Here is a 566,966-nt window from a genome sequence, read left to right on the forward strand (position 1 = left end):
TCTAGATCCTTGGCTTTAGATTATCTTCTGGAAGCACTCTGAACAGGCAGCCCCAGGCAGGGAGGTATGGAGAGAGAGCCCAAAGTAAACCTATTCTTTAGGCCTCTCTGTGAAGCATGAACTTCTCCCAATTCTGCGGCTCAAGGTCAGTTTCCAAAGAAACAGCCAGGAGGGAAAGAGTTAAGTGGGGCCCACGTTCGGGTCTGAGTCCTGAGCCTGCATGCCTTCCTCTCAGAGATCTGCCAGGCTGAGGGGCCAGAGGCTAAATTTAGAAGGCAGCTAAGGTTTCCTGTGAACAGCTGTCCTGCGCCTCAGAGAAGGAGACGGGCGAGAGGAGGGAGGTCCGTCTCACTGGTCGGAGCCTCTGGCCATTTTGTCTGGGTCCCTCAGCCTCTGGGTGGCTGCCCTCTTGGTGTGGAGATACAGGCAGATCCGCGGTGAGTGTTCTCCCCTCACTTTGTCCTGTGAGCCCAGGACTTAGAAACAAAGGCGAGGAGCTCTTCCCTGAGTGTCAGGGCCCGGCCTTGTCTGGGACCAGCTCCTGGGGGGTCTCATGTTCCTTAATACGCTGTGGAATGGCTCCTGAGCCAAAGGCAGTGGCTCCTGTGGCCTTGGTTAGAGTCGCTGAAGAAGGTACCTTCCCAGTAGAGACAAAAGGTGTCTCTACTTGTGTGAGAGTGGGAGAGAGAGAGTGTGTATACCCAGAAGTTTCAGAGAAAGACCTTTCTGGTCTGGGGAATACACATTTGTTCCGCTTAAGCTATAGTCAAGGCAGACTTTGGACTCCCCTCACTGCTTTCTTGCTGGCACCTGTGGAAGGAGCCAAGGTATCACTTCTTAAATCTCATGACTCCAAGGTGGACTGTTTACATGGCCGAGTGTGCATTTTGGTGTCCTGATAATAGTAGCTGAATCAAGTCTGACTGGGTTTTCCTCATGAGTTGTTTCCCCACTAGGCGATTAACATGTGGTGACTTTCCCATTCCTAGTTCCATTGAGGTGACATCACCAACACACCCCGGACCCCCACAAAACCTCCAGAACTAGGTTTTCTAACTGCCTTATTCACGCTAAACCTACAGAGGCTGACAGGCTGTCATGGCAACCAGTGGCGACCCAGAAGAGGAGCAGGTAGTCCCGAGTGAAGAGGATGAAGCCGACGTGAGGTCTGTGCAGGCCCGGTACCTCCGGAGCCCCTCCCCCAGCCAGTAAGTGTGCGCTTGCTGCGTGCGGGCCTCCCGCCGGCCATCATGGAGGCGCTAGGGAGCGTGATGACAAGTGGACCCCAGGGAGCCTGCAGCCATAACCTTAAGTTCACTCATTCAGCAAACATTGTTTGCAAATTTTTTATGTGCTATACTTTATGGAAGAAAAAACTTGCAAACAGACACATTGCAACACGGCTTGGTAAGTGCTAGAATTAACATGCTCAGGGTTTAGTTGATGGGGAGAGGGAAAGGATCACCTGGGCTTGGAAGGTTTATAGGAGACTTCCTAGAGGAGATGATGTTGGACTTGAACCTCAAAGGGTGAGTAGGAATTTGGCAGGTGTCCTTGGGTGATAGTACTTTTTTCCCTAGGAGGGAGATAAGGCTGGAATGGGGATGATAGACCATAGATCATAGATAAGAGAAGGCATTAAGGCAGGAAGAAGCCCTTAAGACACCAAATTCTAGTACTAAGGTAATTTTGTATCTGTGATCAGGCTGTGTCTTTCCACTGGGATGTGCGCTTCCTGGAGGGTCTTCTTTATTTTGTGACAATTAATTTTAAAGTTTCTTTTACATAAAATCATGGAGGATATATGATACTGTAGAATGAAAAATTTGCATACAATTTTAAGAAAAAGCATAAAGCAACAAAGAAATACTTAATTGCTTGCTAAAGTAGTAGTGTGTGTGCCTTTTCTTTTTTCTATTGCCGCAACTAATAGTAGGGGACCTGACTTCTAATCTTAACTCTGTCACCAAATTTTAAGTGAAGAATCACTTTAATTCTCGAGCCTATGTCTCCTTATCTAGAAAAAGGGAAGAAAAGACTCAGAATATTTCAAGGTAAATTCACATCAGAGCATCTCTGATTCTGCTTGACTTTCCTGTTCCTTGGGTCTCTTGGGGTCTTGCTGGCTCCTGCTTCTGGGGCTCACCAGGCTTCCCCTTTGGAGTGAGATGGGAGCAAATGTAGGCACTCATCACCATGATGGGCCAGGCCACACCGACCGAATGGAGCTTCAGGAATTTTCCCTTAAAATTCAGGCTTATGTTCCCACTTAAAGAAACTGTCAGGATTGAGAGATTTAAAGTACAGCCCTCCTCCTCTATGCTACCAGACAAGGCATAGGTAGTTTTATGTGTTGATAGGGTAAGTGATGGCTTCATGTCGTAGTTGGAGTAATGATAGCTCTTATAGCAAATGGACTTTTTTTTCTCACTCAGGTGTGTTTCAGAACAGGTACCTGAGCAGTGATTCAGGAACTGAGGCTCCTTTTGTCTTGTAGATCCTCCACTGTGAGCCCTGACTTCTAAAGTGACTGTGTTCATCAGCCTTGAGACAGAATGGAGACTCTCTCAGGAGGGTTTTATGGGCCAGGCCTGAAAATGCCATTTTGCTTCCACTCATATTGGCTTCCCTGGTAGCTCAGCTGGTAAAGAATTAGCCTGCAATGCAGGAGACCTGGTTTGATTCCTGGGTGGGGAAGATCCCCTGGAGAAGGGCATGGAAACCCACTCCAGTATTCTTGCCTGGCAAATCCCCATGGACAGAGGAGGCTGGTGGGCTGCAGTTGATTGGGGTCGCAGAGAATCGGACACAACTGAGCGACTAAGCACTGCTGCTGCTGCTAAGTCGCTTCAGTCATGTCTGACTCTGTGCGACCCCATAGATGGCAGCCCACCAGGCTCCTCTGTCCCTAGGATTCTCCAGGCAAGAATACTGGAGTGGGTTGCCATTTCCTTCTCCAATGCATGCATGCATGCCAAGTCGCTTCAGTCATGTCTGACTCTGTGAGACCATGTTCCATTGGCTGGAACTCAGCAAGGCCATGCTTTCTTGTAAGGGAGGATGGTCCATGAACCCAGGAAAAAGAAGAAGTGGGCTTGTTAACACACAGCAGGCTCAGCCACTGTAGCCTCTCAAGACAGTTAATGTTCATGTCTCCTTTTTCCCACTCTTAGACCAAACTTACTGCCTTCCCAGGGAAACAGCCTGAAATCCCATTTACCAATTGCTGCAAAGTTCAAAGGCTGGGCTCTCTGGAAAGTATGCCCTGTCCACTTCGGGGCTGAATGCAGCTCCTCATGGTCTGACCAGGATAACAGCCCCCGGCCCTACCAAAAAAAAAAAAAAAGCCTCCCACCCAATGAAAGGAGGAGTAGGGGATACAGCAGCCATCAATCCTTACAAATAATGACCCTGTTGAGTGTGTCTTTGCCCCAGAAGTGGGGAGCTCTCCTAGGTGTGACCTTGATGTGGCTCTCAGGGTGGCATTCTTTGTCTGTTGTTCTCTGTGGCTTCTAGCTCCATCCCCTGGGCCTTTTTCCTTGTCTGTTATCCTCCACAGCCACATCTGAAGTGAAGCTGAAGAGGGTCTCTTCCTTGAGTGCTGCATAACTTTTGCAGACTTGTCCTGCTTATGAAAACTTGGAGGTCCAAGGGCTGTTTTAAGGCTTATATGACCCAAAGGCCTTTTAAGAGTCATGACTTCTTAGAAAATGTTATCCCTTCAAAAGTTTAATAGTTTTCTGATTTACAGAAACCAGACAACTCCATGTGCCAGAAATCACACCCATAGTTCTTTCTTAGATATAATTTTCAATCCTAATTTATTTCTCTGATTCCTTGTGTACATGCTTCACTCTCTCAGCTTAATGATAGATATCTTGAGAGATTATCTGAAACTTTAAATTTGAGTAGGAAGTTCAGGATCAAAGTTATTTAGAATGTATAATCAACAAGCTCCCTCATTAGAGGGGAGGATACAATAATAAAATGTAATCAATCCAAAAGAAGGCAAGAGAAAAAAGAATATAGGAAAAGCATACTCGATAATAAGAAAATAGTAGGATGGAAGATTTAAACCCAAATATATAAGTAATTATTTAAACATATATAGACTAAAATACATGGTCTTCCCTGGTAGCTCAGCTGGTAAAGAATCCACCTGCAATGCAGGAGACCCCAATTTGATTCCTGGGTCAGGAAGATCCCCCGGAGAAGGGATAGGCTACCCACTCCAGCATTCTTGGGCTTCCCTGGTGGCTCAGATGGTAAAGAATCAGCGTGCAGTGCAGGAGACCTGGGTTTGACCCCTGAGGTAGGAAGATCCCCTGGAAGAAAGCATGGCAACCCACTCCAGTATTTTTGCCTGGAGAATCCCCATGGACAGAGGAGGCTGGTGGGCTGCAGTCCATGGGGTTGCAAAGAGTCAGACACAACTAAGTGACTAAGTGCAGCAGAGCAGACTAAATACTTCAATTAAAAAACAAAAATTGGCAGACTCAATTTTTTTAGAAGCCTACATACTTTTTACAAGAGACACACTCAAAAATAAAGATGTACAAAGGTGAACAAAAGATAGAAAACATACTACACTGTTCTGGTTACTATTGTTCATAACTCCAAAACTTAGTGTCATAAAATAACCATTTTGTTATGTTCATAATTTGGAATCTGGACAAGGCACAGTAGTGTGGCTTGTTTGTTTCAGGATGTCTGGGGCCTCAGCTAAAAAGACTTGGAGACTGGGGATAAATTTTAGCCTGGGGTGATTCAAGAGCTGGGAGCTGGTATCAGAGAGGCATCATCACATATATGGCACTTGAGGTCAAGACCTCAGCTAGGCAATTGGCCTGAATACCTAACATGGTCTTTTCATATGATCTGTCCATGTGGGACACTGTGGGCTTTCTCAGAGCCTGGGAGCTGAATTCCAAGACAATAGGACAAAAGTGCATTGATTTTCATGATCTAGCCTCAGAAGTCACAGAGAGGACCACAAAAGTTCAAAGGAGGCAACACGGACTCTACCATTCCATTGAAGGTGTATTAGGGCCACGTTGTAGGGAGAATGGGTGGGATGGGGTACATTGGGGCCCTCTTTGGAAAGTACCCACTCCTGTAATTGCAAACACTGACTAGAAGCAAGCCAGTGAAGTGATTTATTGATAGCAGACAAAGAAAACCTTAGGGGAGACATTACCTTAAAGTTTCAGAATAATCAAATTCGCTATACAATAGATATATTCATTTAAATTATTAAAATTTCTAGGATCTCATAAAGTAACCTCTAAATATGTAAAGCAAAGAGTTGACAGAGCTGAAGAAAAAGTAAAATTCACAATCTTAGTCAAATGTACGTTTTAAAAAACACAATCTCAGCAACTGATAGAATGAGGCAAAAAACAATCAAGAATACAAGAAATGTAACTAAAACAATAAATAAAATTAACCTAATTTGCATTTATAGAATATATACCCAACAGTTGCAAGAGATAGATTCTTATCATGTGCACGTGGAATTTTTACCAAAAAGTCCATACATGCATTGGGTCATATGTATATCAACAAGTTTTTAATGCTTGAAATCACATAAAACATGTTCTCTGATCATTGCAGAGTTAAGCTAGAAATCATTAAAGACAAAATACACAATAGAAATTTCAAGAGTTAGTATCTAAGAGAACAGGATGGAAGTTCATTGATTTTCATGATCTAGCCTCAGAAAGAAAGTCACATGAAACAAATATTCAAAAGGAGACAACATAAACTCCACCACTCCCCTGGAGAGGCATCAAGGTGACGCTTACAAGAGAGCAAGTGGGATGGGGTATACTGAAATATATGGATGACAGACATTCAAATTACAACCATAGTTCGATACTATGATATACTCACCAGACTGCCTAAAATTAAACACTGACAATAGCAAATATTAATGAGGATGTGAAGCAAACAGGATGTTCCTGTTCATTGCTGGTAAGAGGGTAAATTAGTACAACCCTTTGGAAAATTGTTTCCTAGTATCTAAACACATGCTTGTCCTATGGCCCAGCAGGCTCACTCCTGATTCATACTTAACAGAAGTAAGTATATATGTGCACCAGAAGAGAAGTACTAATACTAGAATGCTTCAGCAGCTAACAGTCATTAAGAATATAGAATGTTTGAACAACAAGAACTGTCTAATTAATAGCAGGCTAGATAAATAAAGTCTGGTAAATATATTTAAATACTGACCTAGAGAATAGACATTTTATTAAGTGCCTATCACTTTGGTGTGATTGAGCTTCTGAGGTTATTGGTTGGAGAGGGTGATCAGTGAGTACTGGCTGTGAAGGTAGAAGGTGGGTCACTGCAGGGAAAACCAATTCCGCCGGTTTCAGAGTTCCACATAAAGTGAGCTGGTCACAGGACAAAAACATTGATTAATAGGGACATTCCAGCAGCATTCAGTTCTTAGTCCTTCCAGCTGCCAGTCCCCCTCCTAGACAAAAACAAGCTCAACCCGAAAGCCCCACTTACACATGAAAAGGGCTGAACTCCCCAAAAGTCAGGTCCCGCAGACAGAGCACGTTTTCTCTGGGTTCTCAGTGACTCCTCCTAAGTCCACTTGGTTGTAAAGCCCCTCTTGGTTTGTGTAGACTTCCCTGGTGGCTCAGACCGTAAAGCGTCTGCCTACAATGCGGGAGGCCAGGGTTCAATCCCTGGGTCGGGAAGATCCCCTGAGAAGGAAATGGCAACCCACTCCAGTACTCTCGCCTGGAAAATCCCATGGACGGAGGAGCCGGGTGGGCTACAGTCCATGGGGTTGCAAACAGGGTTGGACACAACTGAGCGACTTCAATGTCAATGCCATGTTGGTCTGTGTACGGTATATCCCTTTGTTGTTGTTCAGTCACTGAGTCGTGTCCAATTCTTTTTCGACTCCATGGACTGTAGCCCACCAGGCTCCTCTGTCCAGTGGGATTTCCCAGGCAAGAATACCGGAGCGGGCTGCCATTTCCTTCTCTACAGTATACTCCTTAGCAGTCGGTTTTTAGTAGCTGATCCCAAATCAACTAGCCCTTTTCAGACATGTTCAAGAAAGTCAAACACACAGTAACACTTCACAGGCTATCCCTTCCTGCAATTAGCGTCATAAAATCTGAGGTATAAACTAAGACAGCTGCACTGACTTTTGAGTCATCATCCAATCAACCCCACTGCACTGTACAGAACCAGGCTTAAACTAGCTCAGATGAATGTCTACAGTATCTTTAAAAATGAAAAGGCAACTCACAAACTGGGAGAAAAAAATGAAAATCACATATCTGATGATGAACTCATATCCAAAATATACATTTAAAATACTCTAAAAACCCAGTAAAAAAGAAACAATACAATTTTGATTATGGTAGTGATCTCACTTATTTGTGTATCAAACTTTACCAATCTGCACATTTTAAATATGTGCTGTATGAATAACAATTATTCCTTAAATAAAACTGTGGGCTTTTTAAAGCTATGGAAAGAGAATTATTAATAAAATTATCTTCTAGGAGCCAATATAGTGATGTGGGAAGAATGAAAATGGTGTAATTAAGGCCAAAATTAAGCTCTGCTCTGCCACTTAGTAGCCATGAAAGCTTATATAAATAACTTAGTCATAAAACTGGGATATCAGTTTTACCTAGTGAGAGAAATTTAAAAATATAGTAAAACATATATTATTTATATTATATACAATATATAACCTACATTATTACAATATAACACTTATCTCCTGCATTAGCAGGTGGATTCTTTACCACTGAGCCACCAGGGAAGCCCATTCTAAGCAACGGGTCATCACCCAAGTCTGAACAATCCTCCCTGTACTTAATAAATGCCTGAAATTCCATCCTCCTTGTTTTATCTCTTTAGCTAAAAGCTTGAGCCTTTTTAAAATTAAGTTATTCATGGAGAGAGCAAATATCTCACCAGCAGAATCCCAGTGCTCATTTCCTAGGGCTTCTGTAACAAATTTCCACAAACTGAGTGGCTTAAAAACCACACACACACATAGCACAAATAAATTCTCTCAGGTTTAAAGGCCAGAAATCCGAGATCCAGGTGCTGGCAGGGACACTCTCCCTCCAAAGACTCCAGGGAAGATTTTGTCCTCGCCTCTTCCTTGCTTCTGTTGGCTCTAGGAGTTTCTTGGCTTGGGACAGTGTAACTCCAACCTCTGCCTTTGTCTTCATATGGTCATCTCGTCTCTGTCTTCTCTTGTGTCCTTTTTTTACATATAAATTTATTTATTTTTAATTGGAAAATAATTACTTTACAATATTGTGTTGGTTTCTGCTCTATATCAACATGAGTCAGCCACAGGTCTTAGAGGAAACCATAGGCTGTACACTCTTTGACATACATCACACCAGGGTCCTCTATGACTAAGTAATTTAAAAACATTTAAATTTAAATTTAAAAATTAAATTTAAAAAAATTTTAATAATAAAAATTTTAATAATAAAAAATTTTAATAATAAAAAATTAAATTCAAAAAAATTTAAAAACTAAGTAATTTAAAAACAAAAATGGGACTTACTCAAACTTAAAAGCTTTTGCACAGCAAAGGAAATAATAAACAACATTAAAAGACAAACCTCAGAATGGGAGAAAATAATTGCAAATGAAACAACAGACAAGAGAATTAATCTCCAGAATATATAAGTAACTCTTACAGCTCTTGTGTTCTTTTTAAGTGACATCTTCCACTGAATTTATGGTCTACCCTAATCCATGAATGGGCTTCCCTCATAGCTCAGTTGGTAAAGAATCTGCCTGCAATGCAGGTTGACCCCAGTTCAATTCCTGGGTCAGGAATATCTGCTGAAGAAGGGATAGGCTACCCATTCCAGTCTAGGGCCACCCAAGATGGACAGGTCATGGTGGAGAGTTCTGACAAAATGTGGTCCACTAGAGAAGGGAATGGCAAACCACTTCAGTATCTTGCCTTGAGAACCCCATGAAGAGTATGAAAAGGCAAAAAGATAGGACACTGAAAAATGAACTCCCCAGGTCAGTAGGTGTCCAATATGCTACTGGAGGTCAGTGGAGAAATAACTCCAGAAAGAATGAAGAGACAAAGCCAATGCAAAAACAACACCCAGTTGTGGATGTGACTGGTGACGGAAGCAAGGTCCAATGCTGTAAAGAGCAATATTGCACAGGAACCTGGAATGTTAGGTCCATGAATTAAGGCAAATTGGAAGTGATCATATAGGAGATGGCAAGAATGAACATCAACATTTTAGGAATCAGCGAACTAAAATGGACTAGAATGTGTGAATTTAACTCAGATGACCATTATATCTACTACTGTGGGCAAGAATCCCTTAGAAGAAATGGAATAGCCATAATAGTCAACAAAAGAGTCTGAAATGCAGTACTTGGATGCAATCTCAAAAATGACAGAATGATCTCTGTTCATTTCCAAGACAAACCATTCAATATCACACATTAATCTAAGTCTATGCCCCAACCAGTAATGCTGAAGAAGTTGAATGGTCCTATGAAGACCTACAAGACCTTCTAGAACTAATACCCCAAAACGATTTCCTTTTCATCATAGGGGACTGAAATGCAAAAGTAGGAAGTCAAGAGATACTGGAGTAACAGGCAAATTTTGCCTTGAAGTACAAAATGAAGCAGGGCAAAGGCTAATAGAGTTTTGCCAAGAGAATGCACCAGTCATAGCAAACACCCTCTTCCAACAACACAAGAGAAGACCCTACACATGGACATCACCAGATGGTCAATGCCAAAATCAGATTGATTACATTATTTGCAGCCAAAGATGGAGAAGCTCTATACAGTCAGCAAAAACAAGACCGGGAGCTGACTGTGGCTCAGATCATGAACTCCTTTATTGCCAAATTCAGACTTAAATTGAAGAAAGAAGGGGAAATCACTAGACCATTCAGGTATGACCTAAATCAAATCCCTTATGATTATACAGTGGAAGTGACAAACAGATTCAAGGAATTATATCTGATAGAGAGTGCCTGAAAAACTATGGATGGAGGTTTGTGACATTGTGGAGGAGGCGGTGATAAAGACCATCCCCAAGAAAAAGAAATGCAAAAAGGCAAAATGGTCGTCTGAGGAGGTCTTACAGATAGCTGGGAAAAGAAAAGAAGCTAAAGGCAAAGGAGAAAAGGAAAGATATACCCATCTGAATGCAGAGTTCCAAAGAATAGCAAGGAGAGACAAGAAGCCTTCCTCAGTGATCAGTGCAAAGAAATAGAGAAAAACAACAGAGTGGGAAAGACAAGAGATCTCTTCAAGAAAATTAGAGATAGCAAGGGAACATTTCATGAAAAGATGGGAAAAATAAAGGACAGAAATGGTATGGACCTAACAGAAGCAAAAGATATTCAGAAGAGGTGGCAAAAATACACAGAAGAACTATACAAAAAAGACCTTCATGACCCAGATAACCATGATGATGTGATTACTCACCTAGAGCCAGATATCCTGGAATGTGAAGTCAACTGGGCCTTAGGAAGCATCACTACAAACAAATCTAGTGGAGGTGATGGAATTCCAGTTAAGCTATTTCAAATCCTAAAAGATGATGCTGTTAAAATGCTGCACTCAATATGCCAGCAAATTTGGAAAATGCAGCAGTGGCCACAGGACAGGAAAAGGTCAGTTTTCATTCCAATACCAAAGAATGTTCAAACTACCACACAACCATACTCATCTCACATGCTAGCAAAGCAATGCTCAAAGTTCTCCAAGCCAGTCTTCAACATGAACTGTGGACTTCAGATGTTCAAGCTGGATTTAGAAATGGCAGAGGAACCAGAGATCAAATTGCCAACATCTGTTGGATCATCAAAAAAAGCAAGAGAGTTGCAGAAAAACAACTACTTCTGCTTTATTGACTATGACAAAGTCTTTGACTGTGTGGATCACAATAAACTACGGAAAATTCTCAAAGAGATAGGAATACCAGACCACCTTACCTGACTCCTGAGAAATTTGTATGAAGGTCAAGAAGCAACAGTTAGAACTGGACATGGAACAACAGACTGGCTCCAAATCGGAAAGGAGTATGTCAAAGCTGTATATTGTCACCCTGCTTATTTAACCTACATGCAGAGTGAAGTGAAGAAGAGAAGTCGCTCAGTCATGTCTGACTCTTTGCGACCCCATGGACTGTAGCCCACCAGGCTCCTTGGTCCATGGGATTTTCCAGGCATGAATACTAGAGTGGGTTGCCATTTCCTTCTCCAGGGGATCTTCCTGACCCAGGGATCAAACCCCGGTCTCCCACACTATAGGCAGACGCTTTACCGTCCAAGTTACCAGGGAAGAGACAGATATGCAGAGTACATCATGCGAAATGCTGGGCTGCAAAAAACACAAGCTGGAATCAAGATTGCCCGGAGAAATATCAATAACCTCAGATATGCAGATGACACCACCCTTATGGCAGAAAGTGAAGAACTAAAGAGCCTCTTGACGAAAGTGAAAGAGGAGAGTGAAAAAGTTGGCTTAAAACTCAACATTCAGAAAACTAAGATCATGACATCTGGTTCCATCACTTCATGGCAAATAAATGGGGAAACAATGGAAACAATGAGAGACCTTATTTTGGGGGAGCTCCAAAATTACTGCAGATGGTGACTGCAGCCATGAAATTAAAAGATGATTGCTCCTTGGAAGAAAAGCTATGACCAACCTAGACAGCATTTTAAAAAGCAGAGACATTACTTTGCTGACAAAGGTCTGTCTAATCAAAGCTATGGTTTTTCCAGTAGTCATGTATGGATGTGAGAGTTGGACTATAAGGAAAGCTGAGTGCCGAAGAATTGATGCTTTTGAACTGTGGTGTTGGAGAAGACTCTTGAGAGTCCCTTGGACTGCAAGAAGATCAAACCAGTCAATCTTAAAGGAAAATTAGTCCTGAATTGGAAGGACTCATGCTGAAGCTGAAACTCCAATGCTTTGGCCACCTGATGCGAAGAACTGACTTATTTGAAAAGACCCTGATGCTGGGAAAGATTGAAGGCAGGAGGAGAAGGGTATGACAGAGGTTGGGATGGTTGGATGGCATCACTGACTCAATGTTTGAGTTTGAGTAAGGTCCAGGACTTGGTAGTGACAGGGAGGCCTGGTGTGCTGCAGACCATGGGGTCGCAAAGAGTTGGGCACAAGTGATCAACTAAACTGAACTGAATCCATGATGATCTCTTCTCAAAGTTTTTGACTCAATTAATCTGCAATAATCTTTTATCCAAAAAGGCTTGCATTCGCAGGTTCTAGGAGATATATCTTTGCTGGGGCCATCATTCAACCCACTGTAACTTTAGATCCAGCCTGGGGGTGATACAACTGTACTCTTTTCAGTGGAACCAGGAGAGAGATTTGCAAAAGTGCACCTAGTGCTGCAAAGAGGCAGAGCCAACAGGGCAGAGTTCATTCAGGGATGAGGTGTGCTTGCTGTCCCAGCAGGGAGTCTTAACATTTCCAGCCTCATCTGCAAATCTCATCCTTGGGTGAATGAAGAACCTAAGAAAGGGGTGTAGACATTGGACAGAGGTGTCAAGACTTCTATTTTTGCCTGAGTTAGACCCTGACCTCAAACACCTTAAATTCAAACCTAGCTGCTGTGTGTCACTTTCTCTGGAGGAAAACCTATAGGTAAAGAGTCACCCATCTTCCATCTGGGCAAATTTCCTGAGGTAATTCATGAGTTAACATTAAAATGTAAAACCCCCTATCCAGTGAGGCCACTTGGTGGAGCCTTCACGCGTATCCCTCACCTCCATCAAACCTCCCCAGTAAACCCAGCACAGTTTTAAGAACTGGTGTTCTTGTGATGCAAACCCACCTCCCGACAGGCCCTCCCCTCCCTCGCAGGAAGCTGCTGCCCTCCAGGCCCACCCACACAGAGGGTCTGGAGTCTACCTCTGCTTCTTCGCTTCCTCCTCAGCTATGACCAGTTTTCTCGTCCTTTCCAAATAAAGGATCAGACTTCCTTATCCTCCTATTATTCTAATTTGAATAATGTCTTTCTGTTTTCCTTAATTTTTTGCCAAGTCAAAAATCCATTTCTTGCCCTGACTTCAGATCTGATTTTTCAAGCCTTTGCAGTGTCTTAGAACTTCTCACTCATCTGGTCAGGCGGCCTCTCTCGGTGGCATTTTCCCCTTCCCTTTCAGCAAAGATCCTTAGCTGTGCTTTGCTTGCCTCTCTTCTCTTGAGGTCTGCACACCTGGTTGGGGGTGGGGGGGCAAGAAATGGGGGACATGGCATGGTAGGTCTATGTGCCTTCATCATGTGTCCTTGGGAAATGGCTCCTCCCATACACCCTTGCTCTTGTATCTCTTTTCCCATGAAAATTTTTCTGCCTTGCCTCTTTCACAAAGCTTGCTAGAAGCAGCTTGCTAAAAATAGATTTGCTTCAGTGACTTCTCTTCTTCCTTGGAGCCTGAACTTTGCCTGTATGGTCACTTTCACTGAAGCTCAGAAATCTGTTCCTTTTTTGCAAAAGCCAAATCAAGGAAGACACCCCCTCCCGTGCCTTTGCCTACATTTCATTTCCAAGGGACTCACTGAAAGGAAGTGACCAGCTGTCAGGGGGCCTGGGTTGAAGGATCCCAATTCCACTCTATTTTGGGTCTTGACAACCGGGCAACTGATTTAAAACTGGCTTACAAACTTTGCCAACTGTAATCCACAGTGGGACATACCATTTACTCACAGCATATGCGTATAGGTTTGTGTAAATTTTAAACAGGTTTCAAAAATTGTATTTATCTTTAAAATGGATAGTACCGTTCTCTATTCTTTTTTTTTTTTTTCTTTTCTTTTCCAGATGCTAGGTGCGACCCATTGATTTTATGATACACTAATAGGTCACAGTCTGCAATTTTAAAAAACACAGATTTAAAGAAAGCTGCCCCCATCTCTGCTGTTGGTTAGGAAGTCCATCAAACTCTGCTTTATTATTTATCCTCAATTCACCTTCCAGGCTTTTTAGCTGCTGCTTCCTGATCCTGTGACAAGGAATCGACCCTAGAGCGTCTGCTTCCCTGCCAGCCTGTTTGAACGGCCAGCCCTTGCTGCTTCCCAATCACAGTGTATCATCACACTCCATCTCAGGCATGTGGGTGGACGCACAGACATGGTCATAAATCAAAACCTCTAGAGCCGCTGTCTCCCTGACCTTGCAGATATAAATAGGGCCACTTGTCCAGCTCTCAGCCTCCTTCCTCCTTTCTTTCTCTGCAGTCCTGCTTCTCAGGAGAGAATAAGAGCAGCTTCACAATGCCGCTGGGACACTTGTTCTCCATTCAGGTCATTTCAAGTCCTTCCCCCACACCTGTATTAGACTCAGTAAACTGTCTCCAGCAAAATAGTCTTAGGACTATTAGGTTTACATCTCCTCCTCTCATAACAGGTTAACTCATAAAAGCACTTGGAATTTACATCCTTCCTTAACACTGGAGGATGCTGAGCTGAGTTTACTGCTGCTTGAATTTTTGCATCAGCAGTCAAAACAGATGCATTGTGAGGTTGGGGTGGGGGGCGGAGTTTGAGCTTAACTTCCCTCTTTTCTCAGTCATAAAACCTCCAACTTCTCAAAAGTGTACTGGGTAGTCTTCAAATGTGATTTCTCAAATTCACTGATGCATGAGCTGGAATTCAGTCTTTACCACCAACAAGAAGGAAGAATGTTTATCCACCATTTCTATTTTCAGATTTTAATTTCAAATACTCCCCTATCAAATGTACAGCCTCAGAGTTTAAGTATATTTAGGACAGGCTGTTAGTTCCTGGTATTTGTCATGTGAAATCAAATCCACACACTCTGAAGTCAGCATTGTTTAGGGAAAATGCTAGGATCAAGGGCTCGCAGAAAGACAGTACCCAGTGGGGACCCCAGGGGACACCACCTGCTGAGCTTCTGACTCGGGTCTTTCTGCACACTTGACAGGTGAGGACTTCTCTTATATCTCTTTTCAGTTTGTGCCTGTCACCTCCCTGAATGCAGAGCCCTGGAGACCTGCAGAGGAACAAAGAAAACGGATCTCTGGGAGAATGAGGGGCCATGCTAGGAGGAAGCCCTTATCATCCCCATAGTAACACGAGAATTCTTGGCTGATTACCCTTTCAAGGTTTTGATTTGATCCCCCTCATCAACTCAAATCTCATTTTAAAATAATACTGACCCTTAAGAAACAAGATAATTATTTTATTAACAATTAATAAATAAGGGCTTTCCTGGTGGCTCAGTAGTAAAGAATCCGCCTGCAGTGCAGGAGACACAGGTTCAGTCCCTGGGTTGAGACGAGCCCCTAGAGAAGGAAACGGCAACCCAGTCCAGTATTCTTGCGTGGGAAGTCCCTCGGACAGAGGAGTCTGGTGAAATATAGTCTGTGGGGTCACAAAGAGTCAACACAGCTGAGCCTGCATGCACTTTATGCATTAATAAATAAAAAAGTAAAACTCCCTTAATAAATATCATTGAAATGGAAATGTGACTCAAATTTATATAAAATTTAAGACTCTGAATCTAGTTTTATGAAATATTGACATGTTAAAACTGAGACTGCTTATATATTTTGGAGATTAATCCTTTGTTGCTCCATTTGCAAATATTTTCTCCCATCCTGAGGGTTATTTTTTAACCTTGCTTATGGTTTCCTTTGTTGCGCAAAAGCTTTTAAGTTTCTTTAGGTCCCATTTGTTTATTTCTGTTTTTATTTTTATTACTCTAGGAGGTGGGTCAAAAAGGATCTTGCTGATTTATGTCATATGGTGTTCTGCCCATGTTTTCCTGTAAGAGTTTTATAGTTTCTGGTCTTACACGTAGGTCTTTAATCCATTTTGAGTTTGTTTTTGTGTATGGTGTTAGGAAGTGTTCTAGTTTCATTCCTTTACCTGTAGCTCAGGTATCCAGTTTTCCCAGCACGATTTATTGAAGAGTCTGTCTTTTCCCCATTGTGTATTCTTGCCTCCTTTGTCAAAGGTAAGATGGCCATGGGGGCATGGGTTTATCTCTGGGCTTTCTGTCTTGTTCCCTTGGTCTGCATTTCTGTTTCGGTGCCAGTGCCGTACTGTCTTAATTACTGAAGCTTTATATTATAGTCTGAAGTCAAGGAGCCTGCTTCCTCCAGCTCCAGATGAACCCATTTGCGGGACGGGAATTTAGATGCAGATGTAGAGAAAAGACATGTGGACATACATGGGGAAAGGGAGCATGGCGCACATTGAGAGAGAAGCATAGACATGCATATATACTATCAAGTGTAAGATAGATAGCTGGTGGGAAGCTGCTCTATAGCACAGGAAGCTCAGCTCTGTGATGACCTAGAGGGGTGGGATGGGCGTGGGGTGGTAGGGAGGCTGAAGAAAGAAGGGATATGTACATATATATATCATATACATATAGGTAATTCACTTTGTTGTAGCAGAAACAAACATCGTAAAGCAATTATATTCCAATATTTAAAAAACTGACACTGCCCTGAATCCTGGGCCCAGAATATCACCAGGGTCTGGAACAGTGTTAGGGCTTACTTTCATATTGGTGTTATTTTATTGTTGCTTCCCAACTGCAACAAACTGAGGTCAGCCACTGACATTTACTAGTTTCTGTATTACTATCAGGGAGAAGAAGGCCTTGGCATTTGCTCAAAATTCACTACTTACTTAGTCCTTGAAATGGTGTTGCTGTCATCTACTGCAGCCTAACAAATTGCCCCAAAATGTAATGACTTCAGACAGTAAATTTATTTTGTCTTCTTTCTGTGGGAATCTGGACAGGATGGGGCAACTTGTCTGTGTTTCATGTGGTGTCAGCTGGAGAGGCCCAAGAGGTGAAAGATGTTCCTCTAAAGGGCTCACCCACGTGGCTGAATGTTGGCTAGGAGCTTGGCAGGGAGCGTTGGTCAATAGCTTTTCCAGCTTGGTGGCTTTGGGGTGGTTGAGGTCATCTGACTTCTAATATGGAAGCTCAGGGCTTCTGAACAGAGAACACCAAGAGCCAGAAGCAGAGAGCTACCCTTAAGGTTCAGATTCAGACACTGTAGTGCCACTCCCACCATATTCTATGTGAGAACAGTCATGGAAACCAACAGGATCCAAGGGAGGGGGACAAAGACCACCTCTGTGTGAGGATGGATCCAGGGCCACCATGAGAAAAGAATTTCTAACTGCCAGTATAGGCCTCCGAGATGTACACATCTTGGCCTCAGAAGAGCTGAGAATGAGCATGGACACAAGATAGCCAGCACCCTGGATTTGCTCCTGGGTTTGCTCCTGGGTTTGCATTCCAGTAAAATGATGAGCCAGTAGCCAATACTTGATAAATATCATTGTGTTGTAACTATCGTATCTGCCACATACCCTTAAATGTGGTACTTACCTGAGGACAAATTCAGTCAGTCAGTGAATCAGAAAATAACTATTAAGTAGACATTAAACTAGATTCTGGGAACCTAACAGCTCATGAAATACTCTAACAGCACTAAGACTATTTTGCCACAGATGTGGTTTAATGAGTCTAATAAAGAAGGTGTGGTCTCTGCCTCACAGAGGGTATGGTCTTTTATAGGAAACAGAATTTATCAAATTATTTTGTAAATAAATGTAAAGTTACATTAATAGAAGTGCCACAAAGAAAAGGTGTATAGTGCAATGAGAGGTGGAAAACAGGGAAAGCTTCCCTACTGAAATGATGATTGAACTAAGATCTGAAAGATCAGTGAGTAGGGGGAGGACCGATTATCCAGGCAGTGGAAATTGGCTTTGGCAAAATGCCTGGGCAAAAGGAAAATTGGTGAGGATGGAAAGCCTAGAAAATCAGTGTGCTGGACAGAAGTGAGCCCAAGGGAAGCCAGCACAAGCCGAGGCTGGAGAGTAGAAAGAGACCAGAGACTGCAGGACCTTGCAGACTATCAAGTCTGATCGCCAAGGTGGTATGTGGACACCCTGCCTGGTGCCTAGGATTCTGTCCATTCATCCAGTCACCCATGTGACTACCCGTCTACCCATCTGTCCACTCACCACCCATGCAGTCATCAAAACCTGCCTGGTCATTCACCTTCCATGTGCTGGAGGTACAGGGATAAATATGACAGCTTAATCTGTATGACAAAGGTCCATATAGTCAAAGCTATGGTTTTTCCAGTAGTCATGTATGGATGTGAGAGCTGGACCATAAGGAAGGCAGAATGCCAAAGAATTGATGCTTCTGAACTGTGGTGCTGGAGAACGCCTGAGAGTCCCTTGAACAGCAAGGAGATAAAACCAGTCAATTGTAAAGGAAATCAACCCTGAGTATTCATTGGAAGGACTGATGCTGAAGCTGAAGCTCCAATACTTTGGCCACCTGATACGAAGAGCTGACTCATTGGAAAAGATGCTGGGAAAGATTGAAGGCAGGAGGAGAAGGGGGTGACAGAAAATGAGATGGGTGGATGGCATCATTGACTCAATGGACATGAGTTTGAGCCAACTCTGGGAGATAGTGAAGGACAGGGAAGCCTTGTGTGCTGCAGTTCATGGGGTCGTAAAGAGTCAGACATGACTTAGCAACTGAATAACAACAAATCTGTACATTTACAGAGCTTGTGTACACCCCACCAGGCAGTCTACTCTTTATTATCTTTACAAAGCAATGAGTTCTCAAAAAACCTCTCTAGTTCTGGCATCCAGGATAATATTAATACCTCGCAAATCTCACTTAATATTCACACTCACTCCCCGGTTACACTTATTTGAAATGCATCTTCTGGTCACAAGTTATACTTAGGAATAATCCATCACAGTTGCTCTTGGAAATCCCTCAGGAACTACCAGTGACGATGCCACATTGTGCTGACCTGCATGGACAGATTTAGCCACATCCTGGGTAGAGACATTAGCTACTCCTTTCTTCTGTCAAAGACATTTCTTCCTTCATATCTTTGCTGGTTCTGATCACATCATTCTCCCAAGTGGGAAATCCAGTGTGGTTGTCTACTACAAGGGAATTGTTCTGCTAATCAATTCAGCTAAATTTAGCACAACTTTGCTCCATTCAGTTCAGCTGTACTCAGCTCAACTCAACCATATCCATGCAACCATCCATCCATGTTTTCAACAAGTATTCTTTGAGTATTTTCTGTGTCAAAATCTATGTCGGGCCTGGGGATCCAGCTGGAGTTTCTCCACCAGCCAATTCATCTCCCCTTTCCAATCAAAATGGTATGCATGCATTGCAATGGACTGAAGACTGGACTCAGAGCAGGACTGTTCTATGTTGGCAACTTAGCTAGTCCACTTATTTACTGTTTGGGGCAATTTTTTTTTAACATTTCTATGCCACAATTTCCTCACCTTAAAGCATGAAAAATAAAACCTATTTTGTCAGGATTATTATAAATTCATAAAAGGCACTCAAAATGGTATCCATAAACAACACATTGGATTAACATTGACCAAGGAACATATATTGTTATTGTTGTTCAGTCAATCAGTCATGTCCAACTCTTCATGACTCCATGGAAAGACTGAAGGCGGGAGGAGAAGGGGGTGACAGAAAATGAGATGGGTAGATGGCATCACTGACTCAATGGACATGAGTTTGAGCCAACTCTGGGAGATAGTGAAGGACAGGTAAGCCTGGTGTGCTGCAGTTCATGGGGTCGTAAAGAGTCAGACATGACTTAGCAACTGAATAATAACAAATCTGTACATTTACAGAGTTTGTGTACACCCCACCAGGCAGTCTACTCTTTATTATCTTTGCAAAGCTCACCAGGCTTCCCTGTCCATCATCAACTCCCCAAGCTTGCTCAAACTCATGTCCATTGAGTTGGTGATGCCATCCAACCATCTCATCCTCTGTCGGCCTCTTTTCCTCCTGCCTTCAATCTTTCCCAGCATCAGGGTCTTTTCCAGTGAGTCAGCTCTTCATATCAAGTGGTCAAAGTATTGGAGCTTCAGCTTCAGCATCAATCCTTCCAATGAATATTTAGGGCTTATTTCCTTTAGGATTGACTGGGTTGATCTCCATGCAGTCCAAGGGGCTCTCAAGAGTCTTCTCCAACACCACAGTTCAAAAGCATCAATTCTTTGGTGCTCAGCCATCTTTATAGTCCAACTCTCACATCCACACATGACTACTAGAAAAACCATAGCTTTGACTAGATGGACCTTTGTTTGCAAAGTAATATCTCTGCTTTTTAATATGCTGTCTAGGTTTGTCATAAGTCTTCTTCCAAGGAGCAAACATCTTTTAGTTCATAGCTGAGATCTCCATCTGAAATGATTTTGGAGCCCAAGAAAATAAAATCTGGCACTGTTTCCATTGTTTCTCCATCTATTTGCCAAGAAGTGAAGGGACTAGATGCCATGATCTTAATTTTTTGAATGTTGAATTTTAAGCCAACTTTTTGACTCTCCTCTTTCACTTTCATCAAGAGGCTCTTTAGTTCCTCTTTGCTTTCTGTCATAAGGGTGGTGTCATCTGCACATCTAAGGTTATTGGTATTTCTCCCTGCAATCTTGGTTCCAGCTTGTGCTTCATCTAGCCCAGCATTTTGCATGATGTACTCTGCATAAAGTTAAATAAGACGAGTGACAATATACAGCCTTGACGTCCTCCTTTCCCAATTTGGAACCAATCTGTTGTTCCAGGTCCGGTTCTAACTGTTGGTTCTTGACCTGCATACATGTTTCACAGAAGGCAGGTAAGGTGGTCTGGTATTCCCATCTCTTGAAAAATTTTCCACAGTTTGTTGTGATCCACACAGTCAAAGGCTTTAGTGTAGTCAATGAAGCAGAAGTAGGTGTTTTTCTGGAATTCTCTTTCTTTTTCTATCATCCAACAGTTATTGACAATTTGATCTCTGGCACTTCTGCCTTTTCTAATTCCAGCTTGAACATCTGGAAGTTCTTGGTTCACGTACTATTGAAGCCTAGCTTGGAGAATTTTGAGCATTACTTTGCTAGCATATGAAATGACAGTGCAATTATGCAACAGTTTGAACATTCTTTGGCATTGCCTTTCTTTGAGATTGGAATGAAAACTGACCTTTTCCTGTCCTGTGGCCACTGCTGCGTTTTCCAAATTTGCTGGCATATTGAGTATGGCATTTTAACAGCATCATCTTTTAGGATTTGAAATAGTTCAGCTGGAATTCCATCACCTCCACTAGCTTTGTTCTCAGTGATGCTTCCTAAGGCCCAGTTGACTTTACACTCCAGGATATCTGGCTCTAGGTGAGTGATCCCACCATCATGGTTATCTGGTTCATGAAGGTCTGTTTTGTACAGTTCTTCTGTGTATTCTTGCCACCTCTTCTTAATATCTTCTGCTTCTGTTAGGTCCATACCATTTCTGTCCTTTATTGTGCCCATCTTTGCATGAAATGTTCCCTTGGTATCTTTAATTTTCTTGAAGAGATCTCTAGGCTTTCCCACTCTGTTGTTTTCCTCTATGTCTCTGCACTGATCACTTAGGAAGGGGCTTTCCTGGTGGCTCAGATGGTAAAAAATCAGCCTGAAATGTGGGAGATCTGGGTTTGATACCTGGGTTGGGAAGATCCCCTGAAGAAGGGGATGGCTACCCACTCCAGTATTCTGGCCTGGAAAATCCCATGGGGTCGCAAAGAGTCGGACACAACTGAGCAAATTTCACTTTCATTTTTCACTTAGGAAGCCTTTTTTATCTCCTTGCTATGCTTTGAAACTCTGCATTCAGACGGGTTTATCTTTACTTTTCCTTTCACGTCTCTGCTTTTCTCAGCTATTTGTAATGCCTCCTCACACAGCCATTTTGCTTTTTGCATTTGTTTTTCTTGGGGATGATTTTGATCACTGCCTCCTTACAATGTTATGAACCTCTGTCCATAGTTCTTCAGAAACTCTATCAGATCTAATCCCTTGAATCTATTTGTCACTTCCACTGTAAAATTGTAAGGGACTTGATTTAAGTCATAGCTGAATGAGCTAGTGGTTTTCCCTACTTTCTTCAATTTAAGTTTGCATTTGGCAATAAGGAGTTCATGATCTGAGCCACAGTCAGCTCCTGGTCTTGTTTTTGCTGATTGTATAGAGCTTTTCCATATTTGGCTGCAAAGAACATAATCAATCTGATTTCGATATTGACCATCTGATGATATCCATGTGTAGAGTCTTCTCTTGTATTGTTGGAAGAGGGTGTTTTCTATGACCAGTGTGTTCTCTTGGCAAAACTCTATTAGTCTATGCCCTGCTTCATTTTGTACTCCAAGGTGAAATTTGTCTGTTACTCCAGGTATCTCTTGACTTCCTACTTTTGCATTTCAGTCCCCTATGATGAAAAGGATATCACCTACAAGACCTTCTAGAACTAATACCAAAAAAGAAACATCACCAGGAAATTTCTAAACATTGCAAACTAAAAAAGACCCTATTGGTTTCCACAGAGAGAAAATAGGTCAATTATAAGGGTCAGGAAACATATTGACTTCAGACTTTTAAAATCAAAAAGATAAAGTACAAGTTTCCAGTTCTGGAAAAGATGGAAAACACACCCTCCATCCAGACTCTCCCATGGATTGCCCTTATAAAACCTGGACAGAAGGATACAGCAACTGTTTCAGGATTCTGAAAAGTAAATAATAGAAGGCAGATTGAGGAAGAAAACCAGAATCCAAAGTATCACCACATCAGCAGTAAGTGTATCGTACTTTCCTATGGAATACACAGTCTTCACTCAGGCAGTGTGACAGTGATGGCAGCAATAGCCTGCCTGCAATGCCTAAGAAATGAAATATTATTCAGCCATAAGAAGGAACAAACTATCGACTCTATTGTTATTATTATTATTCTATTATTGCAATAGATTAGATGGCTCAGATTCATTTTGCTAAGTGAAATAAACCATATCAAAAAGACTACTTTATTATTACATTTATTTAACCTTCTGGAAAAGGCCACACTTAGGGACAGAAAACAGATTGGTGATTGCTGGGGGGTGAGGCACAGGGAGGGCTTGACTATAAACAAAGGAGGCATGATGAAGTTTTTGTGGGAAAATGTATCCATTAAGCCTTCTCACTTTTAAAAAGTCCTCTGTAGATATAAAGGAAAGGAAAGACTAAGTAAAAAAGACCTAAAGCTCACCATGACACCTAGAAAAGAGGAGAACCCATGAGGGAGGAGGGAGCCTACCACTATGCATGTATGTGTGTGCGCTCGGTCGTGTTCAACTCTTTGTGACCCCAGGGACTGTAGCCCACCAGGCTCCTCTGTCCATGGGATTTTCTGGCCAAGAATACTGGAGTGGGTTGTCATCTTCTCCAGGGACCCACTACTATATGGTCCTAAGTCTTGTTTCTGCCCTTGACTCACCATATTCTTCAAAGATCCCTTTGGACACTTCTGCTGAATTCTTTCCAGAAAACTAACATTTACCTAAGTGACTCTATTGCATCCCTGGACTTAGGATGATTCCGGATTTCTTGTATTCAGAATCAGGACTGTGAAGTTTATCACATCTTCCCACTTCCCTTGGTGCTGTGCCAGCCCTTCATCAGCCCATGCCCTTTAAGCAGGCAGAAGACATGGGTGCATGGAGGGAGGGGTGGCAGCCTACCCAGCCCAACAATCCAGCAGAACCCTGGTGGAAGCACAGGTAGGGACATCCGATAGTAACGGTAACAGAGAGGCAGGGACAGGAAAAGAAAAAAGGGGCAGCAGTACATCCAAGGGTAGGAACACACAGAGAAAGTGAAGCCACATTGGTGTAAGTTCTCCCCAGTCTCTTCCCTCCACAACCCAGACTACCACATCATCAGATATCAAGGCACCAATTCTGGTTTAAAAATAAGTAGGGGGGAGGAGCCAAGATGGCGGAGGAGTAGGACGGGGAGACCACTTTCTCTCCTACAAATTCATCAAAAGAATAACTGAATGCAGAGCAAACCTCACAAAACAACTTCTGATCGCTAGCTGAGGTCATCAGGCGCCCAGAAAAGCAAACCATTGTCTTCGAAAGGAGGTAGGACAAAATATAAAAGATAAAAAGTGAGACAAAAGAGCTAAGGACAGAGACCCGTCCCGGGAAGGGAGTCTTAGGCGGCCTTGCTTGGGCTAGGGTCCGGGCCTGAGTGCCCTGAAGAAAATCGGAGGGAGCTTCTGTGAGGTGCCAACTTGAACTGTGGGAGACCAAAAGAGAGAAAATTAACCGGCCGGAACACACTGCCAGCCGTTCGCAGAACAAAGGGACGGAGAAAGTCCCAAGAAGAGGTCGCAGGCTGCGGACCCGCCCAGCCCCGCCGGAGGCAGGAGGCAGGGGGGAGGGGAAGGTCGCGGCGAGACACAGGGCGCAGGCACCCGACCGGCGCGGGCGGGGACTGGGGCTGGGGACGCAGAGGGCGGAAGGCGCGCGCACCCGTCGGGCGCCAGCGGAAACTGAGACTAGGTCCGCGGAAGGGAGTGAGTGCGCCACACCTGGGGATAGTGCGCCCACCAAGCCCCTCGCTGCCTGGACCGCTCTGACGGGGAAGGCACAGAGAGCAGGCGCAGCTTTTCCTTCCGCGCTTTTGTGTAACACCCGAGGGCTGGAACCTAGCGCAGCGCGGGGCGCGCTCCATATAGAACAGCCGGGAGCCTGAGCAGCGCAGACGGAGAAAGCAGCGTCAGCCCCTCCCGGCAGCGCCAGCCCGCCCCCGCAGCGTCAGCCCTGCCCCGCAGCGCCAGCCCCTCCCAGCAGCGCAACGGAACTAGCTACCTGAATAAGAGTCCACCTCCGCCCGCCTGTGTCAGGGCGGAAATGAGGCTCTGAAGAGACCGGCAAACAGAAGCCAAATAAACAAAGGGAACCGCTTCAGAAGGGACTGGTGCAACAGATTAAAATCCCTGTAGAAAACACCGACTTCACCGGATGGGCCCTGTAGATATCGAGAAGTGTAAGCTGGAACGAGGAGCTATCTGAAACTGACCCGAACCCACACTGACCGCAGCAGCTCCAGAGAAACTCCTAGATATATTTTTACTTTTTTTTTTCTTTTTATATTTTTTCTTTTTTATTTTTTCTCTTTTATTTTCCTTTAAAATTCCCTATTACTCCCCCATTACTCCTTAACTTTCATTTACATAGATTTTTACGATTTTTTTAATTAGGGGAAAAAAAAAAATTTTTTTTTTCTTTCTTTTTTTTTTCTGTTTTTTTTTCTTTTTCTTTTTTTTCTTTTTTCTTCTTTTTTTTCCTTTCCGTTTTCTCTTTTATTTTCTATTTTTCTTTTTCTCTTATTTCTTTTAAAGTCCTTTAGTACTCCTCTACTACTCTTCATTTTCATTTTCACTACACTATAACCTTACCAAAAAAAAAAAAAAGAGAAGCCCTATCTTTAAACCGAAGATTATTCTCTCCCAATCTTGACTCTCTGTTTTCTACCTCAGAACACCTCTATTTCCTCCTTTCCCCTTCTCTTCCCAATCCAATTCTGTGAATCCTTGTAGGTGTCTGAGATACGGAGAACACTCTGGGAACAGACAGCTGCGTAGATCTGTCTCTCTCCTCTTGAGTCCCCCTTTTTCTCCTCCTGCTCATCTCTATCTCCCTCCTCCCTTTTCTCCTGTTCATGTAACTCTGTGAACCTCTCTGGGTGTCCCCAACAGGGGAGAATCTTTTCGCCATTAACCTAGAAGTTTTATTATCAGTGCAGTATAGTTGGAGAAGTCCTGAGACTAAAGGAAGAATAAAACTGAAATCCAGAGGCAGGAAACTTAAGCCCAAAACCTGAGAACACCAGAAAACTCCTGACTACATGGAACTTTAAGCAATAAGTGACCGTCCAAAAGCCTCCATACCTACACTGAAACCAACCACCACCCAAGAGCCAGTAAGTTTTAGAGCAAGACATACCACGCAAATTCTCCAGCAACACAGGAACACAGCCCCAAATGTCAACATACAGGCTGCCCAAGGTGACACCTAACACATAGACCCATCTCAAAACTCATTACTGGGCACTCCATTGCTCTCCAGAGAGAAGAAATCAAGTTCCACGCACCAGTACACTGACGCAAGCTTCCCTAACCGGGAAACCTTGACAAGCCAATCGTCTAACCCCACCCACTGGGTAAATCCTCCACAATAAAAAGGAACCACAGACCTCCAGAATACAGAAAGTCCATTCCAGACACAGCAATCTAAACAAGATGAAAAGGCAAAGAAATACCCAACAGGTAAAGGAACATGAAAAATGCCCACCAAGTCAAACAAAAGAGGAGGAGATAGGGAATCTACCTGGAAAAGAATTTAGAATAATGATAATAAAAATCTTGAAAACAAAATGGAGTTACAGATAAATAGCCTGGAGACAAAGATTGAAAAGATACAAGAATTGTTTAATAAAGACCTAGAAGAAATAAAAAAGAGTCAATTAAAAATGAACAATGCAATGAATGAGATCAAAAACACTTTGGAGGGAACCAAGAGTAGAATAACGGAGGCAGAAGATAGGATAAGTGAGGTAGAAGATAAAATGGTGGAAATAAATGAAGCAGAGAGGAAAAAAGAAAAAAGGATCAAAAGAAATGAGGACAACCTCAGGGACCTCTGGGACACTGTGAAACGCCCCAACATTCGAATCATAGGAGTTCCAGAAGAAGAAGACAAAAAGAAAGGCCATGAGAAAATACTCGAGGAGATAATAGCTGAAAACTTCCCTAAAATGGGGAAGGAAATAGCCACTCAAGTCCAAGAAACCCAGAGAGTCCCAAACAGGATAAACCCAAGGCGAAACACCCCAAGACACATATTAATCAAACTAACAAAGATCAAACACAAAGAACAAATACTAAAAGCAGCAAGGGAAAAACAACAAATAACACACAAAGGGATTCCCATAAGGATAACAGCTGACCTATCAATAGAAACCCTCCTGGCCAGAAGGGAATGGGAGGACGTCCTGAAAGTAATGAAAGAGAATAACTTACAACCTAGATTACTGTATCCAGCAAGGATCTCATTCAGATATGAAGGAGAACTCAAAAGCTTTACAGATAAGCAAAAGCTGAGAGAATTCAGCAACACCAAACCAGCTCTTCAACAAATGCTAAAGGATCTTCTCTAGACAGGAAATGCAGAAAGGTTGTATAAACGTGAACCCAAAACAACAAAGTAAATGGCAACGGGACCACACCTATCAATAATTACCTTAAATGTAAATGGGTTGAATGCCCCAACCAAAAGACAAAGATTGGCTGAATGGATACAAAAACAAGACCCCCATATATGCTGTCTACAAGAGACCCACCTCAAAACAAGAGACACATACAGACTAAAAGTGAAGGGCTGGAAAAAAATATTTCATGCAAATGGAGACCAAAAGAAAGCAGGAGTCGCAATACTCATATCAGATAAAATAGACTTTCAAATAAAAGCTGTGAAAAGAGACAAAGAAGGACACTACATAATGATCAAAGGATCAATCCAAGAAGAAGATATAACAATTATAAATATATATGCACCCAACATAGGAGCACCACAATATGTGTGGCAAACACTAACGAGTATGAAAGAGGAAATTAATAGTAACACAATAATAGTGGGAGACTTTAATACCCCACTCACAACTATGGATAGATCAACTAAACAGAAAATTAACAAGGAAACACAAACTTTAAATGACACAATGGACCAGCTAGACCTAATTGATATCTATAGGACATTTCACCCCAAAACAAGCAACTTCACCTTTTTTTCAAGTGCACACGGAACCTTCTCCAGAATAGATCACATCCTGGGCCATAAATCTAGTCTTGGAAAATTCAAAAAAATTGAAATCATTCCAGTCATCTTTTCTGACCACAGTGCAGTAAGATTAGATCTCAATGACAGGAAAAAAATTGTTAAAAATTCAAACATATGGAGGCTAAATAACACGCTTCTGAATAACCAACAAATCATAGAAGAAATCAAAAAAGAAATCAAAATATGTATAGAAATGAATGAAAATGAAAACACAACAACCCAAAACCTATGGGACACTGTAAAAGCAGTGCTAAGGGGAAGGTTCATAGCATTACAGGCTTACATCAAGAAACAAGAAAAAAGCCAAATAAATAACCTAACTCTACACCTAAAGCAATTAGAGAAGGAAGAAATGAAGAACCCCAGGGTTAGCAGAAGGAAAGAAATCTTAAAAATTAAGGCAGAAATAAATGCAAAAGAAACTAAAGAGACCATAGCAAAAATCAACAAAGCTAAAAGCTGGTTTTTTGAAAAAATAAACAAAATTGACAAACCATTAGCAAGACTCATTAAGAAACAAAGAGAGAAGAACCAAATTAACAAAATTAGAAATGAAAATGGAGAGATCACAACAGACAACACTGAAATACAAAGGATCATAAGAGACTACTACCAGCAGCTCTATGCCAATAAAATGGACAACTTGGATGAAATGGACAAATTCTTAGAAAAGTATAACTTTCCAAAACTGAACCAGGAAGAAATAGAAGATCTTAACAGACCCATCACAAGCAAGGAAATCGAAACTGTAATCAAAAATCTACCAGCAAACAAAAGCCCAGGACCAGATGGCTTCACAGCTGAATTCTACCAAAAATTTAGAGAAGAGCTAACACCTACCTTACTCAAACTCTTCCAGAAAATTGCAGAAGAAGGTAAACTTCCAAACTCATTCTATGAGGCCACCATCACCCTAATTCCAAAACCTGACAAAGATGCCACAAAAAAAGAAAACTACAGGCCAATATCACTGATGAACATAGATGCAAAAATCCTTAACAAAATTCTAGCAAACAGAATCCAACAACATATTAAAAAAATCATACACCACGACCAAGTGGGCTTTATCCCAGGAATGCAAGGATTCTTCAATATCCACAAATCAATCAATGTAATACACCACATTAACAAATTGAAAGATAAAAACCATATGATTATCTCAATAGATGCAGAGAAAGCCTTTGACAAAATTCAACACTCATTTATGATTAAAACTCTCCAAAAAGCAGGAATAGAAGGAACATACCTCAACATAATAAAAGCTATATATGACAAACCCACAGCAAGCATCACCCTCAATGGTGAAAAATTGAAAGCATTTCCCCTGAAATCAGGAACAAGACAAGGGTGCCCACTCTCACCACTACTGTTCAACATAGTGTTGGAAGTTTTGGCCACAGCAATCAGAGCAGAAAAAGAAGTAAAAGGAATCCAGATAGGAAAAGAAGAAGTGAAACTCTCACTGTTTGCAGATGACATGATCCTCTATATAGAAAACCCTAAAGACTCTACCAGAAAATTACTAGAACTAATCAATGAATATAGTAAAGTTGCAGGATATAAAATTAACACACAGAAATCCCTTGCATTCCTATATACTAACAATGAAAAAACAGAAAGAGAAATTAAGGAAACAATACCATTCACCATTGCAACAAAAAGAATAAAATACTTAGGAGTATATCTACCTAAAGAAACAAAAGACCTATACATAGAAAACTATAAAACACTGATGAAAGAAATCAAAGAGGACACAAACAGATGGAGAAACATACCGTGTTCATGGATTGGAAGAATCAATATTGTCAAAATGGCTATTCTACCCAAAGCAATCTATAGATTCAATGCAATCCCTATCAAGCTACCAACGGTATTTTTCACAGAACTAGACCAAAGAATTTCACAATTTGTATGGAAATACAAAAAACCTCGAATAGCCAAAGTAATCTTGAAAAAGAAGAATGGAACTGGAGGAATCAACCTGCCTGACTTCAGACTCTACTACAAAGCCACAGTCATCAAGACAGTGTGGTACTGGCACAAAGACAGAAATATAGACCAATGGAACAGAATAGAAAGCCCAGAGATAAATCCACGAACCTATGGACACCTTATCTTTGACAAAGGAGGCAAGGATATACAATGGAAAAAAGACAACCTCTTTAACAAGTGGTGCTGGGAAAACTGGTCAACCACTTGCAAAAGAATGAAACTAGAACACTTTCTAACACCATACACAAAAATAAACTCAAAATGGATTAAAGATCTAAATGTAAGGCCAGAAACTATAAAACTCCTAGAGGAGAACATAGGCAAAACACTCTCCGACATAAATCACAGCAAGATCCTCTATGACCCACCTCCCAGAATATTGGAAATAAAAGCAAAACTAAACAAATGGGATCTAATGAAACTTAAAAGCTTTTGCACTACAAAAGAAACTATAAGTAAGGTGAAAAGACAGCCGTCAGATTGGGAGAAAATAATAGCAAATGAAGAAACAGACAAAGGATTAATCTCAAAAATATACAAGCAACTCCTGCAGCTCAATTCCAGAAAAATAAATGACCCAATCAAAAAATGGGCCAGAGAACTAAACAGACATTTCTCCAAAGAAGACATACAGATGGCTAACAAACACATGAAAAGGTGCTCAACATAACTCATTATTAGAGAAATGCAAATCAAAACCACAATGAGGTACCATTACACACCAGTCAGGATGGCTGCTATCCAAAAGTCTACAAGCAATAAATGCTGGAGAGGCTGTGGAGAAAAGGGAACCCTCTTACACTGTTGGTGGGAATGCAAACTAGTACAGCCACTATGGAAAACAGTGTGGAGATTCCTTAAAAAACTGGAAATAGAACTGCCATATGACCCAGCAATACCACTTCTGGGCATACACACTGAGGAAACCAGATCTGAAAGAGACACATGCACCCCAATGTTCATCGCAGCACTGTTTATAATAGCCAGGACATGGAAGCAACCTAGATGCCCATCAGCAGATGAATGGATAAGGAAGCTGTGGTACATATACACCATGGAATTTTACTCAGCCGTCAAAAAGAATTCATTTGAACCAGTCCTAATGAGATGGATGAAACTGGAGCCCCTTATACAGAGTGAAGTAAGCCCCTTATACAGAGTGAAGCCCCTTATACAGAGTGAAGTGAAGCCAGAAAGATAAAGAACATTACAGCATACTAACACATATATATGGAATTTAGAAAGATGGTAATGATAACCCTATATGCAAAACAGAAAAAGAGACACAGAAATACAGAACAGACTTTTGAACTCTGTGGGAGAAGGTGAGGGTGGGATGTTTCAAAAGAACAGCATGTATACTATCTATGGTGAAACAGATCACCAGCCCAGGTGGGATGCATGAGACAAGTGCTCCGGCCTGGTGCACTGGGAAGACCCAGAGGAATCGGGTGGAGAGGGAGGTGGGAGGGGGGATCGGGATGGGGAATACGTGTAAATCTATGGCTGATTCATATCAATGTATGACAAGACCCACTGAAATGTTGTGAAGTAATTAGCCTCCAACTGATAAAAAAATTAAAAAAAAAAAAACAAAAGGTTGTTCAAGAAGGTAAATGTAAACATAGTGTACCACGTAGAACATTTATGAATACAATTTATATCAATGTAAGTAATAAATGTATGACTATAGATTTAGCCTAAAGTTATAAAATAATTATTTTTGAAGCTGAAAAAAAAAAATAAGTAGGTGAGTAAGCCATAGCATACCCAGGGTTCTGCATTCTTTTTTTTTTTTTTTTTGGGTTCTGCATTCTTAAGAAAGCATTCCCTTTCTCTCTCATTGTTTTCCACTCATGGCTATAATCAGATCTAGGCTTCTTGTCTAAAAAGATTACCTTCCATTCAGATGCTCTCCTAAGTCATCTCACATGATACCCTCTTCTTTCAGGTACTCAATGGTCTCAGATGCAGAAACAGAAAGCATTTTCATGGATCCCATTCACCTCTCCTCAGCTGTTGCAGCTAAACAGATCATCAATGAAGGTGATGCCATCAGATGCCAGGTGGGAGGGTCCACGGGTTGTCTGGAGACCCTCAGAAGGGGCTCATTGGAAGATGTCAGTGGCTCTCACTTGATTCCCATCACATTAAGAGGAGCAGGTCCAAAGACGACAGCTCCTCCAACCCCTCCTCATCAACCTTCATGGGACAGAGTGGAAATTATAATGTCTCAGTGTGAACAGTTCTCTAGTAAATAGCCAGGGAGGTAACTCCAATCTCCTGCTGGGGCCTCTAATCCAGTTTTTCAGTTAAACTCAGGGGTCCTGGTTGTGCCAGAGATGCAGACCTGAGAGCCCCAAAAATGGCTGGTAGCATCCACAAAGTTCTGTTCAAAGGCATGCCTATATTTAAACCTGCATTTCCACCAGAGATTAAGGACAGTTTTCAAACTGACGTTTGAATGGGAAGGTGGTTAAAAAAAAGATGGAATGGCAAGAGATGTTAATATTTATGCAGGAAATTTTAGAGCAGAATCCATACCGTATTTCATTCAAGGATACTCACCCAGATTGGATGGAAATTTGGGCAATAATCTTTCACAATTTCATTCCTCTCCCTTCTCAGGGCTTTGCCTTTGGTGTCTCTCTCACTTCTGATGGGTATAGTGGGATAAGGCAGTCCTGTTAACGACATAGCACCCACCTGGCCTTGAGCCTGATCTGGCTTCCACAGCTGGTGGTCATGAGCACCCCTAGTGATGAGAGCAAACATCCCACTCCTTTTCCAAGTCACCCAGGTCTGCCTTGGGTCCTGGACGCTTTGGGTCTCTGAGGACATCTGGATCCCCTGTACACTTGGTGAGGAATGAGCTATTTCACCTGATGTTGCTTGTTGGTCTGGGAATCCCAGGAGACTCCACTTCTCAAATAACTACTTTTTTTCTGTTTTCTTTATTGCCCTTCCTGGGTTGCTATTACCTTGCTCCCAGTCAGGCCAAGGTGTGCATTTAAAATTTTCATTAATTTATTTTTGCCTGTGCTGGGTCCTTGTTGCTGCACCAGCTTTTCTCTAGCCGTGGCAAGTGGCGGATACTCTTCGTTGTAGTGTGAGGGCTTCTCACTGCAGTGGCTTCTCTTGTTGCAGAGCACAGGCTCTAGGGGGCACGGGCTTCAAAAGTTGCAGTTCCCTGCCTTTAGAGCACAGGCTTAACAGTTGCAGTCCATGAGCTTAGTTGCTCCACAGCAAATGGGATCTTCCTGGACCAGGGATCGAACCCATGTCTCCTGCATTGCCAGGAGAATTCTGTACCACTGAGCCACCAGAGAAGCCCTGGCCAAGGTGTCTTCACCCCAGTCTAGTTTTTTCTAAATTGCTCCCAGCACCCCTCTGACTCCGGAAGTTCTCTGTCCCTCGTGTGTGGTTCGGAACATCCCTAACACTCCATCCTGCACCATCCGCGCTCCGTGCTTCACTTTCTGCGCTACTCTCCAGGCTTTGTGTGTGAGTAAGAGTCCGGTTTTAGGGGGAGTGAGAAAACCATGTGCTCTCTTTGAAAGCTTCAGTATCAGGTCTATGGGATTCTAGGGACATTCAACATTTATACTGAGACCTGAAAATGAGCATTGCATTTTTTTTCAATCCTAGGTCATATCTAGGCATTAAGTCTAAGTTTCAGTCTGAGTGGCTGATGGGTGGCTGATGGGTGGCTGATGGGTGGTGGAAGAAGAAACAAAGAATAAATTACAGAAAAAAGGAAAATGTACCAAGTGATCTTTCAAAACATTGCCCTACTCAGTAATGACTAGAGAAGTAAAAATGGATGTGGAAGAACCTTCCAATTTCAGGAAAGTCTGCATATGCCACACATCTGAGAGAGTGCAGAGGAGAATTGGCTGGGCTTAACTGTCTTCTGAGGAAACTTCCAGGAGTAGAAATAAACGGGAGGAACTGATGTGGCTGAGATGTGGACTAGAAACCTAGGGAAAGTAGGAATTCCTGGTGTGGGTAAGGGATTGGGACATTTGTTTTAAACAGGAAGGGAAAGAAATCAAAACAATAACCTGCTATGTAAACAGCTGAGGAAGGCATAGCTGTATATTTTAATGAGGCAGTGGGGAGTCTTTTTCTCAGTGCAGTAAAAATATCTAAGTAGAAATCTTACTTCTACTTAGAAGTAAGGAAAGAGAGAGGCTTTTACATTTGCCATTTAAGACCCCAGGAGAGTCGAGAGTGGTGGAGAAAATAGGAACACTTCATCTATTTTTAAACAAAATAGAGCACTGGAATTGCAGAGGTTTCCTTCTTTCTGCTTTTGAAACAGATATCAAAGAACATTTAGAGCTGAGACCTGTGAATGGATGTGGGGGCCCATCAGGTGGTGCAGAAATGAGGGCGGAAAGGAAAGGGAAGCTTTAGGGAAATGAAGCACTCAGCCCTGGGCAGAACTCAGGACTCCTGGATCAACAGAACTTGAACAGCAAACCCAGCTTACAGACACCTGCTCATTCCATGAAGAGCAAGGCCACATCTATTTGCCAAATGCAGCTGTACTTTCACCCACATTTCACCCATAGAGAAGAGGTGGTGCTGGCAAGAGGTTATGAACAACATGGAGGACATGCATTTCCTAATTACCTTCTTTTCCCTTCTCGTTAGTCACTAGCCCATTCAGGGATGACCTAAATCAAATCTGTTATGATTATACAGTGGAAGTGAGAAATAGATTTAAGGGACTAGGTCTCATAGACAGAGTGCCTGATAAACTACAGACAGAGGTTCGTGACATTACACAGGAGACAAGGATAAAGACCATCCCCAAGAAAAAGAAAGGCAAAAAGGCAAAATGGCTGTCTGAGGAGGCCTTACAAATAGCTGAAAAAAGAAGAGAAGCTGAAAGCAAAGGAGAAAAGGAAAGATAAACCCATCTGAATGCAGAGTTCCAAAGAATAGCAAGGAGAGATAAGAAAGCCTTTCTCAGTGATCAGTGCAAAGAAATAGAGGAAAACAATAGAATGGGGAAGACTAGAGATCTCTTCAAGAAAATTAGAGATACCAAGGAAACATTTTATGCAAAGATGGGCTCAATAAAGGACAGAAATCATAGGGACCTAACAGAAGCAGAAGATATTAAGAAGAGGTGGCAAGAACACACAGAAGAACTGTACAAAAAAGATCATCATGAGCCAGATAACCATGATGGTGTGATCACTCACCTAGAGCCAGACATCCTGGAATTGGAAGTCAAGTGGGCCTTAGAAAGCATCACTATGAACAAAGCTAGTGGAGGTGATGGAATTCCAGCTGAGCTATTTCAAATTCTGAAATATGATGCTGTGAGTGCTGCACCCAATATGTCAGCAAATTTGGAAAACTCAGCAGTGGCCAAAGGACTGGAAAAGGTCAGTTTTCATTCTAATCCCAAAGAGAGGCAATGGCAAAGAATGCTCAAACTACCACAAAATTGCACTCATCTCATATGCTAGGAAAGGAATGCTCAAAATTCTACAAGCCAGGCTTCAACAGTATGTGAATTGTCAACTTCCAGATGTTCAAGCTGGATTTAGAAAAGGCAGAGGAACCAGAAATCAAATTGCCAACATCTGTTGGCTCATCAAAAAAGCAAGAGAGTTCTAGAAAAACAACTACTTCTGCTTTATTGACTATGCCAGAGCCTTTGACTGTGGATCACAACAAACTGTGGAAAATTCTTAAAGAGATGGGAATACCAGGCCACTTTACCTGACTCCTGACAAATCTGTATGCAGGTCAAGAAGCAACAGTTAGACCTGGACATGGAACAACAGACTGGCTCCAAATAGGAAAAGGAGTATGTCAAGGCTGTTTATTGTCACCCTGCTTATTTAACTTATATGCAGAGTACATCATGAGAAATGCTGGGCTGGATGAAGCACAAGTTAGAATCAAGATTGCCGGGAGAAATATCAATAACCTCAGATGTGCAGATGACACCACCCTTATGGCAGAAAGTGAAGAAGAACTAAAGAGCCTCTTGACAAAAGTGAACGAGGAGAGTGAAAAAGTTGGCTTAAAACTCAACATTCAGAAAACTAAGATCATGGCATCCGGTCCCATCACTTCATGGCAAATAGATGGGGAAACAGTGGAAACAGTGACAGACTTTATCTTTTTGAGCTCCAAAATCACTGCAGATGGTGACTGCAGCCATGAAATTAAAAGGTGCTTACTCCTTGGGAGAAAAATTATGACCAACCTAGATAGCATATTAAAAAGCAGAGACATTACTTTGCCAACAAATGTCCATCTAGTCAAAGCTACGGATTTTCCAACAGTCATGTATGGATGTGAGTTGGACTATAAAGAAAGCTGAGCACTGAAGACTTGATGCTTTTGAACTGTGGTGATGTGGAAGACTCTCAAGAGTCCCTTGGACTGCAAGGAGGTCCAACCAGTCCATCCTAAAGGAAATCCGTCCTGAATATTCATTAGAAGGACTGATGCTGAAGCTGAAACTCCAATACTTTGACCACCTGATGCAAAGAGCTGACTCATTGGAAAAGACCCTGATGCTGGGAAAGATTGAAGACAGGAGAAGGGGCTGACAGAGAATGAGATGGTTGGATGGCATCACTGACTCAATGGACATGAGTATGAGTAAACTCCGGGAGTTGGTGATGGACAGGGAGGCCTGGGGTGCTGCAGTCAATGGGGTCACAGAGTCGGACATGACTGAGTGACTGAACTGAACTGATACATTCTTAGAGAAATGAAAGATCTTACTTTCCTCCATATTTGCTAATTTGGAAGAAAATACATTGGAAGGAGAAGATGAAGTTTCACTCAAGAGGGAATTCATTTGAAATTTGAGCTTTTCTGGGTTGTTGTCAAACAAGTCCTGTATGCTGTTTTGTGACTGGCATTAGGGTTCATTGTAAAGTTTTCCCACTTGCCATAGAGCTGGGAGGTTGAGGCTCACAGGTGCCTACACTCTAGAGAGGGAGTTCAGTCAGTTCAGTCACTCAGTCATGTCTGACTCTGCGACTCCATGGAGTGCAGCACTCCAGGCCTCCCTGTCCATCACCAACACTCAGAGCTTGCTCAAACTCATGTCCATTGAGTCGGTGATGCCATCCAACCATCTCATCCTCTGTCGGCCCCTTCTCCTCCTGCCTTCAACCTTTCCCAGCATCAGGGTCTTTTCCAATGGGTCTGTTCTTCACATCAGATGGCCAAAGTACTGGAATTTCAGCTTCAGCATCAGTTGTTCCAATGAATATTCCGGACAGATTTCCTTTAGAATTGACTGGTTTGATCTCCTTGCAGTCCAAGGGACTCTCAAGAGTCTTCTCCAACACCACAGTTCAAAAGCATCAGTTCTTCCATGCTCAGCTTTCTTTACAGTCCAACTCTCACATCCATACATAACTACCAGAAAAACCATAGCTTTGACTATATGGACTTTGTGGGCAAAGTAATGGCTCTGCTTTTTAATATGCTGTCTAGGCTGGTCATAATTTTTCTCCCAAGGAGTAAGCACCTTTTAATTTCATGGCTGCAGTCACCATCTGCAGTGATTTTGGAGCTCAAAAAGATAAAGTCTGTCACTGTTTCCACTGTTTTCCCATCTATTTGCCATGAAGTGATGGGACCGGATGCCATGATCTTAGTTTTCTGAATGTTGAGTTTTAAGCCAACTTTTTCACTCTCCTCGTTCACTTTTGTCAAGAGGCTCTTTAGTTCTTCTTCACTTTCTGCCATAAGGGTGGTGTCATCTGCACATCTGAGGTTATTGATATTTCTCCCGGCAATCTTGATTCCAACTTGTGCTTCATCCAGCCCAGCATTTCTCATGATGTACTCTGCATATAAGTTAAATAAGCAGGGTGACAATAAACAGCCTTGACATACTCCTTTTCCTATTTGGAGCCAGTCTGTTGTTCCATGTCCAGGTCTAACTGTTGCTTCTTGACCTGCATACAGATTTGTCAGGAGTCAGGTAAAGTGGCCTGGTATTCCCATCTCTTTAAGAATTTTCCACAGTTTGTTGTGATCCACAGTCAAAGGCTCTGGCATAGTCAATAAAGCAGAAGTAGTTGTTTTTCTAGAACTCTCTTGCTTGTTTGATGAGCCAACAAATGTTGGCAATTTGATTTCTGGTTCCTCTGCCTTTTCTAAATCCAGCTTGAACATCTAGAAATTCACAGTTCATGTACTGCTGGAGCCTGGCTTGGAGAATTTTGAGCATTACTTTGCTAGGGTGTGAGATGAGTGCAATTGTGCGGTAGTTCAGACACTCTTTGGAATTGCCTTTCTTTGGGACTGGAATGAAAATCGACCTTTTCCTGTCCTGTGGCCATTGCAGAGCTTTCCAAATTTGCTGGCATATTGAGTGCAGCACTTTCACAGCATCATCTTTTAGGATTTGAAATAGCTCAGCTGGAATTCCATCACCTCCACTAGCTTTGTTCATAGTGATGCTTTCTAAGGCCCACTTAACTTCCAATTCCAGGATGTCTGGCTCTAGGTGAGTGATCACACTATCATGATTATCTGGGTCATGAAGATCTTTTTTGTACAGTTCTTCTGTGTGTTCTTGCCACCTCTTCTTAATATCTTCTGCTTCTGTTAGTTCCCTATGATTTCTGTCCTTTATTCAGCCCATCTTTGCATAAAATGTTTCCTTGGTATCTCTAATTTTCTTGAAAAGATCTCTAGTCTTTCCCATTCTATTGTTTTCCTCTATTTCTTTGCACTGATCACTGAGGAAGGCTTTCTTATCTCTCCTTGCTATTCTTTGGAACTCTGCATTCAGATGGGTATATCTTTCCTTTTCTCCTTTTCCTTTTGCTTCTCTTCTTTTCTCAGCTATTTGTAGGGCCTCCCCAGACAAGCATTTTGACTTTTGCATTTCTTTTTCTGGGGATGTATAATGTCACAAACTTCTGTCCATAGTTCTTGGGCACTCTATCAGATCTAATCCCTTGAGTCTATTTGTCAGTTCCACTGTAAGGGATTTGATTTAGGTCATACCTGAATGACCTAGTGGTTTTCCCTACTTTCTTTAATTTAAATTTAATTTGGCAATAAGGAATTCATGAATTTCATGATCTGAGCCACATTCAGCTCCCAGTCTTTTTTTTTTTTTTTCTGATTGTATAGAGCTTTTCCATCTTCGGCTGCAAAGAACATAAGCAATCTGATTTCGGTATTGACCCTCTGGTGATGTCAATATGTAGTCTTCTCTTGTGTTGTTGGAAGACAGTGTTTGCTATGACCAGCATGTTCTCTTGGCAAGACTCTGTTAGCCTTTGCCCTGCTTCATTTTGTACTCCAAGGTGAAATTTGCCTGTTACTCCAGGTATCTCTTGACTTCCTACTTTTGCATTTCAGTCCCCTGTGATGAAAAGGACATCTTTTTTGGATATTAGCTCTAGAAGGTCTTGTAGCTCTTCATAGAACCATTCAAGTTCAGCTTCTTCATCGTTACTGGTTGGCGCATAGACTTGGATTAATGTGATATTGAGTGGTTTGTCTTGGAAATGAACAGAGATTATTCTGTCATTTTTGAGATTGCACCCAAGTTCTGCATTCAGACAATAAATGAAATAAGTGATCTAAAGGCATATTAAAACATGACATAGCATAAGTGACTGTTGAAAATTTACTTTTCCCAGAGTTATTTGCCCTCTGTACATAATGGAATCAAACTAATGGAATGAATTATGTTACTAAAGAATGTCATGTATTCATTTGGTAAATGATTCTAAGCATCTATTTTGTTTCACTATCGGTTTTACAGTATAAATTGGACACATACTAGCTACTTAAGGACCTTGGTCTAAGAAACTGTCAGCCAGTTTTATAGAAATATGGGAGGAAATGAGGGAAACTGACATCCCTTTGCCCACCCCAGTACATCTATGCTACTGCTGATCCTTGTTAAGTCCTTCCTGGCAGATCAGATTCAGCCCAGACACAGAGTCCTGGCAGAAAATGGGCCAAGAGTAGATTCTCCCAAGGAGCAGGGAGGGTCATGGTGTTATTTCTGTTTGATGAGAATGCTGCTTCTCACCCTAGAACTCAAGCCACGTGGGGTCAGAGTTGAGGCAGAGTGTCCAGGCATGCTGGAGTCTGCCGAGCAGTTGCTGGTGGAGGACCTGTACAACCGTGTCCGGGAGAAGATGGATGACACCAGCCTGTACAACACTCCCTGCGTCCTGGACCTCCAGCGGGCCTTGGTCCAAGACCGCCAAGAGGCTCCCTGGAATGAAGTGGATGAGGTCTGGCCTAACATCTTCATAGCAGAGAAGTGAGTCTGATGGCTGGGTGGTCATAGCGTTTGTCCTACCTCTCTGGGTAGTGCCCAAGAGAGATGAAACTCCCCCAACTTGGACCGACAGCTCCAATACCTCCATCTAGCACATAGATGCTGCCTGAGCACTTTTCCAGCCCCCACCTTGGAGAAAGACCCAGCCCACCTACCTGCACACAGGGACTCCCAGGCAAAAATGCTGGTGTGATTGTTTATCCTCCAACCTCCTGACAGGGCTCACATTCACAGCCTTCCCTGCTGCCCCAGGTGCCCTCTCTGGGCCTCCCTACCTGCCCAGAGCCTTGCCAATAGCACACACCTCACTATTACCATCATTCCATGACATCTGTAACAACCATATAATGGGGCATTTGGAGCCATTGACAATATTGATTTTATGTGTATTTACTAATTTATGAAAATATCCACAATATATTAAGAGGATAGATAGGTTACAAAACCTGTATATACAATATGATACTAACTGACATGGTGTGTGTGTGTGTGCATGCACATGCACACTTTTGCATAGACAAATTAGAAACAAATGTGATAAAAATTTCATAATACTTCTAGCTAGGAGGTGGTTCTATAAGTGATTTTCATTTTTTTCTTTAGGTGTCTTTTGAATTGTATAGATATCCTACAGTAAACATTTGTTTTTATAATCAGAAAACAAAATGTTGTTTTTCAAAAGTTTATCAGTGGTATCCAGAACAAAACCCCAAACAACTCACTCACATCTTATTCCTTCATCATGGTCTTGCCAGTACATAATTGGTAACAAAAGGCTGATTTGTGAAACCATTTTTGCTGATCTACTGGCTTCTTAATGAGATCTTTTCCCAATGTAAGGGAGGGAATTTGGGGCCCTGAGATCAGGCAATAGGGAAAATAGCTTTGGACATTGGGTCTTATACTCCAGCATGGTATAATATGTTGCCCAGAACCCAATTCGCAGAGCTGGGCACCAAGTCCCAAGTGATTCCTAATTAGCTCCATAGACCCAGAAACATTCACTTTGTGATGAACAGAGACTCTGGGCATCTCCAGATATCCCCAGCTGAAGGCATCTGCTTCTTCTTGGGCAACCCTGTGTGCAGGAGCTCCTCAAACTAAGCTCCACGTATTCCACTGCAGTAAAAAGAACTCTGAACTAGGAATCCCAAACTCCAGTTCTTTTTCTGTTTGGTTGTTTCATGTGTCACGCCTTTAATGTGACAAACATAAAAAATGATAAACCAGAAAGCAGTTTTACATTGAATTAGCAGAGGTGACTACATACAGTTCTTTTTGCAAACCCCAGACCAGATATTAAATCAAGACAGCTGCTACTAGATCCTAACCTTTGAGGCTGAACTGTCCCATCCCATTCTCAGCAGCACTAGGGCAACCAGTAGCACTAGAGCATCAGGCAAGGCCAGCCTTCCCAGGCCTTCACTTCTAAGTCTTCATACTAGAGCAGAATGGGAAGGATTGTACCATTACCCAGAAGATAAGGACAGCACTGGCAACTCTGTCTGCTCCTCGGGACTCCATGCCCCCAGAATGATTTTAAGAGATCCCCATGTGCATGTGAGATTGGACCCAAGAATAGATATTTTGGTCTAAACTGTGAGATTTGTGGCACATGCAGGGTGGTTTGAATGGTTCCAGGCCAGACAGCAAGTGTCACAAATGCTACATCTCCAGTGAAATAAGGCATACACTGCTGCCCCTAAACACCATGAGACAAGAAGTGGCTGCCAGTCTAGTCCATCCACATGTGAGACTCAAACATGGGACCTGGCAAAAACAAAATCTGAATGCTAAGGGCCCCCCTTTTAATGAAAGCCAAGGCCCTAAAATAGAACGCTAGAAAGTCTTTAACTATTCTCCCCCAATTAAGATGATCAGGTCATTTTGGAAAGAAGAGAAATACTAACCACTCTCCCTTCAAGTTTTAGTAGCCAAGAGGAATCTGAGCTCTGAAAAGTGGCAAACACTTTTTTTTTGCAGATGACAAGCAGCTGTGGCAACTGGCCAGTTGCCTGAGCAGCAGGGAAGCCAACAGTGACCCCTGTGAACGGGGCTCACTGTGGCAGCTCATGGCCACGGGCTGCATACAACCTCCCCGCTGGGATAGAGTGCTCTGCTCCATCCGGCTGCCCGCAGGCCAAGGGGTGGGAGTGCTGGAAACAGAGGAGTCTATGCCCCCACATCATGGTACAGAGTGACGGTGAATAGATACGGTTTAAGCACAGCATTTGGAGACAACCCTCCAGTTGTTCTGTTATTAAAGTTTTAAGAGCTTAGAGCCTGGAAGGATTGAGAAATTCTAAAGAATGAAACAAACAAGCCAAAAAAAAAAAAGAGTGTGGGAGGTGTCAAAGACACAAGAGCTCTTTGTAGATGCTGTCTGATTCACTTTGTCCCCAAGTTCCTCTTAGAGTTCAATCGAATTCAAGACAGAAGGCAAAGACATTAGACCTGTGTCAAGGGCAAAAACTGCTGGTAGTCACTCTTGGTGATGTCAATCATCAGCTCCTGGGTACATTCTGGAAGCTCCCCTGAGAAGAGTCCTGGGCAGCCTGAGAAGATGGTGAATGGTGGGACCACAGTTTCTGGGGGTAACACTGTGTTGTCAAGAATTTTGCAATAGCCTTTCAACACACACTGGCGCCCAGTCACACAATTCTTGCCAATTTGAACATAAGAGTCAATATGAGCTGCGTTGGCCATGCAATCTTCCTCAGTAAAGATGTGGTCCCCAATATGTAAAGGAAAAAATGCAACGCCTTTGCTGAATTTCTTGAATGGTGGCCTTAGGACACTCCGACTTTTCACAACACAATGACGTCCAACTCTTACGTTTGCCAGATCCCCTCAGATAATAGTCGTTCATCACAATGGTCTTGCCATTGTTCTTGCCAATGTTCTGACTTCCACACAACACAGACTGGCGACTAACTTTGTTCTCACATGCTGTCTCGATGTACTCGGACTTGTAGATCGGTTCGCCCAACTCCAGGGCCACCTCAGCACAGCTCTGGCTCCTGTCAAAGTCTGTCTGCCAGTCTTTCTGACTGGAACTCTGGCAACTTCCGGCTGCTCCGCCACTTCCGCTCTGGGCTGTCAGTGGTCCTGAACTCCAGTTCTTGTTCGGAGTCTTTTCTTCTGAACAAGTCCTAAAACATATTTGATTCATTTTTACAATCTTCAGATAGGAATAAGAATAGTTATTCTACTTCTTAAGTTTATTATTAGGAGAAATTAAAATAGCGCATATGAAAGCACTTTGAAAAATATAGCAGGCCACATCAGTGTGAAACATACTTAATTTTATAATTATTTTTGACTGCCACTTTTGCGTCTTGATAAATATCCATCCTGAAGGCGTGGAATTTTAGCCTAGAGCTCTCTGGGTCAATGGTTTCCTTGCACATCAGCCCTGTTCTCTTTCTCCTGTCCTCTCCTGCCCAGCTCTCTCTCCCTTCTCTCTCTTACTAGAGCTAGGTCACTGGTCCATTTTTATAACAATATTTGCAGTGAGCCCCAGACATACTGTGGAGCAGAGGAAGTGGTATTCACCCAGCTGGGCTCTCCTGACCCTGCTGAAGCAGGCTTCCAATATCAGTGGTAAGGTACCTTTCTAGTTCTGATGCTGGGAAAAAAAAAAAAAAATCCCTGCTTCTTTCTCTTTAGGAGTGTGGCTGTGAACAAGGGGAGGCTGAAGAGGCTGGGAATTACTCACATCCTGAATGCAGCTCATGGCACTGGTGTCTACACGGGGCCTGAATTCTACACTGGCCTGGAGATCCAGTACCTGGGTGTGGAGGTTGATGACTTTCCTGAGGTGAATATCTCCCAGCATTTCCGGAAGGCAGCCGAGTTCCTGGATGAAGCCCTGCTGACCTATAGAGGTGAGGGGGTCTGCTCACTCCAGGCTGCTGGAATTCCACAGTAGGAGGAGCAACATAAAGAATGTTAGGGAAAGCCTCCCGGTTATCTGCTGTCTGGAGGTCATCTATGTTAAGATGTTTGTTGTCTCATTCTAGGACAAGGGGAAAGGAATGGAGCAGTATTCATCTGATATGTAACTATTGAGGGCCCAACATGGGCCAGGTGCTATTCTAGACATTGTGGTGAAAGATATGGACAAAGCTTCTGGCCTTTGATACTTACATTGTAGTGAAGGCAGAACAATATAAAAAGAAAAGAAAAAGAAAACTGTCAGATACCAGTCAGTGTAAGGCAGAGGTGACAACTGGGATGATGTGCTGGAGTGGCTGACACGCTCCTACAAGAGGGGCTGAGAAGGCCTCTCTGAAAAGGAAACATTTAAGTTGAGTGACAAGAAGGAACTCGCCATGGAAAAATTGGAAGAATATTTCTGGCAAGGGAAGTGTCAGCGCACAGATCCAAAGGTGGAATAAGATTTATGTGTTCAGGAGTCACGAGGCGATTAGCCTGGTGGGTTAGATGGGTGAGTGAGGATGGCAGGGGCCCATTGTGCAGGAAGTTGAGGGCCAGGGGAAGGGAGCTGAAAGGCACCTTGATCTGACCTACATTATGAGAAACGCATTCCTTGAGCTTTGGAGGCAAGACTGGCTGGGGAGATGAGAGTGGGAATGAGGCGAGCAGAGCTGGTGCTGTCACTGCTGTCCCAGTGGGATGATAGGAGACTGTCCACAGAGTTGATGGGCATCGGTCTCGTGAGGGTCTCAACAAGGAGAGACTGGAGTTTATGCAGTGCGGGTGAGTGGTAGGTTAGGATCTGGGGCCCAAAAATCCAGGCTGCAGTCAGTAGTTGCGATGCTGTCTTTATACAAGGAATCACAGTTTTCTTACCTATAGAACAAATAGATCTAGTGCTCCTAAAATTACTGAGGATTAAAATTGCTAAAATACATGTAAGAGCTCATTTACCACAGAATTGGACCAATAATAAATGTTTTAAAAGTTATAGCTATTACTATAATAAATATTAGTAATGATTCCTGGGAGGGACATTTCCTGTTATCACCAACTGGCCAGGAAGGGTAACTTTTAATGGAAATATACATATATACATACATACATACATACATATATATGTGTGTGTGTGTGCGTGTGTGTGTGTGTGTATAATGCAAGAGACACAGGTTTGATCCCTGGGTCAGGAATATCCCCTAGAGTAGGAAATAGCAACTTGTTCCAGTATTCTTGCCTTGAAAATTCCATGGACAGAGGAGCCTGGAGGGCTATAGTCCATGGGGTGGCAAACAGTTGGACATGACTGAGCACACACATACACCCACTTCATGGATCACAATCTTGTCGTGGTGAAGGGGCTTGCATGACCCAATGAGGCTATGAGCCATCCTGTGCGGGGCCGCCTAAGACTGATGAGTCACAGTGAAGACTTCTGACGAAACATGGTCCACTGGAGGAAGGAATGTAAATCACTCCAGTATTCCTGCCATGAGAACCCTATGAACTGTATGAAAAGGCATAAAGGTATGACACCAGAAGATGAGCCCCACAGGTCAGAATGTGTCCACCATGCTACTGGAGAAGACCAGAGGGCAATTACTAATAGCTCCAGAAAGAATGAAGCAGCTGAGTCAAAGTGGAAATGATGCTCAGTTGTGGATGTGTCTGGTGGTGAAAGTAAAGTCCGATGCTGTAAAGAACAATATTGCACAGGAACCTTGAATGTTGGGTCCATGAATCAAGGTAAATTGGATGTGGTCATGCAGGAGAGGGCAAGAGTGAACATAGACATCGTAAGAATCAGTGAATTAAAATTTATTAGAACGGGCGAGTTTAACTCAGATGACCATTACATCTACTACTGTGGCCATAAATCCCTTAGAAGAGATGGAGTAGCCCTCATAGTCAACAGAAGAATCTGAAATGCAATACTTGGGTGCAATCTCAGATATCCAAAAATGACAGAATATGCAAAAACCTCAGATACGCAAAAACAGCAGAATGATCTCGGTTCATTTCCAAGGCAAAACATTCAACATCATAGTAATCCAATGTATGCCCCAAACACTAGTGCTGAAGAAGTTGAAGTTGACTAGTTCTATGAAAACCCACAAGACCTTCTAGAACACCAAAGGTCCTTTTCATCATAGGGGATTGGAATGCAAAAGTAGGAAGTCAAGAGATACCTGGAGCAATAGGCAAGTTTGGCCTTGGAGTACAAAATGAAGCGGAGCAAAGGCTAACAGAGTTTTATCAAGCAAATATCCTTTTCCAACAACACAAGAGACAACTATACATGTGGACATCACCATATAGCCAATTCTGAAATCAGACTGATTATATTCTTTCCAGCTAAAGATGAAGAACCTCTACCAACCAGCAAAAACAAGACCTGGGGCTGACTGTGGCTCAGATTATGAGTACCTTATTGCAAAAATCAGGCTTAAGTTGAAGAAAGTAGGGAAAATCATTAGGCTGTTCAGTTATGACCCAAATAAAATCCCTTATACAGTGGAGGTGATGAATAGACTCAAGGGATTGAATTTGGTAGACACAGTGCCTGAAGAGGTATGGATGAAGGTTTTTAACTTTGTATAGGAGGCAGTGACCAAAGCCATCGCCAAGAAAAAGGTATGCAAGAAGGCAAAGCAATTTTCTGAGGAGGTTTACAAATAGCTGAGGAAAGAAGAGAAGCAAAAAGTCTTCCCAGAGAAGGGGCGGGGGGGGGGGGGGAGAGAAAGGGAAAGATATACCCAATTAGTCACAGTTCCAGGGACCAGCAAGGAGAGCTCAGAAAGCCTTCTCAATGAACTATGCAAAGAAACAGAGGAAACGATATAATGGGAAAGGCTAGAGATCTCTTCAAGAAAACTGGAACTATCAAGGGAACATTTCATGCAAGGATGGGCACAAAAAAGGACAGAAAAAGAGGACTGAAGATGGCGGAGGAGTAGGTGGACGTGGATTACATCTCTCTCCACAGATACATCAGGAATACACCTTCAGATACAGAAGTGCATGCGGAACACCAGCTGAGAGCGGACAGGAGTACCTGACCAGCGGGAAAGAATATATAGAACCACGCAAAACTCGGTAGGATGAAGGAACGAGGGGGAAAAATAGGAGTGTTAGTAGAACTGGACCTGCCCTTGGTGGGTGGGGGAACTGAAGCAGGGGTCCAATCCCCACATCAGAGTAATTGTCTAAGTCAGAGGAGAAACATTTAAGTCTGAGAGTGAAACAGCTGATCCATGGCAGCCTAAGTGGAATGAGAATCAGACAGACCTTGCTGCAGTTATACATACCCCGGACAGGGATGAGGGTCCCCTGGAAAGCGCAGTGGCTGGGAGCTAGAGTTTAGGGAGTGTGGAGTGAGCCCAGGGCAAGGGCTGCTGTTGACTGCAGAGAGACAGATCGAGGGGAGGGGAGGGAGGAGATTGTGATGAGAAATGCCTGTGGAGGAAAGCCACGTGGCCATGGAAGCAAGGCGATACTGCTGAGTCACACGTAGGAAATGGAGCCATCACCATAGCCTCTCTCTCCCCACATGCCAGCATTGGCAGCTGAAGGATAGAGAGGCTGGCCCATCAAACGCCTGATGCACTGAACTGCAGAGTAGGACCTCACCCAGGTTGCTCCTTTAAGTGACTGATGTGTAGAACAAGAGTAGGACCCCCAGCCAGTGGGGTCCCTCTATGTGCCTGAATGGGCAGAGCTACAGAGAAAGACTGGCCAAAGAGGCCTTCTGATTTCCAGCTACAACAGGCTCAAAAAAAGACTCTGATAGAGTCATAACTCCTGCGGTGGAGGCAGTCCATGTCCCTGCACACTTTGCACCACCAGGCCAAGCAGCTGGGCCACCTTCACATTCAACTTTCACTAGGGCAGAGCTTCCATGGGCAAAAAAAAGTCTTGTGTCAATGCATGCAGGGTCGCTTCACTAGTGTCTGACTCTTTGTGACCCTGTGAACTGTGGCCTGCCAGGCATCTCTGTCAGGGAGGGGGGTTCTCCAGGCAAGAATACTGGAGTGTATTGGCCAGTACTGGTTGCCTTACCCTTCTAGAGCACTATAGTTCCTGCTGCCCTTAGCCGCCAACACCCCTGAGTATCTGGTGCTGCCAGAACCCCTGCAACCCAAGCAGCCACACGACCTCCACACCTGGCCCCCACTGGGGCAGACCCAAGCCCTCCAGGGCAGCCCCATGAGCAAACCCCAGTGGACGACACACATGCAGAGGTGGAAGTAAAACCAGAATTGAAACCCAGGGGCAGTGTGGCTAAGAAGACCCAGAACCTTCCCACCAGCTGTACAAGCTGCAGATTAAATCCACACGATCAACTAGGCAGACTCTGTGTCTATGGAATATATAAATGGTCACCAAGAGCTCCCACAAAAGAAAACGCACTAGTTCTGCTGTGGACATTGGAGGCAAGAACACATAGGAGTAGGACCAGATTAGAATCTGAGCTGTCCCCACAGCAGGTCCAGAGATCAACACAGTGTTGGAGGGCATCCTAGGGAGGTGAGGTGGACTGTGACTCCCAGCGAAGGAAAGGACTCTGACAGCAGTGACTCAAGGAAAACATTTATTATTCTTAAGTTTTGACTTACTCTATAGATTCCTTTGGATTCCCCACCCCCCTTTCCCTCCTGTTGTAGTTGTTGATTTTATTGGCACTATGAAATCTTATTAAGCTTTTGAGTTTTTTTTTAATCAGTCACATTTTTTATTGCTATTATAAACTTTTGCCTCAACGTTGGGCTTTTACAGTCCTGTGGAGTTTTCCTTTTTCTTTTTTTCTCTTTCTTCTTCTGTTTTTTCTTTCTTTTCTCTTCTTTATAATTTTAATTTTTTAAACCTATTATATTTTTTCCACATTTATTCCCTTGTTTGTCTTTCTTAGTGTTCTTTTTTCCTTGCAGTTAAACTTTAATGTATATAAATCTTCTTAATCTATCTCTATTTAACTTTGCATATCTATTCATTCTTTCTTTCCTTTCCTCTCAACATTTTGTTAGTTTAATTTTCATTGCTTTATTCCCCACTTGGCACCTTGCTTTAGTTTTGTCTTCCAGTTTGTGCTTTAGTTAATTTTGTTCTTAACTGGTAAATATAATTTTTTATTTCCTTTGTTTGCTGTGTCAATCTACTGTACTTTACTTTTGTTGGTGGACTGTTTTCACTTTGCTCATGGGTGTATATGTATATGTGTATATTCCATTATTTTAATTATTATTTGCCTGATTTTGTAATTGCCATTTGTCTGGGGTTCATCTATGGTTTTTTGTTTTTGGATATTTGTTTTAATCTCACTTAATCCCAAAACAAACCACTTGTGGAATCTTTGTTCCTGGCCAGAAATCAAGCCCAGAGCTTTTGGAGTGGGAGCACTGACTCTAAGACTCTAGACAACCAGAGAACTAACCGTAGGGAGTATCAAACAGCGAGAACTCACACAAAGAAAACCACTTGAATACAAGACCCAGCATCACCCAGCCACTAGTAGCACCCTGCGCAGGATGCCTCTTCTAAACAACAAATGAAACAAAAATACAAACCCAATCATCAGCAGACAGGATGACCACCTCACTCAGCCTTGCCCAGCAGAGGAAAAACAAACAAACAAACACTCAGCACAAATCTCACCCTTTACAAGCTTACACAAACCACTGGACCAACCTTAGGAGGGCAGAAACCAAACAGAAGAAAGAATTCAACCTTGAAGCCTAGGAAAAGGAGACCTCAAACACGGTAAGTTAAAAAAAATGATAATAATGAAAAGGAGAGAAATACTACACAAATGAAGGAACAAACTAGAAACACAGAAGCCCAAATAAATGAAGAATAAAATGAAGAAGAAAGAATGAATAGATATGCAAAGTTAAATAGAGATAGATTAAGAAGATGTATATACAGTAAAGTTTAACTGCAAGGAAAAAAGAACAGTAAGAAAGACAAACAAAGGAATAAATGTGGAAAAAATATAATAGGTTTAAAAATATTAAAATTATAAAGAAGAGAAAAGAAAGAAAAAACAGAAGAAGAAACAGAAAAAAAGATAAAGTGGTGGAAATAACTTCTGAAGAGCTAAAGTAAAAAGAATGAGAACAGTCTCAGAGACCTCTGGAACAGTATCAAATGCACCAACCTTTGAATTATAGGGGTTCCAGAAGAAGAAGAGAAAAAGAAAGGGTATGAGAAAATTTTTAAAGATATTACAGTTGAAAATTTCCCCAACATGGAAAAGGAAATAGCCAATCAAGTGCAAGAAGCACAAAGAGTTCCATACAGGATAAACCCAAGAAGAAACATGCCAAGACACATACTAATCCAACTAATAAAAACTAAACACAAAGAAAGAACATTAAAGCAATAAGGGAGAAGCAACAAGTAACATACAAGGGAAACCTCATATGCTTAACAGCTGATCTTTCTGCAGAAACTCTGCAGGCCAGAAGGAAATAGCAGGATATATTTAAAGTATTGAAAGGAAAAAATCTACAACCAAGATTACTGTATCCAACAAGGATCTCATTCAAAATTGATGAAGAAATAAAAAGCTTTTCAGACAAGCAAAAGTTAAGAGAATTCAGTACCACCAAACCAGCTTTACAACAAATGTTAAAGGGACTTATATAGTCAAGAATTACAAGGGAAGAAAAAAGATCTACAAAATCAACCCCCCAAAATTAAGAAAATGGCAATAGGAACATATATATCAATAATTACTTTAAATGTAAATGGATTAAATGGCCCAACCAAAAGACACAGACTGGCTGAATGGATACAAAAACAAGATCCATATATATGCTGTCTACAAGAAACTCACTTCAGACCTCAAGACACATAGAGACTGAAAGTGAGATGATGGAAAATATATATTCCATGCAAATGGGAAGCAAAAGAAAGCTGGAGCACCAATCTTCATATCAGACAGAATAGACCTGAACATAAAGACTATTACAAGAGATAAGGAAGAACACTACATAATGATCAAGGGATCAATCCAAGAGGAAGACATAACAATTGTAAATATCTATGCACCCAACATAGGAGCACATAAGACAAATACTAACAGACATAAAAGGAGAAATTGACAGTAACACAATAATAGTAGGAGACTTTAACACCCTACCCAATGGGTGGATCATCAAAACAGAAAATTAATAAGGAAATACAAGTCTTAAATTACACATTAGATGAGATGAATCTCATTGATATCTTCAGGACATCCCATCCAAATGCAGAAGAATACAACTTTTTCTCAAGTGCACATGGAACATTCTCTAGGATAGACCACATCCCGGGTCACAAATCAAACCTCAGTAAATTTAAGAGAATTGAAATCGTATCACGCATCTTCTCCAACCACAGCACTATGAGACTGGATATCAATTACAAGAAAGAACTGTAAGAAATACAAACACATGGAGATTAAACAACACATTTCTAAATAACCAACAGGTTACTGCAGAAATCAAAAGGGAAATCAAAAAATTTCCAGAAACAAATGACAACAAAAACACAACAACTCAAAACCTATGGGATACAGCAAAAGCAGTTCTAAGAGTGAAGTTTATAGCAATACAATCCTACCTCAAGAAACAAGGAAAACATCAAATAAACAACCTAACTTTACACCTAAAACAACTGGAGAAATAAGAACAAAAAACCCCTCAAAATTAGTAGAAGGAAAGAAATCATAATGATCCAACCAGTAATAAATGAAAAAGAAATGAAAGAAACAATAGTAAAGATTAATAAAACTAAAAGCTGGTTCTTTGAAAAGGTAAACAAAATTGACAAACCTTTAGCGAGACTCATCAAGAATAAAAGAGAGAAGAATCAAATCAACAAAATTAGAAATGAAACAGGACAGGTTACAACAGACAATGCAGAAATACAAAGGATTATAAGTGACTATTATGATCAACTATATGGCAATAAAATGGATAACCTGGAAGAAATGGACAGATTCTTAGAAATGGTCAATCTTCCAAGACTGAACCAGGAAGAAATAGAAATTATGAACAACCCAATTACAAGCACTGAAATTGAATCTGTGATCAAAAATCTCCCAAAAAACAAAAGCCCAGGACCAGATGGCTTCACAGGAGAATTCCATCAAACATTTAGAGAAGAGCTAAAGCCTATCCTTCTAAAACTCTTTCAAAAAATTGCAGAGGAAGGAATACTTCCAAACTCAGTCTACCCTGCCACCATCACCCTGATACCAAAACCAGACAAAAACAACACAAAAAAAGAAAACTACAGGTCAATATCACTGATGAACATAGATGCAAAAAATCCTCAACAAAATTTTAGCAAACAGAATTCAGCAACACATCAAAAAGCTCATACACCATGATCAAGCTGGGATTATTCCAGGGATGCAAGAATTCTTCAATATATGCAAATCAATCAATGTGATACACCATATTAACAAATTAAAAGATAAAAACCATATGATCATCTCAATAGATGCATAAAAAGCCTTTGACAAAATTCAGCACCCATTTATGAAAAATGGGCATAGAAGGAACCTACCTCAACATAGTAAAGGCCATATATGACAAGCCTACAGCAAACATTATTCTCAATGGTGAAAAACTAAAAGCAGTCCCCCTAAGATCAGGTACAAGACAAGGGTGTCCACTTTCACCACTATTATTCAACATAGTTCTGGAAATCTGAGCTACAGCAATGAGAGAAGAAAAGGAAATAAAAGGAATCCAGATTGGAAAAGAAGAAGTGAGCTCTCACTGTTTGCAGATGACATGATACTGTACATAGAAAACCCTAAAGATAGTATCAGAAAATTACAAGAGCTAATCAGTGAATTTAGCAAAGTTGCAGGAAACAAAATCAATACTTAGAAATCACTTGCATTTCTATGTACTAACAATGAAAAATCAGAAAGAGAAATTAAGGAATCCATCCCATTCACCATTGCAACAAAAAGAATTAAATATCTAGGAAAAAACTTACCTAAGAAGACAAAAGAACTGTACACAGAAAATTATAAGACAATAATGAAAAAAATCAAAGATGACATAAACAGATGGAGAGATATTCCATGTTCCTGGGTAGGAAGAATCGATATTGTGAAAATGACTACTCTACCAAACTGCAATCTACATATTCAATGTGATCCCTATCAAATTACCAATGGCATTCTTCACAGAACTAGAACAGAAAATTTCACAATTCATATGGAAACACAAAAAACCCTGAATAGCCCAAGCAGTCCTGAGAAAGCAGAATGGAGCTGGAGGAATCAACCTTCCTGACTTCAGATTATACTACAAAGCTACAGTCATCAAGACAGTATGGTACTGGCACAGAAACAGAAATATAGACCAATGGAACAAGATAGAAAGCCCAAAACTAAACCCATGCTCCTATGGGTATCTTATTTTTGACAAAGGAGACAAGAATATACAATGGGCCAAAGACAGCCTCTTCAATAAATGGTGCTGGGGAAAGTGGACAGCTACATGTAAAAGCATGAAATTAGAACACTTCCTAATACCATACACAAAGATAAAATGGATTAAAGACCTAAATGTAAGACCAGAAACTATAAAAGTCTTAGAGGAAAACATAGGCAGAATATGAAATAAATCAAAGCAAGATCCTGTATGACCCACATTCTAGAGTAATGGAAATAAAAGCAAAAGAAAACAGGTGGGACCTGATTAAGCTTAAAAGCTTTTGCACAGCAAAGGAACCTATAAGTGAGATGAAAAGACAACCCCCAGAATTTGAGAAAATAATAGCAAATGAAACAACTGACAAAGGATTAATTGCCAAAATATACAAGCAGCTCATACAACTCAATGCCAGAAAAACAAACAACCCAATCAAAAAGTGGGGAAAAGACTTTAACAGACATTTCTCCAAAGAAGACATACAGATGGCTAACAAATACATGAAAAGATGCTCAACACTGCTCATTATTAGAGAAATGCAAATCAAAACTACAATGAGATATCACCTCACACTGGTCAGAATGGCCATCATCAAAAAGTCTACAAACAATAAATGCTGGAGAGGGTGTGGAGAAAATGGAATGTTCTTGCACTGTTGGTGGAAGACAGTATGGAGATTCCTTAAAAACTTAGGAATAAAACCACCATATGACCCAGCAATCCCACTCCTAGGAAACCAAAATTGAAAGAGACACATGTACCACATTACTCATTGCAGCACTAATACACTATTACATGCAAGCAACCTAGATGTCCATCAACAGATGAACAGATAAAGAAGTTGTGGTACATATACACAATGGACTATTACTCAGCCATAAAAAGGAATGCATTTGACTCAGTTCTGATGAGGTAGATGAACCTAGAACCTATTATACAGAATGAAGTGAGTCAAAAAGAGAAAGATAAATGTCATATTCTAATGAATATTAAGGAATCTAGAAAAATTATACTGAAGAATTTATTTACAGGGCAGCAATTGAGAAACAGAGAATAGACTTATGGACATGGGGAGAGGGAGGGAGAGGGTGAGATGTATGGAAAGAGTAACATGGAAACTTACATCACCATGTGTAAAAGAGACAGCCAACGGGGATTTGCTGTATGGCTCAGGAAACTCAAACAGGGACTCTGTACCAACCTAGAGGGGTGGGGTGGGGAGGGAGATGGGAGGGAGGTTCAAAGGGGAGGGGATATATGTATACCAATGGCTGATTCATGTCAAGGTTTGACAGAAAACAACAAAATTCTGTAAAGCAATTATCCTTCAATAAAAAAAGAAATTTAAAAGCAAAGGACAGAAACAGTAAGGACCTAACAGAAGCAGAAGATATTAAGAAGAGGTGGCAAGAATACACAGAAGAACTGTACAAAAAGGTCTTAATGACCCATATAATCACAATGGTGTGGTTACTCTTGTAGAACCAGACATCTTGGAGTAGAGTGTGAAGTCAAGTGGACCTTAGGAATAATTACTATGAACAAAGCTAGAGGAGATGATGGAATTCCAACTAAGCTATTTTAAATCCTAAAATAGGATAATGCTGTTAAAGTGCTGCACTCAATATGTCAGCAAATTTGGAAAACTCAACAGTGCCCACACAATTGGAAAAGATCAGTTTTCATTCCAATCCCAAAGAAGGGCAATAGCAAAGAATGTTTAAACTACCTAGGAAGGTTATGTTCAAAATCCTTCAAACTAGACATCAGCAATACATGAACTAAGGACCTCAAATTTTGAACCTCCAAACAAGATCGGTTTTGAAAAGGCAGAGAAACCAGAGATCAAATTGTCAACATTTGTTGGATCATAGAGAAAGCAAGGGAATTTCAGCAAAACATCTACTTCCGCTTCATTGCCTATGCTAAAGTTTTTGTGTGAATCACAACAAACTGTGGAAAATTCTTTAAGGGATGGGAATACCAGACCACCTTACCTGTCTCCTGAGAAACCCATATGTAGGTCAAGAAGCAAGTTAGAACCAGGCATGGAACAACCGACTGGTTCCAAATTGGGAAAGGAGTTCGTCAAGGCTGTATCCTGTCACCCTGCTTATTTAACTTCTCTACAGAGTACATCATGGAAAATGCTGGGCTGGATGAATCACAGGCTGGAATCAAGATTGCTGGGAGAAATATCAACAACCTCAGATATGCATATGATACCACTCTAATAGCAGAAAGTGAAGAGGAACTAAAGAGCCTCTTGATGAAAGTGAAAGGGAAGAGTGAAAAAGCTGGCTTGAAGCTCAACATTCAAACAACTAAGATCATGGCATCCGGCCCCATCACTTCATGGCAAATAGAAGGGGAAAAGTAGAAACAGTGACAGATTTTATTTTGGGGGGGGCGGCTCCAAAACCATTGGAGACAGTGACTGTAGCCATGAAATTAAAAGTTGCTTGATCCTTGGAAGGAAAGCTATGATAAATCTAGAAAACAGAGACATTGCTTTGCTGATAAAGGTCCATATAGTCAAAGCTATGCTTTTTCCAGTAGTCATGCATGGATGTGAGAGTTGGACCATAGAGAAGACTGAGCACCAAAGAAATGATGCTTTTGAATTGTGGTGTTGGGAAAGACTCTTGAGAGTCCTTGGACTGCAAGGAGATCCAACCAGTCCATCCTAAAGGAAATCAACTCTAAATACTCACTGGAAGGACAGACGCTGAAGCTGAAACTCCAATACTTTGGCCACCTGATTCGAAGAGCTGACTCACTAGAAAAGACCCTGATGCTGGGAAAGCCTGAAAGCAAAAGAAGCAGCCAGCAGAGGATGAGATGGTTAGACAGCATGACCAACTCAATGCACATGAATGCGAGCTAACTCTGGGAGATAGTGAAGGACAGAGGAGCCTGGCTGTGCTGCAGTCCATGAGGCTGAGCCCTACGTGACTTAGTGACTGAACAACAGCACATATACACGTATATGTGTACATAGTGAGAGAGAGACAGAGGCAGACAGACAGGGGCAGCGAGAGGCAGAGAGAGGGAAAATATTTTTATATATGTATATTTTTATTAAATAATTCATGTGTTATATATATGTATAGATAAATTATATATCTATATAAAATGATGTTCTCCTCTTTTCAATACTTAAAAAAACAACCTTATTTTTAAGAACGTATTTCTTCTGCCTAAAATAGACTTGGGCATGTCTGCCTGGTGTCTGTGAGAGAGGGGATTTCTTCCGCTGCTTTTCCCGGTGCTATCCGCCAACTTCTTGGCAGAGCCAGGGGAGCACCGACTCACGCAGCATCCCGGGTGAGAGAGGCAGTTCGCACAGTGGAAACGTATGCACAGAATCGCAAGAAGCTGCCCGAGGATGGTGTGTGGACGTCCAGGAGCTGCTGTGGCTGGGGCGGGGAAGTGTCCCGTCACGGGGAAAGAGAGGCAGCAGCACCCGCTCCAGGGCTGGTTCTCTACGCCCGGCTCCCCAGTCCCACCCACTGCGGCGCATCCGGCCTCCACCAGTGTGGCAGCTCAGCTGGAGCAGGCCTAGACCGGGGTCAGCCAGGCGGTCCATCTCCTGCTCGGCCCGTGTCCTGCAGACCATCTCCTCTTCCCTTGCTGCCGTGAACTTCAGCCTCCCACTCCCTTGTCTCAGCACCCCTGCGAGGCAGGGAAAGGCCAATATCCTTTACAGTGGTTGTTGCTTTTGTGGGTAGTTCCTACCTCCCAACAGACCTGAAATTAACCTCCTGGGCCTTAGTTTCTGTGATTTTCTCCACTCTAGGACCAGGAGGAAAGTGAAATATACACCTGGCACTGGGCATTTCACCCAATAATCACAGTGACCCCTTGAGAACATGTTATTTACCTTTTACAGATGGGGAAATCCCCACTCATGGAAGCTTATGTGACTGAAAGTGAAAGTCACTCAGTCATCTCCGACTGTTTGCAATCCCATGGACTATACAGTCCATGGAATTCTCCAGGTCAGAATATTGGATTCAGTAGCCTATCCCTTCTCCGGCGGATCTTCCCAACCCAGGAGTCCAACTGGGGTGTCCTGCATTGCAGGTGGATTGTTTACCAACTGAGCTATCAGAGAAGCCCCTAAATGACTGAAACCATGTAATAATTAAGATCCCCTTGGTTGCTAGTAAGTGGAAACCGTCTCAAACTACTTAACAAGCAGCAAAGGCATTAACTATAACAAGACAAGAAGAAATCCAGAGACAGGAATGTGGCCTCAGGATGGTCTGGAACAAGGACTGGACAACCTCAGGACTCTTGGTTCCATTTTCTCTTTCTCTCTCTACTTCGAGAGCATGGCCCTCCACAGGCCTGGCAATAACTGCAAATTTTCTTCCTCAGTTCCATTTCCACATTCCCTGGAGAGAGAAGTTGTCAGACTCTGGTCCTTTGTCTACCCTGAATTCTATCCACAGTGACAAGGAGGGTTGACTTCTGGGCAAGTACTTTTCATTTTCCTGGAATGCAGAGAGGGAAGAAAGTTCTGAGGAAAAAAGAGGATTGTGAACTGAGAGGATACAACACAAAATCCTCCATATAAAGACATACTGATCATGTGAGAGAAGTTGAACTCAGCCTTACTCAAGTCCAGGGCTCTCTCCACTAGCAGTACTCTTCAAATTTTTAAGCACATCTAGACAGACTGAGACAGGAATCCGAGTTCTTGCCTGCAGAGCAAAAGAATGGAATAAATGAACATGCAAACACTTAAGAGAATAAAATTTATTAAAGAGGAGGAAAGTACAAAGCTCTCAGCATAGACACTGAGAGGGGGTAAAGAGCGCACCCCAAGGTGGGACTTACTGCAGTTTTTATATCCTTCCTTAAATCACATTATTTCTAACCAATCAATTTAAAGGTCGAGATACTTAGCATCTTTATGGCTTCTCTTGATTCTGGGATTAAGTCACCAGCCTTTTTCATGCCGTCTGACCATTTTACCATGGACCAGACATATGGGTTTAAGATTAATGATCACCAGTTGTTTTTCCCTCAAGCATATGGAAAAGAAGTTAATTACTGGATCTGAGTGCTGATAATGTATCAGACTAAAGACACATTCAAGGAATTCAGGACAATGGAGCAGGATGCTTACTGAAAACAAGACCAAGGTCTCAGAGTTCTACAATGACTGTCTAGTAATTTCTACCTCAAGACTGAGCCCCCCCCACACCCAAAATCAGCCCTCCTATTGATCAAAATGACGACTTCAAATTTTTGAAGAAGACTTCCTTCCTCAAGCCATTTTACTGCTGGAGAGTTTTCATCACAACCCAAACAAATCTACTTTCACTTCAAAATGAAAGGCACCCCCTGAAGTTTATATCAGGCACAAACTATACCTTAGTGTGGCCTAAGAAAATAGAAAATCCTTTTGCTGCTCTGGGTGAATTGGGTGGGGACCTCTGAGTCTGACCCACCCAGCCTTTCCCTCATCCCTGAGGAAGCCCCTGAGGCTCCTCAGAGGAATCCCAGGTGCAAGGAGCATATTATGACAAAGCATGGATGGCAACCTAGCCTCTACCAGACTGAGTCTAATTGTATTCAATATATGGTGCCCTTTTGAAGAAGTCTATCAGTTTGTGTCCTGACGTGTCTTGAATTGAGCTGGCCTAGTAACCATGTCCCAGAGAAGGCAATGGCACCCCACTCCAGTACTCTTGCCTGGAAAATCTCATGGACAGAGGAGCCTGGTGGACTGCAGTCCATGGGGTCGCTACGAGTCAGACACGACTGAGCGACTTCACTTTCACTTTTCACTTTCATGCATTGGAGAAGGAAATGGCAATCCACTCCAGTATTCTTGCCTGGAGAATCCCAGGGACGGGGGAGCCTAGTGGGCTGCTGTCTGTGGGGTAGCACAGAGTCGGACACAACTGAAGCAACTTAGCAGCAGCAGTAACCATGTACAAAGAAATGGAGTGAGTCTTCAGTACCCACAGCAGTCAACTATTGCCTGGTTCCCCAGTTAAATGTGACAGCTGAGCCCTGAGCTGGAAGAGGAAGAGGATAAGACATTGAATCTATGGATGCTTTTTTAGTGGCCTTGATTCCTTCAGTTCAGTTCAGTGGCTCAGTATTCTCTGACTCTGCAACCCCATGAACTGCAGCACAGCCAGGCTCCTCTGTCCTTTACTATTTCCCAGAGTTCACTCAAATTCATGATCATTGAGTTGGTCATGCTATCTAACCATCTCATCCCCTACTGCCCCCTTCTCGTTTTGCTTTCAGTCTTTCCCAACATCAGGTTCTTTACCAATGGCTCTTTGCATCAGGTGGCCAAAGCATTGGAGCTTTAGCTTCAGCATCAGTCCTTCCAATGAATATTCAGGGTTGATTGCCTTTAGGATTGACTGCTTTGATTCCATTGCAGTCCAAGGGACTCTCAAGAGTCTTCTCCAGCACCACAGTTGAAAAGCTTCAATTCTTCAGCACTCAGTCTTCTCTAAGGTCCAACTCTCATATCCATACATGACTACTGGAAAAAACATAGCTTTGACTACATGGGCCTTTATTGGCAAAGCGATGTCTCTGCTTTTTAGTATGCTGTCTAGATTCATCATAGCTTTCTTTCCAAGGAGCAAGCTTTAATTTCATGGCTGTAGTCACCATCTACAATGATTTTGGAGCCCAAGAAAATAAAGTCTGTCTCTGTTTACATTTTTCCCTCATCTATTTGTCATGAAGTGATGGGACCTAATGCCATGATCTTGGTTGTTTGAATGTTGAGTTTTAAGCCAGCTTTTTCACTCTCTACTTTCACCTTCATTAAGATGCTCTTTAGTTCCTCTTCAGTTGCTGCCATTAGGATGGTCATCTGCACATCTGAGGTTACTGATATTTCTCCCAGCAATCCTGATTCCAACTTGTGCTTCATCCAGCCCAGCATTTTGTATGATGTACTCTGCATATAAGCTAAATAAACAGGGTAGCAATATACAGCCTTGACATACTCCTTTCCCAATTTGGAACCAGTTAGTTGTTCCATGACTGTTTCTAACTGTTGCTTCTTGACCTACATACAGATTTGTCAGGAGACAGGTAAGGTGGTCTGATATTCCCATCTTTTTAAGAATTTTCCACAGTTGATACAAAGAGCTAACTCCTTGGAAAAGACACTGTTGCTAGGAAAGGTTGAAGGCAGGAGGAGAAGGGAACAAGAGAGGACAAGATGGTTGGATGGCGTCACTGATTCAATGGACATGAGTTTGACCAAGCTCGAGGAAATGGTGAGGAAAAGGGAAGCCTGATGTGCTACAGTTCATGGGATCACAAAGAGTTGGACATGACTGAGTGACAGAACAACAACACAGTCATAGACTTTCAGTTCAGTTCAGTTCAGTCACTCAGTCGTGTCCGACTCTTTGCGACCCCATGAATCGCAGCACACCAGGCCTCCCTGTCCATCACCAACTCCCGGAGTTTACTCAAACTCATGTCCATTGAGTCGGTGATGCCATCCAGCCATCTCATCCTCTGTTGTCCCTTTCTCCTCCTGCCCCCAATAACTCCAAGCATCAGGGTCTTTTCCAAGAGTCAGCTTTTCCAAGAGTCAACTCTTCGCATCAGGTGGCCAAAGTATTGGAGTTTCAGCTTTAGCATCAGCCCTTCCAATGAACACCCAGGACTGATCTCCTTTAGGATGGACTGGTTGGATCTCCTTGCAGTCCAAGGGACTCTCAAGAGTCTTCTCCAACAACACAGTTCAAAAGCATCAATTTTTTGGTGCTCAGCTTTCTTCACAGTCCAACTCTCACATCTATACATGACCACTGGAAAAACCATAGCCTTGACTAGACGGACCTTTGTTGGCAAAGTAATGTCTCTGCTTTTTAATATGCTATCTAGGTTGGTCATAACTTTCCTTCCAAGGCTTTAGTATAGTCAATAAAGCAGAAGTAGATATTTTTCTGTAACTCTCTTGCTTTTTCTATGATCCAACAGATGTTGGCAATTTGACCTCTGGTTCCACTGCCTTTTCTAAACCCAGCTTTTACATCTGGAAGATCTCAGTTCACATACTGTTGAAGCTTCAGTTCAGTTCAGTCACTCAGTCATGTCCTACTCTTTGCAACCCCATGGACTGCAGCACGCCAGACCTCCGTGTCCATCACCAACTACTGGAGTTTACTCAAACTCATGTCCATTGAGTCGATGGTGCCATCCAACCATCTCATCCTGTGTTGTCCCCTTCTCCTCCTGCCTTAAATCTTTCCCAGCATCAGGGTCTTTTCTGATGAGTCAGTTCTTTGCATCAGATGGCCAAAGTATTGGAGTTTCAGCTTCAGCATCAGTCCTTCCAATGAATATTCAGAACTGATTTCCTTTAGGATGGGTTGGTTGGATCTGCTTGCAGTCCAAGGGACTCTCAAGAGTCTTCTCCAACACCACAGTTCAAAGCATCAATTCTTCGGCACTCAGCTTTCTTTATAGTCCAACTCTCACATCCATACATGACTACTGGAAAAACCATAGCTTTGACTAGCCAGACCTTTTTGCCAAAGTAATGTCTCTGCATTTTGATTTGCTATCTAGGTTGGTCATAACTTTTCCTCCAAGGAGTAAGTGTCTTTTAATTTCATGGCTACAGTCACCATCTGCAGTGATTTTGGAGCCCCCCAAAATAAGGTCTGTCACTGTTTCCACTGTTTCCCCATCTATTTTTCATGAAGTGATGGGACCAGATGCCATGATCTTAGTTTTCTGAATGTTGAGTTTTAAGCCAACTTTTTCACTCTCCTTTTTCACTTTCATCGAGAGGCTCTTTAGTTCTTCTTTGCTTTCTGCCTTAAAGGTGGTGTCAATTGCATATCTGAGGTTATTGATATTTCTCCTGGAAATCTTGATTCCAGCTTGTGCTTCATCCAGCCCAGTGTTTCTCATGATGTACTCTGCATATAAGTTAAATAAGCAGGGTGAATATACAGCCTTGACATATACAGCCTTGACATACTCCTTTCCTGATTTGGAACCAGTCTGTTGTTCCATGTCCGGTTCTAACTGTTGCTTCCTGACCTGCATAGAGATTTCTCAAGAGGCAGGTAAAGTGGTCTGGTATTCCCATCTCTTTCAGAATTTTCCAGTTTATTGTGATCCACACAGTCAACGGCTTTGGCATAGTCAATAAAGCAGAAATAGATGTTTTTCTGGAACTCTCTTGCTTTTTTGATGACCCAGCAGATGTTGGCAATTTGATGGCTGGTTCCTCTGCCTTTTCTAAATCCAGCTTGAACATCTAGAAATTCACAGTTCATGTACTGCTGGAGCCTGGCTTGGAGAATTTTTAGCATTCCTTTACTAGTGTGTGGGATGAGTGCAATTGTGTGGTAGTTTGAGAATTCTTTAGCATTGCCTTTCTTTGGGATTGGAATGAAAACTGACTTTTTCCAGTCCTATGGCCACTGCTGAGTTTTCCAAATTTGCTGACATATCATGTGCAGCACTTTCACAGCATCATCTTTTAGGATTTGAATTAGCTCAACTGGAATTCCATCACCTCCACTAGCTTTGTTCGTAGTGATGCTTTCTAAGGCTCAGTTGACTTCGCTTTCCAGGATGTCTGACTCTGGGTGAGTGAGTGATCACACCATCGTGATTATCTGGGTCGTGAAGATCTTTTTTGTACAGTTCTTCTGTGTATTCTTGTCACCTCTTCTGAATATCTTCTGCTTCTGTTAGGTCCATACCATTTCTGTCCTTTATTGTGCCCATTTTTGCATGAAATATTCCCTTAGTATCTCTAATTTTCTTGAAGAGATCTCTAGGCTTTCCTATTCTATTGTTTTCCTCTATTTCTTTGCATTGATTGCTGAGGAAACCTTTCTTATCTCTCCTTGCTATTCTTTGGAACTCTGCATTTGAATGGGTATATCTTTTCTTTTCTCCTTTGCCTTTTGATTCTCTTCTATTCACAGTTATTTGTAATACCACCTCAGACAAGCATTTTGCCTTTTTGCATTTCTTTTCCTTGGGAATGGTCTTGATCCCTATCTCCTGTGCAATGTCACTAACCTCCATCCATAGGCACTCTGTCTATCAGACCTGATCCCTTGACTCTGTCACTTCCACTGTATAATCATAAGGGATTTGATTTAGGTCATACCTGAATAGTCTAATGATTTTCCCTACTTTCTTCAATTTAAGTCTGAATTTGGCAATAAGGAATTCATGGTCTGTGCCACAGTCAGCTCCCAGTCTTATTTTTGCTGACTGTATAGAACTTCTCCATCTTTGGCTGCAAAGAACATAATCAATCTGATTTTGGTATTGACCATCTGGTGATGTCCATGTGTAGAGTCTTCTCTTGTGTTGTTGGAAGAGAGTGTTTGCTATGACCAGTGTGTTCCCTTGGCAAAACTCTATTAGACCTTGCCCTGCTTCATTATGTACCCCAAGGCCAAATTTGTCTGTTACTCCAGGTGTTTCTTGACTTCCTACTTTTGCATTCCAGTCCCCTATAATGAAAAGGACATCTTTTTTGAGTGTTAGTTCTAGAAGGTCTTATAGGTCTTCATAGAACCGTTCAACTTCAGCTTCTTCAGCATTCCTGGTTGGAGTATAGACTTGGATTACTGTGATATTGAGTGGTTTGCCTTGGAAACGAACAGAGATCATTCTTTCGTTTTTGAGATTGCATCTAAGTACTGTATTTTGGACTCTTTTGTTAACTATGATGGCTACTCCATTTCTTCTAAGGGATTCTTGCCCACAGTAGTAGATATAATGGTCATCTGAGTTAAATTCCCCAGTCCATTTTAGTTCACTGATTCCTAAAATGTCAATGTTCATTCTTGCCATCTCCTGTTTGACCACTTCCAATTTGCCTTGATTCATGGACCTAACATTCCAGGTTCCTATTCAATATTGCTGTTTGCAGCATTGGACTTTACTTCCATCACCAGTCACAACCACAACTGGGTGTTGTTTTTGCTTCAGCTCCATCTCTTCATTCTCCTGGAATTATTTCTCCACTGACCTCCAGTAGCATACTGGGCACCTACTAACCTGGGGAGTTCATTTTTCAGTGTCCTATCTTTTTGCCTTTTCATACTCTTCATGGGGTTCTCAAGGCAAGAATAGTGAAGTGGTTTGCCATTCCTTTTTCCAGTGGACCACATTTTGTCAGAACTCTCCACCATGACCCATTGAAGCCTAGCTTGAAGGATTTTTGAGCATTACCTCGCTAGCATGTGAAATGAGTATAATTGTGCAGTAGTGTGAACATCCTCTGGCACTGACCTTCTTTGGGATTGGAATGAAAACTGATCTTTTCTAGTCCTGTGGCCACTGCTGAGTTTTCCAAATTTGCTGACATATTGCATGCAGCACTTAACAGCACCATCCTATTTTAGGATTTGAAATAGCTCAACTGGAATTCCATCACCTCCTCTAGCTTTGTTCTTAGTAATGCTTTCTAAGGCTCACTTGACTTCACTCTCTACTCCAGGATGTCTGGCTCTGGTTGAGTGACCACACCATTGTGGTTATCTGGGTCATTAAGACCTTTTTTTGTACAGTTCTTCTCTGTATTCTTACCACCTCTTCTTAATATCTTCTGCTTCTGTTAGGTTCATACCATTTCTGTCCTTTTTTGTGCCCATCTTTGCATGAGATGTTCCCTTGGTATCTCTAATTTTCTTGAAGAGACCTCTAGTCTTTCCCATTCTATTATTTTCCTCTGTTTCTTTTCCTTTGTTCACTTAAGAAGGCTTTCTTATGTCTCCTTGCTATTCTTTGGCATTTTGCATTCAGATGGTTATATCTTTCATTTCCTCCTTTGCCTTTCACTTCTTTTCTCAGCTATTTGTAAGGCCTTAATTCTTTAGTGGCTTGCTTACCTACCCCTAGTGACTGCTGGCCTTTGGTAATTGGCCTTTCAGCATTACTGGATCTCAGGTACCCTCAAGTCTTGCCTGGGTCTCTGACCTGCTATAAGACAAAGACATGGCCTTAACTGGTACAAAGATATAATAATAAAAGTCACCCCCATCCCATATTGTAAGATAGGAGTCCTGAATGATTTAATAAATATCCCTGAAGACTGCTGGCAAACAGATTGATGACAGCCTGGAAGGAGATCTCTAGTGATCCCAATGTGCATTTTAAACAGTTATTAGAATGAAGGCATGGAAGGCATGTTTATCATTTTTATGAAGGAGGCAAGGTAGAGGGAGGGGTTGGGGAATCACTAATGTATTGAATGGTAAAGTTGAGACTTGGAAAAGCTTCTGTTAGGCTGTAAGAACAGGCTATATTTACCAAAAGCATTCATAGGAATTTGTACAACTATCCTTATGCTTTAAGAATGCTACAAGAAAAGAGAGACATGACTTAATAGCAGTTTTAGAAGGCTTTACAGGTTTCAGTTGATATAAACAATAATTTGAGTTCATTGTATGACATATCCACCCACATTGCAAGCTCAGCTGGCATCAGTGAAGGCCCAGTACCTAGAACAAGAGTAATGAGGGGCCCACTCTACTCCATATGGGTCATTCCAAACCTGAAATATCTTGTTCCACACTGACACAAATTCCTTAGGAATAAAGCTAATAAATCCAAGTTTGACCTGAAGAGAGTAGATCATATAGTAATGAAACATGGAAAGGTGTTTGTCTGATGATTGAAAGATCCAGACTAGACAGGAAAAGGAAAAAAAAAAAAAAAAAACTTCAGTGAATATAATAGTGATTTTCTTTAAAATTTTTGTATTAAAGACCTAATTCATATATTTATTATTTACCCTAGTATGTCACAGTAGGAATACTGAATGCCTGTTACAGAGAGTTATTCTTTGCCCTAACATGGAAAAGAATTTTCAGAAAATTAGAATGACGTAAATATGGAGTGAGAGATGTGTTTGTATTCTCTCTGTCCAAGATACTGAGCTCTCTGTCACTGGAACTATCTGGCAGATTCTGAAAGATGGATTGTCCAGAATCAAGGATGTTGTAAAGGGAATTCTCAAATGACTTGTGGTCATTTCCAACACTGAGATTCTACTTTCTGATTCATTCATCTTAGCCTTGTTCGTTTTCTCCTTTCTTCCCCATTACCCCTATTCTTTTATTTTTCCTCCTTCTGATGCTCAGGTTGGTGGAAAGCAGAAATGCACTCCTGGCAACCCACTCCAGTCTTCTTGCCTGGAGAATCCCCATGGGCAGAGGAGCCTGGCGGGCTACAGTCAGAGGGGCTGCAAACAGCTGGGCACACGACTGAGCGACTAAGCACAGCGCAGAAGTGGGCTCGGTGTTTCAAAAGTGGGGAGAGCCGTTAGAGCCTTTGTTTCCCACCCACTCCCCAATCCTTGCACATGCTCAGAAAATGTTTCCACAAGCACAGGGTAGCCTCACTGCTCTGTCTGACTTCTGTAATATGGGGACAATGGTGCTTGTCCCTAATGTGACTTGAGCATGGATGAATATGAGAGGCAAAGGAAACATACTAAATCCAGCACATCTAAACTTAAAAAAAAAAAAAAAAAAACAGCCAAACTATTGTTGTTACATCACCACCTGCTGTGTTTTCTTCTCAGGGAAAGTCCTGGTCAGCAGTGAAATGGGCATCAGTCGCTCGGCCGTGCTGGTAGTAGCCTACCTGATGATCTTCCACAACATGGCCGTCCTGGAGGCCTTGATGACTGTGCGCAAGAAGCGGGCCATCTACCCCAACGACGGCTTCCTGAAGCAGCTCCGGGAGCTCAACGAGAAGCTGATGGAGGAGCGAGAAGAGGACTTCAGCAGGGAGTTGGGGGAGGAGGCGGCGGAGGAGGACGAGGACGCCGGGAGCACCGCGGCGGCCAGAGTGCGCACCCTCACGGTGGAGGAGGAGGACGACGCTGCCAGTCACCTGAGTGGCTCCTCCTTGGGGAGGGCCAGCCAGGCCTCCAAGCCCCTCACCCTCATCCGTGAGGAGGAGGAGGAGAAGCTCTGCGAGGCGTGGAAAAGGGGGCAGAGCCTCCCCACGGGCAAGGTCCCGCAGGGCGAGGACGGCAGGTTCTCAGCCTCCTCTCGTCAAGGTGAGGAGCCTGAAGATGAGGATGTGGAGCGAATCATCTGGGAGTGGCAGAGCCGAAATGAGAGGTACCAGGCAGAAGGGCAGCGGAGGTGGGGTAGGGAGGAGGAAGAGGAGGAGGAGAGCGATGGCGGCTCCTTCATGAGGAGAAGAAGGAGGCACACGCTGAGCGAAAGCAGCACCTCCGAGAGTGTGAGCAGCCATGACATCCGGGTCCTGAAGCAGCAGCTGGAGATGAGCAGCCAGAACAGAGGCGGGAGACGCCGCTCTGACTCCATGTCCACGGAGAGCACCTGGGACATGTGGAACCAGAGGCTGCAGGAGATTGAGAAGGAGGCTTCCCGGAAGTACCACTCCAGGAACAAGAGAGAGGAGGTGGATGCCAGCTCGGAGGTGGGGAGCAGGCTGCGGGAGGATGACGAGGAGAGTGTGGCCTCTGAGGCCAGCTCCTTCTATAACTTCTGCAGCAGAAACAAGGACAAACTCACTGCCCTGGAAAGGTGGAAGATCAAGAGAATCCAATTTGGATTTCACAAGAAGGACTCAGAGGCAGGAGATGGCAGCAGTGAGCAAGGTGCGGAGGAGGTGGAGGGAGAGAAGAAAAGCCTCTCTGATGTCAATCTGTCTGCCTACCAGGCCTGGAAGCTGAAACACCAGAAGAAGGTGGGCAGTGAGAACAAGGAGGAGGTGGTGGAGCTCGGCAAGGGAGAGGACCTGGCCTTGGTCAAGAAGAGGCAGCGGAGGCTGGAGCTGCTGGAGAGAAGCAAGCAGACCCTGGAGGAGAGCCAGTCCATGGGGAGCTGGGAGGCAGACAGCTCAGCTGCCAGTGGGAGCATCCCCCTGTCTGCGTTCTGGCCAGCAGCCCCCTCAGTCAGCGCTGATGGGGACACAGCATCAGTGCTCAGCACCCAGAGCCACAGCTCCCTTCCCTCTCAGGCCCTGAGCAAAGTAGGCAGATGCTTGGCTTCCACCCCCACCACACCTCTACCTAACCTGCATGTGGGGCCTGGAGACGCAATTTCCATTGCCAGCATACAGAACTGGATTGCCAACGTAGTCAGTGAAACTCTTGCCCAGAAGCAAAATGAAATGCTGTTGTCGTCCCGCCCACCATCCGTTGTAAGCATGAAGGTGGCACCAGCAGGCAGCTGCCTAGGAGATGACCAAGGCTCCATGCTCAGTGGACAGAGCAGTTCCTCCCTGGGGGGCTGCCTGCTGCCTCCAAGCCAGGCAAGACCCAGCTCTGAGACCCAGTCTGTGTTGTCCTCCCATACCATGAGTAGCACAAGAGCTGAAGGTGCTGGGAGCAAAGTGAAGGGGACCAGCAAGCCTATCTATAGCCTCTTTGCTGACAATATTGACCTAAAGGAGCTTGGCCGGAAGGAGAAGGAGATGCAAACAGAGCTGAGGGAGAAGATGTCTGAGTACAAAATGGAGAAGCTGGCCTCCGACAACAAACGCAGCTCCCTTTTCAAGAAGAAGAAGGTCAAGGAAGATGAGGATGAGGATGATGACGTGGGTGACAGGGATGAGGACACTGACAGCGCCATAGGGAGCTTCCGGTATTCTTCCCGCAGTAATTCCCAGAAACCCGAAACAGACACCTTCTCCTCCCTGGCTGTCTCTGATGGCTATGGAAGCGGCAGCAGAGCTGGCAGAGAGATGGATAACAGTATTAATAAGTGGCTCAGTGGCCTCAGGACAGAGGAAAAATCTCCTCCCCAAAGTGATTGGTCTGGAAGCTCCAGGGAAAAGTACACCAGATCTTCCCTGCTTCGGGAGACAGAATCTAAGTCTTCCAGTTACAAGTTCTCCAAATCTCGGTCAGAGGAACAGGACACCTCCTCCTACCACGAGACCAACAGCAACTCGGTAAAAAGCACTTCACGGTTCTCTGCTTCCTCCACCAGGGAAGGCAGAGAGATGCACACATTCTCCAGGTCCACGTTTAGTGAGACCTCAGGCTCCCGAGAGGAAAGCCCAGAGCCCTACTTTTTCCGCCGGACCCCCGAGCCCTCTGAAGGAGAAGAGTCCCCAGAACCACGGCGTCCAAATGGGGCCAGATCCAGGGACTGGGAAGATGTGGAAGAGTCATCCAAGTCAGACTTTTCTGAATTTGGAGCCAAGAGGAAATTCACCCAGAGTTTCATGAGATCTGAAGAGGAGGGAGAGAAAGAGAGGATGGAAAAGAGAGAAGAAGGGAGGTTTGCTTCAGGGCGGCGGTCCCGGTATTGGAGAAGCACTGACAGGGAGGAGGAGGAGGAAATGGATGATGAAGCCATCATTGCTGCCTGGAGACGCCGGCAAGAAGAAACAAGGACTAAGCTGCAGAGAAGAAGGGAGGATTAAGCTGGGCAAAGTGAATCTGGGAGAGACTGAGAACACAGAAGCCTTACAACTTAGCTCAGGGCTCAAGACACACATAGCCGCAGCCCACCAAAGGACAAGGATGGGGAAAGGATCGTATGGAGGGGCAGAAGTGAAATGAGTCGTACCAGGCAGAAAGACACCAGAGGTGGGGTAGGGAGGAAACAGAGAAGGAGAAGAAGAGCCGTAAATGTGAGGTCCAAATGAGGGACCAACTGACACCATTTCTGTTGCCCAATGCTTCTAAACTTGGATGCTTCACTTATATGTTTGATTTTTTTCATCACAGACTAGAGGTGAGCTTACAAAGGCACTGTAGTTTGTTGGAGACTCCAACTTATTCCAGGAAGGCTGTGAGTACAGGACATGGTTCTATATGTAGAGGTTTCATAATGAGACCCAAGAAATCTATCCTGTGGCAAGTCTCACCTCTCCCAGCAATGTTGAGTTCTGGTTGTTTCTTTTGAATGTTTTGGATCTCCATTAAATTGATATGTTGTCAAATATTTCTTCTTCATTCTGGTCACTTTTAACTCTTTGGATATTAGTGGAAACCCACTTTAAGAGACACAGATGTGTTGCCAAGAGCCACCCTCACTTTGTGCTACAAAATCTGTGTCTCCAGACAATACCAATATCACCTTATGTAAGAAATATTAATGTATAAAATATTATTTTAAAATAATATTTATTATTATAAAAATAATAACCAAGTATTTAGTTGAGCATACAGTGCAATGGGAAGCCATGGGTCTCCTGCAATGCAGGCAGATTCTTTACCGTCTGAGCCAGCAGGGAAGCCCCAGGGAAGGGGAAGACGCGAGGGGGACTCTTTTTTTTTTTTTTTTTTTTGAAGTTAGAGGGTCCCACAGTCTCCTTTCAGTACTTTATTTTTTTTTTTTTTTTATTAGTTGGAGGCTAATTACTTCAAACCGAGGGGGACTCTTGAGAGTAACAGATGGAACTCAAGAGAGAAAGGTTTTATAGTGGTGCACTAAAGGTAGACTCCCTCTGGAATGGAAGGGGTTAAAAGCAAACCACCATGAGGGAGAGAAGAAAAGAAGCCCAGTACAAGGAGATGGAGATGTATTTTTATGAGGTCTTGGGGTCATCCTTGCTTTTCGTTCCTTTGAGGATCACTGGACAATGCTGTGGGCAGTCCATTTGATCCTTCTCTGACTCTGGACGGGCTAGGTTGGTGAGATTTCTTATGTGTTGTTCCCAAGGATTTCCAGCCTTCCAAACACAGGTTGAATTGCCAAAGCAAGAGACATATTTTGGGCACCTATCTCAAACATTGGGGAACTCGTTTCTATGGTCCCTTTCAACCTGCAGCGTCTTGCAGGATTCGAAAACAGGCATGTATCTAATTCATGAGATATAGTTGGGAGCGCAGAAGAGGAATGAGGAATCCACCAATGGGATGTATAGTAAGTGATCATTAATCATGCAATCATTTTTCCTAGAAACTGAGTTTTATAGAACGTGGACATGATGCATCTTTTCTACATGGATTATTAACATTACACATTTCAGTGAGCACGAATACACCAAGGCAAAAGGAACAGACTTGAGCTCAAACCCACACTTGCACATTAGCTGCTGTCAAAATAACTGAATTAATTTGCTCACCTTCCTTCTAACACATCAGCCTGCAGTTCAGTCACTGATGGTGCTCATCTCCCCTGCACTAGCTGAGAGAGAATGAGGCCTTAAAAAAAACACAGCTCAGCCTTTGCCCCATTTCCCCCTTTCCTTCTTCCTTTGCTTACTTTACTTTAGTCAGCCTTAGTCCCTGGTTTCTGTGCTCAACAGGTCGTTGTCATCATCTAAGATGGCACTATCCTCACAGGCAAGAAGGCTGGTTGTGGCTCATTTTACCTTCTGGGCAAGCTCAAAGCTTCCTCTCTTATTTTACCCCTATAGGAAAGTTTCTGACACAGGCACAGACAATCAGTTGAGCATCCATTCTAGAAGACTGATCTTCTAGAAAGAGGATTGACAATATCCCTGGGACAACAGTTCTCTTTTTCTTTTTCTGATCTTCTTACCTTGAATTATCTTGCAAATTGACCATCAATATTTAGAGACCTAAGTTCAAGTACCAAATTAACTGACAGGCCAGCTAAGCAGCTGCCCCCAGTGCCTGTTCATAAGGATACAATTAACACAGATCTCTACACATGTCTTTTTTACTAACCTAGGTGGAAAATAAATAAATTGATCTCAATCATGTCGAGAAACTTTTTAAAACTTTCTAGTCGGTCCTAACAAAAGGAAGCATGTTAAAACATCTCGGTTTGAAGAGCCATGGAGTCTTTCTCCAAACCTGAATTTGAGCCTGGTGAACACATACTAAAGAAATGACCTAGTCTGCTTTTAGTTGAGCTCCTAGGCTAGAAAGACAGCAATGGCCCTCATAGTCCATATGTGGACTAGCTCAGAGGAGGAAACCCAAGAGGAGTCAAAGTCAAGACCTGCAGAAAGACTTTTGCTTGTTATGTCTCCAAGGATGGCTCCGTCAGGATCCTGTGTTCAGGGAGGTGTCCACCTGAGAGCAGGATTCTGAATTCACTTTATTCCTGGAGTCCAGATTGTATTTTGGTAAATCACATCAATGAAAACTATATATGAGTTATAATGAGCTTGAAGGAATAGATCAGGTTTGAAGTGTTAGGATCCCAAGTGTGACTTCTGAATTAGACCCAGTCTAGGATGATGGGGTGGACTTCAGCCTTCCAGTCTCTGAATGACATGAAAAGGTATGTATTATGTCAGTAAAGGTCTCAGAAGATGGCACAGCCAAAGTGGATGATGAGAGTTCAGTGGGGGAACTATTTACAGAGGCATGGGCAGGGGTAAGAGAGCAAACAGGAACCCTTAAAGCACCCAGGTACTAGAATAGTGGGATACTGATCCCATCTTGGGACTGAGGGGGCAAAGTGAGGGAGCTATTTGTAGAGCCCAGCAAGAGCCATAACCTTAGGAGGAGGGCCACCTAGCAACCTGGCAGGGGAGTGAGGAGAATGAATACCCTGACCTCTCTCTCCTCCTAAATATTGATCTCATGCCAGTAACTTTTTTTTAGCCAAACCTAAGTGTGATCCAGCAGGTGGGAAAACCCAGTAGTCTGGAGAACAAAAGGTGAATTGGGAGGGGCAAGCAGAGTTACCAACACAGGTGTTAATACACTTACATGGAAAGGCAATCTCTGCCTTTCTGATGGTGTGGTTTTAAATGACTGGGAACAACATGCACTGACCCACTGCTAAGAATTGAGAAATGACCCAAACAGGGTTTTAGCTACACAAGACCAGCTAATAGATTCAGTGATTTAGTTTTACAGCAAAGAAAAAGAGAGGACAGATCTGAATGAATGCGTCATCTACTTTTAAGTTATACAAAGAGCTCACTGGGAGACTTGCATGATAAGGAGAGAATAGTAGAACAGAAAGGGGCCCCACAAGAGTGGAAATCCTGCACACGATTTGGAGGTAGGTGGTAAGAGACAGAGAATGCATTTTTTAACCTCCAAGGCCTGGAGGGGAAATGAAGTCATGGAGTCTGTGAAAAACAAGGTGGATCTGAAGTACCCCAGCAAGAAACAGGAGACACACCCAAATTAGGTAATTCAAAACGGAGTCATTTATAGAGGTGCAGGCAGAATGGAGAGGTATAGTGTGCACCCTGGAGTTCAGGGTTAGGTCCCTGCACCTGAAGAGTCAAGAGCAGATGGACGATATCCAAGAATAAGGTCACGGTTTCAGGCCGGTACACCAGGTATCCTGTGATATATTGTTGACCTTAGGTTATGAAGACTCTGATTTTAGTGTTTGGAAAATTACCAGAAGAGGGCATATGAATTTCTCTGGATTCCCTGAAACCTTTATTCCTGGTGTTATTACCCAATGACAATTAAATAACTTCTTGCCACAACCTGCCTAAAACACGCTAAACAGAATTGCCCTTGTGAGAAGAATCTTGAATAAAAATTTACAGCTAGCCTTGGGATCATCTACCCTTACGAACTTCAGTTCAGGGCTCATATTTTAAAGCACTGTCTATTTTCTGCGTCAGCTCCTGTGGCCATGCAGGATGCCTTCCATCTCTTTCAGGTACCAACTAGAAACCACCTCCCCATCCCTGCCACACACAGACTCAAAAGTAAATTTCATGTAAAACCTTTAAGTCATATCATCCCCCAAAATATCTGCCAAATTTAGTGTAAATCTATCCATGCACTTGTGAAGGTAGTTACCAACATAGCTTTATTTCTGTAGGTTCCAAACACCAGTACTGTCATTTTTGGACATCATGGCCCCACCTAGCACCTGTGAGCATCTGTGCACACAGACCAGCTGCCGCAGCAACGGAACCATCCCATTCCAGCCATTCAGTCACCGCGATCCCAGGTGGACACGGCCTCCCAGAGTGGGCAGAAGAGCCACTTGGTTTAGCTCTATCTGTGTCTAGGTTCCTGGAGGCAGAAGCTGGATTCAACTTTGGTGGAAACCGAGAGGAGTGGCCATAACCAATAATTCAATTCAATTTAAGTCTCTTTGGTTAGGGTTAGAGTGAATGCCAGCCTTGTACCAACACTGCCCCAGGGCACTGTTCTATTATGATCATTCTACATGAAGTCATGGAAAACAGAGACAGTCTTAAGTAATAGAGAGTCCTAAATCCCTCAGGAGAAAGGTTTATTGAAAAATTGCCCAGGTTAGAGAACAATCAAGGTCCCGGGCCCGAGCTTAGCAGCGTGCCAGGCAGCCAGGAAGAGCAGCAGCCTCTGAATCTTAAAGCTCACAGCCTCTCCCTCGTCCTTCACTGAGCCAGGTGAGTCTGCTCTTCACACGTGTTTTCTTCATTTTGGGGTCGCCACCACGTCCCCAAACCGGGACTCTGCCTGGCAATTGCAGCCTCATTTCCTTTCCATCTAGTCTAGAACTAAATTAATCTTCAAGTTCACAATTCTGGTTCTTTATATCCTTCTGCTTAAAAATTCTAATGGCTCCCTATTGCTTATGAAAGGAAGTTTAAATTTCTTACCTTGGCATTTGAGAGCCGCCTTCCCCTCCACTTCCAGCCTTACCTACCTCTCCCTTCATGTACCACACTTCCGCCTCTGTGAGGACAGCACACCCTTGTGTACACTCTTTTGTGCCCTTTCTCAGGCTTTCCTCTCTGCCTCAGGGTGCCCCATCCCACCCCGCCCTGCTATCTCCATGCTCAGACACTGCCATCCTCTGAGATTCTCTTTTATCAAAATTCTTCCAGCCACCCTGACCACATGAATCTCTTCCTCCTCTGAAATCACACAGTATTTTGTTTGTGCCTGTCTTTGGCACTTACTACACTCTGCTTTTTATTATAGGAATTTGGTACTTAAGGTTAAGAATGTCTACCTTACTTAAGGACTAATAGTACTTAAGGATTATTGTGGAGTTATAATTAAATAAGGTATTATTTTAATATGCCTAGACAGTCCATGGTATACAATAGAACTTGGTAAGTAAATTATACATTGGTATATGTAATTCTATAATAAAAACAACACATTATTATTGTTATAGTTATCATTATAATAAACACAATGTGGTGAAGTGGTTAAGCACACAGCTTTGGAATCTGACTGAAAAACCACCAACTTATTACATATTTACCGTATTCCAAGCACTATGCTAAGAGCTTCAAGCATGGATTATCTACTTTATTCTCTTCGAAAAAGTTAAACTTTATTTATTTACTTGAGTTTTTAAACATGTGTTGTGCTAAACACTATGCTGGGCACTGAGAATTCAGCAGAAGTCAAAACAGGTGATAATTTGCCCTCAAGGAGCTAATAATTTTATTGAGGGAGATAGATGGTAAAAAGGGAATTTAGATATTATTTATATATTTATTATCTGTTTGCTTATTTGTCTGTCACTCTCTCCCTACTGGGCTTCCCTCATAGCTCAGTTGGTAAAGAATCTGCCTGCAATGCAGAAAACACTGGATTGATTCCTGGGTCAGGAAGATCTGCTGGGGGAAGGATAGGCTACCCACTCCAGTATTCTTGGGCTTCCTTTGTGGCTCAGCTGGTAAAGAATCCTGCTGCAATGCAGGAGACCTGTGTTCAATTCCTGGGTTGGGAAGATCCCTGGAGAAGCGAAAGGCTACCCACTCCAGTATTCTGGCCTGGAGAATTCCAAGGACTATGTTGTCCATGGGGTTGCAAAGAGCCAGACACGACTCTTTCACTTTCACTTTCACTCTCTCTCCCTACTAGAGTGTAAGTTCCATGGGATAGTTGTTTCCTGTTGTATCCCCAGCACTAGAAGCCAAGCCTAGCAAAAAGGGGACTCTCAATAGACAGTTATTGTGGCTAAAAATAATAGTGCTCTGAAAGATGGTGGTGGGGTGTGTGGTGTTACCTTAGACATGATGATTAGGGAAATATTTCTCTGATGTTTCAAAGAAACTGATAGGGACACTGATGCTCAGAGAGGTAAAATAATAAATTACCCAAGGCCACATGGCTGCTCTACCTCAAATTCAAAATTCAAATTGAGATCTGGTTTGAGAGCCCACATACCTTGCAGGATAGATGACATCTCTAAAGAGCTCAGGACAGTGCCTGGCACACAACAATTGTTGTGTAAATATCTTTTACATCTTCTACTAAATTATTAGTCTTTAAATCAATTTGTTTTAAAAGCGTGAAATTATTGATTGACTAGTGAGTTAATGATTCAGCATGAATCATTTTTAGGACCCAAAGATGTCAATTTGTTTCTGTTTAGTGACACTTTTCCCTCTTTCCTCCCTTTCTCCACCCACCTCTGATGAGTGGGCAAGTTGTTTAGGGAGTGATGGGAGAGAGAGCATCACAGGATACTGGAGGTTGGAGGGAATTCCAGGCATCTCTGGGAGGCAGAGCGGCTCAGCCAGCTGCTTGGGAGAGCATCCCTTCTCACATGGACCGCTGGGCCAGAGTTGCTGGAAGCATTTCTCTCCAAGTCACAGTAACTCTGCCAATGCTTCAGTAGAGCCCAGTCTTGACAAATGTCCACACTCTCCAAACCAGAGCAGAGTCTGGGGAGGAAGGCTGGGAGGCAAAAGGAAAGCCATCAGAGTAGTAACTGCTCCTGGCCCTGCTCTGTGCCAGCTGCCACCAGCCTGCTGTGACCTCGTTCACATGGGGCTGCTAAGAGCTGTTTGGGGAGAACAAGGCATTCCTGAAAGGAACACAGAGCAACAGAGGCCCCTGTAGCAGGCAAAAGGGCAGATCGCAGGCGTGACTCACTGCCCTTTACTGGACATTGAGACCCTGTGGCTTAAATGGATCATTGCCTTATTAGCATTTCTCAAACAAGAAGAAAATGTAAACAAGCGCTCAGACAGGAAGCAGTGCAATGGCTTCCTGTTCCCCCCTCTCCCCACCAACACCATTGCCCCAGAGAATACAGAGCAAGAAAGTCCCCAGAGTTGTGTTGCTCTTCCTTAGGGAGTCCATTTTGGGAAGCTGGCTGACCACCTCTCAGCTCCATTCCATTTAGCCTACTGACCAGCATAACAATTCCACCAAGCTGGTGTTATTAATCCTCTTTTACACATGGGAAAATTTGGCTGAGAGGAATTAAGTGATGTGCTCAGGATCACAGTGTAAGTAAGGAAACAGGGATTTGAACCTAGATTTGTCTGATTTTAAAGCCACTTTTTTCTACCCCACCATTTTCCTTTAAAAAGATCTATGCCCAGGGAGGAATTAAAAGCACAATTGAGAAAAATCTGAAATCAAATTATAGGCTGCTGACAGATTGACCATCCAGAAGATACAGTCCCTGAACAAAGCCCAAGCTCAGACTGGCTTTCCTCCATCCAGCATTAGCCTGCTCACTAATAATCAGTCCAGTGAGAAAGAGTTCCAGGAAGATGACAAGCCCAGAACCCCCAGGGACCGCTGTTAAATAGGAGCTTTACTTAAAGGATGGTATGTTCAAAGAGGTTGAGATTTCAACACGCTTTCTCTTCTGACTCCCAGGAGAGAAGCTTTCATTCCAGGGAGTCACAATATTTGTGCATCTTTCAGACAGCTTTCTCTTTTTAAAGCTGCACAGTATAGGCAGTTGTGGAGCTCTCGATTTATTACAAAGGCTGCTGGGAGAGATGCAGAGAGCTGGAGGGTGTGTGTGTGAGAGAGAGAGGAAACGAGGGCAGAGACAGAGAAACAGGAACAGACAAAGAGATATCAGGCAAATCACTCCTCCTCTCGGTCCCTTAAACAGAAGGAACATGCCCCGTCTTTGATGGCAGTGGACTCAAGATGAATGAGGATTTCAGTTACTGAAAAAGTCCCACTAAAACCAAGTTCCTCTACTGAGTTTATGATTCCAACACCTGTTCCCCTCCAGATCGAGGAGTATCACAAAAGGGGGGGTTGAAATGGAGCAGGACCCTGTAGTGCCCTCTAGCCTACAAAAGCCTTTACATGTCCCCTGTTTCTTGTTTGTAGGGAAAAGGCTACAGCCTTCCTGACCTTCCCTGAGTTCCAAACAGCAGATTCAGTTACTAATGAGGGAAGAGAGGGAATGCAGAAACAGAGGACTGTCAGGAAACAGTCGTGTAGGATAAAGCAATGTTCTCCTTGAGGGGTATATGTGAGACCAATGGATCAAACCTGTGCTCCCTGCATTGGAAGTGTGGATTCTTAACCACTGGACCACCAGGGAAGTCCCACCAGTACAGTTTTAAGCAAAGTTTCAATCAATATATCTCTACTGGAGTTTTTCTACTGGAGCTAAGTTTTCCCCCCGACCCAGGTGGGAGGCTGTAACTTCAGGCTGAGCACAAGTACTTAGACCTCCAGATTGGTTGGAATCAGATGGCTGATAATTGAGATGTGACCCCATTACCTTATCACCAACCAAACAGAAGAAGGTCACACAGCCTGCAGCCCTTCTCCCCCAGATTTTGTCTAAACACTTCTCTGAGAGCTTCACTAGTGGTTCAGTGGTAAAGAATCCACCTGCCAATGCAGGAGACACAGACTCAATCCCTAATCTGGGATGACCCCACATGCCGCAGAGTAACTAAGTCCATGTGACACAACTATTGAGCCTGTGTTCTAGAGCCTACAAGTCACAACTACTGAGCCCACATGCCTAGAGGCCATGCTCCACGGGGAAGACACCACAATGAGAAGCCCAAGCACCACAATGAAGAGTAGCCCCTGCTCACCACAACTAGAGAAAACCCTCACAGCAGCGACGACCCAGCATAGCCAAAACTACATAAATAAATAAAATCATTTTTAAAAAACCCTTCCCTGGAACTGTTAAGGAGTTTGAGCTTTTTGAACAAGAGCCGCCCATTCTCCTTGCTTGGGCCTTGCAATAAACCTTTCTCTTCTCCAAATTCCAATGTTTTGGTTTGTTTGCCCTCACTGTGCGTTAGGCACCCAAACCCGGGATCAACAACAGTATGAGCAAAATTCAGCCAAATAGGTTTAATAGTAGACAAACATTATATTTATTAATCAACAATACTTGGGACCTGCTATAAAAGATCCCTCTAGTTGATTTCATCCTTTCATTCCTTCTTTCATTCCACAAGCACATATGGAGTTTTTACTAGGGGACGAGAATTTTTCTGGGTGCTGGAAATGGAAAGATGAATGAAACACAATGTCTTTCTCTGAAGAGTTTGAATACAGTCCAGCAGATTCTCTAATGAAAGGCACTCCAGAGCCCAGAGGCTACTTTGGCTTGAAATCCCAGTGTTAGAATCTTTCCTTTGAGTTAAGGCACCAGCTACAGTTAAAGTGTCTGTGAATTAAGGGTAGCTCAGTGGCATGGATTAGCTAGTATCCCTTTGAAATGAGACAGACACTGAGAAAGAAAGTTTTGATGGAGGAATATCAAAAGGTCCAAGAGTCTAAAAATTGTCAGTGGAATAACAAAGGACATGTGAGGCCATTTACAAATCAAAAAGAGCACCTCTTTCCACCCTTCTTCTCTGTTGTTTTATGTTTCTTAAGACACACACATCTTTGCACACAATGCAGTGAATCACAAGAAGTGAGCAGAGCACTCTTTCTGTTTTTGGAAAGTCTGTGTGTGTCAGCAGTTTAGTCAAGCCAAGCAATGCTTTTTATTTCATCACGAAAATTGTGGAGTTTTAGGCAATAGTGTTTCCTGGACACAGCAATATTGTTTCCAATATGATTTCAAACTGGATGATTTTTTAAATTGCATTTATTATTATAAATAATTTCACCACCCCATGACAGTAAACAATATAAATCAGGTGCTCTAAACTCTGGTCTTGTAGCCCTGATCTTCAGTGAAATCCCAGCTTTTTTTTTGAGTCTACAGTCTCTTTTTTCCAATTTGTATTGGAGGATAAGTGATTTACAATGTTGTGTTAGTTTCAGATGTACAGCAAAGTGAATCAACTATACATTCATGTATGTATACACTCTTCTTAGATTCAATTATACGTTCATGTATGTATACACTCTTTCTAGATTCTTTTCCCATACAGGCCACTACAGAGCATTGACTGGCGTTCCCTGTGCCATACTGGAGGTTCTCATTAATTATCGATTTTATATATCACAGTGTATATATGTCAATCCCAATTTCCCAATTGATTCCTCCTGCCTTTACCCCCTGGCAACCATAAGTCTGTTTTCCACATATGTAACTCTATTTCTATTTTGTAAATAAGTTGATTTGTACCATTGTTTAAGATTCCACATATAAGCGATATTATGTGGTATTTGTCTTTCTGTGTCTCATTTAAGCTCACTCAGTATGAGATCTCTAGGTCCATCCATGTTGCTTCAAATGGCATTATTTTGTTCCTTGCATGCTCCACATCTTCCTTATCTATTCCTCTGCTGATGGACATTTAGGTTGCTTCCATGTCCTGGCTGTTGTAAACAGTGCTACAATGAACATTCTGGTGCATGTGTCTTTTGGAATCATGGTTCTCCCTGGGTATGTGCCCAGGAGTGGGCTTGCTGGATCATATGTTAGCTCTGTTTTTAGTTTTTTAAGGAAACTCTGTACTGTTCTCTATAGTAGCTATACCAATTTACATCCAGGTAAAGCAAAGGAGAGTACGTTAGCTCCAGAGTCAAGCTGAAATGTTTTTAAAGGCTAGTTTTGCCAGTCTAGATGTGTGACCTAGCAGGTAATTGAATTTCTCTAAATCTACTTCATCTGTGAAATGGGTGGAGTGGCTTGTCATGCCCTTCTCCACTCATGCCCTTCTCCACCCATTTTACCTGAAGTCGATTTAGAGAAATTCAATTACGCGTTACTTGCCCTCACAATTACAAAATACTTTAACAAATATGGCATGGAATTTTAGAACTTCATGGGCTGTTCTGATTCTCCTACTTTATTTTAACTATCATTCCCAGACCGCTAAATCAAAGACTGATAGCATAACAAACCCTGGACACATAATTTTTAATTGAATTGTCTATATATTGATGTTTCTTCAGTTGAATGTCCTGACCATGTTGGGAGTTATTTTCTATGTTTGTTCCTTTTTCCTCTGAGGAGATATATTTGATCTGAGACCATCTGTTATTTTCTGTAACAATTTTCTCATTTGGCTTTGAGCTAGCTGCAGGAATCAGATGTGCTCCCTCAGATTTGTTGGTTCACACCAAAAACATTATTAATACCTATTGCTTGAGAATGTTCTGGTAAACTGAAAATGACCTTTGTTAGTAATGCCACTCTCAGCTTTCCTAATTAAGTTGTTTGAATACTACGATTTAGGTACTCTGAACAGATGGAAGAGAAATGGAGGCCCTGCTAATGCCATTCTGAAGCAGAGGTGCACCTCTTTGCAGTGTCAGTAAAAGATCTGCACCTATTACAGACAATCAGTAATTCCACTGTGGAATTATGGGGACCTGCAGCTAAAGGATGTTGGTGAGTTAGTGACTACTGCAGACTTGTGCTATCCCTAGAGTAAAGGCACTGTTTAAAGGGGGCTTAATTGCTCTGGTCTGAAAGAAACATTGAGAATAATAGGAAAGCTCTCCACATCAAAAGTATTTTTTGTAAGACATTCAGTTTCCAGGTTAGAAAAGACAAAACTACACTCACTGATCAATTAGAGAGTAAATTAAAGAATTAAAAGAGTAGATAATGAAGTGTAAACTGGAATGATACAGACCATTTTTAATTATTGAGATTTCCTTCTTCCATTACCAAAAAAGAAAAAAATAGAAAAGAAATTTTCAGTGAAGCAAATTTGTAACATAAAGAAAAACATACACAAGAATTTCATACCACCTGGAGATAATCACTGTTTTGATATTTCTTTATGCATATATAAATATGTACTTTATATTTTCAAGATCACATTATACAGACTATTTTTAAACTTCAGTTAAGTTGCTCAATCATGTCCAACTCTTTATGACCCCATGGACCACAACATGCAGGACTTCCCTGTCCATCATCAACTCCCCGAGTTTGCTCAAACTCATGTTCATTGAGTTGGTGATGCCATCCAACCAGCTCATCCTCTGTCGTCCCCTTCTCCTCCTGCCTTCAATCTTTCACAGCATCAGGGTCAGTTCTTTGCCATCAGGTTGCCAAAGTATTGGAGCTTTACCTTCAGCCTTAGTCCTTCCAAAGAATATTCAGGACTGATTTCCTTTAGGATGGACTGGCTGGATCTCCTTGCAGTCCTAGAAACTCTCAAGGCTCTTCTCCAACACAGTTCAAAAGCATCAATTCTTTGGCACTCAGCCATCTTTATAGTCCAACCCTCACATCCGTACATGACTATTGGAACAACCATAGCTTTGACTAGATAGACCTTTGTTGGCAAAGTAATGTCTCTGCTTTTTAATATGCTGTCTAGGTTGGTCATAACTTTTCTTCCAAGGAGCAAGTGTCTTTTTATTTCATGTCTGCAATCACCATCTGCAGTGAGTTTGGAGCCCCCCAAATTAAAGTCTGTCACTGTTTCCACTGTTTCCCCATCTATTTGCCATAAGTGATGGGACCAGATGCCATGATCTTAGTTTTCTGAATGTTGAGCTTTAAGCCAACTTTTTCACTCTTCTCTTTCACTTTCATCAAGAGGCTCTTTAGTTCTTCTTTGCTTTAGCCATAAGGGTGGTGTCATCTGCATATCTGAGGTTATTGACATTTCTCCAAATGATATGATATTTCTCTATATGATATAGATATCTCTCCATATCATATGATCCAGCAGAAGTTGGCAATTTGATCTCTGGTTCCTCTGCATTTTCTAAATCGAGTTTGAACATCTGGAAATTCTCTGTTCACATATTGCTGAGACCTGGCTTGGAGAATTTTGAGCATTACTTTGCCAGCAGGTGAAATGAGTGCAATTGTGTAGTAGTTTGAAGCTTCTTTGGCATTGTCTTTCTTTGGGATTGAAATGAAAACTGACCTTTTCCAGTCCTGTGGCCACTGCTGAGTTTTCCAAATTTGCTGACATATTGAGTGCAGCACTTTCACAGCATCATCTTTTAGGATTTGAAATAGCTCAGCTGGAATTCCATCACCTTTACTAGTTTTGTTCATAGTCATGCTTCCTAAAGCTCACTTGACTTAGCACTCCAGGATGTCTGGTTCTAGATGAGTGATCACACCATCTCGGTTATCTGGATCATTAAGAACTTTTTTTGTACAGTTCTTTTGAGTATTCTTGCCACCTCTTCTTAATATCTTCTGCTTCTGTTAGGTCCATACCATTTCTGTCCTTTATTGTGCCCATTTTTGCATGAAATGGTCCCTTCATATCTGTAATTTTCTTGAAGAGATCTCTAATCTTTCCCATTCTATTATTTTCCTCTATTGCTTTGCACTGATCACTGAGGAAGGCTTTCTTATCTCTCCTTGCTATTCTTTGGAACAATGATATATCAGATGGATGTATCTTTCCTTTTCTCCTTTGCCTTTCATTTCTCCTCTTTTCTCAGTTATTTGTAAGGCCTCCTCAGGCAACCTCTTTGCCTTTTTGCATGTTTTTTTCCTTGGTGACGGTCTTGATCACTGCCTGCTGTACAATGTTACAAACCTCTGTCCATAGTTCTTCAGGCACTCTATCAGATCTAATCCCTAGAATCTATTTCTCACTTCCACTGTATAATAATAAGGGATTTGATTTAGGTCATACCTGAATGGTCTAGTGGTTTTCCCCATTTTCTTCAATGTAAGTCTGAGTTTGGCAATAAGGAGTTCATGATCTGAGCCACAGTCAGCTCCCACTCTTGTCTTTGCTGAGTGCATAGAGCTTCTGCATCTTTGGCTGCAAAGAATATAATCAGTCTGATTTTGGTTTTGACCATCTGGTGATGTCCATGTGTAGAGTCTTCTCTTGTGTTGGAAGAGGGTGTTTGCTATGACCAGTGCGTTCTCTTGGCAAAACTCTGTTAGCCTTTGCCCTGCTTCATTTTGTACTCCAACGCCAAACTTGCCTGTGTCTCCAGGTGTCTCTTGACTTCCTACTTTTGCATTCCAGTCCCCTATGATAAAAAGGACATCCTTTTTGGTGTTAGTTCTAAAAGGTCTTGGTAGGTCTTCATAGAACCGTTCAACTTCAGCTTCTTCAGCTTTACTGTTTGGGGTATAGACTTAGATTACAGTGATATTGAATGGTTTGTCTTGGAAACGAACAGAGATTTTTTTTTTTTTACTGTCATTTTTGAGACTGTACCCAAGTACTGCATTTTGGACTCTTGTTGACTCTGAGGGCTACTCCCCTTTTTCTAAGGGATTCTTGCCCACAGTAGTAGATGTAATGGTCATCTGAATTAAATTTGCCCATTCCAGTCCATTTTAGTTCACTGATTCCTAAAATGTCGATGTTCACTCTTGCCATTAACATTTTTAAACTTAATATTCACTTAATAATTTTCCCATATAAGATACTTTTAATAAACTTTATAGTATTTTTATTTTTTATTTGGGGCTCATTTTGCAAATTTCTATGATTGATTAATTACTTATATTTTCTAGCTTTCCTATAATAAACACTATTGAGATGAGTCACCTTATACATACCTGGCTGTGTATCTGTGTTGTTATTTCTTCAGAATAAATTCCTGCACATACATACAGAAAAACCAAAAACTTCTTTGTAATATATTGCCAATTTGCCGTCTAGAACGTCTGTATAAATTCATTACCAGCAATAGTGCCGAGTTCTCACATTCCCAGCTGCATTGGTTATTATCAAATATGCGCACTTTTGCTGATACAGAATAATTGTTTGAATTCTAATTAAAACTGAGATTATTAGATGCTTCCTGCTGCCAGGTACTGGGCTAATGCCTAACTAAGAGCTCATGTGAGTCCCCCATTGTTAGGTCCTCCATCAGCCCAACCAAGCAAGAGCAACCTTCTAGTCCAGGCTGTTCATTATCCATTGTTCTTAAAGAGACCAGAAACTAAAACAGCATTGCCTTTGATTCAGTCTTTCATCTGGTAATGCTCACGAGTCAGCGCTCTGGCCACCAGCTCTCTGTGCATTATCCCCAGGATGCTCTGTACTTCCTGGCTATACCTGCACACCCATTGCCCTCCCCTTCCAGCCCACCCTCTTCAGGTACTTTTTCTTTATAGTTTCTGCTTTGAAATGTCTTTCTTATTTAGTAATTCATACATGCACATTTATATTTACACATAGAGTTGTTCATTGTATTTCCTCACAACTCCTTGTATTTTTGGAAGGTTGGTAATGATGTCCCTTTTTCATTCCTGACTTTAGTAATTTCTGTCTTTTTTCATTTTTTTGTCTTGCTCAGTCTAGCTAAGATTTGTCACTTGTGTTGATTTTTATTCAAAGAACCAGTTTTTTATTGATTTCCTCTATTGTTTATTTTATTTCTTTTTTAACCTTTTAAATGTTATATTGGAGCATAATTGATTCACAACGTTGTGTTAGCTTCAGGTGTGAGGCAAAGTGATTTAGTTTCACATGTTCATTTATTTCTTCTTTTTCAAATCCTTTTTCCACATAGAGTATTACAGAGTATTGAGTATAGTTGCCTGTGATATATAATAGATCCTTGTTGATTAACTGCTTTACATATAGTAGTATGCGTATGTCAATCCCAACCTCCCAATTCATCCACCTCGCCCATATCCCCCTTGGTATCCACAAGTCTGCCCTCTAAGTCTATGAGTCTGTTTCTGCTCTGTACGTAAGTTCACTTGCATCATTTCTTTAGATTCCACATATGTGATATCATATATTTGTCTTTCTTTGACTTACTTCACTTAGTATGATAATCTATACATCCATCCATGTTGATGCAAATGACATTATTTCATTGTGTTTTATGGCTGAGTAATATTCCATTGTGTACAGGTACCACATCTTCTTTATCCACCCCTCTTCAATGGACATTTAGGTTGCTTCCACATCCTAGCTATTGTTAACAGTGCTGCAATGAACACTGAGGTGCATGTATCTTTTCAAATTATGGGGTTCTCCATACATATGCCCAAGAGTAGGATTGCTTGATTAAATGATGGCTCTATTTTTAGCTTTTTAAGGAACTGTTCTCCATAGTAGCTGTACCAATTTACATTCCCACCAACAGTGTAAGAGGGTTCCCTTTTCTCCATACCCTCTCTAGCATTTATTGTTTGTAGACATTTTGATGAAGGCCATTCTGACCAGTGTGAGGTGATACCTCATTGTCGTTTTGATTTGCATTTCTCTGATGATTAGTGATGCTAGGCAACGTTATCCTTGACTGTGGTAGATTAATCAAGCTGTGCTCCAGACCCTAAGAGAATGCCTTTACTCACGTTCCCTTGGCAGGTTGCTGCAGAATTGTGGTGCAGGAGCAAAATGTTCTTTGTAATAATTATCAGTGTGTGTTTATGTGTATGCGTGAAGGACTCAACTTATCTCTGTTCAGCACCTAAGAGACTGCCCTAGAAAGCATGAAACTTAAAACATTCTGCAATTAAAGCAGAAACTGGCAATTTGGATATCAGCCAAAGGAAACTGATCTAATACTAACTAAAAATTTGATGTCAAGGCAGAGTTCAGAGTACTGAAGGACAGGTAGAACATTCCCCCAGCACAGGCAGGAATCACAGGATCCCATCCTAGATGCAGGGTTAAACTGCTGGGACCTAGAGCTGTCAATTACATCACACCTGCCTCAAGTGAAGGACAGCTCTGAGCAGCTTCCCAAGTTTCATCTTGAAGGACATCAGAGAGTTTTCCTACTGATGCCAGAAAGCCAGGAAGCCAGAATTATTCAGCACTTTCTCTTACTCTTGGTCTTCTCTTTTGTTGCCTTCTAGTCTCCAAGTTAAAGAATATAGAGAGAAGAGAGAATAAAACTTCCTCAGAGTCACAAGCCTCTGATTGTTTTCTCCTCTTTCCTAGACTGAAACAAGTAGCCAGAGAGGGAAAAAAATCAGCATTCTACTTATAACCATCATAAGTATTTCAATGAAAACCTCTGAGCAGCAATGTCAGTTTAAGCTGAAGAGTGCTACTGAGACAGGAAGGGGACAGGGCACAATCTTTAAAAGAATGACAGCCACTGAAGTTATAACCAAACTGGTTATAACCAACTAGGTCCAAGATGGCATACAATTTACTTACACTAGACTTAGAGCCTTAGTATATGCTCATTGTAATACATCGACCTATGATAAATGACCCATCCATAAGAACTATAACAGTTACAAGGCCAACAAAAACAGAACAAAAAGTGGGCAGTGGCCAAATTCTTGAAAATCTCCACCCTTCCCCCAAATGGCTGGAATACTCTTCCTACTCATTAGCCTATGAAATTAACCCAACCTTATAAAAACTGACAACCTCGTATCCTGGCACCTCTTGCCTTCTGAGATGGCCCATACTCTGTCTGTGGAGTGTGTATCTCCCTGAATAAACCTCCTTTTGCTTTACTGTGGCTTGCTCTTGAATTCTTTCCTGTCAGAAGCCAAGGCCCATACCTGGAGGCTATCTCAGGGACTTGCCAGGGCTCAGGGAAGTCCCTGGGATGTGACTATGGTCTCACACCCCACTTTCCTTCCTGCCACACTAGAGTGTGGTCTGCATGGATGGGAGGAGGAGAAGAACATCACTAAGACTCTACCCGTCTTTATTCAATCCCACAAAACGGAAATGGACGCTGTATTCCAGGAATGGAATGAATAACCCTGACTGGGGCTGGGATGTTCATCCATCTTATCCATAGCCCAGAAAAGATATTACTCAAAATTACCTAACTGGCTAATCTCTGATTATATATATATATATATATATATATATATATATATATATACACATATATATATCCCTGAAGAAGGAAATGGCAACCCACTCCAGTATTCTTGCCTGGAAAATTCCATGGACTGAGGATCCTGGTAGGCTACAGTCCATGGGGTTGCAAAGAGTTGGAAACGACTGAGCAACTTCACTTCACTTCAATGTATAGTCCAGTTCTATCTCCTCAGTAATGGAAAAGATTGCCAGCTGTCTGCTCACTATTCATTCCCTCCCCTTTTTCTTTATAATATAATTGTGATTTTGGGGGGAGGGGAGTGGTTAAATGTCCAGCCAAAAACTGAATTTCCCAACTTGTCTTACAGAGATTGGGTAACTCTATGACTAAGCTCTGGCTTCTAAAATATTGAACCTTTGGGGAAAGCCCCTTAAAAAAGATTGTTGAGTCAGTTGGGAGTCCCCATTGGCCTTCCCCTTGCTTTCCTTCCTGCAAAAAAACTGTGGATTCAATGTTTGGACATGCAATGTCCAAGTCGTGACCTTGAAGTGATCTGTGAATGGTAACCACACAATAAGTTTGGCTTCTAGAAGGAGTCAGAAGCATTAAAGTGTTCTGCAGAGACAGCAGATCAGCCTTAAACTGCCCATATCCAAACTTAATTTACATGAGAGAAAAATAAACTTCCATCTTTTTTAAGTCACTGCTATTTCAGAGCTCTGTTGCTAAGAGTGGAACAACTCCTAAAACCTTATGTAATAGGCAGAATGTCCCTGGTTAGGTATATTTCCTTTTTCCAAGAAAAATTGGTAATACAGATTTATACTTCAGTCTCCTATTAGGTCTAGTTAGTAGGATAAAAGCTCCCAAAGCCTTACTTGCAGTGAATTTCTGGATCCTGTGCTGAATGGAGCATGAGATAATGTTACCTGAAACCCAGGTTCTCCTTTTGGTGGATGTCAAGCCAAAAGACACAGTCAAGCCAAAGAGTAGGAGTAGGAAGGATTTATTACTTATGGCAAATAAGAAACACCTGGGATCTTTCCCAAGGTAGTCTCTCAGAACAGCAAAATTTCAGAAGTTTTAAGCTAATACATGCATATTCATGAAGGGGCTCGGGTAGTCAACAGAGTTCAAGCTTTAGTTGATTGAAGTCACGAGGGTCAGAAAAGGTCAACATCATCATCCCTTAGGTTCCAATTGATCCGGAAATTGAGCACTTAAGGCTAATATTTGCCTGATAATAATCATTTGCTTATGCATTCTCTTGTTTCCTTAAGATCAGTAATTACTGAGATCTATTTAAGGGCAAACACTGTGGCCAGGCTTAGGACACAAAATGACTTGGGCCAAAAATGGTTTCTCTTACAGCAAGAGAGCCTTGTCTATTTCTCTTTCTCCAGGAAATCCCTACCCTGTTTGGTTAAAAAAATAAAAAAATTCTACTTAGGAAAACAATCAAGAAGACAGGTCCTTGAATTTGGATTCGCTTTTAGATTAAGTGGTAGACAAGTTCTGTGAAAAGTTGAGAGATGAAACAGAATCAACTCATAAAGGTAGGCAAGTTCTAGGTGACTAAAGCAGGAGTTATTTCAGCATTCTCCATGCTAATCCAAATTGTCATCCACCCATCCCAACCATTATCATATTTATAAACCACAGTGAGCTTAAAATTCATTCATAGTCCCTAGTTTCAGGAGTTGGTAGTGTAGCTGTAAGCAGATTGGGTAAGGGTCCCCTGGAGAAAGAGAACCAGGAATGGCTTACTTGATAGAAGAGAAGCCACTTTGGCCTAAGCCATTTTATAATATCAGCCTGGCCACAATGCTTGCCCTTGAATGGGTCTCAGTAATCAATGATTGTAGGGGAAATGAGGGAACCCAGGAACAAAGGGAAAGCAGTTAAGAAAAAATAGTTCAGCAATATAATGGAGTCTTAGTTCCTTGTCAAGGAATGTACATAACAATCTGACACTTTAACTTCCATAGGAACTAAGGCTCCCACCCAGGTGGAAAAGAGAATCATGATGTTGACCCTCCTGATATCAGTCAATGAAGGCTTGGACTCTGTAGACCTTTGCTCCAATTCAATGCTGAATTCTCCTTTGCTCAAACCCCTTCTTGAATATGCATGTGGTGGCTCAGACAGTAAAGAATCCACCTGCAATGCAGATCTGGGTTTGATCCCTGGGTGGGAAGATCCCCTGGAAGAGGGCATGGCAACCCACTCCAGTATTCTTGCCTGGAGAATCACCATGGATGGGGAAGCCTGGCAGGCTACATACAGTCCATGGGGTCACAAGCAGTCAGACACAACTGAGAGACTAAGCACAGCTTAGCTTAAAACTTACCCAGTCTTGTTGTTCAGAGAGACTCCACTTTGGGAAAGATTCCCAGTGTTACTTGCTACAACAAATAATAAATCCTCCCTTCTCCCAATCTTTGACTTGGTTGTATCTTTTGACTTGACACCCACCAAGAGGCAAACCCCGTTTTTGGGTAATATAGCCACCACAAACTTTCCCAATGGGAAGCAAGTTTCATTTCCTGCCACCCAAAATGACCCTTTGTTGTGCCTGAAGTAACCTTGGGAGACCATAATGATCATTTCTAGGACTTGACTATTGTCCAGTATGCATATCCCGTGCTTGGTAAGTATTGATTCATTTCAGTCACTCAGTTGTGTCCAACTCTTTGTGATCCCATGGATGGCAGCACACCAGGCCTCCCTGTCCATCACCAACTCCTGGAGTTTACTCAAACTCATGTCCATCAAGTTGGTGATGTCATCAAACCATCCCAACCTCTGTCGTCCCCTACTCCTCCTGTCTTCAGTCTTTCCCAGCATCAGGGTCTTCTCCAGTAAGTCAATTCTTTGCATCAGATGGCCAAAGTATTGGAGTTTCGGCTTCAGCATCAATCCTTCCAATGAATATTCAGGACTGATTTCCTTTAGGATGGGCTGGTTCAACCTCCTTGCAGTCCTAGGGACTCTAGAGAGTCTTCTACAATACAACAGTTCAAAAGCATCAGTTCTTTGGCACTCAGCTTTCTTTATAGTCCAACTCTCACATCCATACATGACTATTGGAAAAACCATAGCTTTGACTAGATGGGCCTTTGTTGGCAAAGTAATGTCTCTGCTTTTCAACACGCTGTCTAGTTTGGTCATAGCTTTTCTTCCAAGGAGCAATCGTCTTTTAATTTCATGGCTGCAGTCACCATATGCAGTGATTTTGAAGCCAAAAAAACAAAGTCTGTCGCTATTTCCACTCTTTCCCCATCTATTTGCCATGAAGTGATGGGACCGGATGCCATGATCTTAGTTTTCTGAATGTTGAGCTTTAAGCCAACTTTTTTACTCTCCTCTTTCACTTTCATCAAGAAGCTGTTTAGTTCTTCTTCACTTTCTGCCATAATGGTGGTGTCATCTGCATATCAGAGGTTATTGATATTTCCCCAAGCAATCTTGATTCCAGCTTGTGCTTCATCCAGCCCAGAATTCTGCCTGATGTTCTTTGCATATAAGTTAAATAACCAGGGTGACAATATGCAACCTTGATGTATTCCTTTCCCAGTTTGGAACCAGTCTGTTGTTCCATGTCTCGTTCTAACTGTTGCTTCTTGCCCTGCATACAGACTTCTCAGGAGGCAGGTCAGGTGGTCTGGTATTCCCATCTCTTTAAGAATTTCCCACAGTTTGTTGTGATCCACACAGTCAAAGGCTTTGGCATAGTCAATAAAGCAGAAGTAGATGTTTTTCTGGAATTTTCGCTTTTTCGATAATCCGGTGGATGTTGCCAATTTGATCTCTGGTTCCTCTGCCTTTTTTAAATCCAGCTTGAACATCTGGAAATTCAGATGTTTACGTATTGGTGAAGCCCGGTCTAGAGAATTTTGAGCATTATTTTGCTAATGTGTGAGGTGAGTGCAATTGTGCGATAGTTTGAGCATTCTTTAGCATTGCCTTTCTTTGGCATTGGAATGAAAACTGACCTTTTCCAGTCCTGTGGCCACTGCTGAGTTTTCCAAATATGCTGGCATATTGAGTGCACCACTTTCACAGCATCATCTTTTAGGCTTTGAAATAGCTCAACTGGAATTCCATCACCTCCACTAGCTTTGTTTGTAGTGATGTTGATTGATTAATTAACAGGACAAAAAAGAATCACCAAAGTAAAAGTGGCCAGAATTTCCATGGATGGGTGAAAAGGTTGAGGAAAGTGTCTTTTAAAATAAATAATTGAAGGCCATTTATTGTTGAGAGTTATGTTCGTAGTTGATGAAAGGTAAGGGAAAAGTCCCATGTAAGAATATCCTGTGGCTCTGGCCCATGATGTCAGCTTTTGAAAGAAACAAGGAAGGAGGTGGAACTGAAAGAAGTGAGACCACTGCTGACCACTTTCCCTGAGCCACAGGTTTGCCCAAGCCATGGTTTGACCATGGTCGCCATTTCTCTCCTGGATAACTCCTCTCCAAGCCAACTACCCATTCTGTCCTTCTTTGCTTTGGCCCCCACCTCCTGGATCCTCTTGGTGCAGGGCCAGTCCCACTTATGTGTTTATTCAGGCCAGGAGAGAACTTGACCAGGATGTCCACAGCACCAAATGCGTGTGGCTCCCTCAAGTGGGAGAGTCAGGCCCAAGGTGACCCAGGCAGTAACCACCTAAGAGGCTCCACTTATGGCTGGCCCAGACCAACCCCAGAGAAACCTACTCTTCCAAAAAGCTGTTGTCACGACAGTTATTTTAGCCACTGAGCACCATAGTTCTCTATGTGTTTGTGCATGCTAAGTCACGTGCTTGGTCATTCTGTCATGTCTGACTCTGTGTGACCCTCTGGGCTATAGCCCTCCAGGCTCCTCTGTCCATGTGGATTCTCCAGGAAAGAATACTGGAGTGGGTTGCCATGCCCTCCTCCAGAGGATCTTCCTGACCCAAGGATGGAAACTGGGTCTCTTACATCTCCCTAGTACACATTAATGTGTGTTACCTCATTAATACCTACTCTCTGAAGTCAGTTCTATCATTGTGCACATTCTGCATTTGAGGAACCAAACTTATACAGGTTAATTTGTTGCAGAGAAGAAGCCAATTCTGACCCCATGTTGGAAATCATTTCTTTGACTTGCTTTTCATTGCTTTTGTTATTACAATCATATATAATAGCCTGCCTCAAAGGACCCTGCCCAGCTGCCTGACTGAAAACTAAAGTGCCTTTGTTCATCTCATAGAGAGTTTATCTGAGCCAGCCCACCTGTGAATAGGTACGTCAAAAAGAATAGATTAATATACCCCTTCCAAAGGCTGGCCATTCTTGGAGATGTTTTGGAAGACTGAAGACCCTTTCACTTCACTTCCCCACTGCCTCTCCTTCTCTACTCTGCCTTTTGACTTAAGTTCCTCATTGCTTCTCTCTCTCTGACTCTATAAAAGAACGTGGCATCCAGATCTTGGGAAGGTGGTTACTCCAAGACATTAGTCTGCCATCTTCTTTGTTAGCCAGTTTTCTGAAAAAAGTCATATTCCTTGCCTCAACACCTCTTCTCTTGGATTCATTGGCCTGTCATGTGCTAAGCAGAGCAAGCTTAGACTCCATAACAAATTTGGCAAGCCAGCCAGCAGTCTTGCTGCTCATGGCTAGCTGATCTTGGTTAGGGAATATTGGAGCAAGGCCCTAGCAACCGCTGGGACCATTTGTCCTGAGCATCTTCCCTTCAAGACACCTGAAATGGCACCAATTGCCCCCAGTCCTTGGTCATTGAGGCAAGGAACTGACAAACTTCTACGAGTCAATGGACTCAATTTCATTCATAGAGTAAGTCTACCCAATTCAATAGCCGGTCCAGCCAGTTCATTTGTTTGTGGGTTTGTGTGCCCTTTTGTCTTGTGAGTCAACATAATCCCCCCTCAATTTGTGGAGAGGGAAATTTTGAGTTGGGACCAGTTCATTGGGGAACTAGTTCTTATGGGCAAGCCTATCATAGTTGGAATCAGTTCCTTTGTAGGATAAAGTTTATTTACCTGATTTGGAAACTGGTTCATCTGTGCTGTGTCTTTTTGTGTTGCAAGTCAATGGGTTCAATTTTGTAGGGTAAATTGCTCTGGTGTGCACACCAGAAACATATCTGCCCCTCAATTTGGGTTTTTCATTTATGGGACAAGCAAATCTAGTTGGGGTATCCTGTTGGAAAGGGTATCCTGTTGGAAAGGGTATTGTGTTGTTGCACTTTTGCCTGAGTTGATACCGGTTCACTGGGAACTAGGTCATATGAGGGTAAGCCTACCCTAGTTGGAACTAGTTCATTTTTGTAAGGTAAATTTATTTACCTGAGTTGGGAACCAGTTAATCTGTGCATAGATGCTGGAATCTGTTTGTGCCATCTTTGTTGGAATTTGCCTACCTCTTTTGGGTTTTGGTGTTATGAAACTTATGAAAATGGGAATATTTCATCTATCACAAAGGAAAGATCTTGGGGGCACATTTCAGATATAAGATCAAATGATCAGTGGCCCCTGTGGCTCACAATTAAATAATCTGGTAGTCAGTGTTGTAGCCACGTGTTCTGGGAAACAAACTCACTCAGAAGGACAATGCAGATAGTGGAGTGCAGTTTATTCCACCGGCGGGCTCAAGGCAGAGTCTCCCCTTAGCCAAGGACCCCAGCCAGTTTTTGTGAAAACCTTATATACCTTAAATGTACTTGCTCAAACCCACCTCCCCAAATTCCTTGAAACTAGTCTGGACAAGGTAAGAGAGATATGATCAAAGTTAACCCATGATTCATGTGTCATAAGTCTAGATAGTTAAACAGTGGACATTTATCAATAGGCCTGTGGTCATATCCTGATAAACATAATGGAATTTATGACTTTGTTCTGTTACAGAGATAATTAGTATATTCTTTTAGGGGATGAAGCGTTCAAGTACAAGTCCTGAGGCTCTTTTACCCGGGGGGTCTGGTTTTCCATTGGCATGCCATTTCTATAGACACTGGGCACAAAGTTCAGAGTCCATTGGGAGGGTGACCATGTGTGTAGCCTAAAGTTCACAGCCTGGCCTAAGACGGAGTCCAGCTCTGTATGTTTCCGCCTTCATCAGAAGTACTTTACAAAGGAGGGGACCACTCTGATAATGAACAGGCCCCTTGGACTTAAGGTGTCCAATTCTAATTTCCCCTACCAGAGCCCTGGGTGACTTTGACAGTGGGGAATACGATGATTGAGTCGCTAATAGATACCACTTTTCTTTGTAAATTAAACTCTCAAGTAATCTTTTCCCCAGAACAGCTTGACATCAGGGTCCCACCGGAGCCTTTTTGCCCTTGTCCAATCTGGGGAGCGTTGGCTCCCAACTGGGGGACTTTGGCTCCAATTTGGGGTGTTCTCCCTGTGAAGGAAAACTCTGATCTTTTGGACAAGGATCACAGGTCTAATGGGGCTGGGAAATCACGTTAATGTGACTATCTGGCTGGCTAGGTTTTGGTTCATTCTGGTTACTTTGGTAATGTGCAGACATCTGGTACTAACTGCTCAAGCTAAAATGAGAGGTACTTGCTATAAAGTTCCCCCTGGCTGCTGCCTTCCTGGCAGGACTACAAGGTGGATTACTCAGCCTGTCTTTCCTGTTACCTTCACCTCTTTCCCCCTCAGTATAGATTGATTTTTAGGAGGCCTTCTCCCCTAGGCTAGAGAAAAAGGGGTGAAATTTTCCATGAGTGGATGGGTGTGTCAGCCCTTTAGTTTCCATGAGGTGGCCACCCAATTCTTTCCGGAAAGGAGGGAAAAAACAAAACTGTCTCTGTTTTACAAATGTAATCTTTACAGGACCAGAAGTGTGGCTCCAAAAATTCTTTTATCACTTCTAAAACCTTTCCTGTTTATCTTAAGAGGCTTCTAAATATTAAACAAAGGAGAAATAAAGTCGTCCTATGAAGAACTTGCCTGTATCTTTGAGATGCAAATGTTTTTTTTCTCTGGTCTTCTCAGGAACCCTTATCTGTCTGTGCTGTCTTTTTAAAGCAATTTTTTTTTTTCCTTCACTCAGTCGTGTCTGACTTTTTGCGATCCCGCGGACTTTAGCCTACCAGGCTCCTCTGTCCATGGAATTCTCCAGGCAGGAATACTGGAGTGGGTTGCCATTTCCTTCTCCAGGGGATCTTCCTGACCCGGGGATCGAACCCAGGTATCCCGCATTGCAGGCAGACGCTTTACCGCCTGAGCTACCAGGGAAGCCCCAAAGTAAATTTTAGAGAGGGTCAAGTAATTTAGAGAGGTAAAGTAACTGGCGTTGGAAAAGGTTCTTGAGAGTCCCTGGACTGCAAGGAGATCAAGCCAGTCAATCGTAAAGGAAATCAATCCTGAATATGCATTGCAAGGACCGATGCTGAAGCTGAAGCTCCAATACTTGGGCTAGGTGATGCGAAGAGTTGACTCATTAGAAAAGACCCTGATGCTGGGAAAGACTGAAGGCAGGAGGAGAGGGGGACGAGAGAGGCTGAGACGGTTGGATGGCATCACCAACTCAATGGACATGAGTTTGAGCAAGCTCTGGGAGTTGGTGATGGACAGAGAAGCCTGGCGTGCTGCAGTCCATGGAGTCACAAACAGTTGGACATGACTGAGTGACTCAACTGAACTGAAAGTAATTTAGAAGTTGGCTTGTCCAAGATAATTAGTAATTGCTTTTTTCTGCAAATATTAATGTTTAGCCATCTAGCCAAATGAGCCTGACTTGTTCCCTCTGTGAGAAACCCAATATTCATCCGAACTCTTTTGTAAACTGATGGGTTTTACACTGCTGTAACTGATTCAGGACTGAAATCTTGAAATAACTGAGGCCTCACGGTTTGTGTGTTTATATATATCTTTGTTTTTGGATAACATTGCTGCAGTTTATTTGTTAAAAGAGCTCCATTTGATTAGTTTAAATAACAGCAATGATAGTCGTTCCGTCATGTCCGATTCTTTGTGATCCATGGACTGTAGCCCGCCAGGCTTCTCCAACCATGGAACTGTCAGGCGAGCGTATGCTCCTTGGTGCTTGTCTCATCACAACAATGATTTGGAGCAACGAACATTAAAGCCCTTGGTGCATCTCAGCTCTCAGGTCTTGGACAAACCGTGTCATAGCTCTTAGACAAATCAGTGTTACAGCTCTATTTTATTTAGAAGATAACAGGAGAATCCATCCTCGAAGAAGAGAAGAGCGTGGAGGAGTGCGCCAGCGCGGGGGACGGGAGGTTGGGGGGTGCGGGAGAGAGAGAGCGAGCGAGCTTGGCTCCTCCTTCTATATGTTTTCTTCCCCCTGGGCCTGCCCTATGCAAATTGGGCTCAGCCAGGAGTGCTGTTCTACCTGAAGTCCTCACTCCGGTCCTTGGACCTTTCTTTGACCTTCCTCTGTTCTATTTTCACGGGCTTTTCCCTTCCTTGTCTTTTAGCCACCTCCATTTTGGACTCCTTTTCCCTATTCTAACTACCTAACAGAACTCTCCAGACAAGAACACTGGAGTGGGTTGCCATTCCCTTTTCCAAAATAACAGTAATAAGCATTTACAAACCAAACAATTCTAAATACAAGAGAAATTAAGTTAGATGAGTTTCAGTTTCATGTGAACTATGAAATAGTTAATATTAAATTAGTACCTGCTATCAATGTTTAAGTTTCTTGATCTAATTATAATAATACAGACATGTCTTGAGTCATCAACATATCAACTATAATACTAAATATAATACTTTCATTGTCCCTAAGTTTAACATAAATAAGGTATTGTATCTGTTACTGATTTGTCAGCAAGAAAAGTACCTCAATGTGGGGAAAAAACCTTAAGGAACCCTAAGGTATGTGTTTTCAGTAGAAGAAAGTGTGAGGAATAAAAATAAAGAAATTCTGAAAAGAGTTATGCGTGATTAGGATTTTCCTAAGACTGGATTGAATTTAGTTGGGTAAATGAATCTTGTTGGGAGTAAGCTAAGTCTCAGATTTGGCTTTTTCTATATGTTCAGATAAAAGTTTTCTTGGAATGCCATTTTTGAAAACAGATTATATGAGTTTCGTTGCCTTTAAGTGATTTGTATTGATTTTGAGATCTTCGGTTACTCTGGTTAAGGAATAAGCATTGTTCAAATGTCTTTATCAATTAATCAAATGTTTAACCATGACTTTTAAGTCTTTTGTTATTTATAGACATTTTTGTACTCTGATGCTGTTACAAAAAGGCTTCTTTTATCAAGGAGATTCACAGGAAGACTATGGAAGCAATTACAATAGTTCCACGTCAAAATGATGGTTATGTGAGCCAAGATGGTGGGTTAGTCGACTTCCATTAGACCTTGAGCCTCAGTATACACTCTTTGTAACACATCAGCGAGTTAAATGATGCACCAACAAGTGGGTAGTGGCCCAATTCAATGTAAAGAAACTTTTAGGGAAAGTAAATATAAATGAAATAAGACTTTTTTAGATAAAGAGGCTTTAAGGAAAGAAAATACAAATGAGAACAGAGTTGTGAGTGAACTGTTAGAAATATATGTTTTAGGAACTCTCGGTACACGCGTGTGTACTAAGTCGCTTCAGCTGTGTCCGACTTTGTGCGACCCCATGGGCTGAGGCCAGCAAGGCTCCTCTGTCCATGGGATTCTCCAGGCAAGAATACTGGAGTGGGTTACCATGCCCTCCTCCAGGGGATCTTCCCAATCCAGGGGTCCAGCCTGCATCTCTTATGTCTCCCGCATCAGCAGGTTAGTTCTTTACCAGTCCCGCTACCTGGGAAGCTCTAAGGATCTCTCCAGATACTCTATAACAAGTTAAAATTGTGCTAAAGTAAGTTAAATGATGAAAGGTTTGTGGAAAACAAACCCTAAAAAGGGTTTTGTACTTGACCAGTTAGGACTGATTAAGTTTAAAAATGAGCTGGTGCAAAACATAAATTTGGCTTTTCTCTCTGTTAAAGCAGACAAGTTTTCTGAAGATGCTAAAGTGCCTTTGATAACAGATTTTATTTTTATTGACTTTTTAGATAATCTATATTTGCCTTTGAAATCTTGTATTGTTACTTTGGCTAAGTTTCACAGTGAACTATGGTCTTGTTGTATTAATTTTTTTTTATATATATATATCCCTTTATCCTATCCCTTTGACAGGGCTTTTCAAGTCGAATTACAATAAAGTTCCTTTGACCTTTAGCTAACTCTGGAGTGCTTCAATGGGTCCCTGAAGCACCTCAAAGGGAGATATTAAGCTAATTAGATTCATTTGGTATGTTAAATTATAAGAAAAGTGTTGTCAAATGAGTGATAAATTTTAAATTATATTATATGGTAAATGGTACAGATATTCTAGAGATTATATGGAGTTCCTAAGAATCTGATATGTCCTGGTAGAATATTATCAGTCATAATGTTAGTTATCTGAAGGTGTTGTATGTCACAGGAGTAATTGGGTTGCTCTGTTAATTGCAATGTAATCAGATTTAAACCTGCCTTCTTTAAGTCTTTTGTTAATGTAGACAGTTATGGCTTCACTCTGATGCCTTTGCAAAAATGCCACTTCTTCAAGAAGATTTATAAAAAGGACTTTTGGATAAATAAAAGTTTCTGATTTTCAGAACAGATTACTGGATTGAGTAAAAAAAATTGAAGAATTCTAATGAGAAACCTGATGACTTCATAAAATCATTAGCCAAAAGGATTAGTTACATAAGACTGAGTAAACTGTTAAACATGGTTGTAATTTTTTGATTTCTACCTAAAAGGATTGCGGGTTTGAATCTGTGTTTTCCAGGTATAAGAAAAACCTTCTCCTTCAACTAATTATGACTTACAATAGTTTGGTAGCTTATGTCTTTGGGCGCTTGTCTCAGAAGATTAAACCATGCATAAATGTGCATGGCTGGTACAATGAAACTGCAAATAGCTCATTAAATTGGCTATGGCTTCTTTGGTCACTTGATTATTGCAACTGGATTACAACTAGCTGTGCTAATCCTTGTTTAAGTTTGTTCTTTCTTTTCACACTGCTTCGTGCCTCCCCACATCACTTATCACTGTCACTATCACTAGCTGCATTGCTTATATTCTGTATAGTTATCTCTGGTTAGTTATCTCTTGCAGAAACCAATGTATAATTAGGTCTCCAACAAAACTTCTATGGCTAAACATTTTGAGGAAATCACATTTGTAACATAAAATAATTGTAATAGTGTGATTATAGGTACAGGAAGAAGCAACGAGGGAACAGGTCTCCTGGATTATAGTTAGACATAATCTAGATAATTTCTAATTGTTGATGTGGCCTGGTCCGAAACTTAACACCTGGAGTGCCATATCAAGAAATTTTGCCTGAATTGGACTGAGTCTCCCAGCACCATGGGACAAGAGCTGATTATGAAATGTCTCCCAAATATTCGTCAAATTCCTTACCAAGGGGAAGGTCTGAGGAATGGAATCAGTGATTGTAGACTTTCAATGTGAACCAGTGAACCCCAAGGAAGGGGGGATACATGCCACCTAAGCAGTCATCAGACTGCAGCCACTCCCCCTAAGGTGAATCCTGAGGAAACTCTGAGAATACAGGGTTACAGGCTTCCAGATAGCTTAGGTACATACTAAGAAAATAATTTTAATGATCCCAGACTCTTGATTCTTCCCATACATAAAAACACCAAATTTCTTAACTTGAGATCCTGTCTCATGGATTTGAAGTTCAGCATTTCTAAGTCTACAAGTGTAAAATAGACACTTTCCAAAAGAGGAACAAAAAGAAGACAAATCTCAACATTTGAAACAGCACCAATGGTGGACACTTCCAGAAAGATCCATCTGATGAAGCAGAACAGCCATCACCCACATTTCCACAAGATTGTGGAATGGAATTTGACATTGGGAATTGTTGCAGAAAAGAAGCCGATTTAGACTCCGTGTTGGAAACTGTTTCTTTGACTTGCTTTTCCTTGCTTTTGTTGCTATGAAATGAAGTGAAGTCATTCAGTCGTGTCCAACTCTTTGCAACCACATGGACTGTAGCCTGCCAGGCTCCTAGGCCCGTGGGATTTTTCTGGGCAAGAAGACTGGCGTGGGTTGCCATTTCCTTCTCCAGAGGATCTTCCCGACCCAGGGATGGACCCCATCTCCTGCATTGCAGACAGACTCTAAGATATGAGCCACCAGGGAAGCCCTCTGTTATTATAATCTTACATAATAGCCTGCCTCAGAGGACCCTGCCCCTCTGCCTGACTCTACCTTTGTTCAACTCATAGACAGATAATCTGGCCCTGCCCACCTGTGAATAGCTACAATAAAAAGAAGAGATTAACACATCTCTTCCAAAGGCTGACCATTCTTGGAGCTGTCTCGGGAGGCTGAAGACCCTTTCACTTTGTCTCTCCCTCCATTTCACTTACTTCCCCACTGCCTCTCCCTCTCTATTCTGCCTTTTGACTTTAGTTCCTCTTTGCTTCTCTCTCTCTCTCTCTCACTGAATCTATAAAAGAAACTGGCATCCAGACCCTGACAAAATGATTACTCTGAGATATTAGTCTGCCATCTTCTCTGTCAGCTGGCTTTCCAAATAAAGTCGTATTCCTTGCCTCAACACCTCATGTCTTAGGTTCATTGGCCTTCATGTGGTGAGCAGAGTGAGCTTGGACTTGGTAACAAATCCACTTATCTCAGATCACAGTTGCTACATGCTAGTGAAACCACACAACTCAGATTGGGACTGAACCCATTGTCTTTTTTTTTTTTTAATTTGCTATTATTTTTTTTTATTATTAGTTGGAGGCTAATTACTTCAAAACATTTCAGTGGGTTTTGTCATACATTGATATGAATCAGCCATAGATTTACACATATTCCCCATCCCGATCCCCCCTCCCACCTCCCTCTCCACCCGATTCCTCTGGGTCTTCCCAGTGCACCAGGCCCGAGCACTTGTCTCATGCATCCCACCTGGGCTGGTGATCTGTTTCACCATAGATAGTATACATGCTGTTCTTTTGAAACATCCCACCCTCACCTTCTCCCACAGAGTTCAAAAGTCTGTTCTGTACTTCTGTGTCTCTTTTTCTGTTTTGCATATAGGGTTATCATTACCATCTTTCTAAATTCCATATATATGTGTTAGTATGCTGTAATGTTCTTTATCTTTCTGGCTTACACCCATTGTCTTTTAATTGAGATCACACACATGGTCTCAGGACTTAAAAGTTCAGTTTCTTATGTCTCATTCAGAAAAAACTGAGTGAAGGACAAAGCAATAGATAAGTAAATTTACTTAGAAAAACACTGCACAGAGTGTGGGCATCTCATAAGGTCAGAGGCCCCAAAATATGAGGTAGTTAGTTTTTATGGGCTGGGTAAGTTCATAGGCTAATGAGTAGGATCGATCCCTGGGTTGGGAAGATTCCCCTGGAGGAGGGCATGGCAACCCACTCCAGTATCCTGGCCTGGAGAATCCCATGGAAAGAGAAGCCTGGCAGGCTACAGTCCGTAGGATCATGGAGTCAAACATGACTGAAGCAACTTACAGGCATGCATGCAACGAGTGGGAGGATTATTCCACCTATTCTGGAGAAGGAGTAGAGATTTCCAGGAATTGAGCCACCACCCTCTTTTGACCATTTATGGTTGACCTCAGAACTATCAGGGTACCTGTGGATATGTCGTTCAGCACACTAATGTGTCACAATGAGGGCGTAATGAATCTCAAGGCCTAGAGAAAGTTCAATCTTCCACCATCTTGGACCTAGTCAGTTATAAGCAGTTTATGTCATATCCTCAAGAGTTAAGTCATTCTTGCAGAGGTTATGCACTCCCCCCTTCCCTCCCGTTTCAGTAGCTTTAGGATTCACACCTGTGTGTGACTAAGCAGTCAAACCCTAGCCAGAGTACTACTGTTCACTGTTTTCCATGAAATATAGAAAAGAAAAAGTAAAAGAATAAAAGTCACCTGTGACTACCAGCCACAGAGATAGCAATCTGTTTTACTTCCTACCTGCTACCCTTATTGTAAACTTCAACTTCATGTGTCAGTAATGTTGGCTTTCCAGGCACATTCCTGTGGGAAATGGTCTCTTCTTAATATCTTTTCTTTCCTTCTTTAAAATTTATTTATTTATTTTAAATGAAACAAAGATGAACATTTTTAATGCTAAAGATACAATTCACAAAGAAAATAGAATCATAAACCATTAGACACCTTAACAACAAAGGAACTAAGATACAAAAAGCAAGTCAGAAGAAATATAAGGAAAAAGAAAAATTATATAATCATAGTGAGACATACATTTCTCTGAGAATATTTTATCAAGTGCAAAAAAATTAATAGGAGCATCTTGATGTCATTAATAATTTAAATATAATATGTTGACATTTAATTAATTTATATTAATCATATCACATACAAATATATTCAAAATTTTATGTCTCAAATGTTGTTATTAGATGTCAATAGGACACAAACTGGCAAATAGGACAAAAACTGGCAAAATGATAAGCATTATTAAATTTTGAAAGTAGAATTCTTTTTTGTGTGTGTGATTCAGTTATATACAAATGTTATTTTTGAAACTATTTTCCATAATAATATCTATGTTATTACAAGACATTGACTATGTTTCCCTATGCTGTACAGTAAACCTCCTTTTTTGCTCATTACATAACTATTTTTTTAATTAGAAATCTAACATTCTCTTCATATTAAGTCAAACAAGTAGAACCAAAATCTCATAAATATTTTACTTAGGCAAAAATTTATGTTTTCTAAAATATATATATATATAATATATATATGTATACAAAACCTTTTCTACTACACTTGATTAAGGCTTGAGAAAGAACATCCAAAAAGGAGAGAGATGCAGAAATTGCAAAACATAAACTAAATGAAATAGGAGCACTGAATATGAAACAGAACAAATGCAACAAACTAGATAAAAGTAAAAGATCATCACATAGTCCAGTTGTTTTTAAAAATGGTTGCTCATTAGAAATGTATCTGGAACTCTGGCAAAAAAAAGGAGCACTACCTGGGCATTTATTTTTTTCAAAAAATTCCAAGATAATTCTGATATGCATCTGGATTTTAAAAAGTGATTACAGAAAAAAAAAGTGATTACAGGTTTTTCTATTAAATGGTAGCTTTGGTGACATAGAATTCTATACTTTTCCTGTTGATCAATAATGATAAATGGTATTAAGTGAGTAACAGTTACATAATCACAGTAGTAAAAGATGTCTGTCAGTCTTCATAATCAATAGCCAGACAAAAAATTAAACCATAATTACAATTGCAAGCCATAACAGGAACATGATTCAGTTCAGTTCAGTTCAGTCAGTCGTGTCTTACTCTATGCAACCCCATGGACTGCAGTACATCAGGCTTCCCTGTTCATCACCAATTCCTGGAGTTTACTCAAACTCATGTCCATTAAGTCGGTGATGCTATCCAACCATCTCATCCTCTGTCATCCCCTTCTCCTCCTGCCTTCAGTCTTTCCCAGCATCAGGGTCTTTTCTAATGAGTCAGTTCTTTGCCGTCAGGTTGCCAAGGTATTGGAACTTTACCTTCATCCTTAGTCCTTCCAATGAATATTCAGGACTGATTTCCTTTAGGATTGACTGGTTTGATATCCTTGCAGTCCAAGGGACTCTCAAGAGTCTTCTCCAACACCACAGTTCAAAAGCACCAATTCTTCAGCACTCAGCTTTCTTTATAGTCCAACTCTCACATCCATATGTGACTATTGGAAAAACCATAGCTTTGACTAGACAGACCTTGGTTGGCAAAGTATTGTCTGCTTTTTAATATGCTGTCTAGGTTAGTCATAGCTTTTCTTCCAAGGAGCAAGTGTCTTTTAATTTCATGGCTGCAGTCACCATCTGCAGTGACTTTGGAGCCCCCAAAAATAAAGTCTGTCACTGTTTCCACTGTTTTCCCATCTATTTGCCATGAAGTGATGGGACAAGATGCCATGATCTTAGTTTTCTGAATGTTGAGTTTTAAGCCAACTTTTTCACTAATAATATAAAATAATTACATAGAATAGGGGTCAAGCAGAATGACGTGGTTAGTGGAAGTGCATACATGCACATGTTTTCATCCACCCAGACAATCTATGTCTTTTGATTGGTGCATTTAATCCATTTACACTTAAGGTAATTGTTGATAAGTGTGACCCTGTTACTGTTTTCTTAATTGTTTTGGGTTTATTTTCTGTAGGTAGGGCTTTTCCTTCTCTTGTGTTTCCTGCCTGGAGAAGTTCCTTTAGCATTTGTTGTAAAGCTGGTTTGGTGTGCTGAATTAACTTTTGCTTGTCTGGCTTTTGATTTCTCCATCAAATATGAAGGAAAGTTTTGCTGGGTAGAGTATTCTTGGTTTGTAGGTTCTTCCCTTTCATCACTTTAAATATGTCATGCCATTCCCTTCTGACTTGAAGAGTTTCTATTGAGAAATCAGTTGATAGCCTGATGGGAGTTCCCTTGTATGTTATTTGTTGTTTTTCCCTTGTTCCTTTAAATATTTTATCTCTGTCTTTCATTTTTGTCAGTTGGATTACTCTTTGTCTCAGTGTGTTCCTGCTTGGATTTATCCTCCGTGGGACTCTCTGCTTCCGGGACTTGGTTGATTTCCTTTCCCACATGAGGGAAGTTTTCAGCTATTATCTCTTCAAATATTTTCTCAGGACCTTTCTCTCTCTCTTCTTCTTGGACCCTTATCATTCAAATGTTGGTGTGTTTAATGTTGTCCCAGATGTCTCTTAGGCTGTCTTCATTTCTTTTCATTCTTTTTCTATATTCTGTTCTGTGGCACCATTCTGTCCTCCAGGTCATTTATTTGTGCTTCTGCCTCAGTTATTCTGCTATGGAGTCCTTCTAGTGTATTATTCATTTCTGTTTGTTTGTTTTATAAGTTCTTGTAGGCCTTTCGTAAACATTTCTTGCATCTTCCCAGTATTTGCCTCCATTCTTTCCCCAAGATCCTGAATCATATTCACTATCATTATTCTGAATTCTTTTTTTTTAATGTTGTCTATCTCCAATTCATTTAGTAGCTTTTCTGGGGTTTTATCTTTTCCCTTCATCTGGGACATAACTTTCTGCTTTTTCATTCTGATTAACTTTCTGTAATGTGGTTTTGTTTTAGTTGCTGTGGGATTGTGGTTCTTCTTGCTTCTTCTGTCTGCCCTCTGATGGAGGAGGCTAAGAGGCTTGTGTAAGCTTCCTGACGGTGGTGGGAAAAACTGGGTCTTGCTCTGGTGAGGAGGGCCTTGCTCAGCAAAGCTTTAATCCAATTATCTGCTGATAATTGGTGTTGCACTCCCTCCCTGGTAGTTTATGGGCCTGAGGCAAACCAGCCCTGGGATCTAGAGGTTCTTCAGCTCAGTTCAGTTCAGTTCAGTCTCTCAGTCGTGTCCGACTCTTTGCGACCCTGTGAATTGCAGCACGCCAGGTCTCCCTGTCCATCACCAACTCCCGGAGTTGACTCAAACTCATGCCCATCAAGTCGGTGATGCCATCCAGCCATCTCATCCTCTGTCGTCACCTCCTCCTCCTGCCCCCAATCCCTCCCAGCATCAGGGTCTTTTCCAATGAGCCAACTCTTCACATCAGGTGGCCAAAGTACTGGAGTTTCTGCTTCAGCATCAGTCCTTCCAATGAACACCCAGGACTGATCTCCTTCAGGATGGACTGGTTGGATCTCCTTGCAGTCCAAGGGACTCTCAAGAGTCTTCTCCAACACCACAGTTCAAAAGCATCAATTTTTCAGCGCTCAGCTTTCTTCACAGTCCAACTCTCACATCCATATATGACCACTGGAAAAACCATAGCCTTGACTAGACAGACCTTGGTTGGCAAAGTAATGTCTCTGCTTTTTAATATGCTGTTTAGGTTGGTCATAACTTTCCTTCCAAGGAGTAAGCGTCTTTTAATTTCATGGCTGCAGTCACCATCTGCAGTGATTTTGGAGCCCCAAAAAATAAAGTCTGACACTGTTTCCACTGTCTCCCCATCTATTTCCCATGAGGTGATGGGACCGGATGCCATGATCTTAGTTTTCTGAATGTTAAGCTTTAAGCCAACTTTTTCACTCTCTTCTTTCACTTTCATCAAGAGGCTTTTTAGTTCCTCTTCACTCTCTGCCATAAGGGTGGTGTCATCTGCATATCTAAGGTTATTGATATTTCTCCCAGCAATCTTGATTCCAGCTTGTGCTTCTTCAAGCCCAGCGTTTCTCATGATGTACTCTGCATATAATGGTCAGTCTAAAGGAGATCTCCAAAACTGCTTATGACAAAGGGGACATCCCCAGACAGTTACTGCCAGTGCCTCAGTCCCAGCAGTGAGCTCCTGCTGACCCACGCCTCCACAGGGGACCCTCCAACACTAGCAGCTATTTTGGTTCAGTTTCTTGTGGAGCCACTGCTCCTTTCCTCTGAGTCTTTGTGCACACAGGGTTTTGTTTGTGCCCTTCAAGTCTGGAGTCTCTGTTTTCCCCAGTCCTGTGGAAGTCTTGTAATCAAATCCTGCTGGGCTTCAAGGTCAGATTCCCTGGGGATTCCCAGTCCCTTTGTTGGATCCCCAGGCTGGGAAGCCTGATGTGGTGTTCCAAACCTTCACAACAGTGGGAGAACTTCTTTGTCATTATTGTTCTTCAGTTTGTGGGTCACCCACCCAGCAGGTTTGGGATTTGATTTTATTGTGATTATGCCCCTCCTACCATCTCACTGAAGCTTCTTCTTTGTCTTTGGACATGGGGTATCTTTTTTTGGTAGATTCCAGCATTCTCCTGCCACTGTTTGTTCAACAGCTAGTTGTGATTTTGGTTCTCTCACAGGAAGAGATGAGCACACATCCTTCTACTCTACCATCTTGAACCAGAACTCCTCTCTTCTTCATATCTTGAGACTAGCCTTCAACAATCTGTTGATCAGCACTGTGTTTCTGCCCCAGGGGACCCCTGTAGGACCCTCACTAGCTGTAGCCAGACCCAGAGCCTGACTCTCTCTCCCTTGCCACACCAAGGCCCTGTTTCTGCAGAGACCTGCCCTCTCTTGCATTCTGGGCTAATCTGATCTCAGGTAAAATGCACCAAAGCTTTAATAGGCTGTTCCTCACAGGTTTCATGCTTATAAGTAAATGGGAATTTGGAGAAGATAATGTAGTTTTGGGAGTTTTCCAGGTGGCTCAGTGGGTAAAGAATCCACCTGAAATGCAGGAGATGCAGAAGTGGGTCCAATCCCTGGGTTAGGAAGATCCCCTGGGGGAGGAAATGGCAACCCACTTCACTCCTCTTGCCTGGAGAATCCCAAGAACAGAGGAGCCCGGTGGGCTAACGTCCATGGGGTTGCAAAGAGTTGGACACTATTGAAGCAATTTAGCAGGCACACATATAGTTTTTAGCCTAAAGTCCAATGTAAAGGTACATTAGGCTTGCACAGGCTTTTGGTGTGCAAAAAGCCTTAAAATATAACCATTTCTAGGTGTCTCCTGCATGGGCAGGCAGGTTCTTTACCACTAGCACCAGCTGGTAGGCCCATAACCATTTCTACTTTGCTGCGTAGTGTTTTTACAGTGGAACCTCTTGATGCTGGGTTGTGATGGGAAAGTTTTGGTGGAGGGGGAGAGGGTGGGGATTGTAGGGAAGATATTTCATGTGGGGACCCAAGAAATCTCAGAATGTTGGTGACCTCAGAGTCCCTGAGGACTCTAGTGAGGTCAATTTGTCTTGGAGGTTGTTCTTTCCTGCCTAAAAGCCGAGGCTGACTACAGAGCCCCTCCCACACCCAGAACACAATTAGACAGAAAGCAGATTGCCAGGACCAGAGAATGGAACAGTGCAGGGAGAAAGAAAGTGCTGGATAGCACTCTCACAGTATTTCCCTTTCATATGAAATAGTTAACAATGTCCCTTTTCTAGAAATTCTTGGATAATATAACCTACCTACCCAAATAATTTTTAAAATCAATATAATGTCCTATAACATGAAAAAAAATAAAAAGAAAGTAATAACGTAACAAAATAAAATATATGTGAATACTAACACACAGCTACACTAGAGGACATAGCAAAGAGCCAGATGCTTGCAGCTTTACCTAAAATCATTATATGAATGCAAGAGCTACAAATACAGATGGATATAGTTGTGGTTAAAGTGGCAATTGTTGCCAGAAACATGTGTTTCCAAAATTGTGAAGAACTTTTGGTAAAAGCAAAATGCCACCTTCCCTTGATTCACCCAGTTACAGTTACACTCTAGGCTCAGATCATTATCTGTAGGATTTTCAACTACACAAGCATCTAGCATCATTTCCCAAAGTCATTCACTCATTCATTCAAAAACAGCTACTGTCGTGACGGATTACTTTCCTCATTTCAGGAAGTATACCATCCCTAGTCAGCTGTACTCTCCGGTCACTGTGGCAAACTGTGGCAAAAATGCCCCTATAAATTTCCAAAATATTCCCAATAAGAAAGTGGGAATACCCTCTTCAATTACACTCATTGAGAACCAATGTCTGGGAATACCCCCAGGAAAAGATTTGCAGGATGACCGCATGCCTGAAAACTCTGTGCATAGCGTGAATATTTCAGTAACATAACAGAAAGTAAGCGTTAAACACCAGACATCAATATGGGCATAGGTTACTGACATGTTTCCCAAGATGTTAAAAATGTGCTTGCCCTCAGAGTAAACTATAAAATCAACACAGTAGGAATTAATTGGGAATTTGCTAAATCACCTTAAAGAGTTAGGAATGCCTTCAACTGGAAATATAATGCTAATCTAGCTAATGGTGATAATAGATCCAAAGAAAAACTTTAGGTAAATTTGATTAAAATCAGTTGGTCAAAGATGAATTTGAAAAAGTTAAGTCCTTAAATGACTGATTTAACAAAAAGCAGTGTGTTGAAAATTAATTTGCTGAATGATTAATTCACCTAAAACTGCCAAGTCCATTACCTTAAGCCAGGTCTCAGTTAACAGTAGTGACTTCACTACAAACTGGTTTGCTATAGTTGTGTCACTGAGGCCAGTCAGTCCTAGTCTATTTGTCATTTTGGTCTATGTGAGAGGATCTTGTGTATTTTAAACTTCATGCATTGTGCACAAATTGAATGTTGAGGATTTTGTAAATAATAAGTTTGTTTTCTCTCTGCAAATAGATTTAGCCCACTTCATTTCCTATTACTTTTAATCACAGCCTGTGAATAAGCTCAAGGAAATAAATATTTTGTGCATGTTTCAGACTTCACACTTCTTTCACTTCAATGTCATATACGTGAAAGAATGGTTTGCCCTTTAAACACAGTTTTATACCAATTTGCCCTTCATATTTTTGCTGACTTTATCAGTCTTTTGAACAAAGATTTTTGCCTGCTTGTTAATTTTACATATATACAACAAATGTGGAAACTGGAAAAAATACTTGCATGAAGTAAGGTCTATGTATAAATTTACGCATGTGACCTATAAAATCCAAGTTAGGTAAGGCCTCAAAACTAGGGTGATCTCATGCATTAACATATAAAATGTTGTATGTTAAAGAAGTACAGGATCTAAAAGGTGAAAAACATAAAACAGATATTCAACTGAGCCAGCCTGACAAATTCTCAGTGAAAGAGTTGGGGTGGAGCAGTTCCCATGAGCCACACCAAACAAAACAGAAAACAAATCTTCAGAGTATTGATGCTTCCAGATATGTCATATCATATGAATATGTGCAACCTAAAAACAAGTGGTACAAATGAACTAATTTACAAAACAGATGTACAAAACATACGTAGAAAACAAGCATGATTACCGGGGCAGAAGGTGAGGGGAGAAGGGATAGATTGGGAGGCTGAGACTGACATATATTCACTGCTATATATAAAACAAATAATTAACAAGGACCTAAATGCTTCTGAACTGTGGTGTTGGAGAAGACTCTTGAGAGTGCCTTGGACTGCAAGGAGAGCCAGCCAGTCCATCCTAAAGGAGATCAGTCCTGGGTATTCATTGGAAGGACTGATGTTGAAGCTGAGACTCCAATACTTTGGCCACCTCATGTGAAGAAGAGCTGACTCATTGGAAAAGACCCTGATGCTGGGAGGGATTGGGGGTAGGAGGAGAAGGGGAATACAGACGATGAGATGGCTGGATGGCATCACCAGCTCGATGGACATGAGTTTGAGTAAACTCCGGGACTTGGTGATGGACAGGGAGACCTGGCGTGCTGCGGTTTATGGGGTCACAAAGAGTCGGACACGACTGAGCAACTGAACTGAACTGAAAGTATAGCACAGAGAAATCTACTCAATACTCTAGTGACCTATATGGGGAAAGAAGCTAAAAAAGAGTAGATATATGCTTATGTACAACCGATTCACTTTGCTGTATACCTGAAACTAACACAACATTGTAAATCAACTCTACTCCAATAAAAAAATTTATTTTTAAAGAATGTGGAAGCAGTAAAACACAAGAAATCTGTTATAAGTTCTGTCAGTAGTTAGTAAAAGCAGGGTTTTGATGAAACAAAAATTTGGTCAGTTGGTCATTTGACATATTGATGACCTAGAACATTTCTTTTAAGCAAACAGAAATATTGCCTTTTGGAAATTTGGCTTGCTTGGCCCAAAATCTGGTGTGCTAGGCCAAAGGGAGTTGGAAATAAAAGAGTGACAGAAGCTAGTGTGGGGAGGGCCCACTAGTGACCATGTCCCATTTTCCATTCTGGCCTGCACATACATCCCTCAGCAGAGACAGATGCCTCACGCTAGCTCAGCCTGCTGCCAGGAACAGCTGAATCACAAAACCAATTCCTCTTGATGCCACACTCACCTGGAAGGCTTCTGATCATAAATGAGCATCCCCAGTAGTTTTCCTTCAGCGAGGGAGTTTGTAGGCCAAGGGTTAGAAACACCTAGTCACCTTGGTGGATATAAATCTAAATGTACATTAGTAAATGGGCATGTTTGTTCTTTACATCTGTATTTTATGAGCTTTATAAATGGTGGTAATGCCACGGAGTCTGATCACCCCCAGGACACTAGCAAGATTAATTTTTCACAATGTCTGTGAGTAATGACCAGGGCTATTCTGAATTCATCCAGTTGGCTCTGCAGGTTTATTGTTTCTATAATCTTTAAAATATAGTTGAGGAAGTCTCTACATTTTAAGTTCAGTTCAGCCACTCAGTCATGCTCGACTCTTTGTGACCCCATGGACGGCAGCACTTCAGGCTTCCCTGTCCACCATCAACTCCTGGAGCTTGCTCAAACTCATGTCCATCGAGTCAGTGATGCCATCCAACTATCTTATCCTCTGTCATCCCCTTCTCCTCCTGCCTTCACTCTTTCCCAGCATCAGAGTCTTTTCCAATGTGGCTGTTCTGTGCATTAGGTGGCCAAAGTATTGGAGTTTCAGCATCAGTCCTTTCAATTCAGGACTGATTTCCTTTAGGATTGACTGGTTTGATCTCCTTGCAGTCCAAGGGACTCTCAAGAGTCTTCTCCAACACCACAGTTCAAAAGCATCAGTTCTTCAGCTCTCAGCTTTCTTTATAGTCCAACTCTCACATTCACACGCGACTATTGGAAAAACCATAGCTTTGACTAGACAGAACTTTGTTGGCAAAGTAATGTCTCTGCTTTTTAACATGCTGTCTGGGTTGGTCATAGCTTTTCTTCCAAGAAGCAAGTGTCTTTTAATTTCGTGGCTGCAGTCACCATCTGCAGTGATTTTGGAGCCCCAAAAAATAGTCTCTCACTGTTTCCATTGTTTCCCCATCTATTTACCATGAAGTGATGGGACAAGATGCCATGATCTTAGTTTTCTAAATGTTGAGCTTTAAGCCAACTTTTTCACTCTCCTCTTTCACTTTCACCAAGAGGCTCTTTAGTTCCTCTTTGCTTTCTGCCATAAGGGTGGTGTCATCTGCATATCTAAGGTTATTGATATTTCTCCTGGCAATGTTAATTCCAGCTTGTGCTTCATCCAGCCTGGCATTTTGCATGATGTACCCTGCATGTAAGTTAAATAAGCAGGGTGACAATATACAGCCTTGACGTCCTCCTTTCCTGATTTGGAGCCAGTCTATTGTTCCATGCCCTGTTCTAACTGTTGCTTCTTGACCTGCATACAGGTCATAACATTAAGAGTGCATAACATTTTAAGATACTACATGACATTTTAAGAGTAGGTTCAAAATCATTGTAGACAGAATAAAATATTTTTATTATGTGTTTTATATGAAATCCTTGAAGTGATAGCCTGTGTTTCCAAAGTTTCATCAGTTTGGAGTCTGAGACAGGGTCACATTAACAGGAGTAAATGGTGTTTCATGGATCTACCTTCAGCCTCATGTCTTTCCATGCTTCACCCCCACGCCTCCCACAGCCTCACCAGTTACTTAGGGGGTCCTTGTGTCCTGAGGACAAGGCCCTCTGGGCTGTCCCCGCTGTTGTTTCCTCTGCTCCGCTCCCATTGATCATTTCTGCTGCCCTGGTGCCTCCCTGTGATGCCCACAGCCAGGGCTGGCACCAAGTGCAGCCTTACCCTGCTGGGCCTCTTCCCTCTGCTTCTCCAGCTGGAGTCATTACTGTGGCAATATGCCAGGTCCTCCAGGGGCCAAAGCTGTGCTTGACTTGCTGCTGTCCTCACCTGGACATCTCCTGCACTAAAGGATGAGTAATGGGTTTCTCTCTTTCCTTCTGTGTCACGGTGGACACAGGAGCCTGCCATCCTGCCTCATGTTTACAAATAATTGTCCCAACAGCCCACAGATTCAGACAAGGCTCTTCCTAGGCCCACCTAGAAGAGGGAGTACCACTGCCATGCGAGCTGGAATTTAAACAAACCCAGGTGCAGCAGAGAATCAGCAAGTGATGCAGAACCACCCAACCAAAGAAGGTGGGGGCCGTCGGCAACGGGGTAAGGTGGGACCTGTCCTGTCCAATCTGTAGGGAAATAAAAAGAAGAATTACCATCAAAACCACACTGAAGAACTTTGAGAGTCTTTTTTTTTTTTCTTGGCTGCACTGAGCAGCTTGCCAGATCTTAGTTCCCACACCAGAGACTGAACCCAGGCCACGGCAGTGAAGGCACCAAGTTCCTAACCGCTGACTGCCAAGGAATTTCTTACAATAATTTTTTTAAAGATAGCATTTTAAGCAATCATTGCAATAAAAGAAGCCATTCATTTGTTTAGTTTGATGCTCACAGTCATGAATGCAAACTGTCATCAGAGTCCCAATAATGTGGGTACAGTCGCTCTCCAGGAATCACTTTGCTATCTCAGTAAAGTCACAGGGAGACAAAACGCTTCAGGTGGTGTAGAAAGACACCAGATCTAACTGGACACACCTAATAGTTGCATTCATTCCACCTAGGTCAGGTAAATAGCTTCCCACACTCCTGTCCCTTCCCCACCTTCAGAATGGGACCTCAGTGGAATTACTCCTGCCAAGGACTGCCCAGGACCAATGCCTTTTTTTTTTTCTTTAGGGGGAAAATACAACTTTATTTTAACTATAGGAATTAAACTCCTTCACAGAGTAAGGACACCATGGGATTCTTTCCCTTTTGTTTCATTTAATAAATACTAATGAATAAAAATACTTTATTTTGCAAAGGGATCGCCTCTCTTCTTTCTCCAGATTTCCTGAAAGCCCCATGGCCAACAGCTCACGTGGCCACAGGCCCACTCCAGTGGCACCCACCCAGCACATCCACCCCACAACCAAGTTCTCCTCTCTCTGGAGAGGGTTAGGCTCACCCACCTGCCTGCAAATACTCTGTATGTACAACACCTCCCCTTTCTCCACCCCCTTCCAAGCACAAAGTCCTCATACTGAATTTGAACTTTTAAATGATTCCCTCCTGAGAAGGAAAGAACCTGGTCTCCACAGAAGACCTTCAACCAGTATCACTTAACACCAAGAAATCAGTGAAGTTTCAGTAAAACGGACTCCTGTCCACAGGTACTTTATGGAAGGGAAAGGACAACATAGAGTAGAATATATTGTATGTCTTGTAGACCACCTCTGATTTCAAAAATAGAAACTCTATTTACATGCAACCTGTTTGAAACAGGCCAAATGTTTGATTCTGCATGCAACAGATCTGTTACTGCTTGAAACAGAGCCTTGGACCGGGGCTGAGCTGCCCACGCAGGAGGGATCCAGACCACCTCACAGTCATGAACCACAGCTGAGTGCACGCCCCGGGCAACGACCCTGAGTTCCATGCTTCCACAGGCGCCAGTCAGGTCCAGGATGATGCATGCTCTGTGCTCTGCGCCCTTCCCTTCCCAAGCTGCAAAGAACAGCTTTGTCCCAACATATTCCTGCTGCAGCCACCATGTACAAAAGCTTAGAATTCCCAGCCTTTAGATTGGAAAAGAAAAACTTCCTACACTCAGAAGACATTTTGACTACAGTCTCGGGCTCCAGTATTCCTACTCTGTAAATGCACTAGTAACTGAGACATGAGTGCAAACTGTGATAAACACCAGCATGGAAAACGTCAGTCTTCGCAGCCAGCAGGAAACTCCTTTTCTATGTACCCCTTTCTTCATTAATCCACATTTTTAAAAAGTATTTCATGAAAGTATTCTAATGTGATTATTGATGCGTGCTCATTTGCTTCAGTCGTATCCAACTCTTTGCAACCCCATAGACTGTAACCTGCCAGGCTCCTCTGTCTCTGGCATTTCCCAGGCAAGAATACTGGAGTGGGTTGCCATTTCCTCCTCCAGGGGATCTTCCCAACTCAGGAATCAAACCTGCATCTCTTGCAGCTCCTGCATTGGCAGGTGGATTCTTTACCACTTGCGACACCTGGCGACTGTGATTATTTGTAACATACAACAAATGAAAAATGTGACTAGATTGCAAGACAAAAAAAAAATCTTGTAAAAAAAAAAAAGTACTGAAACAAAGTCATGTGCTCCTCATGGGACACAAGGGAGACGGGAGCAGCCCCCAGGTCCAGTGGACGCCCTCTGCCTGGGCGACAAGGCCCCACGTCTTCAGAAGGAGCGCCACTGGTTGTAGCGGCGGTGGCGGGCCAGTGCTAAGCCCTCACTGCTCCGGGAGGGACAGAGGCCACCAAGTGCTGGGTCCGCAGGCACACCAGCTGGAGAGGCGGTGGTGACAGCTCCTATTATCTGCCGAGCCCCCTGGGCAAGATGCCGTCAGCTGTGCCCAGCGGCCATCATTCTACAGAAACCACTGCTTCAGAGGAGAAGCCTGTTTGGGGAGGAAGGGGTAGGAAAAGAGATGCTGCGGTTCTGCCAGCTTGCCATATTTTGACACCAGCAGAGAGTCACCGTCACCAACTGTCCCAGAAGAAAGACCCCAGAAACCACGTGGTGGTGTGTCTACACACATGTGGGCACCTGGCTGTGTGCGGGGAGGAGGCTCAGAGCCCCAGTGACTTCTGCAGGATCTGCTTGGTGATCTCGTAAACCTGCCTGTGGTCCTCCTGCCACATTTGGGAGGCGTCCACTGTGGCCCCGCTTTCATCACTGGGCTCCTTGCAAGGCTCCCATGGCAGGCCGCCTCCTCCCAGGGTCACCAGGAACGGGAGTGCAACAGTCGGCAGGGCAGACTTGAGGGGCCCGGGTCCCACGCTCCACCCGGGGCCTCCGCACACGCCCTTGGCCAGGAGGCACCCGACCCTCCCACACCTCTCAGCCCTTTCAGGGACAGCGTGGCCCGCAGTCACTGTGGTGGCCACATTCCTGGGGCTGGGCCGGGACACAGGTGGTGCTGGCAGGTCGTCCTGCATTTCCTCATTTCTTCCTGGGCTCAGTCAATGACTTTTCAACCACTCCCTCCCTCATCATGTACCTCCAAATGACACAAGTGTGCACACTGGCACACACATTTTGCTCTTGATCCAGGTGATTCCCAACGCTGCTGCTCAACCCTGGTGCTGATTTCCTGAAATGGTGGCTCACTCCATGCTTCACCTTGCAAACTAAAGCATTTTCCCTGGTTCTGCTCTGCTACTTCAGGAGGCAGAGAACCTCTAAGCACCCTGGAATCTCACCTTTCCAACATCATTTCCAGACAAGATTCACGGAGGACATCTGTGTCCTAAGGGAAGTCTAAATTCTCATTCTGCAGATACCTCTCATTTATTTCAGCATTCTGTTTTCCCTTTCTTGTGAAATATTTTATTCCATGTATCTTTCTCTCAGTCTCAGCTTTCCTTCAAACCAAGTTAAGAGAGGGACTCTGCTATTTATGGTTGACCTTATCCTGCATTTTGTAAGGTATGCTAAAGGATTTTCTTGCCACTCCTGCCACTGGGTGTTAAAATTAATTTTAAAAGGGAGCGAAATTTCTGAGGTTGTCCTTCCTTGAAGGACATTTTTTTATTCTCTCTGCAGAATGTGCACTGGGGATTGATTGGTCTATAGAAAAAAATTCTTTTGGGGCCTCTGTTTTGTTTTCTGGGTTGCTTGGGGGATGGGTGACCTGGTAACACAACTAAGCAAAGAAACCCTCACTCTCTGAGCTCAATTTACCACATAATCAGTGTGAACAGTGGGTACTCTGAAACGCTAACAACCACGTCTACAAAAATATCCTTCCGCCTCAGGCCAGGCCTGTTCACCTGGATGGTCCCTCTTCTTCAGTGTCTAGCATCTTGCTCTCAACTGCAGTAGTTGATCCCTCAGCGGTTGAAAAGAACACACACAAGGAGAAGCGTGCCTTCCAGAAGCGTTCCTTTTAGTGCTGTCTAAAACCGAGCCTCTCCCTTGAGAAGAGCACAAGAGGAAGGAGAGTGTGTGGTGATGTGTGAAAACACCTTCGAGATTGGTACCCATGTGTCCTCCACCTCTCTGGTGGTGAGTCTGGAGTCAGGTGGGTGAAGGAAGTAGTCAGAGGAGAGGAGAAACGCTTCTCTAGATCTCTGCTTCAGAGAGAGCAGATGCTAAAATCCCTGAGAGAGGCAGGAAGGGGACCCGGAGTTTCTGTTTCCAGATTTCTGTTGGGGCATTTCCATGCCGAAACCAAAGCATGGGGCATAAGACATAGACGCTCTGGGCTCCTGCTAAAGCGGTGGCAGGACGGGTGACTCGTGGAGATCTGACGGGGTTAACTGTGAATCGCGTTGATGCTGGTTTAAGGTGGAGATGGTTTAGTGCCAGCTCTCTTGCTCTGTTTCCCTCACATCTGTCTCCCATTGTTATCTTCCTGAGTTCACTTTTGTCAGTCATGGTATGGGGGAAGGGTGGGAAGCAGTTGTTTCCAATCACTACCAACCATAAGCTCACAAAACTGAATGCAGACCACTCCAGTCACTGAGCACCGATTTTATCTAACTATATTATTGGGTAGAACATATATATATACATAGGACCATTCCAGGGTGGGAGCCAAGATACCCATCATTCAAAGTAACCCCCAGAAAGCCACCGCTAGAAATATATGTGAGTATCAATTATATTCTTTTTTTTTTTTTTAATTGAAATACAGTTGATTTGGGCTTTCATGGTGGCTCAGACGGTAAAGAATCCACCTGCAATGCGGGAGACCTGGGTTTGATTCCTGGGTTGGGAAGAGTCCCTGGAGGAGGGCATGGCAACCCACCCAGTATTCTTGCCTGGAACATTCCCAAGAATAGAGGAGCCCGTACAGTCCATGGGGTCAGGAAGCATCGGACACAGCTGAGTGACTAAGCACAGCACAGCATAATTGATTCGCAGCGTTGTGTTGGTTTCTGGTGTACGGCAAAGTGATTTAGTTTTATGTCTATTTATATATGTGCATATTCTTTTCCATTATAAGATATTGAATATAGTTCCCTGTGCTATACAGTTTGCCTGTTTTATATATAGTAGTTTGTATCTGCTAATCTGAAACTCCTAATTTATTCTTTCCCCCTTGAGTGTCTTTTTAAAAACAAATGAACTTAAAAAAAAAAAAGCCCTTCAATTAGTTGGAATTCAACTAACTAGAACTCTTACTTAGGATTGCAAGCTATAAAGAAAAGAAAGAAGCAAAAGGACTTTTTAAAGATGAAAATAATAGCTATGTATCATGTCACTTCCGTGTGCCAGTAAGTTATTTTTCTATAATACGTACACCAACCCTAGGGAAACTCTACGTGTTAAAGAGGTAAGTAACCTAGTCAAGCTCAAACCACCATTTGCAAGGGCAGAATCAAAATTCAACCCCAGGTTTTATGCTCTAATCTGCTATGTTGTGTTTATCTCAGTTTTGTTATTTTTTGTTTGTTTGTTTTGTTTTTAAAGTCCTAAGTCATGTAGGTAAGAATTTTACACTTGCTAGGGTAATCATTCTTGCTGTTCACCAAATATTTTCAGATTTCTACCTTTTAGACACAGAAAAGGAAAACACTTGGTGGGTCAGATGGTAAAGAGGCTGCCTGCAGTTCCAGAGACCTGAGTTCGAGCCCTGGGTCGGGAAGTTCCCCTGGAGAAGGAAATGGCAACCCACTCCAGTATTCTTGCCTGGAAAATCCCATGGACAGAGGAACCTGGCAGGCTACAGTCCATGAGGTTGCAAAGAGTCAGACATGACTGAGTTACTTCAATTTCTTTTCTTTCCTGGCACCTCCTTTTTGATTGGGGCCCTGTGACTAATTTAGGCCATTGAGTTGAGAGAGGAAGAAATAGAAGTGCTGTGTGTCACCTGTGGATGAAGGCACTTAATCATTGATGGGAGACCTCCCAGAGTTCTCTTCCCTTCCATGAATGGCCACGTTCCAGCTCCAGCAGCACAGGTGCTGAAGTGAGGACCCAGCTGACCAAGATCAATGTGTTGTGTGTGCCTGAAATTTGGAGGTCATTTGATGCTGCAACATAAATAGCCTACCCTGACATACAGTCCCAACCTAAGGAGTACAAAGATGTATCTTTATTTCCCTTTAACTAAGTTTAGTAAGTCCTCACTTCTACCAATGTAAAAAGAAAAAATCGAGTCTTGTCCATTCAATCCACTTTTCAATGTAATGCTCAGCTATGTTTCAAGGAAGAACTACTTGGTCAGCTCTAGGTTCTGTCCATTGTCTTCCTTGCCCAGTGGGGACTGGGGAGAGTAAATCTAAGTTTTGAGTAATGGAGAGAGTGAGAAGTATAGTTATGGGTCCCACAGCAAGAGGTACAGGATGAGACCTTTGCCCTAAGGCTGTCTTCTTGTCTGCAGACCATCACAGCTATGTAACCTTCCTCTTGACCTTTATGGTAGATGTCAAGCACTGTCATGACCGCTGAATATTAGATAGACCACTTGGCCCCCTCCTCATCCCAACCAAAGACCTCTGGGGTCTACTAACCCTCTTATAATATTTCTTGTCCCTCCACACAAATCTTTGGCCCTCAAGCCCTTGAAGATGCTGTGAAGTAGTCCCCAAGTAATTCATTCATTTACAGGGACCACTGCGGGCACCATGCCTCATGGCGGGGGTGGGGAGGTTGTTTCATAAGAGTCAGGCCATCCCCCTAGGCTACATCTTCCTGAGCAAGGTACAAGTGCCTACCTGTCTCAGGCCCCATCCCCCTCAACCCTCTGAGGTTTCCATCAGTCTTGTTCTACACCCAGCTTCTGAGATTAAACCCACGGAGAGGGAAGTGGGGTTGTGGTCAGAGCTCTGAACCTTCTCACAAGGAAGCTCACCAGTGTTGCCCCCTCTTGCTCTCCTTTCCCAATTCTCTTGTCCCTCCTCCTTTGGGATAGAAAACTATCTCCTCTGTCAGTGCTATTCAGAGTGCTGGTTTGCAATAAGAAAAGGGTATTGTGCCAGCTCATAAATCCACACGTTGCTTCCTTCATCAAGACAGTCTGGCTACCAAAAGCAAAAGTGCCAACTGAACTAAACAGTGTTCATTGTAATAAAGTTGATTTACATTCTGTTATGAGCTCCTTATCTCGGTAATAAACAGCTCTCAGGAGGCAGTCTATTTTGCTGTGCATTCCTCCCTATTCTGTGATTTGTGGATAAATGTTATGCCCAGTTTCCTTCCGGAGTTGGCTTTTGATGTTCAAAGCCAGCTTTTGGAATTTAAAAAACTTTCCAGTCTCTGGAACCTACTCTTTCAAGATTATTATTTCAGCTATGAGTTTAAAACAATCCCATTCAACCATCCAATTGATGTCTTTGTTCCATCCTGTATCTGCCCTCATCCTGAGAATAGTTTTTTAAAAATCATTGCTGAGAGACTGCTGGGGAAAAGCTAATTTTTCTAATTTGGGCTGTTGAACTTTTTAACTGTATTTCCTCTCTTCCCCATGAGTTTTAAAGTAAATACTTACTCTATAAATGAGAATTCATTCTCTGAGTATTCAGATCAATCAAAATTTGCCTAGCATTTTTAACTGTTAGTCATTTTTAAAAACTTTTATTGAACTATAGTTGATTAACAATATTGTGTTAGTTTCAGGTATACAACAAAGTGATCCCATCATACACACACATATATGTGTATTTTTTTTTTCAGATTCTTTTCCATTGCAGGTTATTACAATACACTGAGTATAGTTCCCTGTGCTATGAAGTGGGTCCTTTTGGGTTATCTATTTTATGTATAGTAGTGTATATATTTTGGTCCCAAACTCCTAATTTATCCTTCCTCCCACCCCCCTTTAGACTGTTAGTCATTTTGAATCTGTTCTCTTCTAACAACATACATAGTCAGAAAGTTGTCTGACTTACATGATGTTTATTAAAAATGTGTAATGATATGAGTAACTGCTTCTGATGACAGAAATAAAGAGAATTACAATATTGAGTTTCAGTGTGAGAGTAACTTCAAAAATAGCCCCCCAAAGACTAGCTAAAACCAATAGAAATATATGTCTATTCATATTTGTAATTTATATAGTACTCTTTAATAGAGAAAATAATTTTATTTTTAAGAGAGTCAATTTCCCAATTGACTTATAACTTGAACAATATTTACTCATAGTTTTATGTTTTGCCTTACATTGTTCTTTAGATGGTTTATCTCCTCAGCTTCTTTTATAAGTATCTTTTCTGCAACATTTGAATAACCTTTGAAGGTCATTAAATTCTTTGACTGTGGTACATTGTCATCATCAACCCACTGAAGACCCACTGAAGACCTGTCTCCTTATACCTGAGTGTCCTTCCAACCCAGCTCCTAGAAACCCATATTTGCCACATGTCTAGGAATATGTGTGTGTACCCATATGCTTCATATGGAATGCTGATCTCTGTGTAAATGTGCTTCCACTGCAGTTCTGTGCTATGTAGTCTCTTGATTTGCTCATCCAATACAGTGTTTTGAAGATTTATCCCATTATTAAACACATCTTTAAAAAATATATATTTTATTGAAGTATAGTTGATTTACAATGTTGTTAATTTCTGCTATACAGCAAAGTGACTCAGTTATATATGTATACATCCTTTCTCATATTGCTTTTCATTAGGGTCTGTCACAGGGTATTGAATACAGTTCCCTGTGCTATACCATAGGATCTTCGATCACCACTGTCTAATCCAGAACACCTTCATCACTCCCAAAGAAGCTCCAGACCTACTATATAGTACAGGGAACGCAATACTCTATAACGGCCTATGGGAAAAGAATCTAAAAAAGAGTAGATATATGTACACATATAACTGGTTCGCTTTGCTGAACACCTGAAACTAACACGATGTTGTAACTCAACTACACATCAATACAAATTTGTAAAAAGGACTTCCTTGGTGGTACAGTAGATAAGAATTGCCTTCCAATGCAGGGAATGACAGTTCCATCCCTGGCTGGGGAGCTAAGTAAGGTCCCACATGCCTCATGGTGAAAAACTCATGAGGTAGCATGGGTTATGTAACAAATTCAGTAAAGCCTTAAAAAAAAATTGGGCATCTCAGCAAGAGAAAGGGGGAAAGGAGATAAAAGATTTGGGAGAGAATATGAAATCTCTGTATTTTTCTACTGTTCCAGAAAACTAGAATTCTCTGCCAACCAGAAATGCTTCTCCCCATTTTTCCTGTGCCCACACATCTAGATCTGAATACTTTCATAAGCCCTGAAAACTCAGCACACATATGGCCAGTGTTGAACAAAGGACAATGAATAAATGAAGGTCACTCCCTTGTTCTTTCCCTCTGCTTTCTGGCTCTCTAACTTGCCCGGCTCCCACCTGGGCCATCCTCGTCTTCCTCTGTGAGATTCGAGTAGCTGAGTGGGCAGCAGTGGAGAAGGCTGCGGAAGAGGTCAGCAGCTTAATTACAAGTCAACATCATTTCCCTGGGACTGCTGTGGGAAGGAAGTGCAGTTAAGATCAGTGAAAGTGCTCAGAGGAGCTTGGAAGACAGCCTCTCGGCCAATATAGGATAGGCCTTTATTGTCACTGCTATTAGTAAAACAGATGTTCTCAAAGAATTCCTCCAACCAGTGATAGGACTTGGAAAATTGCTGTCCCTTTATTGGCTGCTGAAGCCAAATAAAAATCAAATTAAGGTTTAATTCACCTCATTATTTTCTTCATGGCAGCTCTCCTTGGCCAGCCTTGAGGCAGAGCCAATGGTTTCCTCCTCCATGGCGTATATCACCTGCAGCCCGAAGCTCCTGGAGGTTGGCCGCTCCTTTCCCTCACCCAGAGTCCCCTGTGGGTGGCATTTGTTAATATATACACTTTATTGAAGTAAAGTTGACTCACAATGTTTCAGGTGCACAGTAAGGTGATTCAGTTATACAAATATACATATATTATTTTTGAAATTATTTTCCATCATATTTTATTACAAGATATTGACTATAGTTTGCTATGGAATACAGCAAACCATTGTTGCTTGTTGCATATCTTGTTGCATACTTTTAATTAGAAATCTAGCATTTTTTTCATACTAAGTCAAACAAGTAGAATCAAAGTGCCACAATTCTTTTACTTAGGCAAAAATTCATGTTTTCCAAAATATATATATTATACACATATACAAATATGTATAGTATACATGTTATATCTATGGCAAATAGATGGGGAAACAATGGAAACAGTGACAGACTTTATTTTCTTCAGCTCCAAAATCACTGCAGATGGTGACTGCAGCCATGAAATTAAAAGACACTTGCTCCTTGGAAGAAAAGCTTTGACAAACCCAGTGTATTAAAAAGCAGAGACATTACTTTACCGAAAAGGTCTGTACATTCAATGCTATGGTTTTTCCAGTAGTCATGTATGGATGTGAGGGTTGGATCATAAAGAAGGCTGAGCACTGAAGAATTGGTGCTTTTGAACTGTGGTGCTGGAGAAGACTCTTGAGAGTCCCTTGGACTGCAAGGAGATCCAACCAGTCCATCCTGAAGGAGATGAGTCCTGGGTGTTCATTGGAAGGACTGATGCTGAAGCTTAAACTCCAATACTTTTGCCACCTGATTCAAAGAGCTGACTCACTGGAAAAGACCCTGATGTTAATAAAGATTGGAGGCAGGAGGAGAAGGGGACAACAGAGGACAAGATTGTTCAATGACATCCCTGACTCAGTGGACATGAGTTTGAGCAAGCTCTGGGAAATGGTGAAGGTCAGGGAAGCCTGGAGCCCTGCAGTCCATGGGTCACAAACAGTCGGACACAACTGAGCGAGTGAATAGCAGCAATACAAAAGCTTTTCTACTCCACTTGATAAAAGCTTGAGAAAGAACATCAAAGAAAAGAAGAGATGGAGAAATTGGAGAACGTAAACCAAAATGAAATGGGAGCGCTGAATATGAAATAGAAAAAGTGAAGCAAACTAGATAAAAGTAAAAGATCATCATATAGTGACTGCTCATTAGAAGCATATCTGGAGCTCTGGAGCAAAAAAGCGATACCTGAATATCTGCATTTTTCAAAAAATTTCAAGATAATTCTGATATGCATCTGGATTTTAAAAAGTGATTGCAGGCTTTTCTACTAGATCCTAATTTTGGTGATATAGAGTTATATTTTTCTGTTGACCAATCATGATACAGTGGTATCAAGTTGAGTAGTAGTTACATAATCACAATAGTAAAAAATGTTTATCAGTTTTCACAATCAATAGCCAAACAAAAAATAACACACAATTACAATGGCAAGCCATAATAGGAGCATGATTAACTTAACAATATAAAATAATTACATACGGTTTGGGGGTCAAGCAGAGTGATATGGTAAGTGGAAGTGCATACATGCACATGTTTTCATCCACCCAGCCATTCTATGTCTTTCGGTTGGTGCATTTAAACCATTTATATTTAAGGTAATTATTGACATGTATGATCCTATTACCATTTTCTTAATTGTTTTGGGTTTATTTTCTGTAGGTAGGGCTTTTCTCTTGTGTTTCCTGCCTGGAGAAGTTCCTTTAGCATTTGTTGTAAAGCTGGTTTGGTGGTGCTGAATTAACTTTTGCTTGTCTGGAAAGCTTTTGATTTCTCCATCAAATCAGAAGGGGAGTCTTTCTGGGTAGAGTATTCTTGGTCGTAGTTTCTTTCCTTTCATCACTTAAAATATGTCATGCCATTGCCTTCTGACTTGTCGAGTTTCTGTTGAGAAATCAGCTGATAGCCTGATGGCCATTCCCTTGCATGTTATTTGTCACTTTATCCTTCTTGCTTTTAATATTTTATCTCTTTCATTTTTGTCAGTTTGATTACTATGTCTCGGTATGTTCCTCCTTTGGTCTATCCTGCCTGGGACTCCCTGTGGTTCCTGAACTTGGTTGACTATTTCCTCTCCCATGTTCTGTAAGTTTTCAGCTATTATCTCTTCAAATATTTTCTTGGTCCTTTCTCTCTGTCTTCTCTTCCTGGTACTGTTACAATGTGAATGTTGGTGCATTTAGTATTGTCCCAGAGATCTCTCAGGGTGTCTTCATTTCTTTTCATTCTTTTTTTCAATGTTCTGTTCTGCGGCAGTGATTTCCACCATTCTGTCCTCCAGGTCATTTATCTGTTCTTCTGCCTTAGTTATTCTGCTTTGGATTCCTTCTAGTGTATTATTGATCTCTATTTGTTCTTTAGTTCTTGCAGGTCTTTGGTAAACATTTCTTGCATCTTCTCAGTCTTTGCCTCCATTCTTTTCCTGAGATCTTGGATCATCTTTACTACCATTATTCTGAATTCTTTCTCTGGAATGTTGCCAATCTCCACTTCCTTTACTTGTTTTTCTGGGGTTTTACCTTGTCCCTTCATCAGGGACATAATTTTCTGCCTTTTCATTGCGATCAGCTTTCTGTAATATGGTTTTTGTTATAGCTGCTGTGGGATTGTGGTTCTTGCTTCTTCTGTCTGCGCTCTGATGGATGTGACTAAGAGGTTTTTAAGCTTCCTGATGGGAGGGACTGGTGGTGCAAAAAACTGGGTCTTGCTCTGGTGGGGAGGGCCTTGCTCAGTAAAGCTTTAATCCAATTATCTGCTGATGGATGGGGTTGTACTCCCTCCCTGGTAGTTGTTTGGCCTGAGGTGACCAAGCCCTGGGGTCTATGGGCTCTATGGTAGGGTTAATGGTGAACTCCAAGAGGGTTTACACCAAGGGGGACCTTCCAGTACCCCCATGCCTGTGGTGAGCCCCTGCTGACCCACACCTCCACAGGAGGCCCTCCAAAACTAGAAGGCAGTTTTGGGTCAGTCTCCTGTGGGGTCATTGCTCCTCTTCTCTGGGTCTTGGTGCATGCAACATTTTGTTTGTGCCATCCAAGACCAGAGTCTTAGTTTCCCCCAGTACTCTGGAAGTCCTATAATCAAATCCTGCTGGCCCTCAAGCCCAGATTCCCTGGGGATTCCAAGTCCCTTTGTTGCATCCCCAGGCTGGGAAGCCTGATTGGGTTCAGAACCTTCACAACAGTGGGAGAACTTCTTTGGTATTATTGTTCTCCAGTCTGTTGGGTCACCCACCCGGGGGGTACAGGATTGATTTTATTGCGACTATGCCCCTCCTACTGTCTCGCTACATATTCTTCTTTGTCTTTGGACATGGGTTTTTGTTTTGTTTTGTTTTGTTTTGTTTTGTTTGGTGACTTCCAGCATCCTCCTGTTGATGGTTGTTCAACAGATAGGTGCAATTTTGGTGCTCTTGGAGGAGGAAATGAGCACAGGTCCTTCTACTCCACCATCTGGAATCAGAAGCCCTGTGGGTGGTATTTGCAGCTGGGGAAAGGGCCACAGCTCAGGCTAAGATGGAAGAATATTGGAAACTGCTAGGTGATACCAGAGGTCCCCTCCTTCTTCTTCTGTCTGAGGTCTTCATGGCAACTATGGGAAACTGCAAAGTATTCCAGCTATATAATCTAAGCCACACTTTTCCCCAGGTTCCCAAGGGGTCCTGGACTATAAACACAATGAGGCCTATAACCACATATACCATGTTTCTTCTTATACTTTTTATACCTAAGATTTGTTATTCAGTCGCTAAGCTGTCTCTGATTCTTTGGGACGCCATGGAATGTATCCCACCAGGCTCCTCTGTCCATTTGGTTTTCCAGGAAAGAATAGGAGAGTGGGTTGCCATTTCCTTCTCTAGGAGATCTTCCTGACCCAGAGATGGAATCCATGTCTTCTGCTTTAGTAGGCAGATTCTTTACCACTGAGCCACCAGGGAAGCCCAGCTGGGATCATGGGGGCTCAGTTCATTGTTTACACATTTGTTGAATAAATTTTCTTATTCAACTAACACATGAATGAGTGAACAAATGAAGTCATTTTCTAGCTGTTTTCTTCTTTAATTTGCTTTGTTTATCTTTGGCTGCACTGCATCTTTGCTGCTGTGTGGGGTTTCTCTAGTTGCCGTGAGTGGGGGCTACTCTCTAGTTGTGGTGCATGGGCTTCTCATTACAGGAACTTCTCTTGTCGTGGAGCACTGGATCTAGGGCAGCAGAGCTTTAGTAGTTGTGATACGTGGCCTTAGTTGCCCTGCAGCATGTGGAATCTTCCCAGTTCAGGGACCCAACCCACGTCTCCTGTGGATTCTTAACCACTGGGCCACCAGGGAAGTCTGTTTATCTAAGACTCTCAGGGCATCATTCTAACTCTGGCAGATGATTCTGGCATGTGCTGGGAATTAACAGCTCACCACTGACTACGTAGGGGCTTCCCTGGGGCTTCCCTGGTGGCTCAGAGGTTAAAGCGTCTGCCCGCAATGCGGGAGACCGGGGTTCAATCCCTGGGTCGGGAAGATCCCCTGGAGAAGGAAATGGCAACCCACTCCAGTATTCTTGCCTGGAGAATCCCATGGAAGGAGGAGCCTGGTAGCTCCAGTCCACGGTGTCGCAAAGAGTCGGACATGACTGAGTGACTTCACTCACTGACTACGTGCATTCAGCATTGGGTTTTGCCATCTGAAATGCATCAAGTGCTCTATGAGAGAAAACCAGTGACCTCTTCATCTAAATTAGACAAAACAAAAAGACAAGGAGAAGCTTATAATATAGCCAGGATGTAAATGAACACAAGTACCAAGAATAGTCTTCAAAGTTGAGAAGAGCCTCAAGAAAAGCTGTTGCAGTGGCTGCGATATGAATGGTAAAGCCCAGACAAGGCTCCAAATTCTGCTCGGAAATTAGCCCCTTCATTCACTCAGCTGTTCATGCACCATTCCTGTACCTGCAAGGTGGCCTGGACTATGCAGAGATGAGTGAAGTTAGAAGTTTGCCTGCTTGCAGCGGAGGCCATGTGGAAATGACTTTCACCCTCCAGTGTGGTGAGAACAACAGCAGAGACATAGAGTGCAGACGATACAGAGGTGGTGGTAGAGAGATTGTGAGTGGGAATGGCATGAGTCAGTGTGGGTTTTTATTTTTATTTTTGAAGTATCATTGATTGAGAATGCACTAATTTCTATTACACAGCAAAGTGATTCAGTTTTATACATACATATACTTTTTCATATTCTCTTCCATTATGGTTTATCACAGGATATTGAATATTGTTCCCTGTGCTATACAGTAGGACCTTGTTGTTTGTCCACAATAGTTTCCATCTGCTAATTCCAAACTCCCCCACCACCCTCCCGCTTGGCAGTCACAAGTCTTTTCTCTATATCTGTGAGTCTGTTTTTGTTTCATAGATAGGCTCACTTATATCATATTTTACATTCTACGTATAAGTGATATCACATAATATTTGTCTTTGACTGACTTAGTATGATAATCTCTAGGTCCACAAATGTTGCTGCAAGTGTCATTATTTCATTCTTTTTTAGGGCTGAGTAATAGTCCATTGTGTGCACATACCACATCTTTATCCGTTCCTCCATTGAGGTACACTTAGGTTGTTTTCATGTCTTGGTTGTTGCAGATAGTGCTACAGTGAACATTGAAGTACATGTACCTTTTTGAATTCTAATTTTCTCTGGATATACACCCAGGAGTAGGATTGCAAGGTTATATGGCTACTCTAGTTTTTTGAGGAACCTCCCTACTGTTTTCCATAGTGGCAGTGGAGACAGGAGAGAGGAGAGGAATATGAGGATGGAAAAGAGGAAACAAATTAGAGAGACTGTTTCAATCCATCTTCAGTCTCTGTCTAAGGCAGATACTACCTCAGCCAGGCATTTCTCTCCTTAAGACTCTTAAACTTCATATTTATGGCAATGTTTATCTTTGTACACATGAATGAGAATTTTCTTTAAAGGTCAAGAGGTTCAGTCATTGCATATCTTTTGACATAGGTTAAAGAGAAGAGTATGTGGAAATCATGCTATTGTTAAGAGAGATTTTTTTTACTTTGTTTTAAAAAACATAATGCATGTTCTGAAAATTAATACAAGCTGAACAACTTTTATTTCCTCTACCATAGAAGTAGAGAGTTAAGCATTCTGATTTTAATTCATGAACTAGGAAGTCTTACCTGGCAGATCCTGGTGAGTTTTCAGCTTGACTGCTGACAGATAGAGAAATGTGTTTTTACAGTCCCTTCCTCTCCATCCCATGTCCTGCTGACCATATTCCGCAAAGTTGGCAGGAGACACTGACAGAAAGTCTTCACCCCATGGTTTGAGGAGCTGAGGTTTGCTCCACAGGTGGCCCAGAACCGGGGAAGGGCTTTCTCAACAATGTGCCCTGGTCACAGAGCAACTACACGTGGACTGAGTGTCATTCACTGAGGCAGAGTGAGTGAGTGACTGTGCGCTTCTCCCCTACCATAAAAAGAACAATTTATATATATAGCATTTTCTGGATAAGATTGTGCACACTCCAAGGTACTGCTAGATAAGACTGTCAAGAGGGAGAAAATCAGGGATGGAAAGGAAAGAGGAAAAGTTGGAGGAAAGATTAGAGAAAGGGGAAGAGGAAAAGGCTGAAGAAATTGGTAAAGCAAAGAGTTTTTTAAAAAGGGATAACAATAGTACTGAATTTTAGGGTTGTAAGAATTTTTAAAAATATATTACCCCAACCTAGCTTTCTAGTTTCATCTCCTTTTCTTTCACTTATTTATTTTTAATTTTTTTTTTGACTGCACCTTGAGGCATGTGGGATCTTAGTTCCTAGACCAGGGATTGGATCTGTACCGGCTGCAGTGAAAGCATGGAGTCTTAACCTCTTGACCTCCAGGGAAGTTCCTGATGTGAGAAGTAAAAACTGTTCCTAAAGGTCTTTTCACTTGTTGCCTCTACCAAAAACTCTCTCTCCTCAGTGTTCTTAATTTCTCATTTCACTTCAAAGATCACCTCACAGCAAGTCTGTTCTTGATGTCCTTATATAAAGTCCCCTCCCTTATCTCACTCTCTAATTGCTTAACCAGCAATTATTACCATCTGCCATGTTATATATTTATTGGTTTCTTTTCCTTTCCTCAAAAGAACTGTAAATTTCTCCAGCACAAGACTTTTTCTTTTCTTCTTAAGTTGCTTAGATTTTTATCACATCTCAACTTCAGAAACAAAGGAAGCTTAAGCATTTCCAAAACTAATTATTGCAGAGTAAGAGCAATATCTTATGAGAAACAACATTTTTCATAAGATTATTTCACTTAACTAATAGAAACATCTGAAACTCTTTGTTCTACTTTTTTTTAACTCATCTGTGATTAACTCAGCTCTGCCTAGTGCATTTATATAACAAAGATCTTGGAAATTATTGAAGTATATTGCCTGCCTTTTTACTTTTTTCATTAAGACATAACTGACATGCAATATTATATAGCTTCATGTGTACAACAAGGATTCAATATTGTATAATTGTGAAATGATCACCACAATAAATCTAGTTCACATCCCTCACCACATATAGTCACAAAATTTTTTTTATTTGTGATGAAACTTTTACTCTCTTCAGTTCAATTCATTCGCTCAGTCGTGTCCGACTCTTTGCGACCCCGTGAATCGCAGCACGCCAGGCCTCCCTGTCCATCACCAGCTCCCGGAGTTTACTCAAACTCATGTCCATCGAGCCAGTGATGCCATCCAGCCATCTCATCCTCTGTCAACCCTTCTCCTCCTGCCTTCAATCTTTCCCAGCATCAGGGTCTTTTCCAATAAGTCAGCTCTTCACATCAGGTGGCCAAAGTATTGGAGTTTCAGCTTCAACATCAGTCCTTCCAATGAACACCCAGGACTGATCTCCTTTAGGATGGACTGGTTGGATCTCCTTGCAGTCCAAGGGACTCTCAAGAGTCTTCTCCAACACCACAGTTCAAAAGCATCAATTCTTCAGCATTCGGCTTTCTTTATAGCCCAACTCTCACATCCATACATGACCACTGGAAAAACCATAGCCTTGACTAGACGGACCTTTGTTGGCAAAGTAATGTCTCTGCTTTTTCATATGCTATCTAGGCTGGTCATAACTTTTCTTCCAAGGAGTAAGCGTCTTTTAAGTTCATGGCTGCAGTCACCATCTGCAGTGATTTTGGAGCCCGGAAAAATAAAGCTAGCTACTGTTTTCACTGTTTCCCCATCTATTTTCCATGAAGTGATGGGACCAGATGCCATGATCTTAGTTTTCTGAATGTTGACCTTTAAGCCAACTTTTTCACTCTCCTCTTTCACTTTCATCAAGAGGCTCTTTAGTTCCTCTTCACTTTCTGCCATAAGGGTGGTGTCATCTGCATATCTGAGATTATTGATATTTCTCCCGGCAATCTTGATTCCAGCTTGTGCTTCCTCCAGCCCAGTGTTTCTCATAATGTACTCTGTATATAAGTTAAATAAGCAGGGTGACAATATACAGCCTTGACGTACTCCTTTTCCTATTTGGAACCAGTCTGTTCTTCCATGTCCAGTTCTAACTGTTGCTTCCTGACCTGCATACAGGTTTCTCAAGAGGCAGGTGAGGTGGTCTGATATTCCCATCTCTTGAAGAATTTTCCGCAGTTGATTGTGACCCACACAGTCAAAGGCTTTGGCATAGTCAACAAAGCAGAAGTAGATGTTTTTCTGGAACTCTCTTGCTTTTTCGATGATACAACAGATTTTGGCAATTTGATCTCTGGTTCCTCTGCCTTTTCTAAAACCAGCTTGAACATCTGGAAGTTCATGTATTGCTGAAGCCTGGCTTGGAGACTTTTGAGCATTACTTTACTAGCGTGTGAGATGAGTGCAACTGTGCGGTAGTTTGAGCATTCTTTGGGATTGCCTTTCTTTGGGATTGGAATGAAAACGAACCTTTTCCAGTCCTGTGGCCACTGCTGAGTTTTCCAAATTTGCTGGCATATTGAGTGCAGCACTTTCACAGCATCATCTTTCAGGATTTGAAATAGCTCACCTGGAATTCCATCACCTCCACTAGCTTTGTTCATAGTGATGCTTCCTAAGGCCCACTTGACTTCACATTCCAGGATGTCTGACTCTAGGTGAGTGATCACACCATCATGATTATTTGGGTCATGAAGATCTTTTTTGTACAGTTCTTCTGTGTATTCTTGCCACCTCTTCTTAATATCTTCTGCTTCTGTTAGGTCCATACCATTTCTGTCCTTTATTGAGCCCATTTTTGCATGAAATGTTCCCTTGGTATCTCTAATTTTCTTGAAGAAATCTCGAGTCTTTCCCATTCTGTTGTTTTCCTCTATTTCCTTGCATTGATCACTGAGGAAGTCTTTCTTCTCTATCTTGGCTATTATTTGGAACTCTGCATTCAAATGGGAATATCTTTCCTTTTCTCCTTTGCTTTTTGCTTCTCTTAGCAACTTTCAAATCTGCAGCACAATTTTATTAACTATAGTCACCATGCTGTACATTTCCATGACTTAATATTTTATAACTGTAAGTTTGTACCTTTGACCCCCTTCATATATTTTGCCCACCCCATTACATTCTGCCTGTGGCAACCTCCAGTCTATTCTCTGTAGCTCTGCTGAGTTCAGTTTTTTGTTTGTTTGTTTTTTTAAGTTTCCGCATATAAGTGAGATCATACAGTATCTGTCTTTCTCTGACTTATATCACTTAGCCTAATGCCCTCAAAGCCCACCTATGTTGTTGCAAATGGCAAAATTTTGTTCTGTTCACTGGCTGAAAAACATTCTATTGTATATACATTCCACATCTTCTTGATCCATTCATCTAACCAATGGACACAGGTTTTTCCATATCCTGGCTATTGTAAATAATGCTACAATAAACATGGAGATGTGTATCTTTTTGAGCTAGTGTTTTTATTTTCTTTGAATAAATATCCAGAAGTAAAATGACTGGATCATATGGTGGTTCTATTTTTAGTTTTTTTGAGGCGTGTCCACACTGTTCTCCATAGTGACTGTACCAATTTACATTCCCACCAGAGTGCACAGTTTCCCTTTTCTCCACATCCTTGCAACAGTTGTTGTTTTTTGACTTTTTGATAATAGCCATTCTAATGGATGTGAGGTGATATCTCATTGTGGTTTTGATTTGCATTTCCCTGATAATTAGTGATGTTAAGCACCTTTTTTGTACCTATTGACCATCTCTATGTCTTCTTTGGGAAAATATCCATTCAGATCTTCTGCCCACTTTTTAATTAAAGTGTTTTATTTTTATGCTGTTGAATTGTCTAAATTTTAAAAATATTTTGTATATAAACCCCTTATCTGATTTGCAAATATTTTCTCCCATTCACTAGGTTGTCTTTTCATTTTGTTGAGATTTCCTTTGCTGTGCAGACACCTTTAAGTTTGATCTTATCCCAGGTATTTATTTTTGCTTGTGGTATCAGATTCAAAAAAAATCATCTTCAAGATTGATATCATAGAGCTTATTGCCCACGTTTTCCTCTAGGTGTTTTATGGTTTCAGATCTTACACTCAAGTTTTAATCCATTTTGAGTTAATTTTCATGTATAGTATGAGATAATGGTCCAGTTGCTATCTTTTGCATGTGGCTATCCAGTTTTCCTAACACCGTTTATTGAAGAGACTATTTGCATAGGGACTTTTTTCAATTTCATTCCTTGCTATTGATATTTTCCAAGCATCTAGAACAGTACTTGGCACATTATTGATGTTCAATAAATATTTGTTGAATGAATGAATGGGAGATGTCTAGGGACTCTTTAAGAAAATTTGAAAATCTTCCCCTTTCACCCAATCTCAACGTTTCTGAGAAAAATGAGAATTTTTATTTAAAATCTTTATCTCCTGGAAATAAATTGTTTTTATTTGCTTACAATTTGATCCTTATCCTCTTTCACATAATTTTACACTCCCCTACAAAGGGAGTTGGGGGGTGGTGGGAGGGAATTCACAGAGTGTATATGCCATCAAAGGAATCGGTCTCTCTTTCACAGCCACCTTTCTGGGACAGACCTTACATCTACGAAGCAAGGACAATGATGGTTTCTTTCCTACCTCCCCAAAGAGGACAAGGATGATGTAAGGCAGAGCTCACGTCAAAGAGACTCTAGGGGACGTTATTTCCTCTCTTCTTCCCAAAGCCTCTGTAAAATCTCCAGGATTTTGTTTTGGAGTTGGGACAGCTTTAAAGAATAGAAACCCCAAGTTACCATGACTTCCATAGGATTTCACGCTGGCTACTAGCATGAGACACAGTGGAGGGGCTCCACAGGTTTACCTTTGACTCGGAGCCTTGGGGAGGGGGTCAGTTAGGAGGACTGTTTGATGTGATGGGGTTTCAGTGGGCTTGGGATGGCTTTGTGCCACAACTTAAAGCAATTTAGGCAGGAAAAGTTGGAGAAACTGATGAAAAGAAATTGCAGGAAAAAGAAGAGTGGGGAGAGATGCACAACTGAGAATGAAGGAGAGGAGAAACAGAAGTAACAAATCCTATCTTTAATACAAGCTAAGCTCACCTGCTACCCTGACTACAGGGGTCAAGGGGTATCTTCAGCTTAGTTTTTGGTCAGCTTAGGCCAGTGCTCTTCAAGTTGACCCTTGCAGCCACCCTTAATCACTTAATGGAATTTCTTCCCAGCATACCATATGTTAGTATAAAAAATTTGTTTTATAAAGGATTTGTCTGAATTTTTCCCCAGGTTCTTGGCATGGGGCTTCTAATACCCTTGGGATTTCCAGAATGATAGAAGTATCTTTGTTATTCATGACCCCCTTGGATCATTGTGCTGTCATTATGTCAATGAGGTGACTCATCCTGGCCCCTAGATAACTTCTGAATGGGACGACTGTGATTAGAGGGTTAGGTCTTTGAGCCAACTCAACTACCAAAGAGGGAAGGGGGACAGGAGATTGAGTTTAATCATGGGGCCAATGATTTAGCCAGCTATGCATGTATAACGGATCTTTGGACACCAAAGCTGAGGGGAGCTTCTGGGTTGGTGGACACTTTGCTATACAGAGAGAGTGATGCACCCTCTTTCCATGAGGAGAGTACATGGGATCTTCCCAGACCTTAGCCTGTGTTTCTCTTCATTTGGCTGTTCCTGATCTGTATCGTTTATAATAAAACTGAACTTGGAAAGTAGCACTTTCCTGAGTTGTGTCAGACGTTCTAGCACAGTCTGGAACCTGCAGGGATCACAAGAACTCCTGAGTTCACAGCCAATCAGCCAGAAGTACAGGCGGCTGAGGACCCGTTAAATTTGTGCTGGTATCTGTAGCTGGGGAAGTCTCATACATGACTGTGCCCCTAATTTGGGGGGTCTATGCTAACTCTGGTATAACTGAATTGCAATATAACGTGGGGTGTCAAGGGCTTCCTGATGGCTCTGTGGTAAAGAATCTGTCTGCCAATGCAGGAGACCCGAGTTCGATCCCTGGGTCAGGAGGATCCCCTGGAGAAGGAAATGATAACCCACTTCATTTCCTTGCCTGGGAAATTCAACGGACAGAGGAGCCTTGTGGGCTACAGTCCATGGGGTCAAAAAAGAGTCAGAGAGGACTAAGAAACTAAATAACAACAACGGGGTGTCAGAATACTAATTCAGCTTAGCAGAAATATCAATATTTTGGCGAAAACTTGTTTGACTTCCCCCAAGTTAGGAGCTCTCTAATTGTTCTTTCATAGCAGTCTGCTGAGGCTTCTATCACACCACAGACCATACTTTTGCACACACGTAATTTTTCTGTTAAGAAGTCTGTGTCCCCTCCCATCTAGGCTCCTCAGAGGAGGCCTGTGCCCTGGCCGTCTCTATATCCCCAGCATCTAGCTCCATGCCGGCACACAGGCTCAGTGAATAGTAGGAGAGCAAATGGGTCATGAAAACTAATTTTTGAGAGCCCTCAGCCCAGAACGGATAACTAATGAAACAGCATGAATTCTTGTAACTTCACTTGAAAAAACCATCGATTGATCTTTAAATAACAAAAGTTGGGACTTCCATGGCAGTCCAGCAGTTAAGACTTCACCTTCCAGTGAAAGGGGTCACCAGTTCAGTCACCAGTTGGGGAACTAAGATCCCACATGCCTTGCAGCCAAAAAATTCCAAAATATACAACAGAAGCAGTATTGTAACAAAATTCAATAGACTTCTTAAAAAACTGGTCCATATTAAAAAAAATCTTAAAAAGTTACACAGACCAAATTTCTCATTTCTGACCACTGACCTCAACAACAAAAAACCCCTTCTCAAAAAAGGGATTGTGGATTCTGGGCACCCCATGGGTTTCTGTCATAAATGCAAACAGGAGGTGCCAATGAGTCTGTAGAAAGAAACTTCTCAGGTGGAGGTGGGGCCTGTTTCAAATCCATCAGAGTGTTATTTGGGGCAGAGCCAGGTAAGGAGGTACAGTTTCAATTCAAGGAAAACTGCCCCTGCCCTGTCCACAGAACAAAGTCAGAGCTACTTTGAGAAAATGGCAAATTCGTAGGGAAAATTGACACACCTTATTTTTAGTTTTTCATCACCAGCCCTGCAGGTCAGTATGGCTGTACACAATTTCACAGCCCAAGCTTTCATAAATCGCTTTGCACATTCCATCCCATCTTAGCCCAGGGCCTGGCCCCATTCTCAGCAGGGCTTCCCACCAGCCTTTTCTTAATTCATCTTCCTCCAAGCAGCAGGCATAGCAGCTAGCTTTCTGAATCATTAATTGGCTGCAAGGTAGAAGGTGTAACAAGGAGAAAGGTTATGTTCTGGAGGCTTTTGCAGCTTGAGGTTTAACTAAGATGACCGGTTTCTGCAAAGGGACAAGGTTCTAGAGAGAATACAAATTGGAAATTTAGGGAAAGAGGTTTTTTTACAAACCATGTTCCAGCCCCATGAAAGAGTGAGGAAGAGCGCTCAGGGGGTCAACCCCACAGGGAAGGCTGGATTTGGGGATGACTAATGTAATTACCAATTTGGAATTTAGCTTACGAAATGAAAAGAAACAGACCAGAGATGACAAGATTAGACATTCTTTTGTTTGTTGGTTTCTAACCTTCGCCTGATCAGGAGTGAGGAAAGGAGCTAGGATGAAGGAGGTGCAGAGTAGGAGGAAGGAAAGATAGAATCTTTATAAAAAGGAGTATGGGAGGCGTTAAGGCATGTGGCTAATGTGATTAACAGTGGTCTAAGGGCAAGGTGGGGTGTTAATTTTGATCTCCCTAGATTTATGGCTGCTGCAAAAATGCATGACTGTGAGGCAGGGGCTGGATGCAGAGGAACCCAGGAAGCTCTCCTGTTTCTCTCCACTGAGAGTTGGCCAGGTGAGAGCAGGGTAAAATTCACCTGAAAGAACAAGGTCCCTGGCTCTTAGAAGCCTAAAGTAAGGACTTGGGGGAAGAAACCACCAGGAAACTGGCATTATTATATCACTGCTGTGTAGGGGCTCTCAGTTGTGCTGTGTGCCCCCCAACCCTGGATCCCGACTCCCCCCAGGTGGTTGGGTATCAGGCTCTTCCACAAACAAATTCTATGGTTTCCCCTTAACGCCCCAAGATTGCATGTGAAAATCCTTTCCAGGGGAAGCACACACAACCAGAACTATGGAGGAGAGGATGACCTGAACTCCGCAGTAACTGGGTATTTTCCAGGTCTAAAATGCCTGAGGAATAGTCATAGCCAAGAGGAGACTGAGAAGACATGAGGACTAAATGTGGTGTGGAATCCTGGAACAGGAAAAGAACACTTGAGGAAACTGGAATGAAGTGTGGACTTTAGTTAATAATAATGTATCAATATTGTCCTGTTAATTGAAACAAATGTACCATAAGACATCAATAATAGGGAAAACTGGGTGTGGAGTATGTGGAAACTATACTATCTTTGCAATTTTTCTGTAAATCTAAAACAATTCTAAAATTAAATATTTTTTTAATGTGTGAGTCACCAATAGTATGGATTCAAAATGAGAATATTGCCTCTGGAAAGGTCATGTTTAAGATACACATTCAATTCAGTTCAGTCGCTCAGTTGTGTCCAACTCTTTGTGACCCCATGAACCACAGCACGCCAGGCCTCCCTGTCCATCACCAACTCCCGGAGTTGACTCAAACTCATGTCCATCGAGCCAGTGATGCCATCCAGCCATCTCATCCTCTGTTGTCCCCTTCTCTTCCTGCCTTCAATCTTTCCCAGCATCAGGGTCTTTCCCAATGAGTCAGCTCTTCACATCAGATGGCCAAAGTATTGGAGTTTCAGCTTCAGCATCAGCCCTTCCAATGAACACCCAGGACTGATCTCCTTTAGGATGGACTGGTTGGATCTCCTTGCAGTCCAAGGGACTCTCAAGAGTCTTCTCCAGCACCATAGTTCAAAAGCATCAATTCTTCAGCACTCAGCTTTCTTTATAGTCCAACTCTCACATCCACATATGACCACTGGAAAAGCCATAGCCTTGACTAGACAGACCTTTGTTCACAAAGTAATGTCTCTGCTTATCAATATGCTGTCTAGGCTGGTCATAACTTTCTTATGAACATGCTCTCAGAATGGAACTCATTTGGATGTAGGGGACTAAATGTGCCAGAGACTAGGTGGTATAAACAGCAGATATTTATTTCACATTGGAAGGCTGGGAAGCCCACTAATCAAGGCAGACCTACCATGTGGTTTGCTGATGGCGGTCTTGTACCCTCAGGTGGCAGAGAACAGAGAACCTGCTTTCTCATGACTGTCCTTATGAAAGCACTGGTCCCACCTGTGAGGGCCTCAGTCTCCTGACCTAGTCGCCTCCTGGAGGTCCCACCTCCTCACACTGTGTTCACTGCTCTCCTGCTGCTCCGAGCTCACTGCTCAGGACTGCTCTTTCCTTGGGTTTTGTGCTTCCTCTAGCCTTCACAGCCTCTGACACACATGACCTCATGATAGCTGCCTATGATTGTTCCTCTGTGTCTTTTTTTTGTTTGTTTTGGTGGCGCTCCTGTAGCATACAAGATCCCAGTTCTTCTACCAGGGATCAATCTCATGTCCCCAGAATTGGAAACATGGAGTCTTAACCACTGGACTGCCAGGGAAGTGCCTCCTATGTGTCTTTTAATTTCTCCTCCCTACTGACTAATCGACTTGCTCTCTGAATCTTTAGTTCACATTTTGAGAGGTAGGTCACATGGTACCAGCAGGGCACAGCTTAGAAGAATTGTTTTGGAGAAAGGCTGTGGGTGCGTGAGGAATTTTTAAGCTTAGCCTTCATAGAAATTCTCAGTAAGGACCACAAAGTTTCTAGCCTGGTTCACTATAAGAGTGAACAAGGGGAAATGGAGAACATAAGGTAAGGAGCAAGTTGGTTTGGTGAATGGAGAAGTTTGAGGTGCATATAAGAGAGACTGTCACACAGAGGGAGAGGTCTGGAGGAAGTTAGAAATTCAGGCCTGAAATTCAAAAGAGGTCAGCTCTAGGGAAGATTTGCTGATGAGCAACAAAATGGTCATAGAAGTCTTCAGAATGGGGTGCTCTGGATTGGGTGAGATAGAATGAGTCACCTCTGGAGATAGGGAGGCTAGGGAGACACCGGCTGATTCTCTGTCCTTCTCTTCAGGGAACTCCTCCTACAATTTCCCAAGGATTCATTACATTAATGGCTGAATGGCTTCCCACTTTTCTCTCTGCCCCTCACAGCAATATTTTCTGCTCGTTTCTCAAAGTACCATAACTTTGGGAGCCTGGACGGATCTGGCAATGCCCAATACACTCTTACAAATCTTTTGAGACAAACATTGCAATAATGCTCACACAGTAGAGGTTCCCCTTCTCCCATTTGGTATCTCTCAGTGATGAAGCTGACATACATAAGGTGTTCTAAGATAACCTCTCTGGAGGTTATGTAAGCAATGAATCCTATATTGGGAAAATTCATACAACTCTGCACATGAATTTGAACTCTTTTCTTCTCTGCTTCCTCCAGCTGGTTCCTTTCCTGAAAGGATGTAATTAGCAGTGAAGTCAATAAAATCTGGATTTTTTGCAAACTCATCCATCTATTGCTACCCAACAAAGGTCCATCTGGTCAAGGCTATGGTTTTTCCAGTGGTCATGTATGGATGTAAGAGTTGGACTGTGAAGAAAGCCGAGCACCGAAGAATTGATGCTTTTGAACTGTGGTGTTGGAGAAGACTCTTGAGAGTGCCTTGGACTGCAAGGAGATCCAACCAGTCCATCCTGAAGGAGATCAGTCCTGGGTGTTCATTGGAAGGACTGATGTTGAAGCTGAAACTCCAATACTTTGGCCACCTGATGTGAAGAGCTGACTCATTGGAAAAGACCCTGATGCTGGGAGGGATTGGGGGCAGGAGGAGAAGGGGACGACAGAGGATGAGCTGGTTGGATGGCAGCACCGACTCGATGGGCATGAGTTTGAGTCAACTCCGGGAATTGGTGATGGACAGGGAGGCCCGGTGTGCTGCGATTCATGGGGTCGCAAAGAGTCGGACACGACTGAGCTAATGAACTGAACTGAACTGAACAGTGTTAAACAGCTCTTAGCATTTATTGAGCAATGCACACTCACACTCACAGTTAGGCAGGCTACTTGATTTTCTCATCTCAGCAGCCCAGGAAGGATGACTGTTGGTAGCCAGTTATGGACTAGGTTAAAGGCAGAACCACTGGACACAAGCCACCTCTTTTCATGGCACCACACAGGCAGCTATCCTCAGACACAGGGGCTTGCAGAAAGGGAGGGCAGAGCTAGGGTGCTCAGAGCTTCTCAATCAAAGCGTCTGGAGAGCCTGGGGCAGGGGTAGAAGGAGAATCTCTCTCTCTCTCTCTGTCTTCCCTGCACTTCCTATCCCAAATATACATCAGCTCTCTCTTCTACCTCTAGGAAATTTCCATTAATCTATGTCTTTAAAAAAAATAGTTTGAATTTAACTTGGAATATGGACAATCTTTGGCTGTATCAGCCAGAATAGACTGGATTATACTGTGATAACAAATAAGTTTACAATCTCAAGGGCTTATAGCCACAGAGATTTATTTCTTTCTCAAGCATTATTACATCCATCTCAGATAAGGTGTAAGCAGAAGAGCCCAGTTTGATTCGTAGGTTGGGAAGATCCCTTGGAGAAGGAAATGGCAACCCACTCCAGTACTCTTGCCTGGAGAATCCCATGGACAGAGGAGCCTGGTGGGCTATGGTCCACGGGGTGGCAACAGTCAGACACGGCTGACTGACGAAGCACACGCACACAGATAAACTTGGTGGAGTTCTACGTTGCCTCTGCACTAGGATCCAGACTGAGGAAGCAGTATTCATCTGGAACATAGCTAGTGCCATGACAGACAGAAGAGAACATCTGGCAATCACAAACTGGCTCTGAATGTTTCCACATTGTGGGAAACAACCCACGATAGTTATACTCATTGTATTAGCCACTTACTGTTGTATAACAAACCATTTCAAAACACACTGGCTTAAAACAATAATCACTTATTATCTCACAGTTTCTATGGGTCAAGAATTCAAGCTGTGTGGTTTTCTCACGTTTTCTCATAAGATTGCAGCTGAGGCAGCATCATCTGAAGGCTTGTCTGGGGTTGGAGGATCCACTTCCAAGGTGACTCACTCACAAGACTGGCAAGTTGGTGCTGGCTATTGTCTGGGGCCTCAGTCTTCTTCACATGCACCTCTTCATGGACAGCTTTAGTGTCCCCACAGTGCCGTGGATGAGCTTTCCCAGACCAAGGGGTCCCATAGAGGAAGGCAGAAACAGCCGTGTCTTGTGTATCCTCTGAAATCATACATCATCACTTCTGCCTATTCTATTGGTCACAAAAACCAGCCCTGACTCATTGTAGAAGGAGATTACACAAGGGCATGGATATCAGGAGCAAGGATCACTAGGGGTCATTTGGCTACCTCACTCACATTTCTTTGGCCAAATTAAGTCTTGTGGCCAAGACTAACATCAGTGGGATGATAATGCATAACCTTCCTATGGGGTTGTTTGCTGTTGTAAGTTGTATATAACTCTTTTGTGACCCCATGGACTGTAGCCTGCCAGACTCCCCTGTTCATGGGATTTTCCAGGCAAGAATACTGGAATTGGTTGCCATTTCCTTCCCCCGGGGATCTTCCCCACCTGGGGATCAAACCCATGACTCCTGCATTGGCAGGCAGATTCTTTACCACTGAGCCAGCAGGGAAGCCCTTTCTATGGGAAGAGAACTGAAATATTTAACAAGCTGAAATACCATCTACTGTGGTGTCATAGGGGCTTCCCACATGGCATCAGTAGTAAAGAATCCACCTGCCAAAGCAACAGATGCCAGAGATCCAGTTTTGATCCCTGGGTTGGGAAGATCACCTAAAGAAGGAAATGGCAACCCATTCCAGAATTCTTGCTGGAAAAATCCCATGGACAGAGGAACCTGGTGGACTATAGTCCATGGGGTTGCAAAGACTTAGACACAACTGAGTACTTGTCACCAGCGGCAGTGGTGTCATAGGCTAAGTTTCTCTTTCTCTCTAACTCATCACTAACCCAATAAGCTATGTTTTTCCTGATGCTGACTTGCAGAGTTCTTGCCTCTACAAACAACACAGCCACATCCTGCTCGATTTTCCTCAATGGGCTTAGGCACCACTTCCAGGAGAGTCAAGTAAATGTAAAACCAACACAAGTCTTCAGTGGAATGAAGCCTAGAGATTACTGGTGTAATGACTCTCAAGTCTCTTGCTTTAAGCCTAAGCTTTGAGAAGGTAAGCTAAGGCTAGCTAGATCTGTGTAGAACAGTTGGGAAATGTCAGTAGAGTCTCAAGGTAGAGCTTGAGGAGCTAGAAGTAAGTCATACTCACAGACAATGCACAGGAGAAGCAAGGCAAGGCACTCAGGATCCAGAGCAGGAAAAAGCAGAAAGCCAGACACAAAATGGTTAACAAGATAAGTAGAAGAGTGGGACCAGGAGTACGCACGGCCTTAAAGGCCATGGTAAGTGCAATTATCATGTGTAATGGCCAGAAATCAGGAGTCAAAGGGACCGAGAACCAGATTCACAGCACCAAAGAGACTTCAGTTCAAGAAGAATTCCTGTCTCAGATCTTAGAATAGTATTGTCCTTGGCTTTACCTTCTAGACATTCATATTCAGTATGACCCAATCATATTTAACAAAACCAAGACTGTGATTTCTATAGTTATTAAAATATTGACATATGTAATTTTTATTATAATACAAGGCTATATCTATCATGGGTGCTCAGTAAATGCTTACTGACTGTTAACTATTGCCATCTGTTTTCAAAACTAAATATACTGGAAAATGTAGCTGTTCAGCGTTATCAGGAATCTAGGCCCTGAGTTTTAAATTTCCCTCGGCAACCAATATTAATGACCTCATCAGTGAAAGGAAACTTGGGGAGGCAGATTAGAGATTTCTGCAAATTTTTTGCACTCCTATTGAGAAATGGGGTTTATTTACTCCTCTCTCTAAATCATGGCTGCTTTGGTCAATAGGATACAGTTGAAGTAACACTATGCCAGTTTGGGTCCAGCCATTAAAAGGATTGACGGCTTCTACGTGGTCTCTGGGAGCCCTAAGCTGCCTTGTCTGATTAGCCTACTGGACAGACCACATGGAGAGCCCTGAGAGGACATGGAGAAGAGAGGCCCAGCTGAGCCTCCCCTTCCAACTGTCTCCACCAAGCTGCCAGGGGAGTAACCAAGCTGTCCTGGATCCCACTGGACACCTTAGCTGATGCCAGAATCCTATCAAGTGAACCTCTTTTAATCACATGGAACAGATCACCTCCTAGAGTCCCTGCTCTACAAAATCAAGAGATATAATTGAACTGTGTCAATTTTTTTTTAAGTGAAGTGAAATTCACATAACATGAAATTAACCATTTTAACATGTATTATTCAATAGCATTTACTACATTCATCATATTGTGCAACAATCATCTTGATCCAGGTCCAAAACATTTTCATCACTCCAAAAGGAAACCCTGTGTGCATTAAGCGGTTACCTTCCATTCCTCCCTGCCCCCAGCCCGTGTTAAGCACCAATCTGCTTTCTCTCTCTGTGGATTTACCTATTCTGGATATTTCATGCAATACTCCTTTTGTGTTTGACTTCTTTCACTTAACATGTTTTCAAGGCTCACTCATGTAGCATGTATCAGTGCTTCAGTAGATGTGTTTTTAGCTTTAACTGTAAGGGTTACTTGTTACACAGCAGTAGATTCCCAGAAAATTTGGTTTGAGACTGAAAGCTATAAGATCATTTTACCAAAAGTTTCCTGATTTGAAGCTGCAGAGCTGAGGTTCCTTATGAAACCTCCTACACAAGAATAAACTTAGCTTGTATTTCCATTTCACTATCTCCTTTCAAAAGTGATATAAAGAAGCAAGGAAAAATATGGGGGTGGGTGGTGTCTTCCTGCATACATAATAATAGCTTCAAAGAAATAAACATCTGAACAAGGACCCTGCCTTGACTGAGCTCATAGACTCCAAGTATGTACATGAGAAAACACATTCTTATGTACTGGAAATCTTATGAGCATATCAAGCTCTTAACCATTTATGAAGCACTCTGAGTGCTTTAAATGAGAGGCCTGCAATTACAAAGTTTCCTTACTATTTTTAGTCCCAAGATCTGAGGGTCCACCCACAAATTTGGCCACTTCTGTCGCATTATAAAGAAGGTTCCTGGAAAGTTGTTTCAGCAGTAATGTTCAACTATTTAGCCGTGGGTAGTTGAAGGAAATTAGAGGAGCCTGTTGCAGGCCAGTTGAGTATAATTCGCACATGGGATTTAACCAAGATATTCCAGGATCTTCTCCTCTCAACCTACTCCCCAACTCAAGAAAGGATAAGGAGGCAAGATGGAAAACTTTGGCACTTTAACATTAAGATAACTTGGAAGCTGGCATCTTCTTGAGATCCTTCTTAAATACTTAAGCAACTACTGTCCACCCTGCCATTCTTTACCCCTGACTGTATTTAATAGAAGCTTAAGAAAAACAGTAGTTTATTATAAAGAAAAAGGGGTGTCTTACAGAACCCAAGCTTCATACAGAAGCAATGGCTGGAATAAAAAACTAGAAGACTATTAAGAATCAGGGTGCCTTTCCAGCTAAACAAAAAACTCTGTTTTCGTCATTAGCACTTATTTTCCCCACCACTCTGCTTCTCCAGACAAATGGACAGAACCTGGCAGCCTTGACCCCTGCTCTCTCACACTTCTCTGTCCTTGTTTCCACCAATCTGGCTACAACAAGCAGAGAAGTTCCACACTGGGGTTCTACGGCAGACTCGGCCCATAACTGGGTGTGCTTTGGACAACACAAATTTTTTTTAAATGTAAAATAATCTCAACATTGTTAGATTATCAAATTTCATATAAAATCCTGAACGTTGGACTTCTTTTGTAAACATCAGACAACCAGGCAAACTGGGTTTACATGTAGCAGTTCTCAACTCTCTCTATTGTATCTGTCTTCATTAGTTGGAGCTGCTCTAATAATAATACCATAGACTGGGTGGCTTCAACAACAAACATGTTTCTCACAGTTCTGGAGGCTGGGAAGTCCAAGTTCAGGGTGTGACACGGGTGAGTTCTGGTGAGAGTCCTCTTGCAGGTTTCCTCATGTGATGGAGGGGGTGGAGATGGGCAATTTCTCTCGTCACTAAGGGGTGGCTCAGTGGTAAAGACTCTGTCTGCATTGGCAGGAGATGCAAAAATGCAGGTTCAATCTCTGAGTCAGGAAGATTCCCCTGGAGAAATAAATGGCAACCCACTCCAGTATTGTTGCCTGGAAAATCCCATTTACAGAGAAGCCTGTCAGGCCACAGTCCATGGACTCGCAAAATATTCAGATACAACTGAACATGCACGCACAATTCCACTTATAGGAGCTCCACCCTTATGACCCTCCCAAAGGTCCCATCACCAAATGCCATCATATTAGGGATTGGGGTTTCACGATATAAAATTAGAGACTGAAACATTCAATCCATAGCGAGATCCCTTGACCCCAAGATCATGTGCTGTCAACATTGAAATTGTGCTGTTGATTTCCTTAAACCTAAGGAGCATCACTCATTATGTTACATGCTTGGCCCTTACAGGCGTTGACATTAGCAATCCTAGTCAGTCTTCCTATTGCACATGCTATGCCCCCAGAAGAAGAATTAGACTGGCCCAGCTGTGACCGAGTCTGCCCCTGGTCCAAAGCAGCTTGGCCACAGCAGGAGTTACATGGCTCCAGAACCACTCAGTAGAACATATGGGGAAGGGGTTAAGGGCAAGTTCTCCAAGACAGTCTGAAGTGGGAGGAAATATTAACGGCTCTTATGTTGGGATTCATGCTCTTATCCTGCCATGTTTTATCTGGCTTCCCTTACGACCAAGGCACAGCCACTTGCAAGGGGGTTGACATTTCATGTATGCAATCGGAATTGGTAGACTAGTGCAGAGGTCTGGATGCGTTTCTTTTGTTTTAGTTAATGCTATAGTATAAGCTCCACAAGAGCAGGGATTTTGTCCTCTTGGTTTTCTGATTTATTCCAAGCACCTATTACAGTGTCTGACCCACACATGTGACCTGGACACAGGTGCACACGGCACTCAATGAGATGAACCCTGTTACACACTGGGGAGCTGTCTTCCTTGCTGGGAGTTCCCTTGGAATTACTTGGAAAGCTTTTAAAAATACAGACTCCACATCTTAGATCTCCTGAAATAAACTTTCCAGAGATAGGGAGGGTCAAGGAATCTATGTTTTTGAAAAAGCATCCCAGGGTATTCTGATGATCAGGGATTACTTTAAAAACTAATCAAACCAAATAAACAAGCAAACAAACAACCTGTAAAATACTTTCCAAGGTCTCAAATTCTTCTCTAAAATTCTATAAAATAAAGAAGCAGAGGAAGGGAGATAAGTAGAAGAAATAGTGATAAATAGAAAAATAAGGAACAAAAGAAATAGAGAAAAATTAATTCTGAGGTTTTTCTATCTAACATTGTTTATTTAATGCAAGCTAAATGAACACAAAGTGAAAGTCGCTCAGTTGTGTCCGACTCTTTGTGACCCCACAGACTATACAGTCCATGGAATTCTCCGGGCCAGAATACTGGAGTGGGTAGCCTTTCCCTTCTCCAGGGGATCTTCCCAACCGAGGGATCAAACCCAGGTCTCTCACATTGCGGGTGGATTCTTTACCAGCTGCACCACCAGGGAAGCCCAAGAATACGGGAGTGGGTACCTATCCCTTCTCCAGGGGATCTTCCTGACCCAGGAATCGAACCAGGGTCTCCTGCATGGCAGGTGGATTCTTTACCGACTGAGCTATGAGGGATGCCCAAATGAACACAAGTTGGATATTAAATATTTCTGAGGACAATTCCACAATTTATATTTTGAGAAATCTAGCAGCCAGTCTACAATTTATAAAAATTTCACTGTCAAGTAAATGCTTTCTTCTAATAATTGTCTAAGAATGTCTAATTGGTCAACATTATGTGTTGAATTTTCTCTTGAACAAAATCTGTATGGAGAGTGTGAAACTTTAAATATTATGAATAGATACTATGCTTAAGGGGTTCCCTGTTAGCTCAGCCGGTAAAGAATCCACCTGCAATGCGGGAGACCTGGGTTCAATCCCTGGTCTGGGAAGATCCCCTGGAGGAGGGCACGGCAAATCCACTCCAGTATTCTTGCCTGGAGAATTCCATGGACAGGGGTGCCTGGTGGGCTACAGTCCATAGGGTTGCAAGGAGTCAGACATCACTGAGTGACCAAGCACAGCACAGCACAGTACGCTTTAAAATAAACCAGCCCTAAGTTGGTCCTCTGAGATTTATACAGAAGCCTAAAAGGCTGTACAGTGTCAGTGGTGAGGTTCTCATGGCAGCGTGTTCCAGTGATGCTGCCGAATGCACAGTGAAACATGCACTGATCATGCCAGCCTCAGAGCATGACTATGGAAAGGTCACTGGCATTTTTACGCAGCAATTAAAAAGGGAGTTCTACACTCTCAGCACAGACCTGCAAGGCTTCACTTCATTACAACAAATGCATAAGGGCAACGGGTGCTGATCATTTGTAGGGCTTTGCTTCCCTTGGGGTAAAATTACTCCTACATCCCAAAAGGCTGGTGAGCTGGGGTGTAGACAGGAAACCCAGGAGATACTGAGAACTGGAAGCTGGGTGGCAAAGCACCCTGAGTCAAATCTAGAGGTTTTGAGCAGGAACCTGCCAGCAGAAGCAAGTTGGGGAAATGAAAGGGGGACAGGCCTTTCTAACAGATCAAGAAAAGTGGCCCCGAAATTCAGGAATTTAACTTATCTTCTTCTTTTCTCACATCACTGTATTTAAGTATGATCTGGCCAGAACCTTATACCGAGACTTTGTGTAAAAAAATCATCGACATCTATATATGTTCATGTTTGCTTCTTTATGCATAATCTCCAGAAACATACACCGTCAGATAATAATAGCTGCTTCTGGGGAAGAGAACTGGGTAGCTGGGAGATTTACTTTCCAGTATACCCTGCTGTGACTTTGCATGTTGTATCACACGATTATTTTATCTATCCAACAGTTTTTGTGGTAGTTCTGCACCATACCCAAAGCCCGGGATGTTGACTGGAACTCTGGGTTGGTGACAAGCACTGAGGACCCTACATTATAAAAAAAAACTCCCAATACTGAGAGTGGGGGGCACACAGCTTTCTTGGGCTCCCCAGACTGGTCCTGCTCCCCTGTAACCTAATGCCAGCATCCCTCTCTCCCAGATTTGGTAGGGGAGAGAGTGAGGCTTTGGGAAGAGAGGCCAGGGCTTGTCCAGTCCCTTTGGCGGTTGTAGCCTGGCCAGCGGGCCAAGCTCCAGGGGCCGGCTCTGCTGCCCCTAGTCTCATCCTCACCTGGCCCCTGCTCCTCTCCTCTGGCCCCACCTCAGATGCCATGCCTCACAGCCTGTGACAGCCTCTCCCCAGAAGGCAGAGGGCTGCCCTGCTCATCATTTTATCCCCAGTCCCAAGCATAGCGGTTGGCTCAAAGTGGGCCTCGTTAAACAAATGAACAAGTGAATATTGATCAATTAGTAAATGGCATTAAGTGTTTTACTGTCCAAAGTAAGTAAGTGTTAGTCACTCAGTCGTGCACGACTCTTTGCCACCCCATGGACCGCAGCCCACCAGGCTCCTGTGTCCATGAGATTTTCCAGGTAAGGACACCGGAGTGGGTAGCCATTTCTTTCTCCAGGGGATCTTCCCAACCCAGGGATTGAACCCGGGTCGCCGGCACTGCAGGCAGATTCTTTACCGACTGAGCTACAAGGGAAGTCCTTACTGTCCAAACCTCCCCTGCAAAAGAGAGAACTGTTTTCCTCTATGCTTGACAAGTCTCCTGACACTGCCCAGAGTTTGTAGAAAGGGCCTACAAACAAGGGCCTACACAGCACCTTTGTGCAAATTATGAAAACGTACCCCTCTGGGCAGACGCAGTTCCACAGGCACAGTTTGGTGGCAGAAGCCTCTGTAGGAGAGTCGAGGTGTGACCTAAGGAGACACCTGGATTGCTGAACTTGGATTAGATTTGAAGCTCCATTCACCCCGGGGCTGGCACCCCGTGCAGCACCGATACAACACAATCTGGGTGCCTACAGAACCCGTCCCCTCCCCCCCACTTCTCTGTCAGGCCCCCCAGGACTCCCCCCTCCCTCGTCACCGTTTGCCCCCCCAGGCTCCTCCCTGTCTCTTTTATCTGAGGGGTCCCTGCCTGGCTCCCTCCTCATCCTCTCACTCGCTCTTCTCACCTGTCAGCCTCTCTTCCAAGACTTCTCCTGCCTCGACTGCTCATCTTCTCTTTTCTCAACACAGACGACGTGGGAGACACCACTTCTCACTCTGTGCTTGTGGCAAGGGAGCAAGTTTGTTTACCCCCACGCAACAGAAAACACGCAGTTTATGTAACTTGACCAAAGTCACACAGACTTAAGGAATAAAGTCAGCAATTTTACCCAGATTTAGGGGACTTCAAACAAGAAATCCTGACTTCTGCTTCTGGCTGAGATGAAGTAACAAGAGACTGGATTTCATCCTCTAGTCTGAAACAACAACAAAAGAGATCAAATATATGAAATGGAAGTTTTAAGGCAATGGAGATGAGGTAACAATGGATCATGATTCTGGAGAAATGGGAAATAAACTTAATGAGCTCTACAAGGACCATCACTCCCTGCCTTAGATAATTGCCAACCTGAGACACAAAGAGGGGCCCGTGAGGCAAAGTCCAGCAATTTCACTGAGGGGAGGAGACAGAACTGAGTCTGGAGCCTGAACTGAGTCTGCACTCACTGGAGCAGCCAGAATGCAGAGGACAGAGTCTGAGAGAGGAGAGCAGAAGGAGTGTCCCGGGCTCTGCAGAGCGAGGATGTGTATCAGAACATACACAAACATCTAACACCCTGCAACATATCATTCACAACACCTGGCATCTGAAGGCAGGCAAAGAGGCAGGAAAACGTGATACAGATTGAGGAGAAGAATTAATCCATTGAAGTTGACTGGCCCAATCCAGAATGGACACAGATGGTAGAAATAGTGTATGTTCACTTGCTCAGTCATATCCTTTTAACCCAATGAACTGTAGCCCACCAGGCTCCTCTGTCCATGGAATTTTCCAGGCAAGGATACTGGAGCAGGTTGCTATTTCCTACCCCAGGAGATCTTTCCCAGCCAGGGATCGAACCCAAATCTCTTGTGTCTTCTGCATTGGCAAGTGGGTTCTTTACCCTAGCGCCACCTGGGAAGCCTGTTAGAATTAGAGAAAGACACAAAAACATGCAGTAATAAGTGCTCAGGTGATGTCAACTATCATCATTAATTTCATCCTCAAAAAAATTTACTTCAAGGAGGATGTTGCACCATCTGCACTGACAGCAAAACTGAGGTTCAGAAAGGTGGAATGGCATAGTTAATATCCCAGAGGGAACAACTGCAGCGCAGGGGCTAGACCAGGTTCCTTCACTTACCTATCGCCTAGGACCAGACCCGGACCTGACCCCACGCCAGCCTCCCTGTCTGGCAGTCTGTCTTACCTCTCAGCTTGAGCACGACAGGGCAGGGCAAGTATTTCACCAGCGGCTCCAGTTCCCAGGAAGTTATCAGAGCGACCGGGTACCACTGGCTACTTCAGGTTAGGCTATGCTATGGTAAGGTAGCTTCTGGGACCAGTGGTCTGCACCCACACGGTGCTGTAAGGGCTAGACATTGATCTTCCCCAGGGTGGAATGAACTTGAAATTTAACTGAAGCTCTTACCCTAAAACCGGGGTCTCCCGCACTGCAGGCAGATTCTTTACCAGCTGAGCTACCAGGGAAGCCCAAAACTATGCAGGCTGATACAAGTCTGCTACTTTGGGTACCCGTTGTTGTTATTTAGCTGCTAAGTCATGTCCAACTCTTTTGCTGTAGCCCATCAGGCCCCTCTGTCCATAGGATTTCCCAGGCAAGAACCCTGGGGTGGGTTGCCATCTCCTCCTTGTGACCTAGGGATTGAATGCCTGTCTCCTACACTGGCAGGTGGATTCTTTACCACTAAGCCACCAAGGAAGCCCTGAAGAATTATTGTTGCTGTTTATTTTCTCAGTCCATCTGTGACCCCAAAGGGACTGTAGCCTGCCAGACTCCGCTGTCTATGGGATTTCCCAGGCAATAATACTGGAATGGGTTGCCATTTCCATCTCCTGGAGATCTTCCCTACCCAGGAATCGAACCCATGTCTCCTGCATTGTCAGGCACATTCTTTACCACTGAGTGACCAGGGAAGTCCCAGTACAGTGGTATAACCTTCAACTATTAAAATTATTATATTTATTTACATGAAAAGTATTAAAAATATTTCTGGGTGGCAAAATATTGCTTTTGTTTTACTTCTTTAGTGTTTGTAGAATTATTTAAATATAACAATATAATTTTTCAAAAGTAAGAAAACTTTGTAAAGGTTTGTACGTATTAAAATACTATGATTTGGATAGACTACATCTTCATAGTCTGACTATAAGAAAAATTAATAAAATTCCAATCTTCATTATCCTTTGTCTGTATGACCCATCACTCAGTCATGGAAATAACTCAGGTTCTTTGGCATAATTTTCTCATTATGACCCTAATTTGGGTGACTTTCATACAGTTAATATACTATATATTTAGCATTTCATATGTGGAATTCAAATTCCTGTACTCTGCTAACAGGAGGATGTTTCGAATTCTCACATGATTTTGGTGTTTGCCAGCCAATTTGTTCAGTTTCAACAGCGGTGTTTTTGGTTCAGCAATTGTTTTGGCTATTGTTTGTCTTATTGTTCAGTCAGTCATGTCTGACTCTTTGCAGCCCCATGGGCTGCAGCATGCTAGGCTTCCCTGTCCTTCAACATCTCCCAGAGTCTGCTCAAACCCATGTCCATTGAGTTGGTGATGCCATCCAACCATCTCATCCTCTGTCGTCCCCTTCTCCTCCTGCCCTCAATCTTTCCCAGCATCAGGATCTTTCCTAATGAGTCAGCTCTTCGCATCAGGTGGCCAAAGTATTGGAGTTTCATCTTCAACATCAGTCCTTCCAATGAACACTCAGGACTGATCTCCTTTAGGATGGACTGGTTTGATCTTGCTGTCCAAGGGACTCTCAAGAGTCTTCTCCAACACCAGAGTTCAAAAGCATTAATTCTTCAGTGCTCAGCCTTCTTTATGGTCCAACACTCACATTCATACATGACTACTAGAAAAACCATAGCTTTGACTATACAGACCTTTGTTGGCAAAGTGATGTATCTGTTTTTTAAAATGCTGTCTAGGTTTGTCATTGCTTTCCTTCCAAGGAGCAAGTAAGTGTCTTTTATTTTCATGGCTGCAGTCACCAACCACAGCAATATTGGAGCTCAAGAAAATAAAGTCTGTCACGTCACTGTTTCCATTTTTTGCCCATCTATTTGCCGTGAAGTGATGGAACTGGATGTCAGTATCTTTATTTTTCTAATGTTGAGTTTTAAGCCAACTTTTTCACTCTCCTCTTTCACCTTCATCAAGAGGCTCTTTAGTTCCTCTTCATTTTCTGCCATTAGGGTGGTATCATCTGTATATCTGAGGTAATTGGTATTTCTCCTGGCAATCTTGATTCCAGGTTGTGCTTCATCCAGCCTGGCATTTTGCATGATTTATTCTACATAGAAGTTCAATAAACAGGGTGACAATATACAGCCCTGATATACTCATTTCTTTTGAACCAGGCCAAGAAGCAACAGTGAGAACCGGTCATGGAACAATGGACTGGTTCAAAATTGGGAAAAGAGTTTTGATTGTGCAATTATTTAATTTTTGTATTTTATTTTAAAATAGAATATTAGAGACTTCCAGACAGTAAAGAATTTGCCAGCAATGCAGGAGACCCAGGTCAAACCCTGGGTTGAGAAGATCCCCTGGAGATGGGAATGGCTACCTACTCCAGTATTCTTGCCTGGAGAATTCCATGGACAGAGGAGCCTGGCAGGCTACAGCTCATGGGATCACAAAGTCAGGCACCACTGAGCAACTAACACTATGAGTATTTGAACATATATTTTCACCTCTCTTCCCTCCTAAAACCCATCTATGATTGTTATTCCTTTACTGTTATTGTAAAAAAACAAAAAGGTGTAAACTAAGAGAAAGAAAATAGGGGAAAAAGCAACAGTTTAGCAATATCAACAAATTTTAGGAAGAGGAAGACTGAATGAATGAGTCCTTTCTGATTTAGCAGGAGAATCTATTAAAAGAGTGTATTTATTCAAGACAACAGGTCATTCTAAAGACTGAAATATGAGATGGAACTCTCAACTAGAGTATTGGTTAAAAGTCTGTATAAAGAGCAGTTAGATCCCCAGGTCTCTTCCTTCAACCAAAGTAGTTGTGAGGCAACCCTCCCCAACCCCAACAGCAGAGAAACGCCTGCAGGTAGAAGCAGAGAGACTATGAGCTTAGGGACACTGGGCACTGCTAAAGGTGGGAGGAACACACCAAACTGAAAACAGAGGGATTAACTGAAGGTCAGCCTACTAAGTGATAAGGACCCCCCATATTCTTTACATGAATTCCAGGGTGTTGACAGCTAAACACACATCTTGGCCTTTCCCACCACGCCCAGCAGTTGAGAAGACTCTCTTCTGAGCTAATGACCATCCCAAGAAGACAAACCTACAGATACGGGCATTTGGGGTCTCCCGCGGGCTTCCCTGGTGGCTCAGATGGTAAAGAATCCTCTTGTGATGCAGAAGACTGCCTACAGTGGAGGAGATTCAGGTTTGATCCCTGGGCTAGAAAGATCCTCTGGAGAAGGAAATGGCAGCCCACTCCAGTATTCTTCCCTGGGAAATCCCACGGACAGAAGAGCCTGGTGGGCTACAGTCCATGGGGCTGTGATGAGTTGGACACAAGTTAGCAACTAACCAACCATGGTTAACTCAATAATTAATCATCTCTGCCGATGCACGTAGAACTTCCAATCAGATTTTTAGTGCCTCATTCTTAAACATGAATAGACTAACAGAGATTCAAGGAAATCCTATAACTTGAAAGCCAAAACAACAACAACAAAGGCAAGGAAAAAAAACTAACAAGAAAGACAATGCAGAAAACAGAAGTAAATTTCTTTTAAAAAGTATGAGCAGTATGTTCTAACAAATTAAAAGACGTTGTATATATTAAGGAAGAATATGATGTTAGAGAAAAAGAGCATTTAGAAAACAGGAAAAATCTCTTAATAATAAAACAACTGATATATCAAAAATCAAGAGTCCAGTAGAAAAGCTGGAAGATCAAGTTGAGAAAATATTCAGGAAATGGAACAAAAAAGAGAAACAAATAGAAAACAGAAGAGAAAAGTCAAGAATTTAGATTAATCTGCAATGTACAAAAAATTAAAAAAGGGAAAGAAGAAGAAACAAAGGGGAGGAAATTATCAACAGAATAATAAAATAAAATGTCCCGGCTTACACTCTGTGGAGTATGTTTCTCTCTAAATATAGACAAATCCACTTCTTACCTATCAAAGAAAAACCACACACACACACACACACACACAAAGCAAAAACACACTTCCTATACTACAGGAAGAAAGAAAGATTGAAGTTTCCAGGGTGAAAAAAAGAGAAGGGTTCAAAGAATTAGGAATTGTACTTCTCAAAAGCAATAATGAAAGCTAGAAGACATTGGGACAATGCTTTCAAAATTCTGAGAGAACATTATTTCCACTAAATATTCCCAGCTAAATATTCAATTAAGTTAAAGGGTGAAATAAGACTGACTGAGGTCTCAAAACTGTAAAAGTATTTTGAATGTACTCTTTCTCAGGAAGCTACTCACCCCTCCCCTGCCCAAATTGAGGGGATAAGCCAAGGAAGAGGAAAGTGTGGACTCAAGGAAGGAGGGGATACTTCACAGAAGTGAAGTGAAAGGGATTTTCGGGCTGCTGGCAAAGACAAGCCCAAGAATAAGTGAGCTTCAGGAGCAGCCAGTGCAGGTCAGGCAGGATGGTGAAGGCCAGGAGGGATGGCTTCACAAAGTTGTTAAATTTACTGATGTTGATCATACTGAGAAGAGTACCATATTCCTCTTAAAAAGCTTAAGGATTAATTAGTAATAGTTACATGGAAGACTAAGCAAACAACAAATAAGATAATTATTTACTTCAGGAGAAAAAAGAAAGTAGTACTTGATAATAAATATAATCACAGTAGACTGAATGGTTCAGCTGTAACCTGGATCTGTGCTGTGCTGTGGTTAGTCACTCAGTCGTGTCTGACCCTTTGCGATCCCATGGACTGCAGCCCACCATGCTCCTCTGTCCATGGGTTTATCCTGGCAAGAACACTGGAGTGGGTTGCCATGCCCTTCTCCAGGGGATCTTCATTGCAGGCGGATGGATTTTTTACTGACTGAGCCACCAGAGAAGCCCACCTAACAATAAAAATGTCAATTCTGGTTTTATATGTTTTACTATAATTTTGAATGTTGATTTAAAAAAAAAAATAACACGGTCATAGCTCTAAGTGAGGTGGTATAAGAATAAAGGAAACTCAGCAATCCAGACTAAATCTTATCTACATCTACAATTAGAAGTAAATAAATAATGTCCAAAATATAAAATTTTGAAAAAAATTGGCGGTATAAGCATATTTAGGCAGCAAAAAACAGAAGAAACAGCTAAAAGGTTCTAGGAATGGACATTTGAGTGGGGAGAATGAGGCTTATGGATATACTTTTAATTTCTCAAATTTACAGCAGTATTGACTATACATACACACATGAAAAGCTTTTCAATGGCTGGAGAACAGAAAGAAAGTGCTTTTATTGGTGATAGGAAGCAAGGCTCTCATTAATTTCATAGACTTGAGACGAAGATAAAAATCATTATGTAGCCAATCTTTGGCCTAAGACAGATGTCAATTAGACTTATTAATGTAGTCAATGTAAACAAATATACTGAATTATAAAGAAAGAGGAAAAAAACAGCAGAATAAAATGCTTAAAATAGATCATTAAGATTCTATCTAAAAAGGGGGGTAAAATGATGGTCATTTAATACTCTGAAAATGTGTGTATAACTCTCATTTTACACATAAGTCCATTTATCCTGTAGTACAGGTCTAATTTTCCAGGCAGATTTTTAGGAATACACTATATAGGGGGGAGAGTGGGGGGAAAGCATATATTAAAGTTTAAAAGCTTGTTTAAAATAACCAGATCATCCTAATTCTCCTCTTCAACGAGAGACATTTCATTTCTTTTCCCGTTCTCAAAGACACTACATGAAGGTATTATTTTGGCACATTTTCTCTGCATAGAGGTCCTTACGGTGACTCAGATGGTAAACAATCTGCCTGCAATGCAGAAGACCTGGGTTTGATCCCTGGGTCAGGAAGATCCCCTGGAGAAGGGAATGCAACCCACTCCAGTATTCCTGCCTAGAGAATTCCATGGACAGTGGAGCCTGGCCAGCTGTAGTCCATAGGGTCACAAAGAGTTGGACACAACTGAGCAACTAACACTTTCACTTTTACTTGAGTTTATACACCAGAAGACTCTCTTTTTGGTCAGGAGGCCTTGTTGCATGCTTCCCACCCAGAAGACACTTTCTCCAAACTTTCAGACTCTCTTTTACATTTCAGATCTCGGCCAGCTAGTGGACTATGGGATTCCTGCAAACTCCAAATTATGTTCTAATGATTCCCTCTTCCCCTGACCCTTTTAGCATTGTGCGCAGAACTTTTTTTTTTTTCTCCTTTTCAGAAAAAGTTTAAGAGTAAATAGCAGGTGCATCAAGTGTCCTGTAAGAGAAAATGCGCATGTGATTTTATAAACCAGTGATTTCCATCCAACCCAGCTGTCCCTTTTAGGTTTGTCTTGACCCCACAAGCAGGTAGTTTTCAGTTCAGTTTGGAAGTCACTCACGTCATTCATCATCAACAAACATCCAAGGCGTGGTTTTTACATAGTTTTAAAACAAACATAATAATAAATAATACATTTTCTTCCCAACTGACATTAGCTAGAGAATATTTTAAGCCAAAATTAAAACCCAGAAATATTTCTGAAGTACAATAAATATAATTAGACTAATAGCTCTCTTTTAGTCTTTGGGTTCTTTTATTGCTACAGAATGATCCTAATTTCCTAAACAAAGGTATACATAGGCTATTCTTATCCTATTTATCCTTCAAAACCCAGTCAAAGAGTCACCTCTTTCAGGCCTCCCCTGCCACTGCCTGCCTTCAGACTAGATAAAGTTGTATGTTTCCTTGTGATTGGAATATTTTTTTATTGTTATACACAAATCAGCAAATTGTAATTTATTGTTTTCTTTGTAAGGTCCTATAATGGCAAGGATTATGTCATATTTACCTCTAGTTCCCTTTGACCTAACTCAAGGACTGGCATAGCATGGAGTAGTCAGTAAACATTGGTTGAATAGAACTGAATGGTAATTGAGAGTCTTTTCTTACTTGTGAATTGAACTATTTTGAAGTCTTACAGCTATATGAACTATCTTTATATTTAGTTACATATATAACAAATTGTCTTTATTAAAAAGATTTAAGTTACATGAAATTGGAGTGTCCTAGAATGTCCTAGACATATGACCATATGGCTTCAAAGTCACATGATACTGGCAGCTTGGATTTATCTAATTTGACAAAATGAGGTGTTCAATGGCATTTGAAAAGAAATGTCAGAAAAAACCGTGGTGCAGGGCAGTGGGGCAGGGCGAGTAACTGGATGTGGGGGGAAGTTGCTTAAATCAATTTCAGTTGCCAAAGGGAAGTGACTCACTTCCAAGTGATTTGTTCTGACTCTGGTATTAATTTCCTAGATCTGGTAATTTATCTTCTAGTAATTGGGGTAACACCTTTGGGTGTTATTTGGCCCTTTTTCACATATACACTGAACAACTCAATGTTAAAATATAAGAAAACACTTGTTACAATACTTGCTAATTAAAGAACTAGATTCTTCTAGTCTTTAGGTTCTCAGGGAAATTAGGAGGATGATTAGTACAGAATTACTTCAAAAGCAGTGAAAATTACAGGGGTTAAACCAATTTGGATTATGAAAGAATAGGGTATAGTGGTGGGAACTTAATCTTCCTATGCTGGAGAAATAGCACCTGCAGTATTAAAGCATTTCATTAACCCACTTGTTCGTTTCAACAAACTTATTTTGAGGCTCATGAAAAACACTGCAGTGGCTATGGCATACAGCAGGACTCCTAAAAAAGCACTTGAAAGGATGTGCCAGCAGGTTGAAAAGTTATTATCCTTCTTTAAGAACTCAACGAATGTCATAACTTACTTTGGTCATTGAGGCATGAGATACAAGAGGGGTCTTATAAGAATAGTCAGCATAACATGTAACTCGATTCCAGGTGAACTGGATTCATGCTGATATTCAATCCCTAATTATATGTTTATCAGAGCAGAGAGAACTTAATCTACAAAGAATCTTAGGCATTAACAAGATTCTGTGTACAGCATTCAAACCTGACTTGTTTGTTTGTTAATGAGCTAATGACATTCTTTAATGTGAAGAAAGTAGGAAAGTATCCAGAATCTGACTCTTTCCAGGCTTCATCCTTTGTATTCTAGAATCTTGAAGGAGATCCTTGAAAGTGAGTGTTCATCTCAACCAACAGACGATCAGCATAAAACCATTAATTTTGTATCTATTAAGTCTGTAAGGCACTAAGGATGCCAAAAAATATAAGCTATGATCTCTGTCTTCACTGGGCTTCAGTTCAGTCGCTCGGTCGTGTCTGACTCTGCAACCCCATGAACCACAGCACTCCAGGCCTCCCTGTCCATCACCAACTCCTGGAGTCCACCCAAACCTATGTCCATCGAGTCAGTGATGCCATTCAACCATCTCATCCTCTGTCATCCCCTTCTCCTCCTGCCTTCAATCTTTCCCAGCATCAGGGTCTTTCCCAATGAGTCAGGTCTTCGCATCAGCTAGCCAAAGTACTGGAGTTTCAGCTTCAACATCAGTCCTTCCAATGAACACCCAGGACTGATCTTTAGGATGGACTGGTTGGATCTCCTTGCAGTCCAAGGGACTCTCAAGAGTCTTCTCCAACACCACAGTTCAAAAGCATCAATTCTTCGGCAATCAGCTTTTTTTATAGTTCAACTCTCACATCCATACATGACCACTGGAAAAACCATAACCTTGACTAGACGGACCTTTGTTGGCAAAGTAATGTCTCTGCTTTTTCATATGCCATCTAGGTTGGTCATAACTTTCCTTCCAAGGAGTAAGCATCTTTTAATTTCATGGCTGCAGTCACCATCTACAGTGATTTTGGAGCCCCCCAAAATAAAGTCTTTCACTGTTTCTACTCTTTCCCCATCTATTTTCCATGAAGTGATGGGACCAGATGCCATGATCTTAGTTTTCTGAATGTTGAGCTTTAAGCCAACTTTTTGACTCTCCTCTTTCACTTTCATCAAGAGGCTCTTTAGTTCTTCTTCACTTTCTGCCATAAGGGTGGTGTCATCTGCATATCTGAGGTTATCGATATTTCTCCCGGCAATCTTGATTCCAGCTTGTGCTTCTTCCAGCTCAGTGTTTCTCATGATGTACTCTACTTGTAAGTTAAATAAACAAGGTGACAATATATAGCCTTGATGTACTCCTTTTCCTATTTGGAACCAGTCTGTTCTTCCATGTCCAGCTATAACTGTTGCTTCCTGACCTGCATACAGGTTTCTCAAGAGGAAGATCAGATGGTCTGGTATTCCCATCTCTTTAAGAATTTTCCAGAGTTTGTTGTGGTCCACACAGTCAAATGCTTTGGCACAGTCAATAAAGCAGAAATAGATGTTTTTCTGAAACTTTCTTGCTTTTTTGATGATCCAGTGGATGTTGGCAACTTGATCTCTGGTTCCTCTGCCTTTTCTAAAACCAGTTGAACATCTGGAAGTTCACGGTTCACGTATTGCTGAAGCCTGGCTTGGAGAATTTTGGGCATTACTTTACTAGCGTGTGAGAGTCACTGGGCTTATTGACCCTCAAAGGATGGAGTGTGTATAAGAAGACAATAACATTGGAGAAACATGCAAAATGCTAACTACAATATAGGCTGTAAATTCAGGGATGGATTGTCTGGTTGGAGAAATGGAGGAAGAACTCGACAAAGACCTTGAAAGAGGGGCATGTGGCAGAGGGGTGAGAGCAGAGTGGGAGAATAGGAGGACACAGCAAGAGTAACAGAAGTGGGGATGGAACACTGGCGGCGCTGGAGAGCAGTGGGTAGACCAGTTGTGCCCTCGGGTGTGCACAGTTAACTTGGAACAGGGTTAACACACTAGAGCCAGATGCCCAAATTTGCACTATAGTATGTGCATTATTTGGCCTGAATTTAGTTTGAACATTGAAAAACTGGTAGAATTCACATGAAAATCTAGATTCCTGATATACTCTTATTTAAAATGTTATTGAAGTATAGTTAATTTACATTGTGTTTAATTTCTGCTGTACAGCAAAGTACCTCAGTTATACATATACTTTTTCTTATTATTTTACACATTCTTTTCCATTATGGTTTATCACAGGATACTGAATATAGTTCCTTGTGATGTATACAGTCGGCTTTTGTCATTTATTTGTCCTATGTATAATAGTTTGCATCTGCTAATCCTAGACTCCCAATCCATCCCTCCTGCACCCGTGATATACTCTTAAAAATTGGAAAGTCTGATAGGCCTGTGTTCCTGAAAGGCAGTAACCACTTGAAGCTGAATCACTGCTATGCCTTTCAGACCAGAGCGGTTTTTCCACTTTGATGGAAACAAACATTTCTCAAAATCTTAGGGGCTCACAAATACAAAATTTTATTTCTCACTCTTATTACACGTAAACTGTGATTAGTTGTGGCAGTGCTCTGTGTATCTCCTTTATTCTGGAATCTAGGCTGAATGAGCAGCCCCCACCTGGATACCTCAGTACCTTTTCCAAGGCAGAGGAGAAAAAACAGCAATGGCAGAGTTATGAGATGGCTCTTAAAACTTTACTCAATCACAGCATACGTCAGTTCCTCTGAGAGCACATTTGGTCAAAGAACGTCACAGGCCAAGCCTGGGTCAGTGGTTTGGGAAAGTGTCATCTCACAGGGCGGTTGGTTGAGTGACTAACTGGGAATATACAATAGCAATCCTCAACATTACTGAATGTATTCCTCCCCTACTGAGATACTTTGGAATGAAATAGGAGTGAGAATCTGAGGCCTTTGGATGACAGCTACAAGGCTTCATGTCTGACAGCAAAGTTCCACGTGGACGTAAAACAAAGAGACAGCATTAACAGCAACAAAGGCCCAGGAAGGCTTGACTCTAGGAAACAGGGCTTTTACATCCCCCTCGTAAGAAATGTTCAGCTGAACTCAACAGAAGCTAACAGAGGCAGAAGAGTGGGTTGGATCCCTTTGCTCCTGTCTTCATTTACAGCAAAGGACAGAACCCTTTGTCACCTTGGAAACCACCAACAAAGGCAGTGTGCAAAGCTATAAGCAATCCCTGTCGGCTCTCTCTGAGGTGTCTGGGGCTAAGTGGTGGGGTGGGGTATTCTGCTACTCAACTGCCCTGAGTCTTGGGTATTGCGAAGTCAGGCAGGTAACCCCAGCTGGAAGGAAAAGCTGTTTGGCCTTTGATGGCCAGAGCTGACTACATATGTGCCTCCTTGTCTTCTGTATTCCAAGATGTCACTGCTGACAGAGCAGAGTGCGGCGACAGTGTCTGAACCTGTGGCCTACTCCAGGGACGGTTCAGCCTCTCTGCTGTGTAGCTATTCTTCACGTCTTGTCGCGGTCAGTGATTTCAGAGCCTGTGCCACTTTTACTCTGAAGAAACCACAATAACCTGGGGGTTTTGCCAGGATTCCCAAAGGTTACATATGTGTTCCTGCTTGCATATGTATAATCACTCATTTTCTCTTCTCGTTTTATGCTAAATTGTTTTAATACTGCTTTAGTAAAATTCTTCAAGAAGCTGGAAGTGTTTTGTCATAGGCCAGAGGGAAATGTTAATTTTTTTTTATTGAAGAACACAGTTGGTTTCTGCTTTTACTTCCATAGTCACACACTAATTAAATTTTAAAAATTATTATCATTATCAACAACATTTACTAGAACATCTTCTATATGACTATTCGACTGCTTCAAATATCTGATGGTCTTGAATGTAGAGCTTTGTTTTTTTAATTAATTAATTTATTTTAATTGGAGGATAATTACTTTACAACATTCTTGTGGTTTTTGCCATACATCTACCTGAATCAGCCACATGTGTCCCCCCGATCCTGAATACCCCTCCAACCTCCCTCCCCACCCCATCCCTGTAGGTTGTCCCAGAGCACTGGCTTTGTGTGCCCTGCTTCATGCATAGAACTTGCACTGGTCATCTATTTTACCTATGGTAATATACATGTTTCAATGTATATTGAATGCTAGTCTCTCAAATCATTCCACCCCCACCTTCTCCTACATAGTCCAAAAGTCTATTCTTTACATCTGTGTCTCTTTTGCTGCCTTGCATATAAGATTGCCATTACTTTCTAAATTCCATATGTATATGTTAGTATGTTGTATTGGTGTTTCTCTTCCTGACTTACTTCAGTCTGTATAAGAGGCTCCAGTTTCATCCACCTCATTAGAACTGACTCAAATGTGTTCTTTTTTAAAGCTGAGATACATTCCATTGTGCATATGTACCACATCTTCCTTATCCATTCATCTGTCAATGGACATCTAGGTTGCTTCCATGTCCTAGCCATTGTAAACAGTGCTGCATGAACATGGAGATGTTAAATTAACTAAAAGATTGCACCTGATCTTAGCCAAAAGGCCGAGAAGCGATAACTAAAAGACTGGTCACACTTATCACTGTGTCAGCTTGGAGACTTCACTTGATTTCCAATGTCATGTTGATGCTACTCTGGCATTACCAAGAGGTCCTTGGCCTTTGAAATAGGATTTTGAGCTTCTTAGACTTTCCAGCTAGTATCAGTTAGGTAACAGCACACAGTTGACAATAGTTCAGTATGTCTGTAGCCTCACCTGTGTAGTTTGTGCCCTCCACAGTATTTGCATACCTGAGGCCATTTCTTTGTGACTGTTCACAAGTGACATCATTTTGGGGTTTTTTTGCCTTTTGCTAAAGAAAGCATCTAGATTAAACATTATTGAGCTCAAAACTATATATTGTCTTCACATACAGTATGGTTTAATTGCAATGACAACAGATTGAGGGGAACCTGAACTTTGGTTTCAGGTTTACCACTTATTTGGGCTTCCCTGATGGCTCAGATGGTAAAGAATCTGCCTGCAATGAAGTACTATCCCTGGGTTGGGAGGATCCCCTGGAGGAGGGCATGGCAACCCACCCCAGTGTTCTTGCCTGCAGAATCCCCCATGGACAGAGGTGCCCAGCGGGCTCCAGTCCATGGGGTCGCAGACAGCTGGACACGACTGAGCGACTCAGCACTGCACAGCATAGCACCACCACTTACCATATGACCACACAGAAGCCATTGACTCCCGTGTAAGAAGAGCGGACTAGAGCAGACAAGAGACAGCAAAGAGACGCCTAACGTGCCTTTGACAGTTTAACAAGGCTACTCAGTGGTGGCCCTGATTCCCACAGATCCTGGAATGATCCTCAGGATCCTTTCCAGCACAGAGTTCAAGGCAGATACTACCAGTCATTAGGGCTGACACAAGTTGAAATCATTGTGAAAGTCTAGGTCCAGACAATCTGCAATATATGTAGATAACATGTGAAAGTGTTGCAAGAATGGGGACCCCTTCCAGGCCCTGAGAGTGGGTTCTTGTCTTGTCTAACACTCAGAAATAAATTGTCTGAGGAGACACACATGCTGATAAAGCAAGAGACTTTATTCGGAAGGCGTAAGGGAACCAGGAAAACTGCTCTGCTGTGTGGCTCACAGTCTCCAGTTTTATGGTGACAGGATTCATTTCTGGGTTGTCTTTGGCCAATCATTCTGACTCAGCATCCTTCCTGGTGGTGCATGCATTGTTCAACCAAGATGGACGCCAGCAAGAAGGATTCTGGGAGGTGCTAGGACTCGTGGCTTCTCCTTTTGACCTTTCCTGCACTCTTTCGTTAGTGGTGGTTTGTTAGTCCCAAGTTCTTTGGTGCTGGCAGCAAGTTTCCATATGTTTTATATGTCTCTAGTTCAGGCCCAATTTGTTTACTGAGGATGATTCGAGGAGGAGGAGGAGGATGTCAGCCAAGAAGTCCTTTGTCATGCTAATGTTTCAATGTTGTGTTAGTAACTTTTTACATAATGTTTTTTGTTCTTTCCCTAACTCTTTCCCTAAAGTTTCAGTAGTAAACATGGTTCACAGACAGAAAAAGGGCAGCAATGTCCGAAAGTCTTCTTTTGGAGGCAGGAGGAAAGCCCAAGTTTGTAGGCCGACGTTTATGCATAATTTTGCTGGGCCCATACACAAAGGAAGGACTTCATAACCTAAAGAAATGTTAATTAGTTTTCCCTCCTCCCCAGGGTGTGAGGGTTCCAGGGAGGGGGCATATGGGTGGAGTCATTGGTTGATATGATGGGTCTTTCCTCCGTCCACATTATGACCTGAAATAAAGAGGGGGTTGGGTAAGTAAACTAGTTAATTCGGCTTGAGCTGGGGGTCGCAGGCCAACGGAGCATAGCGATAAGGTTTCAGGACTCTGAGGCATTCCCTGTTGAGAAATCAGATTCTTAACTTGATTAGTGAGGGTTTTTATTTGTCCCCAAGTGGGGAGATCATAGGGTTGACGTCGCTGAGGGTGGTACTTTCTGGAGATCTTTAGAGCAGCCATGGCCTGTATTGGAATTTCTTCCTCCCAGGGTTCTTGTTGTTTCCATTTTGAATGTTGGGGGCCCCCTTGGGTCGAATTTTCCGAGGAAAATGTTTGTTGGATCCACCTGGGGAAATACAAGCATATCCCTTTCCCAGTAAGATTAATTTCTCAGATTTCCATTGTTTCGTTAACCTGTCTTGGTACCAAATGGGCAGGGGAAGAGAAGTGTCCTTCAGTTCCTCGAAATGACTTTCTGCCCTTGTTAAAATATTTCCCTATGGCAGGTTTAAAAAATTTAAAAGAAATAGAGCTGTATTAACAATAGTTATGGGTTTAGAAAATATCTTATGTTGGAATCTAGTAAAGTCTGCTTTAGATAAGGAAGACAGTAGTGTTCCTGTGTATTCCCCCTTTAATTTTTTTATTTGTAACTTAGTGTGTGATGTGTTTGTTCGGCTATGTCTTGTGTCTATGGATTGTAAGGAATACCTGTAATATGTTTAATAGAAAAAGATGGTAAAAATTGTTTAAAGTATCTAGAAATATAGGCAGGGCCATTGTCTGTTTTAATAGAACTAGGTGTTCCCATTACAGCAAAACAAGCTAACAAGTGAGTGATAACATGTTGTGTAGCCTCACCGCAAAGAGGTGTGGCCCAGATAAAAGAGGAATTTGTATCGATACAGACGTGTAGGAAAGAGGATGGAGAAGGTTTAGGGCAATGAGTTACATCCATTTGCCATAGTTCATTAGGTTGTAAACCGCGAGGATTAATACCTCATGCGATGGGTCGAAGATGTAGGGGTCTACAAGTGGAGCAGTTACTAATGATTTCTTTAGCCTGACGGTATGGGATTTTCCACAGCTGGTGTAGGGAGCCAGCATTGTTATGCAACAGAGCATGCTGTTCCTCCGGAGTAGCAAGAGACCAGTTTATCAGCTTGCTCATTACCATAGGTCTTGGGGCCTGGCAGACAAGAATGCGCTCGAATATGTGTAATATAAATGGGAGAATTGCGATTTTTAACAACAGATTGTAGTTCAAGAAAGAGTTGTTGAATAATGGGTTGATTGGAGTTTATGATGGAGGTTTCTATATCTATTAATACAAAAACTGAATATTTAGAATCAGAGACTATAGTAATGGGGTAAGGATATAGGCAAATAACTTGAATAAGAGCATATAATTAATTTTGTTGAGCAGAATGAAATTTAGTGTAAAAGACTTTGTGTTTTTTAAGAGACCAGAAAGAAGCTTTGGCATTTTTAGTCCCATTTATATAAAAAACCTCAGCTTGTGGTATAGGCTGTGAGCTGATAATGCGAGAAATAATAAATTTAGTATTTTTGAAGAAATTCCACAGCTTGCCAGAAGGATAATGATATGAAATTTCTCCACAATATTTTAGAAAAGCTATTTGGAAATCAGTATATGTTTGTAATGTGTTCAAATTGAGACTTATCTGTAATAAAGTTTTATTAAAGTATAAAGGAGATAGAGAAAGCCTCTGACATAGGCATCAGAAGGGGGCGGAAAGAGTGCCCCCCTGCTAGTCTTTGGCCAGATGTCATATAACTACCAGCAGTCTGTTAATTAGAGAAAGGAAATGTCTCAAAACTGCAGAGAATAGCACCAGGCCCCTCACTCACAGCATGCACTTTGAGATAACCTTAGCACCAGGTGAGTTGTCTCCGGCCACAAAATGATTGACATGAATCTTGAAGAAAGGCAGGTTTCCAAGCAAATACACTTTCATTAACATAGCTTAAGAGAACATTTGCATGAGTAAAACATACCGGTTTGTCAAGTCCGAATGAGTCTTAGGCAGAACCAACTAGAAGACAGAGTCTGGGGTAAATACATAGCACATTAACATAGCTTAAGACAAACATTTCCATAAGAAAAATGTATTGGTTAGCTCAAGGTTTGAGAAAAGTTAAGTTCAAGTGAAACCAGGTGTCATTATGGCAACACAGTATTTTAAGAGAAACCTCTTTTTAAATTTGTATAGAGAAGAAAAAAATATATATTTATATCGCTAGTTTGTTTTTTCCTGTTGCTTAAGAGAGATAAAAATGTCTGACACTTGTAACCTATTTTTTCCATTTGGAGACCCCTGTCCTTCTTGCCTGTTAAGTCAAACTAGATTGGCCAATAAAAGACTGAAGGTTTGGGGGCAGGGGCCCAAAAAGTCTAGTAGGTATTCTAGAGGGGACTTTTTGAGGGTAAAGGAGTTTAGGGCTGGTATATCGAGGGCAATGCTGCCAGATGTTGAGGGTTTGAGGGAAAAGATGGAATTTGTCCCTGGTTTTTGTTGAAGAGGACCTGGGAGGTCTCTTGCTTGGAGTTTCCCGGAATAGGTTTTTCTTTAATATCAAATTTAGATTTACATTCTTTGGCCCAATGCATTTTTTCTACGGCAGCAAGGGCAGATTTTTTGGAGGTCTTTTAAAGTTTTCTTAGGGCAGCCTCTTTTCAAATGGTACTTATCTCCACATGTAAAACATCTATTATTTTCCTATTCTTAAGGCAGCAACCATTGTTCCAGCTAGTATTTGTATCTTTTGAGTTTCTGATTCTATATTGCGACAAGCCTTTAAATAATCAAAAATAGTTTCTGCATCACGAATTGGGCTATAGCCCTTTGACATTCCTGATTTGTATTTTCATAAGCAAGTAATTTTTCTAGTTGCCTTTTAGCTTCTTCTCCAATCACTGTACGAGAAATAGCAGTTTCTAATCTAGCTAAGAAATCAGCATACTTTTCATTAGGTCCCTGCAATATTTTAGTGTAGCTACCTGTAGGTTCCCCTTGTGGAGTAATTTGATCCCAAGCTTCAAGGGCCAGTTTTTAATTGATCATGCAACAAAGGAGGGCATCGTATTTGAGCTTCTATAGCGTCAAATTGTCCGGTGCCAGTTAACATTTCAAAAGTAATTTGGTTTTGGGGAGCGCCAACTCGAGCATTTCTGTTAGCATGATCTCTGGATATATCTTGAAACCACATTGTCCACTGAAGATACTCTCCTGGTTTAAGGAGAGCTTTTATTAAAATTTCGCCAATCATAGGGAATAAAGTTTCCAATATTAGACGCCAGAGCATTTAGAATCTCTCTAGTAAAAGGCGAATGCTGGGCCATACATAGTTACAGCCTTTTTCATTTGTTGCATGTGAAAAAAGTTAATACCTTCATATTGAGGTGTTATTTGCCCCTGAGTGTCAACATTTCTTAAAACTGGAAAGGCGGAGAAACCTTCAGCTTCAGAGACTTGCAATTGCAAAGCCAGCAACTCAGAGAGCCTCTGTCGGGAAGTGGGTAGATTATTGTTATTCAGAAAGGTGTTGTCAGTTTTAAGGTTAAAAGGTGTCTTTGGGGAGTCTTTGTCAAAATCGTTAGGTTTTATCGAGGGAGATTCATTGGGATATGTGCCCTCTGGCAGGGGAGTAGCCCTTGGAGCAAGCGGGGCAGAGTTAGTAGGAAAATCTTGAAGTATCTTTTGTTGTTCTAATTGGGCCTTTTGTAAGGTATCATCGTCTAATTTATATTCATGTAATAAGTGTTCTGCCTGTTGCCGAATATCAGGAGGACTAGAATTACCTTGAAATGGCAGAATCACAGTTTCAATGAGAGCCCATGAACTACCTTCATTAGGGAACCAAGGGTTACATTCAACCACTGTCTGAAGGCAAGCCTCTATTCTCTGGCGTGAAACTGAAAATCCCTGAACTTTAAATAAGTGCTAAAGTAAAGTAGAAAAGTGAGGGGGCTTTCCAGCCGATTTACCCGTGTCTTAGTACTTACCGGCCTCAGTAGGCCCTGGGGGTCACTCCGTCCGAAGCCGCGTGTACCAGAGTCCCTGTTTCTGGGAGCCACTTGTTGGTTCTTTAATGGACCGGAACCTGGGGGTCCGGAGTCGACGATAAGAAAGTAAGAGAGAGCGCTTGTTGGTCCTTTAATGGACCAGAACCTGGTGGTTCCAAGAGGAAGAGAGAGAAAGAGGCTGATATCCCCTGGTTTACACGGAAAGCCAATAGAGCCCTGTTCTTAGGGCTCGCGTGGCTGCACGTAGGCACCAAGGGCCCTCTCGAGTGGGTCTTAGAAGCCCGGGCAAGAAAGTGAGCTCAGCGGGCCTCCGCGCTCCAAGGAATTAGCCAGAAATAGAGAGAGAGAAAGAGAGAAGGAATAGAAAGAAAGAAGGAAAGAAAGAAAGACACGGGGACCAAAGCTCTGATGGAGCAAAGGTGTTTTAATCAGCATGGCGTGGGCATATATACTGTAGTAATTCTCAGCAAAGATAAAGATTAAAATTTCAGACTTGCAAAACATAAGATGATCCCTATCAAAGAGAGGGAGTTGCAAACAATCATCTTTTACCATTTGGCTCATAATAAGGAAGAGGGTACTTATCACTGTAATGAGAAATGCCTGGATTCCTCAGCCCCGGGAAAGGCGCGCCTCTCCTCTTAATTCCTGAATATTCAGGAATCAATAAGGGCCAGAGGGTTTCTGACAGATCCAGAACAGCACACAGGAAGCCTCTTGTTAAATGCTTCCTGATAATCAATCTCCTCTCAAGGTTGCAGAAAATTTAAATGAGTTAACAAGTATAAAATAAAAAGTAAAAACCATGATTCATAAGTTGTACTCTATAAATATTAGTTCCTAAGGGTGGAAAACTGGTTTATAATGAACACTTTGGGACTTTTGACTCACTTTCTATTTTAGCAAAAGTTTGGTAAGCTTTAAGAGTCAGGAAACATTTTTAGTCAGAAACATTATTATTTTAGGGCAAGAGATAAACACCTGTACTCCCTTGGATCACCATCTTCCTTTGAAACAAAGGCAAGAGCTGGAATATAAGCGTTCCCTCTTTAAGATTTGCCTCCTTTACCAATGAGATGTTACAATTTCTTTTTTACATAAAACAAATTAGAAATGTTCAAGGGAATGATAACTCAATAGCTGCTATGCTTTGTGGATGACATTCATTAAGGGGGAAATGTTATGACTCAAAATAACATACTTCTAACTCTGTGCTAAGATTTGAAGCATGCACAGTGCTTGATGATGTACATGAGAATAATGCAAATCCCTCTGGAAATGTATATGTGACACTTTTCAGAATGATCTGTGTCAGAGTTCCAAGCACCCCAAATAGAAGGCTTCTAATGCTCAAAATCCAGATAAATCTCCTATTTCCACCATAAAGATTACAATTTCTTTTGAAACTGTAACCTTAGCACCTTTCTTTTGCCTCCACGACTATGCCTCTTCCTTCCACCTGCCGCTCTGCCAAGTTCATTGTCAGTATGTATTTTTCCTCCTATTTGGAGTGCAAAGACATATAATTATCCCAGAAGGAAAATTTGAGAGTACAAGCTGTACACAGAAGGTTAGGATTGCTAATATATAACTTAGCTAAAAATCTGTTTATTTAGAGCAGCTTGTTTCACAAGTCTTGCTTTTGTGGTAGCCCATTTTGGGAGCAAAACTTATCTTCTCCAAAAGCAATGATCTACTGTAGATCAACACTGACGAAGGGTCTTAAGGCCCAGCGGTATCTGTTCAATTTGTGGGGTTTCCTAAGGATTAAGGGAAAACATTTCTGAGTATTTTGTTGAGTACATTTTTTAAAATGCAAATGGATATAATTAATCCCTGAATTCAAAGCCTGTGGTAAGCAATCTTTTTGAGAAAGAACCAAGGTAAGTGAAAGTGAAAGTTGCTCAGTAGTGTCTGACTCTGCAACACCATACAATCCATGGAATTCTGCAGGTCAGAATCCTGGAGTGGGTAGCTGTTCCCTTCTCCAGGGGAAAAACCATTATAAAAACATAAAAAGTTTACAGCCCCCACTTCTTATTTTTTCTACGTGAAAATGTCTTTTTTTCTCTTTCTTCATAGAAGCGGTATAAACTCAGGAAAAATTAGGACTGCTTTGCAGTCAATAACTATGAATATCTAGACCCATTAAAGAAGCAGCCAAGTGGGGATCTTTTTCCATCTTTTTATTAAATTAAATAAAAGTGCAAGGCATGCAGCTTTAAGTTAGAAAGAGCTCATCACTTTTCTAAGGGTATATAGTTTTTTCTTTTAATGTTGTCTCTTCTGAATTATTATGGTGGGCCAATAACATGATCGTATACCTGAGAGTCATAGGAGAATCACTTTTAAAATGATCATAACTGAATTCAATATGAAAACTAGTTTAAAAATATATTTAAATATGTGTGTATATATACAAACACACGTATACATATATATGTATATACACACTGATGTAAACACATTGATCTATATGTATGTGTTGTGTAAATATGTATATCAGAAGCCTTTACCTCTGAAAGTTGGGATAATTCTAAAATCATTTTTACATATAGGGAGATAATTACCTCCAATTAGTCCCTTCTACTGAGAAAGACTTATGGAAGCAGGAGTGGTAAAAGAAAAATAGAAACTTTAAATCCTCACTACTCTTTGTTGCTAAAATGTGAGACACAGAATAGATGTCTTTTGTTTTATCAGAGCTTGTAATTGTACCTTTGGATGTGCAAAGGTGGGTCAGAGATATGCAGAGAGTACAGAGTGAAGCTATTCAAAATATATGATAAAGAAAGTGAGTAGGCAAAGGGGTTCAGTTCCCCCATGGGGTCCATGAATTGTTTAAATTGTGAAGAAGAGAAGAAGAGACAGTAACAGTGGGATAAAAGTGAGATCCAGAGATCAAGTGTCAGAGGAGACCATGAGAACATAAGGTTCCAGGAATTTGTAATACTGTATTGAGGGAAGTAGGACAACAGGCTTTGCAGTTAGCACCAACTGTGAGTTAGGAGCATTAAGGTAATTGCACTTCAGTCTCAAGGGAATAGATACCCATTTATATTAGTTTCATGAATCAAGTCTGGAGAATATGTACCAAGGTATTCATGGTCATAACAACAACTCATTCCTAGATATTTTAATTTGTTAGGCTTGGAAGCAGAGCCGCAAATGTGTTTATTTAAAAGGTTATTCAGGAAAAGTACCAAGCATTGATGAGAGAAATAAAAGACCTAAATATATATTGGTATGTAATATTTTCACTAACTGAAATGTTGAGTTTTATGAAGATGTCTCTCAAAGTTATTGAGAGATCTGATGTAACCTCAGTCAAAATCCTGACACATTTCTTTCAGGAGGTCAATGGTCTGGTGCTTAAATTTACATGAAAACTTACAAATTTTTGCCTAGCTAAAAAATTTATAACATTTTGAGTCTACTTGTCTGACTTAGAAGAATGCTAGACTTCTAATTTATATCACTCAAAAATTTGATATATTTCCGTGTATTTTGGCATCCAGTATTACTGCATAAAGTCTAGAAAGTTTATTATCTTAATGATTTTTAAAATTTTTGAATGATGCTTGAAACTGTTAATCCAATTCTGAGAATATAAAGAAATACTATGTTGTAAAAAAAAAAAAATACCCAGGAAATTAACATGTGATACAGTTATTATTGACTAAAGTAGCTTATTCAAGATTTCACACTGCATTTAGTCGCATTGAGTAGCTTCAGCTGCATGCAAAAAATTCTGATAAATTCTCTTTTCATTTTTATTCTATTAGAAATACTTTCTAATCTTCCTTGTTATGGTTTCTTAGATACACCCATCATTTAAAAGTGGACATTTAATTTCCAAATACATGGGGCTTTTACAGTATCTTTGTTATTAATTTATTATTTAAATGCTTTCTTCTCTGCAGTTACCTTCTGCACTTTTTTAGTCTTTGTTGAGCCTTTCAATGGCTAAGTGAAAAATCTCTCTTGGTAAATGTCACATTGCACTTAAAAATATGTCAGTTATTTTCAAATATCTTTTGATATGGATTTCTAACTTAATTCCACAGAGATAAGAGAACAGACTCTGTATGATTTCAATACCTGTAGACCATGAAATTTTTGCACGTTGTTTTATGTCCCTGGATATGTTCCAGTTTCTCCTAGTTTATAGTCTATGTGTACTTGAATAGAATTTGTATCCTACTGTTGTGTGAAAATTGTCACATATGGTCAGATTTTACCAAAGCATAAATCTTAATAACTTTGAATTGGTTCATGGTGTTTTTCAGGTCCACTATATCCTTCTACTTTTCTATATATTCATTCTATTAATTTTTGAGAGTTTGATATTGAAACTCCACCTAAAAAAATCTTAATTTATCTGCTTAAAAAGTAATTGTAATATATAGGGGAACTATATGTAACTTCATTCTGTATTTTCCAAGTCTCCTGTAAATGTATTATTATACTTTCATAATTTAAAATTTTTTAAAATATTTTTAAAATTAAAGAATATGCCTGCCAATGCAGGAGATGCAGGAGAAACAGGTTTGATCCCTGGGTCAAGAAGATCCTCTGGAGGAGGAAATGGCAACCCATAACAATATTCTTGCCTGGAAAATTCCATGGACAGAGGAGCCTAGCAGGCTGCAGCCATGGGGTGGCAAAGAGTCAAACGTAGCTGAGCAATTGAGCCCACATGCACAGATCACTAAGACAATATAATAGTAAAATGAGCAGATCTTGAAAAAGCATTTCTCAAAATAACCAACAAAGAGACTGAAAATTACTCAAATTTGTAAGTCCTGGGTTACATGGTTATTATTAATACATGCTCTCCAGGAGATCAAACATGGGTGTGTCAGACAATAAGGAGGATCCAGATAGAATCAGGATATTAATATTAATACATGCTTCTCCTTTTACATATTACACATTATGAGGAGTTTCCAAAGAGTTAACAGTGGGGTCATTTTGTACTAATTCAACTGTATCTCTAATCAGTATAAATAATTATGCAGAAGTTACTTAGAAAACTATCTAGAGGTTATGTCATGATGAAAGTTTTGTTATTCTCAATTAATCCGTCTTTTGTTATTCTCAATTAATCCGTCTTCATCAAGTCCTGATACAAAAGAACTCAACATGAGGGTTTTTAGGGAGAGATTCCTGCATAGGATGGATTCTCCAAATATAGAGTCAGTATTTCCATGCCCAGTGAGCAAATGGGGGAGTGAGTTCCCATCACCAAATCATGTCCAAGTTCTGGATTCCTGAGTTGCATGCACTCCTGAACTAGTTCGGAGTCCTGATGGTAGAGATAAAATGTGGACTACCAGCAATGGTGGGAAAGGTTGGAGCCCAGAGGCATGCTCTTTTAAAAAATGTAACTATTTTTTAATAGTGGCTTAAAATATTTCCATGAAATGATGACTAGTGAAACAGTGAAGAATGAATTGAGAATCCAATTGGCAAATGAAATAACACTGGGGGAGGAGGCATGGTCAGATTTTACGGAAGCATAGCCCTCAGGCTGAGGAGGCTACTATGTGGCTTGAACAAATACGGCAGCTTCCAGGAAAGGGGAAAGTGGGGATGGGAGCTGAGTTTCTGAATACGATTTGGCTTCAGGGAAAGTTTTTATGATTTAAAAAAAAATATTGTTTCATTTAATGGCCTTTAAAAAAACAGAATAAAAAATTTTCAAACATACTATGGGGCATGATTCTCTAGAAGAATCCCAAAGCCAGCTTCCACAGTGTGTCTGTCAAACCCATCAGCTGGCAGTCCCAGGAACCTGTGTTCATCACTGTGAGTGTTGGGGAGAAGCATTCGAGGAGGTTTAGGGTAGATACTGTGCTAGAGAAGAGAGGGGAAAGTGAATTAGGAATGGTGCCTGTTCCCCACTCAGGCCTCAAGAGAGAGAAAGAATAATTCAAGCTGAAAGAGCAGTTTTCTTAAGTCATTTGGTAGGACTTGGAGCACAAGCAGGGACGCTTCTGGGCTGGTTGACAGGTTTCAACACAATGGTACAATGCACTCTAGCATTCAAGATCACAGCAGGTCCAGAAGCTGTTTGGTGTGCCCAGGGGCTTGGGGCTGTGACAGCCCTGGGAAGCTGCCTGATCCTCACTAGCAAGGGTGGCAGGGGGACTTGGCACTTGAAAGGCCATCTTCAAATAGCATATGCTGTCTTACAGTAATGGGAATTGGTGCTGTGAATAGGAACTTTGGGGTTATTGTGCATAATTTAACTTCCTTTATACCCATAGGACAGTAGGGTCTTGAGGCATCTAGGGTTACATGATATCAACATGGTTTATGTAGTTTTCTTCAAACAAATAAAAGAGGTTTCAATTATAATATATAATAATATATAGTAAGATGCTCATTTATTTCACTTGTTAGGGAACATGATATTCCAGGTGAGCCAATTTTTTCCAAATGATTGACATAGCTCTTAAAGATTTGTAACATTTTAATCTTTCTGATGGAAAACCTGCCAAAATATACTGTACACTTTGCTACTCTCTGAAGCAGAAACAAAGAATAATTTAACCATTCCTTGGTATCTCTGAGTCACGATGAACATTGATTACTTTTTGTACATAGTATTTTAAGGTCTTGGGGCTTCCCAGGTAGCACAGTATAAAGAATCCACCTGACAATGCAGGAGATACAAGAGACTCAGGTTCAATCCCTGGGCTGAGAAGAACCCCTGGAGTAGGAAATGGCAACCCATTCCAGTATTCTTGCCTGGAAAATTCCATGGGCAGAGGAACCTGGAGGGCCCAGTCCATCGGGTCTCACACACCCACAGGATAAGGTCCTGAGGTGTGTAGGGCCACACTTCCCTAGAATCCATTGCACCTAGACTGCCATGTTTCTGAATTCTTGCATCCACTTTTGGTGGCCTTTTTCTCTTCCAGTTATTAGGCTGTCAACAGACACTTCCTGCTTTTCTCAGGGAGACGGTTTCTAAGAATCTTCCTTACCCCATCATTTTACTTTGATATTTAGTCTGCTTTGGATCTAGAAGTTACATGACTCTTCTAAAAATTCTGCCTAAAAAAGCATAAAAAATTGGGTTCTCATTTCTGACAGAGGGTCAGAAAGGTTTGCCTATGAATGAAGTGCAAGTCTTTAAGAAATTAATTTATTTGAGGCATTGTAGATGAACTTTGGGTCTTGGCTATATTCCTCCAAACTGAAGTTACTGGATGAAGGACTTTCAGAGAAGTGGGTTTTAGTGAACATGTAATTGACATCCTGAGGAGAGGGGAAGAGTTGATTCTAGCCCTCCATCTCACCCTGATCAACATTATCCTATTTATTTTATGGAAACTGTAGTTAATATTCTGAATTAATTAGATTGTACAGTTTCAAAAGCATAATGCAGTAGTGTATAAAATATAATAATGCATAAAACCTGTTATGGAAATTTAAAATTTTAAGACCTAGATGAAATTCAAACATGAATTTTGCATGAAGAAATGAAACAAAACAATTTTGTTCGAGTGATTTGCTTTATTACAAGGGAGAACATCCACAGCATCATTTAAATATTATACCATTCATCATTTGCAAGGCTTCCTAGCAAACTAATTTTAGATAGACTCAATAAATATCAAAAGGGTATATCATTGTCCCACCTCTGCTTATTTTCCTTTTGAGGATCAGAAGGCTTAGTAAAAACAGATTTCCTAAAATAAGCATTATCATATACAGAGAAGACTGGAAATCATAAATGATGTGAGCAACTTCCCTTGATTATGACAGGAAGTCTACATATGTAATCTTTGTAGTGAATAAACATCTTCAATTCCTAGTACTATATCATCCAATTCCAGGAAAACATTATCATAATATGAAATAGATTAGAAAGTAAATAGCAATCAGAACTATCTGGCAAAGAGAAACACTAGCTTTCTCTCCTGAGCTGGGGCAGCCTGGCTTAGTGAGAAGAGCAAATATAAGGTGGTCCTAGGTTCAACTCTAAGTGCCTGAGTCACTCTGACCAAGTTACTAAACTTCTCTGAACCTCAACTCTTTTTTTTTTTTTTGGTTGTCATAGGAATTTCTTTGTATGTACATATGTATGTTTTCTGTGAGTGTTCATATTTACACATGTACGTTTCCCAAATGAGTAAACCTTAGTTCCTCTGAACATGTAATGAAAATATTGCTTCATTCTCAAGGGTGGCATCCTATTTAAATGAGACAATGTATTTTTAGCACTTTTCTCCATCCCACAAGCCTTCTATTTATTTAGAAACTGTAGCCCTATACCGATAGGGTGCTGGTCCTTACCTCCAGCCCCAGGTCCCTTCTTGTGTGTGTGTCTTTCTAGGGCCCTTCCAACTCCCAGCCAGGAAGCTAGTGGTTGTTCAAGAGTCCACCTTTCCTTCCTCCCACTGGCTCCTAATTCATGTCTGAGTTGTCAGATGCATCTACTCTGAGATCCCCTGACTTATGTGGATTTCATACTGTATACTAACCCACACTGGTGAATGCCCAATAACCTAAAATTCTCTTGAGGAAAGGAATTGTACTTTTATCTCTGGCAGGATAGCTATGGACCTGAAGTGAAACAAAAGAGAAGCACAGTAGCTCAGTAAATACCAGTTTGTTCTCTCCCTATCCCTGGCTATGATCAAGATGGGGACTTGTGAATCAACTCGTGTTGGACTAGTCCCTGTGAGTGGTGGGACTTGGTGGGTGTGTTCCATGATCTTCCCACCACCTGCAACAACAGGGACCATGGAGAGAGTACTGCAACCCCTATTTTCTAGAGGAAACCCTAAAGTAAAAGGCATTCAGGTCTCTGGCATGAGGTTAAACAGTGAGTGAGAAGCAGAATGGGATTGATCTCAGATCTGGCTAATGCCAGAAGTCACCTAAGGATTACGTTCTATTCCCTTCTCAAATACAACTGACCAGTTACCGGAGAGAGCCCCCATCTTATGCCCATTTGTCTATAAGCTCCCCTCTCTAGACACTGCTATCGCATTTGATTGGTGCTGCTGGTCCCTTTTCCAAAGCACTGAGGTCCATAATTTGCCAAACGGGGCAGAGATCTCTCTTTCTTTTGTGCATTAAACTCTATCAGAGGAGTATTAAATCTCCTTATATCTCAATGTCCTATAATAAGTTTCATGAGATGGTCTTTACAGACAGGGCTGAAATTCAATAGGTAAGGTATAGCTGGCATCTACTCTGATGGACTGGTTGTCTGTTCTATTCCATCCATGCTTGTACCATACCAAGTGTTTAATATTTTGACTATCACTTCTACTTCCAGAGCTATTGAAAGTGAAAGTGTTAGTCAGTCATGTCTGTCTCTGTGTGATCCCATGGACTGCAGCTTGCCAGGCTCCTCTGTCCATGGAATTCTCCAGGTAAAATTACTGGAGTGGGTTGTCATTTCCTTATCCAGGGGATCTTCCTGACCCAGGTATCGAATCCAAGTCTCCTGAATTACAGGCAGATTCTTTAGCATTTGAGTCACCAGGGAAGCCCATTGAGATATAGATCCAATTTTAAAAAGTGGATAAATTGCTTTAATATAAGCTAAATGTAATTTTAAATAAATTAACATAATTTTAAATTTATTTAATATTAACAATTTGAAATATGTATTATATATTAGTACACACATATGTTTTGGTTTTTTAATATATACATTTATATGCATACATATGTGCATATTTGTTTTGAAGTCTCTCTCTTTCTTTGGCTGTTTTAATAGTTTTGTAGTTAACATCACACCACCTCCTAAAATTTTGGTCCATAACTAAGTGTTCTGATGGTGCTTAGAGGCTCCTGCAACACTAGAATAATCCAAGGAGCAATTCTACTTACTTCTTGGTAGCAAGGCTGTGCCTTGGTCTTCCTACTTGACTAACTTCTCAACTTCCTATAAAGCTGTAGTTCTAGGCAGCAGTCAAGCAGCAGTTTTACTCAGCTTCCATCTATAAAGGTGTGTGAGTATAAGATAGAGTATAAAAAGGAGTATAAAATGCCATAGGTAGTAGGTTGTGAGTAACATGAAGTATTTGTAAATAGCCTGTGTTCAGCAAGAGAGGAATGGGTGAGTAAACCATGGTTTGTGCACACAATGAAGTACACACAGCCACAAAAGTGGTAAGTAAAGTCTCCAAACACTGATATGACACAATTTTCTGGATATACAGATATGCGAAAAAAGCAAGGTATGGAACAGTACATATGGCATCTATATTTTGTATAAGAAAGAGAGGGAAATAAGAATTTATGTGGTTGTAAGAAGAGATTTCGGAGAAGGCAATGGCACCCCACTCCAGTACTCTTGCCTGGAAAATCCCATGGACGGAGGAGCCTGGTAGGCTGCAGTCCATGGGGTCACGAAGAGTCAGACACGACAGAGCGACTTCACTTTCACTTTTCACTTTCATGCCTTGGAGAAGGAAATGGCAACCCACTCCAGTGTTCTTGCCTGGAGAATACCAGGGACGGTGGAGCCTGGTGGGCTGCCGTCTATGGGGTTGCACAGAGTCGGACACGACTGAGGTGACTTAGCAGCAGCAGCAGCAAGAAGAGATTTAGAGGGATAAGCAACAAATAAATAAACTGATTTCCTAAAGAGAAGAGGAAGTGGGAAATGGTGTAAACATAAGAATTCCTTGTATTATATCATAAAATGCTGTAGTTTTGATTTTTTATTTATGTAAGATCTATCTATATAAAATGACTTATATAAGATTTATGGAAGATAAAATTGTAACAAAACACCACCAATTACAAAAAGTGTGTGTGTGTTGTGGCAGGGGGCGGTGGGGCCAAGATGCTTCAAGTCATGAGTCTAGTTCTAGCTCTTTCTCTTTGTGGCACTAAAATCCCAGCACCACTGCCTTCCTCCTGGCTTGCAGCCCAACAGGCCCACAGCGGCAGACCCACTTCTGTGCTATTCCTGATTCACGGAAAGAATAACTGCTTTGGGGCCCACTCCTGTTTGGTTCTCGTTCCTTGTAGTTTATCTATCACTGCCGTAAATTTACAGCAGAGAAAATACTGGGTGTGAAACATCTCTGCTCAGGGAAGTCCCTTCCCTTTTGTTTTAATCCTTACTATTGAAAATTCCTTTAAAATATTTCTTTTCCTGCCTTAGAAACTCTAGCATACTCAGGATAATTAAATATTTCTTGGATGATTAAACAATAGAATGAAGTTTCTAAACCTTTGTTTTCTATACACAGTATCATACTTTGTTGATTTAATATGTCATTGCTTGTAAAATGTACTATAATTTAATATACTATTAAGAAGTGCTGCCAATTAAACTATGACACAACATTTTCTTATATACTAAGATGAATCTTGATTTAAAAGATCTTAAAATGTGAAAAAAAAATGTGCATCTTGGAGTAGATAAGATATAGAGTTATAGAGGTAGACTTGGGTGTTGAAAAACTGAATTAAATGTGTACTCACCCCAAGGTGTTCCAAGAAACTAAAGGAAATGTTTTGCCTAGAGTAATGCCGAGTGCATGGTAGGTACTTGATGAATGCTTGTGAGAGAATAAAGTCTTCTTAGCTGCATTGGATGGCCACTAAAATATATGAGGAAGTATGTAAAAATTGTTTTTTAAAAATTGTTAAGCAAAGACTATATCTAGGCTTCTGCTATAACATAAAACATAAAAAGAGAAAAAATAAAGAGGACAATATAGTCCAGCCCTTGAATATTTTATACTCTGATGAAAGAAAGAAATGTAACAAACATAGTTTGACACTGGAGTGAGGTCAGGACTGAAGGTTTGGGGGTTTGGCTTCAGAGAGTTAACAGTTAAAATTGTGGGGATAATAATGACATCAAACAGGCTTGCAGCAATGAGGAAACAGACAAGGGCAGATCCTTGGAGAGCACATACATTAGATGGGAAGAAGGGGATCCAGCCAGGAAATCCAAGATGTGTTTAGAGAGATCAGAGGAAACAGTGGAGCGCAAACTTGTCACTGAAGCTAGATTTAGACAGGTGGTTTTAAGAAGGAAGGAACCATTGCTGTTGTCCAACTGCTGAGAGATGGAGTAGGATGAAAACTGGAAGTGTTACCAAATTTTGCAGTTGGGGGGTCATCAGTAACTTCTAATAAAGTAATTTCAGGAAAATGATTGGAGCAGATATCAGACTATAATATGTAGATGAGTAAATGCAAAAGTTTATTTAGAAATAGCTTATGAGGAAGGATAGGAAGAGACAGGGAAAAAACAGAAAGGGCAGAAATGGAATCGATGAATGCAGGAGGGGAAATAGAGAAACATGCAAACAAAGCAAAGGCCTGGCTGTCTACATGCAGTAGAAGGCAGCTTGGGAAGGCAGAGGGCAGCCAAGGCACAGAGCAGATCTGATGTCCTAGAGACGCTATGGAATCAGGCAGTCTTTCATTCAACTCCTAGTTCCTGACTGTATGAACTTGAGCAAGTTACTTCACCTTGGCCCTTCAGATACCAAGAAAAAATCCTCAGAAAGGAAACAGACACGCCAAAAACACTCTTAACAGTAAGTATGATACATTCCTCAGTTTTTTTTCCTCCTTATAATTTTAATGTAGGCTGATGACATAAATCCAAGCATAATTCTAGGAAAGAATCTTACAGGCAAACAAAATGACTGTTTTCAAGTGCATGGCTCTCTGACAGTTTGGCTTTTAAGAATACCTAGAGATGGAATTAGAAGTGGATTTCATCCTGAATGCCAAAATTGATGAAATGCCAATGACTGCCTGAGGCACAGGTTGGAAGAAACATGAGCAACAGTCTGGGCTTGGTTTAAGAAAGGGTTACGGATTAAAGAAGGTGTCCAGGGGCTAGGAAAAGACAGTACAAGAGTTCAGTTCAGTTCAGCTGCCCAGTCGTGTCTGACTCTTTGTGACCCCACGGACTGCAGCACGCCAGGCCTCCCTGTCCCATCACCAGTCCCAGAGTTTACTCAAACTCATGTCCATTGAGTCAGTGATGTCATCCAACCATCTCATCCTCTGTCGTCCCCTTCTCCTCCTGCTGCAACCTTTCCCGGCAACAGGGTCTTTTCCAGTGAGTCAGCTCTTAGCATTAGGTGGCCAAAGTACTGGGGTTTCAGCTTCAGCATCAGTCCTTCCAATGAACATCCAGGACTGATTTCCTTTAGGATGGACTGGTTGGATCTCCTTGCAGTCCAAGGGACTCTCAAGAGTCTTCTCCAACACCACAGTTCAAAGGCATAAATTCTTAGGCGCTCATCTTTCTTTATAGTCCAACTCTCACATCCATACATGACTACTGGGAAAACCATAGTCTTGACTAGACGGACCTTTGTTGGCAAAGTTTCATGTCTCTGCTTTTCAAAAAGCTGTCTAGGTTTGTCATAACTTTTCTTCCAAGGAGCAAGTGTCTTTTATTTATTTATTTTTTCCTTTATTTTTTATTAGTTGGAGGCTAATTACTTTACAATATTGCAGTGGTTTTTGCCATACATTGACATGAATCAGCCATGGATTTACATGTGTTCCCCATCCTGAACCCCGCTCCCACCTCCCTCCCCATCCCATCCCTCTGGGTCATCCCAGTGCACCAGCCCTGAGCACTTGTCTCATGCACGCCAGTCCAGGTTGGATGCATGAGGCAAGTGTCTTTTAATTTCATGGCTGCAGTCACCATCTGCAGTGATTTCAGAGCCCCAAAAAATAAAGTCTGTCACTGTCTCCATTGTTTCCCCATCTATTTGCCATGAAGTGATGGGACCAGATGCCATGATCTTAGTTTTCTGAAAGTTGAGTTTTAAGCCAACTTTTTCACTCTCCTCTTTCTCTTTCATCAAGAGGCTCTTTAGTTCTTCACTTTCTGCCATAAGGGTGGTGTCATCTGCATATCTGAGGTTATTGATATTTCTCCTGGCAATCTTGATTCCAGCTTGTGCTTCATCCAGCCTGGCATTGTGCATGATGTACTCTGCATATAAGTTAAATAAGCAGGGTGACAATATACAGCCTTGATGCACTCCTTTCCCGATTTGGAACCAGTCTGTTGTTCCATGTCCAGTTCTAACTGTTGCTTCTTATCCTGCATACAGATTTCTCAGGAGTCAGGTCAGGTGATCTGGTATTCCCATCTCTTGAAGAATTTTCCAATTTGTTGTGATTCACACAGTCAAAGGCTTTGGCATACTCAATAAAGCAGAAGTAGATGTTTTTCTAGAACTCTCTTGCTTTTTCGATGATCCAGTGGATGGTGGCAATTTGATCTCTGGCTCCTCTGCCTTTTCTAAACCCAGCTTGAACATCTGGAAGTTCACAGTTCATGTACTGTTGAAGTCTGGCTTGGAAAATTTTAAGCATTACTTTGCTAGGGTGTGAGATGAGTGCAATTGTGTGGTAGTTTGTGCATTCTTTGGGATTGCCTTTCTTTGGGATTGGAATGAAAATGGACCTTTTCCAGTCCTGTGGCCACTGCTGAATTTTCCAAATTTGGTGGTATATTGAGTGCAGCACTTTCACAGCATCATCTTTCAGGATTTGAAATAGCTCAACTGGAATTCCATCACTTCCACTAGCTTTGTTCGTAGTGATGCTTTCTAAGGCCCACTTGACTTTGCATTCCAGGATGTCTGGCTCTAGGTGAGTGATCACACCATCATGATTATCTGGGTAGTGAAGATCTTTTTTGTATAGTTCTTCTGTGTATTCTTGCCACCTCTTCTTAATATCAGTATAAAATATTATAATAAGATTATATCAGTATAAGAGTCGTGACACAAATTTGCTGACCCTGAACCAGAGGGGACCATGGACTATATATCTATCATATCTCCTTCAATGATATTGAGCTTTCTGATAAGTATTGACTTTTAAAGATTTCAGTGTACATTCTCGAAGAAGTACATACTGTACATTGTACATTAAGGGTAGAAACACAAATTGCAGCAGATAGCTACAGTAAGTAGGTTTGACATCCCTTTATGAAAGTTAAAATATGTGATCAGGATACAGTTACTAATTTAATAGAGGCCATCTCCACCTGCTCATAGAGGAGGATCATGGAAATATCTGAGGCAAGATCAAAGTCTTCCTTGGGAAAAATTCTGGGTACACCGTAAGACATGGAGAAAAAGGAGATCAAGGTCCCAATGCTACTTATACAAAGGTCATGATCATTTTATCATGAAAACTTTTTAAAGTCATTGTTGCTAATCTTGCTCCACTCCAAAGAAGCACTCATAGTATATGTGCCTTTAAGCAATGAAACATCTTGGTTGAATCTCCCAGGATAGTAAATTTCATATACATATATATATATTTATATACACACACATGTATATGTATGTATATGTATACATATGGGGGCTTCCTAGGTGGTGCTAGTGATAAAGAATCCACCTACCAATGTAGGAGACGTGGGTTCAATCCTTGGGTTGGGAAGATCCCCAGGAGGAGGGCATGGCAATCCACTCCAGTATTCTTGCCTGGAGAATCCCATGGACAGAAGAGCCTGGTGGGCTACAGTCCATAGGGTTGCAAAGATTCGGACACAACTGAAGCAACTTAGCACACATATACTTTTTAGTGATACCATGTTTTCAAATGAATATTATCTTGATTTCCAGTACAGGTAAAGTAAAATCATTTCAGCTAAAGAGGAGGTGGAGGGGTTGGTCTTCACCCTCTCTTAAGGCCAGGCCTAAGATCTTCATGAAACATGGCTTGAAAACTCTGCTATAAGAGTAACTAGTTATGAAATACACCTTAGGTCACTAGAGAAATTAATTTGCTATATTAGAATGATAATCTTTATGAATAGCTAAAATGTTGGAGATGTTTATAAAAATACAATTGTTTTTAATTTATTCAACTAAGGTAATTAGAATCATTAAAATACATCTCCCAGAGTCTGGATTCCTGTCTTTAACAAAACTATCTAGCAGCACGGAGAGTTAACTTCAGTACAAGGAATTCTGTGTCCGGCCCAGTCCCAGTCCCAGGCTTCCCTTCAGCTGATTGGCTTGCTGTTTCTAACATGTTCTCTCTTGAGAATGGTACTCCATGGTCCAGGAAAGCTGCAGGAATTTCAGTCTTCACATCTGCATTCCAGGCAGCAGGAAGGGAAAATGAAGAACAAAGTAACTGTTCTTTTAGAAGCTTCCCAGAAAGCCAACCCAACAATTCCTTAAAACCCAAAAGCCAAAATTTAATCACATGGCCACACCTAGCTACAAAGGCTATGTGTTACCCTTTAGCAGGACAGATTTACACATTCACATCCACACATTACTGCTGTCAACTAAAGAACATCCAGTAACTTCTAGGCAGACTCATCATACCTTTGTACTACTTCTGTACCTTATATGTATACGGTGTGTGAATATATATATATATGCACACACACACACACATGCACCTTCTTTCACCATTACCTGCAGGCATCTACTGATCAGTTTTATTTCAAAGATGTCATGTAAATGGAATCATACAGCATGATTTGAGATTTTCTGCTTTCATTTAGTGTAATGCCTCTGAGAGTTCTTGCATTTGTCAATAATTCATTTTTTTTTAAACTGCAAAATAGTATTCCACGTTATAAATGTACTCTAGTTTTTTTTTCCATTCACTTGTTTAAGAGCCTTTGAATTGTTTCTAGATTTGGCAACTATAACAGAGCTGCTATTTTTATGTATGCTTTTTAGTGAACATAAATTTGCATCCATGTCTGTATTTTAATTATGAGATTACATACAGGGACGTTATGTGTTAATATGTTCTCTTACCACATGAAATTTATGCACCTCCAGGGTTTGGCCTGATCCAAAGCAAGCGTCAGTGTTAAGGAGTACAATCCCTGAACAGTGTTTGAATGTCAGTTCTACTGTTTAAGTGGGGTGACATAGGTTAAGTTACTTACTACCTCTATGCCTCAATTTCCCCCACCCTGGAAAATGGAAGCAGTTGTCATAACCTACACATTGGTTCCTTGACCTGGGGAGTCAAGGCTATTACATGGGAAAGGTCAGGTGGAAGGCACTAGACGTACTTCTATCCAGGAAAATAGTAAACCAAAAGGAATGCTGCGTTACTGGAGGGATTGTAAAGATTAGTTCCACCATCAAGGATCTGAAAGTTGTAGGGGTGGTTATTCCTACCACATCCCCATTTAACTCTCCTATTTGGTCTATACAGGAGACAGATAGATCTTGGAAAATGACAGAGGATTACCAAAGCTTAACTGGGTGTTGACCTCGCTGACAGCTGCTGTACCAGATGTGGTTTCAATGCTCGAGCAAATTAACACATCCCCTGGTATATAGCTATTAATCTAGCAAATGCCTTTTCTTCCATCCCTGTTAATAAGACCCACAAGAAGCAGTTTGTTTGCAGCAAATACACCTTCACCACATCCCACCTCAGAAGTATGTCAATTCACCAGCTGGGAATCACAATTCAGTTTGCAGGATCTTGCTTTCTTTTCTCTTTCACAAGCTATTACAGTAGTTCATTGCATTGATGACATCATGCTGATTGGACCTAGTAAGCAAGAAGTAGTAACTACTTCAACTGGCAACTTTAAACTAGTAAGGCATTTACGTGTCAAAGTGTGAGAAATAAGTCTGACAAATCCAGGGGCTTTCTACCTCAGTGAAATTTCTAGGGACCCAGTGGTGTGGTGCATATCAAGATATCCCTTCTAAGGTGAAGGATAAATTGTTGCATCTGGCTCCTCCTACAACTAAAAAAAGAGGCACAGTGCCTAGCGGGGTTTGGATTTTAGAGGAAACACCCATTTGGGTTATTTCAACCTACTTACCAAGTGACTCAAAAAGCCGTGAGTTTTGAATGAAACTCAGCATAAGGGAAAGCTCCACAACAAGTCCAGACAGCTGTGCAAGCTGCTCCAGCACACGGGCCATAGGACCTAGCAGATCCAAAGATGCTCCACATGTCAGTCATAGGTGGGGATGCAGCTAGCCTCCGACTGAACCACAGGCAAACCCTTAGGACTTCAGAGCAAAGCCCTGACATCTTCTATAGATTACTACTCTCCTTTTGGGAAATAGCTCTTGGCCTACTACTGGACTTCAATAGAGACTGAATGCTTACCGATGTGCCACCAAATTACCATGAGACTTGAGCTGCCCATCATGAACTGGAAATTACCTAATTTATGAGGGTGTGCACAACACTTCAAATGAACTCCTTGAGTCTTGTAACTGTTACAGACAGAAATCTTGGGAACAAGTATGGAAATGGATATTAGGGGATTAGAATAACGATGGAAAGAATATAAAGTTGAATCAGGCCTTTGCACTTGGACTGGAACACAACATTGCTTCTTGGGCCTTCAAACTGCAGATCTGGAGACTTTTCAGCCTCCATAATTATATAAGCTCATTCTTTATAAAACATTTCTTTCATATACACATATATATATATATATATATGTAACTCCAATTGGTTTTGTTTCTCTGCAGAACACTGACTAATACAAGTAAGTTACATAATATCTATATGACTCAATTTCCCCCTCCTGGACAACTGGGATAATCAGAGTTCTCATTCTCCAGAGTTGTAAGGATTTTAAAAAGTTGATACACAAAGTCTGCTGGGGTCAAAGCAGTATCTTACACATTTTCATATCCTTCAGTTCAGTTCAGTTCAATTGCTCAATCGTGTCGGACTCTGTGCGACCCCATGAATTGCAGCACGCCAGGTCTCCCTGTCCATCACCAACTCCCGGAGTTGACTCAAACTCATGTCCCTCGAGTCGGTGATGCCATCCAGCCATCTCATCCTGTGTCGTCCCCTCCTCCTCCTGCCCCCAATCCCTCCCAGCATCAGGGTCTTTTCCAATGAGTCAACTCTTTGCATCAGGTGGCCAAAGTACTGGAGTTTCCACTTCAGCATCAGTCCTTCCAATGAACACCCAGGACTGATCTCCTTTAGGATGGACTGGTTGAATCTCCTTGCAGTCCAAGGGACTCTCAAGAGTCTTCTCCAACACCACAGTTCAAAAGCATCAATTTTTCAGTGCTCAGCTTTCTTCACAGTCCAACTCTCACATCCATACATGACCACTGGAAAAAAACATATTTCATATCCTTAACACCTAGTAAAGTTTATGGCAGAATGAAGATTTCAAAACTATTTGTCGAATAGATGATTTATCAATTTTTAAAATAATCCTAACATATATAACTGTATCATTTATTATTTCTTACTCAACAAATATTTATGACTATCTACTATGTTCAGTTATTGTGCTAGGCCCTGGGCTCAGATCCTGAACTCCTTATTGCCAAATTCAGACTTAAATTGAAGAAAGTAGGGAAAACCACTAGACCATTTAGGTATGACCTAAATAAAATCCCTTACGATTATACAATGAAAGTGACAAATAGATTCAAGGGATAAGACCTGATAGACTCCCTGAAGAACTATGGATGGAGATTCCTGACATTGTACAGGAGGCAGTGATAAAGACCATCCCCAAGAAAAAGAAATGAAAAAAGGCAAAATGGTTGTCTGCGGAGGCCTTACAGATAGCTGAGAAAAGAAGGGATGCTAAAGGCAAAGGAGGAAAGGAAAGATATACCCATTTGAATGCAGATTTCCAAAGAATAGCAAGGAGAGATAAGAAAGCCTTCCTCAGTGATCAGTACAAAGAAATAGAGGAAAATAATAGAATGGGATAGACTAAAGATCTCCAAGAAAATTAGAGATACCAAGGGAACATTTCATGCAAAGATGGGCACAATTAAGGACAGAAATGGTATGGACATAACTGAAGCAGAAGATTTAAGAGGTGGCAAGAATACACAGAAGAACTATACAAAAAAGATCTTCATGGCCCAGATAACCATGATGGTGTGATCACTCACCTAGAGCCAGACATCCTGGAATGTGAAGTCAAGTAGGGCTTAGGAAGCATCACTACAAAAAAAAAGCTAGTGGAGGTGATGGAATTCCAGTTGAGCTATTTCAAATCCCGAAAGATGATGCCATGAAAGTGCTGCACTCAATATGCTAGCAAATTTGGAAAACTCAGCAGTGGCCACAGGACTGGAAAAGGTCCATTTTCATTCCAATCCCAAAGAAAGGCAATCCCAAAGAATGCACAAACTACCACACAATTGCACTCATCTCACACCCTAGCAAAGTAATGCTTAAAATTTTCCAAGCCAGACTTCAACAGTACATGAACTGTGAACTTCCAGATGTTCAAGCTGGGTTTAGAAAAGGCAGAGGAGCCAGAGATCAAATTGCCACCATCCACTGGATCATCGAAAAAGCAAGAGAGTTCTAGAAAAACATCTACTTCTGCTTTATTGAGTATGCCAAAGCCTTTGCCTGTGTGAATTACAACAAATTGGAAAATTCTTCAAGAGATGGGAATACCAGACCACCTGACCTGACTCCTGAGAAATCTGTATGCAGGATAAGAAGCAACAGTTAGAACTGGACATGGAACAACAGATTTGGAACAGACTGGTTCCAAATCAGGAAAGGAATGCATCAAGGCTGTATATTGTCACCCTGCTTATTTAACTTATATGCAGAGTACATCATGCACAATGCCAGGCTGGATGAAGCACAAGCTGGAATCAAGATTGCCAGGAGAAATATCAATAACCTCAGATATGCAGATGACACCACCCTTATGGCAGAAAGTGAAGAAGAACTAGCGTCTCTTGATGAAAGTGAAAGAGGAAAGTGAAAAAGTTGGCTTAAAACTCAACATTCAGGAAACTAAGATCAAGGCATCATGGCAAATAGATGGGGAAATAATGCAAACAGTGGCAGACTTTGGTTTTCTTGGGTCCCAATATCACTGCAGATGGTGACTGCAGCCATGAAATTAAAAGACACTTGCTCCTTGGAAGAAAAGTTATGACCAACCTAGACAGCATATGAAAAAGCAGAGACATTACTTTGCCAACAAAAAAGTCTGTCTTGTGAAAGCTATGGTTTTTCTAGTAGTCATGTATGGATGTGAGAGTTGGATTATAAAGAAAGCTGAGCACCTAAGAATTGATGCCGTTGAACTGTGGTGTTGGAGAAGACTCTTGAGAGTCCCTTGGACTTCAAGAAGATGCATCCAGTCCATCCTAAAGGAAATCAGTCCTGAATATTTATTGGAAAGACTGATGCTGAAGCTGAAACTCCAATACTTTGGCCACCTGATGTGAAGAACTGACTCACTGGAAAAGACCCTGATTCTGGGAAAGACTGAAGGCCAGAAGAGAAGGGGACAACCGAGGATGAGATGGCTGGATGGCATCACTGACTCAATGGACATGAGTTTGAGTAAGTTCTGGGAATTGGTGATGAACAGGGAAGCCTGGTGTGCTGCAGTCTGTGGGGTTGCAAAGAGTTGGACATGACTGAGCAACTGAACTGAACTGAACTGAGCATACATTTGGAAACATAAATATTACCATCAAGAGGAAGATGAATCACTGATACATAGTATTTTCAGCTTTCTTTTCCTCACAGAGCTATTTTTCTTTACATAAAAGTTCATTCCATAAAACTTTCCTTTTATATAAATAAAATAATAATGAATAGCAGATGCAGTGGCTTCAGTTCCTTTCTGAAAGTCATATTAATTTACTTTTTGAAACAAAGAGCAAAACAAAGATTAAATAGAAGAATTTAAACAAGGGTATTTAATTTCTTTTTCTTAGTGGAGATGACTTCAAATTTGTTGCCCTTAAAGCAGGGTCATGTACTTAACTTTGTCCCTTGTGCCTCAGCTGATAAAGAATCCGCCTGCAATGTGGGAGACCTGGGTTCGATGCCTGGTTTGGGAAGATCCTCCGAAGAAGTGAAAGGCTACCCACTCCAGTATCCTGGCTCAGAGAATTCCACGGACTGTACAGTCTATTGGGTGCAAAGACTCTGACACAAGTGAGCAACTTTCAAATAGATTGAGGATTCTGAGACTTTCTATTAATAGCAATGCTGGTGAATATGCTATATTTACAGATTAATTGTAACATGATTAAACTTTGCATTTGTTTAACTGTGTGTTGGTTGGCCATTGTCTGAAATAATTAGATTATAGGGTAGCCCAATTATTTGGCTTAGAGTCATGCATACACCCTAGGCCTTAACTGCCATGAATAAATCAATACCACCTGGAATTCATTGGCTGACATTGACAATAGGTTTAACTGTACTTGCACAGTGTAAGAAATTCAATGAGCAGGCTAAGAACAATGATTAAAACTTCAGCTATTAAACAATGGCTGGCTATCTCCTAGTGATCAGTTTTTTTCCTCAGTGCAGAAATTGTGCCTGCGTGCTCAGTCGTGTCCTCCTCTTTTCGACTCCCTGGACTGCAGCCTAACTGGCTCCTCTGTCCATGGGCTTATCCCGGCAGGAATGCCGCTGCCATTTCCTCCTCAGGGGGATCTTCATCACCCAGAGATGGAGCCCCAGTCTCCTTCAGTTCCTGCACTGGCCAGCGGATTCTTCATCTGAGCCACCTGGGAAGACCAGAATTTGTAATCCTTCTCAATTTAAATCTTACATTTTTTTTTTCCTCAAGAGTACCTAAAACTGATTTTTTTAAAAAAAAACTTTTATTTGGTAATCATGAAATACAGTACACTCCTCTTTAAAAAAAAAAAAAAAGGAAAAATCACAGGGCTTAAAAATTCGTAAAATAATTAGACCCGGGTCTGTCCAGGAAAATCTATTAAATTTAGATAAAGAAATCTTAGAACATTATGACTAGTTACAAGCAAAGATATCTACATCGGAAAACGCCTACTTTTCATATTTACCTTGAGAAGCAACAAAGTAAAATTCTTGATGAAGCTACCGCTGATTTCCACATTTTTTTATTTACTAGGTCGTGGGTTTTCAGTTTATGCTAGGTTTCAAAAGATGTCCATAACCGAAAGGAAGGGAAGAATGCTTATCTGTAGACCAGAGGTCGGCTATTTGCTTCCATCCGGTGCGCGGCGATCAAGGCACCTGAAAGGGTAGGGGCGGGAACTGGCGACTTAATAAAACTCCCAGATAACGTGCAAGCCAGCCGGGTGTTGAAAACAAGTAGAGCAGAAGATCTGGGGCTAACTAAAAGAATCACAGGACACTCCCCCTCGCATCGGCCCGGGTCAGGTCTCCAGCATTGGCAAGGTTGAGGGCGGGGACTAATTCGGATTCAAACTTAAAGCGGGAGGCCAGCGCCTGGCCCAGCAGGTGCCTCCAGCCCGGTTCCCCGCCGCTGGTTTCCGCCCCTACCTGCCCACAGGGCCGGAAATTACCTAGCAGGGGAGCGGCCCGTCCTTTGTTGTCGGTGTTTAAAAAGCGCGGAAAGCCTTAAAAAGTGCGCAGCGAAGAGGGCGCGGGCCAGTCCGCCCACCGACACTTCGCGCGTATCTCCCCTTTTGGCCATTGGGTCCCCTGTCCTTCTTGTAGCATGCCACTGGGGGAAGCCAGAGTAAAATCGGGAGGAGAGTAAAGCGGGAAGAGAAGGGAGGATATTAAGATACCACAAACGCGCTCCGTACTACACTTCACAGTGCACACATCAGGAGGGAGCCAGGGAAAATGGCGCAAGCGCAGACCGCCTTTTAGGCGCGTGGGGAAATTCGCGCATGTGCAGAGCCCAGACGGGAAAAGATGAAGCGAAGGAGTGACTCGCAGGTTGAGGGCGCTTCAGCTACTGAAGAGCCACGGCTGCCAGGGAGCGCGTGCGCAGAGAGCCCTGTGGAGGTGGGCCTCTTCCAGGGGGACAGCCTCGCGCGCCCCCTGGCGCGCGCCCGCGGAGAGGCGGGAGCTGGAGGGGGCGGAGAGCAGGGAGGAGGTCTGGAGGGCGGGCGGGGGGAGGGGAGCCGGAGCGAGGGAGGGTTTATCGACCGGGCGATTTTGGTTAAAATATTCAAAATGGCGGACGGAGGAGCAGCGAGTCAAGATGAGAGTTCAGCCGCGGCGGCAGCAGCAGCAGGTAATCATTACAGCATTTTACATATTCATATTCATACTCAACCCCGGCTCCCGCTGCCCCCCCGCGACTTAGCATAATTTATTAGTACTCAGGATTATTATAATTAACGGCGGGGAGATGGGGGGCCAGGGAGCACGGAGCCCCCGCCGGGCGCCGAGCGGAGGGGGAAAGAGCCTCGGAGCGGCCAGGCGGAGGGGGAAGACGAGGGGCAAAGGGGGCTGCGATCTGCCGCTCTCCTCCTGCCCCGAGCCCACCCCGCCGCGGGCTCGCCCGCCCGCCGGCACCGTCCTCCTCCTCCTCCGCCGGCCGCCTCCGCCTCCTAGCCGCCGAGCCCCTACCCAAGCGGGTCCGCGGCGGGGCCGCGGGGCCGGGGCAGAGGGAGAGGACAATAAAGACGTTTTACATATTCATAGCTGCTGGGCCGGCGGGGCGCGGCGGGGCGCGGGCGGGCGACCCGGGCCGGGCGGGCGCGGCGTGGGGGGGCGTGGAGGGCGAGACGGAGGTGGCGGCGAGCACAATGCCGGGGAGGCGGCGGGGCCGGAGCGGACCCCGGCTGCCGGACCGCCGCACGTGTCCTGCCCCCGGCGCGGGCCGGGGCGACCCCTCCCCCGCGCTGCTGGCCGCGGGGGGCGGCCCGCAGAGCGGCCCGGGTGCGCCCGCGGACAGTGCCCGGCCCGCGCCGCGCCGCCGCACCGGGGTCCGAGCGGGGCCGAGCCCGCGGGTCACGGCCCCGGGCGCCCCGGCCGCGCCCCACTCATCCCCCGTACGGTGGCCTGACCCGAGCCGGGCCTGCGCTGTGGATGGGTAGGGGTGAGCGGTCCTGGGCGCTGCGAGGGGGCCTCCGGGCGCAGGGACTGGGGAGTCCGCGCCGGTAGGCGCTTCGCCCCCTTGGGGGCGGACTGGGTTGAAAGCGGCCCTTGGGGAAAGTTCTCCTCCGAGGAGCAGGTCCTCTGAGGCCATCCCATGTGCTCCAGGCCACCGGTCAGGGGTCCCAGCGGGTCCTGGGGAGGCCCCTTGTTCCCCGGCGGCCGTGGTTTCTCGGGAGAGTTGAGCCGAATGAAGGTGCCTGGCGCGGTCTGAGCTCCGGGTCCCCTGCCCCACCCCGTCTGCCCCCCGCTTCTGCGCTTGACCCAGACCCGCGGGGCCGGGGGCCCTCGGGGGCCTCTCCCCCTCAGGCCGCAGCGGCGCCCGGAGGCCTCCCGGGAACTCGGACGGAAAGCGCTGCCCTCCTGCCTTGCCCCAGAACCGGCTGCGCTGACAAGTTGATAATATTCTTGGTTTCCCCCCACCGGTTGGGAGTTGGGTAGGGGCGGGGATCCCCCTTCCTGGTTCTCTGCTCCTGTTTTCTTGCTGGGTGCTGGGTCCTCTTACGCTCTGGTTAGCTGAACCTCTCTCATTTGAATAATGTCTAATTCGGGGAGGTTTATATTATTGAAATGGCCGCCTGGCTTTCCCCGCCTCTCATGTTTAGTAATTCAGACCTTTAATAACAGCCACTCACAGCCCAACGCCGTGTTTATATTTTACATTCGCCCCATGTGCTTTTGTGGTTCGATATGATTCTTTTTTTTTTTTTCCTTGGCAATCCACGGGGCTCTGAGATCAAACCCAGACTGTGCTGGGAAGAGAGGGAGCGAGCTAGGCCTTGGCTCCTGTAGCAGTGGCCTAGGCCTCATGTTCTCTGCCGCTTGATTTATTTACTAATAACCAAAATGACTCCCCCCCCCCCACCCCAAAACTAACTTCCGTACGCTTACCCCTACTCCACGGGCAAAAGAAACCCTCTTGGGGCGTTAGCAGCTTTCAAACAGCTCCTAGCTAAGCATCAACTCTGTCGTGTTCTGTTTCGTCTTAAAAAGACTTTCTTATAGTTTGCCATAATATTGGGCCTAAGGAAAAAAATCTATGCTTTCTCATTTTCAGAGGCGAATGAAACCTATTTTGGTTTAATAAAATCACTTTGTTTTCGGGCTAGTTCACCCCTGCCCCTTGACTTCTACCCCCAAGTTAAACACTTTCAGGCTTTGTAAAGATCTTCAGTATTTGAAAAAAAAAAAAAAAAAAAGCAGTAGTGTTTTCTAGGAGTTGTAGAGTAGCTAGTTATTTTAGAAGTTCCAATTAACAGCATGCTGCATTCCCCTTTCAGCCTCTTCATTCTAATTTAAAATGGAGCTGATATTAATTTTGTGGTACCACTGTTATAGACTTGCTTATTTTAATTGTAGCACTCCTGAAAACAGAAATGGGGTTATATTTTCTTTGAGTGTTTGTGTCAAGGTTAAATGAGTGAAAATAGAGGAATAAAACTGAGGCATTGTGCCTACCCTGATCTTGAAACTTATTCCCTTCTCAAGCACACCCACCCTTCATCTTTAAGTTGTCAGAATTGATTTTATGTTTTGTGTAGGCTTAGAACATTCGGTCTGTGAAAGGCAGATTAACTTTTGCTATTTAAAAGAAATAATTTTGATTTGGGGGCTTTCCCATAGTAGAGTTGTCTTTTTAATTTTGTATAGTTCTTACCTGTTTTTTAAAAGCATGGTGTGGCTTCTCTTTGGTGTTTTTTTTAACTCCTGCTAGTAAAGTATCGGAGAAGAGTTGTTGAACACTGACATGTTTAATCTTTGAAATTATGTTAATGCACTTGATGGTCAGTTGCAAGATACATATTTTGTGAGACATCAGTCTTCAGATTAATTGGAAACAAAATGCTGGATTTGATGGGCTAAAAGCAAGCCAATTTCAAATACCAGTTCTCACTTTTTTTTTTTTCTTTTACTGCCAATAGGCAGGGCCTGAATGCAGCAGGAAAAAAGAATCTGTAGCTTTCATTAGAATGTTCAGGTGAATAACTGCTTCAGAGACCTGAAGCATGAGGTTGGATGGACAAAAAACAGTAAAATGACTTCATGCCTTAAATAGCATATGTTTTTGCACCCAATTCTGAAGATGTGGTCAAACTGATGATGTCATTGGACAGAGGACAAGGTGCAGTTAATTTGATTTATTGTCCTGAGGTGAAGTGTAGCAATGAAACCTTCTCATAGGGAAACCATTTATCTCAAGACAATTTCCTTTATAGCTGCAATTTAACCACTACCGAGGCTGCAAATATTTTATCCAAGATGATAAAATGTATGTTGCATTTTACAAACAAAATTTCTTTCTTACAGTTATTGTGATACAGGAAAAGGTGAGTATTGTTAACTGGCCTTATATTTTGGTTGGCTTCCCATGCTGTTGTAAAAATTCACTTCCTAAAATTCTCAGTTGGGGACCATGGTTTAAAATAAGTATAATCATAGAAATGATCCATAAGCATGCCTGTTTTAGATTGGTTTTTTTAGTAATCCCCCAAACTCTAGTAAGAAGCTATATTTCTTGATATAGTTTCTTCAGAGCATTGCTCAGGATAAAGGAGAGATCATATTTGGCTTGGAACCTGTTACAATGAGTAGCGTGAACTTGAAGAGGATGAGGGCTGTATATTCTGTTAGGTTGAAATTATAGTGTTTAAAATACTTACAGTAAAGCTTTGCTTTTGTGTTTTGCAAACAGTTTTTTTTTTTTTTTTAATTTCAGAATTCTTTTTGGATTGTCTTAAATTTAGTCTGGACAAGTTTGTGCATTTTATTTTGACTGATTAGTGATTTTTAAAATTGTTTCACTGTGAGGTATGAATGCACAAATGATTTTTGACCTATTACATTTTCCTGTCAGACATTTTCCATCTTATTTTTAACTAGTTTATCTTCAAGTGATGATTAAAATATCCTGGGAATGTGGTGGACTTGTGATTTATTCCTGACTCTGTCCGTGTGAGACGAGAGTCACAGAGTATCCAGGTTACTGTTGGGCCTGCGCAAGTTTATGACCTGCTTCTGTCCTTTTGCATCTGTCAGGTGGCTTCCCACAAGTTTTCAGAAAAGCCATTGTGACTTCTTTCTTACCCCCTCTAGTAATTATAATGGTACTTTTGAATTTAGATCTTGAAAATTTATGTGACAACTGACGAAATATTTTAATTTCTAAGAGGATGGTTCTTCCAAGGCATTACTGTTCAAGTAATTTTTAACCTTGACCCCCAAACTAATTTCTAATTCCTTTCATTTTGTCGTTGTCAAAAATCCCAGTCATCAAGGAAAAAACAGTGACTATTATTCAAGTTTGAGTGGTATAGTATTCTGCCATATTTTAGATTTATTATTCTCTGCTTTGATAAGCAATATAAAGAAGAAGAAATAAAATGTGTTTCATTAGTACATAGGTTGAAGTAATTGTTAATCTGCTATTCATCTGGTCGGTGGATCTTGGAATAAGTTTAGGGTTCAGAATGTTAAATTGCTCTTATAAAGCCACCAGAGATGTTTAAAGGAGCCTTGTATATCTTAAGCAGGTGGTTCTAAAGTGACATAACTGGAAATTTGAATGTTGCCTTTCATAAGTATTTTCCATTAAGAATGAAACAAAGTTTCTTGAATTTGTATTGCTTGATCTTGAGTTTAGGTGTGGGTTTGTATGTTTAAGTTGTGTTTTTAAAATTGGTCTCTCACTTTCATTAACGTCTGTCCCTTTGTACTAGGAGGACTATAATGTAGTAGTGATTCCCTTAATGTTATCAGTTATTTTTTTAATGTTGGAAGCCCACAGCTTTAGTCTTCTTTCAAGCCCCATTAAAATTAACTTTCTTTTAAAATGCTGGTATGTGACTGTCAGTGTTGGTTCAGTTACAGTTTTTGTAATTAGTAAAGACTTACTAGGAAGCCTAATTTTAAGCAGGAATGTGTTTTCCTAGTGGAAATGATTGTGTTTGGGAATATTCAAACAATTATTGTTTACAGAACAGAGCAAATCACAGGCAAAACTTGTCCCTTTTTGGTCACCCATGTTTCTGTTGTCTCCTGTAATGTTAAATGTCTGAGCAAACATGTTTATGACTTATTTCTTCAAGGAAATCTAATATTAGCATTAGAGTGTAGATTTGATTGCTATGCATTTGCCTTATTTGAGTTTCTATATCCCTCCTGAATGAGTTCTTTCCTCATTTTCCTCTTTATAGGAAACTCTTTGGACCAGAATTTTCCTTAATTCTTATCTTGATTGTGTTGCTTAAAAATGTCTTTTTGAGTGGAATCAATTTTGAAAGAGGTAATACTTATGGTTCACAGATTACTTATCCATCTTCTTTTGCCAAATATTTTTGCACACTGCTGGTGTTTTGTAAAGATACTTGGATACTTTATGTTTACTTTAGATTTATATTTCTTCTTAGGAATTAATTGCTTTTATTTGGTACTGAAATACTTCTAACTATGCTCTAAACTGGCAATGAGCCCTATAAACTCTTTTAGCAGTAGTAGCAACGGAAACAAAAATAGCGTGAGTGGAGCCAGTGCTTGACTTACTGATCCATGTACAGTATATTTAGAATTTGGAATATGAGAATTGTCTTGAGTATCAGAACCTCTGATTTGAGGAAGCTCTTTATGTATAATACATGTAGTTTTTACTGCGGGATATTAATTTACTGAGCATTGATAAGATATCTTATTTGTATTTAATCACTGATAAAAACGCTTTTGTTTTTCGTTTTAAAATTTTTTTCCCCAGTTAAGCAAATACTCAAGTTTTCAGTGTTGCCTAGATTTTATAGACAGACCTAGCAATCAGCAAAAGAAGAATCAGCAAACCCCTAGATTTAACAGGTTTTTTTTTTTTAAATACTATACAGGAAACTAGATACTCATTTAGAAGAGAATACGTAATAATTTTTTGAATGACAGTGTGAAGCACAAAACTTAGTTCACTGTGAGTGTTGGTAATAGCTTTACTCAGCCTGTGATATTGAAAGTCATTGCAAGTACAATTTAATTTGTCACTTGTTCTATTTCATAATTCTCTATGTAACTTTATTGGTTTTTATGTTGGAATTACAGCTCTAGCATGTAAAGTTAATTATTAAATCAGTAAAATAATAAAAATTATGATAGGCCTTTTTTTTTTTTTTGGACTGGTGAGCTTTTGTTTACAGTAGAAGATGCAAACAGGAATGGCTAGGAAGTGAACATTATGTTGCGTATGTTAAACAGCTCAATTATTTTTAACATGTGGTCACCTCAAGTTGTACTGACTAGCTTTGTAGCCTGCAGAATGAATATATATTTTAGAGAAAAGTGACTTAACTATTTTCTTACTTTAGTATACTTTTTAAAATAGTCTGCTTAGTGTTAAAACTGCCTTTTTTTTTTTGGCTGATTAATGCTTCAGTAGGCAAATATATTTTAATCAGTCTTTTAAAAATAATTATTTAAACATTTCTAAGCTTACAAAAATATCTGCTGCTTTGTACCAGGTCCCTATGCCACTTGTCTTTGAGGCTAACAAGGGAATGTAGGACTCTCCTGTGGAGTTTATACTTAGCAGGGAAATTTTTAAAGCAATGTATCTACGGTCAGTCCTCTATATTGGTGAGTTTGGCATCCGTTAATTCAGCCAACTGCAGAATGAAAATAATGGAAAGAAATATTCCAGCAAGTTCCAAAAAGCAAAGCTTAAATTTGTTGCATCCTGGCAACTATTTACTTAGCATTTACACTGTATTAGGTACTGTAAGTAATCTAGAGATGATTTAAAGTATATGAGGATGTGCATAAGTTAGATGGAAACGTCGTGCACCCCTGGGTTTTGGTATCTGTGAAGATTCTGGAACCAATCACCTGTGGATAGCAGGGGATGGTTGTAGTTACATATTAAAATATATAATAGATAATAACGGTCAGAGTAGAGATCAGGTCTGTCCAAATTTGTAGGAACCAAAGCATCCTAGAATGTTTAAAGCTGGAAGATAGTTTAGGTACAGTCTATCTTAAAACCTTTATAGATGAGACTGTTCTCACAGAGAGTGGTGGTTTAGTGACTTGCCCACAGTCTCTTAACTGTTGAGTAATGAAGACTTCAGGCTTCATATAAGTCTTCTCCTCCCCCTGCCTCATCTCTCTCTCCACCACATTGCTGCTAGTCAGAGAAGACTTGTAGTAGGTGAGATTTTTAAGCCACATTTAAAAGGGTGAAAAGAATTTAGAGGAATGGGAAGACAAGATATTGCAGAGGCGGTTGTGTTCAAGATTGTGCTGTAAATGTAAAGAATGAGGTTATTCTATGTGCAGGGAGGCTGTTGGAGTTTTTCCATGTAAGGAATCCTGTGATAAAAGCAGCGTTCTGGGATTAACACGGTGGTGTGCAGGATGGTTTGAAATAGGAAGGGAGGGATTTGGGTCCATGGAAACCAGTATGTAAAAGTCAGGGGGGTGTGGTTTTTGACTAATTAAGCTATGGAGATTGTTGTTGTTTAGTTGCTAAGTCATGTCTGACTCTTTTGCGACCCCTTGGACTATAGCTCACCAGGCTCCTCTGTTCATGGGGTTTCCCAGGCAAGAATACTGGAGTGGGTTGCCATTTCCTTCTCCAGGGGATCCTCCCCACCCAGAGATTGAACCTGGGTCTCCTGCATTGGCAGGCAGATTCTTTACTGCTGAGCCACCAGGGAGATACAAACAGTATATAATAAGAAAATTACTGTACATCAAAAGGCTTTCAGTCTAATAGTGATGTAATGAAAATATAATTCATAGGATGTTGAGAATGTTGTTAAGTTACTCTGCACAGAATAAGGACCTTTGGGAGAAATTCTTGCCGGTCTTTACAGTAAGAACTTTTTTATTTCTGACCAATGATTTTGTTTTTAGTCTTTGGGACACTGAACTAATTGCCTTTATTTCCTTTTCAAATCAAACTACACGGTTTGGACCACATTATCAACCTGAAAACTTAGATAGGCAATTATAATATCCATTTTTCTTAGCCTCATTCCCAGTTCCATTTTAGGTCCTTACCTTTTGTTTTGCATTTCTTTTATTGCTTCCACCTTTAAACTCTTGTTATTTTGTGTTTTGTGTGGTCTACCTTATATCCTTTCTGGAGCAAAGCAGGTATAGATAAAATTACCGTTAATCATAGCATAATGATCCTGTCTATATTTTTATAGTACCTTAAAATTTATAGTGGTACTCTTATTTTCATTAACTTGTTTGCTCCTTTCAGGCAAGAATTATTATACCCATTTTACAGTTGAGTAAAATAAAGCTCAGACTAAATGTCTTTCCCAAGGTCACGTGCTTAATAAGCAGTAAGCGTGTTTGGGGACTAGCAGGACTTCCAGGCTGGTGCTTACTGAGGCTGCACAATGCAAAGTGATAGAAGGCCGCCAGGATTCTTTTCTGGAGAGCTCTGCATGTCAGGCGCTGATGGTGTAGGAGTTTGGATTTCACTTGCTTGGCAGTAGGAGTCATTGAATTTTTTTGTTCTGTCCTGAGCCATAATCAAAGTTCTTAATTTAAAGTGTTTAAAGGCAGGTAATTAGAGTCAAAGGGGATACCGGTGTTTTGAGCTTAGAGTATCAAAAGCAGTGCTGTGAGTGAGCAGAAGTAGGGAAGGTGGAAGAGAGAACCATTTGGGGGACTAGGCAATGAATGCAATTTTAGACATGTCATTTGAGATAAGATTGGGTGGTTTTCATGGGGTTACACGTTTATTGTGAAAATCAACAAAGTGTTACTGAGCTAGATTGTGTGTATGTGTGTGAGTTGCTCAGTCGTGTCCAACCCTTTGCGACCCCATGAACTGGGGCTCCTCTGTCCATGGGATTTCCAGGCAAGAAGACTGGAGTGGGTTGTCATTTCCTTCTCCAGGGATATCTTCCTGATCGAAGAATCGAACCCCGGTCTCCCGCATTTCAGGCAGACTCTTTACTATCTGAGCCACCAGGGAACCCATACAAATAATAGGATTTGAGATTTATGTTCATGCCACTGTGTGTGGACTGAGCATTAAGTCTCAGCATGGTAAATTCTAGGCATCTCATTTTGCCTTTGCCACTGGCTTTTGTAGTGGTTTCAATAATAAGATGGTGATAATACCAATGTTACAGAGATGCTGTGGGGAGTTACAAATTGATAGCAGAAGCATTTTTAAAGTTCTGTAATAGTTTTTCTTACATTAGCACAAGAGTAAATTTAGCAATTATTATTATTTGTGCTGCTGTAGAGAGGGAGCTTTTAAATTGATTCTGTGCGACACCATACTTCAGGTTGTACATTTCCATGTGTAACCAGCACCTTGGGAAAAGGAGGTACTCCTCTAATACTCTTTCGAAAGCTATATAGTGGAGGTATTTTGCATTGTAGCAAACATAAACTTGTCCTTGATTTCAAGGCATTCTGTTATCTCGCCCCTACCCCTGCCTATACATTCTTATCTTTTACTACTTCCTTAAAGAGCATGACTCAATAATTCCGATGGAAAGTTCCCTTTATAGTCAGTTCAGTTGCTCAGGCCTGTCCAACTCTTTGTGACCCCATGGGCTGCAGCACGTCAGGCTTCCCTGTCCATCACCAACTCCCGGAGCTTGCTCAAACTCATTCCTATCGCCCTTTATGTCCCTTTATAGGCCCACCACCAACAGTGTTTCTTTTAACGGGTTTTAATTTTTAAAAAATCACCTTAAAACTTTGTCTTGAAGAGCTGTTCTGGGAAGGTGGCTTTATTTGTTTTGAAGTGTGGACTCTCTCTCGCCCGTCGCAGTTCTGTCCCCTGACCTGAAAGGACGCCCACTGTCTGGGCCAGTCCTGTGTTTGGGGTGCTCTGAGAACTCTTGGTCACAGGCTATGCTGCCCCCTTCCTTGGAATGTTGTGGTATGTCGTGTGGTTCAGTGAAAACAGCATTGAAGGTTGGGAGACCTGGGCTCTAGATCACTAATTAGCTTTGTGACTGGGACAGATTCCTTCACCACGGATTTTTTTTCCTTTATTTGCATTTGTAAATAAGAGTTTTCAAACAAAAGGCCATTGGAATCATTTTCAAAATGAATTTTGGACAGAAGCTTAATGTTAAAAGGTTAAGAGTGGAGCTCTTCTGATTGAGGAAGGCGCAGGGGCAGGGAAGACATCTGCCTTTGCTCCCCAGAGTGACGCTATAGACCCTTCATAGGGTCTTAGACCTCCTGCTGGTGCGCTGTTTGAAACTGGCTATCCTTATTTATCATGCAGACCTATCTGTTATTCTGTCTCTACGCCCACGCTTCTGTCCTGCTTTGTCTGAATTTAGCACTTAATTTGTGTTCATTTAGCTAATTTAGCACTTCATTATACACAGTCTTATTTTCTTCACTAATTGAGTTATATAAGTAAATCTTGTCTCTTCCTAAGAAGCCTTGAGAGAAGGAACACACTGCTAGGGACAGAGTCGACAGTTAGCAAATGATGCTTGATTGATTAAATTAGAGGTTCTCAATCTTTGCAATACTTTGATAACCTGATGTGAAGAACTGACTCATTAGAAAAGACCCTGATGCTGGGAAAGATTGAAGGCAGGAGGAGAAGGGGATGAGAAGATAAGATGGTTGGATAGCATCACTGGTGTCAGTTTGAGCAAGCTCCAGGAGTTGGTGATGGACAGGGAAGCCTGGTGTCCTGCAGTCCATGGGGTCGAAATGAGTCAGACACGACTGAGTAACTGAACTGAATCTTTGCTGGGATAGGACTTGCCCATTTTTCAGCATGAAGAAGCCCAGACCTTACCTTCCGAGTTTCTAAAAAAGCAGAGGTCTGGTGAGCCATAGTTTTTAAAAGTTTGTAAAAAGTAATTCAGTTATTTTGAATTTGTTGCATTTCTAGATTGTTGCTTAGAATATTTTGAATTGTGGTTCTCAGTGGACCGTAAAGTCTTCATAGTGGAAAGACAGAGAACTAGGAAACTTGGATCCTTACTCTGTTTGTAGCACTATCTGGCTTTATGGTATTGAACAAATCTCTTAACTTTTCTGGCCCATAAGGTTCTAAATTGACAAATTGTGTTTTATTTTCATATTTTGTTTTTCTTTTTAAGCTGTGGAATTCTTCAAAAGCATCTTTTTTGGTGAAGACCACTAAACACGACAGATACTTTGGCTTTCAATTGAATACCATTTTAAGAAACATATAAAGAATATAGAACATGGTAGGCTCGATCCTATCTCAGCAGCAGAGCTAAAATATATGGGGAGTCTGAAAATGTAGTATTTAGATTTTAAACTTGAAACATCTTTCTAGAATGTGAATGAACGACGGTAAGCTTATCAGGAACTGTAATAATTCTTGTGAGCGTGAGGTGGATTGTAATTAACCAATCATTTTTATTAGTTGGAGGCTAATTACTTTACAGTATTGTAGTGGGTTTTTGCCATACATTGACATGAATCAGCATTGGGGAAAAAAAAATTAATAAAATGGAAATTTAAAAAATTCAAAAGAAAAATAAATAAATAAAATGCATGAGAAAAAATATAAAAACAAAAAAAAATAATAATTAACCGTTAATCAGACTGGTCCTTCTGCATTCATATAATTCAGTAAATATAGACTTTTGTTCTGTTCCTTTGCCATGCATGTAGCGCTGGAGAAAGTAGTAAATAAGACAAATACTGCTCCTGTCCTCTGAAATCTTACAGCCTGTTGGGCAAGTCATACATTAAATAACACTGTTTACAGTTAATTGAGTAAAATAGGGGAGATTCAGAATACTCTGAATAAGATAAGGACATTAAGATAGGGACACCTGATCAGGACGAGAGGATTTAGGAAGGTCTTCCTGAGGAAACAGTGTTTACACTTGAGACATGAAGGGTGACTGCAAGTTATCAGTTCAAGTCTGGGAGTAGGAAGGGGGGTTGAAAATGTTATAAGCAAAGGAAGCAATATATATGTAATTTTTGAAACCAGCGCTAGTTACTAAGCTTTACATGCATTTTCCCATTAATCTTCACAGGGACCCCATGGAGTGTGTTTAGTTGTCATTCATCCTCATCATCTTTCAGGTAGGAAAGCTGTAAAGAGGCTGAGTGGTACACCTAGGTCTCTGACCTATTTTGGATGCAATTAAGAGCATAAACCATTAACTTCTGCTTCCAGTCAAATTGAATGATGAAGTGTTTAGCAGCTATTAGTTTTGAGTTTATCCTTAGTGCTCTTGCAGTTCCCAGTTCCAGATTGTGTGGTCTAGAATCAATGGTGCGTTTATCTCTATCTTGCAGTTTAGGGAGATGGACAATTGATCAGCAGATCCAATGTTAACCTAGCTTTCAGGCATCTCCAGTTGTTGATTATAAAAATATTTTGAAGCTGTCTGTATGTAGATTGTTGATTCCGGTGGTCTGTAAAGCTTGAACATTTTGAAATTATACTTTAAAACTGAAGCTACTTGCAGATGTTAACATCCAGATAATTTTCATCTGGGGTATCATTTATATTCTTCTGTTGGCTAGATTAGGAAATCAGAACATGTATTTAAAATATTTGAATGTTTCGCCAGTGAGTTGTGACTTAAAATTGATATGCTGGCAAGTGCCGGAAATTTGTTCATCACTCCCCTTCCCCCACGAAGCTGTAACTAAGCCAGCTTTCAGTTGAAGGAACAAGACAGTTGATTATTGTTTCTGATGAGAAGTTAGTCATTTAATAGTATGATATTCCCTATCACATATACCATGTTTAATCCTTCCCCGTATCATCCTGTTTATTGGTACAGTGTGTGCGAAACATTTTTCTTTACAGTGCATAGTCATTGCCCTCTATGTGCGTCTTCATGCCGTCAGCCAAGAAGGCTGCTTTGGCAGACTGGAGTATATGTTAATTCATCTGTCAATCACTGTTAGTTAGAAAGGAATTGGTGAAAATCCTCTCGTGTCATGAGAGACATTGTAAACATCACTAAAGCCTGGGAAGACAAATTAACCGTTTTATGAGTGTTGCTGGAAGAAGCCATGGTGTAACTTGAGAGAACTGGAGTGTGGTGTCAGCACCGTCGCCAGTCGGTGGTGCTGGAAGCACGTCTGAACGGTGCTGTCCTGCTGTGGACCCAGTGTGGGGCTGGGTCAGCGAGTGAGCCCCTGTCCTGCGGTGTTCTCGTGTGTGCGCGCACACACCTGCATACCCTGATTAGATGCACGGTGTATCCACATCCACTCTCCTACCTCAGGTGTGCCTGCCCCTTGTGTTTGTGTGGCTGTTGTTTAGTTGCCGAGCTGTGTCCAATTCTTTTGCAGTCCTGGGGACTGTAGCCTGCCAGGGTCCTCTGTCCAAGGGATTTGCCACTTACGAATATAGGAGTGGTTTGCCATTTCCTTCCCTACGTATATGTGTGTACATAATTCAAAAAGGAGTCAGTGTGCATCCTGCTTTTTTTGTTTTTCTTTTAAACATGTCATCCTATTTTAGGTTTACCCAGGTAAATAGACCTTTTTATTTGTTAAGTACAACCACTGGGTAATTTCAGGGCTTCTCTGGTATCTCAGATAGTAAAGAATCCGCCTGCCATTCGGGAGACCTGGGTTTGATCTCTGGGTTGGGAAGTTCCCCTGGAGAAGGAAATGGCAAACCTACTCCAGTGTTCTTGCCTGGAGAATCCCATGGACGGAAGAGTCTGATAGGTCGTAGTTCATGGTGTCACAAAGAGTTGGACACGACTGAGCGACTGAACTGAGCTGAGCAACTAAGCACTGGGTAATTTCAAGGCTAACTCCCCCACCTTTTTTTAAAGATCTTTGAACTTCATTTAGTTGAGTAACTTCTAGTGGCATAAATAACAAACAATAAACTGATTGTTGAATTGTTATTCAGGGTAGCTGTAACTGATCAAGGATGAGTGATCTTAGGTTAATCAGAGAGACCCATTGAAGTCAGTAGTGGGGCAATTTTCACCTTGTCTTATGAAACTGGAAAATATTGACATGTCTGCAGCTTTCAGTTCTTCGAAAACTAACCTAACCTGTCCTTTTACCTAATAATTTTTTTTTTTACAAATATCCTTCCATACCTTACCTAATCCTTTTTAGTGGGTGTATATTATTTTATTGTATTGATGCACCAGCCTATTTACTTGTTTCTTTTGGATGTGTGTTAAATTTTTTCTGTAACTATGTTATAAGCATGCATCTATAGTGTTTTTTTTTTTAAGATGAATTCTTAGGAATAGAATTGTAGCATTAAAAAAATTATGTTTAAAAATTTTGTTCGTGTTGTCAGATTGTCCTTGAGAGAGGTACCATTCTGTGTTTTTATCTATAGTACATATTTTATCTGTAGTATTTAATAGTATCAATTTCCCCACAGTGTCTTTAAAATTTTTGATGTATTGATAGACGAAACATTGTTTTAATTTTTATATTTTTGCTATAAGTCAAACATTTTAATTTTTCTGTATATTTTCCAAATGTAAAGCAGTGACTTCTTACTCTTGTTGTATTGCTGTAGTTCTGACCCTTTCATGAAAATTTATAACTTCTTAAATATTCTCTTTTTGTGAGTACCCCCCTCCCCCCCACACACAATTAATTCCTGTACCTCTTTTGAATAGCAGTTTAGGGATGAGAGGAGAGCTGGGGTCATGCCTTGGGAACACTTAAGCATTGTTCCTCAGCCTCCCTAGTATCCCCCATTATATGAGTTAGCTATCTTTCCCTGTTTCTATAGATACTATTCTGGCATCTTACTTACCACTTTTAATTGTTGGTCAACTTGTTTCTCTTTTTTATAATAACTTAAGCTCTGTGCTGTCAGGGACTGTTTTACCCCAGGCATTTAACAGGTTTGTTGTTGCTGATCAGTTTGTGTCTGACTCCTTGCGACCCCATGGACTGCAGCATGCTAGGCTCCTCTGTTGTTCACTGTCTCCTGGCATTTGCTTCAATTCATGTGAATCAGCGTTTCGATTGAGCCATGCCTTGGGCTGGGCAAAAATGTTTCTTTTAGTAGAGGGGAATTAGGGTGAGCCTAATTTTTTACTCTGCCTGTTCTGAAGAAATTTTGATTTTTAATCAAATGTTCAGGATGAAGAAGAACTGGAAAGAAATACAAGTTGGAAAGTCTAGGAATTTATTTGCTCCCATCTTGTCCTCTGCCGCCGCCTTCTTCTTTTGCCTTCAGTCTTTCCCGGCATCAGGGTCTTCTCCAGTGAGGCAGGCGGCCAAAGTATTGGAGCTTCAGCATCAGTCCTTCCAGTGAATATTCAGGGTCAGGTTCCTTTAGGATTGACTGTTGTAACACATGCTTGCTATGTATTTGGTGTTCAACAAATATTTACTGAATGATTTTTTTTTTTTTTTTGATTCTCAGGTTTTCTTCTAGCAATGTATCTAATAGCAGAGGAGAATGAACTTGATTTCTGAGAGAGCCTGGGGCTGTATCACACAAAAGAAAAAACTGTGGTGGCCTCTAATACTTTAAAATTTATATCTATGAATACTTTGTTTTCTTTTATAATATGTTGATAATTTGTTTTATATATCAAATATTATAAATTGTTCAACTTTTGAGTAAAATTTACTTTCTAGGAAGAGAAGCATATCTATGGTTTTGAGTACTCTGCCAGAGAGCCTTGCCGAATCCGTCTCCTTACCAAGGAAGCATATGAAGTGAAACAAGCTTCAGTTCTGGAACCAAACAGATGTGGGTTTGAATCCTGGCTTTGCCACGTGCTGACTGTGGGTCAGTGGGCTGGTGGGCTAGTTATTTAGCCTCCTTGTAGTGCTTTACAGAATTATCTATTTAACAAGTTTATTCATAGCAGGTATTTGTTGAATGCCTAAAGTTTGTGGCATTGTGCCGTTTGCCAGGTTTGTGATTGTAATAATCATATGTTTGCCTTCATGGAGCATCAGGTGTGCCAAGGTTCTCTTCCTTGTGGCTAGTAGCGTTTACCCTCCTTCCCCTGGATCTGTTGCTAATTTCCCATCCACTTAGCAGTGCTTCAGCAACAACCAAGTCTTATTTATCTGGAATCAACTGGTGTGCAGACGAACCGTAGTTTAAAAGAAATAGTGCATTTTTGAAAGAATAAGAAATGACCAGCAAAAGCGTCTGCACATATTCTATGTGCTCTCTCATTGACCCCTGCCGGATAACCTTAAGTTCTACATGTATGTACCCACTTAGTAGTCATATCCTTTATTGGCAACTGTCTGTTAGCTGTTCATTCATTAAGAGGGGATAGTTGCAGGTCAGCTCTCATTGTGGTCCTGGAGAGCAGAGCTATGCCTTGCACTGCACAAGAATGTTTCTTTTAGTAGAGGGGAATTAGGGTGAGCCTAATTTTTTACTCTGCTGTTCTGAAGAAGTTTTGATTTTTAATCAGATGTTTAGGATGAAGAAGAATTGGAAAGAACTTCAAGTTGGAAAGTCTAGGAATGTATTTACTCCCTATGAACTTGGTCCCACCTGGCACTAGTGGTAAAGAACCTGCCTGCCAGTGCAGGTTAGACGTAAGAGACACTGGTTCGATCCCTGTGTTGGGAAGATCCCCCGGAGAGACAAATGTCAATCCACTCCAGTATTCTTGCCTGGAGAATCCCATGGACTGAGGAGGCTGACGGGCTACAGTCCATAGGGTTGCACAGAGTCAGCCACAACTGAAGTGATTTAGCACACAGTGCAGCATGACCTTGGTACTGATAGGACCTAAAAGCATCCCAGTGCTAGACTGAACTGGGATCGAAGCTCCCAGGCTTGGAATTTTCTGGGTGTGAGGAACAGGGAATTTCAGGAAGCTGACGATGGAAGGAGGGTAATTTAACTAATGAATGGAAATGGCTCAACAGTGTTATGTGTGAACCCTGGATGACATACAGCAGTGATATCATTGTAGAGTCACTTGGTGGCTAGGAAAGATGACAGTGACCTTGAAGAAAGAGGCTGTCTAGCAAAATCATGATCATGCATCTTGTGGAGTTTAAACACCTGCCTAGATTATGCCAAGTAATTGGAAAGCTGAGGGGTCAGTAGACGCAGATTGTTGCAATGCATAGGGTTTTTCCTCATATTTGGGGGTAGGGAGAAGAGCTCAGATAAGACACAGGTTATAATAACAGTCTGTTTTTCCCTTTTGGTCATTTTTATCAAGTAATTTTTATGTTTTCTGTGTCAATTATGACTTTTGCTTTTACTGTTTTGAGCGATAACCTGTGAAATAATATTTCTAAATATTATATGTAACTTTAGATTTACAATAAGTTCAAGTTTACACAAAGCCATTTTTAACTGCCATTGTTCTAATTTGTATAAATAAAAAAAATTATTGGGGATATTCTCTGATCTTTCTTCTGCTCCCCTTAATTTTCCTTTTCTGATTTCCCCAGTTAACTGAGCATTGTCTGGTTTTTATTTTTTTAAATCTGTGTATCATACTCTTGAAATCCTTCCACTCCCTTGACTTCTCATGTGATTTTGTTTTCTGTTGCACTAAATTTAAAAAGAACATTTTCCATATGGTGCATTACTGCAAGCTTCATCCATTTGTTGCTTTTTTGCTCACCCCAAAGCTTAAGGTAGTTTGTAGAGGTTTATGAACTGTAGCAAGAAATGCAAAATAAAAATATAAAATAAAAATTCTAATATAAAAACCTAATATTTGTTTTCACAGATATTTCTCTAAGCTTCATTGTAGGTGGTGCAAAAAAAAAAAATCTCTATGTTCATAATATTTGAAAGCAAACAAACTTTGTTTTAAAAAATTGTAGTTTCTGACACTTAAGATCAGAAGGAAGTTGCTCCTCAGAGGCCTTGTAAGCAGGACCCCATGTAATAAGATGAGCAGTGGCCTCATGGTAGACCTACTGTGCATGCACCAAGAAACTTCACAAGGCCCCTCTATAGGCCCAGATGCGTGATCATTTGTGGTGGGGAGATGAGGATGATTCAAAACAGTGTGGCAGAGATTTTATAATAATTAGAAGGATGGAAATGTTGCATATCCTTTAGGCAATCTTCCACAAGTATTCTTTCTCTCAATTTTGTATAGATTATAAGCTCTGTGAGGACAGGAGGCCTGTTTTGTTCACATTAGTACAGAGTTACAGGCACAGTGTCGGTTATTGAGTCTTTTCAGAATACACATGCACTGGGGTTGAAATTGAAGGAGAGTTTTGTTCAGGGAGACCTTGGCTGCTCAGGCAGCTCCTCAAAGGTTAATACTATATGGCAGGCTCATTGGCAGCCTGGTTCTCGGAAACTTGATTTCGTTACCATTCTTATGGGTAATTGAGTTCAAAAGAACTGATTCTTGATGAGCAAATACAGGATAGACAGAAATAGAAACAATGCCTGTTTGTGTTAATCTATAAACCTGTTATGAGAAATATAATTGCAAAGTGTACCAAAATTCTTGATCATTCAGCAGTACATTGCCTCGTTTTACAAATTGCAGTCAGAAGAGTTGCTTAATGACTTTTTTTTTGGTCAAGGCTAAGAAAATAATTATGCTAATAGTCAGGACGTACTTTCCCTGCTGGTTAGGATGTATTTTGCCCTGAGCAGTGCTGGGCACATCCTGAAAATTTTTGTTCTCTAGGCTTCCCATTCCTGTTTTTAATTGTTTGCCCCTGATAGAAAGAGACACTAGGTTAAATAGGCTATTTAAAAGCTGTTTTATTTAGGGAGAAAGTTGAAGTTTGTATTGTTTGTGGATCTCAACTCCCTGTGGTATTCTTGTGTACCATGCTGTTAAGGCATAGTTAACTCTCAGAATAAATGATGTTTATCTTATATAGTTTCCATTGCTTTGACAGAATAAATGCATGCATGTTCAGTCACTCAGTTTTGCCCCACTGTGCGACCTCATGGACTGTAGCCTACCAGGCTCCTCTGTCCATGGGGTTTTCCTGGCAGGAATAGTGGAGTGGGTTGGCATTTCCTCCTCCAGGGAATCTCTCACCCAGGGATTGAACCCATGTCTCCTTAATTGGTAGGCAGATTCTTTACCACTGAGCCACCTGGGAAGCCAGACTTAAAGAGATGATCTAATAAAGTGCCGTCCACAGATGCAATTCAGGTGTAATATATGTGTGCACTTTGTGCATAGACAGTAAGCTGTGGTGACTTAATGGCTATGTATTGGTATGGTAGTCACAGTTGAGACTCTCATCTCTGCCTACCCCCTTCTTTTTTTTAATTCTAGAAGGTGCTGGGAATGCTCAAAGCAGAATACATAGCCCCTTGAACAACAATAAGCTTTGAAAAGTGATCACTTTAATGCAGACATGAAAGTTTCCTGTCAGTTTATTTAATTTTAGACATGTCAAGGTTTTTGACATGACACACAACTCAGATGCCATACAAGGAAAAGATCGATAGATTTAACTATGTATTTTAAGTTTCTTCCTGTCATAAGACTCTATAAAAAATTATATTTATATAACTTAATATACAAATATTTGAAAAAAAAAATACAAATATTTGTAACATATAGGAATGACAGTTGATTTTTGTTAATGTATTAAGTATTGTTGAAAAGTGAAAGTGAAAGTTGCTCAGTCGTGTCCGACTCTGTCTGACCCCATGAACTTGTGTACAGTCCCTGGAATTCTCCAGGCCAGAATACTGGAGTGGGTAGCCTTTCCCTTCTCCAGGGGATCTTCCCAATCCAGGGAATGAACCCAGGTCTCCCACACTGCAGGCAGATTCTTTTCCGGCTGAGCCACCAGGGAAGCCCCTTAAGTATTGTTAGATGTCAACAATAAATGGCAGACATCTTGACAGAAAAGTGGTCAAAGGATATGAACAGGCAATTGGCTTGAGGATAAGAGTATAAACATGTGAACCCTGATTAAGAGCCTCAGCTATAAAGACAGAACATTGTTCAAGATGGAAATACATAAAATGGAAGGATGAATTAGAAAAGCTGTGCTTTAGGTAGAATAGTGGAGAAATTTATGTGTTAGGGAAAGTGGTAGAGTTGAATACTGGCCATGGTTTAGAAGTAACATAGGAGTGTTTGTATACATGTATACTAAAGAGCTTTTTGAAGGTGAAAGGAGAGTGAAAAAGCCGGCTTAAAATTCAACATTCCAAAAACTACATCCAGTCCCATCATTTCATGGCAAATAGATGGGGAAACAATGGAAAGAATAAGCAGATACTATTTTTTTGGGCTCCAGAATCACTGAGGACAATGACTGCAGCTGTGAAATTAAAGGACGCTTGCTCTTTGGAAGGAAAGCTATGACAAACCTAGACAGTGTATTAAAAAGCAGAGACATCACTTTGCCAACCAAGGTTCGTATAGTCAAAGCTATGGTTTTTCCAGTAAATGTACAGATGTGAGAGTTGGACCATAAAGAAGGCTGAGTGCCAAAGAATTGATGCTTTCAAATCGGGGTGTGGTGAAGACTCTTGAGAGTCCCTGGGCTGCAAGGAAATCAAACCAGTCAACCCTAAAAGAAAATCAACCCTGAATATTCTTTGAAACGACTGATGCTGAAGCTCCAATACTTTGGCCACCTGATGTGAAGAGCTGATTCATTGGAAAGACCCTGATGCTGAGGAAGATTGAAGGCAGGAGGAGAAGGGGGCAACAGGATGAGATGGTTGGATAGCATCTTTAATTCAATGGATATAAGTTTGAGCAAAGTTTAGGAGATGGTGAAGGACAGGGAACCCTGGTGTGCTACAGTCCGTGGGGTTGCGAAGAGTCAGACACAACTTAGTGACTGAATAACAAAAACAGTACACGCACACATATGTGCATTGGGTTGGCTGAAAAATTCATTCAGGTTTTTTCATTATGTCATTCGAAAAGCCCGAATGAATTTTTTGGCTGTGTGTGTGTGTGTGTGTGTGTGTGTGTGTGTGTGTGTAGAATACACCTGCAGTGTGGGAGACCTGGGTTCGATCTCTGGGTTGGGAAGATCCCATGGAGGAGGGCACTGCCCCCCACCTTAGGGTTTTTGCCTGGAGAATCCCCACAGACAGAGGGAGGGTCCTGGCGGGCTACACTCCATGCGGCCATAAAGAGTCAGATACGACTGAGTGACTGAGCATACATAAAGGAGGAAAATATATTTAAAATATGAAATAGTTAAGTAGAGAAGGGATTCCTGCCATTCCTGATTTAATGTGAAAGACAGCGGATACGTGATGTGTTTATGCCTTGCCTAAGCTTGTGTTCGTGTATGTGCGTAGACGCTCAGTTGTGTCCGACTCTTTGCAACCCTATGAACTGTAGTGATTGTTAATTTGTTCCTAGATAGATGTCTCATAGATAATTGAAAGTCAACTATTAACTCACTTTTTCTTGTACTCCTGCACAAACATCTTTAATGCATGTTCCCACCGTCCTGATGAAGGTCCTTTTTGCAATAGTTTGAAGCCCTTCCCCCAGAATTCTTTAGCATTACATTTATGGGAATATCCATTCTGATTCAGAGCTCAACTTCTGGAACTTTTGCATTAGGGGTTCCTTGTTTTGTAATGAAATTGTCACCCAGGAGATAACAGTTAATCTCTCCTCCTCCTCTCGTGTTTTAATCATTTACCTCATTGGCCAGTGTAAAGCAATAACCTTAGCAGAACTCTCTTCCATTATAACTCAGTTTTCTTATAGGTGTGTCTCCAAACGGTCTACAGACGCCTCCTTCTAGTGCCAAGTGAAATAATTATTTTACTTAAAAAGAAGGAATCAGAAATCTTCTAGCTACTGCTGGACAGTGAACATAGCACTGCTGCTGCTGCTAAGTCACTGCAGTCGTGTCTGGCTCTGTGTGACCCCACAGACGCAGCCCACCAGGCTGCTCTGTCCCTGGGATTCTCCAGGCAAGACAACAGGAGTGGGTTGCCATTTCCTTCTCTAGTGCATGCATGCATGCTAAGTCGCTCCAGTCGTGTCCAACTCTCTGCGACCCCATGGACAGCAGCCCACCAGGCTTCTCTGTCCACGGAATTCTCTAGGAGAGAGTGCTGGAGTGGGTTGCCATAATGAGGTCAGCAAAAAGTTACTTTAGCATATGATATGATGCTGTTACAAGAATTTGAAAGCATGGATAAATAAGTTGACAGCTTATTTTTTTGGTGTGAGCTGAAAAATTAACAGACAACCTCAGTTGTCAGTATTAGCTTAAGATGGAATGGTTCTGGGTAGTATAAAATACCAAGTTATCAAGTTTGTTTTTGGCCCATCTTCCAGGCACTGTACTAAGTGTTCTGCATGAATTATCTCATTTAATCCTCACATCAGCTATGACACTATGATATAGATTCTGTTATAACTCTGTTTTGTAGATGTGGAAACTAAGGTATAAGAAAGTCATATAATTTTCCAAAGTTAACATAACTAGAAAGTGGTAGACTTAGTTTATAATAAGTTAAAGGTATTGATTCCAGTTTTTAGCTAACTTTAGTTGACTTCTCTATTTGATTAAGGATGGTATTTTTAGCAGAAATTCTTTATTATTGTTAGTCACTTTTTTTTCCTTTTTTTGGAAACGAGTTACCTGTTGGGTGGCAAAGTAACTTTAGAGATAATTACACATTTAAGTGTTACTTGCTTCTGTCATACAGTATTATAGATAATAATTTTGGATCAATTGAGAAGCATAGATTGAATGCTTTTTGAAGTTGAGGTATCAGTTTTGAGTTGTTCAGCCTTCTAGCAACAGTCAGAATAAATTCCATGGGTGAAACTTTCAGCACTCTGAACAGTGACATAAAAGAAAAATAGAATGTGGATACCTTTGGAAGGTGTGTGTTTGTGTGTCTGTCTGCCTGTCTGTGTGCCACTTTTCTGTTCTGGACCTCATGGAAGAGCTGCTTGCCCTTTTGATGATGCTGAAAGACTGTTAAAGCTGGTATTTGCAAAAGAGATGATAAGTTGCTGGTGTAAGAACTCAAATCACAGAAGACTCCCAAGACCAGCTTTCTTACAGTGGTGACATGTTGAAGCAGAAAACGTTTGAGCATGTCTCTTAAGATAGTCTAGCTATAGAATTTGCTAGGTTTTGTCCTGAGATAGAGAAGCAAATATATACTTTTTTCCATAGCTTAACTTTTACTTAGTTATTTAATTACCCTGTATGTAAAATCAACCCAAACCAGGAGCCACAACTTAATCAATTTATATGGACCCAAGTTTTCATATTTGGAATTGTTACTTGTTTTTACTAGCAAAGTATTGGGTTGGCTAAAAAGTTTGTTTGAGGAGCTTCCCTAGGGGCTCAGTGGTAAAGAATCCACCTGCCAATGCAGGAGACACAGGTTCGATCCCTGATCTGGGAAGATCTCACATGCCTCGGAGCAGCCAAGCCTGTGTGCCACAACCATTGAGCCTGTGCCCTGGAGGTGGAAAGTCACAGGAGCGGAGCCCACAGGCGGCGGCTGCTGCAGCCCGCGCGCTGAGAGCCCAGGCTGCGCAGCAAGAGAAGCCGCCTCGGCTGGAGAAAGCCCGCCAACAGCAAAGGCCCAGCACGGCCAAAAATAAATACATTGAACAAAATTATTTATATTTGAGTTTTTCTGTCAGATAGCATGAAAAACTCGAACGAACTTTTTGGCCAATCCAGTAACAAAAAGTTCAAAACCTTTGGGAGTTTGTGCTAACTATAATTGTTTTGCTATAGAACAATACTTCACATATAGTAATACATTTATGGTGCCTGCTTTTGCATAGGATAAATATTATATCTGTACATTATAGACAAGACTCAGAAAACTATCAATTACACATATTCATATGCAAACATATGGGCATATTCCCTTTTTTTCTCTTAGTCCTTAGTCTCTCAAAATGAATTCTATGTTTATTTGACTCAGAATTTTGAGGAGGTGTCACTTAGTTGAAGCCGGATCTGTTCTTTAGTGCCACTGTGTAACTGACGTTCACCTGCATCTATTTCCAGCTCTGTTTACATTTTAACTGGATCACTATCACATAGTAATTAAGAATAATAGCCCAGAAATCTGGCAAATTGGTTTGAATACACGACTGATAACTTTCTTCCTTCTGCAGATTTCATTGCTTACTATATACGAGGCATTATTTTAGGCATTGAAGAAAACCTAGATTCTGAGAAATTATCTGTAAATATTCTTCCTCACATAGCTGTGTTTAGAATTAAATGAGATAATGTACATAGATTGCTGAGCGCTTTGCCTGGAAAATGAAATCCATAATTTTTTTCTTATCCTGGGATCTGTAAAAATTTATGTTATTTAAATCTTTTGATGACTTTGAACTCTTAGCACAAAAGCAAGTATGAACGAGTGCTAACATTTTTAATGCGTCATGCAAAATTACAAATACAGAAAGCGAATTGATTATCCACATTTTAAGACTCCTTTGATTTTTGAAATAGTCAGTAGATATGCCATAAATTGTGGAAGACTAAATAATTTATTAATGTTAAAGAAAACAGTAAATGAACATGATGTTTATTGTCACATGTAATTTTTATTCTTTGCAAAGTAGATTTTTGCTTAATTTTTCTCTTGGTAATCCTTAGACTTTGAGCTCCTTGAGGGTTTTGAAAGATTCCAAGTTTTGTTAATTTTAGTACTTCATTTTAGCACAGTATTTAGCTCGTAGAAGATATTGAGTATATATTTATTGAAGTATTTTCTTAAATTTAATTCAGTTTTCATTTTAATGTGTCCCATGTAATTAGCATCTTGCGCACTACCACAGGCATACTAGTAGGCCTAATAAAGGTAAAGGTCTGAGCAGCTGTCACGTAGAAACATTTCTTCTTTTGCTCTCTGCTGTATCTGTCCTTAATAACCGACCCAGAGTAGAGTCTTTCTGTGTCTGCCCATGTTCTGCTCATCCTGGCTCTGAGAGTCCCAAGCACTAGGCACGAAGAGGCTTGCTGAATTGAAGCGCTGGGGCAGTGTGAGAATGTGGGCTCTGGAGATTTGGGATTGGGAATACATCTTAGGTCAGACGAGAGCATGTGAAGGAAAAGGAAGAATTTTTGTGAGTCAGAAATGTGAGCATGGCTTAGCTGGATCCTTTGCTTCGGTCTCTCTAAAGGTCAAGGTGTTGGCCAGAACCGTGATCTCATCTGAAGGCCCAGTGGGGGGATGACCCGCTTCCGCAATCACATACATGGCTGTTGGCTAGACGCAGGTCCTTACTGTGAGACAGATGAGATGAGGGCCTTGGTTCCTTCTAGACTGTTGGCTAGAGGCTACCCTCAGTTCCTCACCACGTGAGCTTCTCCAGCTTGCTTCATCGGCTCAAAAACACAACAGCTAGAGAGTGCTAGCGGGAAAGGAGTTGTTAGAAGTCACAGCCTAGTCAGGAGCAGTCTCATCCTTTTGTAATATTCTGTTTGTTAGAAGCAGGTCACTTGGTTCAGCCCACACACAAGAGGAGGCGTCTAACAGGCATGAATACCAAGAGTTGGGAATTCTTGGGGGCCATCTTAAAAATTTAATCACAAGATCTTCAGTAATTTTTAATTATAGAAAGGGGTCCTGAGGCTTAAAAAAAAAAACAACAAAAACTCCTAATCTACACGTGTATGTTAAATCGGTGGCATATACATGTGGGAAGTAATAGCATCCTTTAAAAAGGTTTTCTTTAGAGTAATACCTTGGGCCTGGGAAGTGAAAATGAAATGGGGAAGAACTTCTTTTTGTGGACCTCATTTTCTGAAGAAAAGGGTCTTAATATTATTTATTACATAGCTTTTTTTTTTTTAAGCAACGTCTTTCAGTAAGTAGCACAAACATGATAGAATGAAATAGCAGATGTTAGAAAAATTAAAAAGTCTCTGAAGCATATCATAGCTGTCATGAGAACACAAAGCACTGTTTTGTCATGGTAATTGCAACTCCATGAGCAGGAAGAAAGAATGCATCAGATACTTAAGGTACCTGGTTGATTGAGAGATGTAAGAGTAGCATCTGACTAAATATTTGCACTATGCTTTATGATGTGAGAAGCCAGGATGCTTGATTTCTTGGTGAGAATTTTGAAGTTTGCACTACACTTTTGCCACTGTCCTCTTCTGTGATGTTAATCTTTTGGAGCTAAAATTTCTTCCTCTGTAGAGTGGAGCCATGGATTAGGTGAAGGTTCTATTTGTTTTCACAGTTTTTTAAGATGGTCTGGGTTAGGGTGAGAAGAAAATGAATGACCGGATCTGTGATTAGTGATGACTTATAGGCAGAATTTCGGAAGTAAGTATATGAGGTTTCTTAATGTCTTTTCTGCCATCCCTTTATCTTTTCCTGCTTACCTCTCTTTCCTCTTACGAGGAGCTCACTCACATAAAGATACTGAGGTTATTAACTTGACCACAGTATTTATTTAAGCATTTTATATTGTAACATAGGATTACAGATGTTGATCATAGGTCCTTGTGTCCAAATATCTTTAGCTTTAATGTCTATAGTGAGGTCTGGGAAGGAAGAAAATAGGAACATATTCTTACAAAGCAGAACTTTTCTTTGCAGAATCTTTGTATATATGTTACCCTTTAGGAAGCTCTCAGAACTTGACTATAAAAGTGAAAGAATTTGCAGTGATAATTTTTTTAAAATGGTTGTTAAAATGTTTCAGATCAATTCCAATATGGCTTAAAGGCCATTAAATGACCCAAATATTTTCTAAAAAAATGATGATTTTATTGTAAAATTGTTTATATCAGATCATTTGATCCAAACAAAAAGTCTTCTTTTTCAAACTCATATAGGACAAGACAAGATAATTTTTGTGAGTCTAATTTTAATTCTTCTTGCAAGTATAAAAGCATACAAGGTGACTGAGAAGAATGTTGATGTCAGATAAGCCATTATTGATATCAGAATAGCCTGAATATTGTTTATATCCCAAGATTCACATATAAATATAAAGGGAGCTGAAAAATTGTAAACAAGCTTGTCTCAGTTTGAGCAACCTTTCAATGCTAGAAATTTGTCAAGATAAAAATGGATGGCTAGAAGAAGCAGAAATTGCAGATAGCAGTATAGTAGTAACTTGGGAAATGACTATAATACTAAGTGTCATGTGCCAAAACTATGTTTAGTGAATTATTCTACTCCCTTATATTTTTGAAATTTAAGGTAAGGAATACAATTGCAGCAAAGAAGTCCTTCTGTCAGATTTATTGTTGATGAGATTGTTGTCCTTCAGTCAATTTGTATCCTTTTTATGAAGATTCATCTAAGAAATAACTTTTAGATACTAAATATTTGAAAAAGTTTTGCTTTTCTTGAGGAATTGAATGCTGCTCTCCCCTTACCTCAACCCTCCCAAAGCAAAGTTCAGAACATTTTCTTCTTTGCTTTTAGCTGCTAGGAATTTTAGTGCCAAATTATTCCTCAGTTTAAGAACTTTATATATTTACATTCTAAATTTATGCTTGTTTTATTCTTTTCTTCTTAATTTCCTTTTTTTCTATGTGTTTTGTACTTTTTTCTTCCTCAGAAAAAACTTATGAGATTGTTCTTATAAAATTTTTTAATAATAATAAACTGAAAAAATTCTCAGCTTTACTAGTTATCAAAGAAATGCAAATTATAGCAACATTGAGAAATATTTTAAATCAAACTATAAGAAATGAAAATATGGTTTTCAGTGCTGATTGACATTGTTGTTGAGTCATATCTGACTCTTTTGGGACCCACCAGGCTCCTCTGTGGATTTCCCGGGCAAGGATGCTGGAGTAGGTTGTCATTTCCTTCTCCAGGGGATCTTCCTCACCCAAGGACTGAACCCATGTCTCTTCAGTCTCCTGCACTGGAGAATTCTTTACCACTGTGCCGCCTGGAAGCCCACTGATTGACATGGATACAGTGAGTAGGGCACCATCGCATCTTCAGTTCAGTTCAGTCGTGTCTGACTCCTTGCAACCCCGTTGTGTGCTGCAGGGATGCCTGCCGTACACCAGGCCTCCCTGTCCATCACCAACTTCCGGAGTTTACTCAAATTCGTGTCCGTTGAGTTGGTGATGCCATCCAACCATCTCATCCTCTGTCATCCCCTTCTCCTGCCTTCAGTCTTTCCCAGCATCAGGGTCTTTTCAAATGAGTCAGTTCTTCGCATCAGGTGGCCAAAGTATTGGAGTTTTAGCTTCAGCATCAGTCCTTCCAGTGAATATTCAGGACTGATCTCCTTTAAGATGGACTGGTTGGATCTCCTTGCAGTCCAAAGGACTCTCAAGAGTCTTCTCCAACACCACAGTTCAAAAGCATCAATTCTTCCACACTCAGCTTTCTTTATAGTCCAACTCTCACATCCATACATGACTGCTGGAAAAACCATAGCTTTGAGTAGACGGACGTTTGTTGGCAAAGTAATGTCTCTGCTTTTTCATATGCTGTCTAGGTTGGTCATAACTTTTCTTCCAAGGAGAAGGCATCTTTTAATTTCATGGCTGCAGTCACCATCTGCAGTGATTTTAGAGCCCAGAAAAATGCAGTCTTTCACTGTTTCCCTATCTATTTGCTGTGAAGTGATGGGACCAGATGCCATGACCTTAGTTTTCTGAATGCTGAGTTTTAAGCTAACTTTTTCACTCTCCTCTTTCACTTTCATCAAGAGTCTTTTTAGTTCCTCTTCACTTTCTGCCATAAGGGTGGTGTCATCTGCGTATCTGAGGTTATTGATATTTCTCCCGGCAATCTTGATTCCAGCTTGTGCTTCATCCAATCCAGCATTTCTCATGATGTACTCTATTGGTGGAAGTATAAATCTATATTACCTTTCTGGAGAGCCCTAAAACATCCATATCTTTTGATCTAATGATTTAAGTTCTTGAATATCTCCTAAGGAGATTCCCTAAATTTGGCAAAAGCTTAGTACCCAAGATGTTTATATCCCCTATTTTAAAAAAGGTAAAATTTAAAAACAACCTAAATGGGTTGTTTGAGTGAACATGCAAACTGTTGTGTATCTGTCCATTTGATGGAAGGAGTGATAACATTTCTAAAAGTCTTTATAATAAAATAATAATGTAGCTAGCTTTAATTGGGTATCTTAATTAACTATGTGCCAGGACTGTGCTAAGCACTTTCTCTTTTAATCTTCACAACAACTTTATGAGGGTAGATGTGTGTATTAACTACTGCTTTATAGACAAGGAAACACGCTTGGGGAGCTGACATAACTTGTTGGAAATCATCCAACTCCTAACTAAGTGGTAGAACCTGGGTACAAACCCTAGTCTGACTTTTGTAACCTGGTACTTCGAAACACTTCCTCTTTAATGAGAAAAGTTGTGGGGGAAACATTGGGGTGCATGTATCTTTTTGAATTACGGTTTACTGAAAATGTAAAATGTGTTTGATAAACAGTGAAAGAAGCATAGAAGATAATTTCTATGATTGTTAAGATCTGGAAGGGATTTAAAATCCTAAGACTCTCCTTCAATAACTTAGAGTGGAGTTAAGTTACTTGACCCAAGGTCTTACAATTGAAAAAAGACTCTATACTTTAGATTTCCAAGTAAATTGTGTTTGCTTTTGTATGGTGGTTTTTTAAAAATTAAAATGTAATGATTTCTGTATCTCCTAGCAGTATTTGGAAGACAGGAAGACAATATCTTTAATTTTTCCTTTGCTTTTTTGTTGATAATTTCTTCTGTCAGATTTTTTCTGTTTCTCATTGGCTAATAAAAATGAGGTGTTGTAGATTTAATTTAATTAGTTTATAGCTTTATAAGGAAATGATGACTGTGTAAACAAATTGTACTTCAGTTTAATGCTAAATGTAATTTTGTAAGTAAATCAGGTTATAAACATTATTCAATTTTTATTTCTCCCAGTTCATAACAAAAATTTCTCCCAATTAAAAAAAATTATTGAGGTACAATTGATTTACAGTGTTGTGTCAGTTTCAGGTGTACAACACAGTGAATCTGTTATACATGTATCCTTTCTTTTTTAACTTCTTTTTTCATATAGGTCATTACAGAGTATTGAGTAGAGTTCCCTGTGCTATATAGTAGATCCTTATTAGTTACCAGTTTCTTATATATGTGTCAATCCCAGTCTTCCAATTTATCTCCTCCCCTTACCTGCCAATAACCATAAGTTTATTTTTTTACCATCTGTAACTCTATTTCTGTTTGTAGATAAGTTCGTTTATAGACTTTTTTTGTTTTTTTTTTAAGATTCCACGTATAAGCAGTGTCATGTATTTGTCTTCTTCTGTCTGATTTACTTCACTCAGTGTGACAATCTCTAGGTTCATTTGTGTTGCTGCAAATGGCATTATTTTATTTTATTTTTTGGGGCCGAGTAACATTCCATTGTGTATTTTTAGCATATCCTTATCCATTCATCTGTTGGTGGCCATCTAGGTTGCTTCCGTGTCCTGGCTATTGTAAATAGTGCTACAATGAACATTGGGGTGCATGTATCTTGTTGAATTATGGTTTTCTCCAGATATATGCCCAGGAGTGGCGTTTCTGGATCATATGGCAGCTCTATTTTCAGTTTTTTTAAAGAGTCTGCTTACTCTTTTCCGTAGTGGCTGTACCAATTTACATTTCTACCAACAGCGTTTGTTTGTAGATATTTTTGATTATGGCCATTCTGGCCAGAGTAAGGTAATATCTCATTGTAGTTTTTGCTTTGCATTTCTCTAATAATCAGTGATGTAGAGAATCTTTTCACGTGCTTTTTACTGTCTGTATGTTGTTGGAGAAATGTCTGTTTAGATCTCCCACCCATATTTTGATTGGGTTGTTTGTTTCTTTTTAATTGAGTTGTATGAGCTGTTTGTATTAATTTTGAGGTTAATCCCTTGTCAGTTTCCAGATATTTCCTCCCATTCTGAGGGTTGTCTTCATTTTGTTTATGGTTTCTTTTAATTTTTCCCCAATTTTAAGATGAGTTTGAATTGGAAGTGGTAGAACCTGGGTACAAACCCTAGTCTGACTAGTCACTGTTGAAAACAGTGCATGTATTTTAATCTTTACCCAAATTTCCTCTCCCGCCTCCAACTTTCCTCTCTACCAGATCTCATCCTTTTTCCTTTTTGTTTAAAAATTTATGAAAATCTTTCATTTCCTGTTGAATTCCAATTTTGAGCTATCTAATACCTATTAGCTTGCTTCTGTCTTCTTAGCAGTTGGAACATTGAATTGTTTATAAGTTCTTTTTTTGGCTTTGATACATGTTTTATATACATATAGTTCAAAAGATGTGCTTCAAAAAGTTAGCTTAAACAAAAAATACAGGTAGAATAATCACCAGTAAGGGGGAAGTATCAATTTCTGATAATAGAATGACCTATGGTTTGTGGAAAGACCTGTAGTTGAGTCATATGTTTTGCTTTACAGAGTGCATAACAAACAGTTTTACCCATTATCAGGTTTCTTTTGGAAAGGCATAGTTGTATAATGTGTGTATATACTGAATTGCAAGAAATTGTGTGTGATAATTTCTTTGATGTGTGGTAATTCCTTTGTGTGCAGTGCTTTTTAAGAACTCAGGGTAGGGTAGTTAGGTTTTTTAACTTAAGTATTTAACTGCAGCAAATTTATAAATGATAGACTTTTAGTAGATGAACTTGTATGAAACAGTCATTGAAAGCTAATGTTAAATGTTATTTAACACTTATTGCCTAATATACATCAGGCAACATGTCTTACTGATTTACATATATCACTTATTTTTCACTCTGAACTTCAGTCAGAAAAGATAGCCACCATCCTGCAAGAATTCACAATTCAGTGGAGGTTGTCGGGGGAGGGCAGTATGGGAATAGATGAATCAATTGAAAATTGGAATATCCTGTGATAAATCTGTGAAGGATGTAAACCACCTGGTGTACAGTAGAGAGGAGATTCACTTAAACTAACTGTTTAGGGAGAGTGAGTGAGTGAGTGTCAGTCACTCAGTCGTGTCCAGCTCTTTGCGACCCCATGAACTGTAGCTCACTAGGCTCCTATGTCCGTGAAATTCTCTAGGCAAGAATACTGGAATGGGTTGCCATTCCCTTCTCCAGGGGATCTTCCCAACCCAGGGGTTAAACCCTGGTCTCTTGCATTGCAACAGATTGTTTACTGTCTGAGCCCCCAGGGAGAAGGAGAGAAAGTCAGGGAAGACTACCAAAGAAGACCAGAGCTGAAAGATGGTGGGAGTTAAGTTGAGGATATGGGGGTAAGGATGCGGGGTGGGCAAGGGGAGTCGTTCATGTTCATTTTAGTACTAAATAAACACGAGAGCATCTAAGTAGCATTTTACATTTTTAGCCAAAATAATAGCTGATATTTAGTACACGCTCGTATATGTGCCAGTCACTCCAAGAGCTCTGTGCGTTATGTGTATTAAGCCCTTTAATTCTCACAACACTATTGTGTAGGTATTGTGATTATTCCCATTTTACAGATGAGGCACAGGAAGATGAAATAACTTACCTGGAAAATATCATAACTAAGACGTGTAAGAGCTTGAATATAAACCCAGGCTGACTAACTTCAGAGTTTGGGCTTTTACTAGTACAGGAAGTTAAACTATGGGTTGCTTTGGCGAGAAACCCTTTTCACATATCAGCCTTTTCTTTCACCTTGCCCCAAGCCACTTTGAACATGAGGTAAACTGCTGAACTCACTTCCTTTGCTATACACCTTTAACTCCCTCCTCAACCCATTGAAATCTGGGTTCTAAAGACATACTTTTACTGGGTTGTGGGGGACTAGCCTGTAGGGTTGTGCCTCCTATTGTTTTTATTTTTCCAGTAGTGCTTGGCAGCCCAAGGTGTATGAGTGGAGAAGGCAGTCAGATGTAATCCTCCAGGATTGGGGGCTTTGTTGGGATGTACAGTGGAAGGACAAGGAAGCAAGGAAGAACAAGAAAATATTGACAAAAAAGTCATATAATGGACCCCATGGTCTCACTGGAATTGAGAAGACAGGAGTGAATTGATGACCTAGGGGAAAATGGACACATAAGGGGTCTGAATAAGGGGTCTGACAGAGTGCCTGAAGAACTATGGATGGAAGTTTGTGACTTTGCACAGGAGGCAGTGGTCAAGACCATCCCCAAGGAAAAGAAATGCAGAAAGGCAAAATGGTTGTCTGAGGAGGCCTGACAAATAGCTGAGAAAAGAAGGGAAGCTAAAGGCAAAGGAGAAAAGGAAAGATATACCCATTTGAATGCAGAGTTCCAAAGAATATTAAGTTGAGATAAGAAAGCCTTCCTCAGTGCAAAGAAATAGAGGAAAACAATATATCAGGAAAGACTAGAGATCTCTTCAAGAAAATTAGAGCTACCAAGGGAACATTTCATGCAAAGATGGGCACAATAAAGGACAGAAATGGTATGGACATAACAGAAGCAGAAGATATTAAGAAGAGGTGGCAGAGATACACAGAAGAACCATACAAAAAAGATCTTCATGACCCAGATAACCCCAATGGTATGATCACTCACCTAGAGCCAGACATTCGGGAATGCGAAGTCAAATGGGCCTTAGGAAGCATCACTACAAACAAAGCTAGTGGAGGTGATGGAATTCCAGTTGAGCTATTTCAAATCCTAAAAGATGATGCCGTAAAAGTACTATACTCAATATGCCAGCAAATTTTGAAAACTCAGCTGTGGCCACAAGACTGGAAAAGGTTAGTTTTCATTGCAATCCAAAAGAAAGGCGATGGCAAAGAATGTTCAAACTACCGCACAATTGCATTCATCTCACATGCTAGCAAGGTAATGCTCAAAATTCTCCAAGCCAGGCTTCAACAGTACGTAAACCAAGAACTTCCAGATGTACAATCTGGATTTAGAAAAGGCTGAGGAACCACATCAAGTTGTCAACATCCGTTGGATCATTGAAAAAGCAAGAGAGTTCAGAAGAACATCTCTTTCAGCTTTATTGACTATGGCAAAGCCTTTGTGTGGATCACGACAATGTTGTGGAAAATTCTTCATGAGATGGGAATACCGGATCACCTGACCTGTCTTCTGAGAAATCTGTATGCAAGTCAAGAAGCAACAGTTAGAACTGGACATGGAACAATGGACTGGTTCCAAACTGGGAAAGGAGTACATCAAGGCTGTATATTGTCACCCTGCTTATTTAACTTACATGCAGAGTACATCATGAGAAATGCCAGGCTGGATGAAGCACAAGGTGGAATCAAGATTGCCAGGAGAAATATCAATAACCTCAGATACGCAGATGACACCACCCTTATGGCAGAAAGTGAAGAACTAAAGAGCCTCTTGATGAAAGTGAAAGAGGAGAGTGAAAAAGTTGGCTTAAAACTCAGCATTCAGAAAACTAAGATCATGGCATCCGGTCCCATCACTTGATGGCAAATAGATGGGGAAACAATGTAAACAGTGAGAGGGTTTATTTTTTGGGGGCTCCGAAATCACTGCAGATGATGAATGAAGCCATGAAATTAAAAGACGCCTTCTCCTTGGAAGAAAAGCTGTGACTAACCTAAACAGCATATTAAAAAGCAAAGACATTATTTTGCTGACAGAGGTCCATCTAGTCAAAGCTATGGTTTTTCCAGTAGTCATGTATGGATGTGAGAGTTGGACTATAAAGAAAGCTGAGTGTCGAAGAATTGATGATTTTGAGCTGTGGTGTTGGAGAAGACTCCTGAGAGTCCCTTGAGGTTAGTAAGGAGATCAAATCAGTCAATCCTAAAGGATATCAACCCCGAATATTCACTGGAAGGACTGACGCTGAAGCTGAAACTCCAATACTTTGTCAACCTGATGCGAAGACCTGACTCACTGCAAAAGACCCTGATGCTGGGAAAGACAGAAGGCAGGAGGATAAGGAGATGAGAGAGGACGAGATGGTTGGATGGCATCACTGACTCGATGGACATGAGTTTGAGCGAGCTCTGGGAGTTGGTGATGGACAGGGAAGCCTGGCTTGTTGCAGTCCATGGGGTCGCAAAGAGTCAGACACGACTGAGCGACTGAATTAAACCGAAGGGGTCTGAATAAGTTGGAGAAAATAGGTCTTTAATGAGAGTAAGGGAGTGAGCGATCCAGAAAGAGTGAGGTTGTGTTGAGAAAGTTTGAAGTGTTAGAGGAGGAGTAGTTCTGGGTGATGATGGGATTCCAGATATGACCTTTGGTGTGAGTGACTGAAAAGGGAAAGTGTTAGTCTCTCAGTTGTGTCCAACTCTTTGCGACCCCGTGGGCTGTAGACCACCAGGCTTACTGAAATAAGGATCATTTCATTAAAGTAGAGGAAGCTGATTAATCCAGGGTGAGGTATAATTGACTCAGGGTGAGGATGGGCCTGTGTATTCAGTGGAGCAGTGTGATGAGCTGAAAAAGAATGAAAGCATAATTTGCAAGGTGTTCTTTGTCATCGTCTTTGCCCCTAGGAGCCAAATATTCATTAAGCACTGGAAGGGTATGTTTACCTTTATAATTGACATGTTATTCTTGTTTGCCTAGAATAATGCAAAGGCTTCTGTGAAAAGGAGCATTGTTTGTATGATCAGATTCTTGTATGGGTCCTCTTTTTGTCCATTGGCAGATGAATGGATAAGGAAGCTATGGTACATACACACAATGGAATATTACTCAGTATTTTTATTCTTAAGGCTATTACCACAGGAATGTAAGGGGAAAAAAATGTAATCTTATTTGAGAGAATTAGTTTTTGTTAGCATTGCCCTGAGAGGATGCTACTTTGGGGCTGAACATTGATGCATACAAGTAACAAAGGTACAGTCTGTTGGTTTTCTATGAATCTAGATGTAGCTATTTACTTAGTGGACTCTGGAAGTCTTCTTTGTATCAACAGAGTGGATCAAACCGACTCTAAAAATTGGTCTCCAGTAATCTCATCTGTAGGGGCTTCCCAGGTGACCTAGTGGTAAAGAATCTGCCTGCCAGTGCAGGAGACACAAGAGACATGGGTTCGATACCTGGGTCGGGAAGATACCCTAGAGAAGGAAACCATTCCAGTAGTTTTTGCCTGGGAAGTCCCATGGATAGAGGGGCCTGGTGGGCTACAGTCCACGGGGTCGCAAAGAGTCTGACATGACTTTGCCAGTAAACAGCAACAACAGATCTCATTGACAGGGGAAATTTAAGGGCCTAGAATGTTTGCATAACTCAGTACTCTGGTATATAAAATAGTGCATTATTTTAAAAATATGTCATAATATCACTATGTCTTTATTGTAAGTTGTTTATTTCTTCAAATTTTCCTTATTATGTTCAGTTTAGGCTAGATTGAAAATGAATACACATTCACAAACTTTGTTTTGCCAAGTTTCTAAAAGCAAATTACTGTGTTATTTTAGTAATTTCAGGATTGTGTTCCTCAAGAAATCAGTAAAAATTTAACATTTCAGGTAATAATAGGTTTGTGTGTGTGCAGAGGTATTATAAGAAAATCTCATGAGCAGACTATGAGGTTTTTAGTTTTAAAACTAATCTTGATAAAAACAAAAAAAATAATCTTGAGTTCATTTGTACCTAAGTAAATTGGGGTCAGTATTTATCAATATTTTGCTAAGTATGGAAAGAAATAGGGTTTGGAGACATAGTTTACAATATATTAGTGGAGAATTCTTGTTTTGATTTGCTTTCATGTTTTCTCTATATTGGGTATTAGGAAAATTGTGTTTTTCCACTGAAAGTTTGTACTTCTTGGGAATTCTCCTGGTTTGACATTCAGAGCTTATTGATCAAACCTTAGGGTATATTTCCTTCCTGACACAGTAGGTTTTGCAAGATGGATAAAAACACCACATCATTTGTATCCTTGGTCAGTATATTGGTGTTGTAGACTTAACAGTGGATAATGTAAACTAATTAAATTATCTGTGTTTTATTAGGAATTATGAGAAAATAGATATGGTATTTGTTGTTCAGTCGCTCAGTCGTGTCTGACTCTTTGGGACCCCATGCGCTGCAGCACGCCAGGCTTCCCTGTCCTTCACCATCTCCTGGAGCTTGCTCAAGCTTGTGTCCATTGAGTCACTGATGCCATCCAGCTGTCTCATCCTCTGTCGTCTCCTTCTCCTCTTGCCCTCAGTTTTTCCCAGCATCAGGGTCTTTTCCAGTGAGTCAGCTCTTCACATCGGTTGACAAAGTATTGGAGCTTCAGTTTCAGCATCAGTCCTTCCAGTGAATATTCAGGGTTGGTTTCCTTTAGAATTGACTCGTTTGATCTCCTTGCTGTCCAAGGGACTCGTGGGAGTCTTCTCCAGCACCGCAGTTCAAAAGCATAAGTTCTTTGGCGCTCAGCTTTCTTTATGGTCCAATTCTCACATCTGCATATGACTACTGGAAAAACCAGGGCTTTGACTATACAGACTTTTGTTGGCTAGGTTTGTCATAGCTTTTCTTTCAAGAAGCAAGTGTCTTTCCTTTTCATAGCTGCAGTCACCATCTGCAGTGATTTTGGAGCCTAAGAAAATAAAGTGTGTCACTGTTTCCATTGTTTCTCCCTCTGTTTGCCATGAAGTGATGGGACAGGGTGCCATGATCTTTGTTGTTTGAATGTTTCACCTTCATCAAGAGCCGTTCCTCTTATCATCTGCATATCTGAGGTTATTGATATTTCTCCCGGCAATCTTGATTCCAGCTTGGGCTTCATCTAGCCCAGTATTTCGCCTGATGTACTCTGCATGTAAGTTAGATAAGCAGGGTGACAGTATACAGCCTTGGTATACTCCTTTCCTGATTTGGAACCAGTCTGTTGTTCCATGCCTGATTCTAACTGTTGCTTCCTGACCTGTATACAGATTTCTCAGGAGGCAGGTAAGGTGGTCTGGTGTAGTCAATAAAACAGAAGTAGATGTTTTTCTGAACTCTCTTGCTTTTTTGATGATCCAACGGATGTTGACAATTTGATCTCTGCTTCCTCTGCCTTTTATAAATCCAGCTTGTACATCTGGAAGTTCTCGGTTCATGTACTGTTGAAGCCTAGCTTGAAGGATTTGAATATTACCTTGCTAGCGTGTGAAATGAGTGCAGTTGTGTGGTACTTTGAACATTCTTTGGCACTGCCTTTCTTTGGGATTGGAATGAAAACCGACCTTTTCCAGTCCTGTGGCCACTGCTGAGTTTTCCCAATTTGCTGTCATATTGAGTGCAGCACTTTCACAGCATCATCTTTTAGGATTTGAAATAGCTCAGCTGGAATTTCGTCACCTCTACTAGCTTTGTTCATAGTGATGCTTCCTTGACTTCGCATTCCAAGATGTCTGGCTGTAGGTGAGAGATCACACCATCGTGGCTGTCCAGGTCATTAAGACCTTTTTGTGTAGTTCTTCTGTGTATTCTTGCCACGCCTTCTTAATCTCTTCTTCTTTTAGGTCCCTACCATTTCTGTCCTTAATTGTACCCATCTTTGCATGAAATGTTCCCTTGGTATCTCTAATTCTCTTGAACAGATGTCTAGTCCTTCCCATTCTATTCTTTTTTCTGTTTCTTCTTTATGTATTAATTATTTGAATCAAACGTATTTCTTTTCTTAGGGTTGGCAGTTTTCTGTGTTTTTTAATGCTTCTTTATCTTTCATCTCATAAGATATGATGCTTCTCCAAATGAACGCCATCCTATTTACTGTTAGGATGATCTGAAGAGATTTCTGTAGAGAGTATATTTAGAACCAACAGTCTAGGATTCATGTCCTATATCTTTGCAGATGAAGCACAGATGTTTGCAGTTTCTTTGTAGACTACATCTGCTAGACAATATGCCTACGTGTTCAGTTGCTAAGTCATGTCTGACTCTTTGCCGCCCCATGAACTGTAGCCTGCCAGGCTCTTATATACATGGAATTTTCTGGGTGAGAATATGGGAGTGACTTACCAGTACCCTTTCCAGGGAATCTTCCCCATCCAGGGATTGAACTGGAGTCTCCTAAATTGGAGGTGGATTCTTCACCACTGAGCCACCAGGGAAGCCCCTACAGATCAGCAGTCCTCACTAATTCCCCTTGAGAGACTTGTTTGGGGAATTCAAGTGTGCTTTTCCAAAGTGCTGTTTAAACTTATTCCGGCATAGTTTTCTGTGTAGAAGCTCATGCAAGAATCACTAATATGAAGTGTTTAGGGGGCCATAAGGTTCCAAAGTCTGTTTTCAGTGTTAATGTTTTTTTTGCTGTGAAGGGAAATGAGCACCATAATGAAATCCATAGCTGATGACTTGAGAGGACAAACCAGATTGTTATCTATATTCTGTATAATTGTGTAATTAAGTTACAGCTTTTATTAAAGGTGGATTTTTACTTTTTTGCAAATTCCAAACCAAAAGATGTTTACAAGTGAGCCACAAGTAGCAAAATTAAAATATTTCTGCCTATTAGAAAAACTTTAAAAAAATCTTTTAAAATATATTTGATAGCTTTTTTTGCTTAAAGCAGAATTAACATGGATCATTAGTTTGTAGTTTTTCATGTGATACATAATGGCACTAGAGAAAAAGCATGTATCTTCAAGGATGTCATTTCTAATATTTCACAGCCCAAGACTGTGCTGGCTGGTATTTTGCTGGGATCTTTGGGTATTGGCTGATTTATGTATACATTTAATTCATACTTACATAATTTTTTTGAGCCTTTGGGTTTGTAAAAATGGCCTTGTTTTATTACAGTACAGTGTTCTTTACAATGTATATTTTAAAATAGGATGACCCAAAGTGCATGTTATGATGAATTTATAAATGAAATACTTCTGAAACTTGAACAGACTTTGTTATCAAGGGACAAGTTCAGTTAATGAGGCCAAAAGAGCTTCACTTCAAAGAAAAGCCCACAGTCCTTTAGGCAGTTTGAATTACTGTTATTCTATCTCTTTTCAGCCCAAGAGGTTGTACTTAAAGGTCAGAAACAAAACTTTTATCCTCTGTGAATTCTGTAATAATTTACTAACTCTGTTGTACAACAAGATGTCATTTTTTTCCATCATCATGTTTCATCTTTTATTTTTCTAGTTTTTCTTCTTAAGAGTGGAACTTGGAACTATTTGGTTAAGGATTTTAAAAATTTTAAATAAATAGTGTTCTTTCTCTTAGATTTTTTTTTCCTTTTTAAGTTTGTGCTAAGTTTGTCTGTGTCAGTACGGAAAAGAATAGAAAATGTTCACTGAGGGAAAGTTTTTGTCTTTTCTGTATTATTTGATTTTTTCTGTTTGCTCCTTTTATAATACAAGTTTAAAAAAAAAAAAGAAGGCAACTTCAGTGACACTTATACTCTAGTTGGCATATAGTAAGTTTTATTAGTTTGAGTTTTGATGAGAATGAATGGACTCTATTCTTGCTTGGTTGAGTCCTGTGGCAAAATATTTCAGATTCCTATATAATATGGTGAGTTAAATTGCTTCAGTGGGATTTTCAATTTTTTAAACAAGCCTGTTCACACATTGTTCAGGTTTTAAACAGGAAACCTTTTTGATAATGCTGCCACAAATCTAGAAGACATCTTGGTATTCTTTTCGCAAAATCTTATGAGTATTGGTCTGACTTAAAGGTTATGGTGACATGCAAATGAAACATTTGGCAGCCTCAATTTTATTTAATGTGAATTTGAGCAATATTACTAATGTGCTTTAAGTGAGAGCAACCACTGTGCCTCTTTTTCACCTCACTTGTACAAATGAACTAGCGTGTGGCCCTGCAAGGAGGTAGAAAATATTTTTAAATGGGATTTGATGCAGGGGTAATTATGTCTTTTTCTGTTGCCTAACTTCATACCAGAGCTATGTTCCACGTTTCTTGCTGCATAGGAAGCTATGAAGAAGGCAGTATTAGTTTTATCTATTGTTAAAAAACAACGAGTACTATTTAAAGTCTCACCTATAACTGTAGAGACCTTGAACCTAAAATCAGAAGCATTTATCCTTTGATTCAGCAGTTGAATGTATGGGATAATGTTCCATTCTTGATTATCAGAGAAGATGTTGATTTGGGTAATATCTTCATCTGTTTCTTTCCCCATTCCCCTCCACCCCCACCCACCCAGTGTGTAAAGCATTATTTAATTGGAATGCCCCAAAATGATATTATGATTCATTTTCTTCCATTGGGTGATTTTTGGTGACTAATTCACAGCAAAATGTAAGACTAAACTTACATTCCATAACATTTACTGCTTCCCTACTGCCAACATTTTGAAAAACTGGATATATTTAATAAGAATTGTTTTCCTTAAGCAGATTTTCAGCAGTCATTGGTTTTTTTTAACTAGAGAGGTAGGGGCAGGTGACATTACTCACCTTGAAGCTTTTTCACAGTATGCATGGCTGGGCCCTAATTTATTAATAGGTTTAGTAGGTTCAGGCATCTTCGTTTTCACAAAGCCTTTCAAATACTCCTAAATCATGTTTGCTTTTAAAATCTATAGAAATGAGACAAGTCTGTGAATAGGTAAGTGCAGTGAAATGTTGTAGGTATTGTGAGAGAGACCTGTATTTGGTTTGTTGAGGGCTCAAAGAAGTCCTAATGGGTACCTAAAAGAAAGGTTTCATGATAGAACAAACACCTCAGCTGAATCTTGTTCACCCAGGTGTTTTAGAGTAGGGGAAACCCCTTGAATCCATGGCATAACACCTGAAGATTCCAGCTGAGAGCTATGTGAACAAGTGAAAGTCGCTCAGTCATGTCCGACTCTTTGTGACCCCATGGACTATAAGTCCATGTAATTCTCTAGACCAGGATACTGGAGTGGGTAGCATTTCCCTTCTCCAGGAGATCTTCCCAACCCAGGGATTGAACTCAGGTCTTCTGCAATGCAGGTGGATTCTTTACCAGCTGAGCCACAAGGGAAGCCCAATGTGAACAAAGGACAAATGAAAAACAGCTTACTAAATTTTGGAAATTGTAAGAGCATGATTATGTGGTGAAGATGGTCAGAATTAAGATGGCTTTTATGCTGTAGGAAACAAGGAGATATTAAAAAGTATGATGAAAGAAAAATAAGATTAGACTTGAACTTTGGAAAGACCGTAGGTGACAGCATGGAACATGGACTGGAGTGGTATGAGCCTGGGTGTGGGGAGGCCGGGTGGGTACAGTCACAGGAATCAGGCAGGAGCGGCGGGGAGGCCTAGGCTAAGGGGGCTGCACACAGCCTGGGGAGGGAAGAGGGTTGGGAAACACTTAAAGGGTGAAATCTCTGAGAATTGGTGACTGACTGGCTTTCGAAAATGAAGAGAAAAGGATACCTCATTTGTATTAAGAATTTGGATAATGTGCCAAACATCAAGGTAAAGGTTTCCAGGACATAATTTGGTTTTCAAAGAAGATAATGGGGGTGGAGGTTATAGGTGATGGGAGAGGGAAATGGGAATGAGCCTCAGTGGAAGAATTTACTTTGGGTGAGAAGGAGTAAAGAACGTCTCTGTTTTTGCTTGGGAGGACTCACTTCTTCGCCACTTTGAGTCCATGCGTAATGAGTGAGTGCTCTGGCATTCCCCAGTCAAGTGGGTTGTTCAAGGTGGGCAGTTTCTTGGGTGACGCCAATCACAGCTTTTGCTTTAGAGCTAGGAGGAATCCTCCTGCCACTTAAACCCAGGCTAATGAAATGCAGGAGTGGCTGCACTTCTTGGCCCAACAGGTAAAGCCTAAGAAGGAAGTCTGAGAGAGACAGAGAAGAGAGAAAAGTCAGGTCTTGAAGATTTTGGTTAAGTGACTGTAATGTGTTCTACGTCTGGCTATTCCAGTTATTTGAGCCCATTAAACACCCCACCACCACCACCACTTTTCTTTTAATTTATATCACTTTGTATTAGGTTTCCTGTCCCTTGGAATAGATGTAGTCCTGATAGGGAAATAATAAATATATATATATATATATATATATATATTTTTTTTTTTTTTTGCTGAGTCAGGAGAATAGATGGCAGACAGAACATGAATTTTTAGATGAAGAATTGGTCAGGATATTCACCCAAATAACCTTGAGTTCCTTTGTTGTTGTTGTTCAGTCACTAAGTCATGCCCAACTCTTTGCGACCCCATAGAATGCAGTATGCCAGGCTCCCACGTCCTTCACAAGTCTCCCAGAGTTTGCTCAGATTCATGTCCATTGAGTCAGTGATGCCATCCAACCACCTCATCTGTTTCCCCATCTCCTTTTGCCTCAGTCTTTCCCAGCATCAGGGTCTTTTCCAGTGAGTCAGGTCTTCACATCAGGTGGCCAAAGTATTGGAGCTTCAACTTCAGCATCAGTCCTTCCAATGAATATTCAGGGTTGATTTCCTTTTGGATTGACTGGTTTGATCTCCTTACTATCCAAGGGACTAAAGTCTTCTCCAGCACCACAGTTAGAAAGCATCAATTCTTTGGCGCTCAGCCTTCTTTTTGGTCCAGCTCTCACTTCTGTACATGACTGCTGGAAAAACCACAGCTTTGACTGTATGGACCTTTTGGCAAAGTGGTTTCTCTGCTTTGGTGGCTGAAGTGGTAAAGCGTCTGCCTGCAGTGCCGGAGACCTATGTTTGATCCCTGGGTCGGGAGGATCCCCTGGAGAGGAAAATGCAACCCCCTCCAGTGTTCTTGCCTGAAGAATTCCATGGACAGAGGAGCCTGTGGGCTACAGTCCATGGGTCCCCAAGAGTTGAACACAACTGAGCAACTACCACTCATAGCTAGGTTTGTCTTAGCTTTCCTTCCAAGGAGCAAGTGTCTTCCAATTTCCTGGCTGCAGTCACCGTCCACAGTGATTTTGGAGCCCAAGAAAATAAAATCTGTCACTGCTTCCACTTTTCCCCTTATGTTTGCCATACCGTGACAGGACTAGATTCCATGTTATTAGATATTTGAATGTTGAGTTTTCAGCCAACTTTTTCACTCTCCTCTTTCACCCTCATCAAGAGGCTCTTTAGTTCCTCTTCACTTTCTGCCATTAAAATGGTATCATCTACATATCTGAAGTTGTTGATATTTCTCTGGCAATCTTGATTCCAGTTTGTAATTCATCCAGCCTGGCATTTTCCATGATGTACTCTGCATTGAGTTCGTAACTAAGTTGAAAACAGCAGAATTAAGTGACTTGCTGAAGGTGAGCATCTAATAAGTGAGACCTGAGATTAAAATTTAGGTAGTGTACTTCTAGCTCAGTGCTTTTAATACCATATTATCTGACTTATGCAGACAGAAAAGAAATGATGTTCTCTGGTTGACCTGTTGTTTAGTCGCTCAGTCGTGTCTGACTCTTGTGACCCTATGGATTGCAGCTTGCCAGGCTCCTCTCTCCAGGGGATCTTCCTGATTCAGGGATCAAACCTATGTCTCTTGCATCTCCTGCATTGGCAGGTGGATACTTTACCACTGAGCCACGAGGGAAGCCCGCTGTCTGTGGATAAAAAGAAATGTGATTTTTATCTATTTTTTTGTTGTATTTGAAGAACTCTTTGGGATAGAACAGTACAGTGACTCCTTCCTGAAGAGCCTGAGTGAATATCTATTGATAAATTAGGGTTTGGGTATACTGGTTATAGCTACAGGAATCTTTATTTTAAGGTAGTCATAATTTTGAGTTCTTAAGGCAGAGAGATGCCTATACAGCAGTAAAATCCTATTTGAATGTGTCAGTCCCTTTTCACTATCTGGATGTGTGTTGCAGGAAGGGGGACCCCTTCCAGGGCCTGAAACTGGGCTCTTGTCTAAAACTCGGAAATGAATTGTCCGAGGAGAGGCATATTCTGACCAAGCAAGAGACTTTATTGGGAAGGGCGCCCGGGTGGAGAGAGGGAGCGTCAGGGAACCCAGGAGAACCGCTCTGCCCCGTGGCTCACAGTCTCGGTTTTATGGTGACGGGATTAGTTTCACCTAATGGGTTGTCTTTAGCCAGTCATTCTGACCCAGGGATCGAACCCCAGTCTCCTGCATTGGCAGGCAGATTCTTCACCACCGCCCCAGCTGGAAGCCCGGCTAACTATAGCACAGGGGCTTATAAATGCTTCTTTCTTTCAGTGTGGCCTCAGTGAATGAGACCTGAGTCATAACGGCAAATTTTATATTCAGCCTTAAAATTTATATGAGTATTTTATTCAGCAAAGTTTTTTTAAGTACAAACTTTGCTCAAAGAATTATAGGAAACAAAACATGAATCAGAAACAGTTCCTGCCCTCAAAAGGCTCTTAGAACAGTTTTTACGGATTATAAATTCTGTTGTTTTTATGTGCAAATGTATCCATCTTAACTTCACAAAAGGAGAGGGTGGAAGTTGTTTATAATTTACTTGGGGAAATCAAACATACAAGGAGAAAGTCTTCAAGATAGTATAGTGTAAGTTACAAAGCCCTGGAAGTATGGGGCTGTAGAAGTGGAGGAAATAGTTTTGTACTTGAGGTATGCTGGGGGCCGAGAGGGGGAGACCATGAGCTGGGTCCTGAACGAGGAACGCAGGATTGTGACAAGTGGGTTAGGAGTGGAGGGTGGGATTGCATTTCAGAAAGACAGAACTATGTGAACCAAAATCTGGTGGAGACAGAAAAAACTTGTGTTTGGAGCAAAAGTAGTTCAATTTGGCTAGAACACACAGGAGTAAAAGTAAATAAGTTTGCCAGTTTGTGTAGGGTCTTAAATATCAGGCTAAGGTGTTTGGACTTAATTCAGTAGACAGTGAGGAGCCACTAAAGTTTTTTGAGTAATATGATCTGGGCCATGATTTTGAAAGATTAATCTGGTTGTATTGTGACTAATGAATGAATAGGGAAAAGAAAGTATTTTACATTGTTCGCTCACTTATTTTTCCTTTCTATCTAAACATAACTAAAACCAAGCATGAGCTTAATTTAGTTATTAAATAATAATGCTAAGAATCTTTAGTAATACATATATTTGTGTTTTCATATTCAACTACCTTTTAAAACTAGTTGAGGCCTTATTCACCTGATGGATTCTAATTACAGTTTTGCATTTAGACTCTTCTTCAGGTAGTTATATACCACAGATAGATTAACCTTCCAGTATATTGTTCTGATTGTACCACTGTACTGCTCAAGAAGCCTTCACCACTTGGCTGCTGAAGAGAGTCTGAAAGTCATAACCCAGTAATCAAGGCCCTCCCTGGTTTCTCTCCCACTCCCACCATTCCCTGACTGCTTCAGAAAAAGTGTTCTTAAGACTACTTGTGATTTCCTATTTCTTTGTCTCAGTTACTCTAGTTTCTATGGTCTTCTTAGAGTCATAACATTAAAAAGGGGGAAAGGACATTGTGGTCCTGAGAACTTAAGTGACTAGATCATATCTGGCGGAGCTGGGATGAAAGCTCTGTCATTTATTCAAAAAGTATTCTTTGTACTTGCCAGGTACCAGGTATGGTGCCATACCCTGAGGATATGATGGTAAGTGGAACAGAAGTGCTTCCTATTCTTTATAGCCTGCAGTCTCAAGAGACAAACATTAACTATTAGGTATACTTAAGCCAATATTATAGTCACTGATTGAGGTGAGTCCTATCAAGGAAAAGTACTTTTTTGAGAGAATATAATGAGGGAAGGCCATGAAGCTAATTCAGAGTGGCATGTCAGGGAAGGTCTCTTTAAGGAAGTGAATTTTAAGCTAAGAACTGAAATGTGAGCATGAGAGCTAAGAGGCAAAGCAAAAGGTGAGAAGGGCATTCATTCCAAGCAGAGAGAACAGCGTGCCCCAATCTCCCACCCCCACTGAGTGGAGAAGAATTTGGGGTCATAGAGGGACTGAAAGGTCAGTGTGGCCAAGACATTTTGGTTACTGAGGAGTAAGGTGAGGCCAGAGGTAGATCATGTAGAGCCTTTGGGGCCATATTTAGTATTTTTCATTTTGTATCCAATACAAGGGGAAGAAAGTGGTAATTGAAAGGCTTTTGAAGAATGATACGATTCAGTTTTTGTTTTTACAAATCACTGTAATTAATAATATATCCTAAATCTAGCCTCTTCTTTTCTCTACTTACCCTGCCCTGGTCTAAAACTCATATGAATTAGCTGGTCTCTGCTTCCACTCTTGCAGTCCTACAGCCTGTTCTTGACATCGTCGCTAGTATTCGCCTTTAAAATGTTACAGCACAGCTCTCCTCTGCTCCACTCCTCCTGAGTTTTCCTATTGCATACAGAGTAAAAGCAGAGGCACGCTCCCACCTCAGAACCTTCATCCTTGTTCTCTTTGCCTGGGCACTTTTCCAGATAGAGCCTTGTGGTTCACTTCCTAACCTTTAGGTCTTTGTACAGTTGGTGAATCCATCCCTGGCCACATATATTTAACACTAGACCGCACCCTGTCTATCCTTTCCTACTTTCTTTTTCCCCAGATCACTTAACTGCCTTCAGATGTGTTTTATACTAGAATTTAAGTTTCTTAGGCAAAGGATTTTGTAGGAGAGTTTTGTGCATGGTACTCAATACTCATTACTTAGTCTGCCTGGCAGATAGCAGACATTTAGTAATTATTAGTTGAAGGATGAATGAATGGATGGAGATTGTATTGGAGGAGTCTACAGTAGAAGCTGAGGGAACAGTTAAAGGTTCTTTGTCTAGATAAGAGATGATGTTGGCCTAGTTGAAGATTGTGGAAGATGCAAAGAAATGACGGATTTAAGATATGTTTTGGAGGAGACTTCCCTGGTGGTTCAGTGGCTATGACTCTGTACTCCCAATGCAGGGAGCCTGTGTTCAATCCTTGGTCAGGGAACTAGACTCCCTCATGCCACAACTAAGACCCAGTACAGCTGAATAAATAATTTTTTTTTTAAAAAAGCTATATCTTGGAGATAAGTATCAACAGGATAGTTCACATGATTAAAATAACTCAAGCCATTACCTTACAAATTTAATGTTTTTTTCATTAAATCACCATGAAACATAACTGTTAGCTAGTAATGTTAGTAATTAGATTTTTTTTTTTAAGTCTCTGTCTACTGGTGCTGCCATATTCACTGATAGTAGCAGACTGTGGTGAAGAGTAATTGATAAGTATTTTAAATATTTAAAATATTAATGCTTAGTTATTTTAAATATTTTTAGACTTTTAAAATCAAACTGGTGCAACAGTGCATGCAGAAGTGGTATATATGGCGTAGTTCTTTTAGTTAGCCTAGGGTGGTGGTTCTTAACTTGGGATGGTTTTGCTCCCCAGGGAACATTTGGCAGTGTCTGGAGACGTTTTTGGTTGTAGGTGCCACTAGCAACTTGTAGGCTATTGCTAGTAGCACTGGTTATTGGAGGCCAGGTTTTGCTGCTGAACTCTCTGAAGCACCCAGGTCAGCCCTCCTCCCCCAGTGGAATCTGGTCCAGGATGTCAGAAGTGCTGGGGTTGAGAAACCCTGCCTATGGGATTGAAACTCAGTTTTCACCTTATTTTAGTGGTCAGTCTACAGTTACGCTGTAACATCCACAGACCTGTATGATTTCTTGTCTGTACAAGGTGTGACTAGAGTGGTCCTTACTTTTAAACAAATATACAATAAGCAACATATATATGTGCTCAGGTACATGAATCCAGTTGAAAGCTCTATCTTCAAAGTAGTTCTGTTGAAAAGATTATTCGTTTATGTGATCCTGCCTTTTTTTTACAGTTGCCTTTGAGCCTGCAGCAAATTCTTGACATCTCCTTATTGGTAGCACATTTTCTTCTGAGGGTGAGTTAGGAAATATCCAGTGCCTTCTGAATGTACTGTGATGAGTAACGAGGTTGGGGAGTAATTCTGTTGAAAAATGGAATTGAGATATGACTTGTAAAGTAGTAATTGGCTCTGAAAATAGTTAAAAAGAGTAATGCTTTTTCTGCAGGTATTTTCATCAGTAAATATTGGGAATAAATGTACTGAATTCTCAACTTGAAGGAGCATGTTTATGTGTGAAAGTTCTAAAATGATTTAAAACAAAAGCAATGTTTCTTAGAATGTCAAAATATTAAAAAGATTGTTGTTGTCTAGGATCAGGGGAAATAGGCGCTCTCAAATAATTTGAGGAAACTTGGCACAACTTTTGGAGAGCACTTTGATAATATTAAAATTTTAAATATTTGAAATTCTACCTCTAGTCATTAATTTACAGAAACATTTATACCAGTAAGCAAAGACACATACAAAATCTCTATCTCATAGTCTGTATACATACAAGCTGTTTCTTAAAGCATTGTCTGTAAAGTGGAAAAAACGGAACAATCCAAATACCTATCAACAGCATCTCAGTCACTAATCTTTAGTACATCTCTATGGTGGATTATTGTACACCACCAAAAAGAATTGATGTGTGGACTGAAAGGAGATATAAAATATATTAAATTGGAGAGGGAATAGTAAAAACAAAGCAAAACCCAAACAAGCACATATGGCATACTATAGAAAATTATATATGTAGGAGCTGGAAGAGAAAATACTAAATCTAACAATTGGGACTAGGTAAGTGAAAGTTGCTCAGTCATATCCGACTCTTCGTGACCCCATGGACTGTAACCTGCCAGGCTCCTCTGTCCATGGAATTCTCCAGGCAAGAATACTGAAGTGAGTAGCCGTTCTCTTCTCCAGGGGATCTTCCCAACCCAGGGATTGAACCCAGGTCTCCTACATTGCGGGTGAATGCTTTACTGACTGAGCCAGCAGCGAAGCACAAGAGTACTGGAGTGGGTAGCCTATCCCTTCTCCAGGGGATCTTCCCTACCCAGGAATCGAACTGGGATCTCCTGCATTGCAGGTGGATTCTTTACTAGCTGAGCTACCAGGGAAGCCCTGCTCGGATAGCTTTCTGTATTTCAGAGATGTTTGATAGTTTTATAATGAATATATGTTTTACAGTCGGGAAGAAAAATAGTAAATATTTTAAAGTGAAAGAACAGTCACCATACTTTGTAGCCAGATCTTTTATTGTTTTGAAGTAGCCTTTTGTTTTTTTTTTCTTCTTCTTTTTTTCGCCTTTTGTTTTAATATGAAACTTTTTAGTAGTTTTGTATTTGTATTCACAAATACCTAAAATTGGCTAAAGGTTCCTAACGGTTTTGCTCTTCATCTGAAGTTATTCACTGCTTTTTAAAAAATTTTAAGTAATTTACTTGAAAAGTGAAAATGTCAAAAGATTAGTTATGGAGTGGCTTGTTTTAAAAAATCTTAGGCTTTAAAATACAGTATAGAAGTCTCATCTGTATTTATCCTGCAGGTGGCGCTGGTGGTTTTGTGTTCTTCTGCAGTGTTGATTCAAGTATAATTCACCTAAACTTCAAAATCATTTAATTACTAGTCCTGTTTGAGGAATGCTGTCTTTCATGTAACTGTTGAAAATCAGATGTTTTTCAAACTATGATTTCAAGGAATATAGTGTAGCAGTTCTTTGGACATAATTCATTTTGTTCTGTATCTGCTTTATTACTCATGACAATCTCTGTGAAAATTGTTTATTTTAATACTGAGTGATACTCTCTAACACCTTTAAAGTTCCAAAACTTCATGAAAACTGGCAGTAGAGCTAATTTTTTCAGATGAATTCTCTCTGAAGTCCTCCCTTTCCCCCCTCTCTTTGTGTGTCTGACTCCCCCTCTCCTTCCCTTTCTTTCTGTCAGTCTGTCAAGTTCAAGAGCAGCTCAGATGCCATGAATCAAGTGAAGCACAAAAGGGGGAAAGGAGACCCTTTTGAAGAACAAAGGCCTCCCATTAGGCTGCCATGTTCTTTTTGACAAAACGTGCTCCCTACATAGTTCCTATTGTTGTCCGCATGGCCTGCACATAAGGTAAATACAGTAGATCCTCATTACCTCACGTTTTCCTTCTCTTCCGCCAGTGCCACACGCAACCAGTGAAGCTTTAGGTCTTTGAGGCCTTTAAGCATTCTTATACAGTTGCTTTATCTCCTTTTAAAAAACTACATGGGTAGAAAAGGAAGTGGAGAGAGATGCACATCAAAACCCCACAAGGGGAGAAAATTGGCTGTTAAAGAAGCTGCAACTCCAGAATCCAGGGCAGGTGGAAGGAGCCAAAATCTTTACTGCTGTTCTTCTACTCTGTGCCTTTTAATATCCTGCATTTGAAAAATATCTTTGATTCACATTCAGTATGGGTTGGTGAGTTAGTTTCTCCTCTTTGTCTAACATAACAAAACAGACAAATGGGAATAAATCTAGTTGCTGAGAACAGACCTTGCAGTCATGAGACGCTCTCACTGATTTGCTGCTGCTTTTCCTTGGGTGTTTGCGTGGTGTTGTGTAGATGGCTTAACTGTCGGCTTCTTGTCTTCTATTACTTTTTGTAGGGGTGGAACTGAGAACTGGTGACAGCAAACAGCTTAGAGTGGGCAAACAATAAAGGGAATTACTTATGTACACCAGACTTAAAATTCCAGAGAAAAAATATTGAAATTTCAAATTTTACACACTTGAAACTTAGCTTGAAATTTAGCTTGCTTTACTGTTGCTGACAAAGGTCAGCTGCTTTTGGAGAGGGCTGTGTGACTGATTCAAGATATTTGCCTACTTGTTCATCTTTGAGAAAAACATCAGATTAGCAAGTCTAGTGAAATAGCCAGAGACCTCCTTAGTTCACTGCAGAGATGCAATACCTGATCATTGGAGGTTTGAACTATGGTTTTATTTATTCTTTCAAAGAAATTGGCAAGTCACTCAGTGATTTGTGGTAGGGTTTGGGGACGTGGTGAAAGAGATGGAAGAAGGAAGAATCTGGTGGACAATTTGTGACTTGACATAGAGAGTGAATCTATCGTTTTAGGTTTGCAGAAGTGATTCAGTGGGGTTAAAAAGAACCTTTGTAAGAATTAGAGAAATATATCCTTTGTAGGAACAGTAGTAACATTTTATTTTGAAAATTTCATGCGATTTTTAGTATTTCTATTCTTTGTCCCATACAACATTCAAATGAAAGTCCATAGTGTACCCCCCTTTTTGATCCTAAGCATTTCTTCTAATACTAAAACCTGGCTAGTGCACTTGAAGTTAAAAATAAAAAATAAATGTGTTAATGTGTGAGGAAATGTTTTGACCTTTAGTGGACCCTTGTTATTGCTTTTCAGGAACCTTATTGCTTGGTTTCTTGTTTTGGGGTTACAGGAGTTTGCAGGAAATCCTTTGGTTTATACATTTGGCAGCAAAAGAAAAGGCAAAGAGCTTCTTGCTTTGTATTGTGTAGGAAAGTACCATTTCGGTTGTCTGTGCAGGATGTTCTAAAGATGTAGCAAAGGAGTTTGGGGGGGAGGTGGGAGGCAGAGGCTTGCAGTTCTGATCTTTTCTTGCTTTGCCTCTGGTCATGCCTTGGATTGTTTTTCTGCTTTTGTTCCTTGGGGTGGCATCTGTCTTCAGGAGAGATTACTTCGCAGTCAAATACAAACTGCTGAACTGTGGCAGTTTTTATTTCTACGTTGCTGGAAACAGGGGTAGGCATAAGGTTGGGCTTCCCTGGTGGCTCAGACGGTAAAGAATTCACCTGCAGTGTGGGAGACCTGAGTTCGATCCTTGGGTTAGGAAGATCCCTTAGAGGAGGGCGTGGCAGCCCACTCTAGTATTCTCGCCTGGAGAATCCCCATGGACAGCCCATGGCGGGCTACAGTCCATGAGGTCACAGAGAGTTGGACACGACTGAGCGACCAAGCGCAGCACAGTACAGGTTGTCCTCTGGCCAAATCCAGCATGCTTTCAGTCTTTGTATGGCCCGGGAGCAAAGATGAAATGTTTTATTTTTAAATAGAAAAACACTAAAAGCATAACATTTCATGACACATGAAAATTAGATGGGAATTTCTGTACCCATGATTACACGCATGTACACCACCACACGCATTTGTTTTTTATCCTCTGTGTAGAATCCGGGGCTGCGCGTGTGCTGCGACAGTCAGCTGAGGGGTTGCGACAGGACTGAATGACCCTTAAAGATGAAGATGTTTGCCTTCTGGCCCTCTGCAAAACAAGCTTGTAATCAAGGATTGCCTGCAGTTTGTTAGAATGAACAGCATAGAGTTTTTCTAAGACTAGAAATGTTTGCCATTATTACGTTGTTTTCCGTGTTCTTTATTTGTTCATCAGGAAGACTTTTTCCAGTCCTTTCTTGTCTTTTCTTTCCTCCTCCTCCTCCTCTTCACTTTTTTTTGTTTGTTTGAGATTGCTCTTTTTAGGGGGTGGGGGAGGGCTGGGGGGAGATGCTCCAACTCTGGCTCCTTAGGTATATTTTCTACTAAGATTTTGAAAAAAATCAAATTGTATTCAGAACTCAGTCTGATTTCCAAGTCTGCTGAGAGCTGTGTTGCTTTTTCTCTTTAAAGCACGGCAGGTTACATTCCTTGACCATTGAAGAGCTGTGTACTGTTGTTTAGGAAAATTTGAGAACTTAGACTCACACAGGCAGATACTGCCCCAATTTAGCCAGACACTGAAATGGGCAGTTAATCTTTCTTGAAAGCATTAGACTTCCAAAATTTGTAAATCAGTCATTTTAAGCTGCATTAAGAGGATTGCATTTTAGACTTGTTCTTTAAAACATTGATTTTTCTTTCTCTTGGCTTCAGGGTTGGTAGCTTCTGCCCTTCCCTTAGTATCCAGTGAAGTGCGGCAGTTGTTGGGAAAGTAACTGGGAGCCCTCATAGGCTTCTGTAGGAAAAGCTCAGGTGAGCCATGTTGTAGTTTGCTGGGTGGAGAATTTGAATTTGTAGCCTGTATTCTGTGATTTTTCCTGCTTTTCTCTTTCCTGTCAGTCACATGCTTAGGACAGTAAAATTAGGGATTTAGAAATATCATCAGAGAATAAATTATTGAGTTTCACAAAGGTATAAAAATCATAGTTAAAACTAGGTATTTAATTTTTTGTCTTACTAACATCTCTTAAATAAGAGAATCAGAAGTCATTGTTCATGACTTATCTCTATATAAAATAAGGAAGGTAGTAATCATAAATCAAACTCCTGATTTATTCTGAATGATCACCAGCTGCAAACTAAGTATGATTTTTCACTCTAGCTAGGATTTCTTGTTGCTAATCATAGCCAAGCAGTAATAAAGTTGATATCTTCCTTTATTTCATTATTCACATTATATTACTCTATGCAGATTTTTTTTTTTTTTTTTTGCCAAGTCATGCAGGCTTGTGGGGTCTTAGTTCTCCAGCCAGATAAGAGGTCAAACCTGGGCCCCCACAGTGAGAGTGCTGAGTTCTAACCACTGGACCACAAGGAAATTCCTTACTCAGGATTTTAAAAATATGTTTGGGTAGAGAGTGAAGCTATCAAAAATCCACGTGGCTGTAAAAATAATGATAATACTCAGTTTGGTTATTTTTGATAGTTTCTTTGCTTAGTTTCTTTCCTTTCCATTAGATCTTTGCATATTGCCTAAATTTACCCTTTTTGGTTCATTTATGTAGGCGTTGCAGGGATATTAATGAAGCAGTTTTGACTTTAAATAAGAGGTTACCTATTCCTATTGTTTCATTGGCCTTGCGTTTAGGTAAGTTGCTGTTTGGCGCTGTGCACTCTGCCTTGTTAACCACATGTCTGCCCCTGCTGCTGCTGCTGCTCGGCCCCTCGGCCGCCTCCCACTCTCTGCACCCCCTGCTCCGTGGCCCGCCAGGCCCTCTGTCCATGGGGCTTTCCAGGCAAGAACACTGGAGCGGGCTGTCATTTCCTGCTCCAGGGGATCTTCCCAACCAGGGATCGAACCCAGGTCTTCTGTGTCTCCTTCATTGGCAGGCGGGTTCTCTACCACTTTGAGCCACCTGGGAAGCCCCATAACATAATTTAGTACATTTGCTAATTAGTAGGCTTACTTCTCTGTGGACTCAACTGTGTTACCAAAACAGTTGGGAAATTAAAGTAATTAAGTTCTTAATTTTTCATAAGTTCAGTTGTCTGTCTAAACTATGAATTTGGTAAAATTATGCTTGCTTATAAATTCTCTTCTTGCAAGAAGTCATGTTCAGTTCAGTCGCTCAGTCGTGTCTGACTCTTTGCGGTCCCTTGGACTGCAGCACGCCAGGCCTCCCTTGTCCATCATCAACTCCCGGAGTTTACTCAGACTGATGTCCTTTGAGTTGGTGATGACATCCAACCATTTCATCCTCTGACGTCCCCTTCTCCCCCCACCTTCAACCTTTCCCAGCATCAGGGTCTTTTCAGGTGAGTCAGCTCTTCGCATCAAGTGGCCAGAGTATCGGAATTTCACCTTCAGCATCAGTCCTTCCAATGAACACCCAGGACTGATCTCCTTTAGGATGAACTGGTTGGATCTCCTTGCAGTCCAAGGGACTCTCAAGAATCTTCTCCAACACCACAGTTCAAAAGCATCAATTCTTCGGCGCTCAGCTTTCTTTATAGACCAACTCTCACATCCATACATGACCACTGGAAAAACCATAGCTTTAACTAGACAGACCTTTGTTGGCAAAGTAATGTCTCTGAAGTCATGTTACTTTTCATTAGTTGCTAATATCTTCGTCTAAGGAGAATATTAACAATCTTGTCACTTTCCTTTACAGTTCTTTCTTGTTTTCCGTCTTTCTCTTTGCCTTTTAGAAGATGCTGTTTTTAGTCCCGAGATTTGCAACTGATGAATTCTAGGGCTAACCGTAGCCAAAAGAATATAATGATTATTGATGGTGGAAGAATTATATGATGAGATCAGTAGTGTGTTCTCCTTCCCCTCCCCTCCCCACTTTCCCCCTCCTCTCTCCCTCCCTTTCCTCCCCTTCCCTCTCCTTTTCTTTTCTTGTACATATTCTACAAGGAAAGTAAGTTAGGTGGAATCCACCTAACAGAGAGGTGAAATCGTTTTTGTAGTGAGCATAGAGGGATGATTAAATGATATTTTATTTTGTCATTCTCTCAGTGATTGTCTTGTTTTCTTCCCCACAAATTAGAGATTAAATTTTACCGTTTAGTAACTTTCCTTGATATGTCTGTAATAGTTGGACAGATTAAATCACACAAAAAAATCTGGTCTCATTGTTTTAGAGCTTCTGTTTCTTCTAGTCTGATTAACTTTTCTCTTTAGCATTTATTTTTATGTGTATTTAAAGGCATTATGGTTTTCCCCATTGGAGTGTATGCTACACAAGGGCACAGACGTTGACTTGTTCTCTATCCCCACCACCTGAATAGTGAACAGAGCACACAGCAGGTGCTCAGAAAACTTGGTGAGTAAATGTTTTCACATATATAGCTGTGTGTGCACGTCAGAAGTCATTGGTCTTCATCCAAAAATAAGGAGAATAGACCCACATAAACTTGTGACTCTACTAAAGAGTGTGTGTGTGCCACTGACACGCTGTTAACAGCAGACAGACATTATGAGAGAAGCAAAGGAGTAGGGTAGGATATTGGACAAGTGAATTGTGTGAGGAAACATCATTAAATATTAGCCAGTAAAACTGAACCTGTGAACTGTGATGCAGAGGAAACTGGCACATAGGGCGCATGAAGCTCAGGAGAGCAAGGATTGACCCCTCGAACGGTCTTCAGGTCGAGGGGAGAGGCCCCCGAGGAAGCCAGCATCACAGAGGGGCAGACAGCGGCCTGAGGGCCAGGCCTGCGGGCGCGTCTGCTTCTCGTCTTCCAGCCTCGTGGCCTTAGCATCCTAAACCCTGTTTGCCGCTGCGAGGACTGTAGGGGTGTTGTTACTGTTTTTACCAGCAGCCCCCAGCAACCTCAACTGCGGCTGCTCTTCCTGGCAAGCAGGGAGCAGCTTGGTGAGGACAGACCATCTCTTACCAAGAGTGTTTTCTTACATCAGATACTTATTTTGCAGCTTATTTTAAACTCTATCATAGAACTAAGGGTACATCATTCTGCCGTAATATTACAGTAGGCCACAGTGGCCATGAAATCTCTCTACCCAGTCTTTCTAAAATTGGAAGATGGGACTAAATGTTCTGATTCGGCTGTTCAGGTTTTCCATTCTCATTTTTTAAAGTGCTTGAGCTACCCTGGAGAAGGAAACGGCAACACACTCCTGCCTGGGAAATCCCTTGGACAGAGGATCCTAGTGGGCTACAGTCCATGGGGTCACAAAGAGTCAAACATGACCGAACACAAGCCTAACTCTGCAGGCAGAGTTACAGAATCTTTACATTTGAAGACTGCCTGGAAGAGTTTAGGTTAAGAAGCAAAGACATTTTAAAATACCAGCTTAGTGGCACTCTGTCCTAGTAATGGTGAATTTTAGATTCTGTCATTCTTCATCCCCCCATCCCCAACAGTGATGATTGATTAAACAGTAAATGAAAAATGTGGAACCCTGGTAATGACTGATTGATGGTTCTGTGAAATAGCATTTATGCCTTAACTACTTTACATTCAGAGTTCCTGTATAAGAATACCTTTGTGTCCTGGAAGTGTTCAGGAAAAACTACTTTATATGAATCCTACTCAATATTAATCATTTACTTATCTTAGAATTTTTAACAGAGATGGTGGTTTGACTACATTATGCACCAAAATAAGTAATATAGGAGCAAAATATTTAACTTCCATTAGAAGACTATTCTTACATAGGAAGAACTCATTTTTTTTTTTTAATGAAATCTTTTCCTATTGAAGCCATTGATGTACCTTGTGAGAGAAATTGTTCTGAAGTTCGTAATTAAAAGCAGCTAAATCATCCTCTCCACGCACATGAGTCTGAACTGTGAAATGTTTTTAAAAAGGACAGGAAGAATAGAAAGTGTTCAGTTAAAAAATGAAATATTTTCAGTTCCATACTGTAATCAAGTGGAGGAGGGAACATAGTATAGAGAAAAAAGAAATGAAAAAGAAAGCTATATTGATGGCAGGGAGACAGTACAAAGCAAGAAAGGAAGGTTAGAAATAAGGGAAAACAAGAGAGGTTTTATTAAAGGGGTGAGCAGAAAATCTACCTGTAATGTTCTGCTGCTAAGAGCCTTGGAATAATTCACCAGTCTTTGAAATATTCTTATTTGATCATTAGTAATCTCTAGGTTATGAAATCCAGTGGGCATTTTTCCAGACCATTTCTTAATTGAGGTCTCAACAGCATTTGACATTCTTGTCCACTCTCTCTCTCTAACCCCTCTGGAAGCTGTGAAATCATGCTATTTTGATTTTCCTCTCATTTCTCTAGTAGCTTCTGTTTTGTTACATTTTTGTCCTTAGACATTGGAGTTCATGAAGGCTCAGTCCTGGACACCTATATGTTTTTTCTACAACCTAGCAAATGTATCCATCCTGTGGCTTCAGTTCCCACTGACTAATGCTACATGTCATTCTCTAGTGACCTGCATGTCAGTGAATAGCATTGCCTTACTCATTTAGATGTCCAGGTCAGAGACTTAGGAGTCGTTCCCAATACCCGCCTCAGCCTCGCATCCCAAATCCTTACTACCACAGCCCGTTTTACGTTGTTTAGTGACTCCCAAGTCTGCCTGTTTCTCAGTCCATGTTGTCAGCTACCCTAGTCTTGTAGTCATCATCTCTGTCTTACAGCATAATAGTAGTCTTCCATAATCTTCCTTTCATTTATTCTCTACACTGAAACTAAGATGATCTTTTGAAAATATGAGTCCAGTCATATCATTCTGCTTAAAATTCTTTCCCACTGCTTTTAGAAGAAAGACGAACATCCCATATGCCTACTTCTCCAGCCTTTCCTCTCTCCTCCTCCTCTTCACATGAGCCACCCAGTCCCTTTGTTCAGATTCTCACAGGTGCCAACCCCTGACCTTCCACATTTTGCTTTCCAAAGGTCAATTCCCAGTCCATTCTTCAGATCTCAACACAAAGACGTTTCCGTAGAAAAACTGCTGCTTGACATATGGTCTTATAGTAGTTTGTTCTTTTCTAGCATTTATCATAATTTGTCATTATGTATCTCTGTGATGAGACAGAAAAATCCTAAGAGGGATGAAACCTGGTCTGTTTCTCTCACTGCTGAACGCCTAGAATCCCCAGCACGTGGCGGTTAAATGTCTTGAGTCTCTCTTTTTCTGTAGACTCAAGGTATGTGTCGCTGGTCCATACATTTTACTTTCAAGAAATCTTATGACACTGTGTAATCTGTTTAGGACTCAAAGATGAGGATAATTGTGTTTTCTGTAATGTTTATCTATTGTGTTTTCTATAATCTTTATCATTCAACACAGTATAGAGATAAAAGATCCAGGAAAAATCAGCTGTTTTCTGAACTGGAACTGAGTCCTTTCAGATTGTCTGGAAACACCATTTTTACCTGTCCCTGAATGTGTTTCCTCAAAGAAGACATGCTGACTTAGGGGTTTTGCTTTAATTCAGCAAACATTTGAGGGCGTATAATATGCCGGACACTTTGTAGACTTTAATTGACTACTCCCTCCTGCATTTATCTTTCTGTGATAATGGAAGTTAAAGTAATTTTAAACCTAGATTTGCTTTCCATGACCTCTGTTGCACATGGGTACATATTTGTGTGTTTGAGCCTTTCTTTAAACAAATCACTTTATAAATGAAGTGTTCACTTGAAAGATGTCATTTCTCTTGACTGTGATTAGTTAGACAAACTCTAATTTTTACATAATTATGCCTGTTAAAGGTATTCAAATGCCATTGGAAATAGATTTGTTCCCCTAAGTTCTGTTTCTTCCTGACAATACCAGTAGAATATTTCCACAGATATTTGGTAGAGGGTTGTGGTATGTAACAAATGTCATTCATGGATGAGACTTAGAAATAGGATTTTAGAAAAGAAATTCAGTTCTTTGTTTTAAAAATATACTACAATTAATTTCTGCCCCAGGATGTTAGACCAAGAGCTGTTACAGTTTTCAAATTTAGGTTTATGCTGAGCCCATTTTTTCCCCCTTAGAGATCTTTCCCACCATGATAGACTATGTGTCAGAATTAAGGGAGTAACTTGTGGCCTACCCTTGCAAACCAGATATTGGTTTATTGGATTATTTGAAATAGAAATATTGGATTATTGAAGAGCTTAACAGGGGAGTAGGGGAGAAACGTGGTGCTTGGTAGAGGGAACTACAGCATGAATGTTCCTAGGGAAACAGATGTCGAGAGTCAGGGGTGATGAATGGGATTAAGTGGAAGATTTAGCATGCAGGTTTACTTGTCTAGAGTGACGAAAAGGTGGTGATTAGTGGAAACTGTGTTTGGAAATACAAGCTAAGAATTTTGACTTGATAAGATGATTTGTATTTCAAAATATAGTCTAAAAGTTTATAATGTGAGAAAAAATAAAACTTTGCTCTGGTCTTGTGAAAGTAAAAGTAGATGCTATAGGTAGCAAAGATGATGGTGTTAGAGCTTGATTTTTCTTTTTTTTAATGGCTTAATTTTGTTACTTATGGCTGTTTTTTAAGTTTTCTAACTAGTCTTCATCCAGAGAATTTAGAAAAGTAACTCTGAACACTTTGTATTTAGCAGACATGTTGTTATGTTTCAAAACAGTTTCTCCTGTCAGTTCTTTGTGCCAACGTCAGCCCAAATTACCTAAAGGTATGGAGAGCACTCTAACAGTAACTTCTAAAAAGCTAGTTGACGTTAGGTTTTTACATGACCCCTGCTGTGTTTTAAAGGTGAGGGTCAAGGTGGGCCTCCAACCAGTTTTGCTTTTCTTTTAGGCTCTTGTGTTCCCTTTTCATTGAGATGGTTTCCTTTGCTTGTTCTTTCCAGTCTTAGGCTTTTATTTTTCCCAGCCCTAAATAAGCATGAAAGGGAAGATATTCCTTCTTTCTAACCCTTTTCCAGAAATTAATTGCGCTACAATATTAGCTTCTTAGATTTCAAGCAGTCCTCATGCCAAAGGCATGTGCGTGCTACTGTGCTAAGTCTTACAGGGATGAGGCGGCAGCACGCGGGGCTGCCTGCTGTCAGGTGCTGCTAGAGCGCCAGGTAATGCTAACGCAAATCATGTTATCAAAGTGTCCATATAAACAGTGCCCCTGCTCCACCCTGCCAAGCTAAGTGCCCTAAATGCGTTAAGACCACATCCCCAGAGGAGGGTGAAGTGTCTAGGTTTCATTTGGGTCTGGTTTAGATGAAGAAATATAAATTATACAGTTCCCTAGAGGTCCATTTATAGACTGGTCTTATTCAAAATGTATGTCAAGTGTTGTATTTGGAAGTGCTATCCTGGTAGCAGAATGCCTAAGACCCTGACTGTCTACATGAAGAAAAGTGTACAAGTTTGAAGTAATGTGTTTGGGAGAAAATATTCCCGTTTACACATGTAGGATGGCAAGCTCTTACCAGGAGAGAGAATTTTAAAATTACTGTTTTTTATTATTTGAAGATAGCAGACTGATGTGCTGCACCCACAAGACTAGCTCTGACTTTTACAAGAAAGATTGTTAGAGACATAGAAAATATTTTTCTATCCTCGTGCCAAAGTGTCTGTATATATTGTATATAGGTTTGGACATGTTGCTTTAGGAAAGAAGACAGTTCCAGAAGAGACATGATTAAAAACCAAAAAGACAAAATAATCAAAGCACTTCAATCTGGATTATTATAAAAATTTAGGATGTTTTAGGCATCCATTCAACCAGGTAGTTACTGAGAAATCAGCATGTTCTAGGCCATGTACTAAGCTCACAGAATGCTCTCTGATGCTTCTTTCAGACTGGTCGGTGCAAACTGTATGTCTCTCTGGTGTGTTTTTCTTACCACTCTAATAGGAAAAACAAAAGAACAAGAAATTAAGGGGGAAAAAAAACCTTGAGATTGTATATGATCTGAGGTCATAAAACCTTGAATAGGTAGAGTAGATGCAGAGTTACTGATGAACATTTTGGAGGCCCGGCCTCAGGGGATGGTGATGGAGTTCTGAAGCCAGACTGCCTGTGTTTGAGTCCTGGGCTGTTTTGAGGATAATGTATCAAAGTGGTTAGAACAGTATTTAGCCACAGTAAAGGCTTAATAAATGATAGCTATTGAATTGAAGAATACTAGAACTTTGTAAAGACATAGAGAACTATATATTGGACAAATGAAAAATATTAAAGCACCCCCACAATTAACCAGCCTGTCGTTAGGCAAATTCCTGACGAACTAAAGATCAGATCCAGTGGAGAATGCCTTTTAGTAGCCTGTAAATATTCATGCTTTTTAGAATTCTGGGACATAATTGTGGTGCTTGAAGCTTATAAAAGGGGGATTTTAAGAGTTGTTTGAATGACAAAAGATTGGCCTGCTGAATGTGGAAGAGCATTCCAGGAATCAGGATTAGTTCCAGAGGACAGTTCACAAAAAAAGTGTTAAGTAAATTTGTGTGGGTCTAAAGCAGGTGTTCTCAAATGAGGGCGATTTTGCCTCTCAGGAGGCATTTGACCGCATCTGGGAGAAGGGTGCTACAGGCGTCTTGTTAGAGACCTGGGCCACTGCTAAACATCCCATACTGCACAGCGCAGTGTCCACAGCAAAGAATTACCCAATCCCAAATGCCAGGAATGCTGAAGGTAAGAAACAAGGGCATAGTATGAGATGTAATAAAGTGCCACGGGGTAATAGAAGCCTGCATTTTTAATATCTCCACCCCAGCCCCCAAGAAACAAATATGAATACAGATTTAGCTCAGGTTAATCTCGCTCGCCATAATGCATACAAGCATCTTTAACAGACCACACAGCTTGTGCAGTGTTACCTTGTACCCTGCACTCAGGAGCCTGAAATGACGCCATCTTTGCTGTAACATCCACACTGCATGTCTTACTCCCCTATCCTTTAGGGAACAAATGTAATGCATGTTTGCTTAGATTAGAAATTGTGATGAAAACTGTTATCAAGAATCTTCTTTTCTAGGTATCTTTTTTTGTTGTCATACTCCCACCCCTGCAGGTATGCTTTTGTACACCAGGCAAGGTGATAGGTTAACAAAACAACAAATAAGGAAGATTTATTTCGCTGGTTGAATAAAGAAAAGTTGAAGCTTGAAGATGTAGAGATCCATGGCATTTGTTTGTAGGACAGTTCCTGTCATCACTATGGGGTTTTATAGAATGTGATGTGGTTAGAAAGAGGGATAGAGGTGACGGTGTGTAAGTGGCGTGGAGGGCTGCCTGGCGTGTGTAATCTTTCTGAAGTGAGGCAGTGTGTTGAAGAACACTGTGATCTGGAAGAAGATAGGGACCTTTCCTTTTCATTTCAGACCTATAAATTCAGCTACTTGCTGAACCTCTTGGAACCCATAGGCATGTCAAATTAAACATGCCCAAACTCATTCCCTCTTCACTCCCACATTTTCCCTTCTTGTACTCATGTTTTCCTCCTCCTTAATACCATCACCTACATGCTCAGTCACTCAGACCAGAAGCTGGCAGTCAGTCTGAGCATATAAACTGGCACCAAGGCTGCTCCGAAATGTTCACGCTTGTTTCTTCTCCGTTCTCCCCGACTACTTTAGTTCTAACCCCCATTCCTGCCCTGAGTTCATGTAATGGTTCAGTTTTCAGACTTGACACCCTGTTAACTTGTAGTCATATAGCGTCCAAAAAACTATCCCAAAAAAAGTTAAAAAAATAATTATGTTGCTCTTGCTTAAAACCCTTAAAACTTTAAGGTTAAAATTTAACTTATTTTAAGTTGAAGCTGAAATTTAAATATGAGGAACTTAATGTCCTTGCTTACCTCTCTAACTTTACCTCTAACTGCCTTCCTTACCTCCTCACACATAGCATTTGCTGTTTTCTGAACTTGTGACTATCACACCACTTTCCCTGCTCATGTTCTATGTTTTCCTATACTTTCGTACCCCAGTACTCATTGTTTCACTTGTTCTACTCAGTAAATCCTGCTCTGACTTTCTTGTCTGATGGATGAGTTGTAGCTCTTCTTGGCCCCTTTAGCGTCTCAAGTAAGAGTTTAAATGCAGGACTTGCTCCAGAGATAAACTAGATAATAAACTTAAGCTCCACTCTTTGCTGGTTAGGTCTCCTTGGGCGGTTAAATGTCTTTATATCATTCAATTTTCTTGTGTGTTAAATAGGAGTAATACTAGAACTTAGCTAATAGGCTTGCTTTTGTGAGAATAGTATATATCAAATACTTAGAATAGTCCTTGGCATATGTTAACACTTATTGAGCCTTAGCCTGTTGTTATAGTAATGTGTTCTCCTTCATAGCACATAGTATCAGGTACTGAATCACTCACTACTTACTCCCTCTTCCACTGTATTGTAAGCTTTTTGATGGAAGGAACTAAATTTTACTCAACTTAAATTTTACTCAAAAATATTTATTGGATATCCGTTGGATCATAAATATTTGGCCAAATCTAAATTGCCCAACTTTTGTGAGGCCTCTGAGCCATATGAACAATTTATCTTCATAGAAAAAGTATTGTTTTAAAAAAGAGAAAGAAGAGTTTGTATTGAGCCCAGACTCTTTAATGATTCAACTTTCTACTTAACTGGTGTATGTCTTAAAGTTAATATCCAAGTTGTAATTAATGTTGGTGTCTTTTATATTAACTGACAACCATTTGGATATTTCTAATCTGAAAACACCAGAGTATTTCACAGATTGGTCAATTATTTCGAATCACCGTGAGAGGTAGAAGCCCAGTGCTCTGGCTTCCACTGCTTTTGCTTTCTGTTAGACCATCTTGTATCTATGGCTTTCCATTGTTATTTGACAGAATAATAATGATCAGGATTTAAAATATATTTCTTATTTATTTTTCAGGTATTTGAAAATACCATGGTATACTCACTTTGCCATTGCCACTGTCCAAAACTTAAAAACCTTTTCATGAGACTAAGATCTTGCACACTGTCCTGTGGGCAGTCCTTACCAGTCCGCATTCTGACTTGGAGGCACAGGCGGGAAACCCCGCTGCTGTGGAACATTGCTTGTGAAGAAGGGCATCTGTCAGCATGAGCTTATTTTTCTCTCTTAAAACAGACATTTTAATGAAAAAATGGGAAATAACATGGCGTTTCATCTTTAGCATTAAGCTATAGAATCTTCTTCCATGCTACCGTGAACTCTAATACACATACAATGATAGGCTCTAATGTTATTCTTAGCATATTTCTTTCAGAATTTTGTTAATGCCTTTCACAATAAATAAATGGTTGTCAAATTGAATTGAACTCACTGAGTAGATGAGTTGCTTTGTTTTGCTTTATTTAGAAGTGGAAATTAAATTCTAAATCGATTGGCATCTGTGATGTTGGTTTACAAGCAGTAGGCTTAAAGTTAAAGTTTGTGTCTTTATTCTGCCACTTTTATAGCATCTGAATTAGGACAGTTTGCTTAAATTCCTTTTTTCTCATCTATAAAATAAAGCAAAAAATAACTGCTTCAGAGAATGTTGTTAGGTTTAAATCAGATCATATTGAAGCCTACCTAACATGGTATCTGGTACAAGAAAACTGTTCAATAAATGTTCAACATACTGAAAACAAATAGTGCTTTAGGTGTGTCTTAAGGCTATTTTAATAGAGGCCTTATAGAATCACAAAATCATAAACATTAGAGGGGAAATCAGAGTTCAAGCTCAGCCTTCCTTTAGGAATTTAATTTTTTGTCTAGCATCCCCATCAAGTATTCATTTCTCAGTGCCCACGCATAAGGCACTGTGGTAGATTTGAAGAAAGTTCTGAGTTGACCAAGGCACAGACGCCCTTCTAAGGGAGGAACAGGGAGCCCTGCGTGCCGCCGTCCGCGGGGCCGCAGAGTCGGGCACGGCTGGGTGACTGAGCAGCAGCAACGCTCTGCTCAAGAAGGCTGTTGATGGCAGGCTTCGCTGGCGAGGTGGTGGTGCAACTGGATCTCGAAGGGTGAGTAGAATATGAATGCCTAGAGGAGTTTCTCACTGCAGGAGCAAGTGGAACAAAGGAGAGAAAATACACAGCCGTCGCAGAAAATGGGGAGTGTGAGTAATTCCATTCTGCTGGAGCTGAGGAGAGGTAGAGGAGCACGGAAAGGTCAGGTTGGAAGAGAAAGTTATGGCCGGACAGTGGGAGTCCTGGGTGCATCGCTGCGGTTGACTTCCTGGTACACGTCAGATGGAGTATAATGAACAAGTTTTAACTGTGAATTCTGTAATTGCAATAATTCCTTTTTTTTTTTTAAGTATAGAATAATTTTAAAACAGTCCTTAATATTAACTTGAAATATGTCTCCTTGTAACTTTCATCTCTGTTCTAGTTCATTCTGTAGCCTAACAGAGGCAATCCCTTTCTTTTCCCTCACATCAAATGAGACACGTGTCAGTTTTACCTGTAAAACACATATTGAATTTGTCCCTGTATTTTCTATCCGAGTTTAAGGTGCCACCATCTAGATTACTGTGACACGTGGCTCAGAATCAGCCAATAAGTTTCTGTTCTTGCTGTCCTGTTAAGAGTATTCTTCAAAACCTTTCGCAGATATCCATTCTTAAAAAATACAGATAGTATCCTGTAAACCGTGTCACTGTGCTTGACCCTTATCATCTTAGTGAAGCTAAGGAAACAGTCTGCTGATTGTTACTTTCCTGTTCTAGCCATGCCGAGAATCACTCAGGTAATGTCATTGTTGATGCATTACCGTGAGGTAGTGAGCACTGGAAATGTCTGTTAAAATCAGGGCAGAGGAGGAGACTTTAAACCACAGTGACGAGAGTGTGGAGTAAAGGCAGAGCTATGACAGAGGGGACACTGTGCCGTGTAAGAGGATGCGCTCTGCTCTAAGCACATCAGCTTACAGCACGTTTTGGTTTTTTTCTAATTTAAATGTATTTATTTTTTGGCTCTGCTGGGTCTTCGTTGCTGCACGCGGGCTTTCTCTAGTTGCAGCAAGTGGGGGCGACTCTTTGTGGTGGACTGGCTCTGGTGCCTTCTCTTGTTGTGGAGCACAGACTCTTGGCACGTGGGCTGCGGCAGTTGCAGCTCATGGATTCTAGAACTCAGGCTCGGTAGTTGTAGCTCATGCATGGGCTTAGCTGCTCGGTGGCATGTGGAATTCTTGCTGGACTAGAAATTGAATCCATGTCCCCTGCATTGGCAGATGGAGTTCTGATCCACTGTACCACCGAGGAAGTCCTAGAGCTTCTTTTTGAAGATTGAAATTGTTTGTTTTAAAACTTACTCTCAAAGACTTCTGACACTATAATAGATTATTCAGAGAAATTCTACAAAAATCCTACAAACGCCTATAACATTCATATACATGTTTTCTGTGCAAGCCCAAGGATATGTGAGGGATTTCCACAGAATCCATGAAGAAGAAAATGTACGGTCACCAAGTTCACCCTGGGGCTGCCTTAAGGGCCTTTGTCCAAACCTTTGTGATTTAATGTCTAGTCTAGACAGAAGACTAAACTTTTCAGGGTGGAGAAATGGAGCTGAGATCCCTGCATAAAGCTTGGAACCCTTACGAAAGGCCTACACCCTAAGCAACATTCAAAAAACTAAGACCATGGCATCTGGTCCCATCTCTTCATGGCAAATAGAAGGGGAAAGGTGGAGCAGTGACAGACTTTATTTTCTTGGGCTCCCAAATCACTACAGACAGTGACTGCAGCCTTGAAATTAAAAGATGCTTGCTCCTGGGAAGGAAAGTTATGAAAAACCTAGACAACATATTAAAAAACAGAGACCTTAATTTGCTGACAAAGGTCTGTATAGTCAAAGCTATGGTTTTCTCAGTAGTCGTGTACAGATGTGAGAATTGGATCATAAAAAAGGCCGAGCACTGAAAAATCAATGCTTTCAAATTGTGGTGCTAGAGAAGACTCTTGAGAGTCCCTTGGACTGCATGGAAATCAAGCCAATCAATCCTAAAGGAAATAAACCCTGAGTATTCATTGAAAGGTCTGATACTAAAGGTTAAGCTCCAGTACTTTGGCCACCTGATGCGAAGAGCCGACTCATTGGAAAAGACCCTGATGCTGGGAAGGATTAAAGACAAAAGGAGAAGGAGACTGCAGAGAATGAGATGGTTAGATCACATCAGCGACTAAATGAATATGAGTTTGAGCGAACTCCGGGAGGTGGTGGAGGACAGAGGAGTCTGGCCTGCTGCAGTACTTGAGGTCACGAAAGGTCAGACACGACTTAGAGACTGAGCAACAACAATAACAACCCATACTTGGCAAAAGGGTAGGCCAGGAAAACTTCACCCACCAGCAGAGTACTGCAGCGAAGGCTTGTCTCTCTTTACGTCTATGTACAAATCTTCCTTAACTCTTTTTAAATACAAATTTGAAGTTCGAATTTATACTACCTGTGTGATCTGGGAAACCCAAAGCCAAGAAATAAAAGTGCTCCCAAGGTATAAATGCCTCCGGTTGGGCAGAAGCAAATGTATGACCTTTCTGAAGGAATGTACATTCAACCCATGCTTTGGAGACTTCTCCAGATTAGTTTTCTTACTATGAGTCTATACCCCAAAATTATACAACGTAGGAAGAAACAGGGCAACATCAGACTTGCAGCAAAACAACCAGCAATAGAAGTAAACTCCCTGCTGCCTCCCACAGTGTGAAGGAAGGTGATTGATTAAAATCAGGTTTACTATTTAAATTAATTTTTAAATGTTTTAGTAATAAAGGGGATTGAAATCATGAGCAGGTAACCAGCTGTGAAAATTACTAAGCAGATTTGACAAAGAGATAATCTCTAGAAAGAAAAAAATAAATGCAATGAACAAGTTAAATAGTAGATAAGGTACTTTTTGAAGAGTGAGTTAATGACAGATGTAAAGAAATTAAGCAGCTGAAGTAATGAAAGATATGAAAGAGAAGAGATATGGAGAATAGAATGAGAAAGTTTAAACTGAATCTAATTGTAGTCAGGAAGCAACAGTTAGAACTGGACATGGAACAACAGACTGGTTTCAAATCAGGAAAGGAGTGCATCAAGGCTGTATATTGTCACCCTGCTTATTTAACTTCTATGCAGAGTACATCAGGAGTGACGCTGGGCTGGAGGAAGCACAAGCTGGAATCAAGATTGCTGGGAGAAATATCAATAACCTCAGATACACAGATGATACCACCCTTATGGAAGAAAGTGAAGAACTAAAGACCCCCTTGATGAAAGTGAAAAAGTTGGCTTAAAACTCAACATTCAGAAAACTAAGATCATGGCATCTGGTCCCATCACTTCATGGCAAATAGATGGGAAAACAGTGGAAACAGTGACTGACTTTATTTTGGGGGACTCCAAAATCACTGCAGATGGTGACTGCAGCCATGGAATTAAAAGATGCTTACTCCTTGGAAGGAAAGTTATGACCAACCTAGACAACATATTCAAAAGCACAGACATTACTATGTCAACAAAGGTCCGTCTAGTCAAGGCCATGGTTTTTCCAGTGATCATGTATGGATGTGAGAGTTGGACTATAAAGATAGCTGAGCGCCGAATAATTGATGCTTTTGAACTGTAGTGTTGGAGAAGACTCTTGAGAGTCCTTTGGACTGCAAGGAGATCCAACCAGTCCATCCTAAAGGAGATCAGTCCTGGGTGTTCATTGGCAGGACTGATGTTGAAGCTGAAACTCCAATACTTTGGCCACCTGATGCAAAGAGCTGACTCATTGCAAAAGACCCTGATGCTGGGAGGGATTGGGGGCTGGAGGAGAAGGGGACGACAGAGGATGAGATGGCTGGATGGCATCATCGACTCGATGGACATGGGTTTGGATAGACTCTGGCAGTTGGTGATGGACAGGGAGGCCTGGCGTGCTGCGATTCATGGAGTCGCAAAGAGTCAGACACCGAGTGACTAAACTGAGCTGAACTGAATTGTAGTTCCAGAGAGAACAGGGGTAGTTCTCAACTATTATCAATTCAAATACATACTGGATAGGAGTTTTCTGGAACTGATGAAAGGCATGAATTCTCAGCTTTAGGAAGTACAATAAAAGCCCAGGCAGGGTAGATAAAAATTCTGTACCTAGATATATATTATAGTGAAACTGCAGGAAATCAACTCTAAAGAGAATATCTTAATAAAAGACAAGAAGAATAGATAATTGCTCATAAAAGTACCACATTTTCACAGTATTCAATAGCAACAAATGAAAGCCTGAAGAGAATGAAATTGTACGATGCTAAGGGGAAATGACTAGTAATCTTATTTTTACCTAGCTGAACTTTTATTCAAGAAAAAAAAAAAGAAATGACGTTTCTTGGGCAAATAAAAGCTCTAAATAAAATAAAAGTTGGCTACTGTCATACCTTCACTAAAGGGACTTTGAAAAGATGTACTTAAAAAGTGGAGAAGTTGAACTCAGAAGGAAAGACTGAGATGGAAGAGGAATGGTAAGCAAAGAAATCATTAACATGGGTAAATCTAAGTAAGACCTTGGTAAAGAGTAAATGCTTGACTAACAGATAAATGATTCATCTCTTTTCCTTTTCCTATAATAGTGTGCTTTCTTGTTCAACCATAGCAAATAGATGGGTTGACTTCTCATTCAGAATTTTGCAAAGAAAGGCTGGAATCTCAACAGGACTCCCAATATGATTAGTCTTTATTTTGCAAAGTTAAGAGGCATAGTCTGTCTCCAGAATGTGATTTAGAATGGCTGACTTTCTTGCAAGATTTGTGTCTATTTATAGGATGTTAAGCAAATTTTAATTTAAGTATTAACTAGTCTTATCCTTGTTTACCAAGATCCTGAAAGTCAGTTTTGGTTTATAGTTTGAGTCTGGAATTTCTGCTCAGAATGTTCCCAGATTTCACATCCATTAATTAGAAGATAGTTCTAAATTTACTGTTTCTGAGAACCCATGCTAATCTAGGGAAAACATAATAAATAAAGTAGTACTTGCTCCTCTCTATGGCCAAGAACATCACAAAGCAGAAGCTAGTCTCCTATATATTAAGGGTCCGAAATGCAGTACTTGGATGCAATCTCAAAAACAACAGAATGATCTCTGTTCGTTTCCAAGGCAAACAATTGCAATATCACGGTAATCCAAGTCTATGCCCTGACCAGTAATGCTGAAAAAGGTGAAGTTGAACAGTTCTATGAAGACCTTGTACAAGACCTTTTAGGATGATAACACCCAAAAAAGATGTCCTTTTCATTATAGGAGACTGGAACGCAAAAGCAGAAAGTCAAGAAACACCTGGAGTAACAGGCAAATTTCACCTTGGAGTACACAATGAAGCAGAGCAAAGGCTGATAGAGTTTTGCCAAGAGAACGCACTGGTCATAGCAAACACCCTCTTCCAACAACACAAGAGATGACTCTAGACATGGACATCACCAGATGGTCAGTACCGAAATCAGACTGACTATATTTTTTGCAGCCAAAGATGGAGAAGCTCTATACAGTCAGCAAAAACAAGACTGGGAGCTGACTGTGGCTCAGATCATGAACTCCGTATGCCAAATTCAGACTTAAATTGAAGAAAGTAGGGAAAACCACTAGACCATTCAAGTATGACCTAAATCAAATCCCTTACAATTACACAGTGGAAGTGAGAAATAGATTTAAGGGACTAGGTCTGATAGACAGAGTGCCTGATGAACTATAGTTGGAGGTTCATGACATTGTACAGGAGGCAGGGATCAAGACCATCCACAAGAAAAAGAAATGCAAAAAAGGAAAATGGCTGTCTGAGGAGGCCTTACAAATAGCTGTGAAAAGAAGAGAAGTGAAAAGTAAAGGAGGAAAGGAAAGATATTCCCATTTGAGCAGAGTTCCAAAGAATAGCAAGGAGAGACAAGAAAGCCTTCCTCAGTGATCAGTGCAAAGAAATAGAGGAAAACAATAGAATGGGAAAGACTAGAGATCTCTTCAAGAAAATAAGAGATACCAAGGGAACATTTCATGCAAAGATGGGCTCAATAAAGGACAGAAATGGTATGGACCATACAGAAGCAGAAGATTTAAGAAGAGGTGGCAAGAATACACAGAAGAACTATAAAAAAAAAAAAGATCTTCACGACTCAGAAATCACAATGGTGTGATCACTCACCTATAGCCAGATATCCTGGAGTGCAAAGTCAAGTGGGCCTTAGGAAGCATCACTAAAAACAAAGCTAGTGGAGGTGATGGAATTCCAGTTGAGCTATTTCAAATCCCGAAAGATGGTGCTGTGAAAGTGCTGCACTCAATATACCACCAAATTTGGAAAATTCAGCAGCGGCCACAGGACTGGAAAAGGTCCATTTTCATTCCTATCCCAAAGAAAGGTAATGTCAAAGAATGCTCAAACTACCACATAACTGCACCCATCTCACACACTAGTAAAGTGATGCTCAAAATTCTCCAAGCCAGGCTTCAGCAATACGTGAACCGTGAACTTCCAGATGTTCAAGCTGGATTTAGAAAAGGCAGAGGAACCAGAGATCAAGTTGCCAACATCCCCTGGATCATTGAAAAAACGAGAGTTCCAGGAAAACATCTCTTTCTGCTTTACTGACTATGCCAAAGCCTTTGACTGTGTGGATCACAATAAACTGGAAAATTCTTCAAGAGATGGGAATACCAGACCACCTGACCTGCCTCTTGAGAAACCTGTATGCAGGTCAGGAAGCAACAGTTATAACTGGACATGGAACAACAGACTGATTCCAAATAGGAAAAGGAGTTCATCAAGGCTGTATATTGTCACCCTGCTTATTTAACTCATATGTGGAGTACATCATGAGAAACACTAGGCTGGAGGAAGCACAAGCTGGAATCAAGATTGCCGGGAGAAATATCAATAACCTCAGATATGCAGATGACACCACCCTTATGGCAGAAAGTGAAGAAGAACTAAAAAGCCTCTTGATGAAAGTGAAAGAGGAGAGTGGAAAAGTTGGCTTAAAGCTCAACATTCAGAAAACTAAGATCATGGCATCTGGTCCCATCACTTCATGGCAAATAGATGGGAAAACAGTGGAAACAGTGACTAACTTTATTTTGGGGGGCTCCAAAATCACTGCAGATGGTGACTGCAGCCATGAAATTAAAAGATGCTTACTCCTTGGAAGGGAAGTTATGACCACCCTAGACAGCATATTAAAAAGCAGAGACATTACTTTACCAACAAAAGTCTGTCTAGTCAAGGCTATGGTTTTTCCAGTAGTCATATATGAATGTGAGAGTTGGAGTATAAAGAAAGTTGAGCACCAAAGCAGTGATGGTTTTGAACAGTGGTTTTCGCAAATACTCTCGAAAGTCCCTTGAACTGCAAGGAGATCCAACCAGTCCATCCTAAAGGAGATTAGTCCTGAGTGTTCATTGAAAGGACTGATGTTGAAGCTGAAACTCCAATACTTTGGTCACCTAATACGAAGAGCTGACTCATTTGAAAAGACCCTGATGCTGGGAAAGATTGCAGGTGGGAAGAGAAGGGGACGACAGAGAATGAGATGGTTGGACGGCATCACCAGCTCAGTGCACATGAGTTCGGGTGGACTCCGGGCGTCGGTGATGGACTGGGAGGCCTGTCGTGCTGCAGTCCATGGGGCTGCAAAGAGTCAGACACGACTGAGCGGCTGAACTGAATTTTACTGAGTCTCCTATATGGCCCTGACTTTTAAAAAGAAATATTCGATAAACAGAATATTTTTTAACTGTTGTATTTCAGATTTGCTATCAGGAGTATACTTTCAGTAGGGTTTTGTTAGGAGGGCTGCTTTTATTCAAAATCAGTAAATGACTTCTCTGAACACATATTCTGTCTTTTTCAGAAATACTTTCTTTCAAGGAGTTTGTTTTATTATGGACTTAAGCTGCTATCCCTGATCTGATACATACTGACTTCCTAGTTTCCATTCATTCACTGGAGAAATACTTTTCTGAGTACCGTTCACACTCTATTATGCATTAAGGTTGCTGTTGTGAATAAGACAGACTGAAAAAAATACCAGTGCCCAGAAAGCTTGCCTTTTTTTGTTATTGTTCAATTGCTCAGTTGTGTCCAACTCTTTGTCAACCCATGGACTGCAGCACTCCAAGCTTCCCTGTCCATCACCAACTCCTGGAACTTGCTCAGACTCATGTCCATTGAGTCAATGATGCCATCCAACCATCTCATCCTCTGTTGCCCCCTTTTCCTTTTGCCTTCAATCTTTCCCAGCATCGGGGTGTTTTCTGATGAATCAGCTCTTCACAGCAGGTGGCCAAAGTATTGGAGCTTCAGCATCAGTCCTTTTGAAAGGACTATTCAGGGTTGATTTCTTTTAGGGTTGATTGGTTTGATCTCCTCGCAGCCCAGGGGACTCTCAAGAGTCTTCACCAGCACCCTGATTTTAAAGCATCAATTCTTCGCCACTCAGCCTTCTTTATGGTCCAACTCTCACATCTATGCATGACTACTGGAAAAACCATAGCTTCAACTATACTGACTTTTGGCAGCAAAGTGAGGTCTCTTCTTTTTATTACATTGTCTAGGTTTGTCATAGCTTTTCTTCCAAGGAGCAGGCATCTTTTAATTTCATTCTGGCAGTCACTGTCCACAGTGATTTTGAAACCCAGGAAAATAAAATCTGCCACTGTTTCCACTTCTCCATCCATATGCCATGAAGTGATGGGACTGGACGCCATGATCTTCATTTTTTGAATGTTGATTTTTAAGCCAGCTTTTAGTTCCTCTCTACTTTATGCCTTTAGAGTGGTATCATCTGCACATCTGAGGAATCTTGATTCCAGCTTTTATTCATCCAGCCCACATTTCACATTATGTACTCTGCATGTAAGTTAAATAAGCAGGGTGACAATACACAGTGGTGTTGTGCTCCTTTCCCAGTTTGGAACCAGTCTGTTGTTCCATGTCCAGTTCAAACTGTTGCTTCTTGACCTACATGCAAGTTTCCCAGGAGGCAGGTAAGGTGGTCTGGTATTCCCATCTCTTTATGTATTGTCCGCAGTTTGTTGTTATCCCTACAGTCAAAGGCTTTAGCATAGTCAGTGAAACAGAAGTAGACGTTTTTCTGGAACTCCGTTGCTTTCTCGGTGGTCTAACGAATGTTGGCAGTTTGGTCTCTGGCTCCTCTCCCTTTTCTAAACCCAGCCTGTACATCTGGAAGTTCTTGGTTCACGTATTGCTGAAGCCTAGCTGGAAGGATTTTGAGTATTACCTTTCTAGCATGTGAAATGAGTGTGATTATATGGTAGTTTGCACATTCTTTGACACTGCCCTTCTTTGGAATTGGAATGAAAACTGACCTTTTCCAGTCCTTTGGCAACTACTGAGTTTTCCAAATTTGCTGGCATAGTGAGTGCAGCACTTTAACAGCATCATCCTATTTTAGAATTTTAAATAGCTTCATCTGGAATTCCATCACCCCCACTAGCTTTGTTCCTACTAATGCTTCCTAAGGCCCACTTGGCTTCACACTCCAGGATATCTGGCTCTCAGGTGAGTGATCACACCATTGTGGTTATCCAGTTCATTAAGAACTTTTCTGTTTAGTTCTTCTGTGTATCCTTGCCATCTCTTCTTAATCACTTCTGTTTCCGTTAGGTCCATACCATTTCTGTCCTTTATTGTGCCCATCTTTGCATGAAATGTGCCCTTGCCTTTTAATGGAATAAGTTAAAATTATGAGAGCATAGAACAAAATGGCTTGACATGATAGTCATGGACTGGTACAGGGAAGGAGAAATATTCTTTAAATTGCATGGTCTGGGAAGGCTTCTTTGAGGATGTGACTTTTAGTCCAAGACTGGAATAGCAAAGAAAAAGAAGCTACCTGGGCAGAAGCATCCTAGACTGAAGGAAAAGACATCGCAAAGGCTGTAAGGCTGATGACCTTGGTATATATCCCTGTGGTGCTATATGCACTTTTTTTATTTTAATTTGTTTATAGCCATGACACATTGCAAGATATTTATTCCTATCAGGTCTTGAACCCATGGTCTCGGTTGTGAAAGTGCCAAGTCCTAACCATTAGACTGTCATGGAATTCTCAGTATATGCACTTCCTCAGTTATGAATGTGCCAAGTCCTAACCTTGAGACTGTCATTGATTCCCAGTGTACGCACTTCAGTTCAGTCATTCAGCCATGTCCAACTCTTTGCGACCCCATGGACTGCAGCACACCGGGCCTCCCTGTCCAGCACCAACTCCTGGAGCTTACTCAAACTCTTGTTCATTAAGTCAGTGATGCCATCCAACCATCTCATCCTCTGTCGTCCCCTTCTCCTGCTTTCAATTTTTTCCATCATCAGGGTCTTTTCCAGTGAGTCAGTTCTTCACATCAGGTGGCCAAAGTATTGGAGTTTTAGCTTCAACATCAGTCCTTCCAATGAACATTCAGGACTGATTTTGTTTACAATTGACTGATTTGATCTTGCAGTCCAAGGGACTCTCAAGAGTCTTCTCCAACACCACAGTTCAAAAGCATCAATTCTTCGGCACTCAGCTTTGTTTATAGTCCAACTCTCACATCCATACGTGACTACTCGAAAAAGCATAGCTTTGAATAGACGGACCTTTGTTGGCAAAGTAATGCTGTCTAGGTTGGTCATAACTTTTCTTTCAAGGAGCAAGCGTGTTTTAATTTCATGGCTTAGTCACCGTCTTCAGTGATTTTGGAGCCCGGAAATATAAAGTCTGTCACTGTTTCCATTGTTTCTCCACCTATTTGCCATGAAGTGATGTGGCACTGGATGCCATGATCTCAGTTTTCTGAATGTTGAGCTTTAAGCCAACTTTTTCACTCTCCTGTTTCATTTTCATCAAGAGACTCTTTGGTTCTTCTTCACTCTCTGCCTCTTCACTTCTGCTCTTTAGTTCCTCTTCACTAAGGGTGGTGACATCTGTGTGTCTGAGGTTATTGATATTTGTCCCGTCAGTGTTCAGTCCAGCTTGTGCTTCATACAGCCAGGCATTTTGCATGATGTATTCTGCATGTAAGTTAAATAAGCAGGGTGATGTTATACATCCTTGACGTACTCCTTTCCCGATTGGAAACCAGTCCGCTGTTCCATGTCCGGTTCTAACTGTTGCTTCTTGACCTGCATACGGGTTTCTCAGGAGGCAAGTAAGGTGGTCTGCTATTCCTATGTCTCGAAGAATTTTCCAGTTTGTTGTGATCCACACAGTCAAAGGCTTCGGCGTAGTCAATAAAACAGAAGGAGATGTTTTTCTGGATTTCTCTTTCTTTTTCTATGATCCACCGGATATTGACAATTTGATCTCTGGTTCCTCTGCCTTTTCTAAATCCAGCTTGAACATCTGGAAGTTCATGGTTCACATACTGTTGAAGCTTGGAGAATTTTGAGCATTACTTTGCTAGCATGTGAGATGGGTACAATTGTGTGGTAGTTCAAGCATTCTTTGGCATTGCCCTTCTTTGGCACTGGAATGAAAACTGACCTTTTCCAGTCCTCTGGACGCTGCTGAGTTTTCCAAATTTGCTGACATATTGAGTTCAGCACTTTCACAGCATCATCTTTTAGGATTTGAAATAGCTCAGCTGGAATTCCATTACCTCCACTAGCTTTGTTCGTAGTGATGCTTCCTAAGGCCCACTTGACTGTGCATTCCAGGATGCCTGTCTCTAGGAGTGATCACACCAGTATTGTTATCTAGATCATGAAGGTCTTTTTTGTCTCGTTTTTCTGTGTATTCGTGCCGCCTCTTAATAACTTCTGCTTCTATTAGGTCCATACCATTCTGTCCTTTATTGTGCCCATCTTTGCATGAAATATGCCCTTAGTATCTCTATAATTTTCCTGAAGAGATCTCGAGTCTTTCCCATTCTGTTGTTTTCCTCTATGTCTTTGCAGTGATCACTGAGGAAGCCTTCTTATGTCTCCTTGGGCTTCTTTAGAACTCTGCCTTCAGATGGGTGTATCTTTCCTTTTCTCCTTTTTCTTTTGCTTCTCTCCTTTTCTCAAATATTTGTAAGGCCTCCTCAGACAACCAGTTTGCCTTTTTGCATTTCTTTTTCTTGGGGATGGTTTAGATCACTGCCTCTTGTATTATGTTACAAACCTCTGTCCATAGTTCTTTAGGCACTCTATCTATCAGATCTAAACCCTTGAATCTGTTTTCACTTCCACTGTATAATCATAAGGGATTTGAGTTAGGTCATACCTGAATGGTCTAGTGATTTTCCCAACTTTGTTCAATTTTCGTCTGAATTTGGCAATATGGAGTTCATGATCTGAGCCACAGTCAGCTTCTGGTCTTAATTTTGCTGACTTTATAGAGGTTCTGCATCTTTAGCTGCAAAGAATATAATCAGTCTGATTTTGGTACTGACTATCTGGTGATGTCCATGTCTAGAGTCGTCTCTTGTGTTGTTGGAAGAGGGTTTTGGCTATGACCAGTGCGTTCTCTTGGCAGAACTCTGTTAGCTTATGCCCTGCTTCATTTTGTACTCCAAGGCCAAATTTGCCTGTTACTCCAGGTATCTCTTTACTTCCTACTTTTGCATTCCAGTCCCCTATGATGAAAAGGACACGTTTTTTGGGTGTTAGTTCTAGAAAGTCTTGTAGGTCTTCATAGAACCATTCAATTTCAGCATCTTCAGCGTTACTGGTTGGGGCATAGACATGGATTACTGTGATATTGAGTGATTTGCATTGGAAACAAACAGATCGTTCTGTTGGTTTTGAGATTACACCCAAGTACTGCATATCGGACTCTTTTGTTGACTATGAGGGCTACTCCATCTCTTCTAAGGGATTCTTGCTCACAGTAGTAGATATAATGGTCATTTGAATTTAATTCACCCATTCCAGTCCATTTTAGTTCACTGATTCCTAAAATACTGGTTCACTCTTGCCATCTCCTGTTTGACCACTTCTGATTTACCTTGATTCATGGACCTGACATTCCAGGTTCCTATACAGTATTGCTCTTTACAGCATCGGACTTTACTTCCATCAGCAGTCACATCCACAACTGGGTGTTGTTTTCACTGTGGCTCTGTCTCTTCATTCTTTCTGGAGTTATTTCTCTGCTCTTCCCCAGTAGCATATTGGGCACCTATCGACCTGGGGAGTTCATCTTTCAGTGTCCTGTCTTTTGCCTTTTCATACTGTTCGTGGGGCGCTCCAGGCAGGAATGCTGAAGTGGTACTGAATACTGAGGAACGCTGAGCCAGACCTGTGGTTGAGTCCCCTGCGGAGGTACAAACGGCCTGCCAATGGCCTGGGTGCAGCTCCCGGATCCCACAGCCTGAGGCATGAGCCCTGTTGGAGCAGGTGTGCATTTAGAGAGTTTATGTGGTGGGTTAACATGGCCTTACATTTTGAGGAAATTTATTTTAATGTTATGATGGTGTGAAAAGCACACCAGATTGTCATAGCTTGAATTTCTTTTACTGACTTGGCTAAGGTAAATTACCCTGATTTTTGCCCTATCCTGTATTCAGCCTGTGAAACTGAACATTTTTGACTTATAAATCTAGATTTTTCGTATAGGAGACAAGTGGTTAGTTGTTGTCTGTCACTCAGTCGTGTTTGACTCTTTGTGATCCCATGGACTAGAGCATACCAGCTTTCCCTGGCCTTCATTTCCTGGAGCTTGTTCAGACATCTGTTGAGTCGGTGATGCCATCCAACCATCTCATCCTCTGTGGTTCCCTTCTCCTCCTGCCTTCAGTCTTTTCAAGCATCAGGGTCTTTTGTAATGAGTAAGCTCTTCGCATCAGGTGGCCAAAGTATTGGAGTTTTAGCTTCATTATCAATTCTTCCAATGAATATTCAGGATTGATTTCCTTTAGGATTGACTGGTCTCATCTCCTTGTAGTCCAAGAGACTCTCAAGAGTCTTCTTCAACACCACAGTTCAGAAGCATCAATTCTTTGGTGCTCAACTTCCTTTGTAGTCCAACTCTCACATCCATACATGACCACTGGAAAAACCATATCTTTGACTATTCAGATCTTGGTTGGCAAAGTGATCTCTCTGCTTTTTAATAGACTCTCTAGATTTGTCATAACTTTTCTTCCAAGGAGCGTCTTTTAATTTCAAGGCTGCAGTCACCATCGGCAGTGATTTTGAAGCCCAAGAAAATAAAGTCTGTTACTTTTTATGCTGTTTATTCGTCTATTTGCCAAGAAGTGATGGGACCAGATGCCATTATCTTAGTTTTTTGAATGTTGAGTTCCAAGCCAGCTTTTTCACTTTCCACTTTCACCTTCATCAAGGGGCTCTGCAGTTCCTCTTTGTTTTCAGCCATAAGGGTGATGTCATCTGCATATCTGAGGTATTGATATTTCTCCCGGCAATCTTGATTCCAGCTTGTGCTTCATCCAGCATGGGATTTCGCATAACATACTCTGTGTGTAAGTTAAATAAGCAGGAGGCAAGAGATAATGGCAAAGGATATGAATTTCTTAGATATGAAACCTGAAAGGTAATATTAAGAACTCCAAATGATGTCACAGAATTTAAACATTTTATCTATTTTTTAGAATAAACATTATTACATAAATATGTAGTTATTTATAGGTTTTCAACATTAGTAAGGAATCTTAAAATTTTATGAAAACTACCTTTTCTCTTTGTATTAAAATATGTGTATGTTTGTTCCCTTTTAAAAGTAAAAACATTTCTTAGCCTTTACTTAAATTATAGATTTCTAATGTCCTAGCTTTTCATGTCTGATCTTTCTGGCTTCATAGAGCAGAGTACAGGACCCTGTACATAACGGTTGACTTTTTTATTGTTATTATTTTTGACTGTGCTGGGTTTTTGTTGCTTTGCTCAGGCTTTTCTCTTGTTGGGCACATGGAGGCTGCTCTCTGGTTGTGCTGTGCAGACTTTGTCGTTGTGACAGCTTGTCTTGTTCTGGAGGGCAGGCTGTAGGTTTTCAGGCCTCAGTGCTTCCAGCACGCAGCGTTGGCAGTGGCAGCGCCCTTGTCCAGTAATTCAGGTGCACAGACTTAGTCACTTCCAGACTTGTGGACTCTTCCTGGACGAGGGGTCAAACCCGTGTCCCCTGCATTGGCAGATGGACTCTTATCCACTGCACCACCAAGGAGGTCCATAATTTCTTGAAGTTTTTTTTTTGAGTGAAGAAATTATTGGATGAATATGTATAAACATTATTTTAAAGTGATCTTTAGAGACTAATGATCAGTAGTTGGTATACTTAAAGTGATTAACATGACATCGATTACTTTTTAAAAAGTGATTTTGTAAATTTCCTTAGAAAATATTTTTGCATTTCTAAAAGAGAAGGTGGTCAATGTGAGGAACATTTATATGTACCAAAAATCAGAAAATGGATCTGAATTTCAGCTGTGCCATTGTTCACAAGAGTATTTCAAAGTAAATCATGCGGCCTTGCACACAAGTTCCTAGTATCGAAGGCATTAGATTGATTATTGTTGACATTTCTCTTGTTCTGAAACTCTGTGATTTTTCATCCTTTGTTGTTTGTAAGAACCAGGAGAGATAAAGGTTACCTTTATGTTAGATTCAATTCTAAATCTAGTGATCGAAGACAGTGGTACTTAAACTATTCTTGTTAAAGGATAAAGGAAAACCTTTAAAATGTTCAGTGGTAGTATGTACACGCTGATTATGTTAAGATCAGTTGTGCCACTTTCATTTTCTTTAAAGGCCTGTACTTTTCATCTTCCTAATTTCTCTCTAAGTATTGAGATTTTACTACAGAAGAATGGTATATTTATAAGAAGGGGTTCAACTCAAATGGTGAAATGTTTGGAGGTTCATGGCCTCTTTAAGTATAAGGAGATTTTATGGAGTGGTCTACAATATGATGCTGTTTTTTGTTTTTTTTTTCAAGTTTCGTTTTTTTAGGGTGGGAGGAGGTGCTCGGTGCTTCTCGTTTACAATGAGCATATTCTATTGCATATTAGCTTATTATTGGGGAATTTTTCCAAAGTGAAAATGAAATCTGTTTAATGGTAAATTCAAGCTTAGAATGGAGAATTTTCATAGCCTCACTTGTCTCGCAAATGGTCTCGGATGGTAGAAGAGTATCTGAGGGACATTACTTTAGGGGCTCTCGTCCCTTCACGTTGGGCAGAGTGGAGCCCAGCTGACCTGTAGAAGTGCGGCTGGCTTGGAGCTCCTGAGACCCGACATGCCTTTTCCACAGTCCTGCTGTTTTCTCTCACATTCATGTTAGAGAATCGTGTGCATGTATACACACACGTGCACACACATACTCCCAAATATCTCGTTTGACTTGGCTCACGTAGTTAAGAGATTAGACGCTTTAGAGACGGTAGGACTGGCCTCTGGGTTGCTGTGCCCTCAGGTTCTTTTATTTATGGTTGCAAAACAACTTCCAGCAGCAACCAGGAATGCTTCCTTATTCGTGTCCAGAGGAAGGAGAGTCACCACTTACTGTCTCTATTCAAAGTGAGAGTAACTGTCCCATAAAAGTTCAGGAGCTCTTTCGTTAATTTCGTCGGCCAGATTTGAGTAAAGTTCTTGTATACATACAGTTCATTCCTGAACAAGTCAGTAGCTTGGGGGATTAATCTTTCAGATTAATTTTAGATTAATTTCAGAAATTTAGAAAATTTCAGATTAATCTTTCAGATCTTGCCTTCATCCAAGTGAGAGAGTCGGAATGGCAACCAGCGTGGACCATTAGTATGTAACCTGCAGTCAGGCATCAAAGTCAATGAAATAGATATCACTGGATCAGCTCTGGCCCACTAGTGGCACTTCAGCAGTCACTGGTATAGTCCAAAGTGGACCAAGGATGTGCCCTAAGGAACATCAGTATTTAACAGAGGAGAAGAGGAGCCTGCGAATCAGTTTCCTGCTTATATTTATTCTGTATTGCTGCTTTGATGGAGAATTGTTTTAAAAATTTAAGACAATAATGATGACCTTAGGGTATGTTTTCTTTATATTTCTTTTTCCAAGAGAATGAATTGCTGGCAATATGGTAAGCTTAGAAATTGAGATTTGAATTTATCCCTTAAGTAAAACTTTTCCCTTGAATATTTGAGTAAAAATGTTCTTATAATTCAGGTGTTTCCTAATTTGAGAAACGAAAATAACAAGCAGCAGAAAACAAGTCAAATGTATGTTCTCTTCTGCTTCCTGCCTTGTTTGTAAAGTCAAGAATCTGACCTTTGAGTAAATTTCATCGTGCTTCTTATCATAAAACAGATTATAAAATAATTCTTGATGTAGCTAAACATTCTGCTTTGAATTTCCTAGGTTTTTTTCTTTGTAAATTGTGACTGATCGTCAACTCACTTAAAACATGATTTTAAAAGTACATTTTGCAGGTGTAATACTGAAGGTATTGGGCTTCCCTGGTGGTCCAGTGGTTAAGAATCCTCCACACCATGTGGGAGACACTGGTTCATTCCCTGGTCGGGAAGACCCCACGTGCCTTGGAGCGATTAAGCCAGTGCGCCACCGCCGCTGAGCCCGTGTGCAGTGGCCCCCGAAGCCGGCACGGCCTCGAGCCGTGCTCTGCAACGGGAGAAGCCAGCCCGATGAGAAGCCTGCACATGAGCAGCCGCTGCTTTCCGCAGCTAGAGAAAACCCACTCACGGCAACAAGGCCCAGCACAGCCAAAAATAAAGCTATTCAAAAATACTGAAGGCATTTAGCAATTTATTTTCAATTATGACCTTCAGAAAACTTCAGTTGGCTTGAATTCATTGATTTTAATGGTATATGGCATGTTTGATTTACCCAGTGGTTTTTCTCCATTGTATCTCTCTGGTTACTTTAAAACCTATCTGGGGTTTTTTTTTTTTTTTTAAAACTGCTCTCTGTTGTCTTAAAGGAAATAGAGAAGGAATTACAAATACGTATACAGAAATTAATGGAAAAATGAAAAGAATATTTTGTAGTGTATAAACTCTAATGTGTTAGATACTAAGGAAAAACTGCATCCATGTATGTTTCTTTTTTTGGGGGGCGGGTGCTGTGCTGGGTCTTCATTGCTGTGTGAGGACTTTCTCTAGTTGCAGTGAGTGGGGGCTACTCTCTTCTTGGACTTCTCATTGAGGTGGCTTGTCCCCTCTATTGGCAGGCAGATTATTAACCACTGGACCACCAATGGATACATATATGGATGTCTCTCCATGTATGTTTCTTAAAAATTTTTTTTTTTTTTTTTTTTTTTACAAGTACAGCCATCCCTTAGCACTGGGGGAATTGGTTTCATGACCCTCATGGATACCAAAACCCAAGGGTGCTGAAGTCCCTTGTATAGGAAGGCATAGAATTTGTGTATATCCCGTATAGTACTTTAAATCACCTTTTGATTACTTATAATACCTAATACAATATAAAGGCCGCATAAATAGTTGTGAATATAATGCAGATGCCCTGTAAATAGTTGCCAGCATGTGGCAAATTCAGGTTTTGCTTTTTGAAACTTTCTGGGTTTTTTTTTTTTTTTTAAGTACTTTTGATTTACATGGATTGATTGAATCCTTGGATGCAGAACCCATAGATATGGAGGGCCAATTTTAGTGAAGAATGTTAAAATTTATGACTCAAACTTTCAGGCTCATCCCTACATACATGATTGATGTATTGGAAAAAAATATTATTCTCTTTTACTGTAAAGTAATAAATGGTTAGATTGTTGCCCTGTGTGTCTGAAGACCTCAGTGGTTGGAAATGTGTTGTGAGACAGTGATCTACTAGCCAACAGACTTAATGCAGGAGGCCAGTGAGTTCTCCTTTACATTTTATTTTATTACCTTGTCTGTCTTAGTTCCAAAGGGTCAAATAAAACTTTGCAGTTTCTGTTTCATATTCAGCCGCCTCTGAAATTTGACACTGTGTATCAGTGGTTCTCAAACTTTAGCTCACATCAGAATCTTCTGGAGGGTTTGTGAAAACATACATTGCTGGACTTCACCCCGAGTTTCTGTCCCAGTAGGTCTGGGGTGGGGGACCGAGAACGTACATTTCCAGTAATTTCCTGAGGGTGCTGATCTGGGTACTGCCCTTTGAGGGTCACCGCTGTAAAAACGTTTACTTTTAAGTAGAACCAATGAGGAGTCATACTGAACTTATTTAAGGGAAAGAAAGATGTACACAGTACTTACTATTATTTAGATTAAACTTTATGTTGTTTTTCTCTGGATGTTGGTTATTACATTAAGTGACCTACTGGGAAACTCTCATAAACTATGTTTCTTTAGTAAAAGAATGGTTGCCATTGGTAATTGTAACTTTTCACAGACACGTTTTGGTGTGTTTTTTTTTTTGGTATTGGGTTTTTACTAAGTACCATAATTGTTATTTCACTCAATGAGTATTGAAACCTTAAGCTAGTTTGAGGCCAGTACACAACTTCTTTGCTATTGCCAACTGTGCACGTTTCTGTGGAAGCTCAGTAGAGACTAGCAGAATCACTTTTGTTGGAATCACACCTGGCTTATTTGCATCCATTTTAAGTTGGGGATATTTTAAAAGAATAAGAGGTCTGTAGACAGTCCAGTGGACAGCAGTAAGAGCTTGCTGCTTTGTCACATTGGTCTAAAAGAGGAAGGGTGAGTGGGTTCTCCTTATTTGTTACAGTTCCTGCTCTAGATGAGTTTGATGGGTGTGCTAAAGTTCTGTTTATTTTGTGTATTTAGTTTCTGTTTCATATTAGTATGTTTCTGTTTCATTTTGCTTTTTGTTTTAGGTATCTCCTCTTACAACCTAACAGTTTTAAAAATATAGGTACATAATTAAATATAGATCATACTTTTTAAGAGAGGGAAAAATTCAGCTTTTTTTTTCAGTTGTAAAACCTAGTAAAATGTCTTAATAATTTTTAATCATTATTGGAGAATTGTGACAGAATTTTAGTGATGATCTCTATTTTCAATATTATGAGCTAATATGAACCTCTTCTCTCACAAAAATAACTCCTTTTTAAGAAGATAGTTTGAACTATTTACATATTTGATTTTGTTTGCACTTTGAACTTAATTATGCTCTTGGTTCAAAGTTTCATGAAGTAGTTAAGAACTTCATAGAATGTATAGAAAAAATTGCATTGTCTATTACATGAGCACTGAGCACAGTTATATAAAACTTAGATGGTTTTCATTAATGTTGTACTACTTAGTTGTACTAATTTATGCCAGTTATACTAATTAGTCATGTCATACTAATTCAGACAAAGCTATGAAGTAGAGGTAGGTGTCAAATAAGAGTCCATGTCTGTACCAGCTCTTCATCCATTAGGACTGCTTGAACCTACTGTTCAGGGTTCTGAGCCCTTGTGGCAAAGAATGTGATGGTCAGTCAGTGACAGTAAATGTACACACCTGTGTGTACGAAATACTGACCTTTCTTATTTCCTGAAGACAAAATGTAATCTTGCACCTTTTCCCAGAATTCAGTGATAACAGTCTATATTGATGTATGCCCATCATCTATGTGAGTGTGTTTTCAGCCAATTGAAGTAGATGCTTGTAAATTTGGAAGGAGGTTAATGTCAGATTTGGGGGTCTTTTTTAAAGTTAATGAAGTATACCCTTAAAATATGAAGTAGGCTGTCGAGCTTCACGAAGGACCACCCCCTTATAATACATAGTCCAAGAATCTTCTGATTGACCTCCATGTTTCTAAAGTAACTGCTGATGCTGGTATCCCTATTCTGTAGATGAGGAAGTAGGCACAAGTGAGATACCTGTTTCCAGTCACTTTGTGTTTAAGCAGCTAACCGTTCCAGTGTTCCCCACTGATGTCACTTTCCCCCTTAAAGCCTTAGGTCATTTTATACAGCTTGCTCAGTCTTGCCCTTTTCTCTTTTTGTGTTCATAGACTGGGAAAGTGAGAAGAGCTTTCCTGCCTTTTTAGTTACCAAACCGCTCTCAGGTTTCAGTGACTCAGTTCAAAGAAAGAAGGCAGTCTTTCTATGCCTGGTAAATATTTTATGCTAACAAAAGCTATGAATTTAGTGGCCTCTGATAAATCCAGGTGTTATGATGATTACCTTTAAGTTTGCAGAATGATTATAAAAATGACTCAATATATTACAGTTCATTTTTAACTCTGAAATTTGTTTGATATTTATTGATATGATACTTAACGCTTAGCATGCCTGTGTCCTACCCAGCAATGGAAAACAGTTTAGGATTGGCCCTTCTACTTAGATTTGGCTCTAATTTCTCTTGAAAAAGTTGTGAAATTAATGTAAATAGGTACATGTTAAATCTCATTTTTATTGTGATAATATAACATTAGTAATAATACCTATGTGGTAGTTTAATAGAAGTGCTTTGTAGTTTTATACAATTAATCTAGTAATCAAAATATTATAACTTAGATTTTACCATTTTACAAATGACCTAAGTGAATATTAGATTGATGAAGTAACTTTTTTAAGGAAGTTCAGTTAGCCAGTGTGGAGCTAAGATCAGAATCTAGACTCCTAATCTAGTGCCTTTTAAAAATTCTTATTTTTTTAAGTACCTTAAATATAAATTAACTTGCTTAAGGGAATAAAAAACCATAATGACATTTCATGTGAATTTCCCTTTTGTATAACTTAATATAGCAACAGAGAAAACAAAATAGTTTTATTTATTCTACATTAAATACTTTGTCTATTAATAGCAATATTAGAACAATTAATTAACTACTAGGTGCCATTGAAGCTTTTAGATATGTTTTGTTCAAATCTGAGGAGAACCCTTGGGAGTATTATTGTACCTGTTTTACAGATGAGGGAACTGAGGCTTAGAAAGAGTCATAGTTTAGAATTTTAGAGTTCTAGAACTGGAGTTTAAACATACTTTCCTCTGCTTTCAAAGCCCATTACTAAACTGTGAAGCCTGTTTATTTTTTAAATTAAAATTTAATCATAAATCCAACCCATTCCTTATTAACTGATACTGATTATGGAATTATTTCCTCTTAACTCATCCATCCCCAAATTTTACCACTTTAAAGACATGTTGAAGTAGTGTGGAGAAACCATAAAATTGTATCTGTAGGCCTTATACCCCCTCAAAAAATATATAATGTGCTCAGTCATGTCTGACTCTTTGCAACCCCTTGGACTGTAGCCGGCCAGGCTCCTCTGTCAATGGGCTTCTCCAGGCAAGAATACTGGAGTGGGTAGCCATTTCCTTCTCCAATATATAATATTTGTATATTATAAATACGTTTAAACTAATTTGAGCAAGTCCATATGTATATTTCGTGTGATTGAAAGTTTGTCTCCATGTTTCTACTTATTATAGTTGATCATCAAGCAATGATTACCTTCCTAAAATATTTTTAAAGTGGACCTTTCAAAATTAGTTAAGAGGAGAACAAGATAGTGGAGGAGAAGATGGACGTGGATTACATCTCTTCTCCATGGATACGTCAGGAATATACCTTCAGACACAGAATGCAGAAAACCAGCTGAGAGCAGACAGGAGTACCTGACCAGAGGCAAAGAATATATAGAACCACACAAAACTCAGTAGGATGAAAGAACTAGGGAGTAAAACATGAGTGTTAGTAGGAGTGGACCTGCCTTCAGCGGGTGGGGGAACACATCAGGGCAGTTGTCTGAGTCAGAGGAGAAACATTTAAGGCTGAGAGTGAAACAGCTGATCTGCAGCAGCATAAATGGAATGAGAATCAGACAGCCCTTGCTGCAGCCATATGTACCCCGGACAGGAGCTGATCCTCTGGAAGGCGCAGCAGCTGGGAGCTGGAGTTTGGGGATTGTGGAGCAATCCCAGGGCGAGGGATGCTGTTGACTGCAGAGAGACGGATGGCGGGGATGTGAGAGAGGAGACCGTGGTGGGAAATGCCTGTGGGGGAAAGCCAGGAAGCCGTGGAAGCAAGGTGATACAGCTGAGTATTGTAGCGTGTGGAGCCATCACCATAGCCTCTCTCTCCCCACACATCAGCGTCTGCAGCTGAAGAATAGAGAGGCTGGCCCATCAAACGCCTGACACCCTGAACTACAGATAGGACCCCACCTAGGGGGCCCCTTTAAGTGACCGATGCACCAGTCTGCAGAGTAGGGCCCCAGGCAAGGGAGCCCCTTAAGTGCCTGAATGGGCGGAGCTACAGAGACAGACTGGCCACAGAGGCCTTCTGATCACCAGCTTCAACAGGCTCGGAAAAAAGACTCTGATAGGGCCATAACTCCTGTGGCAGAGGCAGTCCAGGTCCCTGCACACTTCGTGCTGCCAGGCACTAAGAAATCCAATTAAGCTTTTGAGCTTTTTTTTCCTTCCCCCTCAGTCATATTTTTTATTGTTGTCATATACCTCTGCCTCTACATTGGGCTTTTGCAGTTCAGCGGAGTTTTCCTCTTTTTTTTTCCTTTTCTTTTTTTAAATTTTTTAAGCCTATTGTTATTTTTTCTACACTTATTCCTTTGTTTGCTTTTCCTACTGTTCTTTTCCCCTTGCAGTTATCTTTAACATATATAAATCTTTATCTACCTCTGTTTAACTTTGCATATCTATTCTTTGTTTCTTTTCTTTCTCTCCTTTCCTCGCAACATATTTGTTAGTTTTATTTTCATTGTTTTATTCCCCACTTGGCACCTTGCTTTAGTTTGTTTTCCAGTTTGTGCTTTAGTTAGTTTTGTTCTTAACTGGTAAATATAATTTTTTATTTGCTTTGTTCACCAGGTCAATCTACTGTACTTTATTTTTGTTGGACTGTTTTCACTTTGCTTGTGGGTATATATGTATGTGTGTATATTCCATTATTTTTATTATTATTTGCCTGATTTTATAATTGCCATTTGTCTGGGGTTCATCTTTGGTTTCCCATTTTTGGATATTTGTTTTGGTCTCACTTAAGGCCATAACAGACCCACTTGTTGGTCAAGCCCTGAGCCTTTGGAGTAGGAGCACTGACTTCAAGACCCTAGACTACCAGAGAACTAACCCTAGGGAGTATCAAATAGTGAGAACTCACACAAACAAAACCACTTGAATACAAGACCTGGCATCACCCAACCACCAGTAGCACCCTGTGCAGGATGCCTCACTAAACAACAAACAAAACAAAAATACAAACCCAATCATCAGCAGACATGATTAACACCTCACTCAGCCTTGCCCAGCAGAGGAAAAACAAACAAATAAGCAAAAACCAGCACAAATCTCACCACATATGAAGTTCACACAAACCACTGGACCAACCGTAGGAGGGCAGAAACCAAATAGAAGAAAGAATTCAGCCTTCTTCAAGGAAAGAATTCAACTTTCCTTGAAGCCTGGGAAAAGGAGACCTCAAACACAAAAACATTTTTAAAAAAATAATGAAAAGACAGAGAAATGCTAAACAAATGAAGGAACAAACTAGAAACACAGATGTCCAAATAAATGAAGAGGAAACAGGCAAACTACCTGAAAGAGAATTCAGAATAATGATGGTAAAGATGATCAAAAACCTTGAAAACAAGATGGAGAAAATGCAAGAATCAATTAACAAAGACACAGAAGAATTAAAGAATAAACATACAGAGACAACACAGTTACTGAAATTAAAAATACTCTAGAAGGAATCAATAGCAGAATATCTGAAGCAGAAGAATGAATCAATGAGCTGGAAGATAAAATGGTGGAAATAACTTCTGAAGAGCAGGATAAAGTAAAAAAGAATGAAAAGAACTGAGGACAGTCTCAGAGACCTCTGGGACCATATCAAAGGTGCCAACTTTCAAATTATAGGTATCCTAGAAGAAGAAGAGAAAAAGAAAGGGTATGAGAAAATTTTTGAAGAGATTAGAGTTGAAAATTTCCCCAACATGGAAAAGGAAATAGTCAAGTGCAAGAGGCACAGAGAGTCCCCTACAGGATAAACCCAAGGAGAAACATGCCAAGACATGTACTAATCAACTGTTGAAGACTAAACACAAAGAAAGAATATGAAAAGCAGCAAGGGAGAAACAACAGATGACATACAAGGGAAACCCCATACACTTAACAGCTGATCTTGGCAGAAAGTCTTCAGGCAAGAAGGGAATGGCAGGATATACTTAAAGTACTGAAAGGTAAAAATCTACAACCAAGATTACTGTACCTGGCAAGGATCTCATTCAAAATTGATGGAGAAATAAAAAGCTTTTCAGACAAGCAGAAGTTAAGAGAATTCAGTACCACCAAACCAGCTTTATGACAAATGTTAAAGGGACTTATATAGTCAAGAAATACAGGAGAAGAAAAAAGACTTACAAAATCAACCCCAAACAATTAAGAAAATGGCATAGGAACATATATACCAATAATTACTTAAATGTAAATGGATTAAATTGGCCAACCAAAAGACACAGACTGGCTGAATGGATACAAAAACAAGACCCATATATATGCTGTCTACAAGAAGCCTACTTCATACCTAAAGACACATATAGACTGAAAGTGAGAGGATGGAAAAATACATTCCATGCAAATGGGAAGCAACAGAAAGCTGGAGTAGCAATCCTCATATCAGACAAAATAGACCTGAAAGTAAAGATTACAAGAGATAAGGCAGGACACTACATAATGATCAAGGGATCAATCCAAGAGGAAGTCACAACAATTGTAAATATCTATGCACCCAACATAGGAGATCTCAATACATAAGACAAACACTAACAGACATAAAAGGAGAAATTGACAGTAATGTAATAATAGTAGGAGACTTTAACACCCTACTCACACCAAAGGACACATCATCAAAAAAGAAAATTAATAAGGAAACACAAGTCTTAAATGATAGGTGATATGGATCTCATTGATATTTTTCAGGACATTCCATCCAAATGCAGAAGAATACACCTTCTCAAGTGCACATGGACCATTCTTCAGGACAGACCACATCCTGGGTCACAAATCAAACTTCAGTAAATTTAAGAAAATTGAAATTGTATCATGCATCTTCTCTGACCACAAAGCTATGAGACTAGGTATCAATTACAAGAAAAAAAAAACTGTAAGAAAAACAAAGACATGGAGATTAAACAACACGTGTCTAAATAACCAACAGGTTACTGAAGAAATCAAAAGGGAAATCAGAAAATTTCTAGAAACAAATGACAATGAAAACAAGACAACTCAAAACCTATGGGATGCAGCAAAAGCAGTTCTAAGAGTGAAGTTTATAGCAATACAATCCCACCTCAAGAAACAAGAAAAACATCGAATAGACAACCTAACTTTACACCTAAAACAACTGGAAAAAGAACAACAACAACAACAACAAACCCCACAAAATTAGCAGAAGGAAAGAAATTATAAAGATCCAAGCAGAAACAAATGGAAAGAAATGAAAGAAACAATAGTAAAGATTAATAAAACTAGAAGCTGGTTCTTTGAAAAGGTAAACAAAATTGACAGACCTTTAGCCAGACTCATCAAGAACAAAAGAGAGAAGAATCAAGTCAACAAAATTAGAAATGAAAAAGGAGAGGTTACAACAGACAATGCAGAAATACAAATGATATTAAGAGACTGTTATAAGAGACAACTATATAGCAATGAAGTCTAAAACCTGGAAGAAATGGACAGATTCTTAGAAAAGTTCAATCTTCCAAGACTGAACCAGAAAGAAATAGAAATTACGTACAAGCACTGAAATTGAAGCTGTGATCAAAAATCTCCCGAAAAACAAAAGCCCGGGACCAGATGGCTTCACAGGAGAATTCTGTCAAGCATTTAGAGAAGAGCTAACGCCTATCCTAAGAATCTTTCAAAAAAATTGCCGAGGAAGGAACGCTTCCAAACTCATTCTACGAGGCCACCATCACCCTGATACCAAAACCAGACAAAGACAACACAATAAAAGAAAATGACAGACCAATATCACTGATGAACACAGATGCAAAAATCCTCAGCAAAATTTTAGCAAACAGAGTTCAGCAACACATCAAAAAGCTCATAACACTATAATCAACTTGGGTTTATTCCAGGGATGCAAGGATTCTTCAATATACGCAAATCAATCAATGTGATACACCATATTAACAAATTGAAAGATAAAAACCATATGATTTTCTCAATAGATGCGGGAAAAGCCTTTAACAAAATTCAGCACCTATTTATGATTAAAACTCTTCAAAAAATGGGTATAGAAGGAACCTACCTCAACATAGTAAAGGCCAGATATAATAAGCCTATGGCAAACATTATCCTCAGTGGTGAAAAACTGAAAGCATTCCCTCTAAGATCAGGAACAAGACAAGGGTGTCCACTTTCACCACTATTACTCAACATAGTTCTGAAAAGTCCAACCTATAGCAGTGAGAGAAGAAAAAGAAATGAAAGGAACCCAGATTGGAAAAGAAGTAAGCTCTCACTGTTTGCAGATGACATGTTACTGTTCATAGAAAACCCTAAAGGTAGTATCAGAAAATTACTAGAGCTAATCAGTGAATTTGGCAAAGTTGCAGGATATAAAATCAATACATAGAAATCACTTGCACTTGTATATATGAACAGTGAAAAATCAGAGAAATTAAGGAATCAATCCCATTCACCATTGCAACAAAAAGAATTAAATGTCTAGGAATAAACTTACCTAAGGAGACAAAAGAACTGTACACAGAAAATTATAAGACACTAATGAAAGAAATCAAAGATGACATAAACAGATGGAGAGGTATTCCATGTTCCTGGGTAGGAGGAATCAATATTGTGATAATGACTATACTACCAAATGCAATGTACAGATTCAATGCAATCCCTATCAAATTACCAATGGCATTCTTCACAGAACTAGAACAGAAAATTTCAAAATTCATATGGAAGCATAAAAAACCCCAAATAGCCAAACCGGTCTTGAGAATGAAGAATGGAGCTGGAGGAATCAACCTTCCTGACCTCAGATTATACTACAAAAGCTACAGTCATCAAGACAGTATGGTACTGGCACAAAAACAGAAATATAGATCAATGGAACAAGATAGAAAGCACAGAAATAAACCCATGCCCCTACGGGTACCTTATTTTTGGCAAAGGAAGCAAGAATATGCAATGGGGCAAAGACAGCCTCTTCAATATATGGTGCTGGGAAAAGTGGACAGTTACACGTAAAAGAATGAAATTAGAACACTTACTAACACCATACACAAAGATAAACTCAAAATAGATTAAAGACCTAAGTGTAAGACCAGAAACTATGAAACTCTGAGAGGAAAACATAGGCAGAACACTTGATGACATAAATCAAAGCAAGATTCTTTATGACCCACCTGCTAGAGTAATGGAAATAAAAACAAAAGTAAACAAGTGGGACCTGATTAAACTTAAAGGCTTTTGCACAGCAAAGGAACCTATAAGCAAAGTGAAAAGACAACTCTCAGAATGAGAGAAAATAATAGCAAGTGAAACAACTGACAAAGGATTAATTTCCAAAATATACAAGCAGTTCATACAACTGAATACCAGAAAAACAAACAACCCAATCAAAAAGTGGGAAAAAAACCTAAACAGACATTTCTCCAAAGAAGACATACAGATGGCTAACAAACACATGAAAAGATGCTCAACATCACTCATTATTAGAGAAATGCAAATCAAAACCACAATGAGATATCACCTCATATCAGTGAGAATGGCTGTCCTCTAAAAGTCTACAAATAATAAGTGCTAGAGAGGGTGTGGAGAAAAGGGAATGCTCCTGCACTGTTGGTGGGAATGTAAGTTGATACAGCCAGTATGAGAGACAGTATGGAGGTTCCTTAAAAACCTAGGAATAAAACCACCATATAACAGAGCAATCCCACTCCTAGGTATATACCCTGAGGAAACCAAAATTGTAAGAGACACATGTATCCCATTGTTCACTGCAGCACTATTTACAATAGCTAGAACATGGAAGCAACCTAGATGTCCATTGACAGATGAATGGATAAAGAAGTTTTGGTACATATACACAGTGATATTACTCAGCCATAAAGACAAACATATTTGAGTCAGTTCTAATGAGGTGGATGAACCTAGAACCTATTATAGAGAGTGAAGTGAGTCAGAAAGAGAAAGATAAATACCGTATTCTAACGCTTACATACAGAATCTAGAAAAATGGTACTGAAGAATTTACTTACAGGGTAGCAATGGAGAAACAGACATAGAGAATAGACTTATGGACATGGGGAAAAGGAGGAGAGGGCGAGATATATGGAAAGAGTAACATGGAAACTTACATCACCATATGTAAAATAGATAGCCAAGGGGAATTTGCTGTATGTCTCAGGAAACTCAAACAGGAGCTCTGTGTCAACCTAGAGGGGTGGGGTGGGGCAGGAGATGGGAGGGAGGTTCAAAGGGGAGGGGATGTATGCATACCTGTGGCTGATTCATGTTGAGCTTTGACAGAAAACAGAAAATTCTGTAAAGCAATTATCCTTCAATTAAAAAGAATATTACTCAACCTAGAAAAAAAGCGCTAAGATTCCATTAATGAAAAAATATCGATATTATAGCAAAGAGTATTAGTCAGAAATTAAGACATTTCAGGTGTCTGACTAGCTTTGGGGTAAACAAAAGCTTATTATCTTAAATGAAACTATAATGATAAAAGTTTAAAGGAAATACTTCTTCTTTAGTAAAATACCTAGAATACCTGAGTTTCTCAAACTAGGAGTATCTTTGCTTGTCTTAGCTGACTTATCCTTTGAAACTCATTTTTCCTCAGGAATCTTTCACCAAATTACTGCCACAGCCTGCCTGGCCAAAAGAGAGTGGGGGTGTACGATGTAGACAATGAGATATAAAGAAATACTTTTTTTTTAGTAGCACATGTCACATAATTGGGGCTTCCCAGGTGGCTCAGTGGTAAAGAATTCACCTGCCAGTGCAGGAGACGTGGCTCTTCACTGGATCGGGAAGGTCCCCTGGAACACGAAATAGCAACCCATTCCAGTATTCCTGCCTGTAAAATTGCATGGACAGAGGAGGCTGGTGGGCTGCAGTCCCTGGGGTCACAACGAATCAGACCCAGTGGGGTGACCGAGCACACAGGCACACATGGCTGTTTTATTCCTGGTGGTGTGGAGATCTTATAGCATAGGATTGTAATTTATGTGCATTTTAATCTCTACTGTTCAAAATGAGCAATAACATAAGTTAGATTGTTACCTTTCTGTTCTAGCTGGAACTTGTGAAGGTGGAAGAAATTTATTGATACAGTGACATTATGATGAGATTACAGAGTTATGTAACTACCCTAAATATTACTTGCAGCTACTCATCATCTGCTGAGTAAGGGGAGGGAGGTGAGGTAGGGCTGGGGCAGCTGACATATATTAAATTCCTACTCTGTTGGGCATGTGCTAGACACATCTCCATGTATGCTTTCACTTATAATATGTAGGTAGATGTAACAGTACAGGAAGTAGAGCAAAGACAAGAAGCACTGTTTACAAACATATCTTTTTTTTGTATAGACGGTCAGCTTTTTAAACTTTTCATATTCTCTGTCATCCACTTTTGGCCAAACACACCCTTTGTTTCCAGCTCTCTGGGTCACGGCTACCTGGGATTGCTGTATAGTGCTCATGTGGCCAGACAGCCATTTAGTGGGGATTTTAAGTTCTCAGACTATAGTTAACAGTAGTGTATTATATACTTTAAATTTTGCCAAGAGGGTAGATCTTACTTACGTGCTCTTGCCACAAAAACATTTTTAATTAAAAACAAAGTGGGGTGGGAGACACAAAAGGAAACTTTTATAGGTGATGAATAAGTTTATGGCTTTAATTGTAGTCTCACAGATGTATATTTATCTCCAAACTTACTGAGTTTGTACACATTAAATATATACAGCCTTTTGTGTCAATCATATCGCAATAAAGTGGTTTTTAAAAAACTTTTTAGTATACCTGCTGCCGAAGCGAGCACTTAAAAAACTTTTTAAAGGGAATATTTATACTTTTAAGAAATGTTAAAGATTAAAATAGAAGAATCTTTAGTATATATTGAATATTTATTAGAATATTAAAATAATCCTGTTATTTTTATAATTCCTGATTATTGTCAAAATAACTAACATTCTCATTGTAAGAACAGCCTTGGGAGACAGCATGATTATTCCCATTTTTCAGATGAGACAGTTAAGGTTCAAATGTTGTGTTAAGTTTCCTAGGGATGCTATAACAAAGTACCATACATCAGGTGCCTCAAACAACAGCAATTTATCTTCTCATAGTCATGGAGGCTAAAAATTTAGGATTAAGGTTTTGCCACTGTTCGTTCCTTCTGAAGGTTGTGAGGGAGATGTTCCATGCCCTTCTTCCTGTCTTCCCTTTGTGTGTGTCTGCCTCTGTATTTAAATTTTCCTCTTTTGTAAAGACAGCAATAGTATTGGACTGGAGCTCACCCTGATGATGTCATCTTAACTTGATCATCTCCAAAGACCCTATTTCCACAGAAGGCCACATTCACATATCCTGGGATTAGGCCTTTAGCATCTTTGGGGAAGACACAATTCAACCCATAAAGGATATGAAGTCATTTGATTAGGGTCTCTTAAGTAGGAAAAGTTAGACATAGTGCATTGTACAGCCACTGAAATAGTAATTTTAAAAGAATATGAAATATATCTGTAATACCACATTGAAAATTCAACTATACTTCAATTTTAATAAAGTAAAATTCACTTTATAATATTTTCTTATGCCTGGGTAGATTTTATTTAAAATTAACTGAGTTTCTAAAATATTTAATAGCATTTTTGGTTGTACTGTATTTCAAATTCTTTTTCTTTCGTTGGATGATAAATAAGTGCTATGACACCAGCTGTGGAAAGTTGTCCAATACTCAGTGCTTAGATCTGAGTTTAAATCCATTAATTTAACTAATTAAGTTAACTACAAATTAACTACCATTAATTCAGTGTAAAGCTTTAAAATGTCAACTCCTCCACCATATTTTGAGATGCCCATCAGAATACTGTTTAATTTATTTCAGGTGCACTCTGATACTAGATTATCTGTACATTTCACACTCTGGAAGAATTATGGTTTCACCTGTGTTAATATGCATCTTGTGATCAGAGATTTCTGAAGATTGGAGAGAGCAAGAGTCTACTAGGATAATAAAACAGTGTGTGGTAATATGTTGATCTCTTCCTCCTCTACCCCCCAAATCTCTGCTGTATCTTCCTTTTTCTTGTAAAATGATTTTAGGCTTACAGAAATGTTGAAAAATAGTACAGATAACTTTTTCCCTGAACCTTTGGAGAGTAAGCTGCTGACTTGATGCCCTATCATTCCCAGATACTTCAGTATATATAATTGCTGCAAATAAGGACATTCTTCTGCATAGCTTTGATGCAAACATAAAACTCAGGAAATTCACAATAATACATTGCCAGCAACTAATCCATAGACCATATTCAAATATTTTTACCCTTAGATATGCTCTTCATAGCAAAAGAATTCAATCCAAGATCCTGCTTTGCATTTAGTTGCCATATCTCTTTAGTATTCTTCCATCTGGAATAGTTCATTAGTCTTTCCTTGATTTCTCAGCACTGTGACATTTTGGAAGAATATGTTTTGTGGAATGTGTTTGAATTGGAGCTTTTGTGATAGTTCCTCATGACTAGATTCAAGTTATGTGTCTATGGCAGGAATATCACAGAAGTGAAGTGTTCTCATTTTTTAGAGGGGTGAAGGTTTGATTTGTCCCTTGACTGGTGATACTCACTTTGATCACTCAATTAAGGTGGTGTTTACCAAGCTTCTTTACTGCAAGGTACACTTCTTCCCTTTGTAATTAATATTTATTTTGTGGACTCTTTGCAATCTCATGGATTGTAGCCCACCAAGTCCTCTGTCCATGGAATTCTCCAGGCAAGAATACTGGAGTGGGTTGCCATGCCCTCCTGCAGGGGATCTTCCCAAGCCAGGGATCCAACCTGTCTCTTAAGTCTCTTGCATTGGCAGGAAGGTTGCTTACCACTAGCGCTACCTGAGAAGTCTTATATTTTGTGTGCAAACTGTAAATTTTTGTCATCAAATTTTCACCCACTAAATTTAGCATTGGTTGTTTCTTGACTGAATTTACTACTATTAGGTTGGTGCAAAAGTAATTTTGGTTTTACATTGTTAAACTTTGCCATTTCATATTGGAATGCATTCTTAAATAAATGAGATTATTTTATACATTATTTTAATGCATATTTCCTGCTTTGTTTTTTTACTCCTATAACTTATTACCTGCTGATTATTTTATATTTATTTTAGACTATAGAAATGGTGTTAGACAAAAGGCAAATTTGAGTGTTTTTTTTATTTGAGTTCAAAATGGGTCATAAAGCAATAGAGACAACTCGAAACATCAACACCGCATTTGGCTCAGGAACTGCTAATGAACATACAGTGCAGTGGTTCTTCAAGAAGTTTTGCAAAGGAGACAAGAGCCTTGAAGATAAGGAGCATGGTGGCCGGGCATCGAAAGTGGACAATGGACAACTGAGAGCAGTCATCGAAGCTGACCCTCTATGACTACAGAAGTTGCTGAAGATTCCATGTCGACCGTTTTATGTTCATTTGGTATTTCAAGCAAATTGGAAAGGTGAAAAAGTTTGATAAGTGGATATCTCATGAGCTGACTGAAAATCAAAAAAATATTGTCATTTTGAACTGTCTTCTCTTATTCCATGCAACAACAGCGAACCATTTCTCAATTGGATTGTGATGTGTGACGAAAAGTGGATTGTATACCAAATTGGCGATGACCAGCTCAGTGGTTGGGCCGAGAAAAGCTCCAAAGCACTTCCCCAAACCAAACTTGTGCCAAAAATAGGTCATGGTCACTGTTTGGTGGTCTTCCTGCCAGTCTGATCTTTCTGAATCCTGGCAAAACCATTACATCTGAGAAGCAGGCTCAGCAAATTGATGAGATGCACCAAAAACTGCAAGGCCTGCAGCCAGTATTGGTCAACAGAATGGGCCCAGTTCTTCTCCATGACAGCATCCTACCACACATTGCACCAGCAACACTTCAAAAGTTGAACAAATTGGACTATGAAATTTTGCCCCACCTGCCATATTCACCTGACCTCTCAGCAACCAACCTTGGCTTCTTCAAGCATCTTGACATCTTTTTTCAGGCAAAACACTTCCACAACCAGTAGGAGACAGAAAATGCTTGCCAGGAGGTGGTGAATCCTGAAGAAAGGATTTTTATGCTACAGGATTAAACAGACTTATTTCTCATTGGCAAAAATGTGTCGATGAAATGGTTCCTATTTTGTTAATAAAGATGTGTTTGAGCCGAGTTTTAGCAATTTAAAATTCACAGCCCTAAACTGCGATTGCTTTTGTATCAACCTAATATAATGGTTTCCAAATGTTGGTTTTCCTGACATTCTACTGTAAGGAAGAACTTTTTCTTCTCCCTGTTCATTTATTTATATATAAGCATGGAAGCTTGACTTTCTATGAGTAATGGTTATAAGTCATGATTTTTTTTTCACTTTGTCCAAATTGTCAAAAGTTGGTCAATGGGAGACATTTCAAGCTGGCTTCTATTTCTTTTTTACATATTCCCATAATTTTTTAAAGCATTTCCACTTGTAATTTCTTCACCAAAACAGTAAAAGAAGTAAAAAATAAAGGCTCAGTGAAAAAACAGAAAACATCAATAAAGAAATAGAGAATATAAAGAGCTAAATGGAAGTTTTAGCATTGAAACCCATAATAACTGAAAGAAAAAACTCACTGGGTAAGCTTATAGTAGAATGAAGGGGACTAAGGGATCTTGAAGATAAGATAGTAGACGCTACCCAATCTGAACAAGAAGGAAAAATAGAGCAAATAAATGAGCAGAGCCTTAGGTACCTGTAGGGTTATAACCAAAAAAGACTACAACAAGAGAAGGAGAAGAGTGAAAGAATGCAGGGCTGAGAAGTAATTAAAGAAATAATGGATGCAAACTTGCCATGCTTGGCAGAAGACATAAACCTGCACCTCCAAGAAACTGAGAAAATTCCAAACAAGATAGATCCAAAGAAATGTGCAAGATAAAACTTATGTAAAATTAAAGACAAAGGAAAAATCTTGAAAACACAAGGAGAGAAGTGGCACCTTATGTATGGGGAAAAACAGTTCCAGTAATAGTGGATTAATCATCAGAAACCATGGAGGCTATGAGACATTTGCAAAATATTTCTCAAGTACAGAAAGAGCTCAGAACTTCTATATTCAGGAAAAATACCCTTCAGGAATGAAGGGAGAAATCAAGATATTCTTAGATAGTGGAAAACAAATAGAATTTGTTTCCAGCAGCCCTACCCAGAAAGAATATTTAATTTAAAACCCAACAGCACACAAAAAAATAAAAATAAAATAAAATCCAACAGCACATATTCAGGACTTCTTTGCTGAAAACTTCAAAATACTAATAGGAGAAGTTAAGGGAAACTTAGGGAAATGGAGAGGAAATGGAGAGATGTGCTGTGTTCATGGATTGGAAGATTCAACATAGGAAAGATGAATTCTTCCCCAATTGATACACACGTTTGATGTAATTCCTATTAAAATTCCTTGAAGATTTTTTGTTTTTGTTTTTGCTTTTTTGTTGAAATACGGTTGATTTACAATGTTGTTAGTTTCTGATATACAGCAAAGTGATATATGAGATCAGATTCTTTCCCGTTGCTGCTGTGCTGCTCAGTCACTGGTCGTGTCTGCCTCTTTGTGACCTCTGCCCATGGGATTCTCCAGGCAAGAAGACTGGAGTGGGCAGCCATTCCCTTACCCAGTGCATCTTCCCTTACCCAGTGGCCCAGAGATCAAACCCACAACTCTGCTTTGACAGGAGGACTCTTCACCACAGAGCCACCTGGGAAGCCCTCTTTTCCTTTATAGTTTATTATAAAATAGTGTAACTCCTTGTGCTACTCAGTAGGTCCTTGTACTTAACTATTTTATATAGTAGTCTGTATCCATTAACTCTGTTAAGATTTTTAATAGGTATGGTTATCCTAAAATTAATACAGAAATGCAAAAGAATTAGAAAAGTTAATAAAATTTTGAAAAGAAGAATAAAATGTGAAGAATCCATCTTTAATTTTAAGAGTTTTTATAAGAATCAAGGCTTAGTAGTAGGGACATTGACACATTGATTAGTAGAATAGAATAGAAAACTCAGAAATATCTAGACAAGTACAGCCAATGAATTTGTGACTAAAGTACAAAAACAGTGAAGGAAGAATAGTCTTTTCAACAAATGATGCGGGGTGCTGGGGGAAATACTTTTACCCTAAACCTCACACTAGGATTAAAAACAGAAGAAAATTTTTAGGACATAGGCCTCAGTTAAAAATGCTTAATCATGACACCAAAAGCACAGTTCGTAAAAGAAGAAAATTGATAACCTGGACTTTATCAAAATTAAAAAGTTTTTCTGTGTGCAAAACTCTGTTAAATGGATGCACAGTAAGGAAGAATAGTGGCAAAGCACATACCTGGTAAAGGATTGTTACCTACAATGTATAAAGAATTCTCAAAACTGAACCAGAAAAAAACAAATCCATTAGGAAAAAAGAGATTTGGAGGGAATTCCCTGGCTGTCCAGTGGTTAGAACTCCATGCTTTCGTTGCCAAGGGTCCCCCCATTCAATCCCTGGTCAGGGAACTAAGATCCCACAAGTTGTGGGAAATGGCCAAAAGAAACAAAGCAACAGATTTTTGCATTTTTAGAAAAATTTAGGAAAAAATGGACGTGTCACTGAAGGTGATATATGAATGGCAAATAAGTATATTCCCTTCATAGATCACCCTTCACATTGTTGTGGTGAAGGGGCTTACATAACTCAATAAAGCTATGAGCCGTGCTATGCAGAGCCACCCAAAACAGACAGGACTGTGGGTCACAATAAACTGTATGGATCACAACAAAAATTGATCAAAGAGATGGGAATACCAGGCCTCCTTACCTGTCTGAGAAGCTTTTATGCAGGCTAAGAGGCAGCAGTTAGAGCTGGACATGGAACAACAGACTGGTTAAAAATTTGGAAAGGAGTACAACAAGGCTGTATATTGTCATCCTACTTATTTAACTTTCATATTTAACTTAGTCAAAGTGGGGTTGCAGCGGGGAAATTCTTTGTGATGAAATAGTTCTGTATTTTGATTGTAGTGGTGATTGCATAAATCTACACATGTGACAGTGAAATTGTATAGAGCAAAATAATGAAGGAGCACGTCAAGGCTGTATATTGTCACCCTGCTTATTTAACTTGTATACAAAATGCATGCGTGAGTCAGCTCTTCGCATCAGGTGGCCAAAGTATTGGAGCTTCAGCTTCAGTATCAGTCCTTCCGGTGAATACTCAGAGTTGATTTCCTTTAAGATTGACTGGTTTAATCTCCTTGCTGTCCAAGGGACTCTCAAGAGTCTTCTCCAATACCACAGTTCAAAAGCATCAATTCTTCAGCACTTAGCCTTCTTTATTATCCAACTCTCACATTCGTACATGACTACTGGAAAAACCATAGCTTTGACTAGATGGGCCTTTGTTTGCAAAGTGTTGTCTCTGCTTTTTAATACGCTGTCTAGGCCTGTCTTAGCTTTTCTTCCAAGGAACAAGCATCTTTTAATTTCATCACAACAGTCACCATCTGCAGTGATTTTGGAGCCCAAAAAATAAAGTCTCTCACTGTTTCCATTGTTTCTCCATCTATTTGCCATGAAATAATGGGTCCAGATGCCATGATCTTTGTTTTTTGCATGTTGAATTTTAAGCCAGCCTTTTCACTCTCCTCTTTCACCTTAAAGAGCCACCTGGGAAACCTAGTTCAAAGGATGGGTAGGAATAACCAAAGCAGCACGTGGTTTTAAATAAAACAAAGTCTGTTTTTCATGGATTTAAGAAATGTAATCAGAGAAAAAGTCACATTCCTGTTCTTAAGGTTGGAAAACTCTTAAGATTAGTCAAGGATGTCAAAATAAATTACAGATCTGTGTTGTCACCTGTTCTTTTCCTCCTTGGGATTTTCACACTTGCAGTTATGTATTTACTGCTTCTCCAGGCAAAAATACTGGAGTGGGTTGCCATTTCCTTCTTCAGGGCATCTTCCTGGATCAGGGATTGGTAGGTGGATTCTTTACCGTCAAGCCATGTTATGTATTTAAATAATTGTTTAATATTCTGTCTGCTGTGGAGTTGTAAGCATTCTGTACTCAGCATTGTAGTCCCAATTCCTATTCTAGTGTCTGGCAGCACTTAGTAAACACTTACTGAATGTGTTCATACATGAAATAAATGACGGCAAAACTGGTTAAATTAAAACAAAAGACAGTTACAGAAGTGAAAATCAGGATGATAAAATAGAAAAGTTTAGTGTAATGGTAACAGTTGAGTAGAATGACACAAGATTTAAGCTTTTACAGCTAAGAACTTGAGGGTTGGATTTTGTAATGATGCTAGGTTTACCAAAGAATGCCAGACTGAGTAGTAAATGAGCTGTGGCATGGCTGTAGAGATAGAATGTAGCACAGGTTAAGGAAGAGACCAAAGCATGAGCCTCTTAATACTGGCTGCTTTCTAGTGAGTCGGCTTTCTTGACAAAACACCTCCTAAACGACAGGTCTATTCACTGGTGCCCTCAGAGGTCCTGCTTGAAGCATCCTGATGATGCCCTCGGCGCGCTGGATGCTTCCTCCTCACTGTGCCTCTGCACACCTGCTGCTGGTGCGGGAGGGGTACGCGTGTCAGGATTCGTTTACTTGTTTGTGCTGTCAGCCCTTTTCATGCTGGTTTATACTTCTTATTTTAGATGATTTAAATAATTATTAGATCAATCAAGGAAAAAGTTAAGTTTCTGGAAAAACTTAAAAGTTTCCTGTGAAACCCAAGTTGAATGCTTTGTAAAGATTTGATAAAAGGTAATTACTAAAAATAAATACTGCTTGGTATTTGGTCATCTAAATTTTTAGTAAATGGTAGACATTCCCTTTGGGGTTTGGGGGTTTATTGTGTTTTGGGGTTTTTTTGGTGTGTGTGTACTGAAATCCCTGTACTGCAACCTTAGGAGGCATCATTCACATATGTCAGTCAAAATGGCTATCTTTAATAATCTACAAGTAATAAATGCTGGAGAGGATGTGAGAAAAAGGAACCTTCCTACATGTTGGTGGGAATGTAAATTGGTGCAGCCACTGTGAAGAAAACTAGGAAGATTCCTTTTAAAAACTAAAAATAGGGTTACCATATAACCCTGCAATCCCATTCCTGGGCATATATCTGAAAATTTTAACTCAAAAAGATACATGCACCTCAGTATTCATATCAGCACTGTTCACAATAGCCAGGACATGGAAGCAACCTAAGAAGCCAAGACAGATGAACAGATAAGATGTGACATATATATACACACAATGGAATATTACTCAGCCATAGAAGAGTGAAATAACACCATTTGCAGCAACATGGATGGGCCTAGATAATATCATATTTAAGTCAAATAAGTCAGAGAAAGACAAATATGATATCACTTATATGTGGAAACTGAAATTCTGTGGATGAACTTGTTTACAAAACAGAAATAGACTCACAGACATAGAAAACAAACTCATTACTAAGGGAGATGGTAAGGAAGAGATAAAATGGAAATTTGGGGTTAACAGATACACACCGCTACTATATAAAGCAGATTACAACAGGGATCTACTATATAATACAGGGAACTATATTCAATATCTTTTAATAGCCTTTAATGAAAAAGAATCTGAAAATATGTTTCTGAATCACTTTGCTATACATCTGAATCACTATAAATCAACTATACTTTAATAAAAGTATTTATTTTAAAAAAGAGTATTCATTGACCTCTTCCAGTGGAAACAGTTGTTATCTTACTAGTCAACTCCTAAACTATGTTTTGGTGGCGGTTTGGTTCAAGAAGTTGTGTCCAAGTCTTTGGGAAACCATGGACTGCGGCCTGCCAGGCTCCTCTGTCCATGGGATTTCCCAGGCATGAATACTGGAGTGAGTTGCCATTTTTTTCTCCAGGGGAATCTTCTCAACTCAAGAATCGAACTGGGTCTCCTTCATTGCAGGCGGATTCTTTACTGACTGAGCCACCAGGGAAGCCAAACTAGGTCTTAAAAGGAAAGCAGTTTATAATTGATTTAATTCATGCTGAAGTGTGAATAGCAATCCCACAAACCTCCCAGAAATGGTTCTTCTTTTTAAAAAGGATATTCTTTTTAGGTTAAGTTTTAATCTATTTCAGACAGAGGACCAAGTGAACATTTGAAGTGGAAGTTGCTCAGTCGTGTCCGACTCTTTGTGACCCCATGGACTATACAGTCCATGGAATTCTCCGGGCCAGAATACTGGAGTGGGTAGCCTTTCCCTACTCCAGGGGATCTTCCCAACCTAGGGATCGAATCCAGGTCTCCCGCATTGCAGGCGGATTCTTTACCAGCTGAGCCACAAGGAACATTTGAGTCTTTGTGGAAAAAGCTCTCTGTCTGTTCCCCTCTTTCAGATCTAAGTATTCCATGGTTAGGGGACTCAAATGGGAAAATGGTGGCCATCCCTCCCCCAATCCATCTATGAAAGGCCTGGACAACCTTCTCATATTTAAGCCTTCCGTCTAGAATGCACAAAGTACCTAGATCAAGAGTGACAGGGAGTTTTTTTCACCCTGACTACTGTGACAGAGTCAGAAGCCTGGATGAGGTGAGGCTTCATGTCATCCTGGATAGTTGCATCTCATGTGCCTTCTCTCTCCCTCACCCTGGGCTGAAAATGGTGAGTTATGCAGTAGAGGGGAGGAGGTCTCACATTTCATTGTAGCCTGTGTGAGTTGGTGAGCTACAGGCCTACTGTGCAGAAAGACCCTGTGGAACTCTCTTGACCTGAGGGAGAGGACGGTAATTATACTGCCTTGCAAGGTATCTTCCAGTAAACACTCCTTAGCTGCCCGTGATTGTCTGTCTGTAGCTATAGGTCATCCTTAGCTGATTATGAAAGACCTAGTTGGCATGGGAAAGATAGTTGAGTGGTATTTACCGCATACGGTAGAAAAAGGTAGATTGTGAGGTGCAGAGAGATTCTGTGATAAATGCAGGCAATAAATGTAAAATTTTATGAAGGCAGAAGAAGGAAAAAAACATTTATTGACTGACATCCACTATGTTCCAATCACATTCATCGCTACTTCTCATATTTTCCTGCCAAGTAGAAGTTGTGTAGTCCAATACATTCTACCTTAAAAATTCACTTGTTTCCTTTTCTGCTCCATAATATATTATTGATTGTTTTGATACAAAGTGTTGTGAATTATTATTGAATAAAATCGGTGTTCTTAGAAGATACACCGTGTTTGCCCTGTGTCTTCATGTCTTCTCTGGCACAACCGCCTCCTGCTCTAGTGCGGGGTCTGGTCTGAGAAGCACAGGCACATTTGTCCTCAGAGCAGCCTCGGGGGAAAGATAGTACTTTACAGATGAGAAAAGGGAGGTTCAGAGAGGGAACGTCTCGCAGGTACTACATGTCAGTGCTTAATTTCCCCCCCACACTCCCTCTCTTACAGATTTTGTGGTTCTATAAAACAGAAAAACTAGCAATATAAATAGAGTGCTGATCTAAAAGTTAAGAAGCCTTTTTGGTTCTGTTCCTAGCAAAGTTGTTGACTTGTAGGGAAATCTTTTGACCATTCCTTAGAGAATTCTTATATTTCATTTCCTCATATGCATATTGTTTCATTTCATCCTTAATGTTAGGGAAAGGTACATACATATTTTTAAGAGTCAGACACTTGGCATGCTTGAAGATAAGTTCTTAATAAAAGCAATTATTAGTGAAATAATACCATTAAGAACTCTCTCAAGTCTGGTGCACTCTTCTGTGTGTCCACACACACTTGACTTTTAAACACAAAGTCATTGTCACCAATTGTTGGTTTCCTTACTATGCCGAAAAGAAACTGTTTTAGTCTGCTGCTTGATTCAAGCCCTCCATGTCTACCAGTTCCCTAAATGTATGATTTGTACATAGGTATTACAGTGGCCAGGTGCTCAAGTTTTAATGTCAGCAAAATCCGGTATTAAATCCTGACTCCAAATTATTCGTGTGACACTAGGTAAAATACTTCAACTCTCAAGCTGTCCCTCAGTTTCCTTATTTTAAAAAAGGAGTAGTAATGCCTATTTCATGGGTTTTTAGAAATCTCTCAAACTGTCTAATGATTACATTAGAATGTTGTTATATGGTAATGCCTGAAAATTTGGTGTTGATGTTTTACCTTGTAAATTCATTTTAAATTGAATAAATGTATTTTTGTAAGTATTTTAAGTTTATAGATTCATATCCATTAAGTGAAATTTACTTGAAAATACTAAGTAATTCCACAATTTAATGACCCATTTTTTTATGATTGATATTGTAAATAACAAGTTGTCATACACTTTAGATTGATTTTGATGGGGGAAGGATATTTTGTGATATGTGGCATTCAATTAATCTAGTTGGTTAATTTGGTAGTATAAAAGAATTTGCAGCTAATGAGTTTTCATACTCCTGAAGATAATTTTATAGATGCTGCATTGCTCCCAGATATTTGCTGGCTCCTTGTTTTAAAGTAGGACTTTCCCCTGACAGTGTATGCTAATATTTGGAAAATTCTCTATCAGTAGGCTAGCAGCATCTTGACAGCCCTGTGTTCTGCTTCTACCTTGCTAATTGTTTCCTTGGGATTATTTGGATTGTGTCAAAAGCTTTTTGCAAATCCTCTTATTACTGAAGTCATTGTTGCCAGCAGGAATAAGATTAAAGGTGCTTAAGTCTGTAGAGTTGTTTCTAATTTGTACGTGTCATTTCAGTGGCATTTTAACAGAACACAGTCTCCTGTCCCTCCCCTCTCCCTCAGTACTATCTTAAGTTAGGTCCAAGAAGCCAGACCATTGGAAGAAATCTCATTTTATCCTCCTAATTATTATGCTGGCACTCAGGAGATAATTTTTCCCTTCATGCACTGCCAATTAATATGCAAATAGACTGATAAATATTTATGCAATGATTTAAATTATGCAGGGGGTGCTTTCAGTGTATTCCGTAAATGAATTGTTCATGGACTTCAAAGTGCTGGCTGCTGAGCTAACGAGGAGAGATTTGCATAAGGCCCTAATCACGCGCATACTGATTAAGCTTCATTATGGAAACTGCCAGCTGCAATCTTTGTTTCTATTTTATTACAAAAAGGGGAACTTTTCATGCTTCAGTTGCCTTGACAATGTCAGTCCTAGCTGGTAAGAGAGACTAAAACTACTCTGAGCAACTGAAGTTTCCTTATTCAGTTGAAGATTGCTATGGTGTAACTGAAGTTGTATTTTGCTTCTCCCCTAATCCACTTTCCACCTCCCACCCTTGTTCTCTAAAGAATATAGTGTAGATTTGTTAGAAATAGTAGTACCTTCTTTCTCCCACGCCAAACCGCTACCTGTTTCTTCCTTGCTTTGGACTGTCTGAACCTCTAGAAGATTTCACAGCAATGCTGGACTGCAGTGACTATGTCCTAGGTGGGTACCAGCACAGTTCTTTCTTATAAGCTTTAATATGGAAATAGTGTGTGTAGGGTTGACTATGCATAAATACTTAATCGCATATGCAACCAACTTGTGGGAGGGGGGAGAAGTGGACTGAGCTGGGAAGGAGGAGAGCATTTGCAAAGCATAAGCCTGCTTGAATTTACAGTAAGTTCCTCCCTACCACTAGCTCTTCTGGTTCAGAGGATATTTTCAGTAAATACTGTGGATTTAGAGCTCTACTTGAATGGAGGACATTTTTGCTTTTTGGGAATTTCTGTTGAGAGCGTTTCATATTGTTCTAAAAAAACAGTCTAAACCTGAAACAAGATATAAAGTGTGCCTCGATAATATGTACATATTAGTAAAAATGTTTTGCATACTGAATATGAATATCTTATCTAAAAACCAAAAATGCCTGGTGAAAAATAAGATGGAGCCATAGTACATAGTTGTTCCCATAAATCCTTAATGCAGAAGGTAGTTGGAATGGTTAACTGCAGTAGGACCATTGATCAGTTTCCAGATTTTAGAAACTGTTAACTATTTTCAAATTTTAATTAATACTAGCCTGTTTTATTTTTAAAAATCAACTTCTGTTCTTTAGGAAACAATTTTTAAGTGCTGGAAAGCATGTTTTTAGAGTTTTTTCCCTAAAAAACAGTAAGATTTGGGGAGAGAAATGTGTGGCTTGAATATATAAACTGTCTTTGGTTAAGGTTTAAAATAGATTGAGACACTTTGGTTTTTAGATGTACTGTGACTATAGTAACCGTATTTTGTGCTGAGTTTTTTCTATTTATATGAAGAATTATTGAATCCTCTTTGGGTTACTCTGGTCATATCTCCAAGTGATGCTATGAACCCCAGATTATTTTTTTTCCTGTATGTAATCTTTCCCACTTGAAAAGTGGAGGCTGTCCCTAAGACCATTGCAATTGCTCATAATAAAATGACAGATCTGAAAATGTTTGAATTTTTAGGCAGAAGGCATGGTCTAAACCCAAGATAGTAGTGATACTTACACAACATGATAGAAACCACTCTGAAAAGGGTGAATGGCTAAAATGACAAACTGATGTCAAGAATTGAGTCCAAGAGCAACCTGTAGACTGTGTTTTAGACTCATAGTCGGTTTAGTGTGCCTAGAGAGAAGAAAAAATCTTCAAACATAAATAAAACTTACTTGTATTTACTCTTTTACATCCACTAAGTTGGGAACTCAAGAAAGGAAAGTGCCTTTTTGAAATATTTTTGGCAATATATTTTAGAATTAGAAATTGTTATTTCAGTTCACAGTTAATATCATTTAAACATTTTTCCATTCCATTCCAATGTACAACATTCATAGTTGTATAGTTAGTCAGCATTTGGTTTTATTTATTTTTGTGTATGTGTATTAAACTCTTGAGAGTTTAATAGAAAATGCATAGAAGATTCACATGGAATATCTGTGACATAATTTTTAATTTATACGTGTGGAAACCAAGATATGAATTATACAAGATCATGACTTGTTAAGAACTATGCCTGCAGCTTTGTTTTTATGGTTTGTGGGGGAAAATTGTTACCCTTCTGATGAACGTTAACTAGTTCATCATTTTTTCCCATTTTGTTTTAACATAACATTATAAAGGAAGCACTGAGCAGCATGTATGCTTTATTAGTATATTCTATTACATTTATTGTGACTTTTCTTGACGTTCATAAGATTTCGGTTAAGTCATTCAGAAAGCTGATATTTCCTAAGTTGTACACCTGTTGCTTTCAAAACTTAGTATGCTTTCAGATGATATTTAAATTTTTCTGAATGGGTCTGGGAAGGAAGTTATAGAACTGTCTTCATTTATGACTGCAGACTTAACAAATTTGAACTCTGAACATGTGAAGAACAGAACAAAGATATGTTAGAACTACTTAAGCCCATAAGGCAAGCATTTGTTTCAAAAACTGCATTAGAAAAGCCATTGCATAACTTCCAGATTGGAAATGAAATTTATGGGAGGATTCTTGATTCTTTCTTACCAGTTATGCCTGTGGATAAAATAACTAAGGGCAACATGTTGGGGATTACTAACGATTATTTTGATTTTCTAGTTAAACATTTAAGCAGATGACAAAATGGGCTCGAGTCAAAATCTGAATAAATACAGTTTAAGTATTATTCTCTACTAATGATTATAGTTGGATGGTTCTTAATATGATGGGCAGAAAAGTTAGAACTTGCTTGATAGTAAACTTATTTGATTATAAATATGCTAAGTTTCAGCTCACAAGAGAAATAGAATAAGATATATAATATATAAAAGTATAGTTTAGAGGTAGGAATAAAGTGCACTTGTTCTTGTTTTCCCTCTTGCATATCTTCTAAGATGCTTAATATTGCTTGATGAAAATTTACTACTATGAAAGTGTCCATTTAGGATATCAAGGCAGTATCATTTTTAAGTGAGTATGACTGTGACTTAATTTTACAATTATTAGATGTATCTGTTATGCCTTGTAATCCAGCTTCTTGTACTAGTTTATAATTGTATGATTTTGGTATATTTTCACTTTGATGCATGTTTAGTTTCTTTTGGGGGGCATGGAGAGTAAATATGGAGTTATTTTTCTTAGACATGTTTTCTTTTTATTCTGTTGAGTTATTGTCCAATCTCTTATCAAGATTACCAGTAGCTTATTTAGGTTATAATTAATGAATATCTTTACTTATGAAAAAAGAAACTTTTTGGGAATAACATATTTTGCTTTGTGAGGTACTTCTCCCCCTCCCACCCCAATTTTGTTTCTGTAATATACTCTATGCTTCATATTATAAATCATTTTCCTCTTTTTTATATTATACTCTCATAATTTTTCAGGTTAGATTTCTGTTGTCTCTGTTGGAAGAATCTTAAATTTCTTTAAAAGATGATTTATTTGTGGATCATTTCAGAGTTAAGGAAATCTTAAATTTCTTTCAGATGAAATTATATTATAGTTTCCAATGTTTTAGTGTTGACACCATCTCTCCTTGAACTTTAGGGCTGTGACATTAGTCAGTATTCTTAACCTTTTTGTTTGCCACAATTTTTGCCTACCCAAACACATCCCCAAGTTTTAAAAAATCTCTAATTTATTGCAGACTCAAGAATGAACAATCCGTCAGAAACCAGTAAACCATCTATGGAGAGTGGAGATAATAACACAGGTAAGAGATGGTTCTCAGATCCAGCCTTTTAATTAAATGTAATAGTGCTAAAAGAAGAAACTTCCTATTTAACTCGTTTTCGGTGAATAAAAACCAATGTGAGTATTGAGCTGTCAAATAAAGTTAGTATTTGCAGAAACTGGGATTGTATTTACTTGAGATTATATAACTTCTGCAGATTGTTTACTCTTTTCCTGCTGTATATCAGAGAAACTGTAGAGTAGCTGAGAGAATGATCTTGTGGGTCGGTCAGTTCTGCGTATGAACTGTTGGTCTAGCTTTGTGACTTTAGGCAGCTTCCCCAATCTTTCTGAGACTTAATTTGTTCACCTGTAAAATGGGAATAATAAATTTCACAGGTCACTGTGAGTATTACAGGAAATGTATTGAACATTCTGGCAGCTATACAGTAGCCTTTCAGTAAAATGTTGTTCCTGTCATGGCTGTTAATCAAGATAGGAAATCTTATCCACATTTAGTATAAATTGTACTGAAGTAACATTATTAATATAAGTAGATAAAAACATATCTGTTCTTAATACATCCTTTTAATAGGTGATTCTTTAGAAAAAAATTATACTTGATTAAACCCTTTTTCAGGCGATAATTAATACCATAAAATGAGGAAACTGAGACCCCCCTTGGGAGGAGGCGAGACTGTAAAGGATAGATTGTCCCCACAGCCCATACTCTTTTTTTTTCTTTTTCATTTATTTTTATTAGTTGGAGGCTAATTACTTTACAGTATTGTAGTGGTTTTTGCCATACATTGGCATGAATCAGCCATGGGTTTACATGTGTTCCCCATCCCGATCCCCCCTCCCGCCTCCCTCCCCACCCCATCCCTCTGGGTCTTCCCGGTGCACCAGCCCTGAGCGCTCGTCTCATGCATCCCACCTGACAGCCCACACTCTTGCCTCCTGATATCTGACTGTGTATCTTTGTCTGCCAGAGATGGTGCGGGGACTTCCCCAGTTTCTAGTAAAGGCATCAACTACAAATATACAACCATTTAAGAAGGGATACCCAGAACGTAACAGTTTCACTAGGTTTTTTACTAGCAGAGAGGGTTGCCTCTTTGACTTGTCATTTTTAAAATGCCTAACTATTAAAAAAAAAAAAAGTCTAGTTATGGGAGATAGCAGGACTTCCCAGGTGGCACCAGTGGTTAAGAAGTGATGTGAAGTCACTCAGTCGTGTCCGACTCTTTGCGACCCCATGGACTGTAGCCTGCCAGGCTTCTTCATTCATTGGGTTTTCCAGGCAGGAGTACTGGAGTGGATTGCCATTTCCTGCTCCAGGGGATCTTCCTGACCCAGGGATTGAACTGGGGTCTCCCGCGTTACAGGCAGATTCCTTAAAGTCTGAGCCAGCGGGTTCAGTCACTGTAGGAGACTCGGGTTCAGTCCCTGGATCAGGAGGATCCCTGGAGGAGCGCGTGACAACCCACTCCAGCGCTTTTCCCTGGAGAATCCTGTGGACAGGGAAGCTGGCGGGCTGTGGTCCAGAGGGTCGCAAAGAGTCGGACGTGACTGAAGCAACTTCGCACACACCCACACGTAGGACACAGTAAACGTGGGAGTCCCTCTTGGAAACTGTCTTTGTTTTCCACCCCTCCTTGCTACAGTGCCTTTTAATTTGAAGTAGATGAGTTGAACCAGTATAGGAGCTTCCTGCCCATATTTCTTTCATTTACAATTTTTCTATACCGTGAGATACTTGTTAATCTTTTAATCTTTAAAACATACCTGCTTCTTTACATGAAACTGAGCAGTGAGGTTTCCTGTTGTATTTAATACCTCTCTCAAGTTACTCTGAGGCTAACCATATAGACTGTGGTAAATATATCCTGAGAAGGGAAGGGCAGCATTCTGCTCTGTCTGAAGTGTCAACCAGTTTCCTTTGTATCTCCATCTTCCTTTTTTTTTTTGGTAGCTGCAGTCCCTCTGCCAGTATTTGGCCACCTAACTTAGGTATGGGACTTGTTTGCAGAGAGAAATAAGGCAGTTGATACCATTAAGATGCTAGAAGAGAATGAGCAGGACACCTGTACCTAAAGAACAGGTTCAAAGATGAGTCGTGTATTTCTTAAAGAAGGGAAACAGACCCAGAATGATTGGATAACACTGCGAATGTTCACTGTATCGGATTCCTTGGGAATCCATCACTATAGTAGAAGTTTCAGTAGCTACCATTTATTGAGTATCACATTTAATAAAACCCTGGAGACATGTTTTTAAAAATCTTAAGCACTATATGCATTACCTGGTTTTAACTTGAGTTCTTTTGAGAGCCCTGCAAGTTAGGTATTATTTCAAGGAATAGAAAATTGAGACACAAAGCCAGCCAGGAAATAAAGGCAGGATCAGAATTTATACCCGACATATGGTTCATGCCCTGCATATGGTTCCTCCTATGATTGTAATAAAATAAAACTGAAAATTTAAGCAACACTTTGTGTATCTGTTTCAGATCTAAAACCATTTATAGAGGTGTGTAAGATAAATTCTAGCTGAAACACTTGCTGAAACAGTCTCACGAATTTCTTGCCGTTTTAAGATGGAGTGCTTGGTAGAGTCATCCTACCATAGAGCTGAGCGGTATGAATTTAGATATTTTACTTTTTAATGTCTCTAAAACTGATTTTGTGGGTGGTACTTTCTTAGACTTTTTTTTTAATTTCCATCACCAGCAATAATGGTTGATTTTACAAAACAGGGGAAATTTGTTTTCTTTTTTCTCAAGAATTACTGCTAATGAAATAATAGTAGAAGTTGGATCAAACATGAGATGATCTTAACTCTGAAGCGTGATGGCTCTCACACTTTCTCTGTGTTGACTGAAGCATTTGTTGCCTTTATAAAATTACAAATTACTTCCATGTTATAGGCTTTTATGTTCACTTGAGGATAACCTTGAATGTCAGTTTCTTAAATGGTAAAGGTCTGTCACTGTGTTGTTAGCGTCGCCAACTGATGTCAGGTGGTTACCTCAGGAACATAAAAATACATTTGAGTTCCAGTTTGTGTAGTAAATTACCATGTCTGATACATTGAGTGTAAAATTACAGTTTATTTGTACTTCACTGGTGGTCCAGTGGGCAAGACTGCATGCTTCAACTCTAGGGCGTGTGGGTTCAATCCCTGGTTGGGGAACTAAGATCCTACATGCTGTGTGGCACAGCCAAAAAATAAAAAATAATAAAATTATAGTTTATTCAAACAATTACATGTTTATAACTTGATTTTTATTTAAAAATATAACAAGCCTGGAGATTAATTGTAAAGAATATATGGGTTCTTGGATTTTGTTAGTTTATGAATAACAAGTAAAATTTTCAGTGGAAAAGAACTCAGCATTATACTAAAACTGAAGTTTCACATTTTCTGGATTCAGAATACTTTTGTGTAGATTACTACAATTTTAAACATTTCAGGAAAAAAAATAATTTTTGATTTGTGACATTTTAAAAGAATGTATTCTAAGAGTATTTAAGATTATGTTGAGATGGTACTTCTTTGCCTTTCTCCAGCCAGAGTGATTTATTTAGATTGAGCAGCTAAGTCTGACAATGCGCTTTTGTCAAATAGCCCTTACATGTTCACAGAAAATGTGTTGTTTAGGTTTATTAATTTATTACTAAGTATGTGCCTATCCTATATGTATAATAATAATATTATTATATTTGGTGTTATTAAAAGATGTTAGTACAAATAAATGAGACACTGTCAGTCTTTGAAGAGTTAGCAGTCCATTAGAGATGAAACAGATATGCAGGTGACAGTTTCAGGGTAGATTATGGTAATTCAAGAGGAGGTATAGAAAAGTGCCATGGTGATATTTCACAGGCCAGGTGAAATGAGCCACCAGAGAGAGAGAAGTTAAAGAAAAAAAACTGAGAGAACTGAGGCAGGGGAAAGAGGTAGGATCAAAAGTGCAGAATAGAGGGTTAACTTTGAAAATAGAAAAAGATACACCCTCTTTTACTATTGAGGAGAAGAAGGTAAACTCAGACAGTGACAGGATATTGAGGTGGAAGGGAGATGGAAAATGAGGGATGATTTACATTAGGTTTCTCCATTTTTCTCATTTTTCATCTGAGGATGAAAAATTTTCATTTCCATCTGAGAGGAAGACCGGGATAAGAGTAATAATAGTGGCAGCATTTACCATTGGTTGAATTCTTACTATATGTGCATGACTAGCTGCTTTATTGTATATACTTTATATCATAATTGATAAAAGTAAGTAGTATTATGCCTGTTTTAGAGATAAGGGAAATAAATTCAAAACTATTTAGTAATTTTTAATTGCAAAGATCTTGAGCCTTTTATTATCTCATATTGCCTCAAAGATTTTGAATGAGATGGATTTGAGGTTTTGAGTAGAGTTAGTGAGTTTTGACATAGTTACCTTTAAGGGATTGATCAAAATAAATAAAATATTAATAAGCTTCTTGAGGTCAGATTAAAGAGAGTAGATACACGACTCATAGCCTGTCTCAGGAAGTCCAAGATCAGAAGTGAAGAAAATGGAAGATTGTATTATTTTTCCAAATAATATCCTTTCAATAAAGCACCCATCTAGATAAGAGGGAGTAATAACGATATTTCTTATGACATGGCTTTCTGTGCAAGGATGCTGGAGAAGGTGCTTCCCCTAGGGGAAACAATAACTCTGCTTCTTTCTCCAAGCCTTTGGTAACCTCTGATCTGTTTTCTGTCTCTGAATTTGCCTAGTCTAGATACTTTACTTAAGTGGAATTATGCAGTGCGTTCTTTTGTGTCTGATTTGTTTCACCTAGCATATTTTCAAGCTCATCTGTGTCGTCCAACATATAGCTGTATGTCTGCGTCACAGTTTGCTTACCCATTCATCTGTTTGTGGACACTTGGGTCGCCTCCACTGTGACTTGGGCACCAGTGCGCGTAGTTCTTTGGAGTGTGTAACCAATTGTGACGTTGCTGGCTAAAACAGCACCATTTTATTATGGCTTTGGAGGTCAGAAGTCCTAAGCTACACTCCTTCCAGAAGCTCTGTGGAGAGAATTCATTGCCTTCTCTTCTCTAGTAGCTTCTATAGGCTACCTGTGTTCCTTGGTTTATGACCTCTTCCCCCATCTTCAAAGCCAGAAGTAGAGTGTCTTTAGCTCTGTCTGCCTGTCTTCCTCTCTCTCTCACTGCTGCTTCTCTTATCACATCTTCTCTGACTCTCCTGCCTTCCTCTATTTCTTACAAAGACCATCTTGTGGTTACACTGGGTCCACTCAGATAATCGAGGAGAACACCCCCATCTAAAGACCCTTGACCTGATCCAGTCTGCAAAATCTTTTTTACCATGTAAGGTAACTATTCACAGCTTCTGGGATTAAAATGTGGACATCTTTGAGTGGCCAGTTTGCCTGCCACAGTACTTTATCCTAAATTAAATCTGATTAACTGTATCATAGGTGACAGTTGGAGACCAGAAGTTGTATAATGTTTTATAAACTTAGGTAAGAAAAACCAAGGCATTTTCTTTAATGTAAAAATTATTAGACAAATGTTAAGCCTTGCTCACTTTTTAATCAGAGAGCAGATTTCTTTCATCAGTATTTCTGACAAATGTTCATCTACCTTGAGCTTGGACTCATCCTTTGACAGGGAACAGTTTTTAATGCATCCTATTCTGCTGTTGTATAACTGTGTTATCTATACTCTTGAATTCTGCCCTTAGCAGTAACACAGATTAAAATGATTTTTCTCATTTTCTAAAAATGAAAGCTTTCCTAGAAGTCATTGCCCTAGTCTAAGTTTTCATCTTTTGACATTTATTATAAAGTGATTTATTATAAAGGGCTTCCCTCATAGCTCAGTTGGTAAAGAATCTGCCTGCAGTGCAGGAGACCCCACTCGGATTCCTGGGTTGCGAAGATCCACTGGAGAAAGGATAGGCTTACCCACTCCAGTATTCTGGCCTGGAGAATTCCAGGACTGAATAGTTTTTTTTTTTTAATTTATCTATTATAAAGTATTTATTATATTAGTACATATATTTAAAGTATATAGATTTATTATAAAGTATTATAAATTGATAATTTATTATAAAGTAATATAACTGTGGCTGTCATTCGTTAAGTATTACAAGTAATATAATAGTGATTGTCACTCATTAAGTATTATGTTCATTAGGTATGTTAAACACTGGTATAGATTACCTCATTTAATCCTTATAACAACCATATGAGGCATTATTTTTTCTGTCTGTAGATCAGGGATTGAGGCTTAGATGTTACTTGACAAGAATCACACATATCCATAAGCAAATATCTATAAAAGTGAGCAGAGACATCCTCCTATCCTTTGTACTATATTCCTTTTGTTTTGTCTTCTGTGTGTAAAACTCTAGACTATACTCAGTAGAATCACTAAAATTGAATAAAATATTAATTTGTTCTCAAGAAATTTATCTTATAGAGAACATGTATGAAAATGTAATAGAATAATCATAAGTATTACGAGAGTCCATAGGAATTCAGTGTAGGGAGATGTCATTTCTAGCTGGGAAGGTCAGGGAAGGCTTTGAAGAAAGTGGAACTTAAACTGGACCTTGAAGCTGGGTAGGATCTAAATGTGATGGTAACAGGCAGTGTGTGTTCAGTATGGAGAAGGAGTGAAAGCTCAGACGGCAGGAAGAAATCTGCACTGAAGGTTTCTGATTTCTTCAGTTTCCCCATCGTGTCATGTGGTTGCTAAATCTTTTATCATTTAGTCATCCTCAGAATTAGTATTATAGTTCTACAGACTTTAGTGCAGCCCCTTCCATTACCATTGGCTTGTTTTTATTATTTTTGAAATTTTATTGTTGGCTTTTATAATTTTTATAATTAATAAAGATAAAATGACATCAGATTAAATTTTTTTAATATAAGGTAGTATTTTTCTGATAATATTTAACTGTTCTGAAAGATTAAAAATTTTTTAATTTTAAAGCAACCAACTCATCTTTTAACCAGACAAGAACTCAGTTTTAGGAGGATTTGGTTTTAACCTGTTGATTGAGTTTGTGTTCGGTTTAACTATCTTCTTTTTACCTGAATAATGTTCCCTTGATTTTTTTCATTCAGATGATTTTTCTCCAGGATAATATCAAGATCTTTTTGGCAACTGAAAAAGCCAAATAAATTTATTAATTCAACCTAATCTACAGTTATGAAGTGGCATTCCAAAAATACTGTCAGAAATTCTTAGCAGCAAATGTTTATCTATTCTGTGGGACTTATTAGTGCCATGGTTGATATTAGGAAGTTATATTCTTAAGAGATCATGATCAGGCATCATTTTCTTTGAGATGAGGACAAAAGATGTTGAAAGACCAGGGCACCAGTGAATATATCTGCTATTTTTTAACAGTTGAAGAATCTTGATGTATTGAAACAGTGCTAGTTTGGGAAAATATTTCCAGATGAAGTACCAGTATTTTTGGGAGAAGCCTCAGAAATTCACTGAGGGACAGGCCTCACATAAAGTTATCATCAAAACAGAGTGGAGCCTTGAGCTTGGAGGAAGCAAAGATGCAGCTTTTCCTCAGTTGTCCCAAATCCAGGTTCATCTGGCACCAGTCGACTCCACCATGCCAACTAACTTAGACCCCAACGATATCAGAGTGGTGTATCTGAGGTGCACCAGTGGGGAAGTAGGTGCCACGTCTGCCCTGGCTCCCAAGATCGGTCCTCTGGCTCTGTCTCCAAAAAAGGTTGGTGATGACATCACCAAGGCAACTGGTGATAGGAAGGGCCTGAGGATTACAGTGAAACTGACCATTCACAACAGACAGGCCCAGATTGAGGTGGTACCTTCTACTTCTGCCCTGATCATCAAAGCCCTCCAGTACAAAGACAGAAGAAGAAAAACATTAAGCACAGATGAAATAACACTTTTGATGAGCTTGTCAACATTGCCTGACAGATGTGGAATCAGTCTTTAGTAGCTAGAGTATTCTCTGGAAATAAAGAATTAAAGAAATCCTGGAGACCGCCCAGTCTATGGGCTGCAGTGTTGATGGCTGCCACTTTCATGACATCAACCGTGGTGTGGTGCCCAGCTAGATAAGAGCTGCAAAGAAAAAAGAAAAATAAAAGACTGTTTGGCAACCAAAAAACTAAACAAAAAATAGTGGAACAATTACACATTTCAGACTCCACAAGGCTATTTTCCTTTTGAACTTATGTTTATCGTAGGATTATTCCTAGTATTCTTATTGCTATCATTATTGTTTTAAATTTATTGCATATTTTACTGTGTGGACTGCATTATTATGCACTGGCCAAAGTTCTTTTATAAGCGTCAGAGTGGAAATACCAACACTGATACTGATTTTTCTCGGTCTTCCTTCATAGGATGTTTTAAATAGTTACACAGGTCATTGAAACTGCCTGGAGCACTTCTAGAGCCTCATGAGCATGGTAGAGGATATATTACTCTGTTCTTGGTGGTCTAGAAGCAAAAAGTCAGACACTTAATAAGAAAGATGGCTTTCCTCTAGTGTTTGGTTTGGCAGACGTCAAAGTACATGGCTTCTAAGAGACTCTGACTACTGCGTGCTGAGGAACTTCCCTGTCCCTGCCCTTTGGTGCCCGTAGGGGGCTTTGATTGCTGCTGTTTTGGTGTCTGGGGCAGAGAGCCATGCATAATTAGTGAGCCTATGAGAATACTAAGTGACATTTTAATTAAAATTTCACTTTTGTTAAATGAGTGAATAAGCAATTGATCTTTTCACCAAGTGGTAACCCAGTAACAAAAATTAAGATTTTTTAAAGGTAGTATCCACTTTATTTTTATTCATTACCAATAGAATTTAGAATATTAATATGTTGTGTTTGTTTCTAAAAGGCTGCTTTAAACACAGATTATGAGATTGTGGTTTTCTCCCTTCTTCCTTACAAAGCAGGTTAGTTCCCTACATGTCACTTTTTTGTGTTCTTTTTTTCTAACAAATATAAAAGATTTCCCCAGTTATCTTATATTTTACATCTTGCTTGAAGCAAAAAACTAGACTCCATTACTCTTTCAATTAGACCCACTACACAGCATTTTTGGCTTAGAGCGGTGGCAGGAGAAGCCAGGGTCAGATTTAATGAGCACTGGGGAGAAGTAGAGAGGAGACTGAGAAGGTGTTTTTTAGAAAAAAGGGAGGAAGAAAAGGGAGTAATCTAAAAATAAATACCTGTGTTTGTCTTGGGACCACGATAGACGTAGCACCATTACCTGAGTAGGGGTGACCTGAACTGGGAATAGACTGCCTGAGGTGATACGTTCAGTTTTGAAGATGTTGCATTTGGGTGCCTTATAGGACTTGTAGGTGAAAAAGTGAGTAATTGAAGATAGAGATATGTTCCTGAGGAAGAAAAATTGGCTGCTTATTTAGGTGTGGAAGCACTTAGCAGGGAGACACTACTGGGAAGAGAATGGAATAAGCTGAGAAGAGGACCACAGGCAAAGTTCTTCTACAACATAAAAAGGGCGGACAGAGAAAGAGAAGCCCTGCCCTCTAGTAGGGTGGCCACGGGCTGCACATCGCTGTTTAAAGTAAATTAAAAATTCAGTCATGTAAGCTACCCTTCTTGTGCTCAGTAGCCACATGTCATTAGTGGCTACTATCCGCTCTGGTAGTAAAACATTTCCATCATCACATAAATTTCCTTTGGACAGTGCTTTAAGCAGACTTAAGAAGGAGCAACTGCAGAGATCAGCAGTGAACTGGACAGCAGAATTCACGCAGTTAGTGTTCACCATGATGAAGTCTTGCAAAGAGGTAGAGACATGTAGGAATCTTAAAACGTCATCTTTGGATTTGACAGTTAGTAGTTACTAGGCACTTTTAAAGAAATTTATTTTATTGAAGTATAGTTGATTTACAATATTGTGTTAATTTCTGCTATACAACAAAGTGATTTAGTTATATGTATATATATTCTTTTTCATTATGGTTTATTACAAGATATTGAATATAGCTCCCTGTGCAATACAGTAGTACCTTGTTTATTTATTCATATACTAGGGACTTAAAGGTTTTAAGTAAGTGATACAAGGAAAGAAATTGCTATGGATAGAGTTGGGCAGGGGAAGGATAAATGTAGGCAACTTTTTAAATAGAAGCTCTATAAGAAGGTGTGTGATTAAGAGCTTAGGCCCTGGAACCAGACCATCTGGATTCAGATCCAGTTTTTTTTTCAGGTATGTTACTTTGGGCACATTATTTCCTTCTGTGCCAGTTTTTTTTAGCTATAATATGAAGATAAATAATAATAAGCCATTGCATAAAATTGATGTTGAAAGCAAGTAGATGTATAATTCAGTAAGGGCTCAATAACTAGTGTTTATTATGAGTATGAGCATGATGATGATGTGATATTAAATAAAAGGAAGGAATGGATAGAAGAGGAGTTCAAGTCCATTTATCAGCTAAGAGAGAACCAGTAGGACGGGAGTGGTAAAGTACCTAAGGAGAAGGTGGGTGTTGGTTTTCAGAGCACTGATAAATGAAGTAGCTTAGATAGAAGCCCTCTCCTCCTCCACCATCACATTTTTCTTTTTTTTAAATGTTGGGGAAATGGGACCGTGAAGAAGTTAAAGATAAGTTATAGATAATGGATATAGATGATAAGTTTTTAGGTAGAAGGGAAGGTAAGAAAGCAGTCTAGATAGGATTAGGAACAGAGATAAGTAGGAATGTCCTTGTGATATTGGGGAAAATGAAACCAGGGAATAGAATGCAGTAAGAAGTCTGGGAGTAGTGTTTATTCATCCAGATAAATAAACAATATAAGAAGGATTGGTAGCAAAGAGTCATAATTCAAGCTGGGAACCCTGACCTGAGATAAAACCAGGATAACAAGTTTTACTGCAGCTTTTCAGGGACGTTGTGTGTTTCCCAACGAAGCAGGAAACTGCTGCCATTACCTGGCTCACTGAAGGGTGAATAAGGAGCCTGTGACTAGATGATGAGGCAAGAGAGAGATGGAACAGACAAATGTTTGCAGATCTTTGTAAACAAAAATGTTGCTATGATACTGTAATTGTAGAATAAGGGCTTTTTGGTTTTCTTGGTCTTCAGAGTATTCCTGTTATGTGATATTTGCAGAAGACTTGATCTCAGTAGCTCACAAGTCATTTTTCTACAATTAAGAAGAAAGCTAAAAAAAATTTATGTTAATAGAAACTTTCATCCTGATAAAGTTAATTCAACAAACGTCAACCATTTATAGAAATCTTATCATGCGTCACTGATGTGCAGTTATCTACATAAAAACAACCAAAAAAAGTAAAACATGTACCATTTCCTGGTACATGAATATACAATAGCAGTGAAAATTGTTCAGTTCAGTTCAGTCACTCAGTCGTGTCCAACTCTTTGCGACCCCATTAATCACAGCACACCAGGCCTCCCTGTCCATCACCAACACCCAGAGTCTACTCAAACGCATGTCCCTTGAGTCGGTGATGCCATCCAACTATCTCCTCCTCTTTGGTCCCCTTGTCCTCCCACCCGCAATTTTTCCCAGCATCAGGGTCTTTTCAAATGAGTCTGCTCTTTGCATCAGGTGGCCAAAGTATTGGAGTTTCAGCTTCAGCATCAGTCCTACCAGTGAACACCCAGGACTGATCTCCTTTAGAATGGACTGGTTGAATCTCCTTGCAGTCCAAGGGACTCTCAATCTTCTCCAACACAACAGTTCAAAAGCATCAATTCTTCGGTGCTCAGCTTTCTTTATAGTCCAACTCTCACATCCATACATGACTACTGGAAAAACCATAGCCTTGACTAGACGGACCTTTGTTGACAAAGTAATGTCTCTGCTTTTCAATGTGCTGTCTAGGTTGGTCATAACTTTGCTTCCAAGGAGTAAGTGTCTTTTAATTTCATGGTTGCAGTCACCATCTACAGTGATTTTGGAGCCAAGAAAAATAAAGTCAGCCACTGTTCCCCCATCTGTTTGCCATGAAGTGATGGGACCAGATGCCATGATCTTAGTTTTCTGAATGTTGAGCTTTAAACCAACTTTTTCACTCTCCTCTTTCACTTTCATCAAGAGGCTTTTTAGTTCTTCTTCACTTTCTGCCATAAGGGTGGTGTCATCTGCGTATCTGAGGTTATTGATGTTTCTCCCAACAATCCTGATACCAGCTTGTGCTTCCTCCAGCCCTGTATTTCACATGATGTACTCTTCATATAAGTTAAATAAGCAGGGTGACAATATACAGCCTTGACGTACTCCTTTTCCTATTTGGAACCAGTCTGTTGTTCCATGTCCAGGTCTAACTGTTGCTTCCTGACCTGCATACAGATTTCTTAAGAGGCAGGTCTGGTGGTCTGGTATTCCCATCTCTTTCAGAATCTTCCACAGTTTGTTGTGATCCACACAGTCAAAGGCTTTGGCATAGTCAATAAAGCAGAAATAGATGTTTTTCTGGAACTCTCTTGCTTTTTCTATGATCCAGTGGATGTTGGCAATTTGATCTCTGGTTCCTCTGCCTTTTCTAAAACCAGCTTGAACATCTGGAAGTTCACGGTTCATGTATTGGCTGAGGCCTGGCTTGGAGAATTTTGAGCATTACTTTACTAGCGTGTGAGATGAGTGCAATTGTGTGGTAGTGTGAGCATTTGGCATTGCCTTTCTTTGGGATTGGAATGAAAACTGACCTTTTCCAGTCCTGTGGCCGCTGCTGAATTTTCCAAATTTGGTGGCATATTGAGTGCAGCACTTTCACAACATCATCTTTTAGGATTTGAAATAGTTCAACTGGTATTCCATCACCTCCACTAGCTTTGTTCGTAGTGATGCTTCCTAAGGCCCACTTGACTTTGCACTCCAGGATGTCTGGCTCTAGGCGAGTGACCACACCATAGTAATTATCTGGGTCGTGAAGGTCTTTTTTGTATAGTTCTTCTGTGTATTCTTGCCACCTCTTCTTAATATCTTCTGCTTCTGTTAGGTCCATACCATTTGTGTCCTTTATTGAGCCCATCTTTGCATGAAATGTTCCCTTGGTATCTCTAATTTTCTTGAAGAGATCTCTAGTCTTTCCCATTCTATTGTTTTCCTCTATTTCTTTGCATTGATCGCTGAGGAAGGCTTTCTTGTCTCTCCTTGCTGTTCTTTGGAACTCTGCATTCAAATGGGAATATCTTTCCTTTTCTCCTTTCCTTTTGCTTCTCTTCTTTTCACAGCTATTTGTAAGGCCTCCTCAGACAGCCATTTTGCTTTTTTGCATTTCTTTTTCTTGGGGGTGGTCTTGATCCCTGTCTCCTGTACAATGTTGTGAACCTCCGACCATAGTTCATCAGGCACTGTGTCTATCAGATCTAGTCCCTTAAATCTATTTCTCACTTCCACTGTGTAATTGTAAGGGATTTGATTTAGGTTATACCTGAATGGTCTAGTGGTTTTCCCTACTTTCTTCAATTTAAGTCTGAATTTGGCAATAAGGAGTTCATGATCTGAGCCACAGTCAGCTCCCGGTCTTCTTTTTGTTGACTATATAGAGCTTCTCCATGTTTGCCTGCAAAGAATGTAATCAATCTGATTTTGAATTTTTAGCAGATGTGTTATAATCATCCATTCCGTGAATAAACTATAGCATCAGTTCTGATTATGCATCTTGTTTTGTAGTAACATAGAATGTTTTTATAGCCATAAGTGATGCTCTTTCTGGATTTGCATTATCCCAGGTTCCTCCTGTTTTATGGTGACACACTTGGAAGAAACCACCTGTTCACACACACAGACACACACACACACAGACACAGACACACACACAGACACACACAGACACAGACACACACAGAAAGACACAGACACACAGACACAGACACACACAGACACACAGATAGACACAGACACACACAGACACAGACACACAGACACACACAGACACAGACACACACAGACAGACACACACAGACACAGACACACACACACACACACATAGACACACACAGACACACAGACGCACACAGACACAGACACACACACACAGACACACACACACACACACACAAACACAGACACTAGTAGAAGCCAAGTTTTCCTAAAGATTTTTTGGCTGTTATTTGTATTAGATATGCCCCACAGTTGCCTGACTTTTTGTGAAGTTCATTTGGAATTTGTGTTGCTTATCAAGGTAATGTAGTGACAGGCACAGATATTATCGTTATTTCTTGTAGGACATCTGAAATTTATCATAATTTTGATTGCCTTAAATTTACTGCCTTAAATTAAAAATCTGAAAAAAAAAACTTTTCCTTATTGTATAGGTTTAACTGAAGTTGTAGTATATAATGTGGCTGCTCATTACAGATTAAAATATAGTAGATATTTTCCAGAATATAGCTGCTTAGTGATGAAAAATTGCTTTCGCAAACCCCATGTTCCACAATTTCTCATTCAAAAAATTTTTATATATTTTTGTACATACACAGTTCCACTAGAGGTTAACTCTCTTGTTACTTGCTTTGTAGCAGCATGTCAAGTGGCCAATTAGATAGGTGAGATTGGCTGCTATAGCCAGGGAAACTCACAGGGCAGTAAGATTTCTCCTGTCTGTTTTGTTCTACAGCTGCGAATTCATCTTTGGTTTTGTTTAATTGAGGTGAAGTGCGTATTACATAAAATTAACCATTAAAAGCAAACAATTCTGTGACATTTATTACATTCACAGTGTTGTTGCAGCTACTGCTTTTATCTAGTTGTAACATTACCCCAAAAGGAAACCATTAAATGGTTGCTCTCCTTTTTCCCTCCCCCCCAGCTCCTGGCAGTCTGTGATCTGTCTGTGCTGGTTGAGCCCTTCTGGAGATTTCATTTAAATGGAATCATACCGCGTGTGACTTTCTGCGTCTCACTTCTTCACTTAGCATAATGTTTCTGAGGTTCACCTGTGTTGTAGCATGTATCAGTACTTCATTCTTCTTGTGCCCGAATAATACGCCATTGTGTGACTATAACACAGTTTGTTTTTCCAGTCATCCGTTAATGGACATTTGGGTTGTTTCTACTTTTTAGTTATTGCGAGTAGTGCTGCTATGAACATTCCTGTCCGAGGATTTGAGTATCTGTTTTCAATCCTTTGGGGTATATACCTACAGTGGAATTGATGGATCATGTAGTTAACCCTTTTGAAGACCCACTAAACTCTTCCACAGCAGCTCAATCATTTTCCATTTCCACAATCAGGGTCAAGGATCCTATTTTTTCCACATCCTTGTTACACTTGTTATTTTCCCTTTTTTTCCCTCCTGTTAGAGCCTACTAATGGGTTGAATAATATACATTTAAAGTAACCTCTCTGTATTCATTTTTCCAAGGAAATAGTGTTAGAAACCAAATCTTTACTTCTTTTTTCTTCAACAGTATCTTTGGGCATCTCCCTCTGTATTACAGTTAGAATGACTTATGATATGAACAATGGGTTGTAATAAAGTATGTTTACACCTGAACCATCTGATTTTTTTCTTTACTCACCTTGGTGGTTCAGCCCTCACTCTGTAACCCTAGACCCTATTTAAAATCTCCTCTCCCTCTTTGCCACACTAGAACTCTGAAAGCACTTTGTACCTTTCTTACCGCAAATACCATAGTCTGCCATGCTTTGCTTGAGGGCAGTGGCAGTTTTTTTATTTATTTACTACCTCTCAGACCTGTGCATTTAGAAGAAAAATCTGAGATCACTGAGATTAGAAAAAAGAACTTTTTTTTTTTTTTTTTAAAGTATCATGGTTTCCTTTAGATATAACTAGATCCTGAAGAGATAATTAAAATGTAAGTTTTAATTTTGAGGCCTCAAATGGTTGATCTGTTTGGAAAACATTAATATTACCTCTTAAATAAGGATTGCGTGTCTTTACTTAAAAGCTCGGTTGTAGTCTTTAATGACCTGTATGGGAATAGGATCTAAGGAGTGGACATACATGTGTATGCATGACTGATGCACTCTTCTGTACGGCACAAGCTAACACAACATTGTAAGTCACCTATACGCCAATAAAGTTAATTCAAAAGTAAAAATAAAGAAAAGGCACATGTATTTTTAAATTGCTTCAATCATTATGGACTCAATATGTATGGGATTCATATATACAAACTACTATACATAAAATGGGGCTTCCCAGGTGGCGCTAGCGGTACAAAACCTGCCTGCAAAGGCAGGAGACGTAGAAGATGTGGGCTCCATCCCCGGGTCAGGAAGATTCCCTGGAGGAAGGCATGGCAACCCACTCCAGTGTTTTTGCCTGGAGAATCCCATGGACAAAGGAGCCTTGCGGGCTACAGTCCATGGGGTCACAAGAGAGTCGGACATGACTTAGCGACTAAAACAACAAAAAAAGGACATAGATATCTATTCCCATTCATGCAGAAATGACAACAGGATTAGGGTAATGAAAAGACTGTCCTCCCTCTACCAAAAGATAATAATAATAATAAAAGCACTTCTGGACAGAATTTTAAAAAGCAGAAGTCAATTTTTTTTTAAGAGACAAATCACATTGGAGTAAATAGAAGGTATAAATTATTGCTTTTGTGTTTGGAAGGTTGGAAACATAAAGGAAGGTAGCATGTGATCTGGGCACTTAAAGGCATTGAAAAGCGTGAAACCTGTGCAAATCTCATAAGTGTGAACTATATTCATCAGGAGAGGAAACTTTTCCTGTTTGGTCCTTGACTACTGCCTGTGAAGAAACAACTTCCTGGGAGATGACAGCTTGCCAATTCTTAGGGAAAGTCGCTCAGTCATGTCTGACTCTTTGCAACCCCATACAGTCCTGAAATTCTCTAGGCCAGAACACTGGAGTGTGTAGCCTTTCCCTTCTCCAGGGGATCTTTCAAACCCAGGTCTCCCGCATTGCAGGCGGATTCTTTACCAGCTGAGCCACTGGGGAAGCCAAAAATTCTTAAACTTCACCTAACTTTCAGCTGGGCCTCCACTGTAACTGGTGTCCTTGGATTCACCTCTAGTGCACCTGCTTTTTTCTTTGCCTCTTGCTGTCTGGATGTGTCCCCAAAAGTTTACTGCAACTCTGGTCATTGTTGATGTTTTTCTTTTACTGTTTTAATATAAAAGTGGTAATTGTAAAAACCTGTATGTAAACATATATGTGTGCTTTAAGCACTCATGTGTCTACTGCTCTGGTCACAAAACAGTTATCATGTTCCAGAAGGCCGCTGTAGATCCATTCTGATCATGTGCTTCTACCAAAGAGGTAACCATCAACCTGAATTTGGTGTTAACGCTCACATTGCTTTTCTTTCCATATTTTTCCAGCTATGTATGAGTTGAATCATATATAAACATATATATATGAATATATATATATTCTCTGTCTGGTTTCTTTTGCTGAACATTATGTTTTGGGGATTCATCCAGGTTTGTACATATGTCTCTAATTCACTTTCACTGGATATGTAATCCCAGTATATGAATGCATCGCAATTTTTCTATCCATTCTGTTATTGATAGATGTTTCCATTATTTTTAGGCTTTTGCTATTACAAACATTACTGCTATAATTTTGTGATCTCTTGATGCATATGTGTGAAAGTCTCTAGAGTATTTAATAGTGTAACTGCTGAACTTGTTACGGTGTTACTCAGTACTGTGGCCACAGCTAAAGTGGTAGTACTGACTAATACTGCTACCAACAACAGATGAGAATTTTAGTCTTGCCAGAACTTCCTGTTAACCAGCTTTGTCATTTTAGCCAATCTAGTGGGTGTGAAATGCTCTCTCGTTGGGACTTTATTGTATTTCCCCAGTTTCTAAGGAAGTTGAATATCCTTTCTTGTGTTTGTGGGCCATTGTGTTTCCTCTTTTGTGAAATTCTTAATTCATTTGTTTTGCCGGTCTTATTTTTCTATTGGGCTTTTAAAGTTGATTCATAGGAGTTTTTTGTGTGTTCTGAATACTAATCCTTTTTTATTTATATGTTTGTAATTATTTTCTTCTTTTCATTAATTATACATAGTCTTTTGATGAATGATGCTTATAATTTTAAAGTAGTTTGTATGCATGTGGTTAGTCACTCAGTTGTGTCCGACTCTACATGAACCCGGGACTGTAGCCCAGCAGGCTTCTCCGTCCATGGGGATTCTCCAGGCAACAATATTGGAGTGGGTTACCGTGCCCTCCTCCAAGGGATCTTCCCAACCCAGGTCTCGAACCTAGGTCTTCCGCATTGCAGGTGGATTCTTTACCATCTGAGCTATCAGGGAAGTCCAGGAATACTGGAATGAGTAGCCTATCCCATCAGAGGATCTTCACGACCCAGGAATCAAATGGGACTGTCCTGCATTACAATGGATTCTTTATCAACTGACCTACCAAGAAAGCCCAGGTCACTTGTGTGTAACAAAGGCAATTTTCACAGATTTTGTGTGCTGCATCTTATTAAATTTCTTATTCTGATTATTCACTTCAGTTCAGTCGCTCAGTCCTGTCCAACTCTTTGTGACCCCATGGACTGCAGCACGCCAGGCTTCCCTGTCCATCACCAACTCCCAGAGCTTGCTCAAACTCATGTCCATTGAGTCGGTGATGCCATCCAACCATCTCATCCTCTGTCATCCCCTTCTCCTCCTGTCTTCAATCTTTCCCAGCATCAGGGTCTTTTCCAAGGAGTCAGTTCTTCACATCAGGTGGCCCAAGTTTGAGTTGCAACATCAGTCCTTCCAAGGAATATTCAGAACTGATTTCCTTGAGGATTGACTGGTTGGATCTCCTTGCAGTCCAAGGGACTCTCAAGAATTTTCTCCAACACCACAGTTCAAAAGCATCAATTCTTTGGCAGTCAGCTTTCTTTATGGTACAACTCTCACATGCATACATGACTACTGGATAAACCATAGCTTTGACTAGATGGACCTTTGTTGGCAAAGTAATGTCTCTGCTTTTTAATATGCTGTCTAGGTTGGAGAAGGAAATGGAAACCCAGTCCAGTACTCTTGCCTGGAACATCCCATGGACGGAGGAGCCTGGTAGGCCACAGTCCATGGGGTCATGAAGAGTCGGACGTGACTGAGTGACTTCACTTTCACTTTTCACTTTCATGCATTGGAGAAGGAAATGGCAACTCACTCCAGGGTTCTTGCCTCGAGAATCCCAGGGACAGGGGAGCCTGGTGGGCTGCTGTATATGGACTCACACAGAGTCTGACACAACTGAAGTGACTTAGCAGCAGCAGCAGTTAGATTGGTCATAACTTTTCTTCCAAGGAGCAAGCATCTTTTAATTTCATGGCTGAGTCACCATTTGCAGTGATTTTGGAGCCCAAGAAATAAAGTCTGTCACTGTTTCCATTGTTTCCCCATCTATTTGCCATGAAGTGGTGGGACCAGATGCCATGATCTTAGTTGTCTGAATGTTGAGTCTTAAGCCAGCTTCTTCACTTCTCTCTTTTACTTTCATCAAGAGGCTCTTTAGTTATTCTTCACTTTCTGCCAGAAGGGCGGTGATATCTGCATGTCTGAGGTTATTGACATTTCTCCCAGCAATCTTGATTCCAGCTTGTGCTTCATACAGCCCTGTATTTCACGTGATGTACTCTGCATATAAGTTAAATAACCAGGGTTACAAAATGCAGGCTTGACATACTCTTTTCCCAATTTGGAACCATTCTGTTGTTCCATGTCCGGTTCTAACTGTTGCTTCTTTACGTGCATACAGATTTTATAGGAGGCAGGTAAGGTGGTCTGGTGTTCCCATTTCTTGAAGAATTTTCCAGTTTGTTGTGATCCACACAGTCAATGGCTTTGGCATAGTCAATAAAGCAGTAGATGTTTTTCTGGAACTCTCTTGCTTTTTCAATGATCCAGCAGATGTTGGCAGTTTGATCTCTGATTCCTCTACCTTTTCTAAATCTAGCTTGAACATCTGGAAGTTCAGAGTTCACATACTGTTGAAACCTGGCTTGGAGAATTTTCAGCATTACTTTGCTAGCGTGTGAGATGAGTACAATTGTGTGGTAGTTTGAGCATTCTTTGGCATTGCCTTTCTTTGGCAGTGCCCTTTGGCAATGCCCTTGGGATTGGAATGAAAACTGACCTTTCCAGTCCTGTGGCCACTGCTGAGTTTTCCAAATTTGCTGGCATATTGAGTGCAGCACTTTCACAGCATGATCTTTTAGGATTTGAAATAGCTCGCCTGAAATTCCATCACCTCCACTAGCTTTGTTCATAGTGATGCTTCCTAAGGCCCACTTGAGTTCACATTCCAGGATGTTCTGCTCTAGGTGAGTGATCACACCATTGTGGTTACCTGGGTCATAAAGATCTTTTTTGTATAGTTTCTGTGTACTCTTGTTGCCTCTTAATATCTTCTGCTTCTTTTAGGTCCATACCATTTCTGTCCTTAATTGTGCCCATCTTGCATGAAATGTTCCCTTGGTATCTCTGATTTTCTTGAAGAGATCTCTATTCTTTCCCATTCTGTTGTTTTCCTCTATTTCTTGCATTGATCACTGAGGAAGGCTTTCTTATCACTCTTTGCTGTTCTTTGGAACTCTGCATTCAGATGGGTATATCTTTCCTTTTCTCCTTTTCCTTTTGCTCATGTTCTTTGCTCAACTATTTGTAAGGCTTCCTCAGACAACCATTTTGCCTTTTTGCATTTCTTTTTCTTGGGGATGGTCTGGATCCCTGCCTCTTGTACAGTGTCATGAACCTCCGTCCGTAGTTCATCAGGCACTCTGTCTATCAGATCTAGTCCCTTGAGTCTTTTTGTCACTTCCACTGAATCTTTTTGTACACTTTCACTGTAAGGGATTTGATTTAGGTCATACCTGAATGATCTGGTGGTTTTCCCCTCTTTCTTCAATTTAAGTCTGAATTTGGCAATAAGGAGTTCATGATCTGAGCCACAGTCAGCTCCCGGTCTTCTTTTTGCTGTTTAGAGCTTCTCCATCTTTTGTCTGCAAAGAATCTAATTAATCTGATTTTGGTATTGACCATCTGGTGATGTGCATGTATAGAGTCTTCTCTTGTGTTGTTTATAGAGTGTGTTTGCTATGACCAGTGCATTCTCTTGGCAAAACTGTTAGCCTTTGTCCTGCTTGATTTTGTACTCCAAGGCCAAATTTTCCTGTTACTCCAGGTATCTCTTGTCTTCCTAGTTTTGCATCCCAGTCGCCTATGGTGCAAAGGACATCTTTTTTTTTTGGTGTTAGTTCTAGAAGGTCTTGAAGGTCTTCATAGAAACGTTTAACTTCAGCTTTTTCAGCATTACTGGTTGGGACATAGACTTGGATTACTATGATATGGAATGGTTTGCCTTGGAAATGAACAGAGATCATTGTATCATTCTTGAGACTACACCCAAGTTCTGCATTTCTGACTCTTTTGTTGACTATGAGGGCTGCTCCATTTCTTCTAAGGGTTTCAGAATGCCCACAGTAGTAGATAAAATGGCCATGTAAATTAAATTTGCCCATTCCTGTCCATTTTGGTTCACTGATTCTTAAAATGCTGATGCTCCCTCTTGCCATCTCCTGTTTGACCACTTCCAATTTATCTTGATTCAGTTCAGTTCAGTTCAGTCGCTCAGTCGTGTCCGACTCTTTGCAACCCCATGAATCGCAGCACGCCAGGCCTCCCTGTCCATCACCAACTCCCTGACTCTACCCAAACCCATGTCCATTGAGTTAGTGATGCCATCCAGCCATCTCATCCTCTGTCATCCCCTTCTCCTCCTGCCCCCAATCCTTCCCAGCATCAGGGCCTTTTCAAATGAGTCAGCTCTTTACATCAGGTGGCCAAAGTACTGGAGTTTCAGCATCAGCATCAGTCCTTCCAATGAACACCCAGGACTGATCTCCTTTAGGATGGACTGGTTGGATCTCCTTGCAGTCCAAGGGACTCTCAAGAGTCTTCTCCAACACCACAGTGCAAAAGCATCAATTCTTTGGCGCTCAGCTTTCTTCACTGTCCAACTCGCACATCCATACATGACTGCTGGAAAACCCAACCTTGATTCATGGACCTAATATTCCAGGTTCCTAGGCAGTATTGTTCTTTACAGCATTGGACTTTACTTCCATCACCAGTCACATCCACAACTTGGCGTTGTCCCTCTGGCTCCGTTTCTTCATTCTTTCTGGAGTTATTTCTCTGCTATTCTCCAGTAGCATATTGGGTACCTACTGACCTGGGGAGTTCATCTTTCAGTGTCTTATCTGTTTGCCTTTTCGTACTGTTCATGGGGTTCTCAAGGTTAGAGTCCTGGTTTGCCGTTCCCTTCTGCAGTGGACCACACTCTGTCAGAACTCTCCACCATGACCTGTCCGTCTTGGGTGATCCTACAAGGCATGGCTTGTAGTTTCATTGAGTTAGACAAGGCTGTGGCCCATGTGATCAGTTTGATTAGTTTTCTGTGATTGTTGTTTTCTTTCTGTTTGTCCTCTGATGGATAAGGATAAGAGGCCAATAGAAGCTTCCTGTTGGGAGAGGCTGACTGTGGGGGGAGCTAGGCCTCCTACTGACAGTCAGGGCCATGCTCAGTAAATCTTTAATCTAATTTTCTGTTGATGGGTAGGGCTGTGTTCCCTCCTTGTTGTTTGACCTGAGACCAAAGTGTGGTGGGGTTGATGAAGATCATGGGGGCCTCCTTCAAAAGGCCTTGCGCATGCACTGTTGTATTCAGTGCCCCTGACCCTGCAGCAGGCCAGTGTCTACCCACACCTCCACCAGAGACTCCTGGACCCTCAGGGACAAGTCTGGGCCAGTCTCTTGAGGGGTCACTGCTCCTTTCTCCTGGGTCCTGGTGCACACAAGGTTTGGTTTGTCCCCTCCAAGAGTCTGTTTCCCCAGTCCTGTGTCAGTTCTGTAATCAAATCCCACTGGCCTCCAAAGTCAAATTGCTTGGGGATTCTCAGCCCCTTTGCCAGATCCCCAGGTTGGGAAATCTGTCGTGGGTCCTAGAACTTTCTTAACAGTGCGAGAATTTAATTGGTATAACTGTTCTGCAGTTTGTGGGTTGTCTGCTTGGCGGCTCTATGGTGGGGTTAATGGCGACCTCTTCTAAGAGGGCTTATGCCACAGGCTGTGTGACCCAGGTCTGCCACACACAAAGCCCCTGCTTCTGCGGCAGCCCACTGCTAGCTCATGCCTCCACAGGAGACACTCAGATACCCAAAGGCAGGTGTGTCTCAGTCTCTGTGGGGTCCTGGGTCCTGTTGCTCACAAGGTTTTGTTGAGCCCTCCAAGCATCTCTGGCAGGTATGGGGTTTGATTCTAATCGCGATTTTGCCCCTCCTACCGTCTTGTTGTCCTTTGCCCTTGGACGTGGGATATCATTTTTTGGTGGGATCCAACATTCTCCTGTCAGTGGTTGTTCAACAGCGAGTTGTAATTTTGGAGTTCTCGTATGGGAAGATGAGCGCACATCCTTCTACTCTGCCATCTTGTATGTCCTTATAAACATCTTGTTGGGCTTCCCTCATAGCTCAGTCACTAAAGAATCTGCCTGCAATGCAGCAGACCCGGGTTCGATTTCTGGGTCGGGAAGATCCCCTGGAGAAGGAAATGGCAACCTACTCCAGTGTTATTGCCCGGAGAATCCCATGGACAGAGGAACCTGGCAGGCTCCAGCCCATGTGGTCACAAGAGTCAGACATGACTTAGCGACTAAAGAGAGAGAGATAAACATCTTGTATGTTACATGCCTTAGAATATTCTATGTCCATAATCAAATTATCTAGGAAGAAAGTTTGTTTTTTTCACCCCAGCTTACTGTTTTCTTTCCTTATTTTGCTGACTAAGCCTTCCAATAGCTAGCACCCTTATCTTGTTCTTAAAGTGAGTGCATTTACTCTGTCAAGTTAAAGAAGCTTCTTTCTTTTCCTACACCTAGAATTTTTATCATAAGTGGATATTGACTTTTGTCTAAATGTTTTTCTCCATCTTTTGAGGTGAGTGTATGATTTTACCCCCTTACATTATTTGAATTTCTTTTAGCCCCTAACCAACCTTGCATTCCTGAAATAAGTCCATCTTAGTCACAATATTTTATTCTACTGGATTATTTTTGTTATTATTTAGGATATTTTCATATATTTATGATTTTTGTTTTTCATACTTTGTCAAGGTTTAGTATCAAGGCCTCATAAAATGAGTTATGAAGTATTTCCTTTTTTTTTAAAACCACACTCTAATAATGTTGTATAGGATTGCAATTCTTTTTTCCTTGAATTTTTGAAAGCAAGCAGAATAAAATAATCTAGACTTTTCATTTTCTTTTCAGGAACATTTTTATCTACTAATTCAATTTCTTCAAATGCTGTGGACTCTTGGGTTTTGTTTTGTTTTTTTTTTTTTTCTTTCTTGAGTCAGTCTTGATAAAGTTTCTAGAGAGTTATCTGTCTCTTAAGTTTTATTTTATCAGTTCACAATATCTTCTTATTAGTTTCTGTGACATTTTTTATTTTGCTCATTTGGTTATCCTTAAATTATTTGCTTCTTTTATTTTATTTTACCAGAAGTTTGTTAGGTTATATGATTCTTTTGAAAGAACCAAGTTGATATTTCTGTTATGTGTTTTCCCCCATTTCATTAATTCTTGATCCATTTCTTTCTTCTTTCTCAGTACTTAATCCTTGTATTTTCTGTACCATTTGATCATAGTACCCCATCCTTGCAGCTTTCTCTTCTCTGGCTTCTGAGGATGTTAGTCTTGAGGGAGCTTTTTCCTACTTTTTTAACTGCTTCCTCTGACTATTTGTCTTTACATCTTCTAATTAGATCCCCTCTTATCTTCAACCTTTTCTCTGTACACAGTCCCAGCCAATGGTCGTGCAAAAACAATATGGACTCTTTAGAAACCATACTTTGAATCTATGGGCTCTGTAGGAACCATGCTTTGAATCTGTGGGCTCTGTAGAAACCATACTTTGAATCTGTGGGCTCTGTAGGAACCATACTTTGAATCTGTGGGCTCTGTAGAAACCATACTTTGAGTCTTGAATTTTTATCTTTTCCTAGGCTGGTGATGGGCAGTATGATACTGTCTTGGGTGCTGGGCAGCAGGGGGAGGGGAAACAACCGATACACTTATAACCATTCAGCACCCATGCATCCATTCTGTTTTTCACTTTCATTACATTATTTATTAAGTTACATGCTGCTGCTGCTGCTGCTAAGTCACGTCAGTCGTGTCCGACTCTATGTGACCCCATAGGTGGCAGCCCACCAGGCTCCTCTGTCCCTGGGATTCTCCGGTCAAGAATACTAGAGTGGGTTGCCATTTCCTTCTCCATTAAGTTATATGAGATAGTCAATATTTTATTATAAAACAAGCTTTGTGTTAGATGATTTTACCCAACTGTAGGCTAATAAAAATGTTCTAAGCACATTTAAGTTAGGTCAGGCCAAGCTGTGACATTCTGTAGGTTAGGTGTATTAAATGCATTTTTGACTTAGGTTATTTTCAATTTAGGAAGGGTTGTATCAGAATGTAACCCCATCGTTAATTAAGAAAGATCTATACATATATCCATTCTTAGTTAATTGACTTTTTACTTTACTAATTTCAACTACCCTTTCTCTATGAGTGAGTTTATGCAAAATCAGGAACCTATTCCTTGTCTTAGCCCTTCCACCAACTAGCTCAGATATTGTGAGCAATTCACTTAAGATTCCTTAATCTCTGTTTCTTCACCAGTGAGATAAGGAGGTGTGAAGTTTACCTCAGTAATACTGTTCTAGTGATAACCTTACAAGTTCTTTAGCTCTGACCTCTGTCATTCTAAATTCCTCAGGATGACTTGTCTTAGATGTTTTATTAGGGTTTCTGAAACTCAGTGCTGTGTCTTATGCTAATCTGCATCTGTAATTCAGCCTTCTCCCCCAACCTCAGTTTCCCTGATTGCTCCTTTGAGTGCTGCTGTTTTCTCAGGCACACATTTGGTTTTGGCTCCCAGCGTTCCTATTTTTCCATGCTGTCTTCATATTGAAGTCTGATGAGGTTATGCCTGTGTGTATCTGTTGCCTTCTCCTTTCTTTAGCTCAGAATATGTTTTACGAGAATGATTTCTATGCAGTATCTACTTTATTCTACCTCTCACATCCCAGTGGAGCCTCAGCACTTTAATTAAAAAAAAAAAAAAAAAAAGGTGTGCCTTTGCATCTTAGATCTCTGGTTGTCTGAGTTGTTATCTCAGTGTTTTGATCATACCATGCTTTGGATACCATAACTTTATGCCACCCCTCCTTACCCCCAAGAGGAAGAGCAGAGAACTTAAATAGCATTACGTGTAGGCCACTGGAATAGGCTTTGTACACCAGAAATCAGTCAAACTTGTGCTGTATAGTTCTTTGTGATTTACAAAAAGCTTGTTATTTTTATGAGAACTCAAGAATGGAACCAGTGTGTGGAATTTTCATGGTCTCCTTAAGAGTGAAACATTTGTTTCTGAAAGACTTCAACTGGTGATGTGTTAATCTCTGTTTTTCAAAATCTTATCTTCTTTTAGCCTTGTTGATTTATTTAATGTATCTTGAGCTTGTTTCTCTAATGGTACACAGTCTTAGAATCTTGACATAAGTAGTGATTTCCTGCATCGAGATGGAGACAGCAGCCATTGACAAAAATGTGCAACTTTAAATAGTGAAACTTCTGTTTGTGGCTTATGAAATTTAAAGTAAATTTTATTTCATACTAGTGTCTCACACTACTTGATGCAAGCATGTACTCTTAGTATCATTAATTATGTATATGTAAGAAGTTCTATATTTCCTATCTATGAGGAACTTTAGGAAAAACCAGAAGAGAACAATCACTATGAGATTTTTCAAGGAGGTGAAATATATGTACACTTTTTAAATAATTATCTCAAACCTTAAATAGTTCTTGTGAGTCATCTGATCTACCTAATTAATTCTATTAAAGTGATGCATTTGCTCAAAGTTAACTAGAATATATAATGGCAGAAGTTAGCCCCCTCTTAGAAATACTACCTTAAGTTTCTAGCTTGCTCTTTTCTAACTGGTCTGCTCTGTCAACATACACGGAGGCTGAGGAAGAGAAATTGAGATATTCCAGTGGTAGGAAATGGAAGCTCACTACCATGTTTATGTGACTCAATGATTCTCGCAGGTTCCCATAGTCCATTATATTTTATTCACTACAAAGCATTCTGGTTATTTCTAAATAATACCTAGACATAGTAATTTGAAAACAATGTAGTATGTTCTTAGAAAGTATTTCTGGGTAGTGGGGTGGTATGTCTTTCCATAAATTAGTCCAGTTCCTACGTTAGATTGCGGTATAAGTGGTTAAAGGCGCTGACTGACGTAAAAGTTAGAAAATGATGATGACAGCAGGGCCCCTGCTAATTAGATGTATGCAGCAGTCTGTACATTAGTAAGATCATTCTGTTTATCTAAATGATTGCTTTTACTGTCGTTTATTAAAGCATTTTAAGAGTAAATTCATCTCAGTCTTGGCAAAGTCACCTGTTAATTTCTTCTGTCCCAGCCATGTATCGAGAAAGGAGAGACTGAAGAGAGCCTTGGTACTCCCGTAAGAGCTCTGTCTCTACCAGTCTTTACAGCAGTGTGATAATGATAATCTCTTCTTCAAGCCACCTTAGGTCTCATGTTTGTTCTGACCCCACTTGCTCTAATTGCTGCTTTCACTTTTGAACTAACATGATTTTATGATTAAATTTATTATTCATAGTTTTGTTTCTTAAGCTTTATCTGCATCCATGTGCGTGTCATGCAGTCCTGTCTTTAGAAGATAAATCATTTTACTGTATTTCTTCATCCTTTTGAATCTCTTTTCCTCCTTACAGGTACTTAGAAAAATGCTTGTACAAAACAGGTGCTTGATAAATGCACCTGTTTGAGAGAAATCTGGTGCTCATTCCAGTGTTTGTGTTTTCAATAGTTATATCATTTTGCTTGCTTCCTAGGCACACAAACCAATGGTCTGGACTTTCAGAAGCAGCCTGTGCCCGTTGGAGGAGCGATCTCAACAGCCCAGGCCCAGGCTTTCCTTGGACATCTCCATCAGGTAGGTGGTTCTGCTCAGCTGTGAGAGAGAGTGAAACATGGAGACATGGAATGCTAGGGCTTAGTAAAGTGACTTCAGCATGTGGGACTTTTAAAGTTGATTTAAATCTGGTGTTACCAGCATCTAACCGTGTCATTCTGAATGGTTGCTAGGGAATCCTTTACCTTAGTTGACTGTATAGCTGTTGACCCCACAGCTGTGTGAAAAAGAGTTCCTTGTTATGAACAGATATATTTACAACTGGGTACTGTTTTTGTGAGTGTGGTCTGTGGTGACTCACTGAAAGTATTGAACAGTAAATTACAAAGTCATGCAAAATGACTTAACACCCATTGCCTGAGGCCTGCTGTGTAAGGCTTTGAGTTCACAGCTCGTATTCCTTCTTTAAAGCAATTTCAAACCATTTACATTTGGCAACCACTTAGAGGCTTTGCCTGACTGTGAACATCCTGGTTTGGGGTTCAGCTTTTTTACTTTTATATTACGTGAATTTCTCCTAAGTCCAAAGTGGGCTCTAAATCTATCATCCATATGTTATCATTAAAATAGACAGAAAAGGAATATAAAAACAAATATTGACTCTCCAAGAGTTTGGGGATATGGGAGCTGGTTGCAAATTGAAAGTAAATAAAACAATGAAAACATTTGGGAGACAGATTAGGAATGTGTCTCAACTGCTTGATTTATGTTCACAGTTATGTGTTAAAGCATTACTTTGCACAACTTGTTGGTCTTTACCTCATATAACCCTCATATAACCTTAACCTCATGTAAACCCTAGAACTGGTTTAGTGTACAAATTGTGCAGGTCAGCAGTAGTGATTTTGGTAGTGCCAGATGGTACTAGTGGTGGAGGTTCAATGAAAAGCAAGCACATATGGACATAAAATAATAGATGTTCAATAATTACTTGTTGAACAAATGAATGAATGGATGGTAAAACTTATGAGTACAGAGAAAGAAATGATTAGCTCATCTCATATATTGTAAGATTTTTATCATAGGGTAATTTTTAAGCCACATTTTAAAGAATGTTGTTGTTCGGTCGCTAAGTCAAGTCTGACCCTTTGTAACTCCAGGAACTACAGCACACCAGGCTTCCCTGTCCTTCACTGTCTCCTAGAATTTGCTCAAACTCATGTCCATTGAGTCGGTGATGCCATCTTCCCCAGCATCAGGGTCTTTTCCAGTGAATCAGCTCTTCACCAAATTCTTCTTCCAGGTGGCCAAAGTATTGGAGCTTCAGCTTCACCATTCCGAAGAGCAAACGTCTTTTAATTTCATGGCTGCAGTCACCATCCACAGTGATTTTGGAGCCCCAGAAAATAAAATCTGTCACTGTTAACACTTTTCCCTCATCTATTTGCCATGAAGTGATGGGGCTGGATGCCATGACCTTCATTTTTTGAATGTTGAGTTTTAAGCCAAGTTTTTCACTCTCCTCTTTCACCTTCATCAAGAGGTTCTTTTTTAGTTCCTCTTTGCTTTCTGCCATTATAGTAGTATCATCTGCATATCTGAGGTTGTTGATATTTCTCCCGGCAATCCTGATTCCAACTTGTGCTTCATTCGAAAGCCTGGCATTTTGCATGATGTACTCTGCATGTAAGTTAAATAAGCAGGGTGACAGTATACAGCCTTGACATACTCCTTTTCCAATTTTGATTTTGAACCAGTCCATTGTTCCATGTCTGTTCCAGGGGATCTTCTCAACCCGGGGATTGAACTCAGGTCTCCTGCATTTCAGGCAGTTTCTTTACCATCTGAGCCACCAGGGAAGCCCAAAGGATGTTGGGAGCTAGCAAATGGAGTTGTAAAGGGATGCTCTCACTTTTTATTTTCAACTTTCTATTTTGGAAACTTTAAAATCTATGGAAAATTGAATAACAATAGAACAGTTTTCAGCCAGAAGCTCTTCATCTGGTATCACTAACTGTTACCATGTTACCATATATGCTTTATGTGTTTGTGTTTGTACACATACATTTTGTGTATGTATGTACATGTCAACTTGGAGAAGGAAATGGCAACCCACTCCAGTATTCTTGCCTAGAGAATCCTGTGGACAGAGGAGCCTGGTGGGCTGCTGTCCATAGGGTCGCACAGAGTTGGACACGACTGAAGCGACTTAGCAGCAGCATGCATGTCAACTTGTCCCATTATTCTGTACTGAATTTGGTCATTTGATTAAGGTAGGGTGTCAGATTTGTCTACTATAAAGGTAACTACCTTTCTTCCTCATAATTAATAAGGAGGTACTGTAAGACTTGTGTTCCTCAACAAATTTTTATCCAGAAACATCATGATCGAAATAAATTCACAAAGAAACTTTAAGTTCAGGAATTCTTGATGCTGTGTGCTAAATCCAAAATGGAATTATCATGTTAATGATAAATTTTTTCAGTCTTCCAAATTTGAACCCTGGAGTAATCTGTAACTTTTTTCCCTTAATTTATGTCCAGTCAGTTTCCAGGACCCTGTGTAGTACTTTTGCAATACTTTCCATGTTTCCTACTTTTAATTCCCACTGCTGCCATTCTAGGGTAGGTTTCCATTTACTCAAACCTAGTTTATATAACAATCCAGTTGTTTTATATAGCGTTCATCAATTTAGATTTGACTGATGTTTCATCACAATTAGAACTAGAGGGAAATACACTGTAAATAATACTGTATTCTTCTAAGTGCATCATAGTAGAAGGAACATGTATCATTACTGGTGGCTTTAACTGTGATCACTTGTCTTCCTGATTTTCCCACTGTTTGACCCTTTGTAATTAATATCTATGGAGAGATAGGGAGAGAATATGTAAATATCATGTTACTCCTTAGATTTCACCCATTAGTTAGAACATCAATTAGTGACAGTTGCCTGAATCAGTTATTATTATCATGGTTGCCTCATGATGATCCTTATTTTAATATAACCATGGTTTGAACTTTTTGAATGTGTGAAGTGTTACTATTAACTGTTCTGACAGACTTTCATATGTGGCTTATAGGACAGATTCTTTATTTCAGCTAGGATTTTTGAATTATGACAATAAATATTTTAAGGACTTGACTATGTGGGTGGGGGTGTGTGTGTGTATATATATATATAAGATTTTTACTTTTATATACATGAAATTTTGAAATTAGAATGAGTAGATAATTCTGATTGTTTTTAAGGGTAAAAGTAATGTCTACAAGTAGCCCGCTTCTATGTTCTTTAACTCAATGTGGAAGATGAGTTAAGGTTTGAGAAACTAAGTATCCTGTGAGTACAAACAATGTACTGTAAGGAATGTCCAATACAAGTGTGGCATGCCTGCTGATGCAAATTTGGTGTGGGACAACATCTCCAGAAAAGAAATTTTAACAGCATTTTCTGCTGGGAGATGGAGGTACTGTGAGCTTTTCCATAAAGTTTCAACTCCATAAGGTAAACCTCTTTGTATGCTTGGCTCTGAATAAAACACACATTTATAGAAACTTGTTGATGACAGGCTGTAATGATGGATGTCAACAGTATTCGATTAGAATTTCTCCAATTGCTTTACTTTCATAGGTCCAGCTCGCTGGAACAAGTTTACAGGCTGCTGCTCAGTCTCTGAATGTACAGGTGAGCTGGGACATGGGACTGTGGATCCATTTTTCTATTCATTTTTACCGTATTTTTCTAATTTTCTGTAACGAATATGCAATAATTTTGTAATGAAAATACTTAGAAGTATTACTCTTTTCTTACTGAATCTCATAAAGATTCAAATAATGATAATCATTGCCATTAATAAAAATCCATTTTATATTACATCACTGTGAATGTCCAAAGGTGAACAAGAAAAGTCTACTTTCAAGGTTTTATTTGGAAGTTCAGTAAAAATGTTTCTAACTTGTACAGCCATTTATCATTTTTCATTTCTTAGGAAAACATTATAGTAGAGGGAAGAACAATAGAGTGAGAGACCTAAGTCTTAGGTTTGAATTCTCATGCTGCCACTCACTAGCTGTATGAATTTTGGCAAGTCACTTTTCCTCCTGGAGCTCATTTTTTCTTAGACAGTCAGCCCTGCCTATCCCTGGGTTCCACATCTGGAGGTACAGAGAGCTGACTGTGAAGGACTTCAGCATCTGCAGATTTTGGTGTCTGGGGCAGGGGGTTGGGGGTGTGGGGGTGGTCCTGAGACTTATTCTCTGTAGATACCAAGGGGCAACTGCATGTATTTAAGTGGATGAGTTTGAAGATTGCCAAGGTTCTTCTCTGCTCTGCCATGTCATGAGTGTGAGAATTGCAATTAAACCTATTTATAAACATTAATGGGCTTCATACAGTCAAATTTAAAGACAAAACTTAAATCTGGGTGCTTTGTTTTTATGAACCATTCAGCATAACATGCAAAGTTCACTTTTTATGCATTACTCCATAATACTTCAGTCAACCTGCTGCTTCCTTTCATTATAGTGTTTAGGTAACTAACAGTCAAGAGAGAAAAACAGTATTCTGGAAGGTTGATTTCAGTGTTGCTAATGACTAAAGACCTTGGACTGAGCATTCCATGAAACCAAGTGAAATATGGACCTAGTAACACATGGAGACGAGAAGAGAAAAGAAAAGGAGATAATGTGACCTTCCCTTTTGAGGGAGAGGAGGTGGAAAATTGCCTTGGTTGCCATGGTAAACTTTTATCCCTTAGAGAGATGTTGGCAAACAGGCTGTATCTCCACTGTGGAATGTTTACAGTCTTGAACTGTAATTATCTCTCAGTGACTGGCAGAATTAATCAGAGCCTTTATGTTAATTAGCCTCACTGCAGTCCCCAAAACAGGTGGTGGGAAATATGCAAATCTAGGCAGAATTTTAATGCTCTGCATAACCGGTTTTAATTACCATAAAATTTTCTCTCAGTGCCCCTTTCAGGATCATGTTCTCTTTCCCTCTTGGCTGCAGCATTTCCCTCTAAGCTTGTGTGTTATTTGATGGGGGAATGCTAAATTTATAGTTCTTTAAAAGATTAGTTGAAAAGTTCAGTGGGTCAAATAATCAATTTCTGAGATGATATATAGGGAAATATTACACTGACCACCAAAGACATGTCAAAATGTTGAGATGGAGGGTCTGTCTAGTGTAAACATAGGTTGAAAATATGTTTCTTACATATTTTCATTTCATTACATATTCTTACTCCTTATTTCCAGAGTTCAGGATTTGTGTTTATGAAAAATTCTGTCTACTAGCAGAAGACCAAATTACTTTTTCTTCATAAAAATTAAGAAGAATTATTGAAAATTTTTAAAAATTAAGAAAAACTAAGCAGCTTTGCTGGTTTTGGAATAAAAAATCTGAAAACTTAATACATAAAATTAGGAAAAGACAAAGATTTATAAGAAAGGAAATGTGAATTTGGAAAACTCATGATTAGATAAGTCTCTGTTTTAAATCTTAAGATATGGAATTAGTACTTTTAAAAAATCAGTTATTAAATCTTTTTCTCCCCCCACCCCTCAGTCTAAACCTAGTGAAGAATCGGGGGATTCACAGCAGCCAAGCCAGCCTTCCCAGCAGCCTTCAGTGCAGGCGGCCATCCCCCAGACCCAGCTTATGCTGGCTGGAGGACAGATAACCGGGGTAAGTTTTCACTGAGATTTGTAATAAACTTTCTCTGTGTCAGAACTGCCATTGGCCAGTATCTGATTAGATCCGTTGACTGTAGCAGATACATGGCTATACCTGGCATATGTCTTTAAAGGAATTCTCTACATTGTAAACAGCTCTGAAAAAAGAGCTCTCCTTGTTATGAGTTTTCATGAGTTGTCATGAGTGTATTTGTTCTTACTATGGCAGATAGGCTCCGGGTAAACGTAAGGACTTTTTTAAACCAGTGTTTGAACTGTTGCTTCATCATGCAGTGGAACATGGTTGAAATAGTTACAGTGATGAAATTGTATCAGTGGTTGTTAGTTTGAAGTTATAACATCACTGCAGAGTAGAAGTTAAAGAATGGATTAGTACCTATAAAAGAAAAACATTTTAAATTACTGTATAGTGTTCTAAGGGGCTTCCCAAGTGGCTCAGTGGTAAAGAATCCGCCTGCTGATGCGAGAGACACGAGTTCGATCCCTGGGTCAGGAAGATCCCCTGGAGTAGGAAATTGCAACTTGTTCCGGTATTCTTGCCTGGAAAATTCAGTGGACAGAGAAGCCTGGCAGGCTGCAGTCCGTGGGTCACAAAGAGTCAGGCATGACTGAGTGACCGAGCACACACATAGTGTTCTAAAATGAAACCTCTGCTGTCTTATCCCAGCTCTTCAGTTTACTGTGTTGGCTGATTCATCTCTCTGTGCCTCAGGTTTCCTTCAGTTAAATGCAGATGTTAATAATACTTAGCTCACAGTATTGTTTTAGAGATTAAGAGTAATGATGTAGGTGAAACTCATAGAACAGTGTCTGGCATGTCATAGCGTTCAATAAATGTCATCTGTTTTTATTGGTAGTAAATTTTTTTTAACTTTAATTGGAGGCTAATTACTTTACATTATTGTAGTGGTTTTGCCATACATTCACATGACTCAGCCATGGGTGCACATGCGTTCCCCATCCTGATCCCCCCTCCCACCTCCCTCCCCATCCCATCCCTCAGGGTTGTCCCAGTGCACCAGCCCTGAGCACCCTGTCAATGCATCAAACCTGAGCTGGCAATCTATTTCACATATGATAATATACGTGTTTCAGCACTATTCTCTCAGATCATCCCACCCTCGCCTTCTCCCGCAGAGTCCAAAAGTCTGTTCTGTACATCTGTGTCTCTTTTGCTGTCTCCCATATAGGATCATCTTTACCATCTTTTTAAATTCCATATATATGCGTTAGTATACTGTATTGGTGTTTTTCTTTCTGACTGACTTCACTCTGTATAATAGGCTCCAGTTTCATCCACCTCATTAGAACTGATTCAAATGCATTCTTTTTAATGGCTGAGTAATATTCCATTGTGTATATGTACCACAGCTTATCCATTCATCTGCCGCTGGACATTTAGGTTGCTCCCATGTCCCAGCTACTGTAAACAGTGCTGTGACGAACATTGGGGTACACATGTCTCTTTCAATATTGGTAGTAAATTGACCTGTGCAAGTATATTAAGCTTTTAGCTTTTCGGATGTCTTTGCTTAGAAGCCCCATTAAAAATATTTTCCAGTGTTGAAAATTTGTGTCTTAAATTATCTTTTGTGGGGGAGTCAAGAGGAGTGGTAAGGAAGAGTTGTTTGTTATTCAGTTCATATCACATCAACCTACAAAATATTTTATTTCCTTCATTTCAGTTAAGTATGTTTTGGTAGTGGAAGGCTCTTATAAGAGTCATTGCAGAATTGTTTTACAAAATCCCATTAGTAGAAATTAATATGTTTACATATTATATAAAATATTTATAAACATCTATCTTGATGGGTATTGGGATTTTGAATGATTTAATTTTGATTCTGTCTAATACACAAATTTTACTGGACCTTTTTTGAAAAAGGATTATGCCACTAAATGACATACTTGCTCTTCAGAATATTCCTTCTTGATTTGATCAGAACATGTCACCAAAAAGAAGGTAGAACATACTTAACACTTTAAGTGTGGTTGAAATAAGCTGCATTTTGAAAGCAAGTTTAAATCTTCAAATACATTTCCTGTTTTCTTGTTTGGGTTTTGTTTGAGTGCCTAGTGTTGACAATAGTAAGAGACACTTGGAATCCAGGTTCATGTGGCTGGAGCTTCTGTCAAACTTGGGCATTGGGATTCATTTGCATCCAAAGAGAGTGTCTGTCACCACCTTTTTCACAGAGATAATATATTGGAAAGAGGATGTAAAGTTGCAGAGACCCAATGCTTTCAGTAACAGAAAAGATTGTTGGGGAGGAGTCTGTAGGGAGACTTGGAAAAGAAATAGACCTCATAATCTTTAGTCATGTCTTAGAACATAATGAAAGTGATGGAATATGGCAGGGATTCATGCTAATTAGAAGAAGCTGGGCCTTATCAGTTCTTTCCTGGTCAAATCAGCATCCTTGTTCCTTACTCATATCACTAATCCTTGCTGTTCTGTTGGGTGTAAATTTCTTTTCATTTCCTGTCAATATTGATTCTTTTCTTCCTTGCTTACTAGTTAATTACTTTTTTTGCCTGAACCCTTGGGCCTCAGGCAAGCTTGAATGACTAAGTCCAGAGTGAGGACCACTATTTTAATGTAAATGGTCTGAAAGTAACGGTAGCTTGGTCACTGATGACCGTTTTAGCCTCGTACTTGCCATATGAAGTTGGGTAGCTGTGGTTTAACACCACTTGAGTTACTTCAAAGCAGTTGGCTTGCGCTAGGGGCCCATCTCCTTCAGCCCTTTCCAACTGCCGGTCCTGATCTTGTCTAGCTGACCCTGACACCAGCCCAGCAGCAGCTGCTGCTCCAGCAGGCCCAGGCCCAGGCCCAGCTGCTGGCGGCCGCCGTGCAGCAGCATTCCGCCAGCCAGCAGCACAGCGCTGCCGGGGCCACCATCTCCGCCTCCGCCGCCACGCCCATGACGCAGATCCCCTTGTCTCAGCCCATTCAGATCGCGCAGGTGAGTGAGGGACCTCACAGCCGGGGCGGGAAGGGGGCAATGAAATGGCAGGTTTTCTCTGGTGGTAAGTTCACTTTCTGATTGCTAGTGTGGGCGTTTAAAGGCCTGAGAAGCTCTAACTCAGTGAGGTGAGTGATGAAACCTTCCTTACTACTGAACTAGAAATAATACGTTTGTTTGCTTATTTGAGTTGGTATTATAAACACATAACTGATTATTTGAATAACTTTATATTAGGTGGCAATTCTTGAATAATTAGCTGGCATATTTCTGGAGCAGAGGATTACTGTATTTATTTAATTAGCTAATTACGGCAGGCATGCGTTCTCTCGTGTGCTCTGCAGTGAATGCTGCCACCCGTGTGAGAGCAGCTGGGAATCACCTCTGCTACAGGGTGATTAGCTTTGTGCAGAACTGCACTGGAGTGTTGTTTGGCTTTAATTTTTGCATTTTAGGGCAGAGTATCCAGAGGTAATAAAAATTTATTTAGAGAGGCATAGACAGTTCTACCAAGGAGGAAAAGTAAATGGAAACCTTTATCTCAAGGAGAGGAAAAAAGTAGTAGTCACATCAGTGAAACGTATGAAGAGTTATTATGAGTCCAATGCAGATAATTGTTTTACACCACCAGAGAAGACTCAGACTGGGCTTAAATTATAGCTAGAATTTAACTAAACATTAAAAAAAAAGTCAATAAACTATAAGTACAGAATAGATGTCAGACTAATGTTTATGACTATTATGTAATAGTTTTTATTTTGCCCATTTTTTTCATTACCAAATAAATGTTTTTCATGTCTAAGTTGTGAGACTCTACCTTGACATTATTCTAATAAGATAATATGCATGCAAGGACATTAAAAATTATGAAATAATAAGCCAATATAAGCAAGTTTAATATGTTATAGATCAGATTTTTATATGGATAGCTTTTTTAAAAATTTATGCACTGTTTTCTAGTTGAGTTAGGCTGGTGCCAAACTTCATACGTCTTTTAATTTATTGGTGCAGGTTCAGACATAACACTTTTGCTCTACAAGAGGAAATTCAGTCACTTAAAATAGCAACATATTCTTTTCTCACTTGATTTTTAAAGCTCATGTCGGTCTCTACGTGCTAAAGATACAACCATAAGCATTTAACTATTGAAATTTAGTTTTAGCATAAGTCATGACACAATATACGCTCATAGAAATAGCATGTCCTTGTCGCAGCTCCAGGTTTCTTCATATACTTTGGAACATATCCAGAGCACATCCTTGTTAGGAGTTTATAATAATGTCAAATATTAACTCTTTTTTTATTTGGATGACAGAACTCATCATCTGGGAACCTTAAGATTAAGCACACTTTTATTTCAGAATCTCCAATCCATGTTTTAATCCTGCTTTTTTAGGATCTGCAACAACTGCAACAACTTCAACAGCAGAATCTCAACCTGCAGCAGTTTGTATTGGTCCATCCAACAACCAACCTGCAACCAGCGCAGTTTATCATCTCACAGACGCCCCAGGGCCAGCAGGGTGAGCCCCTCCTTAAAGGTCATTAGTGGTACACCAAGGCTGTCCACTTGTGTGACACAGATGGTAACTATTATACTTTGGCCCGGAAGCTGTACATTAAAACAGTGGTTTTTTAAAAATTTTATCTAACTTTAAGCTCAATATTCATGTTGAGAAAAACTTTGTCATGCATACCTCATTATTGAAGGTCATCACTCCCTGCCTTTCATGTGCTTACTCAGTAAGGAGTACTGTGAGTTTGACCAAAAGTCTTAATGAAATTCTTCAACTGCTGAACATATATTGGATACATTGCTTCTAATGTTTTGATAGTTTTTCATGGGAATGTGTTCAAAGAATGTGGGCTGAGGATTTGAGCATTGAAAGTATATGCTTCTAACAATCATTGGTTTTCTTTTGAAGTTTAAGAAAAAGAGGGTATCATGTTAGAAACTGTACAAATTCAGGGAGTTACAAAAAAAAATCTTCAAGGCCTTTTAGTGCCAACTGTTGTTGTGTTATTTCTGTATAAGTGCAATCATGTTTGCTGGGCTGGTTAATGGAATCTCTGTACACAGTATTAGAGTATCGAGGCTTCAACCCAAGGAATGTTAGTGCATTACTGCTTCCTCATTATTTGTTTTTTAGCCTTTTTTCTTAATCATTCAAAAATCTTTTGTTATACACATACCTATTCCACTTTTAACGGATAAGATAGCCTGCCCCTTTAATGAACTAAACAGTTCTCTGGTCCAGCATATACTAACAGTTTCTAATGACTTTTGGGTTAAGAAGTTGAGCTTTGTGTTTTTTCTTCAGAGTTTCAAATACCTCTTCACTTTCATCCATTCCTTCCTAAAATAAAAAAAAAATTGATCAACCAGAGAAGTTAGGTTATACCAAAGACATATACCAGTTTTACATTTTTCCGTATCTTCTTGCCCAAATTGTATTTAATAAGACTGAATTGTAGGCAGATAAGACCTTAAGAGTTTTAAGACGAGTAGGACTATCAGGATATCAGTTGAAAATTTTCACTTCACTTTCTTATGCCGTATGTTCAATGTAATCTTTAATGTTGGACATAACATGTTTGTGTTTTGTAGGTCTCCTGCAAGCGCAAAATCTTTTAACACAACTACCTCAGCAAAGCCAAGCCAACCTCCTACAGTCTCAGCCAAGCATCGCCCTCACCTCCCAGGTCAGTTTTCTTCCTGAGGGTTACTTTCTTTTATCCTGTTGTCTTGAGATACTTTGGGGCTGTGTCTAATTCAGCTCCCTAATAAAAATAATTCAAATAGTTTTAAAAAACTCACCAAAATTTCAAAGCTAGGTTTATCAGCTTCATTAAAAAAAAGCTGCCAAATTGATGTAGTCTTTGAAAACCTTCAACGAGTCCCTATTTTCTTACATGTTCATAAAGAATAACTGTTAGTACTGAATGAGTAATGCATTCTGGCTCTTTAACCACCCTCCCCCCTGATAAATGACAGTAGAGATTACCACTTGAACTAGACACCTAGCGCCTCAGTTAAAGCCGTCATTGTTCTTTGCTCTTTCTCAGAAACTGCCAAGAAACTCTTATCTCTGTGTTTTATTCCATCTCAACTTTCATATGTTGCTTTAGCTAATTTCTTCCAGAGTTTAACTATAGGAAAAGTACAAGTTTAGGCATCTAGAGGTTTAGGCTTTAGACCTAGTTCTGTTTCTTTCCTAGCTGTGACTTTGAGCATATCATTTCTCCTTTCTGCACCTGCGTTTCCTTATCTGTAAAGTAGGTGATTAAACTAGCTGATCCTCAATTCCCCTTCCATCTCTGATTCTCTTTGTTCATAACTGTGGAAGTTATCACTTAATACTAACAAATTACTAGATTTGACAAAATTCAACAACTGTTTATGATTTAAAAAAAAAAAAAAAACTCTTCTAGTATCAGAAAGTAACTTACTCAACCTGCTAAAAGGCATCCGCCAAAAAAAAAAAAAAAAATTATAAAGTTATGCACTGTTACCACTTTTATTCAGCATTGTGCTGAAGAGCCTAGCAATGCAGTAGGATAAGAAAAATAAAGAACATGTAGGTTAGAAAGGAAGGGTCTCCTGTGGCAGACCACATGCTTGTCTATGTAGAAAATTCAGAGGAATGTACAAAAATGTTGCTGGAATTCATAAGTGAACTTAGCAAGTATGATGCAAAGTTAATTCGTAACTTAGCAAGCAAGATACAAAGTCAATAAACAAAAATCTGTATATTAATAAAAATCATTTGGAAATTGAAATTAAGAAAAATATTTGCACTAATTAAGAATAAATTTAACAAAACGTTTATAAGACCTATACATTGAAGACTACAAAATCTTGCTAAGTGAAATTGAAGAAAACCTAAGTAAATGGAGAGATGTAATGTGTTCATGAAGACTTCGATTGGTAAAATAAGATCTCTCCAAATTGATCTATAAATTCAACACAATCCCAATTAATATCTACAGGCTTTCTTTGAAGAAATATGTATTATGTTTCTAACATTTGTACACAATTGAAGAGGTCATGGAATAGCCAAACAGTTTTGAAAAGTGAGAAAGTTAAAGGGTTACTTGTTGTCTAGAATTATTATAAAACTATGATAAGAAAAAAAAAAAACTATGGTAAGAAAGACAGTGTGATAATGGCATGTGAATAGAAATAGAGCAGAAGTCCAATAGACTTGCATATCGAGAGCCAACTGGCTATCCATAGGCAAAAAAAAGAAAAGAACCTCACTCCTTATCTCACACGATATTATTGTTGTTGCTCAGTCGTGTTCGACTCTGGGAACCCGTGGATCGCAGCACGCCAGGCCTCCCTGTCCCTCACCGTCTCCCGCAGTTTGCCCAAGTTCACATCCATTGAACCAGTGATGCCATCCCACCATCTCATCCTCTGTCACCCTCTTCTCCTTCACAGTCATATACAAAGATTAATTTGAAATGGAGACCTAAACTTAAACCTAACCGAACTTTAGACCTAAACCTAAACCTAAATGCAGACCTAAACTTCTAGAAAAAAACTTAAGGAAAAATCTTTGTGTCCCTGGATAAGGTAATTTCTTAAGTGGGACACAAAAAGCACTAACCATAAAAGAAAAAAAGTAATACATTTAATTTCATAAAAATTAAAAGCTTCTGTTGAAAGAATGAAAAGAAAAGCCACAGACTGGAAGAAAATATTCTTGAAACTTATATCTAATAAAAGATTTATATCCAGTTTATATAAAGAACTCATACAACGCAATAAGACAACCTGTTTGTTTTTTTTTTAAGGGGGTGTGTGCAAAGTATTTGAAGATATTTTACCAAAGAAGGCATGTTAAATACCCAATAAGTGTATGAAAAGATGCTCAAAATTATCAGTCATGAGGAAAATGCAAATGAAATATCACTACATACCAGAAGAACAGGCATAATTAAAAAGACTATGATAGTACCAAGTGTTGATGAGAATATAAGCAAACCCAGCTCTTAAACATTGCCACTGGGGTTGCGGATTGATGCAGACACTTTAGGAAAGAGCTCGGCAGTCTCTTCTCAAGTTAAATACGCCTCATGACTCAGCAGCTGTACTCTCAGAAATGAGTGCATTTGCTCACACAAAGACCTGTATATGAATGTTCATAGAGCTTTTATGAACAGCCTAAACATCCATCAACTGGTGAATAGATACCATAAATTTTGACATATCTATACGATGGATTGCTACTCAGCCATAGAAACAAATGTACTTCTGATACATTCAACATCATGTATGAATTTCGAAAGCATTATATCAGGTGAAAGAAGACAAACATAAAAACCTGTATACTGCATGATTCAATTTATATGGCATTTTACAACAGACAAAGCTGTAGGGACAGAAATCAAATCAGTGGTTGCCAGGGGATGGGGGCTAGGGGTGAGGATTGACAACAAAGGGCCCAGGAAACTTTTGAGGGTGATGGAAATTTTCTGCATCTTAATCGCTTATAGCAGTTTTATGACTAAATATAGTTGTCAAAACCCATCCAACTGTACACTTTTAAATGGTGCATTTAATTGTGAATAAGCTGAATTACGAAAATGAGGTTGAAAAGAAAACCTATAGTGGCAATTCCTTTCTGACCTGTGAGCTTTGTAAACAGTGGCAGGGCTGATAGCGTCATCCTGACCCCTGCTCACTGAATTTTACTCTACTATTTCTAGATCTGGCCCAGTCCAGCCTGAGGTTTCTGGAGTTGGGGTAACTTATCTGTAACCACTCCACCAAAAGGTACCCAAGCTATTTTTAGTCCTTTATTATTTGAGAATGGGGCTACTTCAAGCCTGGAAATAAAGCAATTGTCTGATAGTTGAGACACATCTCTAACCATCAACCAGTCTCAGTGGAAAGTTATAACCACATAGGACTCTTAACTTGGTTGGTCAAGTTTTGGGCTCCTCCAGGTGGTCAGGTTAAAATTTTCTCAGTGTCAGCACGCCAGAGAGATTAATTTTGTTGTCTTCATTGAAGAGGGACGGTAGAGAAGAGCTTATCCGAAGTGTAGGCATGTGTAATTCCTATTATGTAGTTTTCAGGAGCAGTTAGTTCAGTTGGAGAGAGCATATTACTAATGAGGTAAAATTTAGGGGTATATGACACATTAAAATTATAAGAAAAAAAGCAAATAACCAGAGACTTCATCTGTAATCCTGTCCTGTAATCTCTCACCTGGGCTTCTGTTCACAGGAAGGCTTAACTGAGCAGTTACGATGCAGTCAGGGCAGCGCCTCTCACTAATGATTCCTCAGAAGGGAGGGTTCTACTCAGAGCTTGTGAGTCAAACAAGATAGATTATACCCTTATGTCCCCAAATAAACTTTAGATGGATTTAAATAATTAAACATTGTTATAGACATAGAAGAAACAGGATATTAAAAGGAATTTTATCCAAGCTAGAAATAAGTCAAAGCTTTCTCAGATTTGAAGCAACAGCAGATATTAGGAAGAAAAAATAGTTCACCCAAATGATGATTCATAACTTACGTACACTGAAAAATAAAAGGAGAAAAGCAGAGCGAGAAAATTATATTTATTAATACAACAGACAAAGGCTTAATCGATAACATTTGATGAGCTCTTTGAGAATAAGGATACCATTAATATATAAATGGGTTATGGATGTGAAGTTAATTCACATGAAAGGGAGTACAGGTAATAATTAACACATGGGAAAATTTTGGCTTTAAGTAATAAGAAATATGAATTAAGGCATTAGCAAAATACAGTTTATTCCTGAATTAGTAAAACATTTTTTAAAATTGCAAACACCAGTCATGTGGAGAACATTGTATACTGAGAACCAGCATTATGATGCATACCAAAAGCCATGAAATTGTGTATGGTATGCTCTTTATCCAGTTACAGATAATCCTTTCTGAATTTATCTCAAAGAACTAATTAGAAAGGTGGAAAAAAATGACTGTATGCACAGTGTTTCATTGTGGTATCATCTATGTTAGTAAAAACAAATGAAAAATGTCTAACGATAAAGAAATGGTTAAATAAATTATTTTGATAATATTACCTTTCAGCCCACCTTTGACAATTAGGATGAGTGAAACACCATAGTAGAAAAAATTGAAACCTAATATTAAGGGAGAAAAGCAGAGTATAAAATTTTGTTACTATAATTACAGTTAAGGTTAACAATGTATCAGTAGAAGTGAGGGAGGAAGAAAACGTCTAGAGGTTATGGATAAATTTAACAGTGTAAAAATGAAGCTGTATGGAGGAAAACTTGAACAAATGGTCAGAAATGAAGCTATTAAGTTATTTAAACTATAGGTGATTTGTTTTTCCCCCTTAAAATAGTTTTTAATAATCCTATTTTTTATAATATTCTATTACAAGTAGGAGATACGATAGTGATAAGACAGGGATGGTTCCTGCTGTTTTGAAACTTATAGTTTAAGTGGCATATTTGTGATACAGGTTCTTAAAAGTGAAGACTGATTTATTAAATGACATGAGATGCATGTATTCAGACCATTTGAAAACTCAAGGATAATGGATTTCATTTTTGTATATTCGAGTCTTTTCCACAGATGTACGAGTTTAACCTTAACTGTAATTGTGGTGTATATAACATTGCACTCTGCTTTTCTGACTGGGTGTTAGGTTGTACCTGCCGCAGTGTTTATGGTCTTCATAGTTCTTGAGTATAGCTGTTCCTGTAAATTGTTTACTTGCAGCATTCCAGATATAAACTTAAATTTCTTAGTGTATGTTTGTTCTTATTCTTCTGTTCCTTTTCTAACAGCCAGCAACCCCAACACGCACAATAGCAGCAACCCCAATTCAGACGCTTCCACAGAGCCAGGCAACACCAAAGCGGATTGACACTCCCAGCTTGGAGGAGCCCAGCGACCTTGAGGAGCTTGAGCAGTTTGCCAAGACCTTCAAACAAAGACGAATCAAACTTGGATTCACTCAGGTAGGATGAACCTGCCTTTAACAGGCTTCCTTCCTTGGCCAGGTTCAAATATTTGCATTCCATGTCCAAAGAGACTTCTAGGGAGCAGTATATTTCTCAGGTTTGTTTTTAATTTTGGACTGTAACTTTTTCTTAGCCATTTCCTGCATTTATAAGTTTAGACTTTCGTTATTTTTATTCATGTATAAATATATAATTTACTGTTATATTAAGCTGTGTCGTTTGAAAAACGTTTGGTTCTAGCCCTTCGTGTTATATATAAGTAAGAATGAGAGAAATAAAGATTACTTTATTCTTGTTATAGTAGCTGAAAGGGGAAATATTTGAAAGACTTGTTTAAAATAGTTTGTGGGGAAAAGAAAGCAGTAATGGAAACACGTAACACAGAAACACAGAGTAATACCAAACTGAGGCTGATTAACTAAATAGGAATCTGTTGAAGATGAAAACTCCAAATTAATCAAAATCCAAATTAAATTTTAAAATGTCACCTAACAGAGGGTTTTTAAAGTGGAATGAATTTAATGGTTTAAACAGGCCTGTAGGTATATAGCTTGTTGTTCTAACCATTCCTGCTGACTTACTCTTTGATTAACGTGTCACAAATAAAGCAGGAAAAGAATTAAACTGAATGACATTTATGTAAAATGATGCAAGATCATTCAGTTCAGTTCAGTCACTCAGTCGTGTCCGAGTCTTTGCGACCCCATGAATCACAGCACGCAGGCCTGCCCGTCCACTAACTCCCACAGTCCACTCAAACCCATGTCCATTGAGTCGGTGATGCCATCCAGCCATCTCATCTTCTGTCCTCCCCTTCTCCTCCTGCCCAGCATCAGGGTCTTTTCCAATGAGTCAACTCTTCCCATCAGGTGGCCAAAGTATTGGAGTTTCAGCTTCAACATCAGTCCTTCCAATGAACACCCAAGACTGATCTCCTTTACGATGGACTGGTTGAATCTCCTTGCAGTCCAAGGGACTCCAAGAGTCTTCTCCAATACCACAGTTCAAAAGCACCAATTCTTCGGCCTTCTTTATAGTCCAACTCTCACATCCATACATGACCACTAGAAAAACCATAGCCTTGACTAGACTGACCTTTGTTGACAAAATGTCTCAGCTTTTTAACATGCTGTCTAGGTTGGTCATAACTTTGCTTCCAAGGAGTAAGCATCTGTTAATTTCATGGCTGCAGTCACCATCTGCAGTGATTTTGGAGCCCAGAAAAATAAAGTCAGCCACTGTTTCCCCATATATTTGCCGTGAAGTGATGGGAGCGGATGCCATGATCTTAGTTTTCTGAATGTTCAGCTTTAAGCCAACTTCTTCACTCTCCTCTTTCACTTTCATCAAGAGGCTCTTTAGTTCTTCTTCACTTTCTGCCATAAGGGTGGTGTCATCTGTGTATCTGAGGTTATTGATATTGCTCCCAGCAATCTTGATTCCAGGTTGTGTTTCCTCCAGCCCAGCGTTTCTCATGATGTACTCTGTTAAATAAGCAGGGTTACAATATACAGCCTTGACATACTCCTTTTCCTATTTGGAACCAGTCTGTTGTTCCATGTCCAGGTCTAACTGTGGCTTCCTGACCTGCATACAGGTTTCTCAAGACGCAGGTCAGGTTGTCTGGTATTCCCATCTCTTTCAGAATTTTCCACAGTTTATTGTGATCCACACAGTCAAAGGCTTTGGCATAGTCAATAAAGCAGAAAGAGATGTTTTCCTGGAACTCTCTTGCTTTTTCAATGATCCAGCAGATGTTGGCAATTTGATCTCTGGTTCCTCTGCCTTTTCTAAATCCAGCTTGAACATCTGGAAGTTCATGGTTCACGTATTGCTGAAGCCTGGCTTGGAGAATTTTAAGCATTACTTTACTAGCGTGTGAGATGAGTGCAATTGTGCAGTAGTTTGAGCACTCTTTGGCATTGCCTTTCTTTGGGATTGGAATGAAAATGGACCTTTTCCAGTCCTGTGGCCACTGCTGAGTTTTCCAAATTTGCTGGCATATTGAGTATAGCACTTTCACAGCATCATCTTTCAGGATTTGAAATAGCTCAACTGGAATTCCATCACCTCCACTAGCTTTGTTCATAGTGATGCTTCCTAAGGCCCACTTGACTTCATATCCCATGATGTCTGGCTCTAGGTGAGTGATCACACCATCATGATTATTTGGGTCATGAAGATCTTTTTTGTACAGTTCTTCTGTGTATTCTTGCCACCTCTTCTTAATATCTTCTGCTTCTGTTAGGGCCATACCATTTCTGTCCTTTATGGAGCCCATCTTTGCATGAAATGTTCCCTTGGTATCTCTAATTTTCTTGAAGAGATCCCTAGTCTTTCCCATTCTGTTGTTTTCCTCTATTTCTTTACATTGATCACTGAGGAAGGCTTCTTGTCTCTCCTTGCTGTTCTTTAGAACTCTGCATTCAAATGGGTATATCTTTCCTTTTCTCCTTTCCTTTTGGCTTCTCTTCTTTTCACAGCTATTTGTAAGGCCTCATCAGGCAACCATTTTGCCTTTTTGCATTTCTTTTTCTTCGGGGGATGGTCTTGATCCCTGTCTCCTGTACATTGTCACAAACCTCCATCCATAGTTCATCAGGCACTCTATCAGATCTAGTCCCTTAAATCTATTTCTCACTTCCAGTGTATAGTCAAAAGGGGTTTGATTTAGGTCATACCTCAATGGTCTAGTGATTTTCCCTACTTTCTTCAATTTAAGTCTGAATTTGGCAATAAGGAGTTCATGATCTGAGCCACAGTTAGCTCCTGGTCTTGTTTTTGCTGAATGTATAGAGCTTCTTCATCTTTGGCTGCAAAGAATATAATCAGTCTGATTTCGGTGTCGACCATCTGGTGATGTCCATGTGTAGAGTCTTCTGTTGTGTTGTTGGAATGCAAAAGTAGGAAGTCAAGAAACACATGGAGTAACAGGCAGATTTAACCTTGGAGTACAGAATGAAGCAGGGCAAAGGCCAATAGAGTTCTGCCAAGAGAATGCACTGGTCATAGCAAGATCATTAGGTGAAATAAAATTACTGAAGTATAGATTAGATTGGGTGTTTCAATAGAATCAGGAAAAGCCTGATGGTTTTTTCCCCAGAGAATATAATTACTGTTTAAAATTTAAGCCAGCACTAAAATATTATCCAAATTATTTCATGTTGAAAGTGTAGTAACATACCACCTACTCTGGTAGATGAAAAATCAAGGATGATATCCATTTTGTTCCTTATATTTCTTTGGTAATTTATTTTTGCTCAAACATTATATATTGAGAACATAAAATGTTTTTTAATAGATATAAAAATTTTAGAGAAAATGCGTATTTGTGAAGAGTCTCAGTTATGAAGAAACAAACTATAATTCACAAAGATTTTAGTACTTTTGAACTATCTAAACCATCTGACTGGCTTTTAAAAAGAAAGCTAAGATAATATAGAACTAGGTTGACAGAAATAAACTAATAAGCTTAAATAAGTGTAAGGTTGGCATGTTTAGCAGTGCTGCAGCTCTAAAGCTCTCAGTATAGCTTACTGTTCGTTTCCTAGGAGATTGTTGCCCAAGTGATAGGGCAAGGCTGTTAAGGCTTTTAAAAACCTTGAACTTTTATACCAAATAGTGGTTTGCCTTTCTGCGGCTCTTGACCCAACACACTGCCAGGGTTGTTTCTCTCTCTTTTTCTCTTTCCTTTTTTTTTTTTCAGTATTTGTGTATTTGGCTGCGTGGGGTCTTAATTGTGGCATACGGGTCTTCATCGCCTCACGCAGGATCTTTCACATGGCATGTGGGCTCTCATTGTAATGCACGGGCTTCATTACTCCGCAGCATGTGGGATCTCGCTGCCCACATCCCCTGTACTGCAAGGCGGATTCTTAACCACTGCACTAGCAAGAAAGTCCCTCTCTCTTTTTTTGATAAAGGAGCTTCCCTGTGATCTGGTGTTCTGCTTATGGGTTTATCCTATTCTTTGGCACACCCCTTCCTTATTTTTCAAAATAACTTTGACTTAGCAGTGGCAACATTTCACAAACCTTGGCTGTGTGGATTAAGGCACACATTAGTGATGCAGAATGGGAAGATCAACATGTTTTATGTCAGATACTTCAATTGTAGTTTTTTAAAACATTGCTTTGTATCCAGTTTATACACATTCACTCAGAGGATAAGTTAGACTTTCGAGTTATTAGTTGAAACAAACAAATTACTGTTCTCTGAGTATATATACATGTTATTAGGTGTTTCAAACAGTATTTTCTAACTACATAATTTGTTATTAAAGGACTGCTGTAGATGTTATTACATAATTAGAAGGCATGCCATATTCTAACACCATCCCTCACATGTGATACATTCATTATTTCCTAATCTCAATCTTCATTCCTTTTCTTCTCTGCTTTAAAAAAAAAATCAAAGGATATTATTTAGTTCAGATTATGTATGAGTTAACTGTTGAAACATTTACTCTGTGAGGAGAACCCAAGGTGGTTGTGTGTTACAAAAGCACTAAACCAAGCTTATATCAAATTAGTGAAAATTAGTACATTAACCGAGGCATCTGTTGCTTTTTAGTCAACGAAATTATTTAAATGTGATGGTCTGCTTCTGTTCCGCTTCTATGAGATAGTATATTCGCAGCTGTCAATAAAACCTTTTATGATTTTGTATCTGTTCTGTCCAGTAGGATAACCACTATCCACATGTGCCTATTGAGTACTTGAAAGGTGGCTAGTGGTGCTAAGGAACTAAAATTGTAATTTATCTGCTTTGAATTAACTTAAAATATACATGCAGCTGGTAGCTATTCTATGGGAAAGATTAGAATATAGATCAGTTGGAGTTCAGGTATTCTCAAAGTCTCATTTTATCTTTATCCAACATTTCTCCTCTGTTAAGCTCTTTGTTACAATTTGCTCACCAGTAAGAAAATGGAGTTTAAAAAGAAATATTCTTTCTTTTCACTGACTAACCCTTTATGTAAGTGCTAATAGACAATGTTCTATCCAAAAGGTAGTTTGTAGGGGAGATAAATCAAGGGAGTTAGATATTCCTAATTCAAAACGAGTGTTGCCAAGATAGTTGGGAGTTGGCTGTCTTAGTAGAATTAGCTATGTAGTATTTTGGACCAGAAGTGTTGCCTTTCTGTCTTGTCACTAAACTATTTGAAATGAGAGTGTGAATTATTTCTATTATTTAACTGGTGGCTCAGTAAAGAATCCGCCTGTGATGCAGGAGACCCAAGTTCGATCCCTGGGTCAGAAAGATCCCATGAGAAGGGAATGGCTAACCCACTCCAGTATTCTTGCCTGGAGAATCCAAAGGACAGAGGCTACAGTCCATGGGATCACAAAGAGTCAGACACAATTGAGCAACTAACACTTTGTATTACCTATCTATATACAATAAGAGAGGTTTCAGCTGGAGGAAAAGCCCTCCATACATTTCAAAGGCTTATAGAGAAAGATATTTTTTGCAGTATATTCAAGGGATCATTGTTCTATTGCTATAAGGTTACCAAGTTTCCAGTGCCCATAAAGGTTTTGACTAAATGGGTCAAAACTCTCTACTGTGAATTTCTATAATGGTTACAGAAGTAGTCTTTTTAGAATACCTGGTTTTTGTAACAAACTTTGAAATCCAAACTAAGAGCACAAAGGAGATTTTTTTCTAACAGCTTCCAAAAATACTTTACAGGAAAAAAATTAAAGAACGAAGCATAATTTCTAAGATTTAAAGTGATTTATGTGAAGTTGGATTAGTTCAGAAATATCTAAGGTTATCCAGACAGTTACATCTGTTAACCCTGTAGGTGATACAGGTTAACTGGTTTTTAAAGATTACGTAGATCACTGTGGTTGCGTCAATGACTTGGTAGAATAGCAGCACTACCTTTTGAGAGTTGGCAGAAATACTTGATATTTCAATTATTAAGAACAGATTCAACGTGGAAGGAGCATGGGACGGTTTGGAATGTTTTCACCACTGAGGCCTGATTAACAAGAACCTTCACTGGCAGACTGTGCTCAGCGTAGGGATGGATGTCTTTGTGGAACCCAGTAAATGGAATGATTGTTGATTCTTTGTCTAGAACAGTTACTGGAGCAGCACCCTCGAGTAAAGACCATAAACATTACATGAATGTTCTCTCTCTCTCTTTTCCTATTCCGTATTATTGTGCAGGGCGATGTTGGGCTTGCTATGGGTAAACTGTATGGAAATGACTTCAGCCAAACTACCATCTCTCGTTTTGAAGCCTTGAACCTCAGCTTTAAGAACATGTGCAAATTAAAGCCACTTTTGGAGAAGTGGCTAAATGATGCAGGTGGGTGAATATATTAAAAATATATATATATTTCCTTGTTGTTCATTGAAATTTTACAGGAGGGATTGTTGTATAAATGGGGATTATATTTCTTTTTACATTATTGATACTACAGAATCTTGAAGCTCACTAATCTTGGGAGGATCAACATAAATTATGACTGCATAAATTAGAGATCTAATTCACTTAAACAGTCTAGTAATTGCAAGGTTACATAATCAGCAAGAGTTTTTAGCTTTGGAACATTTCTTGTATTTGAGCCCAGAATGAGAGATGGTTGAAGGAAGGTGAAGAGGATAAGAAGGCCTATGTATTTAAATAAACTTGAAAGACAAGTTTATTGGTTCTTCCTCCATGGATTTTTATAAGCTTGTTCCTGATAGTATTTCTGCTCTGTTATTAAAAGTGAGCACACACACTGGTATGTATATACAATGGACTATTACTCAACCATAAAAAAGAATGAAATATTACCATTTGCAACGACATGGATGGACCTAGAGAATATTATATTTAGTAAATGAGTCAAAGACAACTACTATATGATACCACTTATGTGTGGAATCCAAAAAATAATACAAATGAATCTGTATTCATTTAGAAACAGAATCACAGACATAGAAAAAAAACTTATAGTTACCAAAAATAGGAGAAGGAGGGAGGGACACATTAGGAGTATGGGTTTAATAAATACAAAAAATACAAATTACTACTATACATAAAATAGATAAGCAACAAAGAGCTGCTGTATTGTACAGAGAATTATATTCAACATCTTGTAATACTCTATAGTGAAATACAATCTGAAAAAATGTATTTATAACTGAATCACTTTGCTATATACCTGAAACCAACAGAATATTGTAAATCAATTATACTTTAATTTTTAAAAAATGACCACCTTTTTATACATTAAAAAAATTGAGCTGTTAGTTTTAACTTACATGCTTCGTGCTGCGGTTTCCCTTTGGAAATTTTGAATTTTGAGTCACAGAATCATAGACTGTGAGAGCTGTAAGGAATCATAGAGATCCCCTAGACTGTGGTTCTCATTGTAGATGTGAACAAAATTCAGGTGTTTGGCAAAGACAAACCTGTTACTCCCAGCTTTGAACAGTCTGATTTCGTTGTTCTGCATACGGCCTCAGCATCTGTAATCTTACTGAGTTCCACAGGTGAGAACCACTGGTCTGTTCCCTTCGTAGAACATAGAGTGGAAAGAAACTCAGAGATGTCTCTGACATGCTCAGGGTCATTAAACTATTAAATGACTGAATCTTGTTTAAATTTCAAATGGTTTAAAAGTGTTTCATTGTTTGGTTTGAGGGGAAGGAGAAGGAATACCAGTGAAATAAAATGAGAGGTCATTTGCAAGATAAACATTTGACAGTCAATAATTTCCAAGTTTTCTTCCTTTCATCCCTAGAGTTAATAAATAAAAGAGCAAGCAAAACCAAAACAGAAGAGCAGAGCTGTCTCATAAAAGCAGAAGAGGTAGAGCTTAGAGTATAGAGAGGAGTAGTAGACTGCTTTGTCAGAAACAAATCGAAGAATAGCAGTGACAATATAATGAACCATCCTGAGACAGAGAATGCCAATAAGAGCAGTGGAAAGATCCATGGTAGTGAGCATATTTTAATGTAAGTTATAATAACTTTCCATACTTGCTTTAAGCCTAAAATATTTTGGTTGGTTGTTGTTGTTAATATGTATATTATGTGCATGAATCATGCTCAGCTAATTTGATTTACATGTTTTCTTCCTTCTTACAGAGAACCTCTCATCTGATTCAGCTCTCTCCAGCCCAAGTGCCCTGAATTCTCCAGGGATGGGAATTGAGGGCTTGAACCGTAGGAGGAAGAAACGCACCAGCATAGAGACCAACATTCGTGTGGCCTTAGAGAAGAGTTTCTTGGAGGTTAGTGAGGATTTTACTTTTCATGAACATGGGATTATCTGTGTAATACTAATGTTATGTACAGGGAAAACGCAAGTAGTTTGGTTTGGCTAAATTCTACTGTTTGGAACCAGAACTCTTACCTTCCTCACATTGTCCAAATGAGATTATGTGTGTGAAGCACTGGAAAAATTCTTAAATTCCCACTAATAAATAAAGCATTAATTTCATTCATGATTAATTGCCCTTACAAATATACATATATATATTCAAGAATAATATTCTAAGTTAATATGACTGCATTTAATAAATGTATGTTAATTAGAATATAGAAGTTTTTTGTTAGAAGTGGAGTCATATGGCCCTGTATAGCCCAACTTCACTCTCTTGTTTCTCTTCCCGTTTGCTTATTCGTTTAATGACATGGTTATGCCTGTAGTTCAGAAAGTTTTTCCAACAGATGAGTTTATTATTTTCCCCTTCAGAATCAAAAGCCTACCTCGGAAGAAATCACCATGATTGCTGATCAACTTAACATGGAAAAGGAGGTAATACGTGTTTGGTTTTGTAACCGCCGCCAGAAGGAAAAAAGAATCAACCCACCTAGCAGTGGTGGGACCAGCAGCTCGCCTATCAAAGCAGTTTTCCCCAGCCCAGCCTCACTGGTAAGGATGGGATGCAAGGGCGCATGCTCAAGGGCCAGTGTTTACATTATGAATGACATATCAAATGAATTTATATCATTATAGGAATCTATTTTATATATTCATGTTGAATAAAGGTATATAAATTTATATTTTAAATGTTACCAAAGTAATGAAATCTCTTGTTGTTAACCCAAGAACTTAACTGATCTTTCTTTTTTAAACAGTTTTAATCCTTTCCTATTTCATTGCAGTTCCATTATTCTCTTCTCTGCTATAGTTTATTAGGTTACTCTATAACTGGGAGTCAGTTTGCAGCTAATTTCAGTTATGTAAAAAATAGTTGCTCTTTATTCTTTTTGGGTTCTAAAGGCTCTATTTATTAAACTTTTACTTACATGGTTAAGTGACAATAAATTCCCAGATAACCTTTCACTCTGAGTTTGTATTGATGTGGACCTTTTGTTTGTAACCTTATTGAGTCCTCTGCTGTTAGCGTTAAAATAGTATTCCTAGACTGAAGGGACGTATAGTTGTCATGTGTCTCGCTTGATCTTTAGGATAATTGTGAATGTGATGCCATGTTTCCAACCAGGATTCCAAAGATGGGGTCTTGTTGAGTTTGCGTTTCTGATACTTTCTTGTTAATTTATTTCTAATTTAATATTACTCCATGCCAAGGAGACTTTTCAAACTAAAGTCATCGTTAATAGTACTTCCTAGTTTGTTAAGTGAAAGCTTTGATTGTTAACTGGTAAGACTTTAATCATAAAGTTCATGAGATAGTAATTATGAAAATGATAGTATTAGGTAGTTTTGTTTTATGTACATGACTTTTGTATTTTGGATTTATTTGTACTAGAAGGAGGAAGGAAGGAGGGATAGAAGGAATGCAGTATTTCCTACTTTAGTGTATCAATATGTACGTTAGTTCAAAAAAAGAAACTGTCCATTTTTAAAAATTTGTTTTATATTCTTTCCATAATGAGATTTCATTAAAAACAAAATCAAGACAGTCTTGCCCCCACATAGCTGAAAATAGAAGTAATAAACAAGAACTCCAAATTCTATGATCCCCTTGAAGAGTTTTCTTGTTTAGATCACTTATAATGGTGTAGTATTTTTTAATGATTTAGAGTATTATTCAACGTAACTGAAATATGGGAATTTTTAAATGAATTTCTTATTAAAACTTGGACAAAGCCATTTGAAATATTAGTGAAAAACCATCTACTGAAAGCAGCCTTTCCACATAAGTCAGTTTTCTCAATTCCAAGATCAGAGAGTAATTAACAAAATCATTTCTTTTTGGACACTTTAATTTTATTCTGTTGTATCTGGAATTTTAGAAATGTTTATAGGAAAAATAAATCTACAGTATGGACTTAGATTTTTAAATTTTGGTTTTTAAATGCTTTTGCATGTTTTCACTTGCGACCTCTAGGTGGCAACCACACCCAGCCTTGTGACGAGCAGCGCAGCAACTACCCTCACGGTCAATCCAGTCCTCCCTTTAACCAGCGCTGCGGTGACTAACCTCTCTGTTACAGGTAAGCGGCAGCCAGGTGTGCGGCTGTGAGGCAAACAGGAGGCCCGCGCTAAGTTTCTGTGAGAATCTGCCATTAGATTGTAAACTAAGGTTTTAACTAAAAATATATATTGCTTTTTTAAAAGAAAAGCTATATGTGAAAACCTGAACTCTTAAAAAAGTATCAGGCATAATACATTTTTCCAGAAAGAATGCTTTCACATAAAGATTTTATCTTTTTTTCTTTCCCACATTAGTTTGTCTTTTACATTGCTCCTCAGCATTACTTTTTTTTCTTTTTTTTCGGCTATGCCATGCAGCAGGATCTTAGTTCCCCATCTAGGGATTGAACCTGCAGTGGAAGCACCAAGTCTTAACCACTGGGCCACCAGGGAAGGCCCAGAGTTACTTTTTTTCCAACTAACTTCTCCTCCCCTTAAAAATGTGTAATAGGTTCATCTTTCTGCATTCAGGAAAACATCCAAATTCAACATGAATTCGTAAACTGTTTACAGTCTGGACCTTATCTTCCACTCATCTTTTCTCCATCCTATCCTCAAAACACAGGAAGGATCCTCCGTACCTTTGTAAACATCCCACACTGTAAAATGTCCATCCTAGCCTTCACTTCTTTCTGTTAGTGATGAAACTACTCCAGCTTAGATATCAGTTCTTCTTGGATGTATGCTGCTTAGCTACTCCAGGAAATTATTTCCACCTGCCTATATTATAAACAATTTTTATACTTCTTTCTTTTCCAATAGACTTTGTACATCTCAAAAGATGTGACTATCATTTTTGAAATGTCAGTGCCTAGCTTAGTGTTTGACACATTCATGGTAAAAATGAATAAATATTTTCTGTGAAATGGCACATTTTCCAGATATATCTAAAATAAATTAGTATTGTCATCAGAAGCTTCTTAGTGATACATATTGCAGAAGACGTTTTCTAGTTATTCACCAGGTTGATTTATATGCTAGTAAATCATTGGATAGATTTATGATCTTTCATAATCAAGCTTAAATTTAACCTGGAGTTGGGAAATTTGATTTTTTTCCACTCATATTTTAAGTGACTTAACCATGATGTAAAAATTGGATTAAATGGTTTTATGTAGTTATTAAATTTCTAAGTTAGAAAATTTCATAATATTGTTTATTCAAAGCAGTACCTTTGATAACTTTTGGGCCTTTGACCTCTTTGAAAATTCGGTGAAAGCTATAAACTTTTCCTCTCACAAAATAAACATACTCAGTTTTTAGTAAAATACAAGGTTTATAAATGACAAACCTCATCAGCTCTCACCTTACCAAGGCTTGCCATTTCTGGATGTCTTAGAGGTAAATTAAAAACTTGTGTTCCAGAGTGTATCGTATTCAGCACCGTAGCTTAATATGCAAACCGTTGGTGATCGGTTGCTATTGTGTTGGTCACCAGGAACATGAAATTCCTGCCTCTGCGGCAGTTACTGTCTACCCTAACTGCATTAACTGGTAAATTGTGTACTTTACCTTCCAAACAAATTACAAGTCATATTACATTAGGTTTAAAGATACACTTCTATTGAAAAAAAAAAATCATAATAGTTCAGACATTAAGAACAAGTAGCTTTGCAGATTTCATAAAATGGCACATTAAATGGCATTTCTTAAATGGCACAAATCTGAAGCAAAAGGTAATTTTAAGAAGATATACATACTCGAAACTAGCTGGAAATTAAAAAAAAATTTTTTTGGTGATCTTAACTGACTAATCAAATTCTCTTAAACTCAATTACTTGGCCCATTTATGTACATTTAATTATGACAGTCTTCTGAAATGTTAGTAACTGTTGGAATGAAATTTTTCTTTAATCATTAAAATTTTTAACATGGGAAATTCAAATAGGAAAGACAAAGTCGTCATGAGTACTGTTTTTATATCTTTTTTTATGTGTACATAGATGTACAATTCTAATAGTATTTACAGTGTATCCTGCTTTTTTTTTTAACTTAATATCTTTTAACATCTTCCTCTGTTACTCTAGTCTTTACTTTTCTAGTTTTGATTTGCCTTAATATCAAATGATCGTACTGTAATTTCATAAACATTTCTATATGCTGACATCATGGTTAAGTTCTATAGAAGGTAGCCAACTTTTCCAGTTTGAGCCCTGCAAATATTAAATCCCAGGAAACTTCTCAAGTCTGTAAGCCACATAACTAGCCTTGCTTGTTCACTATTGTATTTCTCATGTCCAGCACACCACCTAGAATGTAAGATGCCCAGTAATTATTAAATGAATGAAGTTTTCACTATTATGAATACTATAATGAACACTTTTGTGCATACAGCTTTTTCTTTAATTTTTTTAACATCATTTCAGATGTATAGAAAAGTTATAAGAATAGTTTAAAGAAATCCCAAATCTCTTCCTTACATTTTCCAAATATTAAAATTTTACTGTATTTGCTTCCTCTCTTCCTTTTCCCCTTTCTGTGTGTTTCTCTTCCTGTGTTTGTGTATGTGGTTTTTTTTCTGAACTGTTTTTAAGAGCAAATTACAGATATGCCCCCTGTACCCCTAATACTTTACTATATATTTTTTAATAAGCAAGAAATTCTATATATAACCAGAGTAGTTACAAAACATCAGGTTATTAACATTGACTCAATTACTATTATCTAGTAAATAGCTCCCATTCAGATTTTGCCAGTTGGAGCAGTAATGTTCCTTACAGCAAAAGAGAATCTGAGGTCATGTATCACACTCGGTTGTTGTGTCTCTTTAGTTTCATTTGGTTTGGGACAATTTGAATCTTTGTGTTTTGTGTCATTGATATTTTTGAAGAGTATAGTTAGTTATTTTGTAGAATGTCCCTTAATTTGGGTTTACCTGATGTTTTGTCATGGTTAGATTCAGATTATGTACTTTGGGCAGGAATCCCACAGAAGTAATGTTGAGTCCCTCTTTGTGCATTATGTGGAGACGCGTGCTGTTGATTAGTCCCAATGTTATTAACTTTGGTAATTTCATTAAGGTGGTATCTGCCAGATTTTTTCATTGTATAGTTATTGTATATTGTTAATGTAATAACATTGTATAGTTATTTTACTCTTTACAGTTAGTATCTTATGAGGAGTTTGAGACTGCAAAAATCCTGTTCCTCAGATGTTTATACACTAGTGTCTATTGATTTTTGCCTGAATCTATGTTATTCTGACTCTCATATAGTTTCATCATTTCTTTTAAATTTATTAGTTGGCTTTCAACTCTAAGGATGAACTTTTCCTTTTCCTCTATGTATCTATCTGTATCAGTGTGGACTCAGAAATTCTTTCTGCATTCAATAGGTTACAATCCTACTATCACTTTTTATTTATTATTCAGATTTTCCAGATTTAGCCAAAGGGAACTACTTCAGAGTGGCTTCTGTGCCCTTTTGACATGTCCCTAGCATTCTTTGAGTACTTCCTGATTTTTTTGGCACACATGATGTTCAGCCTCATCTTAAAGTTTCTCTGCCTCTTGCCTAGAATCAGCCTCCTTAAAACCCCCAAATTCATACTGATATCTCCAGTTCCAATCCAATACCCTCTAGTTCATTGTTTTCTATCCTAATCTCTTTCCATATTTTAACTCAGTGACAGTAACCTGGCTCCCATTATCAACAGTTACAAGTTACTTAATTGCACAATCCTATAGTGAAAAGAAAGGGATTTCAAAATTGCTAACCCATGCCTCTGAAAAGACCGACTAATTCAGTTCAGTTTAGAGTTCTTGTCTTAAGCCTAAAGACATGATGTCCAAATACTGTGTTCAAAAGTTATCTGGGTTAGTTCTTATATGCCCTTCAGTATATTTACGTTATTCATTTGAAATTCCATTTAATTTATTTTTTGTTCATATAAATTAGTGTTTATCCTTCCATCCTTGTGATTTTTTTTAAAGAATATGAGATATTAACAGTTTTATAAGTCAAGACTATACAAAAAGTTCTCCTTAGAAAAATGTCATTCCTTTCTATCATAATTCTCTGTATCCTTTCTATCCCATTCCCACTTGTGCCATTCCTGCGTACTTAGGTGACCTTTTTTAGCTTAACAGATATTCTGAAAATCACTCCACATTAGTTCATGGAAATCTTCATTATTTTGTTTCATTGTGGCAGAGTACTCCATTATGTGGATATGCTACATTTTAACTCCTTCCCTGTTGTATGGACATTGAATTTGTTTCCAGTATTTTTAAATTATTGACCATGCTGCAGGAGTAACCATGTGGATAAGTATTTTTGTACTGTTGGAAATGTGTCTTGAGGGTAAATTTCAAACTGTAGAATTGCTGAGTCAAAAGGTAACTATGTCGTTTTCTTGGATACTATCAAATTGCCTTCCAAAAGGAGTGTACTTATTTTCAGTCCCACTAATAATACATGAGAGGGCCAGCTTCCCCATAGCCTATGCACTCTTTAATTTTTGCCAGTCTGATATGTGAGAAGTTATATCTCAGTGTACTTTGCTTTTTTATTTTTGGCTGTGCTGGGTCTTCGTTGCAGCACATGGCTTTCTCTGGTTGTGGTGCACAGACTTCTCCTTGCAGCGGGGCACGGGCTCTGGAACACGCGGGCTCAGCAGCTGCAGTTCATGGGTGCTGTATTGCGCAGGCTCAGTAGTTGTGGTAGAAGGACGTGGCTGCCCCTGTGGCCTGTGGAATCTTCTGGACCAGGGATGGAACCCACATCCACCACAGTGGCAGGTGGATTCTTAACCTCTGACCACCAGGGAGGTTCTCTCAGTGTACTTTAAAATTTCAGTCTTCTGATCATGTAAAGTTGAACATCATTTCATATACTTAAGAGTCATTTTTCATCTTTTATAACAGTGAAATAGGTTTTGTTTCACATCAATTGATCAGTATTGCACAGACTAGAAATTCCAGCTGAGGGAAGTGGTAAGAGCAGACATTGTTGTCATTTTTACAACCATTAGTTTTATGTTGGTGCATAACAATTGCTAAAACTTAGTGGCCTAAATCAATACTCATTTATTATCCCACGTATAGGTTGGAAGTTTAGGCATAGATTAGAGCTAAGTCCACTGCTCAGGGATTTACCAGGCTGAAGTTAAGATGTTGGCTGGGGCTGTGACCTCGTATGACGACCAAGATCTTCTAAGTTCGTTAGTTTTCAGAATTCTATCCATATGATTATAGAACTGAAGTCCCCCCCCCCTTTTTTTTCTTTTTGGCTGGCTGTGAGCTAGATCACTCAAATCCCACAGGCTAACCCCAAGTCCTAGCTCCATGACCTTAAACAGCTTCTTCAAAAGCAACATGAAAATCTCTATCCAGTCAGCTGCTACAGAGAATCTTATAAATATAAGGTAATCAGTCCTCTCATCTTTGTTATATGATATAATCCAGTTAAAGGAGTAGTTATTGCATCCCCCATCATATTCACAGATCTACCTGTTCTTAAGAGATGGGGATTATACATCAGGATTTCTATGTTTTCTTTTAAAGAGTTTTTGAGTTGGTTTTGGCAGGCAGATAGATTACTACAGGTTAGCTTGACCCTTTCAAGATTTATTTTTTAAGCTTTACTAGATTGGCCCTAAAGTAGCCTTCACTAGTTTCAGGTGTGACCCTTCTGGGGTCTCTAATGAATGCCCAACTCAATAGCGTCTCCTCTCTGTGTAGTTAGATACGGAGTATCTCCTTGTCCTGCATGAATTCCAAGGATCATTCGGAGTACATCCTCCCTGCTTGGACTCATGGTGTTTCCCTGTGCATGTGTAATTTAGTATTCAACTATAGATTCTAGGAAACCCCGCTGTACATTTCTAGAGAGATTTCTCTGGTTTCTTCCTTCCCACTACCCTCTCCTGCAGACTCCAGCCATTTTGGCGTTCAGCCATAGTTTTCATCTCCTTGAGTCAGTGAAATCGCTGTGCTCTACTTAGTTTCCTCCCCTGGCACAGAGGTTTGAAAAGCACTTCCAGGGACTTCCGTGGTGGCGCAGTGGTTAGGAACCCACCTGCCGGTGCAGAGCAACTGCTGAGCCTGCGTTCTGCAGCGCCTAAAACCCTTGTGCCTTCAGCCCGCGCTCCACAGCAGGGGAGGCCGCCACAGCGAGGAGCCCGCGCTCCACAGCAGGCGAGCCCGCGCTCCACAGCAGGCGAGGCCGCCACAGCGAGAGGCCCGCGCTCCACAGCAGGCGAGGCCGCCACAGCGAGGGGCCCGCGCTCCTCAGCAGGCGAGGCCGCCACAGCGAGGGGCCCGCGCTCCACAGCAGGCGAGGCCGCCACAGCGAGGGGCCCGCGCTCCACAGCAGACGAGGCCGCCACAGCGAGGGGCCCGCGCTCCACAGCAGGCGAGGCCGCCACAGCGAGGAGCCCGCGCTCCTCAGCAGGCGAGCCCGCGCTCCACAGCAGGCGAGGCCGCCACAGCGAGGGGCCCGCGCTCCACAGCAGGCGAGGCCGCCACAGCGAGGGGCCCGCGCTCCACAGCAGGCGAGGCCGCCACAGCGAGGGGCCCGCGCTCCTCAGCAGGCGAGCCCGCGCTCCACAGCAGGCGAGGCCGCCACAGCGAGGGGCCCGCGCTCCACAGCGAAGGGCAGCCCCGCTCACCGCAGCTGGAGAACACTCGTGCAGAGCGGTAAAGACCCAGTGCCGCCCAAAAGAAGCAAACAGAGGTGCTTCCAAATACAGGGCCCACGTCATTTGTTTCTCTTTCTTCAGGGATCACAACACTGTGCTGCTTATCTTCTCATACTTAAAACAGTTTCTCATGTTCCTCTATTCTTATTATGGTATAAGGGTAAGTTTGCTATCCTTACTCTTACTGTCAAAAGCAAAACATTAAATTAGCAATCAGAATTTATAACTCTGACAAAGTCTAAGGTGAGCCCCCACCGTGGTGTCTGTCTCATAGTGTTCATGCTTTTTTGACTCTGTCTTGTTAGCAGACTTACTCTAGAGACCCACCTCACCAGTCAGGTAACTGGGGGTGACCTCTAACATTGAGGTTGACCTTTATGCTACAGCCAGAAAGAACTGGCATTTAGTCTAGAGCAGCAAGCAAATTGTGCCAAATGATTTTTTCCAACAATCCAGGTGAGCTTGGCAACATACTCTTCCCCAGTTATGCCAACAAAATGGAACAGTTTGGCTGGTACCTTTATTGTGGCCTTGCGGAGGACCATCTAGGCTGTGCTTGCACACCTGACCCACAGAAACTATAAGATAGTAAATGTATGTTGTTTTATGTTGCTAAGTTTGTAGTACTTTGTTAAATAGCAATAGAAAGTGAGTATGATAATATTGGAACGGTTTAGTCGCTCAGTCTTGTCTGGCTCTTTGCAACCCTATGGACTGTAGCCCACCAGGCACCTGTGTCCATGGGATTTCCCAGGTAAAAATACTGGAATGGGTTGCCATTTCCTTTTCCAAAGGATCTTCTCGACCCAGGGATCGAACCCACCTCTACTGCATTGCAGGTGGATTCTTTACAACTGAGCCAGCAGGGAAGCCCACAATAGTATTAAATTTGCATAAATATTGTTCAAAGCCATCCCATGATAGGGTAAAAAAAAATGTAATCTTCTGGCACTTAAACCCTGCTCCTTGAAAGAGAAGATTACAAGAGTCGGATGTCAAATGGATTTTGTTTTCTTCCTCTTGTCAGCTCAAAATCATGTCCTGTTTTAGTTTTACTCCTGTTTCGACCATAACTTTCTTATTATAGCCTCTTTTGCTCTGACATTTCTATATTGTGTTTCTTTTTTTCTGTTGACAAAAGTAGCATATTCTTTCACTCATATTATTTATGAAAGTCATTCAATATCTTGTAGTTTATCTAATGCACTCTACTTTCTTTCTAAAGATTTTCTCCTTGGGGTCCTCATGATTGGTTAATTTAACTTCTTTTCATTGTGTTCCTGAGTTAAATTCAATATTTCTGGTAAACTTTTCTAAAATAGAAAATGAATGATCATGACTGTTCTGCTCCAGAAAGATACCTATTCTTATGTGTCTTTAAGAACTTGTAAAAATTCCGCAGCCCTTAATAATCTCAACTAAACATGCTCTGCCTCAAATTCTTATTCCAAAATAATGTTTCATAGTAAACCATATGCAACCCCATAGCTATTATCAGTCTCTCCCTGTTCACTCCTCCAGTATCCATGGCAATGACTAGTCTACTCTGTCTCTATGGATTTGCCTGTCTCAGACAAATATAAATGGAGTCATATAATATGACCTTCTATTTCCAAGGTTTATCCATGTTGCAGAGTAATGTTGGAACTTCATTCCTTTTAATGATTGAGTGGTATTTCATTGTGTGGATATACCATATTCTGTTTATTATACGAGTAGATGGACATTTGAGTTACATACAGTTTGGGGCCATTTTCAATACTGTTGATATGAGTATGCATTTACAAGTTTTAATGTGGTTGTATGTTTTCATTTCTCTAGGGTAGATATTTAGGAGTTGAACTGCTGCATTATGCAGCATATCAGAATATTATAAACAACTTATGTCCCCCAAAATTAGGTGACTTAGATGAAATGAACAAATCTTGAGGAAGACACGAATTACCAAAACTGACTCAGCAAGAAATAGAAAACCTTTAAAACACCTAAAACAAGTAAATGAACCAAAAAGAAGTGCCTAAACTCAGATGGCTGTAACAGTGAATTCTATCAGATATTTTAGGAAAAAGTAAGAGTTAATCTTTAGCAGTCTCCTCCAGAAGACAGAGGAGGAACAACTCATTGAAGGAAGCTGATATTACCTTGATGTTAAAGCCAAACAAAGATACCATAAGAAAAAGATTACAAACCCATATCACTCGTGAAAATGTACACAGAAGTCCTCAACAAAATCTTAACAAGTCATAAGCAACATATAAAAAAGATTATACATGACCAAGGAGTTATCCCAGGAATAAAAAGTTGGCTTAATAATTGAACGTAAATTAATGTAATACACCATAGTAATAGAAGACCAAATTCTCATGATCATCTTACTAGATACAGAAAAAGCATTTGACAAAATCCAACACCCATTCATGGTTAAAAAAACCTGGAATAGAAGAAGGCTTCCTAACCTGATAAAGAGCATCAACTGAAAAACCTACAGCTAACAGCATCTTAAATGGGAAGGACTGAATGTTTTCCCCCCTAACATTGGGAACAAAGGAAGAATGTTTGTTCTAACAGATTTCTAATTGGTCTAGTTATAGCCAGCTTAACAATGGAAAAAAATTTTAAACATCCAGTTTGAAAGGGGAGAAGTTAAAACTGTCTTTTTTTCTTCATCATCCTATATGTATAAAATTCCCAGGGAGTTCACTCAGCAAAAAAAAAAATTCTTAGAACTCAATAGTAAGGGACTATCTTTCCTGGTGCAATGGATAAGAATCTGCCTGCCAGTGCAAGGGACATGGGTTCAACCCCTGGTCTAGGAGGATTCCACATGCCTCAGAGCAACCAAGCCCATGCACCACAACTACAGAGCCTGCACTCATAAGAGCCCAGGAGCCACAGCTCCTGAAGCCTGTGCCCAGCAACAGGAGAAGCCACCACAGTGAGCCTGCTGAACTCAGCCACAGCTCCTGAAGCCTGTGCTCTGCAACAGGAGAAGCCACCACAGTGAGCCTGCTGAACTCAGCCACAGCTCCTGAAGCCTGTGCTCTGCAAGGAGCAGTAGCATCCCCTTGCTGCAACTAGAGAAAGCCCACGCAAAGCAGCCTAAATAAATACATAAATAATTTTTTAAAAACTCAATAGTAAGTATATAAGCAACTTGGTTTTTTAAAGGGGCAGAAGATCTTAATATATAATAACATTATATCTAATGTACATTATATTATATTTAATATACATTATAAGGGACAGAAATGGTATGGACCTAACAGAAGCAGAAGATATTAAGAAGAGGTGGCAAGAATACACAGAAGAACTATACAAAAAAGATCTTCATGACCCAGATAACCACGATGGTGTTATCCACTTAGAACCAGACATCTGGAATGTGAAGTCAAGTGGGCCTTAGGAAGCATCACTATGAACAAAGTTGGTGGAGGTGATGGAATTCCAGTTGAGCTATTTCAAATCCTGAAAGATGATGCTGTGAAAGTGCTGCACTCAATATGCCAGCAAATCTGGAAAACTCAGCAGTGGCCACAGGACTGGAAAAGGTCCATTTTCCTTCCAATCCCAAAGAAAGGCAGTGCCAAAGAATGCTCAGACTACCACACAATTGCACTCATCTCACACCCTAGCAAAGTAATACTCAAAATTCTCCAAGCCAGGCTTCAACAGTATGTGAACAGTGAACTTCCAGATGTTCAAGCTGGGCTTAGAAAAGGCAGAACCAGAGATCAAATTGCCAACATCCTCTGGATCATCAAAAAAACAAAGAGAGTTCCAGAAAAAGATCTACTTCTGCTTTACTGACTACACCAAAGCCTTTGACTGTGTGGATCACAACAAACTGTGGAAAATTCTTCACAAGATGGGAACACCAGGCCACCTGACCTGCCTCCTGAGAAATCTGTATGCAAGTCAAGAAGCAAGAATTAGAATTGGACATGGAACAACAGACTGGTTCCAAATCGGGAAAGGAGTATGTCAAGGCTGTATATTGTCACCCTGCTTATTTAACTTATATGCAGAGTACATCATGAGAAATGCTAGACTGGATGAAGCACAAGCTGGAATCAAGATTGTTGGGAGAAATATCAATAACCTCAGATATGCAGATGACACCACCCTTATGTCAGAAAGCAAAGAACTAAAGAGCCTCTTGATGAAAGTGAAAGAGGAGAGTGAAAAAATTGGCTTAAAACTCAGCATTCAGAAAACTAAGGTCATGGCATCCAGTCCCATCACTTCATGACAAATAGATGGGGAAATAGTGGTAACAGTGACAGATTTTATTTGGGGGGGCTCTAAAATCACTGCAGATGGTGACTGCAACCATGAAATTAAAAGATGCTTACTCCTTGGAAGGAAAGTTATGACCAACCTGGACAGCATATTAAAAAGCAGAGACATTACTTTGTCAACAAAGGTCCATCTAGTCAAGACTATGGTTTTTCCAGTGGTCATGTATGGATTTGAGAGTTGTACTATAAAGAAAGCTGAGCACGGAAGAATTGATGCTTCTGAACTGTGGTGTTGGAGAAGACTCTTGAGAGTCCCTTGGACTGCAAGGAGATCCAACCAGTCAATCCTCAAGGAAATCAGTCCTGAATATACATTGGAAGGACTGATGCTGAAGCTGAAACTTCAATACTTTGGCCACCTGATTCGAAGTACTGACTCCTTGGAAAAGACACTGATGCTGGGAAAGATTGAAGGTGGGAAGAGAAGGGGATGACAGAGAATGAGATGGTTGGATGGCATCACCAACTCGATGGACATGAGTTTGAGTAAACTCTGAGAATTGGTGATAGACAGGGAAGCCTTTGCAGTCCATGGGCTCACAAAGAGTTGGACACAACTGAGCAGCTGAACTGAACTGACACATTATATCAAAGAAGATATAGGAATGACTAATAAGCACATGAAAAGATGTTCAACATTATTACTCAGAGAAATGCACATTTAAAATCATAATGAGATACTACTTAATACTAGAATGGCTATAATCAGAAAGACCAAAAATAATAGGTCTTCAAGATGTGGAGAAACTGGAATCTTCATGCATTGTTGGTGGAAATGTAAAATGATATGGCCACTTTGGAAAATACTTTGGCAGTGTCTTTAAAAGTTAATCATTAATTTACCATCCTACCCAATAATTCCCCCAAGAGAACAGCAAATGTTTCCACAAAAACTTTTACACAATGATCATAGCAGCATTATTCGTAATAATCAAAAACTGGAAACAAGCCATTACCCACCAAGTGGTGAATGAATTAAACATCATGTGGTCTATCCGTGCAGTGGGGTACTTCTCAGCTAGAAGGAAGTATTGATTCCTACTACAACATGGATAAACCTTGAAAACAGCTTGCTAATTGAAGGAAGCTAGATGCAAAAGACTACAAATCAAATGATTCATTTATATGATGTGTCTGGGAAAGGTAAATCTACAGATCAAAAAGCAGATGACTGGAGGCTGTAGGTGGGACCAAGTGTAACTACAGATAGGCACTAGGGATCTTTTTCTGTCATAAACTAGATGGGGGTGATGGCTGTACCATTCTGTCAATATGTTAAAAACCATTGAATTTCATACTTAAATTGGGTCAATTTTATGGCATATAAATTTTATCTCTCTAAATCTATTTTTTAAAAAAGATGAAATGGGTACTTGCCTTGGCAGTATGTGTACTAAAATTATAACAATACAGAGATAGGGATTAACAGATACTAACTACCATATATAAAATCAGTGAACAACAAGGATTTACAGTGTAGCTCAGGGAACTATATTCAGTATCCTGTAATAACCTGTAATGGAAAAGAATGGAGGAGAATATATGTGTAGATATAGACATATGTATAACTGAATTACTTTGCTATACACCTGAGCAATATTTAAACCAACTACAATAATTTTTTTTAAAAATTTTAATTAGAAAAGATGAGATGGGAAGCAAGAGGTTATGCCAAACACTATGTATTCTTGCAGATAACTTTCTACTAACCTTGTGAGGTGGATGATGGCATCTTATTTTGTTGTTGAGGACATTGAAGCTCAGCAAACATCAATTCCCTGATCAAAATTGCCCAAGTAATTGAATTGCTAAGAATATAGATAAAAGATACATGTTGATTAAAATGTATGTACTGACTGGGAGAAGTAATTTGAAGATCTTACTAAGTTACTGTACTCTATTGCTCATGACATTCATGGTGAAGACACTTAAAATGTGACTGGAGGATGCGTGAGTGTATGGGTAGTTGCTTTGTTGTCTGGCTCTTTGAGACCCTGTGGACTGTAGCCCATCTTTGTCCATGGGATTTCCCAGGCAAGAACACTGGAGCAGGTTGCAGTTTCCTCCTCCAGGGGATCTTCTCAACCCAGGGATCAAACCCGAGTCCCCTGTGTCTCATTGAGATTGGCATTGTTAGATTGTGTCTCTTTGGCAGGCACATTTTTTACCATTGTGCCATCTGAGAAGTGGTTGGAAGATAAAACCAGAAAAAATAACTTTGAGTGGTTTCTGGAGTCATTGTCTCTTAGCCTGGCTTAAATTCACTGATGAAATTATTGGGATTTTCTTTGTATACATGCGGGACTTTAAGAAATTGATGCTGTGTAGTCTAAAGATGGCAATGGCGAGTGAAGAAAGCTTGAAGTGAACGCTACTTTAAGCTTTTGACCTCAAGATATGGGCGATTTTGTCTCAGAACTTTGAAAAGAAAGTAGTGCCCATAAGTGAAATCAAGTTAGATAAGGTGAGAAATTGGTCAAGAGAAGATTGAAATTTACTAGCAGTAGAAAAGAAATGAGAAAAGATGTTTACCTTTCTGTAGAACAGTGTGCAGGTCTTAGGAGAAGAGTGTCAAAAAGTGAAAAAGTGTATGAATCTGCCAAACTTAAGAACCAGCATAGCATCAATAGCCCAGTGACATAAATTGATTTGATAGATTTAGAACTGAATGATGATATTGTGATTAATAGTATCCACAAAGATGTAATTTGTACTTATGGACAGCAAGAGTGAAGAGGAAATCATCTTATATTTTTGAGAAGGGCAGAAAGAAGAGTAAGTAAATCCTCCTTTTTCAGTTAACAGTAAGAAAGGTATGTTTACCTGAATCATTCAGAGACTACATAGCACTTTCGTGTAACGTAATAGGACACGGAGAAAGTAGAATTCAGTACTGAAATAGATGGTATCTAATTTTCTCCTAGCTCTGTGATATGTGAAGAAACGTTTCTTCACAGTAAAATGATGAGAGTTGAATTCTAGATGTTCTTAGTATAGGTCAGAAAAAAGCTTCAACGTAGGTTTTAAAAGAACAAAACTGACTGAATTTTTAATACAGCTGTTAATAGAGAAGAGAGTCTTCTACAGCTTAGTGACAGATTTTATCACAGAGAAAGTTTTTGTATAGATCTTTTTTCTAATATGTTTATGGGTTTGAAAGATTTATTTTGATTGGTCTAGTTCTTATATCATTTCTGAAGTCTTTTATACTTCTAGACATATGCCTTTTGTTATTTTTGTACTATTTCTGTGAATGTTATTAATATTTATTTTAGTAAAACATACATATTTTTCTTGATTTCATTATTTTGTTTTGATTTTTATAAAGAGACTAAGGAGATTTCTAAATGAAGATGCTTTTCAGAAGCTTGGATTTTTTTGCTTATACATATCTTCTCCAGAGCAATTGTGTTCTATAGTTAGAGCCTCTGTGATTTTTTTTTTTAAATTTTTAATAGGAAATTGGAATTGGAAAGCCATGTTCTCTGTTTCATGGTTACTTTATTACTCTTGCCTCTTAAAGTAGGATTCATGGCTTTGGTTCTTAAAATGTTTGTTTTTGTGGTTAATTTCCATAGAAGCACTGAACTAGTTTAATAGAAAAGGACATACTTAGATGTTACTGGATGGTAGATTATTCAGTTGATTCTAGAGTATGGCTGCATAAAGCAACCATCCTTCCAAAAACTTTTCCAGAAGGTCACTGTCAAGTGTGATTCTCTTTCAGGCACTACAGATACCACCTCCAACAACACTGCAACCGTGATCTCCACGGCGCCTCCGGCCTCCTCAGCGGTCACCTCCCCCTCTCTGAGCCCCTCCCCTTCTGCCTCAGCCTCCACCTCTGAGGCCTCCAGTGCCAGTGAGACCAGCACGACACAGACCACCTCCGCTCCTCTGGCCGCTCCTCTTGGGGCCAGCCAGGTCATGGTGACAGCATCAGGGCTGCAAACAGCAGCAGCTGCCGCCCTCCAGGGAGCCGCCCAGCTGCCAGCAAATGCCAGCCTTGCTGCCATGGCTGCTGCTGCAGGACTGAACCCAGGCCTGATGGCGCCCTCACAGTTTGCAGCTGGGTAAGGCGCTTTCTTACCTTGTTTACATCTGAGAGACAACTCGGAGGTCATCCCTAGAGTTACTCATAGGGAATACTTTTCAACACTATCTTAAATGCGAAAACAAAAAACCTTTAAAGCCATATCTCTTTGAAATAGGTTGCTCTGTAGTAGCACAGGGACTTTGATTGTGGTTGGACTAGAGTTTCTTAACATCCTGGAAATCACACTATTATCCCTAAATGAAGATACCGAACACCAGGCCACTGATTATACCTGAGTGATGGGGCCGGGGAAAAAGCACAGAGTTCCTGGCTCATATTCTTAGACTTTTTCCATAAATCTCTCAACTGTCTGCTTTCTAATTCTTAAACATAAATAAGAGATATATAATAATAGGATACCCAATTTTATAATATCATCAAAAAAAATAAGAATTAGTTTGTAAATATATTCCTTTCTCTGTCATTTTTTTCTCTTGTTTTGGAAAAAAAGAGAACAAAGTAACTCAAAGAGTCAAAATGACTAAGTTTTACATTTTGTGTGGACCATAACCATGCTTTGCTTTGTATAAGTGAGCAGCAAGGAAAGCAGTAATTTGGAAGCACCATATAAAGAGTATAAAAAGAATAACACATATTCCCGTATACTTCCCACCTGTATTTTCCTTTTTCTCTTCCCTTTGGGTATGTTGTTGAATTGACACATGTGTCTACGTTATGATAATGTGTCTGCTCTTCTGGTCTTTCAGAGGTGCCTTACTCAGTCTCAATCCGGGAACCCTAGGTGGTGCTCTCAGCCCAGCTCTGATGAGCAACAGTACACTGGCAACTATTCAAGGTCAGTAGAATTTTTTCCCTTTCTCTTTTTTTTTCTTAAATGGAGGAAGTCTGCTTTGCTAGAGGTGAAAGTGATATGAAGAGATAGTTGAATTGATAATGCTGACTAACCTAAGGACCAGGAATGTGTTCTTATAAAAAGCTTTGTAAGAGAAATAGAGGTGTCAGTTTGTAAGAACAGGAAATATGCTTAGTGTGGTGTATTAGGAAACCAGGACTGGTACTTGCCTGGCAATCCAGCAGTTAAAACTGCGCTTCCACCACAGGGGGAGCAGATTCCATCCCTGGTCAGGGAACTAAAATCCTGCCGGCTGCACAGTATGGCCAGAAAAACAGAGAAAGAAACCAGGACTTTTATGCTAATATTTATCTTCTTATAATATAGGCTTGGAGGCATTTCTTCCTAAATTTATCTAAATAGTCATCCAAGAACCATCCCCAGGCAAGCTTGACCCAGTAAAACTCCCCAGGCCCCATCCTCACCCTCAAGAGCCATATGCAAGAAGTCTCTGTAACAGATTAACGTTGGAGGACATCATGCAGCCTGCAAGAGTACTTTTAATTCTGATTAGGTTCTGCCGTTTGTATATCTTCATCATTATAGAGCTTATATTCTCTTGGATTTTAACATCTCTTTCCCAAGCCCAGATGGGTCCCTTTTGGCCTTAGCATGCTGTCCAGTTTCAAATGAGTCTTAAGTCCACTCATTCTATATATTGAAGAGTCTGCTTTGTTTAGTATTTGAGCTTTGTGTTTGAGGATGCTTGCTGCTTTGTGATTCATGGAAACACTTTGAGACATCACTATACTAATCTCAGAATCTTTTCTTAAAAAATAATTCGTGCTTAAATGAGAGTTCTTGGAGTCAAAAACAGTTTTTAAACTGCTAAACTTCATTTAGGATTAATGTTTCATGAATGATGTCTCTACAGTATACTGTAGGCAGTTAGTTCCAGACAAATCCAAAATATCACTTAGATTACCTTACATTATATTGACTTTCTCATTGATTAAATCATATGTGAAATTGCTTCCTGGTTAGATCTATAAAGCTTTTATTATAAAATGATTTCTTTTTGGAGTAAGATTTGTGATAAATCACTTTTTCTCTTGCATTACAATGTGTCTCTGGTCTGTGGTGATGCTAAAAAGACACAGCTGTGTACCAAAGAGGTACTGTATGGGAAGATCTAGAACTGGACTATGACCCTAAGCCTGGAGTCTCAGAAAATGTCAAGCTGCACCAGGACTCACTGTTCTGTACTCATTGTGTGATCCTATCCAAAGTCAGGGATGTTCCTTCAGTTCCTCTTGCTTTTTTTAATTATGTAAGAAATCAAATTTTTAATGCCACTAGGAAAAACCCTCAAATATACACGTGAGGGTATGATTATATGGGTGAGGGGATTGTGGGGGGTTTTCAGATACAGGAAAAGATAGTCTTTTGAATGGAGTCACTCTAAAGTCAGTAATCTTCATTAAATCAAAATTATTGGATTTAACAGATATTTCTGGGTAGATGAAATAAGTTGAGATTTCAAGATAGAAATATAACTCTGATTCTCTTCTCCCCTATCTTGTTCATGCTCATTAGAGTTTTCAGTCCTCTAGGCTCTTTTAAAATTATAAATAAATTTTGGTTGATAAATTATAGCACTGTGATTAAGGGGAAGAAAGTCAGTTAAGGGATAAACTTTTTTCATCTGAGTTGCAGGAAAACTTAGGACGTTTGATGTGTTCTTTGTCGTCTCCAAGCTGATACTAACGTTCTCCTCCTACCTGTTTTCTGGGGGGTTTGTCTGTAGCTCTTGCCTCTGGTGGCTCTCTTCCAATAACGTCCCTGGATGCAACGGGGAACCTGGTATTTGCCAACGCAGGAGGAGCCCCCAACATCGTGACTGCCCCTCTGTTCCTGACCCCTCAGAACCTCTCTCTGCTCACCAGCAACCCAGTTAGCTTGGTCTCGGCCGCTGCAACCTCTGCAGGGAATTCTGGACCTGCAGCCAGCCTCCATGCCACCTCCACCTCAGCTGAGTCTGTCCAGAACTCTCTTTTCACTGTGGCCTCTGCCAGCGGGGCTGCCTCCACCACCACCACTGCCTCCAAGGCGCAGTGAGCTGGGCCGAGCGGCGCTGCTGGCAGAGACTGAAACACGTGACGGACTTCCTGTTGCCATGGCGCAAGGGCAAGGGAGCGGAGGGAGAGAAGAGAAAAACACATGGCGGAAAAAAAGATGGAGCTGGGACAGCAAATTTGCCTAATTTTTTAATAAAACACTGTCTTTTCAGGATTGCTTCATGGATTGGAGAACTTTCTAACCAAAAATTAAAAAAAAAAAAAAAAAGGCAGAAACAAAAAAAATCAAAAACAAACAAAAAAATAAGTGAAAGGACTACTTATCATTTCCAGCAGTCATGATGACAAGTTAAGGTGGGTTACCAATTCCGATATAGGAAGGGGACTTCTTGTTTGTCTAAATTTCTTTTTCTTTAAAAAAAAAATCATTTTTATGGGTCTGTTGTACAGGCCATTAAGTCATAACAAGGTGTTTATAATCATATCAATTGTGTTGGGGGTTCCTTTCTTAACTGGTACAATTTAGGCAGGCCTGTATTACTGTATCTATTGTTATTGTTGTTATTGTTTTATATATATATATATATAGTTTATATATATATATATAGTTTGAACATGTTTATCTCTTGCTCCTGGATCCTATTTCAGTGAGCTCCCACACTGTGGGGTGGGAGGGCTTTAGGGTAAGGGGGGACTTACATTCTTAACTGCGGGGAATGTTCTTGCTGGTTTCCTTATCCTTGATGACTCTTACAGAGGTGCTAGAAAATTATTTTCTTTTGCCACTTATGCAAGAGGCTTGGTGCAGAAGCTGAAGGCAGTGTGTGCAAACACTCCCACTCCACACACGCCCCCTTGCCCCCATCAGGTGGTGCCTTTGGAGCACTTTTGTGTAGGAAGGAATTCCTGCTGAACTGTAGCTCTCACTCACCCCAAATCATTGACCTAAGGCCCAGGCCCTGTGGTGCAACAGTGCTGCTTTCTGCTACTTTCAATGGAAATGGCTGTACGTGTTGCAGGCAGCGTCTGGTTCCAAAGAGCAAAGACTACTGCAGACACCTGACTTGGTGGTTCTCCTGATTTCTTATCTCCTGAAATGCTCCTACTGTTGGTGTGTGTGTTTGTTTTTTCCACGTTGTGGAAGTTTTTCATCCAAACTTCCTTTAACTTACTTGGCAAAGAACAAAATGACTTACTGAAACTGGGAAACTTTTCCCTTCTTTTGTTTATTGAAGGAACTCTACTAGACTGTTTTTCATTGGTTATAGATCACCCAAAGAGGTGTGATGAGAAGAATGTGAGGTTACCACGTTTTCCTCTAGCCACAGACTTCCTTTTCAGTAGATGGCTTATCAGTTCCTCTAACCCTGATACTCTCCTTGGTTCTCTGACTGGAGAAGGCACTAATTAGCCAAATACAGGATCTGTAGAACCTTTGAAAGACTTTGAGCAGGAACTTTGTACACACCTCACATGTCTCCTTGGTTTGTTAGTGATGCTCCTGCTAGGTAGGTCTAAATGGCAATACACATCTCTTTATTCATTGTAGAAGGCAATTAGCTTCTGTATTGTTTTCAGGGTATTTCTAGACGATGTAAATGAGCCCATGAAAAGGAAATGTTTATGGAAGGAGATGAATAGGAATGAAGGTTTCCCTTCTCCAGGAAGGGTAACCTGGAGATTAGATTTCCCTTTTTGTCAGTGTTCTATTATTATAGTATCTGTATCCAAAACAATTCCCAAAGACTGGATTGCTGCAGAGCAGCTCATTTGAGCTCCCTTCTTATTGGAATTAGAGGCCCCACCTGGCATCTGCGGGTGGTCGTGTACATCTCTGGTGGTTCCATGACTGCACTTTTCCCCCTTCCAAGCTTGGGGCTGAGAGAGAGCTTACAGGTGATTTTTCTTCTTCTTGCTCTGCTTGTGTCCACGAGGGAGCTTGAATTCTGTGTATTTGTCTCAGTGTTGGGAAAGGCAGTGATACAGACACAGTGTGTATTTCTGTTTGTGATCATTCAAGTTGGAGACAGGCATATTAATATTAAAAGGCCAGAAACGTTTTAGTTCCCTTGTTAGTTTTTCTTCTGTTTCTTTTGTCTTCCCATTTTATTTCACAAAGTACCCTTCACCTTCCTAAAATCCCTCTAAAATCAGTGAACTGCAAGCAGGGAAACTAACAAATGTCCATCCACCGTTTTTATGTGTGGTATGTTTTTTTAATGTTGTTTTTTTTAACTAAGCTTGAACCAAAGTCAATTTTTAGCAAGCTGCTGTACTAATGGACTAGTTTATATCGTGCAGTTCAGACACATTGAGGAGATAGATGCTACTGACAATTTCTTTTTTTCATTTGTCTTTATTAATTTTATATAAAAGTTGCTGCTTGTTTTAATCTTTTATGTTGGTAAATTGTAATATCCTCTGGGCAGACATTAACTTGATTTTTTAAGTAGTTTATTTAGTTTGGTGTGTAAATAGAATGGCAGTGTCAGTTACTAATTTTTCTCCTCTTCATCCCTCTGTTTCTCTGATGTAGTTGAATTTGACCTTTTATCCTGATTTGACATCTCTAATTTTAGTCTGTGCAGATGATTTTAGGGCTGTCAGTTACACTGTAGCTGCCCACAGGGATGGGTCCCTCCCTTGGGAGTGGTAGGTTAGGAGGAAGGATTCAGGGAGGAAAATGCTGATACCCACCAGACTGGGTTAGAGGTTGTAGCATTCACTTCCCAGATCACTACCAAAGGAAGTGTTGAGTCCCAAGCGACTCAAGCCCAGTGAATTAAGAGGAGGAGCAAGGAGGCCATTTTTGTTTGTTTTCCTACATGGTTCAGAGATACTCCCTCTCCTAAATAAGATCGCCAATAGACTTTCATATTAAAAAAAAAAAAAGATACTAAGCTTTAAATGTCAATACAGTGGTCTTCTATTCCCTGCCCTGTCTGTAGTCTCTAATCAGTTTGGGATAAAGGGATTCTGCCTTTGTGTGGGTATGAGTGTGGATCACTTTGTGAGGATAAACTTTAAACCAGCATAAAAACCTGTGTTCGAAAGAAGAAATCCATCCTTTAGACAAAGATAACTCTTAGAATTTTTCTTTTATTCTCTTATTTAAGAAACAAGTTGTGAAATGTATACACGAAACACTAAAACAGCTTGTTGATGGGTGTTTAACTTAAAATTGAATCCCCATCATCATCCCTAGATAGTCTACTGACCATATTGCTTCATGACTCAACCTTTAGTCCTTTTTTACTTTGTATCATCTTTTTTATCATCTCAAGAAATGTTTTGAATCTTCTAAGGTACTCAGACTTAACTTTTAGCCACCTTATATGGGAGAGTCTGGAAATTAAGGGGTCCATTTGGCCAAAAAGAAATGTTTGGTAGAGTTTCTGCACTTCTAAGAGAAAAGACCAGGTAGGTCATCACAGTTCATTGTGGTCATTCTTTGTTTTCCCCTTAATCTTTATGCAAGTTTTATTTTATTCCTGAATTTGGTTAATACATATTAAGCCAAAGACTAATTCCAAATGCATTTATAGTGATACTATATTTGCCCATGCTAATGGGCCCTGCCTGGGGAGTAGTGAATGTAATTGTTTGAATCCTGCTTATCACAAGCAGGGCAGTTTGGTTATAAACTTTATTTGTACCCTGTATAAATCTAAAGGACAGAGGAGAAAGACCTAGAAAAGGGCTTCTCAGAAGAACAATATTATTGTTCTTGATTTAAGAAATATGTTGAGTGCTGTGTTAGTTTAAATGTTTCTGAAGTTATATAGGCAGTCTTTTAGAATCAAAAAAATAATTGTTCCTATCCATTCATTACTTGATATAAAACACACTTTCTTTTATTTATTTGTTAAGAAAGATCAATACCATCCCAGTTTGCTCAACTTATTACTAGAGAAATGGAACCAAAGGCATCCAACTTTCATTTTGTTTAGGGCCATACTGATTTGTACTTCATGGTAGCATTATTAGAAATTAGCATTTTTTAAAAGGGAAAATAAGATTAATTAAAAGATTCTTAGTGAGATTATCTTGCCAATTTATTCTACACAGTTCATCCATCATTGGGAAGAAAAGCACAATTATACCTCTTTCTTATGTTATTTTGTTCTATTATTCCTCATTTATTTGGGAAGGTGGGAGAAAACCTTGTCTATATTATACAGAAGCACAGATACTTGCTTGACACAATATTTAAATTCAGCCCAATCTTTAACATTAAATTTTCTATTTAAATTGCTGGGAAAGCTGGATACGTTTGGAAATACAAGAAATTAATGTAGATTTTTAAAGTTGTAGATCCTGATAGTAAACATTGCAATTAGTATATAATAAACACTTGGCTTACAGAAGAAACTCTTTGTAGTTCATAGTCTAAAGTTGTTCCCAAACCTTATCATCCTCACAAAACTTTCTTTACCAAGAGAAAAGTGAAATCATTACAATAGGAAGAAACGAGAGAGAATGGACAGGGAGCTGACTTAAATGGGCAAGAATTGATGGATTCATTTGATCATAACCATTGTGAGTTCATTTTTGTATGTGTGTGTGAAAAGCATTTAGTTTAATCACAGCCCTGGCCGTCTGTGCACACAGTACAAATGTGAACTTGGACAAAAATAGGATAAATAAATGGCTCTCACCATTAAAGACTGATACTAATCCTGTTCTACCATATTCTTTTCTTAATCTGAAGAAATTAAATGGAACACCCCTGAAATTTTCAGTAAGATATTTGAAGGGATCCATCCAGAGGACAGGAAATATGTCTTTTCTCAGTTCTCCAGTTTATACCCAGATTTCCATATGATTTGTGAAGTTGCTTTCTTCTGACCATCCTTATTCATGAAGCAGTTCCATGTGTAGGCTCTTCTACCCTCAGCCTTTTCTTAAAGCAGTAAACATTAGTGGATTTTATGTTATTCTGTAATCTGGATCTCCTTTCCTCTCTTCCTTTTCACTTTGAATGGTGATACCTTAATCCGTGAGGATAATGCTGGTGGGTAACAGCTAGCTTCTGGCACCTTCATAAAATACCTCAGCATAGCTTAGCATTGTTACAGAGCTGGTTTAAACTAAAAACCAAATAAATAAAAAGGAAAAACTTTATAAATAGTGGAAATAATTCTAGCTGTAGCATTTAGTTGAACTGATGTTTATTACGATTGATAAACATGACTGATGCTATATGTATTTGGGATCCTGTTTATAGGTTACAGTTTATAGGGTTAGGGAGGGGTGGGGGGAAGAGGAGAAGGTGATTATGTTAGAAGGAAAACATTGCATTGCGTGTGCGTGTGTGTGTGTTTCCTTATCTCTGTCTTGCCAAAGGAAACTTGATCATCCCTGTGTTTGGGTTTGGGGTTTTTTGGCCTCTCTAAGGTCTGGGCTGCAGTGCAGTGTGGCATGCAGGGTACACATTTGTTATCCAGTTCAGGGTCCTCAAGGCATTTACATCCCTTCCTGTGGCTGCCTGGGCCCCCCAGACCCTGCCAGGCTCTTCTGATGATTCATTACCTCTTATGTAGCAAGAGCTTAAGAGAAGGGTTAATGTGTGAATGTTGGGGTATGTAGTTGAGAAATAGAGACAGAATTAGACAAGCACCCTTTAATTTGGAGAGGAAACGAGAAATGAGTGAGTCATGCATCTTCATCTTAGGAAATTACAGTAGAACATTTTTTTGTCACCCTCTGTCACATTATTGAATGCTGTGCAGGTCGCACAGCAGCTTAAAACCTCACTTCCTTTACTCGTATCAAGGCTAATTCTGTCTTGACCAAAAATGCAAACAGAAGGAAACCAGATCAAGAAGTGGAAAGCCAACCAGCTGGCCCCACAAGTGTGATGGTGTGACCTTTAGAGACTGATTAGTGAGGCGGACGAAAGTATTGTTCTTGGTGGGTTGTCTTGAATGAGAAATGATGCTGGTTTAGGAACAGTTAAGAGCCCTTTCTGGCCAGACTGTGAGACAGACTTTCTTGGCTTCCCAAGTTCAGATATAGACTCTGGGTCCAGAAAGGCTATTTTTCAATAGGTGACCCTTCTCATAGAACCTCAGTGGGGTTCCGTCTGGATACCAAAGACACTGCATTGTTTATTCTTCTGTTTTCCATACAAGCAGCAGAAATAGGAACAAAAAGCTGAAATTTGGAAAAAGCTTTACATTTGTCTCTTTACTTTTCCTCTCCCCTCTCTTCTTCCGCCTATACAATCTCCACTTTTTGAAGGAAGTCTTGTTGGTCATCCTAGCTTTGGAAAAGAGATTTATTTAGTTTCACTCTGCTGGTTCTGTAAAGATGCATAGAGTTGCTCAGTGTGGCAGTGATATTCTTGGAATTGCTGGGAAATTTAGAAGGGAGTGTGGCAAAAGATGGGGGTAGGATTCTTTTATTTCCCTTTATCTAACACTTAAAGTGAGAACAGGTACAACCAGTGTGAGTTCAGATGCTATTTAGTTGTTCTGTCACTTGTAACGGATAAGCATTTTTAAGAGCAAGATTACATGAAGACCCGAAAGACCTTCTTTTATTCTTCCATCAAGCTGTATTGTTACAGAATGTTTCTACATATGGGCTCTGGAGACTTGAGTAGTTCATTGTTTTGGTTTACTATTGATAAGACAGAAAATGGGAGAGGGAAACAAAATTTATTGTTCTCGATATTCTATCAAAAAATGATCAGGTTGCAGAACTTCATGACAGCTTTACCAGTAATCCTATTCTGGCATTATATAAAAGTGATATTAATATTAGGTGACTTTTCAAAGTACTAGATAGGTCAGGAAGCAGGTAACAGGGCTATTAAAGATAACAGCACTTGAAACACTTGTGGGAAGACAGACCAAACATGATGGACCGCCGCTGCCGCGGAAGCAAAGCTCCCAGGGTGGGCAGGGCAGGGCCGGTCCCTTAATGATTCTTTCTGTCCCTGAATCAGCCCATTCTGCACAGGACCGTGCCACCCAGGGTCACCTTCTAGTTCAAACCCAGGACACTGTCAGAAAGTTCAGACCCCAAAACTAATTTACTATAAAAAAGCAAGCAAAACATTGAAGTCTGATACAAAGTTCCCCCGAGGTTTGTTTACTTGTTCATCATTGTTTTGAGTCAGCCACAACCTCACAAAAGCAGCTTAAGGCTCCTTTCGTGACTTGGCGGTGATGCTGAGCTCTCCCGGGATACAAGAAGTCTGCGGGCAGACGGTTGGTACAGTGATGCCTCCACAATGAGACATCCAAACACTTCTTTAAAGTTGGGATCTCCTTCGAATGGAAACAGGCAGAGCCAAGGGCAGAGAAGACTACTCCTACCTGGTCCCACAGTGTCTCTAAGTCAGAACAATAGCACAGGAAGGGAAAGCACTTTCAGAAGCAGAAGGACAGTCCTGTTAGGAAAGGCTGTGGTTGTAGGCAACTGGAGGTGCCATGTCTTTGGTTCTGACCCTACACAGTTCTACGTGAGGCAGATACTTTCTGAGAGTAGAGTGGACCAGCCTGGTTGTGTTTAAAACTGCAAACAGTTCAGAGTAGGGGGAGGAGAGAGCCTAAGACTTTATTACAACATTGGCTTTTGACAGCGTAAATAGTGTCTCCCCTGAGTGCAGGTAAGGGGGAGACAGACTTCTTCCAGCTTCTTACCTTTGCTTGAGGGGGCCTGTGTGCATTGCTCAGTCCACAGGAGGTTTCATTCCAAGGAAATGCCCTCCCCTGCATTAGACCATAGTTCAGTCCCTGCAGCTGTGGTGATAGCAGAAACGAGGTGAGTAAGTGTGGGGGTTTTCCGCCCACCACAAATCCAGGAGCTGTTGTATACCTCATTTCTAACTCGTGACTGAGTAACATGCTTTAACTTTCTCTAACCCCTACAGAGTTGCCAAGTCTGCCCTCCCTCTTCTGAGTAATGTTGAGCTCTGGCCTATAGCATCATGGGACCTGTAGCCTAGGGTGGGACTTCCCAAAGCCTCCGAATGTTGCTGCTTTAAAAGCTACTGCAAGCTGAGGGCAAATTGCAATCGTCTCTTTCTTTTTGTTGCAAGGGGTCTTCACAGGACTCTCTAACATCTGTTCCCCGCCACCGTGCCCTTAGGGGCTGGCCAGCCACCCCACACCCCAACCCGAACCACGTCTCTGATCGCTGGCCACACATCACCGCCTGTACTTGCCTTCTCCCTGGTAGGGAGAGGTCATCCCCTTCCCCTGTGAGGCCTCAGGGTTCTGCTTCTTTTCAGGACTTTGGGTGGAAGGGAAGACACACCAAAGGCTCCTTTAAGCTGACTGCTGCATACACATTTCACTTTTTTCCTTTGACATGACCAAAAAAAACCCCCAAATATTTAAGTTTTATTATTATTAATATTATTATTATTATTTGACAATCTTATATCCATTGGGCTGTCTAGAAGCTGCATCTCCAGCCCTTCACCTTTTCTTTGAATGTAGTTCCCAACCTTCAATTCCCACCCCCGCTGTTGAAAAAAAAGCTTTGCCAGGTCTTACTACTGCTGCTATAAGCCAGGGGAGGGTGGTTTCTTTGTGTTGTTTTGCTTCATTTTTAAAATTTCCAGCCAAAACCAAAGATTTTTTAATGATTGTATAAACTCAAAACAAACAAAAAAACCAAAGAAAAGGGAAGTCTTCAGCATCAATCCAGTCTGTGGCGTCCTGGCATTAAGAGGAGAGGGTGGGGAGGTGGGGCCTCTGACAGTATTGGAAGGGCAGGGGGTCTGTTTTCCATGGTCCAGGTTTGCAGAGGCAGCTGCTCAGTAGCCTTGACTCTTGCCAACTTGTGAACATGCCATGGAATAAATTGGCATTTCAGATTTTCTAAAACAATGGACGGAAGCCCATCACCATGATAAGACACCCTGCAGTTACCACGGTGATCCACCCCTACGACAGCCATGTCACCACAGGGCTTAGCAGAGGGTCCGGGATGGTCGGGGTTGCTGCTGGGCACCCTGGACTCCACAGAGTGGGGGAAATTGAAGACTCTGGTGCAGGATTGGCTGCTCTGCTGGGTGCTTTAACCTCTGGGGCGGTGCTGGCGGGTGAACACGCGCCAAGTTGCCCTTCTGAGCCTTTTCTCTCTTTTCCTTTACTGGAACTGCTTGGAAGTGGCTGTCCTGTTTGTGAGAAAACATGCAGAACGATTGTCAAGCTTCTCATTTCTCCTCACTGTAATCTGTTTCCTCTTTGCAGCACCACTGTGCAACTATGCATTGTATTTCACAACCTTTTGCGCTAGGTAGATGCCTGTGACTTTTTAACTTGGGGGGTGGGGGGTTGCAAATGAAGGAACTTTTTACATGGATCTTTTTAATCTCAGTTGATCGGGGAAGGGGGGGATTTGGTTTTAGGGTCATACAAGCTCTATCCCAAAGCAAAATCCAAATGTTAATAATATTAGCCTGATGCAGATACCAAAGATAATTTCTTTCCTGCAGAACCTTAGACTTGTGTATTAAGTACGATTACCCAGCACTTGCATTAGTCTAACCTCAGTAATTCCAAAGCTTAGATGTATATTTTGGTATATTTCTGGGATATTAAAAAAAAAAAATGTCATTTCTTGTTTCAGTGTAATGCTCTTAAAGTCATAGCATGAAAATAACTGTCCTATTCTTAGTAGTTTGAATAATAGTATTTTTGTATGTTTGGGGTGTGTCTCTGTATGTATTAACATAACAGTTTTCACTGCCTAGGTGTTCATAATAAAAAAGAAAACAAAAAAGTTCTGAGTGTACATAATATTCAGTAATAAACTTCCACTGGGTTCAATTTGGATTGAATATTTGCTGATTACCAATCCCAACTGGGGTTCCGTTTTGTTTTAAAGAGACAGTGATCGTGTTTTTCTAAAGCTGTTTTCTTTCTCTGTCTTTAAATATCTTAACTTTACCACCTTTCCCTTTTCTTGCCTTTTTTCTTTTTTTAAATATTGATTCAGGGGTGTTTTTCCACTGTTGTCAAGGGAGGAACACAAGGGGAAATTGACTCCTTGGTCTCCCAAAACTTTTTGTTTTATGTACTTAACTTTAAAATGTGAGTTTGAGTTCTCTTTTGTGGAAACTTAAGATGTGGTGTAAATGATTTTTTTCCAAAATTGTCCAGCAACTTTAATGAGGCAGTGACAATTCCTAAGTAGTTTATTGGGAGTCCTTTTACATTTCTGCTTAGATAACTACAGTCTGGGTGGCTATTGTATAGCCTCACTGTCCCAGCATACCTGGTTAGCCATTTCCCCTCTGATAGGAATATTTCACAAGAATCAACTGATAACTTGGAGTTCAGGACCTCATTATCTGGGCCCTTGGGAAACACTTTTTCTTGGTTTTGAAAACCTGAAACACAAGCAACTTCACATTTGGGGGAATTAGCTGGCACCTCCTGAGGCCTGAGGAGGTGGTGGGGAATATGAACGGTGCTGTCTCTTTCAAAGTGCCCTTTATATGATCCCCTTCCTGAGGCTGCCTGCAGGGGCCCTATAGGCTGGGAAAGGTTGTGTAGGGGACAGTGGATCAGAATGAAATGGTAGATTTTGTGTAGATGCATTTGTCTGCTGTAATTTTTTATATATATTAAACTTACTGTAACTGTACAGTTCATTTCTGTTGTAAAACATCATTAAACCATTTTCCAAGTGTTTTCACATTGTTTGAGTTTCTCTGAAGTTGTCATGTTGGTATTCTGGATGCTTCACATATTCCCACACTACTCCCCTAAGCCTTCCAACTTATTTTTTCCAGCAGGTGCTCTCAGGAGTCCCAGGGTCCCTGTAAGCACGTTGGCTCCTCCCCCGCCCTCACCCCGACTCTTGCACACTTCCCCTTCTGCCCCATGGGGCCCTGTGGCCACCACCGTGCTCCCTGCCCAGGCCCTAGTAGTTTTCTGGGACCCTGAGTCTGGTAGCAGTGGTCTCCTTCAGGCCTGAGGACTTCCTGTGATCAAACACGCAAACCCTTGATTGACCTGTGGGAGAAGTCTTCACAACTCCCCTCTCACTGTGTGTTTGACTTCAGAACTGGCATTGAACTTGACTTTTTCCAAACTGACGGTTTAAACTGCCGTGCGCCTCTAGCATTTCTTGCCAGAGAATGAACACTCATTCTCCGGTGTCCTTTGAAGGAAGGTGATCCTGCTTGAATTTGGCCTCTCGTTCTCCTGTCTGATGGTTCACAACTTAGCTCCCTCTGGCTTCTTATAGCCAACATTTAGTGTCTTAGTGCAATTTAGTTGACTGCATAAAAAGGAAAATTGGAATCTTAAAATGAATTTCCCAGAGGGAACTTCAGCCTGTTAACAAGCTTTGGGAGGTGACCTCTTGACTAGTGTGTATGAACTGAATTTGTGCATCCCCTTAAAGGAGGAGTCAGAGATTGAAAGAGAGCTCACACTATGGCCTCAGGTTATGCCTGCTGTCCTGAAAGGGGCCCAAAGTGGAAGACAAATACTGGCTTCTTTTCTCCCCACTTCCTATGTCAAAGAATGCCTCACTCTTTCCCAGTCCACCGTGTCTCATATTTATACCTTGCTTTTCAGTTTGTAAGGTTATTTTATTAAAACAATTTTAATATGAGTCAGCTATTTGGCAGAGACAGCAGCAGGCTCACAAGCATGAGAAGGACTTCAGAAGCAAAACCCCTTTGTCACATGCGGGTATGAGGATAAGCACTGACTTCCACCTGTTCCCCTGTAGGTCTTTGTGAAAAGGCTATGTCCTAACCCACTCCAGAGGTATCTGCCAAGCAGAATTACTCGTGAAAGGATGTGAGTTTTCTTACTGAAGCCTTTTCTCTCCCCAACGACTAGGGCCACTCTCAACTTGATGTGGGGCTTTGTTCTGCCGGTACATCCACTCCATCCTGTCCCACTGGCCTTCTCTTGTGTAGTTGTCTTGCACAAAGTCCAGTAAGTCCTATACCCCGGCCACCCTGGGCAAGCTCCGGCACCCATAGCTTACAGCCAGCTTTCCTCCTACTTCGTGAGTCAAAATCTTGACAGAATTAGGTCAAATTCTTATTTTCAGGCCAGCCATATGGGTCTTACACAGCCTATATGAAACTTAGCTGACCTTAAAACTAGGTATGAGGTTGAGGCTTATTCATGTTGACTAACAGAGGAAGCTAACTTCAGTTTTTAAGATGCCCGATGAGAAGACGATAAAGAAGCAGCAGCCAAAAAAGAGCTGTCACTTGTCTTTCTGAACTAGTCAGTGGAAGAGGAGCTAAAACCAACACAGTGTAATTTGCCCCATGACCAGGTTACATAATCAGGGTTGAGTTTTCAGCCATTCTGTCCCACCTCAGAGGTCTTTTCCTTCCACAAACCCACAGCTTCTGTACCTTGGCGAGCTCTGTCCACACCCTGTCATCAGCGGCCACTCATCCCCGCTTCCGCCTGAGGGTCCTGTGTGGATCACAACACTGCAGTGTGATGCAGAGTTCTTTACATGGTGTGGACAAAATCCAGCGACAAAATTTTAAGTCCCTAACTGGGATGTTACTTATCCAGCCTTCTTGGTAGCTTGCAAAGTGCTAGGTACAGAAGAGGAAGGTGCTAGTTAATACCTGGTGGGTGGAACTGAATTCCCCTCGGAGGCCAGGATACAGATCAAATGCCTTTGTGAGGCGTCCTGTCTCTGTGAGTTGCCTGGCAGAGAGGCACATCACTTCTGTTGAAATCCCAAATGCTCAGGGGCTTTTAATAGCCATGGCCTTGCATTTCAATGTCTTTTTTTATTTCAAAATCTACCCAATATTAATTGGTGGCTTCATGAGTTCTTTTAGTTGCTATGTCATGTCCAACTCCTGAGACCCCATGGGCTATGGCACACAGGCTCCCTCTGTCCATGGGATTTCCCGGGCAAGAATACTGGAGGGAGTGGATTGCCATTTTATTCTCCACGGCATCTTCCATTGTCTCCTGCATTGGCAGGCAGATTACCACTGAGCCATCTGGGAAGGCTTATTGAGATAGGGCCTTATAAACAGCCACTACAGTTAAGACAAAATACTGCTGGGGACAGGGTCACTTTTGGGGGCAGAATCTGACCCCCAAAATGTTTTTTTGTCCCTTCCCCATACCTTACAGACAGGTTGTGTGCTGTGGCATTGGCGGCTGCTCATAACCCCCAACACCCCCTGCTAACAGCACTCTCTCTCGACGCCTGGATCCTCGGCTGGCGCCTCTCCCATTCTCTCACCTGCACACAAGCTACGCCATGCGGTGAGCCCTGCACCTAGGGCTCTCTCCTACCACCTCCCACAGGCCGTGCCCACCGTGTTGCCCCAGGCACAGCCTGGGCTGGCCACTGGCTGCATCCTGCTTTCCTGCATGTTCCAGGGAACCATCCTGTTCTCTCCCAAGAATCAGCAGTTCTGCCCCCACTGCAGGGGCAGCAGGCTGATTCCTTGATGACTAAATGACCATTATAGGCTTGACTGTCTAAATGAAGCTTACAGTAAAGCATTTTCACTAAAGTTATTTATTATGCAAAAGAGTAAGGCTCTAGCAAACCAGTATAAATTAAGACCAAGCAGAGTGGGTTTTCCATCCATCACCATGTGCCCTTTTATTACACAGCTCTGTTCTAACACGTCAGCTGAGGCTCTTTTTGTGATGCCACTGTCCTTTGGGATCTTTCTAGGTTCGAGCTATACCAAGTCGTCCTTCAAGGCCTTGCCCATTTGATGAGATGGGTTTGTCTCATTCCATGAGGTGAGCAAGTGGCTGCAAAGAACGTGGTCTTGCTTCTCTCGCTGCCAGCTCACCTGTTCAACATCTGCAATGACACCGCTCTGTTCTTTCATCCCAGACTCTTCACAGCTCACTTCCCTGTGAGAGCATGGGCTCCTTGAGGGCAAGGCTAGGCTTGTTCATCTCTCGGTCCCAAAAGAGGGCCTGGCATACAGGTTCTATCACGGGGAATGCACACTTGATTGCAGGAGGGCTCCTTCACACCCCTCCCCAGGCCTCCGGCTCCCCTGCTCCCACCCCTCATCTACCAATACCAACTGCCACCTACTCCCACCTTCCCCTCTGCCCCCTTCCTGGCCCAATCACCAGCTACCTTGAAATTAGGGGGCACAGTAAGAACTGAAGCCAAATTTACAGCAGCAGCAAAGCTACTCAAAAGCTGACAGGACGATACAGACTATTAGGACAGGCACTAACATTTGTGGTTTCTCTGGGGACTTTACAAAACACACCCTGAATTCAGTTATGTTTGAGAAGGAGGGGGCCCGGCTCCCAGTTAAGAACCTGGAGCTGCAGGGAGCAGGGCCTGCCTACAGTCTCCAGGAAACCAGAAGACCTGAGAACAAGGTGCGTTCACAGTGGACTCCTCAGGGAAGGGCACGGGGATGCACTCTCTCCCAGCGTCCAAGGACAAAATTCTGTGTGAGTTTGGAATTGGGTATGACCAAATGTTACAACTTGAAGCATCCCACTCATAAAGAGAAATACTTGGGTGGTGGAGAAATATGAGTGAACTGGGTTATAAATGCTTTATCCTGTATCTTTGACAATCTGGCCATCTACAGGTCTGGCCTGTGAGTGCTGAAACTCCAGCAGCTGTTAGCGAGGGGGCAGGGCTTGCATGTGGAGGGCGTCATAGGTGTCCTTGGTGGCCTTGCTGAGTCCCTGGGAAAAACAAATGAGAAAGGAAGAGGAGGTCAGAAGTCCTGTGTGGGCGTGAGCCTACCTGGAGGCCAAAAGGCATCTGCTGCAAGCTGGCCCATGCCCTGCCCCCACGCTCAGCAGCCCGGGAACTGTCCCTGAGGCCACAGCTGAGGGCTCTGTGTTTTAGAGAAGCTGGCTGTGCTCAGGGTACACAATTCACACCAATTTGCAGAAACGAAGCACCCGACTGCAATAACATTTTCTTTTTTAAAGTTATTTTTCTTGGTTGGTTTACTTCAGTCTTCTCACCCACCCTACTAGGTGTGAGGATAAGGCAGGGTAAGGCCTCTGCAAGGGCCCAGAGCAGTGGAGAAAGAGGCAGGAAATGACTTGTTCGGTGTCCTTTACTCAAGACCACACAGCCTCTGGGCAGCTGCCACCTGTCTGCCTTTCTCTGTTCCCCCAGGGCTCCCCTCGCCACCTCCTTCGAGTCAAGTGATGTGCTTGAAAGGCTGAATCCCAACCCTGCCTCAGGGACTGACTGGCAGAGCAGTCACGACAGGCCCGAATGGGTGCCCTTGGCTTGCCAAGTTCAGCTGTTGAAGAGCTGGCACTGCCAACAAGAAACACAAGGGGGCCTGAGCGTGGTCCTGGTTAGACGGCGCCGTCCTGGGAAGCAGGGCCGGCAGTGCAGACCAGAGGCACCGCCAGCGGCACTTACCTGGTAAAGACCGTCCTGCCCCTTGCCTCTTCGCCGCTGGTTCTGTGGGAGTGAGACAAGAAAAGGCTAGAAAGTCAGACAGTTGGCAGCGGCCTTCCTGCTCAAGGGTCCTACTCGGAGGGCCCCAGATAGTCAGAGCTGACCATCTCCTAGCCAGAAGCCCTGCCCAGGGAGAGAAAGGCCCTCAGGTCACTGGTTAGACCTTGGCCTCCGCAGAGTAAGGTGAAGCCGGGTTCTGATGAGGCCCAGGTTTGCTCTGCCCGACGCAGACCCTCATCAGATTCTTGGATCTGGGCTGCATGGGTGCTGGCCACACTGCCCACTGCTTGGAATAATCGGGCCTCCCTGCAGCTCTCAAAATTCTTGGCTAACTAGGGAAGTCACTATGGAGGTTCCTCAAAAAACTAAAAGTTGGATTACCATATGATCTTAGAAAACTACAATTCAAAAGGATACATGCACCCCAATGTTCACTGTGGCACTGTTTACAATAGGCAAAACAGGGAAGCAACCTTAATGTTCATCAAAAGATGAATGGATAAAGAAGATATGGCACATATATATGACAGACTATTACTTGGCCATAAAAAAAGAAAGAAAAAATGCCATATGCAGCAAATGGATGGACCCAGAGATTATCATCAAAGTAAGCCAGAGAAAGACAAAAACCATATGATATTACTTACATATGGAATCTAAAAAGATTATACAAATGAATTTATTTACAAAACAGACTCACAGACTTATAGAGCAGACTTATGGTTGCCAAGAGGGTAGGGGGAAGGATAGATTGGGAGTTTGGGATTAGCAGATGCAAACTATTACTGATAAAATGGATAAATTATAAGGGTCCTACTACATAGTACAGGGAACTATATTCAATATCCTGTGATAAACCGTAATGGAAAAGAATATGAAACAGAATGTATATAATCACTGAATCACTTTAATTAACACAACACTGTAAATCAACTATATGTGAATGAAATAAATTAAAAAAAAATTTTATCTAGTCATTTATACTCATTGGGAACAGCACGTATGTCATGGGTATAAGCTCCAGCTGTGGAGTCTGTTCCGATTCTGGCTCCCTAGCACCAGCTTCGTGACCCTGGGTGAGTTACTGAACCATGTGCCTGAAAGAGCACACATGTCTCTCCAGGTTATTGTGGGAGTTAAATGAGGCCATCTGCCTGGAAAGCAGGAGCCAGGCCAGCAGTGTGGGCATGCTGCATGTGCAGCTACACAGGGACCAGACTTAGAAGGCTCAGTGCTCTGCTCTCGCCATCTGGACGTCCTTAATCGTGTGTGAACAAGGGGCCCACCATCCCAAGTGCTGAACACGCTTTGACACACATTAATCACGATTATTATTAGTGTGACAGATTTTACCTTTTCTTGCAAAGCATATGCCACTTTAGAATTTAACTTGGTTTTTAATCCTAAAGAGCATCAGTCCTTTCTGAGAACCTTACATTCTATCAAGAGATGACACAGCTGGATTAACCATTGCCTCTGGTGGCCATCCCATGGGCTTTTGCAGGTGACAGGAGGAAGGGATGGGACTCTCTGGAACATCCCCCACACCACCCAAGCCTGGGGAACAAAGAAAGAGCAACACTCACGTCACTTTTCATCCCGATCTCACTGTAGGCCTCGGCCATCTTGTCTTTTCTTAGCTCCTGAAAAAGAGGGCATGAGACACTGGTTTTACCAACCAATGTAGAAAACTATGGACTCCCCTGCAAAAGGGAACCTCTAGATTCCCAAGGTGGGGGGGTTCTATATTCAAGGCTCCAACAATCAGCTCCAACTCCACCCTTTTCCTTTGGAAACCTTTGAAAGCCAGCCCTTTGCATTGAGCTGAGAAGCTCAGGTTAGAACCTGAGATAAAATGTGGACTTCTAGCCAAAGGGCACACATGTTGGACAATGCAAGAGCTCACTCGAAGGCCCCAGAATTATTTATTTCAGCACGTTGTCTCTTTACATAGCCAACACCATAGGAAGAAGTAGCTCTCTTTACAGTAGGCTACCCCCTGCACTGGTCCCCCACACACTGATCAACACCCAGAATGGGGAGGTTTTCAACAAGAGGTGAAACTCAGGGACTACTGTGGATCTTAGGAACAGGAGTCCCTCCCAGGGGCTTGCCCAGCCTGACCTCACTGTCCCTGCCGGGTCCCAACCAGGCTGACCCGGGAACTCCAGCTGCAGGCACAGGGGCCGAGAGAGGGAAAGCAGGCCAAGGGGCCTTCCTACAAGCAGCCACTGCAGGCAGCAAGCAGGTGAGGTGTAATTCGGCCCCAGGAAGTGACAGTCAAGTCAGGCAAAGACCACAGGGCAAGGAGCCAAACCTTTGTCCAGAGCCCTTCTCCAGCCCTACCCCCCAAATTTCCAAGGAAAAAATATGCCACCTCCTCTACTCACATTGTACACAACTTCGTGGGGGTTCTTCTTCCTCTGCTGGGAGAGAGAGAAGGGGAAGAAGTTAGCATGGGAGAAACAGGAATCCAGGCCAGGAGAGCTGAGGCTCCTTCCCTCCGCCCCTTCCCCACAGCTGTGGGCTCCTCCTCAGCCGTGTCCCCCCTGGGCTCCTGCAGTCCCGCTCAGCCGCCCCAGGGCCTTCATGGCCTCATGCTCCCTCATGCACACAGACACGCTCTCACACCCAAGCTGAGCTCTGCTCTTAAGACCCCTCCTCGGGGCCTCCTCCAGCTGCTCCTTTTCCCACAGGGTGTGGAGTCTACAGCTGAAAAGGCAGAGCTGCTGAGAGCCTGGAATCAGCGTTGCCACATTCATGCTGTGAAGGCCTGTGTGATGCAAAGGCGCCCTGGGCAGCGGCCAACAGCCGCCTGGCCAGGCCTCTCACACCGCAAGGTCCAGCATGGTGAAGAGCGTGCTGGCCCCAAGGAGCCCTCCTCTAACTGCCTGGCTGAGCCCGCACACACACTCACACACGCAAACACAAAAAGGCCTTACCGGTTTCCCCCCCATCTCAGGGTCGAAGCCCCCTCTCCTATCCAGGACTGCATACTCCTCTCTTCGGCCGACATTCAGCTCCTAGAAGATGCAGAGATGAGTCAGAGATGAGAAAGGAAAGCTCAGGAGGATGGGGCCGGTAGGCCAGGGAGTTCTTTAAGAGTGGCGGCTCACAAAGGAGCAGGGACCAGGGGATCCATCGGCTACGATCATCTCGGAAAGCCTCTCAGAGAACATATTACTGGGGCGGGGGTGGGGGGGGTTGGGGTGGGGGGGAGGGGGCGGGGGGGTAGGTGCATGATCTATTCGATCAAAGCCCCACTGCACGGAGGCAGTGAAATCGCTTCTCCACCGCAGGGAAAATCCATACTTTCCTTTTCCACCCCCATGCCTCTGGTCCTTGAAACCGCTGCCGGGCGGGGCCTCGCTTGGAGCAGGCACCGCACTAAGGGGGCGCCCGCCGCGCAGCACATCGCTAGGGAGCGGCATCCTCCCAGCACCTCCACGAAGCAGGCATGGTGACTATCCCCGTTTTACGAGTTAGGAAACTGAGTCCCAGAGAGGTTAAAACAACCTGCAGGGCTAATGGCCGCGGACCAGACCCACAGCCGAGCGCCTGGCCGCTGTTCCCCCACGTCCCAGGAGAGGCGTGCACCTTCTAGGCTAGGCTCTCCGGAAGAGGCGGACTTACGTTGTAGACCGGGTTCTGGCCCTGCTGGTAGGCGGGGGCGTCGGCACTCCTGCTGAACTGGATGGGGAAGAGGAGAAAAAGGGCTTTACTTTTTGCGCGGGCAGCCTCGCTCCGCTTCTCCACTGCAAACGCGTGCGCCCTGTCTGCTGGGGCTGGGCCCCTGCGAGACCCCGGGGCCTGAAAGCTTCATTTCTGAGCCCAGCTGTCCTTTCTCCTCGCAGGGGTCAAGCGCAGTCACCGCAGGTGCCCCGGCGCCCGCCCTGGTTTCCGCTCCCAGGCCCCTGCCCTCGCGCATGCGCAGAAGCGCCTGCCTCACGGGCCGCGCCCACTGCGCTCCGGGTTTTCCCCTCGGCCCCTTCCTCCCAGGGATTCGGAGAACTAGTTAAGAGGTGTCATCTCCTATCTTGACCCCTGCGGCCGGGTGCTTTCCATGTGGCACTGTGTCCTGAGGACCGAGGCTTCGTCTCCCTTTGCCCACGCCACGGCCACCCCCACCCCCCGCCCCAGCCCCTGGCAGGACCTGCAGGGCCCTCGGTGAAAACCCATGCTCTGGGTTAACCTTCCCACGTGCGGATGAAAACCGGGTTTGAAGAGAAAAGGCTAGCCAAGCCTGGGTCTGCAGTTGGACAGCAGGGTCTGGAAAGAGACTGCAGGCTCCCACCTCCCTGCTCTTCACTGAAGCATAACCCCCTTTCCTGGCAGAACCTCTGCCTTGAGACGCCTAAATGTTCACACATCTGTATGACTCCTCACTAAGACTCCAGCACCAGTGTACACTCATCCTCCCACTCTTGTCCTGCTAAGCGAAACACCACCCCCCACCTCTCCAGCCCACCCAGTGTGCACGCTTGGTTGATCTCTGCTTTGCCCGTGGATACCAACCACTCATGCTTGAGACTTTCCAAGACCAAGGCCCTCTGGACATCCACCGAGTTTTTGGGGAGCCCCTGCCCTCCCCCCAGAGGCCAGTGGCACCAACCTTCGCTCTCAGAAACAGGGCAGTGACAATAACGCCATAGATGAAGAGGATCCCATCCAACAGGTAGCAGAGTTTCGGATCGAGCAGGCCAAAGCTCTGTGCCGCTGTGTCAAGAGATGAGATTGATTAGCCAGGTCCAGGTGAAGGAACATGTCTGGTTGGGGGGCCGGCGGGGCGCGGGTACCGTGACAGGTCAAGGAAATCATGATGAGGGCCGGATGCATTCTCCATACCCCATTTGACCACAACCTCTCTCCCGCCTTGGACCAGCCTCTGGGGAAACCTAGCCTGCCCCAGCAGGGGACATGGCACGCGGCAGGGCCACAAAGCCTGGAAGACAGGAAGGAGGTAAAAACTAAGTGGGGGAGGTGAAATTGTCCCTTGTGCACACTGCGCATGAAAACAAGTGGTGCTGCTCCCAGCGTGCGAGCCCAGAGAGGTGCGAGCCCCATGTGAACCACGTAATCTGGAAGCCACCCCACATTGCCAGGGGGCCCCCCAGAGTATGTGCTATGCAAACTAAAGTACAATGGGGTTGGGGAAGGAAGTACAGTAAACAGCATTTTTTGAAAGCTCACTACCCTGTGAGAGGAGACACGGATTTAGCCTAGACTGTTCTTCCTGCCGGGTATAGCAACTCAAGTGTAAAACGGGGTGTAGCAGGCGTCTAACTCCTCCCCTGCCTGCTCTCACGGAAGCCGCAGGCCCGCGGCCGCAGTCTCTCCCGGGCCGAGGGCGCCCTCTCATGGCCGCCTGCAGGACTACCTCGGGACTAAGGGAGCGGATAACGTGCCCTTGAAGGCCTCCTCCTTGTTATTAGTTCTGTGACTTGGGGCAAGTTGTTTACCCTATTTCAGCTGCCTCTTCTGCTGACCAGGGTGAAAACTATAACATTTCTTTAGTGTTTACTTCGTGCTAGACACCGATTTGATGTAATAGCTCGTCAGTTCCTCCCAACAGCACCACGTGGACACAGAAGCAGGGAGAACTCCGGATTTAGTCAGGAGCACTCAGCAAGTAAGAGGCAGGCCAGGTGAGCCCAGATGGTGTATCTCCCCACCACCCCTCCCCACCCCACCCCCGACCTCCTGGGCCGAGCCCTGCCCTCCCTCTTGCAGGAGCAACGTTTTGCCTTCTGCCACAAGCCCCGGAGCAGGTGATTCAAGGCTGCACCCGAGTCCCCACCCCCAGCCCTCTTGAATCCTCTGTTCTCAACCCTTTGACTACTTCCCTAACTCAGGACCCTCCACCCCCACGCCCGCCCCAGGCACTGATTTCTTTGTAAACTTCCCATAGTCCTTGCTCAGAAACCGTTTTCTGTCTGAGTAAAGTCTAGCCCCGACTTAGCTCAGGTCCAGCCCCCGCACACGGTCTCCCCACACTGTCCCTCCTGCCCTACCTGCCTGCCTTTACTAAGTCGGTTCCTCTATCTGCCTGCGGTTGCAAGTACTCACCTGCCGGAGTGGGACTCAGTCCCGCCGTCACAGCCCCTAGTGAGAGTTCCCTGTGCTGAAGGAGGCTGCCTCTACAGAGCACGCTACAGACACAGTGTGTTGGGTTATGAAATTCCCCCCCTCTGGGATGTAAGTGCTGGACAACAGTGGCTGCATTTTCTGCATTCTTGCCTCTTCCTTCACCCCCAACATCGGAGCACAGACTAGATATATGGAATTTTCACGGAAGATACCAGGCCTCCTATGCAAGGTTGGCCTGACCTCTGGCCCTGAGGTGGTGCCGGAAGCCGCTGCTGACCGAAGGCAGGGGATCTGAAGGCCACTCCAGGATTCTTGCCTGGAAAGCCCCATGGACAGAGGAGCCTGGCCGGCTACAGTTCATGGAGTCGCAAAGATTCAGACACGACTGATCACACACACACACCACACACACTGAAGGCCTATGGGAGACAACCCAGCCCCCAGCAAAGGCCGTGTTTGGTGGCCACTCCACCCTAGCTGGGGTAATTTTTTTTCCTTTTAGGACTGGAAGGGTGTCAGTGGAGATTTATTTGGGTGGTTGAGATTCAGAAAAAGGGTTGGGAGAAAATCGCTCAGTTGCCTGTCACATAAAATGAGAGCAGAAAAGTTACTGGGCAGTAAATTTAGAACAAATAAGGAGAAATATTTCTTGGTGTTGTGCAGAGCCAGTGCAGTGGGGGAGAGGATTTGGCCCCTCCCCAGAGATAAGTAATAGGAACAGATTTCTTTTTTTTCTTTCTTTTTGAACAGCAGCATGATTTTATGACCAAAGACAAATGTGCTGTGTGTGGTTTGGTCAAAAAAGGATATTAATCGCCACATACACCCCAGGGTGGAAACTTCCCTCTGTCTAGTCCAGCTATGCCCATGGGAGAAGGAATGCGACTGATGAAGGCAGTGATAATCCAGAAAGTTCCTTGAAGGTACCCAGGGCCTAATTCAGTTGTGTGGTTAATTAAATATTTATTGGGCATCTGCTTGATGTCAGGGGATATTGAAATAGAAAGAACCCTGGATTGGGTATCAGGTGGGTTCTATCAATAGTCTTTCCTCTGCCACTAAGTAGCTGTATGGTTTTGGGCAAGTCACCTCACCTCTCTGGGCCTGTTTCTCCACCTGTAAAATGGTGGGTCATCCTGTCTACCTTAAGGGTGTGGTGAGAATCAAATGAGAGAAGGTACTGGTAGGTGTTTTTGTAAATTTCTTCCATAAGGATAACATGTCTCACATTTGAGTAGGGTCTTCTGAGTCCCTGCTCTTTTAGGGCTCGTGTCTTAGCTCTTGAGGCCACACCCAGGTTGGAGGGGCTTCCCTTGGACAGCAGGCAGCTTTCCAAGATGACAACTCAAAGACAGGAGCCATAGACACTCCGAGGTTCTGGCTTCTTCCCTGCCTCCCCATCCCCAAGAGAGAGACCCATTTTCCTCTTTCCCTGAGCATCTTGTTTCTGTCCCCACCATATTCAGTCCCTAAGAGAGGTATTTAATGGGTTTATATGGTGGCTGTTTTCCTAAACAGCAGGAGAACCTGTTTTATTTCACACTTCCCATCCTCTGCCCCAGATCCACAGCACCCAAGAGAACCCCAGAATTTGCACAAGTACCCAGATACTGATTAAGGGTTCTCATTCTCAGCCCTGGTCACATGTTAGGATCGGCCTGGGGTCCACTCTGAGCCCAGTTCTCATTTGATTGTCTGGGGTGGGGACTGGGCCAGTGCGCAGCAGAGCCGAGCTTCAGAGCGACAGTGTCCCTCAGGCCCAGCCCTTCTCAGCAATACAGCTTGTCCTACAACAATATAAATTCACTGCCAAAAAGAGACAAAAAGCAAAGGCAAAGCCTCAGCCTTTTATATGCACTGTAATTTTTGTGTACTTCTCAACTGTGTGTTATTGAACTTCTCTAAGCCTCAGTTTCCTCACCCATAAAACAGGATAATATTAACTGTCTCATTAGGTGATGGTGAGGCTTAATTATCTCAATAAGATAATTAATGCCTGGCATGTATTAATAATAAGTGCTCCGTATATCAGCTATTGTTATCACCATGATTATTTTTTTCCCCAAATCACCACCAATATATTTGTTTGAGGGAGAAAGGGTCAAATCATGTCAAGAACTTTTAAAGCAGACAGGATTAGGGACACCGATCTGCCTAACTTCTGGGTGTTCACAACTGCACAGGTAGACCGTATGAGGCAACACCAGGTGACCAAAGAGCACGGTGGGAGGATGCACTCTGAGGAGGTGCTGCCTTCCTAGCAGAAAATGAGGACGGAACCTCCTAGAGCCCAGTATGCTCCTCGCACAGGCCAGGACGTGATAGTGACCTGGCGAAAAAGAATCTCACCCTATTTGCAAAGCAAAAGAGCAGAGCTCCCAGCTGAGCTGCAGAGTGAAAGCTGGGGGTGGAATCTGACCCCGTGATCCTTCCCCTCCAATCCGGGCCTCCACAAACCGCTCTGTGATCCCCTGCACAAGGCAGACTCAGCAAATCTGCAAAGTTAGGACGAGTCTTCCCAGTTCCCAACCCCATTCCACTGTATCCAGGTCCAACAGGTGACCCAATCCCAGGGCACAGACCCAGCCTCTCTGGACCCCCACTTCTGGGCAGACACATGGCAAATATGGGAACAGAAGCCCAGCTGGACTGGAACCCATCTGAATACTGACAGGTTGCCGTTGTCCTACAGGTGCTCCAGGGACCAGTCCTCACCCAAGGTGGTCAGGCTGAAACAGAGCAATTATTTAGGTGATTCCAGTTGCTCCAGGGCATAACACAACCTGGCAGAAAAGAAGGCTGGCGCTTCAGAAGAGCTGACCCTGCACATCCAAGTGCCTCCTGCCATGGATCCGGGATCAGAACACAGGGAGTGAAGGGGACCCAGTCTGGGACCTGCGGCTGTTCACCACCGTGAGACTGCCTGCCCGCATGCCCACTCCAGTCTCCATCACAAACAGTGTAGGTCCAGGTGGTCAGGGCCCGCCTGAACTGGGAGCCTGGATTCTAGGTGTTTCCTAGCCTCCCTTTGCCGTCATACTGTCGTTTATCAGGTAGGCACTGGAGAAGTGGGCCAACAGCATGATAACCTGGAGCCCTCCTGCCAGGTGGCAGGCATGAAATGAAAATAAAACTTGCATGAGTGTCTCTAAAACTGAGCCAGGAAACCATTAAGAAAGTATGACTTATGAACATCTCAGCCTGGATGGAATCTGATCTTTTGACCCAGTGATGTCACCCAGAACACCTGCCAGAAATTCAAGATACTTACTAGATCCTTACCTTAAAATAACTCATGACGACCTATCTACTTATGGAACCCACACTCTAAAACAACTTGTGATTCCTTAAGGACAAATATTTTCCACCTCATGTTAGAGCCAACCACAGTTCTCAGCAGGCAACTCTTAACAGTTTGGTGGCTTTTTGTCTTCATAAACCCGATTCTTTCTCTTCCTCGGAACACTCTTTCAGGGTTACCTGAATCTGCATCTCCTGAATTGCAGTACTTAAGGCCCCAATCAACAATGACAACAAAATAAAGACTCCAAATCAACTCTTTGCTTATTTGTAGGCTCCTGCATGATCAGATGCCTGGAGGCTCCAGGGGAAGCCAGGCCTTGTTGGGGAGGGAGAGGCAATGTGAAATGTTCACAAGCTGCTGTGACTAAGTTTCAAAAGCCAGCAAATGATAAGAGCTGTGAATTCAGAGCTAGGCAAAAGCTCTGTGTCCTGAAACCAAAGGTGAGGTGCACCTAAAGCAGAGAGGTGTGTCAAAGTGTGTCTCTCCACATGTTGCATCTAAAAATGGTATGAGTTGTCTTAGTGAAAGTGAGCCCACCCATCTCTATACACCCATTTGTCATCTTCATAAAGGCCCAGAGTTAGGAAGTTTCATGGCACTGACCATTAACAGAAAGATTCTGGGTCCCCAAAAGGCAGCCTGGAGGCACTAGAGTCTGGTTTCTCTGGATGAGAGGTATTTGAATTATGTTGTTTGTCTGTCTCCCAGGCAGACTATGAGCTTCCACAAACAGACGGAACAGGACTTATCAACCTGGTCCTGCTGTCGCCCAAATCTGCAGACACACACTGATGCCCATCTCCCCCTCCAGCAAATCCTTTTTAGGAGCAGGGTGTCTGTCAAACTCCATCACATCCAATTAGTAAGGATACTTCCCATTTGAATCCCAACATGTACTTTTAAAATGACTTCCTGTACATGATCAAGTTTGATTCTCATGAGAGCCCAGAAGGTGAGCAAGGGGCTATTACTAGATCCAATTCACAGACCGATAAACTGAGACCAGAGGAGTAGAGTACTTTTCCTGAGGACACCTGCAGGTTAGAGCCAAGCTGGATGGGACACTGAGTCCCTGGTCCCGGCTGCTTGTCTAACCTCTCTGCCTAAGATGCACCTCCCCTTTGGTTGCAGGACACAGAACTTTCACCCACCTCTGAATTCACAGCTCTTACTGTTTGCTGGCTATTGACACTTAGTCACAGCAGCTTGCTAACTTTTCGCATGGTGTCTCCCTCCCCACATGGCCTGGAAAGCACAGATGATGCATTTTGGTTTCACTTGCTTATTTCCCCTCCTCACCTAGCACATACCAGGCCACTTAAGAAGAGGAAAGAACATGAGCCTTAGAGCCAGAAAGCCTAAGATTTAAATTCTGAATCTGCTTCTTACCAGCTTTGTGGTTTGGGACAACTTTCTTAACCATGCTGAGCTTCAATTCCTCTCTCTGCAAAAGGGGTTTATTAAGACTGACTTCACAGGGGAGTTATGCAAATGAAATTACACCAGTGTGTGGGGAAGTGCCCTGTCTGGTGGCACATGCTGAGTCCTGGGTCTCAGGTGACCTTCTCCACCATGATAGAGGCTCTGAAGGTACAAGCAGCAGCAGGAGTAGACCTGGGCTTCCCACTCCTTCATGCCAAGGTTAGGGACAAAACCTGGGCAGTTTCCCCAGCTCAAGATGGAGCGACGCCCCTTTCAGTGTATATGAGGATAAAAGCACACAGTGCGTATATGGAAAATGCCTGGTATACAGCAGGAGCTCAATAGTGGGTGGACATCCTGAGAACTCTTGGCTTCACCAAATGATAACAGGCTAACTTACATCTGCACTGTGTTCAGCTTAGAGAACTCTTTGCCCTTGAGTTATCTGGTTTAATCCTCAGAACAACTCTGTATGATATGGGAAGAATGATGCCGCTTCTGTTCAGATGAGGAAATTGAGTCTCAGAAAGATCACTCAGCTAAAGAGTTCCCAAGTTTTATCTGATGCGAAGTCTCTCCACTCTATCTGGATGCTTCTGGAGTTTCTCTCTTCCAGAGAGCTTCCCACCTTTTAAAAGAATTTCTTCTCTGATACCCCCGGCCTCTGCTTGAATATCTCAGGTGACAGAAAGCTCACCACCCATCAATTACTGGTGGAGAGCTCAAATTTTCAGAGCTTTAAAAAAATAGCTTTGGTCCTAGATCTGCTTCCAAAAGCACAGAGAACACAAATTCTCCCACATCTATAGGGACTGTAAAATCCCACCCATGTCCAGCTTGTCTCCCCCTTAATAAGAAGCACTTTAACATCACAGCAAGAACAAACCCTCAGAAGGCAGACAACTTGAGTCCGAATCCTGGCCCTGCTGCTTAACCAGTAATCACAGCCACCTCCCAGGGAGTGTGAGGTAAGTGAGATGGGCTGGTGAGCTCTCAGTACGCAGGACCTGATGGTGTTGATTCTAATAGCCTCCAATTCAGGTAGGAGGAGACAGCTTCCAAGCCTCCTGAACTCCTTTTGCCGCTCCAACCTTGAGCTCAGGGTCTGGCTGCTGCCCAGCTGCACCTCCAGACTCAGAGGCAACTGGTGATGACATTGCAGGCTAAGAATTTAGAAAACAGGAAGTCGTGTGTGTTCAGGAAGGCAGCAGTGATGGGTGCCTATGCTGGGAGTGATGCCCAGCCCGTCCACCGCAGCACCTTAGGCATCCAGACCTCCCCCTCAGGGGAGTGGCTCTTTGATTGAACAACTAACTTTCACTGCAGCAGGGAAAATCTAGACTAGACTCACAGGATGATAGTTATAACCACTAGTTGAAGATTCATTTTGTGCTAGGAAGCACATGTGAGTTTTCAGGTTTGATCCTTAGAGCAGCTATGACTATACAGCTGGGGAAACTGAGACTCAGAGATGTTTAATAACTTGCCTGCGGTCTAGAGCCAGGGTTAAACCTAGATCTATCTGAATCCATAATCCAGATACCGTGTGGTCCAGAGTCCTAACTACCAGTTGGCATTGCCCTTGGACGACTTACTGGTCTTCAGGGACCGGGAGAAAGGAGCCTCACCAGGCTTTGGAGAACTTCTTTTTCAGAGGATCCATGTTAGTAGGTGATATTAACTTCACAAATGGCCTTCTTTCTTTGAGGAGGCAGAAGGCTGAAAGGCTTACAGTGTTAATAGATACACCTGACCTGCTATCAGATGTGAGGCCAGCACCCACACTGGCCAGTGCCTAGAGAGGCTGATCCATTTGAGAACATCCTAATCACCTTGACAGGTGGTACCGTGTAATTCTATCTGCTTAGCTGTTGTGGCTGTGCTGGTCTCCGTCGCTCTGTGGGCTTTCTCTGGTGGTGAGCGGGGCCAGCTGTGGGGTGCAGGCTCCTCGCTGCAATGGCTTCTCTTGTCGCAGAGCACAGGCTTTAAGGCACACACGCTTCAGCAGATGTGGCTCATGGGCTCGGGCTTAGTTGCCCTGCGGTATATGAAATCTTCCGGAACCAGAGACTGAAAAAATGTCCCCTGCATTGGCAGGTGGACTCTTAACCATTGGACCAACTTTTCTGTTAAGGGCTGAATTGTGTCCCCTCAAAATTCATATGTCCTAACTCCCAGTACCTCAGAATGTGAGTGTATTGGAGGTGGGCAGCTGGCATAATTTCTACCTTCTGAGAAAATTGTAAGGAGGGAGCATATTGCATGTAAGCAAGAACCTAGCACAGTTCCTGACACATAGTAGGTACTCAAAACACCATGATAGGCCACTGTTATTAGGAGAAGCTGCAGGCATGTGCTAGGCAGTGAGGAGCAAGCAGAAACACAAATAAGTAGCTTCACAGTTGAGCAGGGAGGTGAGAGAGACGCACGGGATGCTGGGGACAGCCAAGGGAGACGGCAGTCATGCTCATCCGTGCTCTGGGGGTAAAGCACAGATCGTGACCTCCCTTGGTAAGCAGAACCCACATTTCAGCTCTTTCCATTTATTACACCTTCCCAGTGGCCCCTCAAGGCCAGCAGACAAGTCTCTCATTTTAGTGGACAGCACTTACTCTGTGCCAGGCAGTTATAAACAAGTTATATATACACATGTATATATTTATATATATACACACACACAGAAAGAGCAGTATCTATGTATATATGTATATATATCTACATATTTTATTGCTATTGTTTAGTCACTAAGTCATATCCGACCCTTTTGCAACCCCATGAGCTGTAAGCTGGACAGATCTTACTTGCTCCACTTTGCAGATAGAGTCTGAAGGTCAGGGAGGTGAAGTGACCTAAGGCCCCATGCTGTGCATGCCACAGAGCCAGGAGAGAGGCCAGGAGGAAGCTGGAGGAGAGGCCAGGTCTTGCCAGGCCTTTGGTCTTTCACACAGCCCACAGCCCTCACAGCGTGCTCTTGAACATTAGCCCCATTTGAAAGAAATCCACTCTAGAACAAAACCCTCATGTAAAAATTCCAGGCAGGATTTTGCCATTTCTTTGAGACTTTCATTTATTCTGTTAGTCTGCAGATAAACCCTCACTGTATGCAGAGATATAAGCACATTTTTACATTTATTGATATTTATTACATCATTATCTGCAGGAGCAAAACAAAAAGAGGTAGAAGAAGACAAACAATGTAAATGTCCACCAACTGGAAACCAGATAAATAAATTTTGGTATATTTATGTAAAGCAGTTCAAATAAACAAACACAACAGATAGCTCTATATGTGCTGCTATGGAAAGATCTTCAAGATATTTAGGTTAAAAAGCAAACTCTGGAATGATGTATACAATACTTGTGCATGAACAAGAAAAGGCATATTACATAGCCTGCATGTGTATGTGTGCATGATCAGTGACTCAGTCGTGTCCAGCTCTTTGCAAACCCCTGCACTTAGCCTGCCAGGCTCCTCTGTCCATGGGACTCTCCAGGCAAGAATACTGGAATGTGTTGTCATTTCCTCCTCTAGGGGATCTTCCCGACCCAGGGATCTGACCCTCGGCCCTGGCGTCTCCTGCATTGCAAGCAGATTCTTTATCGGTGAACCACCTTGGAAGCCCAGCTTGCACATGTGTACTTATACATAAAAACTTATCTGGATGGTTTATGTTTGGGATGATGAACAAGTTCTGGAAACATTCATGATTATGATAAATCTCTCCATGTAAGACTCTTCAGCTTCTGTAAACATGGCTTATCCTTTTTGGTGTACAAGTTTTGTACAGAATTTGTTAAGTATACTCTCTGTCTGAGAAGAAGCCACTGACCAGGAGAAAATATTTTTGAATCACACGTATAAAAGAGGATTGAGTCCTGAATATATAAAACTCTAATATACATGTGGGAGTTGGGGAGAGAAATTGTTCTGTATCATGTTTGTGATCGTGGTTATGTGAATCTATCCAAATCTTACAGCTCATAGAACCACACACCAAAAATAGTGTATTGTTAATTATTTTACTGTTAAGTCTGTAATTTTAAAAAATTAAAAATTTATGACAGTAAAAAAAAAATTCTAGAAACAGATAGTGGTGATGGTTACATAACATTGTGAATGTACTTCATACCACTGACTAGTACTCTTAAAAAATGGTTAAATGGTAACTTTATATGACTTATAATTTACCACAATAAGAAAGTATCTATACCTATCTATCTATCTACCTACCTACCTATATATTTGGGTTGCTGCATACACAAAATACATTATTCACAGTAACTCTGGAGAGGAGGGAGTCGAGGGAGAGTTTGGGAAAATTTTACTTATTTTCTACTTCGCACATTTTGGGTTCTTTGAAACTTTGTGATAGTATATTACATTTATAATGTTAACCCGACAAAAACAAAGGACAAAAACAAAACCCTTAAACAAGTCCATGTTTGCGCAGCACAGTTCTAGGCAAGCAGAAAGTGAAGGGAGGGATACAGACTTGTCCATCTAGCAAAGCACCTTGAACCTGACTTTTGCGCAATACATTTCTGGTGGTGACTTACTGGGATTTGGAAGTAATTCAAATATACAGAAATGTTCACCCTAATGGTATTTTGGGAAATTTTAATACCTTTGTGCATAAACACAAAAACAATTACTCCTGATGGATAGCACAATCATAAGTGAAAGTGAAGTCGCTCAGTCGTGTCCAACTCTTTGTGACCCCATACACTGTAGCCTACCAGGCTCCTCTCTCCATGGGATTTTCCAGGCAAGAGTACTGGAGTGGGGTGTCATTTCCTTCCCCAGGGGATCTTCCCGACCAGGCATCAAACCCAATGCATCTCCCGCATTGCAGGCAGACGCTTTACCCTCTGAGCCACCAGGGAAGTCCGCAGCACAATCATAGTTGCTGTTATTGTTATTCAGTACTGCAGAAAAGACATACTTTCACTCAAGTTCCTCCTTGCCCCATCCTTGACAGGAGCACCAGCCCAGCAGGTGAAAGCAGCTCTGACCCACTGCCTTGCTCCCCTCATGCCACGGCCCCCTAGGAGTCAGGCACCCAAGAAGCCAAGCGGATTTCGAGGCATCAGGAGCTGCGCTGCCAGAATAACCCAAGGGAGACCATCAGACAGAAGGGAGCCAGAGAGGCCCTCTTTGAAGCCCTCATCTGCCCTCTTGGAAGGCTCCTACTGACTCCAGGCACTTGAGGCTACCTTTTCCCGGCTTGCACAGCACCCACAGCAACAACCTCTGTATGTCTCTGCTCGACTGATAGCCCCTCCAGCCAAGGCGCGCCCTAAGCCTGGGGCTGTGCTTGGCCCACTGCGAGGGCCCTGTGCTGGGCTCCTTTGGATACTTGCTGGCAGGCTGGGGGCAAGTCACAGGACAAGGCCCGCCTACCAAGCTTAGCTTCTCCCAGACTGGTGGGAGGAAATGCTATTTTGACTTGAAGTTATACATACTTTACCGGGCAGGGTAAATTCTCTGAGATTTTAGAGGGAAGCCTGAGCCTTCATGAGGCCAAGTTCACAGTCCCCTATCTGGGGTCCGTCCTGGAAAGGAGATGGAAAGAAGCAGTGGCAGGATCTGGGGCTTCTCCTGAGGTGGTCGTGCTCACTTACCCCTGGGCCCTGGCCACCCAGCTGTGCCAGGGGTGGGCCCTGAGCCCACCAAGTGCCTTCGGAGGCTGGGCTCTTCCCTCCAGCCACACCCAAAGCCCAGGTGTGCCCTACCCCAGCCTAAGGTTACCAGCCGAATTCATGAAGAAGACCCCTGCCCAGAGGAAGAGGAGTTCTGGACTGCGTGCGTGCGCGCGCGCGCGCGCGCGCGCGTGTGTGTGTGTGTGTGTGTGTGTGTGTGTGTGTGTGTGTGTGTAGGGGACCTTAAGGTCCTTCCCCACGTGCGCGCGCGTGTGTGTGTGTGTGTGTGTGTGTGTGTGTGTGTGTGTGTGTGTGTGTGTAGGGGACCTTAAGGTCCTTCCCCACGAGGCCAGGGTGGGCTCTGGGCGCTCACCCTCTCGGTGCGGTTACTGGGAGCAGCAGCTCCACCCCGGGCCCACAGCTGTCTCCTAGCTCGAGGTTTCCTGTCGAGCTCAGCCATCCAGGGCCTGGGTTATCACCGGAGATCTCCCTTCTGAACCTGAACTGCTCGCACACTCTCAGGCACCCGCCCCCACTTGCGGTCCCGTCACCCCGAACCGCACCGCCCCCGGCCTCTGCGGGGAAGTCGGCCCGGCTGGGAGCGCTCGGGGTTGGGGTGGAGGCGGGGGCAGCTGGATCCACTCTGGACCTGGGGGCTGGGGCCGCAGGGGCTGTGTCCCGGACCCCAAGGAGAACTGGCCAAGGGTCACCCTGAGAAGCAGGGACCCGCCGGGCCCTGCGGGGTGAGGAGGTGGGGGAGCGCACACGCAGATCAGGAGGCCTGGCTCTGGGTCTCCGAGAGCGTTGAGCGCGCGTATCCACAGTCTTAAGGCACGGAGGACAGGCCGGGGCCTTCCGGAAGGCCCAGGAGAGAGAAAGGCCCTCTGGAGACAGAAGCCTCCCCACGAAGAGCCTCCAGCCTACGAGCTCTGCCCCAGCTTCTCAGAGAGCCAGGAGGAGCGCAGGGATCTCTCGGTTCTCACACTGAGGGGTACTCCGATGTCGTCAAAAGATGCCGCTCTCAGAGTCCATAGCGGCTTTCACTTTGGAGCCCTGAACACGGGGTAAGCAGCGAGCGCTGGATTTTATCCGCCCCTCTGCTGGGGCAGCGCTGTGTGGAGCTCTGGGAATCCACAGATAGACTGCCCGTGTTGGGGTGTGTTCTCTCCCACCCAGCCGAGGGGCGAGGGGCCATGTCGGGAGGGGAGGGCCCCAGGAGGTAGCCCTTGTCAGCTTCTCCCGGTTTTCTCCGACATGAGCTAACCAGGTTGCAGGACAGGGTATTATTCTGACTGAGGACAGAAAAAGTAATTGAGCTAGCCCCTAGGTGAAGAGGGGTTGTTTTACTCCTCTTGACTGGCAGCGGACCCGAAGCTCTCAGCAGAGCTTGCCTGTTTGGTCTGGGGCCTGTGTCAGAATCACTCCAGAGTAGCTGAATTAGTCTCTAAAGGAAGATCCAGGGATCTGCATTGTAACGTGACGCCCCGTGTTCTCTCTCCCCTGGGCTTCACTGCAGGCTCTGCTGCCTTCTGGGTTGATTGGGTCTGGAAGGTTCTAGGCATACATCCAGCCCCACCTGAACATTTGTGGACAGGCTGCTCCTTGAAGGAAGGCAACCCCAAGGCTCTCTGTTGTACGGCACAGAGCAACCCCACCAGGACCAGTACCCCCACACTCTGTCACTGTTGTCAGGGAAACCCAAGGGCCCGCAGCCTGACACTGCAGGTACATCTTAGGTTATCTGGTACCTCTCATTCCTCACATTTCATTGTGCCGGCGTGTGATCTTACACACACATCATGCTGCCCCTGCCATGGCTGCCTGGAGTTCTGCTTAGTTTAAAATAGACTCACGAGGACAGTCCTGAAATTTCTTATCTTTCTGCTGCTGCTGCGGCTAAGTCGCTTCAGTTGTGTCCGGCTCTGTGCGACCCCACAGACGGCAGCCCACCAGGCTCCTCTGTCCCTGGGATTCTCCAGGCAAGAACACAGGAGTGGGCTGCCATTTCCTTCTCCAGTGCATGCATGCATGCTAAGTTACTTCAGTGGTGTCCGACTCTGTGCGACCCTGTGGACAGCAGCCCACCAGGTTCCTCCATCCACAGGATTCTCTAGGCAAGAGTACTGGAGTGGGTTGCCATTTCCTTCTCCCTTTATCCTTCTAGTTCCACTTTTTCCACACCCAGTCATTTGCTGAGTCATTTGCTAGTTCCACATTTTCCACACCCAGCAAGTCAGCTTGCTGGCTGCTGGGGCCTGCCTGGGTAGCTTTCATATCCACCCGTGTCTTGGTAGATTTTGAACAGCTGACATGAGATGCCATCCTGGGTGGTGCCGGGAGCTGGGGTGGACCCCTCACACTGCCCAGCACTGTCTTAGCGTGGGCCTCTGCTCTGGGCACCAGAGTCACAGCAGCTCTGAGCAGCTTAGGGGCCCTGCTGGTTTGCTCAGGGCTGTGTGGAAATAGGATGGGGGGCCTGGGCACCTTGAAGCATGCTTTCATCCCTGTTGCAGGATTAGTTGGTGAGAGAGAACAAGTCCAATTTACCAGGACAGACCAGGACAACCCTCAAACGAAAAATAATGTGGCAGCCAAAGTGGAGCTGGCGTCTCACCCTTGAATATTGCCACTGATTTATCCTGGATGAACAAAGGGTGAAGATCACCTACCAACCCTGGAAGATGAGAAGTGCTGTGAGTTGAAGCAGGGAGCCTGGGAATGTAGGAGTAAGTGCAATCTTGTATGTAAACAGGCACTCGAGAGTTTTCCAAGATGCTGCCCACAGCTCTCCACCCAGATCCTGCCTTTCCCCTTCCCTCTGGTAATCCTTTTCATGTCTTTCTCAGCTCTCTTGTTCCTCTCAGGCTTCCTTTCCAAAAACCTCCAGCCCACACCAGCTTCCACTAGTCATTATTTTTTTTTAGTACAAAGAGCACTTTGTTACTCTCACTGTGTCTAAAGGATTCTTTTCTACTCAGCTAATGCATGTTACTCAGGGGTAAAGAAAGAGCCTGGCTTCTGGTTCTTTTGATTCTATCATGTAGAAAGCCCAGTGGTAGGCATCACCAGGACTCAGTCATTACATAATCGCTGGGATGATTAAGAGGCGGATTGATTGATTGATAACTATTAATGCATAAGGATGAGATGGTTGGATAACATCACCGATTCAATGGACATGAGTTTGAGCAAATTCCAGGAGATAGTGAAGGACAGGGTAGCCTTGCATGCTGCAGTCCATGCAGTCACAAAGAGTCGGACACAACTGATCGACTGAACAACAACAATGATGCATAAGACACATGAATTTTGCCCCCTACTTTTCGAAGAACCTATGAGTTGGAAGAAGCCTGAGAGACTGTCTTTATGGTAGTCTGGGCTAACACCATTACCTAAGGTGAGTGACCTTATGGAAACTATTTCACCCTTGGTTTCCTCACCTCCAAAATAAGGCTGTTCATATAATAATCACTATGGTTCCCTCCAGCTGTGATCCGTGTTCAAGCTAGTTATTAGGAAAAAAACTACTCAAGATTTCTTAATGAGCAGATGTCACAAAGTGTCAGACTTCCAAAGTGCCCTCCCCCTTCTCTGGTGTCCCTGCATCAGCATGAGTAAGTAGGAAGAAATGGCCTAGCCCCTGAGCCTGCAAAGCAGAAAGACTGGCAAGGCCTTTTTTCATGAACGAGTTCCAGGCTGTGAACAGCCCCAGGCCCTGCCATGCAGGACTGCCACCCAGCATCCTGCTGGCAGCTGAGCAAAGAGCAGGCTGAGTCTCACCCAAAAAGGAAGAGTCTTCTGGGAGGACCAGTCAGTGGCTTCCAAGAAGACTACTCACCTCATCCTTCCATTAAACTGTCCAGCTAAAAACTTTTACTCACTTTTCCAGACTCAGATCAAATGTTACCTCCTCTGGGAAAACTGTGCTTCCTTCAGGCAGAACTAATCTCCCTTCAATGGTCACCTGTTTCTATTCTATGGGGTGCCGGAAAAATCAGGAATCATGGGTTAAATTTATTGTTAAACAGAATTTTAGTTACATTTTTCAAAAAGATAGATTCAATATGTTTTCCTTCAACTTTCAGATACCTGTTCAGGTAAAGTACTTCTAAATTGAAGAAATGAATCCAATTGTCAACCTTGTTTTTAAAAGATAAAAGAAATACAGTACTTTGTGTTTTCAAGCCTTTTGGACACTCTGTAGTGTATTTCTTGTGTTTTTTTTTCCAACATTGACAATTGCGCTCATTGCTTTAAACTTAGAAGGATTTTCTGATAAGTTGTCGGGAGGTTGAAGTAAATCATATCAAGCATATTGTTTGAAAATGTCGTTACCATTCTGTTTAAAAATAAGTTTATGATAATATTTCTGACTTATCAGACATTGTAGCTTTTGATATATGTTCACTAAAGATTTGATGACAGGTCTGTCTTAAATATTAAACCCCACAAGAATATATTTTGTTCTTCTTTATATTTCTTTCTCTGCAATCCCTAGCTAATGCCTGCACAAAGTAAGTGATCCTAAGTGTGTGACGAAGAAATAAATGATAAATTCCACCTGGATTCACCCCTGCCCTTGCTCTCAAGCTGAGCCCAGAGTGGGCTGCCTCTCTCAATTCTGTGTTTTCAACTCTCTCTCCCTAATCTCCAAAAGCTTGACAAGAAGAAATAAGATTATCTGTCTTTATGTCTCAGATGTCCAAAAGAAATGTGAGTGGGTGTGTGTGTAGGAAAAGCCCAGCTTCTTACCCGCGGAGAGTTATTTCTGAGTTCCTGAGGTTGGGAGCTGGGTGGGTGTTGGGATCACCTGAGGGAAGGGCAGGTACGTTCCCAAGCCTTTTGCGCCCGCTCTGTGTGGGGAGTGGTGGAGGGGGAGCTGGCTGATTGAAGCCCAGCCAGGGCTGGAAGGCTTTCCTGGAGGTGTTTGTCAGTTTGGCAACCCTCCTGCGCCCAGCCCACGCCCCATGAGCACTCGCCTGTGACGTATCTCGTTCTCATGGATCAAAGGCCCCGCAAAGCCTGATGCCCCTGCAGCTGCTGGGGACGTGGGCGACTGTGGGCTGAGAGTCAGCCTGCCGGCCTGCCTTCTCTGATCACGGCTCTCTCCCATGAGAGGGAATTCACCCCATGGCTTCCGAGCCAGCCTCCACCCTCCCTCTTCTCTGGTGGAGGCAATGTGGGACAGGGGAGCCTGGCAGGTCACCTCCTCTCTTGCTATCTCAATTACCCCATAATCTGGGTTTTCAGGATGTCTCACCAGGACGACCAGAAATCAGTGAGATCTTCTACCAGAGCCTGGGACACTTGCAGCACCCTGTGACCACTCATATTTAATTCTCAGTCTAGATTTATAAGCGGGCTTCCTGAGTGACTCAGATGGTAAAGAATCTGCTTGCAATGTGGGAGACCAGGGTTCATTCCCTGAATCAGGAAAATCCCCTGGAGAGAGAAATGGCTACCCACTCTCGTATCTTACGTGGAGAATCCCATGGAGAGAGGAGTCTGGGGTTGCGAGAGTCAGACATGACTGAGCAACTAACACTAGATTTATAAGCATATACACAGAGGTGCAGATATCACTATAGAGAAGTAAAGGAAGAAAATTCATAAAACTGTTTGCAGTGCTTTCATTTCTGGCTTTTGAAATTACAGATGATTTAAACCTTTTTTATGCCTTTTCCAAGTTCTACAGTATATTATATAAGAGTACAGAATTTTTAAATAAGAGAAGATAGTAAAATACATTTTTAATGCCTTTTATTAGCCTTCTCCACTCCTTAGATGTGCTTTAGATCAATGAATATCTAAATTACTCCACATTCTTCACATACACATGTAGACAGGAGGTAGGCAGCTGATGGGATGCTGGAGTTAAAGACTGGTTCCAGTCCATTCACAGAGTAGTGGAAGCCCGCAGGAGAAGTAGTGGGACGTTTAACACGGTACAACCCACACAGGACTTGCTGCCATCACAGACCCGTCAGGGCCGATCCCAGTCTTCTCCCCGCCTGGCTCTCTTCAAGCCCAGGAGGCAGATGGAAACTGTCTGCTAGTCCTATTCAGGGACTGGCATTCCCCTCTCACATCCCAGGACAAGGACCAGGCTGGGGTTTTGGGTTGCTCCTGGGTCACAGGTCAACTTTCCTGGAATCCCTCCCGAAACACAGCTCACAGGAGAGGCCCTGAGTCTGGCCGTGCAGCTGGCCTGGTGTGGTTTAGGGAACAAAACCTGAGTGATGAGGGGGATGCTGGAAAAAATGGTGTCCCTTGGATATCCGAACAGGCAGGTGGTTCGACCTGGATCGGGACCTAGGAGTGTCTGCATGTATGAATGAGTGTGTCCACACACACAAGAGCCCACGAGAGAGGGCACGCCCCGTGTCTCAGAAGTGTCTACACCAGGAAAGGTGGTTAAGTATTCCTTTGGGCCGGAGCCAATCCCTGGTAGGAGAGGTTTGACAGAACACTCTAGGCTCATCTACAGAGAAGAGGCACCTGGGCTGTTTCCCAGAATGGCTTCTCTCTGTGAGAAGAATGTGACCGCAGGAGAAGGCGGCCAGACCAAGCCTGTCACTCCTGGAGAGAGCCCTCCTTGGCTGAGGGACCGAAGCCCCTCCAGCCCGCCTCCTGTCTGCCCTCTCCTGTGTCAGCCTGTCTTCAGTCTGGTGCAGCTCCTCCCTCTGGTCTTCCTCTCCAGGGTCTCCCCCCAGCACTCCCCTCAGGTCTCCCCGTTTAGTTTTCTATCGCCCATCTCTGCTGCACCTTTCGTCTGTCACCAGATGGCCGCTTCCTGAGGCGGCGTCAGTCCCTGTCGCCTTGCACAGACTTGGGTGACACGTTGCCAGCAGCCCTAGCCCTAAGAACTTGGCAACTCCTTTGGGTTGATCCAACTTTCTGGAGGATGGACAGTTACCTGGCCATCCTGGCAACCCTTCCTAGCATCTGTATGTGGCTTTCCTGGGTGACCACTGAGCATGAACTGCTCTGGGCTGGTTAGTGTAGAAGTCACACTGTCCACTCTGGTACAAGAATCATCCAGGGAATTGCAGTCAAGACTGCCGTGTATCCTGTGACCAGGGGCAGCAAACCCTTCTTAATCTCCAGAGAGGCCAGGTACAGACGGCAAACTCAGAAACCCACAGTCATATCAGCTGTCCTTCATATTAGCACACCAGGATGCACCCAATTAGTGCTGCTTATCCCTGCCTCCCATCTGACTTCACATGTCCAAAACCCTGGAAGCAGAGACTGGAAAAAGTCATCACTGTTTTTATTTTTGGTTGTTTGTTTTTAAAGAGAAGGGGAAAGGGAGGGTAGCACACATACATTTATTCACAAGAAAAAGCAAGGTCTTTCATGGAGATAGTCTGCTGGGATATTTAGAATCTAGGATTGTAACTTGGCATCTCTTTTGATCCTGCATTTTAGCCTCCAATTTAGTGGGATCTTGAAATTGCACTAATTATTAGTTGAACATTAAGTTCAAAGGGTCACTATTTTTTGTAACATCAGACATTTAAACTTAAAATTATTGACCACATTGAAGTGAGTGCTTGAAATTTGATCTGAATCTGCATCAATTTATTTCTTAAAATTATTAAATTAGGGAGACTGTCACCCTATTGCCTGAATTTAAACCAGTGATTCATTTCAGCTAAAGAAGTTTCTTATTCCAGGAATGCTACATCCTACAAATTAAAGGGGGGATGGTCAGAGAAATGGTGAAGAAGAAAAGGTTTGTTTGCTTATTTGTTTGTAATATTTTGGTTCCTGACTTAAGAAGAAAACCACCCTGGAGATGACCTTCTCATTCCATCACCCCTAGAACAACAAAACACCCCCAGAGATCCTGATACTGTTAATAAGGCACATTCCTTTGATAATTGCCTTCAGAAGAACCCCCTGCAGTTGTGACTATGCTGTGTGTTTGGTTATGCACTGTTTTTCTCCAGAGTGTATCAGTTGTAGCTGATAGCAATTGTCTTTTCACTGGGCAGTACTAAAACTGCTTTTACATTCTCTTCCTTTGAGAAGCTTGATTTATAAATGGAAATAATAAGTTTATAATTATTCCCCCAAGCAGGAGCCAGTCTTCTTGAACAAAACCACCCCAAGATTGCAACCACACAGGATGAAGTCAGTTTTTCTGAATTCACATTCTCAGAAGGCAGCTAATTTATTTCCCCATCATGTATTTGGGCTTTTCACGAACACTTAGCGCCAAATACAGAAGCTGCCTCCCTGCTGCATGGAGTGTGAGGGATTCCTCAGCTGAGGAGGAATTTGGCTCCAGATCTTAACAACTCTAAGGGTGGCTTTCCTTAAGAATAACTCAGAAATAGTCCTGTTAGTAAACTCCCTGGGAGAAGGGGCTGCTAGAACCAGCTGCCTCCTGCTCTGGGCAAGGGTGCTGTCTCCTGAAGCAGTCCAAATACCTGAGCTCCCCAAAGCGGATTTTCTCAGCCCCTGCTCCCTTTTCTGAAAGCAGAAAGCTGGCCAAGCAGGAAGCTGGGTGAGTGAAGGAAAATGGAGAAGAAAGGGAGGAATTTTGCCTGCAGTTTTCTACCTTCAAATCACTGGAAATGAAAGGTGACACTGCTGACCCAAAACTTCCGTTATCTTTGTTTTAAAAGCAAACATTTTAAAATTAATGTAAGAATAAAGCAAAAAGAAAGATTAAGAGAAATACAGTTACTGGAAAAGCTCAAAGATTGCAATATTTATCTGAAGTGTGTGTTCTGTTAAAAAAAAAAAAAATGATGCCTATTACTTTAGAGCTACATTGTGTTAATTTCTGGAGAAGGAAATGGCAACCCACTCCTGTATTCTTGCCTGAAGAATCCCATGGACAGAGGAGCCTGGCTGGCTACAGTCCATCGGGTCACAAAGAGTCAGACACGCCTGAAGCGATTTAGCACAGCGCAGTAGAGCCCAGTGTTAATCCTTTTTTCTTTTCTCTCTCTCCCTCTGTCCTCTCCCTCTTGCTCTCTTCCTGCCTTTATTTCCTTTTTAAATTAATATCACTGTCTCTTGCCTTTCTCGCTTCTCCTCTTCTGCCTTCCATCTTCAGTCTCCCTTTCCATATGTTCCCCCTCCTCCCGCCCTCCATCCATCCCTCCCTTCCTCCTGTCCTTCCTTCCTCCCTTCCCTTCCAAAGACCTGTCCAGAGGTGGGATATGCTTACGACCTCATATGCAGAGTTCCCGTGAGACTCCCCCACTCCCGTCTACCTCGCCAGCCTCCTTGGGCTGACCAGCTCCTCATAACCCAGCGAGGGGTGAGGTAGAAATCTACTCTTCCTTTCCTCTTCCTGTGGTGTTTCTCCGGCTCGTTGTAGGTGAGAAACAGGGCAGTGATAGCATTGGTTTCCCTGAAATATTTCAGAGAACATTTTCTTTCACAGTGGGAATTATTTATCTAGCCCAAACTGCCAGAAAATTCTGAGCATCTAGTCATTTGGAGGTCATTGATGACTGGTCATGCCCTATCCATATTTCTCTGGCTACAGTTGAAGCAGCTCTTTGAGCAGTCAGCTGGGTAATATTAACTCCCTTTCCTTCTTCTGTGCTAATTTGAGTTCAGATGATACATAGCCAGGCACAAACCCACTCCTGACAGCAGTTGCCAGGGAATATTGCTTTTTTGGACTTTGACACCAGCTCCAACTCTGAGTGGAATTTAAGTGATATTTACTGCATAGAAATTCCTCTTTGGAGCCCAACTCTTCTGGCTTAGCCTGCTGACAACACATTTATTCTGGCATCAACCAGCCCAAGACTCAAACTTAATTAACTTCACTGGGGGCTTGGGTTGCAGCTTTGGGGTTTGTGGCTCAGCACAGATCTCATGATTGGTACCAATCGTGGCATTTAGAGAACCTCAAATCAAACAAATTCACAAAGGAAAAAACCTGCCTTCTTCACACTTTTCTGACCATTTGCCAGGTTAACTTCAACCTCCTTTAGGGAAAAAAAAATCAGTTTGTCTTTGGACTGATACAAATTGCTACATGATTTTGTGCATTAAAGTCCATCTTTAGACTTTTTTTAATGTTAGAATTTGGAACTAATGGCTTGGGGAAATTTTTCATTTAGTGATGACCCGCAAAATAATTATTCCTCTGCTCTGTTTTTTTCCTACATTTTCAATCCCAACTTTCCCCCTGAGTTTTAAGGGTCACCTGTGTGACCCTTAGTGCTTAGTCGCTCAGTCGTGTCTAACTCATCGCGACCCCATGGACTGAAGCCTGCTAGGCTCCTCTGTCCATGGGGATTCTCCAGGCAAGAATACTGGAGTGTGCCATACCCTCCTCCAGGAGATCTTCCCAACCCAGGGATCAAACCCAGGTCTCCTGCACTGCAGGCAGATTCTTTACTGTCTGAGCATCAGGGAAGCCCAAGGGTCACCTAAATACTGAAAATAAAGTGTAATTCAGTTTCGTTTATGAGAGAAAACATATGTGTATGTATATTTATACATGCATATATATACATGCATAGGTACATACACACACGATGAGCAGCAGTTTCAAGAGTGGGGACTGTTAAGTCAAGTGAGTAGTCACTGGGTAACATGAGCGTGACGGGTTGGAACACCTTGATTAGCTAGTTAGCGGTAAAGCATCTGCCTGCAATGCGGGAGACCCAGGTTCAATCCCTGGGTTGGGAAGATCTCCTGGAGAAGGAAATGGCAATCCATTTCAGTATTCCTGCCAGGAAAATCCCATGGATGGAGGAACCTGGCAGGCTACAGTCCATGGGGTCGCAAAGAGTCGGACACGACTGAGCGACTTCATTTCGCTTCCATACCAATACAAAGGCATCATAAGACCTGGCTCTTGTTCCAAAATTCCAAAATTACTTTATCCAAAACGATAGCATCCAGGCCAGAACCCAGAGGCGACTGAAGGTTTATGATGAATGCTCATCATTGTGGTGCATGCTTGCTTTTTAAAATTTACTGTGGGCTCCAAGCTTGTTAACAAAGTTTTGCCATTTGCTCCTGGCTAATTCTGAGGTGAACATTATCTGATTTTCAGCACCCCTTCATGCAAACACAAAGTCCCCAGTGGAGGGCCCCAGCCACGAATCACCTATTTTCCACTTCTGTTTACCACCTGAAAACCCCCACATCCCATTTGGAATGGTCAAAGGACATGAATTCTATAGGGGAATCTTCCTTTCAAGTAATTCTATTGCATTGGGTTATTAGTGCCTTCCCGCCTGCTTCTCTGCCTTAGTGACCCAGAAGACAGACTTGGCAGATAAATAAGAAATGCAATAAATGTTTACATTCCTTCCCCAGGGACCCTGGAGCTGGTTGGTGCTTGCTCTAAAGGTCACAAGGGGTAAAGAACCCTGACCTAAGTGTTGGGGGCTGGCTATTGTGACTAGCTTCTCTACGGGCTTGCCTGGTTTTCAGTCATAGTTTGGGCCTATCTTGAGGTTCTGCTTTATTCTTATATTTAAGGGTCTGCCTGTGGAGAAAGAAATGGCAACCCACTCCAGCATTCTTGCCAGGAGAACCCCATGGACAGTGGAGCCTAGCGGGCTACACCCCATGGGGTTGCAGAGAATCAGACATGACTTAGTGATTGAACAAGTGTCTGCCTATATACCCGCTCAGCACCCTCTGTTCCCACCTCCTAACCCAGCCAGATGAAACCCAGCAGAGTTGCTACAACCCAGTGACCTAAGGCCTCTGTCTGCTCGGTTTAATATCCATATGGTACCTCTGTGGGCTATTTCCCACCCTGTACACTTCCTCATTCCAGATATTTGGTAACAAATCGAAATTTCAGGGGCCATATTACATGACACAGTTCTCCAATCCCCTTAATCAATTCATAATTGACTTTTAAATCACTTACGTGCAAAAGCAAATAGTAATATCCCCACTGTTCAGTAGCTAATAAATTCTAACTCATGAAAACTGAGGGAAAAGGCTTAGACCATAAACATTAAATATTTATATAGATATCACACCCACATAGACATATAAAAGCACATACACATTTTAGGCATCACTATTCTTTAACTTCTTAGGTGATATCCAATAAGGAAAGATTTCCAGCAGGAAAAAAAAAATGGAAGGAAGATTTGTTGCCTTGAAATAATTATAAGAAAATATCCCTGTAATATCTACCCTCCTCTCCCAGTAAAATGTAAAAGAGAATTCAAAAATACTGAATTGACAAAATTATTTTTTCTCTATTATGTGAAAGGTAAGTTAATAAATATCCACAAGAACTTAGAGTTCCCACACTTGAAAGATGCTCTATAAATACAAAGCATCGTTATTATTTTTTATTAATAAATGATATTTATTTATATCATTTATTATTGAACAGAGTCAGTTTTTTCATCTGAACCATTTTTCAAACCTCTCACAGTACAGGCCTATCTGATGGGAGCTCTGACATGAAGCCAAAAACACCTCTCACAGACACAGAGAGATTATCAATCAGTTTAATGTAAAGATTCCTCCAAGTCAGCCTCTCAGAAACCCAGCAGGGCTGTCTCAGAGCTGCTTTCCTTTAATTAAGTCAAGTGAATTACACAGTGAGCCCACGTCGCTGGGCTCACACAAGGGAAATGGATGATATTTCCACTCTCACTACCCTGCTCCCAAGTAGGAAAAACCGAGGTGAGGGAGCACGCCTCTCTTCCCAGGGCAACCCATTTGGCACAATGGTAAAGCATTTGCCTGCAATACAGGAAATCTGGGTTCACTCCCTACGTGGGGAAGAAGGGAATGGCCACTCACTCTAGTATTCTCGCCTAGAGAGTTCGAAAAGGCTACAGTCCGTGGGGTCACAAGGAGCAGCCATCACTTCACTTCCAACCTCTTCCCACCTCCCCTGCCAGCCCTGACATGACCGTTGTGTCCACTCTTCGCAATCCTGTGGACCGTAGCCTGCCAGGTTCCTCTGCTCATGGAATTTTGCAGGCAAGAATAGTGGAGTGGGTTGCCATTTCCTATTTCAGGGGATCTTTCCAATGTAAGGCTCAAACTCGTGCATCATGCATCTCCTGCATTAGCAGGCAGATTCTTTACCATTGCACCGCCTGGGGAGCCCTGCCTTCTGCTTATTGTAACCAACAAATCTGTAGCAGCTAATACTCCTATTCCTGGTCAACTGGTCTCTCCTAGACGGAGCTCCTTCACTTCCCTGGTCCATTGTGAACGAAGGGGATTAAAAATAATATATTCTCTTTCCTTCCAAGCAGTGGAAGGAAGCCGCTCTCTCAAGCACATAAAGGAAGCAAACTGCGCTCAAAAACGGAAGTTTCTAAAACTAAAAATAAGTGATCTGCTTTTTAAATAAATCTCTTTTTAAAACTTTGGCAAGCAGGATTTATCCATTTGCAGAGTTGAACCCACTTGAATAATCCAAATGTACTGGCTCTAAACAAAGGCCCATCGGACTAATCAGTTTAATTGGAAAATGGAGACATACGATTTTCAGTTGTGCAATTCAGTTGCACATTTACTCAAAAGGATTCACTGAGGAAAGGGGTCGACTCTCGGCCTGGCCTCCAAGACTGGCTGACTTCCAGCGTGCTGAAGTGGCTACTGTTGATGTTGACACATTTAAGATGGTCCTAAGCATTGTTTCAGCGTTTTTTAATCTGGCATTTTTTTGTTAGCCAAACATAATTTTATTCTCAAGAATGTTGCCATTACTGGAGAACTGGGCCTGAAAAATGAGGGAGAGATGAAGGAAAGGGTACAGGCAAATGATCTGAGGTTTTGGAATAAATCAGTCCCTGGAGTTCATTTGTTTGTTCCTAGCCATTGCAGAAATGTTTCTAAGTGCCTGCTGCGGGCACCGTGGTGGTCACAGGGGCACTGTCGCTTTTGCTGATGCCTCCCAGATGTCTTGGAGAGAATAAGGGTCTTCTCTAATCTGCTTAAACTCACTCCCTTTGTGATCTCATCATTCATTCTCAGGGCATTAAAATCCCACCCATGTGTTGCGACGTCGAGCATTTGTATCTGTAACACTGACTCTCCCCTGAAATCCAGACTTGAACATCCATTTGGAGATCTAATGAACAGTTCAGCTCTAGCAGGACCTCCCGCCCCAAACCTGCTCTTTCTCTGGTAATTGAGTAAATGTTAGGATGAACTTGATTTTTCAATTCAAAAGTGACATATTTATTTTTATATTCTTTATAACTTTTCTGATAACAGGAGTAGAAATGTTAAGTATAGGAAAATTAGAAAATATAGAATATGATGAGAAAGAAAATTAAAATTACCCATAACTCTATCACTCAAACGTAATCACTGTTAACATATTGTGATCTTTTTAAATGCTTATTCTAATGCATTTTTTCAAAACCTTAGGGGTTTTGTTTGATTCTACTTAGGATTATGTTTTTCTTTTTCTTTTTTCTTTTTTTTTTTTTACTATTTTTGCTATATACAATTATTTAGCCACTCTGCCTATTATTAGAAATTAGGTTATTGTTGATATGTATTATAAATAGTGTTGTAATACACATCCTTAAACATAGATAATAAATAAATTAATTAATTAATTAAAATTCCTCTGATTATATCTTAAGAAATAAATTAAGACACAGGAAAATGCAGCCAACAAGAATAAATTTTTTGGAGCTCTTTAAGCTCAGGATTGAATTACTTTTCAGAAATCCGGTATCAGTTTATCCTGAGCAGTTTTTCAAAGACTCCAATTCATTGTAGTCTCACCGATCTTGGGTATTACCATTAAGCAAACAAAAACCGAAACAGCCTACCCGTAAGGAAAAAACAGACTCTAATTTTACATTTTGCATTTCTTTGATTATTAGTGATGTTGAATATTTATTCATGCATTTTCTTTGTGTGTCTCTCTCATTTTATGACTTGTGAGACAATGACTTTTGCTTGCTTGCTTTTGTTTTTTGTTTTTTTTCCGATGTGCTTTCTTTAGTGTTGGCCTCTCAGTCGTGTCCGACTCTCTGCAACCCCATGGACTGTAGCCCGCCAGGCTTCTCTATCCAGGGGATTCTCCAGGCAAGAATACTAGAGTGGGTTGCCATTCCCTTCTCCAGGGGAATCTCCCCAACCCAGGGACTGAATCCAGGTCTCCCACATTGCAGGCAGATTCTTTACCATCTTAGCCGCTGGGGTTTCTTGATTTATTTCAAAAAGTATGTCACATACTGGGGATATTCACAGTTTTCCCATCATACTTATTGCAAATATTTTTCCACTTTGTCATCTACTTTTCATTTTGTGTCTTTCACACACATAAATTGCGATTTAAATCACCAATTTTTTTGCTTTTAGTCATATGCTTAGAAAATGTTTCCTCATTTTGAGATCAAATATATTTTCACTTATATTTTCCTGAAAGTACTATTTTCAATGATATTCTGAGAAACACTCACAATAAAAAACTTAGGAAGAAAAAAACAAACTTAGGAAGTGTTCTACGCAGCAGCTCAGGTTGGCAGAATTATACCTCTTATGTGTGTACACACCACACACACAGTGTGTGTACAAGGCGAAAAGCAAGTCTAACAAAACTGACTTTATCTGTTGAGATGCAACAAAATTAAGGAAAAATTGTGGACTTATGTCAAGGAGGCAGTAACAATATAGCCACGATCACTGTTTTACAGCCAGATTACAAAAGCTATAACTGTACTTCTGCTAGGATTTTGCCGCCATTAAAACTGGGTCCTAACAATTTTACTTTTATTTTTATTAACTCCAAATTAACTTTTATATTTAATTTGTCATTTTTTTAAATTAAAATAAAAATCAAAGGAGGCAGAGGTATGTGTAGGAAATGTTTTAAATACGTATTTGTAAATGAGACTGCTGCCCATCTTGTGTCTCATCATGCCCCTCCCATACACTACAACTTCTAGACAGGCTTGGGTGGCCCCCTAGCCTAAAACTTCCCTGTCCTATTGGCCTGGCACACAGGGTCGTGGACACATATTGATGCTTGCAAACCCTCCACTCTGGACCCTGCTATCCGGCCTCCCTGGCAAGTCTGCCTGTGGGGCCTTTACCCTACAGCCCAAATATTCTATAGATCAAGACTGGAAAGTTGGACTCCTCAGGTGTCTGCTACCATTTGTTTTCTTAAGTTGTACACACACACACAGAGTCCCATAGTCTTACAGAGAAATCTATTCTGAGACCTTTACTTGAAACACAATATTTCCACATCAGACTCGCTAATAGAGTCTCCAGGTAGTCCTGTCCTCTGAAATGACCAGCCTCCACCGGAGCCTCCACCCACTACCCCCAGGAGCAAGCCTGGCTTCTTCCTCACTAGGCTAGCCACTCTGGGTCTTTCTATCATGCAACTTCTGAGAGCAGTTTCAACCTGGATATTGTTTTGAAAACAAATGCAATTGCTTCTTGCCTAGTTTCAGTTTCCCAGCAGATGTGATACCTCCAGTGATACCCTCGGTCATACCTCCCGGGATCCCCAGAGTTTCTCAGCTGACTTCTCCTTTAACCCTCCTTGAAGATGAGGAATGACTATTGTCCCCACTGTGTAAAAAGTGGGGGTGGGGGGACTGTCCAGTTCACACAGTTGGGGTGTCCACTGTGAGCCCTGGGTCTCTCTTTCCTCTGCCACAAGCAACTCCATGTTCTCCCTTTGGGTACGGACTCAGCCATCAGACAGGAACCCCCAAAACATCCCTGACTGGAGATCTTCTAGGCCTTTTGGAACTCTCACTGGGAGCTCTCCCCGCTTCATGTGGCATTCTATCACCGGGTGGTTCTACTTGTCACCAGCCTCCTCATCATACCGACCTGCCCTTGGAAGCTCACCTGTGTGTGCTGTCCTCTACTTGGTGGCACCTTGCGTATCTGAAGGCCCACCTCGGTCAATTCCCCTTTAGTGTTCTGTGCCCTTTTCACTTCACGCTTGTCTCTGGAGGGCTCTGCCTGCTCTACACCACGCCTGCCACCCGCCCTTGGCAGATTAGATAAAGCTATGTAAACCGGAGGTACCCCACTACCTCCTCCCTAAATGTTCCTCTCTGATTTGCTTTCAAGATAAATCTGCCTAAATATAGATAGATAAATAGAGATACTGAACTCTCACTGGCCCCCTTTCCTTCTGCCTGGTTCTGAGTCTGGGGGTGGGGCCAATGCTGGGGAGGGGGAGCCAGCCTCAGGCAAGTTACTGCCTGGGCCTTTAAAGTCAGATTTTTATCTCTTTTCCCCTCCACCCACCCAGCAGCATAATCAACGCATCGCTGAGACACCTGCTTGGTGGGGGTGGGGGAGCAGCGGCAAAGGGGGTAGAGGGCGGCAAAGTCACACTTGCTTGTTGTATAGAGAATTCTGCTCCTGGCTACAGAGGCCAAAAGAGACATCTCTTTTGGTTACAGTGGCCAGGCACAAAAAAGACTCTTAGGGAAGGACAGAGCCGTACCGTGGAAATACGTCCCAGGTCTGGGTAGGAGATGCACAAAATGAATAGGACTCACAACGTCAAAACTGGATGATACGTCAACGTGGATGATGTCAAAGAGTATTGGACTTGAGTCAAAAGGAACTTTGGAGTCAACCTGAAGAGGTTCCCCTGGCCAACAATAGAAACACTTAAACATCCATAAGAAAATGACTACAATGGATTAAAACTCTTAAATATGCTTAATTCTATGCAGTCATCATGACACTAGAAAAACCAACACATTCATCACTTTCCTTTGCAGGATGCTTGGGCACCAAGTCTTTATATTTTTTACTTAAAAACCCCATACTTTTGGTTACAAAATGTCTCAAACATACACGAAAATAGAGTAGTGGAATGAACCTCTGTACACCTATCATTTGACCAAAAATGCTCAGCCCACAGCTCTTCTTTTTCTAAATGCTCACCTACTCTCCCCTCTTGGGGTTAGTTTGAATTTGATCATAAAACTGTGTATCCATCATTTTATGCAAAGATAACAAATCAGTGAAAATAAGCATTTATTCTGCGTTATTTATCAGGGTAACCAAATAGTGAGGACTTTATAGAAATATTCCACTAAATAGATGAAAAAAGAGCTAACTCCTAGTGAAATAGCAGCTCTAAAACTAAGCAACGATCATCAATGGCTTCTCATGTTCCCAAAAGGGACATCATGAGTCTCCTGGTACAACACACCAAAGCACCTTGAAGTATACTTGCTACAACACCAAACCTGAATCCCATCAAGCCTGCAAATCCAGCTGCCAGTTTATATAGTACATGAGGCAGGAACATGACGCCACAAGGATGCAGTCAGCGAAATCCATACTGTGGGAAACTATGGGATAGACAGCCTAGCATCCTCAACAAGAAAGTTCAAGGAAATAAAGAGGGTTGGGAGGAGGGCAGGGTATGGGGAAGGAAAGTATAGATATACACGAGATGAAGCCACATGTAAGCCAGTTAGGTTCTCATTCAAACAAACACCCTGCTATGTTGAAAAAGGAAAAAAAGCAGATTGGAGAAATGTAAACCCTGACCATATATTTGATGATCTTAAGGAATTGATAGTAAATTGTGTAGGTAGGATAATGGTATTGTAGTTACCTTTTTAGAAAGTCCCTAACATTTAGAGATACATACTGAAATACGTATATACAGTTTATTATATTATTTTCTCTATGTTTATGTGTGTTTGGAACAGAAAGAACAACCCTGGTTTCCCACTTCAGAAGTCAGGGATCTGGTTAGAAGGGAAGCTTCAGAGGTAAGTATAACATGATGGGTTGAAATGGCACGTCTCCCAGGCTGCTGGACTTTGAGATTCTGGTGAGCTTTCCAAGGTGGGCTCTGATTCTGGAGCTTCTCTGTGCCTCCAGGGTGCCAGGCCCACGGCTAGGCCTTTGAACATCTCGAACCCCTGCTAAGCAGGGGAAAAAAGTGACCCTTTCAGAGAGTATTGGGGTCTTCTCCACTCTACTTAACTGCATACTTAATCCCTAGATTCCCTTCCTTAACCTATAAAATCAGAGCAAAATCACTAAATTCAGACGGTTGTCATAAGGATAAAATGGCATAGTAAATGTGAAGCTGCTGTATAATCAAATTAATAACTCACAGTACTATAAGAACTAAATATATTGAAGGCTAGCTATGTTCCAGCTTTAATTCTAAGAGCTTTACATGCATCATCTCATTTACTCCTCCTCAAGTCCTGTCAGGGGTGTACTGTTACTATCCTCATCTCACAGACGGGGAAATCAAAGCGCAAGGACATAAAGGATCAGTGCCAGATTTGTGTGTGTGTTCTTAATGTGCAAAGATGAAGAGGCTGCCGGCCACCCAGTTACAACGAGGGACAGCAGTAAGACCCCTCTCGGAAACTATCTTCAGATGAAGGCTTGTGGGTCTCTGAAAGGTCTCTGTTCGGTGGAAGTGACCCAGAGAGGGTAGCACAGTGAGCTTCATGCACTATGAATGCCTTACTGTGAAACTGCTCATTGCATTCCTCTCCCTCCTCTTTCAGGAGCCTGAGCGAAATCAAATCAGGGGACACCCAGAGGCTGTTAAGGACAAGGACAAAGGTATTAAGGTATTAAGGACAAGTCCATGATCTTGGGCGATTTTACCTGGACCCTGTCCTGCCCCCAGCCTCAGGTGGTCAGCGCCAGGTGACAGGCAAACCAAGCTGCCTTGCTTGTTCTCAGGCAGACCCGGGGAACGGGTACCGGGGGGCTACTAAATGTGCCGCCTGTGCCGTGGCAGTGCGCGGCCAGAACGACCCTTCCGAGCTGCGCCTGGTGCCCATGCAGACTCTTGCAGACTGGCTCTTGTCACTGCTGGTGCCTTCTTGCGAAATCACAGTGTAAAACTGGGAACGACCTGGAGACCACAGCTGCCTGCTGCCACAGCCGGACTCCCCCGCCCACCTCCCGGAGCCAGGCCAGCCAGACCCTGACCCAGGCTGTCCTGGGAGTTCCCAGTCCAGCCGCACTAAGGCCCCTGGAAATTCCTAAACACCTTCCTTCCGGGCTGTGCCCTGCAGGACCAGGCAAAGAATCGAAAGGCTTGACCAGCCAGGCCTTGGCCATGTGACGGGCTGAGAGTTTCGGGAAGAGCACCCTTTGTTGCAGTTCAGTTGTCATATGTCAAAGCCGCTGAATTTCTGGCTACACTGCAGGTGCCTAGGGCCCAGCACACACAGGCGGAGAGGCTGGCTGCGACTGGCCTTCAGTAGGCAGCCCCGCAGGCGGCCCCACAGCCACACTTCTGTTTCTAGCCATCCAAAGGGACACAGAAAAGCTGGGACCTGCCCGAGTGAAAGGCCACCTGGCGAAGGGCCTTGAGGCCATGAGGAATGGCTGAGATGAAGCTGCTAAGCCTGGCAAAGGCAAGACCTGGGGACCTCAGAGATGTTTTCAATATCTGAAAGTTTGTCTCCTGGAAAAGAGCCTCAGCGTGCGAGTGTGTGCATGTGCATGCACGTGTGTGTGTACTTCAGGTCAGTAAAAGACGCTTCATGAGAACTGGTTGGAGAGGCCATAGGGCAGTAGGAATGCTGGCTCTGAGTCAGAACGTCCAGCGTCAAATCTCACCTTCTGTGCCTCAGTTCTCTTGTCTGTGAATTGGGAACAGAAAATAGTATTTATCTTCAAGAGCCATTGTGAAGATTAGAATGAGTGAGTATACATAAAATGATTGGAATGGTCTGCTACCTGCTCAATTCTCAATAAATATTAGGTTAACATGATGTTAACAACTGTCAAAAACGGAAACTTGTATGATATGGTAAATGAAGCAGCAGGATTAAAGTTGTATGTGATGTGATTCCTATTTTGTTTTCAAGATGCACATTATTCTGAAAGAAAACTAGAAGAAAATACGACAAAATATCAACAACAGATTAAGTGATTTCTGGACAGTAGGGTTATGAATGGTTTAAATTTTTACACTTCTAAGTTTTGCAGATTTTCCAGGTAAGCATGTAATACATCATAAATAAAAAAAAAATTTTTTTGAAGCCATCTATATTTTCAAAAGGTCCAATGTGCTTAAAGATGTAATGAGATCTTGGTCATTAAAAGGATTTAAAACACACTGTCACTAAAAATATTCAAACCCACATGACTAATGGACAGTTGTGGTATTTATACTATTTAATGTCAAACATGGAAGAAAGCCAGTGCGTAAAAGCAAAGATTGGAGAGAAATCAGTGACACAAGTAACAGTGGTTACTCTACAGAGATGGATAACTAGGGTTTGGTTGTTTCTTTATTCTTCTCTGTACTTTAAACATTTTCTAAATAACATGTGTATGACTTTGAAAATGGTGGGGGAGGGACAGTAAGTGGAATGAAAACTAAACCAGAAAGAAATCAAAAGAAAAGGAGGTCAGTCTCAATAAGCTCAAAGGCTCCCCTAGACCTGCCGGTCTAGTTTCCATGACCATGATTCTGTGACCACAAGATGGTGGCAATTACATGACATGACACATCCGCCTTGATCTACCACACACTGCAGCCCAGTGATGGTCATGCCCCCCTCCCTCCCCCTTCCCCTTCAGAACCACCTAGAAGTTCCGGCTTGCTTTTGCATCACATTGCAAACCTCCCCTCCCACCATGCGGCTTCAGCGTCTCAGGCTTTGGTCACTTAACTTTCCACCTGTGTCCCCCGTCCACATCACTCCCACCTCAAAGGCCTGCCTTTTGGGGGCCTCACTAACCCCAGCACTCTCTGTGTCTGGGCCACAGCTGGTCCCTCACCTGGGACCCCTCCTCCTGTCAATACAAGCATTCAGGTTCTACCCATCAGTCAAGGTTGCCTGAGTTCCTCCTGCAAATGCCCATTTTTTTCCTGCACCAACCAATTCATCATGCCTACATTCTTTATTGCTCTTGACCCTGTGTCTTGTTTGCCCATTTGGATGTGAGCGTCTCGACTATGGAGCCACATTTGCTGCTCCTCTGTTGTCTCCCATGCCCCAAACCAAAACACCGAGCTCCATGCTGAGCAAGGGTTACTCAGAGTCTAAAAACGAAACTGGCTGAACCATTTTATCAATGGCCTCTGCCCCACGGTCTGCCACCCCAGTCCCACCCCAGGCCGAGATCCAAATAGGCAGACATGCAACGGGTTTGAAAAGAGAATAGACCTGGGCCAGGTAAAGATGATTTGTCAGAGTAGCCCTGCGGTTAGGACACAATCCTGCCCTGGAGTGAAAGAAACACAATTCTGACTTTTCTCTGAACATTCGGTATTTGGTTTAGAACTTCTCAACATGTGCCAAATGGAGAAGAACTGGAGAAACTTTGGTAGGGTCGGGACAGTGAGAAACAGCTTGGAAAGTGGAATAAAAAGTAAAGAAAATAGGGTGAATTCAGCTGGAGAAAGCGTGGATAAAGCAACTCTCTTGCTTTTTCGATGATCCAGCAGATGTTGGCAATTTGATCTCTGGTTCCTCTGCCTTTTCTAAATCCAGCTTGAACATCTGAAAGTTCATGGTTCATGTACTGTTGAAGCCTGGCTTGGAGAATTTTGAGCATTACTTTGCTAGGGTGTGAGATGAGTGCAATTGTGTGGTAGTATGCCCCACACTTACTGCCAAATTCAGACTTAAAATGAAGAAAGTAGGGAAAACCGCTAGACCATTCAGGTATGACCTAAATCAAATCCCTTACGATTATACAGTGGAAGTGAGAAATAGATTCAAGGGATTAGCTCTGATAGACAGAGAGTCTGAAGAACTACGGACAGAGGTTCGTGACATTGTACAAGAGGCAGTGATCAAGACCATCCCAAAGAAAAGAAAAGCAAAAAAGCAAAATGGTTGCCTGATGAAGCCTTACAAATAGCTGAGAAAAGAAGAGAAGCGAAACGCAAAGGAGAAAAGGAAAAAGGAAAGATGTACCCATTTGAATGCAGAGTTCCAAAGAATAGCAAGGAGAGATAAGGAAGCCTTACTCAGCGATCAATGCAAAGAAATAGAGGAAAACAATAAAATGGGAAAGACTAGAGATCTCTTCAAGAAAATTAGAGATACCAAGGGAACATTTCATGCAAAGATGGGCACAATAAAGGACAGAAATGGTATGGACCTAACAGAAGCAGCAGATATTAAGAAGAGGTGGCAAGAATACACAGAAGAACTATACAAAAAAGATCTTCATGACCCAGATAACCATGATGGTGTGATCACTCACCTAGAGCCAGACACCCTAGGATGCAAAGTCAAGTGGGCCTTAGGACACATCACTACAAACAAAGCTAGTGGAGGTGATGGAATTCCAGTTGAGCTATTTCAAATCCTGAAAGATGATACTGTTAAGGTGCTATACTCACGATGCCAGTAAATCTCAGCAGTGGCCACAGGACTGGAAAAGGTCCGTTTTCATTCCAATCCCAAAGAAAGACACTGCCAAAGAATGTTCAAACTACCGCACAATTGTACTCATCTCACACCCCAGCAAAGTAATGCTCAAAATTCTCCAAGCCAGGCTTCAACAGTACATGAACCGTGAAATTCCAGATGTTCAAACTGGATTTAGAAAAGGCAGAGGAACCAGAGATCAAATTGCCAACATCCACTGGATCATCGAAAAAGCAAGAGAGTTCCAGAAAAACATCTATTTCTGCTTTATTGACTATGCCAAAGCCTTTGACTGTGTGGATCACAGTAAACTATGGAAAATTCTTCACGAGATGGAAATACCAGACCACCTGACCTATCTCCTGAGAAATCTGTATGCAGGTCAAGAAGCAAGAGTTAGAACTGGACATGGAACAACAGACTGGTTCAAAATCGGGAAAGGAGTACATCAAGGCTGTATATTGTCACCCTGCTTATTTAACTTATATGCAGAGTACATCATGAGAAACGCTGGGCTGGATGAAGCACAAGTTGGAATCAAGATTGCCAGGAGAAATATCAATAACCTTAGATATGCAGATGACACCACCTTTATGGCAGAAAATGAAGAAGAACTAAAGAGCCTCTTGATGAAAGTGAAAGAGGAGAGTGAAAAAGTTGGCTTAAAGGTCAACATTCAGAAAACTAAGATCATGGCATCCGGTCCCATCACTTCATGGCAAATAGATGGGGAAACAATGGAAACAGAGAGACTTTATTTTCTGGGGCTCCAAAATCGCTGCAGATGGTGACTGCAGCCATGAAATTAAAAGATGATTACTCCTTGGAAGAAAAGCTATGACCAACCTAGACAGCACATTTAAAAGCAGAGACATTACTTTATCAACAAAGGTCTGTCTAGTCAAGGCTATGGTTTTTCCAGTGGTCATGTATGGATGTGAGAGTTGGACTATAAAGAAAGCTGAGTGCTGAAGAATTGATGCTTTTGAACTGTGGTGTTGGCGAAGACTCTTGAGAGTCCCTAGGGCTGCAAGTAGATCCAACCAGTCAATCCTAAAGGAAATCAGTCCTGAATATTCATTGGAAGGACTGATGCTGAAGCTGAAACTCCAATACTTCCGATACCTGATGCAAAGAACCGACTCATTGGAAAAGACCCTGATGCTGGGAAAGATTGAAGGCAGGAGAAGGGGACGACAGAGGATGAGCTGGTGAGATGGCATCACCAACTCAATGAACATGAGTCTGAGCAAGCTCCGGGAGTTGGTGATGGACAGGGAAGCCTGGCGTGCTGTAGTCCATGGGGGTCGCAGAGAGTTGGACACAACTGAGCGACGGAATTGAAGTGAACATGCTAGTCTTTACTAGATGAAGAGAACCGTGGCAACTGTGCATGCTGTCGTGGTATGTCACCTCTCAGAGACAGCCGCCCTCCCCAGCCAAGCCCCCAGCATAGCAGGAGGGTTCTTCCTACTCAACCAGCCCATGAGCCACCTCGAGATCTCTCCCGGCTCCACAAGTTTAGCCTGGAGCCTCTTAAACCTGAGACAGTAGGGTCTGAAGGATGCAAACAAGGGTGATTGTGGAATATTCTTCTCAGGTGACCTTAGAGAAAATAGAGATATTTTAGAGAATGGTTTAAGCAGGATTTTTGAAACTTTTAAACTCTTCGATCCACTGTCTTTCAAATCAAACATGAAGATGCATGTGTTCCCCATAAAAATAGTAATTATTTTGTTAGAAAAAGATTATATTTTTATAATCTTGTTTTTAAAATTATTTAGTTACAAATAATTTATTTGATTTGTGACTGGCTACAATTTCTTGGCTTTTATCATGCAGTCTTGGGAATTTTTATAACGTGAAAGAACTTCAACCTACAGCTTGTTTTCACATGTAAGATTTATGTGAATATTAAGTCAGCAGTAAGATTGGTATAAAGCACAGTTACAGTATCGCCTGAGACTCAGTGCCTAGTGTATTGTTTCTCGATCATTATCCATTAAGAGGTGTTATAAGAAAATTGTTATGTATGCTGCTGCTGCTGCTGCTAAGTCGCTTCAGTTGTGTCCGACTCTGTGCAACCCCATAGACGGCAGCCCACCATGCTCCCCCGTCCCTGGGATTTTCCAGGCAAGAACACTGGAGTGGGCTGCCATTTCCTTCTCCAAGGCATGAAAGTGAAAAGTGAAAGTGAAGTCGCTCAGTCGTGTCCAACTCTTAGCGACCCCATGGACTGCAGCCCACCAGGCTGCTCTGTCCATGGGATTCTCCAGTCAAGAGTACTGGAGTGGGTTGCCATTGCTTTTTCTGTTGTTATGTATAATAGAATACAAAACCTTGGAAATAACTTACATCTATTACAAAATTTTAAGTGTAGTCAAAGCTATACCTTTGTTAAAATTATTTTCATTTATCTGCTCTCCTAAAGCTTTCTCTTAAAGTGGTTCCTTAAAAAAAGAACAAGATAATCTCGGTGCTCTGACTTCCCCTCCTTTGGGTCTAAAATGGTGAAAAACCCTTTCTTGGCTGCTTTCTGTCTTTCAGATCCACTCAGGCCATCCTCTCCGCTTTGGCCACCAGCTTCCCTCTGCCCATGTGAGACAGGTTGGGGTTAGGGGTGGGGGGACAGGGACACTGCTGGTCTTGGACTCACCTTCCACTCTGATCTCAGATTGGTTTATGGATGCCCTGGGTAGGTTCGGTGGCCCTTTCTGGTTTTTGGCCCAAACAGATTCCCTGCTATGATGAACTTGTGGCCTAGATGGTAAAGAATACACCTGCAATGCAGGAGACCCGGGTTTGATCCATGGGACAGGAAGATCCCTTGCAGAAGGGAATGGCAACCCACTCCAGTATTCTTGCCTGGAGAATTCCATGGACAGAGGAGCCCGGCAGGCTATAGTCCATGGAGCCTCAAAGAGTTGGACACAACTGAGTAACTAACACACACACACAAAGCTTTCTCTTTCTCTTGGGGAGAAGTTGGGAGTAGGGTGAGGTAGGATTTTTGAGAGCCCATGGGGAACGCACATTTTAGTGCCATCAAATACAGGTTGAAATTGACAGAAAAAATTAGAATTACTGCTCTGATTATTTTGTGTGAAAAGTCTTATTTCTTTTTGAAACCCTTAGTTTCCTTTTGGCCACACCTTGAGGCATGTAGGATCTTAGTTCCCTAACCAGGGTTCAAACCTGCATCCCTTGCCTTGGAAGTGCAGGGTCTTATCCACTGGACCACCAAAGAAGTCCCAAATTACCTGAGAACAGATGCAGTAAGTTCATGATGCAATCCAGTTCTGTGCATTAGGGGCTTAAGAAATAGCTTATTGAATTGACTAATAGTACTCCAGATGGAGACACATTGAAAATTGCACTATTGTCCCAACTGTCTCCAGGGAAAGTAGAGGGGAATTATAAGATCATCCCTTCATTTAGCCCCAAGAAACTTATAAAGAAATCTTGCTTGCCCATTTCACAGGGGACACTGAGGCACAGGGCAGGTGGAGAAAAAGCCCATGCTGGGTGCTGAGAAGGCCCCGAGGCTGCACTGAAGCTGATTTCGGCCTTTGGCAAAAATCACTGGGTGTGAATCTTGACTAAGCAACCTGCCCTACCCCAGCCCTGCTCTGGGGTCCTGCTCTATTCGTCCTCTGGACAACTCTTGGAAGGCAGCTCAGGCCCTGAAGAGGCTGTCCCCTGAAAAGTCCTCTGACCTGAGGATGATCTCGAACCCCCATCCCTGCCCCACTAGGGACAGCACTGTTCCCCACCATTCTGGGATGAAGGAGTCAAAATGACATCTCCTCTCTCTCTTAACCTTTCAGAATCCAAAGCTCCAAGCTCATATGGTCTCCCCACTGCTCATGAAATGTTGAGCTCCTGCAGGTACTGATGATAAAGAAAGAAGGCAGGTGGGTCTACCCCACCAACAGTTGACCCCATCCAGACACTGTCTTTCCAGTTTTACCTAGATTTTGTTTTGAAGCTCTCCTCACTGCTGTGGGCCAGGTGGAGTGAGCCTCTTTTCTCTGCGAGTGTGCAATGGGCTGGCACCCAAACAGTGGGTTGGCGTTCCCTTCCTGCCCTCCTCTGCCCACATCCCTCTCCCATCTCTTGCCCTCCCCAGAAGCAAAGCCCCTGCAGACTGGGGCCACGGAGGGCTGACAGAAAACAGAGGAAACCCAACTGCTACAGAAGCAGCAGGGAGGCCCCGGCCTCAGGCCTCCCAGCACCGCAGAAGACTGGAGTGACTTTAAGGGATCCTTCTGGACTCAAGTCCAAAATGCCTTGTGCCTCTTGTACCGGGAAGGACCCTGCGAGGGGAGGTGGGGTGGCGGGGGTGGGGGTGGCCTGTCAGACACAGGCTGCCACAGTGCTTTAGGCCTGAGTCGAAGTTTGCCTCAAGATAGGTGAGAAGCTAAAATGGCAGGAGGGAGAGGCCTGGGGGCCCTTTCTGAGCTGCCCAATCTGATCTAATATCCACCCTCCCCTACCCCCCATGCTGATGGCTGAGATCACAGAGCAGCTAATCAACACTCTAACACCTTCCTCGTATACATTACAGTGTCCAGTGAAGACGATCCAGCCCTGCTCTGGGATTGCTGTCCGGACCCTACGAATTGTTACCCTCTGCCTCCTACCTGCTTTCCCACCAACCTTTGATGTCTGCATGCCCTCCACAGCATTCACACTAGTTTTTCCCCACCAGGGTGTCTGTTACTATTTCCTATGTTCCCCACACTGGTCATAAAGTGTATCTCATTTAATCCTCAGATCCTGCCCAGGGAGACGGAGCACAATCTCCCCATCTTACAGCGAGGAGGCAGACGCTCAGGGTCAGTATGTTATCTGCCCAAAACCACACAGTGATAGGTGGAGGAACACATTATTCTGTGAGGGGTGAGGCCCACTTTACCCACAGTGTGGCACCTGCTTCTGGAGGCCCGCCGGGGCACAGTGCCCCATGTACCCAGTCTTGGTGATGATAATGACACTGCAAGTATTTTGCATTTGCCCAGCACTTCTCAGCAGTGCCCCTTGGCTCAGACTTCAGGGCATGAACTGAGTCTGAGAAGGGGTGCAGGTCCCCTTTCCTCCTCCAGCCCAGGGGTGACCTCAGCCACTTCTTGAGGGACGTGGGAAGTGGTTTGCCCACCAGACTGGTTGAAGCAACAATCAGAGGTCTCTCAAACAGAGGCTATCCAGCTGCCCACAGCGAGTGTCCCTCCGCCCTGGATCGCCCACACCCAGTGTGAGGCAGGGCTGGGGCAGAGGACCACAGTCCCAGCTCTGCCGGAGGGGCAGGTGGGTCAGGACTGCGAGAAGTGGGACAGAGGTGGGGACGCGCTGGTCAGCGTGCTGCAGACACAACCCTCCCTGCCTCCATTCCTCAGCTCTGGCACAGAAGCCGGTGACCCACTTTAATTTTTGTCCTGTTTCTCTGAGATGAACGCAGTCTTCGGGAGTCTCATTCTTTTAACTCTGATCATCATTCAGACACCACCGGCCCACCCTTCCCCTTCTCCTCCCACTGACCTCTCCCTTCCCCACGAGCTGCCTGTGGGCATGGGGACTCCTTGAGGCTCCACTGCAGTCTCCTGGCTCTCAGCAGCCCCATCCTTGTGCCTCCCCCTCAGGAATCCCAGCGGCTAGGGTGGGGGTCCTGGAGGAGGAGGTGCCAGCTAGAGCCCTCTGGCCAGAGCAACTGAAAGCCTGTCCTACATTTAACTCTGACCATGGCCACTTGAGGAAAACAGAGGAGAGGACATCCCTGGCTGGGCAGGTCTGCAGATGGCCTGGGCACGGGACAGTGGAGGTCGGGAGCCCCGGGGTGGAATTCGTGGCCCTGCCCCTTCCCGCCTGCCATGCATCACCAGACGTTTCAGAGGAGAAGCCCTGCAGCTAGTAGACTGATTAACAGTTCAGCAGCTGTCTAATTGCAGAAGCTCAGCCCCGGCCTTAGATTGTTGGAGACTCAAGAAAACGATCTCCCATGAGCACCCCCAAATCAGGGCCCCCTTCTTACTCCTGAAGTGCTGGCAGGCAGAGGTGTCCAAGTGCCAGGCTCTTGTGGGGGAGGATTCTTGGCCTACCACGTCGTCCTCGGCGGCTGAAATCCTGGCAGGCATGGGAAGTGTGAGGGGCAGAGCTCAGGACAGATCTCCTTTCTGTCTGTCCTCAAGGAAGGACAGATCTCCTTTCTGCCCTGCCTCCAGCCCCAAATCCTCACATACACTCTGGGTAGGGTTTAACTATTTCCCACCAAGAACAATGTGAGCTTTGCTCTCTGCATCCCTCTGTCTGAGCCCCAGAGGAGACCAGTATGGCCATAGGGTGAGCATGGGGAAAGAAGCCGCACGCTGACAAGGTTGAACACCAGGACTTTAGCCAAAAAGAAAGTGATGGGGGTGCTGGAGTGGGGGTAGGGACAGGATTTGCGGCTGGCCACTTTCCAAGAGCCTCCTTCCCTTTGCCTCCCTGTCCATACTGACCCCCGGACCCCTTAAGGGATACACCACCATGCTCTGAGGGGCAGATAAACTCAGCTCAGCTGCTCCCAAGAGATAATAAGAGAAGAAGCATTTGTCGGCCAAAGAAATGAGCAACATGGAAAAGTCAGTGGAAAGAAAACATGTTTTGATCACAGCAAGATCAAGAAACTGGTTTGATTCTTGCCTCAACCCCCTCATTTTTCATATGAGAAATCAAATTCAGAAGGGACACAGGACTTGCCTGAATCATCGCAGCTCTTGAGAGACAACTCAGGGAGGTGGCAAGTGCCCTAGCCTTGGGGACCCAAGTGCTCTGGACAACGAGCCAGTCACAACCTCTGTGAGCATCAGGGGCCAGTTCTACAGGGTTGCAGTGGGGCTCAGCAGAGATTGCTTATGTGAAAATACTGTGTCAACTGAAACATGAAAAGTAAACAGAAAGGGATCCGTGGCAGAACTGGGAGCAGAACTCCGACCTCCTCAGGCCCAGGCTCCCATCCAGCGCCTCACTTCAGCTGAGGGCAGAGCATCAATCTGGCGGGCACAGCTGCACGGGCAGGCAAATCTGTTTCTCACGCTGCAGAGGCCAGTCTCTGCTACCACATCCTCTCTCTCTGACTTGTGGGACCTGCTGCCTGCTAGGAGGGTCAGCACAGAAACGCCCCTTCCCACCCTGTGAGAGAGCTCTGACCGCCGACACTGGGCTATGGCCAGCTGCTCATACACCCTTGCATGAGTTAGGAAGAGGCATCTTTGCGGAGGCTGGGCTAGACGATCAACACCCCTCCACCAGGCAGGCGCTCCTGGGCCCCCACTGTGAGGAGGCACAGGCATACTCCAGGACCCACCGGCAGCCTCAGCCCCACCCCCCCAAACTGATAGCAGTTGACAGCGCCAATCAGAGGGGTCGCTAGTCTCACTGTGAGAGCCGGACCCACTATCCTTCCAACAGCGCTTTATCTGGTGCTTTGTGTGTGTGTGACAGACGACAGAGCCAAAGGGAAAGAGCACCCGAGGGCATCGGACGATGCAGTCCTTGTCCCACGTCACTGCCTCCTAGCTGTCTGCCCTTGAGGCACTCAGTCAGCCCCCCAGAACCTCAGTCTCCCCATCTGCCAAATGGGGATGCCAATTCCTCTCTCAAAGCGTTTGCAGTGAGGCACAACCCCGATGACACTGAGAGTGCCTTGTAAAGTGAAAACCAGGATATGGTTCTAAGATGTCACTAGCAGGTGTTCTAACAAAAATTTTTAAATAATTCTATTGTTAAGATAATGGTTATCTTGAGACTTTTTTTTAAAGTAGAAAAAAGGCTTTCTCTGATGAAGCAAAACCAGTATTTCCCTCTCTATATGTGCACACGTGCTTTTAAAGCCAGTTTTGGAAGCATATTCTTGTAGTTAAAATAGTTATAAAATAAACTCTGGGCAGTGAGTATACGGTAAGAGCAGGGAGGAGGCTGTCCTGAGAGTCTCTGAAGAACGGGGCTGCCTTTGGGCTCGGTGTCTTCTACGAGTGTGAAGGCAGCTGCTTCCCCCTCCCTTTCATTAGTCCACACCTCATGGAGAGGCAACTTGAAAAGCAGGGTTGAGAGACACATAATCGATTCTGTGAGGCCTACACGAGACTAATAAAATCCAGGGCAGGATTTTCGCAAAAGGGATGTGCAGCATAAAAATGGACAAGAGAAAGAAGAGTTCCTAGAAGGATCTCCCCCGTCCTCTGTTCTGCAGGGACAAGGTCTGTGTTCTTGTATGACAGTTTGGGGCTATCCAGGTGGCACACTGGTAAGGAATCCACCTGCAATGCAAGAGATGCAGGTTTCATCCCTGGGTCGGGAAGATCCCCTGGAGAAGGGAATGGCAACCCACTCCAGTGTTCTTGCCTGGAGAATCCCATGGACAGAGGAGCCTGGTGGGCTATCGTCCATGGGGTTGCAAAGAGTCGGACAGGACTGAGCACACACATACCCATGACGGTTTAAAATACACGTGGTATGAAATTAGCACTCCAATAACAAAGACAAAAGGGCTCCCACATCACTTTCTTTGAAAATATGTATTCAAATATTACAAAATGTTATCACAGGATTTTGTGTCTGGAGAAAGGGCTAATTAAAGATTTCCTGCCTGCTTTATGAATAGGTGACCCTTCCACTGAGGCGCCAGCAAGGCTGTGTCTGTTTAGTCGTCCCTGTTCATTTTCTTTCTGTTCATCTGGCTTGGTCATGGAACTCCATGGAAGTGTGACCCAGTTCAGGGACCAAAGAAGCAAAATGCTGCCATTCACTTTAGGCTGTGTTTGCCCAGAAAACTAGCACCCTGGAGACTGGGACCGAGGACAGGGACTTGGGTCCTCTCTCCTGAGATCCGTGAACTGAGATGTGACTGGCCTGTGGGAAAGAGATGGAGGGGTTCCTGGTTGATCGGTTTTCAAAAGGGCAAGAGCCCAGCTGCTGGGCAGCAGCAGCTTTGTTGGACCAGGGCAGCCCCTCCCAGGGTTCTCCCCTCCTCCCCCTTTCTCACAGGCACTTTCCTGAAATGAAAGAACCGAGATGACTTCATCCCTTCAAAAGCGGCTTTAAAAGTACATGAAACACAAGAGCGAATGCCACCCAGCCCTCCTTCTGACCTGTGTCCGCACTGAGGTGCTGGGACCAGCAGGCCTTGGAGGAAGCTGGCTTTCTGCCCAGGAACGCCCCTCATCTCCACCCCCTTTTCCTGACCTTCTGGCCCGAGTAAGGAACAGTGGCTGGCTCATCTTTGTGTCCCTCCCAACACGGAAAACCACAGCAGAAAGCAATCCTTGTCCCTCAAGCAAATACATACAGGCAGGAGGGCTGATGTACATCCAGAGGGCCCCTGGACTTGTGATTCCAAAAACATCATTCCAGACTGCCCTCAAGCCCTTCCACCTTTTCACCTCATCTTGCCCCCATTTTACTTAATTTTTCTTCTCGTGTTCTTTCTATTTCCCCCTCTCCTTCTCCCTTTTCTCCTTTGACATCTCAGAAGGAACCTACATAGTCATTTTTTGGTATATTTTATTCTATATTTATAAATTCTGAAACCCTAGTTTTGCCATCTCTTCCTTTTAAAAACACCACCTCATAGCTATTAAAATGGTGATTACTGGACTTCCCAGGCAGTCCAGCGATTAAAGCCCCACACTTCCACTATGGGGTCATGGGTTGAATTGCTGGTCAGGGAACTAAGATCCCACATGCCATGCAGCATGGCCAAAGTTTTTTAAAAAAATAAAATGACTACTATCAAAAATAGAAAATAATGAATATTAAGGAGAATGTGGAGAAATTGGAACATTGTGCACTACTAGAGGGAATGTAAAGTGGTGCAGCCACTATGGAAAACTGTTTAGTGGTTCCTTCCTTAGAAAATTAAAAATAGAACTACCACAGAATCCAGCAATTCCACTTCTGGGTATGTACCCAAAAGAACTGAAAGCAGAGTCTTGAAGAAATTATTTCTGCACCCATGTTCTAACAACATTATTCACACCAGCCAAAAGGTGGAAACAACACAAATGTTTATCAACAGATAAATGGATAAACAAAATGTGTATACACTCAACGGAAAAGAGCTCAGTCTCTAAAAAGGCAGGACCTGATACAGGCTACAACATGGGCAACTTCTGAGGATGTTATTCCAAGTAAAATAAGCCAGATACAATAGGAACACTCTAGTATGATTCCATTTATACAAAGTACCTGGAGCAATCAAACTCAGAGACAGAGTAGAATGGCTGCTGGAGCTGAGGGGAGGCATGCAGGAAGAGCTGCTGTTCATTGGGTTAGGGTTTCAGTTTTGCAAGATGAAAAGACTTTTGTAGATGGATGGTGGTGGTGGTTGCACAATATAAATATACTCAATCCCATTAAGTGCACACTTAAGAATGGTTATGGTGGTAAATTTTATGAGTATTTTACCACAGTGAAAAACAGGGGGCAGGGGGGTGTGCAGAATCTAGAGGCACATACTGTTAAAACTGTCTTAGGCATTACGACTGTCGCATTCCACATGTGTGGGGGAGGAGGAGGAAGAAGAGGTGGGCAGGTTAGGAGCTGTGGTGGGTAGACTGCTGTCCACAGTGAGGCTTAACCTCGTAGCACCAAGGAAAGCAGGAGACCTCGCCTCTATCGGTCCATCCGTTACTCCCCGGCTCACTGTTACTTGCTTTTCTGAGTCCAACATGTTTTGGCTTCTAGAGGTGAAGGCAGGCAACAGCTGGTAAAATTTAGAAGCCAATGTGCACAAAGGACAAAAAACAAAACAAAACACCCAGAGAACAACAGGCTGGCGAGCTCTGTGAAGCCTCTTACTAGCAGGGAGGGGAATTTTCCTCTCCCTTCTCATAGGCTGCTCTCTTCAGCTTCAAATCATCAACAAACGCCTCGGCTAGGGTTAGCCCCAGGTGGGGGACACCCCATGCCCTAAAACTCCCTTCTTGAACTGACAGTTCAGTTAGCCCCAAGTGGGGGTGGGGAACCACTCGAATCCACCTCAAAGGGACCCCTCTGTGGGTGGGTGAGAGGGAAGGAGGCGGAAATGGCAGTCTTGTCCACAGATGGGACACCAGTGTGGTGTCAGCCTGGAGGAACAGGCCCCTCAGTCACAGAAAGCTTCATTCCCAGGATACCATGGGGTCTGCTGGGGGCTGAGAGGAAGGTGATGAGGAGTGGGAGGTGGGGGAAGGGTGTTTTTGGATTTCATACATAGTCCACTTTTAGGCAGGCAAAAATGATTTCACTGCCACCTCAAAACTTTCCTGCCCACCACCCACCACTGCCATTTACTTAATTTTCCTCCTCTTTTCTTTCCATCTTCCCCTTTCCTTCTCTACCTTTCCCCTTTCTGCTTCATAGAGGAAGCATCAAGAGACAGCTGTTGCAACATAGAGATCAGATGTGTGGTTGCCAAGGGGACGAAGGGAGGAAGAAGGATGGACAGGGAATTGGGGGTTGGTAGGCGTGAACTGTTACATTTGGAATGGATTAACAACAAGGTTCTACTGTAAAACACAGGGAACTATATCCAGTCTCCTGGGATAAACCATAATGGAAAAGAATATGAAAAAAGAATGTACGTATGTGTAAAACTGAGTCACTCTGCTGTATAGCGGAGATTGACACAACAATGTAAACCGACTATACTTCAATTAAAATAAAGCTGCCGAGAGAGAGAGAGAGAGAGAGAGAGAGAGAGAGAGAGAGGGAGAGAGAGAGCTGTTCCTTAGTTGGGCTCTTTCTATTGCCCCTGGTTAAGGGCTAACTTGGGTTGTGTCTTTGGATCCTCACATGATCCATATGAGATAGGCGTTATTGCATCCACCTTACTGATAGAGGTTCTGAGGCTCAGAGAGGTTACGTAATATGTTCAAGTTCACACAGTTAAAACCTAGTAGAGCTCAGATTCCAATGTTAATGGTCTGCCTTCAGAGCCAAGACTCGTCACTATGTTGCTATATTTTTTTTGCAAATTCTCTTCCCTCCTCTTTCTCCCAGTCCTGTTCCATGTCTTTCTCTTACCCTCCCTTTTCCTAACACAGTAGATCTGTTGATAATGGTGTCAGCAAGGAATGGAGGAGAAATCTGACTGATAAGAAGAGGAAGGAGGCAGCCAGGCTCAAGCGCCATTCATGACGCTAACGTAGATTTATTTTCTGCCTGTCTTTTCCGAAATGTCTGAGTTCCAGGGCTAGAAGGGAACTTACTAATCATCAATGTCCAAGTCTCCCATAACGTACCAAAGAATAGGATCAGAGACATCAAGTGATGTTCTTAAGGCCACATTGCTAGCTAATGGCAGAGCTCAGGCCCAGAAACTGGCCACCTAACTCCACGATTTCCCTGTTCTATAGGCCTTCTCTATAGGTGGATGCTGCTAGGTTTACTTATCTAGAATCATTCATTTGTTCAGGAAGCGTTTGCCAAAAATTTACCCTGGTCAGGCACGGAATCAAGCCCCACGAGAGACCGAGGACACCTGGTGTGCCCTCACTCTTGCTGAATCTGTGTCTACAGGTGCAGCCTGGGGACCCTGGACCTTCTTGCTGGGGCTCTAGGGATTGCGAAATGAGAACATGATCTGACAGGGCGCTCTCAGGGGTGATCTAGGCGGAGTCTTTCCCAAGTTATTAGTGGGGCAGGACGAGTATGGGAACACAACTGGTCCAGGTGACTTGTCCAGGTTGGGGGTGGAAAAGGTGGGAGGTGGAGACGGCTGATAAATAAAGCTTGCTTCCTGGGAGCCCTTTGCTGTCTCTGTTAATCGTGTACAGCCGAGGTCTAGGGCCAGTTCAGCAAAGCCTCTGCCCAAGGATTAGAGACGCGCTTCAATACTGTCTGAAAGTCTCAGATAATCTCTTTTTACATGGGACATGGCCAGGTATTTGGGGTATTCCAGAGACCGTATTGGGTTGACTTGAGGATTCAGCGTTTAATCAACATGGTGGCCCCTCACACCAGTGAGAGCAGGACTTTGTCGCAGTTTGCCCGTCTCTGACACGGAAATAAGTTCCTCTCCTTCAACGTCTCGAGTCTGCTGTGAGGGTCAGATGAGGAAATAGGTGCGAACTAGTCACTAAGGTAGTAACTAGCACGAAGGCAAGAGCGCTCTTGTGGTTGCATTGTCGGAGTTTTATTTTGCACTGTGGCTTTCCACAATCTGCATCACTGGATTGTTTTAAGGATCAGGTAAGAGCATGAATGAGGTGTTCCTCAGAGAGAAGGAGCTTTGCCTTGTATTCTATACCCCTTCTAGGGCCTGGATACAGAGAAATCTTTATTAATGCAATTGAGTTTAGTGCAATGTTGAATGTGACATTTTGTCAAAAACCACCAGTGTGGGAGAAGGCAATGATTACATCAGACTTTAAAATCCAATGTACTAATTGGATTTCATAGTTGAAATGAGGGCTAGAGACCTATTGCGAGGCCTTATCCTAGAGAACTAAGTTCCTTCTCCATTTGGTTCTTGGCCCCAGAGCAGTTCAGGAACCTCCATTCAGACACAGCGAGGAGGACAGATCTGGAGGAGAGGAGGCCTGGTGTCCCGGTGCCCACCTGAAAGATTCCAGCAGACTTCTCATGCTGTCTTAGGAGTACTTTCAAAATCCAGCATGGGAAAAAGTTTCCAACAGTGACATAGCAATTAGGATCATGGCTTTGGTATGAGACAGTCCTGGGTTTTAAATCCAGGTTGCCGACAAAGGTCCATCTAGTCAAAGCTGTGGTTTTTCCAGTAGTCATGTATGGATGTGAGAGCTGGACTATAAAAAAGCTGAGCACCGAAGAAATGATGCTTTTGAACTGTGGTGTTGGAGGAGACTCTTGAGAGTCCCTTGGACTGCAAGGAGATCCAACCAGTCAATCCTAAAGGAAATCAGTCCTGAATATTCATTGGAAGGACTGATGCTGAAGCTGAAACTCCAATACTTTGGCCACCTGAAGTGAAGAACTGACTCATTTGAAAAGACCCTGATGCTGGGAAAGATTGAAGGCAGGAGGATAAGTGGATGACAGAGGATGAGATGGTTAGATGGCATCACCGACTCGATGGATACGAGTTTGAGCAAGCTCCAGGAGGTGGTGATGGACAGGGAGGCCTGGTGTGCTGCAGTCCATGGGGTGGCAAAGAGTCAGACACAACTGAGCAACTGAACTGAACTGAACTAGCTACTTATTAGCTATGTGGTCTGGGATGTCTTATATAACCTCTCTGAGCCTGTTTCTTCTATAAAGATCTGTAAAATCTGGATATCACGGGGCTGTTACAAATGCTTGAGAGGAATAATTGCAATAATGAATGGTGTGTGCTCAGCCCCTAGCTTGGTACTGGTAAGTGCATATTAAATGCTGGAGGGGGGAGTAGTTGTGCCCCAAAGAGTTAACAGAAGCTGATACTAGTAGAAATTTTTGGACTTGTCTTATAGAACAATAGATAACAGAACAGCTTATTAAAACCCCTTTGCTTTTTTTTTTTTTTTTTAAATAAACATGGTTTATTTTTATTTTTGACATTGAAATAGTCTCAAACTTACAGAAAAGTTGCAAGTCCTGTACCCGGAATTAGTTTTTCCCTGAACTATTTGAGTACATTGCCAACGGGGTGCAGTATCACCCCTGCATGCTGTATTGACTATAAACAGAGACATTCTCATACATAATCACAAGTCCATCAAAATCAGCAAATTAATATTGGTATGTTACTACTGTCCAACATCGTTCACATTTCATCAATTGTCCCAAGAATGTTCTCATAGTGAAAGAATCTAAGTTCAGAATCGTATGTTATATTTAGTTGTTGTATCTCTTTGGTCTCCTTCAATCTGGAGTAATTTCTCAGTCTTCCCTGGACTTCCCCTTTGCTTTTTAAACTGCCTTCATTGATTGAATCTGCTTTAGTTTAGTTTTTTTTTTTTTTTTCCCTCTCTTTAATTGCATACCTTCCCAGACTCAGGCATTGCAGTTGTTTTACAGGAACTTGGAGTCAGCTCTTGTCCAGTGTGAACCAGCTGGGGCTGATTGGGGTCCCTGATCCTAAAACTGGGCCTGCATGGGTGTCTAATGAATGGCATTTTGGTGTCAGAGAGCTGATAGAGGCTTCTCTTACAACTGTCAAAGTCTGGAAAACTCCAGCCTCAGATTGTGCTAAGTGTCTCCATGTTGAACATGCATCCAGAGGCATGTAAGTGAGATGCACCTGCGCAGAACCCTGTGGCTGCACCTTTTCCCTACCTCCAATCACCTTTCCCATGCCTGCGACCACCCTGTTCATTCCATAAATATCCTAAACCCCATCCTGTGGAGGATCTGACTCTCCGCACAGAGTCGAGCAGGCAGTAGGAAGAAGAAACTCAAGGAAGAAGCAGTTGGATGTCAGAGGTGCTAGGCCGAGAGAGAAATTAGCAATACCAGCTGATGAGTAGGACTTCGTGGGTGGGGCTGAGAGGTGGACATAGGGTAGGAGGAAGAAAGACCACAACCAGGGAGACAGTAAGGCAAGACAAGAGTCTGACCAGGGACCGAGCTGGTCAGAAGTTTGAGCTTTGGGGACTCTCCCTACCTGGCCTCCCTTCATTTCCTGAGAGATCTCTGTATGGATGTGTCCTCTGCAGTCCTCTGTCACCGTCATAAATGTCTGACGGGGATGATAGAAGAAACCTGTCTTGGTCTTGGTCACCATGGTTACAAATGGCTATCAGCTCTGCCCCTTGAAGAGGAGAGGAGTCCAGGAGAGGTGTGATGTGTACTCTGTATCACATGAGATCACCAACAGATGGGGATAGGCCTGGAGTTTAGGAAGCTTCATGAGAAAGGTGGGTGATGCGAAGTTTGGGCCCAGGAAGGCACCAGAAGCAGGCCCCTGGAAGTAGAGACACTGAGGGGAGGGGAAACCCAGAAAGTCTATTGCCAGGAATTTATTCCAAGGAAATAACCCCAAATGTGGATCTGATACATGTACAGAAATGTCTACAGCGGCAATGTTCATATGCGCCAAATTGTGAAGCCATTTAAATGTCTGACAATAAGCAGTGGTAGAATAAATCATGGCACTCTATAGACACTAAAACTGATACAAAGAAATATTTAACAAGAAGGAAAAAGGGCCATGATTTATTGTTAAATGAAAAAAACAGTTACAAAACTAAATGCCCATATTCAAACCTCGAAGGATAATCACCAACATCCTAAGGAGTTTTTGTTTTCTCTTTGTTCTTTTCCATAATCAGTATGCTTTGACCTTGTAATCATTAAAATATGAAAAAAATGTTGTGTTTAATGTGTGCATGCAATGCAAGGTTCTAAAAACAGGTAATAAAATCTACCCAATTTTAAATAAGATGCAGCAGAGTGACTGACTTCCAGGTCATGTTTGTTTATCTCTCATTTTCTTTAGTATTCTAGGGCAGGAGAACCTTTGCACTTTTAGGGGCAGCATCAAGTAAATAAAGACATAAAGACTGTAAAGGCTGTTTGATTTGGAAACAGTACTGATTTCCTTGGATAACAATTATCCTAGAATTTAGAGTTAAAATAAGACACAGGATTAAGAGGAAGGAAGCTGGTAGTGCAGAAAGAGTACTTGTCTGGGAGTCCATCCTGGGCTGTAGATCTAGAATAGCAAACTACTAACTGGAACAAACTTAGAACTCCCTATCAAAGGGACTCTGAATCCCGTTTGTGACCTAAATTCTACCTCCAACATCTTTCTGGCTCAGCCACCAGCTTTTCAATTCTGCCACCTCCTTTCTCTGGGCCAGTGAACCTAAAGTGATTGGGACAAAGGGGATCCCCTAACGTTTTTACCAAAAATAAATTCCATGATCAGAAGGGAAGAGAGATGGCCCCCCCAAAAGTCACCTTCATCGTTTTCCCCAGGGCTGTCCTGGCGAAGCATGCTTTTGAGGGTCTTTCCTTTTCTCCTTGGTGCCTAGTATAGACCCTGCTGCAAATGTGTGATGGGTGCTAGCAGCTGGGCCTTGGGATCCAGGACTGTGGCAGCTCTCTGCCACCCTTCCCACCCTTCAGCCTCTCCTCCAGCTCTGGCCAAGGCAGCAGCTTCTGTGCTGCTCATATCAACAACTGCCTTCCCATCCACCCATCTGTTCACATTTCTATCCCTCTGTGGCTTGGTGACTTTGGTTGTTTTTCACACCCCCGATCAACAATGCTTTGGCATATTTCTACGTGAACTGACACCCTTCCAACCTTTTCTTCTGGAACATGCAGGTCCCTCAAGAGTTGGAGAAGCAGGGACACTGAAGTGAGAACAGGTTGAGAGGACCTCCAGGGAGCTGAAGACAGGCATACGCTTCAGGGATCATCAGAAAGTCCTAGATGCCAGCCCAGAGGGACCTGGTCATTGCCCGACACTCCTTTTGACATTTCTACTTTATCCATTCAGCTGTTCATTCTTTTTTTATTATTATTCATAGTAATAGAAAACATTTGTTACAGGCCTACCATGTGCCTCACTCCATCTAGGCCCTTGACACGCATTATCTTTAATTTTCAAGTTCTTTAAGGTAGGCAATCTTCATTTTATAAAGGAGCAGACAGTTTCTAGGACTTTGCCAGTGGTACAGAGGATAAGAATCTGCCTGACAATGCAGGGGATGCAGGTTCAGTCTCTGATCTGGAAAGGTCCCACATGCCACAGACCAGAGCAACTAAAACCCATGTGGCACAACCTCTGAGCCTGTGCACCTAGAGCCCGTGCTCCATGAGAAGCCCGCACACCGCAGCGAAGAGCAGCCCACACTCACCACCGCTAGAGAAAGCCCGCACACCAAAGACCCAGTGCAACCAATCACTAATTGATTCAAATGTTAAAAAGGAGCGGTTTCAGAGAGGTCTAGTCACTTGCCCAACGTCACTTAGCTAGGTAAAGCCAGAGTTTCAATTAAAGTCTGGCTGTCTCATAAATCTATGCTCTTTTCACTTCCTGTTGAAACCGACCTCCCTCAATCCCACCATCTAGATGGAAATAAGAAAAGAAAACAGAAGAAGGAATTTGCCAACTTGAAGACACAGTACCAAGTGACTGCCTTCCATGAGTTATAGCTGTCAATCTTGGGAAGAGCCATCCAAAAGCCAGTCTCACAGGGCAGCCCTGAGGCTGCCTGACTTCACCTGATGTTGGGAAAATGCTTAGCCTCCTGTACTGGGCAACTTAATGACCAAAATGAAGTCAGACTAGATTGTCCATCAGGCCTAATGCATCACTGAGTGACTGACCAATGAAAATGATGGCTTTAATCCACTAGTTCTCAACCAGGGGCAGACCTTGCCCCCTAGGATTTGGGCAACATCTAAAGACTTTTTAGATTATCACAACTTGGAGATGCTGTGGATAAGAATCCACCTGCCAATGCATCTAGTGGGTGGAGGGCAGGGATGATGCTAAACAACCTACAAAGCACAGGACAGTCTCCCACAGCAAAGAATTATCCAGCCCCAAATGTAACAGTGTAGAGGTTGAAAAGCTCTGAGCACTCAATCAAAAGCTATTTGATGCAACCAGGGACTAAATATCAAAAAGAGCACATATTTTTCTTCCTGTACAATTGTCGCTAGAGTTAAATTGTACAAGAGTTAGTAGTGAAAATAAAGGCAAAACAGATTAAAGACCTAAATTATGGATGGCCACTTAAACCTCTTAGAGGAAAACATAGACATAGATCTTCTGGACATAGATCACAGTAAGACCCTTTTTGACCCACTGCCTACAGAAATGAAAATAAAAACAAAAATAAACAAAAGTGGGACCTAATTAAACTTAAAAGCTTTTGCACAGCAAAGGAAACCATAAACAAAACAAAAAGACAACCCTTGGAATGGAAGAAAATATTTGCAAATGAAGCAAGTGACAAGGGATTAATCTCCAAAATATACAAACAGCTCATGTAGCTCACTGTTTTTTTAAAAAAGTGAAAAAATGAGCAGAAGACCTAAGTAGACATTTCTCCAAAGAAGACATACAGATGGCCAAGAAGCACATGAAAAGAAGCTCAACATCACTAATTATTAGAGAAATGCAAATTAAAACTACAATGAGATATCACTTCACACTGGTCAGAATGGCCACTATGAAAAAATCTAAAACCAGGACTTCCCTGGTGGTACAGTGGATGAGAATCTGCCTGCCAATGCAGGAGATACAGGTTAGATCTCTGGTCAGGGAAGATTCCACATGCTGCAGGGCCATTAAGGCCTGCGGCACGACTACAGAGCCTGTGCGCGGAGAGCCTGTGCGCCACGAGAGAAGACCCCACAATGAGAAGCTTGAGCCCTGCAGCAAAGAGTAGCCTCCGTCCGCCACAACTAGAGAAAAGCCCATGCACAGCAACGAAGACCCAGCACAGTAAAAAATAAATAGGTTTTAAAAATCTACAAACAGTAAGTGTTGGAGAGAATGTAGAGAAAAGGGAACCCTCCTACGCTACGGGGCAATGTAAATTGGTACAGCCAATTTTCCTTAGAAAACTAAAAATACAATTACCTTATGGTCCAGCAATCTCCCTCTTGGGCATCAACCTGGAGAAAACCATTCTTCAAAAGCGCATGCACACCAGTGTTCACTGCAGCACTATTTACAATAGCCAGGACACAGAAACATCAATAGAGGAATGGATAAATAGATGTGGTACATATAGACAATGCAGTATTACTCAGTCATAAAAAAAAACAAAATACTGCCATTTGCAGAGACACAGTTGGACCTATAGACTGTCATATAGAGTGAACTAAGACAGAAAGAGAAAAATAAATATCATATATTAGCACATATATGTGGAATCTGGAAAAATGGTACAGATGAACCTATTTTCAAAGCAGAAATACAGACACAGATGTAAAGAACATCTGTGTTCTTTTGTATGATCATCAAGAGGGGGAAATGTGGGTGGGATGAAATAGGAGACTGAGATGGACGTATATGTGCTACTGTGCATGAAATAACTAACTAGTGAGAATCTGCTGTGTCGCACGGGGAACTCAGCATTCTGTGGTGACCTAAATGAGAAGGAAATCTTACAAAGAGGGGATGTATTTTCATACGACTGATTCACTTCGCTGTACAGCAGAATAGCACAGTATTGTAAAGCAACTACTCTCTAACAGAAATTAATTTAAAAAATATGGCAAAATGGATCTTTCCAAATAAGAGAGAATAAACAGTTAAACATTAAAAAAAAGAGTCCACATCCTGTTAGGCCAGTTAGTTGGCATTGTATATTTTTTCCAGTTTGCCTTCTTTAAGAGTGGACCATAAAATATAATTAGCTCTTCTTTGGTTTAAAATCAGAAATGGAAAATTTAACCTCTAAAAGGAAACAGAAAATGAAAAGTATGTGTAACAATGAAGTTCAAGTGCAAATTTTAGTTAAGTGCATTCTTTTTTGTAAGGTTTTATATCTCTTTGCAAGCCACCCTTCCAGGCCACAGATACACACATAACCTGTCCACATGTAACTGTGTAGGAGAAAAGCTTGGATTTGGATCCAGAAGAATAGAATTCAATTTCCAACTCTACCAATGAATAATCTTGAGCAAATCACCTATCTTCTTTAAACTTTAGCTTCTCCGCCAATAAAAGGGGGCTAACCTATACATTTCAAAGTGATATGAATTTTTCATACAGTAATTTACATTAAAGCAATTCACAAAACTATGAAGTGTGATTTAACCACTCACAAGATGACAATCACACACACAGAGGGCTTCTCCTCCACAGGGCATGTGTTCTTTTATTATATTTTCTCATTTTATCACTGCCTATGTAAGTTTCTCTTAGGTGATACTCTATTTCTTATGCTGCACTGGAGAAATACTCATTATATTTTGAAAACAAACTGAATTCAATTTATTTTACTCATGTCCCAAAGGAAATTATTACTTCTCCTTAATAAGATTTATTATTATTAGAAAACAACACATTCTGTTACAGTGAGAAAGCTTAGGATGATCAGGCAGACATTTATGATGTAGCTTCCCATTTTCCCAATGATGAGATCTTGACATCACCCAATACTTTCTTGTCCTACAATAACTCTTACCACTTTGAGCCAGACTCTAAATGCTCTATAATTCTCACCTGTTTGTCTTTCCTTAACATGATGTTGGATTTTTACTTTCAAAATCAACACAATTTCAAGGATTATAAAAAAGTTGAAAATAGAATATCATCCTTTCCTTATAACCTGAGCTTCTGGTAAGAGTAGAGAGGGGGTCTGTACACATGCTTTGTTAATTAATTTTGATGCTCTTGAAGCACTGGTAACAATCCTAACACACATGATTTCTCATAATTGCCTTCCACCCCTTGCCTGTAAAGGCTTGTTATGCAGAACAGAATTATTTTGTGGGTGAATAAGATGTGTGTCATGACGTGCTGTGAGTTCCTGAGAATAGAAACTCCTATGACTAAATTCCCCATGAAAACAGAAAATTAGAGAAAATAACAAATGCTTTTATCCCTCAGGCCAGCCAAATCACTTCGTGTTTCCATTTCACTTTAGTGAGAAAGTTATTGACCTTGAAGACGCTACCCCAGCAAATGTATGCCATTTTTGTTTTAAGTTCCACACCTGTGCTATCCGCTCACTGAGGTCAACCACCCACTTCAGCTCTGCAGCTGCCTAAGGAGGACACCTCAGGTGTCTCCCTGGTGCCATGGGCTGGGATCAGGCAGAGACAGGCAGATACTTACTGATGGGGCCTTCTTTCAAACACAAAGCTGGAAAACTGGGCATGTTTAGTGGTGGATGTAGATCTGGACCCAAGCATCTGACTTCTGTTTCCATTGCTGTTACCCAGGGGTGGCAAAGTATGGCCTACGGCCCAAATCTGGGCAGTTACCTGCTTGTAAACAAAGTTTTTTGGAACATTGCCATGCTTACTGGTTTGCATACTGTCTGTGGCTGTTTTTGTGTTACTCCCTGGTAGCTCAGCTGGTAAAGAATCTGCCTGCAATGCAGGAGACCCCAGTTTGATTCCTGGGTCAGAAAGATCCACTGGAGAAGGGATAGGCTACCCACTCCAGTATTCCTGGGCTTCCCTTATGGCTCAGCTGGTAAAGAATCCGCCTGCAATGCAGGAGACCTGGATTTGATCCCTGGGTTGGGAAGATCCCCTGGAGAAGGGAAAAGCTACCCACTCCATTATTCTGGCCTGGAGAATTCCATGGACTATGCAGTCAGAGAGTCATAAAGAGTCGGACATGAGCAAGGGACTCTCAGCAGAGCTGCGTAGCTGTGAAGAAGACCTGTGGCCCATAAGCCTATGAATGTTCACTACCTGGCTCTTTGGAGAAAAAGTTTGCTGAGCTCTGTTTAACCACTGGGTTTCATTCAAGACAGTCCAATGGTAAATGCTTTAGGCATGGAAAAAACAAGTGTCAGGGACCTTGCCTCCAGAATCTTTCAATTGGAAAAATTAAGTGTAACTACATAAAAAGTTCATTAATAATACAAGAGTTGGATGATGACATGAGTCAGCAATCAATGACAGCCCAGGGCACTGATCTTATGAACCGGTGGATATCAAGGGCTCATGGGCTGGGCACCAAGCCCAGCGCTTTTCATGTATTAAAGAGTTTGCTCCTCACAAAACCCCTCTGAGATAGGTATCATTATCCACATTAAACAGATGAAGAGCTCCAGATCCAGAAAGCCTTTATTTGCTCCTAAGGACACACAGCTGGAAAGTACTGAAGGTAGGCTTTGAACCCAGTCAGTGTGACTCCAGAACCCATGTTCTTCATCGTCCATTGAGAGGGACAGATGGTGAAAACCTGAGGAGTTCAGTGAAGGGAGGGGTTATTACTGGCTGGGTAGGCTGCAAAGGCGTCAAACCAGAGATGGGGTCTGAGCAATGCCAAGAAGGATGGAGAAGAGTCTGAGAAACAATTCTCCCCATATTTTACGTTAGTCAAGAGCAGCTAGCCCTAGGGAGGGGGCTTGGCCAGAGGACGGGTCTTTCCTAGGACTAACTGCTCCTGGATCCAATCTGAACATCCAGTAAGTGTTTACTCACAGCTCTCAGTCAATTGCAGACCACCCTGTCACCACACATCAGGGGGTGGCCCGGAGCACAGTGGGTGAGCAGATGGTGCTGGCAGGAGGTGTGTGTGCAGGTGTCTGGTGGCTGTCCCTGTGCCCCGGGAGAGTGCCTGAGACAGGGCTGTCTCAGAGCTATGGAGAGAGGTGTGGTCAGCAACTCGGTCAGCACCGAGTTACCCAAAGAGAGACTCAGGTACCCCACACCGCAGCCCCTCCTCTGACGGCTCCCCTTCCTGCAGCTGTGTTCATGGTGGAGCTCAGCACACTGAGGGGCCTGGCAACGGCGGGCATGCAACCTAGGCTGCACCAGTCCTGGGACAAATCTCTTAAGTCACTCAGAGCTTCGGTTTCCTCATCCGCAAAATGGAGAACCGATGCCAGCTTCACGGGGTTGTCATAAGATTGAATGGGCTGTGAGATGGAAACACCAGGTGCACGTAGGCACTTGACAAACATTCGAGATGGAAGTTAAAGGTAAATGGCAAGCTGGCAACAAGGGAAGGAATCTGAAATAAATGAAGACTGCCCTACTTCAGAAAGTGGTTCTTTTCTCCCAGATCAGCTGAGCAAGAGGGATTCCTTCCTGAGGATGTGAACCTCACAGAGTAGCCTTCTCTTGCAAAGGAGGGGGCCGTTTTCCAGCAGTAGAATAAAAGTGGTGCTGCTTCTATTAGAGTCAGTTGCTCCCACAGCCTCCCACACCCACATCCCAGAGCTCTCTTGAGGTGCTCTTTGCTAACAAGAAGAGAAAGAAATCCTAGAAATTACACTATTTGCCACGAATATCTTTTTAATACATCTTCCTGTCCCTTTCCTGCCTCCTAATTCTCTGTCTCTTGTGTCTCTTGATCTCTGCCTGTCTCTGTCACACACACACACACACACACATGCACACACACAATCTTCTTGTAATTAGAGAGAAAGTCAAGTCACTCTTAGTCCTGGTCTACTCATCTGTATTTGGAAACAAGCAAGTCTCACTAGAATAAAAACCTATTCATAATTAAAACACACTCACACAGCCATTCCTTGTAATCAGGGCCCTAATCCTGTTTCTGAAATGCTCGTGGACTGCAGAAAGCTCTAGAGAGCAATGGCCAATTCCTGGTGACTGTTCACAAGAACTTGTTTAAAGCATTTGTTAACTCAAAACTGAACTGGAACTACCCTGCCTCACAGCTGGGGCCCCCCAGCCCTGGAAACACTTTGTTCTTTCACCAGCCAAGGAGAACACACACAAGGCAGGAGGGGGCGGCCGCAACTGCCACCCTGGACCTTCCTCTTGTCCGAGTCCCTGTGCCATCCAGACTGCTGTTATGTGGAACCTAGATGGAGATTGGAAAAAGAGGGCCTGGAGCAGGGTCTGGAACTGTCTAAAATCCAGAACAAGCCCTGCTGCTTGAATTACCATGCAGACTCATTTCTAGATTGCAGAATGTGCTGGCGATGTTTTTCTAAAGGGCAACCCCGGTGCTCCCAAGATGGGAAGCACCCTCCCCTCTGACATGTTTATTCCATCTTCCGGAGGAAGGGAGGGGACAGAGCTGTTTCAGCAACCCCACAGACTGCATCCACACCAGTTACTTCAGAGGGAGCTTGACAGTCAACCAGGCTGGAAGTGAACACTTGTGCCTTGGGCTGGAAGTGTCCTTCCCTTAGCTGTGCCTGATGGCAAAGACCCCTGTGCATTTGACATGCCTCTTTTCTTTCCTCACTGAAGCACATCATGGTGAACAACAACCAGTGTTCAAGACAAATAAACTGAGCCATCATAGAAACAGCCCTTCCAGATAGTCTTAGGAGAGGTTGAGAAACATATTCTAGTATTTAGGTAAGAAATTAAAATGCTGACTCAAATCATAATTTCAGCAAAGAACATGGTGCTTGGAAAGTTTCACAATCTCTCTGTATCCCTGAGGCACCACTTTTAAGAAGGGTGTCTTAGTTCAGATTCTTCCAGAAGCAGACCCTGAGATGAAGTTTGGAGTACAGGTTCTTTATTTGGGAGATATTCCCAGGAAGCACTGGCGGGTGTTATGGATTGAATCATACCCTGTGAAAGATTGTTGTATTCCTAACCCCTCCCCACCCAGCACCTGTGAATGTGACCTTATTTGGAAATAATGTGCTGGCAAATGCTCAAGTTAAGATGAGGTCACTGGAGTGGGTTCTAACCCCATAGGTCTGTGTCCTTACAAAAAGGGAAAGTTTAAATACAGAGACATACTTCCACATAGGGCAAATGCCATGTGGAGTTGGGGGCAGAAATCAGGGTGTTGCATCTACAAGCCAAGGAATGCCAAAAATTGCCAGCAAACCACCAGAAGCTAGGAGAGAGCATAAAACAGATTCTCTCAGAGAAGGAACCAACACCCCCCTAATTCCTTGATTTTGCACTTCTAACCTCCAGAACTGTGAGAAAATCATTTCAAGCTATGGTACTTTGTTACAGCAGCCCTAGGAAACGGATATAGTACATATGTGCAGGAGTCTGGCGGGAGCAGAAAGGAACTCAATAAAGGGGGGCCTTATCAGCTAGTTACCACTCTTAACAACAGGGCTTCATGATGCTGGCAAATTCGTGGAAATAGGTGGTTCAGGGTTAGCATATGTGACAGCAAGGCTATCTGGGTCTGAATTCAGTCCCTGGCCCAGAGCCGCCCCTGCAGGGCGTTAGGCCTCCGGCCTCCCCGGCACCTTCTGCACTGCCTCCTGCATGGCCAGGGGCACAGAAGGGAGCAGTCTCTGGGACCCGAGCAAGGCCTCAGGCTGAGAGGGGCAATTGGAGGCAGCTGGAAGGCAGGCCAGACGCTGAGGGGGAGGCCAATGTGGTAGCAACACGCATCATCCACTACAGAGGACATGCTAAACCTTCCCCAGGCTGTCAGGAGTTTCCGTTGCAGGGTTTAGCACCGAGGTTATCTAAGAAGGGTAAAATATTACTGACCTCTCTTTTCATTGGGAGAATCCTCCCAATCAGTGTAACTAAATTATGTCCCCTTAATCATTCGCCTGTCCTCATTGCCATGGGGATATGAGTAGGAAATGAGAGCTGCTCAAAAGGAATGGAGCGTCTAAGTCCTTGCCTGGGCATTTACGTTCATACTGCGTTCCTCCTGTTCTTGGGGTGTCTTCCTCTCCCCTCTTTGCACTGAGTCCTACCCATTCAAATCCTGTGACCCCCAAGGTGCATCCCTTTGTTCCTCCAGCGTAGCTTTCTGAAAGCCCTTACATTTGAACTACTTGATACTGTTCTCCATTGAACTTTTTTCGAACGATTCTTCAGACCATTTAATAGCAGTTCTCTGAAAAAATGCATGCCAAATTGGGTCAAATCAATTCATACAGTATTACACTCTGTTTCTCCCTCTCTTCCTCTTGGGGATGTATAAGGCGCATTTGTAGAGAGAAGGTTCTGACAAGTCCTGCAGTGAAATGACAACAAAAGAAACCTTCCTTAAGTTTGCTCAAATTAGTGTTTCCAGTATGTCTATCCCTTTTTGCTGTGGTACAGCATTCCTATCTTGCAGAGCACAGTTTGGGAAACAATGCCTTTGTTATAAACTTCAGTGAACAAGACCTTTAGGAGTCAGCTCCTCTGGATGAGCCTCCGGCCCAGGGAGGGAGTCAGTACTGGCCTTAAGTGGGAGTGGGCTCCATGCCACAGTCCCAAGGGCCATGAATGTGAGGTCCCCCAGGCTCTTCACCCCAGAACCATTCTGAGGGTGGGGAATGAGTTGCCAGGGATGGGTGGGGCGCTACTAAGAGCCCTTCCTGAAGTAAGACATTCTGTTCCTAACACCAGATCTGCCCTATCCCAACTTTTTGTGGCAAGCAAACCTCAACTCCTACCACAAAGTTCCTAACAAATGTAAGCTATTATCTCCCAGGGGCGATATAGTTCATAGTGGGGGCCAAGCTGCCTGGGGTCAAAGCCCAGCTCTAGTTCATGCCACTGGGTCATGCGCCACTGGGCCTCAGCCCCCGACCTGCATCACAGGGGCACCAACAAAAGTGCCAGAGGACTATCTGACCTAATGCATGTAAGCAACACAGAGAACAAGCTCCTCTCAACAGGTGTTGGCTGTTCCTGCAGCTCACGTCACTTCACCAGACCAGTCAGATACCCCTATCACGTCTTGAAACTGTGAGTTCTCTGAGCATGGCAACTGGGACTTATCATTGTGCAGTAGTTGACATGTAATGGTGCTTTCTCAGAAAATATATTCAGGATGAGTTAAAGGATGGCTATGCTCTGTATTTTATTTCTACTTCTGACATTATTTCCAACAACGAAATGTTTTGTTATAACATACCTGCTTCACTAATAGGAAGATAACTTGATTTTCTCTCATTGTAGTCTTTTCTCTCCAGCTAGAGAGGACCTGTCATGACTAGATGGCTGCCAAGGCCTTTGATCAGAGGGTCACTATCCTGTGGTCTCCATGGCCCCGGGCAGTCACAGCAGAGATGTTTAAGATGCCATTGATTTATCTGTCTCTCTCAGTTATGAATGGGGTGCCAAGCAGGGAGGTTCTATACCCAAGTAGAACCGCATCACAGAAAGCTCTTAAAAGGAAATTCTTCCAAGTCCAAAGGGTCAATCTTGCTCATCCTAGGAAGGTCATCCGTTGGTAAACAACTGATAAGAAAATCTGGACACATCTCTCCTTTAAGAAAGTTAAATGTGTCTGTCTATGCTATGAAAGGGCTTCCTCAGTGGCTCAGCAATACAGAATCTGCCAGCAATGCAGGAGATGCAGGTTGGATCCCTGGGTCAGGAAGATCCCCTGGAGGCAGGCATGGCCACCCACTACAGTATTCTTGCCTGGAGAATCCCACGGACAGAGGAACCTGGTGGGCTACAGTCCACTGGGTTGCAGAGAGTCAGACATAACTGAAGCTACTTATCATGCACACACGTATGCTATGAAAATCCACTAAGTGAAAATTCACACTCATGAAAACAGTTGAATTAGAAAATGAATTCTTCTATTACTAAATGATTCGGTAACACTCTCCTAAGTAAGTTTTGTTATAATATTCTCTTCCACCAAACTTTCAAAGAGACTCATCCAGCGGGGGGAAGGTCCTTTTGTATGTGGTTAATATTTTTTTTCTTTTAAAAAGCAGTTTTGTTGAGGCATCATTTGCATATATTAGGCATTTTCTGAACCTAGATATGGTAATAATATAAGGAATTTGTATCACTCGTTTGTTCATTAAACTTTTATTTTATATAGACAAAAAGTACTTTCCCTCCACTCAAGCTTCTACACACCAAGTTCCCACTGTTCTTAAGATTTTTGTCCATTAATGCTGCAGGCCCTGACCTGCCCACCTACAGGGCAACAGGCTGAGGGAGGGCCTTGCTTTACAGCACCAGCTCTTCTGTAGCCCCTGAGAGAAGATCAAGTCAGCACGCCTCCCAGAATCCTGTCAGGAGCAAGACAGACAGAGGATAGGCAGAAAGAAAGCTAAACACACACGCATACAAATAAATAGAGCCAGAGTGCTTCTTGTCTCTTGGACCACCATTTCTTCTCTGGTAAAATCCAAAAGTAGAACTTAAAGGTATCTATCTTTTTCAGCTCAAATATTCTGTGATTCTGTCATATCAGGGAAGCCCCACTTAGGTCACAGAAAATCTTTCCAGAGAGGCTCCGTTCTTACCACTGAAAGTAAAATTCACTGACAGCATTCCCCATACCCACCCCAGCAAATCATGATATTACCAAAGCCACTTTTGATTACAAAATAGTTACACTATATGAAAGGTGCATTCCTGATGATTTTCCAAAATTCTAGTTAATTTCTCACAGGAATAAATGCAAAATTAGAGCCACATTATTGTAAATAGTGCACATAAATTGAGACCTTCTTTGTTAATTTTTTGTATTGCATTATTTTGCATTTGTATAATTCAAAATCCCATTAAATGTGATTTTTATATTCCCTTGGAAAGGATTTTTTAAAAACCTTCAGAGAAAAGGAATGAAGGTGATGGAAGAGAAAGGTAAAGTCCCATGGTCATACCTGATGGAGAAAGACTGTGGGTTTGAAGGAATTCTATGGGGAAGGCATCCAGGATGATAGAGAGGACTCCCTAGAGAGGACTCATTACAGGGACAGCACCTAGGCCCATTGAGAGGACTCCCTAGAGAGGGCCAAGCAACGCAATATCGTCTTCCTTGGGTAATCATTCTGCACTGAATCTGAGATGATTAACCAATTTGGAGGTTAGATGCCTTTTTTTTTTTTTAATTGAAGTTACTCCAGGCTTGCATGCTGCTATGAAATATTCAACCCCAAATTTAAAACTTCCTAAACAGCCAAATCCTCTCTTTATCCCTCGGCACAGAGGAGCCATTTTGTGCTCTTAAAAATGGCTGACAGGAATTTTCTGAGGAAGCTATGGTCAGAAACCAAACCAGAAATTAGATTGGCTTCAAATCTGAGGCTTTGTGTTTAGAGCCATAGCTAGAAACTGATGTGTTTTTTTCCTAATGAAAAAAATCAAGAAATTGTCATGAAGATCAAAAACTGCTCTCCAAACCTTCCCTTTTACATCCTCCCCCCAGGCGACTTTGGATTGCAAGAGTTCGTGATTATAACTTTATTCACAATCCGTTTTTGGTTTCCAAGCAGCTCCCTCTCCAAGATGAAATTACAAAGCCTTGAAAATTAGAGGCACCCTTCTGCTCACCCCAAAGAGCTATTCCTGATGAGATGCTCTGTTGAAATGGAAGGAATTTGCTTTACAGCAGCCTCCCTTGTGGAATTCTGGATAGGAACATTTAACAATACAGCATTTGCAATGGGCAGGTGAGAGCTGACCAAGTTTTTAAAGGGGATTTCACAGGCCAGGTCAGCAGGGAGATGGATGGGTGAGCTGCGGTAGATACAATTATTTGACTTTCTGAGCTGTTCTTTTGAAGCCTCTACACTTAATAGAAAGAAATAGAAAAATCCTCTTTGCCAACCTTTTGTAGCTCAATCTTTATTGTTCCCACCGAAATCCAAAGAAAACAGAGAAGATTCATTTTGTCCATAAAGCATTTGTGTATTTTATATAGGTCTGGGTTTTGAAGTGTTGATAGTGAAGTAGAAGAAAAGACAAAGTTTCCTCTCTAATCTGAAGAAATCAAAGGGAAAATTTCTGAAACTCTAAAGCCTAACTTAGAAGTCCTGGGTGGTATCTCCTGATATATGCCTCTTTTGCTATTAAACTCAGCATGGAAATTAGCACAGGCTCACAAAATGACAGAAATTAGACTAAACCATAAAGAAGCAAGCCTCTAGGGAAATTAAGACTTTTTCATAAAACCTGAAAACATGACCTAGAGAACTAGGGAAGCTTTCTCTTAAAGAAAGCAAGCTCTTCTTTCTTTTCAGCATCCATCTCTCAAAGACTGGTCTGGTTAATGGGCTGGTTGGGCAAACCATCTACAGGATTGTTTGTAGATGAGAAGTGCTTGGTAAATACTCACTCACTGATAAGTCAATTGGTTAACCAAACAATTTTTTTTAAGTGAAAGATTTTGTTTTCATTTTAAGTTAAAAATTTCTTAATTTTTTATTCCTGATATCAATACCACAATTTATGGGACAACATACCTGATATACTGAAAAGAAAGAGAAAGCTTCAAGTGATAAAAGACCTCAGGATTGTACATCTAACTGATACTACATTGCATTAATCAATAGCTACACTTTTTGCAAACTGTGGCTATGACAGTCCTGAGTAAGAAGGCTTTCTGTTTAAGCTGCAATAGCTTTTCTGACTATGGTCATCATTCCTTCTGTAGCACATTTTTACAGCCCCTTCAGTGCGTTTTGGAGGACTGCCTCAAAGTAATCTGCAGCTTTCCTGATAACTCCTCGCTCTCTCCTGCTAAGAACTTTAGCCCTTTCCTGCTGAGTTGTTGGAACCTTCTGATACCATATCCACCCCTCCACTACCAGATCTATGACCACCAACATAGGGACTTGAGCTTCTTCCACCGAAACTGTCCCACTTCATAGGCCCATAATTTGATTGCTGCTATTCACTATAATTTCCAAATCATTATAGTATCCCCACTACCATAGTTACCACTGCGAAAATGTTCTCCTTCGTTGTAACCATTATATCCTCTGCTACCATCAGCACTTCTGTTACCTTGGTTTCCATATTCTGGCCCACCACCGCAACAGCCTTCTCTAATGCAAGAACCAGGACCCCATCGTGATAGTTGCCACCATCACCTCCAAATTTACTATAGCCACCATCATCTCCTGCTGCCACCAGCTCTATAACTATAGCCTCCTCTTCCATCAAAGTTTCCACCATGGCCAAAGTTTCCTCCCTAGAGCATAACATTGCCACAAAAGTAGTCTTTCAAATTATATTCTTCTGTGTCTTTAATGCCACCAATAGAAATTTTCTTCACTGTTAAATGGGAGCTTCCCTGGTGGTTCAGATGGTAAAGAATCTGCCTGCAATGTGGGAGACCCGGGTTCTATCACTAGGTCGGGAAGATACCCTGGAGAAGAGTATGGCAACCCACTCCAGGATCCTTGCCTAGAGAATTTCATGGACAGAGGAGCCTGGTGGACTACAGTCCATGGGGTCGCAAAGAGTCAGACATGACTGAATGACTAACACTCTCCTTCACTTTCTTTAGGAAGAGCTCTCTTTGACTTCACTACACACCCATCAGCCTTGTGTGGTCCAACACACATTGCCCCGTCCACCTCTTGCGACTACAAAAATAAGTCACAAAACTAAAGACCCTGGGACATTTTGTTTGGAGGTCTCTCATGACCGCACAGTCTATGAGTGTGCCCCATTTCTTAAAGTGTTCTATTAAACTATCATCTGTAGTTTCAACACTCAGACCACCAAACAACAGTTTTTTCAACTGCTCTGGTTCCTTTGGATCAAAGCAGTAGCACAAAGACACATAAAATTCTGAGTATTTTAGCAAGAATGGCAGATTTTGCTTTAAAGCAGCAAACTTTTTTAAAAAAATCATATTTTCAACTAAGTACTTCAAAGAAAACACAGGGCAGAGAATTAAATTCTTGTCACCTTAGAAAGGTCTGTAAGGCCTAAAAATGCGCTGGCAGAAATTTCAGCAAAAATGAGGCCTTTGTAGCATTTTCTGCTGGGCACCTCCTCCCTCTCCCTTCCAGTCCTGTGCTCACTTTCCCAACTATGGAGTGAGGAGGCCATCGAAGGCCATTGTGCTACCCAGATGGTTTGAATAACCAGATATTGAAAGTAACTATCACCCATAAAACCAAAAACAACGAAAAACTATCAGTCTGGCAATGCCAACTCTCTACAGCCAAAATAGGTTACTAAGAGCCACTTTATTGAATTGCTTATCGATCTATTTTGAGGGCAGAGAGAAAGAAAAGCATCAAATGTATTTTGACTGTTTTAGTCAAAATTCATAGGATGACCACTGTGGGAAGAACTGGTGAGAAATGGGGAACTGGAGGCATTTTCTGCTGACTGGTATGTGTTGCTGAAACTCTGTGCTGGGCCTCCACTGAGAAGCGCTCACCGTGGGGAACATTTGTGTTGGATTTTTAACTATGAGTTCTGAGAGCAGTTTCCCACCTTCCCTTGTCACCTTAATGCTGCTGATAATGCCAACAGAGAGTCCAGGAGGTCCTCACATGTCTGGACTTGATTATAAGAGGAAGACAGTGTTTCCACAGGTGGGGGCAGGGTAGGGGCAGCATTCTAGGCAGAGGGATCTGAGAGGAAGGTGGAGACAAAGAGAGCAGCCTTGGGAAAAGGGAGAGTTATGAGAGGAGTTCTTAGGGCAACTGAGTGACCTGAGAAGTCTCTGTGTCAACATGGATAGACCCAGAGATTGTCATACTGAGTGAAGTAAGTCAGACAGAGGAGATACATTGTACGACATTTCTTATATATGGAATCTAAAAAGAAATGATATAAATGAATTTATTTACAAAACAGAAACAGATTCACAGACTTAGAGAACAAACTCAGGGTTGCAGGGGCGGGAGGAGGAGGATGCGGGGAGGGGATAGTTAGGGAGTTTGGGATGGACATGTGCACATTGCTGTGTTTAAGGCGGATAATCAGCAAAGACCTACTGTATAATACAAGAAACTCTGCTCAATGCTTTGTGGCAGCCTGGATGGGAGGGCAGTTTGGGGGAGAATGGGTACATGTATATGTATGGCTGAGTCCCTTCACTGTTTACCTGAAATTGTCACAACTCTGATAATCAACTATACTCCAAGTGAAATAGAAAGTTTGAAAGAGAGAGAGAAAGAAAAGGGTCTCTATAAAGGAGTTGCTCACACCTCTCCATAATCCTAGAGATTCTAGTTTGGACAGAAGTTGTCTTAACTCCCTTCTGCCACAGGACGCCTGGAACGGGTTCAGTGACATCTCAGCTCCGCCATTCTCCTGCCTAGATTGCCAGCTCTAAGCTCAAGCAATGTGCCCTTCTTTCTACAGAGCTGTCCTGCTGCCACCAGCTTCCTCTTAAATGAGCAGAAAGCCACTCACTGGTGCACATGGAGAGACATACCAGCAGATGCAAGACACGTTCATTTGCATGCAGACAAGCACACACATAGACGAAGCATGCCAATGAACTCACTTGCTGGGACACACCAGAACATGTGCAAAAAGCATACGACCTCACACACACCTTCACACGTACACTGGGGCACAGACACTTTTACCCCCAGCAGAGCACGCAGGCAAACACACACCAGCACATGCGTGCGCTGCACCCACACTGAGCCGGCCCATGCTGCAGTCCCCGGGTTCACCTGAGTCTCCTGGCTTCTCCGGCCAGTCTGCCTCCCAGGGCTGCAGACTGCAATCTCCACCTCCTCCCCACCAGGCTATCTTTCCTACTCTTCTCCCTATAATAGCTACCCACTCCAAGTCTCCCAGCCTGTAAGATGAAAAAGCAGTTCTAACTCAGGGCTGACATTCACAGTATGGTTTAGAATCAGAACAACATTACATGGTGGGGGACTGTGAAATGTAGGAGCACACAACTGACTTTCTAGTACCTACAGCAATACAGAGAAGTGGGGACTTGTTTGATCTTACGTGGTGGTGTTGGTTCTAAGCCATTCTCCCCAGCTCCAGGGTTTGGTGAAAGCCACGCACCTGTAACCAGCACCCCTACAGACACCCGGAGAACCCCCCCGGAGACTTCTCTTTTCCCAGTCTTCCTGCCGGGCAGCTTGGGGATCAGCCCCACTAAGATTCACTGATGTTCAGAATCTGGCAATTTAATGCTTCTGCTCTGAACATCAGATTTCTTATCTGTTTGCTTTCCCCAGCCAGCAGCAAAAGGCTTTGCACTTTCAGAGCTCAGCCCAGGCAGATGTAAGTGGACTCAAGGCTAAAATCTGACATAAATAATTAATAATTGATTGTAGACATTTGTTATTTAAAGGTAATTCTCCCACTCCTTTAGGACTTATATTAAAAAACCAAATCTCAACTCAAAGTCTATGTGTAATATTAATAGTACACTATTCTTTTAGAAAAAGTCACCCCACAAAATCTTACACACTTAATGAAGATACATTGTTACCAAATAGATCGATTAAAGGCTATTATTTAGGATCAAATCTTCTCAAATACAATTTAATTTATATTTTGATCTCCACCTACGCATAATGTGGTAGGGGCAAGGAGGGGGTGTCTGCATACACAGAAGCTGGTTGAATTGCAAACCGAGGTTGGTCCCTCTCAAGAAATGCTCCCAAATATGTGTATTTATTAAGAGGAAAACAGAAAAGATGGATTTTACCATCTGGGGTGAACATGAGTTCAGAATTATAGTAATAGGCCAGAGGGAAACACAATCCTATATTAACAACCAAATATTTTATACTCAGGAAAAAATATATTAATGAGGATACTCGGTATCAAAACAGTTATTTCTTACTTCAGAAATTTAAAGGAAAATCACAATACATGCTTACTAAGGGGAATACCTTCAAAAGTCTGCTTCAGAGTTCAGTCATCGCATGAATAATATTGCAAGTTGACAAAAAGCCTGGTGGAGAGGCTGCATAGAACATTCGAGAGCACACACCTTGAACAAGGGATCAGAAAAATTGTGTTTGGGGCCTGGTTCTACTCAGGCAACTCCCCAAACCTCTGATCCTCATTTCTCTTTCTATAAAGAGAGAATCTCACTACTTTTTTGGCTGCCTTGCCATAGAAGAGTTGCGAGTGAAGGTATTGGAAAGCATTTTGTAGATATAAAAAGGGTAACTGCTCAAAGAGAACGTTGGTCTGGACCAGCGAGGATCCTGCCTGTCTTTGTTCAAATGCTTTCTATTTATTTTTCTCCCCTTGAGCCGGAAAATTAGTTGCTGAGTATCACAAATCTTAACCAGCAAGCAAAGCGGACAGTGGAAGCTTCTAACATTTCCACCATTGCAATTTGACTGCTTCAGACAGCAATTTGCTTTCTCTTCAAGTCAGTTCTCACCAACAAAGTCCTTGTGCGGCCATAAATCTACGGCCGATGCACAAGGGTAAGGAACAAGCCAGAAAATGTTGGACTCTGTCCTTGAATTTTTCACAGTGGGAGCTTCCGCTTAGAGAGTTAAAAATATTGTGATAAGGTAGAAGTCTGGATTCTTTTTAAAAAGTGTTTATTTGTTTATTGGAGCTTCAGGGAAGAGTAAGATTTAGGTTCCCAATTCTATGGGCCAATACCAGTGAGATGGTAGGCAACTTAAACATTCTTTTTAAAAGTATGGTAATTTTACAAGACCGTGCAATTTATTTTGTAGCTGAAAGGGGTGTTCAGCTCTCTTCTCATCTTACAGATGCAAAAACTAAAGACATTTCTGCCCAAGTTTATGCTGCAATTTAGTAACAGAGGAAGAAAAAGAAAGCATGTTAGTACCAGGGTTTCCACTTTCTTCTACCAGAAAAATGATATCCTTTCTATTTTGTAGGTAGGGAAACTGAGCCACACATCATAATGATTACTGCTTTTGCAGTACTTCTGTGTACAGGCACTTCTAAGTAGTATTTCCACCCTACACTGCGCTGCATGAGGTAAGACATCGCTACCGCCATCTCGTAGAAGAAGAACGGGGATCTGAAGGTAAGCCCCAGGCCACAGTGAAAGGATGGTGAGGAACCAGGACTTACATCCAGATCTTTTTGGTTCCATGGCCTACTCTGTCCCTCCACCCTATCGTCTGCTCCAGAAAAGATAAGAAACACTTGCAGATGGTCAGTTAGGGAAAAAACTCTTTCCTTGATGGAAAAACTGTTTAGACTTCAATAGAAGTCTAAAGTATCCTGGGAAATGTTTTTTTACTTTAACCTATTCTTTTAATTATCAACCCTAGAGAAATTAGCCCAAGGAAGTAAGTCAAAAAAAAATTTAAGCTATATATTTTAAGATTTTCTTTCAGGATTAGCTATAATAACAAAAATTAGAAATAGCCCAAATGTCCAACAATAAGTAAGAAAATATGATGCATAAACTATGGAAGTTTACATAGCAATTAAAAATAATCATGAAAGCTAAGCATAAAAAAGATACTCAGAACAAAATATTAAGGAAAAAAAGCACATGAAATTGTTTTTGTAATAACAACTGTAATAAGCTCCAATACTTTGGCCACTTGATGCGAAGAGTCGACTTCAGGGTCAGAAAAGACCCTGATGCTGGAAAAGAGTGAAGACAGGAGGAGAAGGGGACGACAGAGGATGAGATGGCTGGATGGCATCACCGACTCAATGGACATGAGTTTGAGTAAGCTCCAGGAGATGGTGAAGGACAGGGAGGCCTGGCGTGCTGCAGTAGTCCTTGGGGTTGCAGAGAGTCAGACACGACTAAGCAACTGAACAACAAATAACATCTATATAAAGATATGTAGATACTTGGGAAGATATTGGAATGGAATATTTTTCAAATTTATAACTTCCTCTGATTTTATGATTTTTTTTGTAAAATATCTCAAATGAAGAGAGAAAAAATGATAGCTAGTTGAGCTATTTACTTAGTAACTGAGACCATATTGGGCTATAATGATTAGATATCCTGCTTTTTTTTTTCTTTCTATATTTTGAAACAGATAATTGAATAATGTGATTTATGCTTTAATCCACAAATTTTTATTTTTCTCCTTGTTGCCTTTCATTAATTTATTAGTCCATTAGTTAATCTCCAACAGTGGTAGCCTTCTTTATTTTCTGCTTTTCCTTAATCAGAAATTTTTCCAAATCTGAAAAAATGAATATTTTTCTTTGTCTACTTTTCAAGATATAATATTAGTTGAATCATATGAAATTATCGTTTTTGTAGGTCTCGAATATCGAAAATTTCTTATGGTCCAATCAGAAACTTTTAACAATGATAGGATTTTATCTTAGACCATCCTTATAAATCATTTTAATCAGTCTGTTTATTCAAACTGCCTTGTTCCCTCCACCAGTTTAATTTTTAAAGTACTTTGTTTTATGCTAAGTTCTCTAGAAGAAAGGTCTACATAATGCCCCTCCGTAAACCATTAAAGTGAATTTAATCACACAGAAAGGTCTAGATTTCATTTATTCACCCACCCTTTTAATTTATTCAACAAATATTTACTGTGTGTGATCTCTGCTTCAAACACTGTGCTAAGTGCTTGGATATCTCTCTCTCTGAGCAAGATTAAAGCATCTTTTCCCTCAGAAAACATAGATTGTGTTTTAGACTGGAAAGAGTAGCTGTGTATGTGCAGTGACTAAACAGATCATTTTGTTTCAATTAACAGATCAAATGACTAGTTTGATTATTTTTTAACCAAATGGACTTTATGTTTTGTCAAATTGGTTAAATCTACAGTCACTTTAGTGTTGAAAAGAACTAACCTTGGCCCAAGCAGAGAAGAAATTTATTTCGAACTATTGCTGCTATTTATTTAATCAGTTAGCTGTGAGTGAAAGTCGCTCAGTCTTGTCCAGCTGTTTGCGACCCCATGGATATACAGTCCGTGGAATTCTCCAGGCCAGAACACTGGAGTGGGTAGCCTTTCCCTTCTCCAGGGGATCTTCCCAACCCAGGGATCAAACCCAGGTCTCCCGTATTGCAGGCGGACTCTACCAACTGAGCCACCAAGGAAGCCCCCGTAGGTGAATAAGGCTCAGGAGAAAAAGGATTACAGAGTGTGTTTGGACAACTCTAAAGCAAGACAGTTCCCGAGTGGTGCCTGAATTCTTTGAAATAAAACAGAAAACCCCATACTCAGGGATTCCTGAAAATAAAAGTGCATATCCAATTAAAAAAATAAATTTTTTAAAGACAAAGGCAAAAATAAATTGATTTTTAAAAAAAAAAATTCAGCAGTGGTTATTCACCTAAGCAACAGTTTCGCGGCTCTTTTTCTGGGGAATGTTTTGTAGCAGCAGATGTGTAAATAGGCTAGCAAATCTGAGAAAGGCCATGGTAGAAAATGAAGCAGATCATGTGGATAAGCAGAGCCAGATGACCAGAAATCAAAATAAACCACTGGTGAAAGTGCCATCCATGAAAAACTTCCTGGCATCCTGGCGTCACTCAAAAGTTTCCCTCAAGCACAGCCCCAGGCAGTTTAAGCAAAGGTCTGATTGCAAAGAGTGGTCAGTTAAATACCCTGGTCACTGTGCATCCACACCAACCATTTGGCTGAAATTCTGGCTGGCCACCCTGACCAGTGATGACCAGGCAAACTGTGTTCTAATTTGCTCCTCCTAACTACTTCTATATATTAGTCATATTTTCACTTTGAGGGAATATCCCCTAGAGAATAAGTGTCTCCGAAAAATAAAAATGGTTGCTGTAATGCTCATCCTATGACGCAGCGAAGCTTTGACACTTGTTCACAGTTGGGCCTACCACTGACAGGGATCACCAATGTGTTCCTGAGCTGTTACAGGTATGCTCAAAAACCAAAAGAAGGGTGAACTGGAGCTCAACGGATGGAGAAAATGTCCAGTGCTTTTCTACAACACAATCAAAAGCAGATTAAGAATCCTAACCATGGGTTTCCATTTCCTGTCACTGGGTAGCGAAAACAAGAGAACAGTCCAGGGTGTGATAGTAATAAAAATTAATACAACTTTTATGTATTGACTGTTTAGTATGTACCAGGCATGCAACATTTACTTCTTGTTTTCACAACTCTGCAATGAAGGTTATTCTTACTGTAAAGGTGGGAAAACTGAGGCCCAGAGAGGTTAAGTAACTTGCCTAAGGTTGTACGGCTGAAAAATTGGCAGCACTGTGATTGGCCTGACTCTTCCCACAACACCTTTTCCTGAGACTCTGTGTCAAAGCTGCATTTCCTTACAAAGGGAGGACCAAGGCCACATGGACCACTGTGAGGTAGTGACCACCTTGGTGTTGGAGGCACTGATGAGTTGAGGGCTCTGCAGACAAAACTCTGCCCATACCATTAGGCACTCCATCTTAATCTCTTTCAGCTTCAAGTGACTGTCTTAGCAGACTCACCCAGGAAGACTTCTCAGGTAGACAGACTGGGGCATTATTTGCTGTGATCTTAATGATCTGGGCAATTGCAAGAAAACAAATGGAAAAGTCTTAGTAAAAAGAAGAAGCCTTAAAAGGGTTTGGGGAGTAAGTAACTTAATTGAGCGAGAAAAGAAGGAAGACCGCAACTCAAATTTCATCAGCAGCCTTTCCTCCAAAGGAAATCATAAAGCATGTCTTCTCGGCCAACATGGGTGCTTTTTGTGGCCCTTGGTGTTAAAGGCCTCTCTAAGCCTCCCTTGCCCTTCCCTCAGTGAGGCTAGGAGCCTCATCTAAAAACAGCTGAAATTTCAATCTCCAAACTGGCAGAGCAAGTGACTTTGAAAGGTGAATCTAAAGCTTTTTCTTCCTGTACACTGCTTGTGGAAACGGGCATGGCCCCCATCTTGTCTTCTGGGTGGGGTTTTGTTTACCACTCCTGGCAGCCACTACCACTGGAGCAGCTTTTCTTTTCTTTTCTAATTCTATTGCCCCTGCCTTAGCTCCAAGGCTCAAAACTTCAGACGGTGGAACCATCTCCTGAGTACAGTCCCCAAACTTGAAGCCCAGGGTCTGAATCTATTGCTGCCATCCGTTCCCTCTGAAGGCACTGAATTCACAGGCTGTGATGGCGTCATGGGTCCTCCCGTGCCCTGCACACAAGGACGGGCTGCTCTGGGCTCGCCCTGGTGTCCTTACCCCACAGCACCACGTGACTCATACCCCGCAAGGCCCTTTCTGAGAAGAGGCTGTGATGTTTCAGAAAACCCCGTGACTACTTGGTCCTCGAAGCCCCCAAGGCCCTAGACCAAGGCTGGGCCGTGTTCTCCGGTAGGAAGGAAAGAGCCAGGGCTCTCCTGCTCTCCCACCATTGTTGCCAAACACCCTCCCACGCTGAGGCGAGCTGTAAAGTGGAGAAAAGGCCTTGGTTCTTGACCACTCTCCCAGTTTTTTAGATTCAAATACAGCTTGTCCCATTTCTTGTAAAAATGCCAAGATGTCAAACCCCAGACAGAATCCATTTCGTCTTCTTCTCACTTATTATTATTATTATCTGAGCTAGAAAACACAGTGGGAATGAAAGGATTGTAGGAAAGCTAGTCTCCGGGGACTGAAATGAAGTGAGGAGTAAGTTCTCTTGTCGGTTGGTTGCTCCTTGTGGTCGTGACCTAACAAGTCACATCCTCTCATCTGTCCCCTACGTTCTGTCAGCATCTCTGGCTTTTTGGCCTGAGACAGAGAGCTGCCTAAAGCAAGGGGCAGTGGGTGAGTCACGGAGCCCGGGGTGGGTGTGTCATCAAGCAGCCCTTGGCTGTGGGGTGCAGAGGCAGCCATGTCAGAGCTGAGAGTAGACGTGGGCCTTGAAGAAGGCCACTTCCCTCCTTGATTAACCCAGTCAGTGCCTGGCCTATGGAGATGCTTCAAGTAAGCCACAGTCATGACCCTCTCTGCCCAACAGCACATGAAACATTCTTTGTTGGCGAAGCAGGAAGGTGGCTGAGTGACGGAGCCAGCAAGGTAGTAAAAGAAGAATACACCAAGACTCGGGAAATGCTTCAGCACAAAACGTGGCCTGGCTGATGTTTTCTGGCCCCTTCCAGCTTCTGTTAAGTTCTCCCTCTCCTCTTGTCCACTCAAGTCCTGCCTCAGTTCCTCCTCATCCTTCCCCATCGCAGACTTTTCTCTCTCCTTTTATCACTGGAAAAATCCATACTTCACACAGGTCTGTTTTCAAGCTGCTGACTCCAAGCTAATTTCCAACTTGGCCATAATGAAGCAGATGTCTCTATAGAAACAGACCCTTCCCTGTCCAGCTGCCCATTGCTTTGGGGAGGGCAAGATTTAAAGGAGACATTGGCTCTTCTCCACGTCTCTACTGTCTCCCTCCACCCCACACACATATGTACAAAGGGTTCATTTCCATCGATACACCCAGCCTTACCTGTAATTGGGATCCGTGCCTGCAGGATGGCCACTATAACAAGTGCTGTCCACTTCATCTTGTCCTTCCCCAGGATGGTGCCAGGAGGCAGAGGCTGAGGCAGCTGTGACTGGATGAAGAAGAGAAAAGGAGTCTCTGCTGGCTTTGTTCTGCTGCTGCCTCCTCAGGAAGTGGAGGACGATGGGCCTTTGAGAAGGCACCTGCCAACCGGGCCAAGAAACTCACACTCCCCCTTTCGGTTCACAGGCAGGAAGCTCTGGAGGTTTGAGGGTTTGGGGTGTGTGTATGCATGTGTATGTGTGTGTGTGTGTGTGTGTGTGTGTGTCTGAATTTTTGCTTTTTTTTTGGTCTCCTTTAACCATTGTTTTATTTTCCTTCTTTCTAATTTTTGTCTGAGTGGTAGTTGCTCAGTCACGTCTGACTCTTTGTAACCCCATGGACTGTAGCCTACCAGGCTCCTCTGTCCATGGAATTCTCCAGGCAAGATTAATGGAGTGGGTTGCCATTTCCTTCTTTTTGTCTAATTTTTGTCTAATTCTTTTTGTCTAATTTTTATCTAATTCCTATCTTGATTGGTGTAGTCAGCCCCTAAGCAAATACAAGTTACCAGCGCATTTAAGAATGTTCGCTGCTCCCCTAGATTCATGTATTTTATGGTGGTTGGCGAGACAACAGAGCTCTAGGCTCAGAGTCGGGTAAAATGTGGAAATGGAATACTCGGATCTCAGTGCCATCTCTGCTATCTGCTTGCTGTGTGGCCTTGAGTAAGTCACGCAACATCTCCAGACCTCAGCGTCCCTGCCTATGAAGCAAATTGCTGAGGATGCAGATCTGAACTTGGCTGGAATTTTGGACCATAGAAAACAGAAGAATTCACATAATACTTCAAACACGTTTGTTATTTGACAGCATTTAAACATTGAACCAACTTACAATAATAAAAAAGATTCATACTGATAAATAAACTTAATAGAAACTGTAAGATATATGTGAAACAAACTTTCAAACATTCCTGAAGAATACAGAAAGGACTTGGGTAAATGGAAAGATGTATCTTGGTCTTTGATAGAAAGCTTCCTTTTAAGAAGCCCACGATTCTCTCTAAATTAATCAACCCATACTTCTACAAACACCAACAAAAGTTTTAGCACAAGATAATCTTGGTTGAAAGTTTGCATGAAAAATTAATGTACAAAAAATAGTGAAGACTCAAAAAAAACACAAGCAATCAAAGAAAAAAAATAGGTAAACTGGACTTCACCAAAATTTAAAACTTTTGTGCATAAAGGACACTATCAAGAAAGTAGAGACAATCTACAGAAAAAATAGTTGTAAATCAAATATTGATAAGGGTATAGTATTCAGAATATATAAATCACTCCTACAACTCAACTAGAAAAAAAAGTAAAAATCTGCCAAAGATCGGAATAGATATTTCTCCAACAAGCACATGAAAAGATGCTCAATATCTTTGGTCACTAGGGAAACGAAAATCAAAACTACAGTGAACTATTACTTCGCACACACTAGGATGGCTAAAATTTAAAAACACAAAGTGTTGGTAAGGATGTTAAGAAATTGGAACTCTTGTACATTACTGGTGGAAATGTGGGAAATTTCCCTATGGAAAATGTGTGACATTTCCTCAAAAATTTAAATAGAATTATCACACAACCCAGCAATTCTACTCATAGGCATATACTCAGGAGAATTGAAAACATGTGCACATTAAAACTTGTACGTGAATGTTTATAACAGCATTATTAAAAATAGCCCCAAACTGGAAACAACCCCTATGTCCATGAACTGAGGATAGATAAACAAATCATCTATCTAAACAATAAAATATTATACTTGCAACGTGGTTGAAACTTGAAAACAGTATGCTAAACAAAACAAGCCAAACACAAAAAGACCAAATATTATATGATTGCATTTATACAAAATGTCTATAATAAGCCATGGAGACAGAAAGTAGATCAGTAGTTTTCAGAGGACAAGGAAGGGGGAAAATTGGGACTAACTCTTAATAGGTATGAAGTTTCTTTTGAGAATGATCAAAATGTTCTAGAGCTAGATTGTTGTGATGATGTATGACACAGTGAATATATTAAAAATCACTGAGCTGTACACTTTAAAATGGTAGACTCATGTGAATTACATCTCAGTACAAAAATAATGCTAAATAAGCAAAAGAACAGCCAGGAAAACTCTGTAAAAGAGGAGCAATGAGTGTGAAATAACCCTGCAAAACCTTGAGCATACAGAATGACATGATTAACATATAGTAGCTGTGATCTTATAGACTCAAACACACATGGTCAATTGGTTTTTTATAAAGGGACTAGGAAAATTCAAATTTTATAAAGGGACTAGAGAAAAATAATTGGTAAATTTGACGTCATCAAAATTAAAACTTTATTCATTGGAAAACACCATTAAGAAACTGGAAACGCAAGCCATTGACTCAGAGAAATTATTTGTAAACACATATATCAGACAGAGGACTTATATCCAGAATATATAAAGAACTCCTTCATATCAATAATAAGATAATTAAATCAACAAAAAAATGGATAAAATATTTGAATAGAAAATTCCTCAAAGAAGATAAATGGTCAGTAAGCACATGAAAAAGATGCTGAACATCACTAATAATTAAGGAAACACAAATTAAAATACAATGAGATACCACTACACACCTCCTAATATAGCTAAAATTAAATAATTGACCATATCAAGTGTTGACAAGGATATGGAGGAACTGGAACTTTCATACATTTGATGATAAGAATGTAACATGATACAATTTTGGAAAAAGTTTGGCAGTTAATGAAAAAGTTAAACATACGTCTAATATATGATTCAGCCAATTCATTCTTAGGTATCTACCCAACAGTAAAGGAGATATATTTCCATACAAAGATTGATACGTGAATAGTCATAGCAACTTTATGTTTGTAATAGCCAAAAACTGGAAACCACCCAGATATCCATCACCAAATATATGGATGAGCTATGATATATCCATAATGAAATAATACTTGATAATAAAAAGGAATAAGCTGTTAGGAACAAAACAACATGGGTGAATCTCAAATCATACTGGGTGAAAGAAGCCAGGCAAAGAGTAAGTAAATCTTGAGTGATTCCATTCATGCACAATTCTAGCACTGTCATAGGGACTTAGCACCTTTACACATAATAAGTACCTAAACGTTGTTCAGTTACAACAAACACTATTTTTAAATTTCTATTTATTGATTTTTGGCTGCACTGGGCCTTCATTGCTGCACGCACGGGCTGCTCCCTAGCTGTTATACTCGGGCTTCTCAATGCGGTGGCTTCTCTTGTTGCAGAGCACAGGCTCTAGGGTGCACAGGAGACCTCAGCAGTTGTGCTGCAACACGTGGAATCTTCCCGGACCTCCGCATTGGCAGGCAGACTCCCAACCACTGGACCACCAAGGAAGTCACAACAAACACTTTTTGAGCTCCTACAATGTGCCAAGCACTGTACTATAATACTGAAGATATGACTGACTAAAACAAAGAATCTTCACCCTCATGAAATTTTCAGGCTTGTAAGGGTCTAAAAACATATCAGGAAATGAGTAACAGAAAATTCATAGAAAAGGAAGCAGCAAATGGCTTTTTAAAATGTTTGTTTGTTTATATATGGCTGTGCTGGGTCTTCGTTGCTGGGCATGGGTTGCCCGTTGCAGCACCTTCTCTTGTTGCATAGCATGGGCTCTCGGCGTGCAGACTTCAGTAATTGTGGCACACAGTTTAGTGGCCAGCATGTGGAATCTTCCCACACGAGGGTTGAATACATGTCCCCTGCATTGGCAGGAAGATGGAATGCCACTGGAATGCCAGGGAAGTCCTGGCTTTTAAATGAATGAAAAATCCTCAATATCACTCCAAATGAGATAAATCAAAATTATAACTACAGTGAATACACATTCTTACCTATTATATTGGTATCAACCCCTCTGCTGGGTTCTATTTTCTCTTGCCTCTCAAGGACCTTATTCCAGAAATTTTCTCTTCTTTCTCCTTATCTCTTATTATCAATATACAAGCATGTTATTTCTCCCATCTTTAAAAAAATCCCTCAAATATTTGAGAAACCTTTGCACATTGGAACTTGCCATAACTTTTGGTGCCATGGGAATCCAAAAAGTGAATCCAGGCTTCTACATAGGAAGAAGGCTGGATTAGCCTGCTGGGGACGCAACTCAGCTGACTGCCAGACTGACTTCCAGGTAAGTGAGTAAAGTCATCTTAGGTCATCCCGCCGCGGCAGAGAACTGCAGTCACATGAATGATGCCCGCTGATGCCAGAGTACTGCCTACCTGTACCCAGCCTAAGCTGCTGACCCACAGAATCATAAACTCCTAAAGCAGTTTCTGTTCTAAATTAGTAAATTTGGGATAGCTGTTATACTGCTAAATAACAGAAACACTCAAAATCCTCATATCAATCTCAGGAAACGATCTAATTGGCCCACGCTGGGTCTTATGCTCACCTCTTGGATCAACCATTGTTCCCAGTGGGAACAAGACAAGCCTAGAGATGAGACATTATGATTAACAACCCTACCAGAATCACTTATCATGAAAGGGAGAAATGGAAAGGTATTGTTTGAAACAATAGCTGTCCAGTAGTGCCAGCCTTGTTCTGGTGAGTGCAGTGGGGTGGGGCTGGGACCTACAGGAGGATACAGGCTGGGTCAGGAGCTGAGAGAAAGTCCAAGTAGAACATAGTGACCAGCAACTGTGAGTTCCCTGTGGAAAAGATCTGACTATTCCTTATGATTGAATCCCTAGCTCCCAGTACATTTTGTATGGGTAGATGAATGGGTGGATGTGTGGATTGTAATATCCAGGATGGCAGGAAGTCCAACACTGCCTCAACTGTTGAGAAGAACACAGCAAGAGGAATCCAGAAACTGGTAAATGCAGCAATTCCCAGGTTCCTGATCACCAGAGAAAGAAGCACAAAAAAAGAGGACTGGCTTCTGTCCTTGGTGTTTCCAGAGGCAGTCACTCCCAAGGGTTCTCTGGAGTAAGGAGCACATCCCCAGGCCTTCAGACCCGATGCACTGACCTAAGCCCTGCCCACCCCTCTTCAGCTGACTGGTCTTAGACGGAAAAGAAGTGGGAGGCCAGTGCTTGTTTCCTGAGAGGTCTCTGTTGGAACAGAAACGGCTGCCAATCCCTGCAGAACCTCACCCAGACACCTCCACGGGGCCTCATCTTTGCCACCTCACCTTGCTGTGCCCAAAATTTATTTACCTCATAACTGTAAGTTTGTACCCTTTGACCAAAATATCCCTATTTCTTCCACCCCTACCCTCTGGTAACTGCCATTCTGCTCTGTTTCTATAAGTTCATCTTTTTTAGATTCTATATATAAGTGATATCAGATAACATTTGTCTGTCTCTATGTGACTTTTTTCACCCAGCATAATGCCCTCAAGTTCCATCCATGTTACAACAAATGGCATATTTCCTTGTTTTTCGTGGTTGAATAATATTCCATTGTATATATATGTATACCACATTGTTTTTATCCCTTCACCTGTTGGCAGATGCTTGGGCTTTTTTCTATGTCTTGGCTATTGCGAATAATGCTTCAATGAACACGGGAGTGCAGATATTTCTTCAAGATCCTGAGTTCATTTCTTTCAGATGTATAACCAGAACTGTGATTGCTGAATTAGATGGTCTCTATTTTTATTATTTGAGGGACCTCCATACTGTTTTCCATAGTGGCTGCATCGGTTTATATTTCTACCAACAGTGTGTGAAGGTTTCCTTTTCTCCACACCTTCTTCATTTGTTATTTGTAGACTTATTGATAATGGCCATTCTGACTGGGGTGTGCAGGCAAGACATCCCCAGCAGTTCATGGACTAGCTTCTTGATGGAGCCCACAATGCACTTAGAATCTGCATCCCTTTAGTGCCCCTAGGAGTCCTATCTCTTTCTGCCCCCTACTCATATAGATCATGATTCAGTACTCTGGATGTAATGAGAGAGAAATTAGCCCTTTGAGGAGCACCTCACACAGCTAAGGAGCATCACTCACATGCTCTCACTTTGCCCTGTAGAAAAAATCACAGGCCTGAGAAGATGTTGTTTATTCTTTAGCTATGCCACCTCAGGGGAGGGATGATGCAAGTCAAAGTTGTTCCTCTTACCCACGCCAATACATCCAAAGGCATATATTTTTTGTTACAACAGAGTGCTAGAATTTCTTCTCTGGAACCTGGACTTCCACAAAGGGTCTCTTGTCTGTGGATGACTGTCTGAGATAGTGCTCTCTGGGGACTCCCATACCATGGATGAGAGCAGCTGGGGCCAGTTCATGGGCCACTGTAAGATCCACAGCCAGGACCAAGGTCTGTATGCTCATTACCCAACAAGTCAGCAAGGCAAGACTCTTTCCGAATCCTTTGGTATATGGTACTGGATCCCAGAGCTCCCACAAAGGCACTTCTGCCCATTGATGGATGTCAAATTGTTGTTATGGAGAGTGGATTATACATGAGGGATGTCTTACTCAGCTAGGTTGTTGATGTCACTCCATCAATTTCGGTTTAAAAAGCCAACTATTCCCCTCTGGTTACAATGTTGATGAGGCTATCATGTAAAGCCAATCACCTTCTTTCTCCCTGGAATTTAAATCTCAAGAAAGTGAAAGAAGACCTAGAAACATTCTTCATTCATTTTTTTTCTGCTTGGACTCATCCATCCCAGGAGATGTTCATGTTCTGTGGCTCTATGAACACTGTTCCAGTAAATCTCTTTTTTTGCTCAGTTTACCTTCAGTTGGTTTTTATTGCTTACAACCAAAAGATCCTAACTCCTACATTGGAATGTTCAGAAGTTGTGTTAGCTTTCTATTGCTGCATGACAGAGTATCACAAATGAAATGACTTAAATCAACACAAATTTATTACCTCATAGTAATGTAGGTCAGTCCAAGCACAGTGGGAGAGGGTTTTCTGCTTAGGTGCTTACGAGGATGAAATCAAGGTGTTGGCTGGGGCTGCAGTTCTCATCTGAAGCTCAGGATGTTCTTCCAAGGCTATTGACAAAATTTATTTCCAAACAAATATAGAACTAGATCTCTATTTTCCTGCTAATGATTATCTAGGGACTGTCTCAGATCCTAGAGAATATCTGCATTCCCTTACTACATGGCCCCTGTAGGCAGTTCACTGCATAGATGTTTGCTTCTAACCCAACCAGAGCACACCTCTCTGACTTACTCTGCAATCACCTTGAGAAAATTCTGCTTTTTTGTGTAATTTTATTTATTTGCTTGTTGACTGTGCTGGGTCTTTGCTGCTGTGCTCAGGCTTTCTCTGGTTGCGGTGAGTGGGGGTTATTCTCTAGTCGGGGCACCTGGCTTCTCATTGTGGTGGCCTCTCTTGTTGCAGAGCACAGGCTCTAGAGCCCCAGGCTTCAGTAGCTGCAGCACGTGGTTGTGGTGTGTGGGCTTAGTTGCCCCATAGCGTACGACACCTTCTGGGACCAGGGATTGAACCCACGTCCCCTACACTGGCAGGTCGATTCTTAACCATTGGACCACCGGGGAAGTCCAAGAAAACTCTGCTTTCAAAGGGTTCATCTGATTGAATCTGGGCCACTCAGGATAAAATAATATAATCACAGAGTGATATCTCATCACAGTCACATGTCCTTTTCATAATCAAGGAGGTAATGAGAGGCATACACACCAAAGGATGGAAATCTTGGAGGCCAATTTATGATTTTTGTCTCCCACAGAAGAGCTATGGGAAAAGATGCTTCTTTCTCTGTGAGGATCAGGTATGCCTGATATCCAGTCCATCTTTCTCCCAAACGGAGGAAAATTGCTGGGGAATGAATCTACTCCAGAGAAGGGCAGAACAAGAAATGTGTAACAACAGGTTGAAAACTTACTGCATCCACTGAGAACCTAAAGGCCTGCCCATGGGCTTTTCCATTTCATAAGCCAATGACCTCTCTTTTTTTTTACTTGCTTGTTTCTAACTTTATTTTGTCTTCATATGTATTTTTTTACTGAAGTATAGTTGACTTACAATGTTTCAGGTGCACATAAAGGTGATTCAGTTACACATAAACACATATATTATTTTTGAAATTATTTTCCATTATAGGTTATTACAAGATATTGACTACAGTTCCCTGTGCTATACAGTAAATTTTTGTTGCTTGTTGCATATCTACTTTTTCCATTAGAAATCTAACACTCTATTCATATAAGAGCTTTCCTGGTGGCTGACAGTAAAGAATCTGCCTGCAATGTGGGAGACCTAGGCTTGATCCCTGGGTTAGGAAGATCCCCTGAAGGAGGGCATGTCAACCCACTCCAGTATTCTTGCCTGGAGAAGCCCATGGACAGAGGAGCCTGGAGGGCTGCAGTCCATGGGGTCACAAAGAATCAGACACAACTGAGCGACTAAGCACAGCACATTCATACTAAGTTAAACAAGTGGAATCAAAATGTCATGAATTTTTTAGTTAAACAAAAATTCATAAGTTTTCTTACATATATATATATATTATATATGTTATTTATATATTTGTTGTTGTTGTTCAGTCACCCAGTCATAGCCGACTATTTGCAACCCATGGACTGCAGCACGCCAGGCCTCCCTGTCCTTCACCATCTCCCAGAGTTTGCCCAACTTCATGTTCATTGCATTAGTGATGCCGTCCAGCCATCTCATCTTCTGACGCCCTCTTCTCCTTCTGCCATCAATCTCCCCTAGCATCAGGGACTTTTCCAATGGGCCATCTGTTCGCATCAGATGACCAAAATACTGGAGCTTCAGCACAAAAGCTTGTCTACTACATTTGATTTAAAGGCCTGAGAAAGAACATTAAAGAGAGATGGAGAAATTGGAAAACATAAACTAAATAAAATAGGAGCCCTGAATGTGAAACAGAAAAAGTGAAAAAACCTAGATAAAAGTAAAAGATCATCATATAGTCCATTTGTTTTTAAACATGGCTGCTCATTAGAAACATATCTGGAGGTCTGGAGAGAAAAAGCAATACCTGGGCATTTGTATTTTTCAAAATATTCCAAGATAATTCTGAAATGCATCTGAATTTCAAAAATGATTACAGGTTTTTCTATTAAATGGTAGTTTTGGTGATACAGAGTTTTATTATTTTTCTGTTGACCAATCATGATAAAATGGTATTAAGTAACTGTTACATAATCACAATAGTAAAAGAGGTTTATCAGTTTTCACAATCAATAGGAAGACAAAATTAAAGATGATTACAATTGCAAGCCATAATGGGAACATGATTAACCTAACAATATAAAATAATTACATACAATTTGGTGGGGTCAACCAGAGTGATGTGGTAAGTGGAAGTGCGTACATGCACATGTTCTCATCCACCCAGCCAGTCTTTGTCTTTGGGTTGGTGCATTTGATCCTATTACCATTTTTTAAATTGTTTTGAGTTTATTTTCTGTAGGTCTTTTCCTTCTGTGGGCTTCCCTGGTGGTTTAGATGGTAAAGAATCTGCCTGCAATTCAGAAGACCTGGGTTAGATCCCTTCATTGGGAAGATCCCCTGGAGAAGGGAATGGCAGCCCACTCCAGTATTCTTGCTTGGAGAATTCCATGCACAGAGGAGCCTGGTGGGCTCCAGTCCACGGGGTCACAAACAGTCAGACACAACCGAGCGACTAACACACACTTTCCTGCTCTTGTGTTTCCTGCCTAGAGAGGTTCCTTTAGCATTTACTGTAAAGCTGGGTTGGTGGTGCTGAATTCTCTTAACTTTTGCTTGTCTGGAAAGGTTTTGATTTCTCCATAAAATCTGAAGGAGAGTCTTGCTGGGTAGAGTATTCTTGATTGTAGGTTCTTCCCTTTCATCACTTTAAATATATTGTGTCATTCCCTTCTGGCTTAAAGAGTTTCTGTTGAGAAATCAACTGATAGATAGCCTGCTGGGAGTTCCCTCGTATGCTATTTGTCGTTTTTCCCTTGCTGCTTTTAATATTTTATCTTTGTCATTAACTGTCAGTTTGATTACCATGTGTCTTGGTGTGTTCCTCCTTGGGTTTATCCTGCCTGGGACTCTCTGTTTCCTGGACTGGTTGACTATTTCCATTCCCATGTTAGGGAAGTTTTCAGCTATTGTCTCTTCAAATATTTTCTCAGGTCCTTTCTCTCTCTCCTTTCTTTCTGGGACCCCTATAATGAGAATGTTGGTGCATTGAATGTTGTCCCAGAGGCCTCTTAGGCTGTCTTCATTTCTTTTCATTCTCTTTTCTATATGCTGTTCTGTGGCAGTGATTTCCACCATTCCATCCTCCAGGTCATTTATCCATTCTTTTGCCTCAGTTATTCTGCTATTGATTCCTTCTAGTGTTATTATTCATCTCTGCTTGTTTGTTCTTTAGTTTTTCTAGGTCTTTGACAAACATTTCTTGCATCTCCTCCATTCTTTTCCCAAGATCCTGAATCATCTTCACTATCATTATTCTGGATTCTTTTTCTGGAAGGTTACCTATCTCCATTTCACTTAGTTGTTTTTCTGGGGTTTTATCTTGTCCCTTCATTGGGGACATAACTTTCTGCTTTTTCATCCTGAATGAGTTTCCATAATGCGGTTTTTGTTATAGCTGCTGTGGGACTGTGGTTCTTCTTGCATCTTCTGTCTTCCCTCTGTTGGAAGAGGCTAAGAAGCCTGTGTAAGCTTCCTGATGCGAGGAACTGGCTGTGGGAAAAACTGAGTCTTGCTCACTTTTACTTGCTCAGTAAAGCTTTAACCCAACTATCTGCTGATGGCTGGGGTTGCACTCCCTCCCTGGTATTTGTTTGGCCTGAGGCAACTCAGCCCTGGGGTCTGCAGGCTCTCTGGTAGGGTTAATGGTGACCTCCAAGAGGGCTTATGCCATGGAGGACTTTCCGGGTCTGCTGCTGCTAGTGCCCCCATCCCTCCACAGGGTGCCCCTCCAACACTAACAGGTAGTTCTGGTTCAGTTTCCTGTGTGGTCACTGCTCCTTTCCTCTGGGTCTTGGTACACCCAAGATTTCGTTTGTGCCCTCCAAGACGGGAGTCTCTGTTTCCCCCAGTCCTGTGGAAGTCCTATAGTCAAACCCCTTCGGCCTTCAAGGTCAGATTCGCCAGGGATTCCTAGTCTCTTGGTTGGATCCTCCAGGCTGGGAAGCCTGACATGGGGTTCAGAACCTTCACCACAGTGGGAGAACTTCTTTGGTACTGTCCTCCAGTTTGTGAGTCACCCACCTGGCAGATACGGGATTTGAGTTTATCATGATTGTGCCCCTCCTATGTTATTGCTGCAGTTTCTTCTCTGTCTTTGGATGTGGGATATCTTTCTTTGGTGGGTTCCAGTGTCCTCCTGTTGACAGTTGTTCAACAGTTAGTTGCGATTTTGGTGCTCTCACAGGAGGAAGTGAGTGCACGTCCTTCTACTCCGTCATCTTGAACCAGAAGCCACCAATAACTTCTCTTAAGCTATTTGCTTTATATTCTGTACCTTGCATTTGAAGCAGCCTTGAATATTACAGATGCTGAAAATGCAGAACCATTAAAGACATATTTGTAAATTTCATAATTTTACTTGGGTCTAATCTGTGGGAGTTTTACTTAAGGGGCCCCTCCCTTCAAAAGATTATTTGTCCTTAAGAAAATTAAGTCACAGTTTTCTTTAAGGAGACATTAAGGAGGAAATGCATACCTAATGTCCAAACACAAGAAAAACATAAATGAAAAGACTGCACAAGGATATAAAAGATTTTTAAAATTACAAGAGATGATAAAAATAAGCTAGGGTATGGGTAAATTAGATACTATCAAGGGATGATATAACCTACTGAATATCACTGTTGATGGTCAAAGACCTTCCACCAGAAAAAGAACGGTTTCTGCTTTGGGGATGCCTTTACATCTGTGTGTCACTTTCATATATATTGTCATGCTTAATCTTCATGATGACTCAGTAAGGTAGACAATACGGGTATATGGTTTCCACCTTATAGTTAAGGAAACTAAGATTCAGAAAGATTGGGCAAGTTACTTAAACTTGCCCAAGGTCACAAAGCTGGTAGTGGCCAAATAAGGATTAGAACTCAGCTTTTCTGGGTGCTGGTTCATGGCAGTGGGAGAACATGAGCTTTAAAAACAGCTGGACCTCAGTTCAAATTCCAGTCCTACATTAACTACCTGCCTGCCTATTGACTACATTAATAATGTTTGAAACTCCTCATTCTAAATGGGCTAGCGATGGACTCATTGGACTGTTGGAGGAAGGAATACAATGATATTTGTTATGTCCACGATATAGAAGGTGTTGGAAAGAGTTATTCCTTTTGAAGTCTTTTAAAGGAGGTGAGATCACCATAGTTGCCTGGGGAAAGGACCCCAGAGAGTTGTTAAATGTTCGGGGCAGATTATGGAGGCAAAATCTTTCTAGGAATGGTAAGGGGGTGGTCCCAGCATCTGTGGAGAGGGTGGGACACAGAGAGGAGCAGATGAGGGATGAGGCAGGCAAGTCCTCAGAAGGGGAGGCAAGGCCCCATGGTATGCACCCCCGTTTGCCTCCTGCAGCTCTTGAACACCAGGTCAGAATTTAGGGCACCTGCCTCCTCATGTTTGTTATGAACATGTGATTCCAGTTCCTGGGCTGGTTTGGATAATATGTTTAGCTTCAGAAGTCTCATAAAGTCCACTCCTGGAAGCAACAGATGAATGGATAAAGAAGACGCAGTACATATATACAATGGAATATTACTCAGCCATAAAAAAGAATGAAATAATGCCAGCTGCCACAACATGGATGGACCTGGAGATTATCATACTAAGTGAAGTCAAACAAGGACAGATATATGATATCACCTATATGTGGAATCTAAAAAGATGATGCAAATGAACTTATTTACAAAACAGAAAGCCTCACAGACTTAAGAGAATGAACTTACGGTTACCAAAGGAGAAAAGGTGGGGGGAGGGGTAAATTAGGAGTTAGAGACTAACACATGCCCGCCACTACATATGAAATAGATAATCAACAAGGATCCACTGTAGAGCAGGAAGCTCTACTCGCTATTCAGTAATAAACTATATGGGGAAATAACCTGAAAGAGAATGGCTGTATGTACATGTATAACTGAAGCACTTTGCTGAAACTAACTCAGCATTGTAAATCAACTGCACTCCAGAATAAAATGAAAATTAATTTTTTTAAAAAGTCTGCTCCTAGATATCTGAGCAAACACAAAATTGTCCTCTGAAATGAGCAAGCTTCAAACTATGAGACGCCAGTACATCTGAGAACCCAGTTCACAACTATATTAGAATCAGTGAATGTTCTCCTGTTCCTTGCCTCAGCCAAGGCTTAGACTTACTTCTGACCCTACCAAACGGCCTTCCCTCAGCATGGTGCCACAGAGAGCTGCTACTATAGGAATGCACGGATAGGGATCTTCTCCCAGCTTTGTCTTTAATTTGCCATGTGACCTCAAATCACTTTCTCTTTCTGGGTCTTGGTGTCTTCAGTCATAAGATGAAGGAGCTGAATTTTTAGGTGGATTTTCCATTACTTGATACTGAAAAATATCCTGAGAAATAAACAAAGATATTTGGGTTCCTGTGTCAGAAAAGCAGCACTTGGAGGGCTTTCCAATACCACGAGACCTGGTGCAGTGCCTTGCATATACTTGAAGCTCAGTATGTGCTTGTTACATAAAAAGTGGTCTTGATTTGTATCTGTAATTTAAACATTTAAAAAAAGCACCTTTCTTCTCTTCTTAAAAAAGAGATGAAAGGACTGAACTAGATGCCCCTCCCAAGTTGTCCTCTATCCAGAACTTATATTTAGGGTTAATTATTCCTGCCTCTCCAGTGCCCCACTCTGCTTCAGCCCTGCCCACTGTCATCTGCCCCCTAAGGGGGAGGCACAGGGTCACATGTGTGCTGCCACAAGTACATCTTGGCTGCTGTGATCCTGCTGCTCCTTGCTGGTCATCTACACTGACCCAAGGGCAGGCAGGGTGACCAAGACTCCATACAAGGCTCTGGATGTTGGTTTTCAGGGGTCTGCCAGGCCTGACTGTGCTGGAGGTGCTCTGACTTCATGCAGATCACATTTTTGTCATCTGCAAAAGGGAAGGACTGACTGAACTTGCCAGAGGCAGAGACAGCTGGCTGGCTCAGAAGTCCTCTTTAAGCCCAGCCAGGCCTTTTGTTGTTGTTTAGTCATTAAGTCATGTCTGACTATTTGCCATCCCATGGACTGCAGCACACCAGGCTTCCCTGTCCTTCACTCTTCCCTGGAGTTTGCTCAGATTCATGTCCATTGAGTCCATGATGCTATATAACCATCTCATCCTCTACTTTCAATCTTTCCCAGCATCAGGGTCTTTTCTGTTGAGTCAACTCTTCACATCAGATGGCCAAAGTGTTGGCGCTTCAGCTCCAGCATCAGTCCTTCTAATGAATATTCAGTGTTGATTTCCTTTAGGATTGACTGGTTTGATCTCCTTGCAGTTCAAGGGATTCTCAGGAGTCTTCTCCAGCAGCACAACGCAAAAACATCAGTTCTTTGATGCTCAGCCTTCTTTTTGGTCCAGCTCTCACATCCATACACGACTACTGGAAAAACCATAGCTTTGACTATATAGATCTTTGTCAGCAGAGTAATATCTTTGCTGTGAATATGCTGTTTAGATTTGTCATGACTTTTCTTCCAAGGAGCAAGTGTTTTTTAATTTCATGGCTTGTGGTCACCATTGGCAGTGATTTTGGAGCCCAAGAATATAAAATTTGTCACTGCTTCCACTTCTTCCCCTTATATTTGCCATGAAGTGATGGGACCAGATGCCATGATCTTAATTTTTTGAATGTTGAGTTTTAAGCCAGCTTTTTCACTCTCCTCTCTCACCCTCATCAAGAGGCTCTTTAATTCCTCTCCACTTTTTGCCATTAGAGTGGTATCATCTGCACATCTGAGGCTGTTGATATTTCTCCTGGACTTTGGGAATCCCCCCCCAAATAGGCATATGTCCTCTTGCCCCAGAAACTAGCCTGAAAGGGGCCTACCTCTCGGAACTGCTGGAGAGGGACTGTGGGTCCCCACATTAGACCTTTACTGTCCCTTAGAACATTCACCAGCTTATGGGGAAGACAGAGTGGTTAAAAGACCAAGGGGTCTGGAATTCCAGCAGTGCAGCTGGCCTGGCTACATGACAGGTGGATTAAAGAGGATTTTCCTGCTCTGGGCCAACCCTCCTTGGGCAATTCAATGCAGTTCCATAAGGACCTCTAGCGGCTGTCTAGTCAAATTACAGTTTCCCTGGCTCTTCCACAGCTGGCTGCCTGGGCTGACCTCTGAGCAGGTTTAACCCTGCTCCTCCACGGCACACACCTAGCACATGATGGGAGAGGGTTTCCTCCAAGGCCCAGTGAAGACCAGTGACTGACCCACGACAGGGGAGACCTTCCTGCAGTGTTATTACTGAGAAAATGGCTGGCTCCCTGCTCCTCTACAGCCTGACCAGTGTATCCACGTCATGAGGGGCTGTGGGCTATCCCACATAGTGATGGAGACTGAATAATGCTAACAGACACCCCTCCCATCCTAGGCATCGTCCCCAACTAACTACCAAGGGGACCCTCTCGCAGAGCATTTGCATAGGGCACTGGCAGTGTTTGAGCTGGGATTTGGAGGCTTCGGCGCTCACTCTCTCTCCCGTGCGCTACTGGCCCCGAAAGATGTCAGCATACCACTGTGAAAACCTGGGGTTTTCTTACAGAGAAAAAGAATTTCTTGCCAATGATTTTTTTTTACTGCATGTCTTTAATACAAATGGCAAGACGTTTCTTCAAAAGACCCAAACAACACCAGCAGATGAAGGGTCGTTGGATTCTTGGGGAAAGAGCTAGATTTAAGGACAGTGCTTGACAGGCAACTGGGTGAACTCCCCCAACCTGACTATCTGGGAACTCCAATCTTCTCCGCAAAGTAAGAAAAATAATTTGTTCCATCTACTTCTTGGGCTTGTTGCAAGGATTAGATAAAAATGCTGTGAATGAACCTATTTTATAAAATTAAGTCCTATGACAATCATAACATTTATTTTTGAGAAAACTCAACTTATAGTTACTAACTGATATTCAAATAAAGGAAAGAAAAGCAACGAGTGTTTATTGAGTTTGACTCAGCAGGTAAAGAATCTGCCTGCAAAGCAGGGGACACAGGAGACTCGAGTTCAATCCCTGGGTCGGAAAGATCCCCTGGAGGAGAAAACGGCAACCCACTCCAGTATTCTTGCCTGAAAAATCACGGGGACAGTATAGCCTGGTGAGTTAAAACCCAAAGGTCCCAGAGTAGGACATGACTGAGCCACAAGCACACACAGGTGGGTCAGTGGTAAAGAATCCACCTGCCAAAGCAGGAAACGCAGAGTCGATCACTGAGTTGAGAAGATCCCCGAAGGAGGAAATGGCAACCCACTCAAGCATTCTTGCCTGGAAAATCCCAGAGGAGCTTGGACAGAGGAGCTTGTCAGGGTACAGTCCATGGGGTCACGAAGAGTCAGACACGACTGAGCGACTAAACACACACATACACCACTACATAGGAGGTGCCGTACTATTTTTACCTATAAATTCAGTGTACAGTGAACACTTTCATAGACTGTTTGCAGGACTGTTCATTGGCACAAAGTCTTAAGGGCAACGTGTAATAGATTTCACCAGCTTTTGGCTTGGGAATTCCACTGCTGGGAATCTCTCCAAGGAAACATAGGTGTAGGAAATACTTCATGCATAAAGATTTCTCCCTTATAACAAGGAAAAATTGGAAGTAATTTAAATGGTCAAATACTGGAAAAGGTGGTAACAGCCCTTAACTTTGGCCTATCCAGTCTCCCTTCAGTTAACATAGCTTCTTCTTTTTCCTTTCAGGAGCTCCACTTCAAAATCTGTCTGATCCACGTGGTTCTGACCAGTGCTGAGCTGAACTGTCAACTGCAGGGAAAGAAACAGGAGACCTGGACAATGAACGCATTCCCAGACACAGAGATTATCCAGGAATGGCTCCCATGGCTGGGGAAGAGGCATCCTTTTTGCCCTAAGATTGCTGACTTCAGTTAAAACCTACACAGTGGAAAGAGGAGTCAGGAGATGAAGAGCTGGTTCTGAGGGAATATTTTAAGATCAATGAACTCTTCTTTTTGCTTAAACTATTTTGACTCAGGTTTCTGTCACTAGCAACAGAGTGCTAACACAGATCATTATTTGGTAGCTGAAAGAGATCAATCTGATGAAACATTTGCAGCCATTCTAAACCATCTTTATGAATGGTTTCTAGTAACATAAGCTTATGGTAAAGTGAAGGAAGTGTGATACACAATCAACATATAACATGATCTTTATAGTTGAACATTTCCTGGGAGCAAAGATGTTTCTTCTAAGAAAACACATCAGAATACTAGCAGTCATGCTAGCTGGTGAGATTACTAATTTTTAAACTTTTATTTGTGTATTTCCCATACAAAGATACATGTGTGCAAGCTAAGTTGCTTTGGTCATGCCCGATTCTTTGTGACCCCATGGACTGTAACCCACCAGGCTTCTCTGCCCATGGAATTCTCCAGGCAAGAATACTGGAGTGGGTAGCCACTCCCTTATCCAGGGGATCTTCTTGACCCAAGGATCAAACTCGGTCTCCTGCATTGCAGGCAGATTCTTTATCATCTGAGCCACCAGGGAAGCCCCCACAAAGATATATATCTTACAATAAGTAGTAAGGAAAAATTAAGAAAAAGATACAATTTTACTGATTAATTTATACCTTCCTTAATTTCCAAAAGGACCTCAGTTACCATTGTCTTCTCAGATGAAAATATACAGAGCACCTCTTTTTGAAGTGACAGTTTGGAATTTCCCTTACAATATTGACCTACCAGTTTTGCACCAAGTAGAACGTTTTGGTTTTTTTTCCCCCAGTTCTAAATCTGAAAATATGCCTCACTACAGGAAAGTAGAGTCTCCTCTTCAACTATTTTGTGATCTTCAGTCTGACTATTACCAAGAAGGAAAATGTGACATGAACAACCTCCAGTCAGAATATGTATGCATTGATCTCATGAAGCTGAACCTCAAGTTATAAAGGTCCCCACTCCACCTTATACTTGAAAGGAATCTAAAGCTGGACTAAAAGACAGAATGAACCGTGACTATTGGCCACAGTCTAGTAAAGATACACGACTTTGACCTGCTGAGGACAAACCCAAGGCCAAGACGATGTCACCAGGCACAGGCCCTGGCTTAGAATCTCAGGTTCTTCAGCCACTCCATCTCCCTGCTTCTGGTTTTCTCTTTTTTCCATCAGGGCCTGCCTTGCTTTCTGGGCCAAAGCCAGTCCGAGTCCAAACCACTCAGCCCCTCTCTCCTTCAGGTCAGGGTTCTGCCCGTTCTGCAGCAGGTAATGAAGCGCATGACAGGCAGGGGTAAATCCACGACAGTCGTCAGCAGCAGCACAGACCAGGCCTCAGCTTCTCCCCTTTGCTCTGCTGGGCTACTTTCACTCCAGGGTCATCTTACCGAGATCCATCCCACCCCAGCCCACAGTGGGCTCGATCAGCTCTGCTGTACCACAGTCCCCTCTTATCCACGGGTTTGCTTTCTGCAGTTTCAGTTACCAGTGGCCAACCTCAGTCCAAAAATATTAAATGAAAAATTCCAGCAATAAACAATTTGTACATTTTGTGTGTGCTATGTTGAGTAGCGTGATGAAATCTCACACCATGAATCATCCCTTTGCCCAACGAATTGACGCTCTATGTACCTGTCAGTAGTAGTGGTCTTGATATCACAGTGCTTGTGTTCAAGTTACCCTTATTTTACTTAGGGAAATGTTGGCAATTCGTATAGTCTTTCAGTTCAGTTCAGTCACTCAGTCGTGTCTGACTGTTTGCGACCCCATGCTTTATAAAATAAACTTTATCGTGTGTATGTATAGGAAAAGAACATAGTACATATAGGTTTGGTATCATCCTGGGTTTCAGGTATCTGCAAGGGCTGGGGACAGTCTTGGAAAAGATCCCTATGTATAAGCAGGAAATTATTGTTGTTTGGTCACTAAGTCATGTCCGACTTTTGCGACCCCATGGACTGTATAGTCTGCCAGGCTCTTCTGTCCATGGAATTTCCCAGGGAAGAATACTAGAGTGGGACAGTGGGTTGCCATTTCCTTCTCCCAGGGTATCTTCCTGACCCAGGGATTGAACCTGTGTCTCCTGCATTACAGGCAGATTTTTTTTGCCACTGAGCCACTTGGGTAAGCATGTGGAAGATTGCTGTTCAAAAGACCAGCATCTGCACAAAAAGTGGTCCACAGTGCCCCCTGGTGATCAACCAGAACATAATAGGGACTTAATTTGCACATTCAATTAAAAAGGAAGCCACAGCATCTTCAGTGAAAAAGTGGTTGACTCTCCTCTGTGATAATTGGATCTTACTTGAATACAGGTATTTTTACATGGTACCAAATAATGAAGAGAAAACTCACAATAACTGAGTAAAGGGAGAAATACAGATAGACACTCTCAATTTAATTCTATCACAAGTTACCTTGGCACCCAAGGCCCTGAGGAAAGACCCTTGACAAAGACTACATTCTGGTAAACCTCCAAATTTTAAGACATAATGAACCATTTACCAATAGGAAAGGGTCAAGTTATTCACTTTAAGCTTTAAATCAGCCAGAAGTTAATATAACAACCTGCTAAAATAAAAACACAAAGGGATTTCAGCAGTGGACAATGAAAAAAAAGTGCAATAAATATTACCATCTCTGTGTAAGAAAATAAATACAACATATTTCATGAAAATAATGCTTTTTATTATTAATGCTTTGAGTAAGAAACCTCCTCCACCAAGTTTAAGACACATCATTTTTCTTAAAGAGAAGCTGTTTGCTGGATTTCAGGTTAAGTTCATTTTGTAGTTTCAAACTCATATTCAACTTCCTTTCTCTTAGCCATTTAAGGATCCAGTTGCTTGATTCCAGACACACCTCTTATAAAGGATCTCATAGAGTCTTCTAAAATCATGTATATAGGTAATAAAAGCACAGTTTCTTCCCTTCTGAAGAAATGTGATTTTTAAAAACCGTGTTGCCCTCCCTCTGATGACCTGATTTAGGCAGTAACAGCATTAGAAGCCACTTAGACATTTGAAGAAGTTGAAAAAGGCTTAGGCCATTATTGAGAGTTGGAAGATGGATTTTGGCTCTGGTTGAACCTGGTCCATGTCTGGGTTGACATTAAGAAATGTTATAAAAGAACACCAGAAATAACTTACACATAAAATGCCCCCCTTTCTTTTTTCTTTCATAATCCCCTTTTGGGACAAAAAAAAAAAAAAAAGGTGTGCTTGTGTGTATGTATTTTGAGAGGAAGAAACTAATCACACAGTGTCCACTTAGCTGAGGAAGTCAAATTCAGAAAATTTTATGAACTTCCTTTATTAAGTCAGATTAAGGAAGTTTTATGATCCTTTGTTCTAGATATTTATCACTTTAGACTTGAAGAATTTTTTTTTGTTTTTTTAAGTTCTGTATAAGATAGTTTTGCCTTGTGTTGGATTAACAACACCCAGGACTGTCAAACATAAGTGGACCATGAGTGGGATGCTCCATTTGTGTTTCATCATTGTTTGTTTGTCTTGGCAAGATTTATTCAGGTGCATTGTAATAGCAGCCCTTAATACAGACTCAGGCAGCAGCTGTGGGGGCGTGACCCTCTCCCCAGCACAGTGGATTTCAGGAATTAAGAACACATACTTGAGTACTTTCAAATACCAATGGTCAATCTGAAACTGGTAACTGTTCCTCTTCAAGGAGCACTGTTGGCAAACTATTTGAAATTAATGGAATAAATCGTTGATCATAAAGACACATCTCTATGAAAATGGCTTCAAAATATTAAAAAAAAATATATATATATATATATATATATATATATCTCCAACAATCTCATCTTCCAAGAAATCCAGTAATAATCCAACTCAATTCTGTTAGCAAGCAAGCAAAGAAAGAAAACTGGCTAATCTTCTGGCAAACTTCCCATAGAAAAACAATAAGTGCTTCAAATCACTGTGAAACTTCCTAAGAAATTTCATGCATGAGGTTAAATTCGCCATATGCTGCTTCACCTAGAGAGGGGAAGAGAGAGGAAGAAAAACTATTTCATTAAACTGAGTTGACAAATCAGAAGTTAACTCATTCTTGGGAAGGGCTAGAGACACTTCTGATCTAAAAGTTTTAAGATCTCAAGTTAATTTTGGGCAAAGAAAAATCTGGGTTAGCTAAAATGCAAAAAATTCATTACTAAAATGAGTCCTGGTTTAGGGTCAGGCCTAGGGTCTTCCTCTCAGCTCTCATCCCACCTCTCCAAATATGACGCTGATACACTTTAGCAAGCACTGCCGGGACAAAACACTGGTCAGCAGCTGTGGCTACTGTGATCATCGCATTCGAGAACACTGGAAGAGTTAAAAGACAAATGAGAGCAGAAGGGGTCCCCAACCTTAGAGCAAAAGAGCAGCAGTCATCCAGCACTCAGCCAGGGAGGTGACCTTGACCCATTTTCCTATTGTGGCCCTGACCACAGCCATCAGGAAATCCATCTCCAGGTAAGGGAGGGCGGGCAAGTTGCAATCCACTGACCTCTCATTACCTCCGTCTTTGGGTACCCCAGAGGCCTGCTGCTCAGACTTAACAGTGAGAGGAGGCAATTGCTGATACTTATGAGAAGAACTGCTTACCCAAGCACATCTACACATACTTCTGGTAAACATTACCACCTTCCATTCAATATGAGTCTAGCAAGACGAGGACTACTGTACACGCTCTTGGACTATTAAACAGTCCTGATGGCAAACCTGGTGGGTGGAATGGTGGGGGACCCACTCCTGGACTCTGAAATGGGTAGGAGTCAGAAGCATCTGTTCCAGGTCACATTCAAGGCACTGCCCATTCCTAGGATTCTTGCATCCTGTCTCAGGAGGGGTCACACCCTGGGCTAGTCTTCTGCCCTCCTCCCACAAGGACAGGAAAAAATGCTCCCTCTTATCTCCAAGCTGTAGAAAAGGCCCATTCATCTATGTTAATATAGTAGAAACCTCAAATTTATCTTTTCCATTGACTTACTCAATGTGCAGACTTATGGGTTTTCTTTTCCAGTTTTACTTTGTTATTAAAGCAAACATTGCCCTCAGGCATGTTATTTAGACAAAGATAACTGTACTTCAGAGACTGTTACATCTGTAAAAGTGAACTTTAACCTTGAAGAGTGGGCCTGTCGTCTTACTGACCATCCTCCTTGATAATTTGTTGCCCAGCCGTAATGTTATAATTGCTACCTCTGTCTTCCTTCCTGAAAAGATGGCTTTTCAGGTCCAGAACACAATCACTGGCCTGGACCTCCTCCCTTGCAGGCACAACAGCAGAATAAATGCCATGACTGATTCTTCTTTGTTGTTGTTAGATTCTTTATTCAAACAGGGGGCTTCCCTGGTGGCTCAGAGGTTAACGCATCTGCCTGCAATGCAGAAGACCTGGGTTCGATCCCTGGGTCGGGAAGATCCCCTGGAGAAGGAAATGGCAACCCACTCCAGTATTCTTGCCTGGAGAATCCCATGGACGGAGGAGCCTGGTGGGCTACAGTCCACAGTTGCAAAGAGTCGGACACGACTGAGCGACTTCACTTTCACTTTTCTTATTCAAACAACGTAATCAAGAATCTTTGTCTCAAAGGATCAGCCTGACAAGTAGCCAGTATTTATTAAACACCTACTCTGTGCCATGCACTCTCCTAGGTTAAGTTTGGAATGAAAAACCAAAACTAAAACCTGAGTTTTGCTGTGAAGAGATTTACAGTCATGATGGAAAGGCAATGATTCACCAATAGAACTGTTATATAATGTAATAAGGCAGAATATATGAATGCTGAGAATTTAAGCCCAAATCTGAGCTGCAACCTACAAAGTCTAGCTTAGCATGGACACTTTCATCTCCACAAATAGCAGCCAGTCTGTTGCAAGCAGAAAGTGTTTAAATTACACTAGAGTTGGAGCCTGGTCAGCTGCCAGTTTGGAGAAGGAAATGGCAACCCACTCTAGTACTCTTGCCTGGAAAATCCCATGGACGGAGGAGCCTGGTAGGCTACAGTCTGTGGGATCACAAAGAGTCAGACACGACTGAGCGACTTCACTTTCACTTTCAGCTGCCAGGGATGTAACCAGAGGGGCAGCAAAACCTCCTGGTTAGAAACAAGGTGGAGGTTCTAGAGCTAGAATGCTGGGCTTTGAATCCCAGCACTATTGCTTCCTAAAACTTTAAGCAAGTTTCTGACTTTTCTGTGCATCAGCTCTCCATCAGAAAAAAAAAAACAAAGAAAAAAAGACTACCTAACTCATAGGACTGCGGTGAGAGTTCAGTGAGTTCAGACATGGGAAGCCGCCAGGAAGCACAGCCCACAATGCCCAACAAACGCTACTGATGCTGCTCTTACTGTCAGAACCATCCGCGAGGCCTTGAGGCTGCCAGGCAGGCCAACGTGACCCGTGTCGCCTGGGAAAAGCACCAGTCCCCTGTATTCCTGCATTTGAACCCTAACCTAATTTCAAAAAACTTGATCACACCCTTCTGTCCTGTCCCTTCCCCATCTTCAGGCTATGTTCTTCTCTTTCATTCTCTCCGATCGCTCCTTCCCTCCAAGTGTCCATTTCCTGGCAGGACGGACCGCACACTCCCACAGGCACTAGAGGACCAGGGCCTGCGGATCTGGATCACATGCTCAGCCGGCATGTGAATCCTTCACCTTGGGTCAAGTGCCACGTCTGATTCTCGTGAGAAAATGCCATCGTGGGTCAGAACTAGGCTCCACAAGCACAGACCTAAGACAGGGCCTTGGGAATTCCCTGGCAGCCCAGTGGTTAGGACTCTGCTCTTTATCTGTTGTGGCCCAGGTTCAAACCCTGATCAGGGAACTAAGATGCTGCAAGCCATGGGGCGCAGGGGAAAAAAAAAAAAGAGTCTCCACCTGGTGTCCTAGTTTGTAGACAGAGGTCAGGGTGTCTGTGATGGGGAAAAAACTGGGATGGAAGGAGGTTTTCATTTTCATCAAGCTCTAACTGAAATGTATTATTCTTTTTAACGATGAATGTAGGCAATAAACTAAGAGGGGACAGTGTATCTGTGATGGCCACTGACAGAAATATAGGAATTATAGATACTGCTGCTGCAATGTCTTAAAATATTCAGTTCTCACTGCTCTGAAAGTACAGGAAGGTTATGGACTCTCTACTTGAACTTACTATTTAATGTATTCATTAAAAAGCCAACATATTACTATATATCCCGTATTTTATATACCCCACATTTTGTAAAATATTTTTATAAATGTATTTCCATATAGTTGGTTTCTTTTGTAATCTTATGTGCTTTATGTATTAAAAATATTATTCCTAGGGGAGTCATAGGCCTTACCAGCTTGCCAAAATGATCCATGGTACATGAAATGGTTAAGACCCCTTTGCTTTAGAAGATTGAGGACCACTGATAAGGGCTGCAATATTAGAAAGATGGAAGATGTGTAAATACTTACTGAAATGTGGCGTTATAATATTCTGCAGGTGTCACTATTTTTGGTCCACCAAAGTAGTCCAGGACCCAAATATTGGTTATATTCAACTTAGCGAAGAACCAATTATGGCTGGATGGCCAGGTTTTCATCTCAGGGTGTCGAATGAATAATGAATTCTTTGCAACGTCCATTTCTGTTTCACTCACCTAAAAGATATATATAAAATAAACCTACTCATAGCAATGACATTTTGCTTTCTTGGCTGTTAAGAATGTGTGATTCTAGCATTCCACAAACCCTAAAGAGATTATTCAGTTATAAATCCTGATTTTTTAAATTTTTATTTCTAAAATTAATTATTGATCAATAATTGAAATATAACTCTGTATTAGTTTTAGGTGTATACAATATAAAGATTTGATATATGCATACCCTGCAAAATAATCACAAGTTTAGTTAATGTTCATCACTACACATAGTAGTAATTTTTTCTCGCCTTTTTTTCCCTTTGTGCTGAGCACTTTTAATATCTACTACAAATCTTGATCTTAAGCCATCAAGAGGCAGTAAAAGAAGCTTGAAGAAATGCAGAGAACAATGGAGATTTCAAATGTTGGTGATAACATATACTATAATGAAGTGGGAAACCATCATGAGTACCAGTTTTCATTGTGAAATAGCAATTTTGAGCTGTCAGAGTAATTGGCACAAAGTACTATAATAAAATATTGCTGGTGGTTACGCTGTGTAACATTAGCACTTTTATCCCACAGCATGCATATATTAAACACATAGATGGGTGCACACAAAGGATATAAGTCTTTAGAAGAAGCACAATGGAACTCAAGTGCATCTGCTGCCCCTCCCCCCGTCTCTGACCATTGAAGAACACCCAGCTCCAGAAACACAGCCACATAGAATTTTGAGCCCATGATTAAAACCTATCTGAGGTATTCATGATTGACAAGGTCAAGAAGTCTGCCTACTGGCTTAGCAATCAGATCAGTCCTCACAACACCTTGCCCTTTGCCCTTCCCACTGTTTTATTTAACCTCTTCTCTCTAGCATTCACCCCCAACTATCTAAATTCACTTCTAGTATTTAATATAGATACTCTCCCTTGTCTCCAATTTTTTAAATTTATTTTAATTAGAGGATTAATTGCTTTACAATGTTGTATTGTGTTCTGCCATAGATGAACATGAATCAGCCACAGACACACATATATCCCCTCCCTCATGAAACTCCACCCCACCCGCTAGGTTGTCACAGAGCATCGGGCTGAGCTCCCTGTGCTATCCAGTGACTTCCCATTAGCTCTGTTTTACACGTGGTAATATATGTACCTCAATGCTACTCTCTCAATTCATCCCGGCCCTCTACTTCCCCCTCTATGTCCACAAGCCTGTTCTCTATGTCTGCGTCTCTATTCCTGCCCTGCAAACAGGTTCACCCAGTACCATTTTTCTAGATTCCATATATATATGCATTAATACACAACATTTTTCTCTGACTTACTTCACTCTGTATTACAGGCTCTAGGTTCATACACCTCACTAGAACTGACTCAAATTCATTCCTTTTTATGTCTAATATTCCATTGTATATATGTACACATCTTTTTTATCCTTTCATCTATCAATGGACATCAAGGTTGCTTCCATGTCTTGGCTATTGTAAATAGTGCTACAATGAACACTGGGGTACGTGTGTCTTTTCCAGTTACGGTTTTCTTAGGGTATATGGCCAGTAGTGGGATTGTTGGGTGGTATGGTAAAGTTTTATTCCTAGTTTTTGAAGAAATCTCCATACTGTTCTCCACAGTGGCTGTTATCAATCTACATTCCCACCAACAATGCAAAAGGGTTCCCTTTTTTCCAAATCCTCTCTAGCATTTATTGTTTGTAGATTTTTTGATGATGGTCATTCTGATTGGTGTGAGATCATACCTCATTGTAGTTTTGATTTACATTTCTCTAATAATAAGCAACGTTGAGCATTTTTTCATGTGTTTATTAGCCATCTGGATGTCTTCTTTGGAGAAATGTCTGTTTAGGTCTTCTGCCCATTTTTTTATTGGGTTTTTTGTTTTTCTGTTGTTGACCTGCATGAACTGCTTGTGTATTCTGGAGAGTAATCCTTTGTTAGCTGCTTCATTTGCGATTGTTTTCGCCCATTCTGATGGTTGTCTTTTCATCTTGTTCATGGTTTCTTTGCTGTGCAAAAGCTTTTAAGTTTAATTATATTCCATTTGTCCATTCTTGTTTTTATTTCCATTACTCTAGGAGATGGTCATAGAGGATCTTGCTGTGATTTATATCAAAGAGTGTTCTGCCTATGTCTTCCTCTAAGAGTTTTATGGCTTCTGATCATCTTTAATCCATTTTGAGTTTATCTTTGAGTATGGGATTAGGAAGTGTTCTAATTTCATTCTTTTTCATGTAGCTGTCCAGTTTTTCCAGCACCACTTCTTGAAGAGATGATCTTTTTTCCATTATATAATTCTGCCTCCTTTGTCAAAGATAAGGTGCCCATAGACATGTAGGCTTATCTCTGGGCTATCTTGTTCCATTGGTCTATATTTCTGTTTTTGTGGCAGTACCATACTGTCTTGATGACTGTAGCTTTGTAGTATAGTCTGAAGTCAGGAAGGTTGATTCCTCCAGCTCCATTCTTCTTTCTCAAGACTGCTTTGGCTATTCATGGTCTTTTGCATTTCTATACAAATTGTGAAATTTTTTTATTCTAGTTCTATGAAAAATGCCACTGGTAATTTGATTGGGATTGCACTGAATCTATAGATTGCTTAGTCATTTTCACAATATTGATTCTTTTGATCCAAGAACTTGACATATCTCTCCATCTGTTTATGTCATCTTTGATTTCTTTCATCAATGTCCTATAGTTTTCTGTATATGGCTCTTTTCTCTCCTTAAGTAGGTTTATTCCTAGGTATTTTATTCTTTTTTGTTGCAATGGTGAATGGGATTGATTCCTTAATTTCTCTTTCTGATTTTTCATTTTTAGTGTATAGGAATGAAAGGGATTCACGTGTATTGATTTTGTGCATACTCCCCTTTTAATATACTTAATCTGCTTTCTGCTCTAAGCCACTGTTAAATACAGAGACAAGGAATCCAAACATGGGAAATATTGTACAGTGTACAACATGGTCAGGAGTATGAACTTTGAGCAGATGTTCCTTATATAGGAGCTTAATAGCTGTTACATCTGTTCAGCTTCAAAAAATAGTTCCTTTTTCTTATTGAACATCTATCTGCTCAGTTGAATAGTTCAATATCTTATTGAACACCTACATGAAAGTAACCAATTAAAACCTTTAGTTTTTATGAAATTCCTTTATATATTAGAATATATTCTAACTCTGTACCTCAATCACAAATTTTATTTTATTCTCAAAATATGTCTTCCTTCACTGTTGATGATGATGATCTTCTAAAGCCAGTATCTGTTCTTACATGATATTTACCTTGATAACAGTTCCTGATAGTATTATGTGAGCACAGAGGGGACTCTGGGGATCAAATCCGTATTTCCTGCAGAAACTAGTCTCTGCCAAAGACATGGTCAACGTAGCATATGGATTCTCCTGTAGAGATAAAATGAAGACCTCTCATGTGAAATGTTGTCTCTGGAGAGGTAATTAATTTCACAAGTTGCATACACATTGTCCCCAGAACTTGACCATTCTTTCATGAAACAATGAATTGGAAAATACCACCTTCCACTTGGGAAAATTACTACTTGGATAGAGACTGATCTTTATCCTCTCTCCAAAAAAAGTGTGTTGGAGGTTGTTTTGCATTTTAAGTAACTAACTCGGTAAGAATTATGTTAAACACTTCTCTTTTTCTTAGACTCCTAATTTGTCCCATACTTACCAGAGGAATTATAACTACATTATCACCCAAATACAAGGCTGAACTCCAACCTTCACTGAAAGAGCTAAAGGATTAGACTACTGTGAAACTAATGCATAAAAACAACACAGTAGTTCAACTAGCTAATTGTATAATTTAAGCAAGAAAGTAGCTGAATCATGCTTCTTGGTTATCTTATACTAGCAGAAACTATCATGTGATTTCAAAATTGGAGAAGTTGCTCTTTCCTGTTCTAGCAGTAAGAGAATTCTTAAATTAAAAATGTGATATAAGCAAAATTCCTAATTCTTTCCTTTTCAGAAATCAGCTTCATAAAAGGCATTGTTGACAGATTACAGCAAAATTCACATGCTACATTTAGTGTTTTAAACCTTAAATGTCTTGTGTGTGGGATTTTGCCATCTCACAGTGACCCATCAAAACAGTGAGTCATAAAGAGATCTCTTTGGAATTATTAGGCCAAAAATTTGCTGTCAACAAAACCTATTAGGCAAGGCACTAGGGAGACCAAAAACAGGGGACAGGGAGACTCAGACAAGGTCTTTCCCTTCTCTGTGAGTTTATAATCTGGTTGAAAAGTCAAACATAAACAAAGTTTAAAAATGCAAAACAAAGACACAGAAGAGGTCAAAAGGTAGCACATAACTCACTGCCAAGTGAATGACAGTTAAGCACATTTGAAGTTCAGTGTAAGGAGATACCAGCACAGCCTGGAGTGATATGGAAACTCTAGGGAGCCTTGTAAGACAGTCAAAATCAGCACAAAAGTCAAAAGATGTATTAAAGGTAAAGTGAAGTGAAGTCGCTCAGTCGTGTCCAACTCTTTGTGACCCCATGGACTGTAACCTACCAGGATTCTCAGTCCATGGGACTTTCCAGGCGAGAATACTGGAGTGTGTTGCCATTTCCGTCTCCAGGTGATCTTCCCCACCCAGGGATCAAACCCAGGTCTCCCACATTGTAGGCAGACACTTTACCGTCTGAGCTACCAGGGAAGCCCGTATTAAAGGTAAAGGGCATTGTAATTGCAAAAACACAGAATGGGGAAAGTATAGGACAAGATTGTGAGTAGTAAAAACCCAATTTGCATGAAAGAAAGCTTTCTGAGGGGAAGGGGTAAGGGACACAGTAGTGAGAGGTAGAGGGTTGTGGGTAGTGAGCGTGCCTCAATTCCAAGCTAAGGAGTCAAAACTGTATTTTATAGGCTGGCATCTGTCAGGGCTTTCCAAGAACCACCTGTCTGGAGAGCGTGTTAAAATGTGGATTTCTTGGTTCCATTCTCAGCCCAGGTATTTGCATTTTTAACAAACACCCAGGTGAATCTTATGTAGCTCTATGTTGCCAGATGTTGTTAAAGGTTTCTGGGCAGAGGGCAATGCTGAGAGATGTCAAAGACCTGGGCTTGAGTTCCACCTGACAGCCATTAGCTGACTAGTCACAATTGAGTCTCTGCACCTCTGAGTGCGAGTTTACTCATTGCCTAAAATGAGGAAGATAACATCAGCAAAAGTTTAAATATAATAGTGTATAGCAGTGGTTCTCACCCCCTCCCAACATTAGAAGCATCAGGAGGGATTTGGGGGGTTGTTTTATAATAAAATGTGTTTTTAGTAAAATGCTTTGGAATTGCACTTTAAAAATCTTCCCAGGTGACTGTATTTGCAGCCAAGATGGACCATCACTGATGAAACAGAAATGAACTTGCTCTGAGCAAATGTTTAAGGGAGTGGAGTGGGTGACTGGGAATAAGAAAATGGGGAAACAGGGATGTATATACCTTAACTAAAGGAGGGTTAGCTCAGAGAATGCAGGCTCCCAGTGTCATAGATCGTCCCCTTTTTCAACAAGTTAGAAATTCAGGCTTCTAATTGCAAGCTCCATTTTTGAATGTTGGTAACTAATTCAAATTTATTAAAAACAAAACAGAACTCTGCGTGAGCCAACGAAAACCCGTCTGTGGGACATACTCAGCTCATGGACCACCAGTTGGTGACCTGCGTTTTGAAGGCAGTAGATCTGGCATAAAATTCCAGTGTGGCCACTGGGCTTAGGGCAAGTTCTTTATCTGCAGAACCAGGGTGGTAACAGTCACCTCAAAGAGGATTAAAAGACAGGATGAGGGGAAGATAAAGGGACAGGTCATCCTGGCACACAGCAAGTACCTCATCAAATACAGGTTTCTTTCAATATAATCCATAAACAATGTTAACCTCAAGTCTAGGGATCTTTTGTCAAAAGGAACCTTCCCCAAATCTTGCTCCATCCCTGGACTCAGCATAGCTCTAGTCTTCCAGGTTGTGATACCACTCGAAGCATCAGAAATCCACCTGAGAGGTGTTAACTTGGCTCTGCCCCAAAAGGTGGACAAAGGGTGAGGACCTAGTTCTCCAATCCGGTCTGCTCCCTACGTGGGAGGCTGACGTGCACCTGAGGCCTATAACTTTTCACAATAAAAGCCCAGTTAATGAGACACCGTGCCCCAAGACGACTCAGGTGAGAAGTCCTCCAGGTGCTGGTAAAGAATACACCCCAAGTGCGTGGCACGGTGGCAAGGACGTGTGGGCAATTCTTGGTATTTAGTTGCCCAACAATTGGAAAACTGTAATGCACGCCTATCCAGCGCAGGAGAGAAGATCCAGAGGTTTGGGCTGGGTTCAAACTCATCTCCATGAGGCAGGCTCTCCTTTCCAGGCAGAATTTAAGCGGTAGTCGAAAGGCTCGCGCGCGCTCCAGCCCCGCGGAGCCACACTGCCCCTCCGGCTCACCTGCAGGTTGCCCACCGATTGCTGCAGCGGGCTCAGGTAGAAGTAGGGCACGCCGCTGCCCTTGCCCGGGGGCCCGTCGCTGAGCGATAAGACGTCGGCAAAGGGCCTGCCGCGCACCCCCTCCTGCGTTGAGATGGTGGCCAGTGCGCCCCAGTCACAGACGTTTGTCACGAAGCGGGCCACGAGGGCCGCATCCTCCCGGGGCGGCAGCGGCGGCAGCAGCTCGGCGGCGCCCCAGTCCCCGTGGCCCCGGCCGCCCCGGCCTCGCGCCGGTGCCACCAGCAGAGTCACCAGCGCGGGCGCCAGCAGGAAGGCGAGCACTGCGCGCACGAACCCGCAGGCACAGCCCGCCATGATGGTGACCCCCGGCGAGAGTTCTGGACGCGGCGGCCTACCCCGACCAAGGAGAGCCCCGAGTCGGGCCCCGCCCCCTCCGAAGAGGGCCAATCGGAGTACGCGGCTGGAGGGCGGAGGGGCGTGTCCCTCGACCGACTCCTCCACTCGCTGGGACTGACTGATTAGCCACCTCCCTGTCGCTCCGCCCCGCGGCCGTCAGGACTGGGAAATAGTCCTGAACAGGGTGTTTGTTTTTCTGATGCCTGATGAAACGGAGGCTAAGAGAAATTAAGCAGCTTGCCTAAGTCATACTACTAGGAAAGGACCAGCCTTTTCACATGTACGCCTTCCTTTAATACCTTTGGTTATGACTACCTGATATCTGAGACGAATTGCTGCGCATTCTACTTAATGCTTCTCCTTTCCGTTTACTTCACTGTAGGCTTTGAAGAGCATCAAAAGGTCCCAGTGAGAAGGACAGAAGCCCCCAATTTAGACTACTTTTGTAAACTACTCCTGGCGTTGGAGACTGTCAGACAGACACTTTGGTATTGTCAGGGTTCCATGCACTAATTTGAATTCATCAAAGCCAGTTGTGGCTTCCCAGATGGCGCTAGTGGTAAAGAACCCACCTGCCAATGTGTGAAACGTAAGAGATGCTGGTTCCTCCCTGGTTGAAAGGATACCCTGGAGAAGGAAATGGCAACCTAATCCAGTATTCGCGCTTGGAGAATCCCATGGACAGAGGAGCCTGGTGGGCTACCGCCCATAGGGCTGCAAAGAGTCGGACACAACTGAAGCAGCTTAGCATAGGAGCCAGTTGTGGACCTAACTCATCAGGCTCGGGGGCAGTGGTTTCATCAATGTCTTGCCCTTGCTGACCCTCACCCCAGGTAAGTGGCATTTCCTTTTTGCTCCTCCTACAGTCTATTCTAGGGTGAGTCCTATTTCTGATACTCTTGGGAATTAATAAGTAACCTCATTAACACCTGATCTGCCTTCTTTATAACTGTAAACTAAAGTCACATATCCCCAGAGTGAGTCCTCATCTCCTTGGCATGGCCTCAAACCCAAATTTTCATAGTTATATATGCCGCGTGGTAGTGTTGCCACAGGTGTTTGTCACTGACCCTGTCAACTCGTAAACCTTGTAAATCTGGCCTCTGAGGCTGAGATGTTCAACAAAGGTGAGGTAAGTTCCCTCAGCTGCCCTGGGCTGGTCAAGTGAGCAGGTGGGAGCTACAGGTATGTGAGCCGAAGCCCTGTCTCCGCTTCCTGCTTCCAACTCCGCCTCCCCATATTCAGCCGCAGAGATTTTAGGCTACTCAGAACTTGGGTGCAGAAAGGAAATTTACTCTGAGTAGCAGCTTTCAGTTCCCTCTGGTGGCCAAAGGGTGTTACACAGACTGCTTGCTTGTTCAAATACGGGGGTGAACAGTTTAGTCAAGTTGTTTTCCTTTTTAACAGCCGGATTTGGGAGAACTCCAAGCTAAATAGAAAACGAAATGGGAGAAATTTTAAGAGGAGGAAGATCAGGTTTATCATTTTCAAGACAAATATTTAATGCAACTTGATTGAGTGCCTTCCAATTACAAATATTTCATCTGTTACTCTTAAGGAAAGAACATGTGGGTTTCAAATTTGGAGTTCTAATCTCAGCTCTGCTGCTGTCAAGTCATGTGACCCTGAAACTTTTATCTTTTTGTACCTCTGTTTTTATTTCTAAAAGGAAGAGTTGGACTGAATGATATCTGATACATCTTATGGCTCTAAATTCTGTTTTTCTGCTAATATGTGAAACAGAGGCCTTTTGTAACTTTCAGAACATGAATAATTTTTTTGCAAAAAGGTCACAATTTTTTTTTGTTTATGGTTATACCACTGTTGCTGGTATATGGAATAACAATAAGCCCTATTACTGCCCCATTACAAAACAGATACCTAGAACTTGGTTTCATGCATCTGAGCATGAGAATAAGGTCAAGAAACCCTCTAGTTTTAAGCACCTACCCTCAGTGTCTGTCTTTACACTAGCTGCTCTGCTCAAAATTCTCCTCCCTTGGTCACCAGAATTGCTACCCTACTCACATCTAGATCTCCATTCAAATGTCACTTCTTAAACGTGCATCCTTGACCACTCTTTCTAAGAGGCTTTCCTGGGTTACTCTCTACTGGACAGCCCTATTTATTTCTTTCATGGTGTAGTAGTTTAAAACAAGTCACCCCAAGGTGTGCCAGTTTGGCATGTGAATTTGTTTTTTTGGAGAATTTCATTTTATTCATGAGGCATTTTCTTCCTAATAAACAATGTTGGTACTTCTTTGGTCCATTCAAGAAGCTCTGATATGATTACATCATTTGACCTAAGATTTTTTTAAATGCCTTTTAACTTCATATCTATAGAACAACATGAGATAATTCAAAGGAATTACAATGCCAAGACTGATTTGCAGTGATAACCATAATTACTAATTAGAGCCTTTGTTGAGAAGATGAAGCTGTTATCCTTTTTTGAGAGAAAATTGCTTAAGAGCTCTCTGAATATTCTGTAAGACGTCTTATTTCTGTCCTGTTATTCTATTCTCTGCAGTGGTGACAACTGAAGAGAATAAGCATATCCATAAGAATCCATTAGCAGATGGATTAATCTTTGAATTATTTTAAGCTGGAAGCAGTCAAGGCCCAAAAGACTCAGGAGGAAACTTTGAGCTTCCACCTAACTGCCTAAAAGAATTAGAAGACTTGTTCCAGGAAGGAGCTATCAACACAGATAATTGTAGTGTAAGGTGAACTAGTTGTTGTAGACAGAGAAATGCTGTCAGCCAGAAAGTAATACAGGAAGCTGCAAATAAGGAAAGACTATTTGGAGCTTTAAGAATTGCAATTCAGGAGACACAGATTTAGGTTACCCTGAAAGAGTGTTCCAAGGAAAAGAGTCAGGGATTGTTAAAGCCAAAAAAAAAGCTATGAGGTTGCTAAAAGTTGCCTAGTGAGAATTATGATGACTTTAGAGTCAGAAAATATTTGTCCATAAGGAATCACAATCATTTTAGGGTAAATGTGCAACAAACAGATACTTCACAAGTTATTTTAGGGGAAGGGTCCAATTAGTATCTTGAGTTTCTGGCAGCTATTTGGATGACCTCACCAAGTCAAAAGGTCAGACTCCTTCCTGGCTGAGATAGGCTGAGACATAAGCCACATAAGGGTGCATAAGTCACACTTCCTTAATACCTTCCTGGTTCCATTTTAGAGCGCTCTGTTAGCAATACCTACTCCATTTTTATTTTCCTTTCACAGAACCCAACAAAGTCTGTTTGTTAAATTCCTCTCTGTGTCCTGTTGTTTATCTATGGCCCAGAAAACATTTATTTACCAAACATTTGATTTTTTTTCCTTTTCCTGTGAACTGCCTTATTTTCCTTTGAAGTCCTGGACTCCTACCCCTTTCTCTTTAGTTTGGGATGACATCAGTGCAGTTCAGTTGCTCAGCCATGTCCAACTCTTTGCAACCCCATGGACCGCAGAACGCCAGGCTTCCCTGTTCATCACCAACTCCTGGAGCTTGCTCAAACTCATGTCCATGGAGTCGGTGATGCCATCCAACCATCTCATCCTCTGTTGTCCCCTTCTCCTCCTGCCTTCATTCTTTCCCAGCATCAGGGTCTTTTCCAACAAGTCAGCTCTTTGTATCAGGTGGCCAAAGTATTGGAGTTTCAGCTTCAGCATCAGTCCTTCCAGTGAACAGCCAGGACTGATTTCCTTTAGGATTGACTGGTTGGATCTTCTTGTACTCCAAGGGACTATCAAGAGTCTTCTCCAATACCACAGTTCAAAAGCATCAGTTCTACAGCACTCAGCTTTCTTTATGGTCCAACTCTCACATCCATACATGACTACTGGAAAAACAACAGCTTGACTAAATGGACCTTTGTTGGCAAAGTAATATCTCTGCTTTTTAATATGCTATCTAGGTTGGTCATAGCTTTTCTTCCAAGGAGCAAGCATCTTTTAATTTCATGGCTACAGTCACCATCTGCAGTGATTTTGGAGCCCAAGATGACATAGATCTCAGTTAGCCTGACTGCTTTCGGAATCTTTCATGCTATGTGGATTCCCAGTAATATTTAATTAAAGTTTTCTCCTATCATGTGTGTGTGTGTGTACTCAACCTCTTAAGCTTTCCCCAACTCTTTGCGACCCCATGGACTATAGCCCACCAGGCTCTTCTGTGCATGGGACCTCCCAGGCAAGAATACTGGAGTGGGTTGCCATTTCCTCCTCCAGGGGATCTTCCTGACCCAGGGATTGTACCTGCATCTCCTGTGTCTCCTGCATTGATAGGTGGATTCTTTACCACTGAGCCATTTGGGAAGCCCCTTATGTCTCCTGTGTTATATCATTTTAATTATTCAACTAGTTAAAAGAACCAAGAGAGGAAGGGGGAAATTGTCCCCTCCCAACAACAGCAATCATAACACTCTGCAACAACATATTTATTTAGCTAGGCGTTTGTAACCCTCTGCAACTAGCATGTTTACTTAATAATAGCTGGTTATTTGTTCATTGTATCCCTCGTTAGAATGCAAGTTGCAGGAATGTTGTCCATCTTGTCCATTTCCATATCCTCAATGCAGTGTAGGCACTCAATAAATATTTCTTGAATGACCGAGTTAGTGAGTAATATTTGATGGAATGCTTTGCAAATAAAGCCTTATAAATCAACAATTAGCAAATGAGGACAACTGAATGGAGACACTCAAGAATAGCAACAGGTACTTCAGCTCTTAGTTATCAAACTTTCCACGTCGGAGTATTAGGAAAAGCCCTTAGTTAAGAGTGTCTGGATCAACCACCCGGATCCCACTGCTTCTCATCTGGACTTTCTGTCCATCTCTGAACAGCCTGAACTGATCCCCACCTCCCATAGGTCCAGTGGGAAATAGTGATCTCCTTACATCTGGGTTCCATCCTGGTGAAAAGTGTAACATCTTTTACATAGTGTTACCCTTGTCTATTTATCTGCGTCACTATCAGTCCAGTTTCATCTAGTGCAAGAGCAGTATCCCAGCACTGAGAACAATGCCAGGCATCCAGCAGGCAAGCATTACATGCTGTTGACAAAATGAATTGTGTCAGGACAGTTAAACCAACTGTAGAAGGTTCTCAGGCTATCTGCAGTTGCTTAGGAACTTTCTTCTTTGCAGTATGCATGTTTCAAATGTTAGGTTGCTTAGTGAAATGGTGAAAAGAGCTAGCTTTGGAGTAAGCCACCTATGCATGACCTTGATAGGGTGAGTTCCTCCTCATTAAAAGGGGGGACTAATAGCTCCTACCTCACTGGGTTTTTGTGGAGATTAAATGAGATAATACATTGAAAATACCCAGCATAGTACTTGAGACATCACAAATGCTCAGTAATTTCTAATTGTCATCTTAGTGATTGTTACTTTTGTTCCATTCTTTCTGTTTCTACTTTCTCTTTTGCAGACCTGTAGTTTGCTTCATTTAATTTCTTTTTTGAGATTTAATGATTTCCACTGTGGCTCCTGTTTTGGGGTTTGTTTTTTGTTTTTTTTTTAATGCCTTCTGAAAAAAAAAATAATTTTACTAAATGGGAATTCCTCAAGCAGCTACTGAGAAATTTCATTGCCCACCCCTACTTTCAGCAGGAAAATGCCCATGCATGTGATTTTTCATTAGTAAGATGTCCTTTCTACCACACTTATCATCCACCCTCACTTTAATCAAGTATTCCCAGACTTTAAAAAGCAGTAAAACAGACCTTTTGTTGACTACCTCAAGTTTTACATTTGACTCTTTCATGCGCACTTATATTTGACTAACAATGGTTTTCCAGATATTTTGGAAATAACTATTGTTGCCTCTCAATCTATAGGACATGTTTTCCATCTGCTTAGATAGTGCTTGATAAATAAAAAGACATATTAACAAACATCTTTTAAATTAAGTGTTTTTAATCAAAAGCACATCAACTAAGCTTTAGAAAAGTAATCTTCCTAGTATTTTAATGATTTAGTAATATTAAATAGGAGAAGAAAGTTATGTGTAAGTCAGAAGAAAATTATTAAATTAGAATTTGCACTAAAACTCAGCCTTTCACATCATTATCATAGTAATTTGAGTAAAAATAAGAGTATCTATAAAAAGATAAGATATACATCCACTTTGCCTGCCAGATGCCAAAATTTCCTCCCTTTATGCATTTGTGTTTTAGATTTATGCATTACATAAGTATGCATTGAGTGAGTCAGTCAGGCCGTGGGGGCACTGTAATAAGTGCTAAGATACCAAATATTAATAGACATTGTCCCTACCTTTTAGGAAAATTTCTGCCTGGTTAATTAACAGATAAGCGAATACAAAAATTATAATTCAGTGTCATTAGTGCTATGTAGAGAACTATGCAAGGGGCAAAGGAAACTAGAAGAAGGAACTCGGACCTATATCAAGGGAAGGCTTTATATCAGAGGCAATTCTTCAGTTGAAACTTGAAGGATAAATGGAAGGTTGCGGACAATGAGAAATTGGGAGAGAGAGAAGGATGGGGAGGGTTTTATACAGAGGGCCTAGAATGTATATGGGCACAGAGACATGAGGTGTTGGGAAGACAGTTGTTGTTGAAGGGAGTATGAAGAACCCCTGGTGGGAGACAGGCATGTCCAGCTGTGTAGGGGAAATGGATTGTTCCACAGGCCGTAGTAATCTCAGGGGTCTACCGAGAATGGATCCCCTTCTAAGGTCACTCACACTGTTGTTGGTGGGATTCAGTCCTTTGTACGTTGTTGGATAGCAGGCCTCAGTTTCTTGCTGGCTGCTGGCTGCTGGCTGAAGGCCTCCCTCTGTCCCTGCCACATGGGCCCCTCCACAAGCAGCTCACACCAGGGAAGCTGGATTCACCTGAAGCAGCTAAATGAGGGAGAAAAAGAGAAGGCCAGCAGGATAGAAAGCAGAATCTTTTTTTATAACTTTTTTATAATCTTGGAGTGTCATTGCATCACACAAAGAGCGGGGATTAACATAGAACATGAATACCAAGAGGTGGGAAAGACAGGTTTTTGGGATTGGTGAAGTTATATAACCTTAGTGTTCAATTATGAATTTAGAAAAACATCTACAAGTTATATTTATCCTCCAGTCCAGCTCTGTACTCTCCTTTGGTCTCATGCCTTAGTCTAGAAACGGAACACAATGAAAAGGGGGAAAAGTGACTTAAAAGAGAAACTCAGCCACATAAACTGAAAGTACATATGGTGGCAATGACATTTGGCAACAGTGGAGCAGCTGACACAATGGTGGCCATTTTCAAGTGACTCACTAATGGTCCTGACCACCGAAGAAGGGCCCTCATGAAGCAGGGCAGGCAAAGGTGGCCTCAGCAGGCAGTGGAGTTTGCTTTCATTTGTTTGTGCGCCTGCAAGAGACATCTTGGTGATGGGAGAAGCTTGGATAGAAATAAAGGTCCCACTGTCATGAGTGGAGATGAGGGCCATAGAATTAGAGTTTACTGTTAACATGACCTGTTTTGTCTCCTAGGCAACATAAGCTACCTATGTAGGTAAAAATTTCATTGGGAACAAAGAAAAATCATTGGCTTGCTTGCTTGTGGTGAGTGAGTAGGCTTTGGTCAGAGGTCTTAAAGTGGCAGGCACTACACTGAATTCAGAACAGCCATTCTTATGTTCCTCTTGTTGCTTCTATAATCAGTCTCTGACAGGCTTAGGCTTGGAATCAAAATCTTCACTTATCAAAAAAGTGTAGGAGTTGGGACTTCCCTGGTGGTCCAGTGATTAAGACTCTGCACTTCCATTCCAGGGAATGCAGGTTCAATCCTGGGTAGAAGAACTAAGATCCTGCATGCCATTCAGCCAAAAACAAAAAGTGCAGGAGTGATGCAGGGAGGTGTGGGGTGGTGTGGGGTGATAGAAGTGACCTGGCTGTTTGTTAGTAGTTTTTCCTAAAAGCAATATGGGAAATGCAAGCTAAGTTGTGACATATAAAATATTATGTGGCTTGCATATAGGGCTTATGTTGTTTAAATTTTGCTCCATACACAGTTACTTAAACCAATATTTGATAAATACTTATTATGTAATGTGAGGATATTTTTGCAGAGTAGAAAATCCACGTTTACTAGATCAAGTGCCTATTTCCAACAATCACACGTTTCATAATGTGGGGTATGATTTGATTTTAGAAGTTAAATTGTGACTGAAGGCAGTGTTAGTAACCTGGGTGACTACTAGCATGATAGATTCAGTGACTGGAATGAATTAAAAGTCCTTTAAAAGTTTTTCCTGGATTTCCTTGTTGGTACTGTGGATAAGAATCTGCCTGCCTTTGCAGGAGACACAGGCTTGATCTCTGGTCCGGGAAGATTCCACATGCCTCAGAGCAACTAAGCTCACATGCCCCAACTACTGAAACCAGTGCACCCTAGAGAAGCCACTGCCACTAGAGAGAAAGCCCAAGTGTAGCAACAAAGACCCAGCACGGCCAAAAATATATAAAATAATTTTTTTAATTTTAGTTTATTTTTAAGTGGAGGAAAGTTGCTTTACAGTGTGTTGGTTTCTGCCATACAACAATGCAAATCAGACATAATTATGCATATATCACCTTCCTCTTGAGCCTCCCTCCCGTCCCTCCATCCTACCCTTCTAGGTCCTCACAGGCTGGGCTCCCTGTGTACACAGCAACGTCTCACCAGGCATACATGGCTGTACCTATGTGTCAATGCTGCTTCTTCCATTTATCCCATTCTCTCCTTAATAAATTTTAAAAAGTTTTATCTTATAAATTCCATTAAGGATGTGAGAAAAATCTTAGACGAGAACACACTATAAAAAAATTCTCATGCTCCTTAAGTAGTTATAAATTCAGTTCAGTTCAGTTCAGTCGCTCAGTCGTGTCCGACTCTTTGCAACCCTATGAACCGCAGCATGCCGGGCCTCCCTGTCCATCACCAACTCCCGGAGTCTACCCAAACCCACGTCCACTGAATCGGTGATGCCATCCAACCATCTCATCTTCTGTCGTCCCCTTCTCCTCCTGCCCTCAATCCTTCCCAGCATCAGGGTCTTTTCCAATGAGTCAGTTCTTCGCATCAGGTGGCCAAAGTATTGGAGTTCCAGCTTCAACATCAGTCCCTCCAGTGAACAGCCAGTACTGATCTCCTTTAGGATGGACTGGTTCGATCTCCTTGCAGTTCAAGGGACTCTCAAGAGTCTTCTCCAACACCACAGTTCAAAAGCATCAATTTTTCGGCACTCAGCTTTCTTCACAGTCCAACTCTCACATCCATACATGACCACTGGAAAAACCATAGCCTTGACTAGATGGACCTTTGTTGACAAAGTAATGTCTCTGCTTTTTAATATGCTGTCTAGGTTGGTCATAACTTTCCTTCCAAGGAGTAAGCATCTTTTAATTTCATGGCTACAATCACCATCTGCAGTGATTTTGCAGCCTAGAAAAATTAAGTCTGACACTGTTTCCACTGTTTCCCCATCTATTTGCCATGAAGTGATGGGACCGGATGCCATGATCTTAGTTTTCTGAACATTGAGCTTTAAGCCAATTTTTTCACTCTCCTCTTTCACTTTCATCAAGAGGCTCCTTAGTTCTTCTTCACTTTCTGCCATAAGGGTCTTCACTTTCTGCCATAAGGGTGGTGTCATCTGCGTATCTGAGGTTATTGGTATTTCTCCCAGTGATCTTGATTCCAGCTTGTGCTTCCTCCAGCCCAGCGTTTCTCATGATGTACTCTGCATACAAGTTAAACAAGCAGGGTGACAATATACAGCCTTGACGTACTGCTTTCCCAGTTTGGAGCCATCCTGTTGTAAGTTAGAGCAGGTTATTCCTTTCCTCACGCCCGCCATGGCCTCTCATTGCACTTACTACCCGCACTGCTTTGCACTGCAGGTCCTACCTGGGCCATTCCTCGGCTTCCTCTCGAACCACAGCTCCTCCCCTCACGCACCCTACTCCAGCGACATGTCTCCTTGTTGGTCCCCAAACATCGCAAGCCTTTTCCAACTTAAAGGCTCTTCCTTCCTCCAAGAACTTACTTCTAAGTGAGCAGTTTGTGAGCCAGCTTCTTCTTACTCTTCTCAAGTGTTAGAGATAACTTCACAGAGACTCTCCCTGACCACCCCACCTAGCATAGTCATTTCCAGTCACTTCTAGCGTCATGGGTCTTCTTTACTGCCTTCCTACCACTTGCAACAATGAATAATCACATGAGTTCATTCTCTCTGCTAGAATGGAAACTCTACGAGAGGAGAACTATCTTGGTCCATTTGGTTGTTAATATAAAGTACCAGACTGGGTGGCTTAAAAACAATAGGAATTTATTGCTGACAGTTCTAGAGACAGGGTACCAGCATGATCAGAAAAGAGACCTCTTGTAGGTCAAAGACTTCTGTGTCCTCACATGGTGGAAGGGGCAAGGGAGCTCTGTGCAATCTCTTTTATAAGAGCACTAATCCTAGTCATGAAGGCTCCACTCTCATGATCTAACCCGCCTTCAAAGACAAGCCCTCGTCACCTTCTAACATCATCACATTGGGTGTTAGGATTCCAACATGTGAATTTGGGGAGGTTGTAACCATTCAGGCCACAGCAAGGAGCTCGTCTGTTTTGTTCCACCTTGAATCCCCAGAGCACAGAACAGTGCCTGGTCCACAGTAGGAGCTCAAGCGCTGACTGTTAAACAAGTTAGTAAGTATATGATTAAATCATGTGAAATATTTTAAATATTTTTAACTGAGTTTATTTCTATAGTGTATTTAACTTGGAAGACAGTTTAAGATCATGCCACTGTACATTTCCATGCCTCTATCAGAAGAACTTATTCCTTCCTTCTTTGTGCCCTCACACCCCTAAAAATTCTGGGCCCCTCTTCAAACTATAGAGCTGATTCTGTTCCTATTGCCCTATTCAAAAACGAATAACTTAAAAGTGAGAAACCAGAGCCCTCTACAAACAGACTGCTCTCAAGAGACTTTATTTTGAGTGTTACAGACGCGTGGTAACTCTATTGCAATCGGAGAGCCTGGTGCTGGGGTGCAGGCGTGACTGTAACCTCACTCCCTACCAGCTCCTCACTGTGCAGGGATGAGAGGCTGCCCTCTCCCGCGGTGTTGCCCAAGCTGTGATCACTCTGCACTGTGAAACTGAGCTCCCAGAATAACAGCTCCTTAGTTATAGAACCACCTCAGTGTGATCAATATAGCAAATATTAATTACACACCGTGTGCCCAGCTCTATTCTAAGCACTTTCATACGTACTTCAGCTCAGTTCAGTTCAGTCGCTCAGTCGTGTCCGACTCTTTGTGACCCCATGGATTGCAGCACACCAGGCCTCCCTGTCCATCACCAACTCCCGGAGTTTACTCAAACTCACGCCCATCGAGTCGGTGATGCCATCCAGCCATCTCATCCTCTGTCGTCCCCTTCTCCTCCTGCCCCCAATCCCTCCCAGCATCAGGGTCTTTTCCAGTGAGTCAACTCTTCGCATCAGGTGGCCAAAGTACTGGATTTTCGTTTCAGCGTCAGTCCTTCCGATGAACACCCAGGACTGATCCCCTTTAGGATGGACTGGTTGGATCTCCTTGCAGTCATATGTACTAGAGGTCCTCAATCTCATATCCTCATTTCCAAAATACAGAAAGCACTGAAGGGATTCCCTGGTGGTTCAGATGGTAAAGAAGCTGCCTGCAATGCAGGAGACCTGGGTTTGATCCCTTGGTCAGGATGATCCCCTGGAGAAGGAAGTGGCAATCCATTCCAGTATTCTTGCCTGGAGAATTCCATGGACAGAGAGCCTGGTGGGCTACAGTCCATGGGGTCTCAAAGAGTCAGACACGACTGAGTGACGAACACACGACACACACACCCAAAAAGCACTGAAAACAGGAAGCTTTCATAAGTCACTTGGCGGCAAACCTTACCTCTGGGAGGTTCTTTATGGTTTTTATTAATAACCACTCTGCTTACTGTGTGTCTGTATGTGTCACACAAAATTCTGAATGTTATGGAAGAAGGGCAGCCAGAGCACTGGCAGCATGAGCCTCTATTCTAGAATTCCAGGTATGAGAAGTCCCTGAAAGGAGTGTTCAGCCTTGGGGAAGAAAGGGATTCTCTTACGGGTTTTAGCAGGGGATCAGTTCTAATATAGCATGTTACAGGAGCAAGCATGTTACAGGTCAAGGATGGGTCTCCGGAAAGGGAGGATTCTTTGTGCCCGTCAGCTGCCACGGTTTGGGCAAGTTGGAATTCCTTGAGAGGAGCAGCTCGGGGCTAAAGTCATGTGCTGTGGAGGTACAGGACTGTGAGGGCTCCAGTGGAGACTCCTCAGTCCTCCGGCGACTTTCACAGCGTGTGTGCTTCCAGGCTTCTTCCAGGGCCCTGCTCCAGACTCTGCTGCACTGCTCTCTTATAGAAGATACGCCTTATTTCCTTTCTCAGGTCTGAACAAACTGACTTCCCTGAGTTATCTAGCCCCAAGTTTCTTGGTTAAGAGATTATGAGCTCTTTTTATCAGCCTCATTTTATGCCTGAGGAAACTGAGGGCATGGGGTCAAGGAATTTACCCAAGCTGTGGCAGTTAGTGAGTGGACTAACAGACAACCGATTTTATGAAAATCATTCCCAAGTACCAGGTCAGCACCCAGTTAGGCGCTGTGCTCTCCCTCAGGCCCCTGATGTCCTGCCCTGGGCTGGAGGCAGAGGCACTGCCTCTCTCCATCCAGAGGTCAAGGGTGAGCAGGGAGAATGCCCTCCTCGGCATTTCTATGTCTCTTGCCTCCTCAAGAGTTGAGGAGGAAGCCTGCAGTTATTTTCTTCTCTATTTCCTTTGTGATTTCTTGGCCATTGTGATATAATAAGAAACAGATATTTAGTCTCTGGCCCTGATTCCATTCCCAGATGGTGCTCGTGGTAAAGAACCCACCTACCAATGGAGGGAGATATAAGAGACACAGGTTCGATCCCTGGGTCAGGAAGATTCCCTGCAGAAGGAAATGGCAACCCACTCCAATATTCTTGCCTGGAGAATCCCATGGACAGAGGAGCCTGGTGGGCTACAGTCCATAATGTCCCACAGAGTTGGACATAACTGAAGTGACTTTTAGCATGCACACATCTGGTTCCTAGCATAGAGCTTCTAAAACCTTTGTGACTTCCTAAGTGAAAGGAGCATCTTTTGTTTTACTATTTGATTTAATCCCTGACTCTTCTACCTTGACCTCTGGGATGGGAAAGAGGTTGGAGACTGAACTAACTAATCACCAATGACCAATGATTTATTCAATCATGCCTATAGAATGAAGTTAAACAATGAAGTTGGTTTGAGGTTCCCAGATTCCACAAGGACAGAAGCTCCTGTGCTCCAGACCCAGTCCTTGACTTACATACCTCCTCACCTGGGTGTTCATCTCTGTTCTCTATTATATCACTTACAATAAACCAGTAAACAGAAGTAAGTGTCCTCCTGAGTTCTGTGAGCTGCTTTAGCAAACTATCACCCTTGAGGGAGTCATGGAAACCTCCCATTTGTAGCCAAGTTGGACAGAAGTGTGGGTTACCTGGGGATCCACTATTGCATTTGGCATCTAAAGAGGTGGGTAGTCTTATGGGACTGAGCCCCTAACCTTTGGGGTCTGAGCAAGCTCTGAGTAGTTGGTGTCAGAATTGAAGGACAGAATTGAATTGTAGGATACTCATTTGGTGCCAGAGAGTTGAAGCGGTTGATGTGGGAAACCCATACACACACTTTTGATGTCAGAAGTGTGGTGAATAGAAGAAAGTTTTTCTTTAGCCACTGACAATAATTTAAGGAGTTTTTTCCTGAGGATTATTTACAATAAATAAAAAGTCAGAATGATTTTTTATTGAAAGTAAAAATAAAAGTGCTTAAGGAGGCTGAAGTCTTTGGCCATGTTCTCAAGGTCTAACGGGGAGGCCAAGGCAGCCTTCCCCCACCCCAACCCCCCACCCCCCTGCCAGAGCTCCTCTGGCCATGCATCTGTGGGGAGCGTCTCCCACTAACAAGCCTGCTTTAACTCTCAGTAAATCCTCTCAGGACTTCATGGGTAAGCATGGGTAAATATTTTTAAAACCTGGAATGTCACAAAAAATTTAAGAGTTCAGTTTCTTGAGTTTCTGGCAGGTGTTGTGGATGACATCATCAGGTCAAAATGTCAGATTCCATCCAAGCTGAGACATGCATAAGTCACACTTCCTTAATGGCCTCATTTTAGAGAGCTCTCTTAGCAACACCAACTCCGTTTTGATTTTCCTTTCATACTAAAAACAATCTGGTCTTCTCATGTTCATCGCACCTAGGCTTATTTATGACTCAAAATTCCACTTGTATTTCAGGAAATGTAATTTCGTTTGACAGGAGGTAAATACATGACATGTGGAGGTAAATTAACCCCCTTTCATGGGGCTGGCTCCAATGCCCAGGAGGGGCTGTGAGTTGTGGAATAACTGCTAGGAAGGCAGAGGGAGGCCCAGGAACAAAGGACACATGCAGAGCTGGCTCCCAGCCTCAGCCCAAGAGAAACATTCCTGACTTCCTACAACATAATAGAACTGCAGGGAACTCATTTCAATACTTCATGTGCTGGATCTGTCTTAATAAGATGTTGACATCTCTTGAAGAAATCAACTTCAATTATGATTTTTTAAATGTTAACCAATGGCATCCTCAAAGAAAGTCACCCATAATGGAGGTCTATACTATTTTTTTTTTTTATGTCAGCATCTCTGTCAACTTAGTGGGACTACTTTTCCCTTTAATATTTAAATTAAAATAATTCATTTACTGGGCTGGGAAACTCAGCATTTCCTTACAGAATAACTGAGTATTCTCAGGGGATTGTGTTACTCATAACAGTTTTGGGCTAAGTTCTTGATGTAGCTTGAAACTTTTTCTTCCTTTTGTCCTAAATTTACCCCAAAAACACTTTCTCTTAATCCTCCACCCCATTACAAACTCTACTTAACCCAAAATGTAGCAGGTTTTTGTTGAAGATTTGGGGGTGAAGTTACATTGCTATGTACCATAGCAGATTATATTAAATTAAAAATGTGAATCTCTTTTCTAGAAAGTTTCCCAGGCTGCTTCAAGAAACTTTAATTTTTTTTCTCTTTAATATGAACAGTAGTTTAGCTTTAGGTCCAGCCACCCTGCTGTGGGGCTATTTTCCCATAACCAAAATGGCTTTCTAATCATATGTTAAATAAAATACACTTTTTTTTCTAAAGAAATTCTGGGGTCCATTTTTAAGCTAGTAGGTTTTTTTTCCCCTCCTTCCAAATTCATAAAACTGTAAAAGAAACTCTCACACAATGTATGCTAGGCCAATAAATTTAAGCTTTTTGATTGAAATCATCTTATTCCTTCATATCTAAAAGACAGGGAGGAACATTTAAGTGGGTCAAGGGTTATCATGTATGCTACTATCTGTAGTATACATTATGCTGTCCACTCACTGTTTCAGTTTGTCTGTAGTATCTCAGGGAGAACTATAGGTTCTGACCAATTTGGGGTTAGTGGGGTTATCTGACTAGTTCTGGCCAAGGGGCTGAAAGTGGAAATGATGTGTATCATTTTCATACTGGTGTAAGACTCTCTTTCCTTCTACCTAGGCAGCTGATAACATTCCAGATTGTGGCTGCTCAATCCATCTGGACATTTTAGGGCAGATCCCTGCTATGGCACAGTCATCTGCAGTGAACACAGTGAGTACATATTATGACTGGGAAATAGCAATGAACCTTTATTGTTTGAAGCCACAGCATAACTGATCCTATTTTGACTGATATATTGTCTAATTTTAATTCTTGCCAAAACCTTTTGGAGTAGGTATTATTATCTCCATTTTATTGATGTGGTTTCTCAGGCCACAGAGCAAATTAGTAGAATCTGTTTTCAAACCCATATCTATGCTCTCACCCTGTCTGTATTTATAGATCCATTTATTAAACTTTACTTTCTGATGCATATCCTTACAAACTGATTCATAGCTTTTATAAATTTCAAATTCTTCTGTACAGTGATACCAATAAAATAGCACCATATAATTTTTACTATGAATTATTGCATTTGATCCTTGCAACAACTCTGTAGCAGGTTCTTCTTAGCCTCATTTGTAGATGATACAAATGAAGCCCAGAGCCATTAAGGGACTTGTCTTAAGGAAGGTAGATATTACAAGACAGAGCCAGGTCTTGAACCTAAATTTTCTGACTTCAGGTGCAGTGCCCTTTATAATTCAGGGTATCTTTCAAACTGTTAGGTAGTTAGAATAGGGAAAAGGAGTCCAAAATGGCGGTGGCTAAAAGACAAGGAAGGGAAAAGCCCACGAAAATAGAACAGAGGAAGGTCAAAGGAGGGTCCGAGGACCAGAGTGAGGACTTCAGGTAGAACAGCGCTCCTGCCGACATGCCCTCATGCCTCGAAGATGGATTGGCCTGCTATCTTCTAAATAAAATAGAGCTGTAACACTGAGCTGTAACACTGATTTGTCTAAGAGCTGTAACACGGTCCGTTCGAGACCTGAGAGCTATAACACAGTCTGTCCAAGACCCGAGATCTGTGACCCGCCGAGGGGGCTTTAATGTCCGCCACTCCAAATCCTTGGAGTGATGAGACAAGAGCCGAGGAGCATACACTCGCCTGACATCTATGGTGCCGTGACTCGGGTTTAACCTGGCTGAAACAACCCCCTCTCGGAAGAGGCCAAGCACAGCAGGAGCCCAACTCAGCGAAGCTCCCGCGGTAGAAGCAAAACGAAGAAAACCCAGAGCAAGGGAAGTGACAAGAGACCCATCATGCTGGAAACCGGGATAGTGAAAGATGAACACAGCAGAAAGCTCACGCGACTCAGTCTCAGATTCCAGAAGACCTCCGGTTAAGGTAGGAGGTCCTCACTCCTATGGCTGGAGGGACATGCCTAGCAAGATCTTAATTCCTTTACAATCTCTCGTTTCTCGTCTCCTTGAACCCCCCGCGAACAGGCGGGCGGCAGTGGGCGCAACTGAGGGACTCTGGAGAAGCTACTCTTCGGTATGTCCCAAAGGCACTATCTGCTGGGCCCCAGTAGCTGTTACCCAAGCCGGTGGGGGTTCTTCTGTCCTTACTCTTCTCTGTGCCAAGAATCAGGCCAATGAAAACTGTGAGCACCAGTCAGATGTTTAGCAAATTTTCCAGCAGGCTATGAAGGGGATTCCTTGGCACGTTTTGCCCACTGCTTTTTGCTCCTGTCCTTCAGCTCTCTCCTGGGACTAGAGCCCAGCCAAAAATTAAGAGGTGGATTTGTTAGGATTCAGAGAGAAGCACATGCTTCAGGGTGTGGGCCATTGCCAAGGGTTAGGAATAAAACCTGGTTAGGTTTTGCCAGTGGGGTCAATTCATATGCTAATGAATGGGAGGATCATCCCAGTCATTGGGGAACCACCCACTCCTCCCTCTTTTGACAATGCCTTAGAGCTGTTCTGCCAACTCTGGGTGTGTCTTTTGGCTTATAGATTGGGAATTAAGGTTTACTTGAATTTGACTTGTCATCTTGGACCCAATTGATTTTAATTGGTTTACATTATGCCCTTGTGCTATGTCATTCTTTCAAAGATTGTGCTCTGCCCCCCTTCCCTCCTGTTTCATGCTCCTTTCCTCAGCCCCATCCGGGCCCACAGTGTTGCCTCTACAGTCTTCTAGAGGGACAACCAGAAAATAGCTGGCCCTGGGAGGGAAATACTGTATCCCCTTAATCCTACCTAGCACTAGTCACACTGGAGATCTTTGGGATGCCCAACTCCAGTCCGGGGGTCCCAGGAGGTCATCAAGCCTTGACCTGCCTAGGGATCTGGTCCTCGAAAGGTTGTCACGCCTCAACCTGCTCGGGGATCCGCCAGTCCCAGGGGTCCCAGGAGGCCGTCACACCTCGACCTGCCCAGGGATTCTATCTCTAGGAGGCTGTCATGCCTCAGCCTGCCTGGGGATCTGCACCCTGATCCGGGGACACCTGGATTTCAGGTTGCGACAGTACTAGGTAGGATGAGCTTACATCATGGTATCTATTCCCATCCATGGTGGGCAAACCAGCAATGAGTTACGATTACAACCCCTTAATTCTACCCAGCACTGGTCACGCTGAAGACCTTGGGGACACCCAAACTCCAGTCCGGGGGTCCCAGGAGGTCATCAAGCCTTGACCTGCCTAGGGATCTGGTCCTCGAAAGGTTGTCACGCCTCAACCTGCTCAGAGTCCCAGGGGTCCCAGGAGGTCGTCACGCCTCAACCTGCCCAGGGGCCCAATTCTCGGGAGGCCGTCATGCCTCGACCTGCCCAGGGATTCGATCTCTAGGAGGCTGTCATGCCTCAGCCTGCCTGGGGATCTGCACCCTGACCCGGGGACACCTGGCTCTCAGGTTGCAACAGTTCTGCGTAGGGTAACCTTCAGAAAGACTCACCCCTAAGGAAGTCCACCCATGGAAACAGAAGGAAGCCTATTACTTGTGGGACTGTGTGCAGTCTCAGCAATAACTCAGGAGCCCAACGAGAACCCCATTGCCTTTCTGGAAAGGCTAAAAGGGGCCCTCCAAAAGTTTACCAATCTAGACTCAGACTCTTACGAGGGACAGGTGATTTTAAAGGACAAATTCCTGTCCCAATGTGCATCAGATATCAGAATTAAGTTACAACAGCTACAGCAGAAGGATTCTACTGCCTCTTTAGATGAGATGATCCAGACAGCCACCAATACCTTTTATAACAGAGAACAGGAGAAAGAGGCCAAGGCCCAGGAGAGGGAGAGAAGGAAAGAGACAAGCCATGCCCAGATGCTGGCCACCCTCCAGGGAAGCCCTATGGCATACCCCGATTCCTTGAAGGACAAGGCAGGAGGCAAATGCCTAATCTGTAGACAGGCGGGGCATTGGGCAAAGAGTGACAAGTCTCCTAGAATTGGCTTGCCACAAATGCCATCATCTGGGACCTTGGGCAGCACTCTGCCCTCGGGACCTAAGAGCCTCAAGGTCAAGTGCCAAGCCTTCCCTCAAGATGGTTCAAGAGGACTGGCCCTCTCCAGCCAGCCCGCCTGTCACAGATAACCATCAAGGGGCTGGAGCCAAGGGTGCAACTACATGTGGCAGGTAGGTCTGACAATTTCTTGGTTGACACAGGGGCCACCTACTCTGTTTTGATCTCCTACTCCAGAGCCTTCTCCTTCCAAACCTGTACCATTTTGGGTGCTACAGGAAAAGCAACTACTAAAAGATTCACCCAAGTACTTCTTTGTTGCTGGGATGCACAAATATTTTCCCAGTTTCTGGTGGTCCCTGAGTGTCCTACTCCCTTATTGGGAAGAGATATACTCACTAAACTGGGGACCACCCTTTTGATGGGAAGCTTTTCAGCCCCTAGAGCTCTACAGCTCCTGGTTATTACTGAAGAACCCATTACACCTTCTCCAATACAGAGGGACCAAAAACTATGGGAAGACCAAATTAACCCCCAGGTGTGGGACCAGGGCATTCCTGGATGAGCCCACCAAGCTGAACCAGTCATCATTGTCCTCCGAGATCCCACTTGCTTTTCTAACCGGAAACAATATCCCCTCAAAAGAGAGGCTCAGGAGGGACTACAGCCTTTAATAAATAAATTCCTTGTTTGTGGGCTATTGGTCCCCACCAGTTTGCCGTGTAACACCCCAATCCTCTCAGTAAAGAAAAAGGATGGAACCTGGCGAATGGTTCAAGATCTCTGGATCATAAATGAAGCTGTAGTCCCCCTACTTCCCACAGTACCCAATCCCTATGTAATCTTGGGAGAAATCCCACCCAGTGCCAAGTGGTTTACAGTCTTGGATCTCAAAGATGCATTTTCTTTGCATACCACTGGCTAAGGAATCCCAATATCTTTTTGCCTTTGAGTGGGAGGCCCCAGGAGAAAAACACCAACAGATGACTTAGACAGTATTACCTCAGGGGTTCAGAGATAGCCCCCACTTGTTTGGACAGGCCCTTAACCGGGATCTCCTAGATCTGGACCTGGGACCTAATGGGAAAATATTACAATATGTAGATGACCTACTAGTCTGCTCCCCAAATGAGAAAAGTGCCCAACAACATGCAATTCAGGTTCTAAACTTTTTGGCAGAAAGGGGATATAAAGTCTCCCTTGCTAAGGCACAGATGGTCGAGACAAAGGTCACTTACCTGGGAGTTCAGATTACACATGGGTCCAGGAGGCTGTCCTCTGATCGGGTACAAGGAATCCTCCAGTGCCCTCCCCCACGACTCGAAAACAATTGTGAGCTTCCTGGGGCTAACTGGGTATTGTAGAATCTGGATACCCAACTATGGTCTAATTGCCCAGCCCTTACATGAAAGCTTAAAGGGACGAGATGATTCAATCCCACTGATGTGGGGAACTCCTCAAAAGAAGGCAGAGGCTACACCAAAATAGGCCTTAACTCAGGCACCTGCCTTGAGGCTGCCAGACCCAGAAAAAGCACTCCAACTTTATGTCCATGAAAGAGAGGGAATAGCCTTGGGAGTGTTAACTCAAAGGTTGGGATCTGAGCCCCAGCCTGTAGTTTACTTATCTAAGAGACTTGATCCAACTGCCAAAGGCTGCCCGCCCCCCCCCCCCCCCACCGCCTTCGAAATCTTGCAGCTATTGCAATCATGATAGAAGATGCTTTAAAACTCTCCTTTGAGGGCAAACTAACTATTTTTACAAGCCACCAAGTAAAACAACTCCTAAATGGGAAAGGCCATTTATGGATATCTGATCAAAGAATCCTAAGATATCAAGTGATGCTGATGGAAAATCCAAGCCTCACTGTATCCCCTTGTGAGGTTCTTAACCCAGCCACCCTCCTGCCTACCCCCGAGGGCTCTCTCCCCTTTCACTCTTGTCTGGAAACCTTGGACCACTGGACAAAATCCTGAGAGGGATTGTCAGAAGATCCTCTGACCAATCCTGAGGAGATTTGGTACACTGATGGAAGCAGCTTTGTCTTAGATGGAAAAAGAAGAGCCAGATATGCAGTAGTCTCAATTTTGAGATCATAGAGGCTAAGCCTCTGTCACCAGGTACTTCAGCCCAATTAGCTGAGCTCATAGCCCTGACCCAAACTCTAGAGCTGGGAAAAGGAAAAAGAATAGCCATTTACACTGACTCCAAGTATGCCTTTCTGGTGCTACATGCACATGTGGCTATTTGGAAAGAAAGGGGCCACTTGACCACCCGAGGGTCCCCAATCAAATATGGTGATCAAATTCTTAGACTCTTGGAGGCAGTCCATCTGCCCACTGAGGTTTCAGTCTCCCACTGTAAAGGACACCAGAAAGGGAGAATGGAAGTGGCATGAGGGAACCAAGCAGCTGATCAGGCAGCTAAGAGAGCAGCGTTACAGAACCATGACCTAATAGGGGTTGCCACCTTAGTTCCACAGACTGATTTCTAGATTAGATTGCCAGAAACTCCTTCATATACTGAAGGTGAGACTCTTAAAGCTAAGAGTGAGGACTTTCAAGAAGATCATACAGGTGACACACATTTAAGGTGTGTCACAGTTAAGGTGACTGCAAAAGGAGGGACTCCTTTTTCTGCCTGGGAACCTGCAATGGAAGTTGGTTAACTCCTTACATGCTACCACTCATTTAGGAGAAAAGGCCCTACAAAAATTACTAGAAAGGTCCTTCAGAGGAATAGGCCTCCAAACAACTATAAGGCAAGTGGTCTCCTCTTGTTCCACTTGCCAATTGAACAACCCCCAAGGAGCTCGAAGACCCCAGCTGACCCAGCCCATCCAACGACGTGGGACCTATCCAGGAGAGGACTGGCAGATGGACTTCACCCAGATGCCAGTTTCTCAAGGGTATAAATACCTACTAGTCATGATAGATACATTCACAGGATGGATTGAAGGCTTCCCCATCCGAACTGAGAAGGCTGAGGAGGTAGTAAAAGAAACTACTCCATGAAATCATTCCAAGATTTGGTCTGCCCAGGTCATTACAAAGTGACAATGGGACATCATTTGCTTCTAAGGTCACCCAAGGGGTCTCTAAAGCATTGGGCATTACTTATTGTGCCTGGAGGCCTCAGTCTTCAGGAAAAGTAGAAAGAGCCAACCAATTCTTAAAATCAGTGATAAAAAGATAACCCAGGAGACCTCCCTGGGATGAAAGGAGGCTTTACCAATAGCCCTCCTCTGCACCCATATTGCCCCTATGGAACAGGTCGGTCTTAGTCCTTATGAGATGCTATATGGGAGACCTTTTGTTTATGTCAATGACCTCTTCCTAGATCCAGAGGTTCAGACCCTCCAGTCTTATGCCATGGCCATTGGGCAATTCCAACAGGATATACGCTTGTGGGGTATGAACCAGGACCCAAAAGACTCTAAGGACTCACCACTATATGCTCCAGGGACTCAAGTCCTAATTAAAGTCTGGAAAGATGGGTCCCCAAAGGCTCAACTCCAGCCCACATGGAAGGGCCCCTACCCTGTAATAATTTCTACCCCCACAGCAGTCAAGCTACCAGGATATGACTCCTGGATTCACTACTCACGAGTCAAGCCATGGAAGAAAACTGAAGAGGACACTCAATACACCTGTGAGCCCCTGGGAGATCTCAGATACCTATTCAAGACTACAAATCAGTGCCATTCTAATGAACACCCCCAAAATCTGGTTTTCGGGGATAAGATTTCTCAGGATAGCTCTGAAGAGCCAACACAGCTTGACAGAGATTGTACTCCAAAACAGACAGGAGATAGATCTTCTGATCCCTGAACAAGGAGGGACTTGAGCCACCCTGGCAATGTGAATTTAGAATTGGCTAATGCCCCTACTAGTCCTCGCTATGCCATATTGATGCTGCTTATGATTGCTCCATGTATTATCAACTGACTAAACTGTTTTGTCTCTGACCAGGTCAAGCTACAGCATGCAGTGCCAGTTCAACAAAGATATAAAACTACAGCTGACCACGGAAAATATCATTCACCCTTAGATGGACACCGCTATAAGGACTCTGAGGCTTGAGACTAGCAAGAGGGGGAGGCCCAATACCCCTCGCTGTCCCAGTTCAGCAGGAAGTAGCCAGAAAGACCTTGACGCCCCTATTCCCAAAGAATTGGGCCTCCCATCTCTTGAGGGGGGAATGTTAGGTAGTTAGAATAGGGAAAAGGAGTCCGAAATGGTGGTGGCTAAAAGACAAGGAAGGGAAAAGCCTGCGAAAATAGAACAGAGGAAGGTCAAAGGAAGGTCCGAGGATTGGAGTGAGGACTTCTGGTAGAACAGTGCTCCTGCCTAAACCCAATTTGCATAGGGCAGGCCCAGGGGGGAGAAAAAAAACACATAAAAAGAGGAGCCAAAGGGCTCTCTCTCTCTGTCTCCCGCGCACTGAGGCGCTCTTCTCTTTGCGTCTTTGGATTGATGTGCCTTCACGCCTCAAAGATGGATTGGCCTATCTTCTAAATAAAATAGAGCTGTAACACTGAGCTGTAACACTGATTTGTCTAAGAGCTATAACATGGTCCATTCGAGACCTGAGAGCTATAACACGGTCTGTCCAAGGCCCGAGATCTGTGACCTGCCGAGGGGGTTTAATGTCCATCACTCCAAATCCTTGGTGTGACAAGACAAGAGCTGAGGAGCATACACTCGCCTGACAAAGCCAACTGCTTTTCCTTCACTGTAGAATGAGGTCAGTGAAACAAGCAACGGTGATTCCATTTATTCTTTCATTCATTCCACACATACTTACTGAGCAGCTCCTACCTAAGCACTTCTTAAATCAAATCTGATGATAAATTCTGGAAGTAAATTAGGAGAAAAAGTTGACCAGTTTCCAGGAAAACATTTAAAGTTAGAAAGAGGGATGTTGGTGTTTGAGCCAGTTTGTACCAACCGCTTAGAGCTGATTCTGTTCATCTCTTATCTCTGAATTCAGTGACCTTGCAGCAGCTTGAAATTGGATGTGGTGGAAGTATTTACACCATGGAAATTGGTACATGCTATAAATCATGGTTTGTTTGTTTTTTTCCCCTGCTGCTGCTGCTGCTGCTAAGTCACTTCAGTCGTGTCCGACTCTGTGCAACCCCATAGACGGCAGCCCACCAGGCTCCACCGTCCCTGGGATTCTCCAGGCAAGAACACTGGAGTGGGTTGCCATTTCCTTCTCCAATGCATGAAAGTGAAAAGTGAAAGTGAAGTTGCTCAGTTGTGTCTGACTCTTCCGGACCCCATGGACTGCAGCCTACCAGGCTCCTCTGTCCATGGGATTTTCCAGGCAAGAGTACTGGAGTGGGTTGCCATTGCCTTCTCTGTTTTTTCCCCCTAGAGAAACCTTATTATAAATCATCTCTCCATTAATGGGGATTTTGTATGAGTAGTGGCCTTTTGCCTAGCACTTGAGAATGGAAAATAATGCAGGAGACCTGGGTTTGATCCCTGGATTCAGAAGACTCCCTGGAGAAGGAAATGGCAACCCACTCCAGTATTCTTGCCTAGAGAATCCCATGGACAGAAGAGCCTAGAAGGCTACAGTTCATGGGGGTGTCACGAGAGTCAGACGTGACTTAGCAACGAAACCACCACCACACCATATGCCATATGGAAAATAAGGCTAATGTATTTCCTGGTCAATTGCACCCTTGGACCACAGACAAAAAGCCCATAGCTTCCATGTCCAATCTAGGAAGTGTCTGCTATCTTTTAAGACGAGGGAGGGTCATAGGGAAAGTCATCCAGGAAGAAATGAGGAATGATGAGTGGAAAATCTTCCTAACAACTCAATCCTACTGTCATTAAATCTGCTTTCTCCAGACATGAAAACGTAAACCTAAGAGGAAAGTCAGTATCAAGAAGCAACATCAGTAGCTGAGGTAGCATAAAGGAAGTACACATTTTGTTATCACAGGCAAAATCTTCAACAGCGGTGTTACATAGGGCCTGCATGACATAGATTCCTTACGCAACACTGGCGGGACTCCGTACCAAGATAATTCAGGAGAATAGAATCCAGAACAACCCTGCAGTGAACTGGATGTCAAGAGGGTAAAGATATAAAATTCTCACTCCACAAATTAATAATTCTGATTTTATCCCCACCCTTCCATGGAAAGGTTGACAATTACTACCATGCTGCTAAACCCAATGGACACTTCACTTCTCAGAAGCATTCAAGACAACAGACCACTTCATTCTTCTCAAAGCAATGTCTCCATTTGACCCCCTGTTTTTGCTCTCCTTGGCTTTTCACAATTTTTTGACACATCTTGGTCTCCTCTGCCTACTCCTCCTTTTCTATTTAACCTTACATTTGAAGTTCCTTCAGGCTCTGTTGTAAGCTTTCTGTCCTTCTCATTCTAGACTCTTGCCCTATGCAATCTTGTCCTCTCCTACAGCTTCATTAGGAGGGCAAAAACTCTCAAACCTGTATTTCCAGCTCCCTAATTAGTAACTGCACTTGGATGTCTCACAGACCTCTCAACTTTAAGTCTAAAAATAAGCTCACCACCCCGTCTGTCTTTGCTCCTATTTGGTAACTCAGTAAAATGGTGCACTGGTAGCGCGTCACCCTGAAAACCTGAGTCCTCTTTGGCTGCTCTTTCATCTGTCACTTTTCATGGTGACTCTTCCTCTCAAGTTGTCTCTCTGTCCCATTCTTTGCACAAACGTTACGGTGGTGCCAACCACCATCTGGATGATTGTAGTCGCCACTAAATATCTCTCTCTACTCTTGCCAGCCTCCATTGCCAACAATCTATTTCCTACAAAAAAGCAGTGATCTATATAAGTACAAGGAATTGGGGTATTTGCCTGCTTTAAAACCCTTTTGTTATTTACCGTTGCCTATGGAATAATTGTTTTCTTAATCGAGGTGAAATTCGTAACATAAAATTAACCATCTAAACTGAACGATTCAGTGGCATTTAGTAAATTCACAATGCTGTCAGGCACTGCGTCTATCTGATTCTTAGACAATTTAATTGCCTCAAAATAGAATCCTGTACTTGTTAAACTTTGGCTCCCCATTCCCTCTTCTCCCTGGCAACTGCCAATCTGTCTTCTGTTTCAATGAATTTCCTTATTCTGAATATTGTATATAGATGCAGTGAGCTAGGACATTTTGTGACTGCTTATTTCACTTAGCAGAAGTGTTTCCAGGGTCTGTCCATATGGTAGCATGCATCAGTGCTTCATTCTTTTTTAGGACTGAATAATATTCCTCTGTGTGTCTATATGCATGAAGTGAAGTGAAAGTCTCTCAGTCATGTCTGACTCTTTGCAAACTACCTCACAATTGCATTCATTTCACATGCCTGCAAGGTAATGTTAAAAATCCTTCAAGCTAAGCTTCAGTGGTACATGAACCAAGAACTTCCAGATGTATACACTGGATTTAGAAAAGGTAGAGGAACCAAAGATCAAATTACCAGCATCCGTCGGATCATAGAGAAAGCAAGGAAATTCCAGAAAAACATCTACTACTGCTTCATTGCCTATGCTAAAACCTTTGACTGTGTGGATCACCACAAACTGTGGAAGATTCTTAAAGAGATGAGATTACCAGACCACCTTACCTATCTCCTGAGAAATCTGTATGCATGTCAAGAAACAACAGTTAAAATTAGACATGGAGCAACCGATTGGTTCAAAATTGAAAAAGGAGTATGTCAAGTCTATATAATGTCACCCTGCTTATTTAACTTATATGCAAACTACATTATGCAAAATGCTGGGCTGGAGGAGTTACAAGCTGGAATCAAGATTGCCAGGAAAAATATCAAGAGCCTCAGATGTGCAGATGGTGCCACTCTAATAGTAGAAAGAACAGGAACTAAAGAGCCTCTTGATGAGGGTGAAAGAGGAGAGTGAAAAAGCTGGCTTACAACTCAACATTCAAAAAATGAAGATCATGGCATCTGGTCCCATCATTTCATGACAAATAGAAGGGGGAAAAGTGGAAACAGTGACAAATTTTATTTTCTTGGGCTCCAAAATCACTGCAGATGGTGACTGCAGCCAGCTTGCTCCTTGGAAGGAAAGTTACAACAAACCTAGACAGTGTATTAAAAAGCAGAGACATCACTTTGCCAACAAAGTTCTGTATAGTCAAAGCTATGGTTTTCCAGCAGTCATGTAAGATGTGAGAGCTGGACCATAAAGAACACTGAGCGCCGAAGAATTGACGCTTTTGAACTGTGCTGTTGGAGAAGACTCTTGAGAGTCCCTTTGACTGCAAGGAGATCAAGCCTGAATATTCATTGGAAGGACTGGTGCTGGAGCTGAAGCATCAAAATTTGGGGCACCTGAGGCAAAGAGCTGACTCATTGGAAAAGACACTGATGTTGGGAAAGACTGGGGGCAAGAGAAGGAGGTGACAGAGGATGAGACGGTTGGATGGCATCACTGACTCAAAGGACATGAGTTTGAACAAACTTCAGAAGATAGCGAAGAACAGGGAAGCCTGCCATACTGATGTCCATGGGGTTGCAAAGAGTTGGACCCGAGGTTGAGACTAAGCAAAGCAACAAAGAGCAAGACTCTTCACTGTGGCCCAGTTCTGACTCCCACTGTGCCCCTCTTCACATTTTACACTCTCGCTATATTCTTTCACTCTTTGCACAGCTTCATAGAGTTTGGCCTACACTGTTCCCTTACCTTAAACCCAGCAAAGCCTCTTTCCCAGGAATTTCTCAGAGTCTTCAGACAGGCTTAACAAATAAAATACAGGATGCAGATTTAAAGGTGAATTTCAGAGGAACTGCAAATAATTCTTTTAGCACAAGTATGGGCCATTCAATATTTGGGAGACACTTATACTTAAAAAAAAAAAAAAAAAGTCACTCTTTACCTGGAATTCAGTATTTCAGATTCAATGCTGTATCTCTTTGCCAAATCTCTAAACTACCCCTCCAGGGACCTGCTCACATATGCTCATAACAAATATCATCAGTTACTCTCCTAGCCCATGTTCCCTTGAAGAAAAACTTGAGGCAAACCTCACAATGCTGCAGCTTTATTGCAAATCCCTGGGCAGGAGACAGGAGCAGGAAAGGAGTGAAAGCAAATGCAAGGTGGCCCATTGATGAGCTGCCCTCGGCTGCACAAGAGAAGACGGCTGGCTGCTTGATTGCGCAGACTGTCGTTCTGACAAGCCAGGTGGAAACAGTGCCTGGGGAGCATGCCTCTGGAGAAGGAAGGAGAGGGATGTGTCCGCCAGGCCTCTCTCTCCTGTCACTGTTGAAGCTCACAGCTGTGCTGGGTGCTCTGCTCAGTTGCTCAGTCCTGCCTGATTCTTTTCAACCCCATGGACTGTAGCCCACCAGGCTCCTCTGTCCACGGGGATTCTCCAGGCAAGAATACTGGCATGGTTGCCATGCCCTCATCCGGGGGATCTTCCCAACCCAGGAGTCAGACCGGGGTCTCCTGCATTGTAGGCGGATTCTCTACCAGCTGAGCTACCAGGGAAGCCCCCGAAGTTCACTGCATGGGGCATTAATTCCCCTGCGTTTCTAGGCTGAGTTACACAGACTTTCTGGTAAGTTGCTGGGAAAGTCAGATCCTCTACCCCCCAGTGTGATCTTCTCCTGGATGCAGAAGTGTGCACTTGGGAAGAATCAAGACTCTGTTACTCCTCTGACGGATGTGACAGAAGCCATGCCGAAGCCAAACCCTCTCCTGGGGGAGGCTGCGGAAGCCGACACTGTTAGGACATGAGCTGATGACAGGGTGAGCGTGGAGGATCTCCACTGAGCAGGTCGCCAAGGCCCTGGGGTGAGAAGGGGGCTAGAATGCTGGGGTGGTGGGGGGAGAAGCAGGCGGAACAGGGCAGATAAGGGCCAGGGCACGTGAACTAAACCTGATGTAATTACTGTACTGCATTGGCCATGTCCACCCTGCTTCCTGCTAGAGCCCTTCTTGCTGGGAATCTCCCCAAGAAACCACTGTCTTTTCAAAGGGTGACCTCTTCAGATGTGTCTGCAGGGGGCCATGGTGGCAGACTCCACAATTCCCAGCTGAAGACTTCTGCCATCCTCTATGCCACTGTAGCCCCTCCATGCTGTGATAGAAAAGGAGGGTGGGAAATTCCCTCACGGTCCAGTGGTTAAGATTCTGGGCTGTCAGAGATAGATCCATGCACCTATGGACACCTTATCTTTAACAAAGGAGGCAAGAATATACAATGGAGAAAAGACAATCTCTTTAACAAGTGGTGCTGGGAAAACTGGTCAACCACTTGTAAAAGAATGAAACTAGAACACTTTCTAACACCATCCACAAAAATAAACTCAAAATGGGTTAAAGATCTAAACATAAGACCAGAAACTATAAAACTCCTAGAGGAAAACATAAGCAATACACTCTCTGACATAAATCACAGCAGGATTCTCTATGACCCACCTCTCAGAGTAATTGAAATAAAAGCAAAACTAAACAAATGGGACCTAATTAAACTTAAAAGCTTTTGCACAACGAAGGAAACTATAAGCAAGATGAAAAGACAGCCTTCAGAATGGGAGAAAATAATAGCAAATGAAGCAACTGACAAAGAATTAATCTCGAAAATATACAAGCAACTCCTGCAGCTCAATTCCAGAAAAATAAGCAACCCAATCAAAAAATGGGCCAAAGAACTAAACAGACATTTCTCCAAAGAAGACATACAATGGCTAACAAACACATGAAAAGATGCTCAACATCACTCATTATTAGAGAAATGCAAATCAAAACCACAATGAGGTACCATTACATGCCAGTCAGAATGACTGCTATCCAAAAGTCTACAAGCAATAAATGCTGGAGAGGGTGTGGAGAAAAGGGAACCCTCTTACACTGTTGGTGGGAATGCAAACTAGTACAGCCACTATGGAGAACAGTGTGGAGATTCCTTAAAAAACTGGAAATAGAACTGCCATATGACCCAGCAATCCACTCCTGGGCATACACACCAAGGAAACCAGATCTGAAAGAGACACGTGCACCCCAATGTTCATCGCAGCACTGTTTATAATAGCCAGGACATGGAAGCAACCTAGATGTCCATCGGCAGACAAACGGATAAGAAAGCTGTGGTACATATACACCATGGAATATTACTCAGCCATTAAAAAGAATGCATTTGAATCAATTCTAATGACGTGGATGAAACTGGAGCCTATTATACAGAGTGAAAGTAAGTCAGAAAGAAAAGCACCAATACAGTATATTAACGCATATATATGGAATTTAGAAAGATGGTAACGATGACCCTATATGCGAGACAGCAAAAGAGACACAGATGTAAAGAATAGACTATTGGACTCTGTGGGAGAAGGTGAGGGTGGGATGATTTGAGAGAATAGCATTGAAACATGTATATTATCATATGTGAAATAGGTCCCCAGTTCAGTTTTGATGCATGAGACAAGGTGCTCAGGGCTGGTGCACTGGGATGACCCAGAGGGATGGGATGGGGAGGAAGGTGGGAGGGAGGGTCAGGATGGGGGACACATGGACACCCATGGCTGATTCATTTCACTGTATGGCAAAACCACTACAATATTGCAAAGTAATTAGCCTCCAATTAAAATTTTTAAAAATAATAAATTTTTAAAAATTAAAAAAGAAAAAAAGATTCTGGGCTTTCACTGTTGGGAGCCCACATTCAATCCCTGGTTGGGGAACAGATCCTGCAAGTCCCAAGGCACAACCAATAAATAAATAAATAATAAGAAAGAAAAGGAAGATGATTTACTTTCCCTCTATTTGTTTCATATTCTCTTAGATGTTACCTATGAAGACACTGTCTGGATAACTGTCAGCAAAATCACAAACTGTCTAGAGCACAAGAAAAGAGAATGTCCTGGTTTATATTACTGAAGATCCCAAGAGAAGTTACATATTTACTTTTACATGACTTTAGTATTTTTAAAAATTAAAGACAATTCCTTAAGTCCAGTGGGGAAAAAATTAGAAAGCCCAGCCCTATTTACATTTCAACATAAAACAAGGAGTAACTTGTAAGGATTACACTGTGATTTCTCCAGCCCCTTTAACTTCTAACATTTGTCATCTTTGACCCCCACTGCATTACTGCAATGAATAGCAATATACTACAATGATACGAAACAAAGCAAGATAGAAGTCAGGATAAACATGGTGTCCTGATAAATCAGGTAACAATTTTGAGGAGGAGATATGGAGGTATAAATCTTGTTCAGAAAGAAATACCCAAAATGACAACCAAGACTACCTCTGAGGTAGGATTAGGGCTGGGGGTTGCAACAGGAGGAAGCTTGAGCTTTTTACTCTTCCATGCTGCTTGGGTTTAGCATAAGCACATATTAATATTATATGTGTACAATTTTCAAAAGAGGAAAGATGGAAGTAAGCAGAGACTTTGATCCATCCTCTTTACAGTGTATATCATATGAACTGCTTTTGCTTTCAGAGAAGGAGAAAGCATGAGTCTCTGTGTTGAGATCAGAAAGGTTCTTTTCTGAGGCTGATGACATGGCTTTGATGTTGACACTTAGGAACTGCTTCAACTGACAATGCGCTTCCCTACTAACTCAGTTGATAAAGAATCTGTCTGCAATGCAGGAGACCCTGGTTCAATTCCTGAGTTGGGAAGATCCCCTGGGGAAAGGAAAGGCTACCCTCTCCAGTATTCTGGCCTGGAGAATTCCATGGACAAAGAGTCAGACACAACTGAGCAACTTTCAGTGTCTTTCAACTGACAGTTGAACTTTTCACCTAATGATGTCCACAAATGGCTATACCAGAGACAATACCCATTTATTTTTCTACCTTTTGGAATCAACCCCTAAATTTAGCTAGACATGCGGCCATGCAAAATGAAGATTAGTTTTCCCAAATCCCCATATCCTTGCATCTAGATATGGCCACGAGGCCAAGTTCTGATCACTGAAATGTAAGCAAACGTATTGAGTATCAACCTAGAAAATTCTTAAAGGGAGGGAGTACATCCATCTTTGCCCTTCTTTCCTGCTATCTGTCATGTAGAACCATGTGGGAGCGGCAGCAACCATCCTGGGCATGAAGCAAAGGCCACGTGCCAAAGATCAGAGCAAGGTATGGAGCCTCAGTCCCTAACATTCTCGAGTATGATGCACATTCAGCACTGCCAACCTCTGAAACTCATTTCTGAGAGACAGAAGAAAGCTTTCAAGTTGTTGAAGACACTGTGATTTTTCCATTACATGCAGCCAAACCTTATCCTAACTTATCTAATTACTGACCTGATGTAATAACTGACCGGGGCTGGGAAGATACCCTGGAAGAGGGCATGGCAACCCACTCCAGTATTCTTGCCTGGAGAATCCCCATGGACAGAGGAGCCTGGTGGGCTACAGTCCATGGGGTTGAAAAGAGTCGGACACGACTGGGCGACTAAGAACAGCAGAGTAGAGCCATTCCATACAGCAAGTTAGAACATTTGGTTACTGGGAAAGGAGGGCAGGGGACACAACTATGCACTAATTTGTACTACAGATTTTACTAGGAAGTGATGGTTTTGAAGTAGTTGTAAGTCAAGGTGTTTTACTGAGAGATTTTTGTCCAAGCAAGCAGTCCCTAGCATCTGCTTTGAGTTGTTGTCCCCCTCAACTAGAATTATCATAACCCCACTTTAAGATGATGTCTCTGTATCAATTGTTTCTTGAGTTTAAAATGTAGATTCATTAGCCCAGTCTAGAACAATGGAATCAAAACTTTTGGATTCTAAAGAGTCTAAACACATATCTTAGTTTAGAATTCTAAACAAATTCTTAGTATGTGCTAGGCATACCATAATATGAGAATTATTTTTATGCTTCTCTGTTTCTTTCATAAGCTGGAGTAGACCCCAAACTGTTTTCTATAGAGATTTTGGCTTCAGCTTCTAGATATTTCTTAAGTTCATCCTCTGCTGAGATGGAGTAGATATCTGTCAGTCACTTGTCTGGATCTACTCCCAAATGCCCTTTAAAGGACTTGATTTTTTTCCCTTTCAGTTATTAAAATCACAATATCTTCCCTTTATCAACAACACAGTTTCTTCCTGGAGGTTACAACCTGACATTCTGTTCAGCTTTACCAAAAGCCCAGTCAGGAGAAATCACACCTGCGATGGATTTCCTAAGAACATGCAGTTCACTTTTTTTTTTAGCTCTTCTAAATTTTACCCTTAAAATGTATCAGAGTAGCAGAGAATTGCCTACTTGGATTATATCATGTTCCTCCCTTGTTTGGATTGCTTTGTACTGAGCTGCACTCTAGAGCTATGCTGCCAGCCTCCCGCTGAACCCTGTTACAGGAAATAAAGGTAGGAAGCGTGTTTCTGCAGCTCTTGCAGGACCACTGTAGGAGTGTTTCCCGCTGTAACTTGGCACTTTCCTCTTGAGGATCCATCGGAGAATTTGCCAGGCCTCAATACCCGACAGCACAATACTTCCAAAGAGCAGTTCGTCTGTTTTCATCTAATGAATATGATGAATACAATCACTAATTACTTCTTCCTCTTTTCCTTGGCTTCTGAGAGATTCCACAATAAGATATCTTGTGACCTACTTTGAGCAAACATACAGGATTCTATGGTGTATGTTACTTTGTGCAGATCTTCCTCCTGACCTTTTATGATTACAAAAATTTTCCTTCATCATATTCTCCAAACTATATATTGGGTCATTTCTATTATATATGTTTAATAAGTGACTGACACCAAGGCTGTATACTGTCACCCTGCTTATTTAACTTCCATGCAGAGTACATCATGAGAAACGCTGGGCTGGAAGAAGCACAAGCTGGAATCAAGATTGCCGGGAGAAATATCAATAGCCTCAGATATGCAGATGACACCACCCTTATGGCAGAAAGTGAAGAGGAACTAAAAAGCCTCTTGATGAAAGTGAAAGAGGAGAGTGAAAAAGTTGGCTTAAAGCTCAACATTCAGAAAACTAAGATCATGGCATCTGGTCCCATCACTTCATGGCAAATAGATGGGGAAACAGTGGAAACAGTCAGACTTTATTTTTCTGGGCTCCAAAATCACTGCAGATGGTGATTGCAGCCATGAAATTAAAAGACGCTTACTCCTTGGAAGGAAAGTTATGACCAACCTAAACAGCATATTAAAAAGCAGAGACATTACTTTGCCAACAAAGGTCCGTCTAGTCAAGGCTATGGTTTTTCCAGTGGTCATGTATGGATGTGAGAGTTGGACTGTGAAGAAAGCTGAGCACTGTAGAATTGATGCTTTTGAACTGTGGTGTTGGAGAAGACTCTTGAGAGTCCCTTGGACTGCAAGGAGATCCGACCAGTCCATCCTAAAGGAGATCAGTCCTGGGTGTTCATTGGAAGGACTGATGTTGAAGCTGAAACTCCAATACTTTGGCCACCTGATATGAAGAGTTGACTCATTGGAAAAGACCCAGATGCTGGGAGGGATTGGGGGCAGGAGGAGAAGGGGACGACGGAGGATGAGATGGCTGGATGGCATCACCGACTCGATGGACATGAGTTTGAGTAAACTCCAGGAGTTGGTCATGGACAGGGAGGCCTGGCGTGCTGCAATTCATGGGTTCGCAGAGTCAGACACGACTGAACGACTGAAGTGAACTGAACGGAATCCTTTATGGAAAGAGCAGGAAGGGATGGCTGGATGGAGACAAATCCAGGTTTTCTAAATCCTAGGTTATATCAGTGCTTCCTTCTTTGTATACCCTCTGCCACTCCCAACACACACTCAAAAAAAAAGAATAGATAAAAATTTTAAATCCCATAAAAAGAGGAATAAAGGTTGTATCGTTTATAAGCAAATATAACTTTTTAGGAACAGGTAAGGAGAGTAGAGAGGAGAGGGGGGAAGCAAATGCAGGTTAAAAATAGAAAAAAAGAGAAAAGAATGGGAGGGGTGGGGAAAACATAAAGGAAGAAAGTAAACATGTCAAGAAGGATCATATTCATATTGAAACAGAAGTTCTGGATTTTCTAGTGTAGGGCATCAGATCCCCCAGCAACGGAATATTCCAACATCATGTCCCTTCATTCTGTCCTGCTGATTCTTGTATTTAGTAATTTACAAAGAGTTCTGTAGCATGTTTCAAAGTCAACGAAGCAAAAATAAAAACAAAAAAACCCCAAGTGTTTCATAATTTAAGATTGTTCAAAATGTCTTTCTCCTGAGTGCGAATGTGTTATACTCCTGACACAAGAGGGCGCTATTTCTTCAGTTTATAATATTCATGGTATGGCTATTCCTGTGGAAGAAAACCAGGTCTGCGGAACTCCTAGGGCTTCCCAGGCGGCGCTAGTGGTAAAGAACTCGTCTGCCAATGCAGGAGAGCTAAGAGGCTCGATAGGATCCCTAGGCCCTGAAGATCCCCTGAGAAGGGCATGGCAACCCACTCCAGTATTCTTGCCTAGAGAATCCATGTACCAAGTGAACAATGTCAAGGGTTTCAGAGCCTGCAAACTGGCCACAGGGCTGCTGGTTGGAACATCCTTGAAATCAGAACCCACTACATCTCATTTATCTATGCAGTGGCAGAGTTAGTGTCTAGAATCAAAGACGTGTGAACTGGAAAAAGTTGCCTAAACTCTTCTTAGCCTAATAAGTGTGTCCGTTGCTCAGTCGTGTCCAATTCTTTGTGACCCCATGGATCAAAGCCCACCAGGCTCCCCTGTCCATGGAATTTTCCAGGCAAAAATACTGACCAGGTCTTCTGCACTGCAGACAGATTCTTTACCATCTGAACTTCCACAGGCTCCTCCTTTTAGCCTAATGATGAAAGTATTAACTCACAGAGTTGTGGGGAAGATTAAATGGGATGATCAATCTAAAGTATCTGAAAACTTGTGACACATAGTAGGGATTCAATAAGCAGAAGTCATCACTATTTGTTGCTTAACATGGTTCACATATGGTGGTGCTTAACACATATTTAAGTGAGTGAATTAATGAATGAAATATGTAGAATCATGAAGATTTTACTTCACTGAGGAATCCAAATATTTTCAAGGTTTTTAAATGTGGAATCAGTTGAATCACCTCAAGGCAAAGCAATCAATATGTCTGGATAAGATAATTCTGTCAGTCTTCTCTACTCCTCTTTTGAGAAAGCAGAGGTCAGGGGGGGAAGTGATGTGCCCTCAGCTTCAGAGCTGATGAGGGAAGCAGGATGAGACTGACTCCAAGTCTCTTGAGTCCTAACTCAAGATTTAATTAACCATTAGGGACCTGCCTGACCAGCTGGGAGGGTGGGAGGACCGGGGGATGGGGAGGCAGGTCTTAATAGACTGATCCTAGAAAACGAATAGGCTTTGGGCTTGGTTTCAACATGCTTATGAAGGCCACCTTTACACAAGTGACCTCACCCAGGTGTGGAAAGAACCAGAACCACAAAAGAGCTTCCTGCTTGTCCTGGGGCAAGCCATGCTGTGCAGGGCTTGGTGGCTCGGTCCTCCTTGCGACCCTGTGGACTGTCGCCTGCCAGGATCCTCTGTCCTTGTGATTCTCTAGGCAAGAATATGGAGTGGGCTGCCATGCCCTCCTCGGGGCAGTCCATAACTGGCCTCTAATCTGAAGGCATCTGTAGGAAGAGGCTCTCACTTCCCCAAATACGCTTCTTCCTGTGTCACAAGCAGCCTTGGGTCACCTCCCTCCTTTGTGCAACAAAACAGCAGTTTCTGACTCTGCTTTTTTTCTTTCCTGTTACAATTTTCTTTGCCTTTTCTGGGACCACAGCCCTGCTCTAGCCTCTTTTGGCTCTATCAGCAGCCTCCCTGGGTTTCCTGGCCTGCACAGACTAACAAAAGACTCCTGAGCCCCGAGGCCCCTCCCTTTCCCTGAATAAAACAGGCTCCCTCGGGGTGGTCGAACCCCTCTGCTTTTGATCTGCCGGCAGGAAGCAATAAAAGGCACTTTCCACGTGCCTGTAGTAACTGCATTTTCCATATACAAAAACAAGGTTCATTACCCAACCAGGACAAGTGCCAGTCTAAGGACTTTGGAACAAAAGACGTGAAATGGATCCATGCCAGAAATCCCAGGGTGGCTAGTCGCCATGCACACACCTCATGGGAAATTACTCCTCTGGGGAATGCCCGCTGGAAGTGCCATCTGCTTTTGCCACAGATTCAAGGCTGTGACTGTGACTCATACTGGCCATAGTAGAACTTTGGTTAACTCCTGCTGATTCTACTAGGAAGCCAGGGCTGAACAGTTGTGGGCAGGAAACCTCCCTCCTTGACTTCACTTGCTTGTTTTATCTGTGTAAAGACCCCATTACCATGGGGGCTTTGCAAGCTGTTTTTTACCTTCAACTCAGTTATGATTCTTTTAAATATATCAATCCAAGGAGGGGAGGAGGGAACGGGGAGTAATTACTAACGGGCACTAGGTTTCTTTCTGGGGTAATGAAAATGTTCTAAAATTAGATTGTGGTGGTGGTTGCGCTCTGAACATATTAAAAACCATTGAATTGTACATTTTAAATGGGTAAAATGTATGTGAATTATATCTCAGTAAAACTATTAAAAATTAAAAAAAAAATCAATCCAATGACTTAAGTATATGCAAGAAATACATGTCAGGTACTAGGTTGTGTACTGCTGAAGATAAAATGGTGAAAATGCCATTTATTCCAACTGGTTGGTTCTCTACTATGGTCGTGAAATAGAAACAGGAGGAAAAGGGACAGGACAAAACCTTTGAAAGGATGACATAGCCCAAGGGCACAACATAAACTGATTAGAACCAAATGGGTCCAAGATGGCAGACAAGTCAACTTGACTAAACCTTGATACTCAGTATAAGCTCATTGTAACATATCAGCAAGCTAAATTACACAGTTAGAGGTGCCATGACCGTTCCAAGGTCAACCATCAAAGAAAAGTAGACAGTGACCAAACACCTGGAAATCCCACCCTTTCCCCCAGAATAGTTGGAATATCCTGCCACTCATTAGCCTATGAAATTTCCCAGCCCATAAAAACTAATGACATCACATTTTGAGGCTGCACTCGCCCTCTGCGGTAGCCCACATTCTGTCTGTGGAGTGTGGTTTTTGCCAAATAAATCCACTTCTTTCTTACCTATCACTTTGTCTCTCAATGAATCTTTCTGCGATGAGATATCAAGAACCTGAGCTTCATCAGGTTTCACAGACCTGAAACCAGGCCTGTGATCTCAGTTGGAAGACCATGAGTTTTGGCTGGGTTCGAGTCCCAGGACATGGGTTCAAGTCCCAATCTGAGTTAAATGGTTTCAAAGTCATGCTTATACTCTGGGGAGGATCCAATGACTGCTGGAGTGGCTTCTACCCTTCCACATTCAACTATAATAAAAATAATCACAGTGTGGTAGAATGAGAGCCAGACTTGGCATCAGAGGTCTTGGGTCTTCAAATTCTGCCTCTTCCACTTGACAGCTATTTTATTACTAAGCAAGGTAGATTTTCAACCTCCGACTCCTCATCTGTCAGTGAGGAAATCATAATATCTGCTGGCAGTGGGGTTGGGTGGGAAATAAATGCTGGCAAGTTGTCTATGTACCTGTAACATAACAGACGTTGAAGAAAGATTCTCTTCGTCCTTTCCTTCCTTAAGGAGCATAAGGAAATTGTTCAGTTGTTAAGCTGTGTGCAACACTTTGTGACCCCATGGACTGGCTCCCCTGTTCTTCACTGTCTCCTGGAATTTGCTCAGGTTCATGTCCATTGAGTTGTTGATGCTTTCTAGCCATCTCATCCTCTGCCACCCCCTTCTTTTGCCTTCAATCTTTCCCAGCATCAGGATCTTTTCCAATGAGTCAGCTCTTCGCATCAGGTGGCCAAAGTATTGAAGCTTCAGCTTTAGCATCAGTCCTTCCAATGAATATTCAGGGTTGATTTCCTTTAGGATTGACTGGTTTGATCTCTTTGCAGTCCAAGAGTCTCTCGAGAGTGTTCTCCAGCAGCACAATTCAGAAACATCAATTCTTCAGCATTCAGCCTTCTTTATGGTCCAGTTCTCACATCCGTACATGACTGCTAGAAAAATCATAACTTTGAATATGCCCTTGTTGGCAAAAGTGATGCCTCTGCTTTTTAATACACCATCTAGGTTTGTCATAACTTTCCTTCCAAGGAGCAAGCATCTTTTAATTTTATGACTGCAGTCACCATCCACAGTGATTTTGGAGCCCAGGAAGTCTGTCACTACTTTCACTATTTCTCCATCTATTAGACATGAAGTGATGGGACCAGATACCTTGATCTTCGTTTTTTGAATGTTGAGTTTTAAGCCAGCTCTTTCACTCTCCTCTTTCACCTTCATCAAGAGGCTCTTTAGATCCTGTTCTTTCTGCTATTAGAGTGGCATCATCTGCATATCTGAGGTTCTTGATATTTCTCCTGGCAATCTTGATTCCAGTTTGTGACTCATCCAGCCCAGCATTTTGCTTGATATAGTCTGCATTTAAGTTAAATAAGCAGGGTAACAACATACAGCCTTGACGTACTCCTTTCCCAATTTCAAACTTGTTCCACGTCCAGTCAGCTGTTCCATGTCCAGTTCTAACTATTGCTTCTTGACCTGCATACAGATTTCTCAAGAGACAAGTAAGGTGGTCTGGTATTGCCATTTCTTTAAGAATCTTCCACAGTTTGTTAAAACAGTCAAAGGTTTTAGCATAGGCAATGAAGCAGAAGTAGATGTTTTCCTGGAATTTCCTTGCTTTTTCTATGACTCGAAGGAGGTTGGCAATTTGATCTTTGGTTCCTCTGCCTTTTCTAAATACAGTTTATACATCTGGAAGTTCTTGGTTCATGTACTGCTGAAGCCTAGCTTGAAGGATTTTGAGCAAAACCTTACTAGCATGTGAGATGAGTGCAATTATGCGGTAGTTTGAGCATTCTTTGGCATTGCCTTTCTTTGGGACTGGAATGAAAACTGACCTTTTCCAGTCCTGTGGCCACTGCTGAGTTTTCCAAATTTGCGAACACATTAAGTGCAGCACATTAACAGCATGATCTTTTAGGATTGTTAAACAGTGCAGCTGGAATTCTATCACCTCCCCTAGCTTTGTTCATAGTAATGCTTCCTAAGGCCCACTTGACTGCATACTCCAGGACGTCAGGCCCTAGGAGAGTGAACACATCATCGTGATTATCTGGGTCATTAAGATCTTTTCTGTATAGTTCTATATAGTTCTTGCCACCTCATCTTAGTCTCCTCTGCTTCTGTTAGGTCATTACCATTTCTGTCCTTTATTGTGCCTATCCTTGCATGAAATGGTCCCTTGATAGCTCCAATTTCCTTGAAGAGATCTCTAGTCTTTCCCACTCTATTGTTTTCCTTATTTCTTTGCATTGTTCATTTAAGAAGGTTGTCAACTCTCCTTGCTATTCTCTGGAACTCTGCATTCAGTTGGGTACATCTTCCCCTTTCTCCCTTGCCTTTTGTTTCTCTTATTTTCTCAGCTACTTATAGGGCCTCCTCAGACAACCTTTTTGCATTTCTTTTTCATGGGGATGGTTCTGATCACCACCTCCCATACAGTATTATGAATCTCTGTCCATAGTTCTTCAGGCACTCTCTCTACCAGATTTAATCCCTTGGATCTATTTGTCACCGCCACTGTATATTCATAAGGGATTTGAGTTAGGTCATACTTGAATGACTAAGTGGTTTTCCCTACTTTCTTCAGTTTAAGCCTGAATTTTGCAATAAGGAGCTTATGATATGGGCCACAGTCAACTCCAGGTCTTGTTTTTGCTCTCTTATAGAGCTTCTCCATCTTTGGATGTGAAGAACATAATCAATCCAATGTGTAGAGTTGTAGCTTATATTTTTGGAAGAGGGTATTTGCTATGACCAGTGTGTTCTCTTGACAGAAATCTGGAGTCTAGAGGCTAATAGGTAAGAACAGGTTCTGCTATAACTGATACACCCTGTAAACTGACATACAACCTCAACTAGGGATACAAATAAAGCCAAGGCTTCCTTCTGTGGCTTGTTGTACACAGGGAAGGGAGAAACCGTTCAGACTGGCATCACTGGGGGCTATTGGCTAGTTTCCTTCCTACCAGTTCTGTCCCAAGGTCTCTACTCAAATCCACTTTGTGAGGAGTAAGTTTCAGGGGCCTTCACCTACCTCATATGAAGAGAGCACAGAGTCAGTGGGGCAGGCAGGCAGGCAATGACTCTCCCCAGAGACGAATCAAAGTCCAGGTGCCTGAGGAGAGGTGCTTCATCAAGGCGGGACAGGCTAACCAGAGGAAGCAAGTAGAACATGCCAAGAAGTCCCCTGCGAGTGGAAATACAAAATAGACATTTCAGATATGTGGTTTTCACCCTAAACCAAGATTGGGAGCTAGCACCAAGTGTTCACAATTTAAACACACACACACACAGAAAACCACATCTGGGTTTCCTAATGTAGTAGCACTTCACTCTTCATGTGACCTTGAAGCCTAAGCTCTCAAAGATGTGTTTATTTGTACCTCCTAGCACACCAGTGAGTTAAGCCAACTGTCATTTCCTAATTGTACAGAGGTGCCTCCAAATTCTTATTGTATTGAAACTGAAACAGTGATTTCCCTTCTTCTCAAAATGATTTCAAGTGGCATAATTCAAAGAGCACCTAAGGCCAGAATGCCTGAGATCTAATTCTACCTCTACTTCTTCTGCCTTATACAAGTTAATCTCTCTGAGTTTCCTTGTCTGTAAAATGAAGATGATGGTACCTGCCTCATGGAACGCTGCAAAGGTTGGCTTAGCACAATACTTGGCACATAACAGATACTCCCTACAGTCTCCCACCCAGCCCCTCTGCCTTGCCCCCCACAGAACAGCCTTGTGACGCGTGAACATCAGACAGGGCGCTGGTGCTACCTCCACCATCTCATGTCTCACCAACCCACTGTGGAAAAGCACACAGAGAAGCATCAGCCCTACCCCAGGGGCCTGAACTTTGATGACCACAGGGAAAGCCCCAGAGCAACACTGGCTTAGTCCAGGAGTCGTTTGACGAGTAGGGTGGATTAGTGAAAGCTGCAGGGAAGAGAGCCTCGTGGTGTTTGGGAAGCATAACAGTGGGGGCCATTATGTGGCTGAATGCTGAAGTCATGGCAGGAGCCACTGGGCTCTCAGCATGAAATTGGGGCCAGAGGTGCCTGGGCAAGAATGGCTCCTTGGTTTGAGTTCAGGATGCCCCAGTTCTGGTGGCTCCAGTCTCCACCAAGAAACCTGGGAAAACCTCTCTGTTGGACGGCGCAGGAACTGGCATCAACCTGAACCACGACCAAGTATCAGGAGAAGCTTTCTTAACAAATCTGGAACAATTAGACATTGCGCAAGCAGGTAGATCAACAGTCTCTATCCAAATCCCAGAACAAGCATTCTTGGATATCAGCTTACAGCCTCTGGAGAGACATAATATTCCTCTGGGTGACAACCTCCAGCTTGGTTCTCAGCCCTCACTTGTCCCCATGCAACTCTTAGGCAATGGGGCCTCAACCACAAATGTGCCTCTGGGACCTGCTGGACTCCTGTAGACTGAGCTCCAGTCTCCACTTCCCATTCCTTATCAAGAGTCTGTCCATCTCCTTCTAATCTAATACAGTCAAGTGCGGGTTTATAAGCATGCCAGCCCATCCTCCTCCCCATCTAGACAGAGATTGTGGCTCAAGGCTGGTCAGGTATGAGTCAGACCAGCCAAGGGTTAGCTCTCTCTACTTTACTGGAATTTCCCAAAGTACGTATGCACATTTTTAGGTAGTATGGGAGTAAAAAAATTATTTTAGAGTCATAGATTTATTTTAGTTGGTATCGAAAAAAATAATAAACTTACTAAATGGCAATTTCCTACATAGGACAATGCTAAATTTAAAGAGTAAATTTAGTACAGATCTAAAAAACATATTGAATAAACTATGCTACAGGTGACTCATGACACTGAAATAAACATGGTGCTTTTCACTAGGCTGATTGTCCAGTTGAAAATGAGAAATATGATTGCTCAATTGTTAACTCCTTTTAGTTAACAAGTGCAGAGTTGCCAGATGAAATTCAATTTAGATGTTAGATTAACTATTGCATGGGACATACTTATACTAAAAATTATTCATTGATAAGTCTGAAATTCAAAAGTCACTGGACATCTTTCCTATAGTTTTGTTTGATAAATCTGGCAAACCTACTCTGAAAGTTTGTAATTCTCAGCTCATCCTATTTATCCTGGCTGCTAGTCCTGGCAAATCAACCTTGTAATATTTTTCAATCCCTTTCCTCCTCCCCAGTTTAGGTCTTTGCTGTGTCTCAGCTGACGTGGTCAGGATCTCCTGACTTGCTTTCCTGTTCTGCAAACATATTGCCGCTGATTCCTTCTGCTGCCAGAGTTACCTTCATAAAATATAATACTGACCCCTACAAAATAGCCTGTGCCGTGTCGCTCCTTTCCCTCAGTTCAGTTCAGTTGAGTCGCTCAGTCGTATCTGACTCTCTGAGACCCCATGCACCGCAGCTCGTCAGGCTTCCCTATCACCACCAACTCCTGGAGCTTGCTCAAACTCATGTCCATCAAGTCAATGATGCCATCCAACCATATCACCCTCTGTCATCCCCTTCTCCTCCTGCCTTCAATCTTTCTCAGCATCAGGATCCTTTCCAATGAGTCAGTTCTTCACATCAGGTGGCCAAAGTATTGGAGTTTCAGCTTCAGCATCAGTCCTTCCAGTGAATATTCGGGACTGATTTCCTTTAGGATTGACTGGTTTGATCTCCTTGCAGTCCAAGGGACTCTCAAGAGCCTTCTCCAACACCACAGTTCAAAAGCATCAATTCTTTGGTGCTCAGTTTTCTTTATAGTCCAACTCTCACATCCATACATGACTACTGGAAAAACCATAGCTTTAACTAGATGGACCTTTGTTGCAAAGTAATGTCTCTGCTTTTTGATATGCTGTCTAGGTTGGTCATAGCTTTTCTTCCAACAAGCAAGTGTCTTTTAATTTCATGGCTACAGTCACCAGTCACCATCTGCAGTGATTTTGGAGCCCCAAAAAATAAAGTCTCTCACTGTTTCCATTGTTTTCCCATCTATTTGCCATGAAGTGATTGGACTGGATGCCATGATCTTTGTCTTATGAATGTTGAGTTTTAAGCCAGCGTTTTCATTCTCCTCTTTCACCTTCATCAAGAGGCTTTTTAGTCCCTCTTCACTGGAATTCTATTGCTTTTTCTATGATCCAACGGATGTTGACAATTTGATCTCTGGTTCCTCTGCTTTTTCTAAATCCAACTTGAACATCTGAAAGTTCACAGTTCAATTCAGCTAAGTCGCTCAGTCATGTCCGACTATTTACGACCCCATGGACTGAAGCACGCCAGGCCTCCCTGTCCATCACCAACTCCTGGAGTTTACTCAAACTCATGTCCATTGAGTTGGTGATGCCATCCAACCATCTCATCCTCTGTCGTCCCCTTCTCCTCCTGCCTTCAATCTTTCCCAGCATCAGGGTCTTTTCCAATGAGTCAGCTCTTTGCATCAGGTGGCCAAAGTATTGGAGCTTCAGCTTCAACATTATTCCTTCCAAGGAACATTCAGGACTGATTTCCTTTCGGATGGACTGGTTGGATCTCCTTGCAGTCCAAGGGACTCTCGAGAGTCTTCTCCAGTGCCACAGTTCAAAAGCATCAATTCTTCGGTGCTCAGATTTCTTTATAGTCCAACTCTCACATCCATACATGACTACTGGAAAAACCATAGCCTTGACTAGACAGACCTTTGTTGACAAAGTAATGTCTCTGCTTTTTAATATCCTGTCTAGGTTGGTCATAACTTTTCTTCCAAGGAGTAAGCGTCTTTTTATTTCATGGCTGAAGTTCACAGTTCACATATTTTTGAAGCCTAGCTTGGAGAATTTTGAGCATTATTTTGCTAGCATGCAAGATGAGTGCAATTGTGCAGTAGTTTGAACATTCTTTGGCATTGCCTTTCTTTGGGATTGAAATGAAAACTGACCTTTTCCAGTTCTGTGGCCACTGCTGAGTTTTCCAAATTTGCCGGCATAATGAGTGTAGCATTTACACAGCATCATCTTTTAGGATTTGCTCGGCTAGAATTCCATCACCTCCACTAGCTTTGTTAGTAGTGATGCTTCCTAAGGCCCACTTGGCTTCACACTCCAGGATGTCTGGCTCTAGGTGAGTGATCACATCATCCTGGTTATCTGGGTCATGAAGATCTTTTTTGTGCAGTTCGTCTGTGCCATCGTCTAACCTCCCTTCCTACTAAAGTCCAAACTATTTAGCATGTCCCAATCCAGCCCATGTTTTTCTCCACCATCCCATCACACTGGACTCTGCTTTTCCTTCCTTACTATGTACTCTTTTGTGTATCCTCTGACTTTTTTCTGCTGACCACACAGCCTGGAAAGGTCTGCCTTGGGTCTTCATCCTTAATGCCAGTGTTGACTCCTCAGTGAAGTCTCCCCAGCACCCAATCTCTCCCTGCACCTATTGGAAGGCACTTCTCACATCCATGACTCCCCACCTCAGGACTGCAGTGAAGCATCCAAGATGAAGTGCCTGAGCAGGGTCCTGACTGCAGCAGAAGGGTTCCGGAGACCCTTGAGGCACTAGGAGGTTAGGAGAAGAAGAAAAGGGATGGAAGTAGAAAGAAGTAGAAAGATCTAAAGAAGAAACGTGAACATGTGGGTGCTTCCTCCTTCTCTTCTATTTTAGTCACCATTTATTGAGCAACAAGAGCTCACTAGCTGCTCTGTGAAAACGACCTCATTAATCCTCACATCAGCCCTGCAGAATCATGCCCAATTTCCAAATGGGGGATTGATGATAACAGAAGTTGCGTGCCCTCCTCCCCTATCCCAGAATGAGTTCTTGGAAAACAAACCATTTCTTCTTTGCAAGCTATATGTTCATTTTCTGTACATAACAGCTTCATTCAGCTTAGTGTATAGAATTGGCAATGATAAAGAATTTGCCATGAATGTTTTCAGAAGAAAAAAATAGGAGGAATAGATTCTTTAATTGCTACTGGGGAAAACAGCTGGCTAAACAGGGACTGATGCATTTTGCAAAAGAGGAAAGCCCTGTGTCCTCTTTATTGCATCATATCAGGAGGCAGATAGTATCTTGTTTCCCACTTTGAAAAGTGCTAAGGTTGATAGTGTTGCCACTTCTTAAGCATCCTTTCCCCTCTCACTCCTCCCAAGGTTTTGCTGGCTTCCAGATCTGTTCCTTGCCCTTCCCTCAATGCATGAATCTGCCCTCTCTCCAGCCCACCAGACACAACTTACATCTTATAGCTGGATACCTTATAGCTATTTTATACCTTATCCACTCAAACAGGGCTTCAGTCTGTGGCTTCAGCAGTTAATCTCATGGTCTAAGCAGAGAGATAATGCTCAAACCATAGCGCCTTCTGTCTCTCCCATTGCCACTTCTCAGACCAATTTTGTGGTTTATAATCCAAAAATCTCCACACTGGAAACTAAGAAAGTCAATCAGTTTGAACCTATCAGAACTTGAATGCCTTATAACATCCCCATAAGTGATTGCCTGAGATTGGCTTGTGATCTTTGCTACTGAAGACCACAGCTGGAAGGTTAATTGTTATAGACGTTGATGCCTCTTTGTTAATGACAAATCTGACTTTTAAGAAATTTTTATTCAGTCATAGGACTGCCTTTTAAGTAAACCTAGAGGAGTGGCATCGATGGAGGTACTTTATGGCTAGGACTATTCAAGCATTCATTCTTTTACTTTCTGGTTTCTCTTTTTAAGTTTTAATTCTGGTAAAGTACACACACACACAATAAAATTCCTCCTGTCTAACCATTTTTGCTTTCTTGTGTCTTTTTTTCTATTTTTTGTTATTTTTCTCTTAACTATTTTTAAGTGTACACTTCTGGGATGCTGGATCATATGACAACTCTGTTTTTAGTTTTTTGAGGAAACTCCATACTGTTTTGCATAGTGACTTCACCACTTTACTTTCGTACCAGTGGTGCAGAAGGGGGTTCCAGTTTTTTTCATATCCTTGCCAAGACTTATTATTTTCTGTTTGTTTGTTTGTTTTTTATATATAGTGGCCACCCTAATAGGTATGAGATGATGTCTTACTATGGTTTCAACTTTCACTTCTCTAATGATTAATGATATTAAGCATCTTTTCATATGCTTGTTGGCCATTTGTATATCTTTTTTGAGAAATGTCTGTTCTTGTCCTTTGCCTATTTTTAAATTGGGTTACTTGATTTTTTGTTGTTGAGTTATAGGAGTTCTTTATATATTCTGTACATTACCTCTTTATCAGATATATGATTTTCTTTTCTTCCCTGCCATTCCATAGACTGCCTTTTCATGCTGTTGATTGTTTCCTTTAATGTGCCAAAGTTTTTTTAAATTTGATGTAGCCCCATTAGCCTATTTTTGCTTTTGTTACCTGTGCTTTTGGTGTCATATCCAAGAAACCATTGCCAAATTCAATGCCATGACGCTTTTCTCCTGTGTTTTCTTGTAGGAGTTTTATAGATTTAAATTTAGCTGTTTACCCCATTTTGGGTTAATTTTTGTATATGGTATAAGGTAAGAGTGTAACATCAGTCTTTTGCATGTGAGTATTCAAGCACCATTTGTTGAGGAGACTCTTCTTTCATCATTGTGTAGTCTTGGCATCCTGTTGAAGAACATTTGACCATTAACACAAATGTTTATTTCTGGGTTTTCTGCTCTGTTCATTGGTCTATATGTCTGTCTTTATGTCTGTGCCTCACTGTAGCTTTGTAATATGTTTTGAATCCATGCAGTATGAGGCCTTCAACCTCATCCTTTTTCAAGATTTTTTGGCAATTCAGGGCCCCTTGAAATTCTGTATGAATTTTAGTATTCTTTTTCTGTTCCTGACAAAAATCATTGAGTTTTTCAAAGGGCTTATGTTGAACCTGTAGATAGCTTTGTTAGTATAAACATTTTACCAATATTACGTTAAGTCTTTTAATGCATGAACACATAATGTCATTCCATTTATTTGTGTCTTCTTTAGTTTATTTTAGCAACATTTTATAGTTCTCAGGTCTTTTTCAGGACTTTTATAGGTTTAGATGTCTTTCACCTCCATGGCCAAGCTTACTCCTAAGTTTTCATTCTTTTTGATACTTTTCTAAACTGAATTCTTGTCTTAATATCTTTCTTGGATTGTTCATCGTTAGTTACAGAAATGCAACTGATTTTTGTATGTTGATTTTGTATCTTGCAACTTTGCTGAATTTGTTTATTAGTTCTAATAGATTCTGGGGGGATTTTTAGGGTTTTCTACATATAAGATCATATTATCTGCAAACAAAGATAGTTTTACTTCTTCCTTTCCAATTTGGATTCCTTTTATTTCTTTTTCTTGCCTAATTGTTCTGGCAAGAACTTCTAGTACTCTATGTAGAATACAACTGGCAAAAGTGGGCAAAATTGCCTAGTTTCTGATCTTAGAGAGAAAGTTTCATGTTTTTTATTATTGAGTATCATGTTCATTGCAGGCTTCATATAGTTCACTTCTTAAAATACAAAATTCCTGGACTAATTCTGAAATATTAAATTTGGGCAGACACTAGCAGGCATTTGAAATGATAGCTCACTGTAAATAATTACTGACTAGCAAAAGAAGATCTATATATGGATTTTCTAGATGTGGTTTTATGGAGACATGTGATACCATATCTGTTTTGTGAGCCATGTTTTCTTGGACTTAGGCTTCCAGGCCATGGATTGACAAAGCATGTACAACTCGTGTGACTAAAAGTCATTTGCCTCATATGATCCTTTAAAAACCCACCCTGGCAGTTTACACACGTGAGTTCAAAGGGCCAGTTACTATAATGAATGGGGGACATTCTTCTTGGATCTGTTAAAAAAGAACTAGGATAGAGAATAATCACCACTTTCCTTCTAGTTGCTTAATGGCTTTAGAGATTCATGGTCTCTAACTTTAGAGGTCCTTCACCTCTAGACTTAAATGAAAGGCAGTAGGAGAAAAAGTAACCAGGACAGAACAAAATAATGCCCTGATGAGTCTCAGAACAATGTGCTGCTGATAAAGAAATAGACATTCGGCAAATAAAGAACTGTAAATGCAGCTACAAGAAGTTCTGAGATACTACTTTGAGTAGACCAAGTTGTATATGGAAAAAAAATTTTTTTTTGGACTAATTTGTTTTTATTTTTGGCTGTGCTAGGTCTTCACTGCTGTGCACAGGCTCTCTCTGGTTGTGGTGAGTAGGGGCTACTTTTTGTTGTAGAACACTGGTTCTAGAGGCGAAGGCTACAGTGGTTGTGGCAGACAGACTTCAGTTGCCTGGTGGCATGTGGAATCGTCCCAGACCAGGGATCGAACCCACGTAGCCTGCATTTGCTGGAGGATTCCCAACCACTGGACCACCAGGGAACTGTGTCTTGGTTTTTTAAGTGTTAAGCTAACTTCAGATAAAAGGAAGGAGAGAAGTTTCATTTGTTTATTTACCAACCGCTTCCGAAGAGAAAATAAGTGTGGGTAAGCCATCTGCTGAGTAGGTACTGTAGAATATTGAGAAGACATGCCCACACTTCACTCTGATATGCAGTAGAGATAAGCACCCTGAAGCAATGAGAAGGAATGGCTCTGGTAGTGCATATTATTCATGATTTAGGAATTCCTTCTCAGAATTTATAGCTTCCCCTCAGTAATGATTCCTGAGCAATTGGTCACCTTCCTTAGCTCATCAACAGCTAGTATTACAGTCCCTAAAGTGCTTTCTTCCACTCTCCCCATTTCCTTCTTACCAGCCCTACTTCCCTTTCTGGTCTACCAGCCTAATGGTAACCAGGATATGGTTACATGGATGTGAGAGAATAAGCATCAGACAAACAAACAGAACCAAGACATAGAACCAGAGAGATACTTCTAGAAGCCTTAAACACAGCTGCAGAATTAAAACAAAATTATCAAGGGAATAGAGTGTTCCAGCTGACTTAACTTCCTGTTGGTAAGTCTCTGGGGAGGAGGGGTGAGGTCTGGAGTTCTAGAATTGGGGTAGAGGTGCAGCGGCCTGGCCAGGATGGGGGCAGAACGCCTTTGCAGGAACGGTTATTCAGAGCTGGGTTCCCATCTGCAAGGCTGTTGACACTCACTTCCTGAGCCTGGCCGTGGTCAGAGAGGCTTTCAGCTACTGATGTGCCCAACCTACAGAAAAACAGGATGTTAGCTTTCAGATCTGATTAAGCCATGAGATGCAAATTCCTTCCCCACTCCACCCCCACCCCACTCCCCAACCACTGCCACCCACACCATTCTGCCTTCCACAGCAGAGACACACTCATCTCCCTGTGTGACTTCCAGCAGGGGCTGTCTGCATCCTTTGCCTTATTGCCAACTCATCTGTGCAAGGCCAGATTGAGTGCTTAACCCATTTCATTATGGTTTTAGATTTATGTTTGTTTTGATCAGGCGTTCCTTGCCGCATCCTTGGGTAACTAATGAGAATTTTCACCAAATTAGAAGATGAGAATGGTTAAATAACTTTGCCCTTTAGAAAGCACACAGGTGGTAGGGTCCTGGAGTCCCCAGTCCTCAGCTTGGCCCCTTTGCCTACAGAGTCTTTACAGGTAAGTGGTTGTCAAGTCTCTTCCCCTACTCACTCTAACCCCATTTCTTTTTCTTGCTGCCTAAAATCCCCACCATGTACAATAAAGGAAACAGAAACAGAAAATATAAACCAGAAGCAACTGTGCTCGGGTCAGTCATCTTCAGGATGCAAATATCACCTATTTTTGCAGCGGCAAATACCAAGCACAAAATATTCCCAGAACAAGATTCCAGGGGCAGCAGTCTCCCTATAAGGAGGCCAGGATTCTAAATTTAATATCCACTTAAAGGGATGATGTGTACCATGTTGGAGCAGACACTGCAAACCTGAGAAGAGCATCAAAGCGGGTCTCTGACAAACCCTCTTGTCCCTCTCCAGCCGCTCCTCAGTCTCCAACAGCCCTCTGCTCACACGATCCTTCCAGGCACCCAGCTTCCTACAACTCTATCTCGCCAAGCACACTTAGGTCAGTTTCACCTTCCTTATACCCCAAGGCGCTCCTTGACCCTCCCATCCTTGACCTCTTGGCCTTCCTCAGGACCTCACAGAATCCAGTTTTACACTGCTTCAGGACATTTGGCATTTAGTTTGCATCAAAGTGGTGCTAGTGGTAAAGAACCTGCCTGCCAATGCAGGAAACACAAGAGACTCTGGTTTGATCCCTGGGTCGGGAAGATCCCCTGGGGAAGGGCATGACAACCCACTCCAGTATTCTTGCCTGGAGAATCTCATGGACAGAGGAGCCTGGCCGGCTATAGTCCATATGGTCGCAAAGGGCTGCAAAGAGTCGGATACAACTGAAGCGACTTAGCAAGCACCGCTGATTCAAAGGTCTATTTGATTGTTGCCTTCAAGGGTCTATTAATTATTGCCTTCTCAGATAAATAGCAAGGTTACAAGATAGGACCCTGTGTGGGCTTCGCGGACTGAATAATATTGGGGACACCCAATATTATTGGGTGAGAAAAATATGAAAAAGTCTCAAATACTATCACAAGGCAGAAAAGTTTAATGTAGATGTATGAGCATAAGAAATGTAATAATGACATGCTCTGAAACTGTAAAATCATGAAAAAGACGTCGGCACCAGAAGTTATGAGGTAATACAACAGGATCAGAGCAAGTAGACTAGTCAGTAAGTGATAAGGGCTAGGGAAAAAGATCAAATCCTTGACTACACCAGAAAGAAGACCATAGTTTCTGTGCATTAAATGTATGCATTATTTACATCTGTGTAACTTAAAACTGATTTCCAAGATGAAACACATTCAAGACAGTGAAATTTATTCAGAACTGAGATGTGAGGAATTCCTTTCCCACCATTTTCTTTTCAATTGTTGGCATGTACAAGCGAAATTGCAGAACTGAATCTAAACTTAAAATATCCTAGAACAGTCAGATAAAGTACAGCTGAGAAAAAATAAGACAGAGATGAATCTTTCCTCCAAGTGAGGCTGCATCCAGCAGACAAATTTATTAAAAGTAGGTGAAAATTGGGAATTCCCTGGCAGTCCAGTGCTTAGGACTTGGCACTTTTACTGCTGAGGGCCAAGGTGTTCTATCCTTGGTTGGGAAATTAAGATTCCGCAAGTCGAGTACTGTGGTCAAAAAAAAAAAGTAGGTGAAAATCACAAGTAGATAACTTGGAGTTGAGAGGTGAACATAGAATTATGTTGTGAAGGCAGCTGTGTTTGGGACTTCCCTCTGATTACAATCATTTCATCATGATAAAAAGCTGCTGCTACTATTACTTCATGAAAACAATGACTCAGCCTTCATCACACTATTTTGCTAGCATTATTTTAAGCATTTCACATGTATTGATCCAATTAATTCTTTTAACTCTATTTGGTAAATTCTATCATTTGCCCCATTTTATAAATGGAGAAGCAGGAACAAAATTAAGTAACTTGATCAAGGTCACAGTTAGGCCCAGGAAGTCTGGTTTCCACACTAATCTTTAAATCTCTATGCTATCCTTTGTGTTAAAACTTTTCATGTTTATACTATATTTTTAGGTGGACATTCAAGAACTGGATTACAAAATGGATTATCTACATTTTTTGCATGAAGCCAGTGTCCATTCACTCATTCAACAAGTGAACCCAACATGTGAACTCATCAAATTTGAACCCAGCACCAACCTTAGAACTTTAACCAAAACAGAATGAAATGTGCTTTCTTTAAGATTAAAGTTTTGTGGGAGGATAAAGAAAGTAAACAGGCAGGTATAAAGTAATCCTTGCAAGGACAAGAATAGTGCAGGCATGAGGTATACATAGGAAGCACATCTATTCCAGGTGGTGGGAAACCAGGGATGTGTGGTGGTGGTCAGGACCATCTTCCTGGAGGAAGCCTTATCTGAGAAACAGATGAATAAGAGTTAACTCTGGGCTTTGTGCAAAACAAGGAATGTGTTCCAGACAGAGAAAAGAGCTCATTCAGGGACCAGACGGCACATCAGGATGGTTCAAGTGTGGAGTACTGGGTGTTCTCTGTTGAGAAGGAGCTGGAGAGGCAAACTTGGTCATGTTAGGAGTGTGAGTTGCACCCTCCAAAGTAATCTTTAGAAAGATTACTCCCTGTAGAGTGGAAAAGAGATGCGGGGAGATGATGAGTCAAGTTTGGAGGCAAGGACAATAATTAGGAGATACGGAGATGAGCTATATCTAATAGTTTTCTAATCCAAATGAAAGCTGGCAATGACTGTGATTGGTGGGAGGTTGCAGGGAGTAATGTCAGGATATTTCAGAGCTAAAAGTATATAGCACCTGGTTGGTAAAGATGACGGAAAAATCAAGAATGACTCCCAGGTTTCTGGGACAAATGGATGGATAGTGATACCACCACAAGAAGGAAGAAAAACTAACAGGTAGGAACACAGATTTTTAGTAGAATTTTGTAAATGTGTACTTTGTGCAGAAAACTTTCCACATAATTCTTTATTGTCCATGTAAAAAAAACAAAGAGAATGAGTGGCAAGTGGGAGTTGGGTGCTATTCATTCTTATAATGTTTCACTTTGTTAGTGTAGAATCATCAGAGATATTCATTTTAAGGCCATGTGGGTAAGCTCCAGCTTTGGACAGGCTCCTGTCCAATTCAAGCTACTGATTCATTTTAGTAAATGTCCTTGTGGCAAAACTGCATCACTTAATGTTACTAGCAATACCCCGAAAGAAATTGTGATATGAATACTTCACGAAAACCACCTTTATTTCTACAAATATCATCCCACTTTCTTTCTAGAAAAAAAACAGTTCTTTTTCTTTTCTTTTTTTGGCTTGCCACAAGGAATGTGAGATCTTAGTTTCCTGACCAGGGATTGAACCCCTCTTTCTGCACTGGAAACTCAGAGGCCTAACCACTGGGTCTCCAAAGAAGTCCTTTTTTATTCTTTTTTTTTTTTTTTAAGTTAAATCTCTCCTCCAGGGACTTCTCTAGCAGCCCAGTGGTTAGAGTTCCGGGCTTTCACTGACTTGACCCAGGTTCAATCTCTGGTCTTGTCGGAGAACTGAGATCCTGTGGGCAAGCCCCAGGGCACAGGCAAAAAAAAAAAAAAAAAAACTCTCCTCCAAAACTTTAAAAGTCCATGTGTCTGCCACAGCCACTGAAATATCACAAAGATATCTGTATGAAAAAAACCTGAATAATCTTCCACATCATGTCTCCATCCTCTGTCTTTCCAAAAGACTAGTCTCTCTCTGCCTGCTCTCTCTCTATCACCAGCGTCAACAGGCCTCTGGCCCATCCTGGGGATCTCTGGGGGTGGGTTGGGGAGGAACAGATGATGAAGGGACTGGGTAGCAAATCAGTCTGGAAAAGAGAAACAGGAGGGCTCAATTCTTACCCCCACCACCTTTTTTCTTAACTTTTTTGTTTGAAATAATTTCAAACTTTGAAAAAATTGTAAGGTTAGAACCAAAAACTCCCATATAGCCTTCACCTAGGATCCTTAGAGTTTTGCCAATTCTAATGATTTCTCTCTTTTTCAGCTTTATTGAGATATAACTGACAAAACTGTAAGATACCTAAAGTATGCATTTGATGATTTGATATGTGTATATTTGATATATGTATTAATATATAGAAAGAGTATAATTCCTTCAACATACTTTATAGTCAAAGGAGCCAATCTAGAAGCACATGGTCAACTCAATTGTCATGTGGCTCTAGTCTTCTGTAGACTAGAATCCTTCCCCAGCCTTCCCTTGACCTTCTTGATACTGACACTTTTGGGGATCACAGACCAGTCACTTTGAGCAATGTTCTTCCTATTTGACTTGTCCAGTGTTTCTTCATGATTAGACTCAGGTTATGCACCTTGGGCCAGAGTATCACAGAAGTGATGGTGTCTTATTCTTTTTTAAGAAAAATATTTAATTAATTTAATTTAACTGTGCCAGGTCTTAGTTGCAGCATGTGGCATTTTCAGTCTTCATTGTGGCATGCAAACTCTTAGTTAGTGCAACATGTGGGATCTAATTCCCTGACCAGCAATTAAACCCAGGCACCCTGCACTGGGAGGGAAGTCTTAGCCACTGGAACACAGGGAAGTCCTGGAGTGCTCTTCTTATTGCATCCCATCAGGTAACGTGTGATGTCAGCTTGTCCCATCACCGATGGTGTTTGCTTCGACCACTTTCTTAATATGGTGTCTGTTAGGCTTATCTCTGGGGGGCTCAGTGGTAAAGAATCTGCCTGTGATGCAGGAGACGTGGGTTCAATTCCTGGGTCAGGAAGATCCCCAGGAGGAGGGCAGAGGACCCCACTCCAGTATTCTTGCCTGGAGAATCCCATGGACAGAGGAGCCTGGCAGCCTACAGTCCATAGGGTCGCAAAGAGTTGGACACAACTGAAGTGACTGAGCACACATACAGGCTTATCTCTAAAAAGTTACATTTTCCCCTTTGTAATCAATGAATAATTTATAGGGAGATAATGTGAAATTATTAAAATCCTATTTCTCATCCCATTTTTACCCCATTAGACTTAGCATCAAATGATGTTTCTACCTAAAATTATTAACTATAATTGTTGTCAAATGACAAGTTTTTTTTTACCTTTGTTAGTCAGCATTGTGCTATAAGAACCTTCCACTTATCTATCCACTTATTTATTTATATCAGTGTGGACTTATGAACTCTTATTTTATTTAAAGGGTCTAATGCATTTCTGGAGCTTTGCTGGTGGCTCAGTGGTAAAGAATCTGTCTTCCAGTGTAGGAGACCTGGGTTCAATCCCTGGATCAGGAAGGTCCCCTGGAGAAGGAAATGGCAATCCACTCCAGTATTCTTGCCTGGGAAATCCCATGGACAGAGAAGCCTGGCAGAAGTCCATGGGGTCACAAAAGGGTTGGACATGATTTAGTGACTAAACAACAACAACAACAATGCATTGCTATCATTGTTTATTTTGATCCTTATATCACCCCAATATTGTCCTAGGCACCCCTGCAATCTGGTTTCTGTATATTCTTAACATCTTCTTTTCATTTATTGAGCACTTCCATATTTTCTAGCACAAAATGTTTCAGGCTTATCTTGTTCTTTACCTGCCCCAGCCTTGTAAGCCATTTTCTCCAAGGACCCTTGGCTCCTTCAGTGAAGAATGCTATTTAGAAACCAAGATCTGGGCTCTGTTCACTGATTGCCACTGGGGTATCAGTTCTCCCTGGCCCTCTCAGTGGATCAAACTAAGAAATATGTGTATGTGTGTATACACATTTATATCCACATATATATATCTACAGATTGAAAACCATGAGTTCACACCAATACCTCCCATTCCAACCCAATACCATAGGGTTTATTTCAGTTCCCACTCCCTTGCATATTTGTATCTCCCTCCAGTATCAGTGAGAATCTTGTCTCCCATTGGCTTCTACACGTCAATTTCTTTGCTCAGTTGCCCTATGTAATCAATTTTCCGATTCCCAGAGGGCCAGTCGAAACACTTCATGAAATCACCAGCCCCTGCTGGCTGTTCTCTCCACACATCAACATCCTCCCTGTGGCCCAGATGTTGCCCCGCCACCTTCACTTCAGTTTACCTTTCACCTGCTACCATCTTCCTCTGGGAAACTCTTCTTACCATTCCTTGAACTCATAAAGCACTCAAACCGTGGTGCTTTCATTTCAGTTTATTCAATTCTGTTCCTCACTGACAATCACAGCAGAATGAGTTGTTTTGTTTTATTTTTGCCACATTCCCGGGACTTAGGGCTGAAGTATATATATTTGAAAATTAGTATTTATAGTTATGAGGGAGCATTTGCTTCTTGCTCTTAGTTTTTCAAATGAACCATCAGCAGCCCAGTGTGGCCACTTACTAAGAATTGCCTGATTGGAGCTCTTTGCAGTTCTGCTTAAAAACTAATTAATTTACTAATTAACTTGTACCCTTCCATGATCTCTCTTGATCTTTTCTCTCAGCAGGTCTTTTCTCCCATTGAAGACCCATCTATGGAAAAAAGGCTCTGCCTTTGATTTAAAGGCAAAGATGCTATTAATTTGCTTCATTCATTCATTGATGCACTCATTCATTCACCAAATAGTAACATGTATTTGGGGGTATTTATTTGGTAGTAATATGGGCTTCCCTACTCAAGCTGCTCTGGTGTTTCTTGTTTTTCATTCTGCGCTGGCCTCTATTTACTGCTTGGCTGATTTAGGCTATCAGCGTGTGTGAAGCAGGGAGAGTAAAGGAAATGAGTCCTTGTGAGATGACCAGTCCCCTCGAGACAGGGAGGAACGACCCCATCAGAGCCACCTTCCCTTCCCCGTGGGCCGTCAGCTCCTCACAGCACACCGAGCACTAAGTCAGAATCTCGGAGAACCCATCAAAAACAGGGAGTTTTTGGAAACTCCCTGGAAATGGGTTATTTCCATTCTGGCTTCTGGGGAGCTTCAGGAGGGGTGACAGGGGAAGAAAAGGTGAGCACAAGCCCCCACCTACTCAGGACTGCTGAAACAGAGCTCCAGCCCTCGGGCCTCTCTCCCCATTTCCACCACTTCCTCTCATAAACGCCTCTTCCTAGGGCCCAAAGAACTACGGAGGAGCATCCTACCCTGCACATCCTGAGACCCGGGAGCAAGGTGGCGGCCAAGCTTGTCTGCATTGTGGTCATGGGTTCTCACGTGGCTGAGGGAAGGCCCACACAGGGCGCGGGCTGCAGCTGAAGTCACCTTGAGCGACTGTGATGCTATCTAAGCCTAACCGTTTCCTTTGGCAGGCACTTCCGCCCTTCTGTTTGTGAACCAGAAACCTGTGCTGGGACAGCCCCATTCTGAGCAGAAAGGAGGACTAGACGCAGGCAGAAAAGAAAAGGCCCAATGAATCAGAGTTAGAAAATAAGAGAAGAGACTCTGCTCCCATCACCAACTCAGTCCTGCACATTTAAAAAAAAAGAAAAGGGAAAAAAATTATATGCACAAGGATGCACTGCAAGGTACCAAAACTCCTTTCTTGCTGCCAACTCGGCTATCGAACTCTCACTTCTGCAGCTGTGTGGCTGGAATGGAAAGAGACTGACCATTAATTCCTGGGGGTAGAATCCCATTCACTGGGCTTTAGAATGCCTGGGAATAAAAGAAATATTGGGTCCCTATTTATTTGAGCTTGTACATGAGGCTAAGCATTATAAAAGTAGTTACTCAAAAAAAAAAAAAAAAGATGTAGCTACTTTTTTCAAAGTGCCTACTGAACTATACAGGTGAGGCAAATGGGGATCAGACTAGGTGAGTGACTTGTCTTGGAAAACACAGCTATTAATTAGCAGAGCAGGAATTCAACCTTCAATCTGCTTCTGAAATAAAGGTTAGGCTAAGTTAATGAACTAGAAAACACTCTGGCATTAGGGCTATCAGTGTTTCAGAAAGGCAAGTCTTAGAAGACTCTACAGGGAAGAGGCCATGTTTCTAAGTGAAGTGAAGTGAAGTCGTTCAATCATGTCCGACTCTTTGCGACCCCATGGACTGCAGCCCACCAGGCCCCTCGGTCCATGGGATTTTCCAGGCATGAATACTGGAGTGGGTTGCCATTTCCTTCTCCAGGGGATCTTCCCAACCCAGGGATCGAACCCAGGTCTCCCGCATTGTAGGCAGACGCTTTGTGGTCTGAGCTACCAGGGAAGCCCAAGGCTTCCAAGGCTGGTACCCAAAGCAACAATCTTAAGTGCCTGAAAGTCTGCAGGGAGTGTTGGGATAAAGAGCAGAATTAGGGCAGTTCTTTGTAGTGTGAGCACACTCTCAACTGGATTCTTTTACCCATTTTTCCACATATCTCTCTTCACAGTGCTCATGATTACCTGGCCCACTGTCTCTTTCCCAGGGTGAGTTGGGTGAGGGTTTGGGGTGGGGTGGGGCATAAGGACACTGCAGAAAGACACAGAGGCATCCCTGTGGGCCAATCCTCTTCACACTCATAGGTCTCTGAAGGCTTCCCCCTTTTCTTCTCTGGGAGGGGTCCAGACCCAGAAGGGGCACCTAGCGCTGGTGACCAGTGTGCAGACTGGTAGCAGAGAGAGAAGCTGCTCCAGATTCCAGGTCCCCTGCCCCTTCCTTGCAGCTTTGTTTTCTTCAGCCTCTTTGCTGCTCAGGGAGCTGGGATGGCCCTGGGGGAGGGTTGCTATGTTGGGCCTATGGGAATCGGATGTTCGGGATCTTGCCCTTTGCTCTTAGAGTACACTTAGGAACAGCAAAAAAGGCCCTTTAGCAACAAGCAGTTTGTGGGAGATGAAATTCCACCAATCCAAATGCATCAATCCAATGGGGAAAGAAAAAGATTGCTACCGGGAGCTTGGAAAACTCTGCTTGGATTCCTTTTCTCCTCCTCCTCTACCTGATACACAGATGAGAGATGATCGATTGATAGTGGTCTCCTGAAAATGTGAGACTGAAGGAGGGCAGGAAGAGAGATGGCAGAGGGGGAGGTACTTGCGTTTGCAACACCAAGCTTT

General features: G+C 41.7%; 4 protein-coding genes, 1 long non-coding RNA gene and 1 pseudogene across 10 annotated transcripts; 3 read left to right on the top strand and 3 right to left on the bottom strand.

The window, feature by feature from the left end:
* Positions 1-299: 299 nt before the first annotated feature.
* STYXL2 (serine/threonine/tyrosine interacting like 2) lies at positions 300-70,374 on the top strand. Its single transcript, XM_043877879.1, has 6 exons — positions 300-437; positions 1,083-1,208; positions 31,716-31,810; positions 39,824-40,055; positions 43,743-43,960; positions 67,023-70,374. Exons 2-6 carry the CDS (start codon positions 1,099-1,101, stop codon positions 69,848-69,850), a joined length of 3,483 nt encoding a protein of 1,160 aa, XP_043733814.1. The 5' UTR covers positions 300-437; positions 1,083-1,098; the 3' UTR covers positions 69,851-70,374.
* On the bottom strand, positions 41,254-43,245 carry LOC122677167 (annotated as a pseudogene).
* Positions 70,375-193,502: 123,128 nt separating the features above from the next.
* POU2F1 (POU class 2 homeobox 1) lies at positions 193,503-389,639 on the top strand. Of its 4 annotated transcripts, none has more exons than XM_043878737.1 (17): positions 193,884-193,945; positions 205,806-205,854; positions 306,012-306,077; positions 334,014-334,114; positions 337,665-337,718; positions 339,603-339,722; positions 342,508-342,696; positions 344,093-344,219; positions 345,305-345,399; positions 350,508-350,681; positions 356,865-357,006; positions 358,779-358,924; positions 359,389-359,568; positions 360,992-361,097; positions 375,742-376,087; positions 376,818-376,906; positions 378,711-389,639. In XM_043878737.1, exons 1-17 carry the CDS (start codon positions 193,913-193,915, stop codon positions 379,019-379,021), a joined length of 2,328 nt encoding a protein of 775 aa, XP_043734672.1. In that variant the 5' UTR covers positions 193,884-193,912; the 3' UTR covers positions 379,022-389,639. The 4 variants fall into 4 exon arrangements, with proteins under 4 accessions (XP_043734671.1, XP_043734672.1, XP_043734674.1 ...); XM_043878739.1 differs by lacking the exon at positions 205,806-205,854 and adding an exon at positions 248,019-248,101 and having other exon boundaries at positions 193,917-193,945; XM_043878736.1 differs by lacking the exon at positions 205,806-205,854 and having other exon boundaries at positions 193,503-193,945.
* Positions 389,640-392,462: 2,823 nt separating this feature from the next.
* Positions 392,463-475,913, bottom strand: CD247 (CD247 molecule). 2 transcript variants are annotated; one of them, XM_043878741.1, is made up of 8 exons: positions 475,680-475,913; positions 398,987-399,090; positions 398,008-398,064; positions 397,317-397,397; positions 396,765-396,797; positions 395,961-396,017; positions 394,336-394,377; positions 392,463-393,635 (listed from the first exon to the last, which is right to left on the bottom strand). In XM_043878741.1, the coding sequence occupies exons 1-8, from the start codon at positions 475,735-475,737 to the stop codon at positions 393,570-393,572; spliced, it is 498 nt and encodes a 165-aa protein (XP_043734676.1). In that variant the 5' UTR covers positions 475,738-475,913; the 3' UTR covers positions 392,463-393,569. The 2 variants fall into 2 exon arrangements, with proteins under 2 accessions (XP_043734676.1, XP_043734675.1); XM_043878740.1 differs by having other exon boundaries at positions 396,765-396,800; positions 475,680-475,908.
* A 19,660-nt stretch (positions 475,914-495,573) lies between these two features.
* CREG1 (cellular repressor of E1A stimulated genes 1) lies at positions 495,574-507,432 on the bottom strand. 2 transcript variants are annotated; one of them, XM_043877516.1, is made up of 4 exons: positions 507,010-507,431; positions 503,833-503,952; positions 500,364-500,548; positions 495,574-496,908 (listed from the first exon to the last, which is right to left on the bottom strand). In XM_043877516.1, exons 1-4 carry the CDS (start codon positions 507,361-507,363, stop codon positions 496,905-496,907), a joined length of 663 nt encoding a protein of 220 aa, XP_043733451.1. In that variant the 5' UTR covers positions 507,364-507,431; the 3' UTR covers positions 495,574-496,904. The 2 variants fall into 2 exon arrangements, with proteins under 2 accessions (XP_043733451.1, XP_043733452.1); XM_043877517.1 differs by lacking the exon at positions 495,574-496,908 and having other exon boundaries at positions 500,360-500,548; positions 507,010-507,432.
* A 138-nt stretch (positions 507,433-507,570) lies between these two features.
* Positions 507,571-530,521, top strand: LOC122678260. Its single transcript, XR_006336050.1, has 4 exons — positions 507,571-507,685; positions 507,788-508,238; positions 523,030-523,122; positions 530,332-530,521. It is a non-coding gene; the product is annotated as an uncharacterized LOC122678260 (long non-coding RNA).
* The last annotated feature ends 36,445 nt before the right edge of the window (positions 530,522-566,966 follow it).

The sequence above is a fragment of the Cervus elaphus genome, chromosome 20 (genome assembly GCF_910594005.1).
Source record: "Cervus elaphus chromosome 20, mCerEla1.1, whole genome shotgun sequence".
Classification (NCBI taxonomy): Eukaryota; Metazoa; Chordata; class Mammalia; order Artiodactyla; family Cervidae; genus Cervus; species Cervus elaphus.

Bases quoted from the DNA above. Each gene is read 5' to 3' on its own strand.
- STYXL2 (XM_043877879.1), top strand. From the start codon at position 1,099: ATGGCAACCAGTGGCGACCCAGAAGAGGAGCAGGTAGTCCCGAGTGAA. The intron at 31,811-39,823 runs GTGATGCCATCA...TTCTCACCCTAG, and splicing joins TAAACAGATCATCAATGAAG to AACTCAAGCCACGTGGGGTC. The intron at 40,056-43,742 runs GTGAGTCTGATG...CTTTCTCTTTAG, and splicing joins AACATCTTCATAGCAGAGAA to GAGTGTGGCTGTGAACAAGG.
- POU2F1 (XM_043878736.1), top strand. From the start codon at position 193,621: ATGAAGCGAAGGAGTGACTCGCAGGTTGAGGGCGCTTCAGCTACTGAA. The intron at 342,697-344,092 runs GTGAGTGAGGGA...CTGCTTTTTTAG, and splicing joins AGCCCATTCAGATCGCGCAG to GATCTGCAACAACTGCAACA. The intron at 345,400-350,507 runs GTCAGTTTTCTT...CTTTTCTAACAG, and splicing joins GCATCGCCCTCACCTCCCAG to CCAGCAACCCCAACACGCAC.
- CD247 (XM_043878740.1), bottom strand. From the start codon at position 475,737: ATGAAGTGGACAGCACTTGTTATAGTGGCCATCCTGCAGGCACGGATC. The intron at 397,398-398,007 runs GTAAGTCCGCCT...TGCATCTTCTAG, and splicing joins GCCAGAACCCGGTCTACAAC to GAGCTGAATGTCGGCCGAAG. The intron at 396,018-396,764 runs GTGAGTAGAGGA...CCTCTTTTTCAG, and splicing joins CCCACGAAGTTGTGTACAAT to GAGCTAAGAAAAGACAAGAT.
- CREG1 (XM_043877516.1), bottom strand. From the start codon at position 507,363: ATGGCGGGCTGTGCCTGCGGGTTCGTGCGCGCAGTGCTCGCCTTCCTG. The intron at 503,953-507,009 runs GTGAGCCGGAGG...TTATCTCTACAG, and splicing joins AATCGGTGGGCAACCTGCAG to GAGAATCCATATGCTACGTT. The intron at 500,549-503,832 runs GTAAATATCATG...TATATCTTTTAG, and splicing joins TATCAGGAACTGTTATCAAG to GTGAGTGAAACAGAAATGGA.